At 41.3% G+C, this 573167-nt stretch overlaps 12 protein-coding genes across 19 annotated transcripts; 7 read left to right on the top strand and 5 right to left on the bottom strand.

The window, feature by feature from the left end:
* Positions 1-2276: 2276 nt before the first annotated feature.
* vamp8 (vesicle-associated membrane protein 8 (endobrevin)) lies at positions 2277-16400 on the bottom strand. Its single transcript, XM_017709705.2, has 3 exons — positions 16202-16400; positions 8436-8600; positions 2277-3825 (listed from the first exon to the last, which is right to left on the bottom strand). The coding sequence occupies exons 1-3, from the start codon at positions 16226-16228 to the stop codon at positions 3634-3636; spliced, it is 384 nt and encodes a 127-aa protein (XP_017565194.1). The 5' UTR covers positions 16229-16400; the 3' UTR covers positions 2277-3633.
* A 3848-nt stretch (positions 16401-20248) lies between these two features.
* On the bottom strand, positions 20249-37521 carry ncaph (non-SMC condensin I complex, subunit H). Of its 5 annotated transcripts, none has more exons than XM_017709710.2 (18): positions 37442-37521; positions 35592-35815; positions 34656-34746; positions 33838-33927; positions 33560-33677; positions 32276-32421; positions 31137-31326; positions 30874-30953; positions 28938-29140; positions 27797-27942; positions 27541-27647; positions 26007-26126; positions 25655-25762; positions 24697-24840; positions 24137-24247; positions 23925-23995; positions 22490-22565; positions 20249-20703 (listed from the first exon to the last, which is right to left on the bottom strand). In XM_017709710.2, exons 2-18 carry the CDS (start codon positions 35801-35803, stop codon positions 20644-20646), a joined length of 2073 nt encoding a protein of 690 aa, XP_017565199.2. In that variant the 5' UTR covers positions 35804-35815; positions 37442-37521; the 3' UTR covers positions 20249-20643. The 5 variants fall into 5 exon arrangements, with proteins under 5 accessions (XP_017565199.2, XP_017565195.2, XP_017565196.2 ...); XM_017709706.2 differs by having other exon boundaries at positions 37349-37500; XM_017709707.2 differs by having other exon boundaries at positions 37378-37499.
* Positions 37522-106802: 69281 nt separating this feature from the next.
* On the bottom strand, positions 106803-163320 carry tacr1a (tachykinin receptor 1a). Its single transcript, XM_017709711.2, has 5 exons — positions 162732-163320; positions 138268-138462; positions 119996-120146; positions 117006-117202; positions 106803-113836 (listed from the first exon to the last, which is right to left on the bottom strand). Exons 1-5 carry the CDS (start codon positions 163133-163135, stop codon positions 113524-113526), a joined length of 1260 nt encoding a protein of 419 aa, XP_017565200.1. The 5' UTR covers positions 163136-163320; the 3' UTR covers positions 106803-113523.
* An 18569-nt stretch (positions 163321-181889) lies between these two features.
* On the top strand, positions 181890-203647 carry zgc:110329 (uncharacterized protein LOC550500 homolog). Its single transcript, XM_017709713.2, has 8 exons — positions 181890-182570; positions 186240-186425; positions 187727-187801; positions 188723-188818; positions 191258-191377; positions 194145-194195; positions 195326-195442; positions 200770-203647. Exons 1-8 carry the CDS (start codon positions 182484-182486, stop codon positions 201088-201090), a joined length of 1053 nt encoding a protein of 350 aa, XP_017565202.2. The 5' UTR covers positions 181890-182483; the 3' UTR covers positions 201091-203647.
* Positions 203648-215102: 11455 nt separating this feature from the next.
* slc4a5a (solute carrier family 4 member 5a) lies at positions 215103-297344 on the top strand. Its single transcript, XM_017709715.2, has 26 exons — positions 215103-215257; positions 221398-221453; positions 230839-231066; positions 244102-244234; positions 245987-246147; positions 248354-248506; positions 248829-248924; positions 249313-249368; positions 259830-259987; positions 261067-261154; positions 261408-261562; positions 262259-262387; positions 264921-265095; positions 268399-268532; positions 270153-270424; positions 272606-272640; positions 275250-275441; positions 280488-280601; positions 280704-280865; positions 282076-282254; positions 283762-283834; positions 285071-285139; positions 289075-289248; positions 290212-290391; positions 291475-291530; positions 296696-297344. Exons 2-26 carry the CDS (start codon positions 221399-221401, stop codon positions 296865-296867), a joined length of 3399 nt encoding a protein of 1132 aa, XP_017565204.1. The 5' UTR covers positions 215103-215257; position 221398; the 3' UTR covers positions 296868-297344.
* A 2250-nt stretch (positions 297345-299594) lies between these two features.
* On the bottom strand, positions 299595-305862 carry ogfod2 (2-oxoglutarate and iron-dependent oxygenase domain containing 2). The gene is made up of 7 exons (XM_017709714.2): positions 305522-305862; positions 304109-304165; positions 303912-304022; positions 302612-302711; positions 301895-302019; positions 301510-301767; positions 299595-299912 (listed from the first exon to the last, which is right to left on the bottom strand). Exons 1-7 carry the CDS (start codon positions 305633-305635, stop codon positions 299649-299651), a joined length of 1029 nt encoding a protein of 342 aa, XP_017565203.1. The 5' UTR covers positions 305636-305862; the 3' UTR covers positions 299595-299648.
* Positions 305863-306873: 1011 nt separating this feature from the next.
* zgc:113436 (uncharacterized protein LOC503528 homolog) lies at positions 306874-315763 on the top strand. The gene is made up of 8 exons (XM_037531342.1): positions 306874-307352; positions 308768-308961; positions 309782-309893; positions 310112-310253; positions 310342-310396; positions 311631-311888; positions 312619-312729; positions 313420-315763. Exons 1-8 carry the CDS (start codon positions 307175-307177, stop codon positions 313672-313674), a joined length of 1305 nt encoding a protein of 434 aa, XP_037387239.1. The 5' UTR covers positions 306874-307174; the 3' UTR covers positions 313675-315763.
* A 576-nt stretch (positions 315764-316339) lies between these two features.
* Positions 316340-334483, top strand: abcb9 (ATP-binding cassette, sub-family B (MDR/TAP), member 9). The gene is made up of 11 exons (XM_017709717.2): positions 316340-317574; positions 321033-321147; positions 322305-322435; positions 324294-324499; positions 325270-325467; positions 326126-326254; positions 326511-326699; positions 329385-329558; positions 331254-331413; positions 332734-332870; positions 333929-334483. Exons 1-11 carry the CDS (start codon positions 316929-316931, stop codon positions 334217-334219), a joined length of 2376 nt encoding a protein of 791 aa, XP_017565206.1. The 5' UTR covers positions 316340-316928; the 3' UTR covers positions 334220-334483.
* A 6683-nt stretch (positions 334484-341166) lies between these two features.
* vps37ba (VPS37B subunit of ESCRT-I a) lies at positions 341167-371614 on the top strand. Its single transcript, XM_017709718.2, has 4 exons — positions 341167-341384; positions 354042-354213; positions 365033-365115; positions 366870-371614. Exons 1-4 carry the CDS (start codon positions 341280-341282, stop codon positions 367350-367352), a joined length of 843 nt encoding a protein of 280 aa, XP_017565207.1. The 5' UTR covers positions 341167-341279; the 3' UTR covers positions 367353-371614.
* A 3104-nt stretch (positions 371615-374718) lies between these two features.
* ppp3cca (protein phosphatase 3, catalytic subunit, gamma isozyme, a) lies at positions 374719-432934 on the top strand. Of its 3 annotated transcripts, XM_017684964.2 has the most exons (14): positions 374719-375517; positions 392052-392249; positions 397669-397793; positions 408061-408172; positions 412394-412539; positions 413521-413660; positions 415156-415233; positions 415458-415552; positions 416578-416703; positions 418458-418535; positions 421917-422001; positions 423684-423781; positions 429273-429299; positions 431870-432934. In XM_017684964.2, the coding sequence occupies exons 1-14, from the start codon at positions 375463-375465 to the stop codon at positions 432016-432018; spliced, it is 1512 nt and encodes a 503-aa protein (XP_017540453.1). In that variant the 5' UTR covers positions 374719-375462; the 3' UTR covers positions 432019-432934. The 3 variants fall into 3 exon arrangements, with proteins under 3 accessions (XP_017540453.1, XP_017540454.1, XP_017540455.1); XM_017684965.2 differs by lacking the exon at positions 429273-429299 and having other exon boundaries at positions 431861-432934; XM_017684966.2 differs by lacking the exons at positions 429273-429299; positions 431870-432934 and adding an exon at positions 426466-429266.
* A 3548-nt stretch (positions 432935-436482) lies between these two features.
* Positions 436483-466205, bottom strand: adam28 (ADAM metallopeptidase domain 28). Of its 2 annotated transcripts, none has more exons than XM_017684968.2 (23): positions 465480-466205; positions 464134-464225; positions 458075-458157; positions 457322-457398; positions 455642-455720; positions 454538-454614; positions 453790-453982; positions 451234-451296; positions 450801-450872; positions 447817-447986; positions 446690-446771; positions 446160-446290; positions 443172-443349; positions 440672-440761; positions 439999-440194; positions 439792-439897; positions 439339-439495; positions 439140-439220; positions 438747-438834; positions 437776-437884; positions 437577-437658; positions 437384-437476; positions 436483-437171 (listed from the first exon to the last, which is right to left on the bottom strand). In XM_017684968.2, the coding sequence occupies exons 1-23, from the start codon at positions 465569-465571 to the stop codon at positions 437139-437141; spliced, it is 2424 nt and encodes an 807-aa protein (XP_017540457.1). In that variant the 5' UTR covers positions 465572-466205; the 3' UTR covers positions 436483-437138. The 2 variants fall into 2 exon arrangements, with proteins under 2 accessions (XP_017540457.1, XP_017540456.1); XM_017684967.2 differs by having other exon boundaries at positions 437577-437661; positions 465480-466204.
* Positions 466206-491717: 25512 nt separating this feature from the next.
* Positions 491718-492932, top strand: tcima (transcriptional and immune response regulator a). The gene has a single exon (XM_017684963.2). It carries the CDS (start codon positions 491865-491867, stop codon positions 492171-492173), a length of 309 nt encoding a protein of 102 aa, XP_017540452.1. The 5' UTR covers positions 491718-491864; the 3' UTR covers positions 492174-492932.
* The last annotated feature ends 80235 nt before the right edge of the window (positions 492933-573167 follow it).

Below are 573167 nucleotides of genomic sequence, written 5' to 3' on the forward strand. Positions count from 1 at the left end.
TTCCAAATTTATTGACCTACAAATCCTAGATTTCCTTCCAAGAACATGACAGTCACTGATGTGTCTACAAGTGTTTATTCCAACCTTACAACACCAGCTATTCATGAAAAGACATGGAAGTAAATAAAGAGAAGAACCAAATTAGCGAAATCAAGAGGTCTGATGGGCAGATACAGCAGCACATAATGGCTTCGGTGTGGAATCCACACTGTTAAGGCCACCAAGTGACTCCAAGCTTAGGACTTTAGATACAAATCAAAGGCACTTTATATCGGTAACAATCACTTCTTGATTTAAATGATGATTAGCAAAAATAAGACCTAAAACTGCTGGGAAATAAAACAATAAATAAACGTGAATATGTAACATTCTATGAAGACTACAGCAGGACATTTAGCAGAGAAAAAGAAAGATGAGATTATTTAAACTATTTACAAAAGCCACACTTTGACCTCTCCAGATCTCCACAGTAGGGCGTCAATGGGAATGCAAGACTTTAGTTGGTATCACTTTACTTGATTCCTGCTACGTAACACTGACATAACCATTCCTTAACCATGCCATGGGCATAGTTAAATGCTGCCAAAAGAGATCATGTCCAGTATTATCCCAATGCACTGTTGGCATTACCGTTAATTACCATGACAGATGCCATGTCATGACGGCAAACAAGAATACACAGCAAAAATGAATGTAACATAAGAGGTTATAACAACTACCAGTAACACAATACTGTTATATTACTGGACATAATCTGCCATAACAGCATATAACATCTTCCATTCCTTGACAATGTTCTGTTGCAAGGTTCAAATGAAGAGCTAGGGATTGGCTTTACTGCTCAACTTGGTGAGACTGACGACGAAAGTTCAAGTTTGTAAAATCCCCTGGACATTGAGGGAGGGTTGCACCAATAAAGATTAAGTTGAACTTGGATTGTTTACCTATTAATCCTAACTTTAAACCTTATTTAACAATAAATCAAGGTAATGTTTAAACCGTCATTTTAATCCGGGACAAATTAAATTTGACCCTGTTGCACTTTAAACTCAGATTTAAACTTGAAACTGGGCAACAACTTGTATAAACAAGTAAAATTATTAAAAACTGAAAACAGTACAGGTTAGTTTAATGATTAGCAAGAGCAACGTCGTTGCTGTTTGCTGTTGAAAATCCATCATGGCGGACAATGAAAATTGGCGGGTTTTAACCACAGATGAAGGCTTTAAGCTTAGATTTTAAAATTGATTCGCTCTAAAACTCTGTTCAACTTAGTCTTGTTGGTGTAACCCACCCTCAGCATTTGAAGTGAAGAGGCGTGCAAAGTTGTCTGAATCAAAACTTTTTGCCACCCACAAGAGGAATATAAAGAGGTCAGGGGTTTCCTTCATAGCACTGAGGGGGAAAAATGAAGAAATCCATCAGTGACTGGAATTGCACACAATAAGCTTAACAAAATAAAAACAGTATTTTACTCACAGCAGGAACATACTGGGCCAAAGTGCAAAATTACAGTATCGCTCAAAGTCGGGGTCACTGCAACATGAAACACATTCAAACGGCTAAAGACACAAAGCAGGTAAGATGATGCTCGTGAACTTTTCATACAGGAACTTCATTCAGGTCACACGTGTACACGTACGAATTTGTGTTGACTCTCTGAAAACTTCATGACTTTGTGGTAAGACATGCACTAGCGTGAATCAGCATCTCACTTAATGTGTTTGGAGGAACTCCAAAATGAGCCTGAAGCGAAACTGAAAAGCTGTCCATTTTAAAGTCGTGAATAACAGAATAACAGTCAAGAAGAGACTGAATGTATATATAAGCAACAGTTCATCTTATGAATTTAAACCCCCCTCCGGAAAAAAAAAAATTAAAAAAATAAAAGCATCCAGGGTTAATTTCCACATATTTTCAGTGTGTAGCATTCAGCAAATAACATGAAATTCCCAAATTCATCTTCAATTTTCATCTGAATGAATTTTCAATTAAAAAAAAAAACAAAAAAAAAAACAACTTAAGGGTTAATTTCTTTCTTTTTTATATATATATATATATATATATATATATATATATATATATATATATATATATATATATATATAGATAGATAGATAGATAGATAGATAGATAGATAGATAGATAGATAGATAGAGAGAGAGAGAGAGAGAGAGAGAGAGAGAGAGCGAACACACACACACACACACACACACACACACACCCCTTGAATATCATCACTGTCCAAAACAACACCACTAAACAGGTGGCAATGGTATCTTTACAGAAACGTTACTCAACTTTATTGTAAGGTTACATAAGGAAATTTTATTCATAATAGTCATATGTTTAAACCACGTAAAGAACAGATGCCATGTTAAAATAAAAGTTTGGGGACCGTAACATAACTTACTGAAACATTCAGCACTAATGTCCCTATTTTCCCAAATCTTCTTAACATGAACTTCAGGGCCTTTTCAAAATAGATTCCATGTGTGACGTCTAATAAACACCCCATAATTCAGCTTTTTATAAGTGTGTAACATCAGGTTATCGCTGAACACCACGCACTGCTTTTAGCATTAGCACACCAAATTAACAGCATGCATCACTGTGAAGCAGGAGTCTGGCGATGACGAACTTGGTACCGCTAAACCAGTTTAACAAATATTTGTCCGCTACAATGTTAACGTTGCTAACGATCGATGAAACTGACACATTTGCATTTTGGAAAGAGGTTAAAGCTACCCTGCTCTAGCGTTCATTCACTGTCGGCAATGTTGTGAGGAAAACAGTGAGGAAAGTACGGCTTCAAAGCTTCTGTTTAAAGGCCTTCAGACTGGAGAACAGAGGATCGGAAGCTCTGTGACCCCAGCAGACGGTAAAAACCAGTGCCTGTCTGAGCAAAAATGTGCAAATAAAAGGAATTTTAAAAATAATTCATGTAAAACCAGCGTTTATGACGGATGGATGTCGCTCCTCCGGTTGTGCCACAGTCTTGCAGGATTTTGTTTGATCCTGATCCGACACACGTAGAGTTGTATACCAAAGGCTGGGCAGCCTTGATTAAATTACGTGTTGATTGATGTTGGTTAACACATCCTCGTATTAACGTTTGAGTTTAACACATTGGAAATAAAAATAAAATACAAAATGTGGCCTGTGCAAAACTTATGGCACATTTTAAAATTTTAGGTTTTATTATCCCCATTCAGAGGCTTCTCAACATTTAACAGGGCTGAGGTAGGTGTGTCAATGCAGGACTGGCACAAAAACCTGCGTGTCCTGTGGCACTTCGGGAGGAGGACGGCCTTCATGTGCATGTAGGAATGGATGCTTGTATCTGCGGGCTTTTATAGCTACAAATGTAAGAGACTGTTTGGCCAAAATTCAAAAACTTTTCACCTTTAATCCCAAATTTAGTGGCTAACAAGAAGTCTTACAGAATATATACACATGCCTAAATTATCACACCTATATTTTCTGTTTTGATGATTAAACTACAGATTAAATACAGACTACTTTGTCCATTGATATAGAGAAAAGTTCATCGCTAAACTTCAACTACATTTAGCATATCCTGTGCATTTGATTTTTGGCCAAACCATCACTTTAACATGGTTCTGAATCACATCAATTGCCGGGTGGTTTGGGTGTAGGCGCAGGCCCAGGCGCAGGACCGTTGGTGGGAATCACTCCGGTGGCCAGCAGGACAATGATGAGCACAATGACGATGACGACCACAATGATTACCAAGATCAGCTTCACGTTTTTCCACCAATACGCACGAGCCACCTTCTGAGACGTCTGCTTGAAGTTCTGCGCCTGTGAGGAGATGAATGCGGTCAGCGTTCGGCTCGTATTTGCTACAGGCTTTACTAATGCATGAGCTAAATCACAGAGGAAACGAATGTGAAAAACTATTTGCTTGCATACAGAAAGTAGGGACTACACTGGAGGGCGGGAAAACGTCCAAGTATCCAACTTTGGTCATCCAGGTTTAATTTACTCTCTTGGAGGTTAAACGTAAACACGGTTATCCCAAACACTGATTGATATCTTTTAGGTTTTATGTATTACTTCAAAGTATATTCTTATTATGGCTGCCATTCTTCCAGTAAAGTGTGGTAATTCTAATCTTTCTCACTCAGGCTGCTGGACAAGACTAGAGCACTATCGATTTTTGTCTATTTTTTCTTTTGATGTTCTCTTTGCTTTTATTTATGTATTGCACATCTAACATTTTTTGTGCTATATGAATAAATGTGCCTTGCCCTGCCAAGTCTAATTTTGTGTACATGTGAAGATCACCATAGTGACATCGATCAGCAGCATCACTAGAACAGCTTTTCTACATCTTCGCAACATTGCCAAGATCAGAAATGCCCTGTCCCTGCGTGATGCAGAAACACTAGTACATGCCTTTATTACTTCTAGGCTAGACTACTGTAACGCGCTACTGTCAGGATGTACGAGCAGGAATTTAAACAAACTCCCACTAGTCCAAAACGCTGCAGCCAGTCTAGTCTAGTCATTAAAACTAGAACATCTGATCATATCAGTCCAGCGCTATCATCACTTCATTGGCTGCCTATTAAATTCCGTATTGATTATAAAATCCTTTTATTGATGTATAAAGCCCTACACTGTCTTGCTCCTGAGTACCTGCAAGCCCTTATTTCCCATTACGAGCCATCACGACTACTCAGATCCCAGAGCGCTGGCTTATTAATAGTCCCCAGAATTCGTGGGGGCAGTCGTGGGCTGGAGGTTAGGGATCCAGCCTTGTGACCGGAAGGTCGCCAGTTCGATCCCCAGAGCTGACAGCACATGACTGAGGTGTCCTTGAGCAAGACACCTAACCCCCAACTGCTCCCCGAGCGCTGCGGATTGGGCTGCCCACCGCTCCGGGCAAGTGTGCTCACTGCCCCCTAGTGTGTGTGCTCACTAGTGTGTATGTGGTGTTTCACTTCACGGATGGGTTAAATGCGGAGTTGAAATTTCCCCGTTGTGGGACTAATAAGGGTCACTTAATCTTAATTCATAAGGCTGCAGCTGGGGAAGAGCTTTTTCTTATAAAGCCCCCAAACTCTGGACTCAGACACAGTCTCAATCTTTAAAACTAGGCTGAAAACTCACTTGTTCAGTTTAGCTTTTGGTAGCTAATGTTCCCCCCTAGATAAAGGCAGCAGATCCAGGGGTCCATGCACACAGGGAATTATAGTAAACTGAGACGCTGGTGCCGTTGTCCCGCTGCTCGCATGCGGTCACTCAGGTTTGTGGACGGTGGAGCGGAGGGATGCCAAACTGTCTCAGAGTGCTGCCATGTCTGTGTGTCCTTCTGGTTCTCTCCTGTTAGTTAAGCTGTCATAGTCAGATCTGCCGGAGTCGTTAGCCACACTCTGTAAATGTTTACATTCCCTGTTTATGTACAAACTGATAGAATAAAACTAATTCCTTCTCCCTGCTTTCTTTCCGAGTATACAATCACCCACATGTCCGGCCGGACACTGAAGGACGACTGACTGTCGAGCCCTCCTACTACCCACTTCAGACCAGCTGCCCATGCCCCAGCTGCCACCACCTGCTGTAGACTAGCTGCCCACCCTACACTGATATTCTCATGGACTCCTAGCTATTCCTAACACCAATATTTCTGCTATTAATATTAGTAATATAATCACTTGTAGGTAGTTTGACCAGAGGAGGATGGGCCCCCCCTTGTGAGCCTGGTTCCTCCTAAGGTTTCTTCCTCAGTTCTGAGGGAGTTTTTCCTTGCCACTGTTGCCCCTGGCTTGCCTACCGGAGGGTTTCAGTACATTCTTACAGTCCTGTTGAAACTTTGTCTTTTCCGAAATTCTGTAAAGCTGCTTTGTGACAACATCCGTTGTAAAAAGCACTACAAATAAATTTGATTTGATTTGATCATGGAAGCATGCTGGTTTTTAAATGCAATGCTGTCTGAAGGGTTGAAGGTCACAGGCATTCAATTGTGGTTTTTGGCCTTGTCTTTTACGCACAGAGATTTCTCCAGATTCTCTGAATCTTGTGATGATATTATACCCTGGAGAGAGTAAAATACTTGAAATCCTTGCAAACTTTAGTTGAGTTGTTGCATTATTCATTGATGCAGTTTTCTGGAAAAGTGGTAAGCCTAGACCCAGAGTACTAGGCCCTTTGTGGATGCTCTTTTTATACCCAAGCATGATTGCATCACCCATTATTTCTTGTGTTAAACTGCCCCCTGTCCCAACGTTTGCAGAAGGTGTGGCAGTCACCAATTTCAGAATAAGCATATATTTACAAAAACAATAAAGCTGATAAAGCATTAAATAAGCTCCCCAGACAAAAACCTGGTCACCTTGCATGTTTAAAGTGGTAGTAACTTCAGGCACCTGTAGATGGGGTTGCATGAAGGTGATTGGCCTATAAATACCTGTGGGGTGTGCAACAAGATTCATAGATTGAGAAGAGGTGGTACAGTGCAGTTAATGTCTTGTTTGATGTGTGAAAAATGGGTTGCAAAGCAGATGTTAATGACTGGCAAAAAGGAGTGACTGGATTTGGGAGTACCAAAGGCCATGGTGTGAAGGAAGTAGCTGAATTTGCAGATGTACAGAAGAGTACGGTCACCTGGGTCGACCAGCAGTGGCAAAACTCTCATCACAATTGTGGCCACAGCTTATTCACAGCTTGTGAATAAAAATCGCTTTGCTTCCAGGAAAGAATTGTTTCTAGAAGTCAATGCGGGTCCTTCACAACCAATTTCTGAAAGAATTCTCTGCAGGGAACTGAATACCATGAACATCTGGATGAGAGTGACACACAAGAGGCCTTTGCTCACTTCTGCTTACAAAGCTTCCTGGTTACAGTGGATGAAGAGACACAAAAACAGGACTTTTCATGAGTGGAAATGTGTTATCTGGTCAGATGAATCTCATTTCTGCCTGTATGTGAATGATGCTCAGCATCATGTTCATTGTAAACTTCAGAAAGCCCTCAGTGAGGACTGCATGCAAGGTGTGGTTCAAGCTGGAGGAGCTCTGTGATGTTCTGGGGTTTTTAATTATGTGGAATGGGTCTTTTGGTTAAGGTGACAGAGAGGTTTAACCAGTGTCGACATTGAGCTGTGGGACAACCAGGCTTTGCCTTTTGCTCATCATTTTGGGGCAGTCATGGGCTGGAGGTTAGGGACTTGGTCCTTGAGCAAGACACTTAACCCCCAACCGGTTAGGGATCCGGGCCTTGAGCAAGGCACTGTGAATAGGGCTGCCCACCACTCCGGGCAAGTGTGTATGTGTTGTTTCACTGCATGTATGGGTTAAATGGGGAGGTGTATGGGTTAAATGTTGTGGGACTAATAAGGGTCACTTAATCTTACAAAGGAACATAACATTCCTATCCCCCTATTACAAGATGATTGTTCCCACGTTCACAAGGCTGCAAATCTGGCCGAACTGCGCAATTCTTTGATGCAAGAGTGGCTGAACATTGATGCCGCCTACACCCAGAAACATCGAGTCTAGGCCAAGTCGTATCACAGCCATTATTTGTGCTTGTGGAGGTATTGCACGCTATGAGCTATAGTTCAGTCAAGGTGACTTTTTTTACACGGTGAGTTTATCTTTGTACGGTTTTCATTTATGTACAGGCTAAAGTGGATTTACAAATCACTTCATGATTTGATTTGTATTTTACCTACTGTCACAACTTTTTTTGGAACTGGATCTGAATGTTTATCACACCCTAATATGCCCATTACTGAGCTTAGTGATGCAGGAACTTTAGCCGTTTGTTGATTTCCTCCAGTTAAGCAATCAGGAGACTTTACTTGCCTAAGAACCTCATTAACACACTGTAAGACCCAGCCTCCACTAAGCTGCATAGAACTTTTATACTTTATACTTTTATACTTTAATGAAATTTAACTACCCACCAATGCAAATAGATGCAGGATGTGCCAAGAAGTTACACTGCAGTGCTACTGGAAATTCTACAGTACCTGAGCTTTTTTTTAGTAAGTTTGTGCTAAACTTTTGCTTTTACATCGTTTCAGTGAAGTAACACTTCTACATCAGTATGAGTTTAGAATATGCACATCTGTTCCAGACTGTTAGAAAATGATTACACAGAGGAAGGACTTGAGGGTTGGTAGCACGAACTTGAACTTACATTTTTCTGACAAATATAAACAGTCAGACAATAACATAAATGCAATTAAACTAACAGATAGAAAGATAAACAAAATTAATAAAGGATTTTATGGTGTATTTGTCTAAGGTTGGTTTGATTACACTTACAATAAGGAAGCTTACTAAGGGCCTATAAAAACATTTCCTGCTATTCAGAAAGATACACATACTGAGATGTGAAAACAAAGCCTGCAGCTTGTATTTGGAATGCATGCACTTGTTTTTCCTCAGAGGAACCCTCACCCCAGCCTGCAGGTCCTCAGACTTGTCCATCAGATCGTCCAGCCGTTCACCGCGAGCCAGGATCCGATCCACGTTCTGGGTCATGATGTCCTTTACACCGTCCACCTGAGACTGCAGGGCCTTGACTCGGTCCGTTTCCACGGGACCTGCCGCCGCCCCTTGCTCCTACAGGACAGGGAGAGTTTTCAGAGTTTAATATTATTAATGCATATTCACTGGCCACTTTATTAGAAACACCCATCTTATATTTCGACTCACCGGCCACTTTATTAGAAAGACCCACCCTGTACTTCCACTCGCTGGCCACTTTATTAGAAAGACCCACCCTGTACTTCCACTCGCTGGCCACTTTATTAGAAACATCTACCTTGTACTTCCATTCACTGGCCACTTTAGAAACACGTTGTACTTTCTTTTTCATTATCTGTTTATTGAGGCCATGACAAATTATACAAAAGCTTTCTTCGTATCCTCTGTGAACAAAGCCATTGTCCTCTCTCCTCTTCCTTCTTTTCTTGTGGTCGTCATCAATACACACTCAGGAAAATAACTGCATCCGAAGACGACACAAGCAATATCAAGAATAAAGAAGACCACTGTTTAAATAAAATAAAATCTGGCACTGTTGCCAAACTCAAACTGCCTCAATTCTATGAAGTCTTTCATCCATTTATTCCACTGCTTTTTTATTTACAGAGAAAAGTAGACTCTTTAGGCACTTCCCCCAAATTACCCATAGTTTGTGTGTCTAGTTGTAACCATTTCCTAGTCAGTGTCTTTACTAGCTGCTAAAAGCACATTAAATATTCATTTATTTTTCCCCCAAGTTAAGATAAACATAATCCAAACAGAGTACTTTACCATTCATAGGTGTACCCCTTTTAATTATATGCTGAACACCTTCCTTTATATATTTCTGGATGCTTGGACATTCCCAAAATGATCTAGATCTCAACACCCACAGTGCCTCCAGCACAACGGGACAGTATAATCCATATAGGTTTTCTGTTGAGGTGTAAAGAAAAATCTCTTACATTTGTCCAATAGAATTTTAGAAACCTTCTGTTTCTGATTCCATGGCTCTCTTCATTATCTCTCTTTATTATATGCATTAATTAACAAATCCACTGGTTCAATCAATGTTTTTCCAAGACTTCACTTTGTGAACCAAATAATATTTTTTATTTGTATCTGTAAAAGTCCTGGAACTCTAATACAAAACATTCCTTTAATGCTTGGAAACTCCAAGTTTCCTACGTTGTACTTTCATTACCTGGCCACTTTATTAGAAACCCCTACCTTGTGCTTCCCCTCACTGGCCACTTTATTAGAAAGCCCCCCACTATAATTGAAGTTTGGAGCCCGTGGTGAAAAGTGACCTGTTTCAAAAGCCAATTTAAACTCTGTCATTATACAAAGTTCCTAGCTATATAAAGTCCCTAGGTGCTACCACATTGAAAACGGACTTGGCTCAGCCCCTAATCAAAGTCCATTGCTGCGGTGAATAGTGACCTGGCATTTGGCCCAGAAAAACTCTGCTACCAAATTTATAAGTCACCCGGTTTGTGTCCAAACTCTCGTCACAATGCAAAGTGGCCATCTCAGTGTTTGGCCAAGTCAAACTTTATTACCGCAGTACGAAGCGTCCCGGCCCGCGGCCCGTTCGTCTCCACTACCGCAGTACGAAGCGTCCCAGGCCACAGCCTCGTTCATCTCCACTACCGCAGTACGAATCGTCCCGGCCCGTGGCCCCGTTCATCTCTACTACCTCAGTACGAAGCGTCCCGGCCCGCAGACCTGTTCATCTCCACTACCTGAGTACGAAGCCAGTGGCCCCGTTCATCTCCACTAGCGCAGTACGAAGCGTCCCGGCCCGCGCCCCCATTCATCTCCAATACCGCAGTAAGAAGCGTCCCGGCCCACGGCCTCGTTCATCTCCACTACCTCAGTAAGAAGCGTCCCAGCCCACGGCCTCGTTCATCTCCACTACCGCAGTAAGAAGCTTCCCGGCCCGCGCCCCCATTCATCTCCAATACCGCAGTACGAAGCGTCCCGGCCCACGGCCTCGTTCATCTCCACTACCGCAGTAAGAAGCGTCCCGGCCCACGGCCTCGTTCCTCTCCACTACCGCAGTAAGAAGCGTCCCGGCCCACGGCCTCATTCCTCTCCACTACCGCAGTAAGAAGCGTCCCGGCCCACGGCCCTGTTCATCTCCACTACCGCAGTAAGAAGCGTCCCGGCCCACGGCCCTGTTCATCTCCACTACCGCAGTAAGAAGCGTCCCGGCCCACGGCCCTGTTCATCTCCACTACCGCAGTAAGAAGCGTCCCGGCCCACGGCCCTGTTCATCTCCACTACCGCAGTAAGAAGCGTCCCGGCCCACGGCCCTGTTCATCTCCACTACCGCAGTAAGAAGTGTCCCGGCCCACGGCCTCGTTCCTCTCCACTACCGCAGTAAGAAGTGTCCCGGCCCACGGCCTCGTTCCTCTCCACTACCGCAGTAAGAAGTGTCCCGGCCCACTGCCTCGTTCCTCTCCACTACCGCAGTAAGAAGTGTCCCAGCCCACTGCCTCGTTCCTCTCCACTACCGCAGTAAGAAGTGTCCCGGCCCACTGCCTCGTTCCTCTCCACTACCGCAGTAAGAAGTGTCCCAGCCCACGGCCTTGTTACTCTCCACTACCGCATTAAGAAGTGTCCCAGCCCACTGCCTCGTTCATCTACACTACCGCAGTAAGAAGGGTCCCGGCCCACGGCCTCGTTCATCTCCACTACCGCAGTAAGAAGTGTCCCGGCCCACTGCCTCGTTCATCTCCACTACTGCAGTAAGAAGTGTCCCGGCCCACGGCCTTAATAAGCATCACTACCGCAGTAAGAAGTGTCCCGGCCCACGGCCTTAATAAGCATCACTACCGCAGTAAGAAGTGCCCTGGCTTGCAGGGCTGCTAAACTCCACCACAGCAATACAAAGTCTCTTAGTTGGGTTCTCAGTTGAGGTTGGAAAAAATCCAGAACCAGTGGGGGGGAGGAAGAAAAAAAAAAAAAAAAAAAAAAATCACATACAAGCAAAAAACTTGCTCATCACAGTTATGTGAAAAGGTACAATGTTGAACCCTACACTGAAACTACTCTGCAGGATGTGAGCTGCAGGTTAAATGATGCCTAGTTTAGTGACCGTCACACAGATTAAACGGTAACTGCAACAATGTCAGAGACCGACTGATCTCAGCAGGGACAGCACTATAACTTTTCCCAACTTCACCTGATCAACATCACTGCTTTTTAAGTCTTCCTTACATGTGAATGCTCTGTGGAATGTGCATTCTGGAATGTGCACAGAACACACATTGCGCAGAGCAATAACACGTAAGGAAGGTTCTCCTGGGCCAAAAATAGACGTCACTGCATGACCTGTACAGACTACCCACACCTGATGCAGCATGACTCAGGCTATAAAAGAACAATGCAAACAAGTCTGGCTGCTATGGCAGAACTGAACAGATCAACTGCACTTAGGGGTGGGCAAGATAATGAAATGTTACTGATACTGTGATAACGTACACCACAGTCCTTTTTTCTAAGCACGAGTACGGTCAAAACATCAAGAAGACTGAATAACTGCAGCTGATTGGGTGTCAGCCCATTATGACATCATCATTTTGTTTAATTTTACCGATTTTTTTTTTTTTTTTTACAGTTTATTTTAAAATGAGGGAAAAAAAAATCTAGCAAGTTTCTTCGCAGCATTTTTAAAATGTGGCAGTGCAGTTTTACTAATGCTGATTTTATTGAGCAAGTTCATTCACAAACCTCAGAAAAGCGAAGCATCTCAACATAACGCACTGTGAACGCACTCTCTAAGTATCGTGATGTTTTGCCATACTACCTTTAGCAGCAATACTTCACAATATCTATATATTGCTGAATTTTTCCAACTAGGCCTACTTAACCGTCAAGACAGCAGAGTAAAAGCAAAACAACCAAACAAAAACAAGCAAATTATTTTATCCAGAGAAACTAAACTAACTAAACAGAAATAATAGCTACAGAACAACATCAGATAATTTTCTTGTTACTAGTTTCCATCTGATGGTGTGATACTCTTGGTTTTTAACAGGTTCTCTACAATTGACCACTTGCGAAATTGTCACCTCTCAGCCAATCGCAATCATCTCTAAACAGTCATTCCTCCGTCAAACGAAGGAGCTATCCAACAGAACCTCACAGCAAACCTGCAGTGAGAACGGCAAGGAAAGCAAATCAGCACGAAGGCTAAGAAATGGTCCCGTTTTCCTTTCACTACCGGATCTTCGAAGTTTTGGACTGAAGCTCAACGTCAAAACTATTACGCCAAACTTTATCTGGGTCACATTTGTTTGCATTTGTTTAATTCTGATATGATATTTAATGACACAGTGTTACAGAACAATGTTAAGATTAATAAGCTAACTAGTTCGCTTTTATTAACTCATCTGGACAAACAGGTCCAGTTGTACGGTGTGATCCTAATGCTGTCGCTCTTATGCCATTCTTTGTAACGTTCTACTAAAATTTGTTGACAGATCTCATGTAAAAGAGGGCAAGGCCTCAGGGTCTAGGCTAACAATGCTCTTGCTAGCTTTCCCCTGGTTTGATTCATGTAAACGTGGCTTCCAGAATCACCCGGCTTGCTCTAAATTGGTCTACATTCGGATTTTGTCAGTTCTCAAACATGCGGAACTGCACCAAATATACAGTAAAGCCTGTTTACTTTTTAATGAAAGTGTTTCAGTACTTTTTAGACCGGTAGCACAAGTGCTACAGATGCTACCTAACACTATGAACAGATGAAGAAAATCTGCAAACGGCCAAAAGGTCCAAAAAGTGAGCAGTTGATTTCTTTAGAAATGCTGGTAATGCCCTCCATTTGTCCAGGAAACCATACTGTTACACTGATAACGTATCGTGGTGGCGCTGGCCGCTGCGCTGTTGCTCTATATTTAGTGTACGACAGTACATTACAGTATTCAGCATAACGGCCTGGTGGAAGTGTTGGTACAGTGGTGTCATCGACTCGAAGAAAAGTGTTGGCCCTCACGCCAACACCCTGACAGAATTTCACACCAGTCGGTACAGCAAAAAAAAAAAAAAAAAGAAAGAACGACGAGCTTCATCTGTTTATCTGGGTCAACAACAAACAGCGCAAACACAGAACCTCAGTAATCACCACCTGCTGTATTACAGAGTGGAGCATTCAGAAGCACAGCAGCTGAAAAGCATCATCTACACCCAATATTTACCATGTTCGTGGCAGCATAAGGATTGTCCAGGTAGGCATTGTGAGAGAACATGCCTGCAGGGGAGAGAGCGTCTCAGACACTCCGGAGAGTTTGATCCTTCATAAACAAAAGGTTACCAGGCAACTAAGGACGTCACTGCGTATCCCGTACCTGTGGCTGTGAGGCCTGCAGAATGGCAGAAGGCTATCGCGTAACATCTGAGAGAACTCCGAGCCGAGTCCTGAAAGGAGCGCGGCAGTCCTGTCTGACCACATTACAGTGCTCAAATAAGGAGAAAATACTTTACAATTAAACCGTCTCACAAAACAACGTTCATGGGAACCTGGCTGTGGCGCGTTTTGTCTACTTTAATGACGTTTCTGGTGAATTCCATCAAAAGAACTTGAACGTAGGAGAGAAAAAACTCTGGAACTCCGGTCGTCTACCTTTCGTGTGCTTGGACCGCCCTCTCCTCGTTCAAAAACCACGGCCTTGCATCTATATCTGTAAATACATGCTGGTACCTTTAAAACTCTCCATTTTATGGGACAGTTTGGTGCTTCACATTAAGGTTTTCTGAGCATTAGATTGAAATCCTCTCCTTTCTTATTTGTTTCACCTGATTTTCAAAGTTTTCACATTTTGATATTAAGTGATTAAGAGACCCTTATTAGTCCCACAAACGGGGAAATTTCACCTCCGCATTTAACCCACCCGTGACGTGAAACACATACACTCTAGTGAGCACACAGACACACTGCCCAACGCTCTGGGCAGTGAGCACACACACACTAGGGGGCAGTGAGCACACTTGCCCGGAGTGGTGGGCAGCCCAATCCGCAGCGCCCGGGGAGCAGTTGGGGGTTAGGTGTCTTGCTCAAGGTGCTGTCAGCTCTGGGGACCTTCCGGTCACGAGGCTGGTTCCCTAACCTCCAGCCCACGACTGCCCCGTTTGTTGCCGCATTACACACTTCTTCGTTTAGTGTCGTTGGTTATTTAAATTATACTTAAAGTTTTAAAATGGGGATACAAATCTTTTTTTTTTTTAAACATGTGAAGTAAAATAAATCCGAATAAAACTGAATAAAATCTTTTTTACATATGCACATGGGGGCAGTCGTGGGCTGGAGTTTAGAAATCCGGCCCCGTGACCAGAAGGTCACCGGTTCGATCCCCAGAACCGACAGTACATGATTGAGGTCTCCTCGAGCAAGACACCTAACCCGCTGTGGATAGGGCTGCCCACCGCTCCGGGCAAGTGTGCTCACTGCCCCCTAGTGTGTGTGTGTTCACTATTATGTATGTGGTGTTTTACTGCATGGATGGGTCACATTTCGGAGGTGAAACGTCCTCATTTGTGGGACTAATAAAGGTCACTTAACTAACTAATACATATTTACAATATAGGACAAAAGAATATTACTGTTATTCCAAATCTTTGAATGATTTGTATGTATGTGTGAGCATGCATCCAAAAGTTTGGTTAGTTTTATATTTATACTGTTATGTTATGGCAAAATCGTGTGTGTGTGTATATATATATATATAAAAAATTATATATATATGGCAAAATAATATGAAAAGGCTTTTAGCCCGAACTACATTTACCATACTTGCACCATAACATCCTTTAAACACTGTATTTTTAAAGCATTTTAGTAACAACCCGTAGTGTCATGTAATAAAATTGACGACTCAAGGCAGATTACTTTCGAGGCATAAGTGTTCGTGGGCATGGTTTTAAGACGTTTCATGAGAACATGTTCAGGGAGCGTTCTGGCCTAAAACTAGCATTTTGCTGTTGTCGGACGTAAACCTTGTATCTCCAGACTGGTCATTTTACAGGAGAAGGAAAAAAACCTACTTTACTTTTAATAGAAGTCAATTGAACCAGACCCCCCCCCCCCCCCTATTGGCCCAGGAGGACCAGGACACAGCCATGGAGAACTCTAGGCCTTGTTCTCCTGCATGCCTGAGTGAGTGTATTGCTGTAACACACACACACACACACACACACACCCTCAGATGCTCAATCCACCTGGGCAAACAGAGCTCTCTGATAAAGCCGTCATTCCTGCCTGAGCTCCAGGCGAAGGAGGGTAAATCAGGAGAGCAACAGCTTGAAGGAGGAAACAGCCCTACAGCGACTCTTCCAGCACTTGTGAAAGCCCTTCTGAGCAAAACAGGAACTTCAACCTGGCTTCTCGCTCGAACTCTCCGTTCCACCTTAAACGGCGCAGCAGTTCCTACTGTAGCCTGAGGCGCCGGACTGTAAATGCGGCACCATTTAAGGTGGAACGGAAACTTCGACTCAGCAGCCCACTGAAACTTCGTCAGCTCAACCTGAAGAACCAGCTGGGCCTCCTCGACCTTCTCCGCCTCGCAGATTTGGAAGATAACCGTGTCTTTAAGCCAGAAAACAACTTCATTTCTTCTGTAAGCGACCGAAACAGCCGTCCGTTAACGTTTCTCACACCGAGGCTCAGTGAGTGAAGTTCAGTTGGCACCTACCATCTTGTTTGGATCCCCCACTCCCATCGTCTACAGGAAACGCTGCTCCTCTCCACCGAAACACGGCATGCAGGACAAAGCGTCCCGGGTTTGACAGAGTTTGTCGCTAGTTTAAGACGCTTTTAGAGTCTAAACGCCGCCGCTCCCGTCTTTACTTCCTCCTTCTGTCTCTCTCTGTTGGTCTCTTCCTCCTCCCCTTGCATTCCTTAAGCGGCTATTTCTACTTCCGCCCGCTCGCCTGCAGGGGGCGCCAAAGGCAACAAAGCGGGACAGACTGAATAATGTAAATAAATCCATTTTTCATGAGAACTTATAATGATGAACTCTTTTAAAACAGCCATACAGAGACCCTCAGGCGTCATAGTGAGGATTTTTAATAAGGCGTGGACTCAATTTATTATATTGAAACCACGGTTTACAATATCGGGGCCACAAATTACTTTGTAGAGGTGATAAATTACTAGGCCACGATTTACTATATTGAGGCCATGAATTACTAAACTGAAGCCACAAACTACTATATGGAGGCCACTAATTACTATATAGAGGTGATGAATTATTACAGAGGTCATAATTTACTATATCGAGGCCACAAATGAATATATTGAGGCCACTAATTACTATATGGAGGTGATGAATTATTACACAGACGTCACAATTTACTATATTGAGGTGATGAATTATTACACTGAGGTCACAATTTACTATATTGAGGTCACAAATTAACAAATTGAGCCCACTAATTACTAAACCGAAACCACAAACTACTATAAAGAGGTGATAAATTACTATACTGGGGCCACAAATTAATATATTGAGGCCACAATTTAATATATTTAGGCCATGCTTTACGTGAAACTTGTGGCCTCATTATAATAATTTGTGGCCTCAAAATATTAATTTATGTTCACACACATATTAAAAAAACTACACCACATTATGGGCTCTGAACAACCAAGAAGGTTTTATCGGTTTTTAATAAAAATAAAGAACAGAATGAAATAAAGAGCAGAACAGATTAAAGGTCTGGACCGTATATACAGTAATAACACTGTAGGGCCTGAAGATAAACCTATAATCTTTCCCAGGCGGCGCGACCAAGTCAGCCTTTACAGCAGATAAAACAGGTCAATTAAAAATAATACCAAAGCAGGTAAATAATACCAAAACAAGAGTCAGACTGTAGGTAGAGGACCCGTCTGGTTTGTAGACTAACACGAGACAATAACTGCTCTCCCTGACCGATCTCTGATCTCAGATCTCTGAAAGTCCTAAAACTGGATAAAGAAAGGAGTTTTATATTTGTCACTTAGTCGTTCACTCATAGTTTAGTGTCTGAGTTAGAACCCGCCCCGTAACTGAGGGCAGTAACAGGAAACATTTTGTGTCACCAAATCTGAGTGCGGTTCCACCCAGCTCAGGCCCTCAGGTGCGGTCACCACTCCCACTGACATCACCGCCTATTCTATTTCTAGGCCTCGGCACACCACTTTTAAAGGGAGACTTCGCCAAACATGCTGGATCTTGCTCGTGACAAACTCCACGTCACTCCACGTTTGCGGTGTTTCACTGATATTACATTCACAAACGTACAGTGGAGACTTGAAGAATCACTTAAGGGTCCTTCACAATAGCCTATGTTCATGTTACCAACAGACCCAGATCGTCCCCTGGGCTTTGTACAGGCAGGTGCCCAGGGGTCCAAGCATATATGAGAAAGTCAACGCTCTCTACTTTTCCCTTAAATGTTGGCATTTTCTCTGTCAGCTACTGCTTAGCGACTGATCCGTTATTACTTCAGGCGAGATTCAACTAACGTTCCCTTGAACGTCCTGAATCTGAAGCTCCATATATCCAAGAGATGTCTGGAAGGTCTGGAAAAGTGAGACCAACAGAGCACACGACGTTCGTTTCCGAAGCCAAGTACAAAACGTCAACCTGTGTTAGAGAAAAAGTTGTACCATCCTGGTCAGCAGTGATCTGCGAGTGGTTAAGTGATACTTTATTAATCCCACAAATGGGGAAATTCCACCTCCGCATTTAACCCATCCGTGAAGTGAAACACCACACACACACTAGGGGGCAGTGAGCACACTTGCCCAGAGCGGTGGGCAGCCCAATCCATGGCGCCTGGGGAGCAGTTGGGGGTTAGGTGTCTTGCTCAAGGACACCTGAGTCATGTGCTGTTGGCCCTGGGGATTGAACCGGCAACCTTCTGGTCACAGGGCCAGTTCCCTAAAATCCAGCCCACGACTGCCCCCAAAAAGTCTCCTTCTTCACGCCCGCTGTGGCAGTACGCTTTAGCCTAGGCTGCTAAGTTAGGTGCTTTTCTCTCGTCTTTATGTACATTTTAGCTGCTCGATTGAAATCACTTGTCTTCATTGGAGTAAAAGTTGTGCTTGTGAAGAGCGGACGCAGGATTTATAGGGACGTGTTGCATTAGTTGCTGGGTTTATGTGAACCTGTGCACTCGTTAAAGTTACTTAAGTTGCTGCCGTTTTGTCTTGATTGGAAAATGTGTTCATAGCAGTGAGGTGCCCAACACTGTGACATTGTAGTCCTGCACAGGCCTTAAAAATTTCCTGACAACCCAAAAGAGGCCCACCAAACATCTGCGCCCAATAACTTGATGATCTGTACCAGTTCACAGTCTAATAACCTTGATAAAACACCACTTGGCTGTAACTACACTTCACTTTGAAAAACATTCACTAAAATACTTCAAACATCACGCAAGATCTCTTGCTTTAAAGAAATAGTTTGACCTTAAGTCTTATTTACCCATTTTCCCACTTAGCCTGGATTTAGTTGATCAGCCGAGACGCCAAATTTTGCTTCTTTGGTTTAATGTAATAATGTAATCCATGTGTTATAATGTTATGTTTATGAATTATATACTTCAATCTACAACTTTAAGTGCAAGTACAAAACACTCAAAAGCACAAATAACTGCACTGAATTTCTATTTAAATCATAGGTAATTAAAGCATAGCTCATAAATATTTAAATACGTCATAAGTTATTTGTTATTTAAGCAACAGAAGACGAGATAGAAGACGAGAACTGCTCAGCCGGCAGTTCGTTCTCCAGCTTCTTACACTAAATTCCCAAACTGTTTTTATTGGATCAGTTTTATGGCTCAGTCTGATCTGGATCAGTCGACAGGTTGGGCGAATAGTATTGGGCTCATTTCTGTCTGATTCCAGGTCGTTTAGCTGTTCTTGTGTCACAGCTACCGACTGAAAAGCTGCTCAGTGGTGACGACAGTTTGGGAATTTTGTGTCGTCTCGTCTTCAGAGTCTGACCAAATCAGTGACGGTCAAATGTGTCCATTTTCTATTTGTGCGCAAAATAAGAAGTAAAAACATCTAAATGGCCTGAGCGTCTCCTACAGCTGTCAAACTCGTTGCTTAGCAACGGCATCTTAGCGGAGTGATAGTGTTTGTGAAAAACCTGTGATGTTATGGTGAAATAGCAGCACGGTTAGAACACCTCAACCAATCAGCTTGCAGAACGGTTGTATATTTCAAAATCATACATTTAGTATGTATGTAAGTGGGAATATTAAAAATATGCACTTTTCTCATTAAATTAAAATAAATATTGCATTAAAAATGTTTTCTTAAATCCAATGTTGAAAAAACAACCCAAACCACACCAAATTACATTTTTAATCATTTAAAGGGGCAGAATGGCACCTCAAACACAGGGGGAGGGGGTCCATGTTTGAGGTGCCATTCTGCCCCTTTAAACGATTAAAAACTATTATTATCATCATCTATTAAACACCAGCCGCATTCTGCGAGTGAGGCTTCACAGATCTCACTAATTCTCAGCCATATATTTTTAAATTCAACTTTTCTTTTGACTTTGTGAAACACGTATTTATTAGCACAATTAACATTCAGCACAGTTCTTTTAAGAGTTTTAATGGTCTGTTTTAAAGTACAGATAAAAAGGGAAAAAGTTCAACAGGTTTAAATTAAAGAGACGGCGCATATAAAAGGAACAGGAGGTAAAAGCTGGATAGAAAGGACGAAACTATTATTCTTTTATCCTTAATTCTTTAATCCCTTTAGATACAACAAAGAGCACTGAGCCAAGAATCCATTCAGTATTCACAGTTCACGCTCTGTCCATCCCTCCGCCTCCTCTCTTTCGCTCAGGCCGAGAGAGACGGCACACTGATCAGACTCTTCCGTCACACGTTTGACGTTTTATCATGATAGACAATTCTATAACTTGTTTTAATTCTGTATTTCTGTCCTGTTTGAAGTGAAAAATGGGTCACAAATGTATTAAAAGCCTTTACTTGCGTTCTGAGAGACGAGAAAAAGCGCTACAGAGCAGAAAAACAGCTGGTGGAACAAATCAAACTGTACAATATATAAAAAAGAAAAACTGCTTTTAGTTTAGCAGCGCAGGCATGTTTTATAGGCATGTCAGTGGCCTTGTCTGATGATGATGTCCGACATGTCGTCCACTTTCTGAAGCTCCAGGTTCTGTTGGAGAGACAGACAATTTATGATCAATCTCATTATGAATGTGGTTCCTAACACGTTCCATCGTAGCTTTTAAGGTTAATTGTCCTAATTAAAGGAGAACTGCACTGACTTTTCTACATTTCTGCACATTTAAATTAATAATATGTGAACTCAGTGGTTTGGTGTTCTAGAGAAACTCAATTTTTCAGATTGAACGAGGTGGGTAATCCTGCAAATAATCCGTTAAATCGAAGGATAATATCCGTGCAAACATCTATCCGATTACATTCCCAGTCGGAAAGTTTAAGTCCGTTCTGCATGTGTGTCGCATCACAGTGAGAGTTTATAACGTCCAACATGGCGGAGCAGAAACTGGACTGCAGAGGAAACTAAGTTTACGCTCTGATCTTTAAAAGACGGTGGGGGGACGGACGTCCATCTTATATGTCTCAGAATGTCTCCCCTCTGCCTTCTTTAATGAGGACAATGTGAAGGACGTCTTCTGGAGTCCGACGTCATTTTAAAGCAATAATAAAAAAAAGCACTGCTCACTGCTGCTCATCTCGCTCTGACTGGACTGACATGACGTTCGCTGTGATGGTACCGTTTACTCTAAGCGGTACTCCACGAATGCGGATCATTTTGGATCAGATTACTTGTAGTGAGCATGTAAACAGAGATTTTCCATCAGATTGTTCAATAGAGTGAGGGTAACGCGTCAGTCTTAGTCTGTAATTGGAACGTGTTTAATCGGATTGGCAAAAATCTTTGCACGTAAACACAGCCACTGCAATCCGATTATGATCGGATTTCTGCAGCTATTTGATTATTCAAATGCTCATGTAGGAACAGACTGCGGGACTGAACATAAGGGAGCAGCGTCGCTGCGAGATGCGGCAGAAACACTTCTGGAGTGACGCTGAAACAGACTACATGCTTGACGAAATGATGGACATAATCTAGACAATAAAGAATATTTATATATATTCATATTTTCAGGTAAAGTGCCACAACATTTTTTAAAAGCAGCAGCATGAAGTTTTCATTATGTTTACATCGCATCTTCTTCCGCGAGTTTAGTGGCTGGTTGTAAAGCAGAAATCTGACTGTCCGACTCCTGGAGTTTCCCCATTATCTGATTACTCAAGTGCATGTAAACAAATTGATCGGCCTACTGACAAAATCTGATTTTCTGTGGTTATTAGATTATTAAGTGCATGTAAACACACTCATTGTTTTATGGTACGTTTTTGGATTTGGTTTTGCCTTGAAACACATTTTTAAACACATTCATGGTAGGGAGCAATATGCAAAGTGTTATGAGGTAAAAACAGTATTTAAAGAAAACTTGTTTCAGATTTATCACTATTATACCATCAAAATTACATATTAATACCTCAGAAGACTCAGGTAGGTTCACAGGTGGGTTTGGTAAGTAAATTAAATGGCTACATTTGTGTTGTACCGTTTTACACCAAACCACTCTGAATGACCTCAACCACTGAGTTATAAAGAGATTGAGAAATTAATTGAAATTCAATACAACTACATCATTATTGGAAGCTCACGGTAAGTCTACATTGGCTGGATAAAACATTCTGGGTAAAAATCGATCTCCCTATGACGAGTATGAAGTGTGGGGCAATTGTAATCGGTTATATGCTAATAATGTGTCAGCCAGAGATTATAGACTGATGGACTATGACTATCACAGTAAGTATTTTCAGGTGATCATTCAATCTATGCCTGTAAAAGAAGAGTCTACAGTACTGCGGAGTAAAATCAGAGTGATAACAGAACTCACTTTCTCATTGGCCAGATGTAGAAGGGCAACAAAGGCCAGCGGCACAGACAGGTTATTGGCCATGGTGGTAGGCAGCCTTGAAAAAGAGAAAGAAAATATATATTATTGATATTATTGTACATTATTCAGCTTTGTGCACTGTTCATGTATAGTTCAGAACCTGGAGGCCTGGGCACTTTTTGATGCCACGCTGCATTCCTACACGAGGGTGATTAAAAGATTTATGAGTTCCCTACAGGTACTGTCTGGTAAAAGCACAGTGCGCAGCTGAGCCCTGCTGCCGAGAATAGAGCTCAGATCGTAGCAGCGCCAAAAGGTTCTTTATTACTCCGAGTTCTCCAACTGATCGAATGGCTTAATACAAACGGGTTTCCCAGAAGTCATGGACTGGCCACCTGGGTGCTGACCATGAAGCATAGCTCGCCAAAGTACAGAGCACTTGGGCTGCATGTGGACAGATTTGGTATAGTGGCTGCTTTTATTGAACAGGCTGAAAATAAGTACAACCATGTTGGAGTGCCACTACTGAATCTACTGAAAACTACTACACACATTTAAAAACAATAAATGAAGATAAACCACAGTAAATTAGATGAGTGCACAGCTTGTATTTCATCTTAATTATCTTGATTTCATAATTGTTAGAAACCAAAATCGTAGTAGAAAGTAGGATTCGATTAATTGTCCGGTCTGAACATTTTTACCAACGTTGCCAATAGACTGCGGTATATTGCAATATGCTTAGCAATATATTAAAAAATTAATTTGGGTATCAGTCGTGGGACACGGTTCGGTAAAACTGAGTACTTTTTTTGTTGGATTACAACTTAAACGACTGGTCCGGATGTTTACAGCACACGAACAATAAAAACTGAGGTGGACAATAACGAAACGTAACTATAAAGTTAGAAAGAAGCTAGGAAGCCTTTACAATTAAACTTAAAAATAAGTTAAAGAATTTTACTGACTATAAAACAAGCTGCAGAAATAACACTCATGCTCTAAAGTGGACCGTAGATGTAATTCCAGGTTATATTAATCATGCTCAATAAAACGACATTAAATTACAGGTTACATTAAATCAGTGTTAGAAAACAAACCACAGAGGTGACCCAACATCATCAGTGGCACTAAACCTCAGGTTATATTAATCCCAAACTACAGAAATAACCTCAAAAGGAAGTGACAATAGGACAGGCTCATCTACACCACTGTTTCTCAATTTGACTCCTGTCTAAATCTACCAGGTCAGCCATTTTCATGGACTGCGGGCTCCTGTGGCTGTAAAGATCGACAGTTTTATCTTCTATAAAACTGTAGAATCAGCCTCGATATATTTATCCCTTGTGAATTGCCATGTCAGTAAATACTCCATCATATCCTGTGACCTTACCTCAAGTGTTCAACTCTGAACACTACGACATGCTATTCTTACCTTTGTACTAGCGTCTTAGTAGACTGGCAGAAGGACTTTTCTCCTGAGACTTCCGTTTCAGTCTCTACCTCCTTAAAAAAAAGATAAAATCAGGCATAAGCAAACATTTCCAAATGATTAATGCCTCGACACTTACATCAAACTTAAATCATGGACATGTAGAACTTCTGGTAACTTTAACATTAATACTTTTGTGCAAAAAAAATAAATACCGGAGCTGTTTTTTCAGGGCTGTCGGTCAGGAGGCTCCACATGCTGTTCTTTAGCCTCTTCATGTCCATCTTTTTGGCTGTCTTGGCATAGTTAATCTCAATTATATTGACCTGGGAGAGAAGCACAGGTTACAGTAAGTCACTGCAATGCCAGTTGGTTTAAGAAGATTAAGAGTCGGTCATCTAAAATCATCAAGACAAAACCTGCTTCATAACCAGGAGACAATATTCTTTTCCTATCTCTTGTAAAAAAAAAATTTTTCCCTATTCATCCTCATTTATTACGTTTTTATATGGGAACCTCATTGAGTCGCGGGGGGATGCTGGAGCCTATCCCAGCAGTCTTCGGGCGGAAGGCAGGATACACCCTGGACAGGTCGCCAGCCCTTCGCAGGGCAGACAGACAGACACAGACAGTCGCTCACACCTAGGGGCAATTTTGCACGTCCAATTGGCCTGACTGCATGTCTTTGGACTTGCACCCCCCCCCGCGAACCCTGACGGAGAAGCGGCTTAGAAAATGGATGGATGGACCTCATTGAGTCTGGACTTGTACCTACCTTGTGGGGCTCCGGCACCAGGCAGTCCTCTCCGTATGTAGAGACACCTTCTGGGTCAAAAGTCGAGGGGTTCAGTCTGTCCCCGTCAGGCTGTGAATCTTCTGATCCTGCAAAGCCTTCAGCATCGTCGTCACTGTCTCCAGCCTACAGACACAAACAGATTTGTAGTGGGTCAGAGGATTGGCCTATTGGTACTGGATAAAAAGTTTATTACTCTCATTTTTCACACATGCACTACGGCATACAACAAAACCCAAGTTACATTAACCGCAATGATTAGTCAAAAATATGTGGACAAGGGTTTCTGTAGACCAAGAAATGCTCTAGTGTTTTCTGTAATATTCATTTGATTCGCATGGTCACTCGGACAAACTGTAATACACTACAGGAAGTGTAGGGGGCGATATGCCTTCCATTGTTTCAATTTAAATGATGTTCGGAATTGTTTATATAAATCATTGCATGTCATTTTGACATTGCAGTACCCTCGTGGGAGTGTATGGGACAATATGGCTTCTACTTTTCCATCTAAAAAGCACTTCATAAAGCTTCATCATGTTTATTTCATCAGTATGGTCACGATGACGGACTGCAACACATGATTTCTAGTTTAATTGTGCCATAAAAGAAGAAAGGAGGCACAATACGTTTTATTACTTGATTAATTTAACGGTTGCTAAACCGAATATAGAAAATGCAGCAGTTGCAGCTTTGCAAAGAAATATCCTTCAGCTCCACGACTATTTTATCACAGAGCATTGGCAGTGGATATATTTAACGGCCACAGCAGTGGGTTGCAATCGAGTCCTCAAAGCCCTTCAGCCAGTCCTCATTTTTACTTCTGTTCTGGCTCAGTGCTGATTACCCAGCTCAGGTGTGGGGAGAAAGCCTGGGAGTCCTCATAATGGGAACCATTGTGCTAAAAGATGGTGAAGTGAACTTGTGTGTGTGGGTGTACCTGCAGCCCTGGGCAGAAGTTTGCGGTATCGTTGGCGTTGTTGTAGTCGTAGTCTCCTATTTCTCCTGCAAGCTCACCGGATAACCTCTTCTTTCCTTCTGCGCTGAGCTGCAATAAACCAGCAACAAAAAGGCGTCAGAACAACAGAATATGGAACAGATTTCGAGATACAAGTGAAGTCCTATTATTATTAATGTCTTATGCTATCGGATGGTACACAATTTCTTTCCTAATGTGACAAAAAGCACAAAAGGCTAACACATCATTCTGCACAATACAGCAGGTTTATGGTTTATTAAGGTCTGCTATAGTCTAATTGGGGGTTACAGTAGCACAAGTTTGACTGAGTCACCGTGTTGGAAGGCTTGAGGCTGAGCTGAGACAGGTTGCTGAGTGGATACTGGAAATCTGCCGGCAGGGTGGTTTTCTTATTGCTGCTGTTCAGAGCAGATTTACTGATCGTGGTCGCAGCCTGGAAGAAAAAAAAAAAACAACACCACCACCACAGATGTGAGTAATCGGATTCTGATGAAATACGAGAGAGAGAGAGAGAGAGAGAGAGAGAGAGAGAGAGAGAGAGAGAGAGAGAGAGAGAGAGAGAGAGAGAGAGAGAGAGAGAGAGAGAGAGAGAGAGAGAGAGAGAGAGAGAGAGAGAGAGAGAGAGAGAGAGAGAGAGAGAGAGAGAGAGAGTCCATCAAGAAGTCGTTGAGACTCCTGCCAGCATCACACACATTTGTGGCCATTCAAGCATTTCACAAGAAGTCAGTTACCATGGAAATCCTTCACAGTGACTAATCACTGCCAGCACTTGCTTCAGTCCCTTTATGCAGTCCTTAAAAAGTGATACTTACCAACACTTTACCATTTCAGTGTTTTTGCCTATTTTCAAAAAGGCCCACATCATGGAAAACACATCCCATCCCCCATCTTAAGATCTGTACCTTCTCTGCCCTCCAAGGTTTAAACTGACCTCCATGGGTGGTCAATGATTTAGTGCAGTAGCTCCTGAATAATGAGCTAATTGTAACACCTGATCTCTACCTTCATTTAAAACGACTGACACATGTTAGACTTACTTGCTTTCACCACACCATCATTGTTCTCTCTCATGCCTTGTAATGTCCTTTTGTGTTTCCAGCTTACTGTATTAATGTTCTTTGATTGTAAGGCGTCTTTCAGCATGTGAAATATATAAAAAAGTGATGATGCAGCATATAAACCTCGCTAAAGCTTCAGGCATACCGTTCACTCTCCCGTATATTCCAGTCTACATCCAAAAGACTGGAATCCAAGCATCCAATCCAAAGCATATTTACATATCTGCCTATTTAGCCTGTGGTAGCCTAGCCCAGCTAATTCATGAAACTCATGAAACGCCTTGGGAAACACTGGAGCATGTAGACCAGACCAGTAGAGGGTGGTAAATAAATTGTAAAATTTGATGCCTGATGACATCGTCCAGTAAACACAGCGTGGAACTAAAGCAACTATTTTCTAGCAAAGGGACGGCAGTTGCTCAACATAACACGGACAAGCAACTGGCTGCTGTGGGGCTGTTCACGTTATTGTGGCCTTTCTACTGTCTCTGGAATTAACACGCCGATCAGGCAATAGTTTTTCTAGCTTTCCTAACTCCACTTACACTAAAGAGGATTTTCAAATCTGACTTTGGTTAAACATCAAGTCACATATTTAGAACCACTTTAGGAACTTTAAATATTTGTCTTATTTAAAGGCTTATTTATTTACACGTCTTAAATGTGGAAAAAAATAGGGTTGGGGTTAGTATACACATTAAGTAAACAAGTCCTCCGCTGGTCCTCTTGCCATGGGGCTTCTAGAGCAAACGAAGTCAAATTCTCATGAATCGGTGAGAGCAATCTTACTCGGGTTGTGCGGAAGTAATTGTGAAAGTGGATATCTTCGGTGAAGTCGATGACCAAGGGATTTTTCGGCGCTCTCTTTTTGGGTTCCTTCTCTGGCTTGTGATCCTCTACAACAGAAAGACGGTACATTTACACAGATACCACAACAAAAGACTAAACACAATCTAACGGTTTGGTTTAAGCCACTGGAGGAAATGCTTCAAACGGGTCCCACTGGCTTTTATTTATTATTAACCCTTTTAGTATTTCAACTCACGCTTATGTGATGGTTTGAAGAGCCAGTAGCCTGGACCAACCCAGGTGGCCATGGTGCGGGGGCTGAAGTACGAGTATTCTCTGGGCTTATCAGACAGCTGAAGGCACATAGTGCTGATATCTGCCTGTCCTATAGGAATCACCCCCCTGTGGAGAAATGCACAATCACATTCAGATGGACGAAGAACGAGTGGAGAAAGCTACGGACAGCACAGCGGAACTTCGGTGGGTCAGATTTTACCAGGGGAAACGGAATTAGACTACATGACATTTGGTTCTGAGCATGTAATGTATATCGTCACTGACCAACAGGACTCAATACACAATTACTCCTGTTAAACCGGATTTAGTGAAGCTTGGAGTTAAAATTCATTGTTTTTTGGTCTGTTCCAAGTCATCAAACCTCAAAAACAAGACATTGGGATGTATAATCATGTTATTTTTGCTGTATCATCCACCACAAACTGATCACTATGAAAGTTTTTGTAACACCTCCAATACACTGAACAAAGACACCACTACACCCTGGGTATCTTTAGTCCGACTCAGAAGGAATTCAATTCTTGACCATCTTATACACATTGAAAAGTTGTTCCTTCACAGCACACACTGCAAATATTCAGCAATATGTAAATTAAAAATAATACTAATTAAAAAAAAAATACATTAAATAGATCTACAATGAAATATCAAAATCAGACTTCCTCCTTTTTATTGGAATTCGTAGTGATTAAAAACAGTTTCCTTCAAATTCCACAAAGCTGATTGCTTCTTGCTTGCCAGCAAAATTTCTGTTCCACCTTAAGTGGAGCAGTGTCACCAGAATGGAACGGCCAGACCATTAAAGGTGGAACGAAAACTCTGAATAAGAAGTCGGCGAACATGAAGCTACTCTCATTTACGCTCCTGCGCCAGCGGCAGCAGATCAACCGTGAAAACATCAGCCGTGAAAAATTATTTTACACAAAGGGTTAATAAACATTGCTTTGGGGGTATCTTGGGTATGGGTATCTACACTACAGCTTGATTTCACTTGAAAACACCTCGGTACACATAACACAATCTCCTTAATTGACAGTCAACGTACAATTTCTAGCCTAAAACTACTAAGATTTCTCAACAAAAAGCATGACGTTCCTCACCGTTTCTCAGGGCTCCTCCGAGCGCAGGGCTCTTTGTGCTCGTTAAAGTCCTCACCGTCTCCCTGCCCCACCTCATCACCGTCTGCATCGAAATGATCTCCGAAATCTGGAGCCTCGTCCACGTCTGGTTCAACGTCGGCGTTGACGTCAAAAGCGTGCTCGCCTTGCTTCATCTTCTCCAGTATCTGGTTCAGGCTGGTGCTCTGCAGAAAAAATACACATCTAAAAATCAACGTCGGCTACTACAGGTAACCTAACCTTAGAAGAAAACACTACTCTAGACGTCTAGGGCAGTCGTGGGCTGGAGGTTAGGGAACTGGCCCTGTGACCGGAAGATTGCCGGTTCAATCCCCAGTGCCGACAGCACATGACTTGAGCAAGACACCTAACCCCCAAATGCTCCCCGGGCGCCAGGGACAGGGCTGCCCACCACTCTGGGCAAGTGTGCTCACTGCCCCCTAGTGTGTATGTGGTGCTTCACTTCACGGATGGGAAGTGGAATTTCCCCATTTGTGGGATTAAAAAAGTATCACTTAACTTCTCACTATTCTTCAGCTGATGAGCAAAAGGTCCCAAAACCACCAAAGTTTTGATGCCATATTTAAGAGAGGGTGTGAAGTGAACCTTGTGTCCATTAGTGATCTTTGCTTGGCAACACTTATGAGAAAAACGTCAGGGTACATAGCTAATAGCCTAGTTTGAGGTCATAATTGAGTCGCTGCTTTAAGCTACAGATAAAGACATTTTCAGATTTTATTGATTTTTCTTTTTCATAACCGCCCCCCCTCCAGTGGAGCTGCACAGAGCCCGTTTCTGTATTGACTGAGCTTTAAAGACAAAATAAACTCATAGTTCATTAAAGCTGGGCGTACACTACGCGACTTAAAACCAGATTTGCATGGCTTTAACATGACAACATGTTCAGAACCACAGTATAAATCCACTGCCATGGAAACGCGCCGAATTTTCCTGAGGAAAAAATATCCAGTGTAAAAGAGAACATTCATTTCCATTTTCTGTTTATTCTTTAATATTTCCTTGAGACCAATAAATATACAGCTTTTTTTAAAACTACGCTTTCTGGCTTACCGACAACAGCAGCTGTTTTGGCAGCGTCTCATTGAGCATTGTGGGTGTTACCCTTACGCCCGCAGTCAAAACAAGGCCGATTAGAGCTACAAGTCACAGTGCGAAGTCACAAAGTTTTCTTTTTTTGAACATCACAAACTGGAGATGAACATGAGGCTCAAATGCAAACACTACAGTCAAAGCTGGAGAAAGATTTTTCATTTTTATTTGTCACTCAGGCCATCAATCGCTTCTAGTCCAGCTAGAAGATTGCGAACATTTCTTGAATCAAGACAAATCGAGGTAACATCAGGCTAAAAACCCTCATTCGTGGTGACCCCTGGATCTTTTTCTTAAGCCTCAAAAACCAGGTTCACGTTTCAGCTTCACAAAACCTTAGAAGCGCAAACTACCGCTAAAAGATTTTACAACTGCAGCCAACAACTTTTTGTTAACTTTCGTGGCTAATTTAAATGTTTTAGGCTTTGATAAATCCTCGCACGTGAGCACATGTGGAAAGATGAGAAACGTGAGAAACTGAACAGCCTATTTTTCCAAAGAACTAAAAAAGGTACTAGAGGAGTTCACAGCCAGAATCTGTCCAAGATCTGGACCAAATGTTCCGCTATCTTGAATGCAACCTGCCCTGAAGCAGGTTAGGCATGCAACATAAGTTACCACGGTAATGTAGCCCAGTGAAGAGTGATCCAGCGCTGTGAGATCCAGGGTTAGAGCAAGCTAAGCTTAAAATCATCTAAGCAAGAAATTATGTTAAACCCCCGATGACGTGTTGTGCTGCATTTAGATCATCAGATCAGGTCAGGAGAAGCTTTCCTCTACAGTTATTAAAGTAAAAACACTGTTTAACCTGGTCAGGTGTCCACTGTGTGAAGGAGAACTCCTCCAGAGACGGGCAGATGGACCTCTCCTCCAGCGCTTTTAGGCTAGCTGTGATTTTTAGGAAAATAAGCATCAAGAAACAAGCTGAAGACTGAAATTCACAGCATGGAAATCTTCATTTCTTTTACACTAAAACTTTACTGAACATTCTTGCAGATGTGGAAAAGAAACAAGAACGTGGTAAAGATCGTTCTTAATTCTATACAATCGCACTAGACTAAGTGGACGCACCTGAGAAGGGTGAGGCGGGTGTGGACTGGACTGGTGCGGTTGCGTTGGGTGGCCGGGAGTGGAGCAGGGTCATATGGGAGGGGAAACGGAGCTCACAACGGCTGTCCTCGCTAAACAACACAGACAGAAAGACTCCTGCTGTGCTGTTTTCATCAAAAGACGCTGCCATGCGCTGGAACATAGGGTCCACCTAAAGAAGGGAAAACAACGTTTAATGAAAGCTTCATTAGATCGCATTATTATTCACCCATCCCAGTCAGAAACAATGGCAGAATGTAGAGAATTGTCACAATGTAAACTAAAACCTGCCTTTTTTCATCATAATAAGAAAACCTTAATTCCTATCTGAAAGTACATTTCACACCATTTGAAAACAGCAATTCCGTTTTTTGCATTGACGAGAACGTTTCCTGACGAATGGATCGACAAATTTAGAAAAGCAAGATTTCTAAAAGACGCTTATGTAAAGCACATCACCCCTATAGCCCCATTCAAGCTGGATTAGCTGCCATTTGAGTGTTTACCGACAAGATCTGCGATTTTAATCCAGTGTGAATCCGGAATATCCGTAGTCTGCCAAGTAATAATTGAAGTGAATCACCTTCTATATTTCGCCTGAACTCCCCCAGTAACCATAGTCCTGTTCAAATCAACATCACAGTAATATAATAACACCACCAGGTTATGGAAGACACCACATTTTTAAGACTTGAAGACAAGTTGACCCAATTGTTTAGTCCTCAAGTTCATTACGAGACCACTGTGATTTGGTGTACATTCTCTCCCACTCACCCCTGAGCGTCACCCCACACAGAAATGAAATGCAATGTCTCCTCCCTCGTCCAGTGTCGCTTTCTGGATATTTGTCCTCTGGCTGTACAAAAGTGTGGAGCCCGTCACATAAAGCTGATGCAAACGTCCAAGCAATGATGCTCCGATATGGGCTACTTGGAGATACCTAATCCTGTATGAATTTGCTCATCTAATCATGCACATATTACACTGCCAGACCTCCTCTAGCCTGAAGAGGTCACATCTCTGATGAAGTTACTGTTTTGGCAATGCTGAAACCGCAATGCTGCAGGCCTCCGGAACCACCAACACAGGCAGACTTGAGTACAAACCCCCAAAGCCTTTACCTCGCACTTCATCTCAGATTCTGACAGGTTGATGTTGCTCAGATTCTGCTCTACAGTCTTCTTAGGAGGTCTTTTCTTCGGGGCCTGCTTGGCTCCAGTCTGTTCGCTCTGAGCGCTCTCCGCTGTGACCTCTTCAGCCTCCTGACCTGATGCATTCATTAAAAACAAACTCATCACACTGCACATTAGGCGAGGACAAATAAACCAAACATTTTAATATTAATTATACACGTTTGAAACAATAAAGCAACGGGTTTTCAAACCTAGCTTGAGCATCAAAGTTGTGTCAATAACTGCTGCTTTACACTAGTTATATGTGATATGCAAGGTTTTCCTTACTAGACTGGGAGTGAGAAGTCTAGTCGTTCATTCAAATGCCCTAATGCCAATTATTAAAATTATTATTAAAGAGTGCCGTCGAGTCGATTACAACCCCTGGTGACAATATGGACTGTATTTCTACAAAATACCCTTCTGTTTGGGTATGAACAGCTCGCTCATGGTTCCATCTCATCATCTAGTCTTCTTTCCTTCACCTTTTCAAAGCATCAATGAATCAAAGCATCAATCATCTTCCAATGAATCAGTTTTTCCTATGCACTGAAAATCTGGTTTTCAGATCATCATCATCATCAGCTATTACCAAACTGCAGGCTGAAGATTCTCCACAAAGGGGTGCTACAGGTATTAAATGAACTTAATTATTAAAAGGAAGGAAACCGGCACGAACCCACACCAGCAGGATCTCATTGATCCAGGTATGCGTGCCGACAAACTGCACATAAATTAAGCAAAAGGCCAGAAACCATAATATAAATCTGATCTGGTTAAGGTAATCGATTCCTCCAATAACACTGACAGAAAATTTTAGATTTACTGAAAAACTGCATCCTGTGAATTTGCATCATAGTGTCGATCGAATATTCAGAGGCTAAGGTTTCCACCCTGATAAATAATGGACATTTTGGAATGTCCGAAAGGCTCAGCACAGTTTATTATTGTTCTGTTTAGTCTATTTTTACTGTTAAACCTCAGGAAACAGAGGATTAGAAAGGATAACTTGATAACTTAAGTCCATAGTGAGGACCCTGGCTGATATTCATGCACAATGGCTTCTCTTTAGGTTAAACTACTTAAAGAAACGTTACCATATGGACACCTTTACTGTCATATTTTCCACGGCAAAGGCTCCACAGATCAGGGAAAACGTTAAAATGTGCAGGATCAGAGCTGAGTACAAACCGTCTTCAGCAAACTTTGCTGACAGCAGCTACACAAACTCACCTTCTTTAGGCTTGGTCTCAGAGCCCAACCCCCCCAGGACTCTGTAGGCATCAGCATGAACTGCATCAACCCTCACAGCATAGATCTTAGTGCTGGCGTCCAGAGTCCCTGCAGCCACCTGTACACAGCGTAATTAAACCAATAGGTACATCGTCATCACAAGTAAGCACAAGCACAAAAGTACAGTATTGTTGAAAGGCAGTCCCTTAAGGAACTGACACCTGTCGGTGTTACTGGCTAGGTTAAGAACACGACTGCTCGAAAACCTAAAAAGCAACCTTGAAGTTGAGCTCTGAATCTTTCTGCTTGAGAATATCAGCCATGTAATCGATGAGGTGCAGTCCGAATGCATTCTTTGTGGTAATTTTCTGCAGAAACGGAAAGACGACATTGTTAATGTTACTAAATATGGCAGAAAGATGAACAAAAGTACGTTTGCCAGCATTCAGACAACTCCCTAATTTATTCAAGCGGAATTCCATCCACTTTTACACATTTCTGCACAAGTCACTTTGTGTGGTTTGATGCGAAATGCTCCATTCTAGAGAAAGTTATCGAGTCAGTTATAAGGCAGAACAGGCCATAAAGATAACTTTTCTTGTCAGCTTTATTCCCATTTTATCATCAGTATTCCATATAAAACTCAGAACACACATGTAGACTCACGGGTGGGTTTAGATAGTAAATAAAATGGCTATCCAGGCAAATTCCGAAAGAAATCTGAGCAAGTCTCTCTATAATGAACCATTCAGATCCATTTCATTACTTTTATTTAAGTTTTCACCACTGGAAAAAGAGTCAGTCATAATAAAGTTTTCTATAATGACTTAGTAGCTCATAGTAATGAGAGATTCAATCTTAACAATTCCTTGCTTTCTCATAATAATGACTCAATTCCAACTTGCTCTCTCATATTTATGTTTAAGCAACTCATAATTATGAGTTAGGATCCCATTATTATGCCCAAGTATCTCAATTATGACTTCCTTTCTCATATGTACGGCTTAACATCTCAATTATGACAAAAAATCTGGGAATTCCTCTTTAAGCGAATGATCAGGAATGAGTTGAGCTGCATTTTGTAGTTTTCACTTACGTTTTCCGTGGACAGCTTGATACAAGTGGAATAATGCTCAGAGATCTGGGCAGACGACAGCTTAGGTACAGCAGCAGGAGTCCCTGTGGTACTGCAACACCAAACGAACGCACACAACTGAATCACATGACATCGGGGGTTTAACAACTTGGTTGGACTGGCCACTGCAAAACATCTCATCTCGATTCTTTCTGAGCAGTTTCTTCCTAGAAATTGAGGCGACCAAGGAGACCAGCGTACCCACTTTTTTAGGCTTGAGGCGTTAACACTGAGTGTAGCGTGCCAGGCTTTCAGTTAGTTGGGGTTATGATGTCATAGCACATGGGTGTTTGGTTGCTTCTGATTGGTCTGACTCTACAGGCAGCTCACACACTCTGTTATCGAGCTAAATTATCCTACTTAAAATTTTCTAAGACATTACTGTTGATGATGTAGCCTAAGGACAGGCAATACACCGATATTTGACGCTATCGTGATAAATTACAAATCACAGTCATTAACAAAACAAGGGGCAGTCGTGGGCTGGAGGTCAGGGAACCAGCCCTGTGACCGGAAGGTTGCCGGTTCGATCCCCTCGGCTGACAGTCCACGACTGAAGTGCCCTTGAGCAAGACACCCAACCCCCAACTGCTCCCCGGGCGCCGTGGATAGGGCTGCCCACCGCTCCAGGCGAGTGTGTGTGTTCACTAGTGTGTATGTATGAAGTAAAAAGAATAAAAGGCAGATATTTTAGCAGAAAAGCTCAAATACCAATACAATATTTCTAAATTACCATTCAAAAGTTAATAACTTGACCTGCTTATACCGACTCAATTCTGATGCCGCTGTGTATCCCTGTGTATCGCTGCCCCCCAGAATTTGACACAACCCAGGTCTTGATTGAAAACTGAATCAACATTGCTGTGAAGTAGCACGAGGTTGAAAGTTGCCAGCTACCTGTGACTTCCAGCCTCACTGAAGGAGGAATCACCGACACCATGAAGGTCGATGACTCTGGACCTTCGCCGCTGACGTCGCTCCTGTTCATCGTCGTTGCCTTGGATGGACCCGAGAAGTGGGGTGCTGGTAGCAGACAGGGCTGTTTTGTGCCCGAGAGCCGGGGAAGACCACTGCCGTGGCCGGGATGTGGGGGTGTTCACTGCACTCATACCGTCTGTGACCTGAAAAAGGGTTGGTAGACTATTGCCACTCTTATGTAATAACAGCAGTAATATATTACTTACACCACATTCACAGTTAACCCCAATGTAAAGCTAAACACAACTGCCAGAGGTGGACAGGCATTTGTTGCATTTACATACAGCCAACGTCTTCATGATTCAGCTGTAAGTAGATGTAAACAGTGATTCGGAGCGGTTTAACGTGAAAGGGTTTATTGTAGAGACTCATTCGTTCACAGTGGTGGTGGTAGGAACCAGGGCTCACCATGACTACATTTTATTTACTATCCAAAACCACCAGTGGACCAACATGTGGCCGTGTTTTTATATGGACTATTTTGCCTTATGACCTACAATTATCCCTCCACTGTGAATGAATGGATTTACCAATGCGTTTTGGACCAAAACCTTCCCAAAACCATCGTTTCATGAAATAACTTTGCGAGGTCACTTTTAGAGGCGGACGTCTGGTTCCTACCGCCACCACTGGAAACTGATATATAGCCTCTTAGACAGTCAGTCATAATAAAAAAAAAAAGACTTCTAGAATTCTGACTTACTATCTCATAATAATTACGACTTACCATCTCATAATTACGACTTACCACCTCATAATTACGACTTACCATCTCATAATTACGACTTACCATCTCGTGATTATATTTAGGCATCTCAGAGTTAGTAGCTCATTATTACGACTCTATTATGACAGTCATCATGAGAGTCATAGCTATGAGACATTTTGCCATGATGATCATCATAATTAGGACAGTATGGTGACCTACTATATCTCAGTATCTCATGATACTGACCTCTCTCATAACTATGCCTTAGTATGTGATAATTATGGAAATCTTTCTCAACATTATGCCTAATTAAATGGATATATATGTTCTCCAGTGGAGAAAAAAGGCGTCCAGCGGTTCTTGCCATAACTGATAGCATTTTATTTTAGACCAAAACCATCACAAAAACAGAGGAAGAGTCTAACCTGAGGAAGCTAACGCTACCTCACTTCAGCTCCTGTGCTGACAGATGCTGGATAGCCCTGAAAGCCTAGCTCTGCTCCTCCTGGAACGACTTGACTCTAACTTTAGTATTTATTTCTCGTTAAGTCAAACATTGTGTGCGGTTTAAGTGAACTTGTTCTTTGCTTAAGGCGCCTAACGTTAGCTAGTTAGCTAAACCGTAGCTAACGTTAGCCTACTTAGCAAAATAACGTTAAATATCCAGTGTAGCTCGCAAAGTTAAAGGCGAATTGCTCAGCTATGCGCTGGCTAGCTAGGAAATGTCCTGATGTGGAAGTTATGAAACGTCTTTCATCAAATAAATGTTTAAAAGTTTAACTAGTAACAGCCTTCAGTTAACGAGTCAAGCCGCGTTGTTCCAATATGCGCCCTTGTGCGCTACTTAGAACGCCTAAGTAGTGCGTAGAGCTCCGGCCGCTGAGCGTTCTAGTTGAACAAAGGTGCACATATTGGGACACAGCCCGTTTAACCCCAAACACGTTCAAACGAAAGCGCCTCCACTTACTGAACCCGGTGATCCAAATCGGAACCTACGGCAATAAAACTTTCGAAGAAGCTTCCGAAAAAAAGTAAGCGTGAGGAAAGTGTTATGAACTACCGACAGCAACCGAGTACGCTGGAGATTTAACGCTGTCCCGTGTCTCTCCTCTCCTCTTTCTCCGGCTCCTGTTTGAAAATTAGCGCCCAACCGTTTACGTACGTCCTACGTCAGCCGTGACGGTATTGCGCAGGGTTTGTCCGCAGGGAGCGCCGTTGGGCTGATCTGGGATCAGATACGTGCGTTTCGCGCTTACTGGAGACAGCGATCGGCGGAGTCTTAAAGCTGCTCCCAGGTCAGTTCATTCCACCGTTGCTGTTTTTGATAGGAATGTTTTTAAGTGTTGTTATTTATGTTATCCAGTTTAACATTTGGGTTCTAATTTCACGGTTTGTGTTTCATTTTATTATGTGCTGGATTATTTTGATCAGTCAGCATCCAGACTAGTGGGTCAGGCCGTCACGCTGTAGCCCCTGTACTGGGGGGCCTGCTCTCCTGGGGGGCCTGCTCTCCTGAAAAGGGACTTGTTGTTGTTGTTGTCTGTTAGTTAAAGGATGTGGTTTGTATTATTTGTGCTATTCTGTGTCGGGGATGCGGGTATTATGAGCTGGAGGCTGGTCACCATGGAGCGGTGGCCGGCGGCTGGTGGTGACCTCCCTGTGAATCCAGTCCTTTGCTTCTCTGCGCTAGGAGGGGACTTTACAAGGTAGGATTTCTCAGTCACTGTCAACTCAAAGTCAAACCTGTCCAATAGGCAAAAGGCTGGGGGACATTAGCATTCTGCTTTCTGAAATACCGCCAGGTGTTTAACAGTGAGCACTGCTTGAGATGGAAATCAAGGCCTGTCCTGTGTCTCAGGCGGTGCTGATACCGGAATACTGATATATACTCAACAGAGCTTCTACAGCTTCAGCTCCATCCTCATGGTGGTTAAGGTGACTGAATAAATAACAGACTGACTGACTGACTAATCAACTAATTCACTGACTGACTGAATAAATAACTGACTGACTGACTGACTGACTGACTAATCAACTAATTCACTGACTGACTGACTGATTAATCAACTAATTCACTGACTGACTGAATAATTAACTGGCTGACTGACTAATTAATCAACTAATTCACTGACTGACTGACTGACTAATCAACTAATTCACTGATTGACTGAATAATTAACTGACTGACTGACTGAATAATCAACTAAGTCACTGATTGACTGAATAATTAACTGACTGACTGACTGAATAATCAACTAATTCACTGATTGACTGAATAATTAACTGACTGACTGACTGAATAATCAACTAATTCACTGACTAACTGACTAATTAACTGACTGAATAATTAACTGACTGACTGACTAATCAACTAATTCACTGACTGACTTACTAATTAATCAACTAATTCACTGACTGAGTGACTAATCAACTAATTCACTGACTGACAGAATAATTAACTGACTGACTGACAAATTCATGAACTAATTCACTGACGGACTGACTAATTAATCAATTAATTCACTGACTGACTGAATAATTAATCAATTAATTCACTGACTGACTGAATAATTAACTGACTGACTGAATAATTAATCTCCTAATTCACTGACTGACTGAATAATTAACTGACTGACTGACTAATTAATCAAATAATTCAATGATTGACTGAATAATTAACTGACTGACTGACTGAATAATCAACTAATTCACTGATTGACTGAATAATTAACTGACTGACTGACTGAATAATCAACTAATTCACTGATTGACTGAATAATTAACTGACTGACTGACTGAATAATCAACTAATTCACTGATTGACTGAATAATTAACTGACTGACTGACTGAATAATAATTAATCAACTAATTCACTGAAGACCGATTAATTAATCAATTAATTCACTGACTGACTGAATAACTAACTGACTAATCAACCAATTCACTGACTGACTGACTAATCAACTAATTCACTGACTGACTGAATAATTAATCAACTAATTCACTGACTGACTGAATAATTACTCAACTAATTCACTGACTAATTAATAAACTAATTCACTGACTGACTGAATAATTAACTGACTGAGCGAATAATTAATCTCCTAATTCACTGACTGACTGAATAATTAACTGACTGACTGAATAATCAACTAATTCACTGATTGACTGAATAATTAACTGACTGACTGACTGAATAATCAACTAATTCACTGATTGACTGAATAATTAACTGACTGACTGACTGAATAATCAACTAATTCACTGACTAACTGACTAATTAACTGACTGAATAATTAACTGACTGACTGACTAATCAACTAATTCACTGACTGACTTACTAATTAATCAACTAATTCACTGACTGAGTGACTAATCAACTAATTCACTGACTGACTGAATAATTAACTGACTGACTGACTAATTCATCAACTAATTCACTGACGGACTGACTAATTAATCAATGAATTCACTGACTGACTGAATAACTAACTGACTGACTGACTAATCAACCAATTCACTGACTGACTGACTAATCAACTAATTCACTGACTGACTGAATAATTAACTGACTGACTGACAAATTCATGAACTAATTCACTGACGGACTGACTAATTAATCAATTAATTCACTGACTGACTGAATAATTAATCAATTAATTCACTGACTGACTGAATAATTAACTGACTGACTGAATAATTAATCTCCTAATTCACTGACTGACTGAATAATTAACTGACTGACTGACTAATTAATCAAATAATTCAATGATTGACTGAATAATTAACTGACTGACTAATTAATCAACTAATTCACTGACTGAATAATTAACTGACTGACTGACTACTTAATCAACTAATTCACTGACTGACTGAATAATTAACTGACTGACTGACTACTTAATCAACTAATTCACTGACTGACTGAATAATTAACTGACTGACTGACTACTTAATCAACTAATTCAGTGACTGAATAATTAACTGACTGACTGACTACTTAATCAACTAATTCACTGACAGACCGACTAATTAATCAATTAATTCACTGACTGACTGAATAACTAACTGACTAACTGACTAATCAACCAATTCACTGACTGACTGACTAATCAACCAATTCACTGACTGACTGAATAATTAATCAACTAATTCACTGACTGACTGAATAATTAATCAACTAATTCACTGACTGACTGAATAATAATTAATCAACTAATTCACTGAAGACCGATTAATTAATCAATTAATTCACTGACTGACTGAATAACTAACTGACTAATCAACCAATTCACTGACTGACTGAATAACTAACTGACTAATCAACCAATTCACTGACTGACTGACTAATCAACTAATTCACTGACTGACTGAATAATTAATCAACTAATTCACTGACTGACTGAATAATTACTCAACTAATTCACTGACTAATTAATAAACTAATTCACTGACTGACTGAATAATTAACTGACTGAGCGAATAATTAATCTCCTAATTCACTGACTGACTGAATAATTAACTGACTGACTGACTAATTAATCAACTAACTCACTGACTGACTGAAAAATTTACTGACTAACTGAATAATTAATCAACTAATTCACTGACAGACTGACTAATTAATCAACTAATTCACTGACTGACTGAATAATTCATCTCCTAATTCACTGACTGACTGAATAATTAACTGACTGACTGACTAATTAATCAAATAATTCAATGATTGACTGAATAATTAACTGACTGACTAATTAATCAACTAATTCACTGACTGACTGAATAATTGACTGACTGACTAATTAATCAACTAATTCACTGACTGACTGACTAATTAATAAACTAATTCACTGACTGACTGAATAATTAACTGACTGACTGACTAATTAATCAAATAATTCAATGATTGACTGAATAATTAACTGACTGACTAATTAATCAAGTAATTCACTGACGGACTGAATAATTAACTGACTGACTAATTAATCAAGTAATTCAGTGACTGACTAAATAACTAACTGACTGACTAGCTGACTGAATAAGTAACTGACTGACTGACTGACTGACTGATTGAATAATTAACTGACTGACTACCTGACTAAATAACTGACTGACCAGCTGACTGAATAACTAACTGACTGACTGATTAAATAATTAACTGACTGACTACCTGACTAAATAACTGACTGACCAGCTGACTGAATATCTAACTGACTGACTGATTAAATAATTAACTGACTGACTACCTGACTAAATAAGTGACTGACCAGCTGACTGAATATCTAACTGACTGACTGACTGATTGAATAATTAACTGAGTGACTAACTGAGTGACTGATTGAATAATTAACTGACTGGCTGAATATCTAACTGACTGACTGACTGACTGATTGAATAATTAACTGACTGACTACCTGACTAAATAACTTACTGACCAGCTGACTGAATAACTAACTGACTGACTGACTGCCCGACTACTAACTAACTACCTAACTGACTGACTACCTGACTGAATAACTAACTGACTGGCTGGCTGCTGACTACTAACTAACTACAAATGGTCTAGCTACCAAAATGACTACCTGACTGAATAACTACCTGACTGACTGGCTGGCTGCTGACTGAATGTCTGACTGTATAATTCATTGATTGCCTAACTATCTTATCCCTAAGCTACTCTTCTAGAGCGCATTCTATAAAATTAGTTTCAGCATTTTCAGGTTTATATATAACTAAAATTAATATCTAGTTAAAAAAACAATGCTCAATGGTATATCTCCACATTAAGAGCATGTTTCATGCTGATTGTCGCTGTCCAATGAAAAACACGTATCTCCAAAACAGTAACTTTACAGGAGAAGGCAAAAACCTTCTTTACTTTCAATGTAAATTAATAGAAAAAGTTTTTATTCTAAGCAATTTTGAACCATTTCTGTTGGTCCAATCATCATGAAATCTTCACACAATGTAAAGGATGGCTGCTGAGCTCAAATGATGCTGAAAAGCAAAAATTGCAAAATATGGAGATACATGTTTTCATTGGACAGCAACGATATATCATTTAAAAAACACATACTTTTAAAGAATATAGTAGTCAAATGTGAATCTCCACATCAGTTCTACATTTATGAATTTAATACAAAAACATTCATTTCAAGAAAAATATAATAACTTTTCTATGTCTTCAAAATGATGTACAAAATGACATGACGAAGAGTAAGTAAGGTCATTTAAGCCTTTAAGGGAGCTTTGCTGAAAACCGGTCAGCTTGGCTTTATTCAGTATTTGATAATCTGCCGATTACGCATAACAAGACGGAGAATCTGTTTCCCCCAAAATTGACAGGCAAGTCATGCAAATTACTGAAAGCTGGTAGGTAATTCAAATGTTTATCCATGTAAATCCAGTAGGGGGCAGTAAAATAGTATGAAGTCAACGTGAATGAAGGTCTCATTGCAAACTCTCACAGTCCCAAAGCAGTTTTAGCGTTGAAAGGGTATAAAATATATGACGTATTTTCCAATAATTCATCAAGTTTTCGGTAACAACAGTGTCCTTTAGATGGATGGACATCGACATGCGTCTAGTAATGTAGTGACCATGTTTAAGATGTTTTTCTCTCTTTCCCAGTTCCAGACGTGAATATGTAGAATCTCACATGCCCAAATACACAAGGGTACCTGATGAGTATGATTGCTGTGACTATATGAGAGAGTTTAGTGTCTAACGTCTAAGAAAACTTTGCAAGGTCAGAAATTAACAAGGCATCTTGAACCGCAGCCAATTATTTCTGCACTGCTGGGGCACCAACAGCATCATGATGCACCAAATACCAGCAATGCTCTACATCATTAACGCTCTCTGTCTCCACCATCTCCCTGCTCTTTGTCTATAGATAGCTCTGCTCACTTTACTGGTACTGGTATCAACATCTCAGTCATTGAGGGCTTCTTAACAGCTACACATCCTTTCAGACCCATTGCGCTGGGCTGTCTTCTCACAGTGGAAGGATGAACCGAAACACCTGTGGATCTGAAGCAGCTTGATTTTCTCCTCTCTCTCAAAGAGGAAAGCTTTAAGTGCTGTTTATCTGATGGAGACAGCGACGCTCTCTACCAGGTCTTCAGGTGTGTGCCTGAAGATAGTATAGTAGTGGAGGATGTTCTCATCACTGTAGGAGAGCAGGCTGGTAAAGAAAACATTATGTCTGTATCTTGTATGAATAAAGCAGTGGTGGTCTTTCTTAGAGAAACCCACCTTGTTAGCCGGCTGATTGAAAGTGGTATAGTCATAAGCGAAATGTTTGTGCAGGTCATGCCGCAGTTAGTTCCCTCCAAAAAGATCACATTCAAATGTACCGCCGTTTATACAGAATGATGTGCTGGAACGTGAGCTTTTACGATTTGGTAAGATTGTTCCTTTACTTAAGCATGTTACATCTTTTAGGAAGCAGGTTTACATGTTTTTATACTCTCCTGATCACACGCTTGATGTTTCCTTCCGTGTAATACAAGACGGCTGGGCCTACATGGTCTATGCTAGTTCGGGCAGTCTACACTGCTTTGAATGTGGTGATATTGGGCATAAACGGTTTGTGTGTCCACACAGGAGGCAAGAGGAGGAAAATGTTAATGCTGGGTCTGAGGTAGCGGCTGCTGTGAGTGCAAATGCTGGTCAGGGGGAGGCTTCCGGGCCCTCTCAAGTGAGCCATGCTGGAGTCTTCTGGAGCAGTGAAACCAACTTGACAAACTTCTCTATATCAGGAAAAAAAATTTTCACATTAACCTGTTTTCCACAGGTCTCAGCCTATAGTGTCTGAGCAAGAAAGCCAAAGTGTGGACAGTGCAGTGCCCAGTACGAGTGGTGTCATACAGTTCAAAGGCGACATAGAGATGAGTGATATGAATGAGAGGACAGCTGAGTCCAGTGCTGCTGGTTTGAATGATGTTGAATCGAGGCAGGATGAATCTTTTTCTGATGAAGGGGGTGCTTGTGTGCAGGAGAGCCCTGGTGAACTTGGGGCTTCCCAAGAGTGGCCCTGTAGTGGTTTAGAAGTTAGTTCTCAGGGAGCTTCACAGGCAGAGCAATCAGTTTACACTCTGGATGACGTTAACAGTTTTTTTTAGATGAGACTTGTGGAAAACAGGTTAATGTGAAATTTTCTTTCCTGATATAAAGTTTGTCAAGTCGGTTTCAGGGTCTTGACCTTTTAAAAGAGAAAAGCACATTAGGCTAAAGAAACATGTTACATATATATGTAAGTGTGGTAAATTGGTGAATAAAAAGTTTTCCAGTCATCTGTGATAAATTGATCATGCGTCGCATGGTGTCCTTCCCTTCCAAGATACTGTTCTTTGTCTTGGTTCTCCTCTTAGGTCTATTTATGGAAGTCTTAAGAGTAGGTTCTTTTAATATAAATGGGGGTAGTAATAGACTGAAACATACTATACAGCAGAAAAGATTGCATGTTACTTTCCTTCAGGAGACATACAGTGATGAAAATAATGAGGTTGAGTGGGCTTTGTGGTGGGAAGGACAGCATGTACTGAGTCATGGCACCAATTTGAGTGCAGTGGTGGCTTCTGTCCTTCATCGGGTGCTAAGATTTTGCACACAGAAGAGATCATGAAAGGTTGTCTTGTAGTAGTCGGTGTTGAAATTAAAGGCATTCAGTTCTCCTTTATGAAAGTCTATGTTGGGGGCATGTCAACGTCAAATGTGGGGCATGACCAAATGTGGGGCATGACCTTGCACACTGCTTTAAATCTGTATGCTAATGATGGATTCATTGTCATTGGGGGGGACTGGAACTGTACGGTGGATTTCACCGTGGACTGTACTTCTGAGTAACCTCACATATACATATACATGGGTTAAGGTCTCTGATAATAGAATTAGTGCTGCTCGGTTTGACCGAATTTATGTGTATACACATCTTAGCAGTAGAATCACTGAGGCTTTAATTTCTCCTGTGGGGTTTTCTGATCACCACTTGGTTCCTATCACGGTAAGCTGGTCACGCTTTTCCAGTACACCTTCATATTGGCTTTTTAATGTGAAGCTGTTGCATGATGAAGTTTTTTTGTGCAAGATTCATGTGCTTTTGGGAACAGTGGAAGACCAAAAAGGTTCATTTTGAAAATTTGAGACAGTGGTGGGAAATGGACAAGGCACAGATAAGAATGTTTTGTTAACAGTATACAGCCAATTCAAATACCAGAGCAAGACTGACTGCTCAGGCTCTTGAGAGGGAGATATTCTACTCTTGACCCTGTTATGTTGGGAAAGTTGCAGCAGAAGAGGAAGGAGCTCAATGTCTACTTGAATGAGAGGGTGAACGGGGCCTTGGTGAGATCCCGTTTTACTAGTTGCAGACATGGATGTTCTGAGTGCCTTCTTCTTTAATTTGGAACGTTCGTAGCACAGCATAAGCAGATGGTATGTCTTCACTTTCCAGATAGACGAGTGTCTACTGAAGTCACAGACATGTGCAAACATGCAGTGCATTTTTATTCTGTTTTTTACACTGCAGAACTCTGTGACTCTGACTGTGTTGCACAGCTTCTTCAAGGACTCCCACAACTGGACTTTGAATCCAGAGCTGAGCTAGACTTTCATCTGACTCTGCAAGACCTCTTGTTTCTCTTGATCAAGAGAAAGCCTTTGACCATGTTGATCACCAGTACCTTTTTAACGTGCATTAAGTTTTTGGTATTAGGGATGGTTTTTCAAGTTTAGTGCAGTTACTGTGTTCTGGTGCTGCATGTCTGGTTAAGGAGGGGTTGGGTTGGGCAGACCAATTCCAGGCGCAAGAGGTATTAGGCAAGGCTGTCCTTTATCAGGTCAACTATGCAGTCTGGCTATGGAACTGCTACTCGTCTGTCTAAGGAAGAGATTAGCTGGCTTTCATGCTGCACAAGGATCTGGGGGTCCAGGGGTTGCAGTCTCTGCCTATGTTGATGATGTAAGAGTTTTTATCAAAAATAGTCAAGATGTTCAAGTTTTATTTGAGTCTCTCAACTTGTATGAGAAGGCTTCTTCTGCAAAAGTTAACTGGTGAAAGAGTGAGGCTCTTTGGGTCGGCCAGGGACAGATGGAAGGGCTACCACATCTGCCTGGGACTTTGAGGTGGAGTAGAGAAGAGCTGAAAGTTTTGGGTGTCAGATGATGTCTTGGGGACAGATGATTTTCAGAAGCAGAACTGGGAGGGTGTAGTGGAGAAAGTGTGCACCAAATTGTCTCAGTGGAAATGGTTGCTACCCCAGTTGTCCTACAGGGGTAGGGTGTTGGTGGCAAATAACTTGGTCTCCTCCACCCTGTGGCACAGATTCAGTGTTTTACAGCCGCCTGCAGGACTGGTACAGGAAGTGCAGAGGATGTTGGTGACTTTCTTCTGGTCAGGCTAACACTGGGTTCGATCAGCTGTTCTATACCTGCCTGTACGAGAGGGAGGACAAGGTCTGATGGATATCAGGTCCAGGATCATGGCCTTTCCTTTTCAAGCTGCCCAACAACTACTGTTCCATGGAGCGATTGCTTGGAAGAATACAGCCACTGTGCTTTTAAGACAAGCTGGGGGAGTGGGGTTTGATAAACACATGCTCCTTATGACAGCACCAGAGGCTGTGTTGGCAGGACTTACACCCTTCTGTAGATCAATGCTGGAAGCAAGGACGGTGTTTTCTGTCTCAAGGACTGCTGATACACCTGCTGGTATGTGGTTGTTGGAGGAGCTATTGTTCTTTAACTCCTTTTTACCATCAGCTATTTTGTCTTCAGTAGTTTTGCGCTCTCATTTAGTGGCTGCAGGATACACAAAGCTGGGCCACCTTAAGAGTGCTGGATTGACGGCTATGAGTGAGAGGATGGGGATCAGGTCCTGTCATCTGTTGGATCAGGTGATGGCAGAGGTACAGAGGTCACTGTCAGCTGACTACCTGGACCTTCCTGAATGGCCCATCTGTCCTCTCCTTGGTTGAGAGGAAGACACTGTACTTGGTGTCTGTGAAGGTGTCCCAGGCACACTTTCTGGATGGAGTTTTATTGACAAGGTGGTCTGAGTTGTTTGGCGCTTTTGCCCACAAATGGACTCTTTCACTTGTTTGTACAGTGCGCTCGGTTGGGTGATCTGTTCTCCTTGTTGACCGAATGGTTCTCATCATTGGGTGAGGCTTTCTCCTTTCAGCTTTTTATTTTTGGGCCCAAATACACAGTAAGGAGGAAAAATGTCTTAGTTCTACTAAACCTTTTTTTTGGTACAGCAAAGCTAGCCATCTGGATGCTTACTACAATGTGGTGGGGACGTTGCCAGAGTTCATAAGCATTTGGGGCATTAATGAAGTCCTTTGCACAGTCGATGATGTTGGCAATCTACGGTTGATATTTTGATTGTGGGTGTGGTTTTAAATTTATGTTGTTTTTCTAACACTGGTGAGATTTTGAGTGATAACCTTGGTATGTTCATACATTTATGCTTGTCTCAACAAAAGGATTTTTTAAATTAAATTCTCTCTCTCTCTCTCTCCTCCTGCTAACAGTTCTTTATACAGATAAGCAGAAATGGTTAATGAAATGTACACTGTGAAGTTCTGTTCATTATTATGGTTCAGTCAGTCATACTGTGTCCTGAACAAGTGTGCACCACCTTAATGAGGACCTGGATGCAGTTTTAGGAGGACAAGAGAAATTCTGGGGATGTATCTACAGAAACAATTTGGGTGACTATTGATTTCTAGTGTTTGTTAGCAGTGTTAGCCTCATAGCTCCAGTTTGAAATGAAAGAAGTAAAATTTGGACTATAAACATGTTGTGGCTGATTTTTCCTGATTAAATGAAATTATAGTGGACCGATTAATCAATTAGGAAAATATTGTGTTACTATCAATACAGTCACTATATACATCATATTGTAGCCTTGGATATTAGGTGTATATAGATTCATATTGGTTTACAGCTACTATCTAACGTGAACATTTACAGCTGTAGATACACCTCAAGGTTTCCCTCTGTGAATAAGTATCTGTGTCCTTGGGATTGATAGCCAAAGTAGATTCACAGGGCTGAAACATGTTCTAATTGAAATCAATACAGACTGGACAGCTGGGATATTGGGGAAGGTTTAGTATGGTCCAGGTGATAAGAGATGTCTAGTACACCTTTAATCATGCGTGAAATTTTGGTCTCAACGCGAATAAAGCCAGAGAACATCCAGGCCCTGAGTTTTACCAAGTTTACATCCAAGTCTTACCCACATTTCATGTTTATTATTAACATCTATTTTTTTAATTCAGTAAATTCACTTTATTTAAGATTTTGTTCACCTGGATTTCACTAAGAAAAACATTTAAATCACCTCCTATTGATTTCCTTGAGACCATAGCGTTTTAGCCCATGCTGTTCTCTTGCTGTGCCTGCCGGGGCTCTGAAACAGCTGCAGAGAGAGATAGAGAGACAGATGGCTCTTGCTTCATCTCAGCTTCCAGGACAGAGTAGGGAGGAGAAATGATGCTTCTGTCCCGTCTCCCAGGAGCTGGGACACAGTGTAGCATACGCACACTGTTAGCACTGTAATTCACATCTCATGCTTGAGTTCTTCCCCTCTCCTCTCCTCTCTCTCGTTCGTTGAGGCACATGTGCCAACTCAGGATGCCATGGCCTTCTAATGAGAAGATTTGCCCAAGCCTCTCAGGCCAGAGGTTCTTGGTTAAGGCATGCATTCATTAGAGCAGAGTTTGTGCAGATGTTTTGCTGCTTCTTCATTTCTCCCAGGACTTGGGTTGCTAATCTGCTAATTCCTCATGCTGTTAGCAGTCAGGATGCACCGATCCAAGTTAATCTCTGCCAATACTGATATCTGGCCAATAACAGCTGAAATTGTTCCTCATGTGTGGATTTTGTCAGAACTGTTATACCAGTATGCCACAAATAAGCATAGATAGTTCAATGTACAAACAGTGAAAACCATTCTAATGTTATCCCGTTTAGCTGAATGACTAAATCAGGAATATTTAAGTCACATTTCAAACTAAAATGAAAACACAGTACCCTTTCAATCACCTCCTGCTATTTAGTCTGTTAGATCTGAAGCAGCTTACTGTGTTTTTGAGGCAGTGGACATAAAGGAACGGTTGGTGTTTTTGGGTTTAGACTTAGACCTAACATGGACAACAGAGCAGTGAGGCCTGGCAGAGGAGTTGCATGAAGGTATGTTCATCACATTATCACATTACAAACCTATAAAATGTTTTGCATGTGTCTTGCCACTCGTTTCTTGTCACAAGAAGCCGTAGACTAGCTGGTACTGACGAATGACTGCCTAACGTTTTCCCAATTCCAGCAGTGTCTGACATTAAGACAGTATATGGGACGCATGTATGAGACAAATGACTTAAGAAATTCAATATTCAATAAAGCTACAGTTGACTTATTTGACTTATTTGACTTTTCTATTCCACCTTAAAATTCCGCCTTAAATGGTAATAAAAATACAAAGTTTCCAAAAGCAGAAAACTAAATCAAGCTCTAATGTTCACAGCAAAAGTAACTAAAATGAAATAGATTTACTGAGAACAAACCTTTTCAGCGTCTTAATTAGTGTTTAGAAGTGAATAGCGTCTGCTTTTGGCTAGAGCTTCAAATTTGTATCTAATTTTATTCCATTCAAATACCTACTACCACAACATCCTGAAACTAAAAACTAAAGTAAAGCTATTCATTTTCAGAAAATAAAAAGAAACCTAAAACTACGAGTCCACCCTTAAAACTAAGTGAAACCAAACTGAAAAACTAAATCAAAATAATAATGAAAGTTTAAAAACTATAATAACTCCAGTTTGTTTCTGGTTTGGCCGTTTACTCAATGTTGCCACTTATATTTAGCCCAAAATTGATCATACTTGTCTCCAAATGTTCTCATTATCAGATGTCTGGCCATGTGAGACTAAAAAGCCCCATATCGTACATTTGCAAAAAATGATCCTGCATGCTTTTTTATTCTTTATAGATTTTACAAATAAAATGTATAATTATATTGCCTAACTATGTCCAGTCTAGTAGCAGCACAATATTACCAACAGAGCAGCGCTGCTTTGGGGTTTAAGTCCTTCTACCCACTCGGTTTTGGGATTTGAACCCATGACTGTGTGATTCTCCAAGGCAGCAACCAGATACACCAAGTCAATTTTCAAATGTAAACCCATGACTTTCTGGTTGCCCAAGGGGACACCCAGGTACATTGATTCAATCTTGGGATGCAAGCTCATGACCTCCTGGTTGCTCAAGGACACAACTAGGTATACTTAGTCAGTCCTAGCATGTGAACTCCTGACCTTCTGATTGCCCAGGGGAACAACGAAGGTTTATTTTGGGGGTGTGCGGGTGGCAGGGTCTGGAGGGTCTGAACTTAGGGTCATTTATTTACATTCAATTTTTCTTTTTGGATAAAATGTTTTTGCATCCGCCCAAAGACTGCTGGGATAGGCTCCAGCATCCCCCCGCGACCCTGACGGAGAAGCGGCTTAGAAAATGGATGGATGGATGGATGGATGGATGTTTTTGCACAACAACAAACACAACTAGAATCTGAACCGTTTGTCTAGCAAGCTGAATCGTAATTTGGTTTTACTTCATATGGGACACATGAAACCTGCCTGCTGAAAAAAGGCAGAATAAATAAAAAAAGGATTCAGGAACAATTTATATTCATACAGATGTGCCTGGTAATAGTTGAAAAACCTGCAGGGATAAAAATCACAACAATATATTGTGAAAACAGTATCCATCAATAAGACAACTCATCGTCCTTGTAGCAGGGGACCCCCAAAGACCTCTGAGACCATTCGGACCCTAGGAACAAATTAGGAACATATACCCAGTCGGAAAACAAAAAAATACAGGACACAGAAAATAAAAGATATTTGTGTAACTCTGAAAGGGAACCGAGAAAGAAAGAGATGAGCTTGCAGTTGTATCCTGTAAACATCCAGCTGTACAAACTGATGTTACACATAAGCTGAGCTGCTTGAGTGCACTTTAACTCTATATATGCCTTTTCTCATTAAACAAGTGAGAGTCTGTGCATGATCCTGAGATCAAAAGAAACAGGAAAAGAGAAACGGAGTTGAGGGAGAGAGATAAATCCGAGGCTTGGGTCGGGGTCCTGGGGACAGTGGAGACGCGACGCTTATTTGCAAATGACATTTGAAGTCCAGATCAAATGAGAGACCTTGATTTTTTTCCGTCTGATTTGCCTATCGGCTTTGAAGTGGAGCAGAGCTAGGAAATCGGATAAAGCAAAGTCGTGAGCACAGAGCCTCAGCCTGTGGCCAGAGCCAGAGCCGTGGGTCAGTCAAGGTGGCCCGGTGTCCCCTCGCTCATATTGCATGCCTGACACATTTCCTATTAATCTGACTGCATAATTCTCTCAAGCTTGCAGGTCACAGGGAGTGGCTGATCACTGAGCTTATTTATTATTTCATCTGTTTCCCTTCTGGTTCAGACTTAACCACAGAGGTGGATGAAGTGCACAAACCATGTACTTGAGTTAAAGTAGAGATAAAATATTACTTCAGTAAATTTAAATAATAAAATAATAAAGAGAGGTTCCTCCCTTTATACCTCCACTTGAGTAAAAGTACTAAAGTATTTACCTTCAAATGTACTTGAGTATAAAGTAAAAGTACTAAAAGAGTAATTCTGGCTCTGATCTGGTCCTGTTATCATTTTTATAACCAGACTGGCTTCATGAACTCATTTCAGGTGAAAGTCCTCCAGCGTCTCTCTTGGTAAACCAGTCTTTTAATAGAATGTCATTAATTAGTGACGCTGACGTCTATTAAAATGATCAGAAGCACAAAACACTGAAGGTAAACAGTTTCCATCAGGGAGAACCGAGTGGCTCTGAAATCACTTTTTACACACAAGCAAAGTTTCAGTTTCAGATTTATTTACAACTTAGTTCCAAGTTTAAGTTGAATAAAAACTGGCTTTAAACTCAGGATCACAGATGAGCTCCTTTACTATGTTGATCTGTAGGCGTCTGTTCATAAACATAAACCAGCCCAAACTCATTTACTATAAAATGAAATGGTGTTTGTAGAAATTCAGAAAAAAGCCGCGTCAGTCTCGACTGCATATGTGGACATATTTCTATATTGAGCTCTATTTACACAAAGTTAGGTTAGTTCATCATTTATGTTGAACAGACTCTCCCAAAGTTTTACGCTGCTGCGCTGACGTTGAACCGCGTGCTGCACTGGGTCGGTATGACCAACAGGTCAAAACCAGCTCTAAACAAAGTGACCGCTGGGCCCTGATTGGTGCTCTGGCTTTGCGCTTCTTTTGTTTTGACACGTTATGTTTTTATACACACAGAAACCAAAAGGAACGACAGATTTCTCAAAATGTAGGAGGAAAAAGTCGGATATTAGACTCTGAAATGTCGTGGAGTGAAAGGAAAAGGTCGCCCAAAAAGGACATACTACAGTACTTACGGGTCCCAGTGCAAAAAAGCCAATGCTCTATTTTTGTAAGATCTAACCATAGAACCTGGTTCAAAATTTTAGTAGCATCTCTTGAGTCCAGATAATTACATTTGTGGCATTTAGATGGCATCTAAATAGTTTTGGAAAGTCAGTGACCCCAATATGCTCCCTCTGAAATTCTCTAGCTGTAATTCTTGAATAAATGTTTGCCTCTCTAACCTCCTCACGATGCATGGGGGTCAAACAAAACTACTTTTATGCAGGTTCACTACGGCTCTGGTTGTTTTAACCTTCTTAATTATTGCTCTAACAGTGGACACTGGCATTCGTTTATAAAGGTTAATAGTTGTGACACATGGGGTCATGTTAAAAAACTCATAAGGTGGTTTGCTTTCTTAGACTCCACTGACTTCAAGTTTAGATCTTTTCTCATATTTACTTTGTCGGATGGAGCTAATTAACCACAGTAACATTTTTATGGCTTTTTACCCCAATAATGGCAATCATTTTAGAGCATTTGGGTCACATTAATTATACATCATATTTAGCTGGCTGGCATGCCTCTGCTCAAATAAGAAGGTTACACCGACTCCAGAGAACCCTTGCTTTGTGACGTACAGCCCTAGGCAAAAGTTTTAGCACCACTGATTGACTCATACATTTCATTGATTTCACAAGTGTAAAGAAGTAAATAACACATCCTTCATAGAGAACTTTAATGCACATTTTAATACACAATTACTGCCTATACGCTGAATTTCATACATTGGGAGATAAAAATAAAGCATAAAATGGGGCCTGTGCATAAGTTATGGCACATTTTATATATTTTATTTTTTTCATTTTGTTAATCTCTTGGCATATAAAGCCAATAAAAAGAAATTATGTACTAAATATAGTGATATATTTAAATTGTTTAAATTGAGATGTTTAAAATGATCTGCTAACTATTTTTTACTTAGAAAATCAACAAAACATGTCATTAGATTGGGTGTGTTCAAACATTTGCATACAGCTGTGAAGTATGTTGTTAGGAAATTGCCCCACCCCAGTGTAGTTATGGCACTATAGAAATGATTAGATCTGTCTCCCATTTTGCAGGAATAATACAGAACGGTTATTAAAGATCCAGCATGTTGCTCAGGCAGTGGGACTCGTGGCTTTGGGGGGGCTTTCATCATGTGCAGACTTAATTAATAGAGAGAGAGAGAGAGAGAGAGAGAGAGAGAGAGAGAGAATTAAATGTCACATTCCTTGTGGGCCTCACTCAATTTCAAAATGCATGGGTTCATAACAGAAGTGGAAGAGGTGATTGATTGAAGTTTCTTCTTTATCATCTCCTGCATCAAGCATATTGAACTAGTGCTGGCTGATATGGCCAAAGAAATCTCCTCACGATACATTTCACGACATCATTTGATAATTTTTGATTATTATAATATGCATGTTATAATGTCTAATTGTAAATCTGAATAGTATTTTCAACCGCAAAGAAACCAAAATCCTACTGTTATTGCACTTTAAGTCAAGACAGCCATCGAGCACAAGTTCGTTTTTCACTTCAGTTCGTTTTTTACTTCAGTTCGTTTTTTACTTCAGTTCGTTTTTCAGCATCAGAAAAAAAAAACAACACAAAATTACACCAAAGCCTAAATAACTAAATAGCATTTTTCTGTATAGAAGTTTTTTCCATTATGTTCAGGAGAGCCACTTTCAGGTTCAGAGATCCAAAGTTCAGTCTTAGAAGTTGGTTGCATTTTCTTCTTATGGTCCAAGCAGTCCCAAATACACTATATTTCCAAAAGTATTCACTCACCCATCCAAATCATTGAATTCAGGTGTTCCAGTCACTTCCATGGCCACAGAATATAATTTAAACAGAATATTCTATAAACATTAGTGAAAGAATGGGTCGCTCTCAGGAGCTTGGTGAATTCCAGCATGGTACCGTGATGGGATGCCATCTGTGCAACAAGTCCAGTTGTGAAATTTCTTTGCTACTAAATATTCCACAGTCAACTGTCAGTGGGATTATAACAAAGTGGAAGCGATTGGGAACGACAGCAGCTCAGCCACGAAGTGGTTGGCCACGTAAAATGACAGCGCATAGTGCGCAGGGGTCGCCAACTTTCTGCAGAGTCAATTTGCTACAGACCTCCAAACTTCATGTGGCCTTCAGATTAGCTCAAGAACAGCCTAGAGAGCTTCATGGAATGGGTTTCCATGGCCGAGCAGCTGCATCCAAGCCTTACATCACCAAGCGCAATGCAAAGAAACTCCCAAAAACACACTCCTAACCCTTGTGGAAAAACTTCCCAGAAGAGTTGAAGCTGTTGTAGCTGCATATTTAAGCCTATGGATTAAGAATGGGATGTCACTCAAGTTCATATGTGTGTGAAGGCAGATGACCGAATACTTTTGGAAATATAGTGTACATTCAGTGAGGAAGTCTGAACTCTTGCCAGTCAAATGGGTGAAATTCTAGTATTACAGTGGTGTTGATGATACACAAAAACTATTTTGCCTTATTGAATGACGGGCTAATTCAAACATTGTGTATAACATATTCTTCGGTGGCCTAAACAAGAACCCTTTGGTAACCCAAACATATTGTTGGCGTATGTCTAATATTGTGTGATTTTCTCTGTGTTTTTGTGGTTGTTGCTGATGTAAAGTGAATTGTATCTAAAGTTTCAAGGTCGCTTGAGATGTTCTTGAGTTTTGACCTAATAGCATCCCCCTCTTTGTTCTCTGGAGGCTGGTTGCACAAGCTATATGTAGGCTAGTTATAACGTGTCTACTAAGTTCAGGTTTACGTATTACTAAATCAGATTGGGTTCAACTTCACAAACTAGTTGTTACTTTGAGCTCAGTGATTATTAAATACTCATCCCTCTCCATAAGCTAGGGTAAGTGTTGGAGAAACCAACATAAACCACAAAGAAATCACAAAAAAGAACAAAGACATGATTTTTTTGGTTAACTAAGCAAAAAACACTATGATTTTACTAGTAGTTTTAATCATCACCCTTAAATGAAGCAAATATCTCCAGCTCCAGTGCAGTGAGAGTCAGCAGCTGCCGAAATGTCTAACTGGGCATGTACGATCTCAAAATGTTGCTCAGCTTTTTGCTCTTCTGAAGGAACTTTTAAACCAGGGCACCACGGCTCGAGCAGCAAACCCTAGAAAAAAATCTTTCCATATACTATTGTAGTGGCTACATTTGCATGAATAAGGATGATTTAGGGTGCTTCATGTAAATCATATGTAAATAAGGTGCTGGTAGCTTGGTGCTTGATTTCACGCACGGAAGCTGATACATCATATGTGCAGCAGAAAGGGGGCAGTATTTTGTGTTTTTTACATTGTATGATCTGCATCACCAAAATCTCACGTCTTCTGAATAACATGATTTGGGATCTAAAGAGTTGTCACACTTTGCATTGTTTGGTGTTGGAACAGATATTCTAGAGCCTTATTTTACAACCCGAATTCCAATGAATTTGGGACGTCGTATAAAACATAAATAAAAACAGAATACGATGATTTGCAAATCCTTTTCAACCTATATTCATTTGAATACACTGCAAAGACAAGATATTTAATGTTCAAACGGATAAACTTTATTGTTTTTTGCAAATATTCACTGCAACACGTTACAAAGAAGTTGGGACAGGGGCGTGTTTACCACTGTGTTACATCACCTTTCCTTTTAAAACACTCAATAAGCGTTTGGGAACTGAGGACACTGATTGTTGAAGCTTTGTAGGTGGAATTCTTTCCCATTCTTGCTTAATGTACAACTTCAGTTGTTCAACAGTCCGGGGTCTCTGTTGTTGTATTTTGCGCTTCATAATGCGTCACACATTTTCAATGGGAGACCGGTCTGGACTGCAGGCAGGCCAGTCTAGTACCCACACTCTTTTACTACGAAGCCACGCTGTTGTAACACGTTCAGAATGTGGCTTGGCATTGTCTTGCTGAAATAAGCAGGACGTCCCTGAAAAAGACGCTGCTTGGATGGCAGCAGATGTTGCTCCAAAACCTGTATGTACCTTTCAGCATTATTGGTGTCTTCACAGATGTGCAAGTTACCCCTGCCATGGGCACTAACACCCCACCCCACACCATCAGAGATGCTGGCTTTTGAACTTTGCGCTGATAACAATCCGGACAGTCCTTTTCCTCTTTGGCCCGGAGGACACGACGTCCATGATTTCCAAAAACAATCTGAAATGTGGACTCGTCAGACCACAGGACACTTTTCCACTTTGCGTCAGTCCATCTCAGATGATCTCGGGCCCAGAGAAGCCGGCAGCGTTTCTGGGTGGTGTTGATATGTGGCTTTCGCTTTGCATGGCAGAGTTTTAACTTGCACTTGTAGATGGAGCGACGAACTGAGTTCACTGACAGTGGTTTTCTGAAGTGTTCCTGAGCCCATGTGGGAATATCCGTTACAGAATGATGTCGGTTTTTAATGCAGTGCCACCTGAGGGATCGAAGGTCACAGGCATTCAATGTTAGTTTTCTGCCTTGCCGCTCACTTGCAGAGATTTCTCCAGATTCTCTGAATCTTTTGATGATATTATGGACTGTAGATGATGAAATCCCTAAATTCCTTGCAATTGCACATTGAGAAACGTTGCTCTTAAACTGTTGGACTTTTTGCTCATGCAGTTGTTCACAAAGTGGTGAACCTCGCCCCGACCTTGCTTGTGAACGACTGAGCCTTTCAGGGATGCTCCCTTTATACCCAATCATGACAATCACCAATTAACCTGTTCACCTGTGGAATGTTCCAAACAGGTGTTTTTTGAGCATTCCTCAACTTTCCCAGTCTTTTGTTGCCCCTGTCCCAACTTCTTTGGAACATGTTGCAGGCATCAAATTCAAAATGACTGAATATTTGCAAAAAACAAAGTTTACCTGTTTGAACATTAAATATCTTGTCTTTGTAGTGTATTCAATTGAATATAGGTTGAAAAGGATTTGCAAATCATCGTATTCTGTTTTTATTCATGTTTTACACAACGTCCCAACTTCATTGGAATTGGGGTTGTATAGAAAACACCATCTTAGCTGATTTTTTCTTTTTTTGTTTTTGGGTTGCTTTTCTTACTTTTATCTTTCAAAGTTGCCCAAAGACACTCCCACTGCAACCTTCTATGAATTGGATACTTTGATTGGCTGATGCAAATGTAACCCAGTTAAAATAATACCTGTTTTAAATGAATAGACTGTGTGAAATCCCACCAAAATCCCTGTATATGGCAGCATTGTTACACGTTATGTGTGTTAAGTGTACTGAGCTAAAGGTGTACTGTCTCTTTAAGAAGTAGCTAGACTAGCAACGCCATTTTGCGATATCCCTGAGTCAGTGGGAATACAAGCTGAGAGGAGGTCAGTACAGCTAGTTCTCTACACAAAATAATTGTTTTATAATGTTTAACACGATTTTTACTTAGTGTTTGTTGTTAAAGATAAGTATAAGTGTTTCTGGTGTAGTTTTGAGCTATTTGTGTGACAATATCTGGTGGTAAGAGACTATTTTCTTTTAGTCACAAAATACATGTGCTCTACATGTGCACTCTTCACTAGGGAGCTGTAGGCCGGAGTGTATGGCTCAAATGTGCCAGCTCACAGCTGAATGTATGGAGAGGGAGACTCGATGTGTACTCTGTCTACAATATATTGTCTCTATTTTTCCTATCCAGTAAACAACATCTGCCAACACCAGTGTGTCGCTCTTCTTCCTTCCTTCATACACCAATCCAAAAAACAACAGAACACAACGCAGAGTAATCATTAACGGTAGTGTGTCAGTCAGATGAACAATAAAGACTGGCAGGACACACCCGTTACACAACCTATCCAAAACCAATCAGCGCATCCATTCTTAGGCGTTGTGCCTGGACATGCCTACCTCGACGTTCAAATCTCCAAATAATGTACTCTGTTTGGCCTACCAAAGGCAGAGTGTGGACTACACATCACCTGAGGCCACTAATAAAGACGGTAGATGGAAACTGATCTGTATACAAAATGATTGAGCAAGCAATGTGTAAATGCATGGAAAGTCTATGAATGATTTCTATACATATAAGCCGTAGATTTATGAAAATGTAAGTGACCCACAATCACAAACCTAGGCTTGTGCATTAGCACAATTTCTCTAGTTTTAAGAGGACAAAAAGACATCTTTCTAGTTGACGTTACTGAGGAGCAATGATGCTTTAAAGATAGGATGGTATGCTGTCTCACCAGCGAGACAGCCAGTCCTACAGGGTTTTTTGTTTTATCAGTTTAACAGAAACTCTGCTACCAAAGGACCAAAGTTTAATGCAGTTTTGAGGAACGATCGTATCATGATTGTTTCATCTCAAAACTTCAGAAGTGTCTTATCAAAAATTAAAGATTGTTTTGATCATTGTTGATTTTGTTGCTCAAGCCTAGCGTCTAGTATGAAGCCTTCCTCAATTATTAAGTACCAGTCCGATTTCACTCCTACCACCTAACGCTTACCCCTCTTTTGTACATTCATGCCTAGAGGTAGAGTGTGCCAAATTTTGTTGAGTCAGAGGTTTAGGACAAAGCGTTAGGGCTACATGGCCCTCCAAACTGAGGCTTTTCAGAGACACACTCCAAACAGAGGGTCATAAGAATAGAAGAAAAACTGGCAAGATGGCTGACAAAAGGAGCCCACAAATGTGAGAATTTTCTCTGTTAAAAATGATTTAAAAAGTATTATCTTAGTTTAATGTTGTTTCAATGTATAATATATTATAGAAAAAATGCTGATGTCTTGGTAGCTAGCTAGCTAAATTTCCTGTTCCACAGAACTGCTGCTCCATTTAAGGTGGAACAGGACAATTTGAATGAGAAGCTGGTGAATATCTGACTTCAGCTTCACATCACTGAAGAATTATTGGGTGGGCGATAATAAATAATTGTCATACCCCCATTTGAAGGCGTATGATGCCCTAAATGTAACTAAAGCCCAGCAGTGAGGAGCTGAACTTTCCCCTCCTCTGCTGTCACTGCAGACAGGCAGGGTCGCCAACAGAGCAGCGCTAGTAGCTGTTAATGAAGTGATGCTCTTTTTATTTGAGGGTCCCATTTTGCAGGGAAGATTTCAACCTCTACCCCTTTGTAACTCTGAGGGGTAATGTGACCATGTACACCTAATCTGATCGATAGCAGGAAGTGTTCCTAGATCATAACCTTCTGTCTCCTCGGATAGTTGAAGGACTGTCCATGTTTGAGATGGATTTCTGCTAAAGCTGCTACCATGGATTACTACAGTCTGTCTGAACTATGTTTGCCCCGTTTTCTCTCTCCTATCCATGCTCTTATGTTGTGAAGATGATCATTTGAGGAGCGCAGTAGCCCGGAGATCCCACCAAATCTACCATTTACATTTAATACATGTGCCCTCTTCCATTCTCTCATCTATGTCTCGACTCTTCCTTGCCGTCTTCCAATACCCTCCACCTGTCTCAATCATAGGATCATAATGAATCACGACAACTCGGCGTCGCTTCTGGCCTCTTTTCTTTTTTCTTTTTCTTTATTTTCAGGGTGCACATATAAGCCTACCTTTTTTCTCCTCCACCGCATCTCATATCTGGTTATGGATTCATATCGCAGGTTTGGTTATTAACATGCCGATATTGCGGCCAGGCTCTCAAGATTTAAGCTTCATTCATCTGAACATGATCTCTCAGTCTCCTATCATGTATTCTCCTCACAGCTCCTTTCTTTTCTTTTGTATTCCCTGCTCATCTCTCTTCCTCGTTGCTCTTCTCCTCTCTCTCATGTTTTCTCTGCTCTCTGTACTCAACTTGAGTAGTAACAGATTACCTGTAACAGCTTTGCGTAATCAAGATACCAAAGAGGTGACTGTATTCAGTTACAGTAATTCAGATTACAGATACAATTACAAATGCAAAAAAGACATATGACCATATAGAATATATGGTTATTACTAGCAGGATTACATTAAGACCACTTTTACATGACACTCTTGTGGCATTTCCATGCCTTAAAGCTTTGTAAGTAGCCTTTATTCACTGTTATTATGCTCATTTTTGCTAGGGGGTTTGCAATGTTATGTTTGCACCAAGCTAATGGGTTTAATAGCTTTGCAACCATACAGGGCTTTTTCGAGCATTTTTTGAGGCACTCGTTATCAATGGGAAACAGTTCTGGACTGCAGGAAGGCCAACTTAGCACCCACACTCTCTGATTATGCAGCCATGCTGTTGTACCGTGAGCAGAATGTGGCTTGCCGTTATTATGTTGGAATAAGCATGGGTGTCCTTGAAAACAGCGTCATCTAGAAGGCAATGTGTATTGCTTTAATATGTGTTTGGCATTTAAGGTGCTTTACAGGTGTGCAAGCTTCCTACTAATAGCCCCCAAATTATGACAAATGCTGGCTTTTGAACTTTATGGTGGTAACAATCTTGATTGTTCTTAATTCTTCTGTAACTGGAGAACTTGATGTCTATTATTTCCATAAATAATCTGAAAGGTGGAGTTTACACATTTTCACAGGAGCTTCAGCCCAGAGAAGTCAGCAGTGTTTCTAGACATTTTTGACAAATGGCTTCCACTGAGCGTTGTACACTCTTAACTTAGGATGCTGAAATGGATGGAGTTTATTGACATAAGTTTGTCAAAGTATTTTTGAGGCCATGCACTAATATCAGTCACAAAAGCATGCTGGTTTTTAATGTGGTTATGGGCACTCATTTCTGGTTTTCTGCCTTTTCCTTTATGCACAGAGATCTCTCCAGATTCCCTGAATCTTTTAATTGGATTATGTACTGCAGAGATTAAAATACCTTAAATCCTTTTTCACCGAGGAACATTATTTTTAAAGTGTTAAATTTTTTTATAAAGCATTTTTGACAGCGTGGTGAGCCTCAACCCATCCTTACTTCCTGGATCAGGCCTTTTCTTTGATGCTTCTTTTATATCCAAGTAAGAATATATCATGGATTTAAGATGGTTTTGAACATTTCACAACAAAACCTTATTGTTATAGTAATTTTGTTCAAATACAAGTCAAACTAGATTTATTAGTCACTACTTTCTGTTTTTATTTGCATTTTACCATTTTACCATTCTGACTTTTTTGGAATTGGGTTTGTATCTTGCATACAAACCTTCAGTAAATTTTGCAAGTTAAATCATTGAAGGAGCCAGTTTCCTCCCTTTCAGTGACCTAGTTGTGTGCTACTTGGCTCTCCCCCTTGTGGACAGTTTTAGACACATGCTTTTTAGGTATACCTGTTCTAACATAATACCAGATGTCCTACAGAATAATAACTCGCATAACTTACACTGTACGAATGTGTCATGCGTGAGAAACTTAGTGATCTGCACACAGTCTTGACCTCAACCCCACTGAACACCTTTGGGATAAACTCGATTGATTGTGAGCCTGGCCATCTCCTCAAATGTCAGTGCTCTTGACTTAGGCACAGACACGCGCTGTTGAGGCTGTTACAGCTGCAAATGGGGGCCAGCTGCATATTGATGTCCATGGCTTTAGAAAGGGATATCCAACAAACTCACATAGGTGTGCTGGTCAGTGGTTCATATATTTTTGGCCATGTAATGTATTTCCATATATTTTCTCCACTTCACTAAATGTGAGATCAGTAGCCACGTTTACATGCAGCCTGGTTATCTGTTAATAATCCAACTAATAGCTCAATTTGAACAGAATATATCCAATTATACACCCCAATCAGAATAGACTAGTCCAATTGAGGCCATTCAGAAACACAATTTCTATCTAATTTAACAAGGTGGGTAATTATAAATAATCAGTTAAATAGGAATAATAGCCGTGTATACGCTTGTAACTGATTCCATTCCGTATTGGAAAGTTTAAGTACATTCTTCATGTTTGTCGCATCCTAGCAAAAGTTAATAAAATTCAACATGGCAGATCAGAAACTGGTCTGCAGAGGTGGGATGGACGTCCAGCTTATGTGTCTCAGAACATGACATCTTCCTCTTGGCCTTCTCTAATAAGGATATGTGAGGGATGCTTTCCTGAGTCTGACATCATTTTGAAGTAATTATAAACACAAGCACTGCTCACTGCTGCTCAACTCACTCTGACTGGACTCACGTGAAGCTTGTTGTCATGGTAATATCTGCACTAAGTGATACTATAGGCATGCATGTCATTTTGGATAGGATTTCTTATAGTGAGCATGTAAACACCTCAGAGTGTTGAGTAGAATGAGCATAAACACCTCAGTCTTAATCTATAACAGGAATATGTTCCATCAGATTCGCAGAAATCTTTGAATGTAAACACAGCCAGTGACCCTACATTAAAAAAATGTGAATACCTGATTAATTCCACCAAAAATATTAAAGGTCTTTTTTGGAATTTTGTTACAGTTGTTAACAGAGAACATTTTTCCAGCCACCCTCTTTCCCCACAGCATCCTACCTTTCTTTTTCTCCCCCCAACACCATTTATCTCCTCTGCCTTTCGTACCTGGAGTACTGAAAAAAAGTGTAAAGGAAAAGATCTAAAGCACTTTCTCAGCTCCAAGTGCTGCCCAGAGCTCACCTGGAGAATGATTGTTCTGCTGTTATTATTTTCAGCCTAATGAGCAGCGGCTTAAGGTTTTCCTCTTGCTCAGCGGTCAACTTATTAAGTGTTGTGCAGCGCTTAGACTGTATGCCTTTGTAAATTGTCTGCTCTTATATTCATGAAGAGCAGAATACCATCAGAAAAGAGAACCCATGCCTATTACAGCATGAGGCTAAAATATAGATTGCGCCTGACCTCATATACATGGTGCGCTTTGCGTTCTTCCGTTGGCCCTCTTTAACGCTGGTTTCCAGTCTGCCCATTTTCGCCGTGCCCCCCACAGCCCAATTGCTCTAGCCGTGAGCGCAATGTTCTCTGTCCTCGGCCAGCTGTAATGAAAATGGGAGACAAGCATTAGAGTAGGAGGCGGCAAGCGCTGAGTCAGGCGGTGCCCGGGTGACCCCCGCCACCTGGCATGAATGACAGCTCCATAAACACCTAATGGATGCGCAAGGGGTGGAGGACAAATATGAATGGGAAGCTGAGCGCTTCTCAGAAACGATGGTCGGATCATTGCTCCCTTCCTGGCATCCCTCGCTAATGCATACTGAGGCTTCACCTGCAGGGACGTAGGAAGGTGTTTTAAATTGAGAATCAGAATAGAATATGTCCATGTACACGCCTCAATCAGAATAGAATACAGCCACGTACACGCCTCAATCAGAATAGAATACAGCCACGTACACGCCTCAATCAGAATAGAATACAGCCACGTACACGCCTCAATCAGAATAGAATACAGCCACGTACACGCCTCAATCAGAATAGAATACAGCCACGTACACGCCTCAATCAGAATAGAATACATCCATGTACACGCCTCAATCAGAATAGAATACAGCCATGTACACGCCTCAATCAGAATAGAATACAGTCAAGTATACGCCTCAATCAGAATAGAATACATCCACGTACACGCCTCAATCAGAATAGAATACAGCCACGTACACACCTCAATCAGAATAGAATACAGCCACGTACACACCTCAATCAGAATAGAATACATCCACGTACACGCCTCACTCAGAATAGAATACAGCCATGTACACGCCTCAATCAGAATAGAATACATCCATGTACACACCTCAATCAGAATAGAATACAGCCACGTACACACCTCAATCAGAATAGAATACAGCCACGTACACACCTCAATCAGAATAGAATACAGCCACATACACACCTCAATCAGAATAGAATACAGCCATGTACACACCACAATCAGAATAGAATACAGCCATGTACACGCCTCAATCAGAATAGAATACAGCCATGTACACACCTCAATCAGAATAGAATACATCCACGTACACACCTCAATCAGAATAGAATACAGCCATGTACACGCCTCAATCAGAATAGAATACAGCCAAGTATACGCCTCAATCAGAACAGAATACAGCCACGTACACACCTCAATCAGAACAGAATACAGCCACATACACACCTCAATCAGAATAGAATACAGCCATGTACACACCTCAATCAGAATAGAATACAGCCAAGTATACGCCTCAATCAGAATAGAATATAGCCACGTATACGCCTCAATCAGAATAGAATACAGCCAAGTGTACGCCTCAATCAGAATAGAATACAGCCAAGTATACGCCTCAATCAGAATAGAATACAGCCATGTACACACCTCAATCAGAATAGAATACAGCCACGTATACGCCTCAATCAGAATAGAATACAGCCAAGTATACGCCTCAATCAGAACAGAATACAGCCACGTACACACCTCAATCAGAACAGAATACAGCCACGTATACGCCTCAATCAGAATAGAATACAGCCAAGTATACGCCTCAATCAGAACAGAATACAGCCACGTACACACCTCAATCAGAACAGAATACAGCCACGTATACGCCTCAATCAGAATAGAATACAGCCAAGTATACGCCTCAATCAGAACAGAATACAGCCACGTACACGCCTCAATCAGAATAGAATATAGCCACGTATACGCCTCAATCAGAATAGAATACAGCCAAGTGTACGCCTCAATCAGAATAGAATACAGCCAAGTATACGCCTCAATCAGAATAGAATACAGCCATGTACACACCTCAATCAGAATAGAATACAGCCACGTATACGCCTCAATCAGAATAGAATACAGCCAAGTATACGCCTCAATCAGAACAGAATACAGCCACGTACACACCTCAATCAGAACAGAATACAGCCACGTACACACCTCAATCAGAATAGAATACAGCCATGTACACACCTCAATCAGAATAGAATACAGCCAAGTATACACCTCAATCAGAATAGAATATAGCCACGTATACGCCTCAATCAGAATAGAATACAGCCAAGTGTACGCCTCAATCAGAATAGAATACAGCCAAGTATACGCCTCAATCAGAATAGAATACAGCCATGTACACACCTCAATCAGAATAGAATACAGCCACGTATACGCCTCAATCAGAATAGAATACAGCCAAGTATACGCCTCAATCAGAATAGAATACAGCCACGTACACACCTCAATCAGAATAGAATATAGCCACGTATACGCCTCAATCAGAATAGAATACAGCCAAGTGTACGCCTCAATCAGAATAGAATACAGCCAAGTACACACCTCAATCAGAATAGAATACAGCCAAGTGTACGCCTCAATCAGAATAGAATACAGCCACGTATACGCCTCAATCAGAATAGAATACAGCCATGTACACACCTCAATCAGAATAGAATACAGCCACGTATACGCCTCAATCAGAATAGAATACAGCCACGTATACGCCTCAATCAGAATAGAATACAGCCACGTACACATCTCAATCAGAATAGAATACAGCCACGTACACACCTCAATCAGAATAGAATACAGCCACGTATACGCCTCAATCAGAATAGAATACAGCCACGTACACGCCTCAATCAGAATAGAATATAGCCACGTATACGCCTCAATCAGAATAGAATACAGCCAAGTGTACGCCTCAATCAGAATAGAATACAGCCAAGTATACGCCTCAATCAGAATAGAATACAGCCATGTACACACCTCAATCAGAATAGAATACAGCCACGTATACGCCTCAATCAGAATAGAATACAGCCACGTATACGCCTCAATCAGAATAGAATACAGCCACGTACACATCTCAATCAGAATAGAATACAGCCACGTACACACCTCAATCAGAATAGAATACAGCCACGTATACGCCTCAATCAGAATAGAATACAGCCACGCACACGCCTCAATCAGAATAGAATACAGCCACGTACACACCTCAATCAGAATAGAATACAGCCACGTACACGCCTCAATCAGAATAGAATACAGCCACGTATACGCCTCAATCAGAATAGAATACAGCCACGTACACGCCTCAATCAGAATAGAATACAGCCACGTACACGCCTCAATCAGAATAGAATACAGCCACGTATACGCCTCAATCAGAATAGAATACATCCATGTACACACCTCAATCAGAATAGAATACAGCCACGTACACACCTTAATCAGAATAGAATACAGCCACGTACACACCTCAATCAGAATAGAATACAGCCACGTACACGCCTCAATCAGAATAGAATACAGCCAAGTATACGCCTCAATCAGAATAGAATACAGCCATGTACACGCCTCAATCAGAACAGAATACTTCCATATATACACATCAATTTGCATAGACCAGTCTACCTGAGGCCATTCCATTTACAATCTCTATCCAGTTGAATTAGATGGATCACTCTGCTTTCTTTTTCTGGGCGAACATTATGCAAACGAGCTGAGCAACCAATTAGATTGCTGATTTGTGGCATGGTAAGCAATTGTGATGCTCACACACTGAGATTCAAGACTGGACTGCCATCGGGTGGGAGACAATGACTGATAAATATGTTATTATATGCATGTTTTTTTCTGTATTTTCGCAGCTAAAAAGTAGTAAAATATCCTATAAAAGCACGCATAGTTCAAAAGCTGACAATTAAGTGTATTTTTGTTTAAATGTGCTTCAGTATGTTAAAGATGCATTTGGTCGAGAGTATTTCCTTGCAGCAAACTAAAGTATAATTTTTAAATGAGCTACATTAAAAATGCATGAAATAAAATACATTAAATATAAATGTGTTTATATATATATATATATATATATATATATATATATATATATTTTTTTTTTTTTTTTTTTTTCCCCCTGTATATTATCAATTTTCTTAAGTAAGGATTTCCGTTTGTGCCATAAATGTCATAACTTGGTCAAAAACTAAGAAAAAACTTAGTAATGTTCCTTTCTGCTAGCACACCTGTGGGATTCTAGTAGCATGTGCTAAGCTAACAGTGATAATGACATGTAATAACTGATACCTGATGTAGAGGCTAATAAATAGAGATGAAGTTTCTGGCATTAGGTAGCGTTAGCTAGCTGGCTTTCTTCTGCATTAGCCGGTTAGCAAAGGAAAAAAGCATTTCAAACAGACTGCCCCCCCAAAATATCCACCCAAAATCACTGTAGTTTTTCAAAAATACCTCGCACCTTCAAGATACATCATCAGAAGGGGGTCTTTAACCTGAAAAATCTCACTCTTTGGACTACTGGACTACTGACATGTTTACAACAGTGACGATGGTTGCATTGAGTGGTCCTCTAAACTTGGAAAGTTGTAAGTTTTTTGAGAAAATCGCTTGGTTTTGTTCATTAAGCCTTCATTGAATGTTGTTTTGATAGTAGATCGTATTGTGGTGAAAAAAAACAATATGTTTTGTTTTGTAGAATATCAGAGCTTTTTCTAGAATTTTCATTGGTCTAAAATGCCTTTATATCAACTGGAGGCTAGAATGCAGAAAAATCTACATTTTCAAAAATGTCCTTATATATGTGGGCTGTATCTAAGTTCCAAGCTCAATCAGCTTCCTTTCTTGACTATCAGCCAGTGACAACCCCCCCTCCCCATATTCAAAAAATCAAGGCCAAGAAATGACCAGTAATCACCTAGGCAACAGCTGCATCGCTAGCATACCAATTGTGGCGGTGGAAAGCTTACCCAGTCCTCCTAAGCCCTCCTTGTCAAGCACACAATTATGCTGTAATTTAACAAAGGGAGCTGGTGAGATGCTCACGGGGGTCCTACCTGGCTTTAGTCACCTTACATGAGGCAGTGCTGCATGAGGACCCTTGTAATGTAGAGACTTGTTTGGAGCTCTCTGAGGCACACTCGGTCTGTAGATACCCTCAGGATCCACTGCTTTCACAGGGGAGGACTTGGAGAGAGTGTGTAAGAGAGTGTAATGAGAACTACAGCGAGAGAGACATAGAGAGGGGGGGGCATGGAGAGGGTAAAGTGAGACCCTTATGCTCCATATGGCACAAGTGCAGCATGCATCAGGTCATTTCAGACGCCAGATCAGGGGGGAATTGCTAATCATTTGCGCATGGTCAAAAGTGCCCCTCAAGGCCTTGGAGTGGTGTTTTAGTAACTACAAATGGTTTCCAGACCGTTAAACAGTGATATCAGCAGCAGAAATTGCTTGAGCTAAATTGTATCCAGTGGCAAAACGTGAATAAAAGAGCTAGAATATGTCAAAACTTAGGTAAAAAGACAATAAAGCTGATTTCTGCTAGTGCACCTATGGGATTTCTTATACATTTACATTTACAGCATTTAGCAGACGCTCTTATCCAGAGAGACTTCCAAGAAGTGCTTTGTCTATCTAGAGAAAGTATCTTTGATAGTTACCAATAGGTTAGAGAGGAAGACAGTCCTGAGCTCAGATACTGCTAGAAACAAAGTCACTGCAGATACCCAGAAAAAAGGAACAGAGTTGAACACAGAACTCTGTGCCGTACAATGCAATACAATAACAATACAATACAATAAACTACAATACACAGTGCAATACAATGAAATATAATGTATAAATGCAGCACAATATATTAATTCAATGCTCATTTAAGTGCTGTATAAAGAGGTGTGTCTTCAGTCTGCGTTTGAAGACAGCAAGAGACTCTGCTGTACGGACAGCAGATAGTCTGTTAACACTAATTAACACTAATGCTGGTAAACATTCTGGATTAAACACAACCTCGGAAGCTTGTAAAAGACATTCCATGTGTTTTCTTTGAAGCCTGTAACACTATGTGGCATCCACCGATCCCCTGCCCCCAGATGACGGCCGTGAGAGTTGGGAGGAACGCGGGGCCTGAACCCTGTGAAGACAGCAGGGAGAGGATGAAATCCACTAGGAACTTGGGGACGGTGTGCAAATCCTGAGCCCCACCTACTGGCAAAGCCTCCAGTCCCATGCCATGACATGGGTGTGGAGCAACAAGCTTTCTGTCTCGCTTGGTTCAGGTGCTCAAGAGCACCTTTAAAAAAGAGCCGAGAGGGAGTGAGAGCTCGTCGCTCTGCAGCTCGGTCACCTGGGTCGATCGTAAGGCAAATTAGAGTGCCCTTGCCTCAGAGCCGGAATAGGTGCCCAGGATTCGCATGTCACAACCACTCACTTGCGGAGCTTTGTCCTCATTTGGAGTTCAGGCCCGCCTTCCTGCTGGCTCTCATGGCTGTCGTTGGGGCTGGGGGACTGGGCACATGCCATAGACTAGCATACTGTAGTGAACCGCTACTGATCAGAGGGACTTGTACAGCATGGCCATGCGAGTGGTCATGAAAAGGCTCATGGTGTACACATGCCCTCCTGAAAAGTAACTATTCATTGTTTATGTTGTTGTCTGTTAGTTAAAAGTGTATGATATGTGTTGTTTGTGATGTTCTATGTTGGGGGTGCTGGTTTTTGTGTGTGAGGGGGTGACTGTCATGGTGAAGTGTACAGCTAATAGTGATCTTCTCCTTGACTTTGGTTGTGTGTATGTGCCTTTTCTGCCTGTGTGTTCAATAAAAGGCACTTCTCACAGCAAAAGTATGGCTATCCTGTGTTTCTTCTTCTGGTGATGCTACAATATGTTTACCTTGTATGAAGCAGTTTTACACTGACTCTTTCAGCACCTTGAGTTCCTACAATTTTCAATTTTAAACTACTGACTGAAACCTCAAATTCACAGTGAGTGATGTATCTAGAACTTCCAGAAAGCCTAGAATGACATTTTTCTTAGAGAATAGTTCCCACCTATTGTAAACCAAAGTGTGATTGGTTGATTTCTCTCCCAGTTCCTAATTGTGTCGGTGGTTAAGTTACAACGTGAGGCCTTCAGTTTGGCTCCTGAGGCCCTAACCAGTGGGGGAGCTCACTTGGCTGTATCTACCTAGATACCAAAGAAAAAAATCCTGATTGGATTTCCTGTTGGGCATTTTAAGATCTTAACCTTTCTGTTTCCAACCAAAACTTCACAATGAAAAAGGAGTTTTATTTCAATGCTCACAAGTATTATAAGTCCATTAATGAAAACAAACTATAAACTTACAGACATCTATTTTCTAGTTCCCAGTAATCTGCTCTGAAGGCCTACAAGGCCCTGAGGGTTCCTCACTGATTGAATGATACCATATCTTTGTCAGGTGTAATACCAGTAATACCAGCCTCACCTGAATACCTACATCTTCCTAGTTAAACCTTGAACCTTCTCACCTGCAGCTTGTTTACCTTCATATATAAGGATCTTCAGTATACTTGCTCATTGCGAAGTATTGCCAGTTTATCCTGCATACCAAGCCTTGTTTCTTGACTGACGTTTTTGAATTACTTTGACCCTTTTCTGTACTCTTGGACTCTGCTTTTGGTCTCCCTTTGATGCTTTTGCTGTTTTGTCAAGGTTTCTGGTGTTTTGATTTTTTTTTTTTAATTCTCTCATTGAAAGTCACAAATTCACTCTACTCGTAACACTAATTTGGGTTCTCTACGTTGTTCTCGGATGGGAAACCCCTTGGTTCAGGTCAGATCATAGCTGCAACTCCTCTTTTAAACGTTGTAACAGGACTCTTGAACTCAGACCATGTCACTGTTAGCCATTCCCTCTCCTGAAGAATCCCATTGTTCTTGGGTTCCCCTGGCTATCTACTCACAACCCCACAATATCCTGGTCCAATGGATAATTAGAGAAATGGAGTCCCTTCTGCTTCTCCCGCTGTATGACCTTACCATGTTTAACAACTTCTGTTGAAAGTCCTGATACTGCAATTAAAGTGCCACTTCCTGTTGTACACAGAGTTCTCCTCAGTTTTCAGTAAAACCAAAGCGGCAACCCTTCCACCTCACAGACATTGGCTGTGCCATTGACCTTCTTTGCGATACCCCCCAAGAGTCGAATTTACCCTCTGTCTGTTCCAGAGACTCAAGCCATGGAGGAATATGTAGAGGAAGCTCTGAAATTAGGCAACATACGCCCTTCTACCTCTCCTGCCTCAGCGGGTTTCTTCTTTGTTGAAAAAAAGGATGGCGGATTGAGACCGTGTATTGACTATTGAGGACTCGATGCAATAACAGTGAAATACCGCTATCCCTTACCTTCAGTCCCGTCTGCCATTGAACAGCTCAGAAAAGCCACCATATTCACCAATTTGGACCTTTGTAGCGCATACAACTTGATACTTCACACCGTACATTCCATTCCAGAAAACTTAATCCTGCCGAGCGTAATTATGACGTAGGTAATCGTTGGCTGTTAAAGTGGCTTTGGAAGAATGGAGGCACTGGCTAGAGGGTGCTGCCCACCCTTTCACCATTCTAACAGACCATAGAAACTTGGAGAACATTAAATCAGCTAAATGTCTAAATCCTCGCCCTAGGTCACCACCGCCTTGAGTTACCCCACCCATTACCGCATCTCACCATTTCCATTATAAGTAGTTTTTGCTCACCAAATCATCACTGCGACAACAATGCACATTTCCATTAGCACCTATGCAAATCTATGCAATTTCCAGTTTTATATTGGCAACAGTCTGTACATCCCCTTTCCCACACTAGGGCTGAATTTCAAATAGCCCTCTATTCCCTACACAGTGCCCTACGTAAGAGTTAAAATTTTGGCTCATGCACCCAAACAGTGCACAATAAGCCAAACAAATAGCTATTTGGGATTCAGTCACTATAGAAGGCAGAATAACTTGCACAGCACTAAATAGAAAGTAGGGAGCCATTTGAGGTTCTTAGGTCATTAGCACACTCAATGGTCCATGCAAGCAGGGATGGTCAAAGATTGTTCCATTAAAAGGATTTTTACTCACTTAATGCTATAATAATAATATAATACAGCTCAGCCAATTAGATATTAGATCTGAAAATATGAAAAAACAGGAGTTTCCAAAACCAGAGTTTTGGAAAACTGGAGGAAATGGGACTCCTAGCAACCAACCGCAAGACCTGGTGGACCACCAAAACTGTCCCCAACAGATAAACAACACTTAAAGCTTAGGAATTTTTGCATTTGAAAATCTTTAGTACCTGTAATATTCTGTTGAAATATGTTTCTTGCCTTTTTTCTGAAGCTCAGTAATGGTATCTTGAACTTAATGGCCATTTTGACCATAAATGATCTCTCACTTTTGGTCAGTTTTTTTCAGACAAATGTTTAATTGAGGTTTGATAAAGAAACTACGTGGTGTGACTCAGTGTTGATTCTGTAGTTGGGGAAATTGAGTTTGATCCGGTGATTAGGTCTGTCACAATTACATGCGGATGTGGGCCACTTCTGGCAAATATATGGCACTGCTGACCCGTGCTCGGCACTGGTAAACTGCATATGAACTGCATACATTAACAAAGCTTATTTGGCCCACATGTGTCAAAACAGATCTGGGCCACTTCTGAGAGATATGTGGCAGTGCTGCTACTGCTGGCAAACTGCATGTGAGCCAAAAGTGGTCCGTATATTAAGTGGTCTCGTATGGCCCACCTGTATTAAAATGTGGGAGTGCCATGGGCTAAGCATTTGCCTCATCATCAGGATATCACAAGTTCAAATCCCATCAGCATCACAGCTGTCTGCAGCTGGTAGTCAAAGAGGGGGAAATACAAGGCAGCCTCGACTCCCTCATGGGAGTGTGCAACAGTGGAAGTCCCAAGCTGTTAGTTAATTTGCTGCGCAGGAAGTTACAGTCTTGTGTTGCACCTTGTGAAGGTAGGATGTTAAGTTCTGCATCCAGCTAAAATTATTGCTTTATTAAGCCCTCCGTGTTCAATGCATAAACATGCATTGTGACTCATCTACAAAGAGTATTTTGTTCCTTTTGGGAAATTATGAATGTTATTCTTTTCTAGTTTAGCAAAATATGTGTCAGTAGAGGCAGCCACATTAACAAGCATGGTTATGAGGCACTAGAGTTTTGCATAGTACGGATGCATTGTTTGTTCTTTTTCTTTTATTTTATTCATTTTACATTTACAGCATTTGGCTGACACTCTTATCCAGAGCGACTTACAATTTGATCATTTTACACAAGTAGGCGAAGGTGGTGTTAGGAATCTTGCCCAAGGACCCTTATTGGTATAGTGTAGGGTGTTTACCCAGGCAGGGGACTGAACCCCAGTCTACAGTGTAGAAGGCAGAGGTGTTAACCACTACACCACCAACATTTTCATTTAACAATATCCAAAGGAAGCGACAGTCCTGTGTTGTGCTTTGTGAAGGGAGGGCTGCGCCGCGAATGTGAGCCTAGCTGCTGTTGAGGGTCATGTGAATACCGAGCTCCAGGGTTTCCAAAGTGCTGCATGTGAAACGCCAGTTGTCGAATAAACTGCTGCTACTGTGCTGCGTTAAAAGAGCTCTACTCATGCCCAGACTTCCTCCTTCCCCAAAAGACACAAAATACACAATGCAGAAGAAAAGTGCCATCAAGGGTGGACTGAGTGTGCAGATGGTGGTGCGCACGTGACACAAGGGTTACATTAACATAGGTAATTAGCCAGCTTGGCTACTTTAGGCTTGCACTTTAATAGTAGTTATTTTCAGCTAAAACATCATGACCCTAGCAATGGTAGCTAACGTGGGTGTCTAGTAGCTGATGTCACAGAATTAGCAGTGTGTTAAGTGTGTCCAATGACTGTGTTAGTGTAACGGGGGGGCGAGGAGGCGGACGCATGTGCTGAGATAAGCAAGATTTATTAAGGGCAAATCCAGGGTCGTGGTCAATACGGTCCAGGGTCATAGAGCCAATACGGACAGAATCGGGTACAGAAATGATGAGCAACACAAACCGTTCAAACAACAGACCAAAACATCCAACAGATCGATACATCAAACAAGGCAAGGACAAAGACCAGCAAACGCCAAGGCCAAACACAGGGCTTAAATAAAGGGTAATGAGGGACAGGTGAACACAATCAGGGGCGCAGTAACCAAACAGGGGGCAGGACTAAACCAAAACAAATACACATGGAAGACCAAAACAAAGGAGCACATGGACAGGACTGGGAGGGGCCAATCGTGACAGTTAGCAGCAGTTTGAAAAGATGAGGTGGTGCTTCATGTGAGTTGGAGAAACAACAAGGTAGCCTTTGTCCTCCCAGCTTGGTAGCATTAAGTTAAGTGCTACTTTTTTTTAATCCCACAACCGGGGAAATTCCGCCTCCCGCATTTAACCCATCCGTGAAGTGAAACACCACATACACACTAGTGAGCACACTTGCCCGGAGCGCCCTATCCACAGCGCCCAGGGAGCAGTTGGGGGTTAGGTGTCTTGCTCAAGGACACCTCAGTCGTGTGCTGTCGGCACTGGGGATTGAACCGGCAACCTTCTGGTCACAGGGCCAATTCCCTAACCTCCAGCCCACGACTGCCCCATTGTGTGAGGAGGAGGTCTAGCTAGCAGGTGGAACTGGACATGAGAAATGTAATGGTAAAAAATACTCAATCGAGCCAAATCAATTTAGTGTTAGTTTGTTTAAATTGGTACTTAAGACATTGTTTGGAATGGAAAAATGGAAATACGTGTTTTGACACTTTTAAATATGTTTTGTAATGTAGAACTAGACAGAATAAAGGAACACAAGCAGCTAACATTACCATTTCCCCATATTTATTGAATATTTTAAAACAAAAGATGATAACTTTGTACTTTGTAAGCTGCCAGCCTCAGACTAATCAGTACGTAGCCAAACTGGCAATATATGCCATACATCTAAAACACAAACAAATCAGTGAAACAACCAGTCAGGTCTGAATCCCTTCCATGTTTTCATTTGTATTCATTACAATCCAAATCATTTCATTTTGGAATAGCTAGTTAAGATGTCCATTCCTGCCACAAACCCAGTGGACCTAGGCTCATGTTTTGTTTGTGTGTGGTCTATAAATAATTACTATGTTGTTCCCTGTTGAAACCATCTCTGCCCATAAAGCTACTGTTCTAATAACGGCGCAACATTAATATACTAGACCGTGAAATATAACCTGGCTGTGTCAATCCCCGGTGCTGAGGCCAAGCAGAAAGACTTATGGAGGAGCCTTACTGATCATTCACCTGTCAAGTTCTCAGACTAAGCGTTAATTGAAATACCATCTCTGGTTCTGCAGACCTCGACGAGGGCTGGTCTGGCTGTAATTGCTGCCCATCTGAGTGACCTTTATGTGATTAGCTTTGCCTTGACCCCATGGTTCATTACCATCCAGAGAGGTTTCAGGCCTTCTGGAACATTCAGTTTTGAGAGATTGATGGATGCTGTCGGAGTGGGACTAACTTGGGGCAGTAGAACGTAAATCTCTGGAGTTTATACAACTCAGAAAACATATATTAAACAGAAGACCATATAGAAGTGTAATATCCAATATATCAGCAATTTTTGGTCACTCTGTGATAGAAACAACTGTCCTGCAAACATTTTCTTCTACTGGTTCTTTGTACTTAAAATCTTTGGAAAACTGAAGGCTTTTTTGGGATAAAGTATTTTTCTCAAGGCTAAAAAATGAATAACTGGTACTATATGTCCATTTTAACTGCATGTGAAATAAACAAAGGTGGTCTCTGACATTGTACTTGGACCACAACACACTACCATGCTGGTGTTATTGCTGTACTGAGTACGAACAACCATGCACATGACATCTGATCAGCGATGGTCTTGTGGAGGCCCATTTCCATTACTAGAAGTTGCAGGGTTGGGCTAATAAAGGACTGAAACTGAATCTGTTACATATGAAGCTATTTGGAATTACTCTTACATACACTATTACAATTAGTATCTTAAAGAAATAGCCAGTCACTCTGTCATCTGCCAAGTCTTCAGAAACATGATGAGGTTTAGTCAAGGAACTGAGTGGCGCAACCACAACCACCTGAGTCTTGGTTCTATTGTCAGGAAATTGAGTTTGATCACAGGTGATGCCACAGCCATCCGTAAGTCAAAGAAAGTGTAGCTGTCCAATCTCTTTCTGGGTGGGTGTTCTTACAATCCCCTCATCCCTCAGCATGATGCAGTCCAGTGTGGGCATTTGTTAGCTGTAACAGAACTACGGTTAAAACTCTCCTCCAAGCGTGTTGAGCTGTGTTATGATGTTTTAGTGGCAGATTGAAAAGATGTGGTGGAACTTCATGTGACTTGGAGGAAGCTTGAGCTACCCTTCCAGCTTGCTAGCAACATAGACCTAGAGAGTGGTCAACTTTACTTTCCTTTACTTAATTGAGTGTTTAAATAGGACGTTGCTTAGAATGGAAACAACTTGAATAAATGATGTTTTGACATTTTTGAATACTTTTGCAATGTGAAATTGGGCAGAATGAGGGAACACAAGCAGCTAATATTCCCATATTGCAATGTTCCATGTCCTATTGTGGTCCATTTCCACTGAAAGATGGGCTGATAAACTGAGTAACAGCACAATTGTACAGCTATGTGTTCGTAATTTTCTGATAAAATGGCCAAAGACTGTGAGTCCCCAAAAAACCGACAACTCAATGTACCATTGGAGTGTAAGCTGCCTATCTCTGGGCGATTATGAGAGAAGATGAAGGGAGCGAGAGAATGTCGGTCCATAGAGGACAGTGAAAGAGTGAATGTGAATCTCTTAATGAGTCCATTCTTGACATTTCTCACAGCGGCTTTGGTGGCGGCAGCGGAACTAAACACGATGATGCAAATAAAGCCTGTCAAATTGGACTGAATGAAATACGGAGCGGCGGGAGAGATAAGGAGAGACGGAGTGCAGACAAGTAGAGGAGGTTGGAGACAGGAAATGAAGACGAGAGAAGCAGAGGAAGTCCTGATGTTACAGTGACATTTCGGCGGCGCATCCTGCTGCTGTTAGACGTCTCAACCCACAATCTTCCCTTCTTTCATGCTTGCCCCCCCGTCCCTGCCTTCACAATCGAACCCTCGCTCCTTCGTCTCTCCCTCCCCCATCCTATTGCGCACACATGTAGCTAAAATCACTTGGAACCTCCTCTGTTTCTCTTTCCTCCAGTTTTCTTGTTTTTTTTAATCCTCTATGGCTCTAGAACATGTGCTTTTGAACACTTTAAACCCGTCCCTATAAGTGCTTTTTACAGTACGACTGAGCTGGAGCATGTGGTGTGTGCGGTGGTGATTAGCTGTATCTCAACACCCAGCCGCTGCTCTCTTTCTCTCTCTCCACACCTCTCCTTTCATCGCTCCTTCTCACTCAGCTCAGGACCAGCTTTTATCAACCACACTTTGCATGGAGAAATAATTAAACCTTGATTTTGAAAATGCTACTACACACTGATTCTTACGCCTTTTGCCTTATGCCTCTACAACTTGGATTAGTGGTTGCATAGACTACTCGTCTAATCCAGGGGTCCCAAACTTTTTCACTACCAGGACCAACATGTAGAAGCAGTCTCAAGACCACCCCTGGATTGAACTGTGACTATAAGAGCTAAACCTTCAAATCGAGCCATAAATGTCAAAACTTTATCAAAAGCCCTCTGTGATAGTGGTAATGTCTGCTAGCACCTCTATGGGATTCTAGTAGTTTGTTAGCACTAAGCTTTATGGCAATTCACATGAAAGTTTTTAGCCATTCTGGATTAAATACGGCTTCTAAAAGGCATTCCTTGTTGGCATATATTTACTATGTAGCAGGCTCACAGTGACTCTTTGAACAGAGAGGCTGGTAAAGAGCTGCTGCCGCTGTTTTCCATTTCTAGCAACCCATTGATTAGGCTGCCACTCGTATTCACAGTCAGTGACATCTAGTGGTATCTAGAGATTCCAGAAGGGCCTGTGTGTCCCGTTCATTGAAAAATCAAAACCTGATTGATTCCTCTGTCACTTGGTCATTATGCTATATAGTTTGCACCTGTGTCAATATCAGTTTTAACAAACTCTTCTCCACTTGGCTTGACAGGTGGGGAATTCCCGGCTTTTTTTATTAGCTCAAGAATTTGTGTTAGATGAGCCCTCAGAGGGGTGAGGGACTGCGTCAACACAAGTGTCGACTTCAGCAGAAGTCGTCAACTTGCCCAGAAATAGTTATGATCTGACTTATTTCCCTTCTCAAACCCCAAATAAAGCTGTTATAAGCCATTTCAATATAATACAGGATTACTGGTACAACTTCATTACTTCAAAGAAAGGCACTACACTAAAGTTTATAGCCAGAAAAGAAATTACTTGTAAATATTCTGTGCTAAAACTTCTCAGAAAATGGCATTTTTTAATGCTATTGTTTAATGGTTTATGCAGGGTTTTGTAAGGCAAAATAGTCTCCCAAAAGAAACTAATTCTTTCAGATTGAGCACTATTTTACCATCATCGACATCGCATGTATAAACTCAGAAGACACATGTAGGATAGTAAATAAAATGGCTATATTTGTGTTGTAGACATGGCGACCCCTGGTTCCCATCACCACCACTGTAAAGAAGTCTTTGCGATGAACTCACACCAAACCACTCTGACTCTTGTTTGCATCTCAACCACTGAATTATGCAGAAGTTCAGACTCTCTCTCTCTGTCTCACACCACATGCACTGTATAATGAGGAGAATCCATTATTCTACCCATCATGGCTCTGTGGCGTAAAATAAATCTCCAGTTTTTGTGACCATAGCCCAGAGATACAACAACTGGATGTTGACTATTATAATATTTGTGTGTACTGCCCTGAAAAGCATTTGTTGCAATATCAAAGGTACAATCTCTCCAAAGGATATAAAATGTTAATTCTCTGAAATACAGGCTCAGAATGTACATTGTTAAAAAGTTCTAACCACTTGGAGAGCTACTCATTAAATAATGATTTATGGAGTTGAACTTTCCTGCATTTATGTAACAAAACTTGAGCAAAAGACCTGGTTCTTAACAGTGAAGTCAGCCCAGTCCTGTTGCTGAAGAGAAGTTGTGCATGGCATGAACTGGAGGAGGTTACTGGGGAAAAGACTGGAGGTTTCCTATGATACATTTTCCCCTCTAATGACTTGATGATGAAAGTTCATGATAGATGAAAGTTTCTTTCTAACCAGTAGGTCAAAGGAAATCGTGAATGCCCTGAAGCCACAAATCTGAATCACCAGTGTCACTGTGTGGGGAGTGCTTTCTTCTGCCTTAATACACCTGAGAAGTTATAATCTCATTCCCAAGCCTTTTATGAGCTGAGAAAAGTGTGTTAATGGAGAAGGAAGAAACAAAACAAAACAAAACAAAACAATACCTCCTATCAAAAATGCCATGCAGCAGTGCACACTCCATACAGCAGGCAAACTCCACTGCCAGTCTACACTGCCCAGCCAAGTTAAACTCCACCGTTATGGTGTAAAGTCCTTGGGTTGTGGCCCAGTCAGACTGCACTGTCGCAGTGTGAAGTCCCCAGCTTGTGGCCCTGTGAAAGTCGACTGTCACAATGCAAAATTCCCAATGGTATGAAGCCCAGTCAAACTCCACTGTTGTGGTGCAAAATCCCTGGCTTGTGCAGTCAAATGTCACCGTCACTGTGGATATAGACATCTTCTCTCAAAAAAAGAAAAAGAAACCAGTGCCATGCAGCAATGCACACTACATACAGCAATGCATAATCTACTGTAAAAAGTCACCAGCTTGTGGCCCAGTGAAACTCTGCTGTTGCATTGCAAAATCCCAGGCTTGTGGCCCAGTCAACTTTGGTTGTCATAGTGTAAAGTCCCCAGCTCAAAGTCCAATCAAATTCCACAGTCACAATATCACAGTCCCAGGCTTATGGTATATTCAAACCTTGTGGTTGCAATATGAGTTCCCAGCTTGCGGCCCAGTCAAACATCACTATTCAATGTCAATTATATTAAATAAAAATGAACGAACACAGTTTTCATTTGACAGAAATCAGGCCTTCTCTGAAAGCCTAGAGGGCCCTGAGGGTTCCCCATCTTGCACATCATATACACATGAACAAGTGAGGCAGATTTTACAGGCTGAAGACCTAAAGAATAACTGTGAAAGAAAGTCTAATGAGATAGAAGCGTATGTATGTGTGTTCTTGTGTCTTGACAAGAAAGAGGTTTCACGGCTCTGTTCTAAATTTAGCTAATTGCTTTGGCAGAGTTTTAAACAAGCTGCCAGTGAAGCCAAAGCGTTGATTTAATACTTCATTTAATCTCTCTAGCTGCTGAAAGAAAGAAGCCAAGAGGAGAAACACGCCTAGATTAACTCGAAGCTGTTGAAGCAAGTGGAGGGAGGGGCTGTTTTTAAATGGATTGTTTGAGAGTGCTCTGCCACGAGGTATATTTGTGAAAATGAGAGGGAGTAAAGTTCACACTGAGCAGCTTTCATTACAGAATTTTTTCACAAAGAACGTAGAAGTTTTGTTTTACTTTTATAGAAGCAAGCAGCTTATGCTGTAATAAAACCAGGGTGTTGGGTACCAATGGTTCCAGTCTAATTCAATACTATTTGAATTGAACTACTTGAGTTCTGTCTTGGTAAGTAGCAATAATCAAAACGTAGTCAGTCTCAGCATGTTTGCTCCAAACTCTCGAATGTTGATTGGCTGTCTATATTACGTTCTGTGTGCATGTTATTACCATCATTGCTTATTGATTAATCTATGAATATATCCACATCCAGCACCTCCCACTCATTTCTGGTTTCAGTTTATAGAATGAAAAGGTATTGAAAAATGTATTGTTCAGGAACTGGGATTGAAGTAAAAGTATCAGGAGGTGCCAACTACAAGGTAGGTTAAGTAGCATTAGCAGTAGTAGAGTACAGTAGAGCTCTGCAGCTTGGCCACTGGGATCAAATGTCAGGTGTGGTACAGTGGCCTCACTATGGAATAGGAGGCAGGGATCAGCAGGCAGGGCTCGGGACTGTTTCCTCCTGCCATCACTCACAGCTGCCATCCTCCTCTTGTCCTCACTTACAGCTATTACTGGCACACGAGGTTTGAGCACAGCCTTCCCGCTGCCTCTTGTGGCTGTCATCGGTGTCAATTACTTTGACGAATGTTGACTTGCTTGTAGCATGTATGTAGCAATATTTGCACTCTGACAACAAAAGATTCTGCATAATTTAAATGATTAAAAGGTAAACAATGTCATTCATATTGGTTTGATGTGAAATGGTCCATTCTGTGAAAGATTAAACCTTACAATAGTAAGAGGGATATGGGAGAATCCTGTCTGAGACTCCTTAATTTTGGCCTTAAGCGAAAGAACGGAGAAATCCTGCTTTGTGAAATGATGATGTAAATGATAAACAGCCATTCATTTAAGGGCAATTCCACCTATTTTTCGAAGATTCTGCAGACGCAATCAAAATCATGGTGTTTTGATGTGAAACGAGTCTGATTTGTTCACAGTGGTGGTGATAGGAACGAAACAACTAAAGCGTTTAATACCTCTAAAAGCTCCCTCACAGAAAGTTATGACATGAAATATTTAGCAGTATGCTGCCTGATGTTATTGTCATGAAGACACTGTTTTACGGTTGTTTCAAAAAGGGCTGCAACAAGGCAGTGAGCACATTGTAAGGCAAAATAATCCTCAAAGAAACATTATTTGGGATTTACCATCAATATTACAAATAAAACGATATGGGTAAGTTCCCTGTTCATCTTGGATAGCAATTAAAATACTTATATTTGTGCAATCCCTGGTTCCAATCACCACAGCAAGTCAGTAGGTTTCTCCACAACGCACAATGCAATTTCACATCACACCACTCCAGCCGACATTGTTTACATCTCAACCCCTGAATTACGCATCTGAAGAAACATCTGAAAAGTCAGCAAGATTCTCTCATAAATCAGAGACGGCAGTGACAGTGGATAGAACTACAGAAACTTCTTGTACGACCTTTTGGGTAGCATTAGTCTTTGTTCCATTGTGTTGGTGCATGCAGACTAATACACAATCTCACATGCAGACGAGCCGAAAAAAAAAACAAGGGATAAACAAAGTCCTATCCATCACAGAAGGACATGGAGCGCAATTGCTTCCCTGCAAGAGCGTGATTGCTTTCCTACACCAGTGCGTGCATATGAGTGCTACATGGGTTATTGTGCAAATGCGAGGGCATGCATTGGCACGCGTCGGCGTGTATGTTTACATATATTTGTTGATGCATGTCAGTGCTGGTTTCCGCAGCTTATGAGTGGTCGGGTCAGGCTACAGCAGCAGGCCTTTAATTCTGTTACGGAGGGCAGTGATGAGAGGCCACCTCTGGTGGAGAATGCTCTTCCATCACGGTGTCACATGGCATTTACAGCCACTCTCATTCCCCAATACACATACACCCACATAGAGCAGCCTGTCAGCCCACTCTCAGCTTCTTAATACAGTCGCACAGATCCTCGCTGTCTCCCTGTCAGGGAATCATGACCCTGTAGACAAACCATCTTGCTCTGCCTCACTCTTTCGCTCCACTGCATGAATCACCAGCACATCACCACTCTGCACATAACTTTTTTATTTATATATTTTTCACTCATTTGACAGAGGATAATGGATAGTCTGATAGCTGCTCTTAAATTACCTGCCAGCAACTTTCATTCATCATTGCCAAAAGAAGCAAGACTAAGGGCAAATAAATACAGAGTTGCTTTACACTGGGGGCAACAAAAAATATCAAAGGATATTTTATCTGGAAATTTGGTAACGGTTCTTATCAATGCTATATTCATAATGCTTTGTAGAATATAAGTACTTATAATTCATTACATGGCACACATAATACTTACAATGCCTGGCATTATCTTGCTTAATCAGCCCTAGAATTATTGGCAATATAGTAAATAAACTACACATGCAACAGGTTATATTTCAGGGTTAAATTAATAAGCTGCATAAGAACCAACATGGGTTGCAAAAATGTTAAGGGTGTGCCAGTATTTTGGACAACATAAGTTTGGACAACACCTGTTGTGGGAATTTTGCACCACTTCTCCATGTATAACATTTCCAGTTACTTGATATTCTTAGGTCTTCACTTGCTCTCCTCTTCAGGACACACTAGTTTTCAACTGGGGTCAAATCTGAAGATTGATAGGGCCATCGCAAAGCTGATTTTGTGTTTCTACAACCATTTCTGTATGGATTTTACTGTGTGTTTATGGTCATTATCTTGTTCTAACCACTGCTAAGTGTCAGTCTTTTGACAGAGGCAGACAGATCTTGCGATAAAATGTCATGATATTTAGTAGAATTCATGATGTAATGGATTTTCACAGAAGACCCTGGACCACTGGAAGCAAAACAGCCCCAAGGGATCAATGGTCCACCACCATATTTGACGGTGCCTATTAGGTGAATTTGCATGACCAAAAAGAGGACATTTTGCAAAGTTGAGGTGTTGCATTTTGTTGCTTGCTCCTTGGAAAGACTTCTTTTGTGGATCCTCTGATCATAGAGGTAGGGTCTGATTGTGGATTTTGAAATGTGAAAACCCCAAGATTCAAGTAAACTGTGGTTCTGAAACTGGGAGGTTCTTTGGGTTTCTCCTTTCCTCCTCACTGTACAAGGGAGCAGTGTGCTCATGTGTCCTCTTCCTGGCACATGTTCAACTACTCCATGCTTTTCCAACTTTTTTGTTATTGACCTGATTGTGCTTAGTGACCATTTCAACTGTGTGGTTTAAAGTCAGACTTTTAACTTTTGACTTTCTGTCTATTTTTTAAAAAATGAATGATTGAACATTCCATTTTGTCACTGCCAAAACAATTACAACACAACCAAAACTTTACTGAATGTTTGGGTAATGCCAGTTTTAGCTCATTTTGAGCAGAACTCAAAAACACTAGCCAGCACAAGATTAGCAAACACAGCTTTGACACTTGTACACATAAAATCGTAATATAATGTCATTAAAACAGAAAAGTTGCAGAAAATATTTGTTTTGTTAGTGATTATTCTTAATGTTCCAGACCAAGTTTTAGACACATTTACTTCAAAACAATGGGATCTAACTGCTCACCATGTGACTATGAGGGACAGGGATGCAGTCTCACTTCCTGCTCTAAAAGGCAGGGGCATGGCTAGAATAAGGATCCACCCACAGACTAAAACAGGAAACATGAAAATGTAAAAATTAAACTTATGTTAAATCTTTCAACCGCACAAAAAGTTCACAAAAATAACACTAAAAGTAAAATAAAGTAAGTATTCAATTTAACAAGTGTAAATGTAGGGGTTATGGTTTGGGACATACACCTTCCTGTACATATCATTTATATTTACCTTATTCCTATGTCTAGTAAAGCTTTGGGTTTAAATAGATCATAATATAATCTAAACATCTAAGGTTTGAATATGTCATTGTTTTTGTAGGACTGCAATTTGAATTAATTCAGTGAAGTGGTATATACATGTCTTGAAACCATGTTGCCAGGGGCTACAAGTATGTCCTTGCAGTGGTAGATGGCAGACTAAAGCAGGTTCACCTCTCGAAGGGGCTGACCATTCTCACCTGCCATTTCCTCTGAATGTCATGTCCACTTGCACAAAACTGGACTGAGAAAGAGACACAGAGGGAGCGTGTGAAGGGCACAGGAGGAAAGCAATGGCGAGTCAGGTGTGGTGAAGAGGCTGGTGAGTCTTTGCCCTTTTCCTTCTCGTTCATAAGAGGATATTGGAATATCGGGGGATCGTCTTTGTTTCATTGTAATTCCACCTGTAGGCCTGCAGTCTGAACAAATCTGACAGCTTCACCGCCATTCTGGAATTGCACGCCGTCTTCTGCAGCAAACTGCTGGGTCACTCTAAGGCCAGGAAACAGAAGTTTGATTTATGTTGATGCAGAGAAAGTAACCGTGCTCAATATGAGGCTAATATGATGTATCGCTTGTTTGGCGTCTGCGTGAGATTGATATTTCTATGCCAAGAGACCGACTCAGAGACTCACAGTTTTTAGGTGTTAAAAATAAAAGAGCAGTGTTAAAATCCGCCAATGGGCCTTAAAAACACAATATATGTGTCTCTAATCTACTTATAAGAACAAGATCTATAGGCTGTACGTTTGAGGTCATTGTCTTGTTGAAACTTCTATCTTATTCCCAGATTCAGTTTCTTGACCGATGAGATTCAACTCTCTTCTGATATCTCTTGGTACGTCACTCCATTCATGTTTCGTTCGATGACATATAACGCCCCAGTAGCAAGCAAGCAAGCAAAATTTATTTATATAGCGCTTTTTACAACAGGTGTTGTCACAAAGCAGCTTTACAGAACAATCAGTATTACAGAGAGAAGAGAAAAGAAGAAAGAAAATCCGGGTCCGAGCCCCCATGAGCGTCGCCAGCGGCGACGGTGGCAAGGAAAAACTCCCTAAAAGAGGAAGAAACCTTGAGAGGAACCAAGACTCAGAAGGGGAACCCATCCTCCTATGGTCGACACCGGACAGCAAACATTATTAGTATGAAGTATTATAGTAAAGTGGGAAAAGAAAGATCTGAGGGTGAGGATTGCACAGCGCTGTACAGCAAGAAGCTCAGTGGTGGTCAAACCGGTCCAGAAGGCTGGTGAGCAGCGGCACCAATCAAGGCAGTAGAGGCAACAGCATCAGGCGCACAGGATGGGCAGCTGATCAGCTCGGCAGAGAAAGGAGAAGAAAAAACAGAGTTAGTACTGTAAAGAGTGGCTGACCACAGATTACAGTAAAACAGAGCAGTGTAGACTCCAGCAGGTCTAGACCTGACAGGGAAGACTAATCACCAAATGCTTGACTGTACAAATAAGTTTTTAGCCTAGACTTAAAGATTGGGGCTGTGTCTGATTCCCGAACATTGGCAGGAAGATTATTCCAGAGCTGGGGGGCTTTGTATGAGAAAGCTCTCCCCCCTGATGTAGCTTTATTAATTCTAGGTACCAGTAGTAAGCCAGCACCTTGTGATCTAAGTAGGCGTGATGGTTCATAGTAGGAGAGGAGCTCACTCAGGTACTGAGGGGCGAGCCCGTTTAGAGCTTTATATGTCAGTAATAGAATTTTATAATCAATGCGAAATTTAACTGGTAACCAGTGCAGGGCTGATAAAACTGGACTAATATGGTCAAACTTCCTAGTTCTTGTGAGGACTCTGGCTGCAGCGTTCTGGACTAGCTGAAGCTTGTTAAGGCTTTTGCTGGGACATCCAGACAGCAGTGCATTACAATAATCTAGCCTTGAAGTGATAAATGCATGAACTAGCTTTTCTGCATCCTGTAGAGATAATGAATTTTTTAATTTAGCAATATTGCGGAGATGCAGGAAAGCTGTTCTAGTAATATTAGTTATATGTGTGTCGAAGGAGAGATCAGCGTCTATCATGACACCAAGATTTTTAACAGATAAGCTTGATGAAACTGAGAGATTGTTAAGTTTTAGTGTTGAGTTAGACAGTCTGTGTCTGGCTAATTTTGAACCAAGAAGCAGGACCTCTGTTTTATCTGAGTTAAGTAACAGAAAATTATTTGACATCCAATCTTTTATGTCTTTTATACAGTCCTCAATCTTGCCAAGTTTAATTTTATCATCCGGTTTACTTGATATATATAACTGGGTGTCATCTGCATAACAGTGGAAATTTATGCCGTGTTTACTGATAATGGTGCCTAGTGGTAGCATATATATTGTAAATAATATAGGTCCTAAAACAGAGCCTTGTGGAACACCATAAATTACTTTTGTAATTACCCAGTACCATTTGCAGAGAAGCAGTATCATATCATGATGCTCCCACCATCATGCTTCACTGGTCTGATTTAGTGTCATCTGCTCAGAAAACATTGGCCCATAATTATCAAACACTGATCTATAATCAGGGCCCATTAATCCATGTAGTCCTATTCAGTGTTATGTAAAAGACATCAATGAAGCCCAAATCAGCATTTTTACTCCGAGAACTTTGAAGATATGATCCAGAAGACTTCTAAATTGTCTAAGTGCTTGTGTGCATATCTGCTGGTCTGGTTTCTGTAATCACTTCACTTGATGTATTTTTATGTAACATTCACACTGCTGTCTTTTAATATATTGTGTGAATAATTTTTCCCTCTTTAGTTTTTTAAACAAAAAGATAAATGTTTTTGTTCATATTTATAAGTACAAAGTCAAAAATCACTATGCGTACTTTCGAAGTGGATATCATCATCATCATCATCATCATCATCATCATCATTGTTAACCACTTAGTCCAGGTTTAGCAGTAGCAGTTGAGAGAGCAGAGAATCCCAGATGACCCTGTCCCCTGCAACTTCCTCCAGCTCATTCCTGAGAACCCGAAGCCACTCCCAGGCCAACTTGGAGAGATAATCCCTCCAGTGGGTCCTAGGACGACCCCAGGGCCTTGTAACAGTAGGCCATGCCTGGTACACCCCACACCGGGAGGCATCCAGGGGGCATCCAGGTCATATACCCAACCCACGTCAGCTGACTCCTCTCATTGGGGAGGAGCAGTGGCTCCGAGCTCCTCCCGGATTGCCGAGCTCCTCACCCTATCAAGTTCAGTGTGGCCCGCCACCCTACGTAAAAAGCTCATTTCCGCCGCTTGTATTCGCGATCTAATTCTCTCGGTCATTACCCACAGCTCATGGCCGTAGGTGATAGTTGGGATGTAGACCGACCAGTAAACAGCCTTATGGCTCAGCTCCCTGTTCACGACTACAGCCCGGTACAGCGACCGCATTACTGCTGCCGCCTGTCCCAGCTTGCGGCCGATCTCACGATCCCTCTTCCCATCACTCGTGAACAAGACCCCAAGATACTTAAACTCCTCCACCTGGGGCAGGTCCTTTCCCCTTACCTGCAGTGGACATGCCATCCTTTTCTGGGCTAAGACCATGGGTTCAGACTTGGAGGTGCTAATCCACATACCAGTGAAGTGAATATTTGCACAAGAAATATATTAAATAGCAGAAGCAAAAGTGTCTGAATACAGAGCCATACAGAGCAACTTCAAAGTGTTTGAAGCCTTCTTGTGGTGTTTTCTCAATATTTAAAAAAACAACAAATATTGTTTACTGAGTAAATGAAATCACAGACAGAAGTGTAATTAGTATCATACACAAAGCCTGATATGGATGATGTCTTACTCTAAGCAAATAAATAAATTAATAATAAATAATCTTTGACAGAACAGGATGGTAATTACATCCCTTCTACCACCAATGAGGAAATTGGATATAAAACATAATTAGGAAAATGGCGCCGCCATGGTTACATTCTGATATGAGCCCCAGGTCTTGGCCCTGCTCTGATGGTAATCAGTTAATATCGCTCTCAGACGGTTACTCATCATGTAGAACGGTGCAAATGCATTAGATTTAATTACAGATACCACACTGTAGTCCATTTCATGACCCAGTTCCCACAGAATGCAAGTTGGCTTTGGGGTTCAGGTTTAAAATGTGAAGGAAACCCAATACAGAGTTTACAAGAGTAAGTCAAATACTGATAAAGAGTGAATTCCCATGACATTAACATATTTAGAATAAATATGCATCTAAGCATTGCAATCACATTGCAGGATTGTCCTATGTTGCCAGTGGATTGAATGTCTTTACCAATTCCAACAACAAAACATAAATAATAACAAAATACAATGATTTGCAAATCCTTTTCAACCTATATTCAACTGAATACAATACAAAGACAAGATATTTAATATTCAAACGGATAAACTTCATTGTTTTTTTGCAAATATTCACTCATTTTGAATTTGATGCCTGCAACACGTTCCCCAGAAGTTGGGACAGGGGCAACAAAAGACTGGGAAAGTTGAGGAATGCTCAAAAAAACACCTGTTTGGAACATTCCAAAGGTGAACAGGTTAATTGGAAACAGGTGAGTGTCATGATTGGGTATAAAGGGAGCATCCCTGAAAGGCTCAGTTGTTCACAAGCAAGGATGGGGCGAGGTTCACCACTTTGTGAACAACTGCGTGAACAAATAGTCCAACAGTTTAAGAACAACGTTTCTCAATGTGCAATTGCAAGGAATTTAGGGATTTCATCATCTGCAGTCCATAATATTATCAAAAGATTCAGAGAATCTGGAGAAATCTCTGCAAGTAAGCAGCAAGGCAGAAAACTAACATTGAATGCCCGTGACCTTCGATCCGTCAGGTGGCACTCCATTAAAAACCCACATCATTCTGTAAGGGATATTCCCACATGGGCTCAGGAACACTTCAGAAAACCACTGTCAGTGAACACAGTTCGTCGCTCCATCTACAAGTGCAAGTTAAAACTCTACCATGCAAAGCGAAAGCCATATATCACCAACACCCAGATTTGCCGCCGGCTTCTCTGGGCCCGAGCTCACCTGAGATGGACTGACGCAAAGTGGAAAAGTGTCCTGTGGTCTGACGAGTCCACATTTCAAATTGTTTTCGGAAATCATGGACGTCGTGTCCTCCAGGCCAAAAGAGGAAAAGGACTGTCCCGATTGTTATCAGCGCAAAGTTCAAAAGCCAGCATCTCTGATGGTGTGGGGGGTGTGTTAGTGCCCATGGCAGGGGTAACTTGCACATCTGTGAAGGCCCCATTAATGCTGAAAGGTACATACAGGTTTTGGAGCAACATCTGCTGCCATCCAAGCAACGTCTTTTTCATGGACGTCCTGCTTATTTCAGCAAGACGATGCCAAGCCACATTCTGCACGTGTTACAACAGCGTGGCTTCGTAGTAGAAGAGTGCAGGTACTAGACTGGCCTGCCTGCAGTCCAGACCTGTCTCCCATTGAAAATGTGTGGAACATTATGAAGCGCAAAATACGACAGCGGAGACTCCGGACTGTTGAGCTACTGAAGTTGTACATCAAGCAAGAATGGGAAAGAATTCCACCTACAAAGCTTCAACAATTAGTGTCCTCAGTTCCCAAATGCTTATTGAGTGTTGTTGAAAGGAAAGGTGATGTAACACAGTGGTAAACATGCCCCTGTCCCAACTTCTTTGGAACGTGCTGCAGGCATTACATTCAAAATGAGTGAATATTTGCAAAACACAATAAACTTTATCCGTTTGAACATTAAATATCTCGTCTTTGTAGTGTATACAATTGAATATAGGTTGAAAAGGATTTGCAGATCATAGTATTCTGTTTTTTATTTATGTTTTACACAACATCCCAACTTCATTGGAATTGGGGTTGTACTTTATTCTTGCTTAGTTGGTTTACATCAGCCTTCTTTATTCCATTTGAGTTTGAAATCCAAAGCAGTCAGTTGATTTCATTTGCTTATTCCAACCTTTTGGAAAAACCTGAAGATGCACTGTTTAAGAGGGCCAAATACTGATGATCATGTCTGGAAAGTTCTTACATGCAGACGTACTGTAGATATTCATAGTTTAAGAAGGCCACATCTTGAGTATCATGTTTGGAACATCCTTAGATGCAGATGTACTTTGTAAATGCACAATTTTTGAAACCCAAATCCTGAAGACCTCCTGACATTCGGCTGTACTTTAGATATGACTGGGTAAGAAGTCCAAAATTTGGGAATCATGTCTGGAACCTCCTGCCATACAGAAATACTTTAGATATAATCTTTTAGAAGGCAAAATTCTGGAGATCCTATCTAAAGCATCTTTACATGCAGATTTAATTTAAATATGCACTTTTTTAGAAGGCCAGATCCAGGAGATCATATCTGGAACCTCCTTACATGCAGATGACGTTTAGATAATTGCTAATATAAAAGGCCAAATCCTGAGAATCATGTCTGGAAGCTCCTTACATGCAGATGTACTTTGAATTTTATAGTTTTAGAAGACCAAATCCTAAGATTATGTCTAGAACCTCTTTACATATAGCCTTGTTAGATTGCGAAATCCTGAGGGTCATTGTAACGCCGGGGAGTGAGGAGGCGGACGCTGAGATAAGACTTTTATTATGGGCAAATCCAGGGTCATGGTCAAAACAGTCCAGGTTCATATAGCTGACATGAAGAGCAGGAGGGACAGACATGACAAAAATGAACACAGAACTCCATACAGCATAAACATAAAACAACCACCACAATCAAACAGAACAATCAAACAGTACAAAGACCAGAAAAACATAGGTCAAACACAGGGATGATGAGGGACAGGCAGAAAACAGGTGGTGACAATCAGGGGCGGAGTCACAAAACAAAGGGCCGGACTAGGAAACCAAAACAAACACGTGGAAGATCAAAACAAAGGGGCACGTGGACGTTCAGAAAGTAAACAGAAAAAGCACATGGAGTAGTGGGAGGAGCCAACCGTGACAGTCATGTCCTAAACCTCCCATGGATAATGCTTAAGAAGTCTTTTTTATGCAGATGTATTTTAGATATGCACTGTTTAAATAGTCAAAATCCTGATGATTATGTCTGGAACCCCTTTACATGCAGATGTACTTTAGATTTTACTTCTATGATGGCCAAATCCTGGACATAATATCTGCAATATCTAGATCCATACAGGTGTGTTTACTTTAGGTATGCACTTGAAGGCCAAATCTTGAGGATCAAATTTGGGAACCTCTGTACATGTAGATTTGCTTTAGATGAGCACTGGTCAAGAAATCCAAATGAGGATCATGTTTGGAACCTTCTTAGCTATAGATATTCACTTTTGCACTTTTGATATTCACTGTTTTAGAAGGCCAAATCCTGGATATCATGACAAGCACTCTTTTACAAAATCCCTCTTTCTGCATTTTGTGTGAACTACTGGGATGTCTCTACACTGTAGAGACAGTATGGCTCATTGTGCAAATGCTCGCCCACACCTGGCCCTAGTCAATAATGATCAGCGATGCCTGTCCCTGACTATTCAGACTACTGCATGCACTCCTGTGATGGCCTTCATTATTCTATGCATTTTGATGGAAGGCCGCAACTCTAAACTTTGATCTAAGGTTCTTATCCATCATATATCAGTACTCAGACACTGTTTGCGTGTTTCCTAATTAATGATTGTGGATTTTCACAGTATGGTGTTGCCTGCCAGAATGGTTTTATCTGCCTGTAAAGATGCTGTCTCAAACAAATGTCCAAAAAAGGTATTCTTGCACTGTAGCCAAACTCCTCTGGCTCCCATTGCTACAGACCTGCTTTGGTATGAAGAATATTGTCGTAGAGGCAGTGTCAGAGAATGAGTGTAAAACCTTGTGTCAGGGCATAGAAAATCAGTTGCTGCTGCTGAGGGAAGTCCTCTATGACCTTTGGGTTTTCCTGTGACAAGATGTCAGTGTTAAGCGCAAGAAGTGGTGGCCGAATGCAAATAAGTGTGAAGCTGTGGAGCGAATGCAAAATGAAGGAGAAAGAGGGACATACAGAGAGTCAGCAACCAGGACAAACATATGCTCCTAGGTTTACCAAATTCTGAAAGTACTACAAGTACTTTGGGTTGTAAGCAAGTGTTATATGCTGAGTAATGACAGAGAGAAGGGTGGCATTTGTCTCAAGTTAATTGACCTATCCATGATGGCTAACTTAGCCAAGCTACTGTTGTGAGGTTCAAAACCTTTACATCCCATTAGCCCATTTATTACTGTGCTTTTAAACATTAGCTTAATACATAATAAAAGTACTATTAAGCGTCCTCGTGGGCCACAGCACTGCAGACTTCATTGTTCTGCCCTATTAATCATGCCTGATTCAATTTATCAGCTAACTGGCAAGGCCTCTGAAAGTTGAGCATGAAAATGTGTTGCTAATCTGCTGCTATGGCACCCAAGGTTGTTGCTGAGGTGTTGCTCAGCCTTTGCTATGTTGTTCCAGGTGGTTGATAAGGGGTAACAAGGCATTTGCTCTGGTATCCTTGGTAGTCGCAAAGGTGTTCCTAGATTGTTGTTATGGCATCTAAGGTTGTTGCTGAGATGTCGCTCGGTCTTTGCTATGTTATTCCAGGTGATTGCTAACATGTAAATTTCTGTGTGGTAGTAAGTATGTGAGATTGTATGAAATGTCTATGAGGGGCCGTGTGAGAGATGTCCAGGGTGAGTGTTTGAATAAACAGACCTCCCTGTGACCTCACAGGCCACAGCACTGCAGACTGGTTTGTTCAAACACTCACACTGGACATCTCTCATACTCTCTCATAGCAAATGCTTTAGCACATTAGCAACCACCTGGGAAACCACAGTAAAGGCCTAACAAAAAACTTTGTGTCACATGAAAGAATGTGTGGGTGAGTCCTATATAGATCAGTTAACAATAGCATCTTTCTTTGGTGGGATAGGGCTTCATGTCCTAAGTTTTGGTGTTGTGTTTTACCCAATTTGAGAACCACCTGTCTCTGCTGCAAATTCTCTGAAGTAAAGTGTTGTAATTAGGCCACCGCAGCAGAAAGCCCAGATGGTCTTGTTTTCTCCTGTTCAGGAGAAGTTTCTCAACATGTCAACAATTCATCCTTAGTTCTGAAGTTAAACAGGTTAAACGGAGACACCTGACTGAACAGAATGAGAAAAAGGTTGGGAATGGGGAAGTCTTCAAAATGAATTTGAGGGGAAAAAATGCAGAGCCATGCTTTTTTCAGTGGTTTAAGAGAAGAGACAAAGAGAGAGAGACAGAGAGAGCCTCTTCATTATTCTACAGGCTCTGTCAACAAGAGGCAATTTCATCTGTCATGTCCAATGTGTCGGCTGCAGGCTGTACACATCATAGTTATTATTTAATCAAGTGCTGGTGGGGGGTGGGAGGAAGAAGGGAGTAAGATATGTCATTGAAGAAGAAAAAAACAACAACAGAAAAGAGAAGTTGCACAACCCCGGTCCACTCCGACCCTCTTCTCTTCAATCACTAACTTCATCTTTGATGTCGTGCCCTGGAGAAAAACTTCAGAACCATGCCCTCTGAAGGTCGACTGCTATCTGCTCTCTCTTTCTCCTCTGTTTAGATAAGAGAAGCTCCTCTCTTCAGTGCTCCTTTTGGCAAGAGAGTTGTGCATGTGGGAGAGTGCTGTCAGATGTATGGCCAAAAGAATGTGGACACTCCGGCTAATTAGTGAGATCAGATGTTTTAGCCACATCCATTGCTAACAGGTGTATAAAACCAAGCACACAGCCATGCAGTCTCCATAGACAGAGATTGGACTCCTGATCAGTGGAAACGTTCCCTGGAGTGATGAATCATGCTTTGCTATCTGAATGTCTGATGGATAAATCTGGGTTTGGCAGATGCTAGGAGAATTGGCATGCATAATGCCAACAGTAAAGTTTGGTGGAGGGGGGATAATGGGCTGGGATTTTGCTTGGCCTTGTAGTACCTACAGCATACAAAGACATGGTAGACAATTATATTCTTCCAACTTTGTGGGGCCTTTCCTCTTCCAGCTTGACTGCACATTCTGAGGTCCAAAAAAGACATGGTTTGTTGAGTTTGGTGTGGAGGATCTAAAGTGGCCTGTACAGAGCCCTGACCTCAACCCATTGAACACCTTTGGATTGGAACATCAACAAAACCTTGTATGTCTCGAATGGTACAAGCAAAAAAAATATTCCCTTTTAATCTAAGTTAATGTAACTAGATCTTATTATAATTCATTTTAGACATTTTCTATTGGTCTAATCATCATGAGATTTGCTCATTTGATTTGATTTGACATTTGAGTTGTAGACTACTACCAAGCCCAGTCAACTTAAAGTGTTTCAAAATGTACCAAAATCTAAAAGTCCATACCATCCATATTTGTTAATTAAGCTTTGGCTTGTTTTAAATTAGTTTTTGCAATGTACAGACACATTTACACATATCTTACCTATTCAGCCAACAGCAGTTGAGCTCATGTTGAGGTTATAAGCAGTGTTTTGCCTTGGACACCTTTCCTTTGAGGCAGAGTACAGGCAATCAGAACAAACATTTACATCCATCAGTTCTAAAGGCAACAAATAGCCTGTTTAATTTTGGATAGAGAGAGTCATGTAAAAATGAATTATGGATGTTTTTGTACAAAAAAAAACACAGAAATGTCATAAGTGGATCTCAAGAAGAAAAACAAAAAGGCCATTTAAAATGTAATTATCTGCAGCTGAATGTTTGTACTAGTGTGGAATACATTATGTTTTTCGACCATTGCAATTATCACCTGCTGACAGATTTTGGCAAGCAGCTTGGCTTCAGGTGTGACATGATAAAAATGGCCTGTCACGTCACATTTCATCAATCTGAATGGCTGCAGACTGGTGAAACTGGTGAAACTGCTTATTAGCATAAAGTGGGGCCCCATATCATAGTGATAAGACACCCAAACTTTGAATATTGCCACCACAACAGCTCTCATTGCAGCACCTTTTGTGAACTTTTGGGGACCTAAGAGACACCCTACCTGGGGATCCTTGCCTCACCCAGTGATATGATTTTGTATGTAGGTATGAAAATGAAATAAGTCAAATGAAATAAATAAATACTCCGTCTAAGTAGCATGTTTATCGATTTAATGTAGACATCAATGTCTTTATAAGCTCCTTGCATAGCTTCTTGTTAGGATAAGGTGTTGGAATAAAAAAGCTTGAGAACTACTCATCTTATTTACTCATTTTCCATGGAGCTAATGGCTAATGTAGAAATGCAGAAACAGTTAGCTGTCATTAGAAATTGGCGCTTAGCAAAATGATAGTTAATGTTAAATGGAGGCTGCCTCAGTGCCTTGCTGCCTGTGCTGTTTTATAAGTCAGTGCCTTAGAAAGCAGTATTGTGAAGCAGGAATCTGCAACTGAATCACCTTTGAGACGCACCTCGCATGCAGCAGTTTGTCAGGTTATAGCCAAGATATGGACAGCCCATTGCTAGCAGTTAGCATTTAGCTGTTATCATTAGCAGTTAGACTTTTTCTTACCTTCTAAGAATGCTAGGACACACAGTTTTTATGACCAAATGTGGAATTAAACACAATTTGTTACACAAATTAAACATTCACCTCAGAGAAAGCAGCTCCAATGCTTGCTAGGCCACCTGTAAGCACTAGCTTGCCTTAAGCATTAGCTAAAGCAGCTAACAGACACTTGCAACAGAGCCTAAAAAGTATAATAAAGACTTGCTGATGTTAAACATGACAAAATACTAAAAGAATGTAGTTGCTGTTTAGCTACGATTGTTAAGAATGACAGATCTAACCAGTCAGAATTTTACTTTTATTTGTTAAAATGAAAATGGAATTGCTGGTTTGTGCTGGCTCAAGCTGGTCTGGTGTTGGTTTAGCTGGCCACCTAGTACAGTCAAGCTGGTTAACCAGCATAACAAAACATAACATATGCTAGTTTTGATGGTGAGCAGCTATGCTGGTCTATTCGTTTTCAGAATTATTAGAAATAAAGTGAAAAATACTTTGTACCACACCCTGACCATATGAAGACTCACTCACAAATACCAAACAAACAGGTATTTACACAACAAAAAAAGAGGTGCCCGTTTTTAAAAATAACTTTTATTTACCATAGAACAAAACTGCATTGGCTATTTCTTGTCAGAAATAAAACCTGTAGTTAGAACAAACACAGAGGGGGGCAGTCGTGGGCTGGAGGTTACGGAACCAGCCCTGTGACCAGAAGGTCACCGGTTCGATCCCCTTGGCTGACAGTCTGTGACTGAAGTGCCCTTGAGCAAGGCACCTAACCCCCAATTGCGCCGTGGATAGGGCTGCCCACCGCTCCGGGCAAGTGTGCTCACTGCCCCCTAGTGTGTGTGTGTTCACTAGTGTGCATGTATGAGGGTGTTTCACTGCACAGATGGGTTAAATGCAGAGGTCTAATTCCACAGTGTGCAAACACAGTGACAAATTGTTGTAAATTAATTAGATAACTTGGATTGTACACAACCTGGTCTGTTTTCTCCCATGTACCTGTGCTGTGCAGCTCTCTCCAGCCATTCTTCTTCAGACTGCCTTAGCTCTAACACAGAATTATGGGAAATGTAGGCAGCGAAGGATCTACACTGCCTTCACAAAAAAGCCGAATGAAGGAACCTCAGCAGGCAGCGTGTTATACAACCATTCGATGACTTGCTTGGACAGTAGCCAGCATATATTATGTTTCAGACCCAGCCGTTGTGAAAAAACACACTTTTATTACAAATAACAGCACAGCTAGAACAACTGTTGTTAGACACCCCTTCTGTGAGGGGTGGTCTGTTAGGCCAGTGTAAGTGAATACAGCCAACAGCTTGAACGTTTCACTCCAGGGCTAAGAATGCTGCAGGCTGTGTGAGGCTATAGGGCGAGGACTGAAACTCAGCATCTGTCCGAACTGGTCTAACGTTTTCAGCATGGTAGGTTCAGTAGAAGGGCAGTGTGTGTGTTGACTGTCCACTCTCATGTCCATTTCCAGAAGTGACGTGTCTGCTGGGGACCTAATGCATCTGCATCTTTAGCTGAGGCTGTAGCTGAGTAGAGACAGAACGAAAGAGAGTTGGATTGAAGGAAAAAGGAACGAAAGAAAAGAAAATGGAGCGATAGGCATCTCTGGCCCTGTTGTAGTCTAAATAAAAGACAAATTTTCTTTTTTGGCAGCATGTAATAAGTGAACCACACTAAGCTGTCATGCTGTCAGTAGATACAAATATGAGTATATTCTTCTGTCAAACAAGCAACGTATTCTTCCATCTCGACCTTTTCTACTGAGACATTTTAAAAACGTGCTTGAGCAAAGAAGACAAACGACAGTACATCAGCCACATTTGCAGAAAGAATTTTATAGCAGTAAACGACTGGCTACACTTTGTTCATTCAACACCGTTGCTTTGTTTTCAGGACTAAAACTGTAGCAGAACAACTTAAAGGGACACAAGCGACTGCTTTCAGGAATAGAAACATTTACAACAGGAATATTTACTTACAAAAAGGGCTGTCTGAGTGGGCCTACAGGAAGGCTTTTCCCAGCAGAAACATGATGAAATAAATGATGTTATGATATTTCTGACATTTGATAACAGTGACTCATATTGACAAGATAAGCATTCGCCAAAGACTGGCAGGAAAAGCTGGTCTAAAACACTGAGGAAAGAGGCAGAGATAATGAACCATTAGCACGCATGTGATCTTGTACCTTGCTGGAGTAAAAATGTACCTCTACATAAACATTTTTGTTAGCAATTTGTCTGCGCTCTTCTGTTAATACTAAATGTGGCAAACTAGGCCTCTCCTAGCATCTTGGAGCTCGTCCCTGGTCCTCACTTTGCTCACAAAGATCGGATTCTTATAGACTCAACAACAGAACCTACTGCTCTAGCTTTGAGATGCAGTTATCCAGAACTTGCCATCTCTCAAAAATCTACAATTTCGCTTTGGTTCATTTCTATAAGGTATACGAGTCCTTGATTGCTTGGTTCAGGTGTAGTAGGAGCAAAAATGTCAACTGTTCTGGGTTTCCAGGTTCTACAAACATCCCTTAAATCCAAAACACCCTTAAATCTCAGAGATTTCTGAAGTCGAGCGTCATTCCATGATTGGCGCCATGCCCATATTAGGACCTCTGGTTTTCTGATTTTCTCTACAACAACAATGAATGGCATTTTCAAAAATATCCATGCTGTCGCATCCCGTGGCAATTTTCCCATTTGACCTCTTAAGGCTCCTTTGTGCTCAACATTAAACAGAGATATGGACAGAGCCTTCTGTCTGTACTCTACGATCATTTCACCCATTTTTGTGCATGTTGTCTGAAACTTATGGATACGGATGAAACAGAGCAGTACCACCGGAAGCCGTGGGGGCAGTGTAGCCAATAGTTGACACAAGACACAATGCCAATTTCTCTTATTATATAAGTAAAGAGAATTTTTATCAGTCAAAATACGTACACGCTACAAGCAAGCTAGTGTTGCTGTGCACTGAACTGATATTGCATGAAAGTAAGTCTAGTATTTGACAGTACTTGATACCAACACAAGCTACTGAACGTTTGACAAAGCTTGCTGTTTGTGACGGATATTTTGGTGAAGTTGCCAGTCTAATGATGTCAGTTCATTTAGTTCAATTATGCGTTAGCTTGCATGCGTTACCATTCATTTTTGGTTGCTTATATGGGCATGACACTGACTACAGAATGATGACAACTTCAGAGGTCTATAGTCATTCTGTGTTTGGCTTAAACTCCAGATCTAATCTCAAATTCTCTGTGACCTTCTCTGTGATGTTCAGAGCCTTTTCTGTTTTGTCCTAGGTTCATTTTCCCCATATATCACTAGATTCACTGAATTATGAGGTTTTTAAAGGGTGATAATACTGCTGCGCATCAATTTGACATCACTAAGCTACACAAAAGTAAGGCTTGTTGAAATATCCTACAGTAGTGCATATTTATGGCTAGCACCAAAGAAACCTCTAGGTATTTTGATAGTTTAAATCACCTTATCAAAAAAATGCTAGCAGCATTAAAACTATGAAGCTGAAGACAGCGTCTTATTCGGCAGTTCCAATCTTGTTCAGATTTTCCATTCCACCTTAAATGGTGCAGCAGATAAGGTGGAATGGGAAAATTTTAACTAGAAGCTGGTAAATGTCTTTATCAGAAAAAAAGCACCAGCATTAAAAGAATAGAATAAAAGTAAAATATAAAAGGATATGTAGATATCCTATACCAGAGTATCAGGAGGAAAGTAGTAACATTACGCTGAGTCTGTACTTAATTAACATTGAAAACAAAATGTTTAAAACAGTGGTCAGCCTTCTTCCGGAAGAGACGTGAAAACCACTTTTGGTCTGGTCTTACTGAGCAGTGTAGCCTGAGTGCAGATCAAATTGTAGGGCTACCACAGTGGCAATGCGTGCTGCCAGTCTAATGACATCAATTCAAGATGCAAGAGCATTAGCTTACATGTAGCAATATTCATATTTTGACTCTTTAACAACCTCATAATTCATCTGGTCCAGTAATATCAGAGAGAAAATGTTCTTGGAACAAAACATTTAAGCTTCGGAAGATTTTTGATTACCACAGGATGTGACCGAGAACTTTTTCGAAAAACATTCATTTTTTCATAGAGACCTGGAGTTCCTTGTATGGGCATAAGAACATGGTTATGACTATAAAATTACCACATGGTTTTAGTGGTCCACAGACTTTCAGGCATCCATTCCTTATTCTCATAACTACCTAACTTTTTCTGCAACCTACATCCAAGCAATGCCCAGCTTGGTCATGAAATAAGTCCAGATGATGCTCTCCTGAAAGTCAAAGCAAAAAGCCCTCCAAAACAAAAATCTCACCAAAAGATCATTTTCTTTTCCCCATTTTCTGCCCATCTGACCAGTGCTGTCAGTCAATCCCCCTGTCCTTCTCATCTTCCCTCTGAGAGGCAGCCCCATTACTCTTCATTTAGAGAAGAAAAAGGAAGGTAAATAGGCCCTAAATGGAAGCAGAATACGTTGGCAAGAGCAGGAGCTCCTCTGAGACTATGGAGAGCGGTTCAAACACGGCTTGCAGTCCATGACTCGTCTCGTCAAACCCCCAGGTGGCCCATCCTTCTGACTCCTTTTTCTTAGTCCCTCGCTTCGCCACTCCGTCTGTCAATCGTTTTGTTTAGTCTTACTCACTCCTAGCTGTCTGTCAAGTTGAAGCTCTTAATGGTACCAGTGCCAGTGTCCCCTGCTCACCCAACCAAATCAACTGAAACTGAACAGATCCACAGTCTCTTCCTCTCCATTTTCCATTCTGCTTGGAAAGAGGGAATTTGTCTCTGCATGTTATTGGTGCAAATAGGATATTAAAAGCTTTTTTTCTCCCTTTCTCTGTACAAAGATTGCAGACCTTGACACTTTGTTTCCACCATGCATATGCATCATGTGGTAATACACATTTGAGTCATTTCAATGATGCAAATTTCAGTTTTCTAGTCTGGTTCTCATCTTCAAAGTGTTCATATTTGCCTGCATGAATTGCCTAGGATTAGGATGATGAATGCAGACTAGTTGGCCATGGACACTTTCTTCAGCCATTAAGGGTGCAGCTGACAGATGTTGGTACAGAGGTTGTATGACAGAAACATTAAATTCTGTGCTAACTGGTAGAACTGATGCATAAATGCAATGAATGAGTAAGACCAGATTTGGAAGTCAACAATCAGACCTGGGAATTATTCAAATCTGAACTGAGAATGTTCAAGATTGGACCTGGCAATGATCCAGATCAGACTTTAGAATTGAGTTCTTACCCAAGAGTAACCAAAATCTGGAATATGCAAGATTAGACCTGAAATGATCAATATTAGATGCAGGAAGTATTGAAACAAACAATCGGAATGATTGATTAAACCCAGGAATTATCAAGATCAGACACAAGAATGAACAACACTAGTCCCAGACCTGGGAATGATCAAGATCTGCAACAATCCGGATCAGACCCAGAAACAATTAAGACTGGACCCAGGAATAATCAAGATCATTTACAGATCTGTGGATGATCAAGATTGGACCTGGGAATGATCAAGACTAGATCCAGGAATGATCAAGGTTTGCAAATATTAAGACTAGACCCAGGAATTACCAAAGTCAGACCCAGGAATGATCGAGATTGGACCCAAGAATGTTAAAGATCATATTCTGGAAAAATTAATATAAGACTTCCCTGCAACATCTTTAGTGTTCCTCACAATTTGATCAGATGTTCTGCAAAAACAAACATTAGCTTTCAATACGGAGTTAATTAACTCCAATTTCAACCCAGAAAATGAAAATGCTCTCAGCTCTTATTCATGTTCAAGGCACATTAATTAGCTGTTATACACAATCAACATAACTCATTTCAATGCAAAACCTGATTCTCACTTTTTGCCGAACTTCTCTCACTTAACAAGTGGTCAGATTTCAAAATAATGAATATAATTAACACAGCACATAGAGTCACATACAAAGTTCTCTACGAAAGCAGACTGCATTTAGACATAGGAAAATACAGTGATAAAATTTTCTAAGTGTTGTGTCAAAACACAACCAGGCCTCTATGACAGAATTCTGCAAATACAGAGTACAGATCAATGACCATACACATGACTATGCAAGAACGTAAATGCTGGCTCATTGGATAAAGAAAGCCCATGTCAAGTGACCACTACAAAGAAAAGCGTGTATATATATATAATGTAGTCCACAAAATACATGGCTAAATTTTATAAACATTTCATGGCTCCTGCTAGCATGATCATCAAACTTCTGGAATACATTCAGTAAACAAAGCAAATGATCAGATAACATTCTCTCCCCAACAAACACTATTTACAATCATACACATACACTCATTTGTGATTGTATGTAGCCTATGATCTGTCTGTCTGCTTAATGTCTGTCTAAAATTTGTTCTAACCCAACCGGATTCACGTCAGGGCTCATATCTGGTTAAGTCAAGGTTGGACAAGTTATCTCCTTCTAAATTGATGTTGGTCATCAGTCAGGTTTAGATTTCATGCTCAGGTTCTCACAGTCCGCCTCCTGCTCCTCATAAATTGATAGACTCTACCCTGCATTTCAGCTTTAGCTTATCGCGTTACTTTGTACTTTCATTGCCTTAAAACACTTTTTAATCTGGCATCCTGAAGTCATGTACTTGTTCAGCACTGAGGTCCATGAGGCCCAAATAAAAAGCAAAAAAGAAGTTTACAAGTAAGCTGTTTGGCCGAAATGTGCTCAAAATGTCAAGAAGCTTCTGAAGAGCATCTGAAGATCAACAGCACAGCAGGAGAGGAGCACATTATGTATAGCCCAACCACAGTAGAAAGGCATGGGATGCATTGCTTGATCAATTTGACGACTGATTGAGAAATTTGTTAAATTCAAACCTAAATTCGGAGAGCTCATTATTTTATTATGTTATTCTATGTTTTATATGTATTTTATTATGTTATTCTATTATGTTTTATAATTACGCTGTCATTTAACTGTCATTAGAAATATGTTTTATTTTGTACTTTGGCTGGTGATTGGTTCTGGTCAGTTTCTGAGAGAGTGTTCTTGACCAGTTTTGGACCCAGAACTTGACAACATGAAGTTATCAGGATGTATTTGGGTGGGTAAGTGGCCTAGTTATCAAATGGGATCAGCCTGTAAACTGAGAGAAAAAATGGGAACTGGATATAAGATGTTTTTATAAACCTGTATGAAAATCATTTTCTTGTTTTCTACATTGGAGTAGACGTCAGTAAAGGCAGAGGTCATTTGATCCCAGATCAGCTGTAAAGTCCATCAGCGGTTGGCCCACTGCACTGGCACAGAATCAAAGCTGCACTCAGTTCTAATGATGAGCTCTACCAGCTGGACACTTGGGGACATGACCAGACACACACATACACATCAGCATATAAACTAGGGCTCCACAATAAATCTGCATAAAAAAATGAGAAAAAAAAAGTAATTATTCACATGCTTGGATGTAATTAGAGGGAATGTAGCAATATAGCCAACTAGGTTTGTTGGGCTTCGATGGGCTTGAACTGCATGGACAGTGAATAGGTAAACTGTTCAACTAAAGAGGCAATTACAAAGCATACACAGCTCAAAAACACTCCTTCATGAACTGCTAACCTGTAAATATACCTTCAGCATGATGATTATTCTTATCCCCAATGTGTAAATTAAAGCTGTGATGGCTACTGTTACAACAAACGTGCATCACCATAAGGAGCTTTTTAAGGAAAAATAAACATATTCATCTTTTTTGCAGGCCTGTATAGAAGCTGTTCACCCTTACAGTGCACAAAAACTGTACTCGCAGTTCTGATGTACAGTTGTGTGCAAAAGTTTGTGCACCCCCAGTCAAATGATGTCAAGTTACCACATCCTTTACAGAGAACACAATGTAATGTCTACCTAATATATAACCTCTGCAAAGGTTAGAGTGCACTTTATATTTTATGTTCTGTTAAACTGATATTGTGAAACATGTAGCAACTGAACACAGAATGAACTGCTGTGGATCTACTGGCACCTGGACACACAAGACCATGACTGCATACGCTCACACAGACACACAACAATCCAGACAGAATAGATCCTTCTAACAATAGGACAGCCCATGGGCATTGTGTGCTTTCTCTAATTACAAACGAATAGGAACACACAGGGAGAAGCTGCATGTGAATTAAAGCAGCCCTTCACTGTGCTCGGATTGAGATGAGAAGAATGTGTGTATGTGTGCATGCACAGCTGTTGTTCTGTCCGCCGTGCTCTCCTCTCTAGGGTAATTATTCTGATTGGAAGCTGATTAGTGTTCACGCAGCCAGTACACATACACAAACGTGGCACATTCCCTGCTATTCCTTGTCGCTTTATTGTTTCAGACATGTGAAAAGTTGGATGTTCCTCTCACTTAGTGAACTGGGGTATCTTTCCAGCGTGGCCGACACTCCTGTCTTCTTTCACCTCTCATCTCCCCGTGATCAAACATTTTACCTGTTGCTCAACAGCAGAGGCCCGTAACGGTTAGACTGTGTGCTCCACATTTTGATGTGTAGCAGGGAGGTTAGAAGCAAGTGGAGGAGGAGAAGTGTGTGTTGTAACTTGGGCCTGATTGATTGAAGTTCAAATCCCTGTGATTACGTGACCCAAAATATCGCTATGCCAATAACCGATATTTCCACCACACTGTAAAAATGGACTTAAAATGATAAGGTATTTGTTTCAACGCATCTTCTTGATTTTATGATCTTGATAATGTGTAACATAAACAACAGTTTTGGTTAGCGGTTGATATGTCTTAATGAAATCAGGTAAAAAGTCATGTTATCATGTCCTTGCAATCTCAAAAAGAGTAATATTGCATATAGTGGCAAGATTGAAGACGATATCACTTGCTTAGAAATCATTATCAGTCTTGGTAAATCAGAATCACGGCCCAAAGCTTTGGAACTCTCTTCCTGAGGAGCTAAGAGGCATTACATCCATGTACAGCTTCAAGAGTAATCTTAAAACCTTCCTGTTTAGATCTGCTTTTAGTTAAGAAACTTTTGTCTGTTCTATCTTTTTCATTTTATCTTTTTCATTTTATCTTTTTCATTTTATTTCATTATTTTATTCTGTTTCCTTCTATCTTTATTTCTTTTAATGTGTTTTGCTTATCTTTGTTTTCTTTTTATTTATTCTGTAAAGCACTTTGAGTTGCATGTATGTATGAAAGGTGCTATACAAATAAAGATTATTATTATTATTATTATTATTATTATTATTATAGAACTTCATACCTCCAAAATGCAAAACGTTTTTTTTTTCGAACTAAATTCGGCCAATTTTTATGAGTTTTAGGGCCACACAAAAGAACAGACTTTGGGAATAAAGGCATAATATTTCAAAAATGAAGTCTTTCTCCCCAATTTTAGTCATTTCCAATCCTACCCACTGGTCAGGAGTCCCCCAGTCACACAATACTGTCAACGCTAGAAGGGTGAAGGGTAGCACGGACTTCCTCCGACACCTGTGAAGCACCACCGCATCTTCCTGCCACGTCATTGGACAGCCGAATGGGCTTGGAGGAAAGTGCCAACCACTACTTCTGTTATGTCAGCTAACAGATGTCTGCACTGACTAGCATCATGTTTTGTTTGATGGTGGGCCATCCTACCCACCCAGAGAGTTAGGCCAATTGTGCTATTTCGGACCGCTAGCCATGGATGGCAGTAGCATCACCAAGGATTAATCTCTTGATGACAGGGCCAAAGCTTAGACTGTTGTGCCACTCAGGAGCTAAAGTTGTACTTTTAGATAAAATTATAATATTTCAAGACTAAAGTCCAAAAATAACAAGAATAAACCTGCGATATTTCAAGGTTAAAGTGGGCTAATTATAGGGGTGGCCTGCCATAACGCATGGGAGCCTCGGTTGCTGTAGTCACAACAACATCAAGTGTGCTGGAGTTCAACTCCTTCAGGATAAATCATCTTTTCATTGTCTCCTGTGAAACTACATGTCCTCTTTGAATGGCAGTGCGATTCTCATTCAACAAAACAGACAATTTCCTCAAAGTTATTCTAAATAAACACAGTTTCTTGCACAGCCGCAGGCCCTATAACATTCTTGTACAATATCTGTTGGTTCATCAGTGTTTTCACATGCAAAAAAATAGAAATAAAATAAAGACAGGTAAAAGGTTATGCAACGAGGAGAGGCCACCCCTCTGATCTTATTATGGGCTCTAAAGACCATTACACCTATGTAGAGAAGTGCAGCTGCCACTTTTTAAGTCACTTTTTAAATGATGGTGCAAAACATTAGCAAATCTGCACATATGTGTGCAGGCAAGTGATGTGGGAATGTTAAAGTGTGCTTGTAGCAAGCGTGCCTATTTTCGGAGATCTTCTGAAAGGAATGTGTCTAAAGCTGCACTAGGCTCTCTGGGCAAATGCTGTCAGTACACACAAACAAGTGTCGATTACATGGCTGACAAGAAAGATGAAAGATAAAACATAGAGCCTAAATATCTCTTTGTGGTGTGTGCAAGTTTATTCCTATCTCCTGAGGCATGCAGGGCGCCCCTGACTGTTTTCAGATTGTTAGTAAACAGTGGGCCGTCTCTGTGATTACCACACGGTCTTCAATCTTTGCGCTAGCTCACTTTGAAGTTGCGGGCACCATGCAGTTAGCTCCAGAAAATGGCAAAGCTTTTTTTTTAATTAAGCTGGAAGCAAAGACCCCCCAAAAAGCTATAGAAACATCAATGATAACGTGAGTCATTGGCCAACTCTGAAGCCAGCGGTGGGGAAACCGTCAAACAATGTACACTGATCACAAACCACAGTGACAGGAAAAAGCCTCAAGCGACATGGGCCAGAAAACACAACATTTTCCTGAAAATACTCCCTAGCTAGTACACTTCCTCTCAAATTCATTTCACATGACCCAGCTCTGTAAGAATCCTGTTTTAAGATCAGAGTCCATTTTTACATCTAATGCATTTACCAGAGTCTTAAACAGGGGTGCCCAATCCTGGTCCTGAAGATCTACCACCCTGCAGAGTTTGATCCAGTTAATGAAGGCCTTGAGGAGCATCCATCAATTAGGCCCAATCCCATTTCTTATTTTTATCTCTACCCCTTGTTTTCGAGTGTCACCTTGTCCCTTGGAACTGAGTTACAGGGGCAGTGGCTTAAATCTTCCCCTACAAAATGGGACCCTCGAATGAAAAATAACATTACTTCATTAACAGGCTACTAGCACTAGCAATAGGCGATCTGCCCATCTGCAGTGATAGCAGAAGAGGGTGAAGTTCAGCTCCTCACTGATTACATATAGGGAATCATTTGCCTTCAAAGAGGGGGGCAATTATTTATTATCACCCACTTTGAATACGCTTGTGCAGCAATCTTGCCGATTTTGATTTTTTTCTCATAACACTCTGTTTGGAGTGTGCCTCTGAAAAACCTCCTTTTGGAGGGTCATGTAGCCCTAACACTTCTCCCTACCCCTCTGTCTCAACAAGAATTGGGACACCCTACTGCTAGGAACGAGGCCTAAGGGCTAAGTGGTAGGGGCAAGGGGTGAAATGAGATTAGGCTTTAGAGTCAGGTGTGGAGGACCTGAACTCTCCACAGTGGTAGATCTCCAGGATAAGGTCTGAGCACCCTTGGCTTAAAAGGTGAATAATGCCAACATCTCAGCGCATTTATTCTGAAATACTGTTTTAGCATCAGGGCAAGTTTTATGAGAACTGGCCAAAAGCCATCAATGATTTTGAAATCATGAAAAGTCCAACCATAATGAGCAGGTTAATCCCACTGGTGCACCAATCAATAGATATTTAATGCAGCAGCGGCTAGCTCTGCAGCAAAGCAGCATTAAATGGTTGAGACATAGCGCTAATAGTGCTATTATGGTCCACTCAGTATCTTCCATGCTAAGGGTCAGCGATACAAGTCAAGAACACATTGATGAGGAATCCCATTTTCTACACCCAGATGGACCAGAGTTTATGGTAATTTTGTCCATGACTGATTGATGCTCATCAGAATGGTTTGGCGTGGCTGAAGGAACGTCATGTTATCCAACGGAGCTAGAAGGTGAAAACAGCCTCATTACAGATTGACCACAACTTAAGTGTGGTGTGGTGATGTATTTTTCTGGAAGGTCTATATCTCCATGGTAGAGTTGTTGGAGGAAGGCAGCTGGCTTGCATCTTCAAAGACTTGAGGCCTTTCGCACAAACACTAAAGTTTCCTAGCATGAAAAAACTAAGAACAAATGGCCTAAAATTCAGAAATGAAAAAGTGCCCAAAGAGAAATATCTAGATGCTAGTGAAGCATGTTTATTAAAGATTGCTTAACAAAAAAGCAGAACGTCATAAAATCAAAGAATGCCATATGAGAAGACTAGCATCGTCTTCAAGCTGCCTGAAAATATAGTATCCAGTAGCTTTTGGGGAATTTTTGATGTCTTTTTTTGGGGAAAAACACTGCTGAAAGTTCAAAAAGAAGCAGGTTGGTAAGATGACCAATATTAGCAATTTTTTTTTACTTTGTACAGGCCTTCTTTATGTTCTGATGCCTGAAAAACAATCAAGTATTTTTGACTTGAAAGTTCTGCACAGAACCTCGGTCCTGCATTCATTTGACGTTGTTGTAGAAAAGTTACGAGGCCAGACCAAGTTTTCTGGAGGGCCTTATCTAGTCACTTATCTAGTTCAGGCTGAAGATTAGACAGTTGCAGAGGGAGAGTTCCTTATCTTTTCCACTGCTGCTTGAACCATGAATTATTATGTAAATTAGGTGTTTTAATTTCCTCTGATGTGTCATTTCACACTACGGAAGCCATGGTAGCGCCACAGAAGCTCAATAGAGGACTTTTTAGATTGAGTTTGTAATGCTGAAATGTTTGAAGGTCATGCTGAGAAGGGCTTCAAGCTCTAGATTGGTCCATTTGTCCATTTTGACCACTTATACTAATGAGCTACACAATTTGCCTCATGATAATTCCAAAACATTGTATTTTCAAAATGGTGGTCATCAGTTTTAAGTCATCTGTGATGTTTTCATTTGACCAACTGGTGAAATTCCATGCATGCTCTGAAATCCTGGACTGTGGAAAAGTCTAGAATAAGGTTCCTGAAACTACTTGGAAATCAGCCCTGGTTCTGTTAATGAAAAGTTCTGAGTTCCTGAAAAAGTTCTGGCAGCAGAAAACGGCCTATAGAGTCTTCCTTTTGTCTTTTCTGGATTGCAGGAAGAACACCAAGAAATAACATTCACTGGATCATTAGGGTGGTCAAATTTGGTCAAACTTGCTCAGACTTTGCATCAGAGTGACTGTTTCAGGTACAGTGAGATTTACAATGTGTTTGTGTACCACCATGGGACAACCCCTCAATCAAGTCAAACAACTGCACTGTCAGGAGACCACCAGAATGAACCTGGATGCTGCAGCTAACAAATGCATGCAGCAAAACCACAGCCTTAAGGAGAAATACGCTGCTTCTATTGGCCTTGGTGTGCAACTGCCACCCCCATATAAAGGTACCTATATATACACATCTATGCAAACCAATCAAGTAAAGATACCTACAGTAACCTGCATAGCCTACATTTACAATAATATCTGAATAACACCCACCACCAACAAAGAGTGTAGGACTCTAAGGGCTACAGGCCACCACACACTGGACATGTTAGATAGTGACCAGACACGCTTCCTTTGTTCTAAGACTCTCTGCCAGCACAGCACGGAGCTTCCCGTCTGGTGTGTGGTAGCCTTTAGCCGGCTGCAGTAGTCTTCCTATGCTTTCTTCTTTGGACAGGTAAGTAGGATGGCGTTTTGGTGCCACTTTAAAAAAGTAAAAATAAAAATAATAGACTTTGAGAATAGTCATTTTATTTAGAGAATAATTTAGGATTTTTTATAATAAATTTGTAATATTTTGATAATATATAAATTCGTAAAGTTACAAGAGTAAACTTGAGGATAAAGTATGCTATTTGTTGGGGAGCTGCCATAATGCATTCGGGCCTCTTTAAGACGTCTTTATTCTGAAAATATCATACTGTATGACTGTTTATCTCAAAATATTCAGGTGTCTCATGGTTGCTATGCTGCTGACTAGGACTGGCCTACATGTATCTGTTACCAAATATTTTTTAAACAATTGAAAACACTGATTCCAAACAATTGAATGGTACCATATACATCCACACATACACACGCACTGGTTACATAGAATAGCATAACTCATGACATGGTCATTACGTGTGGATAGTGTCCAGTGGGCCAGCATGCCTCCAGTGGCCTAGAACAGTGTGATCTCTTAGAACCGTAGGAACTCTGCCAAGCTAGAAAACTGACACCACTGTCACATACCAGAGTCCATAAACTAAAGCAACAGGTGCTGCATCCCTCCCTCTTTAAACAGCCCTCCCTCAATGCTTTGTCTATCATTGCTACACCCTCGACGCCTCAACTACTATCAAACCATCCTCACTACAGGGGACCAAAACAAACTCAGCAGGGGGGGTCGGCTGACTCTGGAGCTAAATTTGTCAGTGGGAGGCTTGTGTGTGAATGCTCGCTCCAAGAATGGGCGGATGTTCAGGGGAGAGCAGGGAGGGGGGCTTGAGTTTAAAACACAAACAGAGTCAGACAGACAGTGACAGCTATTCCCAAAATTGGAGGGACGAAAATCAAAAACAAAAACAGGAGCCAAAGTCACAAGCCTTGGCTCATTGTATATATGAGCTATTAGTGCTTTTGAGCCAAAGAAGTTCATGATCGCAGTTTGGCCCCGGAACCCTGCTAGGCCTCCAAACCTTTAATCACAGTTTAACTTTCCAGGCACAACTTGAAAACTCACTGAATATCCTTCCATCCTAGGTCTCTGAATATGCTGCATCTGGCCCAATCTCATGAAAAGAAAGATTGCAAAATTGCTTTTTGGAGTGATGCCACAGAAATTCCACCTTTGGATCCCAAAAGAACATTTCAGTAATGTTTTTTGGTAATGGAATAGGTTCATTAGGGAACAATGGATGGTTCTTCTATGGTAGGGATGTCCAATATTATGCGCAAAGAATTGATGTGCTGGCAAGTTTTTGTTCCAACAAGCCAGCGCGTACGTGATGAGCTGTTTGAAAACTGAGATCGGCTGATTAAAGAAGAAGAAGGTGTGCTTTTGCTTGATTGGAAAGAGAACTTGAAGCCCCTGTTCTATCACATTGCTCTAAAGAGCCTTTTCGGAAAACTTATTTTTTTAAGATTGTCGTTACTCTTCTGCAGTCCAGAGCCATTAGTATAGAATCAACCTTGCATAACATTGGTCCGTTCCTGACGGACTTGGTCCAGACTTCACAGAGTTGACCTGAGAAACCTTTAGTTTTATCTCCTCCAATGGATCATGATTTCACTTCAGTGAACCAGATATGATCAGTTGTGTGCACCATGCAGGCCATATTAAGGCAAATCAGCAAAACTGGGGGAGCTGATTATGATTTCATTTTGCTACATGTCCATACTGTACTTCACATTTTGGTCATTGCTGTCAGAAGACCTCGCATCTCCAAAGTGGTAACTTAGAAGAAGGAAAAAATGCCTTTAACATCTGTTTATGCAGTTCAACCACAAGCAGCCATCATGGGTTTGATCACCAGCGATGGAACAGCCATCCGTTACTGGCAGTCCAAGAGAGCATAACTGTCCTTGGTCTCTCTGGTTGGGCTGGATGGTCCTCCTTCACCCTCCATCACTCAGGGTCATGCTAGCCAATGCAGACTTCTGTTATCTGACTTAACAGAATGAACAGTTAGCTTTCTCCTTTAAGCACATTGAGCTGTCCAAAGTTTGCGTTAGCGGCAATTTGAAAAGATGTGATGGCACTTCATGTATTTCAGAGGAAGCTCATGCTAGCTTTCATCCTCCCAGCTTAGTGGCATCATGTGGGGATTAGATTTGGATAGGGTGCAGAATTGGATATGATTAAATTGGGCTAGAAATCAGAAAGCATAAATTCGGTATTAAATATTATTCACTTGTAGTTCATTGAAACAAGCATAATACTTCTCTGGAAGGTGCAGACGTCCATACTACATGTGTGTTAGTAAGCTGAATGAGAGATATTTGATAAAAAAGTTGGAAGTGCAGCTCAGACCTGTACAGAATTTAAATAGAATGTAAATGTAAGTAATTGCGTACCTTAGTATGTTATTGAATATGAATATGAGTATTTGAACAATACAGCAAAATAAAAGTAAAAACTTCAGCCCTAAAAGTTAATGTTTCACTGCGTAATTTCTTGAAATGTGAAAAGCAATCGTGTTTTAAATGGCATAAAAAATGCTATGCAGTAACCTATTTTATGATGGGTGTCCTGCTGAACCTTGACATTACAACGCTGCCTCATGCTGAGCTACTGAAGAAACACATTCACACACAATCACACTAAGGGGAGAGGCTGTGTGTTTAGGTTTTGCATGGGCTACACATTCCTCAATGTCACATGCGTGTAAATGTAAACTGTAATACACTGTGGCCGGCTCTTCTCATCTCTCTTCTTGACCACATCTGTGTCTGTACAATGCTCATGGTGCTGGCTCGCTCCATCAAGATCTCTGGTCACGTCTGGTACTGATGGGACTCCTGTGGTCACTGGCTTCAAGGCTGGATAGTTACTGGGGTGAAGAAAAAGTGGTCAGTCTCCTCATATGTGGCTGAATAAGGCTTTCAGAGAATGGTGAAGGATATGAGCCTCATGGGAACCAGACAAAAACCACACAAACATGAAATGTCTGATCAAAATGGTCCATAACAGAGATCATACAGAGATGACAGGTTCATAGAGATGAATAGATCCAATAATTCTACCGATACACGTTTACGTAGTACTCCTCCTTCATGTTCCTCTAGACTGGGAGGTTATTACTGGAGTAGAAGCTGGAGGTTTCCGACACGGTCTTGGACATGCTTCTGGACGAAGAGCCGTTAGATGTCACTTCCATTGAAGGGCTGTGGACAGGTGAGCCCCGCTTGGCACCGACCTTGGCGGCATCCTCGGCTGAGGGCAGCACAGCTGAGACAGTGGTCTCCATGCGGCTGGCCTTGTACACACTGGTCTGGGTCTGCAGATAGCGAGTGGATTTCAGCTCCAGGCCTTCATACGAGCTGGCGGTCACACACGGGCACCAGCGGAAAGCTTGTTTGAACCCAGCACGAAACCTGTTAAAAAAAACAGATCTGAGGTGAAAACTGCCTTAAACTGTTATGGCCAAAGCAATAAACTGTCACGCACACTGCTCTTCTCCACTTAATGCTAGCGCTGCATTTATCTGATATGTAAAAAAAACATGATCTAACAAAACAGAACATTTGTAGATTTTTATTTCATTTGTCTTGCAAATCATATTTTTGAACTAGCAGAAAAATAGATGGGAATAGAAAATACACAACAATACGAAGTCAGAGTCAGGAAAAAACCCAGCTCACCACAAAACAGAAAGCTACATTCACCACAGAACATGTTCAGCTTCATCTTTCACTCTAACACCAGTCACTCAGATTTGGACTCAGATATCCTCTCAACGGTTGTGATTTTAGGATCAGTTAGCTAGAACTGTGGCTGAGCTGCTGTGTGGGGCACATTCAGCCTGCTGACTAAGCTCTTGCTAGCTTAACCTACAGGCTACGGTCCCAAACACCATAGAACAGGTTTGATTTCAGCTTTCTGTCACTCCAACACCAGCCACTCCACGTTTACTCTCTCAGACATTAGCTTTTAATACCTATACTTGTTTTGGCAGAGCAGAAGTTAGTCAGAATGGAACCCATACTGTGGTGTGTAGCACTGGGTCTGTAGCTGCTCGCTAAGCTAAGGTTATCCCATTAGGCTACAAATGCAGACACATCAGAACAGGTTTGATTTCTCCTTTCCCCTTCAACACAAGTTGCTCAATGTCACTCAAATTTGAATCATCATCAAAACTTGTGTCGGTGCTTCAGTTAGCCAGAATCAAACATGTTCTGTGGTTAGAAGCTTAATCCATGCTAAGATAACGCTAACAGCTCCTCGCTACTCCTCATTGCAGCACTGTTTTCCAGTGGTTAGACATGAGTTGACATTGATTTAATGATGCCTTGAAAACACTGTGTTTACTTATTAGGTGACATAGAATCTTTTTCATTTTTTCAGATTTTGAAATGACACTGTACAAGACAATTATAAAATCATGAATGCTTTTACATCACTTACGAGAGACAATACCGTATACCGCCCAGCCCTACTGCACTATGGCTAATGGCTAATAGTTGCTCCTCTGGCGGCAGTGTTTAAATGACTTTAAGGGGCCATCAAATTCTCTGAATGGATTCCTGGTGAGATGCTCGGTTTAACAGGATTAAACCTAATGGCTTCATACTGCGTTTCCAGGGTTCTTCAGCTCTTCTAAAGGTCAGTGTCCAGCACAGTTTGGTGATTTTCCTGCTCAAATATAACAAATAACCTTGGAAATTAACAGTTGAATCTAATTCTTTTAAGCAGTAAAACTCACAAAGCTATGCTGGATAGTATCACGGAATAACTTGAAGTTTTACCAATTTACTTAGCAAAGTCCAGCATTATTTAAAAAAAGAAATGTTCAGATCACCATTAGTAGCATAAAAGAAAAAGGGGTATTGTGTATCTCTAATGTTGTTCACAGTAGTTGCTGGATTATAACCGAATAATACATCTCTCAGATCTTCAGAACAGTTTTTCCTCTCCAAAATTAGCTTTCTGAAGATACAAGTGACGATCCGAGGATAGACGTGCCTAACGAGATGAGTAGGTGAGGAAAGAAGTGTGAAAAAGTGTGTGAGAGAGCAAGAGAGACAGATTTAGAGTGTGTGGAAAATGAGCTGATGACAGTGAGTGCTAGACTGTACTTGAAAAGTAGAAGTACAAGGAAGGAGAGAGAGCTCCCACAGCTTTCCGTCTTTTTTTTGTCAAACAGGGTTTTTATAGCAACATCATCTTTCTGCTGCTGCTGTATCGATGCCAGACAGGGAGCATTTATTTCTGTGCCACATCTCAACAGCACTGTGCAGATAGCACCCTTCACCAGTTTACCTTCCAAGCAAAATGGCCATAAAATAGAAGTTATTCGTTTTTCAGCATCAAAAAGGAGAAAATAGACACGTCTGAGCAAGAAAATAATTTTTACATTTTGCAGTATTTTTAGTTCATACTTCACTCCACTCCAAGATGTTTCTTCTCAAACAGCCTCTACTCTTCTGGGAAGGCTTTATACTAGATGTTGGAATATTGCTGTGAGGATTTGCATTCAGCCAGATAAGCTCCCTGCCTGGGTAAGCACCCTACACTATACCAATAAGAGTCCTTGGGCAAGACTCCTAACACTACCTTCGCCTACCTGTGTAAAATGATCAAATTGTAAGTCGCTCTGGATAAGAGCGTCAACCAAATGCCGTAAATGTAATGTAAATGTAAGATGGAATTACAATAAAAAGCCTCTTGACTTGATGGTGTATGATCAACAACAACTCATCCCAAAGGTACTGAATGGAGCACCATCATTCCAGCAGTTCCACAACCCAATGCTGGACGTTCCTGCCAGCATTCGGCATTGGAAATTATGACCTTAGGCTCTTCTGCCTCAATGTTTGTGTGTTAAAATAGATAATAATGTCATTCAATAAAATTAAAAAAACATTTTTGGCCAACATAACATTTTCAGGCTACTGTCAAATATAAGATAACCACCCCAAAAATGCCCATTGTTTTTATTAACTTTATCAAATACTTTTGTGCGTTTTGTATGCTTTTAAAATAATTATGCGTTAAAATTTTTATAAGGAATTTTCTCAAAATGGCTTTCCAAAGAATTATAATCTTATTGAGCATGATTTACACCCCCTCTTAAATATTCAAATTAAAACATGTTCATACTGATTGATATTTTTCCATTTTTCTTGAAAACACCTCTAAAGTTCAGTCTTAGAAGTTGGTTGTATTTCCTGCTTCTCACAATTCTCACAATCACTATTTCAAATTTAGACCGTTTATTTGTCCGTTTCCTTTTCTCAGGTAGGCTTTTTGACAGCCACACATCCTTTCAGACCCATAGCTTTGAATTGTCTTCTCACAGTGGAAAGACGCCTGTTTTCAGTTCTGAAGCAAGAGTGCAGCTTGATTTTCTCCTGTCTCTCAAAGATGAAAGCCTTAAGTGCTGTTTATCTGATTGCTGGTGTCTACCAGATCTTCCAGGTGGTTGTTAGGAGCCCTGTTTTTCTCTATATTTTACTAATTACTAATTGATTTTCCTCTTCCTTATGCAAGTCACCCAAGAGATCTTTATACTTTTGCTTTCTCTGGACTGTGTTTGTGACGTACCTGTCATTGAGGCAGCAGTAGATGATTGGGTTGTACATGGTGGAGCTCATTGCGAGCCACATGACAGCCAGGTACACCTGCTGGATGAAGGGTCTCTCAAAGAGCAAAGGAAAGAACTGGTGGAGGAGGAAGTAGACGTGGTACGGCAGCCAGCAGAAGGCAAACGTGCACACCACTACAATCATCATCTTCACCACCTAGAGACCAGGAGAGATGGGTCAGTATACCTGTGTCTGAAGATAGTAGTAACTGCTTCCATTTACTGAGATTTATTGTATTTTGGATGGATGTGCACACTTTTCAAAAATGGCCACTATTCCAGGTTTATGGGTTTAATTTCATTTGGTGTTATTGGTTTAGTTCTTGGCTCACATCTCTCGCTTTTGGAGCTTTAGTGTTTTATTTTCGGCCTGAAGGAAAAAGACGTGTGTAGACCCAAAACAGTTCTGACAGACGCTGTATTTGCTAAGAAACACCTCAGCACTACGAGGAACCTGGCTCTTGAGAAGTTTCTACACAAAACTTTTAATTGAGTATGGATTTAGACCACTTTACCCATCTCTGCTTTAAAAGCAGAGCGAGAGAGTCATTGCTAATGAAGAGTGTAGGAAGTGCTATAAAAGATCCAAAAGAAGAAGCAAGAGAGCAAAATAGTGTTAAAGAGAGTTGAGAATGAGATCGAGGCCCCCAAACAGAGCAGAAAGCAGTGGTGGAAAAAAAAGATGATACAGCATGAACAAGACAGTTTGAACAAGCAGTTGAACAGAGAGAAGGAAGCGTGAATAGAGATGAAAGCAGAGAGCTGTTCTGGTTGGCTGGGAGTTTCATAGGGAATATTTCATAGCATGAAACTTCATGAAATTCCAGACACACGTGTTTTGCCCGATGTGACCTCAAATGAAGTCGCAGAGATCTCGAATGAATGATATTCCATAAAGGCAGTGTTTTCGGGAATACTTTCAGCGTGACTAAACTGAACCATCAACCATAATCTGTCACTTAATCAGAGAAAAAAATACTTTGAAGGAAAACAATTAATGAACTTCAGCTTTTTACTAAAGCTTTATTTGGCTTGGATTAGTTGATCATAGGTTATACATTTTTTACACATAAAACACCTGCAGCCTGGTGGGAATAACAGGAGACACAAGCTTCTAGTGAGTTGTATTTTCTACAATCACAGAAATCTAAAAGCTAATCATCTTCTAGTATAGAAAGGATGGATATGAAGTTCTACAACCCAGACCAAGTAAATGGTTCACAGTCTTCTAAAGCATCCATTGCTTTGTGATGTTTAAGATGGACACGTGCACTTGGAGGCTAAGTCGAAGCAGTCAAAAACCATTTTTTTTCCAACAAGAAGTGATAGCTACTTGGAAAATCACAGAAATGTGGACTACAATGATCAGATAACTGCTAAGTTTGATTAAAAACAGTAGGTAACTCTGTAATATTCTCAGAAGAAAACAACAACAGATGTGGGTTACTTGATGCTACCATTTGTGTTAACTAGCCAGCCAATGCTAACAGCACTTGGGTGAAAAACAACTGCCTCTGCGTGTAATCTTCTCAGAAGAACACGACAACAGATCTGAGTTTCTCAGTGCTAACGTTTCTCTAGCTAGCTGCATTAACTAGCCAGCTAATGCTACCAACTGTTTAAATAGCTGCTTGTGCCAGCATTTAAAATGATCGGATGACTGCTAAGTTGGGTGAAAAACATGCGTGTAACTCTGCCTGTAATTTTCTCAGAAGAAAACAACAACAAATGTGAGTTACTTAATGCTAACATTTCTCTAACTAGCTGTGTTAACTAACCAGCTAATGCTAACAGTTATTTAAACAGCTCCTTGTGCCAGCATTTAAAATTATCACATGACTGAGTGGGAAGAAAAAATAACTGCCTCTGTCTGTAACCTTAGAAGAATACGACAGCAGCTGCTAGTTACCCGATGCTAACCTTTGTCTAACAAGATGTGTAAACTAGCCTGATAATGCTAACAGCTGTTTAAATAGCTGCTTGTGTCAACGTTTAAAATGAACACATGACTGCTGAGTCAGGCAAAAAACAATTGCCTCTGCTTGTAATCTTCACAGAAGAGGAGGGGAAAAACACCAACAAGGCCGGACTTGGTATATAGCTTGGTATATGCACAGTATAGGCTAACTTGTGATTTGATTTTAGCTAGCTAGCTCAGTCACTTTCAAAACTGCCCTGGATTTCTACCCAACAGAACTTTTATTATGTGTGGTAAATGTACTTACTCAGCCCTTAAAGGATCTAGGTTTTTGTCATTTAATGTGTAAATGGCGCTAGCTAGCTAAGTGGCTTTGTTTGGACATAGGCTAACGTGTGGCCTGTTGGTGATTAGCAGGCTCAAATTCAAAGCCAAATTCATGAAGTTACAGATTTATTCACAATTTTTTTCTAATGCCCCATGTGTTACGAGGGTTACTCAACCCTCGTAAGGTTCAGATTTATCAGATTGGATGTAAATAGAACTTGCAAACCTGCTAGCTAGTTGGCTTGGAATATGGCATGCCAAGTAGATATGCTAACTCCTGTTGAGCGGCTACACAAGCAACGTTAATTTTAAGGCTGCTTTTTAATTCAGGCCACTATCAAGAGTTCCATCGCCTCCAAATCTCCATGTCTGATTTAACTCTTTTGCTGAAAAAAGATAGACACCATTAAAAGTACTACTGGTTCCTGGTGGTGTCCAAAAGTCAGTGATGGTATTTTGTGTTTTCCTGTTGGCTTGATATCACAGTGTAAAGGGTTCTAATTGGGACTGATACTAGATTAATTTGATGCTTTCCTAGTGGGATCTAAAAGTGTTCTGCAGGAAACTAGTGGTTTCTATAATAAATATATAATAAATAATAAGCCAATTCCCTTTAGAAAGCAAAAGCATCAGGTTTTTATTGTTCTTATGGTATTTGTGTGTGTGTGTGTGTGTGTGTGTGTGTGTGTGTGGGTTCCCATAGACCTTTCGCTTAGCGGTGAGTTGCTCCTGGTAACGTCCAGACGAGTCTCCGGGGATTTCACCGGCCCACAGGTTCAGTCCCACCACCAGGTATGCCCAGCCCATCACCAACAGTGGCAGAAAGTAGATCAGAATGACCACACATACATAATAACTACAGAGAAAGAGAGAGAGTGAACCAGAGTGAGCCTCATTTAGTTAATTAAACCGCAGATCCTAAGTGGTCAAACAACCTCTACATGATGTTGAGATTTTATACCAATTAATGTGTTTTTGATGAACTGTATTTCCAACTAAAGCAGCATTTAGGAATCTTTATTATGAGGAGTATGTGGGCCAACACTTCAGGTCCTCATAAGTGCATATTAGTTTCTCATATAATATACAGTATTTAAGTCTTAAGATCAGGAACTCAGTAATAAGCAGAGAATAATTACCTCAACACAACTGAATGTGATTGATTACTTCACAAAATGATCAACCAGCTTCTAAGACTGAACTTTGGAGGTATGTCTGCAGATTCTTTGAGAAATTGTAAGTGAGTCTCCTGGAAAGAGTGGAATTTGTAACGAAGATAAAAAATCTGACATTATGTTTAGATGAAGCTTCTTCTTTAATTTCCATGAAATTTCTGTTGAAAAGCAAATGATTGGGCCATTTTGACCGGAAATGAAGACTTAATGATGTTCTCTGACCTTTGCTCAACGCTATTTCGATATATAGACACTTTTATAGACAGATTTCCATTTATTTTGACGTCCAGAAAATTATAAACATGCAAAGGTTGCAAGATGATTTTTCTGGGTGCAAAACATATAGAAAATGTTCATCATGTTATGATTCAAATCAGAACAAAATATCTCTTCTTCTTACAAACATAGATGTAATAAGGATTGAAAGCTTAGAGCCTGCATTTTTGACTTTCTTCACTTCTTGTAGTGCTGTTGTAAATAAAGCAATAACTATCCAATTACACCACTGCCAATACCTGCAACTTACAAAGGCCTTAAAAGTTACAGCAGTTCCTGACTGAGGTTTCATTCCTTTTGGTGACATTTCTGCTCCATCAGTTCTACAGAAACTCTCTTTTAAAGCACTGCTGGTGTCCTTAAGTCTCTCTGGAGTAAATCCTGTCGGCATCGGTTCACTGGACCCACACTCAGACGAAGATGATGCTTGTCTTGCAGCTGACCGTGACTGCGGATCAAAACCAGGACCACACATTCAGACCAACAGTCACAATAACGGGCTCCTCCAGCACTTGATTTCCATAATCCTGGATATCTACATTGTGTAGATTTGGTCCTGGGTAACCACATCACGACTCAGCTATGTAATCTTCCTGCCCAAACACATCTGGCTACACACGAGAAGTGGCCTTCAAACTCCTAAACTGAATCAGGTTTGTCCAAAAGGGGAAGAACTAAGGCTGGCTTTGTATGGTGGAACTTGAGGGCAACATTAGTTGCTTGAGACCTACATGAAACTAAATTGCAATTGCTCTTGAGTTGGATGTAAAGCATCCTGCAACTCATTTGAAACTTGCTTGCAACAGTTGCAAGCGTGCCACAAGAAGTTTCATGAAACAACCAATACAAATGCTGATGATGCATCACGTGATCATGTTGACATTGTTTCAAATGATTTATATCACTGAATCGCTGGACAGGAAAATAGAACAGAAGCTTCTTTTTACTGGGTGGTTCTAAACGGAGATCTTCCCGATTAACTTCACACAAGGTTGGTAGCTTTTCATTTTGTTGGCTTCCTTGAGAACATTTTGTTGACCACGATAACAAAGGTGATGCTAACGTTTCTGTAACCAGCTACATTAACTAGCCAGGTAATGCTAACTGCTGTTTGTGCCACTGCTTTCTGTTATTTTACACAGAAGGGAAGAACCATAGACAGATTAATAAATAAATAACAGATACAACAAAACAGCCTTAACATTAAAACCATTTCCTTGTTTCTACAATCAATGAGTATGTTTATATGCACTCAATAATCCGATCATAATCAGACTTCTGCAGTTATATGTTTATTTAAGTGGTCACGTAAACACACTCCAATTTCTTAGATCAGAGTAAGGTCTTGAAATCTGGTTATGAAATCTGATAAAGAGAACTAGATTTTAGCTCAGTAATCAGATTTCTCAGGGCACCCTTACTCTGATTTCTTTCAGTTTTCTCAGTCTGCGCATGTGTCAAACAGACTGCTGTAGAAGACTTCTAGAAGCTTCTGTGAGTTTATTGGCTGGTTGCAAGGCAGAAATCTGATTACTGCCTGACTCATGTCGATCCGGAGTTTACCCATTATTAGATTACTCAAGTTCATGTAAACACGTTGATCGGACCACTGATAAAATCTGAATTTCTACAGTTATTGGATTATTAAGCACATGTAAACACACTCATTATCCATTTTTTCAGCTCCTCTTACTATATAGGTGCACTTAACAATTACAGACTGTAGTCCATCTGTTTCACTGCATACTTTGTTAGCGCCCTTTAAACCTGTCAAGTTGAAGGAAATCATGTTGCAAGCAACTAATAATATGAAACTAGCTGTAAGAAAGTTGCACCCGGTAAAATCAGTTTAAGACCACCCGTTACTGGATTTAAAAACTGCTAGTCTGATACGATACAGTTGACAGTTGCTTTAAATGCTGTCAATTGATTTACTGTGTAGGGTGATTAAAAAAATATCCTCCTGGTTTTATGTACTAAGAACATCTTAATTCATTGTGAATGACCACCTTTCAACCTCACTTAAAAATCAAACAGACTGTTTTTAACGGTGCCTTTTAGACGGACATGTAAATGAGCTCTACTCTGATTGGGAGCCATGTATTGTGCTTTGCTCGGTAAAACAGTCCAATCTAAGACTTGTTATAGTTTGATTTTTAAGTGAGGTTGAAAGGTGGTCATTCACAATGAATTAAGACTTTTCCTAATTTGAAAGCACCAGTTACCTTTTGCGCTACGTTAAAGGTAATAGTGAACAGACCAACAGAAATGGCCCAAAAAAATGGAAAGCATCTTTTTCCATTAACTTCCCTTCACAGTTAGGAAGGTTTTTTCCTTCTCCTGTAAAGCTACCCTTTAGGAGTTCTGACAGCAATGATATATGAAATTGTATCCGACTTCCATTATGCCAGTCAAGGCCCTTGCAGTCAGCTCATGCTTTTCGACTTGGATCAGTTCAGCGCAGCTGGAGGGTGAGTGTTTGACAGCGACCAGCAGGAATTAAACCCATGACCTCTCGTATTATAGGAAAGTGCCATGACCAGTGGCACACCACGGATCTCAACAACAGGTATCCAGCCAGGAAAGAAGGGAAAAATCAAACCATGATTTCATTAAACCTCGTCTAATCTAGGTTGCACGGAGACACAGGTGGTGCCTGTGCCATCGAGAGGCTTTTGTACAAAAGTATGAAAACAGAAAGCAGTGGAACCCCACAGAGGAGGTCTGCAGGGAGACGGAGCCCAACCTATTTGCCCTGGCTGGCTACTGCGCAGCTGAGGCCTTCCAGTTCATTTCCCCACCAATTAACTACAATCAGAGACGGAGAAGGTGTGATCAGAACAGATCACCTGCTGAGCTGTTGATTAAAGTACACTAAAAACGGCTAAAACATTAAGCAGTCATCAATCTGTCTGCGGCAAGGCAGCGCACACACAGAAAGCCTCGATAGATTTATCATGCACCCGTCCAGGTGGCCAGTCAAAACAACATCGGAGATGGACTGCTTGTCTTACTTAACTTGATATCTTTCCACAGGCTTTTAGAAAAACGCCGCTCCGTAATCAAGGCTAATTGATCTCTTACTGGAAGACCTGAGCCGCAAGTACATGCTGGGAGAGCGACATGCGTCAGAGCAGAAATTAAAATGCCATATGTCTCCACAAAAGGCTCAATTCATAGCTCTAGGTAAGTGAAGGAGCAGCAGCGGGAAGTCATTTCTGAGACGAGCTCCTCCAGTTACGCCGGCCATCCGTTCAAGAAAGAAACGTCCGAGGCCTCCAAGCGGCCGGCGGTAGTAGGCCATCAAATTTCCTGTCTCGCTTCCACCGCTTCTAGTCTAAACACCCCGCGGTTTGTTTGATAAAGCCGCGGGTCGTGAGCGCGCTCGTGAGTTATTATCCCGCTGCGGTGTTTAGAGAGTGAGACCGCAGAAAGCTTTTCGATCTTACTAGACTGTCAAACACGGGCGAAATGAATAAGAACAATTATTGGCTTTCAAACAGGGAAATGCAGATAACCTCAGAGTTATATATACAAACACAGGTGATGGTCATAATAACATTTAAAGCTCTCATGCACACACTATAGCCCACCTAGTGATAGATTCTGGCAGCACATTGTGTTTTCCAGAATGCATTTAGGTGCTTAACCACTTAATGCTGCTGTTGCATTCATGTTAACTTGATACAAAAAAGGCAAAAATTTGAGCTACAAACTACCTTTTTGAACGAGACCACGCAACAACAGGTCATGCGATATGTGGCATATTAGACATGTTTTGTCGTTGCTCTGATTGGGGTATATTGGAACGAATTACCAAACCAGCAAATTGTCACTGTCCAAAGAAAAACAGGCATCTCCAAAATGGTAACTTTACAAGAGAGGGCAAAAATGTTCTCCACTTTCAGTGTAAATTAATGTGAAGAGATTTTATTCCGAACAATTTTGGAGCATTTCTATTGATCCGTTCATTGTGAAACTTTCACTCAATGCTCAATTGAGGTAGAAAAATGGGCATGCATTTTTTTTTGTCCATTTCTGCCGTTTTTCACTTCTTGAAATAAATTGAAAATGCTTGTTTCTCTGTACATAGTGGGGAAATTTCATGACGAATGGACCACAAAGGAATGGCCAAAAATGACATGGGAAAAACTCTGGTTCCTTTGACTTACATTAAAAGTGAAGCATGTTTTCTCCTTCTCCTGTAAAGTTACCACTTTGGAGATATGAGCTTTTGTTTCCCGGACGGGAGCGATATGTTGTACTTTGGATGCTGTTACACTGGTCAACCATCAAAGCCATGCTGGGTGCCCAGCTAAACCAGTACCATACCAGCCCTAGACCAGCACAGACCATCTTTAACCAACATGGAATCCATCAGGGTCAACATACTGGAGGAAAAAGTAAAACTATATGTCTATATGATTTTTTTCAGTGCTGCTATTGTGCCCTTCTAATACAACAGTGATATAGTGACTGCATGTCGTCCAATGAACGGGACGTCGTCCAAAGGTTCTTGTGCCCAAGGGCTTCAAGGACCTACATTCATTTTTCTGTACAACGCACTTCAGACTTCCTGTACACAGTTTTATTATGGCTTAATAGTGTAGGTTACAGAATGTTATTCAGCCTATCCTTTCAAACCTCTGGAGGCCAGTACTTCCTTCCACCCTCCCTGAGAACATTTCACCTCATACAGTGGGTTAATAGCAACGCAGCCATCCTGGGGGAGAGACCATTTCATTAGAATCCAGCCAAGTGAGCGACAGAAGAACGTAGACAGCGCACTAGGTGGAAAGGTAGCATAATTGTGAAAGCCACAGCAGGCTTTTTCAACACGCATCACATTTCTATTCTAGGGTTCTTCTATTCTGAACTCTGCATGCTTCGCTGCTGCGCTGCGTGGAGTTCTGCTCTGGGAGAACACCGTGTCAAAGTGGTGTTTGATGAAGAGGCTGATTTGTTAGATGTCTGTGCGGGAATGGATGCAGCAGAAGCGTCATAAAGAAAAGAATCTGCTAATCTGTCGTGGTCAATGTGACACATTTGACAGCGCTTTATTATAATAAGAGCTCATATCACATCTCTCCGGTTGGAAGGGCTCTCTGGTGATGATGTATAATGGGTTTTAGCTTGAGGGAACTGGAAGTATTGTACTAGCATCTTTGACCAGGATTTGCTGCCTTATAAGGCTACAAAAAACTGCGTCTGCCAAAAGGCAAGACATGACACCTCATTAGCAGCACTACGTATGATTATGCTTGGTTAACTCAATGGAAGTGCACATATAAAGTCAGAGGACCTTCATTTAGTTTCATTTAGTTATCCCATCAGATATATCCACACACACACTAGGCCTATATAGACAAAACTATTGGGACACACATCTTAATTATTGGATTCAGGTGTTTCAGCCACACCCATTGCTAACAGGTGGATGAAATTAAGCACATAGCCTTGCAGTCTCCATAGACAAACAGTGGCAGTAGAATGGGTCGTAATGAAAAACTCAGTGACTTAAATTTGGCACTGTAATAGGATGCCACCTCTGCCACAAATGTCTAGCTAGATCTGCCCCAGACAACTGTAAGTGCTATTATTGTGATATGGAAGCATCTTGACGCAACAGCAGTTTAGACACTATGTAAACTCATAGAGTGGGGCTGCCAAGTGCTGAAGTGCACAGTGCCTATTCTCTGTGGAATCACTTACTAAAGAGCTCCAAATTGCCTCTGAAAGCAACATCAATGAAAGAACTGCAGGTTATTAGCTTCATGAAATAGGTTTCCATGGCCGAGCAGCTACACACAAGCCTAAGATCAAAATGCATAATGCCATGTGTCGGATGGAGTGGTGTAAAATATGCCGTCACTGGAGCAGTGGAAACATATTCTGCAGAGGGATTAATCACGTTTGTCCATCTGTCACTCTGATGGGTGAGTCTGGGTTGGGTGAAGGCCAGGACAACATTACACCCCCCCCAACTGCATTGTGCCAGTTGTGAGGTTTGGTAGAGTTGATTTCCAGGGGTTGGTCTAGGACCCTTAGTTCCAGTGAAGGGAAATCTTAATGCTTCAGCAGACCAATACATTTCTGACAATTGTACGCTTCCAAATCTGTGTGAACAGTTTGGGGAAGAACCTTTCCTGTTCCAGCATGACTGAGCCCCAGTGCACAAAGCAAGGTCCATATAGGCATGGCTGGGTGAGTTTAGTGTGAAAGGCTTAGGGTTAGGGTTGACTGGCCTGCACAGAGTCCTGACCTCAACCCCATCGAACCTTTGAGGTGTGGTATAATGGAAATTGTGAGCCAGGCCTTCTCGTCCAACATCAGTGTCTGACCTTACAAATGTTCTTGTGGATGAATGGGCAGAAATTCCCTCAGACACTCTCCACACTCTTGTTGAAAGCTTCCCAGAAGAGTGGAAGCTGTTATAACTGCAAAAGAGACCAACTCCATATTAATGCCTGTGGGTGTAATGTGGAGCTGTCCCTATACATTTGTCCATATATATATATATATCCTGTTTTTTGTTCATTGTTTAAACATATTAAACACAACATACACAAACCCGTTTCTGTTCCATGTGAGCAGGAGTGTGTGAGAGTGTGGAAATGGATGTGTGGATGTGGTAGAAAGTGGGCAGGTGTGTTAGTCTCAGCCTGCCTGGTGGTGATGATGGTGGTGGTTGGGGGGGCGGTACAGCAATTTACAAAAATCAGTGCTTAGCTGAGTACCACCCATCAGAGTCCAGCACAATGAGAGAGACAGTAAATTACACAGAGGGGGAGAAAATGAACAAGAAGACGGGGGAGGGAGAAAAGATAAAAAGACAGAAGTAGAGAGAGGAGAAAAAGAGAAAAGTAACCCCCAAACCCTTCACTGTATATGTTAAATGCACTGTCTGTTATTATTTTTTTATTATATAATATAAACTATATTTCCAAAAGTATTCGGTCGTCTGCCTTCACACGCATATGAACTTGAGTGACATCCCATTCTTAATCCATAGGGTTTAATATGATGTTGGCCCACCCTTTGCAACTATAACAACTTCAACTCTTCTGGGAAGGCTTTCCACAAGGTTTAGGAGTGTGTTTATGGGAATTTTTGACCTTGCAGAAGCGCATTTGTGAGGTCAGACACTGATGTTGGACGAGAAGGCCTGGCTCACAGTCTCCGCTCTAATTCATCCCAAAGGTGTTCTATCAGGTTGAGGTCAGGACTCTGTGCAGGCCAGTCAAGTTCTTCCAAACTTGCTCATCCACGTCTTTATGGACCTGCTTTGTGCACTGGTGCACAGTCACGTTGGAACAGGAAGGGTCCAAACTCCCCAAACTGTTCCCACAAAGTTGGGAGCATGAAATTGTCCAAAATCTCTTGGTGCTGAAGCATTAAGAGATCCTTTCACTGGAACTAAGGAGCTGAGCCCAGTTCCTGAAAAACAACCGCACACCATGATCCCCCCTCACCAAACTTTTCATTTGGCACAATGCAGTCAGACAAGTACCGTCTCCTGACAATCGCCAAACCCAGACTCGTCCATCGGATTGCAAGGAGAAGCGTGATTGGTCACTCCAGAGAACACCACCGCTTTGCATTGCGCTTGGTGATGTAAGGCTTGGATGCAGCTGCTTGGCCATGGAAACCCATTCCATGAAGCTCTATACTCTGTTCTTGAGGTGATCTGAAGGCCACATTGGAGGTCTGTAGTGATTGACTCTGTAGAAAGTTGGTGACCTCTGCGCACTATGCCCCTCAGCATCCGCTGACCCCGCTCTGTCATTTTACGTGGCCGACCACTTCGTGGCTGAGTTGCTGTCGTTCCCAATCGCTTCCAATTTGTTATAATCCCACTGACAGTTGACTGTGGAATATTTAGTAGGGAGGAAATTTCACGACTGGACTTTATTTATTTTAACATTGTTGCTTTTATTTCAATATTACTATTATCATTGTTACTATTATTAATTCTATATTTGTTTTTTTTTCAGTTCTACAAACATGTTCCACTTTGAATTGAATTGTATATGCTTTGGCAACATAGAAGAGTGAAAGAAAAAGAGAGGGAAAGGTGAAGTGTGAGAGAGAGAAAAGACAGATGGAGGGAAAAAGAGTGAGAGCAAAGGAGAGAAAATTGTGAAGACTGAAAGAAAGAGAGAGGGAGAGGAAAGAAGGAAGAAAAGTAGAGGAAAGAACAAGAGAAAACAGCGAGAGAAAAAGAGAACGAGAGAGAGGGGAGATTGGAGATAAAGAGAGGGAGAGAAAAGAGATTGAGAGAAAGAAAAGAGAAGAGAGATGCAAAGCGCTGAAGATGAGAGAGAGGAAGCGAAAGTGTGAAGAAGTGCACAACACAAGAGAAAACAAGTGGTAACGAGAGACAGGAGAGAGACAAAGAGAGAGACAGAGAGAGAGAGAGAGAGAGAGAGAGAGAGAGAGAGAGAGAGCTACACAGAGTAAAAGACAGGTGATAAAGGCAACATAAATACAGGTGTTTGGGTCACTGGCTGGATGTCTGTGTTTGTTTCTGGTCAAACTGGAGACCACCTGCTGAAAGAAGCCCCCTCAGAGAGAAATCATCTGCACGTTTCTGTCAGAGAACCACAGAACAGGGCGGAGAACCTCAGTCTGTCCCTGTGTCTGAATTAGAAATCATTCTAATATGATGCTGAAACAGTGTAAACACATTAAAAAACAGATGTGAAATGATGAGCGGAGCAGCGGAGAATTCTAAATGAGCAAATTGAATAAAATCAAGAATTAAGCTTTAATTTATGTAATATTCCAAATGAAATTCTATTTAATTTAATATCTTCACATAGAATTTAAATGAAATTTATATCCAGAAAGTAGTTTTAAAAAAGTTATATAAAGAAACGAGTTTTAGAAAAAAATATCAAGAATAAAGTTCGAATGGAATTAATATCAAGAATACTGTTCTAATAAAATGAATATAACGAATGAAGTTCTAATAGAATTAATATCAACAATTTGGTTCTAATAAGATTATTATCGAGAATGAAGTTCTATAAATGTTATATCCAGAATGTTCTAAAGAGTTAATATCGAGAATGACATTCTAATAAAATTAATGTCCAGAATGAAGTTCCAATACACTTAAAATCAAGAATTGAGCGCAAATATTTATTATCAACAACGAAATTCTAACAAAATTCATATTAAGAATGGTGTTCTAATAAAAATAATATCACAATTGAGGTTCTAATAGAATTAATATTGAGAATGAAGTTCTAATAACATTAATATCAAGAATAAGCTCTAATAAATTTAACATCTAGAATGATGTTCAAACAAAATTCATATCCGGAATGAAGTTCTAATAAATTTTAGATCCAGAATGAAGTTCTAATAAATTTTAGATCCAGAATGAACTTCTAATTTGAACTAAAATCCAGAACGAAGATTTTAAAAAAAATCTGCCGCCAGTCACTCACTCATTTCACTCACTCAGATTTGACTCTTTAGTATCAAGAATGAAGTTTGAATCAATTTAAAATCAAGAATGAAGTTATGTTAAAATAAATATCTAGAATGATGTTCTAATAAAATTAATATCAAGAATAAATTAAGTCACATATTTAAAACTAGAAATAATTTTAAGAAAATGAACTGTACTGAATTAACTAATTGTATTTCAAAAGTGATTCAATCTTGAGAAAGTTGGGAGAAAAAAGGACTAGTAATGGCTAATTACACTATATTTGTATCATTTTTATCATGTTTTTGTTTATATATATTCTATTGACTTGTTTAGAATATTTAAACATACAGTCCAGTGCAAAAGTCAAAGACCACCATTTATTTAACTGCTGGTCAAATCAGCCACTTATTCATTTATCAGCATCGGGAAAAAAAACAGCTAAACTTAATATTAGATGTTTCATTCAGTGATGTTGATGTTTGGAACATCAGCTTTGTTTTTGATGTGTCCATTTTCTTTTTTCTCTCAAAGATGAAAGCTGTAAGTGCTGCTTATCTGATGGGGACCGTTTTGGTGTCTACCAGGTCTTCCAGGTGGTTGTTAGGAAGCCTATTTTTTTCTGTAGGTTTTATCATTTTTTGAGCTCCAGTTTTGGAAACTATTTACTTTATTTACTTATTTACTTTGGATTATCTTGGTTTACTGTGGATTATCTTATATCTGATCTCCTCAGAAAAATCCCCTGAACAAAGGAATAACTTTAACTTGTGAATGGTGCATCTTTGTGTATATTGTGCACATGGGCTATGTGGTCAGTCTCTCTCTCTGTCCAGCACCTGACTGGAGTGGTGTTCGAGGGGGTTGGGGTTTGGCAGGGGTAAGCTGACACCCGGCAAAATGCCGGCTGACTGGCACAGCAAATCTGGAGTGTGTGTATGTGTCAGAGAGAGCGAGCTATTGTGTGTACAGCAAATGTGCTATGTGCATTACCTCCTGCCAATGTGTAGCTAGACCAGTAAGCAGAGCGCAGGAACTCAGGGTGGGAAGCCAAGCTCTCATAATCCTAACGGCTCTATTTATACACCAGCATTCATGTTCATATCACCACTAACCAAATCTGTATAAGCTCCAGATCTGAGGCCTCCCATTATTTGTCCAAGCCCTACAGAACCCTATTATTCAGGTTTGGCTTGTTCAGATTTGGACATAATGTCTCACATATTTATTGGGTTCGAATCATAGGAGAAGCACCATGGAGGTCCATCATAAGACCAACACTTCTATGAGAACTGTATGGGGCAGTTGTGGGGTGGAGGTTAGGGAACCAGCCTTGTGACCCAAAGGTCATTGGTTTAATTCCCAGAGCCAACAGTACATGACTGAAGTGCCCTTGATAAAGGCACCTAACCCCCAGCTGCTCCATGGACACTGTGGATAGGGCTGCCCACCGATCCAGGCAAGTGTGCTTACTGTCCCCTAGTGTGTGTGTGTGTGGTGTTTCACTGCACAGTTGAATGCGGAGGTGAAGTTTCCACCTTGTGGGACTAATAAAGGGATACTTAATCTTAAACACCGGGTCTAGTTACACATTCTGTTGACCTAAGTGACAGAAAGTTAACATCTCCTCTACATAGTTTAACAAAAACAATAAAGGGTGCCATTAGTTTTGCACACTCCACATTTTACATTTTATTTGTTTACCAATACATTAAGTTCAGCACAGAAACAGCAGTTGTGCATTAAAATGTGTTTGTTTGTTCTCTGTAGAGGATGGTATTTCAACCGGGGCGCCAAAACGTTTGCTAGGCTATTTAACACTGTGTAGTGTAGTATAGGGGTCAGTGAGTTCAGGTTGAGTTCAAACTTGTTGTTGGGGTCAGTTTTGGGCTGAATGTTCTCGGGCCGTGTGCAGGTTTGGACCGAAATTTCAGACCTGATTAAAGCTCGCTGAAAAAACCTGACGTCCAGTCAGATCCAGCACTTCACGCTACACGCTACCTTCACCATTTAACCCAGATATGCCAGAAACTGTGGCCTCATTATGAAGATAATAAGCGCCGCAGCCGCTCTGACATGATCAGGTTAATCCTCATTGTGCCGCGGGTGTAACCGGGCCGGCTGGGAGACGGCCTCTGGACAGTCCTGAGTGACGCTTTCAGACTACTTAGCACTCATTGTTCTTCTTTTCAGAAGAACCGATGACGATACCTCGTTTTTCTTTCTGCCTGAGGGTGAACAGGCTTCTCTGAAGGCTTTGTTCACACATCGCGAGAGAGTCATTGCTTGGCTCTGCCTGTTAAACACGTGTACCACCTCTTAGTGATGGGAGTGAGAAAGTGAACATGCTTCACACTGCAGCCTCAGACTCAGAATTGTTCACAGCGGTGGTGATAGGAGCCTATCCCTGCAGTCATCGGGCGGAAGGCAGGATACACCCTAGACAGGTTGCCAGTCTATCGCCGGGCTTCCATCAACCCCTTTTTTTGGCAAATTTTAAAAATGTGCGAAAAAAAAAACATGAATTAAAAAAAGCCCTAAATTCAGAAAAACACCAAAATATCACAAAAAAGAATTTTACGCTAAGATGAGGTGGAAAGGTTAGAATATCGCTAAAGCTGAAATGCAAAAAAGTGGCGGAAAGGGTTAAGTGAGAAATGATTGGCCCTACAGATGGTTCGATCATGGCCCATAGCTTTTCAAAGATTCGACATTGTGCAGTGCCTAATTAAAGCTTGTTTGAAAAGTGACTCAAAAATGTGATCCCACATTTGTCTGGTGCATTCGCAGATGCAAGGTGGGCGTCGTTGGCATGGAGATTTCAGCCCTTATTAGGTGGACCATTGCTTGTCCTGCCCAGTGTCTCTGAGCTGTATATGGAACGGACATAAAAAGATGGCAATGACTGTAAAGATAATTCTACTTAAAGCAAAAACCGAGTTAAATCTCTCCATCTTGCTCGTTTCAATGCAGCCTCTAATCATAGTAGACTATGTCATCAAAAGTTTCTTCTGTAACTGTAGTGGATGGAAACACAACTTATTACACATTTTTTTCTAATGAAATTTCATAAATGCACACAAAATGTGCATTTATGGGGCAGTCGTGGGCTGGAGGTTAGTGAACCAGCCTCGTGACCAGAAGGTCGCCGGTTCGATCCCCAGAGCCGACAGCACATGACTGAGGTGTCCTTGAGCAAGACACCTAACCCCCAACTGCTCCCCAGGCGCTGCGGATTGGGCTGTCCACCACTCCGGGCAAGTGTGCTCACTGCCCCCTAGTGTGTGTGTGCTCGCTAGAGCGTATGTGGTATTTCACTTCATGGATGGGTTAAATGCGGAGGTGAAATTTCCCTGTTATGGGACTAATAAGGGTCTCTTAATCTAAAATTCGCCAAACGGTTGAATGAAAACCCTGGCCATCATTTTTGTTTGCCAATTCGCCTCAATGTGTAACTTAGCATTGCAGACTTCTGCAACAAAATTTCACATCAAATTCAACTTCAGTGAACTCCAACATGTAAATTCATATCCTCCACCAAATGCACCACTACTGTGGCTGTGTCGACTGGCAGCGTGGGTGGCCCATCTTACATCATTGAACCTCCAAAATGTAGGAAACGCTAAATTAACCCAGCACAAACCTTTTGCCATTTCTTCCCCACTAGCTATAAACAAACACACAAAATAGAGACTGTACAATCTGCAGTTAGTCAGAACACTGTATTAATATCCTTACTTTAGTGGTTTTGTTGTTTGTTTTACACAATGCAATGTTAGCTTCAGGGCTAACTGCAGCTGCGCACAAGTCACCCAACTGCCAACAACCATGCCAGTAGTCTACAAGTCAGTCTGTCTAAATTACATCTACAAATTACAAGTCGAAACTAAGCAAGTCTAAACTAAACTACATCAAATATGAATCAAACTAAATTATACCTACAAGTCTAAACTAAACAAGTCTAGATTGAGCGTCGCCTGCTTGTGAAGGTGAACTTGTTTAACCAGGCAAGTAATTTGGAAACGTCTCCAAGTAGCGGGTAGTCAAATGGTGTGAAATGATATCAATGTACAAAGATAGTTTTCTGAAGTAAGAATCACTGAATTTCTTTTCCAGGTCAGATTCAGTATCATAACACGTACAGACTAAAGTAAGACTGTTCGTATTCAAGTCTTGCCATGAAGAGGCCGGTATTTTCTACCCAAAACAACTACACAGTACTTCAACTTTAACTTCAAATCCAGCTGTACAGCTTACTTCAGAGAGTCTTATCATGCGGTATCATGCAGAGAAAATGCATCATTCCCATCTGCCCAAAAACATTCCACTACAAAATCTAACCTAACTGGCCCTGATGACTCTTTCCCGTTCAAAAGAATCCATTTCTAATGATGTAGCTGAGTTCACGGCCGGTAACTGGACATAAGTCTACATCTAATTCAAAGGAAGAAGCCAGCAAGCTGTATTTGCTCATTCAAATTAGCATCTTTTTAAGCAGCCCTGCTGTAGGACAAAGTTGCATAAAGTGGGCCACACATCATGTTCATGCCAGGATACATGCCTGTCTGGAGACAGTATCATCACAGTGAGAGAGGAAGGACATTTTAAAGGAAAAAGAGAGGTGGAAAGTGGGAGTAAGTAGAAGTAGGAGGGGATGAACAGAGGAAGAAAGAAAGGAAATGCTCACTGAACCTGCAACTGAGCTGGACCAAATCCCATTCACTTAAGGACGTCCATGCCAATTCACGCCATTCCCTTTCATCTCTCTTTACAAACTCTACCCCCAACTCTTCAGTGGTTTTCCTCCCTGAGCTCTGCTGAGCGCGCAGCAGTGGCTGTCTGTTTTTGTAGAAGCGTGGGTGTTCTCGCTCTAGGCGGGTCTCCACGTGAGAAAACGCGTCGCCTTTTTGTCAAGGTGAACTTTCCGTCCCGCTGCTTCTTTGTAGGACAAGGGCTTCGCTCTCATTTTTACACCCACGCTGTTGTTTTTGCAACGCTCCAATGCCAAAATGCAAGAGGCTCATAGAAAAGTAAACAACCATGAAATTAAGTTGTTTCATGTTCTTCTGAACCCGAGTGCTAGGGTGTCTATTGGACCCTTGCATATACAGTACATTTCCTGATGAAGGAGGTGCCGTAAACAATAGAAAAATAAAGCCACAGACAGATGTTCTGGTTTTTGCTACACTTTTTTGCTACACTCTTAGCTCTATGAGCGATGCTGTAGAAGAACCCTTTTCGGTTGCCTAAAGAACTATGTTTGAAAAACTTTTTAGCCTTTTTAACCTGTTTGTCCATTGCTGTCCATTTGATCTTGGCATGGTCGTCTTTGTGGAGAGGAGTGCATTGTTTTCATAGTGGGTTCTCACTCCTTCTGTTTCACCCCTCGTTGCTCACTAGCAGCTCACATGAGTACTGACATTTCACACTCAAGAGCCAACAGTGTCCTAGTTAATCTGATAGCAAAGGTACAGGTACATGCTTAAAGAACATTCACAAAATGTTCTATACCAGTGGTCACCAACCCTCCTTCTGGAGATATACTGTCCAGCTCTGGTGTGAGTTCTTCTCTGGTGTGAGTCAACCATTGAAAGCTTTATCGGGGACCTGAAAGTGGTTTGAGTATGGAACCCTTTGTGGTACCTTCATTTTTAAGCGTGCAGTACCCAAATGAGTCAGGCCATCTTTTATGAACATTAGATTAAAGCAATCAATCAATCTCTTTGAATATATATGAAGTGAACTAGTGCTGTCCAGTACAAAAACATGCCTTATGGTTTTGAGGTTTGGTTTAAGCCAGTGTTTTGAATCTTTAGTGCTTTAGCACTCTCAAATCAACCAATTCAGCCCAAAAAGGGCTTATTAATGTGCTGGCTATTATTATTAGATTAACATTAAATATGGGTCTTCAAAACCTCCAGTGTTAGAAACGCTGATTTAAGCTATCCAGCCAAACTGAATTCCTACTTTCTGAAAGAAATCGGTATGTTTGGAATGCATTGTTGGAGCTGCTCAGCAGTCTGCTTGTGCAGCAGTGGTCTGGAAAAAGATCCAACGCTCCAGACTGCCACAAACTACTGTGATTAATTTATTAAGCTCAGAACTGGAACAGTCTGGAACTCCTTTATAGCCATTAAAATGACTATAAAATTATACTTACAGTGAACGCTTGCCAAAAAAGCTGTTTATTTTATTAATCTTATTCCAAATCTAATCAGTATCCTAAGACCTGTTTGCTTCTTTAATTTAGGCCTGGAGTTAAGTGGCTAATGTAAGCTTACACCCCACCTATTAGCACTGTGCAAAATGCACCTTGCCTTAAACTATGTTGTTGATCTCAAACATTATAATGTCTTAGCTGATTGGTCAGCTACAAAATCAGATTTTTCAGAGAACTGTCACTTTATGTTTCCATTTTAAGGTGCCATGACCCGATTCACATCCTAGACCAGGGGTCAGCAACATGTGTCTCCGGAGCTCTTTTAGGTTAGAATTCGATTTTTTGGTAATAATAAAATAATCCTCCTTTACAGTAAAATAAAGCTTTGCTGATCAATATAACACAATTTTAACAATCTTAATAAATGGTCAAAGACGCTGTAGTGAATGTATAATAACTATATATAACTGCTAATTTACCCTATAACCCTGAAGATTGGCTTGCAGACTGCGGGTCACTATTGCAACACAGACAACTAGTATAGTAGCTTACGAAATGGCAAAGAGAAAGATTTAAGACAAACGTCGATACTAAGAGACGAATGGACTTTGTAATCACTCCAGCTGGTTTCCTGATATGTTTAATGTGCAAAGAGAAACCATCAAACAATAAAAAGTTACAAGGGTGAAGTTGCTTCTCATTTGCCCGATTATTGTTTGAATTTTCCCGTTTGAACTTAAATGGTGCAGCTGTTACATATATTCTACTTTGTGGAAAAGTTTCCTGCTGGAGATGTGGGAAAAGTGGCTGTAGCTGAGCTGAAGCTTAAAGCAGAGCAAATTAAGTCTGTGTTTTCATTTACATTATATTTTTATGCTGTATTAGTACATCATCACATACACATTTACAGCCATGATGGTAAAATGGACATAAAGTGAATGAAAGGACATTGGGTCATTTGGGTTGCCAACCCCTGTCCCAAGACCATGTCAAACGGCAGTTTGCTGAGCACAGCCCTACCAGCAATGCTGCTATAACTGCTGAAGATAAAAAGGCCACTATGAGCTGGACTGTCCAGTGTGATTTCCTCCATATATCCAGAAAAGGCCTTAACTTGTCCTTCAGATCTCAACAGCAGCAAACTCCAGAGTTTTCCACTCTGATCTGTATTTCAGCAAATCTTTAAACTTTAAAAACAACTTGTCCAAACACACAGGCATAATCAGGTATAAAAGAAAGTGAATTTGATCTGAGCATTTAGCGTAGACTAAACAATACTAAAAGTTTAGTCTAGGCTGTATAAATAAACAAGACTAAACAGTATAAATACATAAGAACTCACAGGAGGCTTTGAAATTGAGCCTTTATCTCATTAACACTAAGATAAACTGTGTGCTTAAGGGAAGATTGTGTTTCCCAGAGAAAGATGAATTGTACTACAGGACTACCATGGTCGATTTAATATCCTCCACTGAGATATGAAGACACTACATTTTTCTAGTTTAGGCTTAAGCTGTATCATCATTTTTAGCAACTTTATCTGATGGCAGACCAACTGGAAATAACTCCACCAAATATACATGCAACACTTACGATATACAAGACACGCCATAAGGATATTTTATCTTAAATATTAATATGATTAGTATGCTTTTCTGAGTATATGATGAGTGTGATAAAACTAAACAACTGCACAAACCATAAAAAGACAGATTTAGACCAATCCTAGAGAACTTGTAACCACTCAGTAGTAACTGGATAAACTGACTGGTAACAAACAGCTGACAGGGTGGTAGCCCATGATGAAATCATCTAATTAAATATGACATAATATATACTGTTTTCCTACTTATTTGCAAACATCATAGTGTTTCCACCCCATAAAAGCCCCGTCTCCACTCCAGATGAACAGTAGAATCATTCTTACATTGTTTTGAAGTTCATGACGTCATACTCAGGCCAGTCGATGTAGCAGACAATGCGGCCAGGCAGCTCATCAGTGTCAGAGTAGTAGTACTGCGGGAAGGCCAGCAGGAAGGCTAACACCCAGATCACCCCAATGATCACCTTGGTCTGAGTGGATGACAGCCGCTGCTTCAGTGGGTGGATTATGGCCATGTACCTGGAGGGAGGAAGCCAGAGAGCACAATGGTAACCAACACTGAAATCACTCTTGGGTGCAAGTAAAATCAAATAGACAAACCTGGACTGCGGTGAAATCTTCAACCTGATGGCGGGGGCAATAGCCAAGACCCTAAGAGGTATTCATTGGTCACACCCATTGTGACTGGTTGATTTCTCTTTCACTTAGTTATGTTGGTAGTAATCCATTGTTTAAGGCCTTCTGTCCATCTCCTGAAGTCCTAACCAATGGGAGATCTCACATGGATGTATCTGCCTAGATACCACAAAAAATCCTGATTGTATAATTTTTGGTTTGCTTTGGTTTCAAGATTTTAACAACAAAGTAAAAGTATCACAACAATACTTAAAAAAAAACAGTTTAGGGACAACCTTGAAGGCCTTGACAGTTCCTCAGCGTCAATTTTCAATGTTACTTCATGTATATACCTTACCATCTCTGGCATTGCTGACTAAAACCTGATATTGACTCGGTTAGTACATGAAGCAGGGTGGTGAATATACCAGATATTGGGAGATGACTTTCAGTGAATATTAATCTATACTAAAGAGCTTTGCTAAATTGGTTAGTCAGGTCTTTCCCTGTCACACGATGTTACCAACTGGGAGGACTGCATGTGCTTCCTCTGAGACACATGAAGCTCCACCACATGTTCTTGAAGTGCTGCTAATTCAACATCATTAGACAGCTCAACGTGCTTGGAGGAGAACACTAACTGCCTATTCTGTAATACTAGCTAGAAGATGACCACATTATCATGCAGAGTGAAGGGGGAGTGGGAGGGCTACCCTCCGAAAGAGACAGCATGGATAATTATGACCTCTTGGATGAACCTTTATGGATGGAACACTGTTATTACTCATATTACTGACAAATGATGTAATCTTGCTTGTGAAAACCAATTTGACAATTAGTTTCTGATGCGCATGAAATATGAACAGTTCTTGTTAGTGAAGTCAGACCTTTTGACCCTAGATGTAATTTATACTGGCACAGTGCTTTCAGTTTTTTAGGTAATTTCTTGAAGGCCATATTACTCTCCAACCTCTTTCAAGCTGATTTAATTCAAAGCCCGGCACTGCCAATGTATTTTCAGAGCACAAGGACACTCTGTTATCTTTTGTCCATAATATATTTAAGGAATTTTTTTTTGGTTAATTAGGCATGTTACTACTTGTATGAATCATTTAGGCTGATTGTGTTAAACCAGGCAAATCAGGAGAGTATCTTAACGGGGATGAGCCTTGTCTATTCTGGGTATACATCTTATGGTGTAATTCAAGTTCCATCCAGTGCTTTCAAATCATTTTCTCAGATTGTAGTGTTAGAAAATGTACCATTACTGTTAAACAAGTAGTTAAAAAAGACATTTTTAGAAAAAGGTAGAAAACTCAGAGTTTTTTTTTAATGATAAATTGTAAATAATAAAAACAAAACCAGAAACAGGCCAGATCATCTTAAATGATCTATAATTATTTTAGATACAAAGACACCAATGGTTTAATCATTAATCATATAAATGAGTGGTTCTCAAACTGGTCCTCGGGCCTCACCTCAGATGCTCTGAAATCTGTCAAGCTGTCATGGAGCTGTCAAGAAGCTGTTACTGAGAAAACCAAATAGACAAAAAAGAAATTATGCACTATTTAATAGTGCGTCCTGCTATGATGTATGGTTTGGAGACTGTGGCTCTATCTAGAAGACAGGAGGCTGAGCTGGAGGTGGCGGAGATGCTGAGATTTTCGTTGGGAGTGAGAAGGATGGACAAGATTAAAAATGAGCAGATCAGAGGGACAGTGAAGGTGGAGCAGTTTGGAGATAAAGGCAGAAAGGCCAGGTTGAGATGGTTTGGACATGTGTTGAGGAGGAATAGTGGATATATTGGGCAAAGAATGTTGGAGATGGAGCTGCCGGGTAGAAGGAGAAGAGGTAGACCTCAGAGAAGGTTTATGGATGTAGTGAAGGTGGACATGGAGATGGTTGGTGTGAAAGTAGAGGAGGCAGTGGATAGGGCGAGATGGAGGCAGATGATCTGCTGTGGTGACCCCTAAAGGGAGCAGCCGAAAGAAGAAGAAGAAGTATATCAATGCATTATGGTTATATAAACCTTCCCATTGTTCTTTCTTGTTAACATATATTAGCAAAGCTTATAAATGTTTTTTGTTCTTTACTTTACAGACTATGTCAGGAAAATTTGGTAAAAATCAAGCCATCTTCCAGACGAATGCATTTTATTTAATTATTTTAAGTAATTTGAGCTACGTTATACATTTCTTAGTGCATGATTTATCTTATTTATTTATTTATTTCAAAGTACTTTATATTTCTTGTTGTTTTCTAAATTAAATTCAATTAGAATTTCATGGGATTCTTATAGGATGTCCAACAAGATCCCTACAGGATGTCCAATAGGATTGCTATTGGATGATCAATAGGATTTCTATAGGATTCCTGTAGAATGTTCACAAGGATTCCTACAGGACGTTCAATAGGACTGCTACATGATGATCAATCAGATTCCAGCATTATTCCTACAGTATATCCAAAAGAATTGCTATAGCATGATCAATGAAATTCCAATAGGATTCCTACAGAATATTCACTAGGATTCCTACAGGATGTTCAATAGGATTGCTAAATGATGACCAATCGAATTCCAACATTATACATTCAGGATGTCCAACAGGATCGCTATAGGATGCTAAATAGGATTCCAATAGGATTCCTGCAGAATGTTCAATAGGATTGCTATAGGATGATCAGTAGAATTTCAATTAGATTTCTACAGGATGTCCACTAGGATATCCCCTGGTCAAAAGTCCTATGGGATATTACTAGATTTTTTATCATATTTTGAAACCAATCCTGTAGGAATCAAGAACCAGATCGCCTGAGATATTTAGCAAGGTTTTATGGACTGATGTGTATAAATTTGTAGTTGGGATAACGTTGGGATGAGAGGCAGAAAATATAAACAAGCTCTACCTGGAAAACCCTTCACATCTCCACAAGTTCAGTTGTAGAAGTTTCTTCGCAAATGTCTTTAAATAAATTGAAATCAAGATTCCAACAAAGAATGGAAGCTGTAATAAAGGTCAAGAGTGGACACGCTAAATGTTATTTACATGTTATACGATATTATAGAGATCACATTTTGCTGTTCAGGCTTCTTTGTCATTTTTTGTCCAAATATATGTATTGCACGTTTTTTACAGTGAAAAATGAATAATAACTGTTCTGACTAGAAATTATACAAATGAATGGTGAACTCTGATTCATAAACAAAGTGCATGTTTTTATGAAAAGAACATTCAGGCTGCATTTATTTCCAGTGAACCTCCTTATGAATATTTCATACACCCACTCTCCCTAAATGTTCCTAGATCTGTAGACGTAACCTGGAAATAATGAATGTTTGTATTCATTTGCATGAATAAACAACTGCCACCATAAAACAATCTTCCTGAGCTTGTTTCACTTAGAGATTGTGTAAGTCTTTGCAGACATTTGATTTGCAAATAAATGACTAATTGGCCGCTTTTGAACAGTTGTGTCGTAGTTTGTGCAGAACGAATTTAATTTGATTTGCTCAAACAGATTCTTCTCTGCATCTGCACAGAGAACAAAGTGTGTTAGCACCATTCGCTCGTGCTGGTGAAAGTGAAGCAGCGCTTCAATCGCTCTTTTCACGAGAGAAGAATAGAGGAAATTGTGGTTCCGTTTGACTCACAGAGCTGCGCAAATGAAGGCAGGTCACATGCGTTTCCATCGCACCCAGCCGTCACTTTGCGGATTAGTGAGGCAGTGGATGACTCACACGACTATATTTATGCGCAATTTAAATAAACTATGTGGCCAAAAGTATGTGGACACCTGACCATCACACCCGCATGAGCTTGTTACACATCCCACTGCAAAAACCCACGGCCGTTAATAAGGAGGTTCCCACCTTGCGCCTGTAACAGCCCCCACTCTTCTGGGAAGCTTTCCACAAGATTTTGGAGTGTGTCTGTGGGAATTTGTGCCCATTCAGTCAAAGGAGCATTTGTGAGGTTAAACTCATTTGCACTGCTCAAGAGTCTAGTACTGATGTGTTTTACACCCCTCCAGCCACCGCTTGGCAATGCTTACAGCAATTTTTTATGATGTCAGTTCATTGTGCAACAGTGTTAGCTTGCATGTAGTCTCATAGCTCAGATGTGATCTTGTACTAAAAACCTGTTAAACTTTTGGTGCTGGATCGCAAAGTCTTTCTCTCGCAAGAGATAATGTTTATTTCAACCGCATGTAATGTGTTCTCTGCTCATGTGACTCACATCTACATGCTTAACTGAAGTTTTTTGGGGGGGCGGAGCTAACAACAGGCTTGTTGTTCATTGAACAATATTGATGATCATATCATCACCCCCTACTGTGAGCTCCGTCTTCACGAGGTGTTGGATTGGTTAAAAAATGTACTTAGATTGTTACCACCTTAGTAAGAGTCATGATTGGCTCCTCCCACTCCTCCATGTGCTTTTTGTTTACTTTTGATCTTCCATGTGCGTTTGTTTTGGGTCGCCTGATTCCGTGGCATCATTGAAGGCTTGCCTGCCTCTGTGGATGTCGCAGTTCCTTTGTTTCCACTCCTGTTTCAGTGTCTGTGCCTTTGGCTTCCACTCCCATTCCTGCTCCTGTTCATGTTCTTGCTTCTGTGTCTGTTCCTGTTCATGTTCCTGCTTCAGCTTCTGTGCCCGTTGTTCCTACTTCTGTGCCCGTTGTTCCTGCTTCTGTGCCCGTGCCTGTTCTGTCCTCCGTTCCTCGTGTCCCATGTCCTGTACCCACTTTTTTCACCCTGGCTCCTGTCCCTGTTTAGTTTGGCTCTGTCCCTGTTTTTGGTCCCTTGTGTCTGTTTGGTTTTGTTTTTGTTTGGCATGCTTCTGAGCCACGTGCCTTGGTGGGGGTAACTGTCACGATTGGCTCCTCCCACTCCTCCATGTGCTTTTTGTTTACCTTTTGATCTTCCATGTGTGTTTGTTTGGGTTCAGTCCAGCCCCCTTGTTTTTTGACTTCACCCCTGAATGTTGCCACCTGTTTCCCACCTGTCCCTCGTCTTGCCTCTGATATATAAGCCCTGTGTTTGCCCTGGTCTGTGTTGGTCTTTGTTTGTTGGATGTATTGTATTCTCGTGTTTGGTTCTTGTTTGAGGTTCTGTGTTGTTTATCAAGTCTGCACCCTGATCCATTCGTGTTGGCTGCTTGAACCTGGAGCGTTTCGACTATGACCCTGGATTTGCCCAAAACAAACCTCGCTTATCTCAGTGTATGCATCCGCCTCCTTGCTCCACGTTACAGTAAGTCTATGTTTCCTCCTACTTTTAGTCCGAAGTTTCAAACGTGTATTCTCGTTACGTGATCACATCTGGCCACACAAGACTCCTTTGCCTGTAGCAACATTTAAATTTCAACTCTTTAGAGACCCCGTAATTCAGAGTGACAGAGTGATTCCAGTGACATTTGGAGGAAAAATGTCAAACTGTATTGGCTTTAAGACATTTTTATTTACTACACAGTGCAAATAGCAGCGATGTGGAAAAACGACTTTCATTTGTCCCATAGAGAAAACAGCTTAGACCCAGACTTTCTAATATGGGCATGACACCAACTGCAGAATCGCGACAAGACTTCAGGGGACAATTTTAATACTGTCTGAATGCTCATTTTATCTTTGAGTAGACTAGTAAAATGATATTACAGACAATCCCCTGAATAACAATTCCAATCCAAATAGGGCTTTTTGTGGTATTTCCAATTCCATTTCTGTAGGAGTATATGTAAATGCTAATGTGCACCACCTGACATCACACACATCCACCGATTAGCTCCTTCAGTCCACAACAGCACCTTTTATACATATGAAGATGATTGCAGTGATTCTTAAGATCAGCACCAAAGCTTAGGAGTTTTCTCCAGAGTCTGCAGAAGTCTCAACATTTTCTTAACTCAAAAGCCACAGCAGCAGCAGACCTACTCTGCTCTCAGGCCTTCATAAGTGAAAGATCCTGCTTTCTCTGCACATCGCTGTAGATCTCCATGACTTCAACTTGCACTATTGAGTTTTAAATGAAAGGAAAACCCAAAATTAAGTGTCTTAGTAATGAGCTGCCAGAATAGCTTCAATGCAACTTAATCAGTCACTGGATCTGATGACTGTCAAGGCCCCTTTGTGCTCTGTGGGTGGAGGCACTGTCATCGGGGACAAGGCCAGAATAGAAATGTTTCATCATAGCAAAAAGGAAACCAGTCAGTATTGATTTTGCATTGACCCTTCCAACTAAGAGGACGAATGGACCCAAACCATGATAGCAAACAGCATAATAGACCCACCAGACCTCCTCACATTAGGGGTCAAGCAAGACCTGTATAGATCTCTTGGTGTATGAAGCACATGCACTCTCCCATGTGTGAATGTATCCATCTGTATTGCTGTTTACTACATCTCTGTAGACCTTCCGAAGGTTTCTACACCACTGACCTCTCAAATGCTCTTTCGTCTTTCTACTCGGGGGGGGGGGGCAGTCTTACTATAATACCCCTCTCTAAGTAGATGTGGACAGACTGTTCTTGGTGAAACAGACTGAATACTTCCTGACATTCTCAGACAAATTTCTTATAAGTGACATCTTACTTGGCCAACCAAACCAGTTCTGATTCTTTCAGCCTATTGTTGGATGGGATTTACAAAGGTGAATTAACACAGACGGTGTAGTGTGGTCCAGGTTTTATTTCTGTGAAATCACTCGTTTAGCTTTCCTGTGGAAAGATTCCGAAAGCCCTATCAGTTATACACTGGATTACGTTTGGACAGCCACTGTTCAGTCCAAGTCTAACAGGCCTGACTGCTGTGGCCAGATCAGCTGCTAATGTCATTTCAGTGAAACGAGTGGGTTGAGAAGTGCAAACTGATGTGGAATATGAGTCTGTTGCTAGATTTATAAGCAAAAAAAACATCAGTCTTCTCCTAGACATATCAATATGACACTGGGTTGCTATCAGGTTGCTAGTTCAGGGTAATTATGGTGATTTATATACTCGTCGTCCACTTTATTAAAGCTCCTACCTTCCACTTTTTAACATCCTTCTCAAAATTTGAGGACATCTTGCCTTTTGTTTTGAAACACTGCTATTTTTCAGTTCAGGAACAAGAAATACCAGTGAAAGGTTTTATTAGAATGGAACATGATACAATATAATTATAGAATTCCGGATAACAATCACTGGAGCTTCAGTGTGAAGTCATCGAGTGTGTTTACAGAAACTCAATAATCTGATCATAACTGGATTTCTGCAGTTCTCATATTGTTGTTGTGTAAACAGGAGACTCTGATTTCTTAGATCGGCTCAAGGTCTAGAAATCTGATAAAGAGGCTGGATTTCAGCTCAGTAATCAGCTTTCTCCGTGCATGTAAACTCTTACTCTGATTTCTTTCTGATTTCTCAGTTTGCGTGAAAACACAGATTGTGTGAAAAATGATCGTGGTACCGGAAATAAGATGGCACTGCTGTGAGACGGCAGCAAAACACTGTTGGAGTGACGCTGAAACCCACTACATGCTAGACGAAATGATGTATTTAAGTATTCTTCACGTTCTTCTTCTGTGAGTATTGGCCGGTTGAAAAACAGAAGTCCGATTACTGCCTGACTCAAGTAGCTAAAGAGTTTTCCAATTATCTTATTACTCAAGTCCATGTAAATGCACTGATCTGATTACTGACAAAATCTGATGTTCTGCAGTTATTGGATTAAAAAATTTTGACTATTTTGACAAATATCTTGGGTCAACCATCCAGAGCATTGGACAATACAAAAAAGAGGTGAGGAAGAGGGTGCAGGCAGGATGGAGTGGGTGGATACGGATGTCAGGGCTGATGTGTGACAGAAGGTTTACAAGACAGTAGTGCGTCCTGCTATGATGGATTGTTTGGAGACTATGGCTCTATCTAAAAGACAGGAGGCTGAGCTGGAGGTGGCGGAGATGAAGATGCTGAGATTTTCATTGGAAGTGTCAAGGCTGGACAAGATTAGAAATGAGCAGATCAGAGGGACAGTGAAGGTGGAGCAGTTTGGAGATAAAGCCAGAGAGGAAAGCCAGAGAGGACCACTTTGGAAGTTACAACAGTGTAAAAAAGTGGTGGTTTCTGTTTCGAATTTTAAACACGTTTCATTTAGCTGTACACTCATGGAAAAACAAAAATAAACTTGAACTAATCTAGCTTCCTCACAACCCACTATTTCCCACAACACAGCCCACAGTTTGAAACTCACTGGCTTAGGTAGGTCGCCACTCTGCTTTGATTACCTTGGCACTTGGCATAATGATCACTGGAGCTTCTGGGAAGTAATTACACTATATCATCAAAGGTATCTGTCTTCACACGCATATTAACTTGAGTGACATCCCATAATCTATAGGGTTTAATATGATGTCGGCCCATCCTTTGCAGCTATAACAGCTCAAACTCTTCTGGGAAGCCTTTCCACAAGGCTTAGGAGTGTTTATTGGAATTTTTCCAAACACCTGCAGTGTTCAGCACTTTGTTGCAGCCTCTGTTTTTAAAGTGCTTTACAAATAAATTTGAGTTGAGTTTTTGACCATTCTTCCAAAAGCGCATTTGTGAGGTCAGGCACTGATGTTGGATGAGAAGGCCTGGCTTGCAGTCTCCGCTCTAATTCATCCCAAAGGTGTTCTATTGGGTTGAGGTCAGGACTCTGTGCAGGCCAGTCTGTATGGACCTGCTTTGTGCACTGGTGTGCAGTCATGTTGGAACAGGAACGGGGCTATCCCCAAACTGTTCCCACAAAGTCTGGAGCATGAAATTGTCCAAAATCTCGAATCGACCCATTCTTTCACTAATGTCTGTAGAAGAAGTCTGCAGGTCTAGGGGCTCGGCTTTATACACCTGTGGCCATGGAAGTGATTGGAACACCTGAATTTTGCCAATATAGTGTATGTTTGTAGTTGCTTACAGCAGCAAGCAAAAATAGACTTGAAGCTTTGAGCACCACAACCATGCATCCTTTCCATTGTTGTACATAAAGGACTGTGTATCCTTCTGCCACCATTCTTGCTCAATAATTGCACTTTGTGAATTTTTTTTCAACACTGTGCACACATAAAAGCATACACAGAAAAGCATAAACAATGCACTGATCCAGCCCCCTTCCCCTGTGGTCCATCTGTTGCTTTAGCCTCTCTACCCCATTTATCATTGGTCAGTTTCTGACCACAGGGCTGCTGTTGTCCAGATATTATTTGGATGGTGGTTCATTCACAGCACTGACACTGGCATGGTATCAGTATTGTTAGGTGGACTACCACCAAAACATATCCACCCAAGTGTGGCTCTGCGGTCAGAAACTGACCACTGATGAAAATCTAGTGACCAGTCACTGACAATACAGCCAAACAAGCAAAAAAACACATGTTTAGATACTTGATTACAAAACAAACACCCCCACACACACTCTGCACACAATGGACTGTCAGGATAATGCTCTCCATCGTGCTCTGTGTGCTGCACCGCATCTCCGGTCATGCTTGCCTAAAGCAATTTGCTGGAGCCCAAGGCAATTACACAATGTGGATGACGCGGAGAGACAAGGCCGGGTCAAAAGGTCATGCTCAAATATGCTACTGGTCATAACCCTAGAATCACTTGATATGCCTGATAGAATTTGTTATTGTGTTTAAAAATAACGACAAAAAATACAAGACTACAATGTTAACCTGCACATGAGATGGACTTTTATTTTTTATTTTATTCAATATTTATATTTGAAATGAGAACTTTGTCTATTTATACTAATTTGCGGTCAACATATCTGTATCCAGATCACTACTTTTCAAATATGAAGCATGTTAATATGAGTATATTCATTTTAGAATGTTATTAGAACTTCCCACTGGATTTTATTGGAACATCACTGTGCGAATGAATATTTGAAGGTATAATTAGTTATTACATCCTCAATAATCAGTTTATTGGAACTTAATTGTGGATATTGACTTTATTAGATATGTATTATTAATATTGATTTCATTAGAAATTCATTCTAGACAAACTTTATTACAACTTTTTTTTATCGATATGAATGAAGTATATCATTCAGGATATTGTCTTTATTAGAGCTTTACTTTTGATAATATTTTTATAACATAATCCTAAATATGAATTACATTACAGATTCTTCTCACTTCATTCTTGAGATTAGTCTAAAAATAAATAATAAATTCATTTTTAACAACTTCCTACTAATTATGTGAAAAATCATATTCAAATAATTGTATAAATTTGACATGCATATTATTTAGTGTGTGTGTGTGTGTGTATATATATATATATATATATATATATATATATATATATATATATATATATATATATATAGTTATAGTGTTATATTATTGGAAACGGTGCTTCCAAATGAACTTTTCATATGATTCCAAACTTTATGATGGTAACATATGTTCCAATGCATTTGTATCCTGAGGCAGCCATGAAGCTCACTGCTGTTAAACCAATAAAGACGGTGTGAAGATCGAAGCAGAAGATAACTACCTTCCAGCTGTACCTTGAGCCTGTTACTTCATCAGTAATCTCCTGTCTCTGTTTGAGGTTACTTGACAGCTCAATGTGCTTTGAGGCAAGTGTTGACTTAGGCATGAAATTTGTATGATGCTAATTGGTGATAAGCTTCCACCTCTTCTTAGCAACATTAACCTCGCCGCTCCAGTGTAAAACTACAGAAGCAAACTTCAAGCTCAGAGCGGGTTTGTAAGTGTTTGGACCCTTTTAACTTGATTAAGAATTTAATTTCTTATCCTGGGTCTCGTCTCTTCGGTGGGGGTTCCCGAAGGAATGGAGTGAAACGGCCTGCGGTGGATGGGCTAGAAAAGTTCCGGTTAGTGACCGGTGTCAGGAAAAGGCTAAATAAATGCTTTTTCATAACAGCAGATGATTCGCTCTCTGTTCCAGGTCTCTAAAGCCATTTGCCCTCTGGCTACTCAAGGCCATCAGCGGGTCTAAATCTGTATCGAACTAATGCTGTTCACTATATCTTTCCCTTTCTAATACACAGGGAGCAGAGGTGGATTTAAAGGAGACCTGTATTTATTGTTCCCTGAGGCTCACTTATGACATTTATGTATGTTTCTGTACCAAAAACCGTTTAAGTTCATTTCTACATGAGCATTTTTGACCTTTATCTCTTAGAATTAAACAGGCTGTTTTGTTACTGTGCCTTTGAAAAGGGTGAGTGGGTGGAGCTAAACTGGTGTATGTCATGACGCTCTGTATGGAATGGGGAGTGAACACCTCCCTCAAGTGATTTGAGGGAAGGCCAATAGCCCTAATCTGGGGAGATTTTTAAGGGGATTATAAGATATTTACTCTAAATGGTTTATTCACTGTGCATTATACTGTACATCATGACATTTTATTTGTGCAAAATTGAAGATTGGTTATGTAAAAATCACTAATAATCAAATTATTAGATGTCATACTGCACAATAAACACTTTGTTTTGTTCTTTTAGGCAAATTACTGAGCATGGATTATAATCTAAATTCCTTGTTTTTGGTGTATTATGGTTGCATTTTATTTCTATGTCGTGAGAGAGAGATAGGACAATTATGCTCTATTGGACTCCTGCTTATGGATGGCTGTGGCATCACACAGGATCAAAGTTGCGCAGATAGGGCCAATGCTTAGACAAATATGCCAAAAAATTTGCCGCCACATGGAAGTCACGACTTTAAAGTCAACCTGAAATAAAAATGGGCCTTTATCTTGTTCGTTCATAATCCTAATCGTATTAGGATTGTACTATACAATTTACAAAAATTCCCGTTTTCTTTCATCTTCCAACATAATGCAGCAACTTGTGTCCTGCCTCTTAAACATCTTTTTTTTTTGTTTTCTTTGGGGACTATTTTGTCTCACAACACAAAATTTATAATAAAACAACGTCTTAGACCTCAGGCAGTGAATTCATAACCATTTCATGTAATAACCTTCTGTGGTGGAGATTTTAGAGGCGGACGTCTGGTTCCTATCACCACCACTGTGAACAATTCTGACTAAGTTTCTCTAGAGCAGAGCGTTTCACACCAAACCGCTCTGACTCGGTTTACATCTTACTGATTGACTTGTGCAGAAATTCCGTGGAATATCAGAGAAATTCCCCCTTTAGTAGTGTAAATGTCAATGTCAACACAGCGTTGACTTTATGACTGTACAATATATTGCTTGTTAATCATTATTGCAATATTGACAATGACTTTTACTGGGTGCTATAAGCATCCTGACCAATCACAGCTACAGCTGAGCTTCTATGGGTGTTTTGAGGAATCAAAGCAGTCAAATATTCCAACAAAATGTAATAATTTTGGCCAAAATATATCTCCAAGTGTTTAGCAATTGAAATACCAGTATATATCATGATACAAATATTCTGTCCATATCATGTAGCCCTATTTGAAAGCAATGATAACAGCTATAGTAGCAAAATACAGCCAGTTTGGCTGGAATGTCTACAGTCAGGACATCTCATTTGTATTTTCATCAGCTCTTTGGCTGCTAAAACTGCAGGAGGCCGCCTAGCTTTGCCTAGCATGAGGCTCGCTCCTGGGGTGAGCCTCCGAGCGTGCGGTACAGCCAAAAGAAGCGAGCCAGAGCGTCAGAGGGAGCGAAAAAAAGAGAGAAGGAAAAGCCAAAAGGGAGCGAAACAATGCAGATGAAGCGTCCACGGCAGATGGAGGCTGACGTGAGGCGCATTCCGTTTGGAGAACAGCTCAGGAAAGGAGCCACACATGCTGGGAAAACAGTTAGCATGAAACTCGGCACCACAGGACGTCCAAGTGTGGACAAAAATCAAGTCCTCGGATTTTTCTCCCTTACCACAAATCAGCCGAGGCAAGTTTGGTGTCTAAAGTTTGCTTCTTAAGTTTTATGCGAAAGCTACGAGGCTGATATAGCGGAGCAATGGAAGTTTATTAGCATGTCGGTTAGCATCACGCATTCCATGTGCCTGAATCATCATCACTCGTACCTCAGACCGTGTGGAGTTCTGCATTCTTGGCTAAGTGGTTTTTGACACCGCATGTCACACTGTTTTATATTAAAATGAACAAAAGTACAGGCACAACGTACAGCTGTGACCTTTAGCGGCGCTAGGACTGCCGATTTCCACAAGTAGGCTAAACAAATTCTCTAAACATTCTCACAAGCCCTTCGGATTATTCTAGCATTTATGGCTTTGACGTTGGATAACTGTAGTTACCAGTGGTGGACGAAGTACACAAACCATGTACTTGAGTTAAAGTAAGGTAAAATATTACCTCAGTAAAGTAGAAGTTCCTCCCTTTAGACCTCCACTTGAGTAAAAGTACTAAAGTATTTCCCTTCAAAAGTACTGAAGTATAAAGTAAAAGTACTCAAAGGCTCATTATGGCTCTAATGTCCTGTTATCATTTTGTAACAAGACTCTTATTCTAAATTTAAAGAAGTTTAAGTTTAATTAAACCTGGCTTTAAACTCAGGATCACAGATGAGCTCCTTTACTATGTTGATCTGTAGGCCTCTGTTCATAAACATAAACCAGCCCAAACTCATTTACTATAAAATGAAATGGTGTTTATAGAAATTCAGAAAAAAGACGCATCAGGAGTTTCTTCCATCATTTGCGTAGGAAACCGGCCTGCTGTGGCTGCGCTGGGTCGGTACGACCAACGGGTCAAAACAAGCTCAAACCGAGTGCCGCTGTGCCCTGATTGGTGCTCTGGCTTTGCACTTCTTTTGTTTTGACATGTTTTTTTACTGCTTTGACTGACTTCCGAATATAGAATCAAGCGACTCGGAAAGAAAGGGAACAAAAGAAGCTCGGCTGGCTGCCTCTGCACTAACGGAGATATCCAGCTAATTAGCAGACAGCGGAGACTCGGGGCATCCCACCTCGCTCTGGGGGTCTCAACGCAGGCAGGGTTTTAAACGAGGAGATTACAGACCTACCCGCTCGCGCTCTCTCTCTCTCTCTCTCTCTCTCTCTCTCTCTCTCTCTCTCTCTCTCTCTTTGTCTTCACTCTCTCTTTCTGTCTTCTCTCTCTCTTCGCTCTTTCTTTCTCTCTCTCTCTCTGTCTTCACACTCTCTCTGTCTTGATTCTCTTTATCTCTGTCTTCACTCTTTCTCTCTTTACTCGTCATTCTTTCATTTTCTTTCTGTCTCTATTCTCTCTCTCTCTCTATTCTGCTAACTCTCTCTCTCTACTCTCGCTCTGCTTCTCTCTCTCTCTCTCTCTCTCTCTCTCTCTCTCTCTCTATTCTGCCTTAACTGTCTTTCTGTTTTGTCTCTCTCTTTAGTTTTACAGTGTCTCACTCTTTCTCTTTTTACTCTTGCCATATTCTCCATTATCTGTTTCACTCTATTTTTACTTTCTCTCAATATTCTTTCTCTTTCTGCCTCTTTACTCTGTCTTTCTTACGTTTTCTTTATCTTGACTCTCACTCGCCTGGTTATCCCTCCCTGTTTACTCTCCACTCTCTTTCTCCTTTTTCTCTTTTTTTGATTATCTCTCTATCCCTTACTCTCCCTCTTACTCATCCCTCTTACTCTCCCTCTTACTCATCCCTCTTACTCTCCCTTTCTCTCTTTCTCTCTCTTTCTCTCTTACTCTCTTACTCTCTCTTTCTCTCTCTTTCTCTCTCTTACTCTCCCTTACTCTCTCTTTCTCTCCCTTACTCTCTCTTTATCTCCCTTACTCTCTCTTTCTCTCTCTTACTCTCTCTTACTCTCTCTTACTCTCCCTTACTCTCTCTTTCTCTTACTCTCTTACTCTCTTTCTCTCTCTTACTCTCTCTTTCTCTCTCTTTCTCTCTCTTACTCTCTCTTTCTCTCTCTTTCTCTCTCTTTCTCTCTCTTACTCTCCCTTACTCTCTCTTTCTCTCTCTTACTCTCTCTTTCTCTCTCTTTCTCTCTCTTTCTCTCCCTTACTCTCTCTTACTCTCTCTTACTCTCTCTTACTCTCTCTTTCTCTCTCTTTATTCTCCCTTACTCTCTCTTACTCTCTCTTTCTCTCTCTTTCTCTCTCTTTCTGTCTCTTTCTCTCTTTCTCTCCCTTACTCTCTCTTACTCTCTCTTACTCTCTCTTACTCTCTCTTTCTCTCTCTTTATTCTCCCTTACTCTCTCTTACTCTCTCTTACTCTCCCTTTCTCTCTCTTTCTCTCCCTTACTCTCCCTTACTCTTTCTTTATCTCCCTTACTCTCTCTTTCTCTCTTACTCTCCCTTACTCTCTCTTTATCTCCCTTACTCTCTCTTTCTCTCCCTTACTCTCTCTTACTCTCTCTTTCTCTCTCTTTCTCTCCCTTACTCTCCCTTACTCTTTCTTTATCTCCCTTACTCTCTCTTTCTCTCTTACTCTCCCTTACTCTCTCTTTATCTCCCTTACTCTCTCTTTCTCTCCCTTACTCTCTCTTACTCTCTCTTTCTCTCTCTTTCTCTCCCTTACTCTCCCTTACTCTCCCTTACTCTCTCTTTCTCTCTCTTTCTCTCTCTTACTCTCTCTTTCTCTCTCTTTCTCTCCCTTACTCTCCCTTACTCTCCCTTACTCTCTCTTTCTCTCTCTTACTCTCTCTTTCTCTCTCTTTCTCTCTCTTTATTCTCTCTTACTCTCTCTTACTCTCTCTTTCTCTCTCTTACTCTCTCTTTATTCTCCCTTACTCTCCCTCTTACTCTCCCTCTTACTCTCTCTCTCTCTCTCTCTCTCTCTCTCTCTCTCTCATCTCTCCCTTACTCTCTGAGTTATTTTTATAGACAGTCCTGTTTCCCCATGCACGCCAGAAAAAGACTAGTTGAAGCAACTTTACTATCAGTGCTGGACTATGGTGAGGTTATCTATAAATACACTCCCTCCAGCTCTCTCAAATTACTGGACCCCGTGTATCGCTCTGCCCTGAGGGTCATCACTGGAGATCCGTACAGAACTCACCACTGTGAGCTGTATGCAAAAGTTGGGTGGCCCTCTTTAACGGGACGAAGGGAAACACATTGGTTGATTTTTATTTATGAGACACTCTCCGGTCATTTGCCAGAATATATCACTTCACTGATGAATACAAATAACAGTAATTATCAGACTCGCTCTAGTAACTGGATCAGCTGCCAGGTACCAAGAGTTTACTGAACTGGGAAAATCTGCTTTTAGTCACAGCACCAGCTGGAATTCACTACAGGACACACTAAAACTCAGCTCACTGGTGTCACTCAGTCATTTTAAACTTTTAATATCAAACCACCTACAGACAGCCTGCACCTGTTTTACTTAATCATATTTAATCATAACTTTTATTTTTGTGTTAGTTCTCCTTAGTTCTTTATCTCTTTTTATTTATTTATTTATTTCCTCTCATTTTATTTTTAAGTTTTTTTATCATTACTTTTTTTAATTTGTGATATTGTTACTTTACCAATTTCTTATCTATTTTTGATCTTAATTTCTTACCATTTAAATCTCAAGTTCTATTTTTATCTACTTTTATCTTTTATTCACTGTTATTTTAAATTTTCTTTTAATTTAAAATGATTAAATGTAGTTGTTTTCTTTGTCATGTCAATCCCTGTTTTTGTAAATGCTCGGCTACATTGAAAAAGAGGGTTGCCCTCAATGTACTTCTGAGTCAAAATAAAGGTTGATTGATTTTACTCTCTCTTTATCTCCCTTACTCTCTTTCTCTCCCTTACTCTCCCTTTCTCTCTCTTTCTCTCCCTTACTCTCTCTTTCTCTCTCTTTCTCTCCCTTACTCTCTCTTTCTCTCCCTTACTCTCTCTTTCTCTCTCTTTCTCTCCCTTACTCTCTCTTTCTCTCCCTTACTCTCTCTTTCTCTCTCTTTCTCTCCCTTACTCTCTCTTTCTCTCTCTTTCTCTCCCTTACTCTCTCTTTCTCTCCCTTACTCTCCCTTACTCTCCCTTTCTCTCCCTTTCTCTCCCTTACTCTCTCTTTCTCTCTCTTTCTCTCCCTTACTCTCTCTTTCTCTCCCTTACTCTCTCTTTCTCTCTTTCTCTCCCTTTCTCTCTCTTTCTCTCCCTTACTCTCTCTTTCTCTCCCTTACTCTCTCTTTCTCTCTTTCTTCTCCCTTACTCTCCCTTTCTCTCCCTTACTCTCCTCCCTTACTTCTCCCTTACTCTCTCTTTCTCTCCCTTACACTCTCTTTCTCTCTCTTTCTCTCCCTTACTCTCTCTTTCTCTCCCTTACTCTCTCTTTCTCTCTTTCTCTCCCTTACTCTCCCTTTCTCTCCCTTACTCTCTCTTTCTCTCTCTTTCTCTCCCTTACTCTCTCTTTCTCTCCCTTACTCTCCTCCCTTACTTCTCCCTTACTCTCTCTTTCTCTCCCTTACACTCTCTTTCTCTCTCTTTCTCTCCCTTACTCTCCTCCCTTACTTCTCCCTTACTCTCTCTTTCTCTCCCTTACACTCTCTTTCTCTCTCTTTCTCTCCCTTACTCTCTCTTTCTCTCCCTTACTTCTCCCTTACTCTCCCTTACTCTCTCTTTCTTCTCCCTTACTCTCTCTTTCTTCTCCCTTACTCTCTCTTTCTCTCCCTTACTCTCCTCCCTTACTTCCCCCTTACTCTCTCTTTCTCTCCCTTACACTCTCTTTCTCTCTCTTTCTCTCCCTTACTCTCTTTCTCTCCCTTACTTCTCCCTTACTCTCCCTTACTCTCTCTTTCTTCTCCCTTACTCTCTCTTTCTTCTCCCTTACTCTCTCTTTCTCTCCCTTACTCTCCTCCCTTACTTCTCCCTTACTCTCTCTTTCTCTCCCTTAGACTCTCTTTCTCTCTCTTTCTCTCCCTTACTCTCCCTTACTTCTCCCTTACTCTCCCTTACTCTCTCTTTCTTCTCCCTTACTCTCCCTTACTCTCTCTTTCTTCTCCCTTACTCTCTCTTTCTCTCCCTTACTCTCCTCCCTTACTTCTCCCTTACTCTCTCTTTCTCTCCCTTACACTCTCTTTCTCTCTCTTTCTCTCCCTTACTCTCTCTTTCTCTCCCTTACTTCTCCCTTACTCTCCCTTACTCTCTCTTTCTTCTCCCTTACTCTCTCTTTCTTCTCCCTTACTCTCTCTTTCTCTCCCTTACTCTCCTCCCTTACTTCTCCCTTACTCTCTCTTTCTCTCCCTTAGACTCTCTTTCTCTCTCTTTCTCTCCCTTACTCTCCCTTACTTCTCCCTTACTCTCCCTTACTCTCTCTTTCTTCTCCCTTACTCTCCCTTACTCTCTCTTTCTTCTCCCTTACTCTCTCTTTCTCTCCCTTACTCTCCTCCCTTACTTCTCCCTTACTCTCTCTTTCTCTCCCTTACACTCTCTTTCTCTCTCTTTCTCTCCCTTACTCTCTCTTTCTCTCCCTTACTTCTCCCTTACTCTCTCTTTCTCTCCCTTACTTCTCCCTTACTCTCCCTTACTCTCTCTTTCTTCTCTCTTTCTTCTCCCTTACTCTCTCTTTATTCTCCCTTTCTCTCCCTTTCTCTCGCTGTTCTGTACCGGCTGTTTTATAAAACGCATTTTTCATTAAAAATGTCTCTGCTGTTTCCTTTCTTATGTGTAACACCATTGAGGACCAGTGGCACCAGTGACTCCTATGGAGAAATAGAAAAGTGGACAATTCTGTAGAATAACCCATCTGTCTGCAATCTCTTTACTCTTCCGCTACTGTCTCTGTACTCTCTCTCTCTCTCTCTCTCTCTCTTCTTCCTTTCTTTACCCCCACTCATGTTGTCGTTCTCTCTCTCTCCCTCTCTCTCTCTCTCTCTCTCTCTCTCTCTGGGGTAATTGAATTTTAAATACAGACTAAAGGTTGCGTTTACGCTGCTGCATGCTGAGAGACGGCAGATAAGCAGCAGGCGGACGGATTACAGACACTTTAATGCGTGATTAAAGCACAAGCGGAGGATTAGAGTAGATGGATGAGTTTAATACTGCTGTATATGTATAAACAGCAAAGCAAGCGATAAAAGCAGTGGTGGTCTTGTGACTGGGCCCAGGACCAAATTTTATCATTAGTCACCCCAAAATTACTGCTCAGAGTTACTTTAAACATAAAAATCTTAAGAATAAATAACCCCAAAAATAAATATGACATGTTTGAAATTCAATTTGAAAATCCCAGTTTAGCCAATAACTATAAGTGCGTTTGTGTATCGCTCCCTCCGGAGACATCCGCATACTCTCAAACATCCAGCTACAGTGTTCCGCTCTGAGAACGGCCCTGGTGCAAAAACGATGAGCTCACTACTGAGTTTAATTCTAAGTCCTGCATTAGCAGCAATATCATCAGCATTTTGGAGATAAATGTGGGTTATCCATAAGTGGTCAGGTAGTCAGGCTCATTAGCATTCAAGGTATAAATGCTAGCTTATTATTATTATTATTATTATTAGCATATATTAGTTGTTGTTTCCATATGAGGTTCTGCAATAAACACACTCGTTCAGCGCTGACAGAGCAAATCAAATTACTTGCCAAAGCAATGTTATTATATTGGCAGAATGTAGCAATAGAAGCCCAAAGCCTGCTTCCCTGTGCTGGGTTTAAACCCTGCTCTCCCATTTGAGTTACTGCTCTATCCTGAAATATTAGCCTATAAAAATGCTTAAAATGTGATGACAGTTTAAAATGCAAAGCCTGTGTGAAGCAGTAATGGCCTCTGTTACAAAAAACCTGCAGCATCATAAGGAGCTTTTTAAGAAATTCAATACATATTTACTTGTTTTCAAAAAATAAAAATATACATATTTCTAGAATTACAAATGCAGCATTGGTATAAATATCACAGAGCAATTTCTGAAGCAGACATGTGTCGATACTTACCAATGGACGGAACGCCATTGGACGGAACTTCACACATTGGCAGCATGGGCACACGCTTTTAAGTACTTATTAATGCCGATACTGATATACTGAATACGACAAGACAACAAAAGTAGCACAGTGGCAGCAGGAAACACATCCCAGGCTAATCTAGGGGCTCAAATTTAGACTTTGGTCTTTTGTTGGGCTGAACTGTACTTGAATGTGCTCTAAAGCCAGAGATGCAGTGTACAATGTCAAAAATCTTATACTTTGATGACTTAAATGAACACAACTGTGAGAGCACCAAGTGTCACCAATATGTCTCAAATACACCAGATAACGCAACGTACAAGTGCAGACATACAGTGCAAAACACACTGACGGAACCCCATTACCTGAACAACTAATTCAGGCTTTTTTCAGTAACCACTCATTACTGCTGTGCAGTCATTTACAGTCTGAATTAATGCTAGTCCAGGTTGTTATTGAGGGACCGGACATTAGTGAGACAGATGGAAATGCCAGTCTCTGGAGTTAAAGAGAGCCTTTAGGGGCTCCTGAGTGGCGCAACCGTCTCAGCGTTGGCCCGGTCGTCATCATCAGGAGATCCCAAGTTTCATCCCTGGTGATGCTACAGCCGTCCGCAGCCGGGAGTCCATGAGAGCACAGTTGGCCTCGCTCTCTCTGGGTGGGTAGGATGGCTCCCCCTTCTCCTCCCATCACTCAGCATGATGCTAGACAGCGCAGGCGTCTGTTGGCTGACGTAACAGCTCTGGCAGTTGGCGCTTTCCTCCTAACGCGTTCGGCTGTCCCGTGACGTCGCGTGAGCGGCAGTTCGAAAAGAGGCGGTGGCTGGTTTCACAGGTCTCAGAGGAAGCCTGTGTTAGCCTTCACCCTCCTAGCATTGATGGTATCGTGTGATTGGGGAGTCCTAACTAGTGGGTGGAATTGGAGACGACTAAATTGGGGAGAAAATCGGGTTAAAATAAAATTTAAAAAATTATTGCCTTTAGGCTTAATTTAGCCTTTAGCATATCAACCTGCTAGCCGGGCTTGTGTGTCTACTAGCCCCACCTGTGGTCCACCTCCATCGGTGGTCTGTACCACACAGCAGCAGAGTCTTGCGGCCTGTTGTTTCAACCAAGCTGGAAATAGCTTAAGCAAAACCTACTTGTTTAATATACATAATTATTATATATTATATGTATTTTTGTGGTGTGGACATATATAGTCAAGCTGAGAGAGTTTTAGGTGTGACACAGAACACAGATTTACAAAAATCTATTATTTAAAAAATGGAATTGTATAAACATCATAAAGTTAGGTTAGTATTGTTATCAGTACTCGGTATCAGCTGACACTTAAAGATTGGTATTGGGGAACCCTAACTGCTTTAAACTGGATCTCCTAAAATTCATTTATATTTCACAGATCTTAAATTCTCCACAAGGGGGCGCCAATAGCAGCCAAAAACGGCTTTCAAAATACATTGCTACTGGATGTAATGATTTTAAAACAATATAAAAATTAACCATCTGGATTCAGCCTATCAGAGTGAAGTGGGAAGGGTAGCCTGTGGCTTATTGTATTACAGTTAATTGTGCAGGATAGGTGGGGCTTATTTTATTAGAGTAAAGTGAGTGGGGTGGGTCTTTTTCTACCACAGTACAGTGAGTGGGGTGGGTCTTTTTCTACCACAGTACAGTGAGTGGGGTGGGGCTTATTTTACCACAGTACAGTGAGTGGGGTGGGTCTTTTTCTACCACAGTAAAGTGAGTGGGGTGGGGCTTATTTTACCACAGTAAAGTGAGTGTGGTGGGTCTATTAAAATAAAGTTCCATTAGAGTAAATATTTCATTAAAGTGAGATGGGTGCGTCTTATTCTATTAAAGTGAATGGGTGGGTGTGGCTTATTCTAATAAAGTGGGATGGGGAGATGGGGTTTATCCTATTAGAGAAACGTGGGCAGGGTGGGAGGGGCTTAAATAGAGTGAAGTGGGCAGAGTGGGGCGGGGCTGATTCTATCAGAGTAAAGTGGGCAGAGTGGGGCGGGGCTTATTCTATCAGAGTGAAGTGGGCAGAGTGGGGCGGGGCTTATTCTATCAGAGTAAAGTGAACAGAGTGGGGCAGGGCTTATTCTATCAGAGTGAAGTGGGCAGAGTGGGGCGGGGCTTATTCTATCAGAGTGAAGTGGGCAGAGTGGGGCGGTGCTTATTCTATCAGAGTAAAGTGGGCAGAGTGGGGCGGGGCTTATTCTATCAGAGTAAAGTGGGCAGAGTTGGGCGGGGCTTATTCTATCAGAGTGAAGTGGGCAAAGTGGGGCGGGGCTTATTCTATCAGAGTGAAGTGGGCAGAGTGGGGCGGGGCTTATTCTATCAGAGTGAAGTGGGCAGAGTGGAGCGGGGCTTATTCTATCAGAGTGAAGTGGGCAGAGTGGGGCGGGGCTTATTCTATCAGAGTGAAGTGGGCAGAGTGGGGCGGTGCTTATTCTATCAGAGTGAAGTGGGCAGACTGGGGCGGGGCTTATTCTATCAGAGTGAAGTGGGCAGAGTGGGGCGGTGCTTATTCTATCAGAGTGTAGTGGGCAGAGTGGGGCGGTGCTTATTCTATCAGAGTGAAGTGGGCAGAGTGGGGCGGTGCTTATTCTATCAGAGTAAAGTGGGCAGAGTGGGGCGGGGCTTATTCTATCAGAGTGAAGTGGGCAGAGTGGGGCGGTGCTTATTCTATCAGAGTAAAGTGGGCAGAGTGGGGCGGGGCTTATTCTATCAGAGTAAAGTGGGCAGAGTGGGGCGGGGCTTATTCTATCAGCATGAGGTGAAAATAAATGAACACATCTACAGAGTTAATACACAGTTACTGCTTAATTGCTGCATTTAACAGCACATGTAATTGCTCAAATTGTGGTGTTCAGACTGCTGCACACAGCTCAGTAACTCACTCCCACCCTCCCCACGGTGATTTCTAAAGCCAGAACACTCTGAATCATGTAAACTGGCATTAGTTCTGGCCTCGCTCACAGAAACAGCTTTCATTTCAGTTCATTTATCAGTTACACCTCATCGCTCATCAGCAAAAAGCTCCGACGAAAAGCCATGAAACCCAGAAGCCTCTGCACTGACGCCGTTACACCTGAGCCAACAAATCTGTGCTGAGAACACTCCACAACCAAACCGCAGTCAAGACCACCTTCATCAAGTCCAAGACAAGCCCATGACCCTGACTAGTAGAGCTGGAGTCAAGACCGAGTCTAAAGCGAGCCGAGACCAAATCAAGGCCGAGGAAAAAGAACGGGATGCATGGAGTTCATTCTCCAGGCTGCACAGCTTTGTGAATTATTAAGGAATCATCTACAGCTTATTAAAAAGCCTTAATTTGTACCGCTTCCAGCAAATTGTTGGAAACCACTAGAATATTGGCAACAAACTAAAGTAATTTAATATGTGTCTGCAATGAACTTGGGTTTAAATAGTTAAAAACCATGATGTAACCTATAGCTGGAGGTAAGCAGTGCTGTGATTAGTTATGCGGCTCATTTGCATATATTAAAATCATGACAAGAAAGGTAATACATCACACAGCTCATAAACATTCATTAAAGTCTGAGCAGTGTTTGGCAAGAAACAGCAACATGTTTACGGATCAGCGAGAGGCAACTTGGCACAAGAGTGTGCGTCAGTAGAGTGAGGGGTTTCTTCCGTCCATCATGGAAAAAAAACATAAAAATTGCCTTTAAGAAATACGTTTTGCAGTGGACAATGGAGAACGAGTTTAGAAGGCACTTTGGAATAATAAAACTATGTGAAGTGTCTTTCAGGACCAATTATTTTCCCATATATTTCCATTCCCATGCATTTTATCATGTTTTCCCATTCCTATACATTATATCCCATGCAATTTCCCCATATTTCAATGCCCAAGTATCTTATCCCAGGTATTCCCCCCACATTGTGATGGCCATACATTTTATTCCATACATGTTCCCAGATATTTCCATGCCCATGTAGTTTATCTTGAATTACTTCATGAATTTCCTTGCTTGTGTTTTTTTTTAAGTCTTCATGCCCACATATATCCCCTTTGTATTTTCCCATCCATTCCCAAACTCATGTGTTAATCCAATCCATTCCCAAGCTCGTGTATTTATCCCATCCATTCCCAAGCTCGTGTATTTATCCCATCCATTCCCAAGCTCATGATTTTATCCCATGCATTCCCAAGCTCATGATTTTATCCCATGCATGGAAATTCCCATGCATTTCCAAGCCCTTTAACGCCCCCCCCTTGTATATTCTCATCACTTTCCATGCTTATATATTCCTCCTCCTGAATTTTCCGATTTATTTGGGGGGAAAAAAGAAACTTCTGTGCGCTCACCTGTCCACGGCTATGGCCGTCATGGAGCAGATGCTGGCGAAGACGGCGGCGATGGGGAAGAAGTTGTGAAAACGGCAGTAGACGAGGCCGAAGTACCACTCGTTGTGCGCCGCGTACACGAAGTTGACCACCGTGTTGAACGCAGACATGCTGGCCTCAGCGAACGCCAGGTTCACGAGGAAGAAGTTGGTGACGGTCCTCATGCGCCTGTGCGCCAGGATGATCCACACCACGGTCACGTTGCCCACCACGGAAACCAGCACTATAGCCGAGTAGGCTACAGCCCAGAGCGCGATGCGCCACGGGGGCTGCACGAACTGGTTCCAGTACCCGTCCGTCCCGTTCGGCTCGGGCGTGCTCCAGTTCCCCGCCGAAGCCTCCGTGGACGTGTAGAGGGGGTCCATTTCGAGCCCAACTCAAAGAGCCCACAGATCGCAGCGATAAAAGTCCTGTAGTCGTTTTTTTCAGCACTTAATCGACCATGTTCGTGCCGATTAATCGACTGAAAACGGCGCCCGCCGTCGATTCGCGCCGGTTATTGGAGAGGTTCCGTGGCACAGCGCGAGCGCAGAGTGAGGAGAGAGCGCGGTGTGACTGGGAGCTGCTTCCCCAGCGCGCGCACACACGCGCACCTCCCCACCCCCTTTTCAGCGCGTGCCTCGCGTCTCCACGTTGCCTCTCCTCTCCTTGCTGCCCAATTTTAGCTCCTGGCTGCCAGCAGCACGCGCGTGTCCCCGCTCAGAGTCAACACGCATGCATGCACGCGCGCACATTCCCTCCTCGCCTTTTCGCCGCGATCCAAGCGCGTGGTGCGCTCGAGCGCGCGGGAAAGAACTTCAGAAAACCAATAGCCCCACGCGGAGAATGAGATACGTGACCATATATGCGCATGAATTTAACAGTGGGGAAATATTTTGGAAGAGTAGTGAGGGCTGAATACTAAATACACTGTGATGAAATTATTCAGTAAAAAATAACATTCAGGATACATTTAGAATGCGTCCTGGTGAAGCACGTGGGGGAAAAATCTTTGTTTGTTTGTTTGTTTGTTTAATACTTAATTCACACTGTTCCTTGTTACTGCTTGGCAACTTATTTCATGAAAACTCCTAATCATTTCTAGAAAGTTCTGAAATTTTTTTCTTATCTCACTTGACACCATTCCTAAATGTATCCCTCCTAATCATGTCCCCTACTGAGAAGATTATTAGTTTGATCATTTGTTTAAAAGACTTCAGTAACACTGAGATTAATAACTGATCACATTGATTTATCAGTCTACTCAGGCTTTAGCAGAGCTCAGTAACACTGAGATTAATAACTGATCACATTGATTTATCAGTCCACTCAGGCTTTAGCAGAGCTCAGTAACGCTGAGATTAATACCTGATCATCACATTGATTTATCAGTCTACTCAGGCTTTAGCACAGCTCAGTAACACTGAGATTAATAACTGATCACATTGATTTATCAGTCTACTCAGGCTTTAGCAGAGCTCAGTAACACTGAGATTAATAACTGATCACATTGATTTATCAGTCTACTCAGACTTTAGCAGAGCTCAGTAACACTGAGATTAATAACTGATCACATTGATTTATCAGTCTACTCAGGCTTTAGCAGAGCTCAGTAACACTGAGATTAATAACTGATCACATTGATTTATCAGTCTACTCAGGCTTTAGCAGAGCTCAGTAACACTGAGATTAATAACTGATCACATTGATTTATCAGTCTACTCAGGCTTTAGCAGAGCTCAGTAACGCTGAGATTAATAACTGATCACATTGATTTATCAGTCTACTCAGGCTTTAGCAGAGCTCAGTAACACTGAGATTAATAACTGATCACATTGGTTTATCAGTCTACTCAGGCTTTAGCAGAGCTCAGTAACGCTGAGATTAATAACTGATCACACTGATTTATCAGTCTACTCAGGCTTTAGCAGAGCTCAGTAACACTGAGATTAATAACTGATCACATTGATTTATCAGTCTACTCAGGCTTTAGCAGAGCTCAGTAACACTGAGATTAATAACTGATCACATTGATTTATCAGTCTACTCAGGCTTTAGCAGAGCTCAGTAACACTGAGATTAATAACTGATCACATTGATTTATCAGTCTACTCAGGCTTTAGCAGAGCTCAGGAACACTGAGATTAATAACTGATCACATTGATTTATCAGTCTACTCAGGCTTTAGCAGAGCTCAGGAACACTGAGATTAATAACTGATCACATTGATTTATCAGTCTACTCAGGCTTTAGCAGAGCTCAGGAACACTGAGATTAATAACTGATCACATTGATTTATCAGTCTACTCAGGCTTTAGCAGAGCTCAGTAACACTGAGATTAATAACTGATCACATTGATTTATCAGTCTACTCAGTCTTTAGCAGAGCTCAGTATCACTGAGATTAGTAACGGATTCTAAATGTATTCTGAATATGTTTCTTTATTATTTATTAATAGAATACATTACTGAATACACTTAGAACAGTGTATTTAGTATTCAGCCATTATCTCGTTCGAAGTGTTTCAATTATATGTGCATATGTGGTGATATATCACATTTTTGTGTGCGGTTATTGCTTTTCTGAAGTCCTTCTTGAGTGCTTGAGCGCACCATGCGCTTGGATCATGGTGAAAAAAAAGAAAGATGACAAATTGAAGAGACAGATAATACGAATGGTAACCAAAGAGCCCAGAACAACTTCCAAAGAGATTAGAGGTGAACTCCAAAGTCAAAGTACATCAGTGTCAGATCACTCCGTCCATTGCTGTTTTAGCCAAAGTGGACTTGGAAGACGACTAAGGAGGAAACCACTGTTGAAAGCAAAAAAAAAAAAAGCGAGACTGGATTTTGCCAAAATGCATATTGACAAGCCAAACAGCTTCTGGGAGAATGTCCTTTGGAGAGATGAGACAAAACTGGAGCCTTTTGGCAAGTCACATCAGTCATATGTTCATAGACACAAAAGCATATGAAGCCTACAAAGGCCCAATCCCATTTCTTCTTTTTACTCCTACCCCTTGTTTTTGAGTGTGAACCCTGGAGGAAACCCACACAGACACGGGGAGAACAAGCAAACTCCACACAGAGAGGACCCCGGTTACCCGGCCAGGGAATCGAACCCAGGCCCTCCTCGCTGTGAGTCGACGGCGCTACCCACCGCGCCGGAAATGGGACAACCCGTTAAATTTAAAAATGGAAAAACATTGCTTCATTAACATGCTACTGTAGCTGATCCGGCCCGTCTTCAGTGATAGGAGAGAAGGGAAAAGTTCAGCTCCTCACTGCTGGGCTTTACTTACATTTATGTCATATGCGTTCAAAGAGGGGGGAGAAGACAATTCTTGATTGTTGCCCACCGCTAATTCCTTGGTGATACGAAGCTAAAGTCCGATATTCTTATTTGAATTTTCCCGTTCCACCTTAAATGGTGCAGCAGTTATATTCTGGCGCTTCAGGCATCAATACTGCCAGACTATTTAAGGTAGAACGGGAAAATTAGCTAGCTAGCTACCGAGACATTGGCATACATAGTGACTTCTTTAGTCGCTTGTGCAGCCATCTTACCAGTTTTTCTGTTTTTCTCTTAACACTGTTTGGAGTGTAACTCTGAAAAACCTCTGTTTGGACACTTTCTAAGACTTCACCCTACTCCTCCATCTCAACAAAAATTGGCACGCCCTACCCCCTAGACGTGAACGTGCAAAACAGAGGCCTAAAGGCTAAAGGCCAAGTGGTAGGGGCGAGGGGTGTAAAGGGATTGGGCCCAAGAAAGGCACATTGAACACAGAGGAGTGAGAAAAACAGACGAGGCTTGATTATGTTTTGGGGCTGCTTTGCTGCATCTGGCACAGGGTGTTTTGAATCTGTGCAGGGTACCTTGAAATCTCAAGACTATCAGGGCATTCTGGAGCAAAATGTGCTGCCCAGGGTCAGAAAGCTTGGTTTCAATTACAGATCATGGATCCTCCAACAGGATAATGACCAAAACACAGCTAAAAATGTCTAAGAATGGCTAAGAGCAAAGCATTGGACTATTCTGAAGTGGCCTTCTATGAGCCCTGATCTACATCCTATTGAACATCTGTGGAAGGAGCTGAACCCTGCAGTCTGGAGACAGCTGGAGCAGTTTTGCTCACAAGGAGCAGTCCAAAATACCAGGTGGACAGGTTTAGACACCTCATTGAGAGTTACAGAAATCGCTTGATTGCTGTGACTCCCTGAAAAGGTTGCACAACAAAATATTAAGTTAAGGGTACCATCATTTTTGTCCAGGCCAGATTCATTCGTTTTTTAAAGTTATTCTGTTGAACCACAATTCAAAAGCAATGTCTGATATTCATTAGTTGATTTTCAGTACATTTTTATTTATCAATTTTATTAGTTTCAAGTTATTTCAGTGACCATTGTGGGTTTTTCTTTCTTTAACGGAAGGGTCCCAACAATTTAGCCCATGCTTGTATCTTATGTACATATCGCTGTTGTCGGAAGAAAACCTTGTATCTCCAAAATAGTAACTTTACAGGAGAAGGAAAAAACATACTTTACTTTCAATGTAAGTCAATGGAACCAGAATTTTTCCTGTGTCATTTTGGGTCATTTCTTTTAGGCCATTCATCATAAAATTTACAAGCAATGTAAAGAGTAACGGATACTTTCAAATTATGTCAAAAACTGAAAAATGCCAAAAATGGAGATGCAAGGTTTTCTTCCGACAGCAACGATATCTATAAGTATCACACATGACACATATATGCATGTCTAATAGTTGGATGCATAATATATGGATCACAAATATACTCTGTGTTTGATATACGTCTGATGCATGGATCATTTTAAATAAAAAAATCTGAAATGAAACACACCAGCAGCATGCATGCAATAAAAAAACCCTTATGATATAAATATATGAAGTTGGTTGTAAGGGAAATCCATATATTGTCATATGTCAGATTCCCATTTGGAGCTGGTAAGGCAAGCGGAGCTTAATGTATTCAGAGAATTGAATCAATTATGCATGGCTTGTGTGTGTGAGTATTGACAAGATTCGAATGTATATTGAAATCATTTCCACAACGTTAAAATGTATTACATCCACGCAACTGCCAAACGTGAGAAATCTGAAAGGTAGCGCAGGGTCAATGCAATTTATTGTATTAATAAGGAAATTATTGATTTGTCAGTTAAATGCTTTATTTTTTCTCCATGTCACAAGTGCAAACTGACTGCTTCATTTTCTCTTCTCATTTGCATCATAAATGCCTGCAGTGATCAATATTAATGTTTGAACAGTCCTACAGACACATATAGATCATGTGTTTGCTCACTGGCTCCCTCTAGTGATGTTTTGCGTTGGGCTCCAATATTGAAGTACCACAGTCTCAGAGCTCAAGCTACAAAGCAGGGCTAGATATTTGAATCCATGCCCACATGTGACCACATACAGTACTGAGACCACCATTTATTCATTCAGTTTGCAACTAAAATAGCCTATAAGGACAATTAAGTCTGTTTATTAGCATCAGGAAAAAGCAGAAACCCCACCCAAATTTAGTGATGTTAGATCTGGACTCTAGGATGGTCAGTCCATGGTCTGCCACGTTGCTTGGGTAACACTTTGCTTCACCCCTGCTACATAAGACAGACATAACCATGCCATAAATGTGTCATGGCAGATGTTCTCTAATGTTATGAGTTGTCAAGTTAGCATTAGACGTCATAACAGTTAATGTAATGACGGCTAACTGAGGGCACTAAGTTGGTTTATGCTGGTCTGGTGCTGGTTTAGCTGCTCACCCAGCCTGGTCATGCTGGTTGACCAGCATGCCATCATTCAAAGCTGTTTTTTCTAGCAGAGTTAGCGAAAATGAGCATGTGACATGACATCAAACATTATGGCATCTGTCATATAATGATAATAAGACTCTGTTATATTAATGAATCCAACTCTGCCATGATAACTCATGCATAGCATCAACTGTTAATTGTGAGAGAGCATATTTAATATGTTAGCACATTAGCAAATGGTATTAGCATATTAATTTAACATGGCGTTGAGTCAAGATTTCTTGTTTTTTTTCATTGCTTACCAATGATGCTACTGCATTATAATGTACATTGTATTCTAACAAATAAACACATTAAACAAAAAAGTGTATCTCTTTTCATACATTGCAAACATTTATGGCGAACTGTTAACAGTTCTTTAGCATTCTTATCAAAAAGGAGCTCATCTGTGATCCTGAGTTTAAAGCCAGTTTTTATTCAACTTAAACTTGGAACTAAGTTGTAAATAAATCTGAAACTGAAACTTTGCTTGTGTGTAAAAAGTGATTTCAGAGCCACTCGGTTCTCCCTGATGGAAACTGTTTACCTTCAGTGTTTTGTGCTTCTGCTCATTTTAATAGACGTCAGCGTCACTAATTAATGACGTTCTATTAAAAGACTGGTTTACCAAGAGAGACGCTGGAGGACTTTCACCTGAAATTAGTTCATGAAGCCAGTCTTGTTATAAAAATGATAACAGGACATCAGAGCCAGAATTACTCTTTTAGTACTTTTACTTTATGCTTAAGTACATTTGAAGGTAAATACTTTAGTACTTTTACTCAATTGGAGGTCTAAAGGGAGGAACTTCTACTTTTACTGGAGTGATATTTTACTTTGGGTGTCTCTACTTTAACTCAAGTACATGATTTGTCTACTTCGTCCACCTCTGAATGTACTGAACTTGCTGTAGTACATTCTTCAAAACTCTTTATTACATCATGATTTATGATTTTTTAAAATTGTATTGTATTAAAGCTCCAAAAACGGCTGAAGTTCCTTTATGGAAGCACATAATAGATGCTGGATGTACTAAGACGCCTTAGTCTTCTATTAACATAAAAATTAAAGTATGTTGGGTTCTGGTTTCTCTTTTTTTGGGAGCCTTTAGGTCTGAAATAGAACGCAAACAATCCAGAGAGGTGTTAGCATTAGCGAAACAGAACAAAGCGGTTACTGAAGCCCCAGAAAAAGGGATTAGGAACAAGTATGTAAAAAAAACTGAGGTAAAAGTGGTGTATTTTGCTCAGAAATATACTTGAGTAAACATTTTTTGAACTTACCTCAAACAGTAATCGAGCCAAACTGAACTGAAGTACGAGGAAAGGAGCAAACAAAGCTAGTTACTAGCCATCTCCAGGCCTGCAACAGGAAGATTTCTGCTCTTCTTACAAGCTAAATTATGTCATTTGTTCAAAGATGAATGTTATCTCATCCTCTGGTATGTCAGAATTGATTTTCCTTGATTTGGCTGCACTCTCTCTTGTGGCCTGCCAATATGAGGATGTGATTGATGTTGCTGTCTTGCATTCGCATTTGACATTTGATTGATGTTTGCCTGTGCAGCTAAAGCTGAATGCTAATCAGTTTGCATAGTTCTTAAAGGAATGGTTCAGTCAAAAGGCTAATCTTACTAAACGAAAACAAATAGCCTTCGGTTAGCATTACACACATTAAGTGATTCTAATTATTGGCTGCTAACCTCATTACCACATTAGCTCTGCTGGATCAAGAAAAATGCTAAAGTTATTACCAAAAAAATGCAATGATTAGCATTATGCAAATTCAATGATGCTAATTACAAGCTACCAACTTCTATTCAGTGTTAGCTATATAGGCATTGCTTTAATGTGAGGCAACCTGTCATTAGTATGTTGTAGTGCATCTGTACTGCATATAAAGTGAGGAAGCCATCCTGCTTTTCAAGTCAGGATCAATATGTGGCGCAAAGAAACAGAAAGATTGACTGTCCAAGTCATGAATAACACCTTGACTAGCCACTGGAGTGGGCAGGGGGATTTCTTTTCGACGCAGATGGATTTAGAGCAGCATTAGCAGGATTGTGGATTCTTCCATGAATCTCCAAGCGGCAATCAAATGGATTGATTAATGCCGTTTCACGGATGCTAACATGCTGCCGGTAATCTCTTCACATCCCTTTTCCCAAACCTCTGCCTTGTGCTTATATCAAGCTAATTATCTTTGTTCTTATATCTAATACCTTATTCAAGGTAATTAGAAGAGCCCAGACCATTAACTTTGGTGGTTTATTTTCTGGGCTTTTACATCTCAGTGCCTCTTCTTGCAACATTATTTTGGTGAAAAATCATGTTTACTGGGGGAAACTGGATAAGAGGATGGGTTCTCCTTCTGAGTCTTCGTTCATCGCAATGGTTCTTCCTCATGTTCTATGGTAGTTTTTCCTTTTGAGTCTCGGTTCATCTCAGTGGTTCTTCCTCACATTGTTAGAATACTTTCTTTTCGTGTTAAATCTTCTTGGAGTTTTTCCATCTGAGTCTTGGTTCCTCTGAGGGGTTTCTCCTCATACTCTTTTGAGTCTTCTGAGTTTTGAGTCTTCTTCGTGGTTCTTACTCATGTTTTGAGGGAGTTTTTCTATTGAGTCTTGGTTCCACTCAGTGGTTCTTCCTCATGATTCTACAGAGATGCATCTTCTGAGTCTTTTTCCTTATTCCTTGAGTGGTTCTTCCTCATGCTTTTAGGGAGTTTTTCCTTCTGAATCTTGGTTTATTTATGTGGTTCTTCCACATGCTTTTATATAGTTTTTCCATTTGAATCTTGGTTCCTCTCAGTTGTTTCTCCTCATTCTCTTAGGTGGTTTCACTTTTGAGTCTTCCTGGTGGTTCTTCCTCATGTTTTGAAGGAGTCTTTCCTTATGAGTCTTGGTTCATTTGAGTGGTTCTTCATCATGCTCTTAGGGAGTTTGTCTTTTTGCGTCTTGGCTCTTCTCAGCGGCTTCTCCTCATGCTCTTAGGGAGTTTGTCTTTTTGCGTCTTGGCTCTTCTCAGTGGCTTCTCCTCATGCTCTTAGGTGGTTTCTATTTTGAGCCTTCTCAGTGGTTCTTCATGTTTTGGGGAAGTTGTTTCTTCTGAGTCTTGGATCCTTTCAGTTTTTCTTCTTTATGCTTTTTGGAGTTTTCCTTTTGAGTCTTAGTTTCCTTCAGTGGTTCTTCCTCTTGTTCTTAGGGAGTTTATCCTTTAGAGTTTTGCATCCTCTCAGTGGTTCTTCCTCATGCTCCTAAGGAGGTGCTTCTTCTGAGTCTTGTTCCTCTCAGTGGTCCTTCATGTTCTTAGAGAGTTTTCTTTTTGAATCATGGTTCCTTTGTGTTTTTATTCTTCATCTTTTTTACCTTTTGAGACTTGGTTGCTCTTAGTGTTCCTTCCTCACACGCTGAGAGTTTTGTTACTGCCCCCTCGGCCACACTCATTAGGGGGCTACACTCACAATTCTGGTGAAGCTCCTTACAGGAAACTGCTGTCTGCGTAGGCAGGGCTATACAAATAAGACTGAATTAAAATTCTGTGCCCAACTCCCTCTTGTTATTTATTTTCTGTTCCCTGTGTCCTGAAGGTAAAGCGTCTGACAGAAAGAAAAGGGATTCTTCTTCTTGTTCTGTGTTTCCTGTGTAAACTTAGATTATGAGTTTCAGAGGTGAAACAGCGTATGCAGAAGTATTATGCTGAAACCTATCCATGCTAGAACTCGAAAGGACCTTGGAGATTCAGACAAATTGCACTATCTTGTCTTGTCCTGACTGGTATTGCTTATGCCCTCCACTTGATCACAACACAGCACAATATTCTGCAGCAAAGAGGCTTCCTCCAGGAAAATCATTATGTGGGGCCCACCACCAGCCATTGACAGCAAGAAATCAGAAATTTCATTTCACACGCCGGCCGGCTGCTTGGTTTGGAAGCATTCTACGGGGAAGGAGGGGACAAGAAAAAAGGAAAGACAACATAATCAGAAGCATTAAAGGCTCTCCAGTGCCAACAGAGATGAGCCCGACACTTTCCTCAACCGGTAAGAATGAAGACGAAATGAAAAATGAATGGCAGAGAATAGAACCTCTTATATAAACATAGAAATTGATTTTCCTAAAGAAAAGAACCACAAAATCATCAGCTTTTTGCCAGCGGTCAGTAGAGAATGCACAGATTGTACACAAGTCACTAGCTATATGAGCCAGGGCTTCAGTTCAGGCCAAAAATACTTGTAGATAAACATGAACTTTCGAAGCCTTTTACAGTTATTAACAGATATTTTGTCTTGTATTAGGTTTACAGCGGCTCAGATTTCAGTAAGTTGCTCAAGCATAGAGTTGCCAGTGTTACCATTTCCAACAATTTCACTAAACCTGGTTAGACTACGATTTGTATTAACAGTCAGTGAAGTACCTAGGACCTTCCAGAAGGCCAAGATTAGAAACTGGAAATCAGATTAAAAATCAGACGAATGTGGATTAACTTAAAAGTCAACTTTATTCATCACTTGTGTCTTATTGTAGATGAGACGGAACACAAATATATTGCTGTAAATGAGATAAATATTCATTCATTCAACAAGATGTAAATTTCCCTTAATGGAGCGAAGCGCTCCTTGGCTCCCTGATATTTATTAAGTGTTTCTAATAAAGAGGCGAGTTTTAGTAGAAGAACAAGGCGAATGTTCTAATAAAATGGCCAGTGAGTGGAAGTGCAAGGTGAGTGTTTCTAATAAAGCGGCCAGTGAGTGGAAGTGCAAGGTGGGTGTTTCTGATAAAATGGCCAGTGAGCGAAAGAACAAGGTGGGTGTTTCTAATAAAGTGGACAGTGAGTGGAAGTGCAAGGTGGGTGTTTCTGATAAAATGGCCAGTGAGTGAAAGAACAAGGTGGGTGTTTCTAATAAAGTGGCCAGTGAGTGGAAGTGCAAATTGGGTATTTCCGATAAAATGGCCAGTGAGTGAAAGAACAAGGTGGGTGTTTCTAATAAAGTGGCCAGTTAGTGGAAGAACAAAGTTGGTGTTTTTAAAGAGGCCAGTGAGTGTATCCATTTATAGACTGTCAGTGTCAATTATACAAGGCTTTTTATTCTACACTAGACTAAGATAAACTCTCTGGCTGTGTGGGACTGAACAAAAAGGAATAAAAACAAAACAAAGACTGAAAGCTGGTGGGATTTGGAACTATGAGATCACATTCCTTTCATTTCCAATGGGCAAAAATGAACGACCTTATGAATTCACGACCACAAATGAACCTTTTTTGTGTTTATCTTCACACAAGCGACCTTTAGTGAAGTTGCTGACCGAGTGTGTTTCTTTGTCTCATACATTTTTTTCCATTTATTTGACATTTCCAAATAGTGTGTTATGAATGCAAGGTTAAACAGTTCATGGCCTGTTCTGATTGTTGCTGATGTGGAAGAACTTTCAAAGCCCATATGGTATATTTTTCTTGTATGTTACTTTTTCTCCCTTAAACTGTACTTTTGACCATTTTCACCTTAACACCTGAATTCAATCACTTGGACGGGTGACTGAATACTTTTGGCAATATAGTGTATTTTAACATTAGCTAGCTGTGACATGGCTGAAATTACTCAAACAAATTTGCAGACAATATTTTACCCGTAACTGTCATTAATCCTGGGTGGCACGGTGGTGTGGTGGGTAGCGCCGTCGCCTCCCAGCGAGGAGGGCCTGGGTTCAATTCCCTGGCCGGGTGATCAGGGTCCTCTGTGTGGAGTTTGCATGTTCTCCCCGTGTCTGCGTGGGTTTCCTCCCACAGTCCAAAGACATGCAGTCAGGCCAACTGGACATGCTACGTTGCCCCTGGGTGTGGGTGTGATGGACTGGCGATCTGTCCAGGGTGTATCCTGCCTTCCGCCTGATGACTGCTGGGATAGGCTCCAGCGACCCTGATGGAGAAGCGGCTTAGAAAATGGATGGATGTCATCAATCCTGACTATTTCCACTTTTCTAGCTGGCAGGTTAACACCGTTAGCTGCTGTAAACACAATTTTCTGACAGCATTTTCCTCTAATTTGACCATTTAATACTCGAATGTTGTCCCAAACTGCATGAAACATCCCTTTGTATAGCTAGAATATGCTTTTTTGTTTTGCACATTAATTGTTTCTATTCAAATGGGCCCAGCTTACAAACAAAATCAACGTCAGGAATTTGTGCAAAACAGCAACTGACGCATTTTCTTTTACTGACACTTTGGAAATTCACTTCAAAGTTGCAAGTGCCACTAATGTTTACATAATCAAAACCCTTTCATTCCAGAAAAGAAAGGGAAATTAGCTTTTTTCCATTACATGGGACCTTCAATGTATCTGTGCTTTGCACCTCATGAATTCTTCCAGAATGAGACGGCAATTAATCTCACTAGCGATCTGATCTGCCGATAGCAATTACTGTGCACTTTAATGAGCAGCTGTACATGTGAATACTGCCATTCATTATAATGGGCCTTGAAAAGAAATATCCATTATTCATCAATGGTATGGTTTTGAATGCTGTATCAGATACGTTATCTTTGAGCAGGACCTTGCCGTGGAGCTACACTGCATTTCTCAAGAGAGTTTTCCTTTATAATGCTTTTTAAAAGAGGAATTTTTCTAAGTTTGCAAAGTTAAATGGCTGGGATGTAAACAACGTCATTCAGAGTGGTTTGGTATGAAATGGTTGATTGTAGAGACTCAGATTTCTTTATAGTGGTGGTGATGGGAACCAGGGGTCGCCATGACTACAACACACGTATACAACTCCAATTCCAATGAAGTTGGGACGTTGTGTAAAACATAAATAAAAACAGAATACGATGATTTGCAAATCCTTTTCAACCTATATTCAATTGAATACACTACAAAGACAAGATATTTAATGTTCAAACAGATAAACTTTATTGTTTTTTGCAAATATTCACTCATTTTGAATTTGATGCATGCAACACGGTCCAAAGAAGCAACAAAAGACTGGGAAAGTTGAGGAATGCTCAAAAAACACCTGTTTGGAACATTCCACAGGTGAACAGGTTAACTGGAAACAGGTGAGTGTCATGATTGGGTATAAAGGGAGCATCCCTGAAAGGCTCAGTCGTTCACAAGCAAGGACGGGCGAGGTTCACCACTTTGTGAACAACTGTGTGAGCAAATAGTTCAACAGTTTAAGAACGTTTCTCAACGTGCAATTGCAAGGAATTTAGGGATTTCATCATCTACAGTCCATGATATCATCAAAAGATTCCAAGAATCTGGAGAAATCTCTGCAAGTAAGCGGCAAGGCAGAAAACCAACACTGAATGCCCGTGACCTTCGACCCCTCAGGCGGCACTGCATTAAAAACCGACATCATTCTGTAACGGATATTCCCACATGGGCTCAGGAACACTTCAGAAAACCACTGTCAGTGAACTCAGTTCGTCGCTCCGTCTACAAGTGCAAGTTAAAACTCTGCCATGCAAAGCGAAGCCACATATCAACACCACCCAGAAACGCCGCCGGCTTCTCTGGGCCGAGCTCATCTGAGATGGACTGACACGAAGTGGAAAAGTGTCCTGTGGTCTGACGAGTCCACATTTCAAATTGTTTTCGGAAATCATGGACATCATGTCCTCCAGGTCAAAGAGGAAAAGGACTGTCCGGATTGTTATCAGCACAAGTTCTAAAGCCAGCGTCTCTGATGGTGTGGGGGTGTGTTAGTGCCCATGGCAGGGGTAACCTGCACATCTGTGAAGGTCCCATTAATGCTGAAAGGTACATACAGGTTTTGGAGCAACATCTGCTGCCATCCAAGCAGCGTCTTTTTCAGGGATGTCCTGCTTATTTCAGCAAGACAATGCCAAGCCACATTCTGCACGTGTTACAACAGCGTGGCTTCGTAGTAAAAGAGTGCGGGTACTAGACTGGCCTGCCTGCAGTCTAAACCTCTCCCATTGAAAATGTGTGGCGCATTATGAAGTGCAAAATACGACAGCGGAGACCCCGGACTGCTGAGCAACTGAAGCTGTACATCAAGCAAGAATGGGGATGAATTCCACCTACAAAGCTTCAACAATCAGTGTCCTCAGTTCCCAAACGCTTATTGAGTGTTGTTAAAGGAAAGGTGATGTAACACAGTGGGAAACACGCCCCTGTCCCAACTTCTTTGGAACGTGTTGCAGGCATCAAATTCAAAATGAGTGAATATTTGCAAAAACCAATAAAGTTTATCCGTTTGAACATTAAATATCTTGTCTTTGTAGTGTATTCGACTGAATATAGGTTGAAAAGGATTTGCAAATCATCATATTCTGTTTTTATTTATGTTTTACAATTGTAACTCGGTAGGTTTCTCTATAACAGAGCACTTATACCAAACTGCTCTGAATGGCTTTGTTTACATCTTAATGGTTTAAATATGCTGAATTCGCCTTTAAGGGTCTACAGCATTTTGCTTTACTTTATTTTGCTATTTTAGCGTTTTAGCTGAGTTATAGTCTACACTGCTAACTACTCTGGCATGTCTTACATACATTTGCTGACAACATTTACCTTATAATTGTCATCTTCAGCTATTTCAGCTACATAGCTATGTTAACAACATAGCCTACACTACTAGCTACTGTTACGCCAACAGATTTACCAGTTTCCTCTTCATAATTACCAACTCCAGCTATTTTAGCATTGCTAGCAGGCTGGGTTAGCATCAGAATGGTAGCTTTGCTGCCTTTTTCCCAGCTGTATTGCCACCAGCTTTAACTATTCTAGCGTTGTTTACTAGTTAACATTGTAGCCATCATCACTTCTGTGACATGGATGAAGCTGTAACAACTTGGCCTGACAGTAACTGTCACCAGCTGGAACTACTATCATTTCTGGCTAGCTATGGCGACATTTTAGTGTTAACATATGCCACTAGCTACCATAACATGGCTGAAGTTACATTAACAAATTTACAGACTGCATTTTTCTCATCATGTTTGTCAGCTTTAACTATTTTACCACACCTAGTTAGCTAACCTAGCTAGTTAACATTATTACGTACACTGCTAGCTACGGTGAGAGTTTTGCTAACAGCACTGTCCTAATTATACTTTTCTTTTACTGACATTACTGCAGAAACAAGTCCAACCAACTGCACTTTTTCATCATAATGTAAGATAAAAGGTGCCATGGTTAATCTTAATTTGCTAGCTAGCTAATTTATACCCATCTTTTCAAGAAACAAACAAAAAAAACAGCACAGACCAGCATGAATTCCATCCTGTTCTAGGCTGGTTTATGATCTGGTGCTGGTTTAGCTGGTCACCCAGAACAGTCATGATGGATGACCAGTATATCAGCATCCAAATCGCAACATATACTAGTTTTGAGGTTTCTTCTACCTAGGATAGTAGTTTAACGGTCAAATATGGTCTATGGTAGATAAATATCTCTTTGCTTGGATGAATTGTGGCATTCTGTGTGGCTGCTTTGGCACTTTGACTGTAACAAGTTTACTGAGAAGAGGTAGACCTCAGAGAAGGTTTATGGATGTAGTGAAGGTGGACATGGAGATGGTTGGTGTGAAAGTAGAGAAGGCAATGGATAGGGCAAGATGGAGGCAGATGATCCGCTGTGGAGCAGCTGAAAGAAGAAGTCATAAGTGACATTTTTGATGTTGTTCTCTCAGCGTTAACATTTGTCAGAATTTTATTTTGCTTCTCTTTAAGTGATGAATTACTTTGACTTAGTTAGTCTTTTTTCATTCTTGCATTTGAAATAATATGATGGAGGAGGGTTTGATGTTGCTTAGAGAACCCAAATGTTCAGACGTTTTCAGTTATGCGGAGAAACCGTGAAAACTGGAAATGTCAGAAAGGCTTATCTTGTGAAACAAGCTGATCAAAAAAGGTTGGCGGTTTTAATACGTTCTCAGAGATCTGTCTCATCATATCTGTCTCATGATGGACTGAACTGGTTGGAGGTGGTGACCCAGGTGTGTATATACACAGGCAAAGAGTCTGCATATGAAAGAGGTCACGAAAACCCCCCACCTCATCCATTCTGATGAGTTTTTTTTTTTTTTATCCCTTGGATATGATTTTTAAAAGCTGTATTGTAGAAAAGCTGAATTTGCAGGAGGGTACTGTAACTGGAGTCATTCCATTGTTTCTATTTCAGTTCTGGACAGGTCTATGAGCCACATATGGTCAGTGCCTTGGAAAAGCTTTTATGGAAGATGGAGAAGGTGCGCACTTACAAAACTCAATTTACATGTTAATGCAAAAGCATCCAGCCAAAATGTCATACACCTGTTCGGTTGCGTTGGTCCCAGCTGCCGCTGGCCCACATAATGAGGAATAATTGAAAATTATTGCCATAATAGGAGGAGATTGGAGTCATAATCATCAATCTGACTTGTGCCCTTTGATACAGTGCTAGCTGAACACTGGACGCATGGTCCCGAAAAGCACCAAGACAATTTAAACTATGTCAAGAGACTCTCCAGGGTCGAGAGAAATTCAGTCACAATGAATGGAACATTAATTACATCGCACAATACACAAATATATTTCTTTGAAAGAATTTTCAGCAACTTGCCTCAAAAGTTTGAAGGCTGAAATTTACTCCTTTATGTTTACACTAAAGCTATGAGGGTAACATAACGAAGTAACGTGAGCCTGTTTTACAGAAATGAGCCTCAAACCGCCTTCAATTCCCCGAGGTAATGTGGGTCCTTCTGATGGACTCACAATTTCAAAGTCCTCCATACATTTTCAAAGGGACTAGAGTCAGGAGATTGGCTAGGCCCAGCAAGCACCTTCACCCTTTTTACAAACCAGTCTTGAGTTGTTTTTGTTGTATGTTTGGGGTCATTGTCTTCTTGAAAAGATTCAGTTTCCTGGTCTACAAGATTCAACTCTCCTCTCAAATCTTCTGGTACATCGCTCTATTCATGCTTGGTGCATCTATCCATGAACTTTCATGCACTTTCCCATTGCATAGTATTGAACCAGTTGTACTCACAGGGATGTTGGCTTTGTGTCATTTGGCTTTGTGTCATTTTCCATTCAAGTGCTGTTTTATATTGTTGCCCATCAGAATTTGGGGTGCTTCTTCGCCTTCACTCTGATTGCTTCTTGTTGTGTGAAATTTTCCCAGAGATTATATCTCCAAGTTGGCCTGGGAGCGGCTTGGGGTCCCTGGGAATGAGCTGGAGGAAGCTGTGGGGGACAGGGTCGTCTGGGATTCTCTGCTCTCCCAACTGCTACCGCAAACCTATGTGGACTAAGTGGTAAATGATGATGATGTTGTGTAGATCTTGATTTCTTTATTATTTTTAACATTTACATATGAATGTTTACTTCCCGGGCGGCACGGTGGCATGGTGGGTAGCGCTGTCACCTCACAGCGAGGAGGGCCTGGGTTCGATTCCCCAGCCGGGTGACCGGGGTCCTCTCTGTGTGGAGTTTGCATGTTGTCTGCGTGGGTTTCCTCCCACAATCCAAAGACATGCAGTCAGGCCAATTGGACATGCTAAATTACCCCTGTGTGTCTGTGTCTGTCTGTCTGCCCTGCGATGGACTGGCGACCTGTCCAGGGTGTATCCTGCCTTCCGCCCGAAGACTGCTGGGATAGGCTCCAGCATCCCCCCGCGACCCTGACGGAGAAGCGGCTTAGAAAATGGATGGATGGATGTTTACTTCCCTGTGGGTTTCATTTCTTTTAAATCATGTTTTTGTTTATGCTTATGAATACATACTTTTTGTTTATATTTAGAAGTACCTTAGCAACCACCTGGGATGGTATGTGACAAGACATTATATGTTTTAATTTGACATTGATATATATACTGGAAGTATATGTCAAAGAGTCTGAACACTTCCCTCACTGCATAATGACCAAAAGTACAGTGTTGCTAGCATTGCTATGCTAGCACCAGTTTTTATAGTATTAGTATGCATGTCCACATTGTCATAGTAGCTAAATTTTAGGGCAAAACTAAAGAAATAAACTTTAGGCAACAAACATGTCTTAGGCAATCGACTGTATTTGGGGTAGGGGGGGCATTATGTAGATTTGTCACTGAACTCTCACTTCAAGGCCGCTTCTCAGTCCTCCAAAGCTCTCGTTACTGTTTGACCCAGTGATTGGCTTTTTTCCAAGGCTTTAATAGTACAAAACACCCAAACACCTATAATCCTTCTTTAACCACTGATGCAACAAAGTGCAATTGCTTTAAAATAGCATGGACTTGTTGCCTACAGGCAACGCATGCAATCTTCTTTCTGTGGTGCTGCTGAAGGCCGAGGATGCATCAATCTGACCTACTTTCTTATGATATTTGACAGTCGCAGTCAGCAAAAGCGCTCTGTCCTTTGTCTAGCTGGAGTGCATTTAGCCTGTTCAAGGAAGAGTCTGATGTTTTTGTTCCAGTCCAGTTTTTGTTGATGTCTTCTTGAGAAATGCATGCTTATAAAGTTAGAAACATCATGTCCTCCTCTAGGCTCCCCATAGGCGACCTTCAGGGCTGTGTTCAAAATGGTCTTGTATGAAAAACAGTCACATCACACCCTGGGGGGATTATAATGGATATTATATTATGGATCATGATGGATGCTTATTTTAGCAGATGCACATAAAATGTAACATTACGTTATATTAGAATATCCATCCATTCTCTAAGCCGCTTCTCTCCCAGGGTCACGGGGGGTGCTGGAGCCTATCCCAGCGGTCATCAGGCGGAAGGCAGGATACACCCTGGACAGGTTGCCAGTCCATCGCAGGGCAGACAGACAGACACTCTATATTAGAATAATATTACAGTAATTATTATGATGGCTTAATGTACACTAAAGTGAAAATGAACATTCATGGCTGGGACTTTTATTCTAGAAAACTGGTGCAGAATTTTTATGTTATGTGCTGGTTCCTTAAACTAAAAAGGTTCTTTACACGTGTCCAAGAATGATTCTCTGAAGAACCCTTTTTGCTTCCTACACACTCAAAAATAATGATTCCTTCATGACATGGTCCAAGAACCTCCAAGGAACCCTTTTCATTATTACAGGGTTCTCTGCATGGTGACAGTGTTCTTCAGAACACTGATGGAGAATGTGCTGTAGATGGTTTTATACAGAACCTTTTTGAAAAGGTTCTATAGAGCACTTCAGAGGTTCTTCAGGCTTTTTACAGTAGAGGAACCCTTGACCATCCATCTGTAGCAGAGTTTCAGTTTTGGTTTGAGACCCGGAATTGATTTTTATTAATATGGTTATTGCGCTTATTCAGATACCGCTCTAGTTGTTCTAATCTTCATAAAGGAGGGTTATGGTTTGAGCTTATTAGTGTAGGTGACAGAATTTGATGGTCTTAGTGATGTTTGACAGCACAAACACACCATCTACCCAATTATTGTGATTTGAGCTAAACAAGCTAAATAATAGGCTGGCTGTTGTGTGTGATGTAATCATGGTGACGTCTGGTTCCCATCACCACCGCTGAAAAGAAGTCAGAGTTGACAAGTTTCTCTACAAGTGAACCAGATCACATCAAACCAGCTGAATGTTTACATCTCGGCCACTGAATAACGCAGGAATTTTGAAAAATCGATGGAGTTCCCCTTTAAATGAAAAGGGCGCTACTGGCCCTTTAAGAGTTTTCCACAGCCAGCCGCATGAAGTTGTTATTGTGGGCAGATTAAGTTTCGTTTTAGCCGTGAAGAAGCTGAAGGCCTCCTAGAAGGAAGACTGACAGAAATGCAGATGACCTCCTTAGCGGGGCGTCCTGGGAGGCTGTGAAGCGAGATCCTGCTGTGGTTTTCATCTCCGAGGGAAAACGAGCCTGTGGCTAACGCTAGCTTAGCTGCCGGCTGGCTGGCTGGGACGGTGCTGCTGCTTGGATGGTCTGAATAGATGGGAAACAGGAGTGAGACACATCATGCCTTCGTACGAAGACTGGAAGAAGACCTTACACTTCTACTACTTCATTAAGTTCACGCTGAACGTCTACTCGATGCTGTTTTCGGTGAGTGACCCCGCTGAGCCGCCGCCGCCGCTGGGTGTGCTGTGTGCTGTGTTGCCGCCCTTCAGTCATCCTCAGCGCAGCCTGAGTCACTCCGCTCACACAAACACCCAAAATGATGATTTCTGACGCGCCGAGAAGGATTTTTTAACTCGGCACTTCACCTGTTCTCTGTATAACGAACCTTCGTGGCTATTCTGGGCTCATATCGGGGGTTGATTGATTAAAACTGGGCGAGGGGCTGTTTTAAAGGGACAAAGCACTTTTGTTGTTGGCGCTGCTCACAGAGACTCAAATCGAGGCCGGGCGGTGTTACCCGGATGTAAGAGGCGCTTGAATTAGCATATTTTTACATTAATGCTGTTAATATGCATAATAATAATAACAAAATAAATACACATGATTATAATACCAGCTTTCGTGCATTTAAAAGGCATAAAAAATACTAAAACAAATTCTAAAAAAAGAAAGCGAAGTAAACTGAAACAGTCATTCAAATATGTATATCTAGAATCAAATGATAAATAAATAATATAAAAATAAAAATAATATTAAAGTAGACATGAAAACTGGAAAACTCAGAAGTTAATACATTGCAAGATTAATATTACAGTAATTATTATGACGGCTTAATGTACACTAAAGCAACAATTATGGCTGGGACTTTTATTTTACAAAAAAAAAGCTTTAACTGGTGCAGAATTTTTATGTTATGTGCTGGTTCCTTAAACTAAAAAGGTTCTTTACACGTGCCCAAGAATGATACTCCGAAGAACCCTTTTTGCTTCCTACACACTCAAAAATAATGATTCCTTCATGACATGGTCCAAGAACCTCCAAGGAACCCTTTTCATTATTACAGGGTTCTCTGCATGGTGACAGTGTTCTTCAGAACACTGATGGAGAATGTGCTGTAGATGGTTTTATACAGAACCTTTTTGAAAAGGTTCTATAGAGCACTTCAGAGGTTCTTCAGGCTTTTTACAGTAGAGGAACCCTTGACCATCCATCTGTAGCAGAGTTTCAATTTTGGTTTGAGACCCGGAATTGATTTTTATTAATATGGTTATTGCGCTTATTCAGATACCGCTCTAGTTGTTCTAATCTTCATAAAGGAGGGTTATGGTTTGAGCTTATTAGTGTAGGTGACAGAATTTGATGGTCTTAGTGATGTTTGACAGCACAAACACACCATCTACCCAATTATGTTTCACTAATGAGGATATAATAAGGGAATCACACACACATACACACACATACACACACACATACATACATACACACACACACTCACACACATACACACACAATCACACATACATACATACATACACACACACACACACACACACACACACATACATACATACATACATATACATACATACATACATACATACATACATACATATATATAATGTATGTATGTATGTATGTATATGTGTGTGTATGTGTGTGTGTGTGTTTGTGTGTGTGTGTGTGTATGTATGTATGTATGTATGTGTGTGTGTGTGTGTGTGTGTGTGTGTGTTTGTATGTGTGTGTGTATGTATGTCTTATGATAAACATCTTAAAATAGTTGCCTCTTCAGCAGATAATATGCTTTATGGCCAGTGATTGTATGTGCATTTACATAATGCATGCTGGGAGTTGTAGTGAAAAACCAGTCATTGGCCAAAAGCGATATAAAATCATCAGTTCTGTCAAACCTCTGAGGTTCTGCGTTGAGGAATGCAGTTTTCCCACTCCTGAGTACTTCATGACATTGCACGTGACCCTAACCCTAATGCCAGTCTTAGGTCAGAAGGTTCCTTTAAATAAGGCTACATCAGTCTTAATGAAAACGGCTGAGTCTAGAAATCGAAGTAACTTCAGTTTCAGTCCTGGGAATTGTTCACTATCCCAATGTTCTCAGATTCACGAGATTTTAATGCTAGCGAATGAAAAAAATGTTGCGTGTTTTGTTTCGTGCCACGTGTCGTTGTTTACGTCTTCTCGCGTGGATGTGCGGTTCCTCTGCAACACGTTCGGCTGACCACAGCTGTTATTGCTGCCCACAAAAGAGGATTTTACTGCTTGCCTCACAGTGTGGCGTGCTTGTGTCACGGAGCTCGCAGTAATGCATCTGACCAGCGGGCTGAACTTTTCCAAAGCTGATGATGCCAGCAGAAAAGCCTCCTCCGCCTGCTGTTTTTGTTGTCTGATCCGTTTAAATCTCCCCGTCCCCTCTGAACCCCTTAACTTGGCTTTAGTTGTTCACTCTGCTGTTTACCTCCTGCACTGTTTTGACTAGAGACCGAAGCGCTCACTTAATGTGGGCCGCAATGACAAGAATCTGAACGAAAAACGTCAAGCGAGGTGAAACTGATGGGCGACAAAGTTAATTAGCAACAGCCAATCAACTTGCATTAACCTGGAAGGGTTGAGTGGTAAATTAAGGAATAAGTGGTTTAACTGAGCTGGGCTCACGCCGATGACTTACTTTGCTCCGGTCCTAATAGACGGCAAGCTTTCTGCTCGGACCTCATTTGCGATCAATTGAACGTGCATTTGTTCGTTTTAGGTGAGACGAGGCTCAGGTTCATCTGTATAGGACCGTTAATACACAGAGAAAAGCGTGAGACATCCTGATCTAGCACCTCAAACAGGCTTCTGGAGAAAGTGCTACAATAAAAAATACTGTAGTGATGATCTGCTGTGCTGAACAAGGGCACAAGAAGCCAAGAACGTCTTTAAGCTGGACTTGACCGTCGCTTCCCTCGGAGCATTTCGTCGCTGTCCATAGGAAAGCATGCATATCTGTAGGAGTAACTTTACAGGACGAGGCAAATCCACGCTTAACTTTTAATGTAAGTTAACCTGACAAGGTTTTATGTCATTGTGGCGCATTTCTATTGGTCCATTCATCACACCGTCTAAAGGACATCAGCCATGTTCAGATGATGGAGTAAATCGACAGAAATGGAGCTGAATTATTTGTTTTATTCTTGTACGGTGACGATATCTGTCCTTATCTCGGACTTTGTTTTAAACGACTGTGTGGCTTTAAACTGAGATAATATTTGGTTTATACGCTTATTTTTTCCTCTTGCTTTTAAGTTCCTGCCCACAGACTTGTGGGAAATGTAGTCCGGCATCTTTCACGTTCCGTTACGGTGACAGACTAATCCAGCAGCTCCACTTTTCTAATGTTTAAGACTGACAACGATGTTTAAAAGTGCGGTAAACTAGGCTGGGTACCTGTGATAATGTAAGACCGTGCTAGCTTGTTGTTGCTAGCTATGCTAGTTCAGTAAATCTGGCAGATTTATTAACATCATTAAACCTAGAAAATACTCGGTTGCTAGATGTTTGTGTGACTAGGGTTGCCAGGTGTTTATTTTTGTACCAGAGAGTCTAGTTTTGAGTTGTGTTGTCTGATTGATTTGTTAGCACCTTTTTGGTTGGGACCAAACTGAAAAGTCTGAAGTTGTGGACCAAACGACGTAGATGTGTAAGCATCCTTAGACTCCTGGCCATGAAGGGCTGTGGCTTCACTGGGTGTCAAACTAAATCAGGATTATCACTGTAGACCAACTGGTCAGTCTATTTAGAATTGGTGTGAAATGAATAAATGATGTGAAATGACATTTTGTTCTTTCTCTTTTTCTGTCCCTGTTATTTTCCACACAGTTTCTGGGTCTTTGTGTGCTGTGTATAGGCCTGTACGCAGAGGTGGAGCGGCAGAAGAACCGCACTTTAGAGGGCGTATTTCTAGCCCCGGCTGTGGTGCTCATCCTGTTGGGCCTGGTCATGTTCACCGTGTCTGTGGTGGGCATGGTGGGCTCCCTCAGAGACAACAAGACTCTTCTGCACATGGTGAGTGAACAGGGTCATCATGAAACCTGGTTTCCAACTCTGTATCTGTAATGTGTACGATGATTCCATAACGCAAAATACTGAAGATCACCACTAAATGTGTCACTAATATCACTTTAGCTTGATGTAAATAGAGTTTAAACTGGTACTCCAGTAGACGTATTGTTACTGTAGTGAAAGTACATTTCCAGTGGACGTTTGCTGGACTTTATTCTTCTCCTTTTGGATTGTTTTGGTCTAATATAACACGCTAAACCTCAGGAGTGGAGGAGAAGTAGGAATTTTGGGCTGGGGCCAATGTCTGATAATGCCCCTCCTAATTGAATTCAGCAGTTTTAGCCTCACTCATCGCTAACAGGTGTATGAAATCAAGTACATAGCCTTGCAGTCTCCATAGACACACACTGGCGGTAGAACGGATCGCACTGAAGAGCGCAGTGACTTTAAACTTGGGACCGTCATGAGATGCAACCTTTGCCACAAGTCAGTTTATGAAATTTCTGCTCTGCCAGATGTACCAATAACCAAGTCTATTATTGTGAAATGGAAACATCTAGGGGCAACAACAGCTCAGCCAAGAAGCAGTAGCTCACAGAGGGGGCTGCCAAGTGCTGAAGCATAAAAAGGATAAAATTATCTATCCTGTCCACAAGCTTAAGATCGCTATGTGCAGTGGCAAGTGTCAGCTTTAGACTCTGGAGCAGTGGAAACATGCACTCTGGAGTGATGAATAACGCTTCACTGTCTGGCAGGTGAAGAATGAATTTAGGTTTGGTGGATGCCAGGACAGCGCTATGCACCACTGTGTAGAGCCAGCAGTAAAGTTTGGCTGAGGAGGGATAATTGTCTGGGGCCGTTTTTCAGGTTTCTTAGTTCCAGTTGAGGTTAATGTTCTTGCTACAGCATATAAAGACATATCAGACCTATGCTTCCAACGCTTCGGTGAATGCTACAGTGTGTGTTAGACCCTCTAGAAAAGTACTGTTTACTTCCCACCTTATTAAGATGATGGTTTAGCCAAAAATGAAATCTGTTATTTTCCCTTTATCCCAAATGTTGTCAGTTGAGACACCCATTGAAACCTGATGTTATGTTGTTCCCATTGGGCTACAGTTGGTTAGCATTTTTATCCATAACAATTTAAAATGTCTTCTCATTGGAGTATTTGAATGCTATTTGTTTAATACATTCAAATATGAAAACTCATCGGTTCCCATTCCTATTCCTTTCTGCGTTCACGTGCAAAGGTATTATTAATTTTCACCTAGCTGACCTGCATTAACTGAAACTTGTCTGTACAGTTTCTCTGCGTGCTCTGTGTTCTGCTGGCGCTCCAAGCCCTCGCGCTAATCATCGCTCTCCTTTTTGAGAAGACGGTACGTAGCTTTGCGTTCATGTGCTTCAGACTCATATTTATTCATTTATGTATATGGATCTTTCTGCCAACCTAGTTCAAAGCCAGAGTTTAAAACTCATTTTAAACTTTTAACTGACTTGGACTTCAGAATAAAATTGTTTTGAGTTAATTGTGCTTTTTTCTTTAAATAAACGATTGAACATTTCATTTTGTCACCCCAAAAACAACCGCAACACTACTGAAATTTCACCTAATGTTTATGTAGTGGCTGTTTTTGTGCCAATTTTAGCTCATTTTGAGTAGAACTAGCCAGTACATGGCTAGCTAACAGAGCTTTAAACACTTGTACACACATAAAATCAGAATATTTTTCATTAAAACACAAACAGTATGACTTAACAGCAGAAAATATTTTTTCACCCTGATTTTCAAAGTTTTGGACACTTTAAAACATTGGAATCTAATTGTTCAGCGTGTGGCCATGAGGGACAGGGATGCAGTCTCACCTCCAGCTCTAAAATGCAGTGGTGTGGCTAAAATAAAGCTTCATCTATGGACTAAAACTTTTTCTGTAGTGACATGAAAACATAGGACATTTTTACTAAAGTTTTGAAATGAAAAAGAAACATAAAAAGTGTGAAAAGATGAAATTTAGAGTTAAAAGTTAGAGTTTTGACAGACACCCATAGAAAGTACATTATTTATAATGATTTTGTGTGTATTTAGCTCATTACTATCCCTATTAATGCATTAGGTTCAAAAGATTCATAGCATAATACTTGGAAATATCTAATGTTTGGTACTTTATTATTATTTTTTATGTAGTTTTTATTCTGTGGGACTGTAGTTTGAGCTAATTCAGTAGAATGGTCCATGTATAACCTTCTGTAACGTTTTCCTTCTTTTTGGCTCACTTTCTTCCTTCACTCTCTTTCTGTAGACGTCTGAATTGTTTCAGAAGAACATACGTGAAGGCATCAAGCACTACTATGACGACCTGGACTTCAAAAACATCTTGGACTACGTGCAGGAGAAGGTTTGAGACTTCAGTCTGCATTCTTTTGCAGATATGTTTAGTATGTGCTTGAGGAAACACTGAGCCGAAAGGTGCTTATTAATTCCTGACTGGTTTTGCCTCGAGACTGACTGTTTTTGCCTCGAGACACATTAACATGGTGTCATGACTGGAATCAGCCTGGAATCAAAATTTCTTACTTTGTTTGTTCATCATACCATGTTATTATTTTCCTGTAATCTTCTATTAAATAATAATCATATTACCCAATAACGATTCATCAACATCATGCTTGAGTGACTTAGACTCGCACTTAACTGACTCGTGACTTAGACTCACACATGTGACATGGACTCACGCTTAACTGACTCATGACTTGGACACATGCTTAACTGACTCAAGTCTTGGGCTCATCCTTAACTGATTTGTGACTTGGACACATGCATAACTGAGTCGTGACTTAGAATCACACATGTGACATGGACTCACGCTTAACTGACTTGTGACTTGGACACATGCTTAACTGACTCAAGTCTTGAGCTCATCCTTAACTGATTTGTGACTTGGACACATGCATAACTGACTCGTGACTTGGACTGGCGCTGAAGTCGCTCATGTACTAGACTGGACTGGCGCTGAAGTCGCTCATGTACTGGACTCGTGCTTAACTGATTTGTGACTTTGACTCATGCTTAATTGATTCGTGGCTTGGATTTGCGGCTAAGTGACCAGTTACTCGACTTGGAAACATGCTTAACTGATGACTTGGACTCACCCTTAATTGATTTTTGTGACTTGGATTCGTGGCAAAGTGACTAGTGACTTGACTTGAACACATGCTTTACTGACTCGACTTGGACTCACACTTAAATGATTTGTGACTTTGACTCATGCTTAACTGACTCATGGCTTGGATTCATGGCTAAGTGACCAGTGACTCGACTTTGACACATTCTTAACTGTCTCATGACTTAGACTCACCCTTAACTGACTCGTGTCTTAGACTCACCCATAACTGACTCGTGACTTTGACTCATGCTTAATTTGCTTGTGACTGACCCGTAACTCTTAATCATGCTTAACTTACCTGCGACTCAAGTCAGACTCCCACTTGACTGACTCACGACATGAAATCACATTTAACTGCCATGCAACTCAACTCAGATTTTGCGCAATTCTCTGCCGCCAGCTTCCAAGACAGATTCCTTAATTGACTCTGGGAATCCCCCAGAGAGCTTCACATCTTTCGCAGTGGCACTTACTCTTTCCTGTCTCTCAGCCACAAGCTGCACGGTGGATTTATTTGAGGGACAAGCAAGTGGCAAGATGACTAGAGACAAATCCTCGCTCATAAAGGGCCAGGCTTTTCTTGTTCGCAGGCTGACAGTGTTTTGGACGGTGGCTGAAAGTATGTGGACACACCCATTTAAACTTTCTGGACATCCTGTTCCAAAACCATGGCCGTTAATATGAAGTTGCCCCCTCTTTGTTGCTAGAAGAGCCGCCATTTTTCTGAGAGGTCTTTTTGGAAGATTTTGAAGTCCATCTGTAAGAGCATTTCTTTTGCTAAACACAGCTGTAGGAAAAAGTCTGTGTCACAAAAGTCTGTGTTCAGTGGGCCAGGTGCCTCCTTTTCACGGTCATAGCCAGTTCAGCCTTGCTAGATCTGTCCTAGTCAACTGTAAGTGCCATTACTGCACTTCTCAGTAAGCTTGTCACTGAGCTTGTCAGTACGACCCACCTATGGTCAGTGTTTGTCTATAGAGAGGGACTGGTTTATTTTTTGCTAAGCTAGTGCTTGTAGCATGCTTGTAAGGAGGGAATTAGCAATAGTATGTTGCAGTTCAGCGGAACACCACAGGCTGCTTACTATTACCAATGTATTGAGAAATCCTAGAGGAGACAGCAGTGTTGATAGAAACCACCTCTGTCATCTGACTGAGCCTGTACAGAAACCAGAATATCTTCTCTCTCTCTCTCTCTCTCTCTCTCTGTCTGTCTGTCTGTCTGTCTGTCTGTCTGTCTGTCTGTCTGTCTCTCTCTCTCTCTCTCTCTCTCTCTCTCTCTCTCTCTCTCTCTCTCTCTCTCTCTCTCTTTCTCTCTTTCTCTCTCTCTCTCTCTCTCTCTCTTTCTCTCTTTCTCTCTCTCTCTCTCTCTCTCTCTCTCTCTCTTTCTCTCTTTCTCTCTCTCTCTCTCTCTCTCTCTCTCTCTTTCCTCTTTCTCTCTCTCTCTCTGTCTCTCTCTCTCTCTCTCTCTCTCTCTCTCTCTCTCTCTCTCTCTCTCTCTCTCTCTCTCTGTCTGTCTCTCTCTCTCTGTCTGTCTCTCTCTCTCTGTCTCTCTCTCTGTCTCTCTCTCTGTCTCTCTCTCTGTCTCTCTGTCTCTCTCTCTGTCTCTCTCTCTCTCTCTCTCTCTCTCTCTCTCTCTCTCTCTCTCTCTCTCTCTCTCTCTCTCTCTGTGCAGTTTTCCTGCTGTGGGGGTGATGACTATAAAGACTGGGAGGTAAATCAGTATCATTTCTGTAACGGCTCAGGACCGCTGGCCTGCGGCGTTCCGTACACCTGCTGTATCCACAACAAAGAGGTGAGTCAGTGACACTTCCACTCACACCTCATCAGAGACTGTCCAGAGACCTTAAACAGAGTGAACTTTGCCAAAAAAGCTGCAGAAACAACACTCATTACAGGACATCCTATTACAACAGAGCTCATTTACATCTACACAGTTCTTTCAATTTCCTAGTTTAATTTTTAGATCATCCATAGTGTGCAGGCAGCATGTTGTATGTTACCATATTTTATATGGCTTTTAAACTGATGCCTCCAACTGGACAGTGCTCACAGGAGAACTCGTTGAGATAAATCAACGAGTAGCAAACTAACAAAAGCAGTAGCAAAGTTAAGCTCCAGTCTATTTTTAGAGCATTTTTGCTGGTCCGTTCATCATGAAATTTTGGTACGTAGTAAAGATCAACTGGCATTTTCAAATTCTGTAACAAAAGTACCGAGTCTCTTATCATTGACAAAGTAAAGTGTGTTTTTTCCTTTATATATGTATATATATATATATATATATATATATAGATAGATAGATAGATAGGTACACACTGTCAGTAATGAAAATTGCATTTGCTCTGTGGAAATAATTGACTATAATTTAGTGGAAATAAATAACTATAATTCAATAAAGAACTATGAAGCATAATTCATTTTCCATTTAAAATACGATTTGATGAAGCTTTTTTTTCTCTACCCTTACAGCTTTAGCCAAATGCACTGCTATTAAATAATTGCTATAAGCACAAATCATACACTCTCTCTCTCTCTCTCTCTCTCTCTCTCTCTCTCTCTCTCTCTCTCTCTCTCTCTCTCTCTCTCTCTCCCTCTGATATGTGTATTGCAATATGCAAGTGACCGCTGCTGTTAGCTGTCGGTCAGAGCTGATGGAGTGTGCATCATGATGTTATTGACTGAGAAAATTGAATTAGCTGCACTTTCCTAGAGAACATCCAGTCATCTCTCTCTTTTTATTTCTCTCTCTCTCTCTCTCTCTCTCTCTCTCTCTCTCTCTCTCTCTCTCTCTCTCTCTCTCTCTCTATTCTCGCTTTTATTCTCTCTCTGTCCTCTCTGTAATGAAGCTGAATGATGTTAATTGGAGGCTGACAGCTGCAAAACAAATGAAACACTCAGAGAAGAAAAAATGTAAGGCATGAAATGAATGACACGCTTTATCAGTGAAAGCTTGTGGAACGCTCTCTGTCCACCCCCCCCCCCCCTTTCTGTCTTACCCTTTCAGCCTTCCTCATTCCTCTTAAACTCAATTTCGTTGAAGGCCATGTCTGCGGTGCGTCCTGCTAAAAGAGGCTTTTAGTGGTGGGTGATGTGGCCTGAGAATTCTATGACCTACAGTTCATGCAGTTAATTCTATATATAAAACAGGCCAATTACTGGCCACTTTATTAGAAACACCCACCTTGTGCTTCCACTCACTGGTCACTTTATTAGAAACGCCTCTTTAGTTCTTCCATTCACTGGACACTTTATTAGAAACACCTACCTTGTGTTTCCACTCAGTGGCCACTTTATTAGAAACACCTGTCTTGTACTTCTACTATGCAACTATATGATTAGTCTGTGGTCTTTTATCGTCCGAAGTACAATCAATGGCATAGGCAGTACAGGCAACTCTGAGTGTCAGAAACTGACCATAAATGAAGGACTCTAGGGTGGCTAATACAGACTGTACACCAACAGATGGTTTTAATCGCTAGTTAAAGACAAAAGTGAAGAAATGCTGAATCAAATGGATCCAGTCATAGTGCAGATTAGGTTGTAATAAAGCACAGCAGTAATAGTTTCATCGTCTTGTGTCTTTATATTTTCAGAGATAAACGGTCTCTCAGGAGTGGTTTTTGACGAGGTCAGTCTGAGATAAGCATGTAATGGGGCAGGAAAGGCTCTCGAGCATGGTTTTATCAAAGAGGTCTACTGTAAAGTGTGCCTTTACTGAGGAGATGAGATGAGGCTGAGGATGGTCCCCTAAGTTAAAAGTAAAATTGTGTCGAACTGTGACTTGCGAGATGCGGTCTCCTCCATGAGTCATCCATTTACCAATTTCTGCTAGTGATCAGAACTAAGTATCTGCTTCATCCTATCAGAGTAAATCAATGGGGAGGGGGCAGGGCTTTTAGGCTACATACATGCACAAAATAAAATCGTATTTTATTAGAGCACTCGGGATGAGCATGATCGGTAATACTACCGCCACCATGCTTCACTGTAGGAGCGCTGTTTTGTAGGTTTCTGCTGGGTAATGGCTTTTTTCCCTGCTACTCTCCCTTAAACTGTTTACTCTAATTATTGTATGTTCTTTAGTCTTCATTTTTGTGTTCATTTTTATGTTCATCTTTAAAGTAAAATATTTCTGAGAAGATTAGATATAAGCAAGCTCAGTAGGAAGACGACTCAATGCTGTGGGTCTAAAAGGATGTGAAATCCAGTAGAAAAGCTGCAGAACTGTGGACTGACCAGCCAAGAGTCCAGACCTCCACATTGCTGCATGTGTTTGAATCGTAAGAATCAGAAAATGCAACCAACTTCGAAGACTGAACTTTAAAGATGTGAAATCAGTTCTCCTGAAAACAGTGGACACAGTAAATACTGAAAAATGTGATGTATGTAGTTGAGGCTTTTGTGTTTTCTGTGTGTGTTTGGGTGTTTTCTGTCTGACTTGTGTGCAATACTGTAATCTTTTTTTATTATGATTGTTTAAACAGGGCTTTAGTCTGGAAACTAATGTTGTTTTTCTGTGTGTTTTTGTGTGTTTCCATATGATGTGGCTTTTCATTCAGGTTGGAGAAGTGGTAAATACGCTCTGCGGCTACAAGACTCTTACCAAGGAGGTTAGTAGCTCTCTTGCCACCCTTAATCCTACATTCATTTATAGATATGACTTTCCGAAGAGCAGGAATATTAGCTTTCTCAGTGCTGGCGTCAAGAGACAACAATGCCACAGTACAACACGAGCAATAAAACTGCTGTTTTTATTTGAGCGTGGCTCATTGGCTTCTTTTGACTGATTTGTAATAGCGAAAAAGATGATTAATCCTTTTCCCACCTGTTCCTCATTGCCTGTGTTTTTTTTTTTCAGTGGTGCATTTGGAGTGTGATTGTTAGGGGGTCTGTTTTGTGAAATGATCTGGCTGGACAGAAATGGGAGCTACGTGTTTTCAGCCACTGCTGTTTGCGACGCTAGATTTACGTGATTATTTATTCAGCACAGAAAAGCCGAGAGAAATTGAGTTATTACGGAGTTATTACCCCCACCACCTCAATTTTACCATTATAGGTTTTTTTTTTTTTCTGGGACATTGTGATTGCTATGTCCTTTCCTTTCCACTACTCTACCTGCAGTCTGTCTAAGGTTATTGTGCCCTTAAAAAGGGTTGATGTTGCATGAGAACACTGATGATTCGAAACTCACCGTTCACTCCCCAGTCCATTCAGTCCATGTAGAGAAAATAAAGCTGCAGGATTTCATAACTATGAACACGTTTATCAGCTTGTATTGAGGCAGCGAACGCAAAGTTATAGCCTCAACCTAGCATGGACACCAGACTGATGTGGCCTGGCCAAGGACCCGCCTGACTTGATCAATGTCGCGGTCTCTCTGACTTGTCCCCGTTCCATCTATTTGGCCCATAGAAGTTTAGCTCCGCCCATTTCTGTGGAAGTTATAGGGAGTGTTGCTTTTGCAGAAAGTCTATAGCGGAATTACTGGCAAGTAAGATATGAAAATTGTGGCCTTCAAAGGATCCATACATGCGAAAGCATTGGCTGAAGTTCTCCGCGGTTCATTCGAAACTTAACGGCTTGTTTTTATTTAACAGTATCAAAAACAGCCTGTTCAGTCCTGCAGGACTAGAAGATGGTCACATACACCATATTGTAACTGTTATATAAGTAGGAATAGAAAGTAAATGCAAGAGGAATCTACAATATGGCCCTTTTCACACTTCCCTTCTCTTTGTAGCGTGTAGATTTGGACGACATCATACACGTACGAGGCTGCATCCATGCTGTAAATCTGTGGATGGGTGACAACATCGGAGCCACGATAGGAATCTGCTGCGCTGTGGGTCTACCTCAGGTTCGCCATGCCTCTTCTCACTTTACTTCATTCTTCCTTCCTTTTACTTTCTGCATTTGCCTTCGTCCTTCCTTCCATTTCATGGCCTCTATTCTGACTTGTCTGATAGACTGAACCTATTACTGCACCATACTGTTTAAAAAAAAAAAGGGAAAAAAAGTTCAGAAATAAAAAATAAAAGAGGAAAAATGTAATCGGACTACAGCCAAATGCTCTTACTCTTTTAATACAACATTGTTGAGCACTGGGCTTAACACTGGGTTAAGCACCTGTTCTCAGATATAGAGACAGTTCCCTCACTTTATATGTTGGCTAATCCATAAATTTGCAGTTTTATGTTCTTCATTTAAATTATAACTCCATCCATCCATCCATCCATTATCTTCCACTTCTCTGGGGTTCGGGTCGCGGGGGCCAGGATTCCGAGGAGCCAGTTATATAGTCACGCCAGCATGTCCTGGGTCTTCCCCGGGGTCTCCTCCCAGGTGGACTTGAGTTAAATTATAACTGAAAATCAAAAATTCAAAAGTAAAGTAATGAGAAAAGTCATAAAATGTATCTTAAAAAATCATGTATATTAAACCATTTCCAACCTAAATCCAGCTGACAATGGGTTCTGGGCCCGTGGTCAGAAACTAGAGGACAGATAAACACACTGAAAAGTTTTATCATGCACATACAGTCAGGTCCATAATAATTTGGACATTAACTAAATTACTGTTTCTTTGGATGTCTACTAAATCTCATTGGAGTTGAAATGAAGGAACAAACATGAGCTCAAAGCGTAGACTTTCAGACTTAATTTGGGGCTGTTTACATCCAAATTGGACCATTTTCATAAGTAACCCCCCAATTTTAGAGCCTCAAAAGTAATTTGCACAGTTGATCAGCTGCTCGGCTGTTTCTTGATCATTTGTTTTTACCAATAAGTCAGCAGGTAAGAATTGATTTCAAGTGAGGTGTATGCATTTGGAATCTGTTATTGCTAACTTTCAATCTGAAGTCCAAAGAGCTGTCACAGCCAGTTGAGCAAGCCATCATTACGCTGAAAAATGAAAACAAGCTCATCGAAGAGATAGCCAACACATTAGGTTTGACCAGATCCACTATTTGGTGCATTCTTAAATCGAAGGAACGCATTGTTGAACACCAAAAGACCCCGAAAGAACACAGAAAATAAGTTTGGTGGAAACAGAAGAATTCTTTCTTTGATGAAGAAAAACCTTTTAACAGCAGTTGGTCAGATCAAGAACACACTCCAAGATGTAGGTCAGTGAACAATCAAAAAAAGACTTCACCATAGTACATACAGAGGGTTTACCACAAGATGTAAACAATTATTAAGCCTCAAAACAGGAAAACCAGATGTCCAAAACATCTAAAAAGCCCACAGTGTTTTGGGACAACATCTTATAGACTGATGACAGATCAACATCTACCTGAATGACAAGAAGAGAAGAATACAAAGAAAGGAAGAAACTGCTAATGATCCACAGCACACCACCTCATCAGTGAAGCATGGTGGAGGTAGTGTTAGGATGTGGGCATGTGTGGCCACCAATGGAATTGGTTCCCTTGTGTTTATTGATGGTGTGACTGCCGACCAAAGCAGCAGGACAAATGCTGAAGTGTGTACAGGTGTATTATCTGCCCAGATTCAGCCAAATCACTGGACAGCGCCTCACAGTGCAGATGGAAGATGACCCAAAAACAAAGCTTTTTTTTTAAAGCAAAGTAATGGATTGTTCTTTAATGGCCAGGTCGGTTGCCTAACCTCAATCCACACAAGCATTAATTTCACTTACTAAAGGCACAACTAAAGGTAAGACAACCCAGGAATAAGCAGAAACTGAAGACAGCTGCAGTAAAGGAAGAAACCCAGTGTCTGGTGATTTCTTTGGGTTCTGCAACCACGTATTAAAAATGACAAATTTATGATTGTTAGTTAGACCAAGTCATTTTAAGCACCTAAAATATGTGGACCTATAAAGATGGTTGTAATTCTTGCGCTGTCTGCTTGATTTGGACATAAGCATGTTCAAGTTGAAGCTGTGAATCCCCACTTTGAGCTTGTGTTGTTTAATTTCAGCTCTAATATGTGGTGGTAGACGGGTAAAATTCATACAAATACATTTGTTTGCGTCCACATATGTGCTGTGGAAATTTTTTTGTTGATGTTTCGAAAGCGTTGAGTTGATTTACAAAATTATACAGCAGCCTTTTATGTGTAGTAAAGTGACTTTCTGGAATGATGAGCTTCAAACATTTACCTTTGGGATGGTTTGTGGTCCAGAACTAATCATCTGGCATCAGTGCCTTAACTCACGAATGCACTCATCAAATCCTCATAACAGTGTTCCAATCTCTAGTGTAAAGAGCGGGTCTCATAAATAGACTTTTTCGTTTCACATTGGGAAGATGCTTTAGCTTCCTTTTGAAGAGCTGACGTTTATTTGAAATGGTCACACTCTTTTTCTTTGAAACGGGGGGATGAGGACAGTTTGCTGGTATATTATCACTGGCCAACATTGCTCTGGCTGCCGCTGCACTAAAAACCTCTAAAAGGAAATGCATTTGAGCTGACCTTTCTGAGTTACCACTCTCTCATAGCTAATTTTTTCCACCGCCTGCCTCCACGCACATGATTTTTCATTTTGATTAGGCTGCCCTTCATTAGTACCTGCTCTATCTAAAAAAATGAACTCAAGAAATTGAGCATCTGTTAGTTTCCAGATGCAGAGTCCCTGAGGTGGACCTTGAAATGCAAAGAAACGCAGGAGTCTGTCTGTCTGTTTGTTTATTTATCTTCCGTTCTGTCTTTCCTTGTCTAAGGGTAGCAGAGACTAATTGACTAATACAGTCCATAACTTCAGTCATCCCTCAAGAAATTTGGGCACAAACATTCATCCAAAATAAACAATGCATATAATGATTCAAATGTTCCTTACAAATCTTTGGAGACATTGTTAAACATTTTATCTAACAGAGATCATTCCTACAACAGTGTTACTTTATTTTAAGAGTAGTGTTCTCTTTCAAATCTATATGGGTTGAAATTATTGGCACCTCTAAAGAATGTTACATAAAACCAAAGAAATTGCGTCTTTAGGGGGGGGGAGTGTTTCTTTTTGTTTCTCCTAGTCTCCACAAACTCCATTGTTGTCTGTGACCAAAGACCAACGAGCTGTCAACTCGTGACAGAAGGTTGTGGACCTGGAAAGATTAGGAATGGTCAGTTGAAATCGCCATCAGTCACTATCAGGGCGAGAAAGTAGTTTGAGAAGTGGGGAACATTTGAAATTTGCCAGGAAGAAGGTACATGAGCATAGTGAGGCAGAAAAGAGGAACCCAGAGAGCCCCACAGTTTCAGCATCGCACTGGCTAGTTGAATCTTAGGGTTTTCACATGTCAGAATCCATCATCAGATGCCACCTCCATGACCAGAGGCTTTTTGGAGGAGTTCCACAAAATGCAAGCCTCAAAATTCAGTGCCCGAACTTTGCAAAATGTCACTGGAACTACAAATGGAATCATATGATGTGGTCCAATGACAAAATGAGAAGTTTATGGTTATACACACCATTGTCATGTTTGCTAAAACCAAGAGGAATGCGTAAAATGACGAGCACCTGATGATTAGCCACTGTCAAATATGCTGCTGGATCATTCATATATTGATATTTAGCAGAATTCATGATGCAACTGGTTTTCGCATGAGCCCCTGGAGCACTAGCAGCAAAACAGCCCCAAAGCATCAATCAATGTCTGCTTGATGGACGGTCCACAAGCAAAGACCCAACAATATCAGGGAACTGGGAATGTTCTGTATGGAAGAGTGTTCTAGGATCCCTCAACAAATGTTCTCCAACCTTGTTAAACATTATAGAAAGTGACCCTCTGCTGCAATTTTCAGATGTGCTCAAACAAATTCAGTTTGTTTAAGGCTAAATTATCACTCATTGCATGTTATATATAGACTGTACTGTCATGTACCAATACTGGAGTTAGTTGCATTGACTAATGAGCGCTGTGGACCGCTATCAGACTTTCTCTGATTAGAAATATAGTATGGGAATAAAATGTACCACTGTACTTCTGTAATGTATTAACACAGTGTAGAATAAAGGACAGTGGGAAGTGTAGATATGACGTATGAGACTTAAGGCCATTAGATACCAAGCTAAGCAGTAGTTTTTAGTAGTCTTGGGGGTTTTAAAGCTTAGTAGTAGGATATCCCCCAGTAGAGTATCTATAGATGTTTGTGTTAGAAAACCTATCTGGTGAAACTCAACAGTGTTAGGGTCAGGATTGTGATTGGTACCAGGTTTAGGACCAGAGTGAGTGTTAGTTTTAGGTTTTGGGTTAGGGTTTGGGATCATTAAAGATTTGATAGTAAAATGAAAGTTAAAAGCAAGATAAACATCTACAAGGCATCTGCATTGGCCTATCCAAGTAAAGTATTACCAAAGAAAAATTGGTATCTGTATTGGCCGAAGAGAGACTTATCCTTTTTGTTGTTGGGTTGGTTTGCTTCGTGTCAAAATGCCAACTACATAGACAACAGTGATGGGCTGAGTGAGTTTTTGTCACCTTGAAAAGTTTGTAGACAGAAGGTACATGAAGTAATGTAAAATCACATTTGATATGCAAGATACTGTTAATATTTGTCAATACATTAATGCATAGATCCTGCTTGGGGTGTAACGACCTTGAAAATACAGAGAAACACTTCTGTGACTGGTAGTTCATGGCAAGCCATTAATAAAATTCTTTTTAGAGCAGCTAGTCGACTAATGATATGCATAAATGGCAGTCAGGATCCATTGTCTGTCTGCTCCTCAGGGGCTTCACAGTGATCTTTTATCCACTACCAATTACAGCTCATGCTTACATATTAATTAATAGGCCTGATCTGAACTACCTAATGGCATATCTCACTCTCAGTTCTACCTCAACTCCCTTTGCAGTAACGGCTTCTACTCTTCTGGGAACTAGAAGTTGGAATGTTTCTGTGAGAATTTGATTGTATTTAGCCAGAACAGCATTAGTAAGCTCCATCGCTTCAGTGTACGTAGTTCTACTGATCCCCAACCCAATGCTGGGGGGCTTTATACACCTCCAGCCATCGCTTGGCACTGGGCATGATGACCTTAGGCTCATGTTCAGCTGCTCCAGTGTATCCCATTCTATTACTCAGTGCTTTTCTATGGCGATTATGCGAGGTTTAGGTGTGAAACTGATGTAAAGTTATGCCATGGTTGATTGACTATGTTTGGGTGGAATCTCAAGCATTGTCCCTTTCTTATGTTGTCATGCTTGTCCTCCAGCTGCTGGGCATCATGCTGAGCTGCATCTTCTGGAACCTCCTGGTGGAGATGAGTATATCAAGTGACATGGTGGACTTCAAGATCCTGAAGAAGGCTGGCTTCAAATACAGCGAGTTGGACCTGTCCGGCGCTGGCTGGTGCATGTGTTTGCCTCGAGAAGGCGGGTACCTGCCCATTCCTGTAACAGAACCAGAACAGGACATTCAGGACTTTGAGCCTTTAGACCTGGAGCAGGCCCAGTCCAAACTGTCCCTCACACAGTTTGAACAGCCGGGCCAAGACCCCGACATGGGAATGGACGTAGTGGACAATCGACTGTAGAGGTCAGCATGGGAACCGAAGTGCATCTAATTCACTGCATCTGTTTGTATTGTTTTTATTTATTGTTTTTAGTTTTATAGAGGCGCGGTCTTCCAGTAATTGCACTTTCATCTTGCACTACAAGTTGGGATCATAAGCTTTCGTTCAGCTTCATCAGTCAGACACTTCCCATTTTTCTACCGTTTTGCATGCAGAACACATTGATGTATTTTTAGCTCCAACTAATATACGTTTTGTTTTTTTTAAACATGACAAAAGGGATTTCATGACAAAAGTTGGAATTTTACAAAGTTTGTTTTTTTTTAAATTGTGAATTACTTGATTGGCAGATGATTGGCGACCAGTCATTTTTAAATGTTTTATTTTTTTGGTTACGTAATCTTAACCTCCACTTTACATGCTATTCCACGTTTTTTACAAACAAAAAGGGATTTCATTGGGATTTGTTGGATTTGGCCTATTGTACTTTTCATGTTTAGTTCTGAATTACTTGATTGGAAGGGATTACATTAATGATGGGCAACTAGTCTTTTTTTTTTTCTTTCTTTTTTTAATTTCTCCTCTCCTCTTCTATCATTTTTAATAGTGAATTTAGAGCAAAATCTTCAGGGAAATTTACAATCTTCATTTTGTCTATTTGTTGTGTTTGGATGTCTTGTTTTTTAGATAAATATAAGTATATATAGATATGTGTAGATATTAAGGATGCACAGAAATATTGGAACCAGCATATATCTGCATAAAAAAAAGCTAGGATTTTTTCTAGTGATGCACCATATTGAAAATTCTTGACTGAAACCGAAGCCCAAAATTTAGTATACGTTGGGTTGAAAAGTGAAACTGAAAATTGAAAAAGCTGACAAATAAAACCAGTTTAATTCCAGTGCAATTCCATTTTCATCATTTCAAAAACCTCAGATAAAAGCTACAGATAAATGCTGGTGTGCTAGCAAAGACTTCCGTTAGGCTTCTGTTTAGCTGTATCCTGCGTATCATGCAGGATGTCGTGTATTAAGAGAGATCAAACCTGTTACCACGAGGTTTTTGGTGCTCAACGGTCAACATAAAAGAAACTGTAAAATAGATGTAGCTAATATTTCCACTGTTGATCTACTGCTGCTCAAACTGTTTGAATGCAACTCCACTTACTGCTACGCTTTTAATCACGGTTTATTTTCATTACCATTTAAAATCAAGCCTTAGACTTCGTTATAGGCCTGTTCTCAGCCTTCTGTTCTCTTTTGGCCAAAATCTAGTGCATCCGGAATTTCAGCACTCCAGCACGATCTGCTCACGATCTACAAATATAGCTGGAGTGATTTACACTACTTAATTTTTTCCTAGTTCCTATAAAATCGCTTTAATTTGATAAATGATAAGTGAACCCCCTGCGCTTCTGTGGTTTTACTTATTTTTTGCAAGCTCCTATCAAATAAATGTTTATTATCCTTCATATTTACATTAAAACAAAAGCATTAAAAATGGTCTGTTTTCTAAATGTTTCCACCATGTTGGCAATTTTATGGGCAGATATTAATCATCATGCTGTACCGATATTTCCCTAACAGTGCATCCTTAATAGATGTGCATTGCCTAGTATGTAGTCATTTAGCTGTATTGCACTTCTGGCGTCATTCAGATTTTCTAGGAAGTGTTATAGAAACACTTTTTAAAAAAGGGGTTGAAGAATCAAAAAAACCTGCTGACACTTAATTTGATGCTGCTGTTCCTGTTTACAATCTAGCGAGTATAAACTGATGAATAAATTGTTGCCTTATTCATGATAGAAGCTTTTGTCCGCAATACCTCAGGCTATTTTGGAATAGCCTTGTCTATTTGCAGGTGATTTTTGAGTAGTTTTTATTGGAAATAAGAAATTCCGGGTAACACTGTACATAACACTGACGGGAACCACGGCATAAACATGTAATGGCTGAGATGTCGTATGCTGTCATGATTTGACAAGTTCAAGTATATATGTTGTGTTACCATTACCAGTAATTGTCATATTCGATGTTATAACAGCTTATAATACACTAATTTTTGCCAAGCATACTGTTGTTAGCCATCAGTGCAGATGGAAACACAGTAGTAATGTATTGCTGAACATAAGCTGTCCGGATGCCTCACAACAGCATACGCCATCTGCCGTGACATGTTGGGCATGGTTATGCCAGTTTTGTGTAGTTGTATGTGTTGCCAATTCTGATTGATCTTGCATTCGCAAATACTTGAAGTGTAATCTGTACAGTAGAGCAATCGGTCCTAGTCATTGGTGTGTTATCAACTAATATGCTATAATGCAAAGTCAGTTTTTTATGTAAAGTTTTATGTTTTGTTTTTTCTTTGGGGGGGAAAAATGAAACCAACAGGCCTAAAGGGATCATAATCCACATTTCAGCGGTGCTTTTAACTCCTGTAGTTGATTAGTAATTTTAAACAGTCTACCTTAACTACTTTGTTGCTCCAAACGGGGGTCTTCTAGACCTCTCAAGTTGCCCTGGCCTTTTGAAAAACTCCAGTTCTTGCCAATAAAAAAAAAAAGACGGCAAATTAAGCTGTTCTTGTGTGTTTATTTCCCATGAGGCTAAACATGAGATGCGCGTTTGTCATTAAGAGATATTGTTGCTTATTTAAGACCATCCACCTATTTTCCAGTCAACTTGGCCATTAAGGAACAAGTTATTAAGTTCTTGATGTCGGGAATTAAATAAATAAATAATTACACAGAAGCCTCAACTAAACTAATCTGTCCGCAGTTGTCCTTTATTACAGCATCCATTCGTTTCAGGAGAATCTGCAGGGATATTTTTCACACCTCCAAAGTTCTGCCTTAGACATTGGCTGAACTTTCTGCTTCTCACCATCCAAGCCATCTCAAACCAACTGAGTGCTGTTGAGATCTGGACTCTGGGGTGCTCAGTTCTTTGTGTAGTGTGTCCATCTCCTTTTCTCAGTGAGGTTCTTCTTGTTCAGCTACACATCCTTTCAGACCCACAGCGCTGAGTCGTCTTCTCAGGGTGGAAGGATGGACAGAAACACCTGTGGATGTTTTCAGATCTGAAGCAGCTTGATTTTCTCCTCCCTCCCAGAGATGGAAGCTTTAAGTGCTGTTTATTTGATGGTGGTTTTTTTTGTCTACCAGGCATTCCAGGTGGTTGTTGGGAATCTCCTTTTTTGAACAGATTTTCTTTCGACTTTTTCCGTCCTTATGCAAGAGGATTGTCTTATATGTTGTTCTCGCACAACTAATAAAGATGTGTAGGAAATAAAAAAGCCCTGGTGGTGACATCCCGTACAAATTAAAATAACCTGTTGCCACGACTTAAGCCATCCCCACGCATTATTGGGTGTGGGAATGAGATCATGGTGGCCACACATTAGAATCTCATTCTCAGGTCATGCGTTAGGATCTCATTCCCACGTGTTACTAAGTCATGGTTATGATGACACCAGCAAGGCTATAGGAACTGTAGCAGGGTACAGTTCAGTGCAGTCAAAAGGAAGTTAATATTAAATTTCATGGGCCAAAACTGGACTCAAAACTGGATGACGTGGCTTGGATTGGGTGTGGACTCAAAACTTGGCGTTGTGGTTCAGGCTGGTTCAGGCTTCAGGAAAAGTTCTCAGGCTCAATAGAGGTTCGGCCCAGGATTTCAGGCCTGATTAAACTTCTATCAACCTCAAACTGCATTGTACTGGGGACGGAGCTGTAGGACCACCATTTCATGGTGGGTGGAACCACATAACCACCAGCCTGACTCATTTCACGGTTTAAGAAGTTGCATGGTGCTGCAGCTTGGAGAACTGTCAGCATACTGGCGGATTGCGTTTATAGTCTAAGAGCATCCTGCCCTGGCTCCGCAAGCAGCCCTTGTGGCCTCTGCAATAAAAATAAGTTCATTCGATTTGAAACCACCAAAAACTAAATGAACAAGGTCTGAAAACTGTCTGGCAGGTTTCTGAATGAGAATTGGGTGCATAAAGGTTGCTGTATAATGGACGGCATTAAATTTATTCCCCCCTGTACGTGACACAGAATTCAGAGCAGCATTAAGCCATGAGATCGCATTTGCACCACGGAAATAAGGCACCACTTTCAGGTCGGCGTTAATTTTAAACTCAAACACAGGGTGCTTTTTTTTTCGAGTGCACTGTGTCCGTCTGCTCTCTCTCTTCACATATCATTCCCTCCAAAAGCAATAATGATAGTGATGGGGAGTCAGTGCGTGGAATAATTACAGTGAAGCACCTCGATGGCAGGAAATGAACTGCAGTGCCAAAATAACACTCGACACGCCGAGCGCCAGGGAACAGGACGCATCCAAACGCGCCTGATTATCATAATGACAACATCAATGCTGCCATGAGTAATTATCAAAGTGGCAACTGGTGGCTGTTGAAGGATGAGACAACCACCCGCGCTGGCTTCAATAGCTGAGGGATAGACGCGCATCTAAATGGAGAGCATTATTAGCAAGGTCCAATTTCAGGAGAAGCCGTGAGGTCACGTAGATATATATATATATATATATATATATATATATATATATATATATATATGAGATCTGTTAGTTAGGCTATAGGACAGAAATAAGTGTTAATGTTGCGGCAACACCTTCATTACGATGTGATCTGCACTGTGACTGGATCTGTGTGCTTCATTAGCATTTTAATAAGCATGTCTTGGACTTTTTAATCATTAATTGTTGATTATTCAGGAGGTTTTACCCTCATCAGTCCCTGCCTTGATTCCCCACCTTGCATAGACTGCAGCTCATCTTTTAATGCATTGCTTGTGTTGGGCATCCTCTAGTCTACTGGTTCCTAAACTTTTTGGAGCCCCATACCCACTCAGACCTGAAACTTCCTATTCCATACTCCCTCTCTGTCACAAGTTCATAAGACATTCAGACATATAAAATCAATCCACCTTAATATACCCTGCCCTTAATGGAGCAGTCATGAGCTGGAGGTTAGGGAACTGGTCCTGTGACCGGAAGGTTGCCGGGTCGATCCCCAGCACTGTGTGTGTGTGTGTGTGTGTGTGTGTGTGTGGTGTTTCACTTCACGGATGGGTTAAATGTGGAGGTGGAATTTCCCTGGTTGTGGGATTAAAAAAGTATCACTTAAATTACACTGTATGGACAAAAGTATAGGGACACCCCCACATTACACCTGAAGCTCTCATGGTATCCCATTCTAAATCCACAGGCATTAATATGGGTTTGGTCCTCCTGTTGCAGATATAACTCCCACTCTTCGGGGAAGCTTTCTACGAGTTTTTGTAGAGTATCTGTGGGAATTTTTGCCCATTCATGCAGAAGAGCATTTGTAAGGTCAGACACTGATGTGGGACAAGAGGGCCTGACTCACAATCTCCGTTCTAGTTCGTCTCAAAGGTGTTTGATGGGGTTGCGATCAGGGTTGTGCAGGCCAGTCAAGTTCTTCCACACCAAACTTACCTAGCCATGACTTTATGGGCCTTGTTTTGTGCACTGGGGTTCAGTCATGCTGGAACAGAAAAGGTTCTTCCCCAAACTGTTCTCACAAAGTTGGAAGCGTACAATTCTCAGAAATGTCTTGGTCTGCTGAAACATTAAGATTTCTTTCACTGGAACCAAGGAGTCTAAGCCAACCCCTGAAAAAGAATCCCACATCATTATCCCTCCTCCACCAAACTTTACATCTGGCACAATACAGTCAGGCAGGTTATGTTCTGGCATTCGCCAAACCGAGACTCACCCATCAGACTGACAGATAGAGAAGCGTGATTCATCTCTCTACAGAATGTTTCCACTGCTCCAGAGTTCGCTTTACACCACTCCAGTCAACGTTTGGCATTGTGCTTGGTGAGGTAAGGCTTGCATGCAGCTGCTCAGCCATGCCATGGACCCATGCCATGAATCTCTTGGCGCAGTTTTTGTGCTGATATTAACACCAGAGGAGGTTTGGAACTCTGTGGTGAACTCTGTGGTGATTGAGTCAGCAGAGCGTTAGCAACTGTTATGCACTATGCGCCTCAGCCACTCTAACTTTACGTGTTCATTTTGCGAACTCTTTCAAAAGGTTGACCGTCTTGCCAACCCATCAGCTTGAGCAAGCACCTCCAGTTCTGGGCCGTGTGAAAGTAAATGGTGGGTGTTTCTTATAAACTGGCCAAAGCGTGGAAGTACACCTACTTAGTATGCACACTCTATTAATATATAATATATATAATAATCTATATTAATATAGATTCTTCTCAGCTCTACTCCAGTCCAGGAGTCACTTCCCTGCACAGTTTCAAGTACTCCCTTCCTTCACAGACCATGACCTCCTCATGAGGGGGCCTGATAATTAGCCAGTGGTGATTGAAATGCTGCAGGTGTATCAACCTGCATCCTGCGTCTCCTTGATTAAAAATAACCTTGGTTCTGTGGCCTCTGGTTTCTGCTCCACATGACCAGCTGTGTACAGGCTCTATTTCATGGCTGACCAGCTGAACTACAACTGTGGGGAAGCAAAGGATAAGCCTAATAAGAGAGACAGAGAGTGACATTTCTGTTCATTTTGTTATGTATATGTATGTAGGAATGCATAATAAAATTGATTATTGCTGTTATTGTTGGTATTTTTCATGTTATGTTTTTCAAGTTTTTAAAGAGCAAAGAACACTTTAAATGGTAAACAATACACTGTAATTATATTTAAAACAAAGTTCTTTGCTTCAAGATTTGATCACCGTATGAGATATTCTGGGTAATAACTTTAATAGAACTTCAGTCTGGATATTGATATTTTATTCTGGATATTAATCATAGTAGAATGTCATTTCAGATAAGCATTTTATTGTTAATTGGTTATTGATATTCATTTTGTTATATTATTATGGATGTTATTTTTATTAGAACCTAATTTTAGATGTCCATTTTGTTATAACCATATTTTAATTTTAGTAAAAACCACATTACTTTTAGTACCATTTTGTTCTAGATATTAATTTTATAAATATGTCTTTCTGGAGATGAATTTTATTCCAATTTCCTTCTGCAAATTCATTTTAACGAAACTTCATTCTGAATATTACATTTTCCAAAACTTCATTCTGAATATTAAGCTTATTAGAACTCCATTGTAGATATGCATTTTATTAGAAATGTATTCTAAATATGAATGTCATTATAACTTCATTTTTTATATTTATTAACATTTCATTCTGGAAATTCCTTTTGTTATTTTATTGGAACATCATTTTATATATTAATTGTATTCATTTATTTTGGATGTTAATTTTATTGGAATTTCATTCTGGTCAGTAATTTTATTAGAATTTTACTCTAGATCTTCTTCTTCTTTCGGTTGCTCCCTTTAGGGGTCGCCACAGAGGATCATCTGCCTCCATCTTGCCCTATCTACTGCCTCCTCTACTTTTACACCAACCATCTCCATGTCCACCTTCACTACACCCATAAACCTTCTCTGAGGTCTACCTCTTCACCTTCTGCCCGGCAGCTCCATCTCCAACATTCTTTGACCAATATATCCACTATTCCTCCTCAACACATGTCCAAACCATCTCAACCTGGCCTCTCTGGCTTTATCTCCAAACTGCTCCACCTTCACTGTCCCTCTGATCTGCTCATTTCTAATCTTGTTCAGCCTTGTCACTCCCAATGAAAATCTCAGCATCTTCATCTCCGCCACCTCCAGCTCAGCCTCCTGTCTTTTAGACAGAGCCACAGTGTCCAAACCATCCATCATAGCAGGACGCACTACTGTCTTATAAACCTTCCCTTTCACTCTTGCTGCTATCCTTCTGTCACATATCAGCCCTGACACCCGTCTCCACCCACTCCATCCTGCCTGCACCCTCTTCCTCACCTCTTTTCTACACTGTCCATTGCTCTGGATGGTTGACCCAAGATATTTGAAGTCATCCACCTTTACGACCTCTACTCCTTGCATCTTCACCTTTCCACCTGCCTCCCTCTCATTCGCACACATGTATTCCGTCTTTTCTCTACTGACCTTCATTCCTCTCCTCTCCAGTGCAAACCTCTACCTCTCCAGATTCTCTTCCACCTGCTCTCTACTCTCACCACAAATTATAATGTCATCTGCAAACATCATGGTCCATGGAGCCTCCTGCCTGACCTCATCTGTCAACCTTTCCATCACCATTGCAAACAAGAAGGGGCTCAAAGCTGATCCCTGATGTAACCCCACCTTCACCTTGAAACCATTTGTCACTCCAACTGCACACCTCACCACTGTCTCACTATCCTCATACATGTCCTGCACCACCCTAACATACTTTTCAGCTACACCTGACTTCCTCATACAGTACCACAGTTCCTCTCTTGGCACCCTATCATATGCCTTCTCTAGATCCACAAAGACACAATGTAGCTCCTTCTGACCTGCTCTGTACTTCTCTACCAACACTTTCAACGCAAAAATTGCATCTGTGGTACTCTTTCTGGGCATGAAACCAAACTGCTGCTCACTGATCTGAAGATCTCGCCTTAGCCTTGCTTCAACAACTCTTTCCCATACCTTCATGGTGTGGCTCATCAACTTTATACCTCTGTAGTTACTGCAGCTCTGCACATCACCCTTGTTCTTAAAAATGGGGATCAGTACACTGCTTCTCCACTCATCAGGCATCCTCTCACTCTCCAGGATTTTGTTAAACAACCTGGTTAAAAAGTCCACTGTCTTCTCTCCTAAACATCTCCATACCTCCACAGGTATGTCATCTGGACCAACTGCCTTTCCATTCTTCATCCTTTTTAAAGCTGCCCTCACTTCCACCTTACTAATTCTCTGCACTTCCTGATCCACTATCTCTCCCCTCGTTGTCCTCCTCTCTCTCTCGTTTTCCTCATTCATTAGTTTTTCAAAGTACTCCTTCCATCTACTCATCACTCTCTGTTCACTCACTAGTACATTTCCTTCTCTATCCTTATCCAGCCTAACCTGCTGTACATCCTTTCCAGCTCTCTCTGTTTAGCCAAACGATACAAGTCCTTTACTCCTTCTTTACTGTTCAGCCTCTCATACAGCTCATCATAGGCCTGAGCCTTTGCCACCATTCTTTTCGCTATGCGACTAGCCTCACAGGACTCCTGTCTACTTCCTTCATCTCTCTGGTTATCCCACTTTTTCTTAGCTGCCTTCTTCTTCTGAATACTCTCCTGGACTTCCTCATTCCACCACCAACTTTCCTTGTCTTCTTTCTTCTGACCAGACAAAACACCCAACACATTTTTGCCAGTTTCTCTCACCACCTTAGCTGTAGTTTCCCAGTCCTCAGGTAGGTCCTCACTGCCCCCAAGGGCCTGTTGCAATTTTTCCCTGAACTGCCTGCAACCATCCTCCTCCTTCAGCTTCCACCATCTAATCTTTGGCTCTCCCTCCGCTCTTGTATGTCACCCTGTGTTCTTCCCTCTTCTGAAAATACGTGTTCACCACAGCCATTTCCATTCTCTTTGCAAAATCTACAACCATCTAACCTTCCGCATTTCTGTCTTTCACACCATACATACCCAGCACCTCTTCATCCCCTCTGTTCCCTTCACCAACATGTCCATTGAAGTCTGCACCAATCACCAATCTCTCCTCTCTAGGGACACCATGTACCACTTCATCCATCTTACTCCAAAATTCCTCTTTCTCCTCTAACTGACAACCAACCTGTGGTGCATATGAACTGACCACATTCAAAATCACACCATCAACCTCCAACTTCAGGCTCATGACCCTGTCTGACACTCTCTTTACATCCAGAACACTTTTCCCAAGCTGTTCCTTTAGGATTATCCCTACTCCATTTCTCTTCCTCTCTATACCATGATAGTGTAGAGTTTGAATCCACCTCCAATGTTCCTGGCCTTGCTTCCTTTCCATCTGGTCTCCTGGATACATAGAATATCTGCCTTCCTTCTCTCCATCATGTCTGCAAGCTCTCTGCCTTTACCAGTCATTGTCCTTATGTTCAGAGTCCCTACTCTAACCTTCACACTCCTGCCTTTCCTTCTCTCTCGCTGCCTTCTAACCCGCCTTCCTCCTCTCCTTTTTGATGGTCTTCGACCTACAGTAGTCCAATTTCCACCGGCACCCTGCTGGTCAACAGCATCGGAGGTGGTCGTTGTTAACCGGGGCCTCGACCGATCCGGTATGGCAATCATATTTGTGGTCCGCATGATAGTTTTGGCACAAGTTTTACGCCGGATGCCCTTCCTGACGCAACCCTCACCATTTATCCGGGCTTGGGACCAGCACCAGAAGTACACAAACTACACCCCTAATGACTGGTTTAGAATTTTACTCTAGATACTAATGCTAAATACTAAATGTATTGGATTTTATCCTTCATTCTGAATATAATTTTGTCATAGTTTTATTTTGATATTAATTGTACTAGAACTTCATTCTGGGTATTGGTTTTAGTAGAAGTTCCTTTCAGATTTTCATGTTCTCATTGTATTGTGGGTTTTACTTTTACTGATACTTCATTTTGGATGGTAATTGGCTAGAACCTCATTTTAGAGATACATCTTATTTGTATTTTTATTCTGAATATTCATTTTATTGATACTTCATTTTTGGATGTTGCATTTGATGTTGCATGATGCTACATGATACCAACATCATAGCACAATCATAGTTTATCAAAGCGGGTTTCATATTATTGAAAGTGATTGGAAGCTTATAAATGGTGGTGTAAGTTTGACTAACCCGGGATGAGATAATAAGAGTACAGCTTGGCCTGCAGCAAATGACAGAAGATTGTCTGAAATTGGGTGCTCAATGTTCTTGGCCTCATCTTCCTCTCAACCTTTGCTTCCATAAATAATCCCCGCAAATTATTGCTCATTTCAGAAACTTAAGCCAAGACCCCCTCAGTTGGGTTATTCTACAATTTTCTTTGCAACCACAAACCTCAAACAGCCATCTGTAAGCATGGAAACCTATTTTTATTACTATATACATTCAGAAAGCAGTTGGAAGTGGTGCAGCAGACACCCGTAGCATATTTACATTCAGTCGACGTTGAAACTGCTGACCCGAGACTGACCTTTTCTTCTATGGTGGAAATAAAACATTTCCACAGAGCTATATTTCATTTTTAATTGCCATGCATTGAGAAGCCTCACCTGGACACTCCCGAAATTTGACCCATCACATTGCGGCTGAACCTCTGCCATGGTTTGTAATGAGCTTCATGGCTGGATGATTTCCTAACCTGTTTCTGGTACCTCACGCTTGTACCTTCCCCACTGCATTTGAAGCTGTAGATATGGAATGTAAAACGAATAAGGTTGAAAAGGATATGCCACCTCCTGATGCCTAGATTTGCCTGGCAGCAAAGAGTGTCTAATCCAAATAGACTGAATTCATTACTAATTTTAACTAATTCCCCTTAGGGAATAAGGGGGTAGTTCCTTCTTCACTCAGCTGAACCACACCTCTGGGGAAGCAGAGGATAAGCCTAATAAGAGAGACAGAGAGTGACATACCTTTCTGTTCATTTTGTTATGTACGTGTATGTAGGAATCCATTATAAAATTGATGATTGCTGGTATTTTTGATGTTTTGTCTTTCAAGTTTTTTGAGAACAAAGAACAATTTAAATGGTAAACCATATACTGTAATTATATTTAAAGCAAAGTTCTCTGCATCAAGATATAATACTAGCTTCACCTAGTATTATAAGACAAGACTGCTGTTTTGAGGTTTCACAAAGTACAATGCAGGGGTGCTGATAATTGTGACATGGTTTCTTTGACTGTATTCACTTCAATTAAGGATCGTGATCACATCAGATCTCATATTTTGATATGTTTAATTAGGTTTTTGTGCCCAGAGTTCTCCCTCCCTCCCTCATTGAGAATTGGTCCCTCAGTCATTCTTCTCTCATACTACCACCACCATGTTGAAGGCATGGTCTGAACTCCCACACTAAGAAATGGTCAGCAGCATCTTCCCTGATCATCTGCAGTCGTCCCACCTTCTCCAGTCTCTCAATGTTTTATGGCATCAGTTTTTCTTTTTTTGATCATTTGCTTCAACATAGACCTTGTAGTTTAACCAAGAGGACCTCATTCTAGCGACTCTCCCTGATCATTACTGTCCTGCTGCGCGAGCACACACTGTAGCAAATGGAGTGGTTCTCTGCACCATTTATCAGAGTAATGAATGAGAACACTACTGTATTCAGATGAGATTGATGCAGTCAATCTAAGTTACATATGAGAATTCATGTCAGAGAGTCATGCTGAAGCAGTTAGAGAGATGGATGGACAGAGAAAGAACGATAAATGGCAGTGAGCTGAATAAATGTGTTATTTTATCAAAACTATGAAAAATGCATGTCTGCGCCCCACATATCTGAGAGCTCCCTTATTCGTTCATGTAAACTCTGTCTTTCTATTTATTTGCTGTACATGTCTGTCTGTCTACGTTACATGGACAAAAGTATTGGGACACCTACATGTTACACCCACAGGAGCTTTTATGACATCCCATTCTGGTTGTGCAGGCCAGTGAAGTTCTTCCATTCCACTTATCTTTCTATCTATGTCTGTCTGGCTGTCTGGCTGCCTGTTTGTATTTCTGTCTATCTATACAAAATTTATACAATGCTGTACAGAACAATATAAAACAATATAACACAAACACAATATAAATAGAATACAATACAATTGCAAACATATTCTAATATAATGCAATATAATATAAAACAATACAGTACAACATAAAACAGTGCAATACAGTAATGCTGGATGGATCCATGGATGCACTGATGTTTCAGTCAGTTGTCGGATTGTGTTTCAGTATTTCATTTACTGTAGTAATTCCAGTTTGTGGTATCTGAGATGTATATTTGTTTTGCTCTTGTTTTTTTGCAGGCCTTCAAGGGTCATCACTGTCATTTCCAGGTTTTGCCCAACAAAGCCGAAACGTCCCGCAGGCCGAGCTGTGGTTGGCGGAAGTCTCAGACTGACGCACCAATGGAAATAAAACACCCGGAATCCCAAAGTATGAAGTCATCAGGCAGATGGGCCGATATGTGACAGACGCAGGGATGTGAACCCACCCAGCCTCTCTCTTCGTTGTGTGTGTGTGTGTGCTTGTGTGTGTGTGTTGGTGTGTGTGTGTCCAGTTCTACATCCATGGGAAATTGGATTTTTGTTAGCGTTCGATAGCAGTGAGAGCGCAGATCCTGACATTATTATCTGGCCTCTGCTCAGAGGTGTTTATGTAAAAGCAGCCTGAGGTCATCAAATGTAGCTGCTCATCACAAGTCCATCTCCCCTTGTTTACATTTGTGAGAATCCCGCAGTGATTACAGCTTGTCTTCTCCTTCTTGCTAGACTTAAACAGAGAATATTAAATATTAGATGAAGTTACATTTATACATTACATTTACATTTATAACCTGATTTTTGTATGATGTTTTAAATATATATGTATATGCATGGTGTAATAAAATGGACAGTGAGTGGAAGTACAAGGTGGGTGTTTCTAATAAAGTGGCCAGTTAGTGGAAGTATAATGTGAGTGTTTCTAATAAAATGGCCAGTTAATGGAAGCACAATGTGGTTGTTTCTAATAAAATGGCCAGTTAATGGAAGCACAATGTGGTTGTTTCTAATAAAGTGGCCAGTTAATGGAAGCACAATGTGGTTGTTTCTAATAAAGTGGCCAGTTAATGGAAGCACAATGTGGTTGTTTCTAATAAAGTGGCCAGTTAATGGAAGTACAAGGTGGATGTTTCTAATAAAGTGGCCAGTGAGTGAACATACAGTGCTTTGCATGTCTTAAAGAACTGCCTAAAGTAAAGAGCTGCTATTTCAGATGATGTGGACATGAAGCCACTGACCCTGATTGTCACACACAAAACCCAACAGCCCATTTTGCCGAATCCCAGTTATCCTCTTATTGACTTAGTCACCAGTCCATAACATTGACTGAGCGAGAGACCATCAGTTGGGGTTTGTGTGAACGAGTGAGAGAGAGAAGAGAGAGAGCGAGAGCTAAAGACCAACTCTGTGCCATCCATTTGGTCTTCTTTGGACTTTCAACTTCTCTGTCCTCCAATCAAGCTGCATTCATGAATCCCTTTGATTAGGAACACCTTTTTTTTCCCTCTTGTTCAGTCTCCTTCAAATGAAACCAGGTAAGAAATTACGCTTTTTTCCAGTCCAGAAGTTCTGCTCAGGTTAATTACACTGCGAGTCGAGATTCTATATAGAAAATCCCATTTAGCTTTGCACTAAAAGCTTTGTTCTTTAGCTTGTGGGGCTAGAAAGCTGGACGTTATTGTTAGAAGGTCAGTGTGAACATTTCATTGTTGGCTTGAAGGTCAGTGTGGACATACTTAGCACATTGTTCAGTTTTACCACGTCCTTGCATTGAATTTGTGGTGGATGTTTGTGCTCTGATTTACTGTTTGTTCATCTGCAGGCCTTGTTCTTGTTGCGTTGCAGCTCTGAACTGTATGTTCACAGTAAAACCACCCCATTGGTTACACAGCCTTAATTCCACTGATTTTTGTGCATAATTCAGTTGTTGAGTGGTTTTATGTCAAATGTTTTTATATGTCAGGTTGATGATGGTGGTAAATCTGTTCAAATAAGCTTTCTTTTGGCGCTATTTTGCCTTATATGTACCCCTCCACCATGAACAATATACAATTTTGGGCAAAACCATCTCAAAAATAAATTATAAATCGGTGTCTCTGGCATCAGGGAGGGTATTCATAATCACATCATGTAATAACTTTCTGTGAGGGAGCTTTTACAAGCATTAAAATGCTTCACATGTCTGGTTCCTATCACCACTACGCTGAATGACTTTGTTTACATCTTTATCATTTAATTATCCCAGCATTCTGAGGAGATTGAGAGCGGTACACAGTATTAGATGTTCTCAGAGCCAGATAATTGTTCTTTCTATATGGACTTTGCTCGGGAATAGTGCAGATAATTATTATCCAAGAGGCACTGAATCAATGTCATGGTAGTAAATTGCTATTGCTGGCTGAAAACCACTTGGCAAAAACATGCAAAAGAAAAATCTTACAAATGATGAAATATTCCCTTAAGTAAGTCATAATTATTCATTAAAGTAGCCTGAGAGGTTATATGTCATATTTCTAATCTGATTATATATGCGAGATAAATTCCCTGCTAGAAAAACTAGCATAGACCAGCATGGAAGGTCACCAGCAAAACCTACATATTGTACAAAAATCTACATATCAGGAGAAGTAAAAACCATACTCTGCTTTTAATGTAAGTCAATGGAACCAAACGTATTTGCAAGTCATTTTGGGTCATTTTCCTTTAGTCCATTTATCATGAAATTTACATACAGTGTAAAGAACAAGAAGTATTTGCAAATTATGTCAAAAACTGAAAAACATCAAAAATGTTTTAAATGTTTTAAAATAAGATATTAGCAACATGTTGTGTTTTGATGCTGGTATTCTGATGAACCAGCATGACCGTGGTGGGGTGACCAACTAAACCAACACCAGACTAGCACTAGGTCAACATAAACCAGCATAGACCAGCACAGCCCATTTCAGACCAGCATGAAATGCTTGCTAGTCTGTGCTATGTTTTTTCAGTAGGGTGTGTTTAGCTGTTAGCCTGAAACCAATTTCAGCTTCTGGAAATGGAGGAAAAAACAACCAAAGTTTCAGAAACTTTTGACAGCAGGACTTAGAAGTGATGGTAGAGTGTGTTTAGTAACACAGGTAGTAAACTGACATTAACTGCAGAGCACGAAAGATTTGTTTACTAGCAAGCTAGCTAACTTTGTTTGCTAAATAGCTAGCTAACTTTCCTGCTTCAGCCGCTTCTAAATGAATGTAGCCAGCATGAGTTCCAGGGCCTAAATCCTTACAAGTTACTATTTTAGAGGCTGACTTTGTCAGCATAGACCAGTATAGCTGATCATCACCAACATTAGCATCTGTGCTGGTAATCTAGTCAACTAAACCAGCATAGAATTAGTTATGAAATCGAGGCGAATTAGCTCAAATGCTAGAGCGCTCGCTTGGCATGCAAGAGGTAGCAGGATCGTTGCCCGCATTCTCCAGCGTGGCTTGGTCCATGCACATGCCTTTGGGGCAGTCATGGGCTGGAGGTTAGGGAACTGTCCCTGTGACCGGAAGGTTGTCAGTTCGATCCCCAGCACTGACAGTCCATGACTGAGGTGTCCTTGAGCAAGACACCTAACCCCCAATTGCTCCCTGGGCACCGTGGATAGGGCTGCCCACCGCTCCAGGCAAGTGTGCTCACTGCCCCCTAGTGTGTGTGTTCACTAGTGTGTATGTGGTGTTTCACTTCACGGATGAGTTAAATGCGGAGGTGGAATTTTCCCGGTTGTGGGATTAAAAAAGTACCACTTAACTTGGAATAACCAGCACAGCATGGAACTCATGCTGGTTGTAACTTGTTTTCTTTATCAGGGAACTCCTTCAGTCTAAGACAAGTATGAGGGTTTCTTTATATTAATAATATAGTTAACAACATTGTTTGCTAGCTAGATAACTTTCCAGCTTCAGCAGCTTCTAAACGAATGCGCCGGCATCATTTACAGTGCCTAAATCACTACCAATCAGTTACCATTTTAGAGGCTTACTTTGTCAAGTAAACCAGCTTAGACCAGAATAGCTGATCACCACCAACACCAGTGTTAGGTTTTCATGATAGAAATAAAATAGTTAACAAGCTAGCCAGCTAAATTTGCTGCTTTTAAATGAGATTAAAGTGACTAAACCATTACAAGTAACCATTTTAGAGGTTTACTTTATCGACTATTTTAGCCATATTTGTATAAGAGGCTTTTGTGATGGTGATAAAACAGTCAAGAACATTTTCAAGAGTAGTACTTGTTCCGTTTTGAAGATTAACAGGTCATTATCCTTTTTTCCTCATGTGTGAAGCTAAGACAACAGCAGAAGATTTTACTTAATAAATGTTGTCCCTATATTCGATTGGAGCTGGGTTTGTGATCTAACCAGCCCAAGTGCTCATGTACAATTACAGATGAAGACCGAATTCTAAAGCCATGAGTCTTGTGCCGACTACGCCACTGTGGAATGGGTCCAATAATGTGGCATCATTGTGAATGAAGTTCGCATCTCAGCAGAAAACAAAAGCAATTTTTAAACATGATGGAAGTTTATCATTTTAAAGTTTCGTCCACAATTGGACAACTTTTCAAAGACAGCCACACGTTAGATAACACATGCTGCTGCTCTGTATTGTTGAGTTTTTGCGAAACAAAAGCTGCAGCATTTTAATTGAGCTATGTTAGCAGACTTTTTGGCCCAAGTTAGCATTCATTAGCGGAGTGTGCTCTGTCGTGAATGAAACAGGTTCAAAAAGGCCCCTCCTAATTGTGATGGGCTGGGAGAGGAAGTGATCCCTGTGGAGAACAGGATTTGCAAACGAGCGTGGTGGCTTATCGATTGGTAATTAACGACTTTGTCAGAATCCCAATGAATGCTTGTGTGTGTTTGTAGGAGATTTGGAGGAGAAAAAGAGGCAGATATGGCTCGTACAGCAGTGTAGAAATGTGGCTGTGGGGAGCCATCGATTTAGCCTGTCAGAGCAGTGGGCTTGGCCTTCTCTCTCTCTTTCTCTCTCTTTCTCTCTCGTTCACTCGCAGATCGATAATGTGACAGTGTTAATTATCCAGCCAGAACACTGACGGAGCAAACCTGAACCAGTCCCACCACACAGCCCAGACTGCACCTACACACATAAAATGACTCTTTATGTATTGATCTTTCTCATTCACACAGATACATAGGATATCTCTGGGCCACTGGCTGACCGCTTTGTACTTCCACTCACTGGCCACTTTTTTTTTAGAAAGACCAACCTTGTACTTCCACCAACTGCCCACTTTATTAGAAATGCTTACCTTGTACTTCCACCAACTGCCCAATTTATTTATTAGAAACATTGTACTTCTGCAAATTAATGAATAGCCTTAATAAAGTAGAATGATCACTAAATATACATAGACAATATAAAATAACAGTAAAAAAATAAATGAGATCATGTCTGACAGTCACAGCTGTTGAACCCAGCAAAGCACCAAAAATAACTATGTGGTGGTTTAGTTTTTACTAGTGTTTACTGAGAATAAATGGCGTTTGGTGAAGTCACCTCACATTGAGCCTGATGACCATGACTGATAATGTATTTGTGAAAAGACAAATATGTCAAATATTGGATATCAGTTTCCCTTGACGGAAGTGTGCAGGGGAAGTGGGCCAAAGCATTTCGGTTGCAGGCGGGTACGGGACTAATGGGAGTGGGATGAAATCTTGCAGGGGCAGGAGTGAGAAAAACAGTTCCACACAGACCTCTACCTTGTACTTCCACTAACTGACCACTTTAATAGAAACACCTACCTTGTACTTCCACTAACTGACCACTTTATTAGAAACACCTACCTTGTACTTCCAAACCCAACTGACCTGAGCTGCATTATATTTTGAGTCTGAAACTGAGCAGAGTGAGAAGTCTAGTCCTGTCTGGTTCAAACAAATATTTCAAGCTCTACTTGACACATGCACAACGTATCTTTTAGTGTAAAATGCTTAAAACAGAATGCTTGTCCTCGCTCAGGTTGCATAGGATGGTCCTCTCTTTGCCCTATCGCTCTGAGTGATACAAACTAACATGTGTTAGTTGACATACCAGAATTAGACGTACTTAGAATTAGTGTTCTCCTCCAAGCATGTTCAATGGTATTACATTTAACAGTAGTTAAAAAGACATGGTGGAGCCTCACATCATAAGCTTGGCAGCATCATGTGATGGAGTAGATCTAGCTTTCAGAGCAATTATTAAATTTTCTTAAGAAAATTACCAATTTAATTACACTAGCCCAATTTTAGCCAAATTAGCAATGTATGCAGATACAACTCAATGACAGTGTCTAAATAAAGCCTGGAAAATATGGTACACAATGCAAACCAATGGAAACTTTTAGCTAAAGTCCAAAAATATTTAGGTACAGACCTTGAATTCAGCTGAACTGTTGACCACCAGTGACTGCACAGTCCAGGACTGATAGATCTCGATTTGAAGACTTGTAGATTATAGACCATTAAAGAAATATCAGTGTAATGGTAAGAAACCAGTTCCCTGCCAGATAAATCTATTGTGTGGACCACTGGGCTAGAGGATGACTAACAAATTAGGGGTTTCTAGTAAAGTGGTCAATGACTGTATTTTGACAATAGAAATCCATTTATTGACCGTCCAATCTAAACTGCATACATTGAATAATGCTCCGGAAATTGGTCATGGCCTGCACTCACATGACTTAGTTTAGGGGAGATTTGGCATGTGTCATGAGCAGCACGGGTCCTCTTTGTGCTTTTAATTATGCATGTTTCCATTGAGCACGGCTGAGTTTAATTATGTGAGTATTGATGAGGGATTGGCAGAGAGCCAGGAGGCAGGTCAATGACCAGTGCGTGCTGCTACTGCCCCGAGTCACGACCATGACCTAGACCCTCAGCCTGGGATAACAATCATCAGAGGATCTAGAGCAGTGTCACACAGATGCACACGCTAGTCTTTATTATGGAATTTTCTGGACTAATCCTAACTGTCCAAGTCAATTTACTGCTCTTCATTGAGAATTTTCAAATCAAACTGCCCCAAATGATATCACATTAGACATCTTTCAGACTGACCTTCATAGACATTACATACCACCTGGGATACCAAAGTAATGGCCTATCAAGACCTTAGAAACCATCTGAAATACCATGATAATGGTCTATAGCAATATAGCAAAGGTCTAGCAACACCTTAGCAACCACCTGGGATTAATTTTGTAAAAGGTGTGCATTTCATCAGCATTATTGCAATCAATCTTGTAACAGATACAGATCATTTTATCACTTTTTTGCTGTTTACATTTTTGTCCAGGAATTTTGTCAGTACTGTTCACTTTTATGGATGACAATACTTTATACTGTGTCAAATGCTACTAATTTGCATATACGCTGCCAGTTGACGCTAGCTTGTGTAATGCTAATGGTTAGCTACGTTAGCCTTAAAGCTCCAGAGCCCAAATGTATCTTCGTTGAGTGGCTACATTTGGGCTAATGTGAGGAAAATTGTGTACATCCATCCATCCATCCATTTCCTAAGCCACAGCTCCCGCAGGGTCGCAGGTCGCCAGTCCATCGCAGGGCATCGTGTACATTTGTTTGCATTTTGATTTGATCTTTCTCTCTCTTTTTTCCCTCTCTCTCTCATTCCACTTTCACAGGATGGACCATGATCGAGGGATGGGCAGCAGTCGCTACCGCTATGAAGAAGAGGATGGTGAGTCACTGACACATGAGTCAGTCAGAGCCCCTTCCTTTATTTCATTTCATGTCAAAATGACCAATAAATTCAAGTTATTAATTTTTACATTCTGAGGAGATAATCCACTTGAATAATGTTGCTTGCATCTCTATTTTTGTTGTTTTTCAATTTTTGACACTATTTAAGAATACATGTTACTCTTTACATCGTATGTAACTTTCAAGAACTGTGGACTGACAGAAATGTCCCAAAATGACCAAAAAGTCTGGTTCCATTGACTTGGGTAAAGTTGCCATTTCGGAGAGAGAAGGTTTTGTTCAGACAGAAGCGATAAGGAAAAAGTCTAAGGAAAATCAGTGAAGTTTCCAAACTAGAGTTCAAACAATGATTCAAAGCTGCAGAGAAAATGGGACTCCTAACAAGCACCCATTAGACCTGGTAGACACCAAAACTGCCCCCGTCAGATAAACAGCACTTAAAGCTTTCATCTGTGAGAGAGAGGAGAAAAATCTAACTGCTTCAGATCTGAAAACATCCACAGGTGTTTCTGTCCATCCTTCCACTGTGAGAAGACGACTCAGCGCTGTGGGTCTGAAAGGATGTGTAGCTGTCAAGAAGAACCTCACTGAGAAAAGAAATTAAATCAAAGATAAATAAAGAAGCTGTCGATGTTCTCAGAACAATGGACTAACCACCCCAGAGGCCAGACCTCAACACCACTAAAAATGAATTGAATGAAAAATGTTGGGATTATTTGCATTTTCTGTTTGAAAGAAAATGCAACCAAATTTTAGGACTGAACTTTGGAGGTGTGGAATAATATCCCTGCAGATTTGTTTGAAAAACTGAAAGTGAGCCTTCTGAAAAGAATGGGAGCCATAATAAAATCAAAGGCTGGCATCACATGATTGGTCAGATTTCCTTTGATAACCTAGAAGGTCTAGAAGGTCTCGCCATTAAAAATTTGATATTTAGTTCTTGAGGCTTCTGCTTTTAATTCTGATATTCAAAAATGAATAAGTTGGCCTTAATGGCTGTTTTGACTGGAAATTAAATAAATGAAGGGCCTCTGAATTTTGTCAATGTCCAATATGTATTACATGTATTTAGATGTGTATATGCAATAACAATAGTTGCCATGTGTATTTTATACATGTAAATGCATGTATTTGTGTATGTATTATATATATCATCATTCTTCAAAGAAGTATCTCAAAAATAGCAATTTTACAGAAGAACGACAAAAATCTTCCTTACTTTTAATGCAGGTCAATGCAAAATATAGATACTTGTTCTTTTGTTTTGACAGTAAATATCTATATGCAAAATGTGCCACATATATTATTTGTTTCTCAGATTTTCCTACAAAGTCAGGATGTTTTTGCCCTGAAAATGCAAGCATACACACACTTACACACACAAGCAGCAGTGGATCGAGCAATCAGCGTCATTACTAAAGACGAAGATGAATTTCATTACTGTATAATTAATTATCATTGGAGCCAATTAACGTTCATGTTTATATTCTCCCATAATCAGTAATCATCAAGCAGCCAATACATAAAACGTCCAGCCTAAGTGGTGATTGAGGCCATTTTTTTTTTCAAACATCTTGACATATTGCTTTTAATAAGCCATTGATTTGCTTAATTTGTATCTACTTGAATAATTTGACAACAGTTCGATTACAAAGATGTGTGCAGGATGGTAGGAGGGGGTGTAATGAGAAGCAAAGAGAAAGAGATGAGAGTCATTTTGGGACATGTCCTGGTGTGTTGGGCCAACCAGTTAGGCAGTCAGTCCCTGATTAAAGGAATAGCCTCTTTGGAATGAAGATCAATTAGATTTTTTTTTTAATATAGTCAATAGCAGTGGCCTAGCACAGGGATGTCAAACTCAACCAATAAAAGGGCCATATTAACAAATCTGTTTGCCAACTGGCCATATTCAAACATATATCAAAATCTTAGCAACTACCTGAAATGATGAGAAACAGAAGCACATTCAATGCAAGACTCATGCTAGTGAAATGCACCATAGAGCGCCACAGGAAGTCATTCTTACCTGTAGCCATTAAACTCTACAACTCCTCCCTCAATGTACAATAACTCAGAGATGCAATAATTTGAACTGCTTTATACAGTATGTTTCATATTTATTATCACAGCCACTGCCACTTATTGTATTTGTAAGAATTTAAACTTGTATGTATTGCAAATTTCTCTTTTTTTCTTAAATTTTTAAGATGTTTATTCTTTTAAATAAATGGTTGCATCTGTAACAACTGCAATTTCCCTCTGGGATCAACAAAGTATTCTGATTCTGATTCTGATACCACAGAAATGGCCTATCAAAACCTAAGTGAACTTCACATCCTTGACCAGTAGCACTACTACTTTTGGCTGTGTTGACCTCTAAAACTTTTAAACATTTTGTCACCACTGGCTAAAAATACACTCATAAAAGTGAAGCAGCTTGGTATGCAGTGAACAGGGAGACTGTGTTCAATGGTATAATTATCTTTACCCTTGTGCCTTTACTGGTTATGTTAGGCAAGTTGGCCAGTTCACTAAGTCCTAGGGTAGCTACTTGACTAAGTCTAGCTGAACATACAAGCCATTTATCTACACATTTTTTACAACAACTAACTATGTGCTCCCACATGTACATAATTGTCTAAATGAATTGTTTATTTTAGTATATATGTTTTTTTACTGTTTATGGTTGATGAGTTAGTGCTAACCCAAAGAGTGCTACCTGTAGAAAAATTGAGGATTTTTCCCAGCCTTGATCAAGATCATTTCACAAGGGGATGCAAACTGCAAATGTGTAGTGTGACTTTGACTTTAGGCAACATATTTATTAACTACATGAAATATATCAAAGAACTGTCATACAATTTAGAATGCATGCCAGCAAGTTATGCTTCAGGTCATTCAGACTTGCCTTATTTTGAAAGAGATCTGCCTCACATGAGATTCAGGGAAGGCAGAGGAAGAAGAGATACTCATTGTTGATGTACTCTGTACTTGCTATATTTGGAAAAAAAAACCCCAAAGAATTCAAGAGGGAAATCAGCATGTTTTCTTGACTGCAGCAAAGCATATAACTATCAAATAAGTGGTGAAATTCCTGGGGGGTTTGGGATGTAATTAACATCTTGGACCCCCTGAATGTCTCAAAATCAAAATTTTGAGGGGGATCCCTGAAAATAAGCTTATGACATTATGCTGTCTGTTAAAGAAAAATAACGACTCAAATACAAATTCAGGCAAAGGCCATTGTTTAACCTGCTTCTTTGGTATTCTTACTAGAGATGCAGCACTGTTCTGTCTGTAGCAAATTGTTTCTCCCTGTTGGTCTTTCATAGCACAACAACTGTAACTATGCCTGGAATACCTCTGAAAAAATTTACAATATGCTATCGCATGTTTTTAAAACCTGAAAACTGTTACCCAACTGAAGAGCAAATAGGAGATGTGAAAAATCTCAACGTGTGGAAGAGTCCATTACCAAACTAGAAAAGGGTGTTTCAAGAAGGAGAATGGATAAGCCAAATATTTAATAGCCATTAAATCTGTTATGGTGAGTGAATGAAGAACCTGCACTCTGATCAACAAGCCACAGTCATGACAGAAAATGGACAAAGAGACTGGTCCCACATTGGAAAAGGGGTTTGACAGGGATGCCCACTATCACCATACTTATTTAACCTGTAGCTGAACAGGTAATAAGGGGCTGTATAAAGATGATTGAGGATTCAAGATTGGTAGAAGAAACATCAAAAAAACTTCAATATGAGGATTATTAATGGAATATTAGTGGAAAATCAGGAAGATCTGAAGGCTTTAATAAGGTTAAAGAATAAAGACGTCTGCTCCGTATGAAGAACGCAGTTGATGACAGTGCGTTTACATGCACTTAATCAGGTTTTGATAGTAATATGATCATGTTTACATGCACTTAGGTAATCAGATAATGTGAAAATTCTGGGTCTACATGAGTCAGGCAGTAATCAGATTTCTGCTTTGCAACCAGCCAAGAAACTCACAGAAGAAGACATGACATAAACTTAATGTCAAACTGAAACTTCACTTTCCCTGAAAATATGAACATACATCATCTAGAAGCTGAAGAAAATTGAAATCCATCATTTTGTTGAGAATGTAGTTGGTTCCAATATCACTCCAAAAGTGTTTGCTGCATCTCACAGCAACACTGCTTGCTTGCTTCCAGTACAGCAGTCTGTTCCACACATGCGCAGACTGAGAAAAATGAAAGAAATCAGAGTAAGAGTCTCCATGCATTGAGAAATCTGATTACTAAGCTGAAATCCAGCCTCTTTATCGGATTTCGTAATCAGATTTCTTGATTGGAGTATGGTGTTTACATGGCCATTTGAATAATCAGATAACTGCAGAAAACCAATTTGGATTGGATCCAATTCAAAATCAGACTACTGAGTACATGTAAACACACTAAATAGGAAAGATCAGTAGCTACAATTGATGGTGAAGATGTAGAAGTGGTGGACGACTTCCTTCTGCTTGGATCAATAATTAGCAACAAAGGATCCAGTGGTGAAGAACGACGACACAGATTGTGTAGGCATTTGTTTTTTTCTACAAAGATCATAACTGCGCAAACTGTGGTCTTTTCTGTGGTTCTTTATGGATGTGAAAGCCGGACAGTAAAAAAGCAGGACAGGGAAAGTACTGGACGACTAGATACCAAAAAATGCCAGTGACCAAAGGCTCACCTCTTACTTGATGATGGATGAAGACAATCAGAGATATCATGAGAAAGATCCAAACAGAAGACAAGATATTCTGGAGAAAAACTGCCCATATGGTCCACATGAGTTGGAGTCTTAAATCGTAATAATAACAATAATGCTTGGACTACAATGCAAACTGGCTGAGCCATTCTAAAGTTACAGCAGTGTAATAAAAGTTTGGGGCTATGGGTTCTGGCTGTTTAAGGTCTTAATCATCACAGCCCAAAGCCAATCATTGACGACAAAAGCAGGGCTATCCAATATCTTACACTACAAGGATTTCAGGCAACCTTGGGGAGATGATATTACAGCTTTTCTGTAGAGTTAAAGGAGCTAAAGCCGTGATTGTAGGCCCACGGGCACTATAAACAGCTATTTTGTTGTATTCTGATAGCTTTTGGACATAAAAGCCATTCGGATGGCTTGATGTCTGACAAAAAGTGTTTTGAACCAAATACCACATAATACCCCAAAGTCCTCAAAGCGCACATAACCGTGTGCAATATTCCTTTGCTCAATACAATCCCTAAGCCAAACCAACTAAAGGAACACCGTTATTGCTTTCAAGCTTATGTTTATGATGATTCCATTGTGCAAAACTCGATGTGAGTTTCATCTCAGCATCACAATCGACTTTCATTATGAGTGTTTATCATGCATTAATTCAATATACTGAACAACAATATACTTAGTTGTGCATCACTTACCATCTCACTGGTGCGACAAATGAATGGCATGTGATTTGTTCAGATTAACTGAGCAGTTATTTATGCACAGACTGTAATTATTTGCAGTTCTCCAGTCATTTAATGAAGAAGTTCAGAGTGTTTTGTGGCCAGCCTTGTGAACTGGGTTTGGAAAAGATGTGTTTTGGTCCAGGGTGGGTCAGTAGTGTATCCTGGAACAGGCTGTGTATTGACAGTATTGATTTCTACATATTTTTTGTATTATTTATTCATTAAAACATTTAGAGCAGTATATTTTAATGCACTATTTTCATAGTTTTTCTTACATATTTGTATAATGGTCATGTTTATCAATTATTCCATATAGAAAATATAATTAATTAATGTGTAAGTAGTATCTCTCTCTCTCTCTATATATATATATATATATAAAGTAGCAAATTACTTAATAATCATATTAGTTCTTAGTAACATTTTCTTTTATTTGTTTATGTATTTATTTATTTTAATGATATTATTAATTTGATTACACTTTTTTATTTTTGTAATATTATTAAATATCTTAAGTACCAATGCATGTATTACATTTATTATATGTCAACTGTTATGGCCCTGTTAGTATTTTTTAAAGTAACAAATCAATTGAATAAAAATTAAGAAGTAATCTTATGACTCAAATTGGTTTAATTTATTCATTTATTTTAATATTATTAGTAATATTTTATACAATTAGAACTTTATTAAATATATTTTACAGACCAATGCTTTTATTATATTTACTATATTTGTTGTACATTTGCTTTTTTTTTTTTTTTTTTGGCTAACACAAACACCTTCCCATAAGCAGGAATGAAGAATATTCCCAATAAGAGGCCTGTGAGTCATTAAAAATACATTTACACAGCGGAGCAGAGGAAGCCATCATCCCTCCATATGGAAATACAATGAGAAATGAACTGAGAAATGGCTTCATCCCAGAATTATGAAGCCATAATTACACCGTTCAGGGCTTCTCCAGTACACAGATTCTGACATAAGCTGCACATGGAAAATTGAATCCTTTTAATTCAGCTAGAGCTTATTGTGTTATGTCATTGTGATATAACTTATTATAGATTTATAATTATTCACTGTTTCATTTTTTGTACATATATTGATAGGTATACTATTAAGTTGCATTAACATTGCCACATTTTATTACTGTCATTTTAAAAATTCTTCAGTTGCTATTTTATATTATATTTTATTACCATTTGTATTTTTTCTTTCCTTTTTTGGCATCTTTTACAATTTGCATTTGTACCGAATTTGTTCATGTCCGCCAGAAATTTTCAATTAGAAAGTACAGTCATGTGCAAAAGTTTGAGCGCCACTGGTCAAATGACCACGTATTGTTGGTTTTCAAAGTGAAATGAAATTTGACATTTTAATGCACAGTTACTGCTTTGTTTGCTGAAGTTTGCGTATTGGGAAAAATCATAAATTAATCATAAAATGTAGCCTGTGCAAAAGTTATGGCACTATGTGTGTATATATATATATATATATATATATATATATATATATATATATATATATATATATATATATAACTAGCAGATTGTACAAAAACCATCTTACAGAAAAGTGCCGTGTTTGTTTGTTCCCTGTAGAGAATCCTTTTCAGCAAAACATGCAATTTGACCGGTAGTACCTTTGCTATTAGAATGGGCTTTTTGTCTAGAGGCCGGTCATTAAAACTCCATTTAACATACGGGGACTTATGGCTCTATATGTAAATGCATGTGAAGTGGGTTATTATTTGCTTTTTCTTGGAACTGTACTGCCAATTTGTCAGCAGGAATGAATGCACTGCTCTAGGAGTCTCTAATGTGCAATCTGTGGATTCTGACGTGGATAGACGAGTAATATAAGCGTTGTTCTGTATGAGTAGAGGATCTACGTGTCACTATATCCAACCCAGGTCTTCCCAGATGCTATTCAAGGCCTACTCCACAGCCGTCACATTGTCACATTAAGCCATTCCGGAACTCTCGGATGATTCTTGTTGCGATCATTAAAAAGCTATTTAATGTCAGACGCAACCCATTCATCCTCATTCATTCACGGCTGAAGGGACGGATTGAATCTCACGCCACTCCTTTTGTTCAAACCATTAGTTCTGATGCGAGCATGTAGTTAATATGGCGTGCTTCGCTGGAGGCACTAAGCTTGCCGCCTTGTAGCAGCGGCAAGCAGGGAGTAATGCGAGGCTCTGTTAAGGGTTCAGCTCACATGATGCATCATGTTTCTTTTATAAGTCATAGTCTCACAAGAACTAATTAGGAAGGAAATGGAGGTAAACATGCCCAAACCAGTCCGTGCACAGTTATGTGATATTCCTTATCTGTGGCACTGTGGATGATAAAGCAGAATTAATTTGTTTGGTCTGAATGTTGCTGTGTGAAAGCAGGAAGTTATCTGGGGCATGAAATTACCTAAAATCAATGTCGTGAGTGTTCGACAAGGTTTGTCGTTAATATGAAAATTGCTTTTGGTTGCGCTACAGCAGGCAATGCCAGCAATACTGATCGGGCCTCAGAGTTAGGAAGGATGAAGCCTCAAATCATGACATGTTCACTCACTTATTAGAAACCCTCACATTGTACTTCTGCTCACTGGCCACTTTATTAGAAACACCCACCTTGTGCTTCCACTAACTGGCCACTTTATTAGAAACACCAACCTTGTACGTCCACTCTCTGGCCACTTTATTAGAAACACCCACCTTGTACGTCCACTCACTGGCCACTTTATTAGAAACACCCACCTTGTGCTTCCACTCACTGGCCACTTTATTAGAAACACCCACCTTGTACGTCCATTCTCTGGCCACTTTATTAGAAACACCCACCTTGTGCTTCCACTCACTGGCCACTTTATTAGAAACCCCCACCTTGTACGTCCACTCTCTGGCCACTTTATTAGAAACACCCACCTTGTGCTTCCACTCACTGGCCACTTTATTAGAAACACCCACCTTGTACGTCCACTCTCTGGCCACTTTATTAGAAACACCCACCTTGTGCTTCCACTCTCTGGCCACTTTATTAGAAACACCCACCTTGTGCTTCCACTTACTGGCCACTTTATTAGAAACACCCACCTTGTACGTCCACTCACTGGCCACTTTATTAGAAACACCCACCTTGTGCTTCCACTCACTGGCCACTTTATTAGAAACACCCACCTTGTACGTCCACTCTCTGGCCACTTTATTAGAAACACCCACCTTGTACGTCCACTCTCTGGCCACTTTATTAGAAACACCCTCCTTGTACGTCCACTCTCTGGCCACTTTATTAGAAACACCTACCTTGTACGTCCACTCTCTGGCCACTTTATTAGAAACACCCACTTTGTACGTCCACTCACTGGCCACTTTATTAGAAACACCCACCTTGTACGTCCACTCTCTGGCCACTTTATTAGAAACACCCTCCTTGTACGTCCACTCTCTGGCCACTTTATTAGAAACACCCACCTTGTACGTCCACTCTCTGGCCACTTTATTAGAAACACCCTCCTTGTACGTCCACTCTCTGGCCACTTTATTAGAAACACCTACCTTGTACGTCCACTCTCTGGCCACTTTATTAGAAACACCCACTTTGTACGTCCACTCACTGGCCACTTTATTAGAAACACCCACCTTGTGCTTCCACTCACTGGCCACTTTATTAGAAACACCCACCTTGTGCTTCCACTCACTGGCCACTTTATTAGAAACACCCACCTTGTACGTCCACTCTCTGGCCACTTTATTAGAAATGCCCATCTTAGAAACGTCCACTTGCTGGACCCTTTTAGAAACATCCACCAAGTTGCAAGTACAACGGAGGTGCTTCTAACAAGGTGGCCAGAGTTTCTCAGTACACGCCTTTCTGTTCATCCACAGATCGCCAGTCCATTTACATCGGCGTCCCGGTGCCGCGAGGCTACCGTCGCAAGCGCAGACGGAGGCGATCATCCATGTCCAGTCGGGATGCAACGGACGTGGAGAGGGGCTCTCGCCATGACCACCATAGGCAACACTACGAGTGTGATGACAGGGACCGCTACGACCTGGAGGCCGGAAGTCTCGACCAACCAGATCACGGCCTTCCGCCCGAGATCAGCAGAACCAGTGAGTGGCCTCTTCCTTCAGAGACTGGATGCGGTTAATGTTGACCATCCAAGACATATTTGGTGTTTGCAGCTTACTTCTTTAGTTTTGTACTGGCGCTACAAAGCTAACATAGCTGATAAATAATGGAAGCTGAGTTACAAGCGACAAGCCTAAATCACCATTCTCTTTTCTTCATCTGTTTGGAGGTGTTCAGTTATCTCTAACAGATGTACCTATGTGGTTCTGGCACTGTATAAGACGCTGTAATCTATAAACATGGACAAAATGAAAGACAGAACAAGGAATCAAGGTGGCTGCTAACACTGCTTTTAGCAATTAAGCACATAAGCAAGTGTATTTAAGATATGTACAGCTGCACTATGTCAGACTCTTTAAATGGAAAGAAGTAGCATTGCTGAGTCTGGATGTAAAAACAGGCTAAAATATGATGTGCATGAACTGCAAGTTGCCAAAAAAGCCCCCCCACACACTAATACATAGTATCTAAGCCACTTACCTTCCTGAGTATAAACTAAAGAAGCAAAGTTCAGACACCAGACATGTCATTGCATTACATGACCATCCTCCAATCCCATAGAAAACAAGCTGGTTTTGTTACTGTGCGTTTAAGACTGACATATGTAACTGAGCTCTCTTTTGATTAGCTGCCTTTCATTGTACCTCCTTCAGAAAGCAAATCATAATGAAACACTTTATAGCTTCAGTGTAAACAGGTATGTCTAAACTGCTGTAGGTGTATATCTGTGAAGTCATGTGCAAGTTTCAGTCCTCTTGGTCAAATTGCACGTTTTGTTGATTTTCTAAATTTTAGAGCACAATTTCTATTTGTACATGGAACTTAAAAAAGTAAAAAATGAATGATAAAATATGCCATTACTTTTTCACAGGCCACATTTTGTATTTTATTTTGTTTTCCAATAGGTTAAATAATTGTGCATTAAACTGAGTAGAATTCTCCGTAGACGACGTGACTTATCTTCACAAAATTACCAAAATGTCATTTGACCAGGGGCGCACAAACTTTTGCATGCAACTGCAAAAAGGGTTTACGACATTACAACAACAATGAATTCAAAATGGGTTCTCTATGCTTCCCTCCACTGATTCGCACCATGCTGGGTTCGCCTAAAGGCCTAAACAAAGGAACACTGTACACTTTAAGGCACAATTGGTAATTGGCAAAGAACTTTACTGTATACTAAAGATTTGAAGGTGGGCAGCTTTACATTACGTCTCCAGGCTGGCACGTTTTAGAATATTATTTTTACAAATGCAAATCTCGTATCCCACTTTGAGCCACAATACCACATGTTTTTAGTCTATTATTAACAGCATGCAAATATTTTAAGGATTATTTAAGGATTAAATTTGGAATCACTTATTAAAAATTATTGTAATTTTGTTCAGTAATAATTAGTGGTGCCAAAGTTAAGCAATAAGTATTAATTAATGAGCTAACTTCCTAACAACAATGAAACCATCCGTAGATCCAGGCTGAAGCCCAGCTGCAGGACACTGTTGCTGACTCCACGACTGTAGTCATCTCATTTAAATACAGATTTTAAATTGTAAGTTTCATAGATAGCTTGGTAACCCTGCTACATAACACCGAGTGCATTTACACACACCTGAAAACTGCAGAAAATTTACATGCACTTGAGTATTCAGGGGAAACTGGGTCTACATGAGTCAGACAACAATCAGATTTCTGCTTTGCGACCGGCCAATAAACTCACAGAAGAAGACGTGATGTAAACGTAACGTAAAACTCACACTGAAGATATGAACATACATCATGTAGATGATGAGGAAAATGTATATCCTTCATTTCGTCAAGGATGTATTTGGTCTCAGCGTCACTCCAAATGTGTTTTCTTGCGTCTCACAGTGACACTGCTTGCTTATTTCCGGTACTGCTGCCTGTTCCGCACATGCACAGACTCAGAAATCCGAAAGAAATCAGAGTAAGAGTCTCCCTGCACTGGGAAATCTGATTACTGAACTAAAATCCAGCCCTCTTTATCAGATTCCTTAACCGGATTTCTAGACCTTAACTCGGATCTAAGAAATTGGAGCATGTTGTTTACAGGAGTTTTTTAGTTATCAGATGTAGAAATGGTAGAAATAAGAATTATGATCGGATTATTGATACAACCATGAAGTAAACATGTGAATATCACAAGATGTAATGTGCTGCCATGACACATTTTGTTCAGTAGTAGAATAACGTTGCTTCCAGCTACTGCTTTGGTAAATTTGTTTATCACCTCAGTACATCGAGTCTACGTAAGTATGTAAGCAAAACATAGTGGTGATGCTGGCGATATCAGTAATGTCAGTACATTTTTATCATAACTTCATTCTTTCTCAGTGATTTTAGAGTTGTCTACATCTTCATTCGTCATTCTGGATGCATCTAATGTTTTTTAATATTTTACAGCAGTTTTATTTGCTGAAGTGGTTCTGAGCTACAATGTATCAAGAAAGCATAAAGAACTGCCTAGTATGAGTCGTTTCACCCATCTGTGTTGGTGCTCTGTCCTCTAGGACTGGCTCCTTTCCAGTTAGCTACAAAGTTTTAGCAAGTTCAGTGAGAAGACCATCAATGTGTTGTTCTCTCACTGTATCTGAGATTAATCATGGATGATGTTGCTGAATCAGTAGAGTGTGCCATGATCTGTGAATGAGTCAACAGTGAAAGCTGCAGTAGAAGAGATTTACTCATGTAGTCTGGACTATCTGTCAAACTTCACACCCAGCTCAGCAGATTTACGTTACGTAAGTTAAGTACAAGTTAATGACGCTATGTGGCCAAAAGTATGTTAAAACCTGACCATCACATCTATATGGACTTGTTGGATTTGTTGCTGGAGTTGCCCCCTCTTTGTGGCTTTGTGGCCTCCACCTCTTCTGGAAAAGCTTTCCACAAGATTTCAGAGTGTGGGAATTTGTGCCCTTTCAGGCTCATGATCGATATTCCAGTTCTTTCCAAAAGTGTTATGGAGCTTGCTTTGTGCTTCGTGGACTGGATCTAAGGGGCAGCATGGTGGTGTGGTGGTGCAGTGTGTAGCGCTGTCGCCTCACAGCAAGGGGGGCCTGGGTTCGATTCCCCAGCCGGGCGACCAGGGTCCTCTCTGTGTGGAGTTTGCATGTTCTCCCCGTGTCTGCGTGGGTTTCCTCCAGGTTCTCCTGTTTCCTCCCACAGTCCAAAGATATGCAGTCAGGCCACCTGGACATGCTACATTGCCCCTAAGGGTGAGAGAGTGCGTGCATGCGTGCGCATGTGTGTCTGTCTGCAATGGACTGGTGACCTGTCCAGGGTGTATCCTGTCCTCCACCCGATGACCGCTGGGATAGGCTCCTGACTGACCTCACTGATATAAAGACATATTTCCTCAAAGAGGTAAATCTCACAGTGGCATGGCTCTTTTGTGATAGGCAACATGTAAGCAGAAAATAAAACATGAGGACATTTTCTTCAGTCCCCATTGAAGCGGTGCTCAATGTAATTGATTGCTGCTGGCCTGCTCTCCGAAAAGTGTGACTGTAGTTCGCTTCATGAGTGAACGCTGCTCTCCCAGCAGGCACATTCATTTGCACAGAGACCAGGGTCTACGAGTGAACTCTGTGCTGATGAATTGTGTACATTGTGGCCTATTTAATTCTCCTATATGTGTGTAGCAGGGAGTTGCTTTTCTACAGTTGCAGTTTTTATAGACAAGTTGTTCATTTTTCAGAAGATATCTCTGAGGAGATGACATACAAGATCATTTGTTGCATAAGGAAGAGGAAAGTAAAAGGGAAAGGTGAAAAAAAGGAGTTTCCAAAACTGGAGTTCAAAAATTATTACAATACATAGAGATATTGAGGAACCTAACAACCATGCAAGACCTAGTAGACCACCAAAAGCATCCCCATCGCATAAACACTCCTTACAGTTTTGACTTTTTAAAGACAGGAGAATATCAAGCTGTCACTAGTTGTCACATTTGAACTGTTGCCCTAGTGTCTTACCACTGGAGATCTTGAGTACTGATCTCATCTCCATGGTTATTGCACTCAACTTTCTGATTGCCATGCTTTCTACTTCCTACCTGTTTGAGTTCTAAAGCCTTACAAACTTTTGCCCTGTCCAGCAATTCTGGGTTGTGTCATGGTTTTGTTTTGACTCCGATCTGTTTTAGACTTTTGTTCCTTTGGTTTTGTCTGCCCTGATCTGTTTTGGTTTTTCTGTCTTGTTTTGCATGGTTCTCGTTTTTCAGTCTTGCCCTTTTTACATTTTTAATAAATCTCTGCGCACGGGTCCCTGTCTGCCTGAATCCTGAGTTTTACAGAAGACTTTTCCATTCAGTGTAGATCCTCTGGTTGCATAAGCATCAGCCAATCTTTGACTCCTATGAGCAACGGCTCAGGAGCCTTGCCAGTGCAGTTGAGCAGCTAGGAGAAATAATGTGGAAGTCTTCTACATTAGGACTCTACACTACATGACACTACAGCCTCTTCACCAATGCTGAATTTGGAGTCTGCAAGACTCGGTTAGCCACTTCATATAAGTGAGATGGCACCCCTGGCTTGTGTAAGGGCTTTTTTGCCACAGTCCATCATTGCTTTCAAAAGTGAGCTGGCAGCTTTCTCCTCTGACTGTGCCAAAAAAGGATTTGTTCTTTCACTCTTGACTGGGAAAGTGCTGAAATGGGCCATTTGACATGGCAGTTTGGAGCGAGCCGGCTACAACAGCCCAGTTTTTTTTTTGTTTTTGATGGGCAGCTTAAAGCCATGTGAGCATCTGTTACAACTAAAACAATGCAAATGAATATGCATTTGTCTTTCAAACACTTGCTGCGGAACTGGAACAACCAAACCCTGAACCTTAGAATTAGGATATATTCATCCTTCAACTTGTCCCGAGGCTGCTGGATTCCTGCTGCTTTTTTGTGGTGGGTTAAGTCCTGTATCAATTATATGGAGCTTAATACCATCTCCTTTTGGAATCAGTGCTACTTGCCCTTCATTCCAGCAGCCTTAGAGCTGGTCTGGGCTTTTACCAAATGAGACCACCACAGTGCCTAAAATGTCATCAAATCAGAGAGGGTGATGAGGTGCTTTAATGAGGTGCTTCAACACATGTTGGACAGATGAGTTCTAGTATATATTGACACCTTTCTTGGGTTTTTTTTGGGGCGCTCAAACAGTTGTTTTGTCAAATTGAAAAAATTCTATTTCCATAAATCTACCGCAAAATTCCTGGCCTACATTCCTGATCCAAAAGGAGGATGCCAATGTTAGAGAGGCCAGAGAATAGCTCCATCCATATGGAGTTAAAGAACTAAACTTTTTAGATATCACAAATTTTTATCTTACATCTCTTCTATGGGGCAAACCTCATATCCCCCAATGGTACACAGCACCAAAAAAGGCTTTCACCACCCTCAAAGAACATTTCTCAACATTCCCCATTCTCAGACACTCTGACCCCAACCTGCTTGTGGTATTAGAACTTCCGACACAGTGCCATTCACAAAACTTCCTACGGCCATGGAAAGAGCCAAGACCTCCCGGAGGAAATTGTGTCAGATAGAGGTACCCTGTTCACAGTTGCCAGTTTGGAAAGCATTTTGTAATCAAATGAACATCATCAGACTCCCCTCAGGGCATCACCCATTGTCAAATGTCCAAGCCAAACAGTTCAACCAGGAAATTAAACAGTTCCTCCTAATGCAGCAGGAACCAAACACCCTGGGCCACATTCTTAGAGAATTTGCTAATTAGTGCTTCCACAAATCTCATTCTTTTCCATTGTCAAGTGGTATAGTACAAGACACCACTCTTCTCCAAGTCAGGGCACATGCCAGCTTGTGGAGAAGTGGTTGAGGAGGTGTCAGGGAGCCAGCTGAGGACATACTGTACCACTCATTGATTACTAATATACTGATTTGTTGCACAGCTTTCCCTGGGGAGGTGGGGATGGGGGCACATGCAGAAATGGCTTGGCTTTAGGAGCAGTCAAGTTCAGCACTCAAGTAATTTGTTTTATCTTTAAAAGAAAATCTACATGCATGAACCCACAGCAGTTAACAGGCTAACAGGATCCTCCAGTAATATTCCTGTATATATAATATAAACTATTACTGGAGCAAAGTAAAACACCTCAAATGGAATAAATGTAAATGTTTGTCACAAGCTGTAAAGGTCAGTGCGTATCTTAGGGCTGACTTAAGTTGTATTAAGCCAGTGTGAAAGTACACTGTGACATAAATGATATATTAGCATAGCAGTGATAATAAAGGCTAATAAAGGCCACTTATAAAATGAATGTTACACTGATCTAGATTATATGACAAAATGTATTAAAAACTAATAAAGATTAGGAAATGTATTAAAATACTTGACTATCCCAGGCTCTATTTTATGCTCATACAATACACAAATGTATACTTCATTAGAGTAATGCCTGTATTTAACAATGAAACAGGAGTAGACAATCATTTCACAAATGCTTAAATGTTAAGTGACCCTTATTAGTCCCATGATGGGGAAATTTCACCTCTGCAATCTAACCCATTCATGCAGTGAAACACCACATATACACTATTGAACAAACACACTAGGGGGCAGTGAGCACACTTGTGAGTGTGGGCAGCCCTATCCGCAGCACCTGGGGAGCAGTTGGAGGTTAGGTGTCTTGCTCAAGGGCGCCTCATTCACAGACTGTCAGCTCAGAAGATCGAACCGGTGACAAGGCTGGTTTCTTAACCTCCTGCCCACGATTCCAACATCTCACAAAGAGTAGTTGGTGATTAAGAAGCAACAGCTCAGAAGCAAAGGCTACAATTAAGACAGATGAACTGATCTTCTCTTTTAGCATGCAAAATGTTTTTAAAAACTGACAACACAAATGTTTCTAAGACTTGACAAATCTCGGTAACTCAAAACGTCAAAACATGGAGGGCCGTGCACCCATTCCCCAGGCCCTAAGGACAGCTGTGCGAGAGGGCAGGAAGTCAGGGCCAAAACCCCGAACACCACTGAGGGATGTGAGTGACGACGGGAGGAACACGTCAGTTGCCATAGAGGGGGGAGCGATGACAACAGCCACGAGAAGCGAGAAAGCAGGACACGAGTCCCAAACATAATTAATGCCTTTTTGATGTATGGAGCTGTAAATGATTCTAAAATACTTGAGAAAGCTGTACTGAGAATGAAAATTAATATCCTGAATGCCTCATATATAAAATGTTGTGACCAAATTTACTGATCACATAGCTAATCATAGTTCTTTTATGTCAATACATTAACTATAAAAGAAATTGTCTATAAATACATAATTAAAAGTCCTCATGTAATAATGCTACTATTGCGTTTTTTGTTATAACATCTACTATTGTCCTTATCAATACAAACATAACCACTCCAAACTATTTAAGTGTATTAGGCCTACATTTAGCCTTTGTAAAAGGAATGTAATGAACTAGTTAACCAGTTTTTAATGTTGTTCTATCTGGTTTAGGAACACTACGTTGGTTTGAAATGCAAGAACAGGAACTTGTGGGTCCTCAACCTCAAACATAGTCCCAATTTTTAAACCATTCTTCTAATCGGCGATGCCATCTATGTCTTAGATGGAAAGTCTGTTGTACCACCCAGTTGAGGGCTGTGAGTTGAGTATTTCTGCTACAGAGTAATAATCAAAAATCCAATTTTTTGGCCCTGCACCAGCTGGACGTCATCATATTGGCTCGTTTTCAGCAGCAGGACACATTCTCCTTTGCTGCTATGCTTTGAAAGGCACTGGCTTCTGTCTCAGTAACTCTCCACAGCTCCCTCCCCACCCCGAGCTTGGCACCTCACTCAGCTCTGAGGGTTAGAGTCCCTTTACCAGGGCTTGTGCTGGGCTTTATAAGGAGGGATGTCTGGTTCGCAGGTACAGCTGCTCTTTGATGATGTGCCAGTTCCCACAGTTCAGCCGAGACACCATCTACAAACTGACGCTTTATGTTGTGCATCCCACTTAGAACAGAAGACTCTCTGCTCTTTGGTTATGTTTACTAATGTCATAACATAGTGTCATGTCATAACAGCCCTAGTATCTTTTCATATTGCCATAGTACCAGTCAAATGCCTGGATAGAGCTGATTGGTGATTGCATGTATACAGTGTACTGAGTAGTATTTCATAATTTTGATGTCTTCAATATAGAATGACAAGCAGTGACTGTTAGATCTTGGCCAGTGTGGGCCATAAAAGTCAAAACATTTCAAAATGAGGTTAAACTGCTAGCAACTCTGTGACCCTAGTGATATGATAACACTAAGCTAAAGGTGATTCACATGATTTTGGACCACTCCAGATTGGAAACAGATATTTGAAGTTTGTAAAATATATTCCATGTTTTTGTTTAAAGCATGAAATGGACACTAAAATATATCTGACTTTGTAAGTAACACTTTTAGGCTACATGAACACAGCAGGTAAAAGTGGCCCAAATCTTATTTTCTCACCACATCCATTTTTCTGTTTATCTGTTAACATTATCTTTTAAATCGGACCTGTATGCACCTTTAATCTGAACAGATCAGCTCCTAAAACCCACACGCTTCACGTGGCTCCTCCAGAGGTAAGCAGTCATGACGGCCAGCGAACGCCTTTCGCTCCCGGAGCTTCAGTTTCGTCTTCGCCAGCATCACAGGAGCGAGTATGAAGTTCCAGTGGTTGACAGCTGGACTCATCACCCACAACATGTCCGAGTTCGCCGTAAAAATAGCACATTGTTTGGTCACAGCCTCTTCTTTGGTTCGTGTCCTCAGATTCTTTAAACGGTTTTTGGTGCTGCTGTCTTGACCTCCTCTGGCCAGCTGGTTTAGTTCGAAACCTCTTCGAATACGGAGCAGTTGCAATAAGTCTCTACTAATTTTTTGGTACAGAAACATCAACCTAAATGTTTGAGTCTCAGCAGCCTGAAATTATGGCGAATCTCGAGTTGGATTGACGTAAAAGTCGCATGAAATCTGATCTGGCTGTTCAGACCGAGTCGCATCGCTGCAGATCGGATACGGATCGGATTTCAGTACCACATATGAAAGAGTCTCAAATTAGAATTGAAAATGTCAGATTCAGTGCATTTTTTGCTGTTCACACTGAAACACAGACACACATCTGGGCCACTTTTACCTGCTGCCTTCGTTTTCCTGTTCTAACAACTGCATAAAACCTGTTTAACCTGTAGCCTGTACATTTACACTTATGGCATTTGGTAGATGGTCTTATCCAAAGCGGCTTATATCTTACATAGGTAGTGTTAGGAGTTTCCCCAAAGACTTTTACTGGTATAGCGTAGGGTGTTTGCCTAGGCGGGAAACCTCAGCCTGCAACATCGAGAGCAGAAACCCACTATACCAACCCCTATTTGCAATTGTATTCTAAGATAGTGACATATCTTGTTTTCCATAAAATAAGCCCTAATAATTGAAAACATGGGTGAAAATGTGATTAGTTACCTCTGTCACTAATTGTGTTGGTGGCGTAAGGCCTTGAGTTCAACTCCTGACGTCCTAACGAAGAACGTTAACTTGGCAGTCTGTACCTAAATACCATGGAGAAAAACACTTGCTTTGAACGGTGAACTAAACCAAGTTGACTTGCCTTTAACAGTAGAATTATACAGGACTCTGTTGTAAAAGCATTATCGTTCCTGCTGAACACGAGTGAAGTTACTACAAGTGAAGTGCTAGCAACACACACTACTCTGCTCTGTGGATTCGGTTGATGACTCCATTCATTTCAACTCTGACATGCTGAATGAATCCACAAAGGCAGATTTAACTATCGGTGTAAATTAGAATAATAGATAAGTTAATTACAGCTAAATTGCAACAGATCATAGTACAATTGATCATACTGCAACAGTTTCCTGCCCCCTTTTTGGCACCATAATCATCAGCCTACACTGATTATATGAAGCTCATGTTCATGTTAGGGATCTCTACCATCAGAAATACATTTTTAACTGCAGAAAAATAGAGGAAATCATTTGTGGGCATTGTAAATGTGACAGGTTCTGTTAAGACTCTGGGCCTAAAGGGTACACAGCTAAATGGACATGGTAATTGTACACCAGAGAAATTAGTGATCAATGCTTGTGTTTGTAATGTATGGACACAATGAGAGATTTGGTTTTATTCATTGGTTTTTTTTTTTGGTAATTACAGAAAATGCTGACATTTCTATTTAACACTGTTGAGCAAAGTAAGCCAAATGAGCCATTTCTGTAGTCAGTGGATTTTGACTGTTGTTAATCTTTTTCCACGGCAAGGAGGAAAGTCAGCAGAATGGTCTTTATTCGAAGTGCTCTGTGCTTCTGCACCCAGTCTGAGAATAGTTCTAGCATACAGAATTTCATGCTTTGTCTTTCCTGCAGAAATATATATGCATTGGTACATCTCATAAAGCTGTTTTCACACCGATTGAAAGTGGATGCCACTCTCCCATAAAACTAGCCTTTCAAACAGCAAAAGGAACTACCAGACGTGCCTACAGCTCCTCTTTTGGCCTCACCGAAGCTTTCAACTTTGGGCGCACAAAACTTGATGTGACCCTGTGTTGCTGTAATGTCTTGACTTAAGCACACCGAATGTGGAAAATTCGCTGCTGTGCTTTCAAACACGTTATTTTCAACAAGATGAATTTTGAATATGCAAAGCTCAGCGGCGAATTTTCCACATTTAGTGTGCTTAAGTCAAGACAATAGACAGCTCCGTTGCAAACACATACAGGCAAATACTATATTCTATTGTAAGTCAGGAAACCTTGAGGTAGATACATCTGCTAGGCATGTGATCAGTCATTGGTAAGCTCAGTCATAGGAAATAACTAAAACTTAAAAAACGAATAAAATAAACCCCAAAACCTACAAGGAAACACAAGGCCTCTTTCACGTACAGGGACACAGTTAGGGACAGTTGAGAAGGATATACAAAGTAAATCTCCTCTTGGTGTTATTGAAGTGTTAACGCCTGCTGCAATTTAGCAACTCTTCCCATACTTAGATTTTTCTGCACTTCCTCTTAGATGTTTGACTTGATCCCAGTACTTAGAAATGTGGCAAAAATAAGCGGAAATAAACGACACCCCTGCCATTTATCCCAGCTTCGCCAATGAAGTGTTTCTCTACTAGCTGGAGAGCATCAAGCAGCCAAAGCTCTCAGTCTAAAATAGCATCATACATGCTTCCTGACCTGTTCTCTCTCAGGAACAGTAATGGGTAATGACTCAAAGAGCGCAGGTAGTCTTCATGGACACAGACAGCCTTCACAACAACACACTGGGCTGAATGCTTTATGCGGAACATCTGTCAAACGGCTAATTTGTTGCTCCCTGAGTCGGAACATGTGAAGGCAGAATCCCGTCCGTGCTGTGAGCTGCTGTTAAAGGGCCCATATTCCACATTTTATTGTTTTAATTCTCCCCCTTGTAAGATTTGTGTGGTTCTGTATCCCAAAACCAGCCATTTACTTTTACATAGCCGCTTTCCAACCTCTCTTTCTCCCTTAGAGTCAAACAGGCTGTTGGCTAATTTGTTTGTTAGAGTGCCTATATGTAAATGACCTCTGTTCTGATTGGCTGCCCTGTGTTGTTCTTTGCCTAGGGCTCAATTGAACATACTGTTTGGTGCACAGAAAGCTGCAGTGGTCTAGTTGCATCCTGTCAGCCATGAGCAGCACAACGTTTAATGGTTATCCCATGTTCTTCCACTCCAATAACTCCGCCACAGACTGTCTGCAGGAACAACACCCCGCATCACTTCAACATGAATGGGTGGAGCTAAATTGCTATAGGCTAAACTGCGTGGATGGTCATGTATAAAAGCCGTTTTACACTGTACAAAGTGCTGGAGATTTTGGCACCAGAAAACATTTTCCATTTTCCATTTTTTTGTTGCCTGCTCAAGGTACCAGCATAACCTAATGGCACTCGTGGGTGTTCTCCTCTGTCTTTGGCAAAACTAGCTATAACCAACTTAGCAAACTCTTCATTCTTCCAGGTGAAGATAAAGCCAGAGAAGATAAATTGCTATTACATCACCAATAAGTGCACCTGAATATAAACCGGCATGGTACATTAATGTGTTAATAGCTTTTTTTATGAGATGTTCACTTAGGCCACATACACTAGTCAGGAAGCTAGTGTTGGCATTATTAGCATATATGCTGGCATCCAGAGAGGCAGAAGTGTTTTTCGCTCAATAAATATAAGCCTTCTTTGATTCTATACATGATTCTGTGTAATTGTAGATATTTTTGTGGGTGCATTAGCAGAACAGTGCAGTACATCTATTGATACCAGCCAATAAGGTAAGCTAACTAGCAAGCAAGATACAAGATACATAATGAGCTAAATACAGCTAAACAATGCAGCTAAATCATTATATGTGGTTATTGTTGTGGTTCCTGATGTCTCTCAAAGAGGTAGTAAATGAAGCACAACTAGAACCGTAAGATCCCTTGGTTCCTGTCCTGAAAAAATCAAGGTTGCTTTTGGGTTCTAGCAGTCTAACAGTTGTGATATTTTGTGTTTTCCTACACAGTTTAAATGATCCTAATCCTAACAAGTGACCAGTGACTGGTTCTAGAAGCAGAAGTCTTCATAAAGACGTGTAAAGCTGTTCTACAGGAAAGTAGCAGTGTCTAATGCTAGCCGATGCTAAGCCAATTCCCACTAGCATTCACAACCCTTACGTTTTAATGATTCTTGAGAGTTTTTCAGCAGGGGTTTGGATGGTACACATAACCATAGCGACGGCTAGAATAATAATATTCCCTTGTAGATTCTTAAGAAAGCCAAATCAATAGATTTGCTCGCTCTCAGTTTCAATCAAATTCAATACCCTTTTATATGAAGCACTTTCCAAACTCAGACCATTGGACAGCATTATGAATAGCCATCCTGGTTAATAACACCATCTTCCCACTAGTAATTACAGTAGGGGAAGAAGAGCTCGTCCACCTCCTAATAATAATGTCTATGTTTGTTCAAAAGTGTCCCCGGCGGCAGAGCGACTGCGCTACATTTTAGGAGAGGATGAAGACGGCATGCCAACGCCCACTCTCTTCACTGAGATGGACACGCTTCAACATGATGGAGAGGAGCTGGAGTGGAGAGAATCAGCCAGGTATGACCACACAAACTTACAAAGCCTCTAACACACACTGATATACTTTATGGACAAAAGTATGTGGACATCCCCAATTATTCAGAGTTATGTTTTTAGCCTCAACGATTGTTAACAGGTGTCCAGCACATATTCCTGCAATCTCCATAAACAAAGACTTGCAGTAGAATGAAGAGCTCAGGGACTTCAAGAGACATGAAACTATCATAGGCAGTTTATGAAGTTTCTGCCCTGCTAGATCTGCCCCAGCTAACTGTAAGTGCTATTATTGTAAAATGGAACCATCTCAGAGCAGCAACAGCTCAGCCACAAAGCGATAGACCACGCAAACTTAGACTTTGCCAAGTGTTGGCTGGAGCGATGTGGACGAACTCTGGCCTGCACAGACCCCTGACCTCAACCCCATTGAACACTCTTGAAAGGAACTGGCTTCACAAATGCTCTTTTGACTGAATGGACACATTTCACAATCTTGTGGAAAGCCTTCCCAGAAGAGTGGAGGCTGTTATAGCCACAAAGGGGAACCAACTCCATGCTAAAGCCCATGGTTTTGGGATGGGATATCCAACAAGCTCATATAGGTGTGATGGTCAGGCATCCACATGTTTTTGGTTTTATAGTGTATATTAAGGGGGACTGATTTTATACTTCTACATGTCTTTCATATGCATCATGGCAATAGGCACCTGTGTTAGGATTAACAGGGGATGCAAGACTGTAAAGTTTGGCCTTGGTTGATTTTTAGAGGGAAAAAAGTTAAGAAATAAAGTTGTATTTTAAATCATCGAATGATAAATAGTAGTAGTTCTAAATCTAAGTGTGTCCAATCTTATCTGCAAAAGGCCGATGTGGCCACAGGTTTTCATTCTCAAAAGCCAGCGTTTGGTCTCTAAATGAAGTAATAAAAACAGTTCATTACACGTATGCTTCGTTAAACTTATGCTTGTGCGAATGTTCTAAAGAGCTGTACAGTTTTTTCTAAATATTTTATGCTCACCATTGAAATGAAGCAAGATTTACACAACCAGAAGTTTCACTTTATACTTACATATTTACAGCTGGGCTAAAAGGTCCATAAACTAAAATATCAAGTGATAAGATTCATTAGAATCTGGTATACATATATTTACATATATACACATTATGATGTGTTCCATATGTATTTTATCTCATATGTATAAGAGATCGTATTGTATCATAGTGCACAAGAATCAGAGATCCTTAATTTTAATCCTTAACCTTAATTTCCAGACTAAACTAGTCATTCAGCGCAGTTCATTTTTGTGGAGATATTTCTGAGGATATTACTTTTTCCAAGAGTTCTATATAGAAACATCACATCAATCATTATTTGAAAAACATCTTTTTTTATATTTAAAGCTTTCATCTTTAATAAATAAAATCCTGATGACAGGATTGTGTATGTAATAATAATAATAATATGTCCCATATGCATTTATATAAGGATCTCTATTTAATAATAATGTTAAGGCCTAAAGCCTTGTAGATCCCTAAAAAGGCAAAAGCTACAGATTTGCTATTTCGAGTTTAATCAAATTCAGTACCTTTTTATGTGCAGCACTTTCCAAACTCAGATCATAATTCAGGCCGCTGTTTTAGAGCACTATGAAAAGATTGCCATCCCGGTTGATAACACCATCTTCCCACTATTAATTACAGTAGGTGAAGAGCTCCTCCTCCTCCTCTTCTCCTTTCACTGTGCTCTTGTTCAGCTCTCTGTGTTCTCCTCAGGTGGGTGAAGTTTGAGGAGAAGGTTGAGGAGGGCGGCGAGCGCTGGAGCAAACCACACGTGTCCACGCTGTCCCTGCACAGCCTGTTCGAGCTGCGCACCTGCCTGCAGACCGGTGTGGTGCTGCTGGACCTGGAGGGATACTCACTGCCACAGATAGTAGGTGAGGAGGGGGATGGACTTACCAGATGGGTTGGGCTGTTTTTTGCTGGAGAAAGTGCAGAGCTGTCTATTAATTCGGCAGATTGGAAGACAATTTTACCACCTATTTGCACCACTTTAAGAAATTGTTTTCCTTTCCACAGCAAAGCATACTTGGTGTCAGAAGTGGGCACTTTCTGTGAATAGAGGTCATTTTAGGCCTCAAAACACTTTAAAAGTGTACATTTTCTTAGGTGTTTTCTGACAAAGTATTAATAAATTAAGTGCTTAACCTTCAGAAAATGTTCATTTCAAGCTGTTAAATCAGATACTGTATGATATATATTTTAGGGAGATGCATAAATAGCATTTAAAAGCCATTTTTTTCTAGCAAGATATATCTATATTCATAAAATGCTTTAAAACATTTTCAAATAAATAATCAAAAAATCAGTTTTCTTGTGTTTATATATATATATATATATATATATATATGTTTGGAGTTTTTCTCTCCAAACTAATGACTATCATTACCAGATTGACACTTCTGATAACATAGTTTACTAAAGTAAATGTTTTAAGACCAAAAAGTCACCAAAAATGATTGAATAACGGGGCTGAAACCTGAGTAATAGGGCTGAAGTGAGTGACTGGGTCAAACATAGAGATTATATTCCCCATTTCATTGGTATTAATGCAGTAAAAACATTTTAAAAATAAAAAAAATCATGAAAGTCTTTGTTTCAAGCCATTTTCATTTAAATTTTCAATTAAAATAACTGGACAAAAAATGAGTAACAGGGTTGTCACACATTGTGTGATAGCAGGAAGACAAGTTACACTATATTGCTAAAAGTATTCGGTCGTCTGGCTTCACACACATATAAATTTGAGTGACATCCCATTCTTAAACCATAGGGTTTAAAATGATGTCTACCCACCCTTTGCAGCTGCAACAGCATCAACTTTCCTGGGAAGGCTTTCCACAAGGGTTAGGAGTGTGTTTATGGGAATTTCTGACCGTTCTTCCAGAAGCGCATTTATGAGTTCAGGCACTGATGTTGAACGAGAAGGCCTGGCTCACAGTCTCCGCTTTAATTCATCCCAGAGGTGTTCTATCAGGTTGAGGTCAGGACTCTGTGCAGGCCAGTCAAGTTCTTCCACACCAAACTGGCTCATCCATGTCTTTATGGACCTGCTTTGTGCACTGGTGTGCAGTCATGTTGGAACAGGAAGGGACCGTCCCCAAACTGTTCCCACAAATTTGGGAGCATGAAATTGTCCAAAATCCTTTCACTGGAACTAAGGGGCCGAGCCCAACTCCTAAAAACAACCCAACACCATGATCCCCCTTCCACCAAACTTTAAACTTGGCACAATACAGTCAGACAAGTACTGTTTTCCTGGTAACCGACAAACCCAGACTCGTTTTTTGGATTGCCACTCCACTGTTCTAGAGAATTCAGCAAAGTGCTGAATTCAGTGGTGCTTTACGCCACTGAATTCAGCACTTTGCATTGCACTTGGTGATGTAAGGCTTGGATCCAGCTGCTCAACCATGGAAACCCATTCCATGAAGCTCTCTACGCTGTTCTTGAGCTGATCTGAAGGCCACATGAAGTTTGGAGGTCTTGACTCTGCAGAAAGTTAGTGACCTCTGTGCACTATACCCCACTCTGTCATTTTATGTGGCCGACCACTTCGTGGCTGAGTTGCTGTCGTTCCCAATCGCTTCCACTTTGTTATAATCCCACTGACAGTTGACTGTGGAATATTTAGTAGTGAGGAAATTTCACGACTGGACTTGTTGCTCAGGTGGCGTCCGATCACGGTACCACGCTGGAATTCACTGAGCTCCAGAGAGCGACTCATTCTTTCACTAATGTCTGTAGAAGCAGTCTGCAGGCCTAGGGGCTCGGCTTTATACACCTGTGGCCATGGAAGTGATTGGAACACCTGAATTCAGTGATTTGGATGGATGAGTGAATACCTTTGGAAATATATTGGCCATTCAGAAGTAGATTTTCCAGAGATAACGTTTAAATTTGGACTTAGCAATCACTCAATACTTCAAATGCGCTAGTGTTACTGAAGTTCCTGGGGATGCTACGCATGAGCTAAGCATATTCCAGGAGTAGCTACTAACACTCTCTACCGCCCCCTTGGCAACAGCACTCTACACTACTCGACTTTCCAATAATTCAGTTCTCTGTTTCTGTCTCACACAGATGACATCATCGAGCGTCAGATTGAGGAGGGCATGATTGGTCCAGAGTTGAGGGATAAGATCAGCTTTGTGTTGCTGAGGAAACATCGGCACCAAACCAAGAAACCCATCCACCGCTCGCTGGCAGACATGGGGAAAGGCAGCTCTGGCGCCCGTAAGTGACCTCTGCCTTTATCGAACTCTGATTATGCCTTTAAGACTTTACCTGACTTGGATGAGGTTGACATAGCCATGCTATATGGCAGTCCTGTCATGAGTTCAGCAATATTACAGTGTCATGTTAGCGTTGGCGCTAATTGTCAGGGCAGATGTGGAAGAACAAGGGGGGTGTTTCTAATAAAATGGCCGTGATGTTTTCTAGTTTGAAGGTTCAAAAACAGCCATTAAGTGCAAATTCTTCTTTATTCAGTGTTATGGAAAAAGAAAAAAGTCCCTCAGTTAATGATAATGTCTGTCTCTCTCTCTCTGTTTTGCAGCCCGGAGTCCGGCTCGCAGCCCTGCGGCCGCCTCCACCTTCAACCGCTCCACAGAGGACCTGCGCAGTAAACAGGCGGGCAGCTATGGACGACTGCGTGAGTGTGTGCCTTACTCTGACTCTACAAGTCCACGGTTAAACCTTAAAAAGCCTCCATTCCCCACTCAACTTACCACAGCATTTAATATGAACAGCTTAATATTAACAAACGTAGTATCAAGGGGTTACAGTGAAAGAAGTAGTACTGAGTGGAAACACAAGGTGGGTGTTTCTTATAAAGTGGCCAGGGGTGGAAGCATAAGGTGGGTGTTTCTAATAAAGTGGCCAGTTAGTGGAAGTACAAGGTGGGTGTTTCTAATAAAGTGGCCAGGGGGTGGAAGCATAAGGTGGGTGTTTCTAATAAAGTGGCCAGTTAGTGGAAGTACAAGGCGGGTGTTTCTAATAAAGTGGCCAGTATTTTTCATTATGTTTCTGTTGTGTTGCAGGTCACGCACAAAGCAGAAGTATGAATGACATCGCAGACACACCGAGCACAGACCAGGTAAGCTGGTTGATATGAGTGAAGTGCATGTTTGTGTCTGTAGATACGCCAAGTTTTCAGTTTTGCGTCCGAGTGAAAGAACATCCCTGCGTTTCATTGCCGAGTCCAGCAATTACCACCAAACTGACATTTACACATACTTTGTTTGGACCTTGACACCAGGTTTACTTTACTGTTGTCATGGTAACCTGGCCCTTTTGTCACACTAATGCATTTGCCAGTCCAGAGCGAGCAAGTTATGAAACGTCTTCCTGCTGTGATTTAGATTTGAGGGGGTATTTTTATTAAAGCACTCAATCTCTTTTCTAATTCATTTAACGATCGCTTCTGATAAGTGTTACTCCACACTGCCTGCTCTAAAAGCCCTGTACAAGTCTTTCATTAGACAAACCTTTTACTTGTACAGTTCTCAGGCTGTCCCATCAGATTTTATGCTGGCTTTGTTCTTAAAGGAGCAATACAAAACTGCCTTGAAAGAAAATCTAATAGAACTTTGCCACAACTGAAGTACTGAAATATTGAAAGTGGCAGTTAAAGCAGTGCAGTGAGAAAGAAGTGGCTGCGCATGCAGTTCATATTACAATATATTATTCAGGCCTATTGATTTGAGTGCTGGTTCTTTGCTTGCTTTGCCAGGTGCATTTTATTCTTTTCCCTGAAGTCCATTTATGATGTTAGGGGTCTTTTTTGTACCAAAATCACAGGCTGTCTTTGTTACTGTGCCTCTAAGGCTGATACATGTAAATGAGCTCTGTTCTGATTGGCTGGCCTGTACTTCACCTCATTCAAAAAAGCCGTCAGTGATTAAAACGCATCTTATAACTTCAGCGCGAATGGGTGGGGTTACACTGCTGGGGGCTCAATAAGCATCACCAAAACAGTGAATTCAGAACAGATTGTTTTGCAGCTTAGGCTAGGTTCACGTTGTTCCAATCCGATTTTTTTGCTCAGATCCGATCTCTCTGACTTGACGGTTCACACTCGTTTAGTGACTCAAATCTGTCATTAATGTGAAGGAATGGCGTCCTGAATTGACCCGCATGAGCTCATCCTACTCAGTAACATCATGTGAATGAATCACGTGGATCATCAGCACAAACTAACGGTCAGAACTGAGAAGATCATTAACTCTGATCAGCTCTCAGCTTCGTTATTAGAGCCAGACGAAGGTGAAAAGCTGAGACGTGTTGCTTTTTCACCATTTACAGGCTTTAACTGCTGTTTGGCGCTGCCGCCAGAGTAACACTGAGCGATGGCACTTGGCAGTGGGGAAAAAAAAAAATACAAGAATTCCGATCTGAGCATCACCTTAAGGTCACATGGCCACGAATCGGATACGTATCCGTATCTAGAAGCACATATGAAAGTGGCTCAGGTCGGATTTGCAAAGATTTGTGTCCACACAGCCCTGAAAACATCGGCTCTGAGCCACATTAGTGCACAAAATCATATTTGTGCCACTTGAACCTGGTAATGTGAACATATGTGAAATATAAGCAGTGTTTCTAAACCACATTAAACTGTTCTGTTTCGAAAAAGAGGAAAATGATAAAGCAGTATGTCATGAGAGGCCGTGCACTACTACGATTTGATCACAGGAAGGGTGTTCTTACCAAAACTCCCTACGCTGTCATAAAATCACACACGGCTTCACGTGGCTTAATGCTTTTTTGAAAATGGCAGGCAAACAGAAAGTATGATAAAATACCCAATTTTATAGAAGATAATTCAAATTATTATTAAGAACAATCAACATAAACAAGTACTGCACCAAGAAATGGAGTTCCTTTAGAGCATGGTATCATAGCCAAGCATGGACTGAATGAGAACATGTGGATGGCCGTTGCTATATTTTACTGACATGTCATGTAAAAACTTTCGCTTTATAAGAATTTTTGGCCACCAAATTACCACCGTGAGTCTTATTTAGCACCAATCCAGCGGCGCCCCTCTTCTAACGCTGGGGCTGAATCTCTGGCTCCCTGCTCCCTACTTAGTGCGCTATGTAGGAGTTTAAATACTGGATCCTGAAGCCCAACAGAGCAAAATATAGCTAAGAAACAGGCATTTGGGACTCAGAAACAGCCACACATGATAAATAATGCTCTGTTTGGCTGTAGAGGATAGAATTTCTAAACTTTCATAGCACACTCTTTAGGGAGCACAGCGCCGTTTGGGATTCAGCCTGGATTTGACGTGACTTCTGACTGAAACAAGAACGTTTGAAACCTGTAATCCATTCACCTGACATTTTTAGACTTTTATGCTGCCATTTTACAGTGAATCATACTGTAAGTACTTAAATTCAAGCCTGTGATATTAATGATGGAGCTGTTTAGGCTGTTGGCTCTTTTAGCCTGCTAGCTAGCTGACCAGCCTGGGTCTAGTTAAGAACATAAATTGCCAGCCCCTCAGTTTAAATAAAAAAAATATTCTAACTTCAAGTGACCCTTATTAGTCCCACAATGGGGAAATGGGGAATGGGGAAACCCATCCGTAAAGTGAAACACCACATACACACTAGGGGGCAGTGAGCACACTTGCCCAGAGCGGTGGGCAGCCCTATCCACAGGTTTGATATACTACATTATTATATTATACACTATATTATATTAAACACTGCACTTCATTAAAACCAATTCCTTGTATCCACACTTACTGTACATTTTATCAGCTCCACTTACTGTATAGCTGCACTCTGTAGTTCTACAGTTACAGACTGTAGTCCATCTGTTTCTCTGATACTCTGTTACCCTGTTCTTCAGTGGTCAGGACCCCCATGGACCCTCACAGAGCAGGTACTATTTGGGTGGTGGATCATTCTCAGCACTGCAGTAACACTGACGTGGTGGTGGTGTGTTAGTGTGTGTTGCACTGGTCTGAGAGCAGACACAGCGGTGCTGCTGGAGTTTTTAAACACCTCAGTGTCACTGCTGGACTGAGAACAGTCCCCCAACCAAAAACATCCAGCCAACAGCGTCAGTTACATCTCAGGCACTGTTAACAAGAACTTGGGCCTAGATCAGCACGTTTGCTCTAGGAGATGTGCTAATAGGACCTAGTTTGGCTGAATATGCTTGGTCCACTCTGATGTGGCCTTGCGTCTGGGTCACTATTGATCAACCACCGAGGGGAAACGTGTCTCCCTGCCTCGTCCTCGTGCCTCTCTCTCACATGCCCACAGCAGCAGGAAGTTCTTTCTCTGATGAAGTGGTGCTGCAGTGATTTTTATCCCTGCTTTCATAACCATGGGAAATGCAATAGTTAAAAGGGAAAGTCCACCCACTTTTCAAAATTTTATGCATAGTTGAGAGGTAGTGATGTAAACAGACATACAGGAGTAGTTTGATGTGAAATGTTTTAATTCTAAAGAAGAACACAGTTCAGATTTCTTTACAGTGGTGGTGATGGAAACCAGGGGTCACAAAAGCTGTACAACACAAATATAGCCATTTTATTTACTATCTAAAACCAGAGAACCTGCACGTTTTCTGATTTAAGAGTTCTGAGGGCGTTTGGACGTGCTAAACTGCCCCTAGGTGTGAGTGTGAGAGTGAATGTGTCTGTCTGTCTGTCTGCCCTGTGATGGCCTGGCGACCTGTCCAGGGTGTTACCTGCCTTCCGCCCGATGACAGCTGGGATAGGCTCCAGCAGCCCCCGCGACCCAGAAGGAGAGGCGGCTTAGAAGATGTGTGTGTGTGTGCGTGTGTGTGTGTGTGTGTGTTCTGAGGGCACCGCTTTGTAACAGTTCTCCATCATGAATGGATTAGAAATATTTCATCCAAAACCTTCTCAACACTATCATAAAACAAAGGATGCTCTACACAGCCGTAAACAGTACAGCATCCATCATACAACAAATCCATGTGCCATATTTTGAGGCCACAAATTACTATACTGAGGCCACAAATGACAGGCCATGAGTTACTATATTGAGGTCACAATTACTAAAATGAGGCCACAAATTATTTTATTGGGGCCAAAAATTAATATACTGAGGCCACGAATGACTAAATTAAGGCAAATTGGTAAATTAGGGGCACAAATTAATATGTTGGGGCCACAAATTACTGTACTGAGGCAACCAATTTACAATATTGAGTGCACAAATTACTATATTGCGGCCACAAATTAATATGTTGAGGCAACAAATTACTATACTGAGGTCATGAGTTACTATATTAAGGCTACAATTACTAAAATGAGGCCAAAAAGTATTATATTGGGGCCAAAATTAATATACTGAGGCCACAAATTACTTAATTGAGGCCACAAATTAGTAAATTGGGGGCATAAATTAATATGTTGTGGCTACAGATCACTGTACCGAGGCTAACCAATTTACAATATTGAGGCCACAAATTAATATGTTGAGGTCACACATTATTATATAGAGGCCAAAAATGAATGCATTAAGGCCAAAAATTACTATATTGAGGACACAAATTAATATAACAAGGCCACGAATGAATATGTTGAGGCCACAAAGCAGTATAATAAGGCTACAAATTACTATACTGAGGCAACACATTACTATATAGAGGCCAAAAATGAATATATTGAGGCCACAGGTTACTATATTAACCAATTACCAATGAATATATTGAGGCCATAAGTGAAGAGTAAGTTAAATCATGACCTCATCTTATTAAAAAGTAATCATCACGTCAGACTCGGTATGTATCTATTAAAGACTGAAACTGGGACTATTAAACTGTACATAGCAAACCACATGGTTACATCAGTGGTTATGCTCTCCTAAAAAGGCTGCATTGCATATGATGAAGACTGCCGTACCCGCGAACTGAAGTGGTATACAGGCGAAATTCATGTTGGTCACATGCTTCGTATTGCTTACTACTTCTGGGCACAATCAGCTTTCCAGTAATACAACCCCAATTCCAGTGAAGTTGGGACGTTGTGTAAAACAAATAAAAACACAATACGATGATTTGCAAATCCTTTTCAACCTATATTCAATTGAATACACTAAAAAGACAAGATATTTAATGTTCAAACGGATAAACTTTATTGTGTTTTGCAAATATTCACTCATTTTGAATTTAATGCCTGCAGCACGTTCCAAAGAAGTTGGGACAGGGGCGTGTTTACCACTGTGTTACATCACCTTTCCTTTAAACACTCAATAAGCATTTGGGAACTGGGGACACTAATTGTTGAAGCTTTGTAGGTGGAATTCTTTCCCATTCCTGCTTGATGTACAGCTTCAGTTGCTCAGCAGTCCGGGGTCTCCGTTGTCGTATTTTACACTTCATAATGTGCCTCACATTTTCAATGGGAGACCGGTCTGGACTGCAGGCAGGCCAGTCTAGTACCCGCACTCTTTTACTACGAAGGCACGCTGTTGTAACATGTGCAGAATGTGGCTTGGCGCTGTCTTGCTGAAATAAGCAGGACGTCCATGAAAAAGACGCTGCTTGGATGGCAGCAGATGTTGCTCCAAAACCTGTATGTACCTTTCAGCATTAATGGTGCCTTCACAGATGTGCAAGTTACCCATGCCATGGGCACTAACACACCCCCCATATCATCAGAGATGCTGGCTTTTGAACTTTGTGCTGATAATAACTTTTGATATTATGGACTGTAGATGATGAAATCCCTAAATTCCTTGCAGTTGCACGTTGAGAAACGTTGTTCTTAAACTGTTGGACTATTTGATCACGCAGTTGTTCACAAAGTGGTGAAACTTGCCCCATCCTTGCTTATGAACGACTGAGCCTTTCAGGGATGCTCCTTGAAACTCACCTGTTTCCAATGAACCTCTTCACCTGTGGAATGTTCCAAACAGGTGTTTTTTGAGCATTCCTCAACTTTCCCAGTCTTTTCTTGCCCCTGTCCCAACTTCTTTGGAACGTGTTGCAGGCATCAAATTCAAAATGACTGAATATTTGCAAAAAACAAAGTTTACCTGTTTGAACATTAAATATCTTGTCTTTGTAGTGTATTCGACTGAATATAGGTTGAAAAGGATTTCAAATCATCGTATTCTGTTTTTATTTATGTTTTACACAACATCCCAACTTCATTGGAATTGGGGTTGTATGTAATAGGCTATTTTGAACACGACCCGTGTCTCAGACATCAGGCAGTGTCTTCATAACCACTTCATGTAATCGATTTCTGTGAGGGAGCTTTTAGAGGTGGACATCTGGTCAGGCTTTTCATTCAAGCTCTTTTATCTCACACACCAGTCAATTAGCTCAGGACGTCCTACACGATGTGAAGGGAGCATTATGTCATTATTTCATTAGTGTAATGAGATATAGATATAGGTTCTACAGAGATCTTGTGATAATCCACCCTGTAGCCACACAGCTTGAGGTTGATTGTTGCAATCACTGTACTTATACCTGTAATGAATGACTGAGTCAAAGCTTGTTTCTTATTAAAAAGTGAAAGCATTTGAAGAACTTAACATATGAATAGAACGTAGAGCTAAGTAAACAGTTAATTTGATGTATTCAGGGCCATTCAAGTTCCAGACATCCACATCTTAAGGCTTATTACTCAGTAGCTAAATGGAAAGCAATGCAAAGTGACTCATTGATACTTCTCCTCAGTTTAAATCTCTTATAGTTTGAGTTATTGTGAGAACATGTGCCGTTCTAGACGCCTCCCCTTGACGTATAACCATGTTCCCCTACACATTTTACCATCATAAAACTCTGCACTCTTAAAACATGAAGATGCCACAATGAAAATGGAAGAAGCTTTTAAAGGTATGAAGGATCTTTGCCACCTTCAGGGCTCTTCTTAGAACCTTTAAAATATGAGGAGGTTCCTTAAAGAGATTTCACACTCATAGATCTCAAATACAAAAATAACATACCACTGAAAGGTTCTACAGAAAACAGAAATCGGTTCTTCTGTGGGATCATCCAAAGAAACCTTCTTAAACAAAGTGCCACAAAAGGTTCTTGAGAGACAGTGTACACTCTTAAAAAGGTGGTGCTACAGTGGCTCTTTAGTAAAGAAAATGGTTCTATATAGAACCATGAAAACCCAAAGAACCCTTTGCATGTTTAAAGGGTTCTTTGCATCAAGGTTTCTTCAGATTGATGGAAAAATTTGCATGCATGTGCTATAGATACAGTTGTATATAGCACCCAAAAGGGTTCCTCTATTGTGACAAGCTAGATATCATAACAATAGAAGAATCCTTTTGGGAGTTATATAGGACCATCTACAGCACATTTTCTATCAGTCTGAAGAACGCTTTCATGATGCAAAGAACACTTTAATTCTTTTTAGTTCTTTGAGTGTTCATAGTGGACAGTTGTCTTTACTAAAGAACCCTTGAAGAACCTTTTTTAAGAGTGTAGAAGAACCACTTTAGTACATGTAAGAACTTTGTTTGTGAATGACATACATGAATGTGAAAAACCTTTCAAAGTGAAAAGAACCTCGACATAATGTAGAGGTTCTTTTCCACTTTGAGTTTTCCTTAGAACATTTACATTATGTTGAGGTTCTTTTTACATTTCTAAACATACTTCATATTCACACATCTCATTTACAAAAAGTTCTCTTAGGTTTGTTACAATGCAATGTTCTATAAGGAACCGGAAGAGGTTCTCTGATGGCATCACTCAAAGGCCTACTGCTATACTTTTTAAAAAGGTGCCACAAAACGGTTCCTTGAGTGATTACATCAAAGAACCACTGTAATTAATGAAAGATTCAGTTTTTGCAAATGAGGTATTTGAATGTGAAGAAGAATTCTCACATAATGTAAACCACTTTATAGAACCTTTACATGACATGGAGTTTCTTTAAACTTTAAAAAGGTTCTTATTCACAAAAGCAGTTTGCTAATGAACCTTCCATTAAAAGGTTCTGTAGCAAATCACAATTGGTTCTTGCATCACGCAAAGAGGCATTTCTCCTGCACTTGTAAAAAAGTGCCACAAAGGGTTCTTTGAGTACCGTAGAAGAACCAATTCAGTACCATAAAGAACCATTTGTGTAAATGAGATATGTCAATGTGAAGAACCTTCTGAAGTTATAAATAACCTTCACATCAAATAAAACTTGTTTAATACTTTAATGGTTCTTTCTGGGTGGAGATACTTTACACATCTCATTTCCAAAAATGGTTCTTTCAATGGAAGGTTCTTTAGGGAGCTAAAATTGGTTCTAGCCATGATGTTTTCTGTGACACTAAATTATTCTTTAGTTTTTAGAATCATGTTCATTCTATAAAGAACCATTTTCGTAAATGAGATGTGTTGGTGTGAACACTCTTTGGAAGTTATGTCGAACCTTCACAGAATGTAAACTACTTTAAAGTAGTTCTTCCACTTTGAGGAGGTTATTTAAACTTCTTAAAAGGTTCTCATTTACAAAAATGGTTTTAAAGGGCTTTTAGACAACAAAAATGGTTCTTCTATGGCAGTGGTAACCAACCCGACAACATTCCAACTCTGGAATGTTCAGTCTGATTGGGAATGCTGTGCTTATATACAGCTTTTTGATTCGATGTACAGTTTTCATGCAATCTTTGCTAAATTATGATTATTTTTCAATAGAAACGAATGGGGTAAAAAATTACAGGACAATTTATTGTACTTCTTTTTGACTGAAAGACACTGTATTGCATACACTATCTCAGTGCCGGCCCCCGAGCACAAATTCGGTGTTGTGACCTGGACTCATCTGTTTGTAATTTTTTTCCATCCCTTGTTTTTCCCATAGACCCCCAATCATTAGCCCTGACACTATTATTACACCATACACCATTGTTATTTTTTTACCTCACAGCCATCAACCAGCATGTACTCACTAAAGGTAGGTCCTCAAGTGCTAATGCACAGCCATACTGACCCACACTCCTCTATGTGCCGTTTTTTCATCCATCATTTCTCCCATAGACTCCTATTCATCTTGGCACCAGCTCAAGCCCTAAGCTTTTTTTTTTGCGTGACACCCACCAAACTACATGAACTCACTAAGGGAAGGTCCTCAAGCTTTAATCCACAGCCATACAGACCTGCACTCCTCTATGTCTTGTTTTTTTCATCCTTTGTTCCTCCCATGGACCCCCATTCATTTCACCATGACGCTAACACTATTATATTTTTTACCTCACAGCCACTAAACTGCATTCACTCACTAAGAGCAGGTCCTCAAGCTCTAATACACACCCAAACTGACCCACACTCCTCTATGTATAATTTTTTTATCTATCATTCCTCCCATAGACTTCTCATCATTTGGGCACCAACCCAAGCCCTAATCTTTCTTTTGCCTGACAGCCACCAAACTACATGAACTCACTAAGGGAAGATCCTCAAGGTCTTAAGCACAGCCGTACAGACCTGCACTCCTCTATGTCTAGTTTTCTTCATCCCTTGTTCCTCCCATAGACTCATTCATTCTTAACAACAACGGCCACTTCATACCATAACAGCCTTCTGGCAAAAAGCTCCAGCTGCGCAATCACAATCTACAGGAAATGCACTATTCTAGTTATCTGTGACTGTTTTGTTTGTATTTTGTTCACTGGCCGAGGTTTCCAGATTGGACACTTGAATTTCAGCATCACCATCAAGTTTTGTCTTTAGATCTCAAAATTTTTGAAGTTGGCACTTTTTTATTCTAACTTGCAGAAAAAGTGAAAAGGAGGAAGAAAAATAATCAGGCCAAGTCAATCGATATTCTATTGACATGTTACAGCAAACCTTTCTTGTGGAACTGAGTTTGCTTTGTTCCTGCTGATCTTGCTAAACTCCAAAAATCCCTTTACCTTCTAAAACTTTAGAATGGGAATAATCACTTTAAGTGTACTTTTGATTCAGCTTCACTGAGCTCTCTGAAAAGACGAGCTAAGTCAACCCTTTATTTTGTACAGCGAACACAAGGACATGGATACAATGTAATTGGACGCTCTATAATTAGAAGTGGTTATAAGACATATTTTCAGCAGGTGGGAGTAAATGGGCATGGGCTTCACATCTGCGAGAAAGACTCTAACAAAAGAACAAATTAGAGCTTGCGTTCTTAAAACCACCGCCAATCTCGGTTGTAGGTGGAATACTTTACTATAACTCTAATAATCATCTGAGAAAATATTCCAATAGTCATAGTCAGCTCTGATAAAGAGTTTGGCTCCTTGCTAATGGCCATTTGTGTTTCTTATGACATGACTCATCATTTATAATAGTGTCCCTCAAGGAGGTCCAGAAGATCTAAAGCCTTATTATTTAAAGACTGGATCCCAAAATTGTCATATGTGAAAATTCATGTTAGTCATTAATAAAGCATCATTTTGACTTGAAAAAGTACATAAATCGATGTGTTTCCAACCTGACATACAAGCTTTTGGTAGTCAGTTAGACATGATCATGTATGATTTGTATGATTTAGTATAATATGCAAGTACGCTTTATAAATAAGCCACCCCCCCCCCATCTTTTCTTTCTCCAACTGGAACTGCAGCTGAAGAACAAGTTTATGAAGAAGATCCCGAGAGATGCCGAGGCATCCAATGTGCTGGTGGGTGAAGTGGACTTCCTGGACAAACCTTTTGTGGCCTTCGTTCGCCTGGCCCAGGCCACCACACTGGGAGGCCTGACTGAGGTTCCAGTGCCCACCAGGTGCACCATTATCACTCACTACTGTGTTTTTTTTATCTTTTAGTTTTAGTTATTGCCTTTCTATTTTCTTTAAAATTGTAGAGCTCCTTACTGACTAATCACAAGTCTAGCAGATGTCTACCTCTGATATTGATTATAGATGTACCCTGACTTACAACAGAATGTCTAGTATCCATTCTGACCTCACATACAGATGCTTATATAGGTTTACAACAGAACGTTTACTGTCCTTAGTATTTGCACAAACAGCTAATTTTATGTGTTTACAACAAAATGTCTATTTTCATGACATTATTAGCAGATGTACCAATAGCTGCAGAGGAAACAGACAGTATAAAATGCTCTGTGCTAACACTCTTGTCAGGCTAGGCTACTGCAGACTGATGGACACTGCACTCTCATATAAGCTCTCAGTGTCCTGGCGCTCTCCTTGCCACGGAAAAAGATTTACAGTACTACCATTCAGTATTTTTTTTAAACTGTTAGAATCCTGTCTTGTAATATTGGTCCAAACACCTTCCACATTAAAATTGACCACTGTACTGGTTTATTTTTCTGCATAGGTTCAGTTTTCCCCGCTGCCCATTCTTGTCAAGTGTAGTTGTGCAAATTGCGATGCAGGTTATGTTTCTAGTATTTATGGTAGTTGTGGTCCATCTGGTAATGTGAACAATATAGATGACTGAGATCTTATAGACGAATGAGATTTTACTGAAAAAAGTCGACAGGCCTTTTTATAAAGAGGCTGAAGCTCCCCCTATTGTCCTGCCTTTGGATATCTTTATCTTTACTTCTTTTATTCAAATTAATGATACATTTACAAAATCTTATAAATAACATTCATCCTAAACTATTTCACTTGCAGTTTTGAATTTTGTGATGGCAACATGCAATTGTGAGTTTGCAAGGGTTTCATCCTTTTCAATGATGCACACAAATGGTACAGCAGATGTAAGCTGTTACTTGGGAACTTCACTTTAACTTACATTGGAAATGTAATATGAATTGGGGATCTTGAATGTTAAAGGTGCAACCTAACTAATTCCAGCTTGTGTTTGTATTGACTTTTTGTACAACAGATTCTTATTTGTGCTTTTGGGCCCCCATGGCAAAGCCAAGTCCTACAATGAAATTGGCCGTGCCATTGCTACACTTATGGTGGATGATGTAAGTATGCTCAGAATGCCTTACTGTACAGTTAAAAAATAGGGTGAACAGAAAAAGAAAGTGGACTGGTCTCGATAGAATCAGCCAGGTTAAGGGCCAGGTTGAAGGGTCAAGGCCTTCAACTTGCAAACACGCTACATAAACCTAGGACTGAGAATCTCCTCTAAGCAAACGTAACGCTAGTGCCTTGGGTTGGGTGGGTTTGTCTGTTCCTTGTTCTATTTGGAGCTTAAAGAGTGAGTTTCATCTCCAGTTGTTTAGTGATGTGGCGTACAAGGCCAGGGATCGCGAAGACCTGATTGCAGGCATCGATGAGTTCCTGGACGAGGTGATCGTACTTCCGCCTGGTGAATGGGATCCCAAAATTCGCATTGAGCCCCCCAAAAAAGTGCTCTCTGCAGACAAGAGGTAAACCCAAGAATTTATCTAGCATTTGTGCTATTACAATTGAAAGTGGTATGTGTGTGTTTCCTTTTTCTAAAGGCCTGAACCCTCATGTGCAATTGAAACTGCCCAAGTTTATGACTTGTTACTGACCTTTACACATCAGTGGTTGGGCGTAGGTCATTATTTTTTTATTTTCTGAATCGCCGCTGTCAAATCAAAACCTTATGTAGCCTCTTTCTGCAGGCCCCTAGTGGCCATACCGCAGGCATGAATGAACTCAGATATGTTTCATTGATATACCCAATAGAGTTAAATTCTCATAATAATGACAGATTTTTGCTTTTTTTTAACATTTCAAGATAAAAGGTTTGTTACAACAACAACGAAATGTAACCTAGTCACAGATTACGTTATTTGCTCAACCACTGGTTGAGTAAGTTAGGAGGGAAAAGGTAGAGAGATCCCAAAATAGATCAGGCTAGCTAACTAGCTAAATATGTTTCCAACAAGTTGTAATTAAAACTTTACAAAGACCATCTGACAACACGTGAAGGCAGTATGAATCATTGTTTGTCTCTGCGTTGATCTAACTCGTAATCCAAAGGCACTGATGCCAGTAGTTTGCAGTTATCCATTTGCTGCACCATTTAACCTTCAGTAATACAAGGTTTTGCTGCTAAACTCAATATCCGTCTCATTTCTGTTTCACTAAAACAGGAAGTCAGTGTTCTCTCTGAACGAGCTGGGTCAGATGAATGGCTCAGTGGGCGGAGGCGGTGGTGTGAGCGAGGACGAGGAGATGCCTGTGCCCCACGAGCTCGGAGAAGAGCTGGCCTACACTGGCAGGCAAGTTTTTCTGCACCTTCTTTGCCTAATTCCACTTGATTATCAGGAAACTGCGCAGAGATGTATGTGAGATGATCTACATAATACACAAATATATTATATGGACATAAGGGAAACCTCAGGGATTTGCAGGAACCCACTAACTATGATACATAGTTAGCTGTCCCTACCATTGGGCAGTAATTGGCAGTTAATGTTGTCCTCTACGCATGTTAATTTGTCCAATCACACTTTGGGGGCAGTCTTGGGCTGGAGGTTAGGGAAGTGGCTCTGTAACCGAAGGTTGCTGGTTCGATCCCCAGCACTGACAATCCATGACTGAGGTGTCCTTCAGCAAGACACCTAAACCCCAATTGCTCCCCAGGTGCTGTGGCAAGTGTGCTCACTGCCCCCTAGTGTGTGTGTATTCACTAGTGTGTACGTGGTGTTTCACTTCACGGATGGGTTAAATGCGGAGGTGGAATTTCCCCATTTGTGGGATTTAAAAAGTATCACTTAACTTTGCTTGTGGCAGTTTGAAAAGATATGGTAGTGCTTCATGTATCTGGGAGGAAGCTCTTGTTAGCCTTCACTCAACTTGGCAGCACTTTGATGGGGGGACCTAGCTAGCCATGACAACATTTGGTACAAGTATGATATTTAACTTGAAAAAAAAGTAGTAAAACTACTTAATGTTAGAGGCAGTAAATGTAAAACACTGAGAATGATATTTAAAGTGAAATTACATAGATACAGCATTAATTGGCAAGAGCTTACTGGCCAAATGTTTTAGTTTTGTTGCTATTTGCTAAGCAAGCCTAGGCTTGCTAACAGCTAATCACAGTGAACTCACTACTTTACTCTAGACTACATCACTGATTCAGAGAGTGGGGTGTCTTTCGAGTTGCTGCTAATTGTTGGCTAGGCTAGCCTTTCTATGAGCACAGTATACCCATGACTTTACTCTAGACTACATCACTGATTCAGTGGCTAGAGGGCCCTTCAGGTTCCTGAAGTTTCTAAATATTTTAGTTTTATTGCTAGTTAGGCTGATTTTGGTAACAGCAGAGTATTCTTTACTCTAGACTACATTCCCTGTTCAGAGACTTGAGGGCATTTCCAATTGAAAATTTATTTAGCTATATGCTAACTAGGCTAGTCCTGATAACAGATTATGACAATACACTTGCCACTTTACTCTAGACTGCATAGGTTCAGAGGCTGGAGATTGCTTCAAGTGGCTGAAGTTGCTGAATATTTTAGTTATGTTGCTATGTGTTGACTAGTTATGCTAACAACCATACATATTGCTACTGTACCACTACTGTACTCTGGACTACAACACTGGTTCTGAGGTTGGATTGCCTTCTCGGGCTGCTGAAGGGCTGCTGATTAAATATTTTAGCCAGTTATCTACATACTAGTCTCATAAAGCCAGATGTCAGCTAATAATGAGAACATCTGGGGACAACCATAAGAAATTTTGGGCCAAATGTTGGTGGGAATGTTGACTTATTAAGGTGGGAACAAACCAAGTGTACAATTACTAAACCAGTCCAACGTCTTATGAAATTAGAGCTCGGGGACAATAGTGTGTTCATCAACACCTTCCAATAGACAACTAGCATTAACAGCAAACATTAGCTTTTGCAAAGGAAAAACAGTTCCATTAGCTTATGATACTGTTTTGCTAGATAGCTTGTTCTCTTGTGTGCTTTCTTTATTAGGCTCCCCATTAACTGCTGCATCTACAGCAGTTATTCCTCCTTGGGGTCCACAAAAACAGGTACAATAACAACAGACAACAAATGTTGAGTGGTGTTAAAAGAGCATAGACTAGTGGAACTGGTTTTAGAGTGGGTGTACTTTTGTTTTTAGCAGATTTAGGAACAATCCCGTACAAATATGACAAGGTGTCCCAAGACATGCAAAATCTGACCCTACGAGACTAGCTATAGTCTGTCTAGACTGGTCTCGCTAACAGCTAATCACACCATGATTTTACCCTAGACTACATCACTGATTCAAAGGCGGGAGAACCTTTCTAGTCACTGAATTTGCTGAACGTTTCAATTATGTTGCTAATTGCTAGGCTAGGCTACTCTTGCTAACAGCTAACCACAGCATACCCACTTCTTTACACCACTGTTTCAGAGGCTGGAGGGCCTTTTGGGGGGCGGAAGTTGCTGAAAATGCTGTGCCTGGTGGTTTTTGGAGCTAGTTAGAGAGTTTGAAGCAGCTGGTTTCCAAAACATTCCGACAAAGCAGGTTTATTATATTTCATGGTGATAAATAAGGTGATAAATAGAAATGCATTACAGTCTTTGGGTATGATGAGGTGACGGTCTTAAATCTTCTGCCAATAAACCAAACAGTTGGAAGGGCTGGCAGCCTCTCATCTAAGCCTCTCTGTGTCTCCCTCTCTCACTCTCACATGCACTTGGTCACTTTTTAGTTGACTTTTTAATAAGAGCTGTGCAAAGGACAGGCCTCTCAATAATGTATTAAGCTAAGCCTGTGTGGGTGGGTGTGTGTGTGTGTGTGTGTGCTGCAGGTTTTGTGGTGGCCTTTTTCTGGACATCAAGAGGAAACTGCCCTGGTACCCTAGTGACTTTTATGAGGGCTTCCACATCCAGTCCATCTCAGCCGTGCTCTTCATCTATCTGGGCTGCATCACCAATGCAATCACCTTCGGGGGTCTCCTGGGGGACGCCACAGACAACTACCAGGTACACGATGGAACCTTCCGCCAGGAAGCCATGAGCTGACATTTCATTTAAAGTTGAATGTGGCCTTTACTGATGTCATACTTTCAAAGTGCAGGCTCTCTTTTTTATCTTTTATTCTTTCCTTTATTGTTTTTCATTCTCTCTTGCTGTATATGCGATTTGCCTCATTGGTCGATCCTGCCTTGACGATTCCTTAGCATGCACATATTTTACACATTGATGCATCACATATCTACTCTGTCCGGCAGAGAACCCTCAGGACCTTCTGGTAACTAAAAACCACGCTGTACCTGTGATTTTTAGTTCATGTTTATGTAAGTGAATCATTACACTTGTTATAACTCATAAATTTGAGTTGGAAACAAATGGGTTAAAATAATTAAACATTACCCAATCAGCATTGTTTTCCCCTTGTACATTGTTATATCCAGCTAAGCAAGCTCTCCCAATGGTTAGAGCTTCAGGAGCTGGACTGAAGGCCTAATAAGTCAGATTTGCCACCAGCATATCTGCAGTGCAATGTAGCAATCATGTTATGATTTGCAGGAGCCTTAAAAAAGGGTCTTTCTAAATCTTCTGAAAGTTCTAGATATGCCACTGTAAATCTGAGCTGTAGCCAGGTTTTTACTGAAACTGTAAAATGTCATTACTGTTGCAAGCTTTAAATGTTCATGTTTAATCTAGAATGGCCAAAACATGTTCATGCACCAGTGTGTTTGGTGCTAACATACTAGTAGAAATCCCATAGAGGTCCCGAACTCGGCCTAGCTTTAATAATCTCAGTTCACCACTCATCTAGTCTAGGAGCACATCTGATTATGACTGTAGTTAATGTGTGATCAAAGCACATCCAGGCATAGTGGGCCTACATTCCATTATGATGCTATTTTTCATGAGGTATATGAGGATTATTGATTCAACACTTTAATTTAGCATGTTAAGAAAATGCTAAAGAACTTGTTTTGATTAATGCAAAGTGGAAGTAGTTTCTATGGTTCTACCTTAAATTAACATCCAACATTACCTAATCATTTTTTTAATTACGCATTATTTTCATACTTTTATTCCTGATCAAATTTACATTTTCAGTTCTTTTGTGTAAAATGAGTAGCGTGTGTAAGCAAAAAAAAAATTTTAATATACATGAAATGATAAAGTCTCTCTTTATCGCTGTATAGTTCAGTTAATTTACAAAAATTCTCTAGATCTGTGCTCAGGCAAGCTCACAGAATATATGACTTAGAGAACCATTTCAAACAGATACGGACTTGAAAGGGTCTGTAGGGTCCTTAATGGGAGCCTCTTAACATCAAAGCAATCATGACAGAGATTTTCACTTTAGTTCTTCTACGTGAATGGAGTGGATCCGCTCGAGGTCAGACTCCTTGGAGGAACCCTGACCTCTCATACATTATCTGACTGGAAGGCAGACGAGGCCAGCACCACTGCCAGGGGAAGCAACGTCGAGGTCATGAGCTGGGATACAGGCCTGTCTAAGACCTGCCTCAGAAACAAGCCATATCTGCCATAAGTCCTTATCATAAGCAGGCAGCCTGGGTGACTGTGCCTGCTTATGATGATATAAATCTGGCAGACTCTCAGCCTCCTAGACTATCTCACCACCAGGGAAATGAAGCCAGCAGAGCTAAGAGAGAAAACCACAGTGAGAAAAGTGACAGGTTGGATCAAGGTCTCAGCCACGAGCCCTACCTGCATTTACCTCACCAGTTAGAAGGCTCACTGAGCCAGTGCTTTGACTTTGGCTGTTATTATACCATTTACTGAGCTGATATTGCTGTCACAAAGAGTATTCCAGAGTTACAGTGATCTACATGGTTTGTTGTTTTTATTTCTTTAATTTCATTTACTTTCTATGGCCTTTTACCATTGAAAATGTACAACAATCTGATATGCATTTCATAGCTACTGGGTCAAACACGACATTTTTTACCAGAAATTTTACTTCAACATTTTAATTAATGATGAAAAAAATTGATAGACTTTTCAAAATTGGTTACTGTGCCAGTCTTACTAACCAGATGTCACAGTAGGTCTTACCACAGCTCTGATTTGTTGCTAGTTATGCAGTTTCCATTGTACTCAGAAGTTTGATACCTCTGAGTCTGTATTCCCAACCTTGGATCTAAATGTGTCCCAGTGTTTCATGGATGCCTTCAGCTAAGTGATTATTGTATGGGAAATGTACATGAACAGTTATAAGCCTCTGAAGAGGCCTGCTTCTTTCTGCAGGCCCTCTAATTGACACTAGAAATTGAGTATTATTATATTGTTTTTAATTAATATAATCTAATAAAAAATGATGTAATGTTTGTTGGAGGGCCGGAAGATCAAACATCAGACATATCAAACAGCACAAACCATACATACAAACAAAGGCCAACAAGAAACTCAGAAAAACACAGTGCTTAAAAACAAACAGAGATAATGAGGGACAGGCGGAACACAGGTGGAAACAATCGGGGCAGAGTCACGAAACAAGGGGGCAGGACAGTGAAGTATCAAAACAAAGAAGAACGTTGAACGACCGGGGAAGTAAACATAAGGCACATGGGGGAGTGGGAGGGGCCAATCGTGACAGTGCTATTGCTAAGTGCTATTACTGTGAAATAGAAGCATCTAGGAGCAACAACAGCCAAGACTGTGGTATGTCCATGCAAACTCAGAGCAAGGTTGTCGAGTGCTGAAAGGTATAGCATGAATAAATCTGTTGCGTCACTCACTACAGAGTTCCAAAATCCCTCTGGAAGCAACATCAGCACAAGAACTGCATGTGAGGAGCCAAGTGTCTGCTGGAAGGGTGTAAAGCATGCCGCCTCTGGACTCTGGAGCAGTGGGAAACGTGCCCTCTGGAGTGATGAATCACGCTTCACTATCTGTCTATTTGTCTGATAGACAAATGTGGGTTTGGTGGATGCCAAAAGAAAGCCACATACTGTTCCAGTAAAGTTTGGTGGAGGAGGGATAATGAGCTGGGGCTGTTTTTCAGTTCCATTGAAGGGTAATGCTATTGTTGTAGCATGGAACAGCAAGCTAATGCAAATGTTATGGTCAGGTGTCCACATACCTTTGGCCATATCATGTATCTGACAGGCAAGAAAAAATGCCTTGTTGTCCTGTTTGGTTGGATGTTAGTGGTTTTCTTTTTCTCTTGTTTATAGGGCCAGAGGCAGCCAAAGAGACTGTAGTTTTTCTTCTGAGCGTATATTTTATTGGCTGCTTCACAGTAAGTGTTCTGACTTAAAATCAATCAATTCCACATTTCTCTGTCTTTCTCTCCATTAGGGGGTGATGGAGAGTTTCCTAGGTACGGCCCTGGCAGGGACGGTCTTCTGCCTGTTTGGCGGTCAGCCCCTCATCATCCTCAGCTCCACGGGGCCCATTCTCATCTTTGAAAAGCTGCTCTACGAATTCAGCAAGTGAGGACGCCTCTGTAATCACTTCATAGGTGGCTATCAAACATGCTGAAGTATAGATCAGCTAGACTAGTTTGACTCCTGATTCGGGACACTGTTACTTGCTCGAAAAAAACATCATCAAAATCATTTTGCCAGTCTGTTCACAACCTGAAGACATGCTTTAGATGCAATAACAGTGAGCTAGACTTGTCTGATATTTTCCAAATTTCTCCAAGTTTCATAATCAATATAATCGACAATAAAGGCAAAACTGCCATTGGAATAACATTAATACGAGGCTATAGCTGTTGTAAATGTCTACTTGCATCCTACAGTGCTGTCATCTCTGACTTGCTCTGTGAAACCCCTTTCTGTTGAAGTATCTTGAAGGTGTAAGGAAAGACTACTACTTTTGAGTGTTCGTTTTTTGTAAGCTGGTGAAAGCAGAAGGATGCCAGATGGCTAACATTACTGCTAGGGAACTGAGTGTCTCATTGCAGCTGTATAACTATATTAAAACGATCATTACCTTGGAGAGAATGTCAAACAAAAAAAATGGTTTAGATGAGGAATACAACATGCTAAATGCTAAGTTTAGCAACGTGCTAGGCTTTCCAGATATCTTACCTCAGTTTTGCTTCTTGCCTTTGCCTAGAATGTTTCAAAAATCATCTCCATTTTGTACTGAATAAAGATTTCTTTCCCATTTTGATCAAAGACTGAGGCAAAAGTTACACTAATGCTAGGTTTAGCTGGTTGGATTTATTAGCCTGTAGATCAGTGGCTAGGCTAGTCACAATAGGTTAACGGATGTGTCTGTATTCACTGTCTATTCCTTAATTTTCATATAATGTTGGAAAACAAAGTTTTTTAGGTGGTTAACATCTAAATTAATGCCATTATCATTACTAATATGATTAAGCTGTAATAATGGTATGATAAAACATCCACTCTGTCTTTTATAATAGCTCACCAGTCATCCTAATATTAGGAAAGTTTTCTGATGGACCTTATTTAGCCTTGAGATTTTTTTCCATGTTTTTCCTCTTGGTGTTTGTTGTATTTGACATTGAAACCAACTGAAAAAGTTGACAACATTGAATACAAGTTAACTGTAAATGCAATTAAATTTGGTAATTAATATAATTAATTAGAAAAGAACATTTCCTGGTTGTTAGGAAACTGCTATGGTGTCCCGGTAGGATTGCTAGGTAGTTGCTATGGTATTTGTTGTGGTGACTGTAAGGATGTTTATAGGTGGTTTCTATGGTACTCTAGTTTGCTGAGGCTGTTGCTAAGCAAATGCTGTAGTATTTCAGGTGGTTGCTAAGGTATCTCTACCAGCTTACATTGGCTAGCCAACCTGCTTAAATAACTGTTAGCCACTTAGCAAACTTCCATCAGCTGCACACTTTACAATGAAATGTGCTATGCAAAAATAGTTGCTTGTCAAACAATTTTGGGACTCTAGTTTGTTGCTACATTGTTGCTAAGCGATTGTTGTGGTATTTCAAGTGGTTGCTAAGGTATCTCTACCTGCTACATTAGCTAGCAATTCTGGTGTTATTGTCTCTGGTTCTCTGAACACTTCTGCATACATGAGCCCACAAAACCAATCCAGACTCTCTTTTTCTGCATCAGGAGCAACAGCATTGACTATATGGAGCTCCGACTGTGGATTGGCATGCATGCCTGTGCGCAGTGCCTCTTTCTTGTGGCCACCGACGCCAGCTACATCATCAAGTACATGACGCGTTTCACTGAAGAGGGCTTCTCTAGCCTGATCTCCTTCATCTTCATCTCTGATGCCATCAAGAAGATGGTGGGGTCCTTCAAGTATTACCCCATTAACACCGAGTTCAATCCTGACTACGTCACCGCCTACAAGTGTGAATGTGTCGCCCCGGACCCAAGTGAGTACATTCTCTGAGTAGAGCTACTGCACTATAGCTGCATTACAAGCTGTGAAAACTAACATGAATTAGGCTAATCATGAATACTCAAGTATTGCTTGATATTTAATGCTTATAGGTCATTCCACAGATATGTCCATTTTACTGTCCCTAGTGTTTACAGATATATTACACTTAAACATGTTAGTGTTACAATTTATTTATATTTCTAAAAGAAAAAAATAAGTTATTTAAACAATTACACCTTCTTGAACCATCAATTTAGAAATATCAGTTTTTAAATCAAGTGTCTAGATTGTCCAGTGATATAGACCAAATCAGAACAATGGTTGGCTAAACTTCTGGCTGGATCGCTTGCATCCTGGCAACATGGAAGCAGCTCAATTTACAGCACAATTTAAATCAAATTCAAACATAACAGATAAAACACTGGTAAAAACGGTAAGCGCCCCATTATGTTTGAACCTATAATGTCAAATATGCCCAAATATGTAGTGGATTTTACTTACATTTTTAATATTTCTACCATTCAACAGCACTAGTATAATCCCAATGAGGGATCCTTTGTCTTTGCTAACATTTGCAGCTAAAACTAAAGACAGTTAGGAAATCTTTAATAAAAGTAAATTCACCAAGCACTATCTTACCAATAAAAGCACCAGAATGTAACTGGAACAGTATGTGGATGTGCTGATAGATATTTTTACAATGACGGCTTCATAAAGAGCCCAACATTAGCTATAAGGTGACATTAGCTACAAGCTAACGCATTAGCATTTATGCTAGCAGCCACAGAACGAGGTTTTAGCTCATATGTTCACGCTTGACAGAGAAAAAATGAAGCTTTGCTTGATTCTTCTCATAATTCTGTGTAATCGTAGACATTTGTGTGAGTGTCATTTCATATAGGCCAGTAAGCGAAACCAACTACCTTAAAAACAAAGTAGCTAATTAGCCAAATAAGATGTTTTAGAGTGACATAAAATGAGCAAAAAGATCTTTACAACGTTAATCATAGTTAATATAAATGGCTCCATCTCTTTGTTTGCTCTGAGAAGCTTAACTTTAGCTTAAGCATTGGCTGTATGGGCTGTTGGTTGACTTGAAGTGCGTTTACCAGACATTTCACTTCATGCAGAAACTTTAGAACAGTGTGAAACGACTATATCGCCGCTGTCATAACAAAACCTTATATCTCCAAAATGGTAACTTTACAGGAGGAGGACAAAGACACACTTTACTTTTCATGTAAGTGAATGGAACCAGACTTTTTTCCAAGTAATTTTGGGTCAGTACTTTTGGTCCACCCTTCTTGAAGTTTACACACAATGTAAAGGCTGACAAGCACTTTCAAATTATGCTAAAAACTGAAAATTGGCAAAAATGGACATACGAGGTTTTCTTGCGACAGCAAGAGTTAGTTTTAAACTAGTTACAGAGATTTTCAAGATCTGAGTCAGAACACCATCCTGTCTCAACTTTTACTCCAGGAATGAGGTTCCGGGCCATTTCCACCCCTGGACGTAACCTGTTACGACATGTCTTGTCAGTGTTATGTAGCAGGCTTATAATGCCTGTAAGTGCTGTAATGGACTTGTTGTAATGGAGTTAACTAGGCCTTAAAGAGTTTTCGTACTGCTTTCGCTACGCTACTTAGCTACTGCCATAACGTTGCTAATAAATAAGTAGTAATGGTTGTATAATTTTATCTTCAATGCATCTTGAAGCTGTCTAAAAAGAGCCAGCTGAGAAACTGTGAGTGTTATAACTGATTTGTACTGTGGTTGCTTTTGCTGCAAACATCCAACACGGCCGCCGCTTCATATGTGTAAGTATCAGCTCGGTGGCTGTTTTGTTGCTCAAATTGAAATTAGGTATTATTTACCTGTAACATGCTGCATGTGAATTCAAACCAGAAGCATTGTGTCTCTGAAAAACATGGTTTTGTGCCGCTTGGGGATTTTGAACCAAGCAATTAAAATTCCCAGATTGTAGCTTTTAGCCAAAACCCATCTGTTGTCTTCTGTAGTGCACAGATGTAGCGTGACCCAACAACGAATTGCAATTTCCATCTCAGACTCATCTTTTTCTCCGCTCTGCTTGTTCTGATCATGTACTCTCATCTTTCTTCACCCACCCACCTGTTTTGATTAGTGGCTCCAATGGTCTTCGCTGTTGTAGTTCCAGTGCCGGATAACTCTTCTACTTTATTTGGTGTAAGTGCTTCTCTTTCTTTTTTTTTGGTTTGTTTGTTTGTTTGTTTGTTTTTTTTTTAACTTCAGCCTTGGCCCTGTTGGATTCATGTGGGATTAGGAGTTCAAACCTTGTCTCGGTTTCTGATTCAAGTCTTTAAATGACTCTCATTTATATTCAAATGGGATTTTGGGTTCAGCAATAGAGTCTCGAGAGGAATTGAAGGACACTGTGATGAAAAGGGATTCAATCTTCCGCTGAAGTTTTTTTTTCCACACTCTGATGTTTTAGTGTCTCCTTGTTCTCTATCTCTGTCTCTCATATGAGAACCTTATGTCTATCCATTACTAGTCTTGGGCTATTTGACGATACTATCGTTGTAACCTCAACAGTCTTGACCAGCCATATTATTTTTTGGAACAATAATCAACAAGCTTGTCATGCGTGTTTTACGGTCCATAAGACGGCATCCACTTCAAGACAGATTCAGATACAACCAGCCATTATCCAAGCTCCACATACAAATCCAAAATAAATGGAACTCACTATCAGTTCATGGCAAATTTCAAACAATTGCTCATCACCTTCAACCATTCATCAGAAGGTGTGGCAGGAAATTCTCCTTATCAGTTCTTTCCTTATCACATGATGCTAACAAGCTTCTAGCATGAATGTGCCTCCTCCAATCCAGCCACCACATCTTTTCAAACTGCCACTAATCCAATGTCATCAGTGATGCGAGCCAACAAAGAGAGAGTGTGGACAGTTATGCTTTTTTAGGCCTCATCCACACGTGTCCATCTACTTTTAAAAATGTGTTTTTTTTCCCTTTGTTTTCAAAAGAATTTTCCTCCATCCCAGCAGCATTCCCAAAAATCTCCCAAAAATTCTCATTCTCAGAAAAACATGAAAATTACTCGAAAACACTTGCATGAGCATGGCAGCCAAGTAAGGGCTACAAAAATGTAACATTATACACCTCAAGAACAACATTTTTAGCTGCAAAATACAGAGTGCACCACAAAGCTAAGGCAGGGATGTTCTAACAACACCACTACACCATGTTACTAACACTATAGACTTTAACCTGCTGGCAGTCAGACTTCCTCAGTATCTCACACAGTTTCAAAGTCTGATTCCTGCCAGAAAATAAAAGCATGTGTAAGTGTAAACAGCTACAGACATGCACAAGTTTACACTGTGATGTCAGCATTTTCAAAAAGCTGTGTTTTGCCACCTGAGAACACTGAAAATTTTGGACTGGAGGCCAAAGAAAAACACATTGTCAAAAACATACAGATATGTGTGGGTGAGGCCTTAGACTCCTGGTCATGCATTGTTGTGGCTTCATAAACTTGTGATCACTTGATGATAGGGCCAACTTTTAGAGTGCTGTGAGTCCCATTCAGGTATCAAAATGTGCAGTTTTTTTACCCTTGAAGCATAATCACTTTAGACATTTCCAGGTTGCTTCACCTTGCAAAATAGCTGGACAAACTGACAAAGCTAGACCGAAAGAATGGTGACAAAAAGATCCTCAATTTTGGTTCAGTTTACAAGTTTAAACAGTAAAAAACTAAAGTCCACACTAAAGTGATGCTTAAATAACACAATTATGCCATAAAATCATGTACTCCTGACAGCATAGTACTGCACAAAGACATGTAATACAGTCTCCCGACTGACTGCATATCAAACATTTTTTATGTTTATTTACAGCCAGTGGGGACAAAATATTTAAATATTTGTAAAATTAGTGTTTGTTCCATTAGCATGGTTTCAATTAACTGTGAGTAATAATTCATACAATTACACCAAGATTTTGTCAGAAACGATGTTAACTGCAACTTCCAGGGATGAAGGGAGCTCAATTAGGCCTGCATAACAAATTGTGGATTATTATTGTTTATATAGACATTATATATATATATATATTTACTGATGTGCCAAAACATTATGACCACAGATGAAGTGAATGATGTGGATTATCTTGTTACAATGACGCATTTCAATCTATATTGGGCATGTGTCAGAACTGGACCTTGCTTGGAGAAATGGAAGAAGGTTGCTTGGTCCAGTGAGTCCCATTTTCTTTTGTATCAAGTGGTACATCTGTGCCATTTACCTGGGGAAGTGATGGCACCAGGACACACAGTGGGAAGACGATGAGCTGCTGGACAGAGTGTTGGGAAGTGTTCTGCTGGGAAACACTGAGTCCAGGCATTCATGTACACGTCAAGTTGACACATGCCACCTACATATACATTGCTGTAGAACCAGGTACATCACTTCATGATAATGGCATTCCTCGATGGCAGCAGGATAATGCGCCCTACCAAACTGCACACATGGTTCAGGAGTGGTTTGAGGAACATTAGAAATAGTTCAAGGTGTTGTCCTGGCCAAATTCCTCAAATCTCAATCCAAACGAGCATCTGTGGGATGTGCTGGAACAACAATTCTGATCTGCAGCAATTCCATCTTGCAACTAACAGTACTTTAAGGATCTGCTGCTAACATCTTGGTGCCAAATGTAATATGTTAGATGTAATGTTTTGGCTCCTCGGTGTATTAGTGATTTTGAACGCTTTCCGTCTTTCCTTCACATTCTTTCTTTCCCTTTCGCTTTCAGATGAACATAACAGCTCTGGACTGGACTCAACTGAGCAAGAAAGAGTGCGTGAAGTACGGCGGCTCGCTGGTGGGGAAGTCCTGTAAATACGTGCCTGACCTGGCCCTCATGTCCTTCATCCTGTTCTTCGGCACCTACTCCATGACCGTCTCACTCAAGAAGTTCAAGTTCAGCCGTTACTTTCCTACCAAGGTATCCACAGAGAACGGGTGTGAAATGCAAAGAGAGAGAAAAGAGGGGATGATGTGTGAAAGAGAAAATACATCCTTCACACATCCTCAGACGTTCCGCTAAACCCTGACAAGATCTGATATCCTCTGATTGTGCTTATCCTCAGCACAGTCTCTCTCTCACAGACACCAGGATGCCTAGAACTGTCTTCTTAGACTCCCAGCAACCAATATGGGGCTTTTTTTCTTCATATACTGTACCCTCCAAAATTTCTGGCACCTTTGAAATATTTGTCCATGTTTGTAGATGACAGTGTGTCATGCGGTGTCAGAAATTTTCAAGTCTGTACTTAACAATTTAATGAGTATAGATTAATATAGTATTATTATAGTATAGATAGATAGATAGATAGATAGATAGATAGATAGATAGATAGATAGATAGATAGATAGATAGATAGAACCTTATTGATCCCAGAGGGAAACTGCAGTGTTTCAATAGCAAGACATATAATTACACATAAGCTTACATGAACTATGCAGAAAAATACAAAACAGAAATAAAAGTAAGTAAAATAAGTACAAGAGAAATAAAATAAAGTAAAAAAGTACATCTATTTACGTGGCATATGAGACAGATTCGCTGTATTTACAAACAGCAGGCACTGAGTGATATGAGGTCTAACGGCACATATTAAAGACATGATTAACTGAGTTGCATCAATACTGTAGTGTAAAGTAAAGTGCATAGTGAAAAGTGTAATAGTTGTGATATATTGCACAGTGTGTATTAATCAAAGAGGAGATACAGTGATGTGGTTCAGCACAGTCCACACAGCAGGAGATCAGTACCGTCTCTACAGTAAGGAGAATTGTTGTAGAGCCTTATAGCAGTAGGTAAGAAAGATCTCACACGGCTCTTTAACACAGCACAGCTGTGACAGACGGCCACTGAATGAGCTTCTCCGTTCATCCAGTGTAGCATGCAAAGGATGTGAGGTGTTGTCCAAGATGGCTAACAGCTTGTTGAGCGTCCTCTGTTTTGCTCCAAAGAGTCCAGCTTGACTCCTACAACAGAGCCAGCCTTCCTAATAAGTTTGTTAATTTTGTTCAGAGCACTTTTGTTAATGCTGTTGCCCCGGCACACAATAGCATAGAATAGAGCACTAGCTACAACAGACTGGTAGAATGTCCATAGGAGCTTAGTGCCCACACCAAAAGACCTCCAGTCCAGCTTGTTGTCCAAGTGCACACCCAGATATTTGTATGTCCCAACCACCTCCACATCAACACCATCAACAGTGACTGCTGACAAGGCAGGTTTGGACTTCCTAAAGTCCAGCACCATCTCTTTAGCCTTACTGATGTTTAGCTGCAGCTCGTTCAGCTTACACCAGTCAACAAAGTCCTTCACCAGCTTCCTGTATTCCTCCTGTAGTCTGTCCATTCCTTGTGCACCTCACAATGGCCATGTCCTCTGAGAATTTCTGCAGATGACACAACTCTGTGTTGTACCTGAAGTCAGAGGTGTACAGGTTGAACAGGAATGGAGCTAACACAGTCCCCTGGGGTGCCCCAACACTGCACACAGCCTTGTCTGAGACACCGCCATGCAGTCGCACATACTGAAGTCATCCAGTCAGATAGTTCATTGTCCATGAGATGATGGATTCATCCACCTGCATCCGCCGTAGCTTCTCCCCTAACAGTACAGGCTGTATGGTGTTGAATGCACGGGAGAAATCGAAGAACATGATCCTCACAGTGCTGCCTGATGTGTCCAGGTGAGAGTACGTTCTGTCCAGCAGGTAGATAACTGCATCATCCACTCCAATGCCATCCTGGTATGTAAACTGCAGGGGGTCAAGAGCTGTTTTGACCAGAGGTCTCAGATGAGCTAGCATTAACCTTTCAAGTGTCTTCATTAAGTGAGATGTCAGTGCAACTGGTCAATAATCATTCAGTCCTGTCAGTTGCCTTTTCTTGGGGACAGGAACTACGCAAGATGTTTTCCACATAACTGGGACTCTCTTCAGGCTGCAGCTCAGATTGAAGGTGTGCTGAAGAATTCCGCACAGCTGCTCCGCACACAGCACCGTTTCAGCACCCTGGGTTCAATGCCATCAGGTCCCACTGCTTTGCTCTGCTTGAGTTTTTTCAGTTCAACCTTCACCTGATTAGCAGTGAAAGTAACATCACTGAGCATTCCAGTTGTGGGGAGAGGGTGAGAGGTGTCCATTGCAGAGAGTGGTTGCTGATGGTCACAGGTGTGAATGGCTGTGATGGAGGAAGGTGAGGCAGTAGATGGCCCATGGTGTAGTTGTGTAGGAGTGTTAATCTGCGTAGGAGACGGACACAATGGAGCAGAAGAGGAGCCACTGTCAAAGTGCACAAAGAACTGGTTTAACTCATTTGCCCATTCACGCTTTCCCTCTGCTGGAATAGGGCAGCGTTGGTTGAAGCCAATGATGTCTTTTAGGCCTCTCCAGACATCACAAGTGTTATTCAGCTCTAGTTTGTTTTCCAGCTTGGACTTGTACTCCTCTTTGGCCTTCTTAATTGAGGTTTTAAGCTCCTTTTGTACCCTTGTCAGTTCCTCCCTATCTCCTGCCATGAATGCACTTTTCTTCTAGTTCAACAGAGACTTTAAGTCACTGGTGACCCAGGGTTTGTTGTTTGAAAGCATTGGACAGTCCTGGAGGGTACAACAGAGTCCACACAGAAATTTATGTTGTCAGTGATGCATGATGTTACTACATCAATGCCCTCACCATGTGGTTTACACAGGACATCCCATTGTGTAGCCTCCAGACAGCCCCTCAGTGATTCTACAGCCTCAGGTGACCACTATATGCTTCCTTAACATTGGCATACAGCAGGTCCAGAGTTTTGTTCTCTCTCATCTTGCAGTCCACAAACTGGCTGAAAGTGGGCAGACATGATGAGAGGGTAACATGGTTGAAGTCACCAGACACTGCAATGAATGTACTAGGGCTCTGGTTTTGCACCCTGGCAATGGTCGAGTGGATGACATTTCACACAGCGCCCACGTTAGCAGAAGGTGGGATGTACACCGTACAAGGAATGGTGTGTGAGAACCAGCGTGGGGGAGAGTACTGGCGCATAGCTACAACACACAGTTAAGAGTCCGGCTTACAGATTACTTCTTTAACCGTGATGTAACCAGAGTTACACCATCGGTTGTTCACGAACACAGTCAGCCCTCATCCCTTCTTCTTACCAGTTCACTTGTGGTTTCTGTCCGCCCTCACAGCAGTAAAACCGTTCAGAATGTTGCATTCCCGGTATTCCCGTTGTGTCCGTGTTAGAGAAGACAGTTCATCCATTTTGTTGGCCGGTGACCGTATGTTCCCCATAATTAATGACGGAAGATTTGGTTTGTATCTCCGCTTCTTTTCCTGCTGTTTCTCTCAAACTCTGCAGTCCCAGTAAGGATGCCTTCTGATGGCTTCCACAGCGTGATCAGCTGATTCCTCATGTAGACAAATCGAGGGCGTGCAGTGCAGATGCAGTCTGAAAGTTCCTCTAAATTATCCATTTAAAACTCAAAAGTATAGAAAGTTGTAAAGAAAATTTGTTTTACTGCTTTAGATCCTGCCTCAATATCCAGAAAAGAACGAGAGTGAGTAAGAAGACGCTAATTACAAAAAAATACGGAGCTACTGGAACAGGCAGCCACCCCGAGTGGCACCGCATTGAATACTGTGTGCATCATATGACATACATAGCATTGTATAATTCCTGGTAAAGGCTTGTATAATACAATTACATTGCACTTGATAAAGCAGACATATGTTGATGATACTACCAGGTTGGTTCAAAGTCAGGGCTGAAAACAAATTTGGGACTTTTAACTGAATTGGACTTTGTGTTTCAGTGATGACCATTCTTATTATTATGGTAGTGACCATTCTTATTGTGTATACACTCCAGAAATATTGCCACTCCTAGTAATCCTGTGTAAAATGACCTGAAAAATATTCTTCATTCCTTTTGCTTTTGATCTTTCATTAAAAATAATAGTAAAAATCTAACCTTTATTTGAGGTATAAAGCTTGAAAGAAACAATCTTGTCATGGAATACATATGTATCTCAAATATATGTGTACCACAATTGTTGCCACACCTAGAAATTCTGTGAAATCTATGAAGTATGAAGTACCCATTCATATTTTATATTTTTAAATTCACCTGAAGAAACACTTAAACAGTAATGTTTTACTGGGGAATATATATCAGATGAAACACAGGCCAAATTCCCTCAGTCATACATCACAATAAGGAAGACCAGAGAAAACAGCAATGATGTCCAACAAAAGGTTGTTGAACTGCACAAATCGGGAAATGGCAGAATAAAAAAATAATTAAAAAAAGCAGTTGAACAATGCCAATTTCCACTATCAGGGCAATAATGAAACCAAGCTTAAAACACACTGGAGATGATACTAGCAGAAATAAAATCAAAACCTAACTACATCAGCCAGGAAGCTTTAACAGGTTGGATTATCCAGCAGGACAATGATCCAAAACACACCTCAAAATCAACACAAAAATGGTTCATGGACCACAGAAATAAGGCTTTACCATGACCATCTCTGTCCCCTGACCTAAACACCATAGAAAACCTGTGAGATAAGCTGAAGAGGAGAGTCCACAGTGTCCACAGGATCTGGAGAGTTTCTATATAGAGGAATGGTCTTGGATCTTTTGTCATGTGTTCTTCAGTCTCATTTAACATTATAGGGGAAACCCCAGAGCTGTTTGCAAAGGGAGGCTGTACAAAATATAAAATGAAGAGATGCCAATAATCGTGGCACAAACAGATTTAAGAAGAATATTTACATCCTGGTAAGATGTAAATATTTTAAATCATTGTTGATTGTTAATATTTTGAATGAAAAATCAGAGGGATAAGCAATAAAGAATGTTTTGCTCATGTTTACCATGGGTGCCAATATTTGTGGAAAGAAAAAGTGAAAAAGTATTGCAATGTTGGAATATTATATTTTTGGTTTCGTACATGTGGTTCTTTTCATACTGTGTGCAGCTGCGGAAGCTCATCAGTGACTTCTCCATCTTCATGTCCATCATGACATTTGTGGGGCTGGACATGCTGATAGGCCTGAAAACCCCTAAACTCATCGTGCCCACCGAGTTCAAGGTGATAACCCAAAATTCTCCCTCAGGGTAATGAACAATCACATTTGTAATCAAATCAAATCTCCTTTAACTGGACAATCTGTTGTATGACAATGTTTTTCAGCCTACACGTCCAGACCGAGGCTGGATCGTGATGCCGTTTGGGAAGAACCCGTGGTGGGTGTACGTAGCTAGCTTTGTCCCAGCTCTCCTCGTCACCATCCTCATCTTCATGGACCAGCAGATCAGTGCTGTCATCGTAAACAGAAAAGAAAACAAACTAAAGGTAATTTTTTTCCTGAAAACACAAACTAAACCATGCAGTGTGTTCTGAGTTAAGAAAACGTAAGGATACATCAGTATACAGTTTCTCCTTTACAGTTTTGGTTCCTCTCAGTAGTTCTTCCATCATGCTTTTAGCAAATTTCTCCTTTTGAGTCTTGGTTCCTCTCAGTGGTTCTTCTCCCTTCATTCTTTTAGTGAGTTTCTCCTTTTGAGTCTTGGTTCCTCTTAGTGGTTCTTCTTCTTCACGCTCTTAGAGAGGTTCTCCTTTTGAGTCCTGGTTTTTCTCAGTGGGTTTTCCTTTGTACGTTTAGCGAGTTTCTCCTTTTGAGTCTTGGTTCCTCTAAGTGGTTCTTCATTCAAGCTTTTAGCGCGTTTCTCCTTTTGAGAAACTCGTTCTTCTAAGTAGTTCTTCTTTATGTTCTTAATGAGGTTCTCCTTTTGATTCTTGGTTCTCCTCAGTGGTTCATCCTTCATTCTTTTAGTGAGTTTCTCCTTCTGAGTCTTGGTTCCTCTTAGTGAGACTTGGTTCCTCTAAGTGGTTCTTCTTCTTCACGCTCTTAGTGAGGTTCTCCTTTTGAGTCTTGGTTCTTCTCAGTAGTTCTTCCATCATGCTTTTAGTGAATTTCTCCTTTTGAGTCTTTGTTCCTCTCAGTGGTTCTTCCTTCATGCTTTTAGCGAGTTTCTCCTTTTGAGTCTTGGTTCCTCTAAGTAGTTCTCCTTTATGCTCTTAGTGAGGTTCTCCTTTTGAGTTTTGGTTCTTCTCAGTGGTTCTTCCTCATGGTACTAGTGAGTTTCTCATTTTAAGTCTTGGTCTCCCCTCAGTGGTTCTTCCTAACGCTTTTGGAGAGATTTTCCTTTTGAGTCTTGGTTCCTCTCAGTGGTCCCTGTTTATTAAGCTTCTCAAAGTAGCAGTGCTGATCTTGGATCAGATTACTCTCATATTTACTATGACATCACCGACAGGAACACATCGTACACCAGCACCCATCTTCTGAGAAGCTTCATGAATACAGGTCAGGGTTTCTTCCTCCTGATCTTAGAGAGTTTTTACGTTTGAGCCTAGTTTCCCACACAAGAAACACATTTAATAAAATTTTAGTTCTTATAATGCTTTCAGGAATCCAGCCTCTCTGTTTCTGGAAAGCTGCTGTGGAACAATGTCTGTTGAGCTAATCTGATGTCCTCTTTCCGTCTCCCTCTGTCTTGAATAGAAAGGGTGCGGCTATCACTTGGACCTGTTCTGGGTGGGGCTCCTGATGGCTGCGTGCTCCTTCATAGGACTGCCATGGTACGTGGCAGCGACAGTCATCTCCATCGCCCACATTGACTCCCTGAAGATGGAAAGCGAGTCCAGCGCCCCAGGAGAGCAGCCGCAGTTCCTGGGTGTGAGGTATGGGAGATGCCCTGTTGTCCAGAGTACAATTGAGAAGGTTTGAGCACCAAAACTCTCAGGGACATTTGAAGGGACACCTTTTAGCCACTGTGGGTTAAATCAGAAGATGAGCTAATAGATGATGAGCAGCTGTCGCTTTCTACGTGAGGTTAATTATGTTAGCTTAGCCACACTACTTCAGACTTGCCATGTCCGTGGCTTGTTAAGGCACTCATGTTTCATAGGAGCAAAATAGTATACATTAGTAAGACGCTACACTGTGTGAGAAGCGTCTGTCCGCAGTCTCTCAGATACATCTGCTAAACCCCTACTAAAAACAGCAATGGGTTGCTAGGCCACACATAGAGATGTAACTATAGTATAATACAATAACTTTTCGTCCAGTGTCAGATTTTTCCAGCATCAGCTTTTAACATTTATAATCCTATGTGCCTAAAGTTGACCCTGTGAGAGTCTTGAGTCAGCTTTTGAGAGCGTCAACATCCCAGTACAGTTCACATACAGGGAGATTCACTCAAACGAGGCCCCACATATTCTGTAATAACTCTCACTGGGATGAATCAATCTGAACAAAACAACGTGCAATGTGCTCCTCAGTATATGGAGCTTTGAACAAGCCGGGACGCCCCTGCGTCGGAGCGACGAGGTAGGCGCCAGACAGCCGTCGCAACGTTTAACCTCCACTTGCAACCTTCGGGTGCATACCCCCGCACCCCTTCACTAAGGAGGTGGTGAACAGGATGCAGTATGCAAGGAGCATGTCACAAATCGGGTCCTTCTTCGGCAACATGGTCATTTCAAAGGGGCTTTGGCCATCATAGTCGCTGGATCTGACACCACCAGGCTTCTTCCTTTGGGGTATGCTTAAAGGAAACAAGCCTCACACCTTGGAAAATTTGAAGGAAAACATCCAACGTGAAAAGTGGTATATTGTCTAATAGTCTGCTTAAACACTGAAAAAAAGCCAGTGGGCCGCCAGCATTGCCGTCAGCAGGGCAACAGTGGCCTGCTATCCTCTTGCCAACTGGGCTAGCGGATTGTTTGCCAGCAGCAACCAAAGCAGAATGAAAACAGGCAACGCCAACTGATATTTTGTTTTTAAATTCTTTACTTTATTTAGTCTCAATAATTCAGTCAGTTTGGGCAGAATAAGCCTTTTCTTTTCTTCAGGGTTCAAAATACTTTCAATTAGGAAGCGTTAGGAAACGTATGTACTAACGATCAATAATTATCGACACAGAATGAGGAGAAGTAAAAGGCATGGTACTCTTTTTTGTGGTTGTGACTGACACGTTCAGAGGCTTCAGTCAGTTGGGATTTGTTAGCATTTGACTCTCTTATTACAATTAGGGTGCATACCTTTACAGTCAGGCCTCTCTACTGAATACACGCACTGAATTAGACTTAAATGACTTAGTATGCTGTTGATAGTAGTTCATCTCTTCATCTCCGTTCTGCTCCTTCTTTTCCTCTCTGCCTCCGGCTGTGTCTGTCTGACCTGCAGGGAGCAGCGGATGACGGGAATTCTGGTGTTTGTGCTGACCGGAGTCTCCATTTTTCTGGCCCCCGTCCTGCAGGTGAGCTCAGGACACGTCAGGCCTTGTTATGGCTCAACCTCGTTCGCCTGTTCAGCGCTGAGTAACGGTGGGTCACTTGAGAACGATGCGATTACTGAAGAAAACACAGTGCTGTAAAAATACAGCTGAAAGTCTGTTTAAGTCAGCTAGAAAACCTCGGGTGGAAATGACAAGGTCCCAAAATCCCTGTTTCTGGTGCATTTTCACACTGAAACACACCTTAAAATGTCTCTTCTTGCATTAAAAATAATAAAAGAAGCTTCACTTTACATCAGTGGTCTCCAACCTTAACTGACCCCTCGAATTCTGCATGTTGCCAACAGCAGAACTTTTGGCTGGTTTTCGTTATTATAATCATTAATGCTAACGAATGTTTAAAATGAATGTAAATTTGTTCATATGCTAAAAGTTATAGATACTTCCTAAAAAATGAAAGTAACGCCTGCTAAAAGTTAACGGCACTTTTGTTGAAATTACCTTAAACTAGCGACAACACAGAGGAATCCAAGCAAGATTTCAACAAGGCAGAGACTACAAAGCAGCCACTGTTGCTGCAAAAATACTAAACTGCCTTTCGTTGTGTGATTTAGACGGTCAAACATTCAGTGTCCACTTACTTTTACATTATACACACTTATAGTTGAATACTTAGCTTGCAATGAATGGCTGACATTAGCAGACTAGCTAACTAAATATCAGTCATTATGCTACTTACATTCGAGTTGCATTAGCTAACATGCTAATTGTCAGCAATAAACATGGAAATCAAGTAATATTAATCACACTGAGGTTTGAAGAAGGTCAGAAAATGAAACAGCACTTTTATTACCGATTGAAGAGTTTCTTGGCTGCCTTCACTTACAAGCACACAGCGTACTGACAGTCATTACCATGGAGACTGGGTGGGCGGGGCCTGCTGCCGCACCGTGACTTTCCATTGGCTGAAAGAGCTTTTTTTAATATACTTTTACTCTGTGACTGTTGAACTTGAGACGCATTGAGTGGACACTACATAACCTTAATAAAAAGGTTTAGCTAAATTCAACTATAAATATGATAATGGCTCCTAAATCAACCCCAAATTGCAGAGCACACAGTAACAATCCAGTCCTCAGTCACATTTCAGACAGAGTTCTGTATAATTAATGAAGGAAAACAGCTTTGGGCTAAAATACGCTTTGAGAAATATCTGGATAGGTGTGAATGAGGCCTGACTGCTCTGTTCTCTCTCCTCAGTTCATCCCCATGCCTGTGCTGTATGGTGTGTTCCTCTACATGGGTGTTGCGTCTCTCGGGGGCATCCAGGTGAGCGGCTTCAGTCTTTATTTTATCTTTATTTTGTCTTTATTTATGTACTCAAGAGATTGTGCTGCAGTGAACTAGCTGAAGTAACTCCAAGGTCAGCTGAGGTTTATGCCCTTCCTGCCTTATAAAAGGTTTTTAGGGGTCCAAGCACTGTGGATGAGTGTAATAACTTAAAAGCCAAGTGCTGGAAACAACAGGCCAGTGTTTAGTGCTACTGCAACCACTGGCTCAAAGTAGGGGAGGACAGAGGAGGTACACTCCAATTTCTTCATACTCTTGAAAAGTTCTTCAGACACATATGAGCTTGAGTGAGATCCCATTCTTAATCCATAGGGTTTAATATGATGTCAGCCCACCCTTTGCAGCTATAACAGCTTCAGCAGCTCTTCTGGGAAGGCTTTCCACAAGGGTTAGGAGTGTGTTTATGGGAATTTTTGACCGTTCTTCCAGAAGCACATTTGTGAGGTCAGACACTGATGTAGGACGAGAAGGCCTGGCTCGCAGTCTCCGCTCTAATTCATTGCAGTCATGTTGGAACAGGAAGGGGCCGTCCCCAAATTGTTCCCACAAAGTTGGGAGCACGAAATTGTCCAAAATCTCTTGGTGCTGAAGCTTTAAGTGTTCCTTTCACTGGAACTAAGGGGCCGAGCCCAACTCCTGAAAAACAACCCCACACCATTATCCCCCCTCCATGGCCGACCACTTCGTGGCTGAGTTGCTGTCGTTCCCAATCACTTCCACTTTGTTATAATCCCAGTGACAGTTGACTGTGGAATATTTAGTAGTGAGGAAATTTCACGACTGGACTTGCTGCACAGGTGGTGTCCGATCACAGTACCATGCTGGAATTCACTGAGCTCCTGAGAGTGACCCTTTCTTTCACTAATGTTTGTAGAAGCAGTCTGCAGGCCTAGGGGTTTCCTCTGTCCCTGCCTTCGTCTGTTTAATCCCTTGTGTTGCGGCCATGTGCTTTTTAGCCATGTGCTTGTGTTTTGTTTTGATTCTTGTGCTCTGCCCTTTCCCTGCCTTCCCTATTAGGATCCACAGCTGTCTGTAGCCTCTGTCTCCTCCCTCTCCCAGGTGTTCCCCGTTTCTTCTAGCCTTTATCAAGCCCTTTGTTTCAGTCAGTGTTGGTCTAGTCTACTTGTAACTTTGGCAGGTGTAGTTGTTGTGTGACTGCCTAATGTTTGAGTGGCCCAAGGTGTTTCTCTGCCTAACTTAAGAGAATATACAGTACTGTGCAAAAGTTTTAGGCATCTAAGCAATTTTTTAAACAATTGACCTCAGCAGTGAGTTTATAACAATATACATTAGAATAAAGTCGTATTCATAATTCAAATAAACATAAAACAATAAAAAATAACAAGAATTTCTTGGGTCCATATTTTCCTTGACACTTTCACAGCCGCCATAGAGACTTGTTAATATCATCAATTACATCAGGAGCACAATTTACTGAGCACTGATTGGTCAAACCAGGAGCTGCTTTTTAACTACATATAATACTGGGCTTCCTCGAGGAGAGGCTTGGAGATGGTTAAACAAACACACTCACATCCAGAAAATCACTATTATATATATATATATATATATATATAAATTAAGATTTTATAAATGTTGTTTATTCAAATATTAACACTTTTCTCAGCAAATAAACACAAACTACACAAATAAATAGATTCTGAATATGTGTCTTGGGTGCCTAAGACTTTTGCACAGTACTGTACCTTTGATTGCTAGAGAACCACCCATGGAAAGGTTCTCCAAAGAACCTTTCCATGGATGCCTCTTTAAAGAGACATTTTTGTAAATATTGAGTATGAATAATGTTTAAAGAACTTTCACATCATTTAACAGAAGAACACAAATTAAATTGGTGGAGAACCGTAACGTTTTATTACACACAAAGTTTTACTACACACTTCTATAACTTAAGAATAGCTCAACCAGTTTGCATTGAAGTCCTGGTAGTTGTTGAGTAATAAGCCTTAATTATGCAATAAGCCTGGGATTTTAAGGGGTTTAAATGGTTCTTCACATGCCATAGAGGAACCAGTTTTTGGTTCTTACATTTGAATGGTTGTGTATAGGCTTTAGCCTCCCAACATTGGTCCCCACTGGTGTTATCAACTTCATAATGTGGTTTCTGACACTGTATGAAATACTGTTATCTATAATCATGGACACATTTTTAGATATGCTAGCCTTGTAGCTCCTTATCCAAAGCTAACCTTGGCGGCAAACATGCCTTGACTATATTTGAGACAATGGGAACATTGTTGCAAGGTTTTCCAATCCATTTCTTCAATGAACCTATTAGTAATCCTAATGTGACTGTGGAGGGACAGACTCTACAGACTCTAAGTTTGTATTAGGTGACCCATCTGGGTGTCCTCACCGCCGGTCAGGTTTGATAAAGGCTATGTGTTTTCTCGGAAGCACGCTGCACTTTGCACTCAAGCCGTAAAGGAGTGAGTGATTTGTCTACGCTCTGGCAGTAAAACGGTGGAGAATTGTCTGGTGGGTGTTTGTGAGTTTACAGAGGGGACGAGGAAGGTGAGGGTTGGTGGGGACGTGGTATTTGTATGCAGGATGCTTCTCCCCCTGGCCGCGTCCGGCAGCATTCTGATGAGGCAGCACGGAGTCAGGCTGTGTGGAGGCAGCCAGATGCTGCTTTACAGCGACTGGCAATCAAACCCTGACAGTTGGGGACCAGCATACATTCAGTGGCACAGAAAAAGGACTAACAAGAGGCAAAAAGTGAAAAATGGTTTTTGATTCATTATTCAGGTGGGGAAGGAGCAAAAGCCTTTAATGTTGCAGAGACAATATGGGTTATTAACTATCCAGCAGACGATTGAACCAACAGGGCTTACGCCTGGTTGTAAGCTAAGGTTGAAACTTTCTAAAAGCTTCTTCACAGAAAGTTATTACATTAAATGGTTATGAATTCACTGTCTCATGTCTGAGACATTGTTTTTTAGGTAGGTGGGAGACGGTATTGCCCTAAGACATTGATTTAAATCAATTTAAGTTTCTTTAAGGTGAACCTTTCCACACCAAACCACTAGGAGACATCCCATATGAAAATATTAACTATTTTACCCTTAAAAGACCAGCATGGTGAGTTTGACCAGGCTGGTGGACTGGCATGACAAAGTGGTTCACCTAAGTCAAGTTGGTCATACTGACATACCAGCTAAACTGTTAAAGTCAAATAAAATCATACCTGAGGCTGGTTAACTGGCTAACTTGGTATGTCAGCTTAAAAAGCTGGTCAGCAAGCCTGATCAGCTTGACCAAGCTGGTCAAACAGGATGACTAGAATAATCAAGCTGGTCAACAACCATGATAAGCTTGATCAGGCTGGTCAACAACCATGACTAGCCTGACCATGCTAGTGGAGAAGTACTAACTTGAACAAGTTAGTTGACCAGCATGACTAGACTGACCAATCTGGTCAACCAGCATGACTAGATTGACCAAGCTAGTTGAGAAGCATAACGATCTTGGTGACAAGCATACTGAGCTTGACCAAGCTGGTCAACCAGCATGACTAGACTGACCAAGCTGGTCAACCAGCATGACTAGATTGAAATATGAAAGAAAATGTGTGACAGTATCGTTTTATGAGAGGCTGAAAAATTATGTGAAAAAACAAACTTGTAAACTTACTCAGACATTTCCACTGGAAGTATTTACCCACTAAGGAGGGGGAGGGGCGCATATATAAAACCTCTTATCTCCAAAATAATAACTTTAAAAGGAGAAAAAAAATAGCATTCTTAACTTTGAATGGAAGTTAACTTTATGCCTACATATACATATATCAGTTATAGGTAAGACGTTCAGAACTAGCTAATACTACACTTTCGTAAAGGTCCTATAACAATAAATGATGTGTTGATGTGTTGCTCATTTGTGTTTCCCAATAGTTCTGGGACAGGACCAAACTGTTCCTGATGCCAGCAAAGCACCAGCCGGACTTCACGTACCTGCGCCATGTGCCTCTCAGAAGGGTCCATCTCTTTACCTTGCTGCAGATCGTCTGCCTGGCCGTCCTCTGGATCCTCAAATCCACCTTCCTCGCCATCATCTTCCCTGTAATGGTACGTCAGAAGTCGTTCTTAACCCCTGGCTTTACAGGGTGGTCGAAAAGATCAGGCAGATCTTTTCTGTCTTGCCACGAGACAGCTCTAGCATTTTGAGTGACCAAAAGTATTCCAAATTTTGCTTGTTTAGTTTAGAACTGGAGCTATGAGGCTAACAAACACTTGAACTCAATGGTCACCCAAATAGCCCAAATTGCCTCTGTAAATCTACATCACCAAAACTTCTCACAACCTGCTCAAACTGCATTTAGGTCTTGATTAAACCTTACTGAAGTGGTTTGGAGCATAATATGACAGGATTAAACTCTGGGCAGTCAGTTTAGCTTAAAAAGGGTATTCTGTAGTCTGGCTGCCTAGAATTTATTTTTATAGCACTTAGTCATGCTGTGCCACATCAACAAGTCTACATGACCATAAATGACCATAATGCTGGAAGTGGTTTGAGCAGGTAGAAAGAGGTTTTGGTCATATATTTTTACAGAAATCATTCAGGCTATTTGGGTGACTATTGAGTTCTAGTGTTTGTTAGCAACGTTAGCCTTGTAAGTGCAGCTCAAAAACTAAAGAAGCAAAATTTTGCTGCTAAATGTCTTGGCTGACTGACTACATCTGAGGTGGAAAATTAGATGAATTTGATTTTGTGCCAAACTATTCCCTTTAAGAATCTTTCAGCAAGCCTAAAAGCCTTTTCGGGGCCCTTCCCCCAATTCTCAGCTGACTTCATCTTATTAACTACTTAACAAGCTCATCATGTGCAGGGTCTGGTTTGAAAATGTGCAAGACTTGGGTGGCTGTGGAAAGCACTGCTGTAGTCCATCTGTTGATGCAGTCTGTATTAGCCATGTTCTTCCCTTCAATCAGTGGTCAGTCTCTGACCACAGAGTTGCTCATGGCTGGAGATTTTTGTGTGCTTGGTCTTTTTACAATCTCAAAACCAGTCCCATCTGCTTGCATTCTCAGATCCTGGGCCTGATGCTGGTGCGCAAGATGTTGGACATGGTCTTCTCCCAGCACGACCTGGCCTGGCTCGATGACCTCCTGCCCGAGAAGGAGAAGAAGAAGAAAGATGACGAGAAGAAGAACAGCAGCAGCAAGAAGGACAAGAAGAAGGGCAGAGTGGGAGATGACAGCGAGGACGATGTAAGTCTGGCTTTTGAGTGACTAGCGGCGTTATCGTTTCGGTCAGTGAAAAGAAAGTGGCCCGCTCAGGCATTGGATATACTCCGGCTTATCAGCGACTCCCAAAGGGACCGAGTGCCAGAGAAGATATCCGTCCACCGAGCCTCAAAACAGACTTACTTACACACAGAAAATCCCATCAGTATCCAGTATCCTATTTATAATGGGAAGATCAGCACTTGATAGAGTCTGAATGGCTCAGTGCAGTGTGCTGCTGCCCCCTACTGGTCACTGTGGCTCTTAACATGTAACAGGTCTTACCAGGCCTCAGAGCCACATAACTCTTATTTTACAATGTAATTTCAAACTCACATGACTGAAGCACTTTTCATTTTTACATTTTTATTATTTTAAAGTATTAATGTAATTTGCTTTAATTCGAATTAAAATTCTAACATTTATTGGCCTAATTGATTTTAACCCAGGACTAGCAATTCAAGTGCCCACCCAATTATTCCATTCATTCCTATAGAAGAAAAAAACATCATTTAATGAACATTGTATGGAAACTGTACAGTGGTCACTCTCCTGGAGCTTTAAACACCTCAGTGTTGCTGCTGGACTGAGAAGCAAAAATATCTAGCCAACAGTGTCCTGTGGTTTGAAACTGACCACTGATGGATGAAGGACTAAAGGATGACCAACACAAACCATGAAGCAGATGAGCTAATATTTCTGACTTTACATCTACAAGGTGGACCAGCATGGTAGGAGTATCTAATAGAGTGGACAGTGAGTGGACACAGTGTTTAAATACTCCAGCAACACTGCTGTGTCTGACCCACTCAGACCAGTGCAACACACTCTAACACACCACCACCATGTCAGTGTCACTGCAGCGCTGAGAATGACCCACCACCCAAATAATACCTGCTCTGTGGTGGTCATGAGTGATGATGAAAGGTGTGAAAAAAGGGGGCTAACATGAAGCTAACATATAAAGCCTGCTTGCAGCACAAACTAACCCCCTGAAATAAGAATATCTAAAAACAGTTATCTTGAAATGTCCGGGTCAGTAATGTCCCTGTTTCGTCTGTCTTACAGGACAAGTATCATCCGTACTCCAACTGTTCAATGGGCGAGACGGATCTGGACCGCAGGTACTGTGTGCTCAAACTGCACCTTCCTTACAGAGACCTGTTAGAGCCCCCCGACTCCAACTCAGAGTGGACCGCCCGCTGCCAGCCTGGCAATTATTACTATTGATGTATACTAAATATACTTTACTCACTATATACACTTCACTATATCCCACTTAAACATACAGACGGGTGACAAATTAAAGGAAAAAACAATGCAAAATCATAGAGTAGCTTCAGTCCACCTCGCTGTAGATTCTACACCTCTCTGAAAGCGTACTGGAAGGATGGAACTTTGGTTTTCCAAAAGATATATATCCTCAATTGATGATTTGATGATGACGATGGAAACTGCTGTGTCCAAATTTCTAATAAGTGCTCAAACAGGTTGACTGTGAAGGAGGCCATCGTTTCCATGCTCATCAGACCATTCAGTGAGCCCTCGTGCCCTTAACATCCTGGTAGAGACCTGGTAGAGGATAGAAATGTTCCATCATAGCATAAAGGAGATCAGTCAGTATTGACTTGCAATGACCCTTCCTTCTAAGAGGACAAGCCGACTCAACCCATGCCAGCAAACAGCATAACAGGTACTGGACCCCCGTCATTGTCGGGGTCAAGCATTTAGGCCTGTACTCTTCTCTTGGTGTATGCTGCACATGCACTCCCCCACTTGTGGGGAAGATGGTGAAGGATGGCTCATCTAACCGTATCGTTTTCCACATCTATGTAGGCCTAATGGTTTCTATGCCACTGACCTCCCAAAAGGGTCATTTGTTTTTGTAGAGAGGGGTTTATGCACCGCAGCCTGAGCTTAATATCCCTTGATATTTAATTGTGGATGGACTGTTTTTACTATATTGGATCATGTTTTTTATTAGCCAGGTAAGCAATCTTTGAACCCTCATTTATTTCTTTTCCTCTTGGTCCACAATGTTAACTGGCTCTTCTCAGCATTTGTAGGACATCTATATTGAGGCATCTGCACCCGTTATGCTTCTCCACTCATTTATTTGGTTGTTTTTTCATTTGTCATCTGTCTGTATATGCAGACACATATAAACACACACCATGCACTTTCTAACATATGTTCAGATACACACTCACCTGCAGTCACTGCAAATTTCGCTTTTTCTGTAGCTCACAATTCAGGAACACTGTGGGACATTTTCTTTACTTCATAGCTTAAAGACAAATTATAGCATTATAGACAATGCTTTCAAATAGACCTAAACATCTGAGGTTCACCCTTAGACTGCATGCAATATAGTGTTTATTAAAAGTACAATAATATAGCTTGCTTATTTCAATGTACAGTAAATACAGTACTGTGCAGAAGTCCAGTCAAATCAGCCATTAAGTGTGAACAAGGTATTCATTTGTCTGTCAGACATATTTAAGCCTCAACTTAGGGTCGTTAGGGTCTCTTTTTCAGGAGACTTGCTTTCAAAGAAATCTGCAGAGATTATTTTTCCGCACCTCCAAAGTTCAGTCTACGAAGTTGGTTGCACTTTCAGTTTCTCGCGATGCACGTAATCCGAAACACGTTGCGTGATGCTGAGGTCTGGACTCTGGGTCGGTCAGTCCATTGTTCTGAGAACACCAGCATCTTCTTTATTTAATGTGTCTGTCTCCTTTTCTCAGAGAGGGCTTCTAGACAGCTACACATCCTTTCAGACCCATAGCACTGAGTTGTCTTCTCACAGTAAAAAGGATAGACTGTTTTATCTGATGATCTACCAGGTCTTCCAGTTGGTTGTTAGGAGTTCCATTGTCTCTGTGTCGTTTCTCTTCTTTATGCAAGTGGATTATCTTGCATAATCTCCTGAAATATGATTAACTTGTACTTAATGGCTGTTTTGGCGGGAAATTAAATAAATAAAGAGCGCCTTCTCTGAGTTTTGCCCAGTACTGTACATACCATGGACTAAAAAGTATCCTTCCTTATTGTCCTTTCCATGCGCTTCGAAGCAATGCAGATGGACGTAAACTGTCAGTTTCTTTTCTGAGACATTTGTTTCCTTTTGCATACGTCTACACACAACACACACAAGGCATTTAGCACGGATCTGACTGGCCTGGCACAGAGTTTACAATATTCTGACCAAGACTTCATATTTGTTAATGACAATTATAATAAGCCATACAGCAAAATCATTCTTATAACCTAAATTCAGATGCTCAAGGATGTAAATGCTGATATTCGCTAAATCAAATACAGCTGTTGCTCATCCGAGGTTGTGAACTCAAAATTAGAAATTTTGGTTGTTTCTTTCTCCTCTGTGTATTTGTATGTTGCTCGTTCTTTGCTTTTGACTGTGGCTGTGCTTTTGCGAAGGATCCCTGCTCAGACTTTGTTTAGAAACAGTTTGCCATAAAATCACATTTGCAGTTTCAACAAATGTAGTTGATCAGCCAAGACATGTTTGTTGTCTGATGTTTATTTCTTTAATTTTGCAGTGGAGCTACAAGGTTAGCGCAGCTAATGGGTATAACAGGTTATTCACCACTTAGCATTATGTTACCTATAAAATGTATAAAAGTACCATTTTCTTTACATCCAAATTTTTGGGCCTTGTTCTTTAAAATCAACCTCCCCAATTTAGTTGTGGCAAGATCCACCCACTGGGTAGGTCACCTCCTATTCACATGATACTATTATACCCCACTGATTAGCATTGTTACCTATAAAATGAATAAATGTACTATTTTCTTTACATCCATATTGGCTGATGGTTAATTTTTGGGCCTTGTTTTTTAACCCAAAGTGTACACTGTGTGGGCTAAAACACATTAGCACATTTCCACTACTACCTATTAGCCAAAGTCTGTAAAAAAAAAAGATCAACCTCCCGAATTTAGTTGTGGTAAGTTCCAACCACTGGGTACATTTCCTCCTATCACATGATGCTATCAAGCTGGGAGGGAGACGGCTAGCAGGTGCTTCTTCCAAGACATGAGAAGCACCACCTCATTTTCTCATTGAACAGCTCAACACGCTTGGAGGAGAATGCTAACTGCCAATTATGGGGGGGCCAAGGACTTTTACGCTCTCTCGTACTCCCAACCACGGATGGCTGTGACAATCCATGGGGGGTTGAACTTGTGATCTGCTGATGATAAGGCCAGGGCTTAATGTATGTTCACATTAACAGGTTACAGAGCAACAGGCAACCATTCACCTCTAAACAAAACGGCACAACGTTTTTACGTCAGAAGCTGGACAGTGTACACATCCACATGCAACAAGAACGGCCTTGAATACACACATTAGAGACCACGTTGAGGCGACATTAGCGCTACTGTGAACGGAAAGGTAGATGGTTGCGCCACTCAGGAGCCCACCGATTGGTTTCTGCCGATTCTGATCTAATAAAAACCACTTCTATTACTTGAAACTCCACTGCAAAACTAAAGTAGCAAACTTCAGACACCAAACATGCCTGGGCTGCTTGTTCTTATTTGGGGTAAATGGGGAGAAACTGTGTAAATTTGATTACTTTGCCATAACAATTTTTTTAACCTGTTTCTAGAAAATGGGCCTTACTGATTTGCCCATGATCCTTGTGACACAAAACCCACACTTAACAGCCTTTTTCTTATGTGCTTCTGTAGCTTTACTCACATATTGCAGTACTTTGAACGCTGCTGGCTGGGATGTCTGCATTGCTGTTTGTGCATGGTCTGGATGATAGTATTCTATGGCACACAGGCTTTCAAGTCAGGCAGTGATCAATACTTGTTATTCTAGTTTTTAATCACGCTCAATCAAGTAACCAGTTGAGAGGCTAAAACTGTTATGCCCCCTAGTAAATGTGAGCTGAGTTAGTTCCGTTTACTCAGTTCCATGTAATGTACAGTTCAGATGGATTTGTCAGGGATCATAGGCTAGGCTGCCACAGTTCTATTATCTGGGACACTGGGAAGAAATCTTGATACTGAAACATTAAGCATTAAGGACAGAAACCGTCTTAACTCACCTGGATCTGCAAGAGATTTGCTATGAGCTGAATGAGGTGTAATGATATACATAGTTTCAAGTTTGATACGATCTCAAATTCTGAGGTCAAGATCTGATTCTGATCTACCTACTATCACCCCTCACTGCATTGAAAGAGGTGTTGATCCTGGCTGGCTGTCTGGGAATTGCTCGGCTTTGTGGTGAGGATTAATCTGTTTCCCATTCAAGTGCATGAGTCCTGCATCTCTGGTTCCCCTTCAAGTTGTATCATTTCTTTGGTTTAACTAAGCAGTTTGGTGAAAAATTACATTTACACTGTTTTCCCCTTTAGCCTGAAGGCAAATGATCAGCCAAGACATGTTTGGGGTCTGAAGTTTGGGGTCTGAAGTTTAGCTTGCGCTGGAGCTATCAGGCTAATGTAGCTAATAAATAATGGAAGTACCAATTAGCAGCAAACTACAAGCGCGAATCATTACACACTTTCAACAAGTGTTAAGTAACCTTAAATGGTTACTGATGATGAATAACAGTAGTGGGCAGTATATAGGTTTATCTGACATACGAAGGGTGAATTTTGTCAGAACCTTTCTAGTGGTGAAGATAACACAGAGTACAAATAGTGCAAAATACACTAACGTTATCCTGTTTACCTGAATGGTTGAGTCATGCATCTTTCAGTAATCCCTCATCTACTGTTGTGTAGCCAGTTCGAGAGGTAACTTTAGTCGTTTGGTATAGAAGAAATGATCATTAGAAAGAGATTTTGAAGTAATAGCCATTTTTTGTGGTGCCTTTAGCTTAGCATGACATTTGTAGATGAAAATGTAAGTGTATGTTAAAAAAATTCTTGAGAAATTTTCACACAAATTAACATTTAATGGCAGGTCCAGCGAAGCTTATGTGTAATGCAATTTGATATTAACTGGCAGGGTACAAGCTTCCATGACTTGTTTGGTATCTTGGTGTAGATGCAGCAAACCTAACAAGGCAAACTTCAGACACCAAACATGTCTTTCCTGCTCGGCTACATTTGAAGTAAAAGGCCAGATTGTTCTTTTGAGGGCTCTCCTGTCCCCCTTCTAAAGACTTGCCCCAAAACTGTAGGATTTATTCTTTTGTAATGGATAAGTAATGAGTTACACTGGTGACCCCTGAGCATTTGCCATTCCACCTCCTCTTCCACTCTGCCTCCACACTCTTGTAACGGGACCTTGCCGCTCCGCAGCATCACCTTGCACCTGAAGATCTCATGCCCATCATCCCCAGCGATGACCGTCACCCGTGGAATGTCCTGCCCGGTACCGCAAGTCAAGATCGAGATGGAATCCGACTATGAGGACACGGACATGGACCCCCGGGACAGACACCGCGACATGAGCAGCGAGACGACCCTCTGAGAGCCTGAGTGGAGTTAATGGACGATGGACACTGCATTTGCAGAAGTTCTCTAGCTTGCCTGTGAACTGCTCTGATTGAACTTTTCTTCAAATGCCTCAGTTGCACTGTGAAATACGGAACCATCTAACGTACTTGAAATATTGTTTTTAGAGTCCAACTCAAGCGACCTTAAAACACAGATCAGTTTTGCGAAGAATGATACAAGCTAAGAACCAAAGAGAAATGAGGTTGAAGAATTATTTTCTTAATTAAATCAAAGTATATTTTAGGTAAATATATTTCTATTGAGGCGTACATAAAGTCTATGTTGTGTTTTGGCTTTTGGTCCTTTAGAGATCTGGATAAAATAGATGTAACTCTACGAAGAATTGTAAGAAACTGCACCGTTTCACGGATTCTGGGCCCAAGCACACGCCTCACTCTGTGGCTCCGCCTATCCACACCCCATCATTTCTCCTTTTTTTCCTGCTTTGAAATGTTCCACAGTTTAAATAAACAAGGAGAAAAGAAACAACCAAAAACTAAAAGAACAAAAACCTGAAATATTACTTTAGTACCATACAGTACATGAAATTGCACACAAATGCCTGCAACATTCATTTTGGCTGATGAAGACTTGTTTAACTGATTTGATTGCTAAATGTGTATCATGTGTAGTTGTGATGTAAAGTGATGCAAAGAAATGCTGGCTGGTTGAAGGAAAGGAGGACATAAGAGCCTCTAGTTAGCATTAATACTTTGGACACACCTGATTGAATGTATGTTTTTCATAATCTTAGAAACTTGTTGGTTGCATTTTACTGTACGGCAGTGTTCATAAGGCAACACAATACCTACGCAAGCCTTTCGCGACAACTGATATAAACCTACATTAACGTTAATAAAGGCTTATTTAAACAAGCATCAGGCTACTTTTTGCTATTTTTATGTAATTTAATTTCCCCTCAGTGAGTGTCATGACTTTTGACGCTTGTTGGAACAAGTCTTTAGAAAGGTCTATGTAGGTTTTGTCGTGTAGCCTTATGAACACTGCCCTTCGGTAAAATGACCAATAATTTGATGTAAAGGTTTATGCTAAAATGCTACAGTCCATAACTAAAAGTATGTGGACACCTGACCATCACACCTGTATGAGCTTGTTGGACATCCCATTCCAAAACCATGGCCATTGACAAGGACTTGCCCTCCTTTGCAGCTATAACAGTCTCCTCTTCTTCTGAGAAGCTTTCCACAAGATTTTGGAGGGAGTCTGTAGGAATTTTTTCCTATTCAGTCAGGTACAGAGGTCAGACACTAATGTTAGAAAGAAGGCCTGGCTCACAGTCGACATTCCAACTGATCCAAAAGGTGGTCACTGAGGTGGAGGGCAGGACTCTGTGCAGGCTACTGGAGTTCCTCCACATCAAACTCATCAGAACATCTTAATGGAACTTGCTTTGTGCACAGGGGCAAAGTCATGCAGGAAAGGGTCTACCCCAAACTATTGCCACAAACCTGGAAGCATATAATTGTCTAAAATGTCTTTGTATGCTGAAGCAAATACAATAACCTTCACTGGACCCCAGTCCCATTATCCCTCCTCCACCAAATTTTACTGTTGGAACTATGCATTCCAATAGGTAGCATTCTTCTGTCATCCACCAAACCCAGATTCATTCCATCAACCTGCAAAATAGTGAGGCGTGATTCCTCACTCCAGAGAACATGTTTCCACTTCTCCAGAGTCCAGTGGTAGTATGCTCTACACCACTCCAGCCAACGCTTGGCATTGCGCATAGTGATCTTAGGCTTGTAAGCAGCTGCTTGGCCATGGAAACCCATTTAATGAAGCTCCCAATGAACATCTTTTGTGTTGCTGTTGCTTCCAGTCGCAGTTTAGAACTCTGTGATGAGTGATGCAACAGAGGATGTGCGTTTCTCCACTCTTCGCTTCATGGCAAAGCTGTTGTTGCTCCTAGATGCTTCCATTTCACAATAGCAAGGCAGACATTTCACAAACTGAATATCCTATGACAGTGCCATGTTTAAGTTCACTGAGTATGCCCAATTCTACTGCCAGTGTTTGTCTATGGTACCGCTAACTTTGTGCTTGAATTTATACACTTGTTAGCAATGGGGGTGTCCATATACTTTTGGCCATATAATGACCCAAAAAAAAGTTAGTGTTAACTGTCTAGCGTTGATGGAACTTTCTCTGAATCATGGGTGTACAACTGTGTCATCATCTATATGGATGGGCCTAATAAAAATTTTAGGGGGCCTGATCGCTGTTGGCTCCTCTGTGCAGTTGCCTCCCCAGTGGTTATGCCACAGAGTAATTTCATACGTGTTATTTCATAGGGTTAGTGTTTTACTGTACTGTATATGCATTAAATACTAAATATTAAGAAAACACTTTTGGTGTGCCCAAACCTCTGGCTGGTATTGTAGTCTGAACTTTTTGTTTTTATTGGGTTGTGTACTGCATTTTTGCTGTATAGCTGTGTTGTATATATTTTCATCTGTATTTCCAAAAGGATTTTTTTTTCTTCACTGTATCGTCAATGTTTATTACAATGTACAATTATACACAGTGTATAATGCATATGGGTTATTACAATGGATTTGTTGTCCACTGACAGGGCAGCCAGAATACACAGCATCTGATTTATATAATACATACAGTATAAAGGTTATGCCTTTGATTTTTACTTCAAAGGCACAAAAACCAATCAGGCTAAAAAATGTACCTTCAGTTGGAGGACATGGTCTTTACTGATATCCACAATGGTGCATTAAAGTCACGTTAAGGCGCACGTCCAGCCAGAGTCGCTGGTCTCGGCGGTGAAGCCGTCCCCATAGCCCTGGCTGGGCTGCAGTCGAGGTGTCCGGCCGCACATTGGGCAAATGCGGTTCCTTTGACGAGATGCTCGCATCCATATGATGAGGTTCCAGCGCAGGCCTGAGGAGATGCGCAAAGCACCGTGCATCTGCTGCCCCCGGTGGAGAACAGCCTCCGCCACATGGTGCTCCACCTCCACACACTCTGTCTCACTCAGAGGCACCTGCAACACACACATGAACACACCTGTTCAAAAGTTTGGAAACATCTATTATTGTAGTAACATATGGGGCTCAATATGGCGGTAATAGCATTGCAATGATATTATACTGACCTGGTTAAACAGTGACCTGCATTACATCTTGACCAAAATCACTTTTGTCAGATTATATGGAACCTTGACTCATCCATCATTGCAGGCTTCTGTGATGTCAATATTGCAAATATTACAATATTGTGATTATAATGAATTATGATTTAATTCAGAATTATAATTTAATTCTGGTCAATTTTCTTAGAAATTCATACCGGATAATAACTTTACTTATGGATATTGATTTTATTAGAACTTCATTCTAGGAACTACTTTTATTTTAATTTATTTCTGGATGCTAACTTTATTGTTCCATTACAAATATCCATTTTATTCAAACTTCATACTAGATATTTATTTAATTATAACTTAAATCTAGTGAAATTTTATCAAAACTCATTCTGGGAATTAATTTAATTATGGATGTAGATTTTATTAGAAATTCACACTGGATAATAACTTTATTGTAATTTCATTCTGGATATTCATTTTATTAGAACTTCATTCAAATAAGCTTTGGGCCAGTAAGGCAAAAAGCAGACCCCGTTTTATATAATTGTAAACATTGATTCCAAACTTTTGAACAAAGTAAAAAGGTTAAACACACTGTTGTCCCTGTATAAACACTGTACATAAACGGTTGGGATTGTAAGTCAAGCTGCGTTTGTTGCCAATCTGCCCACTATGTTTCAGCAAAGCGTTCAGTGTCATTGTAAAGGTTTATTAAATTATATGCATTGTATAATCATGAAATAAACACTGTACTTGAAGGTCATCTGTGCTTATCTGTGTGTTCTGTACTGTTCCATAAGGAGTCCAAAGTTCTCTCAGGCCTTCAGAGTCAAAGCACGGTCCACTACTCTAACTTGCCTAATGTAACTCATCAAGGACTACTCTGTCCACTTATTAGAAACTCCTCTTTTGCAGCTCCACTGCGCTGGTGTACAGAGACTGTGGCCCCTATGTTGATGCAGTTTCTGTTGGCCATCCTTTAGTCCTTCATCAGTGGTCAGTTCTTGACCACAGAGCTGCTCTTGTCAGGGATGTTTTTGGGTGGCGGTTCCCTCTCAACTCCAGCAACACCACTGTGTCTGATACTGATACACTCATACCAGCACCACATACACAATCATGTGCTCTCAAAAATGTCCTGTGGTCACAAACTGACCTATGATGAATGGCTTACGGAAGGGCTGGTAAATTGAGTACTTAAAGATGGACTACTGTCTGTTATTGTGCACCAATATGGTGGAACTATAAGGTAGGTGTATCAAATAAAGTGGCCAGTAAATGGAAGTGCAAAGGGGCTGGTTGTATGTGTTTCTAATCAAGTGGCCAGTTATAAATGTTTCTAATAAAGAGGCCAGTTGTAGGTGTTTCTATAAAGAGGCCAGTTGTAGGAGTTTCTACTACAGAGGCCAGTTATAAGTGTTTCTAATTAAGTGGCCAGTAATAACAGCTTCTAATGGATAAATGTATGAGCCCCACTCCTGTCTGCTCTCTGTACCTCTTTCATGTCTCCGAAGTACAGGTTCCCTTCCGTGAAGTCTTTCCCCAGAGAGGCATTCAGTGTGACCTCAGCGTTGTCGTAGTGATAGCTGAGGTCCAGGTCTTCGTGCATGGCATACTTCACCACGAAGGCCTTATGGCTGTCCAGCCACTCACCCCCACAATCCGGGTAGAGCAGTGAGCTCAGTGGCCGCAGGTAGCGCTCCCTCAGTGGGGTGATCAGACCCTCATCAAAGCCTAGCTCATCTAGCAGGATCTGAACAGGCAGAGCAGGTGTGATGGTCAGACTAGAGTCCATCCAATTAGGGATGCAATTAATAATGATTTCTTTCATTATTAGAAATACATGGTCAAAAGATCAAATGATAGGCATGAACTTCTACCCCATAGTTGTTCATAGTGTTTGGTCTGCCCTTCGGAGCCTCAGACTGCTCAAAGTGCTCCAGTTCTTCCACGAATTCCCTGCAGAAGTCCTTCGTAAAGATTGGGAAACGGTACACTCTGGGAGCTGTAAACATCAAAGAAAACATATAGCCAAACAAACCCATGAAGTCTTTGATTGTGTGCAATATTGGACCAGAAGCATCCAGACAGTCCTTCTAATGACCAACTTCAGCTACCCATTGCTGAGAGCTCGTATAATAAAGCATTGTAAATGAGCCTAAGATCACTGTGCCCAATGCCGGGCATGGCCTTCCCCCCAACACTGGCCTGCAGACAGTGGAGCTACATTCTCTGGAGAAATGGAGCTCCATCCAGTACCTTGGAGATGAGTTAGACCAGAACTGATCATCCAACATCAGTACTTGACCTCACTAATGCTCTTGTGGCTGAATGCAATCCTCGCAGCAATGTTCCAACATCTAGTGCTGGGTTCGTAACCCAGAGAACGTGAGCCCCTTGGGGGTCCCGACGTCTTCAAAAGGTTTCTCCCTCGCAAGGTCTTCAATGTAGGTTTGCTACAAGGAATCTTGCTGGAGATTTTCATACATTTGTCAGGCAAAGTGGTGCTTAGAGACGGTGCTTAATCGTGCAGGTCCTGACCTGTAGTGGCTAATAAGTGTATATACAATACTGATAAAGGGAAAGGACACTCGTACCTGCCTCTGAGTGAATTAGGTCCATGAGCCCCTCCTGACTGGCACCTTCAGTCTGACAGTATTTGGCTGCGTTTAAGAACTCCGGGCTCAGGTAAGATTCCTGCAGAGAAGGGAACAGCAGCCTTTACACATAGTTTACCAGTATCAGTGACCACTCTCCCAAATGTATTTAGATGATGAAGATCATTCCTACAGCCCAACATTCAGTTCTTTAAAAACTGTACTTATAACTTATGAGTCAAGCTCCGTTTCTATTAGAGCTCTAATAATCTATGTGATGGTATTGGTAAACCTGTACATACTGAAATGAAATGGAGAAATTTCCACACTTACAAGACTGTACAGCAAAAGTCAAGAGACATTCTAAACCTTCTACCTCATTCACTTTATTTACAGCTAAACATCTAGAGTTATTACAGTTGTTCGCTATTCTATTTAAATGGGAATTCCACCGATCAGTGGTGGTGAATGGCCAGACGTCTGAAGCCTCTAAAAGCTCTATATAAATGCTTATGAATACAGTGCCTGATGCCAGAGACACTGTTTTACAATGGTTTTGAAATTAGGATCTAACTGAAAAAAAGTTGTGAGGCAAAATAGTACCAAAAGAAAACATATTATGGATTATTATTATTCTACTATTTTACCATGATCAACATTACACATGAAAACTCAGAAAACCCGTGTTGGTTCACTGGTGTCTTTGGATAGTAAATAAAATGTCTATAACAGTGTTGTAGTCATGGTGACCCCTGGTTCCTATCACCACCACTGCAAAGAAATCTGAGTCTCTACAATCAACCATTTCACACCAAAACACTCTGAATGACCCTGTTTACATCTCAACTGCTGAATTATACAGAAATAGTTTGAAAAATGGTGGAATCTCTGTTTGATTAGCTAACATTTCCTTTCGATTTACATCAACAGGGACATTTTCCCTTGACAGGGTCTCTAAAAGTGTTGCCTAAAGGATGTGACATGGAATCAGGTCAACATTCATTTTCCAGGAAATTGTTCAGCGTGTACGGTTTCAGTTCTCGCTGAAAGGAATTTGTGGCTGTTCTCAAAGATGGAAAACTTTAACCAGTATGAATTACATTTTAACATATGCTAACTCATTTTTCATGTTAATGTCACGTGTTCAAATATCAAATATTTTTATTTTCCTGTTTAAGAATTTGCAATTCAGTTTTCACGAGCACAACATCAATTCTAACATGTATTAGTGTCTAAATTTATTTTCCCTCGTTCAAATCGAAGCTAAAAGCTGGCCCTAAGGTGCTCTGAGTGGTTTTACCTGTAAGTAGTAAACATGTTCATGAAGAGGTTTGTACGTTTCTTTAATGACCGCTTTCCTTTCAGCTGAGCGACCCTCGAGATTCTGGCGCCTCTCCACTTCTGCCTGGATCTGTGGGCACAAATGAGGGCCTAACCTTAACTGTCTGGCTTTGGTGGTCTCAGAAATAAAGTCTTTCTTCTCCTGAATGGACTCACTTTTTGGAGAACGCTGTTGAACTGGGCATCAGTGGCACAACCCAAAGACCTGAGGATCTGCATTGTGATGATAATAAACAGAGTTAAGTTCATTCTTCCAAGTTATCTAGAGCTGGAGAACCCGATCATGGAAGCCCAAACTCCAGCACAGCTTGGTGAATCTCTTGCCGACTCACCTACGTCACCTGGGAACTGTTTCCTGAAAACATCTTTGCACAAAGATGATCTAGCGAGCATCACACTGAACACTCGCTCTACCAGGTAAGATGACCTTAACACCAAGACGCTTTTGAGAAACTGGACACAGATGAGGTGGTACAGTACATGTGAACTGGGCAAGGACCAAACTGTGCTGAACTTCAGGCCTGTAAGAGAGGAGGACATCTGGAGATCCTGCCAAAAAAGGTCTTAGAAACCATTAAAAATCTGGCTGCTGGTGTTTTCCAATGGTCAGTGATGGTATTCTGTTTTCCTGATGGACACAGTGTAAAGCGTTCTAATAGTTTAACAGGTGCTCTGGGACTGATGAATTTTAAGGGTTTCTAATGGGATCTAAAGGGTGTCCTACAAGGTGGTCTAAAATGGTAACCTTTAAGCCAAACCCCATTAGAAAGCAAAGCCGTCAGGGTATGATTTTAATGGTTCTAATGGTCTATTTTTTCAGCAGGGTCATCATAATTCAAATTTCTCGTTCAAGGTGGATGAAATAATATAGACTAAATAAACCAAGGTTTTAGATTCATGCCCTTTACAAACAGCAAGAAACTCAACATAGAGATTCTGCCAAGTACAGAGCCCCTAAAGTGACATGGTGGTCTTTTTTAATAAGAAGGGGCCACCAATTGAAATATACCAATTGAAATTAATAAACATGCCACAAATTACTATATATAGGCCAAAAATCAACATTTTGAGGCCATAAATTTATATTTTGAGGCCAAACTTTACTATATTGAGGTCACAAATTAACTTTTTGAGGCTACAAATTGATGCCAACATTTACCATATTAAGGCCACAAATTAATTTATTGAAGCCCCAACTTAACGTTTTGAGGCCAAAACATTACTATAGTGAGGCCACGAATTAATATATTGAGACCACATTCTGCAATATTAAAGCCAAAAATTTACATTTTGAGGGCACAAAATAATATTTGAAGGCTACAAATCAATTGAATGAGGCCACAATTTGATATATTTAGGCCAAACATTAATATAATGAGGCCACGTATTAATCTTTTGAGGCTACGAGTTATGAGAAACTTAACTTGTGGCCTCTTATTAACTTTTTAAAATACCCCCATGTCCCCTTAGCTTTTCTGTAGGACAGGTCTGGAAAACGTCATGGAAACACGAGAAACTGAAGCTCCTCGCGAGGAAGAGCTGCAGCTCCACGGAAAACCCTCCTCTTACGCTCCGATAGTCTCTCCCGAACTGCTCCTCGGAGATGAAGCGGACATGCAGCCCGGGCTCCTCCAGGAAGATGTTGTCGGTGCAGAAGCAGCTGCAGCTGTAGAACCTCTGCATGATGTCCTGCAGAACGTCCTGCTAGCGCGCGTTCATGGTGTGACGCGCGATGTCACTGCTTTTTAGACTGAATTATCACCAGAAAAAGGTCAATTAGTGGAAAACCATGGATCTCTATCGACGTTTAGGGTCTCCAGCCAACTCCAGCCATACTGAGAGCGCTCCCCAGCGGCTGTGTCCCAATCTGCACTGTTGAGCCCTCGTAGACTCGGAGTCAACAATCACCGCTCGCGTTCAGTTCCAGGGCTGCATCTCAAATTGAAGACCGCATACTACACACTTATTCTTAATGGTAATAGGTGCTATATTCTGGCTTACTTTGTACAGCATTCAAGTGAGCGTGGAGTGTGTTGGACGTTACTAGGCCTGCTAGCCGTGCTGTGATCACCTTGTATTCATGCAAAAACAGATGCATTTTATTTTTGAGATTTGAATGAAGTTTAACAATCATGTTTTCTGCTACTGAGAACATCCGCTACCCCTCCGAGTCAACCTCAGGAGCCACATCCTTCCATAAGACTAAACAAAGTACATGAGTTCCTCTCTTCTGGTTTTGACCCGACGTATAGAACAACACCTCTCTGCTTTTTGATGAATACAGTTTCAGTTAAATTAATGTTTCTGGACTACTTTTTACGGAGGACGCGATATTGGACCGATTAGCTTGGAGCATGGTTGAAATACCCCACTGGAAAAACCAGCACAGTCCAGATTAGCTGGCCACCAGTGTATGTTCTGTTTTGAATGCTGGTATGCTGGTCAACCATCATGACCCTACTGCGTGACCAGCTAAACCAGCACCAGGGCAGCACTAAACAAGCATCAACCAGCTTAGACCAGTTCAAGCCAGCAGCGTACCCAGTTGTGTTTTTCGTTGAAGCATTTCCAAAGTGAGAGGGCTAAAGTCCCATAATTCATCGCAAGATGGTTTAGGAGGCAAGTCAGAGCCACAAATACCAGCCAGGGATGAAGAACATTGGAATGATTAAAAATAAATAAATAAATAATAATAATAATCATAATAATAATAAACACATTTAAATCAGTCAAACTGAAGACCACTATGCGTTTTATTATGGATTTACTTTCATAAACTTATATTTTTAAAAACTGCACTATTTTTAGCAAACCAAGGGAATTCTGTAGGTCCTCCCTACTAAGGGGACCTCGCGCTCCTCGTTCTCGGATTGAGACGGACCCCTGCCGCTTTGTTTTGTTCCGACGAATTTTGCGTCCGGGAGGAAACGCGACCGTTCAGGCTGCAGCACATACAAGCGTTACGGTCCCCACAAACCCACCAGTCGCGGCCGTCCTCGATAAAACATACAGGCCTTTTAAACTGAACTCGTCCATTTTAATATTTTATGGACCCAAAAAATGTTTATAAAGGTTTATTTTCGCCCGAGTGTTCGTGTGTTTCCCGGTCCGTCCACTGATGCCTTCCGTCTGTTGTGGCTGTGAAGGGTTTGATGGAGTAGCCCTTTATCTCCTCTCGGCCCATCCGGTCGGTTATGGTCAGACCTCCGTCCTCAGCGCGAAATGTTGAGTGTGGACGCCCTGCAGGTGGCCGAGGAGGAGGTGGTGGTGGTGGAGGAGCCGAGCTCCAGCCGGCTCGGCGATATCTACACGCTGGTGGCGGAGGGCTGCTACCCGCAGGCCATGAACCCCATCCGGAAAAAGAACCTCAAGCGATACGCGCAGAAGTTCATCATCGACGGTGAGAGTTCACCTTCAGTCTGAGGAACGGCTGCAGCTGAACAGCCAGCCAGAGCATGAAGACCACATCAGTGTTTCTACGCTCACTGTCCATCTTATCAGCTCCACTTACTACATAGGAGCTCTTTGTAGTTCCATCTGTTTCTCTGATACTTTGTTACCCTGTTCTTCAGTGGTCAGGACCCCCATGGACCCTCACAGAGCAGGGACTATTTGGGTGGTGGATCATTCTCAGCACTGCAGTAACATTGACGTGCTGGTCTGAGTGGATCAGACACAGCAGTGCTGCTGGGGTTTTTAAACACTGTGTCCACTCACTGTCCACTCTATTAGACACTCCTACCTTGTCGGTCCACCTTGTAGATGTAAAGTCAGAGATGAGAGCTCATCGGCTGCTGCACAGCTTGTGCTGGTCGTCCGCTGGTCCTTCATCAGTGGTCACAGGACGCTGTTGGCTGGGTGTTTTTGGTTCTCAGTCCAGCAGTAACGCCGAGGTGTTTAAAAATTCCAGCAGCACTGCTGTGTCTGATCCACACGTACCAGCACAACACACCAACACACCACCACATCAGTGTTACTGCAGTGCTGAGAATGATCCATCACCCAAATAGGACCTGCCCTGTGGTGGTCCTGCGGGCGTTGTAGGATACATTTGTGTAATGGTGAGAGAAACCTTTAGAAGAACTTCAAGCGCTTTAGTGTGGATACATGACTGGTTTTGTTTGTTGGTTCGTTTGTTTGATTAGCAGCCTAATGCAGAAAGAATCCACAAAGCTAACGCTGTTGCTCGGAAACCATTCATATTTATTAGCCTCTACATTGGTCAGAAGGTTTCTGGTGATTGTGTGATATTTGCCTAATGTATGCTGGGTATTGTAGTTTGAGACATTGATAGGTAAAGTGCAAAAACAAAGGATTTGAAACTGAATTTCACGTAACTAATGAAGAGTAGAGACGCCATACGGGGCTATAGAATATTAAGTGATACTTTTTTTTTTTTTATTTAAATCCCACAAACTTCCCCGTGTCTGTGTGGGTTTCCTCCGGGTTCTCCGGTTTCCTCCCACAGTCCAAAGACATGCAGTCAGGCCAATTGGACATGCTAAATTGCCCCTGGGTGTGAGTGAGTGAGTGAGTGTCTGCCCTGCGATGGACTGGCGACCTGTCCAGGGTGTATCCTGCCTTCTGCCTGATGACCGCTGGGATAGGCTCCAGCACCCCTCCGCGACCCTGAGGGAGAAGCGGCTTAGAAAATAGATGGATGGATGGATGGATGGAATCCCACAAACGGGGAAATTCCACCTCCGCATTTAACCCATCCGTGAAGTGAAACACCACATACACACACATGTGCTTTATCAGCAGAGGTTTTCCTGATACCAACAGATATCTCCCTGCCTGTTTGCGTGCCTTTAGATGGCCGGCTGTACTACGTGGGTCCGAAGAAAGAAGAGAAGCGTGAAGTGGTGATTGAAGCAGAGAGAAAGAGGCAGATATTCCTGGAGTGTCATTTTAATGAGCTCGGCCATCACCTGGGACAGAAGAAGACCGTCCACAGGATCCAGAGCAAGTACTATTGGCTTGGCATCGTGAAGGATGTGGTGGACTGGGTTGGTACCCTAATTAAGTTGATGTGTTTGCCCAGGAGGGATAGTGTAGGGATTTATACCACAGAGGGGAGGGCGGTTTGGTAAAAATCCAGCATATGTTTGATGTGAAGTGGTTAACTGTAGAGGAACTTGCAGACTCCGATTTCTTTACAGTGGTGATGAACCAGGGGTCACCATGTCTACAACACAAACACAGCCATTTTATTTACTATCCGAAACCAGCAGTGAACCTAAACAGTCTTCTGGGTTTTTATATCATCGCCGTCCAAAGAAAAACAAGTATCTCCGGAAGAGTAAGTTCTACCTTCAGCGTAAGTTAATGGAAAATTTTTTATTCTACGCAACTTTGGAGCATTTCTATTGGTCCATTTATCATGAAATATTCACACAATATAAAACAGCTGCTGAGCTCAAATGATGCAGAAGAGTGAACATGGAGATGCATGTTTTTCATTGGACAGCGACGATATGTAATGACAATGGTGGTCAAACAGTGATAAATCAGAAAAATTAAGTTTTATATGGAGACTATTTTTTACCTCACGATGCAATGTCCCTCTCCACCATGAATGGATTTAGCCTATTCATATTCATTTCACCTTTCAGAGGTGGAGGTCTGGTTCCCATCGCCACCACTGTGAACAATTTTTACCTGGCAAGTGTCTCCAGATTAGAGCATTTTGCGCCAAACCACCCTGAACGACTTCACGTTGTAACGACTGAATTGTTGTTTTGAAAAAATGGTGGAATTTCTGTTTACCAGGCTCCCAGTGACATACGATAACATAATCTTTCTCACTTTTCTTTGTTCTGGTTTTAGATCAAGTTGTGCGAGACGTGTCAACATGCAGAGCGTAATAAAAACATGGCGCGGACGGTTCGGCCCATTAAGGTGGATGGTCCCTGGGAGATCGTGGCAGTTGAAATAGTAGGTGAGCATGTGGACATGAGCTTAGCTAGTTTAATAAGTTGCGAGGCTGGAAATTCGTAGCATTTCTCAGTTTTGCCTTAACAACTTAAGTCCAACCTGTCCAGTAGGAAAGGAGCTGAGGGACAGTCCTCAACATGGGACTATAGTGATCTTGCTAACTGCTTTGTGAAAAAAAACCCAGGACTGGAACAGAATGCTTTTGACTTTGCTTGAAAACAGGTCCTTTTCCAAGCACTAGTCATGGTGGGAATACGCACGTCGTCATTATCATGGATTATTTTAGTAAGTGGATGGAGGCTTTTCCTGTCCAACAGAAAGAATCCCTCTGTGTTGCAAGATGCATTTCGTCATCCATTCACAGGTAATAAAAATACTTTGCCTCTTTTTTCCTCATAAGGCACTTCATGCCATTGGCAAATCGTGTTCATCGAGACGTCTATGTTTTCCAGGTACGGTTTAGCAAAGACTGTATTTTGCTCTCAGAATGGCGACTTCTGTGAACAGGTAAAACGCTTCCTAGTCCTAGTGGCTAAATCTTTTGAAACTTTGTTTGATTAAGGAGTAGTTTGGCTGGAAAAGAAACAAATTCACAGTTTTACCCTAAAAATAGGTGAGCCGAGATATGTTTGGTGTGTGAAGTTCACTTGCTTTAATTTCATACTGGAGCTTCAAGGCTAATGTAGCTAAGCCATTGACCAACTGTTACCATTGTGTTAACACATCTCAGTCATCAAACTCTTGCCTTAAACCGTGTCAAACCCTAATACACTTGCTTATGTGGTTTGTGTACAGTTTGTGTACAGTTTTGGCGCCCTGGTTGAATAATTGTATGGTGAAAAGCATTTTGTTGGCTTCACAGGAACTGAGTCAGGGTTAATAATTTCATATGTGGCATTCCAAGATCACTACCTTCACTGTTAGAGTTCAGTTTTTCCTTTCTTTTTTGTAATTTTTTTTTTTTACCAGAAACCAGAATGATTGACAAAGACAAGATAAAAATTAAATAAAAATAAGAAAAGAGAAGTGCATTGACCAAACTTCTTAAGATATTCCCAGACAGAGGACCAGATTCGCCAGAACTTGGGTGTTTGTTGACACGTCAAAAATTAGCTTCTCTAGAGGGAGCAAGGATGAAAGCTGAGAAACCAGTTCTGTTTTTTCAGATTGAAAAAAGCTGTGGCTGAGCTAAAATGTTGTTTATAATAGTAAAGGTGAACACAGTACAGAGTGGAGAAATCAGGGATTCAGTTGCGCACATACAGCATGTATAATCTCCATAAAAAGCACTGACCAGTAGAATGGGATGCTCTGAAGTTGCTGCACATGAGTCTAAGATCACCAGGCCCAATGCCAAGCATAGGCTATTGGGGTATAAAGCCCAGCAGCATTGGTCTGTGGAGCTATGGAACTGCACTCTCTGGAGTGATGAAGGTCCATCCAATGTGTTTAGGATGACTTTGTGATCCAGAGTGAGGCATCGAGCATCAGTACCTGACCTCATTAATGCTCTAGGGAATGAATGCAATCAAGTCCTCACAGCAGTGTTCCAACATCTAGTGTGAAGCCTTCCCAGAAGACTAGGATGGTCATTTCTGCTCATAAGCTTCCATTACTTGTTAGCTGCATTAGCCTTGCTACACTATAGAAGCCAACATCAAACACTAAACAGGTCTTGGCTGAATGGCTGCATTTGGGGTAATGGGAACTTTTCCTTTAATGTAATTCTTCCGTGTTTTAGGTGACTAAGCACCTGAGTGAGAGATGGAATATAGGACTGAAAGTGACCGCAGCAGACCAGCCACAGTACAACGCCCTGTATGACCGCAGTAACAGCCTGCTGAAAGAATCCATAAAGCAGGTGGTGGCAGAGAAGCAGGCAGAATGGGATGATTTTCTCGATCCGGTTTTATCCCTGTTCCGGACGTCTGTTAATCCCACAACTAAGTTTACACCATTCTGCCTGATGTTCAACAGAAAAGCCAGCATGTCTGGTGAGGTAGGTCACTACTGATGATCGTTATGTCTGTGTGAATGGATAAAATGAGCTTTTACTGAATGCATTTATTCCTAAACAAGTTTAAGTAAGAGTTCACAAGAACATGAAAGTCCTGTGATTTTTAAACAGAATTAATGCATTTTCCAATTTTCATGACTGACGTCCAATGAGAGTAACATTAGCTGAAGTTGGTTTCGACCAATGAGTGTATGTCATATATATCATGTATATTGTGAAGGAGAATCACTTTAAAAGCCATTTAAAAGCTGTATTTGAACAAGAGGGCTAGAATCACAGATTCCATCATAGCAACATAAAGTGCGCTGCATCTGGGCTTCAGCCTGCAATACTACAGATGTTATGAAGCGTAGGAAAATGTTGTTGACGGCATTACAAAATTAGTATATCAGTTCATAAAGAATTCAGTGAATCGGTTCCTAAAGAATTCCAAAGAATTCCATGAATCGGTTCATAAAGAATTACAAAGGATTGAGTGAATCGCTCCCTAAACAAGCAAATCGCTGTGAGGTCAAACCACTGTGTGTTCAGATTAGTTCTTTTTTTAAATTATATGCGTGTGATGAAATGTTATTTGATGTTTAATCCTTTTATATTTCAGGGATGTATTACATGTTATGCATTTTTTGATATTATATAGAATGTTATTATAGAATGATATCATTCCATTATTCACCTGTTATGATGGGTCTTTCTGTTCTTTCATATGAAGCTGGATCTGCTGAGCTATGAGCAGGAACCAGGCAGTTTTTCCCTCAGTGAGGAGGCAGAGGGAACCTTCCTCTCCGCCATGCAGGAGCACCAAGACAAACTCAGACAAATGGTAAGTGAGACGATGTATGGAATCCGATTTCTGCCACTGGAGAAAAATATATAGCCGTTATACACAGCTATTTCGTAAGTCGTGGTAATGACAAAGTTTTCCATAATTATGACTGACAAAATGAATGAAGCAATGAATAATAGGAAGAATTATAATAATAATCTAAATTCAATAAATGAATTCTAATAACTATGAAAACTCAATCAGTTCCTATTCCCTGCATGCAGTCAGTCCTTACCGCCCATCTGTCAGGAAGGTCAAGGTGCGCTGATGCGATGAACTGGTGATGCCGAGGTGATAATGTGGCTCAGTGATGGTAGTGGGGCAGTCCAGCTCGAAGGCAGCTCAGTAATAATAATACATGCAGTATTATTAGGGTACATGCAGGGCGTTGTGAGGCACAGTAGTCCCCAAAGAAAACAAATTTTTCCTTTTTTTACCACCAACACTAGGTATAAAAACTCAGAAGACTCGTGTAGGTTCACTGGTGGTAAATAAACTGGCTGTATTTGTGTTGTAGACATGGCAACCCCTGGTTCCCATACACCACCACTGTAAAGAAATCTGAGCCTCTACAATCAACCATTTCACACCAAACTGCTCTGAATGACTCGGTTTACATCTCAACCACTGAACTATGTCAAAGGTTATGCTTACTCACTTTGGATTGATTTGTCTGCTTCCTTTCAGGTGTTTTCTAACATGAACGCTGCTTATAAGGAGGAGAAGAAGAACGCCAAACGTCGGGGCAGGAACTTGTCGTCCATAACCCTCACCGTCACCGAACCTTTGTGCGCTTCAGATGAGCCTCCGTCACCGAAGAAGCTGAAAGAGGGCCTGTTCCTCACCTTTCCTGTTGACACGGTGCTCAGTACAGTCCAGGTCACGACGGACGACAGGAAAAACGGACTGGAATACACACTGCCAGGTTCTGATGTACACTGAACGGTTTACCAGTTGAGCAGGACACCAACGGTTTCTCAGCGAAAACATAGGTTGTGCACCATTGCCAGATAGAAAAGAGGAAAACACTGTGGACAGTGTGTTACTCTTGAGGTAACTGGTGGACGATATACAGTTAAAGTGAATTGTCTGGTTAAGGAGAGGTAAAGGATATAGGTGTACCTGGACCTGCGGAAATGATCTGTTGTAGGGAGTTCATGGCTTAATTGAGGTCTGACAACAAGTCTGAGTCGATCTTTGAGTCCCATAAAGGTCAGCACGACTGTAAAGTGGTGGTGTTTGCCAATACAGTCATCTTAGCATAGCATTTCTGGAAATTAAGCACATTTAAAGGAGCATTCTGGCCTAAAACTAGCATTTGATACATCATTGATTCTGTTGTGTAGTATTCAGTCTGCCTACTTCAGCCAGAACTCTCAATTTTGTGCCCTTTTCGTCAATTTTTTCTCATGACAGTAGCTAATATGTGCTATGCTCATACACATTATTCAGTAAAGACATTCTCACTGTTAGCATAGCATTCAGGAAAGAGAACATGTTAAGCATCCGTCCCAAAGCGGTTATAGTTATACAAGTTTCTCCCACCTTCACAACACATCACCAGAAGGGTTTTTAGGCTGTAAACCAGAAAATCTCGATGTGAGCACTGTGGGCACCACTCAAGGAGGCAAGTAGGCATGTTTACAATCAATAAAGCAGCGGTTACATTATTTATTTCAGCCAAAGCGGCCCTGTAAGACCTATTCCAACGACTGAAGTGGAAATGTCACTCTAGCGCTTGTCTGTTCAGGGCTGAGAACTTAAAGCAGGTTATTATTTATGACCAACGGTTAATTCATTCAGCTCTTAACACGGATTATACTTTAGCAGAGCTTTGTGTCAGGTTTGCGTCAGTTCACTGAGCTCTGAATTAGTTATCTTTTTCTCCTCAGCAGGTCTCGCCTCATACGAGTTGACTGGTAAGAGACTTGTAGCTTTAAACGGGAACTTCGCTGATCTGTCAAAATTTCTGCGTGATTAAAGGGTTAACTGTCCAAAAAGTCATTCAGGGTGGCCTGATGTGAAATCCTTCATTCTCTGGACACTTGGGGAGTCGGAACTGTTCACGGTGGTGGTGGTGGTGGTGATGGGAACCAGACCTACTTTAAATCCATTCATGGTGGAGGAGGGATACATGAAGGATGTTTGGAAAGAAAACATACTTTTTTCAGATTTTCCACTATTTTATCATCAGTATTACATATAAACACCCAGAAGACGTTCACTGGTAGTTTACATAGGAAAAAACGGCTATGTGGTGTAGACAGCAGGAGCTCTGGTTCCCGTCAGCACCTGCTGTAGAGAAAGTGTGTTAGTAAGTTTTTCTACAGATGAAATAATATTTCACCTCAGAACCACCCCGAGTGACCCTGTTTACATCTCAAGGACTGAATTCCCGTTTAAGGCTAGTCAATGCTAACACCTCAGCTGCTAAACTGCTTTAGAATAGCTTTATTTTGGTTTTTTTGCCTTTAAATGTTTTACACCAATGTTAAATACCCATTTTCACTCACATGTTAAAGCTTCTTTTGTGTTGTTTGTAAATGGACACGGTTTTTTTCTCAACATCAACGGACGGTTAACTGCTAATGATGTAACGCCGAGCTCTGCTGTGGAAATCAGCGCAGCCGAACACACAGGATGGACTGTTGCCACAGAAACGGCCTGTCTTGCGTAAGAAAATGGTTATTAGTCAAACTTCAGCTTGATAAAGCTGCTTATTCACACAGTCTCCTGTCAATAATTTACATTCATAAACGTCACTCGATGTCCAGCGCGAAACGGCGGTTTCCTCTCGCTGTGCTAATTTAATGTATTTGGCGATAAGGGGCTGTGTATGAGGCGGGGGGCGGGGCGGGGCCTCGGTCTTTTCCTATTGGCTTAGAATGCTGTCAATCACTAATGGGTCCCGTCTCGGTCATAAAAAGTAAATAGCAAGAACGGGAAAAGTACAGAAAAACTATAAATATGACTAAATATGACTCCAGCAAGTGTGGAGATATGGATTAAGAAAAATAAAACATATTTATGAGCTCTTTCTTCACGCTACTATTAATTTAAAAATAAAAGCGATGGATTAAGAGTCCTCTTGACGCTTTGAAGGTGTAATTAAGTTTTGATGATATTCGAGCAAAGCACAAATTAATAAAGCAATATTTAAGCACATTTCTCTTTTACAGTCGAAGAGTGCTGGTATGTCCGAGTGGAGGTCTGAAAATATGTCACCACTGTAGTGTAACATAATTGCTGAGATATGATCTACGTGGTCAAAAACATTTTTTATTTGTCTAACAAAGGGGGTGTTAAGCACTAAATAACAGATATTAATTTTTATGTCTAAACTCCACTCGCAACAATGTATATCACGAAAAAAAGAGAATATTTATGGAAGTGTCTATAAATATTTTCCACACCTGAAATACAAATGTTTATGAGCTCTAAAACAAGAGATACTTTATAAAATACATTAAATTAAGCTCTTTTTATATTTAATAAAAATATATATTAAAAATTCCTGTTAAGAAAACTTTCTATCAAGAAAGAAAGACGCCTATTGCCCGCAGGACACGCCCACTTCTCTGATGACAGCCCAATAGGGCTGGAGTTGTGGCTGTGTTGGCGCGCTCGGGGCGTGGTCCTGGCTGAAGTGGATGATCTGATTGGAGCGGCTGACGCGGAGGCGGAGCCTGCTCTGTTTATTTACCTTCGGGAAGTGGAGCTCAGGCTGTCAGATTTTAGTGTTAAGGCCGCTGCTGGAGACGAATATCCTCATATAGACTCCTGTACATTCACTCCTAACCGCGTTTACAAGCGACAGTGCTCCGGATTCACGGCGAGTGTGTGAAATGTGCTGCTCGGCGCCTTTAATGTGGTTTGGAGAAGGAATCTTTTAAGCCCTAAGCATCGCGAGGTCGTAGCGAAGGCTTGTTACGGAGTGCGCATGCGCGGAGCTGACTGGAGTTGCCGGCATGTTGTTAGACTATAATCTTAGTATCTTATTTGTGTGCTGCTGTGAGACTAACAACAGGAGATCTTTTGGTTCTGGCACGGGTTTTGGATCTTTTGGTTCTGACACTTAAGATATGAGGCCAGGCTTGAGATCCAGATAAGCTACTGTAGTTAAATGGGACCAGACAGTCAGGTTATCAGTCAATTTGTAATACTGTCATTCACTGTAAGCCACTCCAGCAGAGAAGATGAGAGTTTGGGTAGCTGTCGGTTGCAACCTGGCCTTCATCCTTGTGGACACTGTAATCAGCACTGTCCTCTATGTCCAGGGGTCTACCGCTGATGTATTTGCAGATGATGTCCAAGATTTTGACATGCACCACTCCGTCCTGGACCTGTGGGGAACCCTCCTTGTCCGCGTTTGCATCCTCCTCGGTGGCTCCATCGGGGTGGTCTGGAACAAAAGCGACGGGCCTAAAAGAGCAGCCTGCCTGGACACGCCGGTGGTTCTCACAGGCCTCGTCATCTTGACCTATGCCCTGGCCAAGCTGCTGGTGTTCTCCGAGCAAGATGACCTCATGCACGACCCGTGGTTCCTTGGACTCTTCTTCTGGACGGTTGTGGCCGCTCTTGCCACCATGTTTCTCTGGAAGCTTCTGGCCACGTTGTCGGACCACGGCGTCGCAGACAGAGAAGAGAGCGAAGAGAGGGAGCAGCTGGTGGACGAAAGAGATGAGGGGGAAGAGGAGGAGGGAGGGACGAGTGGAAAGAGAAGGAAAGGGGCGAAAAAACAGCCGAACTCCGGGGCCACTTTGGGCCAACTGCTGTCGTACTGTAAGAAAGACACTGGGCTGCTGACCATCGCCTTCTTCTTCCTCCTTCTGTCTGCAGTGTGTAAGTGTCAATAAGTGATGCTTTCAAGGACTAGTTTGACAAAAAGATGATATAAAATCTGCAATGTCTCATATCAGATTTTTGTCAAACTAGTCCTTAAAAGCATATATAATACACATAAATCACTTTATAGGCAGCATATTATAAAATTATAATATGCAGAGTTCACTTTTTACCTCAAGTATTTGACGTTTGGTGTCTGAAGTTAGTTTTTGAACTGGAGCTACGAGGCTAATGTAGCTAACAAGTAGCTAAAAGAAAGAATTAGCTATGCTAATGTTCTTTAGTCCATTTTTCATGAGAGCGGTATGTCATACAGGGTCAGAAGCAACTTCCACAAGTCTATTACAGTCTACTTAAAAACTCAACACGGTTTCTTGTTGTGGTGGTGATTGAGGAATGCAGTTAGCACAATGCTAATTGGTGCAGTATAAGCTTCCATCACTGGTTATCTGCCATGGAAAGGAGCAAACTTTAGCCCCCTAGCATTGACTGTATTCGGGTGAGGGACTTAGTCAGTGCTAATTACAAATAATTAATGTTTTATTACTAATTACAAACGAATTCAGCACAATTACTTTGTGTAGTAACAACGGTGACATCACTTGGTTCAAGGCCCAGCAATACATACAACACAATGCAATAAATAAGCAGAACAAGACCTTATAGGACTGGCAGTAAGTTGTGTAAATGTAAGAGTGAAAATCAGGCTTGAGTAGATGAACCGTGCAAATTATATGGCCCATACCGGGAATGTTTGAATCGTCCTTGAGGGGTGTTTGTTGACAGTTTAGAGAAAGAAGATAGAATCTATATGATCTAAAGACCCGTGTAATACATTTTTTTCACTTTTTGATATATAATACTTTATAAAATGAACGCCACGTTTCAAAACACACCGTTCGCTCTTCAGTCCATATAGTCCATATATGGAGACTATGGGGTATAGGATGGCCCTCACTCTCCCCCTTCGCCAGAATGCTAGTCTGTTAGCTGATGTAGCAGAACTGGCAGTTAGCATTCTTCTCCAAGCACGTTCAGGTGTCCAGTGAAGTAGCGTTAGCAGAGAGGATGCGGTGGCTGGTTTCACATGACTCGAAGGCAGCTTGTGTTTGCCCTCCTAGTGCTGGTGGTATCATGTGATTAAGGGAGTTCTTGGGTGGAATTGGATACGATAAATTCTAAAAAAATATTTCTGAGCTTATGCGGTGATGTCCGTCAGAGAAGCAAGCTGGTTTTTGAGGCAGTGCCATCTGTGGGGTCCCATTAAGAAGTGTCTAAAATGTCATTAATGAAAGGCAGTTAAGGGGAACCGTGGAAGTCAAGGATAGTGCTGGAACACCCAGAAAGCTCCCAGACAGAGCTGCTCGTATGTTGACCAGAACGGCAAAGCACAACGCCCACATGACAGCAGAGACCTGCAGGAAGATTTAGCTGACACAGGAGTGCTCTCACAGTCGACCACAACTGTAATCTGAAAGGAAAGGTGATCAAAAGGAAATCTTAGACTTCTGAAGTCAACTTCTGCAAAACATCTTCTAGATGAGTCAAAGGCATTTTGCAAAGTAGTGCTGTGGACATATGAAGTAAGTAATAATTACTAAAATAACAGCATTTGATGAAAAGAACACCTTGCTGACTATTATGCATCGGAGGTGGATAACATTTTTTGGTAAATTTGACAGTTAAGAAAATAAAGCTGAAAAAAGGCTGCCTTCTATAACAAGACAATGATCCAAAACATCCCTCAAAATCCACCGTGAACTACTTTAAGAAATGCAAGCTGAAGCTTTTTGGAATAGGCCTTTCTGTTCCTTGACTTAAACATCACCGAAAAACTGGGTAGCTTTTAAACACGCAGTGCATGCAGGAATATAAAAGAGTGGAAATTTGACCTGGAAATTCTTGTAGTCAAAGAGGAAAAAACCTCCGACCAGAATGTGAGAGTGGTTTACCACCCACAACATCAACTTCAGAGCTCAGTGAATTTGATAAGTAGAGTAAATTTAGGCTTATGGTGAGATCTGCCTTTAATACATAAACTGAGAAAACGTGAATCCAAGATCTTAGTTACTCAGTACTTCTGCTTTTCAGCTGTTCACTGTTAAGTTGCATGGGATCATAGTATTGCACCTGTGTTGCCACAGTCATTTCTCCTTCACATTTATGTGCACACAAAATGCATAGCTTGTCCCTGTTGCACATTCAGGATGGTGAGTTTGGCAACCACTACCTTACCTCACTTAACAGTCCTTAGCACTATGACTCCATACAGTATATGTTCCTTATAGCGATCGCTCAGCAAAGAAAAAATCCATATATACTAGTAATACCCAGTGTAGCTAACAAGTAATGGAAGTTTATGCCACCCCGGTTAGCATTGCTCAAACTGCATGCCTTCACACAGGTAGACTTGCTTACGTGGTTTCTGGCACTGTTTGACATGGTGTTATCTATAAACATCGACAAACGTGCAGACAAAAATCAAGATTGCTACTTTTTTTTAGCTATGCTAACCTACTTTTGTCCATGTTTTGTAGGTAACTATGTCATACAATGTCAGAAAGTCTTTAGGAAATTTTAACTTTTGGTTTATCTTGTTCTTAATGGATACCAATGTTGCTAACTGTTACAGAGTTGCTACAAAATGCAGGTAAATCATATCAGACCCCACTAGCTTCATTTCCTTGTTATGCACATTTTTATGTTTGAGTGAAGCATTCCTTTTAAACCAGTTGAACAACTTAATTTATCACGCTAACCAGACCAGGTCAGCGTGATCAATTAAAAAAAGGAAAAAACCTGGGGTGGGGCAACGTCTTGAATGTCTTAAATAGGCAGTGCACTGGGTATAAAAGCAACATCCAGGAAACACAGAGTTCTCTATGAGCTGGGATTGGTCGAGGCTTGTCACGTTGCAAAAAAACATGTCAGTAAAAAATGTGTCAGTAAGTGTTTGCAAAGATTTTAGATATTTCACCCTCAACGATGCATAATATTAGCGAGTGGTCCAGAGAATTTGGAGAAATCTCTGTGTGAAAGATGAGTCTGAAAACCACAAGTGAATAGCCATGAGCTTTGATTCCTCAGGTAGCACTGCATTATAAACCAGCATGCTTCTGGGGATATCACCACATGCACTCTGGAGTACTTTGACAAACCGTCAAAGCACTGTCTGTTGTTGCATCCACAAAGGCAAGCTAAGACTGTACTCTACACAGTGGCAGCAATCCATCAACAACATTGAGAAACACTGCTGAGTTCTCTGGGCTGGAGTTCGTCTGGAATGGAATGGTGTACAGTGGAAATGTGCCTTTTAGACACCGTCTTTTTCTTCTTCCGTGCTTAGTTCAGCATGACAGCAGCGAGAAGCATTCTGCAGTAACTTTCTGTTATTAGCATTTCACATACTCTCCTAACCTTTTTGGAACTGGGCTTGTATTTTTCTGTCTCTCTAGGTGAGTCCTTTATTCCCTATTTTACTGGAAAGGCCATAGATGGTATCGTGATTCATAAGAGTATGGATTACTTTGCCAAACCCATGATTATTCTGTCTTTGTTGGCCCTGTTCAGGTAAGTGCAACAGATTTTTCTCATTCCAACATTCATTGAGTCATATTACGCTGATGGATTGAATTATTTGTAAAGCAATATGAAGCTTATAACTTGAATAAATCATCACACACTTGCCTCAAACTATGTAGACAATATCAATGCAACTCGATTTAAGTTTGTCATACAGAATGACAGAACATGTTCAGGCCATTTTCAGGCATATGACATAACAGTATGTGACCAAAAGTATGTGGACAGTACATTTTAATTGGTGTTTTTGGCTGTTTCAGCTAGTACTGTTTTATCTATTAATAACAGGTACATGAAATCAAGTATACAGTTATGAAATGTCCATAGACAGACATTGGCAGTAAAATTGCATTGCAGAGCTCAATTAATATGCCACTGCCACAGGATTTCACCTTTCCAGCCAGTAGGTTCATCTCATTTCTGCCGTGCTAGAGCTGCCCTTGTCAACTGTAAGCGTTATTATGAAGTGGAAAGGCCAATGGTTTGTACGCTTTTAAAAATAAAGGTGTGAAACTATCACTGGGGTGGTACCTATCTCAGTACCTGGGAGCATAATTGTACCATAATCCAATGAAATTATATTTGCCATGTTTTCAATCTGATGGACTAATCTGGGTTTAGCAGATGCAAACCTGGCTGAATCCAGAGTGCTATCTCTAAACTTTGGTGGAGGAGGAATAATGGGCTGGGGCTGTTTTCCATTGTTCATATTGGACCTCTTAGTTACCGTAAAGGGGAGTTGTGATCTAGTCTGGCTGTGCAGCAATAAGGTGTCCGGATGTCATTCATTTTCAAAAAGAGTTGGTGATTTCCAGCAACAGGAGATGGCTTGAATGTTGGCGACTCGACGTGGGCAAAGTCTGCAAAGCGACAAATCTCAATGTTTAACTTTGACTTTAACTAAGGTGTTAAACGATATGCCGATAATCAATAAAAATGAAGGATTAAGTAGCGTAGTATGCACTTCATCTCCACCACCGTGATTTTTATTTTTATCATTTCACTTCTGCTTGGCGTTAGTGAAACCACAGAGAGATCAGGGATTTTGGGCAACAAGAGTTGAGAAGTTGCTGCCAGTGTGAATGCAGGGTAAGAACACAGAGACTGTAACATGAATCTCACATTAACTCTGGTTCTCTCCTCAGTTCTGTGGCCATTGGGGTTCGAGGAGGCGTCTTTTCCTTGACGTTCGCCAGACTGAACATTCGGCTACGTGACCTTCTGTTCCGGTCGCTGATGCATCAGGAGATAGGCTTCTTCGATGCTAACCATACAGGTAGAGTATTGCATTGTGGAACAGTAAGCTTTGTTCTTCTCTACGTTACTAAAAGATCCGGAAACTGGTACTCTATTTTTCCTGTTTTTGTGGGTGTATATAATGACAGCAACTGCTGAGGGATTCCTGAATGGAGCCTTAATCTGTGGATGCAACATAAGTCGTTTTTGCGAGTTCTTGTTTTGAACACTTGCTATTAGACAAGTATGGCATGCACCCATTCCCCAGGCCCCAATGACAACCGGAAGGGTGCCCCAGAGGTTGGACTCTGGACTCATGCGCCATCCCCCACTCACTTGCAGTTCTTCTCTTCCCGTCGTCCTCGTGGGGCTTTGTCCTCGCTCAGGTTTTGAGCCCTGCTGTCCAGCTGGGTCTCACAGTCATCACTGGGGCCTGGTTTTCCTAGGTGGTTGCTAAGCTGTCCTAGATGGTTGCTTGGGTGTTGTTCTGGTACCCCAAGATACCACGCTAGGAGTTGCTGTGGTGTCCCACTTGGTTGGTAGGCTGTTGCTAGGTGGTTGTAGTGGTATTCCAGGTAGTTGCTAGGGTGTCACTGGGTTATTGCTGTGGTACCCAAGGTGTGGAAAAAGACTAAGAAGAATATAAATAGTGTTGTACAATCAGTAATTAAAGCATTGTTGTTTTGTCTGTTTTTTAGATTTTGTAGACTAAGACATTAGTGCTTTAGCTTCAGTGTAAAAATCTAGAAGCAAACTTCACACACCTGCCAAACATGTCCTGAGTGATCGACTACATTTAGGGTTTTCCAGGGACAGTATATTTGAATTTGAACTGAACTATTGCTTTAAAGCAAGGCTGCTGATTAAAGATCAGTTGTTGTCTTTACGTTCTAGTGAATACTGTGGCTTGAAAGGGGATCTGAGCTAAAGTCAGCATGAATACTTTGAAAAGCTTGATAAACTCAAGTCTTTGGAGCAGTATGAAATATGAATGGCCTTGTACGGTCACTGTATCTTACCAAACGATACCTCAAATGTAGTCAGTCAGCCAATTCATGTCTGGTGTCTGAAGTTTTCTTCATCAGTTATGCCCTGGAGATACTGGCTAATGTAGCAAACAGCTAATGGTAGCTTATACACCACCAATTAACATGAGTATAACAACAAACTGCCTACATTTTATTTTTATAGATAAAGACTGTTTATAGACTGTAGCAATTAAGGAATCAGGACAAAATGATCAATAAATATAGATCCTTTAGGACATTTAGGTCTTTGAGAAAAGCATATTCAGTATATTTTGGAGAGTTTTCATTTGAGCCAAAGGGGGGCGCCAAATCCATAATTTAAAACATTACATGAACCCATGGCTCATGGTTGCTGCTGTAGTATGTTCACTCATTTTCATGGTCTGAGCTGTAGCCGCGCCTCAAACTCCACAGCTTTAGCAGAATGGGCGGTGGGTCTCACTGGCTGAAATAAAGATACAAATTTTGTGGCCATTTCTGATCAGTGAATCCAAGTCTTTGTCATCTTTGTATGAATGTTTGATAAAAAGCACATCAGAGTAAAAGTTTTTTATTCTACTACTATAAATGCATTGCTACTGTATATCGATCAATTATGAGTGATTCCAGCTCTAGTCAGAAACCTTGTAAGCAAGTCTGCCTTTATTTAACAGCTCGACACAGTTTGAGTGTGTGATGACACAGGCATGCAGATAGCACTGTACTATTAGGTGGTCACTAACTTTTTTTTTTCCACCATTTAATTATGCAGACATTTTGAAATGTCACTTGAAATGCTCTTTTAATGTTTGAATATCGGAGCCAAGAATGCCCATCTAGCTACAGCGCTTCCTTGTTGGCTTTGCAATTGATTTGCGACTCTCTTTGTAGGTGACATCACGTCTCGGCTGACCTCGGACACCACAGAGGTCAGCGACCTGATCTCCCAGAACGTCAACCTTTTCTTGCGCAACTTTGTCAAGGGGGTGGGCTTCTTGATCTTCATGTTCAGCATGTCTTGGAAGCTGTCTCTCGTCACTCTCATGGGCTTCCCTTACATTGGTGTGGTCTCCAAACTCTACGGCGACTATTACAAGGCAAGTATGAAAGAGCAGAGAGGAGTCGGTTTTGTTTTAGGTGGTCAGGAAACCTGCAAACGGTGAAAACACACAAAGTGAATATTACTGTTCTAGGGTTCTAACAATATACAATATAAGGTGGAACGTTCTCAGCACTCCGGTAACACTGACGTGGTGGTCGTGTTTTAGTGTGTGTTGTGCTGGTCTGAGTGGATCAGACACAGCAGTGCTGCTGGAGTTTTTAAACACCTTAATGTCACTGGTGGACTGAGAACAGTCCCCCGACTAAAAATATCCAGCCAACAGCGTCCTGTGGGCAGTGAGTGGACACAGTATTTAAAGCTCAGCAGCACTGCTGTGTCTGATCCACTCAGACCAGCACAACAAACATTAACACACCACCACCACGTCAGTGTCACTGCAGTGCTGAGAATGATCCACCGCCCAAATAGTACCTGCTCTGTGAGGGTCCATGGGGGTCCTGACTACTGAAGCACAGGGTAAAATGGGGCTAACAAAGCCTGCAGAGAAACAGATAGACTACAGTCTGTAGCTGTAGAACTACAAAGTGCACAGTTTCTATTTTTAAGTTTTACATTGGAAAAACTAAAACATCTAATATAAAATGTGCCACACCTTTTTGCGCAGGACACATTTTGTTTTATTCCCCTCCAAATCTGTCCATTTCAGTGAATAAACAGCAGTTGTGCATTAAAATGTGCAGAACTGTATTCTTTATGGTGTGTACATGATACAATTTTACAATGTAGGCTGTACTTTTTGTGCAGAAATTAACCAAAGACGTCCAGACGTCGCTGGCGCACGCCAACAAACTGGCTGAGGAGACGATCTCGGCCATGCGGACGGTGCGGAGCTTCGCTAACGAGGAGCAGGAGTCCAACTCGTACTACGAAAGACTGCTGGAGGTCTTCAGACTCAACAAGAAACAGGCTCTGGCCTACGCCTGCTTCATGTGGTCCACCTGTGTGGGTATCATGCATTGATTTAGGAACAAATAACAGCCACATGTGATATATTCATAATTACTAAATGAATATTCATGAAGTAAAATATTTTCTATTAACTTGCTTGTCTGTTCAAAAATGTGAAAAAACAAAAAATATCAAGAATAAATATATAAATGTAGTATATTAATGATCTATAAAAATATGAAAAATATTTTTATGTGCAATTAATGTTAATTTGCTGAATTTACCATACCATTTTTTGGTGTTTTTAGTTATTTTTCTGATAATTACAAGTTGACTGTTACAGCTTTGAAACACAATTGTTGAGACTCTTTTTTTTCTGCCCTTAACAGTTTATTTTTGTGTTTTGTATATGAAGCTTTAAGTAGAAAGTCATTGTCTTATTATGAAACCAGACATAATGATCTACAGTTAACACAGGGGGCCAAGCACTGCGGTATTTCCTCAGCCATTCTGTTCACCATAAATTCCTGCACGAAACAAACGTGCTGTTCCATAGTTTCATACAGTCACATCTCCGTTAAGTTTAAGGTTCTTGGGGTTAGAACTATCAGTGCTGCGTCAGAAGGTTAGCATTAGATCCAAGACTATTGTCACGTCAACGTCATTTTCATTCAAATAATCCCACGCAAAACCTCCATGTCTGTCGTTTTAGATTTCGGAGCTGGCTTTGCAGGTGGCTATGCTGTTTTATGGGGGTCACTTGGTGATAACAGGTCAGATAAGTGGAGGAACCCTCATTTCCTTCATCGTCTATGTGCTGGAACTGGGCGAATGTCTGGAGGTCAGTGTTTATTAGTCATTTATGTAATATTATACTGCATGGAATGCATATGTTTTTTTGGTGTCCATGTGTTAATGGTCATCCTTGTTGGAAGTGTGTCTATAAATGTGTATATGCAGCCAAAAACAGCTTATTGAAGTTCTCGGTTATTCGGTTATTTTCACTTAGAAGATCAAGAAAACACCAGGGGTGTGCAAAGTTTGGCAGAGTGTATATTGAGTGTATTACGATGCTCATTTTTCGATCTGCCTTGCAGTGCATAGGAGCGGTGTATACAGGCCTAATGCAGGGCGTAGGGGCAGCGGAGAAAGTGTTCGAGTACATCGACAGGAAACCCAAGCAGGGTCTCGATGGCCTCGAAGCTCCTGACTCATTCAGTGGCCTGGTGGAGTTCAAGAACGTGACGTTCGCCTATCCTACAAGACCTGAGATGGCTATCCTGAAGGTATTGGTTCTGATGTGGGCAGGACATTTGAAGTCAAGCTAAAAGCTGCAGCTTCCATTTAAGTGTTTGATGGTAAAGGACTAGTTTGATAAAGTTACACCATTTTTCACCTCAGCCTGAATGTAGTCAGTCAGACATGACACACGTCTGAGGTTTGCTTCTTTATGGTACATGTACATTGAGGACATTCCCAGCAAAGTCCAATTGGAATTTAGCCTGGCTAGGTCAATGTTTATGTAATCGATCAGCATAGTATGTAAGATTATTCCAACATTTTCACAAACGTTGATTCAACTGGACAGATTTGGCTTTGGAAGAAAGAGGTCAATGATTATCATTTGCTGTCAACATGACACTTTCAGTCTATTAACATCCAAGTCATCTTCTGCCCTATCATGTTTTCAGTTGTGGAGGGAAAAAGTCTGTGTTTAAATATACAGGGTAATGAACCTTTGCCAAATTTGAATGATCACATCCTCCAAATTTACCTCACCCATCCAATCATACACACTGGGGCTGGTTGAGAAAATGCTTGCCTTAAAAAATGTGTGGACAACGAGCACCACAACCATCTAAGCACTGGCTCTATCTTTGAGAATTCGACCCCGGTGATGCCCCAGCCATCCGCATCTGGATGTCCAAGAGAGCATAATTGTCCTCCCTCTCTCTGGGTGGGTAGGATGCCTCCCACCACCACCATCTATTAGCGCAATGGTGCAACCAGCACATGTCTATTAGCTAGGGCTGTGAATCTTTAGGCACCTCACAATTTCGATTACGATTCCGAGGCTGCGATGCGATTATAAAACGATTATCGATGCATCTTTTTTTTCTATACAGGATTTCTATTTTCCTACTGTCTGAGGACTTGGTAATATTTTAACATTACATAAATACATTATGGATCACTACAAATACTTTGCTTTAAATATCTAAAATATCTTCTATTAATCTTCTATTAATAAATCAAATGGAAGTGATGTGGTAAGTGAACTAGAAGGTGCTCATTCACTGCTTTTGTTTGGAGCACATAAAGTAAAGAAGCGCGAAAGCCCTGGTTCAACGACTGAGAACCGGCATGAAGATTGCAGGTCACATAGCGATGAAGTCTCGCCTCACTAGCAGCTACGAAAAGAGAGAAATTGAAGGCGAACATTTGGAGACGAAAGGACTTGTTCGCATTTATAAAGGTTTTCTGGTACGTTAAATCTGCAACGAGAAACTGTCAAACACTAAAAAGTTGCGAAGGTGAAGTCGCCTCTCTTTCGAATTCTCCCGGTCCACCTTAAATATTGCAGCAGTTACATTTGAGGCCTCAGGCAGAATTTAAGGTGGAACAGGAAAATTCTAACGAGATGCTGGAGAATGAGAAGCAACTTCAGCCTCGTAAAACAGCCGAACGTTGAGAGACATTTTACAAGAAACTGTTCCAGTTTTGAGGAAAGGTTTTCTGGCGGAGACGGGTGGAAAGTGGCTATAGCTGAGCTAAACCTTAAAGCAGAGTAAAGTAAGTTAAATCTGCGTCCTCGTTTATATTTTTTTAGCCTATAATAGGACATCAGTGCACACTGAGGCATACTGGACACTAAACGTGGCTCCCAAGATGGTTTGATTTTTTTGTTGAAAGGACAAAATGTCTGTTCTTAAGACTTCGGTTGTGACTCCTGATCTAACCTGGCTTTTAATGCAGAGCCAGTCGGATTTCTCACTTATCCAGTTGCTACCAGAGACTGTCCGGGCGCTGCTCTTATCCACTTCCAAGTTTCACCTTTTACGTTCCGTCAACGTTACGGTGTAATTGAAATCGTTTTTTGACATTTATGTCCGCATCACGATGTATCTAAGAATCGAGTTTTTCCCTCGTCCCTAATATTAGCTGATATAACAGAATAAGCAGTTAGTGCTCTCCTCCAAGCGTGTTGAGCTGTCCAGTGATGTTGCATTAGCGGCGGTTTGTAAATATGTGGTCACGTGTCTTGAGATCAAATCCTAAGTAAATAAATAAATAGGATCTGTTGCAGTGCGGGGCGGCACGGTGGCGCAGTGGGTAGCGCTGTCGCCTCACAGCAAGGAGGGCCTGGGTTCGATTCCCTGGCCGGGTGACCGGGGTCCTCTCTGTGTGGAGTTTGCATGTTCTCCCCGTGTCTGTGTGGGTTTCCTCCGGGTTCTCCGGTTTCCTTCCACAGTCCAAAGACATGCAGTCAGGCCAACTGGACATGCTCAATTGCCCCTAGGTGTGAGTGACTGTCTGTGTCTGTCTGCCCTGCGATGGACTGGCGACCTGTCCAGGGTGTATCCTGCCTTCCGCCCGAAGACTGCTGGGATAGGCTCCAGCACCCCCCGCGACCCTGACGGAGAAGCGGCTTAGAAAATGGATGAATGGATGGATGTTGCAGTGCGTTTCCATGACAGACCATTGTAGATGCAGCGTTAGTTCTGGAGCGTCAAGGCTAAGGTAGCTAACTAGGAATAGAAGCCTATCAAATAGGATTTCACATAGGATTAGGATCAAAGTCCATAGCTAAATGATCACTCGCCTTCCTCAAACTGTGTCCGGCTGTTCATGGCAAGTATTCTTTGGTTTACTGACACTGTATGATATACTGTTGACCATAAACATGGCCAGAAATTCAGGCTGCAAGTCACAGTAAATGAAACTAAACTCACACATTTCACTGTTTGCAGGACGTGTCCTTCAGCATTCGTCCAGGGGAGGTCACTGCACTGGTCGGTCCATCCGGCAGCGGGAAGAGCTCCTGTGTGTGTCTTTTGGAGAACTTCTACTCTCCTCAATGCGGCCAGGTGCTGCTGGACGGCCGGCCGGTTCAAATCTACCAGCACGGCTACCTCCACTCCAAGGTATGATCCATGCTGGAGCGTCATTAAGCTGACTTTCACTTCTAGCATGTGTGGGTTACGGTTATTGTAGCAAAACACCCAATGACGACAAATATAAAGAATAATTACTATTGAGGTGTTTGGTCAGGAAATAAACAGGCATAAAATAGTAAAAAAAGTGTTGTATGAATAATAAAAAATATTTTAAATTAGAAAATAGATTTGTCATATTTCCTTTCAGTGGTAATGTTTTGGGCTCATTATTGGGTTTAACCTCTTACGCTTGTGGGTATATTTTGGTTTGTCCGTCCAAATTTACGTGACCAAATCGTAAGGCAAATTATTCAGCAACTGTATGAAATAAATTTTAATTTAATTATTTTTTTGTAAAAGCCCCTCAAATGAACAGATAATGTGTTTTATGATCTACACCTATCACTATATGCTTACAAGTTAAGCCAAAAAACTCAGACGCTCTTTGTGTTATTTTATTAAAGTAATGTTTCCAGAGCAGATCACTGAAGAGACGCCGTCTGTTTATAGTTTAGAGCCCAGATTTGGGGAAAAACGGGTCGACTTTCAGTAAAAAAACAAAGTTCAGCCTCTTTTATTATAAGGGTTTAAAATGACGTCACCGTCTATTAGACTGGAGAGAAGAGCTACAGCCTCACACGACGCCCAGCTTCTGAATGGAGCTCATGGAATATGAACGTTATGAAGAACATGACCAAGTGCGTTTTGGACCCACCGGTGGTTAAAGGTTAAAGTACATTTTAAAGGTGCAGTTTAAACTATTAAGATGATGTACTCTGTAGAAATGATCAGTTGTTATTATTAAGGATGTTTATTAGAGTGTCACCAATACAGGAATTGTGGGCCGAGATGAAATTTTATGGGCATATCTGCCAAAGCATAAACATTTACAAAAGGTATAAACTGGGAATGCCTGCATCAGCCTGGGTTACTTATTGTAATGCTGTATAATACATGAAATGTGTTAATTGAATTTTATATTTATATTATATAAAATATAATTTATATTATAAAATTTATATTAGATATTTTATATTATATTATAATTTTATATTTATTTTAATATTGATTATTATTATTACTATTATTATTATTATTATAATTGTGTATATTTGCATTATATGTAGAAAAGGAGAATTTTTCAGTTGTCGGCCAGCTCTAGTGTATGGACTGGATATATATTCTAGCAAGTGAGCTTTGTCATTAATGTATTATATATAATATGTAATATATATATATATATTAGTGTGTAAATGCTTTGAATTATTTAGTAGCCAATATGAATTGTAAAGTAACGTTATGAATAATCAATTAACTAGTCTGCATTCATCATTAACTGCAATTATTGAGTTTTATTCAGCAACTTCTGCATATTCTTAGGTACAAACTGTGAATTATGTATTAACTACCACAAATAATGTAATTATTATGTATTATTCAGTTACTACTCTGAATTATTTAGTAAGTACCATGATATGTTCAGTAACTTCTATTAATTAAGCAGTAACTGCTGTGAATAATTCAGTAAGATCTTTGAATTATTCAGTAAATACTGTGAAGTATTCAATAACTACTGTAGTATTTGGTATCTACTATGAATAATTCTGTATTATCGAAGGGGTTAAATGTTGAGCTCATGGCTATATTGGTGGTCCTAAATGTCTTACCTTGCTGCTGTTGCAGGTAGCTATGGTGGGTCAGGAGCCTGCCCTGTTTGCTCGTTCGGTGCTGAACAACATCTCCTACGGCCTCAGCGACACTCCGATGGATACGGTTATCGCAGCTGCTACCAAAGCTAACGCTCATGACTTCATCTGCAGCCTCCCCAAAGGCTACGACACAGGTCAGTTCCACCTCAGAGGGGAGGTTTAAAATGTAAAACGTTTGGTGTAAGACTCAGTTGTCTGCATAAATCTCATCAAAACCATATGAACACTTTCCTGGAAATATTTTGACATGGTGGCTCTCGCTTCATGCATCCTCTCTGGTTTGTAGAATTTCCAGAAGTTTCCTACAGTGACGTTTGACTCACAGAGTAGGTCTCGCCTGTTGGAGATCTCAAAGTAACTGGTTGATTCCTCTATCATGTTTTTATGCTGATGGTTAATCAATCCTGCAGTGTTAGGACTTCTCTTCAGCACTTGAGGTCCTAACCAATAGGTTAGGACCTCAAGTAGGTATCTGTATCAACCGAGATACTATGGAGAAAAGTTCCTGATTGGCCAGTTTTTGCTGGACTTCTGAAGAATTTTGTTGAGAACTAGACCAGAATTGAACAACAGGAGTACTGTAAAACTTGCAGAGTTTACATACAAGCATAATTCTATTGAACAGAAAATAAGTTCAGATAACGGACATGTAATTTTTAGGTACCAGACATAGAATTAGGCCTTCTCTGAAGGCCCTGAAGGCCCTGATTGTTTCCCTTCTACTAATTTACTGCTACTGCTGTTCTTACTGCGTTTCCACTTTGCTTGATGGAGGAAGCGAAACATGGAAGCTTAAAGATGGTTGTGATTGTCTGATATCCCCCTCAATTATTCTTTTCTAAAATGGTCAATTTAAATTGTATTTAATTTTTTTAGAGATGGTTTGTTTTTATCAGGAACAAATATGGCAGAAAATGAGAATAATGTTTTTTTTCTTTTTGCAAACAAGACTATTCATCAGCCCTACATTGACCCTTATTCAAGGGCAGATTTGACCACCTTTAATGATGTATGAACTTCTCTGCATCTGATTCATGAAACCTTCATTCAACGTCAGAATGAACAGAAATTTGAATTAAATCAGCTTCAGTGCGTGAAATCATGTGCCCACCTACCAGCACAGCACCTCAGTTGTCATTGACACAACGCATACCCTAATTCATGCAGATGTTTGGTTATGGAGACAATAAAACGACAGCGTTCAGCCAATGGCCATGCTTGTAGTCGAGCAGTGAGTGCACCCCCTAGTGGCCCCCTAGTGGCCAAACTTTATAGTGTTAAAATTATAATGTGAATAATAAGGAGTTATTCTGGAGAGAATAGCATGAAATAAATAAACGACTTCATTAAAATGGTCAAATTATGTTATATAGTCTGAATTAATTAGCTAGACAAATATGAATCGAGATTTTGTGAGGTGCTATATCAGTTTTATCTCTTGTGTTGTGGTGAAGGTGTTGGGGAGAAGGGGGCCCAACTGTCCGGAGGACAGAAGCAGAGAGTGGCCATTGCTCGCGCCCTCATCAGGAACCCCTGTGTGCTCGTGCTGGACGAGGCCACCAGCGCGCTGGACGCCGAGAGCGAGCATGTGGTGGGTGGAGAATGCACACAGAATTTACTGTGCTGAACAGTAGCTCATGCCTACCACATTCATTTTAGCATGGAAGATGAAGCCAATCAACCTTTAGGAACAAGTTGTCTTTTTCTGGAGATATTTCTGAGGAGATTAGATAGGAGATAATCCACTTGCGTAAAGAATCAAATCAAATCAAAATCAAATCAAATCAGATTTATTGTCACATCACAAGAGTACAGGAGTACAGGTGAGTGAAAAACTTGGGTGCAAGTTCCCACTGAATGCAGCGACAGTATTTACAACATGGAAAGTGGTGAGAGAAAATAGTAATAATAATAATAATAATAAGTAGAAGAAGAAGAAGAGAGAAAAAAAAAAAATAAATAAATAAATATATATATATATATATATATATATATATATATATATATATATATATATATAATATACAATAAACTAACTTAAACAATATACACAGATATACATTATATACATAATCTTATTGCACTGAATGTGAGGTAAAAAGTCATAAAATATAGATACTGCAATGCTGTGTACATGTGCAATAATCTATGTATGTGTGTGAGTGCGGAGATAGTCCAGTAGGTGACTTAGTGTAACTAGAGTAAAGAGCATGGTAGAGACTGAGTCCGAATGTGCAGTGTAAAGTAAAGTAAGTAATTCTACCACTGAACCACCAATGCTGAAGACACAGGCCAAGAAGGGCAAAGTCAAAGGAAAATAAGAGAAGATTTGAATACTAGAGTTTAAAAAATGATCTGAAGATTCAGAGAATGGGGGACTCTTAGCAACCACCTGGAAGACCTGGTACATCACCAAAACTGTCCCCATCAGATGAACAGCATTTAAAGCTTTCACCTTTCCTCATCTTTATAAAAAGCAATATATAATACAAGTCTGGAGATTTAGGCCTACAGTTTACATGATGCCAATTATTGCTCATAAGCTTCCATTACTTGTTATCTACATTAACCTCATAGCTGCATTGGAAACACTCCATGTCTTGGCTGACTGACCACAAATGGTAACTTAGTTCTGCTGCTCTCTTCTAGGTTCAGCAGGCCCTGAGCAACGTCATGGAGAACCGCACGGTGCTGGTGATTGCCCACAGGCTGAGCACAGTGGAGCGAGCCCACAGCATCATCGTGCTGGACAAAGGGTCAGTGGTGGAGCAGGGCCAGCACGCTGAACTGATGGCCCGCGGGGGGCTCTACTGCAGGCTGGTCCAGCGGCAGGTGCTGGGGGTTGAGTCTGTGCCCAAAGAACCATCCTTGAGCAGGAAGGCGGGACAGGAGGAGAGCGAAGAAGAGAGCAGCGAGGACGACCATGAACCGAAATACTGAGCAACGTCTGAAACCGTCCCGTCCTTAGAAACAGCACGATTACAGCAGCGGTCAAAAATTTGGGCACACCTGATTGCAATGATGGTTTTCATAGTCTGAATGACATTCTGAGATCACGTGTGCAAAAGTTTGAGGGTCCATGGTCAAATGGGAGGGTGTTGAGTTTTAACACAAGCACTTAGCGGCAGATACATGACAACTAATATTTTATTTACGGTTTGACGGAATTTACCATTTTGCTTGCCTCTCACTACAATCCCCCAGCACGCATTACATACCTACCTAATACAACCACTGGGAATACCCCTTCAGCAGTGAAGACATCCGGACTGCTAGCACAGCCACTGACGTAGAGTAGAATAAATGCAGACGTATAATTAGCGATCTGACTTATTTCACTAGCTGGTGAACCCAGAATGAAGTCAGATCGCTAATTATACGTCTGCATTTATTCTACTCTACGTCAGTGGCTGTGCTAGCAGTCCGGATGTCTTCACTGCTGAAGGGGTATTCCCAGTGGTTGTATTAGGTAGGTATGTAATGCGTGCTGGGGGATTGTAGTGAGAGGCAAGCAAAATGGTAAATTCCGTCAAACCGTAAATAAAATATTATACCACAAATTGCATATTAAACGCTAGTTTTAGGTCTGAGTGTCTCTTCAACACTTCATTCATTCATGGTGTTATTTCAGTATGTCTCTAGCATAATTTTTTGATTAATATTCATCTTGAGACAAACTGAGTTTACCTACGAGGCTAGTTAGCAAAACCAACATTAACATTAACTCTCCTAGATCTGTGAGGGAAACTATAAACCAGTAAAAATGATAGTGGCGATAAGGAATGGAACTGGTTCTGCTATTGGTGCTGGAAATTCGAATTGACTGGGACTTGGGATAAGGGGTGGAGCTTACAACCAGAACGTCTCATCTACAAACAAGACTCATAAATAGAGGGAGCGATGATCTAAAGTGTGGTTTACATTTTAGTGGAATTAATGATGATGATTCTCATTGACATGAACACATCAAGACCCTTTGCTAGTTTGCAAGGCTAGTAAGGAATAAACCTACTGCAAACAGGTCAAAATAGATCTTCTTGAATCGGTGGGCCCAAACTTCAGACTGCTACTGTATGTTATAGTGCCCTCCACAAATGTTGACACTCTGGGGAAATAGGAGCAAAGTGGACTGTTAAAATGTTCTTTATTGCTTTTCTTTAGATCTTTCATTTAAAACATTAACAATAATCTAACTTTTGAAGTACAGCAATTGAAAGAAAAACAAAATCTTATCATGAGATAAATCTTTTTCTTAAAATAGTTGGGCAAAAACATGAGCCAAGAAAGAAGAGTCAATATTTTTCCTCTGGGCATTGATGGCTTCAGATATTACCAAGCTAGTTTGTGTTTAATGTGAGACCAAAATTACTGTATAGGGTTTAAACTGGGACTCTGACCAGCCCAAAACTATCAGCAAAAGACATTGTATTTTGAGTTTAACCCATTTTTTTTGCCCAGGACTGTATATTCAATTGTTGGAACCCCTTCATTTAATACTTTATACAGCCTACCTTTGCAAAGATAACAGCTCCAAGTCTTCTGAGAGTGTAGAACATATGGCAAGAGATCCAAAACCATTCCTCCATACAGAACCTCTCCAGACCCTCAGATTCCAGATCCACACTCTTCAGCATTATCCCACAGACGGGGTTTAGGTCAGGGGACTGGAGTGGCCATAGCAGAATGTTTGATTTTATGGTCAATGAGCCACTTTTGTGTTGATGTTGAGGTGTGTTTTGGATCATTGTCCTGTTAGAAGATCCAATCAATGTAAGCGTCCTGGCTGATTCAGTCAGGTTCTGATTTAACTGCTGGTACCTGAAAGAGTCTGTGGTACCATGAATCCAAACAAGTTGTCTAGAGCCTTTGGTAGAAAACCAATCCCACAATATCACGGATCCACCACCATACTTCACAGTGGGGATGAGGTGTTTACTACCTGGCTATCTATGTGTCCACACCAAACTCATCTCTGGTGTTTGTTGAAAAAAAAATCTCTAACTCGGTCTCATCTGACCATAAAACACTGTCCCATTGGAAGCTCCAGGAACATTTGGCAACTGTAGGAGCTTGAGTTTGTTGGTTCTTGACAGTAAAGCGTAACTCCCAAACATCTTGTGGTCATGTAAGTGGCATCTGATTATATTTTGGGGATGTTCTGACTCCTGGACATAATGTCTGCATATATCCTCCCCTCACATCCTCATAGTGATGGAGAAATTGGCCTGTGTGTCACCTCATATATATTCTCCAGTTAAACCGAATGGTTTCGTGGCTGACCATCTAGATGCTCCTAATGGCTCAGATGAACTTGAAAACATAAAATATGAATTCTGTTAGATTTTAATCATAATCGTTTTTAGGGCTGCCTACATTTTAGGCACATAGATTTGCAAAAACATATTAATTTCATGATACGATTTAGATTTTTGTTAAGATTTTGAATGAAAGATCAAAGGTTGAGAGATACAGTATGTTTTTCACAGCCTAATTTGCTCGTGTTTACCAGGGGAGGGAACTGTAAACAAATTAGAATCTGCAATAATTGTATCACTGATGTGACTGTTGACACTGAACTGGATGGTATCTTCTACAATGAGATGCCACAGAGCTTGCAGGCTTTTGTTTCCATCCTTCATCTGCCTACCTCCTTTAAAATAAGGCCGTGCACCTATTTATTAAACAGACACGTTTTCGATTAAGGCTCGATTGTGAACCTGCAGTGGTTCATGGGAAAAACTGTCTTTTTCATCCCTTTCATCCCATAGCAAATATTTGAGGGCATTATTGAAAAAAAAACATTATTGAAAAATGAAGTGAAACTGAATTTCCTCAGTTTTTCATGATGTAGTAAAATTCAAGGATATGTTTGTTTATTTTTCAGAAAATCAACAAAATGTCATTTGAGCAGGGGCACCCAAACTTTTGCATACAGTTGTAGTATGCACGTCCCAGACCCTAAGAACCATAGATAGAAACTAGGCTATAAACACAACCTGTTCTTACTATATAGCTACCTATTCGGCCAATATCACTTTAGCCCTGCCCACCCACAACGAAGTTATAAGGAGTGTTTCAGCCTGGGCTGCTTTAATAATGAGGCCTAGCCAATCAGAGCCGAGATTTTCATTACAAATTTTGGAAAAAAAACCTCTCATAACAGTAGCTACAAAAGAAGATGTTTGTGGGCGGGGCCTGAATCGCCTTTGATCTTTAAACGTGATGGAATACGGCTGCAAGTGTACTGTAAACAGGTTGCACCTCTACTCCAGTAGCCTGAATGGATCTGCCTAATTCAGTGATGTAGAGTCATTCAGAGCGATTTGGTGTGCAATGTTTGATTGTATTTATCTATAAATATATAATTTTGAAAAATAAATGGAATTAAAAATAATAAATGAATAAGTAAGCACTGAATGTAATCACCGCGTACAGTGTGAGTTATTTAGGCAGCCAAACACAGCTATATACACTCATCGGCCACTTTATTAGGTACGCCTTGCTAGTAAAAGGCTGGACCCCCTTTTGCCTTCAGAACTGCCTTAATGTTTTGTGGCACACTTTCAACAAGGTGTTGGAAACGTTCCTCAGAGATTTTGGTTGTTTATTTGAGTTCCTGTTGCCTTCTGGAACCAGTCTGCCTGTTCTCCTCTGACCTCTCACATCAACAAGGCATTTTCGTCCACACAACTGACCGCTCACTGGATATTTCCTCTTTTTCTGACCGTTCTCTGTGAACCCTAGAGATGGTTGTGTGTGAAAATCCCAGCAGATCAGCAGTTTCTGAAATACTCAGACCAGCCCGTCTGGAACCAACTACCACACCACGTTCAAAGTCCCTTAAATCCCCTTTCTTCCCCGTTCTGATGGTCGGTCTGCACTTCAGCAAGTTGTCTTGACCACCTCTACATGCCGAGTTGCGGCCGTGTGATTGGCTGATTAGCTATTTGTGTTAACAAGCAATTGAACCAATTGTACCTAATAAAGTGGCCGGTGAGTGTATACAAACAGTCCACTTCATTAAGTCCATCTTCTTCTTTCTACACTAATTGTCCATTTTATCAGCTCCACTTATTATATAGATGGACTCTGTAGTTCTACAGTTACAGACTGTAGTCCATCTGTTTCTCTGATACTTTGTTACCCTGTTCTTCAGTGGTCAGGACCCCCATGGACCCCCACAGAGCAGGTAGTATTTGGATGGTGGATCATTCTCAGCACTGCAGTGACACTGCCGTGGTGGTGGTGTGTTAGTGTGTGTTGTGCTGGTCTGAGTGGATCAGACAGCAGTGCTTGCACCTTGTCAGTCCACCTTGTATCTGCTGCTGCACAGTTTGTGTTGGTCATCCTCTAGTCCTTCATCAGTGGTCACAGGCCACTGTAGGCTGGATACTTTTGGTTGGTGGACTATTCTCAGTCCAGCAGCGACACTGTGTTTAAAAACTCCAGCAGCACTGCTGGGTCTGATCCACTCAGACCAGCACAACACACACTAATACAACACCACCACGTCAGCGTTACTGCAGTGCTGAGAATGATGTCGTTGAGTAGGTCAAATTGTTGCTTTATGCTGTTTCCCAGAGTTAAACAGTGGTGAATGCTGGTCTCCGGATTTCGAGGCCATATTACATTGAACATTGTGTGGGGGCAAACATTCCTTCTGTGTTCTGGAGACGCTCAAGAGGCCTTTCCGTCGGAGAACCTACCCATTAAAGAGCTCCCATCATAAACTGAATATTCCCCCATTTTATGGAAGTAAAAGTTTGATTTAGGATGTAAACAAAGTTTCAAAACACACCTTACCGTCCATTTATGGAAACTAAACTCTTTGAATTTGTGATGTCAAAAATACTAAAGCAGTTACATATCCACCTTTTCAATCTAGAACCTCTTAGCTTCACCCGTTCCTTTACATTAAATTACATTATAAGTGCTACACTAATCTAGTTTGGTGAAATACCAAGTTCCTTGGAGTTGTTCTAGTGCAACGGGAACCAAAGGCAAAAGATAGGGATAGGGATAGGGTTTAGAAATGTGGTTGTGGGCTTGATAATCTATGCAGGGACGAAGACCATCGTCTTTCCTTTTTATGAAAAAGAAACTGGATGCTATAGGGGAAGTGGATGGATGGACGAACCCTTGTTGCAACCCTTCCTCAACATATGCATCTAGGGCTTTCTGTTCCTCTTGGGTTAGGCAACATACTCAGGACTTCGGGAGAATGGGATTCAGTTCAATAGCACAGTCATAAGACCGATGAGGGGGCAATTCAGTAGCCTTCCGCTTATTAAAAAGTTCTTGGAGATCTAAATATTCAGGGGGAATGATCAAATTGTGTTCTCCTTCTGGACTTTACAGAAGTGGAACGAATGGCCATAGAATGGGCGGTGAGACAGGATTGTATACAATAACCAGACCATTTGGTTTTGGTGTGCTCGGACCAGGAAATGACAGGACTGTGTCTTTCCAACCAGGGTAATCCTAACTGAATTCAGACTGTTCGAGGACTAAGAATGCCAATTCCTCCTTATGGAGAGCACTAGTGTGTAATTCTATTGGAAGAATGACTTTAGAGATCGTGCCCATTCCCAGTGGTCCTCCGTCTAATGATGCTTCTCCCAAAGAGGTCTTTAGCAGGACAAAAGAGTGGGGATGACAGTAAACAGTAACAGGCAACAGGACAGATTTAGAAACCAAACCCTTTGTGGGCGAACGCACACATTAGCACGTGGAGAGTGAGCTCTCCTTGGTCTGGGAGCAAAATTCCAAAGGAAATCGTATGAAAAGGAGCCAAAATTGTAAGAAGCCACTTGGCTAACTTTAGCTTTTAGCTTGTTGTCCTCATTCTCATGTATTTAGTTCTAAAAACAGTAAGTGAACATTTTCGTTGCATAAAAATACAAGTAAATCATATTAGTGTGTATGAGATCAAGAGCAAGTTAGGTAGATGCAGTAATGTTAACCAATCAGCGCTCAGCAGCAGTAACGCTAACCAATCGGCGCTCAGCAGTAGTAACGCTAACCAATCAGCTCTCAGCAGTAGTAACGCTAACCAATCAGCTCTCAGTAGCAGTAACGCTAACCAATCAGCGCTCAGCAGCAGTAACGCTAACCAATCAGCGCTCAGTAGCAGTAACGCTAACCAATCAGCTCTCAGCAGCAGTAATGCTAACCAATCAGCTCTCAGTAGCAGTAATGCTAACCAATCAACGCTCAGTAGCAGTAACGCTAACCAATCAGCGCTCAGTAGCAGTAACGCTAACCAATCAGCGCTCAGCAGTAGTAACGCTAACCAATCAGCGCTCAGCAGCAGTAATGCTAACCAATCAGCTCTCAGTAGCAGTAATGCTAACCAATCAACGCTCAGTAGCAGTAACGCTAATCTATCAGCTCTCAGCAGCAGTAACGCTAACCAATCAGCTCTCAGTAGCAGTAACACTAACCAATCAGCTGTCAGCAGCAGTAACGCTAACCAATCAGAGCTCAGCAGCAGTAACGCTAACATCATGTTATTGCCCTGTTTATGTTACTGCCCTGTTTATGTTATTGCCCTGTTTATGTTATTGCCCTACTGCCCTAAACCTGTTTGCTTTAGAAATACACAGGAACATCTTTTTATTAAAAACTATTTTAATTAATTATTAAATGTAACGTCTGTATTTACCCATTCTTTGAGGACTTGCTCGCGGGCGCTCTCTGGCATTTTGCAGGAATCGACCAGGTTCCTTAAACACCACGAAGCGTCTGGGCTTAAATGGGCCTCGGTTTGGAACACGACCCAAACATGGCTACCGCGAGCGCCTTCTCTTCGAAGTGCCCTAAGAAGGCTGCATGTGCGCCGATTGGAGCGCTTCCTCTTCCGGCTGGAGAAAGTGGGCTGCGTCGCTGCTGCTGCGCGTGTTTTTGTTTTTTTTCTCCTCTTTCTGTCCAGGAAGTCTGGAAGTTGAGCAGAAGGCCAGAGAGGACAGCGCGGAGACGGAGGGCCAGAAAAGCGCCAGGAATGGCTCGCTTCGGGAACGCGCTGAGCGGCTTCTCCATCGCTCAGCTGTCGGAGCTGCTCGAAGACGACGAGAAGCTCAACAAGATCGTGGAGGACGTTGAAGAGGTGAGCGAGAGAGAGAGAGAGAGAGAGAGAGAGAGAGAGAGAGAGACAGACAGACAGAGAGACATGTAGAGAGAGAGACAGACAGAGAGACAAGAAAGGGGAGGCTGAAGTTGTTTTACTCGCCAGCTTCTTGTTCGAATCCTCCCGTTCCACCTTAAATGGTGCAGCGGTTAGGTTGTGGCGTCTGAGCCGCTATTGTAATAACAGTTTAAGCACCATTTAAGGTGGAACGGGAGAATTCGAATCCCAAACTGACTCGAGTTTGGTGAGGAGAGGTTTGTTTGGAAAGTGGCGGTTGAAATGCGTTATTTCGAGAAAACTCGCGTTGAAAAACTCGCGAAAACCTCATATTTTATAACGTTTCTGCGTTTAACGGAACTCTTCGTCGTCTTTGAGGCTCCGAACAACGTCCAAATGGCGGTTTAGGCGATGGATTCCTTCAGTTTCTTCGCGGTTTTAACCGTTGAAATCCTGTCAAGGTGGCTTGACGGTTTAACGGTCGTGAAGAAGAAAGACTTGAAGGGGAACTTCACCGGTTTTTCAAAATCTCTATAATTAAAGGCTTCACGTGTCAACGAAGTGGTTCAGAGCGGTTTGGCGTGAAACGCTCGGCTCTAGAGAAACTTGGCGAGTCAGGACTGTTCACAGTGGTGGTGATAGGAACCAGACGTCCACCTCTAAAACCTCCCTCCCAGAAAGTTGTCTCAGAGGAAGACACTGCGCCTTCGTCCCTTTGTCTACATGGTCTTGACTGGGCGATACTGGTCAGGTGGTCAGGGTGGTACTGGTTCAGATCTTGGTTAATGGACATAATGGACCAGAGACACCATTTTTACCCGGTCAGGTGGAGAAAATGAGCCAACCTGACATATCTAGACAGCTTATTTCAGGCTAGCTGCTGTGCTGACCTTAGCTTTAGGCTTGTCCTCCTCATCTGACTGGTCAGGTCTGTTCGTCAAGACCGTATGGAAAAGAAACATACACTCTTTCAAAGGAGGGTTCATCAAGGGTTCTCTAGTGAAGAGAATGGTCCCGGGTTCTATATAGAGCCTTTTGCATGCTTCTGTGGTTCTGTGCTAGGTGAGATGGTTTCTTCAGCTTGAGATTTGCTACTTTGACATGTTGGTTTGTCAACCAAGTGGTTTGGTTCTGGGTTGGGTTTTGGTTTTACATGGAAAGTAAGCTCATCAACCTGAAGAGCCAGCTTTAAAACGATAGTTCTTTAAGGGTTCTTTAGTGAAGTGTGTGGTTCTGAGTTCTGGATAGAACCTTTTATATGCCTAAATGGTTCTTTGCTTGGTGAAATGGTTCTTCAGATCCATGCTTCCCTACATCGACACATTGGTTTGTCAGCCAAACAGTTTGGGTTTTAGTTTTAAATGGAAAGTAAGCTCATCAGCCTGAAGAGCCATCTTTAAAATGGTAGTTCTTTAAGGGTTCTTTAGTGAAGTGTGTGGTTCTGAGTTCTGGATAGAGCCTTTTATATGCCTAAATGGTTCTCCAGATGCATGCTTCCCTACATCGACACATTGGTTTGTCAGCAGAACAGTTTGGGTTTTAATTTTAAATGGAAAGTAAGCCTAACACGTAAGTTCTGAAGTGTCTAAAATGTGTGAACCACATGTTGTAATGGGTTAAAAAGTCTGAATTTGAGATACTGCACCTTCATCACTGTACTACGGCTTCTGTTCGCCTTGTCAGGACTGTTATCATTCCACTGGAATGTAAGTGAATGGGATTAATCCCAGTGTAACATTGGCCACGTCAGCTTGATCAGACTCTCGATGAAGAAACAGCCTGCAGGCTATCTTCTTGAAGATGTTTATTGAGAACCTCACCCTGCAGTAATGTGGTTTCGGTTTCAGTTGTCAGGAAATGGGAGTGAAGCCATCTTACCTGAGAGCCTCAGGTTGGTATGAGTCAACCTCACTGATGCTGAGTCGTTTTTATGCAATGACCACGAGGCGCCTAACGTATCATATGTTTGCAGCTTTTCGACTGACTTGGCCTCCAGATTTGTGGCAGAGCGCCAGCTGTTTCTCCTCAGAGCTTCTCTTTGGCAGCTGTGCTTTCTTTGTTTACACCCGTCGTTTCTATACGCGCTTGTTCGTCTGTAGCACTCAGCGTTGTGTATTTTAGGTAAGACCTGCAGTCTTTTCAAACGTCTACGTCACATAAACATCGAAAGATCAGTATTGGAGCCAGTCAAGATGTATTTCAGTGGATTGGTATTGGCCATATTGATGCTGAGTTCGGGTCCTCATTGGATGGATGTAGTTAACCATCAAATAGGGCTGGGAAAATATGACGGTATATATCAGTATCGTGATAAATTGTCACCATGCAATACAAAGCTTATCTGAACATATCGTGGATATCATCAGTACTTGTAGGACATTGACCAACAGCTTGTTTTGTTACAAAGAGGGCAAAATTAGTCCCATTTAACTGGATTTAGTGCAACGTTATGCCAAAAATTCAATAAAAATCTTCATGCTGACAGTTTTTAGCATATTTTTTCCAAATGTAGCACTCCTGAACATTTGTTGAGGTATCACAATGTTGTGTTTTTACCATATCGGCCACCTTCAGACCATCAGATATGACTTTACTCCATTCAGGGTGCTTGACAATGCAAAACGTGGAGAACATGAGTCCACATAGATCGGATTAAGATCAGATAAAAACTCTATAAAATATGTTTGTCACTTTACAGATGCAGTACAGTAGCCTAGCATCACCCAAACGTTGTGCTGGTCATCATATATCTGTAAAATCTAAACCTCTGCTGGTACTTTTTTAAGCTGTTATCGGCCAGTTCCAGTTTCACTGTGCCTTATCTAGGATATCAGGTTTTCCACATGTTGTTCCAGCCTTGTTGCCTGTTTTGATTGTAGTTTGCATGGCGGAATATTGATATTTCCCTGTTTCCAGTTGTACGTTAGGGCTGATCAAATTCCGATCCTTTTCTTCAGCCCTTTTTCTCCGTTGTGCTCTATTTAGGCCCTGATTTCAATGCATTACCCCCGACTTAAGGCTCTTTGGTTCATTTTAGGAAGTAAAATTTCGTCTGTTTGGATATCTGCAGTGTTAGCGTTACGACTGCGGTCAGACTGCCTTTTGTTTAAAATGCTGAAAAAAATCACATCAAACTAGCCCCAGGGTAGATGTTAGCGCACTGCTATGACACACTTAGCATGGCAGTCTCAGCTCATTTGAAGCCATTGTTTTGTATCTTTTTAAAGTTTTAAACTTTGAATGGAGAAATTTGATGTAGGCTAATAGCTCAGAGCAGTCAGAGTTGGCAGTCTGGCAAGGCTTGGCCAAAAAAGAAAGAAAATAGCTGCATTTGAGTCGCACGACGATATCAGCCAGAGAAATCCCGATTAGATATTTCCGCCAAATCCGTTACAGCCCTAGGTTGGTGTCGCCCAACATGGAGTGATTTTAAAGTAATTGGCAGCTTTACCTAAATTGGATTGGTTTACTAACTGTAATCTGCCTCAGACTGTATTAAGCCGTACTATCTGCTGAAATAGAAATATCAGATAAATCTCTATGGAGGAAGATATTCAGTGATAAAAGAACGAGGCTGATATCGGGAGCACTGACACTACAGCGCTTGCCAAATATAGCAGTGGCTGAGCTCTCTGGGGTCGTGTTACACGGCCAGTGACTGGAGCGTTATTTAGTGTTTACAGTCTGTTTGACATCTGGTGGTGTTGAGCGTAGCACAGCGGACTTGGGCCTTGACCCAGTATGAACTTACTCGTTTTCCCTGCAGAACAGCCTGTAAAGGTGACCTTTCAGAGTTTCTGGTCATTCACATCGTGAACTACCCGCTTCTCACTTTTGTGTGGGCTAATACATGCTGCAGGTCAAAGATCTGGGGACTCTTAGCTTTTAAAAATGGTTTATTTGTTGATTTACAATAAAGTAAGACGGTAATCTGGTTTATTTTGTTTTGATTACACAAAGTTCATCTTTTTTTCCCCGGGTTTTTCGATATTTCAAGTTTTGTGAACATGGCATGGAGAAAATTCACCAGAAAATCACCACAATCAGATAAAAAATAGGTAAAATAATTGGCTAACATCCTATCAGCATCTTGCTACTGTGCAGTTTAAGCTGCTGCTGTTGTTGTTGTCGTTGTCGTTGATAACTGGTCTATTATTGGTCTAAATTTGGCTTGGGCTGTATGTCAGTACGCCATAGATATCATGTAGGAACTATTACCAAATTTTAATACGCAAAAAAGTGGCTAAAACTGTGGTTTAACAAGTTTGTTTTTCCAGTTCTTACTTTATTAGTACGTCCAGAAACAGAAGCTGCTCTTTATACTGTCCCAATCTTGCGCTCTAGCCACGTGCTAACACGTTAGCCCCAAGGTAACGCATTAGCAGCATGCTAACGTGCCAGTCACAGATGCTACAGTACAATTCGGTACAAAACGACGCATCGTATTTACATCCTGGGTGGCACAATATTTATCTATATTTGCAACAGCACTCAACAGCAGGCCTGTCCTGCATATGACGCTGCACTAAATCCAGTTGAACCGGACTTACTGTCCTCTCCTCGTCTTATCATGCAGGTGATCGTTGCTCTAAAAATAGCGATGATGCGAGTGACGTTCTCATAACTCATTTATCACAGCGATAACATCATACTGCCCACACCTGACCTCAGGTGCAAATAATAATGACACTGTTATCTTGGGAATAATGTTGAAGGCCACACAGTTTATCGCGTTGTTGTCAGATCTCGAGCTTTCTGGTTTTCAGGCCGTCTTTGGGACAACATCTGCTCTAATAATAGTTTGGAAATCTGTCGCATCATTATTTTGGCAACATCTGCTTTTACGAAGGATGCTCTGATAAATATGAAGCGAAGATTGAAGATGAAAGTCGCCGCTGTGAGAACGAAACCTTGTATCTCCAACATGGGCACTTTACAGGGGGAGGAGGAAATTCTATTAGAAGTTAATGTAAAAAGTAAAGGTGGGAGATACGACAGACAATATCACGATACATTTTAAGTTAAACAATACTTTCTTTTAATCCCACAAACGGGGAAATTCCATCTCCGCATTTAACCCATCCGTGAAGTGAAGTGCACACACACACTAGGGGCCATGAGGCACACTTGCCCGGAGCGGTGGGCAGCCCTATCCACGGCACCCGGGGAGCAATTGGGGGTTAGGTGTCTTGCTCAAGGACACCTCAGTCATGTATTGTCGGCACTGGGCCAGTTTCCTAACCTCCAGCCCACGACTGCCGCCAAATGTTTTGCCTACATTCTTAACAAAGATGGTTCTTCAAGGGTTCTTTAGTAAAGACAGTGGTTCTAGATAGGACCATTAACACTCAAAGAATCCTTTGTGTGTTTAAAAGGTTCTTCGAACCTCGTCTACAGCAATTCTCAGTCAGTCTGAAGAACCCTTTTATGATGATGCAAAGAACCCTACAATCGTGCAAGTGAGCTGGTTGGCTTCATTGTAAAAGTGCAGATGCTGCTACAGGCTTTATAATATTAATACTGAACCTGCCAAAAACAATGAAAATGATGATGATACAATGATTTTTATTCACACCCTGCACTGCATTCCTCTGACGCTTTCTGTAATGATGCATGTAATTGGTTAGTGTTCTTAGGCCAACCAAAATGTGGATCTCCAAATTGGTAACTTTACAGGAGAAGGAAAAAATATACATTACTTTTAATGTAAGTCAACGGAACCAGGCTTTTTTTCCAAGTAATTCTAGACCGTTTCTTCTGGTCCATTCATTATAAAATGTACACACAATGTAAATGGCAACAGGCACTTTCACATTATGTCCAAAACTGAAAAATGTTGCAAATATATTGCCCAGTCCTAAAAAAATTATATTCCAAGTAATGTCTGACAATATCTACTTGTCATACTTGAGTCCAATCCCATTTCTTATGTTTACCCGTGCCCCTTGTTTTCAAGAGTCTCCTAGCCCCCTGAAACTTGGGTACAACAGATAGTGGGTGAAATCTTCCCCTACAAAATGGGACAACCCTCAAAGCTACTTGCGCTGCTATGTAGGCAACCCTGCCAGCCACCTCGCTGCTGGGGGTGGGTACGACAGTTGTTTTTTATGGCCCACCGCTAAGTCTTCAGTGATGTGAGGCTAAAGTCAGATATTCACCAACTTCTTGTTTGAATTTTCCCGTTCCACCTTAAATGGAACAGCAGTTACATTCTCGCACTTCAGGAGTCAGAACTGGTGGACGATTTAAGGTGGAACAGGAATTTTAGCTAGCTAGCTACCGAGACATTAGCATACTGTTAGTGATTTTTTTTTTTTTGCTTGCTTTGCAGAAAAGGACCATAATACATTGAATCAACATTAAACTAAAATAATACAATGATTATCGTCATTTTTAACTGAGAAAAGGTCTCACTTTTGTGGGTTCGTCTTATTTTCTTGTAACACTCTGTTTGGAGTGTCTCTGAAAACCATGTATCCCTAACGCTTCACCCTACTCCTCTATCTCACCACAAATCGGGACACCCTACCCCCTAGGCTTGAACACGGCTGAGGGCTAAGTGGTAATGGCAAGAGGTGAAATGGGATTGGGCCTTAATTGAAAAGAAACAGCAAAAAATTCCAAATTTCAAGTTTAGAATGTCCCTTAACTTTTGATGCAAGTTAGAACGACACAGGTGCGTCTCCTGCAGTGTCATTGTGAGGCGGATACCAGCCACCTGATGGATAAAGAGCCAAGCATCGTTTCTTTGTCTCACTGGGATGTAAATGATTCAGTAAAAGTGCAGCATCATTCCCGCAGTGCTGGCTGTGGAAGGGAAGCCGTCGGTGCTTCCGCATTCAGTCTGTGCCAGGACGTGCGAACGACTGCCATCTGCGTGCCATCTTCCCCCAGACACACACACTTGGCAGGCCGAGTGTGAAAGAGAGTGTTGAGGAGGCGTCGAGAGAAGCTGCCCATGGCTCTTCTGTACTGAAAAAAAGTAGCTTGTGAAACAACAGGGTCTGACAGGATTGTGTCATGTTGGAATTACGCAGGGAACTTCACACGTTTCACAGCTGCTTCTATGCACGTTCAGCACACAGCTGTTAGTGGCCATTAGTGCTTTAGGACGGACCTTAGGAGAGCAGAGGAGTGGCGAGTATATGAGCCTCTTGAGGCAATACTGTATTCATTTTTCTCCACATTTTAAATGTAGTTGACTAGTTAAGAAATGTTTTGAACTGGAGCTCCGAGGCTGGTGGACATAACATCCATAAGTAATGGATGCTTGTAGCCCACAAGTTAAATCTTTACACACTGGCCTCAAACTGTGTTGAGCTGTTCAGTGTCTCTAATAGGCTCTAATGTTGGCTCTGACACCGAGTGCTTTTACATGCACTCAGTGATCCGAATACAATTGGATTTCTGCAGTTATCTGATTATTCAAGCGGTCATGTAAACAGCACGATCTGATTCCTTAGATCGGTGCGAAATCTGATAAAGAGAGCTCAGTAGGATTTCAATGCATGGAGACTCTCTGATTTCTTTCGGGTTTCTCAGTCTGAGCATGAGTGAAAACGGACCGCGGTACCAGAAATAAGCTGCGAGACACTTTTGGAGCGGCGCTGAAACCAAATACCTGCTTGACGAAACAAAGATTTCAATATTCTTCGTCTTCTAGACGATGTGTGTTAATATTTCCAGGTAAAGTGACTCAATGTTTTTTTTATTTTTATTTAAAAGAAGCCACGGCACGAAGTTTGAGTTTTACGTTATGTTACATCACGCCTTCTTCTGTGAGTTTGTTGGCCGATTACCGTCTGACCCATGTAGACCCGGAGTTTCCCTTTATCTGATTACTCAAGCGCATGTAAACGTGAGATGAAACGGAGAACCGATCAGAACCGAACCTTGAAAGTGGTGAGCCGTTACACCTCTTACACCTGATAGCACACTTGTGGTGAAACCTTTTCAGTTGCGATAACTGATGATAACCGTCTCTTCTCACTGGGGTGGGACCCTCAAGGGTACATCTCAGTACCTTCAGTCAGGGAACATAACTGAACCACTGAAATGATGTTTTCTAAGATGTACTGACTCCACACACCCCGCCTCGCCTCCAGTTTTACTCCTTTTTAGTTACTGCTCGGTTTTAAAACGTTCGGTTACAAAAAGGTACAAATACCAACTTTTCCCCTGGAAAAACGTATTTAAGGTTCACAATCAGACCTTAAAACCACTGCTGTACCTTCGATGGAACGTTTACACTGTTTGAACCTTGATGAACAAAAATGTTCCTTCACAGAACCTTCATTTCTAACAGTGTAATGGCTGTTAACGCTGGTCTTTGAGCTGCTGTCTGTGTGTTGGATGTGGATTTTTGGCTCTGTGGGGGCTTAGACTGTGTTGAAGAACCAAGTGGGAATCATGATCTCTAAACCAATTATGATTTCCATTCAAGGAAGAATCGCGCCCTGACCTGTTGATTAGATGAATACACTGATCTATAGATTTTTAGAGACAATAAAAGTCTGAGATCTAGAAGTTAGAACTGATTTTACACTGAAGTTTCATGGCTTGGTTTCTCCCAGTGGCCTTTTATTAGCAGGCTGATAAAGCAGGAGAAGGGAATGGAAAGTTTTATCGCCGGCCGGTTCAGGGAGAGTCTCAGGGTGGTACAGCCAAAATTTCTGAACCAAGTCACTTTATGCACCACTTACTTTAAGCCTCTTAACATACTGGACCGCTGTTGTGTTCTGTTGCAGAGCTGATGCCAGTGAACTGTATCCTACATAGACTGGCTGAAAGGCCGTCCTGTAGAAAGAAGGGGCTTCGCTGAAGTTGTGTTTTTTAGCAATTGAAACACCTTACTGTGTTTCTTACTGATCACCAGAAAGCGATACTTTAAATCAAGAGTAAAATAAGCTGTAGTGAAACTAAAATCTACAGTTTCCTTCTTAACTCAAATGTTGAGTTGTTAAATAGTCCCAGGTTGCTTTTGCTGACACTGCATGACATACAGTTGCCTATAAACATAAAGACGTGCATCACATAGCAAAAAAAAAAATAGAAGCATCAACCGTTTTGAAGCCTGCAGCCGTGTTGCGGAAACTTCGTAGTACTAAGGCAGAGGTTAGCAAATGTTAAGACGAGTCATTTTGTCCTTTCAGCAAAAATCGAGCCAAGATTTTATGTCCGTTTTACCGTAAATGTGTCTCAGTATGAGCTGATGTGGTAGTATATGATGAAAATGCTTTAGCTTCAGCTCAGCTACAGCTGCTTTTCCCGCATCTCCAGCAGGAAACTTTTCCACAAAAGTGGAATAGTTTCTGTGAAACGTCTGAAGTTGGCTTTGGGTTTGACGACTAGAACGATCAGCAGAGCTTCACTGCAAAGGAGGATTGTTTTATTATTGCCTAAAACTCAAATAATGGCTTAATTTAGAAACAATGTCTTGTCTCGCAGCGTCTTATCTCAAATTAGGAAATGCTAAACCACTCAGTTGTGGTTGCCACCGAGTTGTTTTGAATCTGTAACCAAGCAACTGAAATGTAAACAAGTAATTGAAAGAACATAAAAGCATGTTAGCTAGAACATTGTTGAAGTGTGATGAACTGGCAGTAGAGAAAAAAAAGTTTTCATCACTTTCCACTTACCGAGGCTTTATCCATGCAGGTGACATTAACATGTGACATGTTATTAATTCCATCATTGCAGAGCATTACTGTCTGTCATTTTGCACATAATACAATCAGAGTAATGCAATACAAGTAACAGCATAAGTGGTAGACACGGAAGCTTAAAACAGACTGCTGTGGTTGTTAAGTTAGGCCAGTATTTAGGAAGTTTTTTCAAGGTTTGAATGTTCTTTAGAGGAAGATTCTGAACTTAAACCATAGCTTCTGTCATAAACTCATTCCTGACTTCAGTGCGGTTTACATGCACTTAATGATCCACCAACTGCAGAAAATCTGATTTGGTCAGTAATCCATCAAAGCATTTACAGGCGCTTGAGTAATCAGATAATGGGGAAACTCTGGATCTACTTGAGTCAGGTAGTAATCAGATTTCTCCAGTGGATAAACTCATAGAAGAAGATGTAAACATGATGTGAAACTCAGACTTCATGCCTTGGGGTTGTTTTTTTTTTTGTGTGTGTGTGTGTGTGTGTAAAACGTTGTTTTAACTGAACGTACTTTAACTGAAAATGTGACACACATCATCTAGAAGATGAAGAATATTTAAGTCCAATTTGTCGAGAATGTAGGTGGTTTCATTGTTGCGCCACATTCTGAATAATATCGCCGCTGCTGGCTTATTTCCAGTACCACTGACTGTTTTTGCACACGTGCCGACCGAGAAATGTGAAAGAAATCAGAGTAAGAGTCTCCTTGCACTGAAAAACGATTACTGAGCTAAAATCCAGCCTCTTTATCAGATTTCTTAATGGGATTTCTGAGAGATCTAAGAAATCGGAGTATGCCGTTTACGTGACCATGGATAACTGCAGGAATCCGATTATGGTCGGATTATTGAGTGCATATAAACTCACTCAGTGACTCAACAGATTTCAGTGGATGTTTCTGTCTCTGGATGGCCTCTCCTTTTGTAATCGGTGGAGAATAAGCCTCCATTACATTAGCTACACCCAACAGTAAGGCGCATATCACTTCCAGAACACATTGTGTAGAAGTTGATGGCGTAGATCAGGAGTGCCCAGCTTCAGTCTGGCACAGTTTCATGTTTTCCATGTTCTACCACACCTCGGTTAATGATCAACCTGCTGAGGAGATGAATCGGGTCCTCCAGAGCTGTAAAAGCGGTGCCTATCCTTGATCCTGGAGATCCACCTTCCTCCCGAGTTCATTTAAGCCCTGGACTGACTCGCCTCTTCCAGCTTATTCCAGGTCTTCAGGAACATCTGGAGTTTGAGGCAGTTAGATTGGAGTTGGAGGTGAATACTCCAGGATGGAAAGTGCTGGCCGTGACTTCAGAAGGCAGGCAACGGTCACTGTAACTGGAGAGGCTAAGAGATTTTCGAGAGGTCTTTTTGAGATGTGTCCAGAACCTACAGCCTCAGATTTAACTGAAACCCTTAATATGTCAGTTTGACGTATTTGGTATCTGAATTTTCTTTCTTTAGTTTTGTGCTGGATCTATAAGGCTAATCTTGCAAACCGCCAACGGGAGCTTATGCCATCTATGTTAGCTATGAAAATGGACCAGCATAGTTCATTTGTCTACTTTGGTAGCTCACAGTGTGTTGTACAGCGCCAGAACCGCATAAGCAAGTCGATGTGAGACGACTTGGCGAGTGTTTGATGGTTTAGGGATGCAGTTAGCACAGTGATAAATGAGGGTCACAAGCTTCCCTCACTTCCAGCCACGTAGATCCAATGCAGAACTGAACAATAAAACACCAAACACGCCTTCGCTGTTGGAGTAAGTAAGGGAATTGTCTAGATTTTGAACCCAACAGTTCTTTATTTTGTCTGCGTCTCTTCTTGTTGTTGTATATTCGCTGAAAGGTGGTCCTGGGCAGCATGACTTGCCCACACACTTAACCCCCTTCTACCTCTTTACCTAGTTACCTCACCACAAACACAGGTTAAAGGATCGATATTACAAGGCAAGGTTAACAAATGATATATTTGTGATAATACGGAGCTGCAGCCAGCCAGTTTTCTTTTTAGCATGCTTTGCTTTTGTTTGCATCAATTTGTTTAGTCTTTATTTGTTCCAGTTAGCGATTAAGGTCTCCGGGAAGGGCCGCAGTAATGGCCAGCGGCCAGCGCTCTTTCACTGCAGCCTGATATGATGCTTGAAAGTGTTGACGTATTTTAATTTCCCGAATGTATTAGAAGCATTAAGGGGGCTTAGCATACCGTTTGAACCCATGACATAAGAGATTTTCCCTTCTTCTCAAATACCACTAGATTTTCTTCTTTGACCGATTCCTAGAAAATAGTACTGTGAGAATATGCAGCAAGTCCCTTTTAACTGTAAGGAGATGTCTTTTTTTTGTGTTTGTTTGTTTGTTACATGTGCCTGACCACTAGATCACCTGACCACTACCCAGGGCTGAAAGCTTTGGGGTAAATATCTAACTGCGGTTTAAATAGTGACCATTTTCTGTAAAGATTTGGGAGTTTTTCAGGTCAAGAATTTCAGAATATCATATCATCTACATTTTCTGGCTTGAGGCTTGAACCCTGAGTATAGTGTGCCAGATTGCCAGTAAACTGTGGTTGTGATGTCACAAAAAATGATTGGTCCAACTCATCTACAGGGACTTCACAAGCTCTATATAATTACATTAAATTTCCATCCTTAAAACATGAGATAGGACTGCTGATGATGTAGGCCATAATTATTCCACCCGTCTTATTGCTTGTGTTTGGTTTCCTGTCAGCATCTGACTTTAAAGGCTGTCAGTGCGACTCAGAGTCTTGGTCATGACTCTTTCTTGCTCCTATGCAAATTAAACACAGAGTATTTGCTTAAGGTGACTGCGCTGCTGATATTCAGCTCTGGCTTATTCAGAGTTTGACTTCCAAATCCACTTTGAGCTGGTGGACAGTATCCAAATGCCACTTTGCTGATCTTCAGCTTTTGTTCTGCTCCCTTTGAAATGTAATACCATGTGCATGTGTTCAGGTGAAGGAGGTGCAGCAGAGCAAGGACATGATCCTGGCCAGTAACCGGAGCCTGGCCGAGCAGAACCTCAGCCTACAGCCGAGGCTTGACCATCAGAAGAACGAGCTCACCAAGCGCTACTGCCGTCTACAGGAGCAGTTTGAGGCCTACCAACTACGGAAGTCCACACTAGGTGACATAAACCAGAGATATCGGAGTCGTGCATGTTTTAATGTATTTTAATGGTGTTGGTTTAAGCTATTTTACACCATTGCAGTCTATTTACATCACTGTTGTAGACGTGATAACGGGGTCTTTGAGTATCAGTGCCCGGAAGGAAGGCTGTGGAGACCGGAAACATGTTTTCTTTCAGCCGTAGACGTGGAGACTAAACCTCTAGACCTCTAAACGAAACTTTGACCGAAGAAAGGGCCGTTCGACTGTCGTTGCTCACCTGATGATGACCTATCTTTAGTCAAATGGAAAAATGTACGGAATTAACTGGTGTCTTTGGAAAAAGTTCCACTGAATTAATATAAAGGAATATGTTTGATATAAGATATAAATACATTTTCAAGTAAACACACAAGAAAAGGGTGAAATTAACATTCATTTTATGTTCCTGGTCCCTTTTAACGACCATCCACACCCTGGACCAGTGAGGGCCGATTCACTCATACTACCTCTGCCAGGCGTGAGCGTCGGTTTTCATTCCGTCACTCATGTTAACAGGTCAGTACTTTGACACCGGCTGTGGGAGCGGCAGAGTGTCCCCGATGCAGCACTGAAGCAGCGAGACTTTTTCCAAGCAAAACCCACTACAAGAACACCTGGAAATGAAATGGAGAACAAAGTAAAGACTTTCAATTTTAAAACTTTTATTACATAAATGCTGAGCATTCTGGGCTACATACATTTTTACCGGTTTGTCAGCCAGGCTTGAAAGCATCACCCAGCCAAAAGCTGTGCTGCCATGACTAAAAGAGAGTACGTCTTACTAAACAGAGCGACGAACTTGTCTGTTTCTCCATTTGGTAAAAGGACGTCGGTGTAACCTTCTTGCTGCACTGCTCAGCGGCTGAAGCGCCTTAAGTATAAATGGCCAGTGCATGTGAGCTATTCAAAGTATTCGATTACGTCATTAAGAAGGCCGTGTTGCCGTGTTGGTAGGCGAGCTGTAACTCTGACTGTGCTCTGATAGACTCATCTCATCACCGTTACTGCAGCTACAGCCCTGCAGGTGGATTAAAACCAAGGAAATTAAACCAGAGTGACGAGAAATATAAGATATAAAGGTATGTGGACGCTTTAGATGCAGTGTCCAGAGAATGCTCCAAGGAGGAGGGTTATCAAGACAGTTAGCAAGACTAGTGGACTGGATTTGTATAACCTGCATTTCTCCAGAGTTCAGAACATTCCACTGTGTGACATTTTAGAAAAAACTATTAAAAGTGGCAGCCAAAGCTCTTAAATAATAAACTCATACAAATATGGGCAGTCGTGGGCTCGAGGTTAGGGAACCGGCCCTGTGACCAGAAGGTCGCTGGTTCGATACCCAGAGCCAATAGTCCATGAACGAGGTGTCCTTGATCAAGACACCTAACCCCCAACAGCTCCCCAGGCGCTGTGGATAGGGCTGCCCACCGCTCTGGACAAGTGTGCTCACTGCCCCCTAGTGTGTGTGTGCTCACTAGTGTGTATGTGGGGTTTCACTGCACGGATGGGTTAAATGCGGAGGTGGAATTTCCCCGGTGTGGGATTAATAAGGGTCTCTTAATCTTAATATGTTGATCTTACGTCAGCTTCTTATTCGTCAGGCTCTTATTTGAATTTTCAGTTCCACCTTAAATGGTGCTACAGTTACACTCTACCTCAGAGATGTTTACTGAGCAGTTAATGTGCAGCACACAGAGCTGTAATCAGCCATTGGAGCTGCTGATTTAAGGCCGCGTCCCAATCCACCCACTTCTGTACTTCATCTCCTCCACTAATGAGTGCACTTCTAAAGCTTTTTTGCGTACTGTCTCACACCACACAGGGGTAGCATGTGTGAATCAGCCCAGAAATACATTTTCACAAATATCTGCGGTTATTTGTCAGAACATGGCTGAACTGGCCACAATATAAATATGATTTGAGCTGTTATTGCGTACTTGGCTGTAGTGCTTTCCAAGCTGAGAGAAAGGAGTGGCCTACTTTGCTCCTTAAATCCAAGCATAGTGCTTTCAGGACTCTACAAAGTGGTCCAATAACAGTAACTTTGATACAGCCGACTTGTGTAATGTGTGGCTCTTTGTCATATAATAACGAATATATAATACAGTTACACCAGTGTTTAATGCAAAATCCTTTGCTTTACAGGTACTTTTCATGCAATTTCCAGTCTTATTTAGCACCAAGCTAATGCAATGGTGTGGTATGTCTCTTTTCTCTTACTGGGGCTGAATATCAAACCGCTCCCTGCTCCCTACGTAGTGCACTACATAAGTATTAAAATATTGGCTGTAGCACCCAAGCAGTACATAATACGTCTAGCAAGCAGTCGTTTGGGATTCAGCCGTGTGCGCACAGTTCCGTAGTGGACAAACAATGAGCGAGTTGGGTGTAGAAGAATTTTCCTTGCCTAGAGCACTAAATCGGAATGAGGGCGCCATTTGAGATCCTGGGTTTGTATAGAAGCCCTTGTGTATTTTGGGTATTTTACACTGACTTTGAACGCAGCCCAGCCAACTGGATTTTAGGACCGGAGCCATCCGTGGTCTGTTTTTCTCAGAGCTCCTCACCTGAGGCCTCACAAAATTGTGCCGAAGCAAGGGGCGTCTCATTTGTGATGATGGCGTAAACCACAATCCGTGGCCAAGCAGTTATTTTTCTCTGGGTTTTGCGCACGTAGAGGTCACTGCTCACCAAACTGCAGGCATAAATAACAACGATGCTTATTGGACGACGTCCAATAGACGTCCAGGTCACCTATAAGGTAGATTGGTCCATGGCGCGCTCTCTCTCTCTCTCTCTCTCTCTCTCTCTCTCTCTCTCTCTCTCTGTTCTCTCTCTCTCGCTCTCGCTCTCTCGCTCTCGCTCTCGCTCTCTCGCTCTCGCTCTCGCTCTCGCTCTCTCGCTCGCTCTCTCTCTCTCTCTATCTCGCTCTCTCTCGCTCTCTCTCTCTCTCTCTCTCTGTGTGTGGTTCTTCCTCTGCTATTAGTCTCTTCTCAAACTCAGACACAGTTTTCCTTTACGTGGTATTTTTAGCTTGTTATTTGTTGCCGTATTTACCACAGTGAGACTTTTGTTCCACATGTAATTTGAAGGTGTGGGATGAAGAGGGGGGATTCACACAGAGAGAGAGGGAGAGAGAGGGAAAATACTGCAGTGTACTAAAAGACTCTGCCTGTTTTCCGAGTCCGTGTTTGTGTGGAACACGGTCAGGGCCATTATTCACTCATTCCCGCAGTAACGTGACGATGAGCCCAGCCGGTTTTTCAGGTTCTGGTGACACAGACTGTCTCATAAACTGTTTCTCTACTCTGTGTCTCTTTGTCCTCTTTCTGTCAGAATAGCGGCAACTCGCACTGGAGAGGACGTTTCGGTCAGCTGATCAGGATCCATGACCACGTAGAGATCAGAGTTCAAGGAACTGTATTCAGCTCCTTGCCACACCTGCTGTGTGTGTGTTCCTAACTCTGAATACGATGCTAGTGTAACAAGACTTTGGACCAATTCTATCGGTCTGTTCATAATGAAATTCGGTAAGAGGCAGATGGCAATTTCAAATCCCGTAACAGTCCATCAATTAAAACACTGAGAAAACCACCTTTACAATAAACACAAGTAAGACTGATACAGTAAACAGGGATTTTTTTTTGTATGTCAGCGTGTTTTCTTAGCCTTTGTCGAAACCTTCTGATCAGTACTTTATGAAATCTTTAATAAACTGTTGAATCAGTTGTGCCACTGCTAATTCGACCAACCCCTGCGAAGGCTGAGGGCATCAAGAAGAAATCTGCAACCAAATTTGGGCTTCTAGCCAGCTTAAAGGAAAAGTTTTTGAAAACATGAAATGATTGCTGTATTTACGTTCACTTTTAATTGTTCTTATGATGCACACTGTTAGAAATGAAGGTTCTGCGCAGGTGTGCTTTTTGTTCATCAAGGTCTAAACAATGTAAATGTTCCCTCAAAGGTACTACAGTGGTTTTAAGGTCCAATCGTGAATCTCAAATCAGTTTTCCCAGGGGAAAAGCTCGTATTTGTTCCTTTTCATAACCGAATGTTTGAAAACAGGACAGTAGAATAAAAGCCTGGAGGCGAAGCGGGGAGTGTGGAGTCAGTACAGCTTACAACAGATCATTTCAGTGGATTATGGTTCAGTTATGTTCCCTGACTGGAGGCACTGAAGGGACGGCCTGAGGGAAATGAGGGGTAGTGGCATAGTAGTAGTAGATTTTGGTGTAATTTGGAGGGGGTCTGGTTCCATCGACCTGCTTTAAAACCAAAGCTAGATATTAGTAGGAGATGCTATCATACTTATAGGTGCTTAATACATATGGAACATTACATATAAGAAATACATGTGACCTGTATGGCCTCATGTTTTGGCCTTGGATCCAAACAAATCTGTGTGTGCACTTCCCGAATGAAAAGCTGTCACTGATTAGCCCGTGTGACGCAGTGGTTGCCAGGCACCACGCTCCAAACAGCATGCTAACAGTACTCTTCTTTCTTAGCTGGGCTGCTAAGCACAGATCCTTGAGCTGGGTGAATTTGCTCTGGGCTTTAACCTGTGTGCCGAAGCACAGATCCCATTTTCCATGCCGCCCTAGTCGTCTTCGCTCAGCAGGGGATTTTATTTTAGCTCCCGGGGGAGTCAAACCGCTGGTTGTCCAGATGTGGATTTAGCCTAGTTCTGGGATTGCACTTTTTTGCTAACAGAGATTCTGTAATATAGTCCAAAGCTGTCCACTGGTCAGCTGCTTCACATACAACACCAATCCATTTATTCATCGGAGCTATTTATCCAACTTTACACCGTAAATCCCCAGAGCGCTGTTTTCTTTGTTGCGTTGTGGAGAGGAAGTAAACGGCAGTGGCAGATTGTGATGTGTGTGTGTGTGTGTGTGTGTGTGTGTGTGTGTGTGTGTGTGTGTGTGTGTGTCTGTGGACAAAGTGAGGTCACTCTGGGGTGTGTGTGTGTGTGTGTGTGTGTGTGTGTGTATGTTGGTGAAATGTAGGTAACCCACTTTCCCAGTGTTCCAGCCTGAATCTGCGGCTCTAATGAGGCAGCGTAGCTCATCTGGAGTGGCTAGCGCTACACAGCTGAAAGGGCAGACCAAAGTGGATGAAGTACAGCTGTTTTTAACTGAGGGACTTACCTCTGTCCCTGTTTATAGATAATAGCCACTAAAGCAAGTCTGTAGACCAAATCGGAATGTTTGTCAGCCTAAGGGGTGGCTATATATCCGAGTGGATAAGTCACATCCAGTCAGCATGAAAGCAGCACAGTTGATGTCACAATTTACAAGAAATTTAAGCATGATAGACAAAACATGGCAATAATAAAATCGTGTCCAATCGTACCAAGGCACATGATGGAATTTACTTACATTTCTCCCGTTTTCCAGTGTTCAGACAGGAAGCGCTGAGTATTTAACCCACTGAGGGAGCAGATCTTTCTTTGTTAATACTTTCAGCTCCAAGCACTTTTAAATAATCCAGAATGTGAACTACGATGTTACGTGGATGTGTTGATTTCTATTTTTAAAATGAGTACTGTGTAGAGAGTTTGACTTAAAGCGACGTGAGCTGGTTTATAGAGCATTTATCTTTGTGGCCTTGAAAAGAGTGTTTTTGCTCATCTTTTAATGTTTGACACAGAAAAATAACAGCATTTTTTGGGGTTTCTACACATGATTGTGTGAAAATGTAGGCATTTGTGTGAGCATGTTCTGAACCAAGTTAGTTGCTTTAGGATGACCTAAAATGACCAGAAAGGCAATCACATTAGTATCGTTTTAATTGTTCACAAGAGCATCCATCCATCCTCAACCGCTTATCCGAGTCCGGGTCGCGGGGGCAGCAGCCTAAGCAAAGAGGCCCAGGCCTCCCTCTCCCCCGCCACCTCCTCCAGCTCTTCCGGAGGGATGCCAAGGTGTTCCCAAGACAGTCGAGAGATATAATCCCTCCAACATGTCCTGGGTCTTCCCCGGGCTCTCCTCCCCGTCGGACATGTCTGGAACACCTCCCTAGGGAGGCGTCTGGAGGCCATCCTTACCAGATGCCTGAACCACCTCAACTGGCTTCTCTGAACAGTGCCGGCGGTATCGTGTGACTAGGAGAATCGTAACTAGCGGGTGGAATTGGTGACGACTAAATATCTGTCACTTTGTATGAGATCCAAAAGAACATATGAGCGCATATGTCATGTCGATTTTACTGCTAATCTGCTGTCGACGTGGATTCTCACGTATTGCTGTGGGTGTATTATGCTGTATTATATCAGATTTCAGAGGAAACTGTTTAAAAGAGGCAGGGAAGGTCTGCATCAGCGGAGGAGAAGGCTTGCAGCTGCTGTGATTTCGGCAGTGGTCAGCAGTACTACTCTGCAGAGAACGCTTGGACTGAAAAGACCTGAAGAGACGGCGTGTCTCAGTTCAACAGCACTTCACAGATACCATTAATGGATATATTTTTTTCTTTTTGGAGGAGAAAGAAAATGGAGCGTTTTAGGCTTGTACATATCCACACTGTAGCTTGTGCTTTATTAGATACATACAGTGGCCAAAAAGAGATGTGTGGAGCTGGATGAACATTTACCAAGCAAACATTTGTGCTGGTAGAAATTCGGTTTAATTGGCTTAAAAAGGAATTCAATATATTCAATATATTCAATATGAAATGCTTTATTCTAGAGAAATGTATGAAGTCAGAATTGTTCAGTGGTGATTGGATGGGGTTTGTGGACTTACCACTGTTTTACCATTGTCAACATTCATATAAAGTCGCATGTAGGTTCCCTGGTGGTTTTGGATGGTAAAAAAAAAAAAAGGCTATATTTGGGTTATAGACATGGGGACACCGGGTTCCTATCACCCGCACTTTAAAGTGGTGAGTCAGGAAGTTTCTCTAGAATGAACCATTTCGCCATTTCGAAATATCCATTAAACACGTCACTGAGAACTGAAGAATTGACCAGCTTTAGTTTTAGGACGATGGTTAAAACGAGGCTCTGCTTTTCTTCTTCAAACAGAGCCGGCGACCTGATCTGGGTTACAATTAGTGTTTATATGTAATAAGCAACAGTGGTGAAGTACGACGTGCCATGAGCTTTTATTTTTGTAGTCATAAGTTCAAGATGTTCTTGAACATTTGGTATATGTTGGTTAGTGTAGTGGTTAACACCTCCACCTTCTATGCTGTAGACTGGGGTTCAATCCCCGCCTGGGTAAACACCCTACACTATACCAATAAGAGTCCTTGGGCAAGACTCCTAACACCACCTTCGCCTACTTGTGTAAAATGATCAAATTGTAAGTCGCTCTGGATAAGAGCGTCAGCCAAATGGCGTAAATGTAAATGCCATAAATGTTCTTCCAGCTCTGTTAACGGTCAACAGTTTCAGTGGAAATAGGCTGGGCTTCAGGCTAAATTGTGCGCTCTGGTTTCTTTTGCATACAATAAATCACCCATCCCCCTTTCCATGACAGCTGTGCTAGCCTAGCTTAGCCTAGCTAATGGTGTGTGTGCGCCTATGAGTGCTGTGGACCAACAATGAGGCTTTGTGCTGTGGGCCAGAGGCTGAGCAACAGAAGGGGAAGAACATTTGCCCTCTGAGATTTTCTCACTCACACACACACAGCTGGTTTGGATACAGGCAAACGGCCATCTCATGATGCCCCAGTCCGACAGCAGGGCTGGGTGGGCGTCGCTGTAGGAGAATGGAGCATTGTTTGAGCGGGAAACTCCCTGGAGGTGAGAGGGAGAGGGAGCCTGACGAGTCATGCTTAGCTGCCCCTTTACATCCCGCACATTTCCGGGCAGTGTGATCTCTCCAAGCGTTCATACGGGGGCAATCTGATGGAAGTGAACTGTGCAGCTGTTCTACCGACGTCACTAGTGCCGGACCAGCGTCACTGATGCTAATTTTACAGAGATCAAAGTTTTAGGGCCCGACTGATTTAGTAAAGTTTGGTGCTGATGCTGATTTTAGGGGCTAGAATTCTGCTAACCGATCATATTAGCCAATATAATTGTAGGTTTTCCAAAGTTGAACACTTAAAAAGTTAAGCAGCGCTTTACTGATTGAGATGATTGTCGGTTTTCGGCTGTGAATTGTCTAAAATTCAGAGTTTTCGGTTTTAAATACTCAACGTAATTTTACAGAAGCTCTCTTAGCGTAATTTTTTGTGTTATTTTCATGTTAAAAGTCTTTTAAAGGCATTTTATGTTGCCTTTATTTTGCAATGAAGGTCTTTTATGTTTACCAGTTAAGCTTGGAATAAAGCTTTCGGCAGGATGTCTGCCGGTATATCTGTGCAGTCCTTAACGCCAAACCCAGATAAGTTGGCTCTTCGCCCACTGGCTTGACTTTGGATGTAAGTTAGATTTGTTGGCTAATCCTCAGTTTTAGCACGTTATCCAGCTTTGCTGTAAAATCCTGAAACGCCGCCCATCCCAGGTTTTGATTTGCCTCAGTTAAACCAGTGACTTGTATCTGTTTAAGGCTCATAATTGACATTTTTAAGCTCACTAGGGCTTTGTTTATAGTAGCAAAGGCTCCTTCAGCAGTGGGTCGCGGTCACCCTGCCTCTCTTTGGGGTGTTGCCGTTGCAGATAGCAACATGAGCAGCTGGGAAATAGCTTCCATGGCATCCTGGGATGGATAAATTAAGCACTCGTATCTGTCTGGGAGAGCAACAGAAGGAGGGCCGTTGACCACTTTTTTTGGCAAGTCCATTATGCTGGTCCAGGATCAGTTTGTGAGGGGATTGTTTTGCAAGGAGTGCTGGTTCGTGAAGGAGTTCATCATTTGGGTACAGTTTGACCTGCAGTGAATGGTCAGTGAGATCCGAACAGATCTGGAACACCAAATGTCGCATGTTTATGGCTCATAGAGACTAAATAATGTAGGCCTTCATTGATAGGCCACTTTTATTCAATATTATCATATTAAAGTTCTAAATGGAGCCTTATAATAGTATTAAAATGAGTTTAATTAAATGAGCTTTGGGCTTCTGATCAGTATAATATCACACTGCTCCTTTGTAATGTTCAACATATTAGTTTGCTTTTAGTCTCTTGGCCTTCGCAGACATGTGCGCAGATAATGTGCAAGAGGGCTTAACAGAAACCCCGCTGTGGTAATCGACCTCATTGTCATGTGTTGAGGCCATTAATGTTGCCTGCACTGAGCTGTGGGTTTGGCCTCGTTTCAACATTCTCTGACTCATCAGGCGGCTTTGGGAACAACTCGGTTCTCAGAGTTGGCCAGGTCATGCATCGTGATGCCTTCCTTCATAGCTTCTCTGTTTAGGCTTTACAGAACTCAACCATATAAGAAACTCTAGGGCATGTGATCAATCACGCTGTTAGGAGAGACGAGGTGTAGTTCTGTGCGTTCATAATGAAAATACATAATATAGTGGTTGGTTAGTGTAGTGGTTAACACCTCTGCCTTCTACACTGTAGACTAGGGATCAATCCCCCACCAGGGCAAACACCCTACACTATACCAATAAGGGTCCTTGGGCAAGATTCCTAACACCACCTTCACCTACTTGTGTAAAATGATCAAATTGTAAGTCGCTCTGGATAAGAGCGTCAACCAAATGCCATAAATGTAAAATATAAAAATATAAAACGATAATTAAAACATAGCTAAAATAACAATGTGAGGGTTACTAAAATCAAATTAGACTAAAATAAGAGGAGAATAAGATCAAGAAGTAACCAAAAAAATAATAATCATAATAAAAATAAGTTATGAACAATAATCAATAAACTAACAAATATATAATAAAATAATGAAAATAAAAAAAGAAATAATGATTTTCATTTTAGAAGCTAGCCCAGAGGGTTATTGTGTTGCCATCAGGGAAATCGGAGGTGGGCGATATGGCGATGATGTATTATCACAATACATCTCGACGACCTTTTCTCGATACACGAGAGGTCACAATATTTATTTCGTCGGACGCCTGATCAGTTGGAACGGACACAAAAGAACCAGCAGTGCTACATTTAGAAACGGATCAGATCAAAAATTGACCACAGTAATTTTTATGCAATATTTGGCATGTTATTTTACACTAAATCCAGTTAAAGAGGACTAATTTTACTCTCTTTATAATCAAACAAGTACTGATCTCCACAATACGTTCAAAAGTATGTTGTGTTGTGACGCATTGCCCAGCCTTGAGGAAAGTTATTATATTATTGTTTATATTGTTTAATGCAGTCGTTCTGCAGACAACGGCTCGAGTAAGTTTACATGATCTTCCAAGCTTATACCATATCTACCCTGACAGTGTGGTATTTTATACAGATGGAAAATAATTAATGAGGCATTATAAATGTAGGTAATAAGCCCAGAATGTCTGAAATGAGACCCCCCCCATTTATCTACGAAGTTCCCAGTAGCTACAGAGGAACAATTTCATTGGCAGAACACAAATAGGTTTGTTAGTGCTAAGGAACAGAAACACCATTAAAGTCCAAAACCCTATGTAATGGAAAAAGCTCGCTGACTGTGGACTTTAGTCCCAGACTAAAGAATTTATCTGCACAGAGCTCAGACCCTTTAGTGCCTCCTCTTGGGCTTGGGTGTGACTGAGGAGGCCTTTTTTGTGGGGAGCCAGGAAAGTCTGGTAGCACTTTGAGGGCAGCAGAAATGCAAGAAATGTAGACGTAATATATTGTTGTGTACTTTGTATCAGAATGATGAGAGGAAATACAATATCTGTTAGAGCCTACATCCGTTCTAATAATGTTGTATTAGTAACGTTTCTCTTCATTTGCAGACCACAAGTCTGGCAGCAGTTCCTTGGACACTCTTCTCGCTCTGCTGCAAGCAGAAGGGGCCAAAATCGAGGAGGAAACTGAGGTAACCGCATTTCTGCTGCGTTCACCACAAGAGCCTGGCAGAGTTTCAGAAGCGCATGCTGGGGCTCGGCTTCCTCACCATTTAACATTTAAAGACGTGACAGACTTTAGACTGTTTAACCGTCCTGGCTAAGCTTGTTTTAGCTGTTAATTACCACGTTTCTGACACCTGGGTGGTTCAGTAGCTCGTACCACGTATGACCACCAAACATAAGCATCTAAAGCATGTGATGTTGAGCCGTGAGAAGTTGCTTGTCGTGAAAAGTTGCTTGTGATCGTCACCCACAGTCCGTATCTGTTGGATTTTCACTAAACATTTGATGGACAATCGCAGGACAAGGGGTATGTCCTAGGAAGATGTGTGCAGTTGAATGACTGAGTGAAACTGCCTGGCAGTTTACTCTTACATAAAATCCAAATTTTCATGAATAAAAGGGAATTTCACAGATTTTTTTCCCCCAAAAATAGCACATAGTTCTGTTGTTGAGATGTCAACAAAGTCATTTAGAGTGGTTTGACATAAAATGGTTCACTGTGGAGAACCTCACAGACTTGGATGCCTTTAAAGTGGTGCTGATGGGATCCATCGATCACAGTGAGCCGTTTTATGTGCTTTCCAGAAGGATCAGTGAACCTACACGGCTTGTGGGTTTTTATATTGTAATTTTGATGATGTTCAAATAGTGATAAACCCCAAAAGTGTCGTCTTTGGCCTCACAGAGTTCGGAATGCATTTTTCGGTCCCATTTTATTTGAAAACTATTAGATCAATTCAAGACTAAAGTCTCCTCAAAACTATTGAAAACAGTGAGTGCGCTTAATAATCCAGTAACTGCAGCAAATCAGATTTTGTCAGTAATCCGATCAACACATTTACATACACTTGAGTAATCAGATCATGGGGAAACTCCGGGTCTACATGAGTCAGTAATCAGATTTCTGCTTTGCAACCAGCCAATAAACTCACAGAAGGAGGCGTGACGTAAAACTCAAAGTTCATGCAGCGTCTTTAATTAATTAATTTATTTTTTTGCCCCGTTTTACCTGAAAATATGAAGATGCATCATCTAGAAGATGAAGAATATTTAAATCCTTTATTTCATGTTTGGTTTTAGTGTTGCTCCAAAAATGTTTTCCTGCGTCTCGCGGCGACGTCGCTTGCTTATTTTTGGTATCTCCGTCTGTTTTCGCACATGTGCCGACTGAGAAATGTGAAAGAAATCAGAGTAAGGCCGAGAAATCTGATTACTGAGCTGAAATCCAGCCTCTTTGTCAGATTTCTTAATCAGAGTTCTAGATCTAGTTTGGTGTTTACATGAGCATTAGAATAATCAGAAGACCGCAGATATCTGATTATGATTGGATTATTGAGTGCATGTAAACACACTCATTGTCTCAGACATCAAGCAGTGTATTCATAACTATTTAATGTAAAAACTTTCTTTGAGGGAGCTTTTAGAGGCATCAGACTCTTCAGACGTCTGGTTCCTATCACCACCACTCCAGAATGGCATGTTTTACATGATTTTGTGTACATCATAATGATTGAATTATCCCTTCAATAGGGTTAGTTTGCTAAAGCAAAGCTGGTCGTTGCACTGTATTAACTGAAAATAGCCTCTTAGCAAACCTTAAAGTAGCACTACACTTGCTGACCACATTAGCTTTTGTTCGTGAATGGCCAGCTTTTCTTATGGAAAGCTGGCCAGAAGTCCCTCAGGTTACCCTCATCCCTGTCTTTCTTTCTCAAAACAGAACATGGCTGAATCTTTCCTGGATGGCGACGTGAGTCTCGACACCTTCATCGATGAGTACCAGAGCAAGCGGAAGCTGGCCCACTTGCGCCGAGTGAAGATCGAGAAGCTTCAGGAGATTGTGCTGAAGTCCCCTCAGCTTCTCCAAGCTGTAGCCCAGCCATGCCGTCCTATGGCAGAACCAACTCCCAAACCCGTCCGTCTCCCAAGAGAGATCAACGACTCCCCAGCCCCCGTTCCCCAGCCAAGACGGGCCCCTCCGCTGCCACCAATCAAAAGCCCCCCTGCAGCACCTGCACCCCAGCCTCCTACTGCATTTTCCTACCCAGCTACCCCATACCCTCCTATCCCACCCAGAGTGGGTCAAACCCCACCAAATATCAATATTGGATACCCTTCCCTCTACATGCCCCAGTACACCCCACCAGTCCCTCAGAGACCAGCGCCACGTTTGGCCCCCCAGCCAGGCTTCATCTTGCAGTGACCTGGAAGGAACAGTATAAGCACTGGACAAATACCTGACCCTTCCTGGATGTTCTAAGCCGACACTTAGAAGAATCTTGTGCATTGAAATGCTGGAAATTGAATAAAACCGGGGGTCGTATGGTCATTTCTACAGTTAAAAACAGTAGCATCTGGAGTGGGACCCTTTTTTTTTTGTTTGTTTTCTCTTGCACTTTAGACTTTGTGCTTCTGTCTTTGGAGTTGAATCTGAGATGACTGGTTACACTCCAGACGTCTGGTAATTACATTAAATCTGTCCTCTTTTCAGCCATTTTTTGTGAATAATCCCACCTGAAGCCAGACTGTGGGGTCTTTTTTTTTAAACCAGTAATCCACTCCAATGCGTTGTTGGTACAACCTGACTTGGTGGGGTTTTCATTTCTTCCCTGTACACCGTTCGATCGCGCCAATCACGAAAATATCTTAGTCCACCGTTGTATCGTCATACATTTCATCTTTGACAAAGCTGCTTTGTCACTAATGGTGAGGATGATAAAGATGAAGCCTATGCAAACAACAGAGACCAAACTGTGTCACAAAAATTAGATTTTTTTTTTCTCATCCCAGGCTTATATGCACAGCCACACCTGCAGCCAAAGACATTTTTCCAGTCGACTAGATTCAGTTCTGTTCAAAGTGCTTGGGTAGATTAGTTGAAGATGTGGAAGCAGGACAAAGACTTGTAGCTTGATTAGGAAAGTGATTGTCATTGGGATACGTCAGTTGTAATGAGTCTGGCAAGGTGATGGTGACTTTCAGCTGAAAGCTTTAGTTGATGTTTAAGCTTAATCTAGGAAATCTGGGAAGTCATTGGCCGATCTTGACCAGCGGTGTCTTCCTATTAACATTTAAGCTGGAAGTAGAAATTCCACCAATTATTCAGTTGTTTTTGCATCATTAAGATGTAAAGAAAGCCATTCATAGTGGTTTGATGTGAAATGGTTCATTGTATAAATGCCTGACTGTTGAGGGTGTTGATTTCTTTACAGCGGTGGTGATGGGAATGGGAATGCCAACGTGAATAGCCGTTTTGTTTACTATCCAAGATGACCAGCGAACCTACACGTCATCCGAGTTGTTGAAGCGACGTTGAAGATTGTAAAATGGTGGTAAATCCAAAAATGTTTTCTATGGGGACTGTTTTGCCTTACAATATCGTCTTCCATGAATGGGTAAGAAAAATGGCGTTTTAGGAATAAATTTCTCTGAATTATCCTAATATGGTGTCTCAGCTTTATGTAATGGTTTTCTGTGTGGGAGCTTTTAGAGATTCACCACTTTGGACGTCTGGTTCCCATCACTCATCGATCATTTTGACTTCTCTCGAGTGATGCATTTCACATCAAACCACTTTGAACGAATGGAAAAACTTTTAAAAACCATGGAATTCCCTCTTAAGGGATGGTTTGGTTGGAAAGATCTCGCTAAGCCTAACCAGGCTTCCGATTCAGCCTGCATTTAAGAATAAAAGGCTGAGGGAACATGGACAAATTATGTGGATCGACAGAACGAATAGGAAAGCATTCAAATCGATCACTCCTTGATACATTTTGTGTTTGCTTGCACTTTCTTTTAATATTATAACTAACACTGAAAAGCGAATGAGAAAGGTATGTTTGTCATTTACCGATTAAATATACGCAGATGCAGGATGTTGCATTTGGTACAAAGAGGGTTCCCTAGTCTAAATAAAATATGATTTAACATATAGAAATATTAATATTGTTCAATTTAAAGCTTTTTTTCCAGTACAGCCATAATAGCATTGACTTTGTGAAAGGAATAATGTCACTGATTATATTTTTGTTCGTTTTTCTTATAAGGACATATTTAATAGATTTACTTCTTATGCCATGTACCACACACATCTGATTCTCCATGTACCAGTTTACTAACAAGTCACTCGTAATGAAGGTGCTGTCTCTCCATGCCTTACTCCGAGTACTGTGCTTCTTAAGCCATCATTTCGAACCACTTCTTAACCCTATTTCGAGTGGAAACCGAGCGAGCGGCTGAAGCTGGAACTGACATTTCAGGTTTTACGTCGGCGCTGTGAACTGTTAGCCGCCTTGTGCCTGCAGGTATGATCGCTATGCTCACCATGGCCACTTCACACCTGCTTTTCATTACCTTTAAAGGAATATTCCAGCCTGAGCTCCATCAGCCTGTTGGTTTCCACGCACACTTGGCTATGGAGAAGCTGCTTAATTCCACATGCAAAACATGGTTTGTGAATACCTCAGTCTTATATATAAAGTAGACTGTAAATCTGTATAATTGGTTCTTCCAGACATGGGAGAGATCTACAGTATCCAGCTAAGCGACATGGCTCAGTTTTCACAGGCTAAGCCTGACCGTCATGGCCATCAGAAAGCCCTGTCAAAAGTGAAAGTAACCAGGACTACTTTTTTTTTTTTTTTTTTTTTCCTGTGTTGCAGCATTAGAAAGTTGGATTAGGCCTCTTAAGAACATCTTTGGTAGAACGTTCTCTATTGTTCTGTGCCCCCGTAATGCAAGCGTTTATTCACGGAATTCAGCAGCTTGTACTGTAACTGAATTTTGAGGCTGAGATGGTGAACCATAAGATCTGGAAGCATTAGTTTAAAAAAAGGTGCTGGAATATTCCTTCAGCTATTCAAGATTCTATGGCTGTGAGCACTGCTCTTGTCACGAATGTGAATATAATCTCAAGTGACCTTACGTACCGTACCTTCGGGTCATTAGAAGAAGAAAAAAGACCTAAACCATATAATCGTGTCTTGTAGTTGTAACCACATGAACGTTGCTATGCGGAGTTGCTTTACTGTGAATAGGATCAGGTTTCTCCTTCATGTCCTAATGTAGGGAGAGTCCTCGACACCCACATTCATTTAAATGCTCCCACTTATTGCCCCATAAATATAACTGAAGTGCCTCTTGGTGTGATAGTTTGGCCAAATATTTGCACAGTTTTGCCCCTTCCATCCAAATGTAGTGGATCAGCCAAGACACATTTACATTTGAGATCTAAAGTTTGCTTCTTTAGTTTTGTGCTGGTGCTTCAAGACTAATGTAGCCAACAAGTAAGGGAAGCCTATGTATAGCAATTAGCATTGTGCAGCCTCAAACTGCGTCCAGTTGGACAGACGTTCTAGGGATGTACGGTGATACTGCATTCATGGTAGAAAAAGTCTGAATGGTGTTGACTGGTGTTTCAATCCAAAATTTGACGTATTTACTGTAGTCTGGAAGAGTGAGATGCTTAGCTGACGTTGGTTTGTTGCTCTAAAGTGTCTATTTTTACGTTTTTACTATAATAATTTTACATTTTATTATAAATGTTAGCGTTTCGGCAACCGCTGACAAATATGTATATCGGCTATTGGTGTCGGCCCACAGTTGGCATATCTGTGCATCCCTAGAGTGCATTGCGCAGCTTAGAGACTAGTAGCATCCATGGAACCTACATTTTGTTCACATATGTTTGATTTGATTGAACGATTTCTCATTTGGCTGCTGAAATCTAGCCATGTTAGGGTTGCATGGATTTATTGGTATCAGCAAAACGTGGCCAATAAAGTGCCAGGGTACTAGCAAGTAATGGAAGCTTCTACGGCACCAATATGCATCACGAAAACTGTGCGCCTGAATCCTCACACTTGCCCCAGAAACAACATTAGTGTGGTCGAGGTCACTGAACCAGTGAATACAGTTTGAGACGGGTCATTCTGCCAAGCACAGTAAAGCGTTTGTGCATGGCTGTATATGATGATCTGGAGATAAACTGCTGAAGTGTTAGCCAAGGCGCAGTTTGGACACCAGACTTGTTTGGGCTGATCAGCTGCGTTCTGAAGGGGAATAATGGGTAAATATTGGGACAGATCACCACTTTAAGCTCGTAACTGGCCCCTTCATGGTTCACTGGTGGGAGAAAGTCGAGTGAAAAGCATTGGCCTAGTCATCCGAGCTCCAGGCACTTCTCGGACTGAACGTACAGCCCACGTCTCGTCTTAATCGCGATGAAAGCCGTGACCCAACCGAAAGGCCTGCTAGCATCTCCAGGAGCCAGCGTTTCTTTTGGCCCTCGTGACTGTTTGTTTGTGTACATGTTTGTCTTTGTTCATGGTTCAGGACCCTCCCTGACTGTTGGCCGCACTCCTCATGTACAATGTGCTTTGTATCATTGCAGTTCATGCCTGTGGAAAGTAGGTGGAGGTGGTGAAATGGTCTAATTTTGAGCTTAATAAAGGAAATCAAAGGTTTCGAACGTGTCTGGCTGTCATGCTGTTTAAACACGTGCTAAAAATATTCATCATGCTGGCCTCGTTAGTGACCTCGAATCAGAAGTGGCTGCCCACTTGTGACTCAGCCTGTAACACCTGACGGAATCTGGCTCCCCCTAGTGGACACACTTACACACAAGTGGTTCTTCCAGGGTTCTTCAGTAAAGGCGGTTGCTCAGTATTGGATCATTTGCAGGCTTAAATGGCTCTTCACATGGATGGAGAATGTGTGGTATATGGTTCTGTGTAGACCCTTTTACGAAAATGGCTCTACAGAGCACCAGAAAGGGTTCACCTATGGTTGCGAGCTTGACAACAATAGCAGAACCCTATTTGCTGTTATGTAGAACCACTTCCCATCAGTCTGAAGAATGTTTACTATGCAAAGAACCATTTAAGCAGGGAGATGTTCTGGATAGAACTCATGGTTCTGAATAGAAACATTACCTTTACTAAAGAACCCTTGAATTGTTTTAAGGGTGTAGATTTGATTCGGAATGCTTAAATGGTTCTTTGCATGGCGAAGTGCTTCTCCAGGTTGATGGAGAATGGTTCCATATAGCACCAAAAAGGGTTCTTCTATGGTTGCAAGCTTGACATCATAAACAATAGCAGAACCCTTTGTGGTGATGTAAAGAACTGTTCTCCATCAATCTGAGGAAACTTTTAACCATGCAAAGAACATGCGGTTCTAAATAGAACCATTGTCTTTACTAAAGAACCCCTCAAATAACCACTTTAAGGGTGTACACCTAGTTCTAAATGCTTAAATGGCTCTTAGCATGGTGAAATGGCTCTGCAGATTGATGGAGAATGGTTCTGTATAGCACCAAAAAGGGTTCTTCTGTTGTTGCAAGCTTGCCATCATAAACAATAGCAGAACCCTTTTTGTTGCTATATAGAACCATTCTCCATCATTGTGAAGACGCTTTTCACCATGCAAAGAACCACTTAAGCATGCAAATGATTGCGTGTAGAACTTGTGGTTCTAAACAGAACCATCCCTGAACTGTAGCTACGCTGAGCGTGTGGCGCGCACATGTGCACCGCGTATCGCGTCATCGTGACGTCATGACGCTGGGAGCTGCGCCTCCGCCATGTTGTAGGGAATCTGTAGGTGGCTCCGGGCGCGTCCCAATTCGCGCGCTTGAGCCCTAACTTGAACCTTTGTCCACTGCACAGAATTCTGGACGCTCCAGAGGTTCAACACTCTGTTTATATGAGTCTAACCTAGTCAGCTGCTCCGTGTTGGCTGTATGGAAATGGGTCAAACTGTCAGTGTTGATATTCCAAACCGAAACGAAACGGCTAATTTAGGAAACGAAGAGGACCGCGAAAGCCGCCCCAGAGACCAGCATGGCTGGACACCAGCAAAACCAGCATATGTTGTGTTTTGGATGCTGGTATGGCATGGCCATGCTGGTTGGACAGCTAAACAAACACCAGACCAGCATGGACTTGTTTTTCCCCCCCCAGCTGTTTCTTTCAAGGATCTTTGGAAGTTCCTACCTACACGTACGGAGGTCATAAGTACAAAGTCATGTGTCTTCAGGTGGTTTTGGTCATGAACAGAATGGACTGTGTTGGGAAAAGGCCTTTTTTTGTCTTCTTTTGGGGTCAATGAGGGGACACAGTTGTGCTTTACATGAACAAAAGAGCAAAGAATGCATTTTCAGATTTCCCGTGGAGCTCCTAAGGCGACATGGTGATTATTTAAGAAGATGTGGCCATGCATTAAAGTATTGAGGCCACAAATTACTATAATTCCCAGATACCAAACATATATTGTTCCGCAGGCTCGATTAGGCCTACTAACTGTATGCCACTGTATGCCACTGTAGATTATTTTCCCTACCTAGCTTTTAATCTCGTCAAACAGATTTTAAATGCACATTAAACGCAATCATTTTGGAAAAAACAAACTTCTAAAATATTGCTGCTGACTCCGTACTAGATTGGTTGCAGCTGTAGAACCGGCTTTATTTATGGTATTACCGTTAAAATGACTTACTAAACTAATTTACACAGGATAACGAAAGACAGAAATGAAGGTACGGATAAGAAAATTGGACTGTGAGTGGAAAAAGAGCAATTAGACTTGGAATTTTATCTAATACTCTGCTTAACTACCAGTGGACCACCTGGAAAATGCAGAGGAAAAAGTCAGTGACCTGTAATCTTGCTATTGGGGTTGCCCTTAACAGCCACCTACAAAACCAAATAGATAGCAACCACTTCCAAGTCTGCTAACTAGTGTACTAGTCTGCAGGGGTGGGCGAAGTGCACAAGTCATGTACTTGAGTTAAAGTAGAGACCCCCAAGGTAAAATATCACTCCAGTGAAAGTAGAAGTTCCTCCCTTTAGACCTCCACTTGAGTAAAAGTACTAAAGTATTTGCCTTCAAATGTACTTAAGTATAAAGTAAAAGTACTAAAAGAGTAATTCTGGCTCTGATGTCCTGTTATCATTTTTATAACCAGACTGGCTTCATGAACTCATTTCAGGTGAAAGTCCTCCAGCGTCTCTCTTGGTAAACCAGTCTTTTAATAGAACGAGTGAACAGAGTGTGCTGCACTGGGTCGGTATGACCAACAGGTCAAAACCAGCTCTAAACAAAGTGACCACTGGGCCCTGATTGGTGCTCTGGCTTTGCGCTTCTTTCACCAAGACAAATTAAGCTTTTATACACACAGAAACCAAAAGGAACGACAGATTTCTCAAAATGCAGCGGATGAAAAAGTGAAATATTTGACTCTGAAATGTCGTGGAGTGAAAGGAAAAAGTCGCCTAGACTGGAAAAACTTCAGTAAAGTACAGATACACAAAAAAAGTACTTAAGTACAGAAACCAATTACATTTACTAAATTACTGTCCACCACTGCTAGTCAGTAACTAAAGAATCACAACCTTTAGCCTTAGTTACATTTCTACTACAGCTTCTCTGAGCCTTCACAGACTTGTAGCAAAAAAACCTCAAAAAAACAGAGTTCACCACACAGCCAGAGCACTCTAGTTAGGGAGCCAGCGCGTATTGGGACGTGGCCTTTGAGATTAGCGTTTAATCTGAGAGGGCTGGGAGGGACGGAGTGAGTGAGTGAGTGAGTGAGTGAGTGAGTGGAAGCCATATGGTTACAGATCACAGAAATCTCTCCCAGACGCAGGACATATGTCCGAGAAAAGCGAGCCGGGGACGAAGAAATGGTCATTTGTCGGGCTGAAGCGGCGAGTCTGGCTGGGCGGGCGGCGCAGAGTTTGAGAGAGTGACTCTGAAAAGTGGGAAACCGGATTAGCGCTGGAGAGAAAGGGCAGCGCGGCGGAGCCTAATCATCTTTTTTGCCCCGCATTTACTGCCCAGAGAAAGCTGAGGGGGGGCGAAAACGCAGCTTTCTGGCGAACTGCAAGCCCGTGGCAGCCTGGAGAGCGCGGGACCCCCTCGGTCTCCTAGTAACGCCGCAATTTTACCACGTTTTCTCGTGTTTTTACCTCACGTTCAGTGTCGACGAGCTAACGTTACTTCAGCAAGCAGGCGAGCTAGTCGGTGTTTGCTAGCTAATTAGATTTAGCGGTTATTAAGATGCTCCGGCTCCTGAATTCGGGACTTTGCCGCTTTGTTGACTGAATTAGCCGTTTTTATCTTCTAGTTTCGGACAGAAATCAGGACCGACGCTCTGAATTTGGGCGGTTTCGTCCAGACACGGCGGAGGAGCTGCGGCTACTCTCTGAAGACCAACGGCCAACGGTCACTTCGGACTTGGTGTTCTCAGCGGCGCGGAGAATAATTAGCCTCGTTTTGCTAAATCCTCCTCAAGCTGACACAATTTCGCGAAGATGTCGGCCAAAGAATCGAAAGAAAAGCAGTCGACCACTGAACGTATCGTTAAATGTAAGTTTTACTCGGGGAACTCTTCTTAAACGCGGTGCACCCTTAAAAAAGTGCTTCTTTAAGGGGTTCGTCATTGAGGGCAACTCCACGAGCACGTTTGGACGAGATGTTCATGGTTCCTTGCATGGTTTAGTGGTTTGGTGTGAGGAGAAACCTTCTGGAGACCATCAAAAAGAGTTCCAAGTCCCCCTTTTTGCTGAATTTTTACTAAAACTGTAGATGCTGGCTGTTAAATCGACGCCCTACTTTGGTTGGATACCTTGTTTCATTGATGAAGGCCAAACTGAAGCTAGATGAGCTTGTACTGCAGTTTTCACCTGAAGCTGTCCAAAATAACACAGTCCTAGTTGTTGTAAATTCCATGATGGTCAGCTGGTCATTAGCCAACTTCTTAGATTTGAGTTCCACTAATTGTTTCCCTCATAATTACTTGATAATGGTGTAAATAAAGTCATTTAGAGTGGCTTGATGTGAAATGGCTTATTGTAGAGAATTGCTCCCAGTGGTGGTGATAGGAACCAGACGTCTGAAGAGTTCAATGCTTCTCAAAGTTCCCTCACAGGCAGTTATTACATGGCGTGGTTATTAATATGTGGCCAGAATGTATATGTGTCTTATCAGTGCACGGGAAAGTAGTCCCTAAAGAAAGCTCAACGTTGTTTAATGCTAGGTTTGAGAAGGTTTTGGCCTGAGTTGTATGTTTTAAGACCTCTTCATGGCGGAGGGGCCACACAGGCGAAGTTAGTCTCCAAGAAAAGTGATTTTTTTTTTCCAGATTTTACCATCGTCAGCATTTCGTAAAATCTCAAGAGACGTGCGTAGGTCCGCTGGTGGTTTTGGTTAGTAAATAAAAGGGCTATTTTTGTGTGGTGGACATCGCTGGTTCTTATTACCACTGTCAAAAAATCTGAGTTAGTTTTGTGTCTTTACAGTGAAACATTTCACATTAAACCACCGTGAATGACTTTGTTTACAGCGGTCTCTGCTGTTTAGTTATGCAGATATTTTGAGAAATGAATGCTTCTGAAAAGTCTGCTCCACCCAAAGTACAGTGATGTTTATGAGGGTTCCTCAGCTTGTCTTTCTTCTAGTGTTTATTTCAGAATTAAATGTCGTCTCATTTTATGTCACAAACCTCTGTTACATTTATACCAATGAGTTCCTACGTATTGTTCCCTCTTTACTTCCACTGTTACATTGTCTGGTGTCGGTGCGTCGAGTGTTGTGTCTTGCAGTCTTGAGGAAGCGTACGCTGTGTCACAGTCACAGCATGTCATGCTTGCAGAAGTTGGCAGTAGCCTGAAATGTCCCTGGGTTTGTTTGGTCTGGGGCTCCGGTGTGAGTGGCTCTTGACTCAGAGTTAGCAGAGAGAAAATGGGGAGTGTTTACTGGTTCTGCTACCTCAGGAGCGATTGTGCTGAGGCGCTGTGCAGGGAAGGAGACCAACAGTGTTAACATAAACAGCCTAAACACCTTGTGTGTATTTTACCTGAACCTCAGCTGTCCTGCACCAGCCGTGCTGGCCTGTTTGATGTCTGACAGAATGCCTGTGACCGTTAAAGGCCAATTTTTCTAGAATGTCTGCATGATATAGCCTAATGGTTAAGATGTAGAGTCGTTCAGAGTGGTTTGATGCCAAGTATGCCATTCAAGAGAAACGTATAGAGTCAGAATTGTTCTCGGTGGTGGTGATAGGAACCAGACGTTTGAAGAGTCCCTCACAGAAAGTACATTATTACAGTGGCTGTGAATGCGCTGCCTGATTCCTGAGACACTGTTTTACGATAGCTGTGCTTTAGTTTTGTTTCAGCCTAGAGGATATTTTTTTAAAGTCTTTTTATTGTGGGGAGATGCATGCAGATGAAATTTGCGACCAAAGAAAAACTTCTTTTTCAACATTTAACACTATCTTATCATCATCAACGTTATTTATAAAAACTCAGCAGATACATGTAGGTTTAGTGCTAATATCTGGACATATTTACATTCTGTGCATCATGACTTCTGTTTTGCCTCCGTTTTACAGTTGGTAAGTTTCTCTAGAATAAGCTGTTTTCCACAAAACCACTCTGAATGGTGTGGTGTACATGGAGTGTGTGAAAATTTACTGAAATTTTTTTGTGTCTTAAATCAGCAAGGATGGCGAAGTTAATTAAACTTTTCTGAAGCGTGTAAACAGGCATGTTGCCTCTTTAAAACAGGCCTAATTTCTTTGTGTCAGGCCTTTTTTATTAGCCCCCAAACGAAGATCCACAAAACACTGACCAAAAACTACTTTGGTTGACAGCATTGAGAATAATTAGCCATTTCTTTTGGAGAGTTAGTCACTTAAAAAGGGCAAAGCAACGATTTTCAGGCTGTTGTCTAAAAGTCATCAATATAACAAAGTTTTTACCTTGACAGTTTGAGAAGAAAGGGTACAGGTACGTTTTTATTCAGAAAAGTACAGACAATAGAAATGTACCGTGTAAGGTGCACTGGTGGCCCAGTTGTGCACCTTAAGTGGGTTTTAAAGGTACACACATTCCCTGGAGAAAGGTGCGTATTTGTACCTTTTCACAATCTAATGGTTTACAATAGAAAAATGAAAGAAAAGCCTTGAGTCAAGGCAGACTGTCTGGAGTCAATGCAACTTTAATTGCAACAGAATATGAGATGATTATGCTCCTCTTTCTAAAGGTGTTAAAGAAGTATCTGAATAAGAGTGTTTTAAAGAGACCAGTATGTCTACCTGAGTGGGATTTAAGTGCCATATGCCATGCAAAGCTTTCTTTAAGGCAGAGCAGATAGTGGGGATGGGACTGGTTCACTCTCCCTGCCTGTAGTGGTCCCATGTGGTGGATACCAGCTCTGATTCACCAGGACAGTCAGACCTCATTAATGCTGCCAGCCTGCGATGCAGAACGGCTCGGATCCAGCCAGTAACCCATGAGACACATTCTCCAGGCTCCCCTGACTTTCTGGACGATTTCACCCCCATCTTTTTAAAGTGTTTATTTTCTGAGAATGAGGGGCGAGTAATTAAATGTGCCAGGGAGACAGAGAGAGAGGTAAGGACAGGGCGAATTGGGAGGGGAATCACGTCTCGTTCCTGATTTGGAAGAGCCAGGGATGACGGTGTATGCAAGAGGGAGCCATCAGCTCAGTTTGGAACAGTGGGTACCGCACATGGGAGAGACAGATTCAGATTTATTTAAGAACAGGAGAGAGGAATTTACTGCTGGTGCTGCCCATGCCAGGAATCCCCAGCCCTGTGAAGTTGAGGTTCAGCTCAAATGTAACATTCCTGACTCCTAAAAGTTGAAATATCCATGCAGGCAGTCGTGATTATCTGGATGGCTCAGTCAAGTTTCTAAACCGCCTCACAGAAAGTTACGTGAAATGGCGATACGCTGTCTGAGACTTTGATATCTGAGACTTTGTTGTATGATTTACATTGTTTATAACATTACTTATAGATGCTCATTAGATGTGTAGGTTCACTGGGAATTTCACTAGTTAGGCAGAAATTTTGACAAACTGGGGCAGTTCCTTTTTAATATCCAGCTGGATGCACATGGGCTGTACTTGCTGGATGGATCTTTAAGAAAGTTGTGATGTCTTATTACATTGTTCAGTTAGTTAAGTAATGACCCGTTGTCTGGTTAAATGATGGAATATATTTCTATGGTTGTTTGAAGCTGCACGTTTGGCCGAGATAGTCCACAATACAATCTTTACCAGTCTAGGAAAATGTTTCAGAGCAGGTCTAGTTTGAACACGGTCCACATTTTGCTAACAGGTTTTCAGTGAAGGCCGGAGGCCTCCTGAATGAGTTTACAGTCACCCAACCACAGGTATACGCGCTGATAATAGACCACAGTTAAATTTGCCTTTTAAATGACCATGGTTTAGGTTTCAGACTGGAAATGGACAACAGGATCTGTAGAGTTTACATAAATCTGTATGTAGACAAGGAAATCCACTGTTATTAATGCGTTACTAACTGGCTTTGACATGTTTTGAACTGAGATTGTGGTAATTATACAGTGCCACAGTGCTTTTGAGAACTTTTTAATGTGAAGATCTTTGTCAATTAGGGAGTTCCTGACCTGGATGTCCTCCTGCTGTGTGTTAGTCTGATAGCATGCCCTCAGTTTGACTTGAGCTGAAAAGTATTACCAGCTACTCCCACTTTTTTTTTTTAATTTTATTTTTATTCCACATTTGGGCAGAACCGTGCCCAACCGGATGTGGTGACAGCAGCAGCAACGTTTGCAAGGCATTTCTCCGTCTGCCTTGGCCAAGGGCTATTCTTGTGAAACTCAGGGTCGGGATCTTGCGAGGCCCTTAAATAAACAGTCTCTGGACCTGGAATCCCTGGCTAATAGAGGCTTTGCCTAATCTCTTCTTAGAGCTCGTACCCAGCTTACCGTCCCTTTTCCCAGCCTGCCTCTTGGACCCAGGAGTACTTACCGTTTATTTTTACCGTCACAGTTGTCGGAGCATGGTTGCTTGTCCTTATGGTAGGGTAATGAAGTTGAGGAGGTGTACAGTTTATGACCCCTTTTTATCCCAGTTTGGGGACAGTCTCCCATTCCCTTGTGAATAGACTGGCCGTAGATGTGCAGCTTCATTGGTTTCCATATATACGATGAAAATAGAGCTTCACACAGTGGCTTCATGAGGATCATCCCCATGCACCTGTGCCCTCAGAACTGTATTTGGATAACTTACTAAGCTGTTGTTTTGTGGGGACATCACGACTAAGCAAGTGGACATCCATACCTTCTGTTCAAGGATTAGGGTTGTTGTGACTGTGGGTCAGACGTTGATTTTGGGGTTTCGTCATCATTCTTGAGTTGCAAGTTCATCATCGTCACACTTGCTGAGTGTCTACAAGACTTGGGGCTTGTCTTCTTACTGTTCCCTTTGTACAATCATTATAAGCTATGATTAGTTCAAAAATGTACGCAGGAAAAATTGGCACCTGATTATAGGCCTTCCAAACAGAACATCAACTACACACATGCAAACTTTGAACGGCACTTGGAAAGATTACAACATAGATTTTGAGTCTGGCAAAGAATGCTCGGGAACTTGCAAAGGAAAAAAAGAAACTGGTACATGTGGTCTCTGATAGAGAATAAAATGGATGAGCTTGTCGAGAAGAAGGGTGCCAAATTGTTGATTTTGCCCGTCAGTCACTTCATTTGACCATGGACCACATGTTTAGCATACTGAACTAGATGATTCATAGAGATGTTCTTGCAAACTGACAGTATTAAAAACCTTGCTAAAAATCTGTTTTCTGCACAGATGGCATGTAACGCTGTCCAGTGGTTCGCCACATTTATTTGGTTCGAAACCAAAATACTGCCAAACTTGCATGTTGTAAATTATTCAGTAATATGAGGAGCTAGTATAGATGATAATTATATTGCAAAATGCAAAAGGCTCTGCCATCCAAACTTGGTGCCCACTGCACACTTTAGAAACTCAGAATGAGTAAATGAATCATTTTCTATCACACAGCTTCCCTGGGTGTAGACACATTTGTATTGTGGTGGATTTATAAAAATCTTGTTTTATGGAAGGAGCTGGGCAGGTTTCTCTTTGGGTTGTGGATATTTGCCATATCTTTGAAACAAAAAGACATATTAACTGTGCTGATTCAAGCTGACTTTTCCCGTTATGGGTTTGATCCTCTCCCAAACAGTCCCATGTTAGATAAGCGAATCTAGTCATAAACTGTTTTGAAACTTGCATTTTTTCCATAGTTAGTCACAGAAAGAATGCTTCATAACAGAACAGCTGTGCAGAATTAAGGTTTGGGCTGAACCAAAGGCCACAAATATCTGAATGCTGAATTTGATGATTAATTAGCTGGTAGTTGTGTATTAGGGATGTCCAATTGCTTTGAGATCAGGCATCACGTACCTACTGAGGCTGACCTAAGGACGCGCCCTTGTTTGCAGCTACTGGAACCAAATTTAGACTTTGGCCAGTTGAAGGCTGTATGGGAGAGATTCGGAGAGGAATGCTTTGGCAGTTGGCATTGTTTGGAATGCTGGGAATTTGTGGGATACCATTTAAAAACACAATTTTGCTGCTTTTGGGAAGTTCCTATTTGATATTTTAGGTTGAAGTGGCCAGTCCTGCTTCTGATGATTTGCTGCCATGAAAACTTCAGTTTAACCCACCTGACAGATATAATCCCGGAACAAAAATGGGCAGACCTGTTTTACACGGTTCAAAGAATTTCTCGTTGCGATCAGTAGAATCATATATCAAAATACATCACAGTGACATTTTTCACTTGAAATCTGAAAAATCAACACTGGTAATTCGCAGTAATCATATGCGATCTCTTGCAGATCAATTGTGGTGCGAGTCTTACTTGCATTTCAACTTGGGCTTGTGTTCATGCTTAATATTTACTGGTTTACCTGCGTAAAAACTTGTGCATGCCCTGGGCTTATGTCTAGATTTGGAGTTTAAATGTTGGTGCAGTTAGTGAGCTAGTTAACTCTCTTGCCATAAACAATAGCAACCCATCATTATATCAGAGACTTATATAGTCCTGGTATGGTCATGAATTTCAACCAAAAAAAAATCGTAGAGAAGTTGTATAGTTGGTGGGAGTGGGGTAACTTATGTGTAGCTAACATAGCAATTAGCAAGCTGGCTAGCTCACCTCCCGAAAAACAGCAAAAACACAAAAGTGAGCATAAATATGTCTGATAACTACAAACTCGCCACAGCACAGGGTTACACTGCTCTGTTGCAAGAAATTATTGATAACTGGCATGGATGGTTCAACTGGGGTGACTTGTGTGCAGCAGCAGTTGGCCATGCAGCTTACATTGCAGTTAGTAAGCAGGCAAGTTTCTGTAGTAAAACCAAAAAAGAGTAGATAAATGAAAAGATACAATAATACAGTCTCCTGAATGTGTATCGTAAAGGCTTTTTTTGTCTGGTTATTTACAGCCAGTGGGGAAGAAATTGTCAAAGGTTAGTGCTTTGTTAAATTAGTGTTCTCCATTTTGGAGGTTCCAAAGGTTTCAGAGGTCAGCATGTCAGTCTTCAAAGTTGAACTTGAGCTTGCAAAATTGATCTACCCCAGAAATCAGTGATGCGATGTAGTTCATGGTGTGCTATTCTGTTGAAATGGAATATCTTCTAGCTTTGAGTGTAAGTAGATATCCATGAAAAAAACAGCCGGTTTAATTGATCTCCAAACGAACAGGTTTGCACATCTCTGTTTCATTAGTTTAGTCTGCGTTGGTGTTTGACAGAGCCGGTTTGAAGACAGGTCCTGCACCCTCCGCACACATGGCTCATTGATTGTATGATTCAGTAGACTGATGTAGCTCGCCGTAGGTGGGTATGGTTGAGGAGACAGACAGCTCAGACTTGTTTCATGCTTTGCGGCGATTGCCTAGACATTCCGATCACGCTCGAGACAGCTGATGGATCTTGGGGAGAGCTGTCAAACGCCCGGCCCTTTGCGTCTCCCACCATCACGACGCAACACCCTCCAAACGCGAGCTGCTGCAGCAAATCTTTGAAAACAAGCTCCAAGTCCTTTGGGACTTGTTTTCAAAAGCTGCTGGCAATTGATATGTCCAGGGTGTTTGCTTGTCGTAATACATTAGCTATTGCACCTGAATTTTGAAGCCCACTCACCAAGTCTGGCATTCTTTAATCAGCCAAGACACATTTGGTATCTAAAGTGAGAGAAAATGCAACTTTTAGTGGTAGTAAGTGGTCTGAATTCAAAAAGTGGTAGGGGATCACCCCCGTATCTTGAAAACCCCTCTGTTGTTTCGGCCATGAATAATGCCACATGTGGATCAATCAGCAAAGAAATGCTTAGTGTCCTCTTTCTTAGTTTTGTATTGGAGCCATGAGGCGAATGTAAGTGGGAAGGTGGGAAGTAATGGAAGTTTATACCCCACCAACGAGCACTTCGTAAATCGCAGGCCTAAATCATCATACAGTTGCCTAAAACCTTATTGATTTGTTAAGTAATTTCTTATATACTTGTTTCTGGCACTTGGAATCAACAAAATTAGATAGATGATGTATTGTCCTTGCAGGACAACACTTCCTTGCAGAAGTCAAATGCACAAAATATTTTGTTCAACTTGTAAATAAAAAAATACATGATGTACAGGGACCAAACTTGGCACTTTTATGCAAAGTTTTAGCTCACAATTTCAATTTATCTTTAGATTTAATTAGTTTTCGCTTCAAAAAATCAAAACATCGTTTGACTTGGGTGCCCAAACATTTGCATAACTGCTTACATACTGAAACCACATAAGTCAATTTGTTTAACTTGACAGTTTAAAGTGTAAAAAAATTTAGTCATATAGTTAATAATGCCAAAAGAACCACTTTTCAAAGTACTCAAAGTACTGGGTCCGAAGCCCCATCACTTTCTGACTGAGTTTGCACCACTTATTTCAGAAAAAAGTTCTCTGTCTAACCCAGGGGTCACCAGTCTTATCCACAAAGGGCTGATGTGGCCGCAGATTTCGTCCTAATTAAGCAGATTTCGCTTGCTTAATTAGGTGGTCTCAAGTCTCCGGTCAGTTTTGAACAAATGCTTAGTTAATAAGATGTGCTCCTGCTTGGTAGGAATGAAAACCTGCTGCCACACCTGCCCTTTGTGGATATTGGTGACTCCTTTTCTACCTGCTTGGACCGTTGAACAGTCAGTCAAACTGAGCAGGAGAACCAGCTAAGAGGCCGGATAAATGAAACCAGCACCTGTGTTTGGCCACAGCTCTCTAACCCATAACCTGTCACTCATTGCCTGTGGGCGTTTCTTAACTGGACCTGTATGCTGGTTGCCATGGTTTTACTGACGGCAAGCACAAATCAGATGTGTTCCCGCTAAAAATTCAATTCCTGGAAAGAAATTTCTTGCCTGTAAATTTAATCCCTGCCTAGTGCATCACTGTCTGTGCAGTCAGAGGGCGAAGAAAACAGTATTTGGTCTTTGCGATCGTCGTCTCTTTGCAGCAAAAGCATCGTCGCCGTTCCTGTCTTGTAGGAACAGATGTCTAGGAACCAAAAGCTTTGGTGAACAGGGTTACAGTAAACAACACTCACTGACTTTTCATGGAAACAGTTGTTGGGGCATTTTATAACGTCATCACAGTGGTGAACCATGAATTTTGGAGATTTGGCCCAGAGATTAATTTTCTTCTAGCAATGCAATAAAGTTTGTAGTGGTAAAAGTTAATACTGGTGCACATGACCATTTATTTTAGATTGACCGTGGGGATTTGAAGCTTGCGGAACACATTTCACATATTTTTGTCAAACTTGTTTAAACGGTGACTCATTCAGTAAAGCACTCTCTTTTTAATAAAGATTGTTTTCCATTTGTAACAGTAACTGAAATCTGGTCCAATTACAACTTGTTATATTATTATTATAAACCAAGACGTGAGTGGGTGATTCTACTGTCATTTCATACGTATGTTGGTAGTTAATCTGAAGTCTAAGGCCTTCAGTCCAGCTCCTGAAGTCCTAACCAATGGGAGAGCCTGCTTGGCTGTATTTACCTTGATACCACAGAGGGAAAAAAGGATAATTTTCTGATGTGTTTTTTAGTTTGTAAAAATCATTGGGCCTGCTCTGAAGGCCTAGTAGGCCTTGAGGGTTCCCCGCTGCGTTCTGGCTTAACAAGATAAAATGCTATGCAACTTAAATTGCTTAAAAGTTACATGAAGCTAAATTGCGCTTGAGTTACACTGATACTCCACAGTTGCAAACATCTCAACCTCATGGAACAAGTTTCATGAAACAGTGACTCAAAGTGCTGATAATGCATGATGTGATCAGGTCAAGCAACATCCTTTCAAATGATGGATTTTACTGGCTCAATAGACCAATCAAAAAAAGGGTTTATTGGTTGGTTAAAAATTAGTTCCTTTTCAACGACTTGACAACAGACATGAGTTTCTCAGTGCTAACGTTTCTGTAACCTGCTGGCTTAACTAGCCGGCTAACGCCAACAGCTATTAAAACGGTTGCTCGTGCCATTATTTATTATGTTTTAGTATGATTAAGGTAGTTAGATTCATAGTAACGACTATTTAAATTGTCATTTTCAAAGGCTTAACATGCATAGAATAAATTAAAAAAGCTAAACATATAGTATAGAAACTTCGATAAAAGATGGGTATATAGTTACAGAAGCAAATGGAAGCTGGAAAAAAGAATGTTCTACAAAGACTCAAAAAAACAATGTGTTGCGTGCAACTTGAAGTTGCACAGAAATGTTGCATGCAACTCACAACATGCAGTTTCACTGCATAAAACCAAGTTTTAGTTTAGTGATTACTAAACACAGTGTCTCACTTTTTTCCCAACCCCAAAAAACGTTTATCCCACCATATTTGGAGACGTGGGGTAAATAAGGCTTTTTGCCAACCTGCTGCTTTAACACAAGACTCAATGAGACTCTGGTTGGCTCAAGTGGATATTTTGAGCAAGAGACAAAGAGGCCAACACACACGCCATGTCATGCGCATGCAAATGAGGTCAGGGTAGAAGGGACAATCTCAATGCTGGCCTTTGTGACGGATGCACCGAGAGCTAGTGTGCCAGCAGTCGACGTGGGGAGACCTTGACTTTTCACTGAACTTCTTGCTTTTGTTCATGCCTCTTGTGAATCTTGATCCTGGCACAGTCTCACCTCGAGTCATCCAGGGCAGTGCACTTCTCCAGGACGACGAATACAGTCTTTGAATATGCTTTACAAGCGCTAGTCTTTGTGAGTTATAATAGCATGTTGAGTGGACAGTCACAGAAAAAAACCAAATCATGGATAATATTCGTCATTTTTTGACACTTTTCCTTTTTTATTCAGGATTTCTCTCAGCTGACTCGTCTCAGAATTTTTTGAGATATCGACACCGTTCCAGCTCCAGAATGTCTGGCCTGATCAGGAACGGTGTGCTTGTGCACAGCTTTTTGACCGGACATATCAAATCACCGTTAAATGATGATTTGTACGCCCAGCTTATATCACGATGGTTGAAGACCATTGGCAAACCATTAGCAACTATCTAGCAACACTGTAGTTGGGATACCCTAGCAACCACCCGGGAAACCATAACAAATGGTTATCGACATGTTGGCAACCATTTAGAACCATAGTAACCATGTTGCAGCAACATAAGAACCATCTTTTAAGGATGTGTGATCATTCTGCATTTTTTTTAGGTAATGTACTTTTCTAGCCCTTTTTTATTTTTGTGTGACCACCTCTTATCATCCTTTAGAATTCAACAGGCTGTTTGCTACCACACCTTGAAGACTGATATATGTAAATGAGCTGACCTGTATTGTGTCTCATTTAGAAGGCAGTTCAAGCTGAATCACTCATTAATACTTAAGCGTGAGTAGCTGGTACTAAACTACTGTAGGATGAATATGCGGATATATGCAAATATGTTAGTATTTCTGACAAGCAACATTTTACATTTACATACTGCATCAAACTCTTATTTAAAAAGGTCAGACACTGATGTTGGGCGAGAGGGCCTGGCTTGCATTCTTTGCTCTAGTTCATCCCAAAGGTGTTTGATGGTGTTGCTATCAGGGCTCTGTGAGGGCCAGTCAGGCCTTCCTCACCAAACTGACCTAGTCAGGCCTTTATGGACCTTGCTTTGTGCTCTGGGGCTCAGTCATGCTGGAACAGAAAGAATTGGGAAGCGTACAGATGTCCAAAATTCTTGGTCTGCAAAAGTGTTAAGATTTCCCTTTACTGGAACTAAGGGTTCTAGGCTAATCCCTGGCAAACAACCCATATCATTATCCCTCCTCCGCCAAACTTTACAGTCAGCACAATGCAGTCAGGGAGGTTACGTTCTCCTGGCAATCGCCAAACCCAGACTCACGCATCAGACTGACAGATTGAGAAGTGCGATTCGTCACTCCACAGAATAAGTTTCCATTGCTCCAGAGTCCTGTGGTGGCGCTTTACACCGCTCCATCCGGCGCTTGGCATTGTGCTTGGCGACGTAATGGCTTGCATGCTGATCACAGAAACCCAAGCCATGAGGCTCCTGAAACAGTGCTGATGTTGATGGCAGAGGAGGTTTAGAGCTTTGCACTTATTGAGTCAGCAGAGCGTTGGCGATTTAATAGTTTTTAATAGATGTGATGTCACACCTGTATAAACTTCAGATATCTGGTTCGTGTCACCACACCATCTTTTTTTAGAATGAAGCATTTTACATCAGATCTCTCTGTAATTATGTAGAGATGTTAAAAATGATGGAATATTCCCCTTTAAAGTCAGTGGTTGTGATGTCACACCATTGACACGCATCGGTCTTGAAGGCACAGTAACCAAAACAGCCTGTCTACAGCTTAATAGACCAGATAAGTGCCACGTGAAAATGAATTATAGCTCATTTTGGTACAAACATACACAGACAGTTAAATATATGGGAATTTAAAAACACAGAAAAAGTGAAATACCTTGAAAAATGTGGGATATGGGCCCTTTAAGGTTCTCTGTCTAGAATGCCTAGCGTTATTGCACTCACGGGTATCTTCCTGACCTTATCGGAATAAGTGCTTGCTGGAACGTCCCATAGGTCTTAGATTATTTGATTTTCAGTGCAGCAATTCATTAATTAAATCATGTCGCAGGCCTTAGATCAAAACCTTCCATCAAAACCGCTCTTGTGATCACTCGGCTTAGCTCTGTTAGCCTCTATTGATTGGACGTCTTTTAAGCTCTGGAGTTCATCCTTTGAGACGTAATGTACCGCCTGAACATCCATTTTATAACAGATCTTGAGCCGTCTCTCTCTCTCTCTCTCTCTCTCTCTCTCTCTCTCTCTCTCTCTCTCTCTCTCTCTCCATGGCAACCTTTTGGACTTTCGCTAAGGGATTTTGACGAACTAGATTACCTGGCGGTTCAGCTCAGGTGAGGGATTAGGTGTGGAGTGTCTCAAAAAACCTCCTGTGGCCTGTGTAATTAAAAGCTCGATCAATATTGAGGTTATGAGAGATGAGCAAAAGTTACTGGAGATGTGCTTCTACTGGGAGGAATGCCGTCCAGATGTGCTGTGAAGGTCTCCAGTAGATACAACCTTCTGATGGTGTATTTTGAAGGTTTTAGGTGGTTGGTCAAACTTTGGGTCATTCTCCATTTGGTGGGGAGATTCAGGGGGATACGTTTTCTTACATCCAAACCCGAAATAATGTTAATACATCCGTTGCCATCTCATATTATCATATACGCCGAACGGAAAGCTTAATTCCACACGTATCTTACAGTCACTGATGTCATTTGAATATGGTGTAATTGACTGTGACTCCAGTGACATTCTGGTTAGAAGCGAGGATTTTGTAAATTGGCGGACTCTTTGGTGGTCCGGCGACCTTCTGCAACTATTTAAAATCAGTACTAAAAATGATATTTGGCATTATTTGAGAGAATTTTAATCCAAGCACATAACACTGGTGACACATAGAAGCTGCCTGATGAACAAAGTTATTAATAAAGTAGTGAAGTATAGTGAGCAGGTGTGGATTTGCCTTCTCATGCCTTGACACACTTCCTCTCTGATGAGCCTCCACTCAAAGAAGCAGTTTAATGGAGGTGAAAATACTGTGTTAAAATGTAGTATAAGAGTCCTGATAAGCGCAGTGACCAAAATCTCCATGACATGTATTTTTAAAAATAAAATACGTATTTTTTTAAGTGCAGTTTCACGTTAATGATATCAAAAGTAAACATGAATCTGTTTTCTGCGAATTCCTAAGTTAAACCTCTTAAAAATGTTGTTTTATATTAGAAATTGTTTCCCAAATGTCGAAAAATTGATTTTTGTGATGAGCTGTTTTATGGATGCAGGGCGATAAAAGCTGTGTAGCTGTGGTAACCGTCTTCAGATCATCACAAAATTGGAGAGAATGTGTTACTCAAACGACAGCAATACCTCAGAGGAAGAGGACAAGAAGCTTAAGTTAGCAAGGCAGCTAGTATGTAGATATCTAACCTCAGTTTGGCTTCATTTTCTGACTGAAAAGGTGAAAACTGCTGTCCATTTTGTGCTGAATAAAGACAGGATTGCTGTTTTCTTCATGACTGTGTTTGACGGCTGGCTTCAAGGAAACAAAACACTGCTCTGGTGTCCATTTTACAGAGCCCCTGAGGTGAAATGGTGATTATTTTTTGATAAATTGTGGCCACTAATTGCTATATTGAGGCATCAGGTTACTATATTAAGGTCACAATTTACTGTATTAATACCACAAATGAATTTATTGAGACCACAAAATACTATACTGGAGCCACAAGTTAATATATTGAGCCCACTAATTTATATTTTCAAGCGCCACATTACTATATTGAGGCCACAAATTAATATATTAAGGGCACGAATTGCTATATTGAGGCCACAAGTTACTGTATTAAGGCCACAAATCAGTATGTTGGGTCCACAGATCAGGCCACAAATTACTATGTTAAAGCCACAAATTAACATGTTCAGGCCACAAATTAATAATTTCAAGCTACAAATGACTATAGTGAGGCCACAGTTTACTGTATTGATGCCATAAATTACTGTATTGAAGCCAGAAATTAACATATTAAGTTCATGAGTTATGAGATACTTGTGCCCTGTAGTAATTTGCTGGATCTTGTGGTGAGAGAATACCGATGAATGAAAAGATGCAAATGGTCTAAAATTTTGTCTAAACCAATGAGGCCGAGGGCCGCAGCGCTGACAGAACACGGCGAAACACAACAAACAACGTATTCAACTCTGAACGGGAATGTCCCTGTAATAACTGATGGTTCTAGACTGAGATCTTTGCCTTTTTTAACTACATTCACACAAATTAGGAAAACTTTTGGGGCATGAGCTTGAAGGAAACACTAAAATAGTTTGGCAAATGTGGAATGGAAGCTATTTAGCACCGCCTGATTCACATAATACTGAAGCAAAAGTTTGAACACGGTTAAAATGACATGCTTTGTTGTGTTTCTCAGTAAATGAATGCGTCCTCTACAGGGAACACACTTAAATGTGACATTTATCTGCACTTTTTAGGACAAGGTTTGTGTTTATTTGCTGAGTTTAACAAATTTGTACTACACACACACACACACACACACACACACACTCACTGGCCACTTTATTCAGTTTATATATGTTTAGTTGCTTCTTAACACAAATAGCTAATCAGCCAATCACACGGCCACAACTCACTGCATTTAGGCATGTAGAGGTGGTCAAGACAACTTGCTGAAGTGCAGACCGAGCATCAGAACGGGGAAGAAAGGGGATTTAAGGGGCTTTGAACGTGGCGTGGTTGTTGGTGCCAGACGGGCTGGTCTGAGTATTTCAGAAACTGCTGATCTGCTGGGATTTTCACACACAACCATCTCTAGGGTTTACAGAGAACGGTCCGAGAAAGAGGAAATATCCAGTGAGCGGTCAGTTGTGTGGACGAAAACGCCTTGTTGATGTGAGAGGTCAGAGGAGAACGGGCAGACTGGTTCCAGATGATAGAAAGGCAGCAGGAACTCAAATAACCAACCAGAATCTCTGAGGAACGTTTCCAACACCTTGTTGAAAGTCTGCCATGAAGAATTAAGACAGTTCTGAAGGCAAAAGGGGGTCCAACCCTTTACTAGCAAGGTGTACCTAATAAAGTGGTGTGTGTGTGTATATATATATAATACAACTTTTGTACAGGCCATGTTTCATGTTTTATTATTTGCTTAATGTTTAATTTACAGTTCCCTGTAGCTTTGATGTTCCATTAGAACATCAACAGAACATGAAATTGAATCTGGGGAGTATTCCCATAGTTGCACTCTATATATACTATATGGAGGAAGTGCTAGTTTACAATGTCTATACAAACCAGATGGAACCCAACTTGTTGGATTTGTTTGCGTTTGGACATGATTTCAAATGTATTTGTGAAGCTTATATATAAATATTGGGTTTCAATGTTATGTTTGACTTTGTCATAGCCGGTGTCTGACGTTACGATATAGACCATTTTAACGCTGTATTGGTTGGAGCAGAAGTTGCGTGAAAAGTGTGAAAAGAGGCTGTTTGGCCTGCATTTTCCCCACTTATGGACACACTGGAGTCATGTCATGGCAGGAATGTCTACTGAGGTCAGCATAAAACCATTATGTAGTTTATTCAAGCTAAAACCTTTGGGATGATGTTAGAAGGCAGTGATTGATAGATATGCTTGTTAAAGTAGACTTTAGACCTCATTTTTGGACAGCTGAACTTTGTTTATCTAAGGACAGCTAGTTGTTAATCTCACTAAATCACTTGACATGGTCATCAAGATAACACAATAGGTCATTAAGAGTGTCCAGCTGTATATGGTCACCGGTTGGTGGAGGTTGGGTTTGGGTTGAGTTTGGACCGCATTTTGTTGGGTTGTAGGTTGGGGTGGATTGGACGATTGCTCGAATGTTTTCATGCTGTGTTTAAGTTTGGACAGAAATTTCTTACTGTTTGTGTTCCCTCCACAGCGGTGCCCCTGCCCCCTCACCAGCGGCTGACCATAAAGGACCTGTTCGTGGACGGCAAGCCCAACACAGAGCTGCTCAAGAGCCACCTGGTGAAAGAGGGCCGTGTGGAGGAGGACGTCGCTCTTCGTATCATCAACGAGGGTGCCAACATCCTGCGGCAGGAGAAATGCATGTTGGAAGTGGAGGCACCCATCACAGGTCTATTAAACTAAATTAATAGACGTTTGTTCAGTTTGTAACACTCTTATAAAGTATAATCCCCAGGCAGAGGCGCTTTAACCTGCTTGTGGGCCCTGGGGCTATACACGGTGTCCCTAAACTTTCAAGAGAGGTTTAAACAGAGCGTTCAAATGTTTTTTTGGGGTTTTTAAACGGTGATTCAGTGCAGACTCGGCTTAATATTACTACTCACCCCCTGAAAAAGCTGATATAGGCTTTCTGAATATCTTGTTCTTTTAGTCCTGGTTCAGCTATCTTACCTCAAGTTTTAATACAAGGCTGAAGTTGGTTTCCTATTCGCCAGCTTCTTGTTTGAATTTTCACGTTCCACCTGAAATGGTACAGCAGTTGCATTATGGCGCCTGAGGTGTTATAACAAGTGCTGCTCCATTGAATGGGAAAATTCGAATAGGAAGCTGGTGAAAAAGAAGCCGACTTCAGCTTCTTAGTTTTAATGCTGGTAAGCTTTTTTTTAAGCTGTTAAAATATCCTACCTAGAGAGTCCACTACACCTTTCAAAATTGAGGTTAGAAAAAGCTGAGATGTAGAGAAATGGGGGAAACAACACAGAAAGCTTCTAAAAAAACGAAACATCACAAAAAATCGAAACATCAAAACCAAAAACCTACTGTCATGGCAGGCATGAGACAAGTTCATGCCCATTTATGTCTCATCACTGAGTATATGGGTTTGGTGGATGCCAGGCAAACACTAGCATCTGGAATGTATAGTGCCAACAGTAAAATTTGGCTGAGGAGGGATAATAGGACAGCTCCAGTGGCTTGCACAGAACCCTGACCTACAGGGGGGCCCTAATATCCATAGTTTTGGGTTGGGATTTCTAGCAAGCTTATATCGGTGTGATTGGGTGGCCACATAATTTTGACCATATAGCATATCAGTTTGATGTATTTCTAATTGAGTTAAAGTTCAGAGGTCTTTATAAAGTAATGAAGAGATTCAAATGGTAGCAGACACAATATAGGAAAATATATATCTGGAAATGATCTCTAATAGTCGCGATGTTCAGTGCTTATGCATGTATTATGAAGTGCCACCTCAAATGAAGTGATATCAGACAGTCTTTCCTGGAAGTAGCTGATGTGTGGACCACAGGATCTTCACAAGGTCAGTTTGAATGACCCACAAAAGCACGATCTTCTAATCTGAGAAACTAGCTCAGACACTAATGATACACTGGCTCCTTTTTTGAAGAAATTTAAATTGGCTGTTACCTCGCAACAAGGATGTGGCCAAGTGAGTGGGCTAGAATCCCTGTGAGAAGTGTGGTGGGCTACGAGAAACAAATGCATTAGTTATGATGGAAGGAACGTTGGATTGACAGTTGGCAGACTTCGTAATTTCGAGAAGGTACTGCTGTAAGAGAGCTGTATGCTCAAATTATATGGTTTCATGTCATTTGATAAAGAACTGTTCTTCACTGAAGTTACTCGTTTAAGAAGAGATGGGGTAGTGTGTGGTGTGACACGTATAGGAGACTGTCCTCTTCAGAAGAACCGTAGAATAACAGCAATGCTTCAGATCTGAGAAACAAATATATACTTTGTACAACTGATCCATCAGTGCTTCGCCCACAAATGTAGGCTTTTGTAGAAACTGTTGCCAGGTTGGGCAAGCTTAACAGAATGTTGGCGAATATCAAATTCAACTTGAGAAAGTGTAGGAACATGGGTTTAAATTTGTGATGTAATGCTTTTTTACCCTGAAATGTGTGTGGGTGTGTGTGATGATTGGTCACACTTTATTTGATGATCACCTATGGATGATCTCTAGATACTTTAATCATTAACAAACTTTCTGGTGATTATCAAAAACATTGGTTAGGTTTAGGAGGAGATGTAGGTTTTGCCTTGAGGTTAGGGTTAGGTTTAGCATTAGAGATAGATTTAATAGAATCCCCCATGCTCAACTTCAAGTTCCATTTAATAGATATTTGGTTAAATGTTACTTAAAATATACTGAACATCTACAGTGGACCATCCAAAAAGTCTTACCAAATGTTTAATAGGTGTATGCAGAGTATAATAATATAAATGACTAAAAAAGTACCCAAAAAGATAATAAATATATACCTAAATGTACATACACACTCTCACACATATATAGTGGGTTCCGAATTTGTGAGGCCTCATTAAAAATCTGGATTTTTTAAAACATTTAATCTTGAAAATAAAAATATAGAGTAAGCGTGAGCTATCAAATTCAAACTGTAATTTTAAATATATATATATATGTAAGTTTTAACAATACATTTTGTTTCATTCACTGATGCCTTTACATTATTTTCAATTCAATGTAGAGTTAAAATGATTTGCACATCATCCCAACTTTTTTGGAAGACTATATACGTGTGTGTACTATGTCAGTAAGAACAGTGCCTACAAAGTAAACTACATGACATCAACCCACCAATTCACTAGACGTTTTCCATCGTTTCCATCAATTGGACAAACTCAGGTCGGACTAAGCGGATTCGTTTTAACACACTGAAAACACGGTCACCAAATACTCGAACATTTGTCTAGCAAAACCTTTTTTAAAGTGTCTGTGCATTTAACGTATCCAACGCTTAAATGCACGTGAAGCCTTTTCTTGCTCCCTGTCCATTCGTCTCTTGATACCGATGGACCTACACGTTTGACTGTGTCTGTCCTGCCTGGCCCTCTCCAGCAGTGCTCACCTCAGAGCTGGCCTGTGTGCAGCCTCTTACTGCCGTGCACCAGAATGTGAGAGGGTTCAGACTTAATGCATGTTCGCCTTCGCTACCTTTGTTGCTAAGTGACGGCTGCCTTGTCACTACAGCCCTGATGTAAGGCTGTGCGGAGGTGTAAGTCTTCAGCAAGCTCATGGCTGATGCTTTTCTATAGACACTTGTGGTTAATTCATACCTGTATGCTCTCCTTTTCACTGGCATCTCTCACTGTGGGCTTTTCTCTCCCTCCCACTGATAGGAGCTAAGAACAGCCATCAGCTCTGGTTGTACGTTGTGAAAATGACACGTTATCAAATGCCTTAAAACAGTAAAATGCGTTCGTTTTTCCCGAGAATAAACCCTTTACCTGGATTTTTGAATGATACGGATCGTGAATTTTGCTACTTTCTTCATTGTCATGGTTGTCAGTATTATCAGTGTTTTTATATTGCAATTTTATATTGAAATCCACAAATAAAAGCTGCATTATGCACTTTTTGTTTGTATAAAGAAGAAAATATGGCCTTATGTCAACATATGAAAAGCATATCACATGTGCATTAATATTCAAATGTTCTACCAAGTGGCCATGAGAGGTTCAAATGGAGCAAAAATGAGAGCGTTTAAATGTTTTATTGGGTTTTTAATGTTAATTCAGTGCAGGCTCAGTTTAATATTACTAGTAAACCGCTGCTAAATTCGCTGCTTTTTTACCCACTGATTCGCTGATTTAGGCTGTCAAAGTATCATATTCTTTTAGTCTTGGTTAAGATGTTAGCTTTCCTACGTCAAACTATCCTACCTGCAGTTGTAATACATGGCTGAAATTGGCTTTCTATTTGCCACCTTCTTGTTTGCGTCCCACCTTAAATAGTGCAGTAGTTACAGTAGTTTGAGGCATTATAGTAAGTGCAGCGCCGTTTAAGGTGGAAGGGGAAAATTTGAACAGGTAGCCGACTTCAGCTTCGTAGTGTTATTGCTGGTAGGCTTTTTTGAGTAAGGCGATTCAAGCTATTGAAATATCCTATCTGAAATTTTATGTACAGAGCTGCCTATGAATATGCGGTACGGCAGGACACCTCGACAAGGTAGCACAATCCATCACATTCTCTATAAAGTAGTGGAAGTAGTGGGATGAATCATGACATTTGAATTGTTGCTTTTATCGTGGTGTAACATGAAACCAGTTACCTTTTCATGGCTACATTGCTACCACATCAATTATGCCCCCATTTAGGTCATTTTTCCATTAAGTCTTATTTACATGTTCTTTATGATCCATCTAAAATCTATATTTTTACAATGGATGTCAGCATTTTGGTAATATTCAATTACTGATGATACACGTGATACACTCAGAAATACGTTTATCCCCATAGTGATAACGCATGTTGTGTAAAGGTACACGACTAACGAGTATGGTCGGGTATCATCGGGTCATTTCTTTTTAGAAAACGGTGGCGTTCTACTAGAACCAAATTATTTTGCGCATTCTGATTTAATTTTGCACGTGTTTAGCTTTAAACTGTATTTGGGGAAAAACAAACACAGGTCCATTGTTTAGATAGCTAGCTTAAAACATTTTGCTCACTACATAAATAGAATATCAAAACTGTATCTAATCATATGTGTAACCATAAGTATTTTGTTGAAGACTTCTTCAGCCAAGGCAAAGGAAGTCAGAACCAAGGAAAATATATGTAACTCTGCAATGTTTGGGGGATGCTTGCATGTACAACCAGTTTCATATTCCCTTTCAGCATTTCAGTGAGATTTATATCTGAGCTTTGACTAGGCTGTTTCACAACCCTCCGTTTCTTCCTTTTGAGCCATTCCTTGGGGATTCACCTCTATGTTTAGGATCATTATCTTGTTGAAAAGTTCACTTCTTCAGCTTAAACATCATGACAGATGACCTCAAGCACTCTCTGGTATGAAAGAGAATTCATAGCCAATTCTGTGAAGGCAAGTCGGCCAGGCCCTGAGGCAGCAAACCAGCCTCAAACCATAACATTTCCACCACTATGTTTTGCCATTGGTATGAGGCTCCTTATGCAGTCTTTGGTTTTCACTGAACATGGATTCTGGTGCTGTAGCAAAACAGCTCTGTCTTTGGCTCCTCTGTTCATAGCACATTGCTTCCTTCTGGTGCACCTTCTATGTTGGTCAACAATAATGGTAGATGCATGCACTTTATGGTCGGCTCTCATGTTAGATTTGCTGGGCTGGCCTGGCGGCGACACGTTAACAGTTTTAAATCCCCTCCACTTGTAGATGATCTCACAGATAGCAGAATGATTTACTTCCAATATTTTGGAAAGCTTCTAAAACCTCTTTCTAGACTCATAGGCATCTACAGCCTTCTTTCTGACGGAGTAAGAAACTCAGAGAGCTCTTTTGATCTAGGCCAGATATCTTAAGTTTAAATAAGGCAAGTTTCTCCAAGATATTCTGTAACTGTGCTCTGTTCACTAGCACCTAATTGGATGCACTTGATTTAGCAATTGATTGACACATTTGAAATAGTGACGTTTTATGTGTTTTGTTTATTATATATACTATGTGTCATTATAAAGTACGCATTTTTTTTTTCTTTTAATTTTCTTTTTTGGATATGTAGATTTTAAGAAATTGAGGAAGCAAAACTACATTTCAAATGATTCCGTTTTCTTTGTTCTGTTGTAGTGTGTGGTGATGTCCACGGGCAGTTCTTTGACCTCATGAAGCTTTTCGAGGTGGGAGGGTCACCTGATAATACGCGTTACCTGTTCCTGGGAGACTACGTAGACAGAGGTTACTTCAGTATTGAGGTGAGTCTCTTGTTTCAATGGAATAGTTTGATGTAAAATGCTAAAGTACCTAACAGTGAGACCTGGCATTTATTTCTTTGCATCCTGTTAATCAAGCTTGCTAAATTTCATTTATTTATTCATTTTAATATTTATCATTCCATCTTTATCCAGGTCAATACAAGGGAAGGATTAGCATTTCTCTGGAGTGCTCTTAGCAGTCATGTTGTGTTACTGTAATGTGTAAGGATATGTGCTCTTACATTTCGTGATACACTGAAGCCCTGAAGTTACCAACATACCAACAACACCTTGGCTACTAAATACTAAGCCAAAATTGTGTTTGGCTTTTTTTTCCTCAATCAAAGGAAGCAAATAAAACTCTATCAACCATATACTCAACCAGACATACCATGGATGGATGGATGGATGGATGGATGGATGGATAGATAGATAGATAGATAGATAGATAGATAGATAGATAGATAGATAGATAGATAGATAGATAGCACTTGATAAACTACTTCAAAAATAGTCAATGATGTTTTAACTAAAATTGGTTAGGATGTTTGTTGGGATGAAAACAGTAGAGTGTAGCTACACCAATGAGCCAAAACATTATAACCCCCTGCCTAATATGCTGATGGTCCTTCAAAACAAAACAGCTCTGACCTACTGAAGCATGGAGTCTACAAGACCTCTGAAGGTGTCCTGTAGGTATTTGGCACCAAGATGTTAGTAGGTCTTTTTAGTCTGCAAGTTGTGAATTGTGAGTTCTGGGCAGTTTTGAGGCCTGGGCCTGAGCAATGTGTGCAGTGTGGAAGGATGCATTATCCTGCTGATAAAGGCCACTGCCTTTAGGGCAGATCATCTCCGTGAAGAGGTGTACCTAGCCCGCTGCGATGTTTAGGTAGGTGGCATTGTAAAATTGACATCCACATGAATGCCCAGACCCAGAGTTTTCCAGCAGAACATTGCCCAGAGCATCACACTTCCTTCACTGGATTGTCTTCTTACGACATTGCGTCCTGGAGCCATCACTTCCCCAGGTAAATGCCACACAAGTATCCTGTCCACTTGATGTAAAAGAACAGGACTCTTCGGCAACCTTCTTCCATTGCCCCGAGGTCCAGTTCCGACACATGTGTGCCCATTGTTGTCGATTTCAATGGAGGACAAGGGTTAGCATGGGCACTCGGATGGTCTGTATCCTGTGATGGATGCTCCTGTAATCATCTTTAAAAGTTTCTGTGACTTTCTGTTGGTTCTGATTAGATAGGGCCTTTGTTGCCCTGTCACTGATTCATGGTTTGTCCCTCCTTGGACAGCTGTCGGTAGGTACTCACCACTGATGTTTGGGAGCAACCCACAAGCCTTGCTGTTTGGAGATGAGTCTGTCATCTATCCATAACAATTTGGCCCATGTCACAGTCATTCAGGTCTTCATGCCGGCTCATTTCACGCCCTGCATTGACTATAAGACTCGACTGTTTGTTTAACTGTTCATGAAATAATCAGATATTTGCTTCATCTGTATATTGTAATGTTTTGGCTCATATACATCATATGGCATATACAGACAACATTTACTCCAAGGTCGCCCCCAAACTAGTAGCTTACTCATTTATGCAGTTTGAGGGGTAGGCTGTCTTGCGGGACAAAATATGAAGGCAAAACTGAGGGGCGCAGATTATTCCAATACAGGGGCATTGCCCCTTCCGCTCCCCACCTGTGGCAATAAAACATAGCATGGTTAAAATCCAGTAAACTCTATTTAGGTCTATTTTCATGCTTATATATTTACTGTATGTGGAAAGCATTTTCAGTAAAACTTGCCTTAATCTGAAACTGAGCTGAATGGACAAATCAGGAAAGATGTTATAGAGGTGGGACAGTCTATTTGTAGTGTATTTAGCCACAACATCTTGAATGAAACCTACAGATTTTTGAGGACTGGTTACTGGTTACTAGACCAGGACTTGCTGTGGCAGTGTAGAGGCCTTTTCCCTCATCCCACCCCCACCCCCTCGTCTGGCTAACTGTAGAATCTGCCAGCAGGCCAGCTTCTCCCAACCATCTGTTAAAGCATAATCAGTAAAGACCAGCTGGGCTAGGCTGTATTAACTACCCTACACGCACACGCTCTTAGGCTCTCCGGGTCAACTGTCTCTGGACACGAGGGGGTCTGCTCTGAGGGGAGTCCCATAGTGAATATTAGCAGCCTGGCTGTTGCCTTTCTCACGACCCACCTTTCTACGCCTCTCTGGGAGCAGTTGCTTTCCAGGCTTTGCAGACACGCAGGCTAAAATGCGGCCAATACAATTCCAATATTTCTAAGGGACTTGTTTTATTTTATAATGTCAGTTGCTAACAAATCAGTAGACGCTTCCATATTAACAGTTAATACTGTGCTACCTGTAAATGCCTCAAATCATGTTACAAACTTTCCTCATCACATCAAGATTTCCTAACAGATCAACACGGTTTGAGGCAAGTTTCTTCTTTTGATAGTTCGGAGTAGATTAGCTTATGTGGTTTCTGATGCTGTATGACATACTGTTGTCGAAATTCAGGCTTCAGGATGGTTACTACTTTGGCATGTTTCGTTACATTTTGTACATTATAAATAATTGTATACCATACATTGTCAGGCACCAGATAAGCAAGTCTATTAGGGCAAACTGACACAAACTAATGATACTTACAGTTCTAGTTAATTTTCTGAATTTGATAGACAGTTGAACTCATCACAGTAACTGCGATCAATGGTTTGTCTTTTTTATCATAAGTACCAGTGTAAAGTGTCTATTTGGTTGTTTGACCATCTTGCTTACAGCTAGCTTAGTTAAACACTTACGGACATTAATGGACATTTCTGAAAAACTAAGCAAAACGTTCTGTGAATGTTAGCAAATTGTAGCAGATTAACCCCCAAACTTTGCTGGAATTTGTATGTGGACCTACACTTTGAGTGAGACACTCATAACTTCATAAGGGATAACAAAAGCATGTTGTAATTGGATATTAATTATTTACCGCTTGATGCTGCCATATTTGTGATTGTAAGTGAAGAAAAGCTGCAGCCTCCCCTGCATGGATCCATTGATCGCCTCTGTTTGCGGGTTTCTGGGGGGGCTTTTGATGGACACCATGAGAGTTTTCCAAATGTCATACATGAAAGAAGCTGAGGTAAAGAGCAGGGGCCGAAGGCACCCCGGTGGGACGCACACGCGCACCTTGGACCACGCCTGCTCTGGCTAGCATCTGTTTTTAGCTTAATGAGACGATCTGCAATTAAGATCTAAGATGCCTTAAGATCTAATTCAAGACATATGGCAACTGAGGTTTTGTATGTATTCAAAGTTATGAAAGTACAGAATATGAGACTTTAGAATAGCACAGTTCAGTTTACCTGGTTCATTTAGACTAGAACTACAGAGTGAGTCAAAAGTCACAGGACACCGTTTTATTTCAGAAACGAAAGGGAAAATGACAGATCTGAATACCCCAGCAAGTAATGGGTGAGGGTTCCTATTTTAGGCTATGTCCGGAACATGGCCACCATCTGCCGTATTGGATCAAGGGCAAGTTTTTTTCAATGGGAAGGTGGTTATGTAGCAGATCAAAGATAACCAGAATTGTCTCAGAAATCAATTGCCGCAATCAGATTTGCAGTATCTCTTGTGGTTCAAAAGTTATCAACACAAAGTTGCAACAACAGCTGGAAACGTTGCCTGTGATGCACAGCTATTTGATGTGTTCAGTGTGCTGTCCCTGGTGCTGAACACAGAGCTGAAGGCGCAGGATCCAATCGTTATGAACCCGCATGAGAATCTCTGGAGAAATTCTGTCATAAGCCTCCATGATGCAGTGCTGAAGGTGGTGTTTGTTCTGGATTTTCTCAGCATATACAGTTTGTTTGAGATAAAAGTCGATAATAAAATAAAAAATAAAACGGTTTCCTGTGACTTTTGACTCACCCTGTAGTTTTTATCAGCATAGAAACGCTAAAAAATAGAGATGCTTTATATTGTAACAAACTCTGAAATGCTAACCACAAGCTAATGCATTAGCAGAGCATTTCTAGTGAGGAGAACTGCTGCTCAGCAATATCTTCCAGGTGCGTTGGACCAATCATCAAACGTTGCAACACTGCTGTCACATTTTTGAGCACTATATAATCTCAGTTAGCATTAATAAAAATGCTAGCATCCTCTAGCGCAAAACGTGCTGGAAGATTTTTTTATTATAATTTTGTAATGGAGAACATCCTTCTACGTTCCAAAATTAAAGGACATTTTCACATAACTAGATACATACATTAAGGACTGGCCCTCTAGCACTTCACAGTCATGGGTTTGATATAATACGAGAAATAAGAAGCGGCCAGGCTCCCCCAAACTTTATTTGAGAGATGATATGTTTGCCACATTTTCAAACCACAGGCTATATTTGCTCCTTTCAGACTGTTGTATGCAAATGAGCTCTCTCCTGATTGGCTGCTGTGTATTGTGCCTCATTCAAGAAGCAGTGCAGACTGGAATACTACTTAGAACTTTAGGCTGAATGGGCAGAGCTTAGCTGCTGTAGGTTCAAATGGACTGGGGAGAGAAAGGGAAATGTTAACAATATTCATATTCTAATGTACTGATTTATGTACTGATCTTAATTCTTGAAAAAAGTGTTTGAATTCTTGCAGCCATGGTAGAGACGGTTTCCTTTCTACCTCCGAAGACGCAATTAGGATCGCACCTCCTAAACACCTCTTAAAGCCGTTCTCACACATTAGCTTCACACATTCGCTGACCTCGCTTTGACTCGGGATGGAACGACTGCAGTGTTGAAAAGAGGTGAACTGCCAGTTGCAATCAGGAAATATGAAAACTTTCTTTTGGCCTCATTCGCCTCAGCATACCAACAAATTCTGCAAGCAAGATGTTGTTGTTGTTGTGTAGTTCCAGACAATGCCATTCATTTTGTGGCAAATATTCAGCCTTTCAGGAGTTACAGGAAAGAAACAAGGACAAGGCCGTTTAGCAAGGCCTACATCTACAGTTTGGTACGCTGTTTGTTGTGTGATGTTGCACTCTGTAGTGTGGCATGGTAGTTATTCAGCGCTAGGATGTTTATTTGACCCTCTCAGACAGAGAAAAGACGCCAAACTGAGGTAAAATAGCTGCTTTACTAACTTCACCCTCATCTGTCGAGTCAGTTCTTTTGCTCGTTGAATCCTGATTCTCTTCATTGTATTGCTGATTTGAAGATGCTGCAGATGTACAGCTGTAATACTGGTCTTCCTAACCCTAGCTACGGCTGTTCAACGGCTAATGAGCGGCTGTAGTATTCAAAGGTTCCTCCCACCTACATCATCAGAAGGGGGCTTTTCTAGGCTTCAGACTGGAAATTCTCACTTTAGAGAACATTCTCCTCTTTTCTCCTCTCTGTCTCTTTCCGGGCTGGTTATCACTCCACTACTGAACGAGCAGTCCAGGTCGATTATCTATAGACTCCTCATCCTCCTCCTCTGTGTGGTGCTTGTCGTCTCTTTGATCCAGGAAAGCGTGATTATTCAGACTCTCTCTCTCTCTCTCTCTCTCTCTCTATCTCCTCTCTTTCTGTGCAGGTCCTGTAGTTCAGACTGGTCCACTTGTCTGACACAAAGGCTGCACTGGCCTTTTGTTTGCCCTCCTACGCTTAAGACAGGAGAAAGAGAGAGAGAGAGAGAGAGAGAGAGCGAGACGGAGAGAGAGAAGGCTGCTAATTTCTCCCACTTTGCTCCCTCTCTCTTTGTAACTTTCCCCTCTCTCTACCTCTGTCTCTCTCTCTCACCCACTTACTCACTCAGCCCTCTCACTCACTAAAGCTCTGTACCTCACTTTTTCTGTCTTAATTATCTTCTCTCTCTCTCTCTCTCTCTCTCTCTCTCTCATGGTCACTGTTACCTGTAATTTTCTGCTCATTCTCCGTCATGCGTAGGCTGAGATACAGCCCCCCCCCCACTCGTCTATTATTTCAGATGGCATTTGAATGTGCACCTGCTGTCCTCGGTTCCCTCGGTGGTCTGTTCTGGTGGCTCTGGCAGTGTGGGGTCCTGAATGTTAGTAGAAGGAAGAGAGGATGCTGAATGGAGGCTAATGAGAGTGTGTGTGTGTTTGTGTTTGTGTGCGAGCGTCTACTGTACTGTAGAACAGGCTCTTCCTCGAGTGCCGCCGCAGTTACTGCCAGCGTTTTGTGTTTGTCAGTCTGTGAATCTTAGATGTGTAAATTAACCAAAGTGCTCTCCTGGGATGAATCGTCATGTGGCTACTTTATCACTGCCGTTTCTCATGCGCACAGTGGCCATCTGGGCTATTTTAATGAAGGGAAGGAATCCGAGCGTTAAAGTGACAGACACTGCGCTTTTTTCCTGGGGTTGATGTGAAGATTGATTAGCTTGTTTGCTCTCTGTTCGCACTTTTGTCATTTCACACTTTTCTATCAGTTAGTGTATACCCCATCAGTTAACGTATACCCCATCAGTTAACGTATACCCCATCAGCTAACGTATACCCCATCAGTTAACGTATACCCCATCAGTTAACATATACCCCATCAGCTAACGTATACCCCATCAGCTAACGTGTACCCCATCAGTTAACGTATACCCCATCAGCTAACGTGTACCCCATCAGTTAACGTATACCCCATCAGCTAACGTGTACCCCATCAGTTAACGTATACCCCATCAGTTAGTGTATACACCATCAGTTAGTGTATACACCATCAGTTAACATATACCCCATCAGTTAACATATACCCCATCAGTTAGTGTATACACCATCAGTTAGTGTATACACCATCAGTTAACATATACCCCATCAGTTAACATATACCCCATCAGTTAACGTATACCCCATCAGTTAACGTATACCCCATCAGTTAGTGTATACACCATCAGTTAGTGTATACCCCATCAGCTAACGTGTACCCCATCAGTTAGTGTATACCCCATCAGTTAACATATACCCCATCAGTTAACGTATACCCCATCAGTTAGTGTATACCCCATCAGTTAACATATACCCCATCAGTTAACATATACCCCATCAGTTAACGTATACCCCATCAGTTAACATATACCCCATCACTTAACATATACCCCATCAGTTAGTGTATACCCCATCAGTTAACATATACCCCATCAGTTAGTGTATACCCCATCAGTTAACGTATACCCCATCAGCTAACGTATACCCCATCAGTTAACGTATACCCCATCAGTTAACGTATACCCCATCAGTTAACGTATACCCCATCAGTTAGTGTATACCCCATCAGTTAACGTATACCCCATCAGTTAACGTATACCCCATCAGCTAACGTATACCCCATCAGTTAACGTATACCCCATCAGTTAACGTATACCCCTTTAGCTAACGTATACCCCATCAGTTAACGTATACCCCATCAGTTAACGTATACCCCATCAGTTAGCGTATACCCCATCAGTTAACGTATACCCCATCAGTTAGCGTATACCCCATCAGTTAACGTATACCCCATCAGTTAGTGTATACGCCATCAGTTAACGTATACCCCATCAGTTAACGTATACCCCATCAGTTAGTGTATACCCCATCTGTTAACGTATGCCCCATCAGCTAACGTATGCCCCATCAGCTAACGTATGCCCCATCAGCTAACGTATACCCCATCAGCTAACGTATACCCCATAAGTTAACATATACCCCATCAGCTAACGTGTACCCCATCAGTTAACGTATGCCCCATCAGCTAACATGTACCCCATAAGTTAACGTATACCCCATCAGCTAACATGTACCCCATCAGCTAACGTATACCCCATCAGCTAACGCATACCCCATCAGCTAACGTATACCCCATCAGTTAACGTATACCCCATCAGTTAGTGTATACCCCATCAGTTAACATATACCCCATCAGTTAACGTATACCCCATCAGCTAACGTGTACCCCATCAATTAACATATACCCCATCAGTTAACATATACCCCATCAGTTAGTGTATACCCCATCAGTTAACATATACCCAATCAGTTAACGTATACCCCATCACTTAACATGTACCCCATCAGTTAGTGTATACCCCATCAGTTAACATATATCCCATCAGTTAGCGTGCACCCCATCAGTTAACATATACCCCATCAGTTAACGTATACCCCATCACTTAACATGTACCCCATCACTTAACATATACCCCATCAGTTAGTGTATACCCCATCAGTTAACATGTATCCTATCAGTTAGCGTGTACCCCATCAGTTAACGTATACCCCATCAGTTAACGTATACCCCATCAGTTAGTGTATACACCATCAGTTAGTGTATACCCCATCAGCTAACGTGTACCCCATCAGTTAGTGTATACCCCATCAGTTAACATATACCCCATCAGTTAACGTATACCCCATCAGCTAACGTGTACCCCATCAATTAACATATACCCCATCAGTTAACATATACCCCATCAGTTAGTGTATACCCCATCAGTTAACATATACCCAATCAGTTAACGTATACCCCATCACTTAACATGTACCCCATCAGTTAGTGTATACCCCATCAGTTAACATATATCCCATCAGTTAGCGTGCACCCCATCAGTTAACATATACCCCATCAGTTAACGTATACCCCATCACTTAACATGTACCCCATCACTTAACATATACCCCATCAGTTAGTGTATACCCCATCAGTTAACATGTATCCTATCAGTTAGCGTGTACCCCATCAGTTAACATATACCCTATCAGTTGACATATACCCCATCAGTTAGCGTGTACCCCATCAGTTAACATATACCCCATCAGTTAGTGTATACCCCGTCACTTAACATATACCCCATCAGTTAGCGTGTACCCCATCAGTTAACATATACCCTATCAGTTAGCGTGTACCCCGTCAGTTAACATATACCCTATCAGTTAGCCTGTACCCCATTTGCTGGTGTGTAGCTTGTACTATGTAGTGTGTAGCGTGTAGTGTGTAATGTGTAGTGTGTAGCGTGTAATATGTAGTGTGTAGCATGTAATGTGTAGTGTGTAGCGTGTAATGTGTAGCGTGTCGCATGTAATGTGTAGTGTGTAGCGTGTGGGGTGTAGTGTGTAGCATGTAGTGTGTAGCGTGTAATGTGTAGCGTGTAATGTGTAGCGTGTAGTGTGTAGCATGTAGCATGTAGTGTGTAGCGTGTAATGTGTAGCGTGTAGTGTGTAGCGTGTAGTGTGAGCGTGTAGTGTGTAGCGTGTAGCATGTAGTGTGTAGTGTGTAGCGTGTAGTGTGTAGCGTGTAGTGTGTAGCGTGTAATGTGTAGCGTGTAGTGTGTAGCGTGTAGTGTGTAGCGTGTAATGTGTAGCGTGTAGTGTGTAGTGTGTAGCGTGTAATGTGTAGCATGTACTGTGTAGTGTGTAGCGTGTAGTGTGTAGCGTGTAGTGTGTAGCGTGTAGTGTGTAGTGTGTAGCGTGTAGTGTGTAGCGTGTAGTGTGTAGTGTGTAGCGTGTAGTGTGTAGTATGTAACTATAGTAAGTACCTCTATCAGTAAACTTGTTCCCCATCAGTTTGCGTATACCTCTAGCATGTTCCTGTGTTACTTAGCATGTTCCCTATAAATTAGTGTGTATCTATCAGTACGGCTGTTCCCCATAAGATAGCATGTACCTCCATCAGTCAGTTTCTTTCTTATCATTTTCCAGTCACGCTGTTCTTGCTGTGCAGCCTGGAACCCTGGTGTCCCCCTGCATTGCACAGTTTTGAGTTTTCCTACGCCAACACAGCTGACTCACCTCATGAGCTAATTATCACGCTTCTACGAGCTGAATCAGTGCAGTTTGCGTGTATGTGTGTGTGTGTGTGCTTGGAAAGGAGTTTCCAGAACACATTGCTCTAAAATTTAGAATATCTCATTAAGGTGCATTTGTGTAAGAACGTTGTTTTTTTTTCCTTCTTCTTCGTAAAGTTTTTACAGTGACGAACAGGTTCCGGTCCTCGTTACTTACAGCTAAGGCTGCAGTGAATGAATATTTCTGTAGAGGATGAATGTATCAGCTGTTATTTGGCTAGTTGTGCATAAACCATCATGCCTTCACTATTTTCCTCTCATTTTGTAACGTCACATGCCGTAACCTAAGCGTTCAGCATTCTGTGCGTCATTAATCAACAGAATTCGGTGCTATTAATCAACAGAAGTCATGTGTGAAAGTAGAGAGGAATGCTATAGAGACTTCACTCTCTCTGTCTTTCTCTCTCTCTCTCTCTCTCTCTGCAGTGTGTGTTGTTCCTATGGTCCCTGAAGATCAACCATCCCACCACCCTCTTCCTCCTCAGAGGCAACCACGAGTGCCGGCACCTCACAGAGTACTTCACCTTCAAGCAGGAATGTGAGTTCCAAGTCTCTCTCTGTGCCACAGCAAGCTGTGGAGATGGGAACAGATAATATAAAGGCTGACCACTTGAGTAACTTTTCTTTTTTTGTCACAAATCACTTAAACATACTTCTTAGGGGCCACAATTTTAACAGTATTTGCCATGTCTGTAGAGCTCCACTTAGATATGTCCGTTTACTTCAAAAGGAATTCCGTCCATCTTATTTCAGCCATTCAGATGTCCTTCAGGGTGGTTTGATGTGAAATGGGTCATTGTAGGAAAACATTACAGTGGTGGTGGTGGTGGTAGGAACCAAGGCCATCAACACAAATATAGCCACTTTATTTGCTGTCCAAAGGCATGTTGATAAAATAACAGAAAAATAAAATCTTTTCTTTGGGGACTGTTTTACCTCACAGTTTCACGGTGCCCATCCACCATGAATGGATTGAAAGAGTGATGGAAGTTTTGGGCCAAAAACAGGCATTCAGGCATTAGCGGTGTATTCATAACTGTTTCATGAAGTAATTGTACGTGTGGGAGCTTTTAGAGGTGGACGTCTGGTTACTATCACCACCACTGTGAACAATCCCGACTCTAGAACGGAGCATTTCGCACCAAACCGCTCTGAATGACTCTGTTTACCTCGCTGTCACTGCCGTTTTGAGAAGTTCCCTTTAAATGCTGTAGGTTGACGCAATATTAGCTGCAATATCCCCTCACTGTTGTTATGCGTCACACGTTCGGTCAAAATGTATGAAAGGAGGTAAGTTATCGAACGCTAAGATGAGTTTGGATATCCATGTATTTGAATAACCACACCCATCCCTAGTTTTTATTGGCCACAGCTGTGCTTTGATGAGTCAAATGCTGTTTCTTAGGGTTGATTTCAGCTAATATTAAAATTCTTCAAACCATGCAAACCATGCTAACGTTGGCCTGTTTGTGGCTGAATTAGTCACGTTTCAAATGAAAATGAAAGCGCCGCAGACCCTCGATCGCCTCCCGCTGCCGAGTCCGCTACATCAATGTGGTTTCACAGCGGCAGACATAAAGGAATGGCCAGTCTTTTGGAGGTAGCCTTAGTCTAATGAGAACACCTGAAGGATTTCTGTGCTTCTGTTTCCTCTCCTACCATCCAAGGAGCCACCTGACCCAGTCAGATGATACACCATGGTTGGGTCCATGCATGCGAAACAAGCTGAAGCACGAAAGATTGTAATATTTTCCAAGTTTTCCTGGTTATAATGAAAGTTGTAGCTGGTCAGTGTTCTTTAAATACAGACAATGTCCACAGTATATTCAGAAGAGCAAATTGTTTATGATGATAACAAAAATTATTATGATTTCAATAACGTATCGTATTGCTCACCTCTACTATTATGTCCTTGTTGATTTGCTTGGCGTTTAAGCTTTTTAAGGCACACTGGTCAGTGATGGAAGTGTCCAGTGAGACACAAAGCTGGCTGGAGCTGTTCAAATTTTTAGCTATTTTAATTAAAGATGCTCCTTGTTCAGCATGTTCGAAGCATAGCTAATCATTTAATCATGTAATATAATTACAATAGATTGTTTGATTTGCTTAACCCAACCAATTTCAAATGCCATCAAGCAGCAAATTAATTTTGATGCAGGATCGATCTTGGAAGATTGATGCCGTTAACCAATTAATTTCACACATATATACTGTTTGACCTGAAGTGAACCCCTGTAACGAGTGACTTCAGCTGCTTAAAGGTGCAACCATCTCCATAAAAAAGCACCGAACAATAGAACAGGACATGCAGAAGCAGCCTAAGGTCACCATGCCCATAGCAAAGTGTGATGTGAAGGGATATAAAGCACCCACGCTTTGGGCTGTGGAGCAGTGGAGCTGCATTCTCTGGAGTGATGGAGCTCCATCCAGTGCATTTGGGATGAATTGGAGAGATCCAGAACTAACTGTCCAACATCAGTGCCTGACCTCACTAATGCTCTTGTGGTTGCAATCAGATCCTCACAACTGTCTTTCAACATCTAGTTTAAAACCTTTGCAGAAGAGTAGAGGCTGCAACTGCTTCAAAAGAGGAATGGAATCCCTATCAGGGACATATCTTTTCACAATTAACCGTTTTTCCATTTGGAAACAGCTTTCAGAATGAATGAAAGATACCTTATGTTGGGGGTGTCAGTCCTGGTCCTGAAGATCTACCAGTCTTGGTGCAGGAGATCTGCCAATCCTGGTCCTTGAGATCTACCAGTCCTGGTTCTGGAGATCTACCAATCCTGGTCCTGGAGATCTACCAGTCCTGGTTCTGGAGGTCTACCAGTCCTGGTTCTGGAGATCTACCACTCTGCAGACTTTACCTTTAACCCTAATCCAACACACCTAATCCAGGTAATGAAGGCCTTTCATGAAGGTCCAAATATTAGAACCGGTTGTGTCAGATCTGAACTTTCCAGGGTGGTGAAAGGTCTCCAGGGTCAAGATTAAACACCCCTGCCTTACATTATATAATAAGAAGGAATATTATTTACATTTAGCTCAGATTGGTTTTCTGCCACTCAAAATAAATGAGCAAAACCTCAAGTTACGCAAATCAGTGATGTAGGATAAAAAAGAAAAGGAGAATAAAGACAGCTCTTGCTTTAAACAAATCCAGTCCTTTTGTTTGTGAAGAGAATGATGAACCTATTGTCCACCCAGAGCAGTGATGTTTAGGCCAGAGCCTTTTGCATAACAAATAGCAGGGGCACATTCAGCAGTGGCCACATCTTCATTTAGAAGTGCTCTCATTGTGCGTTCAATGGGCATGTATAAATAAAGCTTGGTGAATGAATCGGAGGCCTATTGCGGGAGCTTCTAAAAGCGAGGCTGATAATGAGGAAGTTGATCAGACACTACAGCAATAATAAGCTTAATAAGCTCCTGAAAGAGTGTACACACAACCGATAATGAGCACTAATTAGGCTCGTCTGAACTGAACAGCGACCCTGCTCTTAGCGCCTGTGTCTTGTTCAAAGTTGCCGTTCCAGTTCATCCCAAAGGTTTTGGACTGTGTTGAGGCCAGGACTCTGTGCAGGCTGGTCAAGTGTGGCCAAAACACACGACAGACCATTTCCTTATGGACATCATTCTCTAAAATGTAACTGTATGTTTTAGAAATTTTACCCATCACTGGTAAACTAAGGGGCCCAAGCCTCATTATTCCTCCTCCACCAAACTTTATAGTTGTCACTATGTATTCAGGTTACATTCTCACATCATCTGTCAAACCCAGATTTACCTGACTGCCAGTGGGCAGTGCCATTCTTTCTACATGCTACAAAGTTATTCAGTAGGGTCACACAGATGTACCACCTGAGCTGTGGGGACAGGAGAGAGGTTGCTTTAGAATAGAGCTGTCACGATTACTCTTAGTACTTAAAATTGATTTCAATGCTTGGATGTCGGTGTGAAAAAAGTCATATCCTCTTCTGGTTCAGCCAGCCAAAAGCATGATGAGACATTTGAGATCCTTTACAGACATAGCAGCTAAGTGATGGGAGTCTTGCACATAGAAGAATGGAAGCTGTGAGACTTAGATGGTAAAAGTTGGAATGGCTAACCCGGTCTTTACCGGGGGCAAATGAGAACCTTCATCTCTGTCTGTATTATCCAGTATACCCTTCCCCACCGTGCAAGATTTTTGAATTTCAGAAGCTGCTTCTGCTCAAAGCAGGAAATCGTGGTCTCCACAGACACATTCTTCAGATCCACACTTAGAAAGGCTCATGTTTTCCTGTCAGCATCAATGCTGCACCTTGTCAACTTCATCATCAGAAAGTAGATCCTCTGGTTCACCCAGCGAGCTTCAGTGTCCTCCATAATTTACAGACCAGATATTGCCCTCAGCAGCGGGCCTGAACAGACATACGCTACATGGTCACAAGTATGTGGACACGCAAACATCACATCTACATCTGTAGACTTGACATGTGGCCGCCTTTCCAAAGTTCTGGATTGGGTTGAGGCCAGAGCTCTGTGTGGGCCAATCAGTTTCTGCTACACCAAACTTAGCAAGCCATTTCTTTATGGACCTAGTTCTTTGCAATGTTATTATATGCTTTACAGGATAACCATAAATTTCAACATCTACCTTACATTTAGAGAGATAGCATGCAGCACTTCATGACCTTGTTTTCTGCAACCTCTCAAGTCTCCCACTTTTCAAGCCTTTCAACCCCCTTCTGGCCTCTTGCTTTTGTTTTGACAGGTAAAATAAAGTACTCGGAGCGGGTGTATGACGCGTGTATGGAGGCGTTTGACTGTTTGCCTCTTGCTGCTCTCCTCAACCAACAGTTCCTCTGCGTCCACGGAGGCCTCTCGCCTGAAATCAATTGCTTAGATGACATTAGGAAAGTAAGTAGCAGTCTGACTGCCTTTGCCCTTGTTAAAGATGCACTCTCAAATGACAGTGCTAACCCTGACACTTTATTTACTGTAAATCTAAAGGAAGAGCCTTGAAAATGTGTTACTACCTTGGACCTCTAAAAGCAATTTGAAGTCTTCACCTTTGGTAGGTAGAGACAGAAGCCAACTGATGTAACTGCAATCAGATTCACTGTATATTCTAAAGAATGGTATGAAAGGTTGCCGTTGGTCAAAGAATTTGGTGCGTTTTCTGTCAGTATCCATTTATGAATTACATCAATTTTCAAATTGTCTGCATAATTGTTTCTGCAATTTCCCCCTGGGATCAATAAAGGGATCTGAATCTGAATCGGAATAATTCAGTGGTTGAGCTTGGAGTCATTCTGAGTGGTTTGGTATGAATTTCTTCTTTGTAGAGGAACAGAAACTAGGGATTTATTTACAGTGGTGTTGTCAGGAACCAAGGGCCATGATATCTGCAACACAGTCATTTTATTTACTATCCAAAACCACCATTGAACCTACACGTGTCTTCTGAGTTTTTATATGGAATGATGGTGGTCAAATAGTGGTAAATCAAGCAACTCAATTTTCTTCAGGGACTATTTGCCTTAAAATGCTCTGCATGTAATTATTTGCCATAAATGTGTTTTAAAAATTGTTTAACAGTATCTCAGGCATCAAACAACGTGCTTGTAATCATTTTATATAATACGAATCTGTGAGGTTCCTTTTTAGAGGCCCTCTGGTTCCTATCACCACTAATGTGAGCAGTTCTGACTTAGTGTTTTTGGAAAATTGGTGAGTCCTCTTGCAATGTTCAAAAGGCTGATTTGTTGCTGTTATGAAAACTAATATATTCAGGCTTGGACTGCACTCCAAGAGTCTGCATTCCATTTTACATGCCAAAATTGACAGGACTCTCTTCATCTCTCTGCCCATCGCTCTCTTTTCTGTGTCTGTCTTTAGTTAGACAGATTTAAAGAGCCTCCAGCTTTCGGCCCGATGTGCGACCTGATCTGGGCAGACCCGGGCGAGGACTATGGCAGCGAGAAGACGTCAGAGTTCTTTAACCACAACTCTGTCCGAGGCTGCTCCTACTTCTTCAGGTACCAACTTTCTCCTGCCGTGGCTTGTCCAGAGCCCCAGTCCTAAGAGAACCCTGCATTCCAGAGAATGTTTTGCTGCCTCTAGCCCACTTCATTCAACTCCAGTCAATCAACTGATCACCAAACCCTTCGTAAGTGTGGTAGAGCAAGGAACATGCTAAACCGTGCAGGATAATGGGTCCCTGCGGCCCAAAAATTGACCATTGACTTTTACAGAATATTGACTCTTCGCTGGGTCAGGGGCACGTGTAATTACTCCTGACTTCCATCCTGCTGACCATTTTAACTAGAGATGCACCTACAAAGCCTCTTGGCCAAAAATGGTTAAATGTGGTGGGGGGAATAAAAAAAGATTAAATAGGCCTACAATGAAGTGTCAAATTCTAACACTTACCAAATTATTTGAATGTTAATGAAAACACAGTGATTAAAAAATCAGTTTCTTTCAGTCTTGTTCAAACATTCGGAGCAGCAGCAGATCAACAGTGGTGGGAAAAGCCTGGAACTGTTTCATGGTTGAAATGTGGAATGAGGAACATTAGACGAGCCATTTATAATCTCTGTTTATGCCAAGTATTGAAAGAATACAGTACCAACAAGCTTATCCACTACAAGTTCGTTAACACTTAAACGCAAAATTGAAAGCAAAAATGAGTCCCCACTAGCCCAACACCATCTCTAGTCACAAGTTTTGACAAAAATAGTGTATGACATAATTAAAAACATAATGGAATATGTTGCCCTGGATGACCAACCATTCTCTTTTATTGGGGATGTTGAATTTTGTTTAGTACATTTATTCAATTAAGCATAAATGAAATGGCAAATTAAAAAAACAGACAGTATGTCTTTCGGTTTTGGCCAAGGGTTTTCATTTAATGTTAACTTAGGACTTTTCCTGTTGGAAAGTTTAGCATTTTATTTGCAGGCTGAGAAAGATGAGCTTAAAGGTGAGGTCAGCTTTGTCCAAGATGCGGTCAGATGTGTTTTACCGTAAGGGCTCAGTGTGTGTTCTCCAACTCTACAGCGTTATGATTGCGTACAGAGTCATTAAGTGTGGAAATGTCTGATTTGGGCTGCCTCCTGGAAACACAGACCTGTTTCGCACACAAAATGTGTGTGCGCGCGTGACTGGACTCTATGCTTGTCCAGATGGCCTTGGTTTGCCACGCTAACTGAATGCTAACTAAATGCAGGTGTTGTAATTGCCAGAGCGGTCTCTATGGAGAGGTGGGATGAGGTTCGAGCAAAAGCTCACAAAACCACTAGTGGCTACTTTAAGGGCCTTCTGTAGTGAGCATCTTAGCCTTGTGGCTGCGAGGAAAGGCTTATAAATGCCTTCTAGCTTTGCAGGTATTTGGTTCAACCCAACTTTGGAGAGGTCCAGAACTGTTTTAGACGAGTTTTAATTGTAGAAGTGACCACCTACTGTATGCAAACAGCTCCGTCTTTACTGCTGTATGGCAACATGTCTTTTTCCTTTTTTATCTTCCAGTTATCCTGCTGTCTGCGACTTTTTGACAAATAATAACCTACTGTCTGTAATAAGAGCTCACGAAGCCCAGGATGCTGGGTAAGCAGCTGTTCTCTGTGGATTATGGTGGATGGTCTTATTTTGCTTCTAGTGTGGCTTCTTCAGTCTTATGATGTACAATTTATTTTGGGAACACTGCATTCTAACTTCCCCATCCACAAGTTTACTCTTTATACAGTTCAGTGTAAGAGCGTGCAAGACCTAGTGTGACGCGTCAGCCCCTGATGTGGCTCTAAAATGGTCCGCTTGTTCCCTTTTTGCAGGTACAGGATGTACAGGAAAAGCCAGACGACGGGCTTCCCCTCGTTAATCACCATTTTCTCAGCCCCCAATTACCTAGACGTGTACAACAACAAAGGTAGGCAGCACTGAGTCCAGTGCTCACAACCACCACCTTGTCTATGGTGAGCTGGTAACCGGTGGAACGTTTAAGTTATCAGACGTCCATCTTCAGCCAGCTGCCATGGCCTCAGTGATTTTTTAGTTTTTTGTTGTATTCACCCATTTTAAAGGGGTACATTTGAGAAAAAGTCCAATTTAGACATTTTTCCCCACTACACTAAAACACCCAAGACATAGGGTGACCATGTGGTGGTGTTTGAAAAATTGCACTGGGGGGTAGGAGCATGGTACTGGGCAGAATGTAGAAAGCAAATGTAAACATGAAAGCAAAGCCAAATCCCTGACATTTTAGGCAGTTTAGAAATCCCGACTGGACGGCTTTTTTTAGGTCCTGAAAAGAGGACGTGTCCTGGAAAATGAGAACATATGGTCACCCTTCCAAGACCTGTTTTTTTTCCCCGCTTCTCCCCAATTTAGATGCGTCCAGTCTGCTCACTAGTTAGGACTCCCCCAGTCACACGACACCAGTAGTGCTAGGAGGGCGAAGGACAGTCTACCTCAGAGACCTGTGAAGTGCCACTGCAACTTTTTGAGCTGCTGCTAATGACAGACTAGCATAGCGCTAAGTGATGGGGGGCGGGGGGGGGGCATCCTACCTAAAACTAGCATTATATGCTATGTGTTGTGTTATGTAATATTCTGTAATGTAATTTGTTTTGACACAATTCATGATTTGTTGTGTCCTTTTTAGTGTTCTTTTACTACAGTACCCATTTCTTAAATATGTCATGCAGCCATTGAGAATCCCCCACCCACGATACATATGGGTGTGGTTTTAGGCTTCCTTGCAGCAATGTTAGCTATCTGGCTTTGGCATTAGCGCTACCTGAAATATCTAATTCTTGGGGGTATTCTGGCTTCACTCTAAAAGACAGGTAGGCATGTTTACAACAGATACAATCTGTTAAATTTAGGGGAAGCATCAAAACCATGAAATTGACGTGTTTCATTTCATCTGCTGTCTTTGCTTTTTCTCCACAGCCGCCGTGTTGAAGTATGAAAACAACGTCATGAACATCAGACAGTTCAACTGCTCTCCCCATCCGTACTGGCTACCCAACTTCATGGACGTGTTTACGTGGTCCTTGCCTTTTGTCGGAGAGAAAGGTATTCGTGCTAGCTCAGAGCAGAAGCATCTACCGCAGTCTTCAGGGGCGACAGAGAAAGAGGAAATGGGGGTCAGGCTTTTGGCCAGCCTTGGCGTCCACACTGACCTTGAACGAGGCAGTCTGCCATGTCTGTTGGACAGAATGGAGCTGCTTTCGGCCTGGTGTGACTGTGCTGAATAGCATGTGGTTTGACCATACAGGCTCCAAGCTTTTGGCTTTCAGACCAGTATTTATTAAGGCAACTAGGTCAGGTGCTCTTGCGCAAGTCAATACCGTAAGTCCTGCTCCTGGGGACCTGCTGCCCTACCACAGTTTCAGCTATTCCATGCCTCAGCACACCTGAGCCAGCTTCATCAGCTGATTACAAAGTCAAGTGGTCTTTCATCCTTGTATCCACTCATTGTTCTTCAGTGGTCAGAATCCCTCCAGGACCACCACACAACAGGTATTATGTGGGTGGTGGATTCTCAGCATTGCAGTGACACGTGTTTGGTGGTGGTGTGTTAGTGTGTGTTGTACTGGTTTGAGTGGATCAGACACAGCAGTGCTCCTGGATTTTTTCAACACCTTAGTGTCACTGCTGGACTGAGGACCGAAAATATCCAGGCAACAGTGTCCTGTGACCACTGATGAAGGACAAGGGGATGACCAACACAAACTGTGCAGCAGCAGATGAGCTACCGTCTCTAACATTACATCTACAAGGTGGCCCATAAAGTTAGGAGTGTCTAATAGCCACCCCCAGGCAACACCTGGACTGCCTGTCCGCAGCTTCGTGAAATGGGTTTCCATGGCCAGGCAGCTGCACACAAGCCTCACTGTGCGCAATGCCAAGTGTTGGCTGGAGGGGTGTAAAGCGCCGCCACTGAACTCTGGAGCAGTGGAAACATGTTCTCTGAATCACATTTCACTATCTAGCAGTCTGATAGATGAATATAGGTTATAACGCCACCTCCTGTAATGTGTAGTGCCAACAGTAATGTTTGGTTGAGGAGGGATAATGATATGGGGCTGTTTTCAGGATGTGGGCCCTTTAGTTCCGGTGAAGGATAATGTTAATGCTCTAGCACACAAAGAGACAATCATACAGTTAGATGTTTCCGACTTGGCGGCAACAGGTTGGGGAAGCAGCTTTTAAAGATTATAGAGTTTAGTATTGTTTAGTAATGGTAAAAAGGTGTGTGATCAGTCAGTGGTTTATGTTGGTAGATTAGTGCAGGTGGATGCTGGGCTCCATCTGCCTTGTGGAAGAAGCTGTTCCAGAGTATGTAAGTGGTGGAATGGATGCTCTGGTACCTTCTGCCAGATGGCAGGGGGTGAAGAGTTCATAAGAAGGGTGGAAGGGGTCGTCCGCAAGGCTGGTGGCATTGTGGGTGCAGCGTTTGTGGTAGGAGGCGTCAGTGGTGGGTAAATGATGTTCTCAGCTGTCTTCACAACCTGCTGTAGGGTCCTCCAGTGCAAGTCCCCATACCAGGCAGTGAGACTGCTGGTCAGGGGGCTAGAATGTAGTGAGGATAGAAGGTGGGCTGTTTGCCCTTCAAACCCTTCATGAGCTGGATCAGGTGTGTTGAGGCAGGACCTAGTTGAAACTGTGCTGTAAAGTGTGGAGATGTCCTTTAAAGTGTGCAGCAGTGATGAATCATTTGCCCAGTCACAGGCCAACAAGTTTTTAACATTATGTGGATATTTCATGATAGAAATGACCTTCCTGTCTGGGAATTGACTGTCTGGATGATCTGATTGCGTTCACAGTGACGGAGATGCTGGTAAACGTGCTCAACATCTGCTCTGATGACGAACTCATGTCCGAGGGAGATGACCTGTGTGAAGGTACCAGCGACACACAAACACACCTTTCGACGCCCGTATTTCCCTGTGAAACACTGAGCATTAAGAAGTTTGTGGCCTTCTTTTGAAACTTTCGGGGGATATTTATCAAAGAAGTAAGAATATCCGCAGTTTGGTCAGCGTCACGTCACGCTGCTAAGTTCTGTGTATATTTAGCTTCAACATTTAGCTTCATGCTCGTCAACGTGTCTTCCTGTAGGTGCTTTGTAAAAGGATTGCCTGAATCGTTAGTGTCGTAGCTGATCTTGGATTAGTATTTACTTATCATAAGAGGGGGTGGGACAGAATTGATCCTAGATCGGAGATAGTCTGATGTATAGGGCTGCATGGTGTATCGCTGGCTGATATATTGGTTGCTGCTAATTGAGAAAATTTAAATATTATTATTGTTGCGTATTTAGTGGTGGGCATTTCTGTTCTGCACATCTTAGTCAAATGGAGCATATTGGATAACAACAACATTTCTAAATGGCTTAATTGAATATTTACTGACATGGCAGATAACATTGGTTTAATAGAACCTGGGAATATTTCTACGGTTCGTTTTATAACATGGGATTAATATAATCTGGGTTATAGATAACAGTTTGTTATATAGCAAGAAATTGATATAACCTAGTGTTATTTTTACGGTTTGTTGAATTGCCTGGGATTAATATAATCTTAGGTTGATTTAACAACATGCAATTAATAGAATCTTTTTTTTTTTCTCTACAGTTGTTTGGATAGTTTGGGATTAGTGTAAACTGGGATTCTTTGTAATGGGGTAAACTGGGGTTATTTCCACCGTTTGTTTTAAAGCAGGGATTAAAATAGTCTGGAGTTTCTGCAACTTGTGTAGTAGCACGGCCTGAATATAATATGGGATTATTTCTACAGTATACAATATAGCAAGAGATTAATAAAACCTAGAGTTATTTTTATGGTTTGTTTTATTGCCTAGGATTAAAATAATCGTTGGTTCATTTAACAGCATGTGATTAATATGATGTTGGGTTATTTCCACAGTTCTTTTTATAGTTTGGGATTCATAAAATTTGAGGTCATTTGGACAGTTTAATAGCACAGAAATAATACAACCTTATTTCTACGGTTCGTTTTAGTGCAAGGGGTGAAAATAATCTGGGGTTGTTTTTACAGTTAGTTTTGAAACAAATGCTACAATTTGTTTTATATCATGGGATTAATGTAACCTGAGGTTGTTTCTACAGTTGTATAGTTCACATCAGGTAGCCATCAGGTAGGTCTTACCAATATCGGGCCCTACCAATGCGCACAGGCACGTATTTCTGCAGTCTGTGGACTCTCGGCATATGGGCTGGACGACTGGAGTGTTTCTCATTAAGAAAGAAGGCAGCTCATCAGTACAGATGCCACGGCCCGTCAGAAGCGTCAGACTGTCATTAAATCTGCTTCAGTTCCTTTTTCCCTGGAGACCTGCAACTCGTACTGCATCACCGGCTACTGAGCGCACACACATACACAGAGCGCCATGACAGCCATTTCTAAACAGCCCACTGCACACAGTGGAGTCAGATTATAGAGAGCTCCAGATTTGATATGTAAGGATGTAAATGTGTGCATAAAAAAAGAACACTGTAGGGCATTAAGTGCTGTTAATGCTAAGCTAAGAATCTTCTCATCTGTTTTTTTTTAATGCACTGTAATTATTAGTAGTTTTGGGAAATGTGGTCCAAAATTTATATCCTGGTATAATTAAGATTACTGGCAGTTTTGGCATATATCTCTTTTTTTGATGAAACCATTTAAAATGCATAAGTAATCCTGTTTTTGGGCATTAACAATAGCATGTTACTCTTGGATGTCCCTTCACTTTTAACAAGAGCTATATTTAACAACTGAAATGAATCTAGAATATTTTTATTCGTCATAATTGTGAAAACAGCAGTGAGCAATATATAGACAGATGTCAATATCGCCTTTTAACAACAGCTAGATAAAGGCGAATGCATGAAAGTGCACAGCAGCTTCTCTAAGCCTGGCAAAAATGGTGCTGAATGTTGTCATTTGTCTCTTACACTTCAGTTTCATCTACGACTTTCAGATGCTGCTGGAATTTGTAATATATTGCAGTCATTTATGATATCAGTATTACCTGAGAAGCTATGGAGCTGAGAGAGGGATGCCGCAGACGGTGCAAACAGAAAGCCAACAAGTCTCCATGCGGGGTTAACGGCTAACCCCAAGAGACTGGCTTTTCCTTACATTCTCTTTCTCCTCTTAAACTCATTTGACTCATTTCAGCCTGAATAACTCACTTACCTTAGACCACAGCTCACTACCTGAGAGAGGAGAGAATTAGCATGTTTTGTGCTGCATATACGTTGCATTTTGTGCATTTATATGTCGCACTCCAGTATTATGGTAATGATAAAGCTCCTTAACAGGAACGTCAATTGATATACCCAATTGGTACGCCTACTATTACTTCTTGGGGTTGTAATGGGGTCATAATTTCATAGTTAGTTACAGTGTACGATTGGATAGTGTAGGACTTTATCGAAATACACGTTAAAATGCATTTGTGTCTATTCACATCAATTCACCCTGAAACACTCATTTGGACATGCAGGGAATGATGAGCTCACATTGCTAGTCCACGATATCAAAGCTCATATGTTTCTAAATGAAGTGACATGCTAACCTTTTGTGCACCTGGTAGCGTAGTTAGCTAATAATTGCACAATATTGAAAATGCTCTTTTGAGTAAAATTAGCTGCTTGGCTAAGTGCTTGGTGCGTGCTCTCACTTTCACTATTGACTTATAATGACTTGTAAAGGATATCATTGCGAGATTTTATGGAAAAATCATTAAAAACAAATACATTTCTTGGTGAACGCCAGTTAAAGTAACCCCATGAGAGTCACTGCCCTAAACAGCAGTAGCCCACAAATATTTTAGAATAGTTTTAGAATATCCATAATTGAGGCCGCTGTTTATAGAAACAACAATAGGGGTCTAAACGTTTGTTTCTTGTTTATATTTTGCCCTTAAAGACATAACCTCACAAAAAATGAAGCAAATGTTCACTTGGAGGGGTAAAGAAACCTTTTCGATAATGCCAGTATAGTGTGTTAAATGACATGTTTGTGCAAGTGGCGATCTTCGTATTCCAAACTAAGTTTTCCTTTCATTTTCAATATTTTGTAAAAAAAAAAAAAAAAAAAAAAATTTTGTAGTGAAAACAGGTTTTTTTTTTATTATGTGAAACCATAATCCACTGTAGTACCTAAGTGGCCACTTTGGGTGACTGGATATGGTTCATGTCCTTACTGTATGATTCATTGAAAGACAGTCCGTATGGAGAGTGATGTCCTATATGTTGTTTGTGTGTCATGCAGGTGGAGCACCAGCAGCACGCAAAGAGGTGATCAGGAATAAGATTCGTGCCATTGGGAAGATGGCCAGAGTGTTCTCTGTGCTCAGGTTGGTCACTGTTTTCTGTTTTCTTAAGCAGAGCTATAGACAGATCAGACATCCTGTCCGTACAGACGTTCTGTCAAGCTCTGTGGCATGTATAAAAGTGCTGAGCTGGTCCACTTGACCTTAAATTTGGATGGCAAGAGGAAAAGATCTGACTTTGAGAAGGGTTCATTACTGGGACACTGGAAAAACTGGCTCGTGCTTCAGTTGGAACAGTGACTAATGTGATCTGTATTTAGGTCTATCTAGAAGAACATTAGTAAGTGGTTTGAAATTGATTGTTCATTGGTGTGATCTCTAAGAGAGCAACTGCTCCTTAGATAAATGAGAATGTCAATGCTGGACTTGATCAGACTCGCTAAGAACAGCCTGTTCACAACTAAATAGAAAGGGATATTAAAGTTGGGCTGCAGTGCATAAACCCCTTTATAGAAAGCGAATGACCATTTCAGAGTTCAGTCGCTGGTCAACAGAGATGTGGAAAACAGTGAGGTGCTCTGAGGAGTCACCCTTCCCCATGTTCTCTACAAGTGGGAGAGTGCATGTGCAGCATACACCAAGAGAACAGTACATGTCTGAATGCTTGACCCCACCAGTGAGGAGGTTCAGTGGCTCTGTTATGCTGGGCTGGCATGGCGTAGGTCCTCTTGCCGTAGTAACGGCCTTCGTAGTGACCGCATTTCGGGAGGTTTTGGGCCGACATGTTAGCCCGCATTCTCTCTACCACCATCATCAGAACACCAACTGAGGGAATATCCTTTGGAAAGGTGTTCTATCCCTCTGGTACAGTTTTAGGGACCAATCGCAAGTTGGACTGAGGCTGTTCTGGTGGCTTGATGTGGCCCAACTCCTTCCTAAGACAATTTATATGTTGGTTTTTCTTTTAATTTGCCACTCGGCTGTAGCTCGTTTTCGGTAACACAGCATTATTTTGTAGTACATTTTTGAAGTTCAGATTAAAGCCTTCCACCACATTTCAGGACCATTCAGTATTGCTAAATGAGAGCACCAAGCCCTCTCATCTGCCTCAGTATCACACTTAATTACCTTGCATGTTGCCTAGTGACACAAATGCATAAGGACTCTCCATGGCATGGGACAGCTGGGTTTTGAACCAGGATCCAGACTGAAGGGCTCATTTGCACTAATCAGAGCTTTCTGTGGGGCGGAATCCCGTCCCATAGGGTCGGGATTCCGGTCCCGTCCCTCCGAGGCGTCTGGAGATCATTCATTCTCACTCAGCTGCCCTGGAAGAGGGGCCTCATTACCAAAATGGGACACGGAGTTGAAAATAGATTTTACTGTTTATAAAAGCAGCGAGTAACTCCGTGCACAATGAAGTTTTGTTTGAAAATGTACACACGAGCACGCGCACACACGCTCCCGCTCCTCTATTAGGAATAATGAGCCTGCATCAGTGAGTCATGAGTGGAAATAGCTGTATAATTAATTGCATTAGACATTATTGTGGCTGAGAGAGCTTCAGTCTGTTGGACTCATTGTGAAATCTTTTGTCTCTGCTTTTTCGATAACGATATTCAGATTAGGTTGGCGGTGCTGCAAAAGTTTCAAATTACCATTTAAACCCCCCCCCCCCCCCCCGCCCCCCATGCTAATTGATTCTGTGTCCGTGTGCGACTCTTTGAACACACATTAATGAGGTGTGTGCTTGTGTGTGATCTCAGGGAGGAAAGCGAGAGCGTTCTGACCCTTAAAGGATTGACCCCGACTGGGACGCTACCTCTGGGAGTGTTGTCTGGCGGCAAGCAGACCTTACAGAACGGTAAGAGTGTGTTCCCTGTGTTCACTGGTAAGTATATCTGTGAGGGGGAAGTGTTTCTCATTTCCCTACACTGACACTGTTTACACTCGGTGACTTGTATCTGGACTGTAACCTGGAAAGCTTTGCCTTTACAGTTTATAATTAAAGTGTTTCCAGTTAGATTGATATCTGACTGCTGTGTACTGAGCAAGTCAACTCACCAACTGCAAAACCAAATGCAAAAGTGTTGATCCTCATTTTCCTATTCTATTCAAAATGTTTGCTATCTTGTCAAGTAAAATTTTGTAAGCTATTAATTTCTTTACATTGGCTCAATGCTGCACTGACATGAGCAGGCAGGATATTCCGTTATTTTCAAATGAGTCACGATGGAAATTCCCTCACCAAGATCGACAGTGTTCCATAGGCCAGAGCATTTAGTAGAACGTTCTGTCAAGAGTTCAATTTTTCCAAATTTTGCTGTCGACTAAGGGCAGTAAAATAAACCAGATGTTAATTTTTTTGGGAGTGATTGATGCCAAACGTCTCATTGTTGAATTCCAAACACATCCAGTATTATCCAACAAAAAAACAAAAGATTACAAAGGATCTTTCTGCCCTTTTCCATTTTAAATAAACAATCGACACTGCTGAAGCTCTTTTTACACTCGTAAATCACCTTTTACGCCAGTCACCATGGCAGTATTTGTCAGTATTTGCCAACTAACCTGATGTTTTAACACTACATGGACTGAAGAGGTTCAAAGTCTGAAAGCATTGTTCTCCGGTAGTAGATCAAACCTGGTCACTTACTGCTATGAGCCACAGAATGATGGTTTTTCAGCACCAGTGTTTTGCGATAATAAACTGACATGCCTCAGAAGTGGGTCACTACGTGGACGTGACTACATGACTATAACAATACAACCAATACACTCTAGTAAAACAGATCTGGGAAAACCGGGTGGTAATCGACTGTACATTGGAGATGCAGATTACACTCAAAAAGCTGGAGAACTGCTTTAAATCTTTAGAGCTGTTCCATCCGAAAGCTAGATGGCTGTGGCAGCTGTTGCTGAAGGATGTGGTGCCCTCTTAAGCATCCTGATACAGTCCTTTGGGTTCTACTAGGTTGACCTGGCTTACTCCAGATTCTCTCTCTGCGCTGCACTGACCTATATCTGCTTTAACGCTACAGCTCCAGCTTCTCTAAAGGGAGCCGGGGGGGGGTTCATATGCACTGGACTGATTGGAATGGCCACTGACATCTGTCGAAATTAAAAGGCTCAGACAAATTAGCATTTGAACACTTGAGCTTGAGTGAATGTGGAAATGTGGTCCTAAAGCTGGCTGATCTGTGGAATGTCGCAAAAATGTTAGCCCAACTAACCTGATGTTTTAACACTACATGGACTGAAGAGGTTCAAAGTCTGAAAGGATTGTTCTCCGGTAGTAGATCAAACCTGACTATTGTAAAATGCTAGCAGGAATAAAAATAACTGGATTGGTCACATGGAAGATGTCCTCCAAAGATCTTGGAGATTGGCAACTCTGGCAACCACCCAGAAGTCATAGAACTGCAGTTACATTCACTTGATGTTCATATTTCAGATGGTTAGAATCCGATAAGCCATGTTATGAGGGAATTGGCTCATTATGAATGAAAAAAAAACGTAAAAATAAAGCCTGCGAACTTTCCCGCTGTTTCTTCCAATGTATTGTGCTTATCATTAAATTAATGCTAATCATTAAATTAACGGTTACACTGTTGATGTAACCGACTTTATGGGTAATGGTCAATAATTAGAGACCACTGTTGATTTATTGAATTTCTAGTCAAAATGGCCATTAAGTACCAGTTATTCCCTTTTCAGCATCAGGCAAAAAGCAGAAAACATATATTTAATAGAAAATCGCACAACAATAAATATACATTTTTCAGTGTTTATTGTGTCCATTTCTTATTCCAGCTTCCACTCTTTTCAGGAGACTCACTTTCAGGTGCTCAAGAAAATCTGCAGACACACCTCCAAAGTTCAGTCTTATAAATTGGTAGCACTTTCAGCTAATCCCAAACACATTCAGTGATGTTTAGATCTGGACTCTAGGGAGGTCAGTCCTTTGTTTAGCTTCTTTGTTTGAGTGTCCGTCTCCTTTTCTCAGTGATCAGAGTTCTTCTTGATCAGCTCCACGTCCTTTCAGACCCATAGCACTGAGTCGTCTTCTCACAGTGGAAGGATGGACAGAAACACCGGTGGATGTTTTCCAGGTGGTTGTTAGGGAATCACAATGTCTCTGTAGCTTTTAATTGTTTTTTGAACTCCAGTTTTGGGAACTCCTGTTTATGCAAGTGGATTACCTTTTATCTAATCTCCCCAGAAACATCTGCTGAGAAGTGAATATGTGGTACTTAACGCCCATTTTCACTGGCGATTTAGCCAATCAAAGGTGGTCTCTGACTTTTGCACAGTGCACTCTGAAGGCATGTTAAAACTGAAATAGGCTGCCACAGTATGCCCGTATCTTGGGTAACTCGTCTGTTTGGTGGCCGATGGCGTATCGAGGTGAGGTCGGCACAGCTGGGCCAGTGCACGTCCTTTGTTTACAAACAGAGAAGGAGTCCGTAGAATAATCTTCTGTTGCAATAACATCTCCTGCTGTATGTGTGTACATGTGTGCATATAAACATTCTCCTTTCTGTCTAGGAGGATTCTGCGAGTCTTCCCTCTCATCCTTCTGAAATGTTTGCTGTAAAGATTTCTGTTTGGTTGTGATGCAAACACTGTGAGCAATGTTTTTATTTTTTTTTTTTCGCCCCATGCAACAAAAGAAAAGAGGAGAGTATTTATAGGCCTGCCTGTCTTCCTCTTGGCATCCAAAATGGCAGCTTGCTGCCTGCCCACTGACTCTCTGGCTATGCAGTACCTGTCAAAAGTTTGAACGCACCTACTCATAAAAGTGTTTTCCTCGTTTTTACTGTTTTCCACATTTTCCACAGTTGGAAGACATAAAGTCATAGGCCAAAGTTTGAACACCCGATTATTGATGTTATCATCTGTTTTTGCCATTTTAGTAAACAACTTCTGTTTTTTTTGCTTGGGAAAAACTTTTGCTTGGGGAAAAATTAGCTGTGTGTTGAAACCTGTGCAGAGGCCGCATCTTATGTTATTCCCCCCCGCCCCCGGATATGTTAAATTCAGTAAATAAACAATAATTGTGTACTGAAATGTGCGGAAGTGTGTTCTCTGTAGAGGATGTGCCCAAACCGTCGTGTGTGACTATAAAATGACGTGTGTTATTCGCTTAAAAAAAACTTGAGCAGTGACCAAAATACATATTGAACAAATTCAAAATGTCCAGACTCTTGGTAATCTCTCACGTGCCTTTATGAGATACCATCTGGGAGTAGAGCTTGAAACTATGGTCCGTACCCAAATACAGCCCGAGAACTTTCGTCTGACCTGTTCCAAACAACAGCACTAAGTTTTGAGTCCAAACCCGACCCAAGTCTTGGAGAATTGTGTCTGAAAATGAACCGAATTTAGGTCCAAATGTTTGACTGGTGCTATAGCAGTTAAAGCAGTTCATTTGTGCACATGTAATGCTGAGGCTTATGAATTACCCTACCAAACGAGCTGGCTGGTCGCATGGTCCTCTCTACCCGAAGAGCCAATCAATGGATGCCTGGCGTGAGAGGTGCATTATGGGACTCATTGATCCATGCACTCTGAGTGGGCAGAGCGGTCACTGAGGTGTCAGGGACCAAAAGAAAGGTCACTGAAGGTCAGAAACAGGAAGAGAGTGAGTGAGAGTCCAAAAAAGATGGTTGCGGTTGAAGAGACATAAGAGCAAAACTGACCAAACTGCATAGGGGAGGAAGAGATGCCGTCGGGTCATCAAATAGATTTGACCTGTGGCCAATTTCTTGCAAAAAGGGCATAGCCAAGTCACCCCTGCATAGCTACTCACGGAGCTGATTAACCATGAAGTACTTTCAAAATTCATGTTACACATAAGCTGGTAAAAAAGAGCTAGCTAGAAAAAATTTCTTTCAAAATGTCTTAAAAGGAAAACCGATGACGATACCACCAGCAGCAGTGTTGTTCTGCTAATTTCTTTGAAAATGGTCAATGTACCTATTTATTTAATATACCCTTAGACGCGGCATGCGATAGTAGCTGAACAATCTTTAGGCTAGAAAAATCTTTAGGCCACTAATTTTGTTGCTTAAAAAAGATGCTGAAACCTTGTTTTCATGAGAAGAACAACTTTAAGTGAATGTCATTATAGTACCATTTTTTAAAGGAATGTGAGAGTAAAGAAGTTCTTTTGAAGTTAAAAGCACTTTCAGGTAATATAAAGATTTTGTACCAATCAAGAGATTGTCCTAGAACCATATATCCAAGCAAAGAGCCCTTTAGGACCAATATATCAGTTGGCTGATCATTTCAATTTGCAGTTTTATCAGTTCAGAAAAAAAACACCAGTAACACGCTGATAGGGACAATTTTGGGTTGCGCGATCACTGGGATTTGAACATGCAACCTCCCGACCTGTTTGTGCCACTGGGGTACCCAATATGAGTTATTCCCTGTTTAACTATATAACAGCAATTCAGACTAAACTTGTCATTTTGAAAGTCTAAAATGTCTATATATATATATATATATATATAGGTATTGGTATTGGCTGTTTTAATATTGTTTGGGCCCTATTTAGAAACCTTTACTTTTAGTAGCGTACTGATGCAACTTGAGACAGAATAAGATTAGAGGTGGAGGTCTTGTCTGGTAGAAGGAGGCGCAGGGTTGGCAGTAGTGATTCTCTGAAGAAACAGCAGTAGACGGCAGTCCCTCACTGTGATCTTTTTATGTTTCTTCCCTGCGTGGAGGCTGTTGGGCTTCACAGACCCCGCTGATGTGGTATTTAAAAGTGCTGCATGCAAGAATAAACCAGTAATTGGGTCCTGATTCTTGCCTGCTTCTCTGCTCTCTAGCAGAAAAATGTGCAAATGCACACGTTGGCTGTTTGGAAAGAGCTGTCCATTTTCTGACAGGCTATTCAGGATGCCAGACGTTGAATGTTTGCAGGGATCATCTTTAACAAACTGTAGCCCTTTGCTAACAGCTTTAGTCTGTTAAATATAGGTGTACCCCCTTTAAATTGATTGTTACTATTAGAATACCCTTATTTTAATGTCTGTGAAGAGTATTATCTTGATTAGCCAGTCTTTGGCCAAATCTTTTATATAAGGAATGAAGTAAGAACCTAAACTGATAACTAGCGCTAATCACTTACGCCTCTGCCTCATCTGTGTACTTGCTCCAGATTTGACTAATTCCTTTTCCTTTTTTCTGCCAGTTTTGTGCTATGCATATTTGCTGAAATGAATTTCTACTATTTGATCTGTCATGCTGTGGTTTGCTTGTGGCAGTTGCCGGTAAATGCTGAATTAATATCATTGACCACTTGCTTTTTTCCCCTCTTCATTTTGGGCTTCTCGTTAATGCAGCCACACTCTTAGCAAAGGAAGGCAAAGGTATGCTAGCTGCCTGTGGTTTCTGCAGTGTTGGTGTTGAGTTAACCCCACCCCACCCCTCTGCCACCACCCCAAACTGTCTTCTTCATTTGCCATTATCTCGTTCCTTTCCCTTTTTCTCTGCTGTCTTGTCCTCTTTCATGTGTTGACATTGTACCCTTGTTTCAGTAAGTGGCTATTCTTGCACATTCAAATTAACTGAGTGGCGAATCCACAGTTTTATAGCAAATCTGTTTGATTCTCATATGAACCATCATTCGTTTATTATAACAGAAGACCCTTACGCAGATCAAACCAAAAAATGCTGAATCCAGACCCTTGAACCTCCTAAGTAGCAGGTAAGGAAAGGAAGCGGGCCTTCCGATGGTTTCCGTCACCTATTGCACTGTACAGCCAACTCTACCTGCCAGTCCCAGGCCCTCTGCTAGAGCCGGCTAATTCCCAGGCCTTGCTCTCGATTGGTCGAGGAGTCAGGTCCTCCCAGCGCGGAGTATTTTCAGATTCTAATCTCGTTATGTTTGGCGCACCTCCGGAGATGGCCTTCTTTCCAACCCTTCAACCAAATACCGCTCTCTCGCTCTCTTTCTCTCTCTCTAACGTAATGTGCTGAGGTGCAAACAAACACTTACTTAGCACACACCCACACAGTCTCAGGGTGTTAAGTGTGCCACAGCAAGACGCTCCCGAGTCACTGACCCGGTTTCCGCGCCGATGAAGAACAGAGGGCTGCTTTTCCTGCCTTTTCCCTTCCACTGGGAATGAATGGACCGGTTGTGTTTGCTCTCTGAACTGCGACTAATTCTCCTTGGCAATAGTCCAGGGTGTTTTTAGAATTACGAGAGGGCATAAAAAAACTGCTGGTTGTGCAAGAATGTCCTTTTCTGTCTGAGCATGTTTTGCAGTTTTGTGGGTGGAAACGTCAGTGTTATTAGTGTGTGTGTCCTGTGTTGCATGTGTGTTGTGTTATTCTTCTACCCTGCCTCCTCAATCACAATTAGGCCGAGTAGTTGTTTGTTTTTTGGATGATGTGCCAGATCTGGCTAAAGTACAAAGCAAGCAACCTTTAGAAGCAATGAACTGAGTGCTTTGCAAAGATTATTTTTGTAATCATCACAAACTCTAGATGATTCCAGTGACGTAAGCCTTTTTGTGATGAAATGTATAGTTTTGTTAACACATCAGGGGGCACATGGTACATTTACGGCATTTGGCTGACGCTCTTATCCAGAGCGACTTACAATTTGATCATTTTACACAGGTAGGCCAAGGTGGTGTTAGGAGTCTTGCCCAAGGACTCTTATTGGTATAGTGCAGGGTGTTTGCCCAGGTGTTAACCACTACACTAACCAACCACTTCTATTATGGAACTTACATTAGAGTCATGTCCTTTGTTCATATGGGCCCAAATTGGGCCCTAAATGGTTTATTCACTGTGCTTTATTCATTATGGTATATATTTATACAACTGGTGGTCTGTATGTGAAAACCAATTATAGTATACTTATAATTTCATTAATAGCTGTTATAATACATAATCTACTCTTTGTTAAGACCCGCTTATGCAAATTATTTAGCATGGATTATGGTCTGTAGTCATGTTGCATTAGTGTATAATTGGCAGCATTAGATTCCGATGTCTTGAGTTTATTTAGTAATGGGCGATGAGGTTATTAGTGCTTATTGCCTTGAAAAGTTAGTAAAAGATTGTGATGTGTAATACACAATAAATGCTTAATTCACATTAGTTACTGCTTAGCAATGTAGTAATGAGCAGCCAATTAAGTTCCATCACTGGCTTGATAAGACTTAGTAAGAGCGTTCATACAAGTGCTCTGGAAAATTTGCTCTAGTTATTGCTTAATAATGTAGTAATAAGTGGCCAAGTTATTACCACCTACTGGCTTATTAAGTCCATTACAAGACCATTATGATGTCCCCCTGTATTGTGTTACCACCGATTCTCGTATCTTGTGTGCACCTGTGCACATCTGCAGTATATCATTATTGAATGTTTATTGTTGTTACTATTGCTATGCACTATTAATTCTGATGTTCTATCTTTCTGCGGCATTCTTTCCGGTAAGCTAATTTCTGAAGCAAATTAAGTCAGCTGGTTGGTGTTTTGTGTTTGTTTTGTTTTAATTTGCTCCTGAAGAATATATGTTGTGCATGCCTTTTAAGGGTGTTCTGTAACTAAATGAAAAGTCAGTCCAACCTTTTCTGTTACGTCAAATGCATTCTATGAATCCTGTCAGTCAAAGACCATAATGTGTTTTTGTTTGTCTGCTTGTCTGTCCTTTTATCGGTTTTTTGCTACTGCCGTGAAAGCCATGCTTTCGTTGTGCTACTCTTGAGCAAGTCTTTAATCTCACTTGAGTAAAAGAGAAAAAACTGGCTTTGTCCTTGTGGAGCCAGTTGTTGGGAAACAACTTTTATCGCATACGTCCTCTAGGGGGAGCTACTTTACTAAATCCTGATGTTCCTCCTGCCCTTCTAATCACTCCTCTTGTCTCTCCCTCTGGGTCCATCCCTTCCTCCCTTTCCCTCGTCTTGTCCGGCAGCCATCCAAGGCTTCTCCCCCACGAGGAAGATCCGTAACTTTGAGGAGGCACGGGGCCTGGACCGGATAAATGAGAGGATGCCCCCAAGGAAGGATGGCCAACAGCCTCCGGGCACGACAGTCAACGAAAAGAACGGCACGGAGACTGGGAAGGCGTAACGGGGACCACTCCTTGCCCCACCCTCCCTCAATCGCAGTATTCTCACTCTTTCTCTCTCTCTCTCTCTCTCTCTCTCTCTCTCTCTCTCTCTCTCTCCTCTCCCTACCCACGCTCTCCTCTAGAGACAGAACCCTCTCCTGCCCCCTACAGCAGGGGAGGGCCCAGGACATGCGGAGAGACCCTACGCCACAAGCCCAGAGAGAGAGAAATACAAGTACAACCATGAGAGTTTTATTTATTAAAACGTATTAGTTGTATGTGCTAGCAGTGTTTTCAAACATGAACGAACTTTTAAAAACATGCCCCCACTCCAGAAGCGAAAATTCATGGTGTGTCAACCTTCAAACTTCAAGAGGCCTGATGGCCCAGAAGTAATGTCATACGTCTCGCGGTGCTTGGAAAGGGATCACGTGACTCCAAATACTGATGTGTCTGATCATTTATGTACATTTGTAAGGCATTTGCTGAGTGGAACATAAAGGGAAATAAGTCAAGGGACACCACCAAGAAGGAGTCTATATGTTCAGATCTGTAGTGACGAAAATGAAATAGTTTTTTTCTGTTTTTTTTATTTTCCGAGTAAGAATGGAAAGGCATAACTCCAGCTGTTTTTGGTTTGGCTAGTTGGCATTCGCAGTAAGAAACAGCGCTCGCATGTGTAGTCTTCGTAATCTGCTGCTTGGAAGTGACCTGTCAAAGAAGGCATAACAAGAAGTGGCATTTACGGCTTAGGTTAGATTATGACTTGTGAAACTTGCCTGAGGTTTGTATTTGCAGTCATAAACTGACAAGAACTATCGCAAGAAGTTACGACCTTTTACAGCAAGTCCGTTTGTAACGTTGTATTCGTTTATCGCCTAGATTTCTTAACCTCCACCTTCATATTGCTATCCATTAAAGAAGGGATGGAAGGCATTCGAGTTTGTGCGGTACTCCTGGATCCTGCTGGATCTCTCCAGCACTTTAGTCAGTAACAGTGTAAATATACACATCTAACTTAAACTCTTGGACAGTTGGTGGCAGCTGGGAGACTTGCCTCAGAAAACCAAAGGAAGGTATGAATTTTGTTTTGTACTGTGAAGACTGGGCTACAACAACTGTGGGTGCGTTCTTAATCCTGCATCCACTCGAGTGAATTCATACAATCCTTGTTGTAGTTTATATAATCATATAGTGAAAGGACTGTACCAAATGTTGAAGGGGGGGGGCCTGAAATATTTTCCATTTAAACATCCTCTTGAGATCCTGTGATTTATTGTGCACAGTATATACTGAGCTTGAAACATTAACGTAACAAGTTGAACCTTGTTATAAGTGTCACAAAGTGTATTTTACCTACTGGGTCTGCAACACTACACCACATATTTGTTGGAGCTTAGGTGAGGTTGTGGCTCCCTCTGCTGGAGAGCTGAACAATCAAAGTCCTGTTTCACATTTGATTGAGACTACAAAAGGAAACAGCATTAAGACTGATGTTCTAGGTGTTTTGGAGAGTTACTTTTGTTTCAGACTGATATAAAAGTTCATTGGTGGTGGTTTATGATAATGAAGATGATGATGATGATGATGTGAAAGTAGCACAAGAAGATGCTGATATGCACAAGAGATACTACCATTAGTGGCTCAAATTTTGGGGTATTAAAGGTAAAAAAAGGAAAAAAAGACACCATTGAGTAAAAAAGGATTTTTTTAGAATATTTTAAATGCTATTGTTGAATAACAATGTTGATGGTACTGTTTCTTACTCACTTTGTGATGCCTACTGTTGTGCTCTACATGAAATACGTACGAATGTTTCACAGTTTGAACTGAATTACTGGACCAGTCCTTAAAGCGGGAAAACGGTTGACCAGTTTGTTTATCTTCTCATTCTAATGAACGACCTGTTCAAGGGTGCTGATTTGAAGTCCTAAGTTGTTAGCTTCTTTAGTCAAAGTATTGTTTTTTAAAGAAGAAAGGGAATGATTGTGTCCATTGCTTTGCTACAGCTCAGAATTGGTGTGTCAGTCTGTGGCTACTTGGTCAAGGCCAGTAGGTAGAGGACAGTAGAGGGGCCCGTCTTACGAAGCACAGCTAAATTTCGGGCCCACAAAATCTAACAAAAGCAACTGCAGTGAACTCAGTTGTCTCTTTTAGCTACGCTTAGTCCTTGTATATGTGCACATAAAAATGTGATGAATAACTAGTGATGGGAAGAGGGATCGTGAGATCGGCCGCAGGCTGGGACAGGTGGCAGCAGTAATGCGGTCACTGTATCGGACTGTAGTGGTGAAGTGGGAGCTGAGCCATAAGGTGAAGCTCTCTGTTTACCGGTTAGTCTACACTGCCCTCACCTATGGTCATGAGCTGTGGGTAATGACCGAAAGAATGAGATCACGAATACAAGCGGCGGAAATGAGCCTCTTCGCTGGGTGGTGGGCTACATCCTATTTGATAGAGTGAGGAGCTCGGTCATTCGTGAGGATCTCAGAGTAGAGCCGCTACTCCTCCGCATTGAGAGGAGCCAGCTGAGGTGGTTTGGGCATCTGATCTGGATGCCCCCTGGACGCCTCCCGGTGGAAGTATAACAGGCACGGCCTACTGGGACAAGACCCTGGGGTCGTCCTAGGACCCGCTGGAGGGATTATATCTCCAAGTTGGCCTGGGAGCAGCTTGGGGTCCCCGGGAATGAGCTGGAGGAATTTGCGGGGGACAGGGTCATCTGGGATTCTTCTGGTTCTTCCAGCTGCTGCCGGGACCCCATCTGGACTAAGCAGCTAACGTTGATGATGATGATGAATAACTAGTTGAGCTGCTTATTTTTCAAAAAGGGAAAAAGAAATTATGCTGAGTAAATATGTAAAAATGTTTCTAACTGTAAAAAGCAGCGCTGTGGTCAATGTAGCCATTTGTGTTCTCAATGTCTGCTAAGATTTGTTCATATGATTGATGCCACATCAATCCATCTCTATCAGAAAGCTGTCCTCGATTGGTGAGAATCTTGGCCTGATTGGTCCTTGAGCTTCATGCTCCAAAGTCCCAAAGTTACCCTGTTCTGGAGCAGAAGATGTCATGGTGATGTATCCTAGTTAAAGTGGTCCCCCATATTTAAACATCCAGTGTTCAGTCAAACCGAGCCTAAGCTTGAAGCCACGCTTCGTGAGACAGGCCCCTGGTCCTCGAACAGGAAGCATTATATAACGTCCCTGCTTTGTTTAACCTGGTTCTAACCCCACACATCTCACTTCATGGACAGTCTTTTCTTAGCAAAGAATGAAAGCTAATTGGTGGAATCAGGTGTTGTGCTGCAGGGTCAGAACAAACACCTGACACTATGGCCCTTGATGAATTTGTATGGGTGTACTTTGTAAGCTGGGATTGCTCAGATCTAGTCCTCGCTGGCTGCTGCACTGAACAGTTCAGAGGTTTGCTGTGTCGTGCTCTAACCCCCGAGGACTGGACTGCACTAGAACTGATGGGGCTAAAGGCTTGTAGCGTCCTTGATTTTTGTGCTTGATTTGCAGGAGTCTATTTGAATGACTGTATTGAATCTGTTCTGCTCTGTAACACGGGTTCATTCCTCACTATATGTGCAATGGAGAAGCTTTAGCAATGTTTTAAGGGGTAAGTAAGATGATGCAGTGGCTGGATGGATCCCACACTATGACCAGAAATACGCTTTATGAATAGTCTTACACACTCCGATTAAAGTTTTAACAGATGGATGAAACCTTCTGTCGAGTACCTGTGACCGCAAGGCCACCATTTAATTCTTGGTTTTATGTAGATGTATCACTTGAGAAAAAAAAGAATTAAAAGAATTCCAGAAGACATAAGTGGTCATGTTTGGTTTGTTGGGCTTTGTAGTTTGTGTGGACTTCATATTTTTATTGGCTACAGAAGAAATTCTCCCATCTCCAAAATGATACATTTACAGGAAAAGGATAAAACATTGTTCACTTGGATTGCAAGGTAATGCAACATATCGTTTTGGGCTATTTCTACTGCCTCGTTCATGATGAAATTTTAACACATTTGTAAAGGTGTTAAATTTTCACATTCTGTTAAAAAAATAGAGTTGGAAGGATCGTTTGGTTGGGATGTTTTTCAGCCCAAATGTGTGATTGGTGATCGGCTGATATTGCTATAACTTAGCTGATCCTGAGAGCTGGTCAGAGTTGTAAAACATACGAGTCATATTTTGTGAGTTAAGGATTGCTGCAGTGCTCCGTGAGACCCCTTGGCTGCAGGAGCCTGCGGCTTTTCGCTCAAATGCTAAATGGAAATACAGACCTTTTGACTTTTAACTACTAAAACTTCGTCTTGTGCAAGGCTGCAGAAGCTTCGTACTGGATTGTATTCACAGCCCCAGCCTTGATCGGTATTGGCTGATACCGATACCTGTCAGCCCCAACAATACTGTTCCAACAGTGAGACAGTACAGTTATTATGGTGATGCTAAAACAGAAGGCAAATGTAAGGCATTCCTTTGTAATTTGACATATTTTATTAAGAAAAGCCAGCGTGCAAATCATTTTTTAAAGTTGTCAGGCAGCTACAAATTAAACTTATATACAAATTTTAAAGTTTATTTTTATAAGGTAAAGGTGTTATATATTTTTCTCAGTTTAAAAAAAAGACTTTAGGCTTGTTTGAGACACAAACATGCCCACATGCATTCTCTCACATTGCACTTAACTGAGAAAATTAATAATTCTTTAACTCTAAAAGTATGTGCAAAGAAGGTAGGTACTGCACCATAGAGCATGGCTTTGCTTGCCCTGAGACCAGAGTACAAGTTTGGATCTGAGGTTTTACAACCCATGGTGGCGCTACTTAAATCCAGTGGAGCGCTACATCACAATTTACATTGTGGTTTCTGTTCCAACACTCTGGAGTCACCATTTCAATTCTTCTGTGAGTGGAAGCAGGTATTGCAGAGTCTTCCAGGCCTTCCAGCACTTGGTTTGCAAATGCAGCTTAATGTAAAAAACAAGCTGTGTTGGCCTCTAGAGGGATCCATGTGAAACCTTAAGCTGCAGTTTTGCAAAACATTGGTCCTTTTGAAGTGCTTGTAGGTCCGGTTAGCAAGAGACTGAAGAGAATCTTTTCTTTCGGGCAGTTCCACAGAGCTTAGAGTTCAAACCCTCGGTGGAGGAGGTGGTCTAAGTGCCTGGAAAGAGTCAAGACAGTGAGTTACTGTGAAGTCACTGACTTACAGCACTGGCCAAAGTGCAGTATGTTGCTAAATGTTTATGCATGTATTTATGATTTTTTTCAGCTGGTATGTGGATGACCAAATATAGATGGAAAGCAATAAAACAAATAAATAATTACATATAATAGATGTCAAAATGAGATTAAATGTTCAAATCCCTTTATTACCTTGTGTGCTGCCCGGAAATCTGTGTGCAGGGTTTTAGGTGGGATGTTGCTCTTAGGAGGAGGAGGTGGCGGAGGGCCTTTGGGACGTATTGGCTAGAAATAAAAATAAATTTGCTACTTTAGTTCATTGATAGAGGGCACCAACAAAAGTATGACAGGTAGTGAATGTGATGTTAATGATGTTAATGGTTACCGAGTTCTGCTGAGGAGGATTTACTCTTTGGCCACTGAAATAAGAATTGTTGACTGGTGTAGGTTCTTTCTTCGGTATCTGACTGCTGGTGGATGAAATGGACGAGAATGTCATTGAGATGGTTGCATAGCTGTATATGTATGGGTAAGTGCGAGGAGGATTTGTGTATGCATGCTTGTTTGCATGTGTCCCTGCTCACCTAATTTGACGTGGGCTGCTCTTCCTGCGTTTCATAAGATAGATGGCAACCCCAATGAGAACGGCGCCCAGCAGGATGCAGATCACTACGACAATGGCTATCACTCCATCTACAATAGGCACAAAGCGTGGAAGGTACAGTTTTATTCACCTAAACATTTTGCCAAGATCAGCGTTCCTGACATCTCTTGAAAACAAAAGTTGTGCTAGTTTAACCTCTAAACCAAACAGTAGTTGATACATTGCAGTGTGGTGTACAGCAGACATCCCCAATCAAGTTGCAAAACTAGCTAGCTAGCTCCCAAGACCAAAAGTCAAGGGGGTTGGAATGTTGGAATACAAGACATGTCCACCTGCACAAGTACAAGATTACAATGACTAGGAGTTATGAGCACAAGGCTTCTTTTTGGAACTAGAGCCAGATATTGTATACAGGGGACTAGGAAATACAGGTATGATGATTCTGCTGCTACTAGGAAATACAAATTGGGCCTGAAACAAGGATCTGCAGGAGTGATGTAAATGGGACTAGGAATACTAGGTATGGTGTGACCAGGCTTAGGAACCTTGGGTATAGCCGGGACTGGTAACTACACATAAGGCGTATCTGGGGCTACATAAAAGTTGCTGTGTATCTGAAACTGGGAACTCCAGATGTGTTATTAATGGGACTGGAAAATACAGGGATGATGATTCTGATGCAAGAAAATACTGGTACTAGGAATTGCATGGCATCTGGAACTAGGAACTATATATGTGGTGTTTCTGGGACTATTATACACAGGAGAGACTTGATCAGGTCTAGGAACTTCAGTTGTGAGGTGACCGGGACTAGGATCCTTGGGAATGTATTAGGTATACTGATACTGCTAACTACACGCAAGGTATATCTGGGACTAGATGAGGTATAGTTGCAGGTGTGGTGTATCCGGGACTGATAATGATAAAGAAGTGGTGTAAGGTAGAACCTACTTTTAGACAAGCCACTGCCAGCTTGCCTGTTGCAGTCAGGTGGTAGCCAACCAGGTTCACAGGTGCACTCCAGCTTGTGATTACACACCTGTAGGGCATACACATTTGCCATGTTTACCAGACTGTGTTGTTTTCCTGGGTCACAGGTTTAAGTTTTCTGTTAGCTCTGTGAATAAATCTGGAATGGTGTGAATGTCTTTTTGCAGCTCCGATACATCACAGTGGTTCCCAATCCTACTTGTGGGAAAATCATGGTCTGCCTACTTTCTCTGTTTTCCCTTGCTTCCCTTGAGTTAGCAGAGAAAGCGTGAGCATGACTTCCTCTGGACTAGGGCTGAGAACCAGTGTCGTGTGGTGTAAAACAGGCAAATATTGGAAATGCGGTTAGCTTACCCCATGTCCTTTGCATTTGGCTGAGCAGTTGGTTGCCTTGTAAGCAACTTCTAAGCTCACACACTGGTTCTGACTGCACACCTGGAAGACAGACAGGGAGAGTTCCCTCCATTAATAGCTTTAGGAATAGGCATCACACAGGTTTAGGAACACTTTGACAGCCTTGTGACAAGATTGTACTGCTGTATGGCAAATGTACCTTCTCTTCACCGCATTTGGTACCCGTATCAACTTGACCAAAGTCATTGTCACGGTCACTGTAGAAGGTGGCTTTGCACTTGTTAATCATGACAAAGCGGCCATAGTTTGGATCGTCATTGCCATTTTCACAGAAAAGCTTTCCACACATTATATCCCTAAAGGCACAAAAGTTGAAAGACAAGTTTACAAGAGAGGTTTATTAAACTGGTAAATAGTTGGGTAGGACAGGATATTTCTGGAAGGGCATCTCTGGAGTGTTCTGGGCCACATCAGCTTGTTTTTTACCTTAAAAAGAAATTCTACTGATTTCTCTTTAAATTGGTATTTTTTAAATCATAAGTTGACACCAGCAAAGCTAAAAAAAAAACACTTCCGGACAAATAGTGCAAATATGTACTAAGAAATGTTCTCTTGAAGTGGTAGTGTATATCTGGATGGATCTTGCACTCACTCGGTCTGGCACCCTATGTACTGGTCGTTGGTAGGTCGTTTGCAGTAGGCATAGGATAACCCTCTTTTGTTCTGGCTGTAACACCAGTCACTTGCCACCACAGCATCTGAGGCACAGTAAAAGATCTCGTAAATAACTGCAAAAGGTCACATTTACACTAAAAGACAGAATAGTTAGTTTCCATGAGATTACAGAACGTCCACTCACTTGCACCCCACATTTTGATGCACTGGTCTTCTCTCCGTGGGCACTGGCCGTTGTAGCAGTAGCTGTTTCCATTTTTGCAGGGCAGCCCGTTCACGACAAAGACATCCTCGGGGCAAACGTTTGAGTCTCCAGTGCAGTACTCTGGCAAATCACACTCATCATGCTTGGGACGGCACATATAGGAAGCATCGGTGACCTGTATGCCGTGGCCCAGGAGAAAGTGAGAGATGGACTTTAGTATCAGTGATGTGATTCAGATTCGTGCTCATGTGAGCTGCTTCTGAATCACTTTTATTTCTTGGGATCTTAATTGAGACTACGCAGAGACTGATTTTTTCTGCTGTTTTTAATATTAATTTCAGGAAATATTAAGGTTAAATGGTTTGGCAAAAAGTCTTACCATGTTTCATGTCTCTGTATGATTTGCATTTCATAATGTTGAATTGGAAGTCTAAATAGTATTCTGAACCCTAAAAGTAGCAAAAGGATTTTTCCTGATCTTCCCGTCTTAAACAGTTGCGCTGCAGTAGTTCAATCCTTTACTACTGGTTGAGGAACCATTTTATCAAAAGAATTTTTGGATAATTGCTGTTAGTGTTTTACAGTCTTGACCTATTACTTTTAGCACTTCTAAATGTCCAGAGTTTTCATTCAAGTTTTTACTGGTTCTTACCTTGCAATGTTGACAGCACTCTCCATCAGCACACTCAGAGCCCTTCGTCATCCTGCAGGTGGTGGCGTTGCAGCATGGGTTAGTACACTCCTGTCCAAACACACATCAGCAAAAAGTCAGGCATGTTTTTTGGGTGATGCAAGATAACATGCAGTTCGACTTCAATTGTATTTACACTCACTGGCCACTTTATTAGGTACAGTTGCTAGTAAAAGGCTGGACCCCCTTTTGCCTTCAGAACTGCGTTAATTCTTCGTGTCATACTTTCAACAAGGTGCTGGAAACGTTCCTCAGAGATTCTGGTTGGTTATTTGAGTTCCTGTTGTCTTTCTATCATCTGGAACCAGTCTGCCTTGTTCTCCTCTGACCTCTCACATCAACAAGGCATTTTCGTCCACACAACTGACCGCTCACTGGATATTCCCTCTTTTTTGGACCGTTCTCTGTAAACCCTAGAGATGGTTGTGCGTGAAAATCCCAGTAGATCAGCAGTTTCTGAAATACTCAGACCAGCCCGTCTGGCACCAACAACCACGCCACGTTCAAAGTCCCTTAAATCCCCTTTCTTCCCCGTTCTGATGCTCGGTCTTCTTTGCACTTCAGCAAGTTGTCTTGACCACCTCTACATGCCGAGTTGCGGCCGTGTGATTGGCTGATTAGCTATTTGTGTTAACAAGCAATTTAACATTACCTAATAAAGTGGCCGGTGAATGTATATTCATTCATTTTAAAATCAACATTTCTCCAAAAATGTGGGTGCAGCCCCAATAAGCACCACCAAAGGTAAAGGCAAGACACAGAAGGGGAACCTGTCCTCCACTGGGCCACATCAGATTGCAATAATTGGATCTGAATGCTTGTGATAAAAGACCGTTTAGGTTAGCTAGGTTAGCACTGCCACCATTAAAGTTAGCTTGGTAGCTTAGTTAGCTGCCTCATTTTTACTTTGTTTGGAGGCATTTTTTCAAGAAGATGGGTTTGCCTACTTAAATATGGAGAACATGTAAGTGTCACTTAAGGCTTTGTAGGCTAGCTAGATTAGCTCTACCACCATTAATGTTAGCTAGGTAGCATAGTTGCCTTGTTTCTGCTTTCTTTGGGTGCATTTTTTACAAATGCATTTGTCTAAATGAACGTAGAAAAGAAATATAAGTGACACTCAAGGGAGACCAAAGTGGGCACAATAAGCCACATGTTTCAGTGGTCTTGTAGGTGTGAAGTGTCTAAAATTTTGACAAGTCTATAAATGTTCTACTAAAATTCTGTGGCATTTACATTTGTAGACCACACCAGTGCAGCTACTTCTTCAAGTTCTGGCTAGAGCAGAGATGAAACAATTCCAAGATGAGTTTGAGCAGGTTGGGATAGATTGGAATGTCTGTTTGTTGCCACACATTTCAACATCACGTTCTTTAAACCCCAACATCTGTGAATTCCACCAGTGAGTCAATGTGGTGGTAATGCCTTTCGCATCACATCTATAGTTTAGCACCTCTACATGATTTCTGCTATATTAGACACTATGGGTGTACATCACACACTCCACTGATAAGAAAACCATGCTGATTTATCTGTTTTCTGAGGTATTCAGTGCTTGAATGTATGCTGAGGGCATGTGTCTGGTCTTGTGGAGGTATTTTTCGAGGATGAAAGGAGTTTTTTCCCTGTACTTGGGGAGTCAGGTGTAAGTTTAAACTGTTCTTCATGTTACAGGCTTGACTAGATGTCTGGCTTGTTCTTCTGTATCTGTATAAAGGGTTTTCTCAGGTTTCATGACAAATGAAAAATGGTTTTTGAAGGGTACCTACATAGAGAATTCATGACATACAAAATTAGTGAAAATCTCATTTAAAAACAGAGCTTTAGTTTAGATTCTCAAGATGACACGAAATATGAAGTAAATAACACTATATTGCCATAAATGCCCTTAAACTGAAGTAATGGACATTTGTTCCATTTGTAACACTGTAATCAAGAACTTATAGGGCAGAGGCCATCAGAATCTTTATAATACTGATATATTCTGTACCATTATTTGGGAACTATGCTTCATAAGAGTCTTATAAATGCCTTGGTTTAAGGGATATGCCAATACAATGTAATGTATCTCATATATGATCAAATGCAATATCATTTCTCAAGTGTTCCTTTTAAAATGTTAGTCAATGCATGTGTTGTGAAGTTTGTATGTAGGTAGCCTTCAAACAAAGTGCTACCAAAAGTCTTGAGGTACCAAATTCAGTACTCATAATATCTAGTTGGTAGAAGGTGTGCTAAATGCTGTATACGCCTTATTGTAATCACAAATCTGGCTGTTGAATTGTTTTCTTTTTCTTAGGAATGCTTTCCCAGGAAATTGCTGCAAACTACAGTGGTCAGTGTGGGTCAAGTACCGATCCTGGGCAACTGTTCTGACGGTTTCACAGCTTTGAAATTCCAGGTGAACTTATTACAAATGCAGTCTGCTTTAATAGGAAACTCTAAACATGGGCTGAATTACCGTCACGGATCCACAGTCACACTCTTCTCCGGTCTCAAGGAAGCCGTTTCCGCAGACCGCTGGCTGGATGAGCTCTATTCGCTGGGGTTTGTTTAGCAGGCATTCAGGGTTGCGGGAGTTTAGGTACTGTTCCAGGCTGCCAACACTGCAGCTGCTGAATTGCCGAGGGATGTTGTAGCTGTAATGACAGTGGAACCATCAAGTTACAAAAGGCTGTGAAAGGTGTAAGAGCCTGTTTAATCTCTTGGTCTTTGAGGGCCAGAAAGCCCCTTTTTGCTCAACCCCTAGAGGCCACCTCGCAAATTGACTGGAAAAGTGGAAAAAGTGAATGCTATGTCATTATTGTTCATTGGGTAAGTTGGTTAATCATCAATATCTGCTAAACACAGCTAAAACTGTACTTAACCCTCTGTTGCACTGTGTTGCCATTTGGCAACAATTACTTTATCTCAATTTGACCAAAAGGCATCAATATAAAATCTGTGTTTTGGTATTTAATTGTGGAAAAGGGGTCTTTTACTTTGAAAGGACAAATACTTTGACATCACATGACCAGGAAAGCTAAACATGATGTTATTATTTGTCACGCCTGTGAGGGAAATATTCTCAATATATGTTGTTCTAAACGGTCTAGGTCTAAAGGTCTAAACCATGTTCATTCTAGAGTTTAAGCAGATGGCAGAAAGGTGAAACTGGTCGCACTCTCACCTTGCCTGATCACTTTTATTTATATTGAAATGACCCTTTGTCTCAACGAGCTTAAGGTGATAACGGTGGGGGGGGGGGGCGACTTATCTCTACCCCCTACATCTCTACTCATATTCTCCTTCTACAACCCCTCCTTATCCCTCCTCAAACGTCTTTTCCTCCTCCTTCCTCCCCCTTTGTTTTCAATGTATATAAGGTCCTTCCAAAATATTCTTGTTAGACTGGACTGCTGACCAGACTAGACTGGTGACACACTGATGACCAAGCAGATCGTCTGCCTGCATGTGAATAAGACTAGACTCCTGATCCCGCTGATTGACTGTTGATCGACCAAGCCGTACCCATACTCTGTATGTGGAAATAAACTCCAGTCAACGCCGAAGCTCCAGTCTTCTGACTCTTCTTGTCGAATTTCTAACACCTACAACCAGTTCACATCCGGACTCGAACTCCATTTCCCAGGCTCCTCAGTAAAGTCACATGACTCCGGACCTCTCCTCATCATCCTATCAGAGATCTCGATCGCCTGAATACTAACTGTCCACAGCTGTGTTGTTTGTCACATGACACTCATAGTTAGTATATAAGCCCGGGTTTTAGAATAGTTTACTTGCAAAGTAATGTTTTCGCCTGTGAAACTACTGAGCGTTATTCCTGTTCTTGATTGTGTTTTGACTTCCTGCCTGTTTTTTCTCCTGACTCAGATTTTTGGACTGTTGCCTTGTTTTTGGATTCATGGTTTTGACTCATCGTTTGTTTTGTTGACTCTGCCTTGCCTTGCCCTTGTTTGTTATGATCACCTTTCTTGTTCCGCTGTTTATCCTGGACTTGACCCCTGCCTGTCTCCTGGCTACTCTCTGCATCTACGATTCCCCAAGTAAATCTTTAATCGTGAGCGTCTGCTTTCTGATCACACGTCGCGTTATTACCATACATTCCAAATACCAATTTCCAATATTTGTCAATTTTGGGTCACACATTTTACTAAGTATAAGTTGGATTAGTTTAGTCTTTAACAAAAGGGTGCCTTTAGAGAAAATAAATAAACAATTTACCAAATACCTCAATTATCATGTTTAAGAAGAAATTCATTCATTATCTTAACTGTAATAAATAATGGATTCACATTGAGGATAAATGAAGTAGCGTAGCCACCTGTTTTACAATTGAAGTGTGGAGCTATTTGCTGATGTTTTGACATTTCCAGAGTAGATATTCTAAAGGCTTGGTGCTAAACTTCATTTGAATGTTTGATTGATTTTAGGTCAGAGTGTAAGGCGTTAGATGAGACACTGTAGGCTTAGATGAGTCATGCCAAAGAATGTTTTGCTTGGAACAGCTTGTACCCAACACACTCCTTCATAAAGCTCAGATCTAAGCAGCAGCTGTCTGTCTGCTTTTGCTGCTTTTGTTGTTTTCAGTGTTTTTATTACTGAATTTGGAGCATTACTTTGGGTTGAGACTGTAGATCGGATCTCCACCTTGATGTACTAGTACACTATGTGGGCATCAATTCATCACACCTTTATGAGCGAGCTGGACATCCCATTCCAAAACCATGGGAGTTATGGATTTGCCACCCTTTGCAGCTGTAACAGCCTCTACTCTTCTGTGAAGGCTTTCCACAAGGTCTTGGAGGGTGTCTGTTGGAATTTGCACCCATTCAGTCAAAAGAGCATTTGTAGGAGAAGGCCTGGGTCGCAGTTGACATTCCAGTTTATTCCAGAGGTGTTTAGTGCAGTTGAGGTCAGGGCTCTATGCAGGCCACTGTAGTTCATCAACATCAAACTCTTCAAACCTGTCTTTTTAGAGCTCGCTTGGTGCAAAGGGTCACAGTCATGTTGGAACAGGAAAAGCTCTTCCTCAAACTGCTGCCTCAAAGTTGGAAGCATAGCGTCTGTTATCTAGAATTTTTTTATATATTCTGTAGCATTGACTTTTCATTTCACTGGAAAAAAACAACCCTAGCCCGTTATCCCTCCTCAGCCAAACTTTACTGTTGGACACTATGCAGTCCAGTAGGTCGTGTTCTCCTGGTGTCTCTCAAACCCAGATTTGTCCATCAGACTGCCACATAGTGAAGGATGATTAATCACTCCAGAGAACATGTTTCCACTGCTCTAAGTCCAGTGGTAGTGTGCTTTGCACCACTCCAGCTTAGCATTGAGCATAGTGAACTTAGACTTGTGTGCAGCTGTTCAGCCATGGAAACCCATTTCACAACTAAAGTAATTTCTCGGACTGTTGGGATCGAGTAAGTAATGCACGGTAACATTTTACCTGAGAGCAGCAGCCATGATACACGTGGAGTCGGTGCAGATGCAAGAGCTGGAGTCATGGTTCATGCCCAGGTTGTGGCCCATCTCGTGGGACAGGGTCGCCCCCACTGCTATAGCAAGTGGATTATGGTCCTGAAAGGTGTAAGATAGTGATCACTTAAATTGAAAAGAATAAAATGTAAAATGAGCTAAATTTATTTTTACAGATTTTTAAAAAGTAATTGAAGTAAACCTGCTTTAGCACTAGAATTGTGTGGACAGTTATTAGTTATAATTATTATCATCACTGTTATTTTCTAGTGTTATTGTTATTACTGATTGTGGGGTTGCTAGGGAAAGTGACACGATTTCCCTTTTCAGGCAAGCCAAAGACACACAACCCTTGATGTGCTTGTGCCAGTCTGCTCTTTGCAGTTTTTGTGCTTCTCTTGCAAAATCAGACCACATAGACACGATTCGCTTGGGCTTCACTAACTGAGTTTCCCTATCCGTGTTTGCAATGACAGTGATGGTCAGGCTGAGCTACTGTACCTGGATGACCCCGGTAGAGTGGCCTGAACACAGCGTGCCGATGAAAGCCAGCCCCACCGTTGCACCATCGAAGTCAATGCCACTGGAACGGCAACAGAAATGACACTGTTCACCTTCTAAACCCAATATGATCAGCACAGTTCTACAAATAATACTCAATCAGCCACTTTATTGGAAACCCCGATATCTCCACCTTGCTGGTAGCTCATCTGTTGATGCCCAGTTTGTGTTAGCCATCCTCTAGTCCTTCATCAAAGATCATTTTCTGGTCAATAGTATACTGTGGTCAGTCACTGATCAATAATGAATGGAATAGGCAACAGATGAGCTCCAGGCATGAGGTACAAGGTGTTTCTATTAAAGTGGCCTGTGAGAGGAAGTACATGGTTGGTGCACTTTGTAGTTCTATACTACCTGCATACCCTGTTTTTCAGTGGTCAGGACCCTCACAGAGCAGGTTTTATTTGGGTGGTGGATCATTCTCAGCACTGACGTGGTGGTGGTGTGTTGCACTGGTCTAAGTGGATCAGACACAGCAGTGCTGCTGGAGTTTTTAAACAACTCAGTGTCACTGCTGGACTGAGAACCAAAAACACCCAGCCAACAGCGTCCTGTGAAGCAGCATCTAGTGACCACTGATGAAGGACTGGAGGATGACCAGCACAAACTGTGCAGCAGCTGATGAGCTGTCGTCTCTGACTTTACATCTACAAGTTGGACCACCAAGGTAGGAGTGTCTAATAGAGTGGTCAGTGAGTGGACACAGTGTTTAAAACCTCCAGCAGCACTGCTGTATCTGATCCACACGTACCAGTGCAGCACACACTACCACATCACCACCATGCCAGTGTTACTGCAGTGCTGAGAATGATCCACCACCCAAATAATACCTGCTCTGTGGGGGTCCTGTAGAGGTCCTGACCCCTGAAGAACAGGATAACAAAGTACGCAGAGAAACAGATGGACTACAGTCTGTAACTGTAGAACTACAAAGTGCTCCTATATGGTCAGCTGATAAAATGGACAATGAGTGTTGACACAAGGAGGTGGAATTAATAAAGCAGCCAATCAGTGAATAAATGCTGTAAAGTGAACACAGAGGCATTTATTTCACAGTATCAACTGACGTGATTAGATGCGCGTTGTCATGGCGCTGTCTCTTCATCAGGACGTCATTCCTCCAGGATGTAAATTTGTCCAGGGTCTCACCAGCGGGGGCCGTCACTACAATCTTATCAGAGTCCGTCCATATTTCCAGACCAGTCAGAGCGATGAAGGTGTTCAATGGTTTATACACCTGCCAAAAAACAAGCCATTAGCATTATAACAAGAGTGTAGTATAACAGTATATTCAAAGTCCAAGCTTGCTTGCTTTACAGTTGAACTACAGTCTTTATTTACATATGCAAAACAAATGTAGGCCAAGTTCTGCCTCTTTGCCTGACTTGAATGGGCACCTGGACCGGATCTGTGCACATCTTCATTGACAGTTTAGCAAACTGGACGGGCAAGTAGATCAACATTGCTTTTATTTGGATTAATACACTACTATGCAAATGAAAGATGAAAGCTTTAAGTGCTATTGATCTAATGGGGACAGTTTTGGTGTCTACCAGGTGTTTCAGGTGCTTGTTAGGAGCCTCATTTTCTCCGCGGCTTTCTTTTTATGAACTCCACTTTTGGAAACTCCTGTTTTTTTCCACTTATTTTTTTTTGGACTTTCTCCTTCCCCATGCAAGCAAATGGTCTTACATCTAATCTCCTCACAGATATCTGGACACTTTTTATCATTTTGTCTGGAAATCAAATAAATTAATTAAATGAATAAATGAATCAAATTTTGTGTCCTGTCATCACTTGTTACAGCCTGAATGGGTGGGAATGGGGCTTGAATACAATGGAATGTTTCTCGATCAGGAATTGTGCCTACTGAGTTTGGTTACTGCAGTGGTAGTTTTTGAATAGCAGCAAAGTACCCATTACAAAGAACAATATGCACATTTCCCTTCAGCCACGCTAGGCAACTGTGGTCAGATTGGGGCTTGGAGATTATTACACTGGATTATCCCACTGATACTGGCAATCGGAAGCTAAATGGTGTGCATTGTCTCACTGAATCAGACCATAAGCATTAATCAAATATTTTGGAGTTGCAATTTACTGGACACTAACCAGAACTCAATTGCTTTATTTTGCCAGCAGCATAACTCTCCACATGTACTGACATGTAGAGCCTACTTTGCTGTTTTGACACTAGTCAGACTCGTTGCTAGGTTGAGATGTATCCCAAATATATCTAGCCAAGAGCGAAGATCAGAAGGTGACCACTGGTAAAGGGATAAAGGATGACTAACAAACTGTGCATCAACAGATTTATATGTTTTAACATTTGCGTTAGGTAAATGTATTGCTGCTGTATGTATTTTTGATTACTCTGGAGGCTCTTTCAGCCATTGCTAGTGGTCTGTAGATATATTCTTTTCATTTTGCTATCTTATGTTTTTGCACCATACTTCGCCACTGGGACGATGTATTCATGTTAGTACCCAGTGCCCATTTTGCGGCATACATAGTGCTGTATGTCGTTCCTGGACAATTCAACCCTAGTCTCATTGGTCCACCAAATCTTTTCCCAGCAGTGTTTTGGATGGTCAAGTTTCTCTTTGGAAAACTTCATGCATGCAGCAGTGTTCCTGCCATGGATACTGTATTTGTTCAATGTTTTTGGCGGGGTACACTCATGAACAGAGAGGTTAACCAGTTCCAATGATTCTGCAAAGCTGTTAGCTGATACTCTGGAGTTCTTTTTTTACTTGTCAAGCCTTCTGTGTTGTGCCTTTGGGGTGATTGTGGCCGAGTGCTTTTTTCTAGAGGGAGTAGACACAGTACTAAATCACCTCTATTTATAGACAGTTATACGTTCTAACTATAGACTGGTCAACGCCTCAACTCTTTGAGCTCACTTTTGTAACCCTTTCTAACATCATGCAAATCAGTAATTATTGATTGTAGGCCTTCTGGGGCTTCTTGTGAATGGCAAACTCAAAATGTTGGAGTGATTTTATAAGTCAAAGTAGCTTTAATCCAAAGTTTCCAAGTTTTCTAACTCCTAACTCCAATTAGATTTTGTTGTCATTAGCCTGAGGCTTCACATACTTTTTACAAACCAACACTGTGAGTAAAGCTTTGTTGGTGCAAATAATGGCCCATATTTATCAAACCTCTCACAGTAAGAATGCTGGTCTGGCGTCAGCTCAGAGCTTTTTGCATAACACTGAATAGAATTACATGAACGGATGAAACCTGATGTCAGATCAGTGTTCTTACATTCAGATTCTTGACAAATATGGGTTAATATGAGCTGCTCAGCTGGTTTTCCATGCATTTGCATTGTGCACACCTCATGCACCTGCCTTGTGAGTCACGCTTACAGTTTAGCAGGCTGATTTTTATCATAAGGAAGGAAAACTAGCACTAAAGTAGCTGTAGTGTGCGTCACTAGAATAGAGTAACTTGCATAAATAACAGTTATCAGAGCAGATATGGTTACAATATGAGGAACATTTGTTTCATCAGTTAGCTTGTGGATGACCAGCAGCAGAGTCCGGTTTGAAGGACATATGGATTCCCTCCATTGTTTCTCTTGGTTTCTTAGTTGAAACTACCGCCGTCATGTGGAGGAAATACCTTAGCCTGGCTTGCTCTCACTGTGAGTTGTTCATGTGCTTCCAAACAATACTACAATCTTTCAAAAGGACGATTAAAATAATCAAGGTGTAAGTTCTGTGATTCATACACACATCCCGGTAATTGAAAGCAAGTTCAATCTTGAGGGTGAATCTTGCGAAATGTCAGCCAGATTGTGAACAAAACTATAGGAGACAGGGGATAGAAGCAAACTCTACACTCTACTATAAAAAAGCTGTGTTACATTTCACCCCACATTCAGTTGTGTGTCTTCCTTAACAGGGCTCTCTATATATCTCACTCTGGGACCGTGCAAGTTTTCTTCGTAGGTTTCCACTGTCCAGTTCCTGACGAAGCAGGCCTATGTTCTTTCACACGTGATGTAGCCATCTATTTTGGTCGCTAGATATAAAGGGTGACTTACAGCATTGACAAAGTTGATGATTTCATATACCCTCTGTCTCACTTTGTTCACGTCGCTGTCCGCCTTCTTATACTGTGGGCATACAAAGGAAAGTCAGCTGTAGGCAAATTTAGGCGGACACAACAATCATATAGGAATATGCTTGTCTAGGCACAATTTCCAAGTTCCTTTTTCTTGATTAACTTGTGATCATGTATAGACATTTGTTTCAGGTTCATGTAAGAACAGGGAAATAGGGCTGACACAAACAATTCTGTCTACACACTCAATTGTGGTTTGAACTTTTCTAAAAAGCCACAAGGCCAGTTTTTTGCATACAAATGAAAACTAGTACTGGTTTAAAAGGATTATGAAGGAGGAAGTGAAATTCGATTCCTTATTAGGCTTAAACTGTTTGCATAAATCAGGCTTCATGTTTCTGCTGGTCACATACCATTCTGTTGTCTGCCACCAAGAAGAGTTCATTGTATTTTTGTTGCTGGAACATTGTTGGCCCCTACCCAAGAGGGAAAAAAAGACAAGGAAGCAGTATTAGGCTGTTTGGAAATAATGGTTAAAGTTTAACAGTAAAACATCAATTATTAGGTCAAGTCATGCCCCCCACTAAAACATGTAAGGCCAGATTTCTAGATGCAGATTAAGCCTAACATGGACATTGTTTAAACCAAGTGATGGACCAACATTAAAAATTCATGAACAAAAGAACTAAACATCACTGAACACACTGTTTTAAATATACTTAAAAAGAACTCTACATCTTTTCACTTAGCCCTGGCAGGTTTCTGACAAGGTGATGTGGACCAGTCGCAGTCGAAAGGGGGTCAGAACAAACCACACCAGTAATTAGGGTCAATCATAGCCAGGGGGAGGTCTTAGAACAAACCAGACTAGTTACTGGGGTCAATCATGGTCAGGGGGAGGTCTCAGAACAAACCACACCAGTGATCTGGGTCAGTCATAGTAAGGGGGAGGTCTCAGAACAAACCACACCGGTGATTTGGGTCAGTCATAGTAAGGGGGAGGTCTCAGAACAAACCACACCGGTGATTTGGGTCAGTCATAGTCAGGGGGAGGTCTCAGAACAAACCACACCAGTGATCTGGGTCAGTCATAGTAAGGGGGAGGTCTCAGAACAAACCACACCGATGATTTGGGTCAGTCATAGTCAGGGGGAGGTCTCAGAACAAACCACACCAGTGATTTGGGTCAGTCATAGTAAGGGGGAGGTCTCAGAACAAACCACACCAGTGATCTGGGTCAGTCATAGTAAGGGGGAGGTCTCAGAACAAACCACACCGGTGATTTGGGTCAGTCATAGTCAGGGGGAGGTCTCAGAACAAACCACACCAGTGATCTGGGTCAGTCATAGTAAGGGGGAGGTCTCAGAACAAACCACACCGGTGATTTGGGTCAGTCATAGTCAGGGGGAGGTCTCAGAACAAACCACACCAGTGATCTGGGTCAGTCATAGTAAGGGGGAGGTCTCAGAACAAACCACACCAGTGATCTGGGTCAGTCATAGTAAGGGGGAGGTCTCAGAACAAACCACACCAGTGATCTGGGTCAGTCATAGTAAGGGGGAGGTCTCAGAACAAACCACACCGATGATTTGGGTCAGTCATAGTCAGGGGGAGGTCTCAGAACAAACCACACCAGTGATTTGGGTCAGTCATAGTAAGGGGGAGGTCTCAGAACAAACCACACCAGTGATCTGGGTCAGTCATAGTAAGGGGGAGGTCTCAGAACAAACCACACCGGTGATTTGGGTCAGTCATAGTCAGGGGGAGGTCTCAGAACAAACCACACCAGTGATCTGGGTCAGTCATAGTAAGGGGGAGGTCTCAGAACAAACCACACCGGTGATTTGGGTCAGTCATAGTCAGGGGGAGGTCTCAGAACAAACCACACCAGTGATCTGGGTCAGTCATAGTAAGGGGGAGGTCTCAGAACAAACCACACCAGTGATCTGGGTCAGTCATAGTAAGGGGGAGGTCTCAGAACAAACCACACCAGTGATCTGGGTCAGTCATAGTAAGGGGGAGGTCTCAGAACAAACCACACCGATGATTTGGGTCAGTCATAGTCAGGGGGAGGTCTCAGAACAAACCACACCAGTGATTTGGGTCAGTCATAGTAAGGGGGAGGTCTCAGAACAAACCACACCAGTGATCTGGGTCAGTCATAGTAAGGGGGAGGTCTCAGAACAAACCACACCGGTGATTTGGGTCAGTCATAGTCAGGGGGAGGTCTCAGAACAAACCACACCAGTGATCTGGGTCAGTCATAGTAAGGGGGAGGTCTCAGAACAAACCACACCGGTGATTTGGGTCAGTCATAGTCAGGGGGAGGTCTCAGAACAAACCACACCAGTGATCTGGGTCAGTCATAGTAAGGGGGAGGTCTCAGAACAAACCACACTAGTTATTGGGGTCAATCAAAGTGAGGTGGAGGTTTCAGAATGAAGGGCCCAGTGGTCATCACAGTCAGGGGCGTCTCATCTCAGAACTAAGGACACCAAGATTATTACCTATCGCAGTTGACGAGGTCTCAGAACAAACAATGTGGTGATAAAGACCAATCACAGTCAAGGACAAACAGACTGGTGATCGGGACCAATCACAGTCTGACGAAGAATGAACAGTTCGGTGATTAAGACCAATCAGAGCCAAGGAGAGGTCTCAGAACCAATGAAGTGGTCAGTGTTTTACTGCCTGCTTTAGTCAAGGTTTAGGCTTTATTTGGCTCTGGAAACATGATCCTTAAAGTAGGTTTTTGCATTTAAGCCCAAGATTAGTCTTAATCCATGCCAGAGAAACTGGCCCATTGTGTTTTTACTCTCCTGCCTGCTACTCTTGAGGTTGCCATAGTGAAATATATTTTCAACTCTTGACCAGATATTTTTAGATACTTAGGAATCCAGGCCTTGTTTTAGTCAGAGTTAAAAAGAACACGTGTAATGAGGAACTTCACTTATAAATGTCACTCTTACAGACAAGCGAGATCGAGATTTGCTGAGGCGAGGGGGAAAGTCGCCAGTGTTTTCATCCCAGCTGGTGTTGGTGACTCCACACACTGACGGGGTGTTGGTCACATTCTCGTACTTCAGTACAGCGTGGTCGCCATCTCCATCCCCAGACAATGGCTCAATGAGAAACCTCTGCTCTGCTGTCTGGAAATAACCTCTGCAATGCAACATTTTGGAAATTAGTACAATCTCAGAGAAATGAGGCATGTGTGGATAGTCCAGGGATGTGTACTCAGAAATTATACCCAGTTTGGAAGTGCATACTCTCCTAACAACAGTCTTAAAAATAGAGATTCCTAAATGGTTTGGATGTACAGTTCTAGTAGCTTCAAGGAATGTCTGCATAATTAAAAAGTTGAAGAAGCTACAAAAAAATGTTTCACAGTAAAACAAAATGTCAGTTCACATTTCATACCGAAATCTTGAAAAATCTTTCCATTGCGTGGAAGTGGTTTTCTTTTGGCACTGCCCCAAAGAACTCTCTAAATGTGTCCCACTAACCAAATATGGCAGTATGTTTGTTGTAATTTTTATTAAAAACATGAACACATCGCGAGTGCTTTGTATTTGTTAATTCAAGACTCATACATACAAGTGACAAGGCCTCTTGAAACTCATTGAGAAATTTCTAATACCAAATAATACTCTTCAAAAAGCATTTTGTCCTAGAAGGTAGACTGCAAAATTAAAGAATGAAAGTCAGATGACATACCGTAACCCTTCACAAGTGCTCACGCTGACCATTGAGTCGCTGTCATTCACAATCTTCCCCTGATAGTAGCAGAGATCCTGGGAATTGAGAGGGAACAAAAGGACAAATAATTAGTCTTAGTCTTAGTCTTGGATATATAGGTTTTAACTGCTTAAGCTGATTTCACACCAAGAGCGACGGTGTGCCGTAACCCCATCAAACACACATCATGAGAGCTGTTTACATCACATTTAATGTTACAAGCAAATGCCTTTATTGTTTGTTTATTGCTTTAAAAACTTTTGAGCGTAGATGTTTAAAACCCCTTACATGGCCTGGACCTACTGTTGGGCCCAAGGTTTCAATACAGTTCCATAACCTAAGTATAGCGTAACCAGTTTGCATTGAAGTCCCTGTAGTTTCTGAATAATAAGCCTTAGTATGTAATAAGCCTGGGAATTTAAGGGGTTAACAAGCTATTTGCTACTGTTTCAAAGAGATGACTTGCTGCAGTGACTGATGCTAGTATTCCCACCATGTTATACATAGATCCACAATCATTTTACTAGTTTTATAGTGATTAACCACATAAATGACCAGCACCCATTGGCAGGCCTACGGTTTTAATGCATTTCTATATCCTAGGAATAGCACAAGCAGTTGGCATTGAAGGCCCTGTAGTTACTGAATAATAAGCCCTGGTAAATTAATAAACTTGGGATTTTAATTATTTAAAGATTGATAGAAAGTTGCTGCTCTTTATCTCTTGCCAAGGAGGGGAGGAGGAGATGCATGGGCGTTCACCACATTAACCTACTAGACTTGAAACTAGCTATGTTGATTGTATATTACAGCAAGAACATGGCATGCTGTACTATTTCTAGAAACTGCTAGCATGCTGCACACATAAAAATAGACCTAAAACATATTTTTGTGCCATAGTGAGCAGTGTAATGCAATGTTCTTACCACATTTAGTGTAAAATGGGCTTCAGACATGGCCCTGACAACTCCTCAGTTGATATTGTATGAGGCAAATGTTGTAAGAATGGCTTGGTATAACTGGTGTGGTAAAATTATGGTACAATGTGTAAGGAGTTGAAGACCAGTACAGGGGTTCACCTACCAATTTGTTAGGTGTGGTTGTGACCGGTGTCCCATCGTCCATGTAATGCGTCTCAGTATAGTCCTGGGTTAATAAATCTCTGTGGACGCCAACACAGATACAAGATGAACTTAAAACAGACCATAAAAGTGACCCTTATTAGTCCCACAGCAGTGAAATTTCACCTCCGCATTTAACCCATCCATGCAGTGAAACACCACATACGCACTAGTGAGCACACTTGCCCAGACCAGTGGGCAGCCCTATCCACGGCACCCAGGGAGCAGTTGGGGGTTAGGTACCTTGCTCAAGGGCACTTCAGTTATGTACTGTTGGCTCAGGGGATCAAACCAGAGACCTCCCAAACATGTGGCTGGTTCCCTAACCTCCAGCCCACAACTGGGATACTACGAAGCTGGAAACATTCATCAGCAAGCTTGTTCATTCATTTGAAGGTAGCCTTGAGCACAGAGGTGAGTAGTTTACTCAGATTCATTTACTTCAGTAATGTTTTCAATAAACTGTAGAGGTCGTTTTAATAGAAGACACTTGAGTCCATTTAAAAGGGAAACTTTTACGATTGTCTACATTCTTCCTGTAACATCATTACATTTTAATTCAGTTCTTGTTTAGTGCAATTTGTACTCCAGGAAATTCTTCACCCTTATTGGTGCCTTTGTTGGCCATTACTCACACCCCCACATATCAGGATAATATTGATACCAATAGCAGAAACAGAGGACAGTTCTGTAGAGGGATATCATCCCCATCTCATTTGCAAGACATGTTTTTCATATGGTTGACCAAAACCGGCGGTCATTATGAGAGCAGGGTTATAATGTCAGCTCTACGTAAGATCTATATAAGATAACATTGTGATCAGAAGTTTGAGGGGTCATGGACGGAGGAAACAAACCTTGTGGTTATGGTAATCTATTTCTGCTCTGTCTCTGCTGGAGGAAAACCTTGAATCTCTGTTTTTGACATTTTTCAGTTTTGACAATTTGAAAGTGCCTGTCCTTTACACTGTATGTAAATTTTATGATGAACGGACTACAAGAAATGACCCAAAAAGTCTGGTTCCATTGCTTTACATTAAAAGTAAAGTATGTTTTTTCCTTCTTCTGTAAAGTTACCATCTTGGAGACACAAGGTTTTCATCAGATAACAGTTTTATCATTGAACATATATAATGAGATGCTTGCTATTGATCGTTTGTGGTCACCAGTGGCCCTCTCCTGGAGATATGTTTTCCTGCAGACCAGCATCCAACCTTCATCTAACAGGCTGCCACCCTCCTTATCTACTTTCAATCTGATCCAGCCAATCAAGAATGTAGCAGGAACAGGTATGGAAGATTGTGTTTGACTATACAGGAACATAGATCTTCATGACCAGGGTTGGTGACCGCTACTCTGTCCACCTCTTCTTGCGCAGACCTCAGGGAAGCTTACTTAGCTTTTTTCAACTTAGACCACAAGTCTACCTGATTCAGTTTGTTCAAGTTAGAACCAGCAAATCCAGTGTTACATGCACTAGGGACTTTGGATGACGCTTAGCGGAGAGCTCATGATTGCAAAAGCAGGAACTACAACAGACGCACATACAAGCTTTGTCCAGAGACTCAAGACCACAGGATGTGTCTGTGTCCTATTAACCAATGTATTTGATGACGCAATGAAAATAGATGGTTGGTCTTACTCGTTTTTCTCTAGATGCATCTCGATCTCTTTTCCACCGAGAGTCATGGCATATTTCACCACATCTGGGCGGGAGGACTGAAGACAAGATTTGATTAAGTTCAGATTTAATCATCACTCATCCCTCAAAGGCATTCTTAGCTACTGCTGCTTAGCTAATATTGAGATACATCATTCAACAAAAAGAGAAATTCTAACAGTCTTTGTTTAGAACTGCTGCATAATGTTGCCAAGCTGAACTATGTTTGGTATGGAAATACCAAAAAAAAACATGCTAACATGAATGGGGGCTGTGATTAACAACAAATACACATGTAGCTGTTAGAGCAATTACCTACTATAACTTATCTACTACCCTGTAACAATACTACAGACATGATTCATAGTTCCAGAGTTGCAATAATGCCTAGTGTTACAACAAACATGCATCACCATAAGGAACTTTTTTCTAAGTTTCTGAGTTCTAAAACATTTTTGTTGAGCCATTTAGAAATAGATGTAAATTAATTAATTAATGTTGTCAGCATATATGTTCAGAAAAAGACTGTCCATAACCCTTCTCCATGACAAAAAAGCTCACGTCTGAATGGGATTTTTGTCGATGTTCTGAAAGCTTGGCCTAAGGTATACCATTTATGATGTGTAGAGTATGGATATTTGAATTGATTCAGTGAAACATATACTGTAAATACATTGTTTTCTGTAGAAGTGTTATATTAGTAATGATTGACCTTTAGTTTTCTGGAGCTCTTACCTCTAAATCTCTCTTATGAAGATCATGTACTCTGACTGGTCGAACCACCTCATACACCTCGACTCCATGAAGTGTGTAGCTACCTGTGACAGAAAGTAGCAGAGAAAAGAAGTGTATTAGTGTACCAAAAGTTCTGGCAATTCTGCATCTTCAAGATTGTCGTCAATCACCATTTGCCTGCTTCAAAGTAGCAGCTCATTTCTATTGCGTGGAACTGCATTGCTCTTTCTGTTTGGTTTAATTTAGTGTTGCAGGTGTCTTATGTCTTTGTTAACACTTTAAGCAGTGTATGGCAACAGTGCAAGCCCTTTGGCTTTGTTTGTCCATCCATTGTTGGACTTGGGTGTATCATTAATCTGCCATGTAAGAAGCACCTGTATAATTCGTTGGTGCCAGAAGTGATGTAACTACACCACAGATATAGTTTGCTCCTGTGATTTAACTTTGTGTAGATTAATGAAACAGATTAAATTTACAAAAGGCACAATGGAGTCTTGTGGATACAGAAAACTGACCTGTTAAATAAGGCACCGAAAAGCCAAATTACATATGTAAATCACTTTTTTCTGCAAATTTCAGAAATGTATTATGCACCACAACTTCACTTTTCAGGACAATTTTTCACTTTTCCATTATTTGAGGCTCTAATAAACTGTTGGAATCTTTCAGGATGCATGAGTCTTGCAGGCCATCCTCTGACAATCGGCAGTGAGTTTTGTGTGTTTCCTGTGCACTGGCATAACAGTGGTTTTCCTGTCCAGATGGGCATTGAACCCTGCATGTGGGGTGGTGCCATTAAGTTCTAAAGAAGGGAATTCACTTCACCAATGGCTACATGTGTACAACGTAAAACAAGATACTAAATTCTGTATCGCGAACATTGGCAGTAATTCCAAATTCAAAATGTTTGCCACCAATATATTATGCATCCCTACTTTACTTGCCACCATCCTAGGACCCCAGATATTTCTGCTTTGAGGCACCAATATTAAGATAATTTAGTAGAAAATGCTTTAGTTTTTGAGAAACATGCCCTGATAGTTGGTAACTGAAGATTGACAAAACAAGATAACATTGAGCATAATGGCTCTTATGTAAAAATCACAGCTGGTGTATTATGTCCCAATCCATATTCATTAATCTAGAAGACACATAGAAAGATTTCTGCTTTCCCAAACGATTGATGGAGTTCTGTAGCTCGTGGCCTCCACTTTTATTTCTGTAAAATGTGTTTCTTCTTCCTCTTGGTCTTGTGAAAGATTAAAGATGTCTGTTTAACTTTTTGTTTCTGCAGTGAAGAAAACAAGCCCTGGTATAGCATTATGTAGTTAATAATTACAAATGATTAACAGTAGCTGCTACTGTTCTTGCTCTTTATCAGATGTGCCATGAAAATGCCTCTGGATAGGCAAACAAGTTTCTACAGAATCTTTTTTTGTTTGTCAGAAATCAGCCTCTGTTGAATGTTGTTTTGTTTCCACACTTGAGATAATGGTGCCAAGAAGAGTTCTTTGGAGAGACACAGTGGTTCTCGAACAATTTGAATACTTGAGTAATCATTTGTGATGTTAGTATTCAGAAGGTTCGTCTTTTGCTAAAGCTTTGGACCCCAACAGAATTTCAGACACACTCTTGTTGATAGTACGTGGTAGCACTTTTTCCTGAACCCTGCTACATAACATTAACGTAAGTATGTCATAAACATAGCATGATGTCATGCCAGAATATGTTTAGTGTAAATGTGTACAAATGATTATGTAAAATGTGAATATTATTGTTTGTAAGTGTGGTATCAAGAACAAATTTTCGAGTACTCAATTGGAAAGGCAAGTATTTGAGACCGGTAAAGTGGTATTTGGTCAAAACCTAGTGTCTTTTAATGGATGGTTTGTTTTTATATATAAGATGTGCAAGTGTTAAGGATTTTACTGTGAAGGTTCTACATCTATTAAAGGCTTTCCTAGAACCGTACTTTCAAATCAAGAACCATTGAGGAATTGATTTATTTTTAAGAAGTCCTTGTCGATATAACTCATCAAGCAAGTGGTCGCTAACTGAGACAGTGTTCTAGAGAGGTGGAAGAGAGGCCAGTCAAACCTGGTTGGCTTATATGAAATCGTAACAGTTTCCCACCATAGCCTGATTTGATCAAGTCATCAAGCAAAGCCGAAGTACAAACGATTGTGACATTTGGTGCCTCAAACCCAGAAGGGGACTGGTTTGAACCCCACGGGTCCAAGGAAGGTATAAAAACTGGATGGCTTTGGGTTCAAATTTCTGCCCATGTGGAGTTGTTAAGTGATTTCAAATATACTTGCTTAACTGGTTTATGACACTGTGACATCCTGTTATGTTTAAACATGGACCAAAGTAGGAGGCAAAACTAGAAACAATGTTATGATGCATCATGAAACCTGAATGTCACCCATTTTTACTTCTACTTTTAGGCAAGTGTGAAGATTGAGGCAAAATGCTAATTACGACCGTAAGCTTTGTGTACTTCTTAGCTACATTTGCCTCGTACCTCCAGTGCAAAACAAAAGAAGCAAAGTGCCCAGCCCTGAGCTGCAACTCGACCTCATTGCCAAGAACTGCTGCTGTATCTCTACCTCTGTCAATCTTTTAAGGCCCATGCAGAATTGTTGCTGTTTCTGGCCTTTCATCAGCTTTAATCAAGTGATTTTTCAACAAAATCACTGCACTGATTTGATTTGTAAAGAACTTGAGGTAGCAAAGCTGAAAATATGTACATTTCTATACAATCTGTGTCACAAACTAGCATTTTAAACAAGAATATGCAGGAATAGAAATATACACCTGTACACATGATGACAGTTCATGTTGTCATTTTTCTAAGTGAAAATAAGCTTTTTTGCAATTTCTAGTACACAGCTTCATTTTCCCTGCTGAGTTTGACGTAATAAGAAAGGCATACTTTACAAAATGAGCCGTAACCTTTGTAACATGCACTTTTAGTCATTTTTATTTCACTTTTAGTCATTTTTGTCCTTTTAGTCATTTTTATTTTATTTTTCGGTTTCATTTTTATTTTGCCAAATAAACAGCAATTGTGCATTAAAACGATATTTGTAGAAAACATGTACGACATAAAACATGGAATATGACAGGGACGCCAAAACTTTTTGCACACAGCTTCATATGAAACATTGGTCGATGTTTATCATTAGTGTGATGAAATACAGCGTATCAATGAGTGCTCACTGAGGGGAACTGTGCTCTGAACGGGTTCATCAACAAAGAAAGCTTAGTGCATCTTATTAACACATGAAAAAGTAGCAAACAGAAAGCTCCGGCTCTACGAGCGGATATATTTTGCAAGCAGGTGGCCGAGGTAAGTGGGTTGCTGGCATGGCCCTTGGTCAGATTGGAGTAAACAAAAGTTGAATACACAGTGAAGTACGCAGTGGAAAGCTTCCTTGTTGAAAGTGGTGGTGATTGGAGCCAGACGTCCACCTCTAAAAGCTCCTTCACATAAAGTTATTGCATGAAATACACTGCCTGATGTCTGAGTCACTGTTTTTGGATCGTTTTTAAGGTTTTGGCTAAAGACGTTTCTCTGAAACATGTTTGTGGTGGAGGGGTACATGCAGGGCGTTATAAGGCAAAGTAGTCCCCAAAGAAAACATATTTTTTCAGATTTTACACAAATTTATCAACATTATAGATATAAACTCAGAAGGCATGTGTGGGTTCACTGGTGGTTGTGGATAGTAAATTAAATGTCTATATTTGTGTTGTAGACATTGTGACCCCTGGTTCCCATCACCACCTCTGTAAAGACATCGGAGCCCCTATGATTCACCATTTCACACTAAACCACTCTGAACGACTCTGTTTACATCTCAACCACTGAATTATGTAGAAATGCTGAAATAAAACCCTGCTTTAAGCATGAGATACAGTCAGAGCAGTTACAGCAGTTTTAATGCAACACACTAAAGTTTTGTAAACCAGTCTCAATAGCTGACAAGTAAATCTTTGTGGTTGGAAGAAAACCTCGTATCTCCAAGATGGTAACTTTACAGGAGAAGGAAAAAACCTACTTCACTTTTACTGGAAGTCGATGGAACCAGACTTTTTGCTAAGTCATTTTGATCCATTTCTTTTGGTCCGTTCTTAATGAAATTCACACACAATGTGAAGGGCAACAGGCCTTTTCAAATTATGTCAAAAACTGGAAAACGTCAAAAATGGAGGTACAAGGTTTTCTTCCGGCTGCAGCGAAATGTAAGAATCATTTTATGTTGGTCTGCAAATTTGAAACATGACCGTATCAAGAAATCAAGTGTTCTGCACAGTTCCGATTAGCTATTACTCTTAGGATTGCATGTTGTTGAAAAGGGTGCTGTATAGAACAATGAACACTCAACCAACCCTTTGCATGTCTAAATAGTTCTTTACATGGTGAAATTGTTCTTCTGACTGATGGAAACTACTGTACTGTAGATGGTTCTGTATGGAACCTTTTTGAATAGGGCTCTGTATAGGGCTTTTCTACTGTTAGGATGTCAAGCTTGTTACAGTTTACCACTATTTTAGCATCATCATCATTCCATATAATTCCATACATGTTGTGTTGATTTTCTAAGTGACAATAAGTCGCTGTTTAAGTTTGTTAACTTATTTTCACTTAGAAAATCTACATAACATGTCATTTGAACTGGGACGGATTGCAAATGTCTGTATTTTTTGTGCAGAGCAACAGTGTGAAGTGAAACCCTCACACCTTCACACCTTCTATTAACAGCTTTGCAAGATAAGGCTACTTGATGTTCTGCGAATGTTGAAAACATTCATTAAAAAACTTCTCCATTTTTCAGCATTGCTAAATAAGTGAGCTTGAGGTGAGGAACTATTTTTTTAAGAGTGTGGAGAACATGTTGTAGATGGTTCTGTTTATAACCTTTTTTGTTTTCTACACAGCACCAAACAGGGTTCTTCTATTACTACAAGCTTGACATCATAACAATGCAGGAACCCTTTTTGGTGCTATACAGAACCATCAGCAGCACAATCGGAACTCTTTCCAGATGCAATGAACCCTTTAATTATGCAAAAGGCTTTGACTGTTCTTGGTTCTATATAGAACCACTTCTTTTACTAGAACCCTTGAAGAACCATCTTTTTTTAAGAATGTAAAGAATGTGCTGTAGATGGTTCTACATAGAACGTTTTTGGAAAAGGGTTCTATATAGCATCAAACAGGGTTCTTCTGTTCTTGCCAGCTTGGCATCATAATGTAGGTTAAGAACCGTTTTTGATACTATACAGAACCCTTTTTTTAAATTATTAATCAATCTGAAGAACAACTCTGTGACCATTAATGGCACTAGGTAGAACCATTTCCTTTTACGAGAACCCTTGACGAGCCATCTTTTTTAAGATTGTAGAGAATGTGTTATAGATCTGCATAGAACCTTTTTGAAAAGGGTTCTAAATAGCACCAAACCAGGTTCTTCCATTGTTACAAACTTGACATGAATAGAAGAACCCTTTTGGGTCCCATACAGAACCATCTACAGCACAGTCTGAAGAACCTTTTCCAGATGCAGAGAACCCTTTACTCATGTAAAGGGGTCTTTGAGTGTTCAACGTTCTATATAGAGCCGTCTCCTCTGCTAGAACCCATGGAGAACCTTGAAAAATTCACATTTATCCAGTATTTACATGACACGCAGTAACAGGCTCCTGGTTTGTTTCTATCACAGGTGAAGCTTAAATGGCCTGTTATGAAATCCGAAGCACGATCTCGTCTAATTGCCGTAGAATTACAGGTCAAAGTCTTCAGTAAGTAATCAGGTACATCTACAGGTAGTCCAGCTTACAGTGATAGGCTCCACCCCGGCTGATAAACCCAATAAGAGAAGCCCAGCCAGATCGGTGTATATGAGTCCATATACTCGAATACGTTCTGAGTGTAGTGAACACGGGTAGACAGGTAGATCTATGGGTTAGTATTAATCAGTGAGGCCGTCTGAGCGTCCAGGTAAACCAATCGGTCATTGTGTGCGAAGGTGCAGGCGTATCCAGTGTCTTACCTGAGGGAGCGAGTGACCCACAGAGGGCGAGGATCCATAATAGGAGACCAACTGCCATTGTGGGCGTGCGGACAGCTACTGAAACAGAAGAGCTGAGAGAGGGAGCTCTTTATGGGTCACCTGCGCTCGCCCCGCCCACCCAAACCCAGCCGTAACTTTGAGGAAGTGAGGAAAGATGTGTTCAAACAGGCTCCAGCGAGACAGCAGAGGAAGTGCCGATGTGCTGTGACGCAACCGAGCTCACGGGAGTCATTACTGCAGTTTCAGTCTAGTGTCAACACAGCGGCACTCCTTACTGCTCTGACTGTGCCACTGAGAGGGAGGACACACAAGGACACAGGAGACCCCACACAGCTTTAGGCTGTGTACACTTTGAGTAAATGTAAAACATGCTAAATGCTGTAAATGAAAATATTATTAATATTATTATTATTATTTATAGTTATGACTATTTGATTAAAATCTATACATACAAAATGATATAAATTGAAACACACACAAATGTATTAAAAGGAAAAGAAATGTGGCACATGCAATAATAATATGATTGACAACAGTAATAACAATATTAATAATACAATGAAATGTATTAAATGTGAAATATGAATCACAAATATGAAATAATGGAATTTAGAATATATACAGAGGAAAATGATATATACATTACTGCTATGATGGTTGTTGCTATTACTATTGTTATTATTATTAAAATAACAAACAACAACAACAACAATAAAAGCGACAATATTAATAAAAATAACAATAGTAATTATTATTATTATAACAACAATAATATACATATTAAATATTTAACATGTTTAATGAGGAGTTATATATAAATAACTCTATATCCCTCACAAATTCCATCACGGAAAATGTCTTTTCATATAATATTACTTTTATTTTGTTATTATTTTATTTCAGTTTCACTTTATTTCTTATTTTGTAGTGCTGTTATTATTATAGCTTGTATTTATTTTCTTTGGAAGATGTTTTAATTTTCACTATTTTATATTTATACATTTTTAATTGAAATATAACAAAAGTAATCTGTAATAAAACAAAGTTATTTATATTTAAATATTCATAAAACATTTGAGATATTTTGTATGTATATATATATATATATATATATATATATATATATATATATGTACACAGACAAAACTGACAAAAATATGTAAATATCATAAAATAAACAAAAATATTAATCAAAATATAAAGACAACATTTAAAATATTAATATCTAAAATAAAATGTCACACCGTCATGAAAATAAATAAAACAACAAATTGAAAATAAAAACATAAAACATAAAATAAATGGAATGTATATAAAAAACTTACCTTTGTGTTGAATTCCAGTTCCTGCGTGTCACGTTTCGGCCCTCGGGCAACCGACTGGGCAGTTTTACGGTTTCCATGTAATCTTGATTCATTCATGAAGTCACTTCCTTCCTCCTCAGTTACTCATACATGCTCCCCACATAGATCAATAAAGCTTAATGGTTTGGATTGGTTGGTGAAGGCCAGCAGAACTAACTGAAGACTCCACCACCGCACTGCATTCTTTAGTCCTCCAGGCACAAAGTCAATGGCCAAGCACAATAAAGAGGTCAGTATTCTGACGATTCCTGTGTCCTCAAACAAAGCCATTGTCCACTGTAAAATGGAGAAAGCATGCACTGTCTTTCTCGGGTGGAGTGTCTGTTACTGGCCCATCTCTTTCTCTCTCTCTCTCTTTTGACCTTTTCTGGACTCCTTGTTACTTTTCCCACTGAACTTGGTGTCATTCCTTCTTTTCTTTCTGCAGATTTACTTTTTTCTGCCCACTATTCTAGATAGGTAGACAGTATTTGCCCCTATCTTAGGGGGCTTGTTGTATTTCCAGGCCTTTTTGAAGGTATAAAAGGTTCTAGACATCAAGCTGGACAGCCTTTTTGAGCCTGTGGTGGGGGACGTTAACAGGTAAAGACATATGACATGGTTCCAAAACCTCCTGATGTTTTAACAGTTTAATACATATATAGACATTAACATGGAGTTGATCCTCCTTCTTTACGTTTGTAACAGCCTCCACTCTTCTGGGAAGGTCTTCCACAAGAGTGTCTCTGTGGGAATTTGTGCCCATTCACTCAAAAGAGCATTTGTGAGGTCAGACACTGATGTTGGACAAGAGGGCCTTGCTTGTTTCAGTTCATCCCAGAGGTGTTCAGGAGGGTTGAGGTCAAGGCTCTGTGCAGGCCACCGGAGTTCCTCCACACCAAACTTGTCAAACCATGTCTTTATGGAGCTCGCTTTGTGCACAGGGGTCCAGTCATGCTGGAACAGGAAAGGGTCTTCTCCAAACTGCTTCCACAAAGTTGGAAGCATATTATTCTCTAAAATGTCCTTATATGCACTAATATTACCGTTTCCTTTGAACTGATGAACCCAAACCCTGAAAAACAGCAGAAAAACAACAACTTTACTATGCAGTCCGGTAGGTAATGTTCTTCTGGCATCCACCAAACCCAGATTCATCCATCAGACCGCCAGATAGTGAAGCATGGTTCATCACTCCAGAGTCCAGTGGTGGTGTGCTTTACACCCCTCCAGCCGACACTTGGCATTATGCACTGTGATCTTATGCTTGTGTGGAGCTGCTCGGCCATGGAAACCCATTTCATGAAGCTCCAGATGTGCGGATCTCTTGCTTGAGTTGCTTTCAGAGGAAGTTTGGAACAGAATGGTGAGACAGAGGATAGGTGACGCTGACTTGTGGCAATGGTGACAACCTTTTAGAGTCACTGAGCTCATCAGTGCAACCCATTCCACTGCCAGCGTTTCTCTATGGAGACTGCAAGGCTATGTGCTTGATTGTACACACCTGTTAGAAGTGAGTCTGGCTGAAACATCAATCATTAGGAGGCGTGTCCACATGCGTTTTGGTCATATAGTGTGTAAGTATACAGAAACTGAGTCAGATTCTGCAGGAGTTTTTCAGTTTCAAGATTGTAACCGCCATGGTCACGTTTTTATTTTGGGTGAAGAAGGTGGCATTTTTCGGCATGGCATTACATCATGTCTTGTTGCTGTAGAATGTGTTAATGTTATTTCTGACTATTATCTGTCTGGTTTCTCCATAGGCTAGTAGGTGCAGGTTACCCTCTATTTATATATATATATAAAGTATTCTTTTGTTGTTGTTTTTTTTATGTGTAGCCCCTAATAGTTAGACGGTTAATCAAGATTATACTGATGACTATATGATGCCAACGGTTGATGCTCAGAAAACACGTCCTTCACCAAGTTCTCTTTGACATTCACTTGAAATCATCAGATCTACTTGGGAAAGGAACGTGAACCACAACTCACATCACACAATGTTCTTCTGCATTCTGCAATTAGACATTTCGACCAGATCCCCAAATCAACAACGCGGCAAAAAATGAACTTAAGCAAAAGTCTTGAATGCCCATTACTCCCAGGACTTTTACACAAAGTGTGTTGAGCTGTCCAATGATTTTGTCTTAGCAACAATTTGAAACGATTCTGTGGTGCCTCATGTGCATTGGAGGATTCTTGTGCTAGCCTCCACCCTTCCAGCTTGATGGCATCTGTCTAAGTAAGCTAATGCTGTCAATAGGCCAGGGTTTATTTAAGTTGGTGTAACAGATCATTGTACTCAAACCTCGAGACTACAAATGCACCCGCTCACTGGACCAAATTTATGTAGATTAAGTGTTCTTTGCAACATGAAAAATAAAATGTTAAAAACATGAACAGAATGGCTAGTGATGTACTATTAGACGTCCAAGACATGGTCAACAAATGCCAGTTTCATGCCATTTTAGGCTTTCTGCAAAGTGTAAATTGGTGGGCAACCAGATAAAACATTGTTTTAGTCTTTCAGGTAAAGGGAACTTCCTGTTCTGAAAACATGAACCAAATATCGACATCTACTATTGGAAACATACTGCAATGACAAAGATGGATATTGACATGGTGGTCTTGTAAAAGTGGCAAAAACCAGTTGAGTGAAAAACATTCAGACAAATCAGGACATAATTCAGCCTAAATTTGTTGGAAATAGTTCTGCATAAACAGCAGATTCCTTTCCTCATCGTTCCTTTCATCATGCTATGCTAACATGGTATATGTAGTTGTTTGGTAACTACTGGTAGAAGGACGGCTTTGTGTGACAGTTAAAAGCAGAAGCCTGTGGCTTTAACCACAGACTTGCTCCTCCTCACCACCAGGACTGTTTTGAAACCATTTCTTCAGGTCAGTTTCTGTATGTTTCACAACTGATGTTGTTCTTGACAGCTGGTGCTACTTTCTACACTGTTCTTTTCTTCCATGCAAACATATATTTACATATATTCCAAAAGGATTCCATTACATATATTCACATGTATGTAGCTTCAATATATTTTAATGTTCACATATATTTAAATGCTATAAAACATCACAAGGTCAAGTCTGAAAAGGTGGCTTGAACTGTGGCCTCCACATGAGGCCTATAAATGCCACTACATCTTCCCAGTAAACACACAACATTGTCCAACATTGTCTACTTTCTTCCAACGTTGTCAAAAGCCGGTGCTGATTATGTTGTCTGGGTAAGGTCGTCACAAGGTTGTCACAACCTCATTATTCATATAGTTGTTGTGTGGCGTCAGAGTAAACAGCAGATTAGTTAGCAACTTAGCAAAGTTCCATGCGCGAGATATCGAGATACTGACAACGTTGTCACAGCGGAACTGTGTTTGCTGGGTAGCAACTGAGTAAAATAAGGGTTGATTGTTCTAGTCTGGCTTCCCACATAGAAAGGAATGTGTTTATAGTATGCATTTCAACATGCATGAAAATTGAATGTATTGTTGCTTATTGTTTGTAGCATTTAAAATGGATCCTGTAATGAGACAATACATTCGAAATGTAGCTCACATGTAAAGAAGTACATTCTCATGTATTTCTTAACCAGTTTTTGGAAACGTTTACTTGATAGCTTCAAGAAAGCTTAAGCTACAAAACCCATCATTTTTGGTGGAAGTTTGCATATATTGGAATATGGTGCACATATATTTAAGATATGTACATCTATGTTCTGGGTGAACAGAAAACGTGGCCTATGCAAATGTTATGGCACATTTTCTGTCTTGTTTATTTGCAATATGTTAAACAAAGAAAGAGAAATTATTCACTAAGGTTTGCAGTAAAGTGTCATAGTTTGGTGCGTCACCTCTAGAGAATGTCTTTTCACTATTAACATCCGTTGAACATCATTTTACCGGGTTTTTAAAACAATTTTGCATATGGATTAAGTGTGATTTTAGTTTAATAACACGATTGAGGTTGAGTTTCTTTTGTGGTTTTATGTCTCAAAGTGAAGAGAATGCAGACGGTTATTCATGATTCCTGCTGATAAGCCTTGCTAATGACTGTAAATAACGACAGGTGAATAAATCTAGAGGAGTGATAGGAGGAGCGGCTGTCTTTGGAGACTTTGGTGAGCAAATAATCACGATGGTAGTCACAGTGACACTCATATTCAGTCATAACCCTAAACTGCAGGGAATGTTTGCTGTGTCAACATTTCGCTTAGTCTGCAGCACTGCGGCCAGACGCGCGGCATGGGGAAGACTGTGGACAGCAAATGTCAAAATAAAGGCAAAGCCAAATCCTGGAGATTTTAGGCAACGGACTCTTTTCACACTTGAGGCAGTTGTCAAAGTAGAGAAAAACTTTACAGTAGTGGTGGTGTTTGTGAATGAGAATGCCCACAAAGTCCTCCTTTGTATGAATAACTAAGAATAGTTAAGAATACCTCAGCTAGTTTGTATTGAAGTCCCTGTAGTCACTGAATAATAAGCCTTAGTATGTAAAAACGTTGGGATTTTAAGGGGTTAAATTGAAGAATTCAAGTAATCAACAATCAATTAATCAATCAATCCTGTTGTTTTGTACAGTTATAAATGAGCAGATCAGTATTCCTATGCAAGCTAACAAACATAATGTTCAGTTACTCTAGTGTTTAAGCAGTACTATCACTATTGTTAATGTTTACCAAGAGGCATAAGCAGCGTAAATATACTGTAGACCTTGTCAAGCTGGCTTCACTTTGAAATGAAACCTGCTTCACCAAACAAACAACAGCTTTTGTAGGAAAAGTAGAAAAAAAAAACATCAGCATTCTCATTCAGAAACACTGCCACTACTGCAATGTTTTCCCTACTATAGAAACTTCCACTGTGTCGAATATGGAAGTGTGAAAAAGGTCTGGCTAGACAGGTTTTTAGGTCCAAAAAAGGACGTATGGTCACCCTACACTAGCTATCATTTGCACGACGGTGTTTGCAACAGAAAGAGAACATGAGCTCTAATGAATTAGTTTATAAATGACCAGGTAAATAAATGTAGGTTCTCTTGCTTGATGTCTTATTTCTTTAGGACTTCCGAAATTCCACAGTGGCTCTAAAGCAAAAACTCATTCCAGATTCTAAATAAAGCTCTTGGCTTGAAATGTAAATGTTAGTTCTAGATTGACTCTCGACCAAAAGTGACACACATCAGTTCGGGCTGATCTTTGATTTATTTTGTTGAGTCAGATTTATATGACGGCGTATGGAAGTTCCTCAGTTTCAGAGGACTGATTTGTGAGTCACATGCCTGATATCAGCATCATCTCATGAACAGCTCTCAGGAAAAGCACTAGGCTCTGCTTGTTCCTCAAGATGCTACTGTTTAGCTGTGAAACCTGTGAGAAACAATTTGCTATCAAATCAAAGGATGTCCTGAACATGATTTATAAGCCATCTTGCACAATCATATACATAGCTGAACTTCATGGCTAAAAACCTTTTCTTTCATTGCAGCTGTTGCAAGGCTGTTCAGACACTTTATAGATGGATTTTGTCAAAATGCGCATTCAGTGTAATGAGATACATTCTTGACATAGTGTTTAAATTAAAAATGTATTGCTTGACATCCTGTTTAAAATGCTACTGTGCCAAATCTGAACTGTTCGGTTGTAGCTAATGAAGATTAGGCCGGTTGGAAATATCAATGATGAATCTGCTATCATGCTAATGTTAGCTCAATTATATCCAGTCTATCCTAATAATGTGACCTTTCACATACATACAAACAAATATAAATAGAAGGAAATAGCTCAAATTCACCATTTGGTTGCCTGCTGCAATTTCTTTTTGAGTTGAAAGGGATTGGCTCCAAAGATGCACAACACATACCTACAGTAGAGATCGGCCCTTATTATATAGCACTTGCAGTTGACCAGGGCAGATCTAACATGGTGTTCCTTGCTAGGTGTTCCATGCTCTTTCTTTTTCAGGAGATGCTTCTGAGGAGAGTACATCCACTTGCATAAGAAAGGAGAAAATAAGGGAAAAAGTAGAGCTTCCATAAAATGGGCCCATTGGACTGGCCAGCCCAGAGTCCAGACCTCAGCATCACAGATTGTGTTTGGGATTATTTGGATTGTTAGAAGCAGAAAACCCAACCAACTTCTCAGACTGAACTTAAGATGTAGAATTGAAGGTAAATGGGGTTTTTACTTTGTTAATATCACCCAACCTCACAGCAGTTGCTAAAAAAAGATCGCCTTTGGCCATTTGGGCATTTGTGGGCAGGCTTGGGTCAATCCATGTCAACAGTCAGTATTGCACACTGGTAATGTTTTGTGTACAATGTAAACCATAATTGCATATTTGGTGTAACATGGCTCTGTAATATCCGTGACTGCTTACAACACCACTAAGAAAAGTATTTAAGTACAGTGTATAATTTGTGTATTTGCTTGAATACTTTGGTGAGAAACTCGCAGCATAAAGTCAATATACTCTCTCATGTAGCAGAAAGTGTGCTAATTATGTGCTTTAACCAACGTCCCTTACCCCAAGAGTTACCGCACCGCATACCAAGCCTTCTCGATTCCATTAAAAGCACAAGTGATGACCTTTTGTCTAAGTGCCAGTCCTGGACGTGCTGAAATGTTTAATAGCTGAGCTGTACAATAATAACAGTCAGCTGGGGCAGATCTAGCAGGGCAGAAATTTCACAAACTGACTTGTGGCAGAGGTGGCGTTTTCTGACACTGCCATGTTTAAAGTCACTGAGCTCTTCAGTCTAACCCATTCTACTGCCAGTGTTTGTCTATGGAAACTGCAAGGCCATGTGCTTGGTTTTGTACACCTGATGACAATGACTGTCCACATACTTTTGGCCACATTGTGTTTAGTTTTTATTTTACCAGACTTTGACAAGTGGACGCTCCACATGTGGATGCTCAGAACAGTAATTAGTTCAGGAAGAAGAGGACCACGATCCTGTCACCATCATGGGTCAGAACATTGAGCTGGTAGACACCGAATATCTGGATGTCCTGCTTGACAACAATCTGGACTGGAGGGCCAATTCAGAGGCAGGAAGGGGATGAGCAGACTCTACTTTCTGGGAAGGCTCAGGTTCTTTAATGTGTGCAGCAAGATGTTGGCTTCTACCAGTCTGTCCTCTTTGCAGCAGTCTGCTGGGGAGGCAGCATCAGAGGGGGAGCTGCAAATAAGCTCAACAAACCACGTAGGCTGGCTCAGTCTTGGGCGGCTCACTGGATGGTTTGTATGGTGGTGGTTTAAAGGAGGTCAGTTAATGAACTGCTATCCTAAACAACACATCACACCCCCTTCATGACCTACTGGTCAGACAGCGGAGCACCTTCAGCAACTCGTTCAGCTCCGCTGTAGTAAGGAGTACAGGAGGTCGTACAAAACCTCGTCATTCTTCCGGGATATTATTGTACACTGAGCTACTGACAGGACAAGCTCACTGGGCACCAGATGGACATCACATCTCTGTTCTTTACTATGCATTGCCATTTTGTTTATAAATCATATTCCTAAAAAAATTTGGATGGTGAGATTTTATTTCCTTAGGAAAAACCCACAAACAAAGTACTAAAATAAACGTACAACATAATAAAGTTTTCGAGTATACACTCCAGTATATGTAGTTACAAAAGACAGGTAGGTTTAAGAGTCCTTCAATAGGTTAAGAATTAAGGTGGACAGACCTGTTCAGTGGCTGGAGCTTGAGGAGAAGAGGAACCAACCCCAAATTCTTCTAACTTGCTACATCTTTTATTTTCACAAACAGTGGGTCTAAGAGTCCTCTTAGTTCCTGGCTGTCATAGTCTTCTGCTGAATATGGTCACACAATAAAAATGCTTGAATCATCAGTTGTATTTGTGGCAGTTGCTGAGTCGCATGAGAGTATCCATATAAGGCCATGGCAGCATGACGTTTGTCTGTGGCACCCTCTAGTGGATCCCTGCTATGCTTACAGCTCTACTTAGAAGACCATTCCCTGATAGGTTGGCAGTTAAAGGTACATGTTTATACGTTAACCCATGACGTAAGGTGCAGATGGTGCATACTGATAATTATATGAGGTTCATGAAGTGAGTACCCCATGTGCTATTCTATCAGTATACTTCTTCTTAACTAAAAATAAGTGAGTATGCTTTCAGTTTACTTTTTTATGTACTTATCAGAATTTAACAAAATTACACTCAAGTATACTTGGCTTATACTATACTAAGTGTAAGTATATTCAGTCTATACTTATAATTAATCTTTTGATCAAGATATGCTAATTAAGAAAGTAAGTATTCTTGCCTTATATATAAAGTTTATGTATACTTGGCTTCTATTTTGGGGTGGAATAGCTCACAGTTATGGAAATGATCTTTTATAATTAATTGTAGAAACATATATCCACGGTGGCGTGGTGGGTGGCGCTGTCGCCTCACAGCAAAAAGGGCCTGGGTTCGATTCCCCGGCCGGTTGACCAGGATCCTTTCTGTGTGGAGTTTGCTTGTTCTCACTGTGTCTACATGGGATTCCTGCCACAGTCCAGACATGCAATCATGGTAAATGCAGACATGCAGGACTTGGTAAATTGCCCCTAGGTGTAAGTGAATGTGTATGTCTCTCTGTCTGTCCTGTGATTGACTGGCGACCTGCCAGGGTTTATTCTGCCCAATGAAGCTGGGATAGGTTCCAGCACCCCCTGTGACCCAGAAGGAGAAGTGGCTAGGTGTGTATGAGTGCAACCTCCAGCCAGGGACTGATCAAACTTCCCTAGAAACACACTGCGTTACTTTTATAAATTAAAAAGTGGGCCAATTTAATCCTAAGAAGTACTGAAATAGTACACTACCAGTACATTGATACTAGTATACTTACTATATAAGATAAGATAAGATAAGGCTTTATTGTCATTTACATCACATGTGGTACATGAAGTGGAACGAAACATTGTACTCATGGTCCAGTTAACTCCCAAAGTAATAAACAATAAACAATAAAGTATAATATATATATATATATATATATATATATATATTATACTTGAACTTTACTTAATAAAACAAACTTTATACTTGCATACTTTTTTCTAAGAGTATTCGTAACAATATTAAATCTTTTCTCATTGGGAATTCAAGTGTTTGTTTTAGTTTCTTTTGTTTCTCTCCATGTTCCACAGGCTCTGATTCTCAGCTGTCTTGCATGGCCATCCACCAACTACTGGCAGTGATCAGTCATTAATGCTCATTGATGTTCTGATAGTTGGCTTGGTGTGTCTGGGCTTCTAGGTGCCAAGTGGAGAAGTGTTTTTGGATTACCTTAAGAACTTAGTTTTTTTGTAAAGAAGATGGGTGAGTGTGAAGAACCTTTTCTAACGTACCTTTTCAAAGAACTTCACATATTCTAAAGGTTCTTTACCAATTCCAAACCCAGAACCCTTTAGCTACTGTTAGCTTTAACAGTGCAGATCTTTCATGAGCTGATTCAAGTGTGTTAGTGCAGGAAATTACATTGCAAAACTTCATAATCATAGCAAATATATAATAAATAAAGTATACAGAATAATGGCAAGTAAGATCACATACAAATACACAGTGTCTGTATAGATAGTAATAGCAGGTTATATTAAACCTGCAGATCACATCTATGAAAGGAGATTGCCGTCCCCGCCTGCAGAGGTCACTCTTGCCACAGTAATAATCACTTTCCACACCTGTAGCTCATGTCTGTTGATCTAAAAGCTTTATTTAGTCTGACTGCGCTGTTTGTCTGCAAATTCTACATAGTGTTCCACTGTAGTTCTGAGGTTACTAGCAACAGCTGTTGTAATAGCCCCATGATCTTCTTGACCTTGGACTGCCTGTGACCGGCTAGCAACCTGTCTCATTCTCAAAAGGACAGGACATCCTAAGTTGGCTGTGGTGTAACCCCCTGGGGTTAACCTTAAACGGAAGGTGGCACATCAGCTGTTTTGCTGTCTACTAATGAGAGAAATTGCTTCAATATGCACTCAGCCAATAAAAGGTGAGTGAGGAAGCCCTCAAGGTACATCATCGCCCTTAAGCTTTGACTGAGTTACAGGTTCACATCAATCTTCCCACCAAATGCTAAGTGTACCAGATACTGCAGTTTCTTTTATTGAAATGTAGCAGCTAAGCTCACCAGGCTATATCAACATTAACGCTTTGTCACACCAGAAACATATCAAGCTGCAAAGTCTTTTTGGTTTGAGTTGTTTGGTTATGCTACTGCCCAGTCAAAAGGAAAAAAAGAAGAGCAGTCTAGGTGGCAGCTGACCCCAGCAATGTATGTACGTTTGTCAGTTGTTATGAAGGTCTATGTAGCCCCCTGAACATCTATTAGTACAGTGTAACCCAAAGCTACTAACAATTGTTTACCACTGTGTGATGTAGTAATACATTTGGCCACAAGAGGAGTCTCTACTCTGATAATTCACTTCTAAAGGTTTGGACTAGAGGTTCACATTCATGTCTAGTTGTAGAGAACACTGCTGAACGTGCAGCACGATGCCAATATTGAGATATAATTTTAATGGCAATATGATGCTGCAGGTCCAGTTGAATTGACTAGACATTTAAATGATATAGAGCACAGGTTCTTAACAACTGCCTGTATTTGTTTTGCATGTTTTTCTAATTTCCTGCTCTAACCCAATCCACTAAAGCTCAGCAAGGGCTTATTCATTATCTGATAAGTTGAATTAGTTGTGTTGGGAGCAAAAACACTGCATTGCAGGGGGTTCTTTAGGACCAGGGTTGGGAACCACTGATTTAGAGAAATGAAAGCCTTCATAGACATTTACATGGAAGCTTGGCATCAAAGGTTGCATGTCTGCCTTTTTGTTCCTCTTTTATTTTATAAATAATAGTCTCTCACTCTCTCCTGCTGAATTCATGTGACCAGATTGATTGCCAATAGTTCAGCTACATCAACCCGTTCGCCTGTGGCTGAGTTCACAACAGAGGCATTAAATGGCTTTGATAAAAGTTCATGTGCCTGACATTGACATTGACTTCCATCAGCCAGGCATGTAAGGCCTTAACACTGCTGTTTTGACGCATCCAGGGTCAAAAAATATCCAGACAGCTCATCTCATTAATGAATTCTGCTGCACCCATTGGTGACACATTCTCTTGTACACCTACCTTTTTATTTTACACTGAAAAGTACTGATCAATGGAATAGGACACTCTGGAGCTGCTGGTCATGAACCTAAGTTCATCATGCCTAATGCCAAGTGTGGGTATAAAGCCTTCTGCATTCCCTAGACTGATGGAGCTCCATCCACCTTTGGGATTAGTTGGAGTGATCAGAACTGGTCATTCAACATCTGCACTTGACCTCACTAATGCTCTTGTGGCTGAATGCAATCAAATCCTCACAGGAGTGTTCCAATTTTTGGTGGAAAGGCTTCTCAAAAGTGTAGAAGTTGTAAACTCTAAATGAATACCCTTGATTTCAGAAAATGCTGGATGATCAGGTGCCTACCAATCTGTAATTTGAAATTCCGTGGATAGTGCAGATTTTAAACCTAAAAGCCATACCATGTTTCTGTAACCTATTGTTTTACAATGAAATCAAACTTCGCTTCTAAGGATGAAGTTCATTTATGTACGCAAGATGAAGTAAGCTGGTGGCAACTGAGTCTGAAATTTCACTCCAGATTCCAGACGCTAGCAGGACTTGGCCTTTGATGTTGGCCATTTAATTCCCTTTCATTTATTTTATTTAGCCTCTTCACTGCCGATTGCATCTTTTATTGCGCCACATCTATGAAACCTGACGTAATCGCTGTTGGTGTTGATTGAGAAGCTGTGGGTTGGACTGGCTAAGCTATCTTGCTCTATCTCCAGGCTAGCAACATTGGTTCTAGGTAGGCCTGTGATGGCAAACACAGTGGTTGCCATCCAAATAAATGGACTCGAACCACAAATGAGATTTTGCAGCCTGCAGGAAAAGTAGGGCATCTGCAGCACTTGCCTCCATGCTGAGCTCTTTGACTGCCTGTGAACTGTGGAATCCAGCCACAGGATTAGCAGAATTATGAGTGTGCAAGTAACTTAATGCCAGTGTGTTTGAAAATCTGCAGTATGAGGCGTGGATTTCTCTGGCCTAGTCATTAGCTTGGGTGTAGTGGTGAGAGTGTGTGCAGGTATTTGGCTCTTTGTGGGAACCAAATGTGCCAAGACTAGGACATGTTTGGTGTCTAAAGTTCACTTGTTTTGCATTGGAGCTATGAGGCTGATGTAGTTAACAGATAACGAAAACTTGTAAGCATTGTGCAGATCTAATGTAGGAGGCCTTGTAAGGTTTTTAGAGAAGCAAGCTCAAAAAGGCGCATTATAAGAGTTTGAACATCCATCCATCCATTTTCTAAGCCTCTTCTCCCTCAGGATCGTGGGTAGTATGAACATTTATGTTTAAAAAAACAAAAAAAAAAAAAAAAAACTAAATGCCCATGACCAATGATCCTTCAGGTGGCAATGAACTAATACTGGCGTGGTTCTCTGATGGCTATCACTACATGTGCTCAAGAATTCTTTAAAAAATGTCAGTAAGAACATTTGTTGCAGAAACAAATGGTTCCGACTTCTTTGGGTGCAAGCTAATCTGAAATTGGATGATGCAAAGTGGAAATGTGTACTGCGGTCTGATGAGTCAACTTTGTTGAATTGGAAATAATTAATGGATGTTGTTCTCTGGGCCAAAGAAAAGTACTATGTTACCAGTGTAAAGTTCAAAATCCAGAGTCTGTCATGGTATAGGGGCATATAAGTGTATGTGTGAGATACACACTGACAGTATTGCCAATAGTATTCAGTCACCCATCCAAATCATTGAATTCAGGTGTTCCAATCACTTCCATGGCCACAGTGGTATGAAACCAAGCACCTAGGCTCAGAACTGGGTCCATTGGTGTCTTCAGTCCCCAAATGTTTATCAAGTATTGTTAAAAGGAAAGTTGATGTAACAGTGTTATGCTATTCACAATTTGAAATTGTTTATTTACAAAGAAAACAGTATTTCATAAGGTAAAACTGCTACCTATTTTTATTAGCACTTCACATACTTCCTCAACATTTTGGGGACAGAGGTTTGCATATACATTCTTACAGAAAGACATTGAAAGCCCTACAGCGACAGGAATACATACTGTGTGTGTGTGTCAGTGTCAGTGTGTGGTCTTTAATCAGTTTGAGAGGCTGCAAAAGCATTAACTGTCAAGCTGGTGTGTATGTCTCACAATGTAGTGCTGAGTTTGCTCTCTGACCTGTTTTTCCCCCATTGTCTGAGCACTCTGATGAATATCCAAGGCCTTTGCGGTCAGTTAAGTCATCCGCTAGATCAGGCTCTTTTCTCTGTGTGGCTGGTTTAAACCAGTCTTGAAGCTAAGCAGACTCACGCTTCCAGTTTTCGCATGCGACTCCCTGCCAGCAACCGCTTTAAATGTGTGCGTACACACACACACACACACAGACAGCAGAATGCTGCCTATTCTAGGCCTGCGACTCAGGGGGCCACTTGGAATCAGGCTTCTGGACACAAGCTAAGGGCAGACTCAAGCTGTTTTCAAGTTGTCCGGTTGTTTTGGAGTCCGGCAGCGGTCCATGGTTCTCTTGATCATAGTGGTTCCTTTTCAGCAAACCCTGGTGTAGTTTGCAATGGCCTGTGCAGTGTCGAGTAACATCATTGACTAACTTTGTCTCTTTACTTACTGTTTCAGGCTTTTCAGGTGAGAAAGTAAGCAAAGTATTGAGGGTGTTTGCATTGAGGGTTTCATGAAAAATGCACATTTTCTTGTCATCCAACAAGGCTAAAAATCTTCCAGCGTGCAAATGGCTCTTTGCGTGCAGACCTTATCTGAAATGGATTAATGCACAGTGGAAACGTGTATTGTGGACTGATAAGTCAGATAGTTGTGGAACTAATGAGTGTTGTGCTCTTCAGGGCAAAGAATAGGACCATCCAGCTTGTTACCAGCCTCAAGTTCAAAAGCCAGGGACTGTCATGGTATTGGGATGTATTAAAGGCCTTGGCATAACAATTACAAAGATGTTAGCCTGTTATCAAAAAGCAAAATGATTAAACTATTATCTACTGCTTTGCAAAAACATCCATTCAAAAGTATATGGAACGGAATAGTTTATGTACATATGGAACAGTGTACTTGACCAATGGTTCAAAATAAAATTGTCTTATGTAAGACTAACCGGAGATAACGAGCCTCTCCCTCAAACAAGCCTCAAAACATTCCTGGGTGCCGACTCAAGTATTCTGAACGAGTATGAAAACACTCAAACACAATCAGATTTAAAAAGAATCCCTATGGATGGGGTAGTGTAGTTACGAGACACATGAGTCCACTGATCAGGATTTCCTATTATTTCTGTTGTTCGATTAGCTCTGGCTAATCTGGGTCCACTGTCTCTTTGCTGATGTTTTGTTTGGTGTTGCTGGATGGACGTTTAGGTTGCTAGGGTGTAGCACATCCTACAACTGCTTTGCTCATCAATTGTTCATTTTTGATTCATGTTGATGGTCATCAGCTACATTTAAGTCAGAAAATGTGAATTGTTGGTGGCGAGCCTGAGGTGTCCTTTCTAATCGTGAATGGCTTGAATGTGGCATGACAGCAGATGAGCTGCAGTCTGCAATTGCATATTCATACAGCGAACCTAATAAGGTGGGTTTTTCTAATGAGGTGGCCAGTGAGGAGTAGAAGTACAAGGTGGGTGTTTCTAATAAAGTGGCCAGTGAGTGGTTTTAGGGTGGGGTAGAGCTATAGATGAAATGCTGTAATTGTAAATATGAAAAGTGCACCTGTATGGTAGCTATTTCTGGTAAAATTGCCAAATGTGTAGATACAAGGTAGGTGTATCTAATATATATATTTAATTATATATAATATAATCAATGTCTTCTTTTGCCCTTTTTAAATGATTTCCCAGGATCTGCAGAGTGCGTGATGCCAGGCAAATGATACCTTCCAGTTCAAAAGTTGCCATTTTGGCATTATCCTTTGGCACTGGGCCCTACAGAGCAGTCGATTAAATAGTGCCTTGGCAATGGCCCACACACTTTGAGCGAGAGACTCTGTGTTAGACAGAGTGAGTGTGTTGTCTTTAGCGAAGGCTGTTGGCAGGCAATAGCAGCACTGACCTTGTTCCCCAGCCCGGGCGAACAATAGCATTGTTCAATTCTCTCTCTCTCTCTCTCTCTCTCTCTCTCTCTCTCTCTCTCTCTCTCTCTCTCTCTCTCTCTCTCTCTCTCTCTCTCTCTCTCTCTCTCTCTCTCTCTCTCTCTCTCTCTCTCTCTCTCTCTCTCTCTCTCTCTCTCTCTCTCTCTCTCTCTCTCTCTCTCTCTCTCTCTCTTCCCATGTCTTTCCTTTAGGACTATCTAGCAAATGGACATGTTAAATAACTAAGCTATCCGGTAATCTAACATGGCCTGTGCTCGTCACAGTCAGGCCAAGAGGGACTAAAGGGTGGTGGGGTGGGGGGAAATGGACAGACACAATAGCTCCGACTGCGAGGCCTTGGGTTGTCACCACCAACAGGGTGGAATAAACTGTTAGCATGGAAGTATCCACCTTCACGGCCATCCTGTCATTTTTCATACAATGAATATACACTTACTTGTGTGTAAGATGAAAGTACAGCGGACCCCAGTAGTCATGTGACATGTTTTGTTGATTGTTTAAATGAGTTAAAGCGGTCTCTACAGGGAACTTAAGGCATTTTTCTGCACGTTATATATTTCTTTACTAACAAAAATAACCTAATTTTTGCATAGGCCACATCTTTATGGCCATTTTTACTCACCAATATGTTAAATTTGGCATATAAAAAGTAATACTGCATAAAAAATGATCAGAAGTTTGTTCTCTATAAAGAATGTATACTTACTCGCATTTATAAAAATATGAACTTTGAACGGGGTCCAAAAGAGTTGTATGCAAAAGTTACCTATCCTGTTTTGTTCCTCTTCGGTATTGGCAGCAAAATGTTGAACTTCAGTAAGCTAGTTGGTGATATATGCCTGTTACTCTGTAGGAAGAAGTCTAGCTGTTCTCTCGCAACACCTCAGGATTTGGAATGCAGTGATTTAGGAATGGATCCGTATCAACAGATAATTGCTAAAAAAAAAAGATGCTTGGTGCACAGGGGCACAAGGTTTCCACTGCTCCATTGCCCAGTGGTAGTGTTACAGCACTCCAGCCTGATGCTTTGTATTGCGCATAGTGATCTTAGGCTTGCATGCAGAGCTCAGCCACATTTGAAGTCATTGACCTCTTCAGTTTGGCCCATTCTCATTCAGTTTAGTAAATAAAATGTCTTGTTTATTTATTTAAATGGACCATTTAGAAAATGCACATACAACTTAGTCTCTTTAGAAATAATACATTGTAAAATACACTCACCTGCCACTTTATTAGGTACTTGCTAGTAAATGGTTGGACCCCTTTTGCCTTCTGAACTGCCTTAATTCTTTGTGGCAGACTTTCAAGGTGTTGGAAACGTTCCTCAGAGATTTTGGTTGGTTATTGGAGTTACTGCTGCCTTTTTATCATCTGGAACCAGTCTGCCCATTCTCCTCTGACCTCTCACATCAACAAGGCATTTTCGTCCACACAACTGACCGCTCACTGGATATTTCCTCTTTGTCGGACCGTTCTCTGTAAACCCTAGAGATGGTTGTGTGTGAAAATCCCAGTAGATCAGCAGTTTCTGAAATACTCAGACCAGCCCATCAGGCATCAACAACCACGCCACGTTCAAAGTCACTTAAATCCCCTTTCTTCCCCGTTCTGATGCTCGTTCTGCACTTCAGCAAGTTGTCTTGACCACCTATACATGCCTAAATGCATTGAGTTGTGGCCGTGCGATTGGCTGATTAGCTATTTGTGTTAACGAGTAACTGAATGGTGTACCTAATAAAGTGGCAGGTGAGTGTATACCGTGATACTATTTCAGGCCATATTACCCAACTACCCAGGTTATGTGTGCACTTGCCTCCTAAGCAAACAAAGCCATGCCTCCACACCGGACTCCAACCTTCTCACAGCGTACACAATCCCCCATTTTAGCCAGCAGGTTGAAGTCACTGACCCACAGCTTCAGTCTTTTCTCCCCACCCTTGGCCTTTGGCTAGGATGGAAACATTGTGCTAGTCTTCTCAGCGTGCAAAAGCGCCAGCTGATATAGCAGCCTGTAGCTGACGTGGCTGGCCAAATTAGTATCAACCGCTTACTCATGAGTGTTACTCAGCCTTTTGTTTGCTCCTGAAGCTTTCCCTGAAAAGCAGGACATTCTGAAAGACTTTACATTTGTGTTTACATTTGTTGTGACCTTCTGGGCAGGTCCGAAAGGCTCAGAGTCCGAAAAAGATGTAGCAAAACTGACTGGTGTAGGGGCGGTTTCTGCAAGCACAAGGTCACTGTGTGGGAAGTCTGAGTGGCCAGAGATTCCAGCCTCAACTCTCGTGTGGTCATGGTGACCATGGGACGCAGTGATCTGATGCCAAAGCGACGCAGTCGTGTACTGGTCAAGTGTAAGCACAGCAGAGATGAGTGGTAAACACAATGTCTCCTTTGGCCATGACGCATGCTTACACGCTTATTGCCACAACAGTGGGTGTTGAAGTTCAACATAGTGAAATCCCCATCATCATTCCTTCTACATCACCATGATGTCACTACTTGTGCTCAGCCTACGAACACTTCTTTCTGGTTCATGAGAAAATAGGGTGGGCCGAAATCTTGTGTATTTGAGAGAGTCCTCTATAGGTGGATATGTACGTAAGAGTTTTTCTTTTTTCAGGACAGAGATCCTTGACTGGGAAGGAAACAGATGTCAAATATGTATGTATGTGTGGTGGCACTATTATTCAGAGACTGATTCAGAGGGTTGGTACCATGTAAGCAAATGGAGATGGAGGGCAGTGACACTGGACTCTGGACCACCAGGAAATATGTGAAAGTGTGCGAGAGCAATAGAGACAGACATAGAGAGGGTGCCTACTGCAGTGGCTGGTTCAATCTGGTTTATCCGTAACTGAGCCTGGGTGCCCTGAGTGGGTGTGTAATAATGCGTCACTTAATCTGCACACATGGACCTTTCTAGTGTGTGTCCAGGGCGTGGGGGGGAGGGGGGTAGTGTTCTGGTAATACAACCTCTTGTTCCTGTTCAAGAGCCAGCAGTGGTTCTAGTGACCATGAGGCACTGTTGTTGCCTGTCCAGCCATCTGTCTTACACTTATGCAAACTCCGAGAAAGAGGATTAGTTTTGTTATTCCCCCCTCAACATTTGTCACAGTGACCAAAAAATTAGAGAATCGTATCCCCTTTCTATGACGTCAGAGACGACTCTATTTACCCTCATCAGCAGATTCTATTTTTGCCATTTCACGGCTCATGGTTGACAAAAAAACATCCCTAATTGCAAGCTTGTAAACAGCTTATTCAGTGCTCCAGTAAACTGTGAGGCATCCTTACTCAAGATGAGTTCTACTAAACATTAAACCTGAGCAAAAACAAATGCGTGGCCCTCCTGCAGAGTTCAGCTAATGGATGTACAACAGGCCCCCCAAGGCGTTTCTGTTTCCCAGAACAGATTTGCTCTTACCGGATGCTTGTCCACAACCAGCTGGATTTAAACCAAGCCAGACACTGCAGTGGAATGCGAATGGTATTTGGAGCTGGGTGAGACTGACTAACTGACTCGCTACATAATTTGGCTAGATGCCTTTCGGAGGTCATACTAGGCCAATGTATCCTTTTACCCTTGATCTGAGGACCAAGGTTGAAGAAGCTGGGTGGTGCTGAATAGCCAGTGAGTAGGTTGCCTCACTGAAAGAATACCTATGTCTGTAAAGTTGCCTCAGGACAATGTAAAAAAAAATGCTATGCAAATGAAAAACAGCATACTGCTTTCCAGTTGTGTAACCAAACTATGTCTCCCGGAACAAGTCAGTCATTAAGACATCTAACCAGCCTCATATTTTCCTGCGAAAGGGCGGGCAGCGTCACAGGTGGGACTTGCTAACATGTAGCAGCTAGCTCCGGGCATATTCTTTTGTCTTGGATTGCTGGGCTGTGTTTCCAGTCAGCAATTTTCAGGCTTTCTTGTAAAGGCTTGTTTTGTGCACCATGTCGCTATCCTGGACCCTGGTTGAATGTTAACAGATAACTCAAGAAAGAGCTCCTGGAGAGACCCCCCCCCTGCTGAACAGAGTTTTGAGTCCATTCCAACACACCTGTTTTGGCTAATTGGGGTCCTCAAGGGCATCGGAATGGTACAGCAAGGTTTCTGGAATTAGGGTTAGGACTGAACTCTGCAGGATGCTAGTTTTGTGGGAGTAGGTTGGAAGACACAGTGAATGCCCAAGCTGCCGAAGTGACCTGATCATCTGGCTTCAAATACAGCACCGTGCTAAGGTCAGACAGCATGTTTTATTCATTTGATGTCTAGTTAAAGTGGCCAGGTTATTCCTTTTTCAGCATCAGGAAATTACACAGAAGCCTCAACAACTAAATAGAGGGATTTTTTATTTTATTGCTTTTATTGCTTATAACCTTTCAAAGAAATCAGCTGGGATATTTTTCCACACCTCTAAAGTTCAGTTGTAGACATTGGTTGCATTTTTTGCTTCTCATGATCAAGTAATATTAACTACATGCAGTGATGCTAAGGTCTGGACTCTGGATGGTCAGTCCATTGTTCTCTGAACATCAGTAGATTTTAATTTGCACATTTTCTTCCTTTTTTGTCTATTTTGGCTTCTTGACAGCTACACATTCTTTCAGACGCATAGCATTGAGTTGTCTTCTCACAGTGGAAGATGGACAGAAGCACCTATGGATGTTTCCAGATCTGAAGCAAAGGTGGAGCTCCAGTTTTAGAAACTTCCTGTTTCTAAAACTTTACTGTTTTGCACTTTTTGATGGTCCCTTTCTTTATCCAACTGGATTATTTTATGTAAATATCATATGAACAAATGAAACTCGTATTTCATGGTCATTTTGAATGGAAACTATAATTACTTTTGTACAGTACCGTAGATCTGATTCAAAAACATTTCTTAATCTTCATTAGTGGAGCCACATACGAAAACGCCTTTTATGATAAAAGTTTAGTACCTTTACAGGTACTAGCAAATCCTTGAATTGTTTAATCAATCTCAAGTAAATGACACTAGAAACCCCCTCTGAGGTGTGTCCCACATTGTTTATCTACACATACTTGACAGTCTTAATGAGTCTACTGTATACTAAAGTTCAAATTCCAGTTAACTGGCGGGTGGAAATCTGCTCGTGCAGTGGTTCTTCTACTGTTGACATCAAGTGCGGAGCTTTGGATTGCTGTGTTTCAGTGAGTTTAAGCAACAACAGAGATAGCAGAATAGTGCTCAGCACTGATTGCTCTGTCCAAAGGTTTTTTGTACTGCTGAGGTTGCATAGTACAAGGCAGAGATGGGGACTTGACTCGGACTCATCCTTAACTGACTTGAGAATTGACTCAGATTTAGGCCTGGCACCAGGGTGATATTAGGCCTTGTTTAGACTGCCAGCTCAAATCTGTTTTTTGGCATAGACCGATTGAATTTTGATAGTCTGGACAAAAAAACCCCAAAAAACTAGCAAACAGGATCTAAACCACATTCAGAGGTGGTCCGAAATGCAACTCTTTTACAGATGAATCTTGGTCTGGATGCGTAGACCAATCAAATCTGATTTCAAAGTGTCGTTTGCATCATTTGCCACATGAACAATGGGGATGTAGAATCCAGAGTGACAGAAGTGCTGGGATTCAAGGAGAGAACCAAAGATTCATGCTTATGCCAGAGAAATTTGAAGAGTTTGGAAGGCGAGACAACGCACCTCCATCTGTCCTGCACCACGTTTGAAATTTGCATCACTAGTGTAGGCTAGGTAGTTGATGTCCACATCGATTATATTGATTAATAGAGTAGGGTTTGAATGCATCACTCTGCATGTTGTGGATGATGTTTGAATTTCCAAGTCAGCTAGCTTGTGCAATAGCTAATTTTCCAAAGTGAGGTAATCTAGCTGAAGGTTTAGCACATTACAGATCACATTCCTTTAAAACTTAGTAAAACTTCAGCTAGCTAGCATGCTTGCTATACAAACTAGTTGACGATTTGCTGTTAATCATATTTACTGCATGTAGAGCCCCGGATTTGTTCTTCAGACTGAATGTTTTTCTGCAGTAAGACTTTATTTATTTGAAGTTGTGCACCCCAGAGACTTAACTCAGACTCATACTTTACAAACTCGAGGCTCAGCTCAGACTCGCACCCAAGAGACTCGACTCACGAAGACTTGCCCCTCAGTGGCTCGACTTAAGACTCTACTCAGAATCGCACCTCAAAGACTCAAGGCTCAACCTGAACTTACAACATAGAGATTTGAGACTTGACTCAGAGGCACCTCAGCAACTCTAGACTCGACTTGGATTCACACTCCATTCAGAAGAATCTAAGAGGCTCAAGAGTTGAGCTAGCACCTCAGAGACTTGACTCAACTTGCTCACATCCCAGAGGCTCCGGAGACTCTACTATTCTTTTAGTACATGTAATGACCAGCACAGCACACAGTGTTCATCTTATGTCACAGATTTTGACCTGATTTACCAACAAGCGGCTTTTTAAAAGTGTGAAACCCTAGAATCACCATGATTCTCCCTCTGCATGTGGTGTGTCAACAGAAGGAATTCTTGCTAAATGATGTCAAAGACAATTTACGAGTAAATTAGGGCAGTCTAACTTGATTAAGAGTGTTATTAGAGCCTGTGATTTGAAGTAGGATTAGTGATTATGAATGTGATTGCAGAACAGACTGCCTATCACCCATCTCCACTTGCTGATTAGATTTAGTCGGCAAACAGATTGATACAGATGGCTCTTTTACATAATTTTCCACAGAGCCCCAAGACGTCCTTTCGTAAACTAAATGGGTCCAATGTTTGCAGCATTACAGTATCGCATCAATAATTTATCCTCCTGGATGGTGTAACATCATGTCCTAAATGGGTCTGCTACAACAGATCATGTCATCTGCTCCAGGGATGAAGTGTTGTCACATCCGACAACAGCGAGACCAGGGAAGTCGTGCATATAAAGGAAGAAACCAGAACAATAACAAGAGAACACTTTTTAGCTCATTCTGTGGAGACTGCTGAGGTAAATACTATTCTGAGAACATTACCATCCTAACATGTGCAGTAGCCTTGCATGCACTTTGAAGTGGAGAATCTTAACCTCATTTTCTTATGCCATCAAAAAGCGAACTGAAGAGAAGGACAGAGGTTGTGTGAATCTGTTTAATGCGTGGCCAAGTATGCTCCAATCTGTGGTAATGTCTAAGAATACCAACAAAAACAGAAGTTAGTCGTAGACCTTATAATAGCACACTACCTTGTAGCTCCACCTTAGTGGTGTGTAGTTTAACTGTAGCCCATCTGTTGATGCACAGTTCTTGTTGGCCATCTCCTAGCCACTAATCAATGGTCAGCTTTTTATCACAGAGCTGCTCTTGGCTGGATATCTAGCAGTATTAGATCAGCGCCAATGATGAATGGGAGGTAGGCTAATAAATTGTAATGTAATAGCAATGGTCATTAAGGGTAGGTATTTTTAATAAAGTAGCCAGTAAAAAATACAAGATGGATGTTTCTAATAAAGTGGCCAGTGAGAGGAAGTACAAGGCAGGTGTTTCTAGTAAAGTTGCCAGAGAGTCGAAGTACTAGGCGGGTGTTTCCAGTGAAACGGCCAGTGGGGGGGGGGACTCGAAGGCAGGTGTTTCTAGTAAAACAGACAGTGAGTGTACCAGATTTGTTGTATTGTCTCAGCTCTTCCTTTTATGGTGTTTTTATGCTGCTTACTGCTTTCCACACTTACGGGCAGTGGATGAAGTTGATATTTATGCTTATACAAAAGTTTGAGTTATGGTCATTCTTAAATACACAACTTTGTCCTCTTTTCGTCAGTTCTTGTCTGCCCTGTGCCCCCTCCCCTGTGTTCATCACTGTTATTTTATGGTTAGACAAATCTTTGCTGGCTCCTGTTAGGACTATGGGAGGGAATTGCTTTCTCCGGCCTGATGTGACCCTTGACCCCGGTTAAATTTAGTGTTCGCCTTGTTATGATTAATAAGGGACAGCTTGGCTGGGCTTTGCAAGGGCAGCACCGAGCGATGCTTCCTTTCCCCTGATGGGGAGGCCATGCTGAGGCTCGTGTCTCTGCAAATCTAAGACAAGGAACGGACAATTTATGACATGTTCCTCCTGTCCATTTCACAGAGAGGCTTCCTGTTACAAAACACAGTGCGGCCAGACGGAGTGAGAGGAAAGTAGAACAATGTGATTGAGAACAGACAGAATGGTCTGACAATGGGTGCCAAGTACCATGCATTCCTTGACTTCGATGCAACAATGGCACATTTTTTTGGGGTCTCCAGGGGCTGAGCCGAGTGCCACTGGTTACCTTGTACCTTCGAGTGGAAATTCCAAGCATCTAACGCCATTTTTTCCATCAGATGTTTGGACTGTAGTCGCTGTTATGGGGGAAAGAGGGTAAAACCAAAAGCAAAACAGAAACGGCTCAGCCTGTAAATAGGAAATCGGAGGAGGAAAATGGCGAGCTTTGTTTGCATTGGGGCCCTTTCTACAGACCACTTCCATATCTACAGACATCAGGACCGGCAGGATCTGAGCAATCCCTCTATAATAAACAGCTCTTTTTCTGAGCCAGGAAAAACAGTCGGTGACACTTATAGCACCCTGTCTTACGGGAATAGCTTTTTGCTACTAGGTTTCACCAACTTAAGGGGGAACTCCATCCACCCATAATTCAGTAATTTAAGATGTAGTTTGATATCCTCTATTCTGATTTCAGAATTCTTCACAGTGGTGGTGAGCAGACCAGGAACCAGAGGTCTGAAGTCTCAAAAAGCTCCCTCATGGACTGTTATTACATGTAACGGTTACAAATACACCTTGATCCCACTGAAGACACTGTTTTACAATAATTCAATAAGTCAAAATGTATTTTATATAAACACTCATGTATGTAGGCTCACTGGTGGCTTTGGGTTGCAAATATAATGGCTGTATTTGTGTTTCTGACTCGGTTCCTATCACCACCGCTGTGAAGAGTTGGTAAGTTTCTCAACAATGAAACGTTTCACAACAAACCACTCTGAATAACTGTGGCTAATTAATTAGAGTTGCAGAACTGATGAATAACTGGTTGAATTTAATATGTAAGTATGATGGAACAATATAAAACCATCAGGCTTCATTCTTCATAATCTGCTCGGTCAGGTTTAGATACAAATGCATTCTTAATTCAAGAGATCAACCTGTATTATTTATTTATTTCTTTTTTTATTGATCATTTTCAATGTTACAGTAACAAACATTCTTTAACCCCTACTTCCCAAGCCATCTAACCCCCCTCCCTAAGCCACCACCTCCCTCCTATAAATGTATAAGTGAACATTTAGATCAGTAGTAGATTAGTGTAAAAAAAAAAAACAAGCATTAATAATGATACTGACAGTATTGCTGACTAACAAGAAGATATAAAATACAGTGTCAAAAAATAAAGTAAATAAGTAAATATTTAATTAAATAAATAAAACAAACAAAAAAAATACATAAGTAAAAAAGAAAAAAACCTGTTTTAAAAGAAAAAGGCAATGTGAAAACATGGTAATGCATTACAGTTAGAAGGTTAATGTAGATGTTAAGACAAAATATTTAGTCTTCCTCTAGATCTTCTAAGCTGGTTACACCCTGGACAGGTTGCCAGGCCATCACAGGGCAGACAGACAGACACATTAACTCACATCTAGGGGCAATGTAGCATGTCCACTTGGCCTGACTGCATGTCTTTGGAATGTGGTGGGAGAAACCGGAGAACCCGGAGGAAACGCACACAGACACGGGGAGAACATACACACAGACAGGACCCTGGTCACCCGGCCGGGTAATTGAGCCCAGGTCCTACTTGTATAGACAGTGTATGAATAGTATGTATTATCAGTGATGATGCTACTATTACTATACTACTTATTATTATTATTATTATTATTATTATTATTATTATTATTATTATTATTATTATTATTATTACTATTATTATTGGGTAGCGCTGTCGCCTCACAGTGAGGAGGGCCTGGGTTCAATTCCCCAGCCGGGTGACCGGGTCCTCTCTGTGTGGGGTTTGCATGTTCTCCCCGTGTCTGTGTGGGTTTCTTCCAGGTTCTCCGGTTTCCTCCCACAGTCCAAAGACATGCAGTAAGGCCAGTTGGACATGCTGAATTGCCCCTGGGTGTGAGTGACTGTCTGTGTCTGTCTGTCTGCCCTGTGATGGACTGGCGACCTGTCCAGGGTGTATCCTGCCTTCCGCCCGATGACCGCTGGGATAGGCCCCAGCACCCCCCTGCGGCCCTGACGGAGAAGCGGCTTAGAAAATGGATGGATGGACACTCAGTTGTTGAGAGTGATTTGAAGTGAAATAGTGCATTGCAGCAACTCGGTTATTTATTTATTTATTTATTTATTTGTTTATTTATTACAGCGGCTGTAATAGAAACCAGGGCTCACTGATGCATTTATCTCCATTTTGTTTACCATCTAAACAACCCGTGACCCTGCATGATGGTGAAATAGTGGTAAATGACTCTGGGGACTATTTTGCCTCACCTTGCATGCACGTTAGTCGGAAACCACCTCAATGCTGTTGTAAAACAGTATCACTGACACAAGGCAGCGCCTTCATAACCGCTCGCTGTGAGGAGCTTTTAGAGGTGGACGTCTGGTTCCCATCACCACCACTGAACAGCGCTGACAGCGTTTCACACCAAGCCGCTCTGATCATTGGATTATCTGCACGGTGGCGTTTCCCTTTAAACATTAAACCGCCAGTGGGGCTGGATTAACCGGAGTAAGGCCTGGTGTGAAAAACACTGGCTGCATGTTTCCCAGTCTGATGGATATCGGAGTTCATGGAGCTCCAGATTTATTAGTAATTAATAACTTACATTCTCTCTGCACTTCACGCGCCGCTTTCCCGTTACTGGCTCCTCTCTGCTGCTCTCCCATTGGCTGAGCCCATGAGTGGGCGTTCCCGGTGGCGCCGGTGACGCCATCCACCAGCCCTTTAAATCGCGCGCATCGCCCCAGAGCTGCTCACCATCGGCCGCGCGCGACTCGCACCCGGTAAACTCTCTAAAACAAGAGAAGAGGCGCGAGCCACAGACAAACACAACAAACGAGAACCACGACGGCTCGCGAGACAAAACCCAGACGAGACCAAGACGATGTCGACGTACTTGAGCTCCGAGAGTCGCCGCGTGAGCCCCCGCGTGCACGGCAGCGGCTTCGACACGGCGCGGAGAAAGCGCGCGTCGCCGCACATCTTCGAGCACGTGCGCGAGGACGCGCTCGTGCGGCTCTTCCGCAAAGCGGGCGACGCCAAGGCAGAGGAGCGCGCGAGGAGCGTGTTCGCCGCGGCGGCGTCGCACGAACCCGGAGAGACGGCGCGCGCGCTCATGGCGCTGCGGCAGCGCAAGAAGGACAAGCTGCTGCGCATCGCCGGCGCCGTGCGCCGCTTCCTCGGCGTGCGCTGAGCGAGCCGGACCGAGAGGAACCGACTTGAAGTCCTCAAAACACGAACTTTCAACGGAAACACAGCCCGGCTGTGCGCACGCGCTCTGAGCGAGCGGGGGCCGTTACGGCTAACAGACCGCGGACGAGTGACGGACTGAAAAGCGGGAGAAAACGTAACCGCGAGGGTCAGAAACGGACCGCGAAACGCTGGAGCAGAGCCAAAGGACCCGCGGTGACCCCCCCCCCCCCCAACGCCCACCCGCCCACCGGGACCTCTACTGAAGGAGAACCGGGAGAAACGGGAGACTCGAGTTAGCCCGAGCTAACGAGGCTAACGAAGCCAGCGCGGTTACCAGGGCGACGCGTCTCTCCTCTCGCGCACGGGAGATGAAGACCCCTGTGTGGAACGCTGCACCTTTCCCGCGCTTTCTGGAGCAAATCAGACTGCGAGAAAGACGCTCACGTGAACTGTTTGGTTTTTTTGTTGTTTAATTATTATTAATATTATTATTATTTTTTATTTTTATAATATTTTTTTATGTGTAAATGCACGTTTAAGTGCATGAGGTGCCTCGTGACGACGAGAAGATGAAGGAAAAAACAATCGCCTGTGTTGACCACGCCTCATATTTCTATTTAAAAAAAAAACAAAAAAAAACAGCCTGTTAATATTGTCTCACCTTTTGCCTCAGTTTCAGTTTTCCTGTGTTATAACACAGTATCAAGTGGCCACTAATTTATTTGTACACTCAATGCTCACAATAAATTATGAACGTCTACGTCAGTGTCTTGTGTCCTTAATATGTGCAGTTCATGTGGAGTGAATGCAGTTGGTGCTGTTATATTGCTGCCTATAGGAATCACAAAACCTGTGAAGGTCCATTCAGTCCCACCAGGGCTGTTTCGGGACATCTGGGGGTCCTAAACAACATAATTTTGCCACTTGCCCCCTGCATAACCTTTTGTATGTAAATACATAATTTATATATGAATTGATTAACGTTAATGTGGCCTGTGCAAAAGTTAGGGCACCCTCTGGTAGACCGGATTAGGTGATGTGTACACTCAATGGTCATAACCTGAGAAATGAGAGGAACAAGTCCCTTAAGGGTCTCTTAATCTTAATATAAGAAGCGAATGACTACCAGGATGCGCTGAATGGGGAACCCACTCTTTGGCCGTATTGTAAACCGTGGTCATATCAGTGGTAGACCTCAGCATCCTTTCTGGAGTGAGCTAACACACCTGCTTCACACCTGTTGGTAAATGTTGCTGAGGAGGTTGGAGAACAGTGCTAGACATTGGAGCCGAAAACCCACGCTGACGTCTACCGGTTACGTCGCGCAGAGGCCCATCGTAATGGCACAAAAGACTTGCTCAGCATTGTCTTGGCAACCGCCGTACACATGTGTAGCAAAGCCGTCTGATCTCAGCGAGTCTGACATACTGACGCTTCCTCTTGCCAGCTGACCTCATCCTTCTTTCACAGCTGTCAAATTCTCTTTTAGTGTTGGGTAAGACTTCGGCTACTTCACCATGAGAGCCGTTTGAAGGCTAGAGGTCAACACCGCTGCTGCTGTAGACTAAGTATATCTGCGTTAGTAACTTCAAATCAAAGTACACCAGGTGTAGTTTTGCATAGCTCCAATGTCACTTCTACTTGAGCGTATTCGTGAGGAAGTCCGTTCCATCCTCAGTTCCTTGTTCGTTCTTCTCCTTTAGCACTTTCAAGCAATGGCATTTTATTTTGCTTCCAGACAGAGTGGCCTACAGGAGAGTTTGACTGTCCTTTCAACATCATTGCATAACTAAGAGGTTAAGATGTGAAATTTGTCCATTTCAGAGAAACAGTGGTGGTGAGGGGAACCGAACATCTGAAGAGATTAATACTTCTAAAAGCTCTCAGTTATTACATGAAATGGTTATGAACACGCTGCCTGGTGTCAGTCATTTTTTAATGATAGTTTTGAGAAGGTATTTGGCCTAAAAACACTCTTTTTATGATCCATTCAGGGCAGAGAGGTGCATGCTAGGCAAAAAAAGCCCCTAAAGAACGCTTATTTTCAGATTTACCTTTGTAGTCATGTTCAAACTTTTGCATGAGACATTTTGTTGATTTTCTTAGTGAAAATAAGGTAAAACACCCTTTACGTCCTTTACGTGGAGCAAGCTTGTGAGAAAATGTTTGACCAGGGTGCCCAAACCTTTATGCACACAGCGGTATTTTACTATTATCAGCTCAGAAGACACATAGATTCACTGGTGGCTTTAGATAGTAAATTAAGTGGCTATATATTTGCGTTGTAGATGTCACAACCTCTGGTGCCCATCGCCACCACTGTGGAGAAAATCTGTCGATAGGTGTTTTTAGCCCTGAACGACTGTTTACATCTGAGTAGTTGAATTATGTGGAAAGTTCAGTGGAAATGTCTCCTAACAAACTCCAAACCTACTAAGATGTTCCACTACAGTTCTATAGGGAACTCGGTACTGGAGATGTTAGACCTGCTAGTGTTTCTTAAACCCATGCTAGTTTTTGCTAGGCTACTCTTACTTCCTCCAGGGTTATTTCAGTGACACAACTGTGTTTTTAATTCCTATAACATCTTAGCTCAGAGTACCGCTCTGATGTAGATTGAGATATATATATATATATATATATATATATATACTCAAAATTAAGTTGGTTTTCAGTATCATGCGTCTATAGAAACTGAGGGAAGCTGATGGATGAAGATTAGCTACACAGCTAATAGAAGGCTAGTTATGTGTTTACTTCCAGTTGAGTCACCGGTGTTGGTTTGTGTCCACTCCTGCTGTATCTTCTGTTGAGATAAGACTATCTGAAGGGGAATTTGGTTTCTCTTCACCTGCTGGGGTTACCCTTCACTGAACCTTCCTCGCTACGCAGCTAGCCAGACCGGCACGAACCAGTTCGGATGGGGGGGGTGGCCTTGGCCGCGGCCGCTCAGGCTGTGTTTGTGTAAGGTGGATTCCACCACCCTGCTCTCCAGATAAGCGCTCAATTAAGCAGCATTACCAGGCTTTTGCTTAGCGTCTCATCTCTTTAGGACTTAGCGCGACCATTAGCCTAAAGCTAGTCACACCCATGGTTAGCCCATACTCTGGCTAGCTGGGTGAGAATCTTTCTTTTTTTCCTTTCTTTCTGTGCCTCTTTCTCTGAAGTGGCTTCGTCAGCAGGGTTGAGAGGAGCGAAGCCAGGCTTCGGGTACAGTTTGGGATTAGAAGCCAGCAGCACGGGGAGGATCAGAGGATGGCCGTATAAGCTTGGGCAGCTCAAACCGGTTCCATGCAGTTGGGAGTGCGTCATTTGACATCTGACTAGCAGGCTGCCGCATGTGGCAACGACCTGAGGGGGCAGGGGCAGGGGGAGGGCTTTACCTGGCTGCTGAGGGTTGGGCAGAGTAGTGAGTGTTTTCAGGTAAATATTCAGCTGCGGCAACCACACCAACCCCCCCACCCCCGGCCCCATCCCTCTCTACCTTTCTCTTCCTCGTTTTCTCCTCTCACTCTCTCTTTCACTGCCGCTCACTTTCTTGCTGCCTGCCTCCTACCTCGTTCTCTCACGTGTTAAAACTGAGAATTGCATAGTATGGACTTTACATACAGTACTGTGCAAAATTACAGTCTCACCGACTAAATATAATCATTTCAGGTGACTCCTTTTCGGTTTTTCCAAGAAATTTGCAAGGATGTTTTTCCACACTTCCCAAGTTCAGTCTTAGAAGTTGGTTGAACTTTGTTTCTCACAAGTAATCCTAATTGCACATTTTGACTCATCTCAGATGTCCAGTTTCAGTGTGATGGGGACAGTTTTGGGGTCGAACAGGTCTTGCACAGTTTGGCGTCCCCTTTTCGCCACATATTTTAAACCACAGCGTGCTGAAATAAATGTGTCCTGAAAAAAGAATAACTCGAGTGTTTTGACTACAAATTAAGCAACTAATGCACTTCAAACTTTAACTGGCCTGTAAGGAGCTTATAATTGAATGCATGTCATGTAGTGGCCCAACAGAAATGGTTCAAAATGGACTTCACAAAGCAAATTTTAAGTTAACAAAGTCAAGAATGTACAGCAGGCATCTGTTAATGGCTTCCATCTGAAGGTCAGACCTCTTTAGGTTGTGACTTCAGGCCTGGAGATGCCACGGCCATCAGTGTTTAGGGGTCCGAGAGAGCCTTGCTCTCTCTGGGTGGGCAGGATAGTTCTCCTTCTCCTGTGATGGCTAGTGTGGTGCTAGCCCACCTGGGAGTCAATTAGCTGTGGAAAACTGCAGTTATTTAAACAAAATACTTTACATGGTTAAAATTCATACTTTCAAAAAGGCCCTTTTGTTCCCTGCATTTCTTTCGACCAGCCTCCCTTGGGGAAGACCACCTGCCGGGCTGCCCCAGGTGAACTGGGTTTGAGAGCTCTGTCCTGGAGTATCCTTTTCTCTCTTTTATCACACACATCCAGACACTCCTGACCGTTGGAAATGTGAGCTCCGTTTTAGCGCTGCTGGCCGATCACATGAAACGTGCTTTTGTCCAAACACAGTGTGTGTGTGTGTGTGTGTGTGTGTGTGTGTGTGTGTGTGTGTGTGTGTGTGTGTGTGTGTTATTGTGTGTGAATATGTAACTGTAGTGCTACACATGTGAGGACCAACCATCCTCACAAGTTCACCGAACTGGGGAATCTTTTAGCCGCCCCTCACAGCTCTGCTTGCGTTTCTGTTGAAGTACGTTAGGCTGAAGTCCTATTTGGATTAGATCATGAGAAGGTTTGTAATGACACTTTACGTGTCTTCACAAGGATTGTAGTAAAAGTAGTGCAGGATGAGTGAGTTTCTAGTGGGTTGTATTTTCTATGTGCCCAGATTTGTTTCACCCCACATGTGACCATATGATGACTGCAAATGAAATGTTAACGTTATTGTGAATATAAAGTAATACCTGTAGCTCGCAGTATAATCAGCCCCTATAATAATCCCAGTGTACAGAGGATGGAGATGATCCATACCAAGTAAATGGTTGAGAGGCTCTTCCAGAGCATCTATATCTTATTCATTTGGAAAGTTTTTCAAATGGATAAATGAGTTATGGCAATAGAAGCTGGAAAAGAAAACTTTTTTCCCCTAACGTGAGGTGGCATTTGCCTGGAAATGAATGAAGATTTGTATCTGGGTGGGACTAAAATCACTAATAATGATGCTGAGTTTGGTGATTATTCATTATTATTGATCGTTTTTCAGTCTGCAAGCTTCTCAGTGCAATTGTTGCTACTCCTGTCCTTTGTGGCGTGGTACCACTTTACTACAAGACTACCCAACCCTTTTGCCATTTTATTATGTGTTATAACTGCTTGTAATCCTCTAGTGCACGTATTATGTGAGCAATGTTTAAATAAAAAGATTTTCTTGCGTAACTTGTACCTGATTATTAGAATCCGAAACATTTTTAAAAATAATGTGTGCGGTTGTTCTTTTGGGGTATGTTGCCTTGAGGCAACAAATGATACAAAGCATCATATAAGGGCCATGTTTTTTTTTAAATCAAAATATTTGTGTAACAACAGAATTTGTTGATCTTTAAACACTAAAATGCTAAAGAAAATGTTTAAAAGCAAGCAAAAACATAGTTTTCATTTCTAAACTAATTACACTAGGGAAATATTGGGTATGTTGACTGCAACTTGACAGTATTGACAGGAATGGGCTTCTACCAATAGACTAATACTGTATAGACGTGAATATTAAATCAGAGTTCCTAAATAAACAAAAACACAAAAAATACTCAATAAAAAAAATCATTTTTAAAAATCATCAAAAAAAATCATGCATGAAAAACTAAACAATTACTGCAGTGTTCTCAGAAGTGAGTGAAGAGGTGCCTCTCTGGTAAGGACTTTCTAAACATAGTCCACTGCCAAACGTATTTAGCAGTTTCTCATAGCATAAATAATTTATACAACGCTTAAAAAAACCAAACTTAACAGTGCACTTCATGCTCCAACTGAGGTGAATTCTATTTTTGAAGGGATGAAAAGTGATAACATCATTTTTCTGAGGAAGTAGTCCAGTGCAATGTGATTCACCCACGGAAAAGCCAATAACAGGCTTAAAAATGTCCACCGAGAAATAATGGGACCAAATACTAACTTTTGTAGTAGCTGCTTTTCCCATCATTATTATCCTCTCATTGCTACATAACGTGCAATGTAAGGGTAAAGTGAGGAAAATGGGCCTGTTGCCCTGAGGCAACATTGTGCAACAGAGAGTGAATTTGTTTATGACCAAATTAATAGATGTTACAACAATAAGCATTTCAAACCATTCATAAGCACCTTGTAAGGGCAGTTTTATTGTAGAGTGGTCCTGAAATGACTTTGAACAAGATTAGGATGAAGCCTAACTTCTTTTGCTAAAGCAGCGTTGGAGTTGGTGTCCTGCTACGTAACAATACATGTACATGTAGTATGTGTGCAGATGGTTGGGGATCCACTTTTAGCATTAGGGCCTTGCATTGTACTTTGTTTTATCCTCTTTTATTGCCTACTTTCCTTTTAAGGCGATCCAATTGTTTAGCAGTGGAAGGGCTAAATCTTGCAGCTTGGACTTTACGCCAGTGGCGGGGTCGTCCGATCTTGCCCACCCTTTTCCTGGCTTTCAGCAAGCTCAAGTCTTTGAAGTTGGCAGACAACGCGGCTGCGGTGTGTGTGTGTGTGTGTGTGTGTGTGTGTGTATGTATATATGTGTATGTTACTATGGCTGAAGAGAGCTGACGGTGTGCCCCGTCGAGAGGAACTCGCCCTTGGTTCCAGCCTGAACCGGTTGCGAAGAGGACGGGCCGTAGAGGAACTGAGAGAAGGCGATTAGCTTGGAAAACGTTGAGTAAGGGAGGCGAGAAAGTCTTGTTGCGTGTGACTTGTGGCCCATTGTGTTGATACAACAGTCTCTTTTGCCTAGATACCGTTTTATATAAAGCCACATCTGTATAGACAAAGTCTTCCAGACTGCTTGGCTCGGTTAGAGTTGAGAGGAAGCAAAGGTTCAAGAGAGGTTATTAGTGGCAGATAAATGGCAAAGCTGCTTGCATTCTTCCGCCGCTACCCAAGCTCGATAAGACGGAGACAGAGCTGGGGTTCGTCTCCGTAAACGATGAAACATATCCGCCTTGGAAACAGAAGCACAAAGATAATAACATGTAATATGTATAATTTAAAGGGTGCTTTACAGTCCCAAACAACAGGCAACAACAGTTTTAAAAGGTATTTTCCGCCAAACTTTTATATCACTAAGATGTAAACAAAGTCATTCAGAGTGGTTAGATGTGAATTCTCGGTTCTTAGGAATTGCTCTGAGTGGTGGTGATAAGAACCAGGCATCTGAAGCGAAGGTTATGCCTTTAGCGTGCTTGGAAACTCCATAATTGTGGTGGAGGGGTGCCTGCAGGGCGTTGGGAGGCAACGTAGTGGCTGAAGACAACAACTCAAAGGACAAGTAGGCTCACTGGTGGTTTTATGTCGTGAATATAATAGCAGTATCTGTGTTGTAGCCATCATGAGCCCTGGTGACCATCACCACCACTGTACAGAAGGCTGGGTCAGCAGGTTTACGGTGGCGGTGATAACAGCCAGACGTCTGAAGGGCTCAATGACTGTAAAAGCTATTAGTTATTACCCAAAGTTGTTATGAATTCGCTGCTCGATGCCAATTCAGTTCTCCTGCAGTTTTGAGAAGATTTTGGCCTTAAGTGTTCTTTCAAACTCCACATTTGTGCTGGAGGGGTACATCCAGGGTGTTGTAAGGCAAAATAGCCCCCCCAAAATCTTTTTTCACTGTTTTACCATCATTAACTTCACATATAAAATCTCAGAAGGCACCTGTAGGCTGACTGGTGGTTTTTGATAGTAAGTAAAATGGCTATATTTGGTTGTAGACACGAACCTCCTGGTTCCTGTCACCACCGCTGTGAAAAAAGTCTAAGTTTCACTACAGTAAACCATTCGAGATCAGGAAGCTGAAGTGCTGCCTCAGTACAAGCTGACGCAGGAATCTGGCTCTCAAAAATGAGGTCTGCGTTTGATGGTTCAGCTCAAGGCCTGGGGGTCTGGTTTCTAAGCCTTGGCCTCCTTAGCCTCTCTTCATCTCATTCATGTGTCTGAAGCAGCTGCTGAGCTACAGTGGCTCCTACGTCAGCACAGAACCATTTCCAACTGCTCTAGGACCAGCTACGCTGTTGTGCCCAACTTTCACTAAATCAGTTAAATAAAGTAAAAGACATAAAATGAAGTTTAAAATCATTTCATCATTTTATTTTATAGTATTTATGTGAAAAAGAACCAGAAGAAAACATTGTGCATGCAGGGAAATGCTCTTTTATTGAACAGGCAGCAAGAGAGAATTGCTGATCAGTGTTGCTCAAGCAGATGGAATGCAGGCAGGTCACAGGACACAAACTAGCCCAACACAGAATAGCTCAAACAACGTTGTTGCTGAGCAAACTTATTGGGAGTGTGACTCCACCCAAAGGCCTGTTTGCATGGCCACTGGCAGCTGGTGGTGGATACCACAGAATGATGGATTGCACTTGATATGACCAGAGACAAAGGTTGGTAACACAGTAGTAGTTCTACAGTTACAGACTGTAGTCCATCTGTTTCTCTGAGTACTTTAACCCCCTTTTTACCCTGTTCCTCAGTGGCGTGTGTTGCTGGAGTTTTTCAACACCTCAGTGTCACTGCTGGACTAAGAATAGTCCACCAACCAAATATATCCAGCTAACAGCGTCCTGTGACCGCAGATGAAGGACTGGAGGATGACCAACACAAACTGTGCAGCAGCAGATGAGCTGTCGTCTCTGACTTTACATCTACAAGGTGGACCGACAGGGTAGGAGTGTCTAATAGAGTGGACAGTGTTTAAAAACTCCTGTCTGATCCACTCACACCAGTGCAACATACAGTTAACACATCACCACCACCACGTCAGTGTTACTGCAGTGCTGAGAATGATCCACCACCCAAATAGTACCTGCTCTGTGAGGCTCCATGGGGGTCCTGACCACTGAAGAACAGGGTAACAAAGTATCAGAGAAACAGATGGACTACAGTCTGTAACTGTAGAACTACAAAGTCCATCTATACAGTAAGTGGAGGTGATAAAATGGGCAATGAGTGTAGGAACAAAGATAATAATGTTATTCCTGATTGGTGTCTGCCGCATGCTCAATTTTGCTTTGTGTACTCTAGTTAGCCAGTAATGACACTGTTGGATTATGTCCAGTATGCGTTGACAGCATGTGACCTCCATGAGATGTTTATGGCATGGTGTTATGTAGCTGGGTTCACCTAAAGGGCCATGCTTGGTTCCGGCTTGATTTTAAGGACTGAACAACAAGGCTGCAGTTAAAAAGGTTAAGTAACTGAATATCCCAATGAATTTGGCTCCAATAGCCATGATTCTCTCTTATAGGGGAGACAAGGGAGTAAAACGCTGTCCTCTGCACCACAGAGGTCACTGCGGAAGAGAAGGTTGGCTCCATTCAGGAAAGGAGGCAACGTCAGAAGGACAGGCACAGAGTGGTATGTTCCGAAATGCGGACGGGCATAGAGTGGCATGTTCCAAGGGTTTCCTTGATTTGCGTTGGTTTGACATGGACTGTTCCCCAAAGGGCCAACTTCCTGACAGCTTTTTCAGCACTGGCTTTGAAAAACAGCTGTCTGGACCCCCCCCCCCCCTCCCCCCTCCCCCCCTTACTACATACAGTTTGGCCAAAGCAAAGAATCTGGAATGTCATGCAAATTCTTGTTTCCTTAGTCACCTGCCTAGTGCCACCAATGGAAGGGCCCTGTTACAATGGAGAGGCCCACTATTTGCTTAGCATGAATCAGTCCATTGTCCATGTATGTATGCCTCAATGGCGTCAGTGCCGTGCGTCGGAGTTGACCTCTGTCCCCATGGTGATACCCACAGTTCTGCACTGACGTGTAAATCGGCATGCCAAGCAAAATATTTGTGACATTTCAGCAGGGGATGCTGCGCTAATTCCTTTTCCTGTCCCCCCAAAAGCTTCACTGGGGGTGTTGATGTGATAAATGCACTCCACTCTGGACTCCCAGGCTGAAAGAAACAGCGATATGGAAAAAGTGACCAAACTGGAGTATAATGCAAAACACGGACAGTGTTCCTAGAAAGAATGTGTTTATTGTTGATCCATTTATCATAACTTTGATAAAGCTTGCACCGCTTGGCTGTGAAGAAACCCCCCCCAAAATTTTCCACTCAACGGCCACTTTATTGGAAACGCGCACCTTGTGCTTCTACTCACTGGCTACTTTATTAGAAACATTTACCGTGTGCTTCTACTTGCTGGTCACTTTATTAGAAACACCCACCTGATACTTTCACTGGCCACTTTATTAGAAACACCTGCCTTATACTTCCACTCACTGGCCACTTTATTAGAAACACCTGCCTTATACTTCCACTCACTGGCCACTTTATTAGAAACACCTGCCTTATACTTCCACTCACTGGCCACTTTATTGGAAACACCTGCCTTATACTTCCACTCACTGGCCACTTTATTGGAAACGCCCACCGTGTACTTCCACTCACTGGCCACTTTATTAGAAACACCCACCTGATACTTCCACTCACTGGCCACTTTATTAGAAACACCCACCTGATACTTCCACTCACTGGCCACTTTATTAGAAACACCTGCCTTATACTTCCACTCACTGGCCACTTTATTGGAAACGCCCACCTTGTCCTTCCCCTACTGGCCACTTTATTAGAAACAGCCACCTTATGCTGCTATAAATACAACAATCCACTCATTAGTGGTATTTATTTAGCTGGTGATCATATTTAGCATCGTCTCCTTTGACTTTCTCAGCTGCTCTGTACGGATGTATAAATCATGGCTCGGTGTCACTGATGTGTTCCGTATAGAGCTTTGGCCTGCACCTGTTATGTACATCTCTATCCTAAAACCTAATAAAAAGTAATTAACAAAGCCTTCCTCCATCTTCCCCCGAGGGAACCTCTTGTAATGTCTGGCGCCTCGTAACCTGCAGCCCTGTCCTGTATGTGCGTATGAGCAAAATAAGGACTGTCTGTTCTTTGGGCAGAGCACCGAGGCATCTAACCCCAGTGGAAGTGTCCTGCCCGGGCCTTTCTGTCAGCAGTGTCCTCTGTCCATTGTTTGGCCTCTGTCCTGTCTATTCTGTCCGGCCAAGAGAAGCCTCTTCCTGTGCGGCCCTGGACGCCTCCCTCCCCAGGGGTGCATGAGGGGCCTGCTGGCAGACTCGCTGTCTCGCGGCAGTTCCAGCAGCCGGCCTTGCCATTGTTCTCCTGCTCTTCTCCGCAGGTGCTGGGGTGGCTCAAGCCAGAGGAGGAAACCCTCCCTGCCGCTGCACAATAGGCCAACTTGCCTCCTATTTATATATCCATTTCTCTCCTTGTTTATTTACTCCCCTGGGTGTTTCTGCAGTGCAGCCCGATTGTGTGCAGAAAAGGTAATTTTGTAATAATGGCAAATATTTGCCTCTTTGTAATAAACAGTGATTTGCAGTGATTGTTCTAAGGATACTGCCTTGGGCATGTGATTGTATTAGAAACCTCTACAGATTGCTGCATCTTTTGCGACCTCTAGACATTCATCAGAGGTCAGTTTCTGACCACACAGCTACTTCTCTTGGCTGGATATTTTTGAGGGGTGTTCCACTCTTGGCTTAGACATGTGACCATGCTAGTGCATGATTCCTTGTATGTGTACAATGTGTATATCGCTGCTGTCGGATCAAAACCTCTTATCTCCAAAATAGTGACTTTACAGGAGAAAGAAAAAATATTCTTCACTTTTAATGTAAGTCGATGTCACCAGACATTTTTCACGTCATCTTGGGCCGTTTCTTTTGGTCCATTTATCGTTAAATTTACACGATGTAAAAGGCAACAGGCAGTTTCAGATTGTCAAAAACTGAAAATGGCAAAAATGGAGATACAAGGTTTTGTTCCGTTGTACAGCACTGTGCAGAAGTTTTAGGCATGTAAGCAATTTTTTAAACAAATGACCATTGAGAGTTTATAACAATATACATTAGAATAAAGTCGTATTCATAATTCAAATAAACAGAAAAACAATAAAAAATAACAAGAACTTCTTTGGTCCATATTTTTCCTTCACACCTTCACAGCCGCCACAGAGACTCGTTAATATCATCAATTACATCACGAGCTCAATTTACTGAGGACTGATTGATCAAACCAGGAGCTGCTTTCTAACTACATATAATACTGGGCTTCCTCAAGGAGAGGCTTGGAGATGGGTAAACAAACACGCCAACACACTCACATCCAGAAAATCACTATATATATATATATATATATATATATATATATATATATATATATATATATATATATATATATATATATATATATATATATATAGTGTATATATAAGTTATTCTATAATTTTTTTTTGTTTATTCAAATAACGCTTTTCTCAGCAAATAAACACAAACTACACAAATAGATTTTGAAAATGTGTCTTGGGTGCCTAAGACTTTCGCACAGTACTCTCTGTGTGTGTGTGTGTGTGTGTGTGTGTGTGTGTGTGTGTTTATGCATGAATTCAAGTACGTTCTCTTAATGGCTCATTGAAGTGAATTATTTGACAATTATTTGTGAACTATTTCTGCACAAACTGAACATTTACCGGTCATCTCTTCACAGGTTAAATTCTAGGGTTTATGGTAGTTGTTGTCCATCAGGCAATACATAAAGCCAGCGATGATTTACAGTTTTATCATTTGACCGCCCAAACACATTTCTGTATTCATAACCTGAGGCCCAGAAGCAGATATTTTTGCCCAGAAGCAGATATTTTTGAAAATGTGGTTTTATCTCTGAATTTTGGACTTCTGTTTGCATGAAAATGGTGTTTTTCTCTCTTACTGAGCTTTGTGAACATGCTTTTCATTGTGTAGATTTCTGAAATATATTTTCATGAAGGTGGGCAAAACGCAGCTGAAAACGCTGACATCACAGCACTTGCACATGCAAAACTTTGTCTGACATATGGCTGGCGACTGGGTTTCTGTGTTTGACAATTTGGGGTGATAATCAAGCTTATTATGAATTTAAAAACTTTTTCATCAAAATGTAGTGCAGTGGTGTCAGAATGGACTGGACTCTGTTTGTGTAAACTCGTTGACAGTCATATAACCACGATGGCAAATATTAAATACTTTAATGATTTTAAAGATATAACTTGAAATGGTCATTAACTAATAAAAAAAATCTAATCTTAAAAAAGCTCAGCTTTTCTTTCGATTTTTAAGCTTTTATTTTCTGGCAGTAATCAGACTTTGAATCTGTGTGAAATATAAAATTTTGGAGGTCTGATGGCCTGCGGATCAAAGTCTAAACTGCTGTCATATTGGTAGAAACATTGCTGTAGCTTTGCGCCTTGCTCTATTCGTTGCGCAGTGCACTCACAATAATAACACAATTTATTTGATTTATTATTGCCCTTTACTGTGTTGGCATTTGAGTGTTTTCAAACTACTTTTGTGCCATCGTGAGGACACTTTTTTCTTAAGATTTTGAGATTTTCGAAATTGCTGCTGGTGTGAACTAAGATTTTTTTTTTAAAATAGATAGAATTTTTTTTTATTTAAAATTTATTTTTCATTTTATTTTTTTTTAATTAAAAGTCCAGATATATGTGGACGAAACCCGAAGGCCATCACCTGGCACCATGTCACATAGCAAAGCTCTGCTGTAGAAGGCTAGCAGGAAGAGCCCAAGAACGCCAGTTACAAGTTCATGTTTACACTCTACACATATAAATTGAATGAAATAAAATGTTCAGCATCACTTATCATGCCTGATATGTTACCTACCTCTTCACAGCCTGGCTTTTCTTGAGCTGAAAGATATGAGCTAAGGACGGCTAGGCTTGCGAAGTTAGCAGAGGTAATATAGCATCTGTCTGTGTACATGTACATAAAGAGTGCCTTCCTCTGTAAATTTCAAGTCACATGTGATCCACTTTGGCTTTGTGATCTCAATATGGCTTTACAATTGAAATGGCAAAATTCTGTGTGGCACCCTGAGGTACTGAGAAATTGAACAGCGCTTGGAGTCCTGGCGTGCCGACGCATAACATACTATGTCGGCGCTGTTGTGCATGCCTCCATTAAAAGAAATGGTTTCGAACTTTTAGACGTTGCATCCCGTGTTCAACGGCAAGGGCTTGTGGGCTTCTAGGGAAGGTGAATTGTTGTGAACATGAACATAAAACCTTTTATGCCTTCACAGTAAAATTGGTAAATTGTTTTTGTGCAATCAACATTTTACACACATTATTATCTCAATATTTTACTGCTGTTTCTGTGTCAGTCTTACCTGCTTTAAAGGTTTTACGTCCAGCTTTGCTAACAGTGACACTGCCACGCGTCGTGATAGTAGCAGACATTGTGCATGACAGCAGAAGGACTACAGCCTGTAATTACACACCTACATAGTGGACCAATAAGGCCCTTCATGAAGTGACCAAATGGAAAAATAAGGGATGTGGATGGTGCATATATGTGTATACCACTGTATGTACTACTTTCTGATGACTAACAGATTAGTTGTTTAAACTGCCTTTCCACCCCTCCCTGCTGATGAATCATTCACGACTCCTGGAAGGCTGGAATAGTGTCATGTCTCTGATGTAATAGCGCTTGATCAAACTACTCATTGGTAGAGCTTGTACTCTGTGTTCTGTTCTAAGATTACTCCACCGCAGAGTCCAATGTTTAAACGCACATTAGATAACATCAAATACGGGCTCTGTAAAACTAATAATGCTCTCATTATAATGTCAGAAATAAGGCCAATTCAAATGAGTGGGCCACATGTAAACCCTACAAATGTCAACTGGTCAAAGACCGAAGGTATTTGGGTCAATAGGCTGTCTTTCTGACAACTGGTATTAGGTCAGGTTGGGTAAGTTGTGCTGTGTGCTGGCTAGAAACACTTTCCTTCCATGCTTGTTGGACCATTTTATCTCTTATGAACAATTTAGTCTTCATTTTGTGATAGCAAGAAGCTGTAGGTTGGCGTGGCACTTCTTGGCCATTCTGGGAATGGTATCTCCTGTCTGTCGGCCTTGATGTCACTTTAGGACCTGTTGTCTTAATTGTTTGAAAGCTAGCCAAGGGAGTGTTCTTCATATGTGCTAGTGGATGTGAACATGGCAGTTTCTTAATCTTGGGTATTGTTCTTCTCTTCCAGAGAAACTCCAAGCCTTTGATTCACGCAAGCTTTTGACACGTGTTCCTTCAGGTGGTGGCCTTGTAAGGAAATGCAACAATAATGCAAGCAAACGTTAGCAGTCGGGCCTCTCCAACTGCCGCCCATCCATCAGCCATTTGGCAAGAACTTGATAAAGGAAAGGGAAGCCTGTATTGCTCCATGCTGTTAGATCCATATCAGCCAAGGTGGCGGGCCAAGCAGGGAACCAACGTTGTCACTTCTACCATACAGTTGCATGGCTTCCTCTGATGCAAGATGTTATCTTCATCATTGTTGAGTCATTATTGCACAAAGGCCCAAGCTTTGACAAGCAATACTATTCCATGAGGTGTGGAGGGACATGGATTTTGTGATTCTGCAGACTAGGCTGTCTTATGCAATAAGTTGCTTATTCATAGGTTTACTGGAGAAATGTTAGTTCTGTTAGTTACTGGCTTGTAGTCACACTGACTCTCGGCTCTTTCCAGAACGCTTCAGTGTTCCGGGAGCCCTTGAGTAACGTGTGAAATTTAAACGCTGGAAAATGTGGAGGAGGAACTGTTGGGTCTGTTTTGTTGTCTGTTCTACTTTGTCCTCCATCTACTCTCCTTAACTTTCTCTCTTTATCTCTTGAATGCTTTCATAGTCATGCCTTTAAATCAAACTCGGTCTCAGTCTCCATTACCATCAAAGGAACAAATCTGAGAGACTGGTATAAGGATCACCAAGCAAAGAAAGAAAGCAAAAATGAATAAAATTGGGGGAAAAGAGGGGGGAGCAAGGCATTTGGGGTGAAGAGGGTGAGGTCTTTGGCAGCGTATGAGGGTCTTATGATGGGACTCTGGCCTGTATAGTGAGGTGGGATTACGTTAGGCATATGACTGCTACAGTTAGAAAGGATTACAGTGGGTAACCAATGGGAGCTAGGCCAAGTCCAATCAGAGGCCAGAGACATGTATCATTTGTGTCTCCTCTTCCCAAAAGCTTTGTGTTCATTCTTCCCGAAAGCTTACCTTAAAGCCAAAGCCAATGTACCGAGAAGAGTTGACACATGAAGGCCAATGTATCGCTGTGAAAAAACTATGTACACAGTGTTCATGCAATCAGTCTCGCATAAAAATGACCTGCCAATGATATGACCAAATGTTGTCTTTAGATACAATTTTAACAAATGATTGTCAACCTTGCATTCAGCTGCCTAGTCAGAATAACAGGTGACATCATACTGCAGTAGGTAGGTCTGTCTTTAACAGCACTAGGTGTAGATCCGCCATCCAAATTGGAGGGCCTAGGCCCCCCTAGCCCCTCCCCCCATAATTACACCCTTGAGCTGGAGAGGAGGAGGATGCCCTGTAGAATTAACTAGCTGTCATGGAACCAAAAAACAAGCTAAAGTTGATTAACTTGGACACTGTTTACATTCTGAATGACAACCGTTGACGATCACTTTTTTTGCGACACACAGAGGAGTGCATTCATGAACATGACTTTAAATTTAAAGACTTAATTTACTGCCTCGCTCCTTTAGTAGTTGAAGGAAAATCATTTTGCCACTGTGGAAAAATACAGTGCACATCAGTAGATGAGTTAATGCTAGAGCTAACAGGTGAGTGCATTTACATGCACTTAATTAGCCTGATCATTATCGGATTTCTGCAGTTATCTGATTAGTTAAATGGTCATGTAAACAGCGATTTCTTAGATCGGAGTAAAGTCTAGAAATCTGATTAAGAAATCCGATAAAGAGGCTAGATTTTAGCTCAGTAATCAGATGTCTTACTGCATGGAGACTCTTACTCTGATTTCTTTCGCTCTATTTCTCAGTCTGTGCATGTGTGAAAACAGGCCGCGGTACCGGAAATGAGCAAACAGGGTTTGCTGTGAGCCGGCAAGCAAAACACTTTTGGTGCGACACTGAAACCAAATATTTGCTTCACAACATGAACGATTTAAATATTCTTCACTTCTAGATGACGTTTGTTCATATTTTCAGGTAAAGTGCCGCAATGTTTTTTTAAAAAAAGCTGTGGCATGAAGTTTGAGCTTTACATTACGTTTACATCACGTCATACTCTGTGAGTTTATTAGCTGGTTGCAAAGCATAAATCTGGTTACTGTTTGACTCATGTAGACCTGGAGTTTCCCCATTATCTGATTACTCAAGTGCACGTAAATGTGCTCATCGGATTACTGACAACTTGATTTTCTGCAGTTTTTGGATTATTAATTGCATGTAAACACAGTCAGTGTAACATTAGATGTGTTGTTGTTGTTGTTGTTGTTGTTGTTGTTGTTGTTGTTGTTGTTGTTGTTGTTGTTGTCGTCGTTGTCGTCGTCGTTGTCGTCGTTGTTGTGAAATGAATTTACCTCCTCAGTGGATGATGTGCAAACTTGATGACATGTCAAAAAAATTTAAGAGAGAAATATCTTTTCTAACTAATTAATATATAGAAGGAATACACTACTCTGATTGGCTAATTATGTATCTTCATTCATTGACCATTGTATGCCTACTAATCATAACCAACCAAACCAAAATAACCAGCAAGTTGCTAGGCTAAATGCTGATTTGTACATGTACTAAGGTGCAGTAAACTTTTCTACAGTATCAACTTTTCTGCTTCCGCTTTTGATGTTTACACATGAGAAATTCACCCTGTTCCCTAGTGATCACCTGGAAGTAGAACTAATTTGAACTGAGAGTTTTCTAAATTGTGTTTGCATAAGATGGATTCTTCATAACTTTAGCTGGAGCTACACATTTTACCACAGCTGAAGATGGACTGATCAGATAAACAAATTTTCCTCATTGCTACATTGTGAACACATTATTGCACCTGTTAGAAATTCCCTCTTTGGATGACGCCCCTGTCTAAAGCACTAATTTCCATTCAGGAGCTCATGCATTGGTTTGCTACAGTGCATAGTGAATATCTAGCTCACAGTTGAAATATGTGAATTAGTGCACTGAACTATGCAGTTCTGGAGGACCCTTGGACTGGAATTTGGAAACATTGCTTTAAATGTTTGGTAGATTTATGACCGTGTTTTTCCCTACCCTGGAATGCTGTTGTCCACATCAGATGTAGATCGGAGCTTCGTCAAGCAAATTTCTGAAAGAGCAGATGCTACAATGACTGATAACCTAGTATTGAAACCTCTCAAATATTTGAACCATTTGAAACCATCTTCTATCTGCTCTGTTGGATGGTACAAATGCTGGAGAATCGTCCAAAGAAGGTGGTAAAGAACCTGGTCTCTCTTACGCTCTCCATCCTTCCTATCCTTCCTCCATCCTTGTTCTTTATTTTGAGTAAGGCATAAGGCCTTTGGGCCTTCTTTGGTCTGATTAGCTCTTTCCCCATTATTTCTGTCTGTAAACATTGGTGTTGAATTCTCTTGCACGTGGCAGTAGAGTACTAATGTTAACATCGTAGCATGAGTGTCTGTTTCAAAAATCTGATTTTCAAGTGGCTCTATAAATAATATCTCATAAAACATCTAAACGTTGTCAGCTGTGCTATTTTGGTCTTGGCTGTTGCTTTTCCCTAATGCAGTAACTGCTGTCCTTCATAAAACGTCATCCTAACAAAGCTTGATTATGTAACAGATGAGGCTTTTAAATGAAAAAAAGAAAGTGCAGCCTTTCTTTGAACAGAAGGTTGGGCCTTGCAAGGAGGTCCAGCATAAAATAAGCCCAGTGTAAACTTCTATTAGAGCAGATAACATGACACCATGCAGAGTGCCAGACCATCAGTTTTCCATGTCCTACTGCACTTATTTGAGTGGTAAATGATGACAAAACATGGTCCTTAAAAGCCTGTTTAGGCAACTTCAGGTTGTTTAGAAAACCAAAATAATATGTAAAAATGTACATATTTACCTGTTACAATTGTGTATGTGTTTTTGTTCCTTGCACAACTTCGTCCTCACTTTAGTTGTGTCCATTTCAGGCCAGTGTAAGGGCAATGCCCCATCAAGCCCCACTAAACTCGCTGTTTTGTACATGCTTCTGATAGTGGCAAGTGGGAAAACAGCACCTTGAACCTATTTAAGCCTGTTTTTAATCTAGAAGCCTGTATTCAATCTCAAACATTTAGCAAACCCTAGATTTGAAAACCCAAATGATATGTAAGGGATTCACGTATTTAGCTGTACTTAGATGTGGATGTTGGTTTCTTACCCAATTTTCTCCTCAATTTAGTTGTGCCCAATTCAGGCCTGCATCAGGGGAACATTTAGTGGGTCAATGCCCCACCCACCAATCATTATGCCCTGCTAAACCTACCATTTAGTTCATGCTTCTACAGTGTGGCAAAATAATCAAAGTGAAACTATCAAATAAAACTAAACTAAGCTTGCCACATTTAGGTAATTTACTTAAATGCTTGCACATTAGCTATCTTGTTGGCTTAGTAAGTCCAACATGGAACCCACTTTCTTTCCAAAAGGTTCCAGTTAATCAGTCAAATGTCAGTTCTGTCTTAGTCACAATACACCCACCATTTCAAACTAGACTACCTCACTGGACAGAACCGGTTCTGAAGCTGCTGGGCTTAAAGGGTGGGAAACCCTGCAGAGCTTAGCCTTGCCGCCTGGCAGCTAAAGCCCATAAGAGGATCAGCCATCCGAGCCATGAACCATCAACCCTACCTCACACCCAACCTGGCCTACTAATGCTCATGTTATTCACTCACTCTCTCACTCTCTCACTCTCTCACTCTCTCACTCACTCGTTTGGAATGCTCCATCATCGCTCATAGGGTCAGTCAGTCTTACCACTTCACTGGACCTCATAGCGACAATGAGCATGTAAAGGTTATAGTGATGTCACTCACTGGCTACTTTATTGGAAACACCTACCTTTTACATCCACTCACAGGCCACTTTATCAGAAACACTTACTTTGGATTACCACTTTATTGGAAACACCTACCTTTTACATCCACTCACAGGCCACTTTATCAGAAACACTTACTTTGGATTACCACTTTATTGGAAACACCTACCTTTTACATCCACTCACTGGCCACTTTATCAGAAACACTTACTTTGGGCTACCACTCACAGGCCACTTTATTGGAAACACCTACCTTTTACTTCCATTCCTTGTTTGTGTTTTTGGTAATGCAAATTTTGTCCTTCCACTGACTGGCCACTTTATCAGAAACACCTATTTTGGTCTTCCACTGACTGGCCACTTTATCACAAACATGTACTTTGGTCTTCCACTCATAGGCCACTTTATTAGAAACACCTACCTTTGGCTGCCACTAACTGGCCACTTCATGAGCTCCAACTACTTTATAGCTCCACTCTATAGGGTTACAATTACAGAATGTAGCTTATTTGTTGCTGCACAGTCATCAGTCTCCCTCAACCCCCCTCATCATTAGTCTATTTCTGGACCCAGGGCCAGATATTATTTGGGTGGTCAGTGTCATACTAGATTGAAAGTTGTCCAAAAATATCAAGGCAAGATGGGCTCTGTGGTCAGAAACAGGAGGAACTTGGTATGGGCCCAGCTTGCTCTACCTTTTTCAGAAACTGACCATTTAGGAAGGGCTAGAGAAGGGCTAACACAAATCGTGCATCAGCAGATGGTCTTCAGCCTTCAGTCTCTACCTGCACACCAGCAAAGCAAACCTTGAAGGGAGGAGTTTCTATTAAAGTGGATATTTACTTGGCGTATTTGTCCTAAGGGCAATAGAACATTATGGTTAAAGCTTTGATTCACTGTAACTCATGAAGAGCTTAGCCAGTGAGTTCATGTGGTTTACACATCCATCCCACTTAATGCCACTTGTAGTGATGAAACAAATTAGTCTCCTCATGAACACCAGCTTCACACCACAATGCATGCATCTGTATTGTCTGAAATAGACGCCAGATGACTCAGCTGGTATTTGAGCCTTAATCCTGGTCATTAACTTAAACGCCGCTTGTGTAAATGAATGACGTTTGGAGATGGCAAATGATCTCAAGCAATGGTTTCCATACAGCTTTTGACCAAGGCTTAATAAACTGAAGAAAAATGAAAATTCTATTGTACACAACATTCCGTTTTTACAATCTAGTCAACATTTCCCAGTTTTTCCCACACTCTTTTAGTTGTAGCTACATTCATCTTGCTAGCTAGGTCTCTTTCTGGAAGGGTAAAGACTAATACATGGTTCCTCTGAGTCAAGTACCACTGCATCTTTTCCAAATGGTGCTAATACATCATTGGGCAGCTCAACACGCTTGGAGGAGAACACTAATCCCTAATTCATCTAACCAATCACTACTGGAAGATGCCTAGCTGGCTTTGCCGAGAGGGAGGGCATCACCAGGCATCGAATTTTTACATTTACGGCATTTGGCTGACGCTCTTATCCAGAGCGACTTACAATTTGATCATTTTACACAGGTAGACAAAGGTGGTGTTAGGAGTCTTGCCCAAGGACTCTTATTGGTATAGTGTAGGGTGTTTACCCAGGCAGGGATTGAACCCCAGTCTACAGCGTAGAAGGCAGCGGTGTTACCCACTACACTAACCAACCACTTCCATCTTCAATCTTCTAATGATCGCTTGTGCCACTTGAGAGTGAACTTGTTGCTTGTTTACTTTTGCACTGGAGCTACAAGGCTAATGTAGCTAATAATGGAAGCTTAAATCACACCTATTAACAATTAACAATACTCCAGCGTGCTACCTGCCTAGGTTACCACACAGTGGGTCAACAGACCAAATATACAGCTATAAATAAAAGCTTCAAATGGGCTTCTAATGTTTTTAGCTATGCTAACCAACTTTTGTCCATTGTTATAGATAAGTCATACAGTGTCAGAAACTACATAAATATGCCTTAATAATCTCAAGCTTCCCTCAAACCATGTTGCGTTGATAAGTGAGATTTGCCTATGTGGTTTCTGACACTGTATGACTATAAAAATGGGCAAAAGTAGGTTAGCATTACTAAAAACAGCCTCATTTTATCTGTATTTTTGTCAGTTTTCCCAAATGTGTGATACTCAGACATGCAGTTTGCTGGATCTGTTCTTATAGCTGGAATATGAGCTTCCATCTGTAGCCTTTCAGTGCGAAACTACAACAGCAAACTTCAGATACCAAACATGTCTTTGCTGATTGATTGTATTTTGCTTGCATCAATAACAACGGCAGAAGCGGCAAACACTTGGTCTGTTTAATCTGGCACTGACTTGATCTCCATAAAACAAACAGCAGAGGGACGAAGGAGGATTTATTGATGAAGATTTGTGTGACTCTGGGGTGAAAGCAGCTAAATTTAGCGTTCTTTGGAAGCCCTTTATCTTTCCCTCTGTTTTGGTGGGGGACGAAGCAGCAGGCCAACAGACGAGGGCCACTTCCTTTTGGAGACGGCTGCCTGCTACATCCAGCCAAGTGGACACGTGGACTATGTTTGCAGCGTTTGTCTTTTCTTGTCTGAGCGAGTATAATTGTGTGTACTGGTTATACTTGTGTGCTTTGCAGGCTGTGTTTGCGTGTCTAACACTTGTTATTTGAGTGCCTTGTGTTTACTATAGTGGTGTGTAGATTGTCACAATTACTCAATTAAAACTACATATATATGATATAGAACACAGATCTTTTGCCATTCTTCAGCTGTGTAACCATATGGGGCCTTCATTGCTCCATTTTGCACTTCATTATGTGTCTTCACTAGAAGATAGGTCGGGACTGTTGGCAGGGCAACCTAGCACCTGCACTTTGATTATGCATTATGTTCCTGCATATGATGCCCCAGAAGTCTGTATATATCTTTCAGCACATTGTTAACTGTACTTTCACAATGGGGCAGTTTACCCACTAATACCCTCACACCATGACAGATGCTGGCTTTTAGATTTTACACTGGTAACAGTTTTGATGGTCCTTTTCTTCTTTGGCCTGGAGAACACACTGTCAATTATTTCCATAAACAAACTGAAAGGTGGACGTGTCTGACCATAATATACATTTCCACTATGCATCAGTCCATATCAGATGAGCTCAAGCCCAGAGAAGTTGGCAGCGTTTCTTGAAGTCATCGACATATGGCTTCTGTTGTGCATGTGCTTTAACTCACATTTGTGGATTCAGTGACCGTTTATTAACAGCAGATTGATGAAGTATTCCTGAGTCCATGTGGTAATATCAGCTACAGAAGCATGCAGGTTTAGTGACGTGGCCTCGCTGTGGGGCCGAAGGTGGTGGGTTTCAGGATTCCTGCTGTCCACCATTCCCTCACGGTTCTTTTCCCACCGTCTTTACCAGGTTTTATCCTCTCCCAGGGTTCAGGCCCTGCCGTCCTGCCAGCTCTCACGGCTGTCACTGGTGTTCGAGCAATGAGGGCATGGCACAATTATCCACTGTAGAGGGTGAAATACCTAAAATCCTTGGAATCACTTGCTGTGGAACGGGATTCTTAGACTCTTGGATCATTATTAACCATTTGACAAACAATGACAAAGAACTAGGCCTTGGAACGTTACATATCTTGTCGTTGTACTGTTTTCATTTAAATACAAGTCAAAGTAGATTTACAAATCACTTCATTTGGTTTGGGTTTTAATTGAATTTGACATACTTATTCCATGTTTTACACATCTAAATGTGTAGTGATTAGTGATTTTCACATAATAGGTCTCCAGTTATGCACTAATGCAGGTCACAGTGAATAAAGTTTAATGCACAGCGAATAAACTATCTCAAAAAGTCTAATCTGGGCCAAAAGGAGCTTAAATTTAATAAAAGCCTCCAATGAAATGCTACTTTTTTTTTTTTTTTTTTTACTTCTAGTGTTTTAAGGATGTCTTTTAAAGGCTTCTTTGTTATTCCTTCTCCAGTAAAGCACTTGGAAACTTTGAAAGACGTTGTTATTCTTAAGTGTATTCTTAAGTAATTTTCACCCAAGTTCTAAATAATCTGTAAAATTTATGATCGTGAAATAAAATTGATGAGCACCTCCGTCAAATTTTGAAGTGAAATATCCATATATTGTACAATATGTTGATTTCAGCAAGTAGACAGTAATTGTGCATAACATTGTGCACAACATTTTCCAGTGTTCTGTATAATATCATAGCAGCAGGACGCTGCAGCTGGTCTGAAGCCTGTGCTACTGTGGATGGTTGAAGAGTCAAGACGTTAATAATATATATGTGTGTATTTGTGTTTGATGTCTATCTGATGGGCCGTAATTCAGAGTAAATCAGACACTGTAAAAGAGTAAATGTTCCAAAACGGTTGACCAAGCTGCATTTTTCACAAATTCACATGCAATAATATGAGGTCATAACTATAATACTAGAAATTACATGGACTAAGAAGACTTGCCAGAGGCTTTTATGAGAAGAGTGATTAGATGGCAGCAGTAGTTTGCATGAGAACCAGTGTGTTTAATGAGCTCAGGTGTGGCCTTTTTTCTGAACATCACACACATCACATATTACATAACTGTTTTCCAAACCACAGACAGCCAAAACATTCATTTAGTTTGAGGTGGTTGAGGTTAGGATTAGACCTCTTTTGTTACAGTGTCATTTGATTCGGGTGAAGTCCTCACTAGTGTAGTAATGCAGGTGTGTATGTTTCTGGACATTTTTAGGATAAAAGAAGCTTTTTCATGACTTTTAAAGCCCCCTGTAGGGATTTCCATATATAACACAATACATATTAATTAAAAATAAAGGTGCATACATGTATACAGTACATATGGAGCATACTAGCACTATGTACACTGATCAGATCTTTGTCTCTACACTCATTGTCCACTTTATCAGCTCCACTTACTGTATAGCTGCACTTTGTAGTTCTACAGTTACAGACTGTAGTCCATCTGTTTCTCTGATACTCTGTTACCCTGTTCTTCAGTGGTCTGGACCCCCATGGACCCTCAGAGAGCAGGTACTATTTGGGTGGTGGATCACACACACACACATCCATTCATCCATCCATCCATCCATCTATCTGTGTATATGTATAGATTATAACATAAGACAAACACTGCACTAAAGCACTCCTGCTTTATTTACCCACTGACTCATTGGTGACCTGTTTAATGTCATCTCCTCTCCACAGACACCTATTTAATATGTACTCCTCTAGCTGCTTACACAAACGGCCTACTGCAGCCCAGCGTTCTCTCTTCGGGGCTTTTCCCCGTCGTGGTGCTGTTATTGTAAGATGACATCACCCTGGGTTCTTCCCATTATTACTGTAGGTGAAAGAAATGGCAGTATTTCCCTGAAAATGTTGGTTTCGTTTTCTCTTCAACAGCCTTTCCCTAGCTTAGCACACTCAGCTGCTGACGTTATGACGTCTAACTCGCTTCTCCTTTGTTAATGCAAGATATTAATACAAGATCATGCAAAGTTTTGAAGACCCAGTCCAAGTCTCTTTGGTGCCACCTGGTGGCCGTATGACTTATTTTTAAAGCAAAAACTGGTTGTGTGGCAGCGTGGACAGTGCAGTACATTTCACTCTGTATCCACTAGATGGCACTGCGTGTTTATAATTCATTACAACTGTCATCTGGTGTTTATATGTGGCTTGTTTTCAACAGAGACCTGCTTCTGTACACAGTGATGCTGGATCAGGTCGTAAACAGGCCAAGATTTACTATACCACTGAGGCACGTAACTCTTCTGGAAAACACCTATAACGTTAGGTACACTGAGCTTTGATAGCACAGCAATAAGCTAATTGATTAGCTAAGTGGAGGGGCCATGTGCTGTGTTCCCAAGGTCCCATTAAACATCCATTTCATCCATCATTTAATTCACTTTGCTGGGTTGGGCTTCATGTAGTTCACTACATTCTTTAAACAGACAGTTCATCAAGAGTTGAGGATGGTTCTATACAGCCCCCGAAAAGGTACTTCTGTTGTTACAAGCAGCAACAGGATCCCTTTCGGTGGACCCGTCTCAAAAAGTGCCCATATAGAACTATTTACAACACATTCCATCAGTTTGAAGAAGTTTCACTAGCTACGAATGTACACGGTTCTTTTGAGTGTTTCATGGTTCTTTAGCAAAGACAATGGTTCTATAAAGAACCCTTATATAACAATCTTTTAGAGTGCACGGCTTTACTTTAGCATGTTAGCAAGCTAAGAGCTGCACAGCTAGCCACAAGAAAAACAAGGAACAGCCATGCATGTTGGTTCTCTTTGTAAAGGTTCAGCAAAGGAATGTTTCTGAAAGTTTATGAATGCCATACTCTGACTTTTCTCTGACTTTTCTCTCAGAGTTTTCACTACAAAGTTCGTTTAGCAAGCGGTTGAGCTAGCTCATTAGCTCACTGCGGCTAGCCTAGCCGAGGTCAAGTGCATTTCTTTTGAAAAACTGGCTGTTTGTTACCACGTTTATGACCTTGGGTGGTCTGTAAGCTTAACCACATCTTGGGTAACGTTTTATTGCACATTTGCTCAGTGGTGTGACGCGTTCTATACAGAGCTGAGAGAATATATTGCTGTGGGAACAAAAGTACGCTACGCTAAGCGATTAGCAAACACAAGACAAATGGGCTCATTACAAATTTCCCACCAAAAAATGACATTTTAAAACAGTAAAATTAGGTGGTTTTGTTGTTGTGGTTTGGTTTGCATTGCATTCCTCGATAGATTAAAATGATAAGGGTGCTCAATCCTCCACTATATTCTAAGATGTGCTGTGTAGCACAAACAAGTGAGGCTATTTTGTTATGACTTTGGCGTTGGGGGCATGTTGAGAGACCTCACTCATCGAAAAATTATTGCGTAATAAATTAGGAATTAAAAAAACTAATGTTTTTGGTTGATGGCACAAAGATGGCACAAACAAACAAGACTATTTTGGACATTGATCTGGTTCAAAGTGACATCATGGATCATAAAATGTAATGTGTAATCTCCTAAAAAAGTGGTAAAATTGATGTATAACACCTGTTTCATATAGTTCAACATAAATTTTTGTACTATACTGAGCAAAAGTTAGAGGCCACTTTTTTATTATCCAGTCAAGTACAAGTTGTTCAATGTTCAATCCACTTTGCATAAGAAAGTGATGAGTTAAAAGAAGTTCAAAGACCTTAACACTGTTGAACGTGGGGGTCTGGGTTCGATTCCCTGGGCGGGAAACCAGGTGCTTTCTGTATGGAAATTGCATGTTCTTCCCGTGTTTGTGTGGGTTTCCTCCAGGTACTCCGGTTCAACCCAGAGTCCAAAGACATGCAGTCAGATGAACTGGAGATGCTAAATTGTCCTTAGGTGTGACTGTGTGTATCTGCTCTGTGATTTGCTGATGATCTTTCTAGTGTGTTTCCTGCTTTCCGCCCTATAAAAGCTGGGATGGGCTCCAGCACCCCCTGTGACTCAGAAGGATAAGTGGCTTAGAAGATGGATGGATGGATGTTGAATGTGTTGGAGTTGCATTATGAGAGGCAAAAAAAGCAACCAACTTCTAAGACTGAACTTTAGAGGTGTGGAAAAATATCTGCAGATTTTGGAAGAAGTACAAATAGAGGGTGTGTTAGCAGCAGGGAAATAAACTTACAAATATCAAAGGTGCTTTATGGAGTGGGGTTGGAAAACTTCAGAAAAAGTTCTCATCAAGCTACAAATGATGGGTGCTCTGCACGGAGTTATATATGAAAACCAATGTTTGTGTCTCTCTGTTGGTTTGCCTCTGCAATAGTTTATCTGTATGACTGCCTCCTTGTCTGAGGGTCTGTCTGTTGCGCAACTGTTGTTGGGGTGGATGGGGGATTACCTAGGTTTGTTTATCCTTTTTTTGTTGATTCGAGTGTAGGGTTTTTTTGAAGGATGTAGGGTAAAGTTTCAAGTATCTATGTCCGTGGTATAGTATAAGGCCTATTTATTGGTTGTAAGCTGTTTCAAGGCAACCTAACCATGAAGCTTCCATTTTACTACTAATTTTAGTCACGCATCATTTGAACCACGAACTTTTATGCTCTCCTTTTGGGTTTGTTTGATATAATGAAATTTCTCAAAGTAGTACACTTAGTCATTTATAGGTAGTTAACAAAGTCAGAAACTATTATCCTTGCCATATGAAACCTTCTTCTTCTCTGTTATTTGCAATGCAAACTGCTGGCGTACAATAAAACGATAATAGCCTTTATATCTTTGCCCCTTTTCCCATTACTGTGAAAGGAATCATTATCAGAAAGCCAGCACTTAAGAAACCCTTATGCTGCAGAAGTACGCCATAAAAATGCGAAGTTGTTCCAGCTTAAAAAGTTAAAGGCGACCAGCTCTGTGGTGTCTCAGGTCTGACAGTGTGACTTCATATGTCAGCTGAAGTTTCAATCTTCGCTTCTGTTTTTTCACCTGACGTCTAACATTGAGCTCAAGGGATTGCTCCTGAAATGAAACGATGACCGTAAGGTTAAAATGGAGAATGATGGCTTTCGTTTTAAAGTACTTGGTGAGCCTTATAGAAGTTGTGTTATTTTAACATAAACTGTACTGGAACCAAAATAACCACAGTTGTCTCAATGTCCAGTTCTAAACAATTTCTTTTCTCAAGTACTGCATCATCTCTGACCACAAAAACGCACTTACAACGTGATCAGTTTTCTTTAAGAGGGCATTTTGTTTCTTGAAAAGAATCTGTTCCACTGACCAGACCAGAATTGCCAGTGTTAAACTAACTAGACCAGATTCTACAATGAACCTGCACTGTTCCACTAACCTGACCAGAATGTCCAGTGTTTCACAAACTGGACCCAAGTCTGGGATGTTCTGCTAACTGGACCGGAATCACCAGTGTTCTAGCAACTGGACAGGAATTTCTAATGTTCCACTAACTGGACCAAAAACTTCAATGCTCCAGTAAATGAACCAGAATTTCCAATGTTCCACTAACTGGACCAGAATTTCCAATGTTTTACTAACTGGACCAGAATTTCCAGTATTTCCCTTACTTGACAAGAATCTTCAATGTTCCACAAACTGGACCAGAATCTCAGATGTTCTGCTAACTGGACCAGAATCAGCAGTGTTCCAACAGCTGGACCAGAATATCTAATGGTCCAGTAAAAAGACAAGATCATAACTCTTAACTGCAGTGTCAGATCTGACTCATAGTTGAAATGAGATGTTAGTGGTGACATAGTTAAACAGACATAAACATTTCAAAAACCTTAGACCTTCTGACTCAAAAGTGGGCTTCCCAAAAAGCCTGCTGATGTTGTTATTTTTGGACGCGAGGGATCAACCAAGATGTTCATTGAATTTATGTAGAAGTATTGTGAACAATTTCGTTGAGAGAACTCGCTCATGGATTTTCAGCTTCCACCAGAGGACTTTGCTTAAATCCAGTAACCCAACTTTAATGTAAAGGACTACAATGGCAGTGAGAAAGAAGCTGATTCCTCACAAATAGACTTGAATAGATGTAAAAGAATCATTTGAAAATACTTGAAAATACAGATCTGTTAAAATGTTATGTTACTTCCCATCCCTGGAATTGTGTGTGAGACAAGAACTTCCTGTTGTTGTTTTTGTGTTTACCACGGTCCCAGTACATCAGAACCATGAATAAGCATGATGTCATTCTGTAGGAGTGAGCGGAGGACAGTGCATGTTTCTCTGTTGTAACAGCTCCCCCTGGTGGTGAAGGTTCTTCAGTGGAAACTACTGACCAAAATGCTCTTATTTATTTCTACTAGGCTTGGAAGTGTTAAAGGCTATTATTAGCAAAATGAAGGGTTTCATTTCATCAGAGGTTGGAACTGTGTGGTTTGTTTTGCATGTCATCTCTAATAAATCAGTTATAAAGGACAATTAGGTTAAAACTAAGCTGTACACATTTAATAAAGCTCCACAAAACATTCTACATGTTATTGATTACTATTCACATAAAAATATAAATATTATTGTTGGTAAAATTGCAGCAATGACAGCATAACAAAGTCTGGCCTGAGCAAAAGTTATGGCCCATTTTGTATTTCATCTTGTATTTTCCCAACATTTTAAAAGCAGCAAATAATTAGAAATTTTGCACTAAATCTTGCAGAAAAATGTCATACTTAAGTCTGGAGAGGCCATGAGTTCATTAATATTTTCCAGATTGTTGAGATAACGAGTCAGCTGCGTTATCTTGAAATAAGTTGTCTTGTCATCATTAGATAACAAAGTTGTTGTCCTGCGACAATGAGTTGATTATCTTGCAATCTCAAGATAACAAAGTCGCTATCTTGAGATCACAAGATAATTAACTTGTTATCTCAAGATAAACATCCAGAAAGTTACAGCAACAGCTCATGGCCTCTCGGGACTTCTGTAGTTCTCCTTTTCACTTAGAAAATCTAAACACACTATTTGACCGGGGGTGCCATAACTTTTCCACAGGCCTTTTGTTAAATTCAGCATATAAACAGCGATTGTGCATAAAAACGTGCAGAAGTGTGTTCTCTGTAAGAGATGTGTTTACTTAGTTTCACTTAGTAAATCAACAAAACACACAATTTAACCAGAGGTGCTGAAATGTTACATACGACTGTGAGAAACCGTGATCTGGAGAATTGAAGCTGCTGTCTGACCATTGCTGGGGAGTCCTTTCCTTCATATTGCTTATAAAGTGAGCCAGTCCAACCTCAGGCTTTTTTTCCCCCTTCTTTTTTTCTGGGGTCCAGGACCATAACATGGTTGGATGGGTACAGATTAGGTCATTGTAGTGGTGCTATGCTCCGGGGCATGGTGCTCCAAAATCTGCAGTGAAATGCCATCTGTTTGCGAAGGGCCCAGAGTGCGTGCGGTCAGCAGCGCAATGGGGAGCGCGAATCACGGCTAAATATAACACGCCAAGAAGCTTCGCGGGTCGTCCGCAGATGAATTCCACAGACGTCCACAGGACAAATGAGAAGCTGATCTTGAGTGAGCTACTGATGATAATTAAATGATGAGCTTTAATCATATTGTTATTTGTATATAGCTTGGTATGTATGGTGAGTCTAAATCTGGCTAAACTTGCATAATAGAAATTGAAAGAAATACCTGAATAAAGAAGTGAAGAAAGTGCTTCTATGCAGTTGTACTGCATGATACAGCTCTACCATGCTTGGCTTGTATAAAATAATTTTGGACCAAGAGGGAAAAACCTGGGTGACCTTAAATGTTCATTGGGGCATGAATGGCTCAACTGGCTAGTGTCTCCATAACAACAGTGATTAAACTGACATCTGCATTTGGATCAAATTTGCGGGACAGGATTAGAATCAGCCCAAACAATCCATCCATAAGTACACAGAGTGATGATGTAGTACAGCTGCAGAGCAAAAGCCTCTCATTACAAAGACAAATGACAACTTAAGAGTTCAGTGGTGGAGAAACCATCAGGACAGGTCTACAGAGACGTTGAAAACGGTGATATGGTCAGAGGAGTCGTCTTTCAGCATGTTCGCAATATGAGGAAGAGTGCATGTGCAGCGTACACCACGAGAAAGACGAGCCCTGAACGGTTACCCTTACAGTGAAGCAGGCTTTGGTGGGGGCCCATCATCTTATCAAGACACTTTAACTTCTTTAACATGTTTTATTGGACCTACAGAAGTAATTGGTCATTTTGGCGCTGTAGGAAAAGCACAGCGTGGGCAGCTGGGACACTTGCTGGATTAAGTGCCTCAAAGGCACAAACAGGATTATCGCGTCCCCCTTTTTTACTGCTTTTATATGACATTGATAAGCATGATGATAAACAAATACAAAACACTGTAGCATTTTCTGCCACCAAGAAAGAGGAAGCTCAGCTTTTTACTTGGGTGGTTTATTGATCTGTATCAGCCACAGCTTTGCTGTTCACACATTGCTGGGATGCTAACATGGCTCTCCAAGTTAGCTGTCGATATAGGGCCCCCTCCAGCCAGGGGATGGGAAAGAGTCTGTGGAACATCTGAACCACTCGAGTGCTCAACCCCGACTCTTGTTGCGTTCAAGATGGTGGCTCCTATTGCTGCTCCTACATTAAGTTGAAGCAAAAACAAGCCCAAATTTCTCAAACACGTTAACATGTGTTAGCACGTTCCCAAACATGCTGCACTACCCCTCCATCACAAAAGTACATGACCCTGAGTGTCATGATTGGCCCCTTCCAGTCGTCCATGCGCTTCCTTGTTTTGTTTCTTCCCAGTCCTGCCCCCTTGTTTCCAGACCCTGCCCTTGATTGTAACCACCTGTGTTTATCACCCGTGTCTTGTTAACCCTCTGTGTCTCTGATTTAAGCCCTGTGTTTTTTCCCTAGTAGTTTTGCTGGTCTTTGTATTGTTTGTAGTGGATTGTGTGTTTTGGTGTCCTATCTTCTGGCTGCCTAGTCTCTGTTTTTGTGTTTAGTCTGTGTTCCTTTTTGTCATGTCTGTACATCGTTCTTTACGCGTTGGCTCTTTGACCCTGGACTGTCTAGACCCTGATTATGGATTTGCCCCTAATAAATCTCAGCATATGTATCCGCCTCATCATCGCTCCCCAGTGTTACTCTGAGGACAACACAGTCTCATGGATTCTATTCCTAGGGCACGTTGAGTGAAGTGCTGAAGCAGGAAGCGCAACTGCTGCGACGGACCTTTTTTTTTAACCCACTCACTGATCATAGCAATGCACAACTTGGCTCTGCTTCCTCCCCCTGGTGCAGCTGAGCCTCTTATGGCTCACGGCATCAAGTCTCACGCCCTTGGTGCTGGCAGCAGCAGAGGTGCTCCTCATGACTGCCCCACACGTTATCAGACGTTCTCTGCATCGCCTGTCGGAGATGCTGCTTGTCGGCGACACCATCTTTTCCACCCTTCACAACCAGGTCGCCCTCTGAAATTGCGAGTGCTGTCCTGTGTGAGTAGTCAGCGTATGCGGTCATGGACGCTGCTTCAGCTCTCTCACGGCTCTGCCGGCTGGCATGACTCGCCCCCACACTGTGGCTCTCCTGAAGACACGAACTCAGTCCACTTCCTCTCAGAGTGCCCCATCTCTCTTAGAACCATGCAGCTTAACTTGGTTGCTAGCAAGAACAGTCCTAGTCTCTCCGGTCAAGGTGAACCTTTTACTTTCTGATCCTTTTGTAACGTCCGAGTTACGAAGGAAGCAGAGGAACACAACTACACAGGTCTGGTGCTTTACAGAGCTGTATCAGCCACAGCTTCACTGTACACACATGGTCAGAATGCTAACATATGTACTCTGTTAGCTGTTGACCCAGGCCTTCCCTCCCAGCCTGGCATGTGGCATGTCTGCACCACTTGAGCGCTCAACCCTGACTCTTCAGTTCTTCCTATGGAGTTCAAGATGCTGGCTCCCAGTGACCCTACCATAAATGTCTTCCAGCGAACAAACCCCAAATAACCCCAAACACAGTCCATGAACACAGTGGTTAAACACAAACCAATGATAGTCACGAAACCTCAGATTCGGTCCATATTTTAGAGCTGGAGAACCTTGCTTAAACCTTGTACTCTTGCTCGAATTGCAGTGCTTCTTTTTTTTTTTTTTAAAAAAGCTGCCCTGGACCTCATGGGTCACTGAAGAAACGTAGCAGTTATTACACAGACCAAAGCGGATGATGGGATAATTCTGCTCAAACATAACGCTCTAACTGTAGCCTAGAGAAGAACAATGCAATATATCCTCAAGCGAAAGGCGGCCTCTATGCTGAAATTGGTTTCAGAAGCGTCCGCGCTCGCTGTATTTTGCCGCACTAACATTCACTCACGCCTTTTCCATTTTCTGCCTTGACCTCCGCTCACTCCAGCCACGGAGGTAATTACACTCCCCCAACTTTGACCCCTCAGAGCTGCAGTTATTGCCAATGATATCAAAAGAACGGTGTAATTTTACAATGATTTCTCACTTGTGGAATATTGACACTAGTGGGACATTGGGTGGAAAAAGGGGGGTTCAATACTATATTTGTGTTTATCAGTAGAAGAGGAGATATTTTACTAGGATTTGAATTCAATGAAAAGTTGTTGTTTTGTATGGTCTTGCTTTCTAGAAAGAAAAACATCCTGGCATATTTTTTTACCCATTCTTGACGTACAACAAACAGAATGCTGAAAATAAACATTGTTACTGTCAGTACATAATAAATTATGCAAAGGCATGCGTAATTTATTTATTGTGGATTTGTATCTAGTTTTCTCCTCGATTTCGTCATGTTCAGATCTCCTTTTCTCACAAGGCCAGACTTGATCTCATAAGGACACCTGGGGACAACCACGAGACATTTCGAGATAAATGTGGGTGGGGTTTTAGACTTACTAGGGTGGGAAGAAACCGATTCAGTGCTCCATGAAGGTGGAGCTCAAAGTAGATGGTGCGCTTGCCAACACTGTCTGATGGACAACACGCCTGTTGTTGGCACATGGATGTCACCTTATGTTAGCATGGCCTCCAAACTAGACCTCCAAAAATTCCAGTTAGGCATGTAGATGTGTGTCACGTGAGGAGAACACAAACATTATATAGTAAACATTGTTCTGTTAGCTAACAGTATCATTTTGTTTGCTAGTTTAATTTGCTTGTGTTGGAGCATGGACTAGAGGACATTTGTGGTGGGTTTTAGGAGACATAACCTTGTGTTTGGACGATTTTGTCACAATCCAGAAAGTTCATTATAAAGTCCATCTTGCCCCACAAGACTAGGCCTGCCCAGTCACACAGTTCTACCAAGCTGGGACGTTGAAGGTTAGCAAGTCACATGAAGCTCCACCACATTTTTTTTTTAATTGATGTAGCAACATTCAGTGGCTCAACACTACCTGACAGCTCTGATACATTAGCTAGCATCGGTTGGTTAACATCATGAATCATGAGTGATGGGGGAGAGGGAGATCCATCCTACCCACCCAGGATGAGCCCATTTATGCTTGCTTGGTCTCCCAGCCAGTGATGGCTGTGGCAATTGTTAGGAAGGAGTCTTGGTATGCACTTCACAAGATGATAGTTGGTGAGGTTGAAACCTGTTGTGGTTGTTGGCCACATTAGACTGATATCTCCCTAAAAAATGAGAGAAATTCACCAAACGTGTCTTGGCAAATGGACTATGTCTAGGAAAAGTGGTTCATTTTCACATTTAATGAAGCTGGTTCAATTAAGCCACTGCACAGATTACGAAAATGATGTGTGGCATGTGTCAGGTTGGACAAACAGATCCATGAAGCATGCAGATGTCTGGATAATGCAACATAGCCATTTTCTTAACTATGCTTTGAGGACAAGTTATAATATTAAGCGCAATACCCAGCAATCAATAGTAAAAACACAGTCAGAAGCTACAAATGGTTTGCTTATTTTTATATTGTGTCTAGACAGTGGAATAAATTGCAGCACGGTTTGTTTCACAATATGGTCGAATGATTTAAGATAAGATAATCCTTTTGTGACTATGGGGAGCGATGATGCGGATGCACACACTGAGATAAGAGAGTTTTATTTTGGGCAAATCCAGTCCAGGTTCAAACAGCCGATACGGAGAGCAGGAGGGACAGACACGACGAAATGAACACACAAGAACCAAACACCATGAGAATACAATACAATAAAACACGATCAAACCGTACAAAGACCAATGAAAACAAAGGGCAAACACAGGGCTTATAAAACACAGGGATAAGGAGGGACAGGCAGAAAACAGATGGTGGCAATCAGGGGCGGAGTCACGAAACAAGGGGCTGGACTAAGAGCCAAAACAAAGCAGCACGTGGGTGAAATAATAATATATGAATAAACAAAATGTATAGAATATTAATTAATGATATATAGTATGTGTGTGTGTGTGTGTGTGTGTGTGTGTGTGTGTGTGTGTGTGTGTGGTGTGCGCATATAGATATAGATATAAAGATATAGATATAGTGATTTTCTGGATGTTGGTCTGTTTGTTTACCCATCTCCAGGCCTCTCCTCGAGGAAGCCCAGTATTATATGTAGTTAAAAAGCAGCTCCTGGTTTGACCAATCAGTGCTCAGTAAATTGAGCTCGTGATGTAATTGATGATATTAACGAGTCTCTGTGGCGGCTGTGAAGGTGTGAAGGAAAAATATGGACCCAAGAAATTCTTACTTTTTATTGTTTTTCTGTTGATTTGAATTATGAATACGACTTTATTCTAATGTATATTGTGATAAACTCACTGCTGAGGTCAATTGTTTAAAAATTTGCTTTGCTTAGATGCCTACAACTTTCTCACAGTACTGTATATAATACAAAGCATAAAAAATAAGATTTGAACTCTGTCCTTCACAAAAAAAACCCCCCAACAAAATAAAGAATTATAAAAAAAAAGCTAAAATATTTACATTGTAAGGATAGTTTGCCTGAAATTCACATGGAGTTTTGCACTTGAGGTACTGGTTTATATCACACATGGGATGGTAAGGACTTAACATTATAAACAATTCTAAATAGAAAGCTCAGTATTTACACTACAGGTATTTAAAAATATATTGCACATGGAGTGTTGATTACATTGCACACAGGAAAAGGTGATAAAATCACAGTATGTCCTGTAGGGGTGTGAGGTCCAGTGGGGGGTGGAGGGGGTTCTACTGGGAGCAGTGCTGGTTGTACAGTCTAACAGCAGCAGGAGGGAAGAACCTGTGAAAGATCAGATTAAATGTGACACTATTGGCGCTTTTAGAAGTGCTGACCTGCTTGCTCCCCAATTTGGTTGAGTTTTTTTCATTGTTTGTTCTGTTGATGCACAATTTCTTGAACCCGTTCTCCAGCCCTTCATCATGGCTCAGTTTCTGACCACTGGACCAATCTTGCCAGCATAATTCTACACTTATACCGTGGACCTGTAAAGTAGGCTGAATCTGTGAAGTGGTCAGTAAGTGGAAGTGCAAAGTTTCTAATAAAAAAAATCCAAAGTGAATGTATAATCACGACGGCCTTCACCATCACCACATTTGTGTCTATGCCTGCGTTCGGTGGGAACACTTACAAGTTCACTTATCCAAGAACATCTAAAAGATGGACAGAAATGTCAAAGATCTGAGCTTGGAGTGGAGTGTCCTGCTGCCTTTTGCCCTTTCCTATGGCAGAGCCCAGTGCCGTAGTGCTGATTAACATATGAAATCCTGCTCAGCTTTAATTGAGTTTCTGAATATTAGTATTTTATTAGAGTTTTTAAGTATGTCTCTATACCACAGAGCCCTACAGAGGACAAATGGATGCTATATCTTTTAATCTAGTAATCATCTCGTCGCTGCTTTCCCCGTTTCTGTTTCAGATAATAATCTAGTCCCCCTGATGACTAATTATGAACGGAGGTGAATTTTTCATTCCGAAATGGGAAAAAAGGGGGGGTTTATGAGATCAAATGAGAGGCCTTCCACTCTCTCTGTGTAACGTTAGCGATGGGTACTTGTCCTCACAGACCCTCGAGTCTTAGCTAAGCTCTTAGTTATCATTCATGGATCAGCCCTACACAGCATTCTGATTGGGTCTGTGGATAAAAACGAGTGTTTGATTACACTGAAGGAAATGTTTTTGATAATCCCTTTCTCTGCTCAGAGATTAGGGATAGAACATTTCATGGCTGAGGTCAGTCCAGGGGCTTAGAATCCATCAGAGATGGTAAATTCAGGTCCATAAAATTCCTCTCTTGGATGCTGTGCAAACTGTCTGGCTTCTGTAGATAGCTCAGTTCATTAGTAGAGGTATCCAGGCAGTGGGAACAAAATTGGAGGGAGTATTTTTACTTTCTGGATATGGACGCTTTAGTGGAAATTCAGCCAGGAAGACTCTAATGCTACATCATTCATTCATTCGTTTCTCCTGACCAACCACAGGCCTAGATCTGTCTTTAAATTGATGCGACTTACATACCTATTCAGCTGCTTTCTTCTTCCTTCCCATCTCCACCAGTTGGGCACTGTGTGGTTGTCCAGGGAAGGCTCTACCCCTGCCATCTCTATCTGGCAGGATCACCGAGGGTCTTGATGCTCCAAGACCTGGACAAGGACGTGGCCTAAGCCAAAGACACTTTCATTTCTACTGAATTGTTATCTTTCAACTTTTAAAATTCCAGTGAGGATATAAAAAATGTTCTCCTCTGAAATCCATGAGGTGACCCACAGGCTTGCAAATATTCTTCATTAGATTGTCCATATTGTGTGCTGGTAAAACCAGTAGTTGTTCAGATCCACCTACCTTGTTCTTCCTCTCGCTGGTCTGTTTCAAGTCCACCTACATTACAGGTACTATGTATCTATCTAATCATTGGTCCGTTTATAACCACAGGACCACTGTTGACCAGATACTATTTAGGTGATGGACTGTTCTCAGCATAACAGTGACAATTCTAGGAGATACCCTGAAATTGGTCTAGAAACCAGTGGTGGACGAGTGGTAATGAAGTAAATGTAACAATGTAAACAATATTTTGACCTATTGGATATACCAACCCAGTGCAGCACGCGGTTCAACGTCAGCGCAGCAGCGTAAAACTTTGGGAGAGTCTGTTCAACATAAATGATGAACTAACCTAACTTTGTGTAAATAGAGCACAATATAGAAATATGTCCACATATGCAGTCGAGACTGACGCGGCTTTTTTCTGAATTTCTACAAACACCATTTCATTTTATAGTAAATGAGTTTGGGCTGGTTTATGTTTATGAACAGACGCCTACAGATCAACATAGTAAAGGAGCTCATCTGTGATCCTGAGTTTAAAGCCAGTTTTTATTCAACTTAAACTTGGAACTAAGTTGTAAATAAATCTGAAACTGAAACTTTGCTTGTGTGTAAAAAGTGATTTCAGAGCCACTCGGTTCTCCCTGATGGAAACTGTTTACCTTCAGTGTTTTGTGCTTCTGATCATTTTAATAGACGTCAGCGTCTCTAATTAATGACGTTCTATTAAAAGACTGGTTTACCAAGAGAGACGCTGGAGGACTTTCACCTGAAATTAGTTCATGAAGCCAGTCTGGTTATAAAAAATAGAATTCGGACCATGCCTTCAACATGTGATGGTAGTATGAGGGAGAATTGATTGAAGGAAGGAGAAGAGAACTCTGAGAACTTGGTCTGGAGTTCTGGACACCTTCTGTAGTAGGACTGATGCAGGACTGAAGAACGAAGAGGGGATGTAGTGGCGGTGGATTTTGAGAACACTTCGTCACGGGAATGGAAAGTGAGGATGTGAATTTGTAGGGTGTCGGATTATAAGAACGAGGGGTTTCAGCCTTGCTGCTCCCCCCAAACTTCAGTTATAACATACCTGCATTTTTACTTCAGATTTGAAAAATCCACAGCTATCCTTCCACTGTGAGGAGACAATTCATTGCTATGGGTCTGAAAGAATGTGTAGCCCTCACTGAGAAAATAACGTAGACAAGAAAGGAAAAAATGATGGGGTTCTCAGAACAATGGACTGGACTCCAGACCTCAACATCATTGGGATTGTTTGGATGGTGAGAAGCAGAAATTGCAACCAACTTCTAAGACTGAACTTTTGGAGGTCATTTTCATGGTTCGAGACAAAGGAACCAAACTACAAATATAAACACACCCAGGAAATGTAGGTTTGGAGCCAAAAAATATCCTGTGGTTAGAAACTGACCACTGATGACTGCATACCAGCAAGATAATTAAGTGGCTAGTATTTATGAGTACATAATAAATTGGTATATTTTCTTTCTCTCCAACATTTTGTGCCCAGCAAACACCCTCCCTTCTCTGTCTGTCTCTTTAGTGCCCTTGGACACCTCACAAAACCTCAGATCTACCACTGAAGTACACTTTTTATTCATCATTTGCATCATTTTGGATGCATTCATTAGAGATTTGCTTTGACGCAGCCCTCAAGCTATGTGACGAACAAATAAACTCAGTGTAGGAGAGAGTCGTCACTTTCAAACGGCCAAAATCATCAACTTCATCCTCTACACCACCTCTGTGGAGTGTGTGATATGATGATAAATGGCTCCCTGCGGCAGTCTTCCATCTCCTCACTCATTTTATCACTCATGTTTCCATCCATCTAAAAGGACAACAGCCTAATAGGGCCATTTTCTGTGATGGATCCCACATCATGTCCTGCACCATACATAACTTGCATCTTGGTGAGAAAGCATCCCGGGGGGGCTTCTCAATTAATTTCTGGGAAACCAAATTATGGCCATGCTCCCTGTCTTTAAGAATTAGCTGGTATTGTGACCGATGGCAGCTGTGCTGTTGGGAATGATTTGTTGCAGTGCAGTGGATGTGGTTTGCAATCCCAATCGTGCTGGAAACCACATATCACTGCACTGCGCTGTTTGTTTTCCCTTCTGTAACACAACGTTATTCAAACCTTTTTGACAGAACCAGAAAACGATTGTCCCAACACTTTTGGTTAATTCAGTCAAGAGTCTTACAGAGAAAAACATGGCTGTAGAAAATAGTTGGCTTTCAAATAAAAGCCAGTTTCTTGTAGTCTTGAGGCACATTTACCTTTTACCAGCATTTGTTCTTAGTGGTACTTGGTAGGGTAAATGTACATTCTTTTTCCAGGACATTTCCACTTTTGGGGACTTACAAGATGCATCTGCCAGGCATTTCTACAGGGAGATTCACTCAAAAGAGGCCCCAAATATTTTGAACGAAACAACGTGCGAAATGCTCCTCAGTATATGGAGCTTCGAACAAGCCAGGATGCCCCTGCGTTGGAGCTATAATGTAGGCGCTGGACAGCCGTCGTGAAACCTCCATTTGCAACATTCGGGGGCATACCCCCGTACCCCTTTGTGTGTCTGGCAGAAAACGGAGATCACTTCAGGTATGTAGCATTTTTTGGTTCAGATTGATTCATCCTAACTGGAGTTACAACAGAATATTTGGGGTCACTTTCGAGTGAATCTCCCTGTATTTTGCTGAAAATGTCCAGAATTTGGCTTTGCTTTCACGTTGCCCTTTGCTTTCTACTGTCTGTCCAGTGTTGTCCTCCTGCCCCCAGTATCCTCTTTTTGAGTAGCGAAATATGGTGACCAAAGTACCTGGTTGTCTATACATACAAATCCATACATGGCAGCAGAACTTAAAGACTATGTTAATGTTAAACCTGAATACAACCCTCAGGACTATCCCATGCATCTCCAAGCACCATAGTTTGGGGTTGAATGATGTGTGGACAAGCAGCCATTGCAACAACAAGATTGGTCAACAGCATCATTATGAACCCTGCTGGTTTTGATCTAAGCACACATGGTCATTCAGATGGGTCAAATGCATTGGACCTTATTGACCCACCAATAATTAATACTCAGAATTTATAAGAATATCCAGTTCCTCCAGTAAGCCCAGATAGAATGCAATTGCTTTTTTATAGTTTTATAGCGCATTAGACTCCATGGCATCTTCTAGCCTACGTTTGACTCAATGGCACCTTCTAATCCATCTTATTGATCTTCACTCCAGACATACGCTCCACCTCTTAATGGGGTCCCTTCACAAAGGAAATGAACTGCCATATTTCATTTGCTTCTTTAAGCATCTTGTTCCAATAGTGGGATTGACTTTGAGAGCTCAGTAGATATCCCCACTTTTAAAGACTTTTACTTGGTTACGCATTATATGCAGATTATGCTTAATAGCGTACCATTAAAATCTGCTTTCATTATCGTGTATCATATGAACTGATTAAAATTTTACATTGGGTCATTTCATGACTTGAGGATAATTAGATGTACATGGGGGAGCTCGTCCGGGATCAGCACCAAACCACAGACTTCATCAGTGAATTTCACCGTGGATGTTGGAAGCTGTTTGCTGAGCAAACACCTCAGCGAGAGGAGCAAAGAGACGCCCTGGAGCTTTCACTACTGGCCATTCATCACAGGCAGCATGCAATACATGCTTTATTTATGAGCGATTACACCTGTGCATCTGCTCTCGCCATCTCTCACAGTCTCTTATTCTCCTAGACACTTTATCATGTCTTTTTTTTTTTTTTTTTTTTGTCCTTCTTCCATTCCTGAAAGTTCATCAATCACAGCTGACGGCATCGTACAAAGGACCTATTCCTGCCAATGCGCTTTCACTACTAAACGTTCCATTCCAGCGCTGGTTAGATGCCCATTTCAACCAGTGCCAGGAAATGAATGATGCTGTGTGAGTGAGTGATTTCAAATATCTCTGATGATTAAAAAGAAAGATCTTTTGAAATGTTTAAGCATTAGTTCTGCAGAAAGTGTACACAAATTCCCCTCACCCCAGATGTAGTCAATCACCCAAGGCTCTTTGGGTTCCTGAAGTATTTTAAAAGTTTTTAAACTTTTTAAAGTTTTGCCCAGAATGCGAAGATGGCTAACAAGTAATAGCAGCTTAAACCCACCACTTAGCATTATGCAAAAAAAGGATTGTATAAACTAATAAACTGATATCAATGACACTGTGGGCAGCTTTTGATTAGTCAAGGACAGTGCATGTGTGTTGTGGTGATGTACAGGAGTAGTAGCAGGAGGAGGGTCCAGAAAGTGCCCCCCCCCCCCCACTTGTGTACTATTTAAATGACCTCAAGCTAAATTCTTGAATAACTTACATGATATGAAATTTATTTCAGTTCATTGAGTATGTCTTGCACCGAAAGGCTATTTTGTCACACTGTGCAGAGATGACCGTTGTTTGCTACGGGTGGCTAGCAAGCATTTACCTTAAGAAATAATTGTTTGTTTCCCATTGGACTTATAGATGCAGATAGACATGAGAGGCAAGATTGAGAGATCTGTGGTCATTTTAGAGTGCAGTGTACATCAGACAGTCCATGTACACTTGTTTTGCAGCTCCTCTACCTGAGATTTACTGAGATGTAATACATGCTAGTCTTGTGGGGACAATAGTGTCTCGAGAACACACGTCTATGGACAACTTGTTCAACATTAAGTGCTGGATTGTGGTGACATTTGCCATAAATAAGGGTTTCATCCCCCTAAATCTCACCCTTAAGTTTCTCTTTTGAAATCTGTAGTACAATCAACATGTCACAATTGGCCCCTTCCAATCATCTATGTGCTTTTGTTTTGCTTCCTTCCCGGTCCTGCCCCCTTGTTTCCAGACCCTGCCCTTGATTGTATTCACCTGTTACCCTCTTGTTAACCACCTGTGTCTGGTTACCTGTCCCTGGGTTTAAGCCCTGTGTTTTCCCTCGTCTTTCGCTGGTCTACAGTGCATCCGGAAAGTATTCACAGCGCTTCACTTTTTCCACATTTTGTTATGTTACAGCCTTATTCCAAATTGAATTAAATTAATCTTTTTCCTCTAAATTCTACACAAAATACCCCATTGTGACCATGTGAAAAACGTTTTCTCGAGAGTTTTGAAAATTTATTAAAATTAAAAAACAAAGAAATCATATTTACATAAGTATTCACAGCCTTTGCTTAATACTTTGTAGAACCACCTTTGGCAGCAACTACAGCCTCAAGTCTTTTTGAATATGATGCCACAAGCTTGGCACACCTATCTTTAGGCAGTTTTGCCCATTCTTCTTTGCAGTACCTCTGAAGCTCCATCAGGTTGGATGGGAGACGTCTGTGCACAGCCATTTTCAGATCTCTCCAGAGATGTTCAATCGGATTCAAGTCTGGGCTCTGGCTGGGCCACTCCAGGACATTCACAGAGTGGTCCTGAAGCCACTGCTTTGAGATCTTGGCTGTGTGCTTCGGATCGTTGTCCTGCTGAAAAATGAACCGTCGCCCCAGTCTGAGGTCAAGAGCGCTCTGGAGCAGGTTTTTATCCAGGATGTCTCTGTACATTGCGGCATTCATCTTTCCCTCTATCCTGACTAGTCTGCCAGTTCCTGCTGCTGAGAAACATCCCCATAGCATGATGCTGCCACCACCATGCTTGACTGTAGGGATGGTATTGGCCTCGTGATGAGCAGTGCCTGGTTTCCTCCAAACATGACGCCTGGCATTCACACCAAAGAGTTCAATCTTTGTCTCATCAGACCAGAGAATTTTGTTTCTCATGGTCTGAGAGTCCTTCAGGTGCCTTTTTGCAAATTCCAGACGGGCTGCCTTGTGCCTTTTACTAAGGAGTGGCTTTCGCCTGGCCACTCTGCCATACAGGCCTGATTGGTGGATTGCTGCAGAGATGGTTGTCCTTCTGCAAGGTTCTCCTCTCTCCACGGAGGAACGCTGGAGCTCTGACAGAGTGATCATTGGGTTCTTGGTCACCTCCCTGACCAAGGCCCTTCTCCCCCGATCGCTCAATTTAGACGGCCGGCCAGCTCTAGGAAGAGTCCTGGTGGTTCCGAACTTCTTCCATTTACGAATGATGGAGGCCACTGTGCTCATTGGGACCTTCAACGCAGCAGTAATTTTTCTGTATCCTTCCCCAGATTTGTGCCTCGAGACAATTTTGTCTCGGAGGTCTACAGACAATTCCTTTGACTTCATGCTTGGTGTTTGCGCTCTGACATGCAGTCAACTGTGGGACCTTATATAGACAGGTGTGTGCCTTTCCAAATCATGTCCAATCAACCACAGGTGGACTCCATTTAAGCTGTAGAAACATCTCAAGGATGATCAGTGGAAACAGGATGCACCTGAGCTCAATTTTGAGCTTCATGGCAAAGGCTGTGAATACTTATGTAAATATGATTTCTTTGTTTTTTAATTTTAATACATTTTCAAAACTCTCGAGAAAACTTTTTTCACATGGTCACAATGGGGTATTTTGTGTAGAATTTTGAGGAAAAAGATTAATATAATTAAATTTGGAATAAGGCTGTAACAAAACAAAATGTGGAAAAAGTGAAGCGCTGTGAATACTTTCCGGATGCACTGTATGTTTGATTTGTTTGGTGTTTGTTTATACAGGCCTCTGTTGTTTGTTGATCCTGTGTTCCTTTGCATTATGTCTGTCCCTCCTTTTCTCCATGTTGGCTCTATGACCCTGGACTGTCTTGACCCTGAGAATGGATTTGCCCCTAATAAATCTTGCTTATCTTAGCACATGCATCTGCCTCATCATCGCTACACAGCGTTACACAGTAACACAAGCGAAACTAGCTAGCTAGCTAGCTAGCAAAATACTGTTAATAGCTAACAGAACTGAGACAATTAGTAGGTGCAACTAATGACAGAACTCTGAGCAAATAGACTTTTAGCAAATGATCACTTTTCAAGTAAAAGAAACTCTTACTCTACGCCCTTAAATAAAACTGCTTTTACCTCCACTGAATGCTTTGCATAAATCAAGAAGATAAAGTGTTACAATCTCTGTTATCAAAGCCTGTGCTAATGTTTTTAGAGTCCTCATACAACAGCGTGTTCATCGAATTTTGTGAAGAGTAATGTGCAGAAGAGCCAGATGGGCCACCCGGTTGCATAAATCAAGATTAATGGCTGCACTCTATTGACTGCCACATACATCCATTATTCAAATTCAGAAAAGCCACAAATCAACTGTGTCTGTATGAAGAGTGAAGAAGCTGAGAAGTCAGACAGACACTATGTTTCAGCAGAGAGATGCGCAGTGAAATTAAATGTTCAAATGTGTCTTTTCCTGGTTTTAGCATTCTTCTTGAAATATAATGGATAATGTAGGGATAATTGGTTTAATAGTGAGAATAGTAGTTGAGATACATAAGGTTGACCATATATGACACAGATTAGTCTTGGTTAAAGATGCCTTAAATTCAGCTTGGATGTCTGGTGACAAGACATTTTAACTTTGCAATTCAGCAAGTGCCTGGAAGAGTATTGGATTATCCCGTTTGGAATTCCCACTTTGTTTTTTCTTCTACTAACTGGCCACTTTATTAGAAACGCCCACCTTGTTCTTCCACTATCTGGCCACTTTAAAAGAAACCTTTAAAATCCACCTTGTATTTAAACTCACTGGCCACAAAGGTGCTGTCCAAAGGAAAACAAATCCAAAATGGCAATTTTACAGGACAGGACAAAAACGTTCTTTACTTTAAATGTAAGTCAATGTAAAGAGATTTTATTTGAAGCAACTTTGGAGCATTTCTGTGGGTCCAATCATCATGTAATTTTACAGAATGTAAACGGCAGCTGCTGAGCTCAAATTACACAGAAAACTTAATATCAAAAATAAAATCACACTCACCTCTTTTCATTAATTCCGTGTGTGTGTGTGTGTGTGTGTGTGTGTGTATGTATATGTATATGTATATGTGTGTATGTATATATATATATATATATATATATATATATATATATATATATATATATATATATATATATATATATATATATATATATATATATACACACACACACACAATCTGTTTCATTCACTTATTGGGAAGTATAGACATTAGCCCTGCCTTTTGCATACTAAGCATTTTTCCTGTGTATACCTCCTATGTTGTTTGACCCTCTTTGGCCCACGTTTGCTTTGGCGGATTTCCTTTGGACTTTGATTTTGGTATTTGCTTCTCTGGATTTTGACCCTTGCTTGTTCATGGACTCTGCTCTCAGTTTCCTGATGTAGCTGTTTGTTGCTTTCTTTGTTTTTGACCTGGCCTGGATTACTGACTACTTCCTTGTTCTGCCCTAATTTAAATAAAGCTCACTCATTTTACTTCTGTGAGTATCTGGTTTGTCTACTCTGCCTAATGTGCATCCACAAATGCAAGCTAAAACTCTAAAACGCAAAGAAGAAATCATATATGAACAGAATTCAAAAATGCTGCCACCTTCTCTGGGCCCGAGCTCATTTAAAATCTACTGAACAGAGGTGGAAAAGTGTCCTGTGGCCTGACCCATAGATCTGAGTTGTCCTCTCACAGTGGACGGATGGCTGTGGATTGTTTCACATCCAAAGAACTTGATTTTCTCCTCTCTTTCAAAGATGAAAGTGCTGTTTATCTGTTGGGGGCAGTTTTGGTGCCTATCAGGTGTTTTAGGTGGTTGTTAGGAGTCCCATTTTCTTCACAGCTTGTCATTATCATTTTCTAAACTCAAATTTTGGAAACTTCTGTTTTTTTTCACTTATTCCATGTGATTTTCCTCATCCTTATCCAAGGTTATCATCTTATATCTAATCTCCTTACAAATATCTCCTCGAAACTAAATAAATTGTACTTGTACTGGAAATTAAACAAGGTCTTGGACCATTTTAGCTTCTCAAATATTGCCTTAAACATCTATTTGCCCCTCTGTTCTTTTAACTCATGGCTACCGTTCAACAGCTGTGTCCCTCAGTCCCTCCAGAGTACTACCTACAATTTTTAGTTTGTTTTAGTCCGTTACTAGATGGATGGTGCCAGGACTTCCCGTGAATCTCCATTTGTTCAATGAATAATAGATTAGGGCTGGAAGTGCAGAGTCACTTACGGAGGCCAACAGCATTGACACTGTAGATGCATCAGTTGCAAACCTGTCTACAACTGGAGGCTACTGCGTATCTCAGGTACAGGAAACGTATTCTGCCACATTGATTTTCGCTTTCCTTCCCAGAGACCGCTCAAACTCTGTATTTTGTATCAGAGGGGAAAAAAAAAACCAAAGTAAAAAACAAGCACCGTTATCCCTGCAGTCGTTGTCAAGGCCAGCAGAGTTACTTTCAAAGAACAAAGAAAACACGAAAGAGGAAAGCATCAAAGGTAGACAGAAAGAACCTGTCAAGACTTCACAGTTCCTTGCCTGGCGTTCCATCACGAAGATCCCCTGATCCCATTTGTGGGCTACTGTTCCCTCTCAGATGCACAAGCTGAAAGAGGTAGGAGTTTAATTTGGTAACCAGGAAAAGCATAAGTCATTTGATCAGTCTCGTTTCAAAGGCTGATATGACCTTGCATTGTGAAGGTCAAGTGAAAAATATATATCATCACTGTCCAAAGAAAAACTCCAATAGATGAACCAATAGAAATGCACCAAACTGACTTGGAATGAAATCTCTTTACATTAAACCAATGTTAAAAAGCTAGTGGTCAGTTCCTTATTGTGCAGTTAATTCATTAGCATGTGGTTATTGCATTAGCTTGGAGCTAGAATGTTTGGTCATGTTTTATTATTATCTTGTCTTATGATGCTAGCTTAGGGCTGGGTTGTTAGTAATTGGTGCATTGGCTTGTGCTTAACACATCAAAATTAATAGTTTAGGGTCACTTTAGTTCATGACCAGCACATTAGCTTGAGCTTGGGAGTTAGCTCATGGTTAACTTGTAAGCTCCAGGCTAAAGGCTTAGATAATGATTAGCAAGTTAGCTCAGAGCTAGAATGCTGGCTCACCGTTAGTGTGTTAGTGAAGGGCTAGGGTGTTGACTCATTGTTGGTACATTAGCTTAAGGCTAGTGCATTTGTTCATGGTTAACATGTCAGTGTGCAGTTAGCAAATTAGGTTGCCGTTATTGCTTTAGCTGGAGGCTTGGATGTTAGCTCATGATTAGCATGTTAGCTCAGAACGAGAGTGTTAAGTTTACAGTATTATAGAAATATATACACTATATTTCCACAATTGTCACCCATCCAAATCATTGAATTCAGGTGTTCCAATCACTTCCACAGCCACAGGTGTATAAATCCAAGCCCCTAGGCCTGCAGACTGCTTCTACAGACATTAGTGAAAGAATGGGTTGCTCTCAGGAGCTCAGTGAATTCCAGCATGGTACCGTGATCGGACTCTCGTGAAAGTCTCTCGTGAAATTTCCTCACTACTAAATATTCCAGTCAACTGTCAGTGGTATTATAACAAAGTGGATGCGATGGTCAGCGGATGTTGAGGGGCATAGTGCACAGAGGTCGCAGACTTTCTGGAGAGTCAATTGCTACAGACCTCCAAACTTCATGTGGCCTTCAGATTAGCTCAAGAACAGTGTAGAGAGCTTCATGGAATGGGTTTCCATGGCCGAGCAGCTGCATCTAAGCCTTACATCACCAAGCGTAATGCAAAGCGGGGAATGCAGTGGCGTAAAGTGAAAGGATCTCTTAATGTTTCAGCACCAAGAGATTTTGGACAATTTCATGCTCCCAACTTTGTGGGAACAGTTTGGGGACGGCCCCTTCCTGTTCCATCATGACTGTGCACCAGTGCACAAAACAAGGATCATAAAGACATGGATGAGTGAGTTTGGTGTGGAAGAACTTGACTGGCCTGAGTCCTGACCTCAACCCAACAGAACACCTTTGAGATGAATTAGAGCGGAGACTGCAAGCCAGGCTTTCTCGTCCAACATCAGTGCCTGACCTCAAATTTCCTAACACTAATGCATCTGATCCAGCCAATCAAGGGACTTCTGAAGAAGCTAATTAGTTAGAAAAGGTGCAACAGATTATGGCTGGAACTAGACTTTGCAGGAAGGCAGATCTCCAGGCCCAGGGTTGGTGACCACTGTTACCACTGTTAATGGTTACCCTTGTATTGACAAAGGATACATTTTTAGACAGTCCTTTTTTTTTATTTGCGAGATCGATAATTGTTTCAAATTGAGACGCCAGCATATGGTATTGAATTGAACCATGAATTCTGTGAATCGTTACACCCCTTGAATTTAGACAGCTCTAATGTAGCATGCAAATGTAATATCTGGCTTCATGTACCATGCATCCTGGAGGCTCGTTTGATTGGTTGGTGACATACAGATTTGGGTGGGAATTGGTGGCTACTAATACTGGAAAGATAACTGGGCAAAAATCCAAGGGAAAAAAAAAAAAAGTCCATTGGAGTGGTGTAAATAAGCATGAAGGGGCCTGAGGGAATGTCAGCGCTTGTGTTTATTTATGCACTTTCCAGCTCATTAAGTAACCACCCTATAGCTAAAACGCAAGTCTTCAAAGCTCGATTAGCAAACAATTTCCATGGGTTTGACCTTCTTTTATACACTCTCTCGCTCTCTCTGTCTTTGATTTTGACAAAACTTAACATGTTTTATTGCTTTATTACTTGTTTATATCAGCCCATGCCATTAATTTAGTCTATTTTGATAGCACTCTTCCAAAATGCTGACGTTGTTGTTGCCCTAAAAAAATAAATTCTATCCTCTTTCTTGATGCAAGAGTTGATTCATGTCCTATATAGTCACAATATCTAGGCTCTCTGAGAGCAAATCATAGAAGAATGGCTTAAATTGCCCAACCAAGCCTGTGAAATACACATTTATTCCCATTGATGTGTCCATGAGTTTTATCTGCGAAGACAATCTTTCACGACAGAATGTGCCAGCCAGCTGCTTAGGTCTTCTCAGGTAACACCCCACCATTTCAAAGGGGCATAGTTACTTCTGAGTACATGGAATTAGACACAGATATTGAAAAAGAGCATATAGGTATTTCCTATAATGTGGCCAGTTAGTGGAAGTACAAGGTGGGTGTTTCTGATAAACTGGCCAGTTTGTGAACATACAAAGTAAGGCCTTCTAATAAAGTGGCCAGTGAGTGGAAGTACAAGATGGGTGTTTCTAATAAAGTGGCCAGTCAGTGGAAGTACAAGATGGGTGTTTCTAATAAAGTGGCCAGTCAGTGGAAGTACAAGGTGGGTGTTTCTAATAAAGTGGCCAGTGAGTGGAAGTATGAGGTTGGTGTTTCTAATAAAGTGGCCAATTAGTATAAGCACAAGGTGGGTGTTTCTAATAAAGTGGCCGGTGAGTGGAAGTGCAAGGCAGGTGTTTCTAATAAAGTGGCCAGTGAGTAGAAGACCAGAGTAACTAACTAGGTCAATGTAAATGTTACATATGTCTTCCTTGCATATATGACTCAGCCTCCAGCCTGACATTTGAATAATGTTTCACGTGATCCATACATAGTGACCTTTAGCTCATGTATCTGATCTGTAGAACAAGCTTTTCATCGGTTTATCCAGATCAAAGACAGTGATGATATGGGTATTTGTGTGAACAGCCGGCTGTAAATAAACCTTGAGAACGTGTAGTTTTCATCTCCCTTTCCTCAGAGTTTACAAGACAAGACTTTACAAACACCGCTATTATTTTTTTGCCGTCTCATTCTGGGAGTGAGTTCAAAAGCATTTTTTTTCTTTAATTCATTTCCCCTCGAGCGTTCATCATTGTATTTCAATAATGGAGAGGCTGAAATCAATGGAGAGGTGTTCTAAATAGCAGCCTTTGAAGTAGGGCTAGAAATGTATGGATATTCACCCAGGCTCTGTTTGAGTTTAATGGCTTCGAGTTCTTCCACTCACCACTCTGAAGGAAAAAGCTCAGGCTAGAACAATGGAAGACTAAATGCTTCAAAATTCAGCACAGAAAATTTACCTGAAGTGTGGCTGTCCATCAATGCTTGGATTGAAGGCAAGTTGTTGACTTGAGGGATGTTTGCTGCATGCATGTTATATAGAAGCTTTTTAGAAGCTTACATTACCAGTCAATGGTTAGACATTATAAAGTACACCATACCTATATTTTAACTCTTTAAATGTGTAGGATCCACCAGCAGGTTCAAATGTAACTAGACACTTCTAAAACCTAAAAATGACTTGGCTTGTTTGCTCTGTAGACCATGTAGTAACTCAGTAATATGCCTTAAAATGTACCAAGCCAGAGATGTCAAGGGGTTGAACTGACAGAATCATGTCTACATTTACTTCACATATCATTTTATGATGTGTGTTTTTTATGAAACTAAGTTGGCTTGGAAAAGATAAACTTACTGTTCTTTGTTTTACTATTTTATACTTTTTGGGGGCTTTTTATAGGTTGCAGTTTTCAACCTAGACCCACAAAATTGAGCAGAATCCTAGGGTATATATGGGAATAGTGTGCTTGTGTGTCTGGGAGAGATTGCCTGTATGATTTTTGTAAGGAAATCTTTCACACCGACACTCATAGACATTAAATACATACTAGCACATATATAGTGAATATACACATGTATTGGCAACCACCTGGGATACCATAGCAATGGTCTAGCCACAAACCAGTAATCGTCTGGGATACAAGGTGCCCTAACAAGAAGCTGGGAAAACCATAGCAACCCTTTAGCAACACCATCACAATGTAAATGTAACATAAAAAATTGCCAATCAGAATATTTTATATAGAATATATATTAACAGATTAAGGTTTACCATATTTTAATTAAAATTCATTCTTGGATTTTGCATGTCATGCTTGTTGAATTTAAACTTTAATACTATTATTTCATTGTTAAAGGTTTGGTTGAAAACGAAAGGTTTCAAATGTTGAAAATCCCAACAGAAAACTGTCCAATCAGCATTATGGTATCTAGTAATCCCATTGGTTAGGACTTCAGGAGTTGAACTGAAGGCCTTGTGTTAGATTAAGTACACATTAGAGGGACCATAGAATCAATCATGAGCCATGTTCTAATTTTTAATGGAAAAGACCAATTTTGTGAGGTCACTCTAGGCCTTCTGGAAGTTCTAGATACATCAGTGACTACATATGAACTATAGTCTAACCATGTTTCAGTTAGTGGTTAGAAAACAGTGGTGTCAGCTCAATTTCCAAGGACTCGTTACTAAAGAAATCACTCTGAAACCGCTACAAGGTAAAATATGACTGTTGATCTCTGTAAAAAGTTCAGGTAAAACCTTTCAAATGTGTTTTATGAGCTACAAATATTTGTGTAGCTTGATGAATATACACACATATTGTTAGAAATCCCATTGGGATACCAATAGAGCGTGAGGCGAGTTCAAGACTGGCAGCCCAAACTGAGGCCTCTGGAATATACTGTAGCCATGCTGCCCAGCATGGCCAGGATGAAGAAATTAGGTCACCTGTTATGGGATACATTGCTGAGTTTCCTTTTGATGGGCCATCTGAAAGGTCAATGGGAGTGATGGGACTCTCCCAAAGTCCAGAACTGAAACAGGTCTTTTATTTCACTAATAAAAATACAAAGGTATTTATAACCCTGTAAAGATGATGTGTGGTTAAGAATTTAAGAAGGAATTGTTAACATAATGCATTATAAGTAGTGTTAATAACATGTTATACAGTCCATGCCAAAGAAGTCAGTCCCAGCCTGGAGAGCGTAAAATAAAGACAAATACAGGGTTTTTTGATGCCCTGAGATTTCCAGTATTATATTTCTCACCGTTGGTTCTGTTAGGGCTGCGTCTTCAGGGCTTCAGTCCTGAATATTCAGATGCTCCAAACAGGCTGTCCAGCATAGAATTACTGCTATAATGTGCTTTTCTTACCCAGCACCTCACTGTAAACACCACATTACATCACAGCAAACCAAGCCCCCATCAGTCCCTCCCCTGAAACCCCTCTGACATCACACTGAGCGTGAAGTCACTGTGGAGTGAAGGCCTGGAGAGGCAGAGACGAGATAGTCGAGTGCTGTCAATGTAATTTGTTCCCTCGCTTGTTCTAACAAGTTCTAGGAACCATCACTCTAACATCCCTACAGTACAGTACTGCTAGTTTCTGCTAGTGTTCTATTGGATATGCAGTGTTAAGTCAGTGCCAGGCTAACGGTGGTGCACATGAGTCAGATGCTCACTGAGTCAGATGCTGCAGTGAGGGGTTCTGGGAAACGTCGTCCTGAGCAGCCATGTTGGCTGTAAGCACAGCCAGGTTCAAGGGGGGAACAGAGAACAGTTCTGAGGTTTAAGAACACGTCATGAATCTGATGTAGACTTTTTTAGGACATCACTTGGAGGCAGTCGTGGGCTGGAGGTTAGGGAACCAGCCTTGTGACTGGAAGGTCACCAATTCGATCCCCTGAGCCAACAGGACATGATTGAGGTGCCCTTGAGCAAGACACCTAACCTCCAACTGCTCCTCGGGTGCTGTGGATAGGGCTGCCCACCGCTCCGGGCAAGTGTGCTGACTGCCCCCTGGTGTGTGTCTTCACTAGTGTGTATGTGATGTTTCACTGCATGGATGGGTTAGATTGTGGAGGTGAAATTTCCCCGCTGGACTAAAAAGGGTCTCTTAACCTTTATTAAGTGCTACACTCAATGTCCATCTAATCAGCTCCACTTACTCTATAGGTGATCATTGTAGTTCTACAGTTACAGACTGTAGTCCATCTGTTTCTCTGATACTCTGTTACCCTGTTCTTCAGTGGTCAGGACCCCAAAGGACCCCCACAGAGCAGGTACTATTTGGGTAGTGGATCATTCTCAGCATTGCAGTGACACTGTCAAGGTGGTTGCATGTTAGTGTGTGTTGCACTGGTAGAGTGGATCAGACACAGCAGTGCAGCTATATGTGCAGTGCTCAGTGAGTGTATGTACGTTATTTGTACAGTCACCTTCAAGACTGATCTCTCTTTTTATCAGCCTGATCTGAAGGTTTATAAACTGACTTGTCAACATTTTATAAACAACCAGTTCTAACAGTTTAGATCAGTTTAATGCTGATTGTTGTCTCCAAAACCAAGACTGGTTCTCTGCCACTTTTCATCTTCAAGTGCAATAAGTGCAGTTATTCAAGATCCATTCCCTGGAGCTCAGAGAGAACATTAGGCCTATTTTCAGGCTCCTATCCATTGTCGCTGGCACAGAGAGTGTTCCAAGCATCAATATGATTGTGGCGCACTAATTCAGCGCCGGTAATTACCGCTCTCCTCTGCTCTTTTCAAAGCAGCCTCCCTGCTGTATTACCACAATATTTTAGCAAGAGAGGGCAAGTGAGAGAGAGCGAAGCACTCATCACGTACGACTTGCTGATTTGTTTTTTGCTGGGTTTAGAGGAATATCAAGAAATTATCTTGTACTCACAAAAAAAAAGTGGAGTGCCAGACAAAACCTGTTAAATAACAGTACAAATGTCTTCTGAATGTTGGTAAATATCTCTAATGTAATTTCTTAGGAATACTGTCTTTTACTGTATTTCAACAGTTTCACTAGTTCAACTGGTTATCATATACAGTATTTTACCATAATGGCAGCAACAACTGTTAAAATAAACCTACACATCTGTGAAATAACGGTGATAATTTGTTTTAGTGAATTTGCTTTCTGTTTGTGTTACAGTACATTTGTGGCTTATTTCCTGAAATTTAACTCATTTAAAAAGGACCATTTAAAATTTGAATAATTTACTTTGACAATGCAAATATTTATTTTTACATTGAACCTTTTGTTTCATTAACATTTAACAACACTTGCAACCTTAACTTCAGCAGAAACAAAAGAAACTAACGATAAAGGAAGTGATAAAAAGCTAATACTTATCAAATCAAGAAAAGTGGTGAACATACAAATGAAACTGCACTACCAGCATTAGTCAAGGCAGGTCTGTTTGTAAATAAAATCCATACATGCGGATACATCCTGAAAATGAAGTTATGGCTGTATGCAAACTTTTTGAGCAGGTAGCACTGGTACTAGAAATATTGTGTATATAGAAATAAGTTAAAAATGGTTGTTGTCAAAATGATAGATTCTCAGAGAATCTCAATTTTTTGGGCCTGTTCGATCATTGTCTTTACACATTGAAGCAAATACAACAGCAGCCCTGAGAAATCATGAAATGATTAACAGATGCTGAAAAACGATGTCAGGAATCGAGCCAAACCTGCCAACTGTGAACATGCCTGAACAGCCCTTACTCATTTGTGGGTCTGTGTGCAGTCTTAGTCCGAATTCACATGAGAATTCGGAATAAGTGTGGTAGAATAAGTCCACACTGCACTGCCTTCAAGTCAAATCAGATATTTTTCACCTTTTTCTTTTCTAATCAAACAGTTATGTAGTACATTTACTGTTCCAAAGTTAGTTTTCTAAGATGAAATCACAATTACCCCATAAATTGCCCCATAAAAGCCTCATTGTAGCAGTAGCCTACATGAAGTGTTGGTACAGCGCAGGAGCTGCTCAGCAACTACTAGGCCAATCGGATAGGATTATCACATTTAGATCATTTCAAGTATAGTTTAGTGTGACTGAGTTGAGTTGACTGGATATCTTTGGAGTTAAAGCTTCACTCAAACATGCTCTGCAGGTAAAAATACCAGGGCAGGTTGGAAGGCCTCACATCTATTATCTATATAGTATTGATATTGTCAGATGTCAGAAATGTGTCTGGTGTAAATTGGTCGAATATAAATTTTGACTGGAGGCTGGTAGCGTAGTGTTGGGTGAGGTAAGCAAGCCAACAGAAGGTTGTGGGTTCAGGTCCCAGGACTGCGTGAGTGTTTCTAGTTGTACATTTGGAAAAAGCACTTAACCTTCCAATGTCCTGGCAGTGCTGTTCTACTGCCAATGCCGTGCTGCTCCCAGATTGACATAGTTAGGCAGCGAAATGAGAAATTTCCCTTGTAGGACCAATAAAGTATAACAACACACACCGTCAGCGCATATTGCAAGAACATTTTTAAAACTCAAGCCATATAAGCCACAAATCCATTTCAGCCAGGCAGCTAATCATGCTATCCTGCTGGAGTGGTTTGCAGATGCTGTCAGTCAAAATGAGATTCGTGATATGAATGAATTGAGGCAAGTTTCCGCTATTTTTAACTTTCAGCTGTGGAAAAGCAGTAGATTGGGAAAACGTCTGTCTGGAATAGTACAGAACTAAGCACTTTTAAGCCAGCAGCCGGCAGTGAGATTCCAGCTGGGTCCACAAGCTTGCTTGCTTGCTTGTTTGTTTGTTTATGCCGCAGCCTTCACCTTGACCGCAGTCTGGCCTGCTGAGTTGGTGCGAGATGTTCTCGGCCTGCACTCGAGAGGTCTATTCAATGAGCCTGAAACCAAAATGAAAAAACAAAGGAACAAAGAAAAGAACATGACCTTGATCTTGGGCTCGCCTGGCACGTCATACAGGAAGAAAGAAGGCAATAGGTGAATTCATCTTGCGGTTGTCTGAGGCTATTGCTATTTTTTGGCAGGTTCTGTGCTATAGATGCATTGAGCTGGAGCTGGGAACTATCCATCACCCCCACGGCGCCCTTCAGAAAGCCTCTGCTTATGGGCCATCATGAATGTTTGATGAAATTATCTGTGAGCAATGGGGAGGAGGTGGGGACTGATTTTAAGCTAAATGTCAAGCGATTCAATCAGGAACACATATGTGTGCACATACCTGACACTGTGTCCTGGGCCGAGAAGCTACAGTTGGGTTTCTTCGAAAGAGCATTCAGAGTCTTTATTGCATCATTTGCATTTTCGGGCACTATTGACTACATTTTTCTCTCAGTGTCTTAATCATAAAGTGGAATTCCAGAGTGATTTTGGAGCCACAATGCACTCATTTCTAGAGGACACCATAGCCCATAGCTCAGTACATAAGTACATAAGCAGAGGATATTTACATTAATGGTGTCCACTGAAAATTAAGCTTGAGTAGGTGAGTAGTAATGCAGGCTGTTTTAGTCACAGCCAGTGCTGCATTCCAAACAGTCCACTCTTAAAGCTCATTCACACCAAGCACAGGTTTTTCAGACAAAATAAACCAATGCAATATTCAATGCGGTGGAAACTTCACATCAAGTCCAATGCATTTAAATACTCAGAAGAATGAAGAGGAACAAAAGTAGATTCTGTGAATCTTGGAGGAACAAAATCTTTTTTTGCATTAAACATTTACATTATGACTGTAAATGCATGGGTATAAACCAGGTACTCCATGTCTTTGAACAAATTAGGATCTCGTTCCCATATTTTAGTAAGTTGGTCCCGCGCCTTACTAAGTCATGGCCATGACTTGCTTATCTCGTTCCCATGCCTTACCAAGTGGTGTCCATTCATTATGTTTATTTGTACAGGATGTCGCCAGTGGGTATCATTCCGCAGTGTTCAGTGGAACATTCTGTTAGGAGCCATCGACCTGCACATGGACAGGAATGGCACTTTTTCTAGCAATGCTATTGCCATTGTTGTGACGACATGGCTGCTTTTTGCTGCAGCATTCCAGTGCTGCATCCTTCGGAAGCTGCAATTGAAAGCTGTTTCCCAAGCTACTTCACATATGGCCGAGAAATGTGACCGTTTCCCTGGCAGCCAACTTATCCCGAGGTTCATTGCATGCCGGTGAAGATTCGAGAACATGGCGGCGTCAGCCGAGGAGCAAACGGCAGTTGAGGAGTACACTTTTAAATATAAGTATTAGGTTTATACTGAATTGAATACCTGATGCTACAAATGATAAAGCCAGTGTGGTCAGTAGATTTGTGGCTACATCTAAAAGATCTTGAGCGGAAACAGCGGTGCTGTGATGCGAACAGGAAATCCGGCGTAAACCAGATCATCTCATTTTCGGTTCAGCCTTCGCAAGTCTATGCAGCCTTCGAAGGTCGTGTTCATAGGCTGCTTCCTTCAAAGGATGCAGCCCCTGAATTGGAACACACCCAGAAACACACTACTAATTGTGTCCGTTTTGATTCTGGAATATTACAACCAGAATTTAACTTCGTTACAATGGATTTGTTGTCTTCGTGGAGTCACACATGACTTTTGAGGGATATATATAGTATAGTTTTGAATTATGGTAACACCAAAAAATTGCCAGGCTTCTAGGGTTACAGGCGAGCATCCAGTTAGAAGTTCAACGATGTCCTTTGAAACTGCGTGCATTGAAACAGGTTGACGACATTTGTTATAGATCTGGTAGACAGTTAAATCTGAGGTAAGCAATTGTGGTAATGGGGGTGGGGGGTGGGGGGGGGGGTAGTTTTCCTGTGATTTAGCATGATTTAGAATGAATGGCTTCTTGTTGTTTGTCATCCTTACTATAGCAAAACATTTGATAGGTAGCAACATCATTTGGAACCCATTGTCTATTGGAAGAAAAAATGCATTAATGGCTTACTTACAACCGCTCTCTCAATATGAGTTCCGTGGAAAGCTACTGATCCCACATCACATTGCGTAGGCTCTTTATGCTAATTGCTATTCATACATTGTACATGTCGCCAGTTTGCCTGCAGCACTGATCCCTTCTTGTTCTATAAACCAGCCCCTATGTCTTTATTACATCTCCCATTCGTCTCAACACAGAGAGACTCCTCCACCTGTCTTTGCCAGGGTCCGGCAGTGAGTGCTGCTGATTCTCAGGCGAAGATAAGCAACATCCAATTTGTTTGCGTAATACGTTTAAGGGGCACTTTATCTTGGCTTAAGTGATAAATGGTTCAGCTGCAGCCTGATAGGAGCTTGCGGCCTTCCCTCTGATTGATCTCACGTGCTAGTAATGGGACCCTCTGTGCCTCCGGATCAAGAGGCTCTCCAGCCACCATCTCATTCATTAATGCCCCACAAGGCACAGCAAGGCATAGCAGAGGCTCCTGGGTAATAAATCGGCCCACTGACTGGAATCATAAACAATGAGATGAGCCAAGGGAGTCCCTTTGATTTGAAATACCTCTCTCAGGCTGCAGACCACTGTCAGACTGTAGAGGCTGATGAAAAATGCTTTGACGGCTTAGGGAGTAGGAAATGTTTCTTTGGACTCTTCCGGAATTTCTCGGAGGCTTCTGTACATATCCTATAATCATGCTCATGAATTTTAATAAGACAATCAGAAAAACTGGCCTTGAATTAATAGTGAGGACTTGCATCCACCACAACAGCTTGATCATCGACCGCAACAATAACAACAATGTTGAAGGTCACAGAAAAGGCAGAGCTTCTCTGGAGACTATTTAGGAGAAGAAGGTCAACAAGAGCTCGTCTGTTTCCTCTTCTGAATCTCTTAATAAGCTTCTGCATGAGCAGTTAATTAAGATTGCCCATTAGGAACTCGGTGACTGGTACTTGAGAGCCGAAGTTTTGAAGGTGAACGTTACCGATTCTTGGCAGTAAACAGACTTTGTTTTGATGGAAATGCTTTGATGTAAGCTCGGAATCTTCTGGAACATCTGTATGACAAGTCCTAGAGTTGTTTCTGACAATGTTAACCACACAGTTCAGTCACTGAGCCTCAGATGAAATCTCAGTGGACAGCATAGGAGGGTTAAATTGAGTCCAGTTAGGCTTGTCAGAATTCCTTAAATGTTTCGTTTGATTTTTTTGGACGGACGGCACTCGTGCTCAGAAATAGGTTCAAGCAGAGGGCAAAAACATCCTAAAAGTCTGAGACTACCCTTTGATTATTTAATTTCTAATCTAATTTCCATCAGTGCTTTCAGTTTCTCAGAGAAATTTGCATTATTATTTTATCACCCCTACAAAGTTCAGTCTTAAGAAATGTTACGACCCCCAGTTGCAGTTGCTTTTCTGTCTCTTTTTGTGGCCAGTTTGTGTTTTCCCTCTTCTTTTTTACCATGATGTGCAGGTCTGTGATTATTTCCCATAATCTCACCAGAATTCAAGTAAATTCCAGAATTCAAGTAAATTCTTTTCCTCATCTTACTCCCCAGATGTCCTCATACATTCACCATAACTTCCCTATAAATTCTACATAAATTTCCCAGAATCCACCTTAAGTTCCCCATGACCTCCCCATCGCATTCCCCAGAACTCCTCATAAATTCGCCTTAAAATAACATGAGTCCCCAGAATTCACCACGTTTCCCATCTCTTTGCCCAGAATTTCTGATTAATTTGCTGTAACGTCCCCTTCTCATTTCTCAGAAATTCCCATCTTATTTCTCCGAATTCCCCCGTCTTATGTTCCAGAATTGCATATTCAGTGTTTACCTACCTTGTCTAATTTAATTTTCACTATGAATTAGATCATGTTTAGTGTGAGCCTTTTTTTACCAGGCCGGTAATGATCTTTCAGGTTGCCGGAGCTTCTGGGTCAACTCTGTTTACTCTTACTATTCAACATTAATGTGGCTTTAATACCTGATTGCACTCGGCTCTAATAAGGTATCTACTGCTTGGCTAAAAATAGCAGAGACATTTTAAAATATAAGGTCATGTTCCTCAGCACATCTCAATGTACCCAATCATCGCTGTCATATACACACACAGTCAGCTCACCATGGATCAGTGAGCACAGCGAGGAGCAAACACACACACACACACACACTCACATACACAACCTATTATCAGCATGCCAAAGAAGCTTCATTCAGGTGACATATTCTCAGACAGCAAGATGGTAGATGTTGTTTAAGAAAAAAAATCCACATTCTGCATAACTGAAGGGTTGAGCTGTAAACAAAGTCATCCAGGGTGCATTGCTCATTCCTAGAAAAACTTGCAGTCAGAAGTGGTGATGATGAGGACCATACGTCTGAAGTTAGGCCTGTGGACGGTGAGGTTTAATGGAGTTATCATGGCATGGGGCAGTTGTGGGCTGGAGGTTAGGGATCTGGCCCTGTGACCGGAAGGTTGCCGGTTCAATCCCCAGCACCGACAGTCCATGACTGAGGTGTCCTTGAGCAAGACACCTAACCCCCAATTGCTCCCCGGGTGCCGTGGATAGGGCTGCCCACCGCTCCGGGCAAGTGTGCTCACTGCCCCCTAGTGTATGTGTATTCACTAGTGTGTATGGTGTGTTTCACTTCACGGATGGGTTAAATGCGGAGATGGAATTTCCCCGGTTGTGGGATCAAAACAGTATCACTTAAACAGCTCGATGGTAAAACCCACATATTATTTATTTATTGACAAGTTTCATAGCAAGGCACTAGCTTTCTCACACCTGACCATAACGAAGATTTCAACATGCACAGTGAAATAATAGCCTACATTAACGCCATATTTTATACCTCAAATAGAGGAGACAGTTGCGGCTGTTGAGCTGCTCTGGTTTAATGCACTTGGTGCCTCAGGGGGTTTTCATGCCTACAAAGTAATTTATGGTTCAATATACATTTTTGGGCATCTCATGACTACAGAATTGAGTTTAAGACATCAGCTTTCAAACAAAACAACTTCAGGCCCCTAGAAAATCACCTCATATCTCAGCTTTTGAACAATCAGGTTACGCTAAGCAGCGCTGGATGGCAAACTTGGTGTTATTACTAGATTCGTTACAGGTGCGTGGCCACAAATTATAACTGAACAGTGTGTTTTTGTGCTCTTTTATTTGACGAAGATTAAGATTAAGGCTCAGCTCATGCGCTATCACTATCATATGAAAGGTAAAGCAAAGAAACCCTTTCGTCCATTTATATTTATACAATTATCTATTTCTACGGCTGTTTTACATGCGGTTGTTCAAATAACTGGGTTCTGTTGTCTGATTTAATGCTTCTAAATGCCACATCACAGGAAATTTTTACATGAAATAGACATGAATACCCTACCTGATGCCTGAGACATTGTTTTGTGATAGATTTGAGACAGGATTTCAGTCCTTTGGCCTTGTTTTTAAATTGTACTTATGCCGGAAACGTACATGCAGGGCAAAATAGTCAGGTTTATCACCGTTTTACCATAACACTACATATAAGATCTCAGGAGACACCTGTGATTGAACACACTGGTGGTTTTGGATGGTAATAAAATGGCTATATTTGCATTGTTGGAATATCCCATAAAGCATTTCTGCTGCAAAGTCGATAACCCCGCCTCCTCCCTCCAGCATCTAATTAGCATGTCAGCCACTAGTTTTTTTTGTGGAAGCTTAGATCATTCACCCGCGCAGAACCTGACACATTTGTAACATTTGTCCTTCTCACCAGTAGCTGGAAGAAGCTTCCTGCCAAGCTGAGCCACAGATGTGTGAGGACTTTCATTATGACCTATGGCATTATGTTTTCCAAAGGCAACTTGTAGAAAGAGAGAGAGAGAGCGAGAGCGAGAACAAACACTTCTGGGGCATCTCCAAATGAGCTGTCACTCCAACTAGCCATGGTAACGAGGGGCTTTTCTGTCCCCCCAAGTCACACATTAATTCACTTCAACACACTGTGGTTCACCCTCAGTCAGTGATCAGGAGAGTCGTCCTTTTCCTTCTTTACCTTCTTTAGGAAGGCCAAAGTATTTTACCACATTCGTTCAATTGTCGTTCTTGCTCTGAACCAGGGCTGAGGGGGTCTAAGCTACCCCATTTGAAGCCCCAGCATTCCATGATGCCAATGAACTTCATTGAGTTTTAGTCTTTCTGAACAGGGTCATAGTAATGGGATGGGGGACTGAGAGGGCCTAGGCCACCCGACTTGAAAGCCAGGCCCCAGATTTCTCCAGTGTTGATGAAAATCCCAATACCAGCGGTGGGATGGGAATTACCATTAAGATAACATTTGTTGAAAAGTTTGATCCCACTTTATATCAAGTGTCTCTAATAGCTGTGTAGTTACACATGAATAACATGCAATAACGCTGTAACTACAGAAGATTTCATCAATGTTACAGCTGGATTACAGAACTAGGTAATTACAAATGTGTATCAACTTCGGTGTAATTGAATCATGTAATTACACAGGTGTGTCTTTTTGACATAAAACAGATCAGAAGTCATTTCATTTACATTTACATTTACGGCATTTGGCTGACGCTCTTATCCAGAGCGACTTACAATCTGATCATTTTACACAGGGAGGCCAAGGTGGTGTTAGGAGTCTTGCCCAAGGACTCTTATTGGTATAGTGTAGGGTGCTTGCCCTGGTGGGGGATTGAACCCCAGCCTACAGTGTAGAAGGCAGAGGTGTTAACCACTACACTAACCAACAGTTGAACACTACATTTCCAGCAGTTGAAGGACGCACGTCGTACTTAACATTGCATGTTTTACATAATTACTGTGGAATAACTGTGTTATAACAAGGTAACCTAGTCACATCACATTGATCAATACCATTCTGTTAATACACTGTACCTTTATACCAACTATACAGGAACGTTCCTGTAGTGTAGTGTTAGTTACACTTTAAAAGAAGTGGACAGCTCCTGTGTAGCTATTATGTAAGTACTGTGGTAATAGACACTGCTTTATGTGTAATTCAACACATTTAGTTAATGGCATAAAAGTTGGTATTACTTTAAAATTCTTTGCAGATAAGGGGACATCAGCTGTACTTTCACATTACAGACTGGTTTAAAATAAAGAACTTCAAGAAAAACCGCTGTTCCACTCTGATCACAAATGTAACCACATTTATGTTATTACCCTTGTGTAATTACATGAGAGAATAGGCTGTTACAACAGTCAGGATACACTTGTGTAATTACATGAGGCAAAACATTGATATACATGTGTAATTACATAGTGTGTACTTCTGTAACCCATCTGTAACAGTGCCTAAATCACTTGTAGTTACGTTGTTGTTGTTGCATATGTTGTTCACATGTAACTACACAGTTATAAAGGACTATCTAAAGTGGGACCAAAAATTGTGGTGATCTAACGAGGGCTTAATCACTCTCTTGCTGGGGAAAAAATGCCATTGCTTTTCCTGACATCCTTACATTTTGCAATATTTTCATTAGCACTGGGGAAATCTGGGGTGGTCTAGGTCCTCTCAGACCCCCCACCCCCCCCCACCCCACCCCCCCACCACCCCAATAGCTGGGCTCCTATGCAGAACGCATTAACAAAAGTCTAAAGCTGAATGAATTTCCTTTCTGAATAAGATGCATAAGGCAAAAGACGACCCTCCCAATCATTCATTGCAAGTGCGAACAACAGTGAGTTGAAGTGGAAGTTGGCTAGTTTGGGATTGTCCTCCTATCTCAAAACCTTAATGCGTGCTAGCTGCCCCCCAAAACATGTAAGCAGACCCCCCTGAAAAGCAATTCTGCCTCTAAAATATTTGGTAAGTGGCTTAAACTATGAGCGTGCAAAGGTCTTGAAGCTATCATCTGCTGATTCAGCCTGGTGCTATTCCGGGTCGGAGTGCGCTAATGGGATTTGCTATGGAAAAATCCATATTTGCAGTAATTTAGTGCAAACCTTGGCTTAATGTCCAGCAGCGTGCTCATTCATCTTTCTTTTGACCGTGCAATAATCACCTTCTGCTTCTCCCAATCCGCAGAAAACTGCGTTCCGCCAGGTGTACTCCCACCCCGTCCCTCTACCAGCAAATGCCTCAAAGAAGGTTTCAGGCCCACAGCAGGCCCAAATAAATTTGCTTCCCTCCATCAACCACGTTTCAAATAACCAGAATACATCGGAGGAAATCAATAGTGCTCGTATGCCTTGAATTGATGCCAGAATGGTGGGGGACACTTCTATTTTTGCATGGCATAAAATGTGAGAAAGCCAGAAGCAAGCAGGGAACAGTGGGACTGCTACCTGCTGTAGACATGGAACAATCTTTCATCGATTTCCCAACAGAGGGATCAAGTGTTTTATAAACCCTCACTTGTGTTGAGGTAGAGCTGTGATTACAAGTGGAAATTAAATCATCGCCATTTGGCCGCCCGTCAGAAAAACGCAGCAGGACTCTTGGTGCTAATGACTATTTGTACCCCTGAAATGTCCTGGAAAAAAAATGACAGCAGGGCAGTGGGGATGTTTGTTAGAATAAATCACAGCACTTTCAAACAGGTAAACAAATGGCACTTGGAAATGCTTCAGTATTGACCGCCTTGGCCTTAAGGAACTACTGTTACGGGTTGACACCATCTAGAGTCCTTCAAATATTGAACAGTGTTGTGAGCAAAAGGATCAATCGAATCTCTAGAAAGCTCTAAGCAAGGTTTGCAGGTGTTTCTGGTAACGTTTCAGTTTAGTGAGGCATTGTAATGCCTTTAGAATGACCTTTATAAAACAAGAAATCTGCTGGTAGTTCACTGATGATCCATTTCTACTTTATTAAGCAACAACTAAGATAAATTTCCAGTTTCCTATTGAGAAATCTCTATCTTGATAGAACATACGTGTCTGGATTTAAACAGAAAACTAGAAGACCCATGGCAGATGGCTGAACTAATGGGCTTACCCAGGCCCATATTTACATTGAAATATTTTCTGAAAAATGAAAGAGAATAAGTTAGGATGACATTTTCAAATTTTCAGTTGAAACCTAGCATGAGAACGTGAACATACGCCACCATTAGCTTGGTACTAATGAAACATAGAAAAACGCATGATGGAAATTTTGCATTACAGTAACAGTTTATGCATTAAATCGTGCAATTAAATGCACGTATCCATAACTATATGACACATTTTATAAAGTCCATCAAATACTTGAGCATTCTAAGATTTATTTGATGTTTGTAGCCTAAAAGTACGGCTACAAATGGCTAGAAAAGGACTTCATTTTGGGCAAACTGACAGGGCTGACAGTTATCCACCTCTTTTAACAAAGCAATATACTTCAGTGTATCTATAGTGTACTTGAAGTATATAGAGAACATTTAAAAGTACATTTTTAATATTCATGTGTAGTAGAATTAACAATTGCTTATAACTTTATTGCAACATACATTTTTCAACTTGGAACAGACAAGCACTTATACTTTCATACTTATATACTTAGATTATAGAAAAGTGCACTTAAATACATGTTATATATTAAACGTATTATATTGCAATTAGTAATGTTAAAATCTAACTTAAAATATGTTTAAGTGCATTTCAGTTGCAGTATAACTGAATAAGTAGCACTGAAGTATGCCAGTATAATTATAATATAGTCCAAGTGTAATAACTGTTATGTTTACAAGTTACATTCTTAAATCTGCTCAAGAGCAACTGAAAGCATTTAATAGATTTTAGATTAATATAGTCTAATAAGGCTTAATCACTATTTTAATACACAAATTGTCCCAAGTTGTTAAATAATAATTTATCAGGTATTATAGTAACAAAGTGTAAACATTAAGAGTATATAAATACTCTTTTAAAACGCACCCTTTTCAGTGGATGGTTGTGGCATCTTTATCATCCCACACATGATTTTATTTAACTGATGTTAACCATATTTATTGATGTAATCACTTAATCTTGTACATTTCCATTTAGTGGTCTTCCCACAATACGTCAGCTGTCACTGTCATCTGTTTTTCATCTGAGAACACATAGTCTGACACTAGATCCTCACTGTAACCAAATACATCTCACGGCACATAACAAAGGGGATAAAAAAGCATCTGCTATTCAGTTTGAGTCGTAACAGGATGCCCCGGTGTCGGCGGGAGGTGCAGGAGGCGGCGTGTGTGTCTGGGTCTGCGCCAGCAGGGGGTCATAGCGGGCCAGCTCTTCTGTCATGTCCACTCTCACATTCAAAGAGCACCTGATAGCTCATATCGACTAGCCAGGGCCTGGACAGCTAATCAGCTAACACTCTCCTTTCACCTTGCCGCGAGGGAGGGTAACGGAGCGAGGCCAACGTAGCTCCCGTTGGTGTGCCACAGTCGCAAGGCTGTGATCTCTGTTACTGAGAACATGAACAGGCTTTTAGAAGGAATGCGAGGGCAGGCTTCATTGCCTTGTGCTAGCTGGTGAAAGCTGGTTTAGCTTGGGCCAGGTTTGAGAGAACTTGGGAGCAAATGTGGAGAATCTGACTCGATTTAGATTTCTAATTAGGCTAAGCAAATGATTAAGGGATTAGGAGTAAAACGGACCCTTAAGGGTTCTTGATGGCTCAGTTTGTTCCAAAGCAATAAATGTTATTGCTTGTTCCGTGTTCCTTGTTGGCATGTTTGGTTTCAGACTGGACAGTCCATGAGTTCTAATATTATTAATCTGGCTTGCAGGTTTGGTCTTCAGGCCAAACAGTCTGAAAGTGTTGCAGGATTTCTTTCAGGCCTGTGCACAGACATTGAGACTTGATTTATAATGCTTGTGTTTGCTTACTTCAGATCATATCTGCCTGCAGCAGCTAAATCTAGTCATCCCATCAGCCACCCACAATTCTATTCTGCTCCAGTTTTCAGTGGGATTTCATTCAGGACACTGGCTAAACCATGCAAGCACCTTCACTTTACAAGAAACCAGCTTTACTAGAGTAGCATTGACTTGACTCATTTGGGACCATTGTCATGTTGAAATGTCCCCTCTCCCCAGATTTGGTTTCTTGGCCCTTTAGATTAAATTATCTTCTAACATGTCCTGATACATCTCTTCATTCCTGTTTCCTACAATGATGTGTAATCCACCATTTGCATAGAAACTGTCTCATAACATGATGCTCCCACCTTCATACTTCACTGTGGCTGTGGTATTTTTGGGATCACATGGGCAATGTAAGTCTGATACCCATTAGTCTGAGAAAAGTCTCGTGTGACGCACCAGTCTGGTGATTAGTTGTGGTTCCATGAACTTTTCACTTGCATTGGTAGGAAGCTCCTTCACTTTCACCATCTTCCCAACCAATGGCAACATCAGTTATAATGACATCAGGTGCAGTTTTCACAGGAATGGTTTCATTGCCGGAAATTAAATTTAGAGCATTTTCTGTCCATATTTCTGTACCTATTAAATATAGAGTCTGAATCTCATTTTCCTTATGAATATAATTTCTTACATATATCTGTGCTTCTGACTAAAGTACAACGTCAAAAGACATCATGTGGGTAAATTAATTTTCCCTCACTGTAGCTTTTTTGCACATCACCCAGCACCTGTGACTGAACCTACCTTGTGCAGACCTCCAAGGCAGGGTCTGAAAGGTGGAAAAGCTTGTGGAACCTAAACCCACCTATTAGTTATATTCCTGGGGCACGACTGAGCCTTGCCTGGCAAAATGGAGCTTGAACAATTGCGGAGGCTTTGCAAAACACAATTACCCTGCTTCTTGACCAAGACGACACTTGTACAGTCTGGCGACAAAAGGGCATGGGTTCAAGTCCTCTCTCAGGTCTATCTCTGCTTGAACCGTTTGCATCACTAGCTTTCAGATTGGTGGTTACATTTCTGCTTTCTCCTCAGGGTGAACACTTGCCAGAGAAAGGAGGCATTTGCCACAGCTGTCAGCTTTTTAGCTCCTTAAACTCCTGTCAAAAGGAGCTAGGAAGACGCAAAGAAGACATCAACTGTCTCAGAGGTGCTCTACTAATAGAACGCCTTCTGGGCTTGGACCGGATTGAACAAATGACTCTTCTGTAGATGATGCCACCAAGACTGCCCCATTTTTTCCCCTCCTCTATCATCGACCAAAATGGACAGGAACTCTTCCCTCCCATCTTGCCTGGAAGCATGCAAAGGCCACCACACTGATAACTAGCCTGATAGCGTCTGGCCTTGTCAGTCATATATCAACTGTTCCCTCAATGTGATTCTAACTTTAAAGAAACAGTCTCGCACCTTGCATCAGATCTGTCCCATTGGTCTGTCAGATCTTGACAGATAATAGAGTTTCTGCCCATCCTCCAAGGGGAAGATGATAATCTCTTTTCTCGTAATGGTTGGATAGAATTATTAGGTCTGGGAGGGAGAATCTCCTCCGAGGGCCAGAGCGCGAGATGGGCCATAAAGAGAGCTAAATTGAGACACACATCCTATCACATCGATTATCTCTAAACTCCACAGTCACCTCGACGCTCAGCAGGAAGTCCAGTGCCACAGGCCGTAAAAGCGTACAATGGACCCCATTCCAGTTTTTGCCGGACTTTAATTACATGCCTTTACACTGGCATGCCTCACTTTTGTGAGCTTCATAACTCGGATTTGATAGAGATCCTTTAATGGCCTGTGCCCTCTCGCCGCTCTTGCTAATGGCTGATAAAGACTCCATTTAGTTGTCATCGGCCGATGGGACTTGGCACGGACTATTCCTCTGCTGGCAGCCCCAGACATGTGAAAATGATCACCATTAAAGACCAATCAGGACTTGGATATTGCAGGTTTGCCCAGATACTTCATAGTGCCGTTACGGTAAATGTGTTAACTACTGGCCCAAACACTTATCCTAAACATCATATTATGGAGGTGTGAGACACATGAGACATGTAACGTACAGTACGAGGTACAAGTCAGAGACTACTCTTCTTTTATTCATTGCCAGTAAGCTATTAAGCACAAGTGATTCATTTTCAGGACACATACTAAAGATATAAAAGAATTGACTTGCATTAAGAAGAGTCAAAGTCGGAAAAAAAACAGGAGTTTTTTTTTCCAAAGCTGTAGTTTTTCAAAAAAAGAATTAAAAGCTACAAAGAAAACTGGACTCCTAACAGCCACCTGGAAGACTTGCTAGACCACTAAAACTGTCACCTTCAAATAAACACATTACACAAGTTATTCACTTAAGCACAAGTTATTCAGGTCCCAGGAGATGTTTCTGGGAAGATTAGATATTAGACAGTCCACTTGCATAAGGAACGAGAAAGTCTTGTGCGAAAAAGAAACAAGAGTTTTAATAACTGGAGTTAAACAGACGATTAAAAGGTATAGAAAAAAAAAGGTTGATCTTTATACCCACCTGCAAGACCTCATAGACACAAACTGCTAATTAAACACAGAAGCTGCTGGTGTTCTGGGAGACTAGAGCTCAGCATCACTGAATGTGTTTGCAATTACATAATGATAAGAAGCACAAACTGCAACCAACTTCTAAGACTGAACTTTGTAGGCATGTCTGCAGATTTCTTTGAAAAACTGAAAGCGAGTCTCCTCAAAAGTATGACAGCTGTAAAAAGGTGAAGTCTGGACACATTAAACACTGAATGTGACAATGAGTTGTTTTCTGGTTTTTCTGACACTGAAAAAGAAAAATTGTACTTAATGTCTGTTTTGACGGACAGACAAACCCAGTGTTTTTCCTCCCACAGTCCAAAGACATGCAGTCAGGCCAATCGGACATACTAAATTACCCCTAGGTGTGAATGTGTTTGTGATTTGTATATGTCTGTGCGTCTCGCCTGCAATGAACTGGCTGTTTTGGCTGGAAATGAAAAACTAAGCGTGGTCTCTGACTTTTGCTTACGCAATTTTTTAATCTTTGTGCATGCAAGTAGAGTCTGCACTCGGCCAGAAGTGTGCGAGGAGACACTGAGACTTCAGACACAGCCATAGTTCACCATAATATCCCAGGCCCGTTCAGCTGCATCGCTGCATGAGCGCTCGTTACAAAATTGCATTGCATGTATGTTAATTTAGATCCTTATGCTAAGTGCTCAGAGGTTTCATTCATCGCATTATACATAATAAAACACTGTTCCTGTCAATTTGGAATAAATAATCACACTCATCCCCTCCACCCAATTCCTTACTTATGAACATGTGATAAATTATTGCTGTAGCCAACATGTATATTTACAGCCTTTGCCAAATACCCTCATGATCAAAGTGTTAGAGAGCAGCAGAGCATGAATAATGCACAGCACTGGAAGAATGAGAATTTCTCCAGTACAAGACAGCCAAGCCAGCATAGACTGTAAATTCAAAGGTGGGACTTGATACTAATGGGAAGCACTTTTCCCTTTTCCAAGAAGATGTGAGAGGACATGGCGAGCCATGATAGCTAATCTCAGGTTGATTTATGAAAAGTTGGGTCCTAGATGTCCGGCAAGATCGATTATTCTCCACCGCTGTAGGTAGGAAAGAACCGTGAGTCAGACGAAATTGATTTTACACAGAAAGCCTGAAGAGTTTTGGACCGTCTCAGTGGGTATATTCTCTATAGAGTTTGATGTTATTAATGGGTAACGCTAGAGAGCGGGACTTGAGTCAGCAGCTCGGATTGAGTCGTACTTGAATCACATGTAGATCCAACCTGTGACTTACCATGTAACTGACTCACAAATGGACTCTTGCTTAACTGACTTCTGATTGCACTTGAAATCGTGCTAAACTGATCTGCGGCTTAACTGACTTGTGATGTGACTCGTTATTTACCGTGATATCAAACCTGACAGGTATAGCTAATAACAAGACTGAAATTCCATACTAAAGACTATACCCAAGACTTGTAACTCGACTGAGACTTGTACCCCAGAGACTCGAGACTTGACTCTGACTGATACCCCATAGATATAGGGCTCGACCTGTACTTGCAACACTGAGACTTGAGACACAACTTGGACTTGCGGGGTGACTCGACTCATAACTCTCAACTCAGAAACTCAAGACTCAACTCAGACTTGCACCTCAGAGACTTGCGACTTCTCACACTCCCACCTCAGAGACTCACGACTGAACTCAGACTTGCACCTCAGACACTCAAAACTCAACTTAAACACACATCTCAGAGGCTTGAGCCTCAACTGAGACTTGCACCTTAGAGACAAAAGACTATACTCAAACTTGCACCTCAGAGACTTGAGAATCAACTTGGACTTGCACCTCAAAGCCTCAGCATTTCACTCTGGCTTGTACCCTAGAGATTCAATACTGGAATCAGAACTCACACCCCTGAGACTCCTCCGAGAGTCTGTGCCTCATGGAGGCTTTTGAACATCTCTGGTTAACATTTTCCAAAATAATCAGGCACAATAACTGAATTGCAAATTTTTGTTAGATATGACTACATACTGTTGTATCATCATAGACATAAGTTATTCTATTTCGTGTGATGGATATCCTGAAATCAAAGCATTTCTAGGCCTAGAGCAGAGCACGATTCCATGACCGTGAATTTAAAAAATGAATCCAGCACCTTAAATTACAAAATCATTGTGTTTGGAATCACATTGCATTGTACAAATAGAGGCTGCAAGAAAAGCCTAAAATATGTGCTTGGAATCATGCATTTGTATTCCTAAATGACCTGAGGGTTTTCTTAAACCAACCTTTTCAGGGGAACATGCTTTAAACGAGCCACACAGCCACTAAATTATCATCCCATTTATGGAGCGCTCTGCACGTTATGGTCCACTGGCACATTTCCTCAAGGGCTGTGGAATCCTAAATCAGTATGAAGGTGAACTCAGCAATATCTTCACAAATAATGGGGACAGAATGTATGGAACTGGAGATATACTGCCATGGTCAAATCGCCTGGGTCTACAGGTCATAATGCATAATGGCTCGCGCTGAGGGAAATGGATTACAGCAAAGACCAGTTTACAGCTTAACAACTGTGAAACTGCATGCGAGAGTCCTAACGATTGAGTTTCCTTCAGTGAATTTTATATTTCATAAATCTCTGGGAGACGTGTCGCATAGTGGGCTGTAATGTGTCCAGGTATCCACTTTTTTTTTCTTTTTCTTTTTGGAGGCCAGCCACCTGCTTGCTAGGTCCCCCAATGGTTCCCAGCTTTTCAAACACCACCGCATCTCTTCAAACTTTTTGAGCTAACACAATGAAAAGCTTAATATAGTTGGAGGAGAATGCTAACTGTTAATTCTGTTATGTCAACTAACAGATGCCAAACTTGGCTAGCATTGTGCTGAGCGATGGGGGGGAGAAGGAGGGCTTTCCTACCCTTCCAAGGTGTCCGAGACCAATAATCCCTTCTTGGACTCTCATTCAATTCCACTTTTTCAGTAGCCATAGCAGGCCCAAATTCCTCAAAACATGAAAAATGTTCCAGGCTTGTTATAAACTCTGTCATCCCTGCAGACTAAACCACAAAAAAAAGTTGGTCTTCTGTTTTTTAGCAACCAGCAACTTCAGCAAGCAGCTCTGAAGAAGCTCAAGCAAGAAGCCTCATTACTTGTTTATTCTTTCATCTAACTGCTCCAAACCCAGCATCGCTATCTTTTTTTTGTAGGACAGAACATTGTCCCACTGTCTGATTGCTAAGAGCTGATTGTTCTTATTGTATCTTGCTGAGAATATTGTCCCTGTTGTTGCTGTATCGACCCCATGATTGCGGCATTTAAGTTGCTTTGTTGGCTCATTATCAGGGCACACACTGTGCTTAAATGATCTCAGAGTTAATGAGGTTGGCTCGGGGACCGGGCTTCACACTGTTTCACATTATGGAGGACTCCCTAAAGTATTCATATGGGGTTTAACGGGCTCGGGCTGCATTTAGATGACCTGCGAGATGCCTGCTGGGAAGTGGCAGATTGTCAGTGCAGGCTGTAAGGCCATAGAATCCGCACTCAGACACGCAAAGGCTAAAGCAGTTTTCAAAAAGTATTTTTTCCCCTTTTCAGACTTTTACTCCCATAGGCTTCCATATGGCATAGCTTCACCAATGTGGGAATTCTGATATTTTTCACATACGTATCTGTCGATGCTGATATACACTGATAAAATATAGTAATTGGGGTCCACCTGGATTAGCATTACAGAGAAATGTATCAATTAAAGTAACGTCTTTTGGATACGGAGCTCCGCTGGTGACCTCCTGTATAAAAAATAAAGCGTGGCCACGACTTAATCATCTTGTTCCCATGCCTTACCAAGTCATGGCCATACATTATTTTTATTTATACAGGATGTCACCAGCAGGGCTTCGTATTTGGAGGACAATACATTCATCATTAAATATCTATTTGAAATATTGGTCAAATCTGAACAATCCCAATACACTTTTATAACCGTTGTCGATAGCGATGTAAACCTGATATCACTGTGTGTTTCTACATAGAACGTGTGTCCAGTTCAGTCCAGTTTAAAATATTTTTGAACGACCACAAGTGCAAAAACAGCTCAACATTTTGCCACGGACTTTTTCCATGAATAACACATTTCTTCAACACATTCACTTAAGTCTTTTGTGGCTTTGGCCTCTTTTCCACCGCAGGCCTGAACACAGAAGGTAATGGGTCCAGTTGCATTTCCAGATGGATACGGTTCAATATGGATGCTTACACACTGGGCTCATCGCAGTTTTCCTGGCATGGCTAGCTAACCACATTAAGATCCACCAAGCTGTTCACTGGGAAGATGCAGTGATGTAGCTATTTGCTAATTGGGTTTATGTTTATGTTGGTATTGGGCCACCATATCCTGAGAACTATCAAATAAGTTCACTTCCCCTCACATGACACCAAATAAATGAAAGGTGCATTATTTTAAATTCATCATTCAAGAAATGTTTGAGCTTCAATCTAATTTCTAATAATAAACTGCACGGCTGAACCAGGAGACAGAAGCTGGTTAGCATTAGCTGAATTAGCAGAACTGATTCAGTTCTGACTAAGATTAAAGTATGACTGACGCAAGTTTAGATGATAATCAATCAAAGGAAGAGGTGCACGGCTTGTTAGAAGGACAGAAAGCCAAAATTAAACCAGTTCTGTGGTGTTTGGATCTATAGCCTCCTAGTTATGCTAATGCTAGTGCGCTTCTTCTGGCAAGTTCATCTAGTGAGGTCCAAAAACTGCAGTGCAGTCGACCAATTGGTGTTGGAGTGACACAAAGCTGAAAAGGAACCTGTTCGGTGGTGTTTTAAGCTGTGGTCTGTTAGGCTAAGCTAATGTAAGAGGCACTGTACACTCACTATGGTAGGCTCAGTTCCAGCAAACTGAAGCCTAATAAACACTCAGTTTAGAGGATAAAGACTCATATCTGAGATCACAAATTCCTTATGACTGTTGACCGCAGTACAGGCTCAGTTTCAGTAACTGATGCTCAAATAACACCTGTTTAGAGGATAAACAATCTAAGGTCACACTGATAGACTGGTGTTGTAATGACAGCCGGAATCAAACAGGTTTCTGCAGTATGTGTGTAGGTATTAGGCTTTTAGCATTTAGCCACTTTTTTGTGCAGTTTTCTTCAGTATATCCAGAATAACTGGTGGCTATTCAATCAGAACAGAAATAAAATAGAATGGAAATATATATATATATATATATATATATATATATATATATATATATATATATATATATATATTTCCATTCTATTTCTGTATATATATATACAGAATATATATATATATATATATATATATATATATATATATATATATATATATATACTTTATTAGGTACATCTTGCTAGTAAAAGGTTGGACCCCCTTTTGCCTTCAGAACTGCCTTAATTCTTCATGGCTCACTTTCAACAAGGTGTTGGAAACGTTCCTCAGAGATTCTGGTTGGTTATTTGAGTTCCTGTTGTCTTTCTATCATCTGGAACCAGTCTGCCCGTTCTCCTCTGACCTCTCACATCAACAAGGCATTTTCGTCCACACAACTGACCGCTCACTGGATATTTCCTCTTTTTCGGACCGTTCTCTGTGAACCCTAGAGATGGTTGTGTGTGAAAATCCCAGTAGATCAGCAGTTTCTGAAATACTCAGACCAGCCAGTCTGGCACCAACAACCACGCCACGTTCAAAGTCCCTTAAATCCCCTTTCTTCCCCGTTCTGATGCTCGGTCTGCACTTCAGCAAGTTGTCTTGACCACCTCTACATGCCTAAATGCACCAAGTTGTGGCCGTGTGATTGGCTGATTAGCTATTTGTGTTAACAAGCCATTGAACAAGTGTACCTAATACCTAATAAAGTGGCTGGTGAGTTTATATATAAATATTTGTATCTTCCATGTCATGATAATACATTAGCTTAGATGCTGGTGGCTACCTGAAACTCTGGGTTGAGCTGCTAGTGGGCAATGAGGAACACACAGGGATGTAGAGAGCCCTTGCTGTGAAAACGGTTCACATCTTTCTACAGAGATGCCTGAGTAGTTAATAAAATGGAGAGGACTACAGCTTTTTTATATTAAAAAATGTTTGTCAAAACATATGAAAGTGTGAGAATAAGCCACCATTAATACATACCCAATACTCAAGAGGGCCTTTTGCCCCTCGTCTGGAGGGACTTACCTCCAAGGTCTAACCACACTGCCCCCACGCACAAGCCTCATATCAATTTTAACAACTTTTCTTGTCAAATTTGTTGCCCATTTTCACCCCAATTTAGTCGTGTCCAGTTCCACCCCCAATCATTAGATACTACCAAGCTGAGAGGGTGAAGCTTAGCATAAGTCATGTGAAGCTCCACCACATCTTTTTCAACCTGCTGCTAACACCGCATCATTGGACAGCTCAACACGCTTGGAGGAGAAGGCTAACTGTTAAGTTAGTTAGCAGATGGCTATGTTGGCTAGCATTTTTCTGAGTGATGAGGGCGAGGGAACACCTTCCCAACCACCCAGAGAACAAGGCAAGTCACACTTTCATGGAATCCCAGCCACAGATGCCTGTGGCATCACAGGGGATCGACCTCACATCCAACACTTTTAGATCAAAAAAATTGGATCAACTGATGCCGAAGAGGAGAGAAAAAGTAAGGACGGTCATTCTTCCCTCAAATGATCCTACCACTAATTGGCATTGTGCCTTCACCCACAGAGCTGCCTCTGAAGTGTTGCTATACTTTCAAAGTACATGCAGTGAATGTACATAAAACAAACCATGACTTTTTTTGGAAGTATTCTTGGACTGGGTTGTCATTTTTTGATAAAGCAATTGCACTTAACTGGTCCCTCGTTCTATCAAAGCGGCAGTAGATGTAAACATGGATGATGCATCAGCTGTTCATGAAGTGAACCCAAATAGATGCACACTGTTAGATTGAGACGCACCATTTATGCTGCTCTCAACAAATGAGAGAATGAAGCATTAATGAGTCCTTAACTAGGTCATGTGCAATTACCTCTCCCAAATCAGCTCCAAATTGCGGCAACAACTCCCATCCAAAGTCTACTTTATAACAACACGAGGATGCGACGAAGGCAGCCGGGACAGCAAATGAATTCCAATTTATGGTAACTGAGTGAAAATAAACCAGCGGCATGCACAAATCATTTCCTCCCGTCAGCGCGCTGTTTATGGCTTCCTTTCACAGCCGAGGCTTAAGATGCAAATTGAAATCCCAGCAGCTCGTGACTGAACGTGAAGTCAGATGAAGATAAGCTGAACAAACGCAGAGGCAGCAGATCTCACCGCAATAATTACGCTGCCATCTCAGACGCTTTCCTTGGAGACTGTGGGAGCGAACGCAGACCCGTCCACTGCCTCACTACACAATCAATAACTGACCCAGTGAGTGAGTGGCAGGCACAGCTCATATGAAGGTACTGCAATTATTGGTAATGGAGAAGCAAGAAGCCTTCATTTCTGCTTGTGGATGGCCACTATATGAGAAACACACACCTTGTGCTTCCACTCACTGGCCACTTTATAAGAAACACACACCTTGTGCTTCCACTCACTGGCCACTTTATTAGAAACACCCACCTTTGTTTCCTTGTGAGAATCAGGTAAAAGTCCCCACAATGTCAAAATGTCATGATTCTTCATCACCTTTCATCATCCAGGAGATATCCGTTCCCCACAAACGCTAAAAACATTCCCTCGAACAACTGCCCTGAAAACAGATGTCCTGAAAACAGACATAATCAAGAAAATGGGTCCTGAATGAAAAAAAACAGGGCGAGACTAATGAACAAAATTCGTGGTTTTACATACGAAGAACTGATTAGCATGCAACCTGACCTACACATCAGCATGCGCTGGCACACCCCCTGCGGCTATCACTGACGGCTGGAAGCAGCGGAGAGGCCCGGCATCGCAATTAGACATTTTATTCCGCTCTTAGCTTGAATATTCTGAAGAACTGAAATGAGCAGCGTATGACACACGTCATGAGAGCTTTTTCACATGTGATTCTTAAGCATTAGGAAAAGTGCCTCATTCATGGCAACAGGGCAGAGTAAAGATCATTAAAATGTCAAAGGCGTCTAAATGGGAGGCTGTGTACAGTATTGACTGTTCTAATGGTCTAATAAGCTGCAGTGAACAATAAGCTTTTGAAACCTAGTTATTACCATCAAATTGTTATTATTTAAACGTACATAACACATATCACACACACACACGCACATATATTACTCTGCGGTGGTGGACAAAGTACACAAACCATGTACGTGAGTTAAAGTAGAGACCCCCAAGGTAAAATTGTACTCCAGTAAAAGCAGAAGTTCCAGCCTTTAGGCCTCCACATGAGTAAAAGTACTAAAAGAGTAATTCTGGCTCTGATCTGGTCCTGTTATCATTTTTATAACCAGACTGGCTTCATGAACTCATTTCAGGTGAAAGTCCTCCAGCGTCTCTCTTGGTAAACCAGTCTTTTAATAGAACGTCATTAATTAGTGACGCTGACGTCTATTAAAATGATCAGAAGCACAAAACACTGAAGGTAAACAGTTTCCATCAGGGAGAACCGAGTGGCTCTGAAATCACTTTTTACACACAAGCAAAGTTTCAGTTTCAGATTTATTTACAACTTAGTTCCAAGTTTAAGTTGAATAAAAACTGGCTTTAAACTCAGGATCACAGATGAGCTCCTTTACTATGTTGATCTGTAGGCGTCTGTTCATAAACATAAACCAGCCCAAACTCATTTACTATAAAATGAAATGGTGTTTGTAGAAATTCAGAAAAAAGCCGCGTCAGTCTCGACTGCATATGTGGACATATTTCTACATTGAGCTCTATTTACACAAAGTTAGGTTAGTTCATCATTTATGTTGAAAAGACTCTCCCAAAGTTTTACGCTGCTGCGCTGACGTTGAACCGCGTGCTGCACTGGGTCGGTATGACCAACAGGTCAAAACCAGCTCTAAACAAAGTGACCGCTGGGCCCTGATTGGTGCTCTGGCTTTGCGCTTCTTTCGTTTTGACACGTTACGTTTTTATACACACAGAAACCAAATGCCAGGAATGCCAGATTTCTCAAAATGCACTGGAAAAAGAAGTCAGATATTAGACTCTGAAATGTACTGGAGTGAAAGGAAAAAGTCGCCCAGAATGGAAAAACGTCAGTACAGATACTGAATGGCTTTAACCCATTTGGTTGAAACAATTTGCTGCTGTACACCATACTGCTGTGGGGTGTGGTAGATGAAATCACGTCTAGACGCCCAGTTCGACAAGTAGCCCTGAAGCATCACAGACATTTCACATGGAATGCGCCTTAGATTTGATGATGACCACAAATCTGTAGGTACGAATAATAAGTGATGTCTATTCACAGTATTAAACCAACATTAGCAGTGCGTCTAATGTTTCTCTTAAACTTTTGTAGATTTGCTCACCAGTGACCGACCGGTGTAGGGTGAAGGTGTACAGAGGGCTGTTGATCCTGATCTGGACATCGTTGGGTGGTCTGATGAGTTGTTGGACACTTGGAACAAGAACAGCATTTCAGAAAAGGTGGACGAAACAGTGGTTACCGGACCAAATAACACTGGATTACGGACAATATTGGAAGTACTGAGAAACATTGATGGGGAGGGCTTAAGGCCAAGTCAGGAACATGAACGTGGGGTAAGCAGTCCTGACCTTTCTAATGAAATCTTAGAGGTTAGAAATTTGGTGGTTAAACAGTCTCAGTAGAGCACAAAATAATAAACAATCATAAACAATCTGATCAGATTGAGAATTAGTAGAGCTAAACCGTTGAGTCAGAACAAATATCACACCATGCACAGAAGACACAAGCTACGGAACATGTTTCTCATTTAAAAGCATGAACAGATCTGATATTAAAAATCCACAGAAGATTAGGGTTAAAATATTCACCAAAAAATGCTGAACCATGCACAAAAGAGTATGACATTTGTTTTATACTTTTTGTACACATATCAGATAAATCATCACAAATGATGTTGTTTTACTATGAGAAGCTTGCATTAAATATTGTGACAAGTTCATTCAGTGTACAAAGCTTGACCTGTTTGTGACACTTAAAAACATGAATCAGCACAAGATGTTCTCAAATGTTTCCATTAAATGGCTTGAGTTTGTTAAGAGTACAAGAGACATCATGCCCTATGGGTATTATGAAAAGGACAGCGTACAAAAAGCCTTAGAATTTAACGGGTAGATGCATCATGGTCATGAATGTTGTTACAACCCAAACCAGACCCATCCTATGTCAAAGATGTTGTACAGCAAATTGTGAAAACAGTTTGATGCCAAGGTAGAGACACTTGTTCATGCATATGGTCTGGAGGTTGAAGTGATGTGGGAATTCCAGTGGGCTGATGCTAAGAGAAATTATTTGAATGTTGTATTTATGTGTACGTACACAGCTCCTGAAAGGTTCAAACCAAGAGCTCTTTGGGGGTAGAACTAATGCTTACAAACCGTACTACAAAGCAAAAGACTGTGAGAAAATCAGATATTTAGATTTCACCAGTTTGTACCCATTCTGCCAGGTTATGAAGAAATACCCCGTAGGGCACCCTCA

This window comes from Pygocentrus nattereri, chromosome 20 (genome assembly GCF_015220715.1).
Source record: "Pygocentrus nattereri isolate fPygNat1 chromosome 20, fPygNat1.pri, whole genome shotgun sequence".
NCBI classification, from domain to species: domain Eukaryota; kingdom Metazoa; phylum Chordata; class Actinopteri; order Characiformes; family Serrasalmidae; genus Pygocentrus; species Pygocentrus nattereri.

Bases quoted from the DNA above. Each gene is read 5' to 3' on its own strand.
- vamp8 (XM_017709705.2), bottom strand. From the start codon at position 16,228: ATGGGAGTGGGGGATCCAAACAAGATG. The intron at 8,601-16,201 runs GTAGGTGCCAAC...CCTGTCCTGTAG, and splicing joins TGGGGGATCCAAACAAGATG to GAGCAAGGGGCGGCGGCAGG. The intron at 3,826-8,435 runs GTGAGGGTTCCT...ATCTCCTCACAG, and splicing joins CTGAGGACCTGCAGGCTGGG to GCGCAGAACTTCAAGCAGAC.
- ncaph (XM_017709710.2), bottom strand. From the start codon at position 35,803: ATGAGTGCAGTGAACACCCCCACATCCCGGCCACGGCAGTGGTCTTCC. The intron at 34,747-35,591 runs GTAGCTGGCAAC...TTGGTGTTGCAG, and splicing joins AGTGAGGCTGGAAGTCACAG to TACCACAGGGACTCCTGCTG. The intron at 22,566-23,924 runs GTAAGAATAGCA...CTCTTTTTCAAG, and splicing joins ACTAAGACGCTAGTACAAAG to GCTGCCTACCACCATGGCCA.
- tacr1a (XM_017709711.2), bottom strand. From the start codon at position 163,135: ATGGACCCCCTCTACACGTCCACGGAGGCTTCGGCGGGGAACTGGAGC. The intron at 120,147-138,267 runs GTAAGAATGATT...CTTTCTCTGTAG, and splicing joins GTCATGAACTTCAAAACAAT to TTATTATGTATGTGTGGTCA. The intron at 117,203-119,995 runs GTCTATGGGAAC...CCTGGTCTCTAG, and splicing joins AACTCACCGCTAAGCGAAAG to GTGGTGAAGATGATGATTGT.
- zgc:110329 (XM_017709713.2), top strand. From the start codon at position 182,484: ATGCCTTCGTACGAAGACTGGAAGAAGACCTTACACTTCTACTACTTC. The intron at 186,426-187,726 runs GTGAGTGAACAG...TTGTCTGTACAG, and splicing joins ACAAGACTCTTCTGCACATG to TTTCTCTGCGTGCTCTGTGT. The intron at 187,802-188,722 runs GTACGTAGCTTT...CTCTTTCTGTAG, and splicing joins CTCTCCTTTTTGAGAAGACG to ACGTCTGAATTGTTTCAGAA.
- slc4a5a (XM_017709715.2), top strand. From the start codon at position 221,399: ATGGACCATGATCGAGGGATGGGCAGCAGTCGCTACCGCTATGAAGAA. The intron at 261,155-261,407 runs GTAAGTATGCTC...TTTCATCTCCAG, and splicing joins CTACACTTATGGTGGATGAT to TTGTTTAGTGATGTGGCGTA. The intron at 280,866-282,075 runs GTAATTTTTTTC...TGTCTTGAATAG, and splicing joins GAAAAGAAAACAAACTAAAG to AAAGGGTGCGGCTATCACTT.
- ogfod2 (XM_017709714.2), bottom strand. From the start codon at position 305,635: ATGCAGAGGTTCTACAGCTGCAGCTGCTTCTGCACCGACAACATCTTC. The intron at 302,712-303,911 runs GTAAAACCACTC...CCTTCTCTGCAG, and splicing joins AACATGTTTACTACTTACAG to GAATCTTACCTGAGCCCGGA. The intron at 301,768-301,894 runs GTAGAAGTTCAT...CTGCCTGTTCAG, and splicing joins ACACTATGAACAACTATGGG to ATCCTGCTAGATGAGCTAGG.
- zgc:113436 (XM_037531342.1), top strand. From the start codon at position 307,175: ATGTTGAGTGTGGACGCCCTGCAGGTGGCCGAGGAGGAGGTGGTGGTG. The intron at 310,254-310,341 runs GTAATAAAAATA...TATGTTTTCCAG, and splicing joins ATTTCGTCATCCATTCACAG to GTACGGTTTAGCAAAGACTG. The intron at 312,730-313,419 runs GTAAGTGAGACG...GCTTCCTTTCAG, and splicing joins AAGACAAACTCAGACAAATG to GTGTTTTCTAACATGAACGC.
- abcb9 (XM_017709717.2), top strand. From the start codon at position 316,929: ATGAGAGTTTGGGTAGCTGTCGGTTGCAACCTGGCCTTCATCCTTGTG. The intron at 326,255-326,510 runs GTCAGTGTTTAT...TCTGCCTTGCAG, and splicing joins AACTGGGCGAATGTCTGGAG to TGCATAGGAGCGGTGTATAC. The intron at 331,414-332,733 runs GTCAGTTCCACC...GTTGTGGTGAAG, and splicing joins CCCCAAAGGCTACGACACAG to GTGTTGGGGAGAAGGGGGCC.
- vps37ba (XM_017709718.2), top strand. From the start codon at position 341,280: ATGGCTCGCTTCGGGAACGCGCTGAGCGGCTTCTCCATCGCTCAGCTG. The intron at 341,385-354,041 runs GTGAGCGAGAGA...GCATGTGTTCAG, and splicing joins TCGTGGAGGACGTTGAAGAG to GTGAAGGAGGTGCAGCAGAG. The intron at 365,116-366,869 runs GTAACCGCATTT...TTCTCAAAACAG, and splicing joins AAATCGAGGAGGAAACTGAG to AACATGGCTGAATCTTTCCT.
- ppp3cca (XM_017684964.2), top strand. From the start codon at position 375,463: ATGTCGGCCAAAGAATCGAAAGAAAAGCAGTCGACCACTGAACGTATC. The intron at 412,540-413,520 runs GTAAGTAGCAGT...GTCTGTCTTTAG, and splicing joins GCTTAGATGACATTAGGAAA to TTAGACAGATTTAAAGAGCC. The intron at 422,002-423,683 runs GTTGGTCACTGT...GTGTGATCTCAG, and splicing joins AGAGTGTTCTCTGTGCTCAG to GGAGGAAAGCGAGAGCGTTC.
- adam28 (XM_017684967.2), bottom strand. From the start codon at position 465,571: ATGAATCAAGATTACATGGAAACCGTAAAACTGCCCAGTCGGTTGCCC. The intron at 453,983-454,537 runs GTATGTCATCTG...GTTGCATTGCAG, and splicing joins AGCACTTGTGAAGGGTTACG to AGGTTATTTCCAGACAGCAG. The intron at 437,172-437,383 runs GTAATAAAGGGA...GACTCTTTCCAG, and splicing joins ATTTCCGGGCAGCACACAAG to GCACTTAGACCACCTCCTCC.
- tcima (XM_017684963.2), top strand. From the start codon at position 491,865: ATGTCGACGTACTTGAGCTCCGAGAGTCGCCGCGTGAGCCCCCGCGTG.